Source organism: Moschus berezovskii, chromosome 5, assembly GCF_049115385.1.
Source record: "Moschus berezovskii isolate FMDL1 chromosome 5, NW_MosBer_1.0, whole genome shotgun sequence".
NCBI lineage: Eukaryota > Metazoa > Chordata > Mammalia > Artiodactyla > Moschidae > Moschus > Moschus berezovskii.
Window position 1 is genome coordinate 11,890,214 of NC_142464.1, and position 440,765 is coordinate 12,330,978.

At 40.4% G+C, this 440,765-nt stretch overlaps 3 protein-coding genes and 3 long non-coding RNA genes across 18 annotated transcripts; 3 read left to right on the forward strand and 3 right to left on the reverse strand.

The window, feature by feature from the left end:
• Window positions 1-135,564: 135,564 nt before the first annotated feature.
• LOC148777788 (uncharacterized) lies at window positions 135,565-158,022 on the reverse strand. Its single transcript, XR_016037394.1, has 3 exons — window positions 157,908-158,022; window positions 151,039-156,847; window positions 135,565-148,330 (listed from the first exon to the last, which is right to left on the reverse strand). It is a non-coding gene; the product is annotated as an uncharacterized LOC148777788 (long non-coding RNA).
• Window positions 158,023-190,995: 32,973 nt separating this feature from the next.
• Window positions 190,996-210,329, reverse strand: LOC148777789 (uncharacterized). Its single transcript, XR_016037395.1, has 2 exons — window positions 210,077-210,329; window positions 190,996-191,730 (listed from the first exon to the last, which is right to left on the reverse strand). It is a non-coding gene; the product is annotated as an uncharacterized LOC148777789 (long non-coding RNA).
• PDE5A (phosphodiesterase 5A) lies at window positions 210,329-364,408 on the forward strand. Of its 4 annotated transcripts, XM_088836147.1 has the most exons (22): window positions 210,329-210,991; window positions 236,095-236,683; window positions 251,677-251,766; window positions 279,030-279,101; window positions 280,765-280,854; window positions 283,727-283,864; window positions 285,985-286,052; window positions 293,767-293,875; window positions 294,913-295,000; window positions 306,152-306,327; window positions 309,445-309,504; window positions 325,395-325,541; window positions 330,598-330,723; window positions 332,449-332,543; window positions 340,348-340,435; window positions 344,010-344,110; window positions 345,801-345,878; window positions 349,663-349,866; window positions 350,375-350,438; window positions 356,300-356,374; window positions 358,106-358,189; window positions 360,196-361,815. In XM_088836147.1, the coding sequence occupies exons 1-22, from the start codon at window positions 210,870-210,872 to the stop codon at window positions 360,331-360,333; spliced, it is 2,802 nt and encodes a 933-aa protein (XP_088692273.1). In that variant the 5' UTR covers window positions 210,329-210,869; the 3' UTR covers window positions 360,334-361,815. The 4 variants fall into 4 exon arrangements, with proteins under 4 accessions (XP_088692273.1, XP_055290122.1, XP_055290124.1 ...); XM_055434147.2 differs by lacking the exon at window positions 349,663-349,866 and having other exon boundaries at window positions 360,196-364,408; XM_055434149.2 differs by lacking the exons at window positions 210,329-210,991; window positions 349,663-349,866 and adding an exon at window positions 211,401-211,539 and having other exon boundaries at window positions 360,196-364,408.
• On the reverse strand, window positions 325,537-434,155 carry LOC129561526 (uncharacterized). Of its 10 annotated transcripts, none has more exons than XR_016037398.1 (6): window positions 433,926-434,136; window positions 371,956-372,022; window positions 364,298-364,378; window positions 355,560-355,667; window positions 338,754-338,923; window positions 325,537-337,985 (listed from the first exon to the last, which is right to left on the reverse strand). It is a non-coding gene; the product is annotated as an uncharacterized LOC129561526 (long non-coding RNA). The 10 variants fall into 10 exon arrangements; XR_016037397.1 differs by lacking the exon at window positions 355,560-355,667 and having other exon boundaries at window positions 325,537-336,002; window positions 337,821-337,985; window positions 433,926-434,115; XR_016037396.1 differs by lacking the exon at window positions 355,560-355,667 and having other exon boundaries at window positions 433,926-434,122.
• On the forward strand, window positions 411,612-415,405 carry FABP2 (fatty acid binding protein 2). The gene is made up of 4 exons (XM_055434156.2): window positions 411,612-411,702; window positions 412,817-412,989; window positions 414,798-414,905; window positions 415,269-415,405. Exons 1-4 carry the CDS (start codon window positions 411,636-411,638, stop codon window positions 415,317-415,319), a joined length of 399 nt encoding a protein of 132 aa, XP_055290131.1. The 5' UTR covers window positions 411,612-411,635; the 3' UTR covers window positions 415,320-415,405.
• Window positions 434,156-434,174: 19 nt separating the features above from the next.
• On the forward strand, window positions 434,175-438,095 carry ARLN (allregulin). Its single transcript, XM_055434154.2, has 2 exons — window positions 434,175-434,462; window positions 437,864-438,095. Coding segments are annotated over exons 1-2 (207 nt in total). The 5' UTR covers window positions 434,175-434,256; the 3' UTR covers window positions 437,865-438,095.
• Window positions 438,096-440,765: the final 2,670 nt, after the last annotated feature.

The following is a 440,765-nucleotide window of genomic DNA, read 5'->3' on the forward strand; positions in this document are numbered from 1 at the left end:
ATTGTCACCCTGCTTATTTAACTTATATGCAGAGTACATCTGAGAAACACTGGGCTGGATGAAGCACAAGCTGGAATCCAGATCTCTGGGAGAAATATCAATAACCTCAGATATATAGATAACACCACCCTTATGGCAGAAAGTGAAGAAGAACTAAAAAGCCTATTGATGAAAGAGAAAGAGGAGAGTGAAAAAGTTGTCTTGAAGCTCAACATTCAGAAAACTAAGATCATGCATCTGGTCCCATCACTTCATGGCAAACAGATGGACAAACAGTGGAAACAGTGGCAGACTTTAATTTTGGGGGCTCCAAAATCACTGCAGATGGTGACTGCAGCCATGAAATTAAAAGACTCTTACTTCTTGGAAGGAAAGTTATGACCAACCTAGACAGCATATTAAAAAGCAGAGACATTACTTTGTCAACAAAGATCCGTCTAGTCAAGGCTATGGTTTTTCCAGTAGTCATGTATGGATGTGAGAGTTGGACTGTAAAGAAAGCTGAGAGCCAAAGAATTGACGCTTTTGAACGGTGGTGTTGGAGAAGACTCTTGAGAGTACCTTGGACTGCAAGGGGATCCAACCAGTCCATCCTCAAGGAAATCATTCCTGAATATTCATTGGAAGGACTGATGCTGAAACTCCAATACTTTGAACATCTGATGGGAAGAGCTGACAAGATGGGAAGAGCTGCAAGGGTAACCACTGCCCCTCTCCAAAACCTTGTCATTGCAACAACTGGACTTCAGTACAATAAAATGGAATTACAACTGAGAGAGTTGTAGGACACAGACTACATTTAAAAAGGAGTTCTTAGGGAATCCCGAAGAGAACTAGGTGGGGGGTGAGGGACACAGAAACTAGAGGAAACTGAAACCTCTGGCACTTAGAGGTACAGAAAACATTGAACAGAGTCAGCACCTAGCCAGACTAACATAAAATCTAACACTATATGCCTAATTACCCATTTAGATCCTAATACTTGATAGACCATATCCGGTTTTCAACAAAAAATTACGAGGAATGCTAAGGCAAGAGAAAACAGTCTGAAGAGATTCAGAAGGCATCAGAATAAGGATCAGCTATTTTGGAATTATTAGATGGGGGATTTAAAGTAACTATGATTAATATGCTAAGGGCTCTAAAAATGAAAGTAGACAACATGTAAGAATAGTTAATAAAATAAGAGTGATAAAACCTCTAAGAAAATGCTGGAAATCAAAAACATTATAAAAGAAATAGCTCAACATTCAAAAAACTAAGATCATGGCATCTGGTCCCATCACTTCATGGCAAATAGATGGGGACAAAATGGGAACAGTGACTGACCTCATTTTCTTAGACTCCAAAATCACTGCAGATGGTGACTGTAACCATGAAATTAAAAGACACTTGGTCCTTGAAAGAAAAGGTATGACAAACCCAGATAGCATATTAAAAAGCAGAGACATTACTTTGCTGACAAAGGTCCATATAGTCAAAGTTATGGTTTTTCCAGTAGTCATGTATGGATGTAAGAATTGGACAATAAAGAAGGCTGAGCACTGAAGAATTGATGCTTTTGAATTGTGGTGTTGGAGAAGACTCTTGAGAGTCCCTTGGACAAGGAGATCAAACCAGTCAATCTTAAAGGAAATCAACCCTGAATATTTATTGAAAGTACTCATGCTGAAGCTGCTGCTGCTGCTAAGTCGCATCAGTCGTGTCTGACACTGTGTGACCCCATAGACGGCGGCCCACATGCTGAAGCTAATGCGCCAATATTTTGGCCACCAAATATGAAGAGCCAACTCATTGGAAAAGACCCTGATGCTGGGCAAGATTGAAGGTAGGAGAAGAAGGGGACGACAGAGCATTAGATGGTTGGATGACATCACTGACTCTGAACAGGAGTTTAAGCAAACTCCACGGGATGGTGAAAGACACGGAAGCTTGGAGTGCTGCAGTCCGTGGGGTCCCAAAGAGTTGGATACAACTGAGAAACTGAAGAAGACAACAACAAAAGAATGTCTTAGCTCATTAGTAGACTTGTGGTAGAACCAATCACCTAAAAGACATGCTAACAGAAGCTTCCCAAGCAGAAATGCAAACATAAAAATGAATGGAAAAAGAAATAGAATAGTATATCCAGGAACTATGGGATAATTAACAAAAGATGTAAATTGTACGTGATACGAAGCCTAGAAAAAGAAATATTTGACGTAATAATGACTGAGAATGTTCCCAAACTAATGGCATACACTAAAGAACACACATATGAAGCTCAGAGAACACCAAGCAGAATAAATACTAAAAAAAGAAAAAAAAATCTCCCAGTCATAACATATTCATAGTATAGAAAGTCAAAGACAAAGAAACAAAGAAGAAATCTTGAAAGAAGCCAGAGAACAAATATATTTACCCTACAGAAGCCAAAGTACTCATTATTCTTATAAATTTCCTTTCTTTAATAAATTCTCCTGTAAATTTCTACATTTTGCTTATGTGGACTGGATGCTGCGAGGGAGGTCCACAGACTAGTGGAATATGCCATTATATCATGGTTTATTATCCTAATCTTTCTCAATATACTGAGAAATCATCAGGAAAATTCCTGTTGAAGGGTCACTGAACATATTTATAGTTATTAGGTAATATTTTTGTCTTATACTTGCTTTTACTCTCTGACATTTATCCCCATTTAGGCAACAGCTGGACTGTTCTATGTCTCCAAAAGAGGATAATGCAGAAGAATCTACAGGATTAAAAAAATGTCAATTTTTTGGCTTTTGATATTCAATGTAAAAAAACAAGTGTAAGCCAAAAATTTTATGAGAAGAAATGACCAGATAGAGCCATGCTGACAACCAAAGAAATAAAAAGAATGAAAAGGTAGGGACCAGTATAGAAAGATGACTGGGATCCAGATGAAATGCCCCCAGTCCCTTAACACTATTCAGCCTCCCAGAACTCAGGGATAAGCAGGACAATGGGCGCTCCATGAAGAAATTAAACTCAGGTACAAAAGTTAAAGTGAGATATTTTCACAACCAGAGGTTTTTATTTGAAATTTGGATTCAGTATGTATTACTTGATTGATACAAGAAAGGTCTGGAAGGACACACAAGAAACAGTCAACAGAGTTTATCTTAGGGAATTATAATAGGAAGTCAATAGGAGACATTAAGATCTTTTACTTTTCTCTTAGAAACTTTTATAATGTTCATATATTTTTTAATTTATTTATTCAATAGAGTTGCGTTACTTTTATGAAAATATAATTAACAATGAACAGAAAGAACAAAAAAGTACATGTGAAGAAAATTATTTAAGGCAAATTTTGCTTGGCTCTCTGAGAATGATGAAAAATAAATAAAATTAAAAGAAGATTTAGTAGGAAAAGAGAGCAGTGGAGAAGGCAAGAAAAAGATAAGGACCCACAGAGAGTCAGCAAAAGGGAAAGAGAAACATCAACTTCTTGTACAAATAATTCAAGGGCCAGGGCTTCAAAAATAAATATGTCTCTAGCCATCATACTACTAGAAACACATTGAAAAACCCTCCAAAAGGAAACAAACAGGCTAGCTAAGGAACTGCTAGCCAGTTATTCCTTATTGGCTAAGGAAAAACGACAAGTTGATATTTATACATGAGCTAAGAAGCCTTATAAAAGACTGTAGTCACCTCCTCCTGCAAATAAATGAATGTTCCTCAATTGGCAGAGAGATTAGGCTTAAATTTTTGCCTCTGGAGTAACGAATTAAAACTAAAGTATCAACTAAAAGGAAGCAGCTTTATATTCTCTAGACTTTCCTTAACATTAGATACATTAATTGGCTTCCCTAGTGGCTCAGATTGTGAAGAATCTGCCTGCAATGCAGGAGACAGGTTCAGTCCCTGGGTTGAGAAGATCCTCTGGAGGAGGAAATGGCAACCCACTCCAAGTATTCTTGCCTGGAGAATCCCATGGATAGAGGAACCTGGCAGGCTACAGTCCATGGGGTTGCAAAGAGTTGGACACACTTTCACACTTTCATCAATTAGCAGAAAGATTAGGCTAAATTTTTGCCTCTGGAGTAAAGAATTAAAATAAAGTATCAACTAAAAGGCAGCAGCTTTATATTCCCTAGAGTTTCCTTAACATTAGATACATTAATTAAAAAACAATCCTGAACATTCTGGGGAGTAAAGGGCCAGAAGAGTTCTGAACTGTTAATACTTCTGCTTTTTTTGGACTTGATAGCAAAAGTAGCAGCATGTATGCAGAAAGAAAACTGTTACAATCAATACCTTGCCTGAAAAGTGAAGGTGAGCCCAGCACAGAGGGGGAGCAGTCTTCCGTTGGCCAGGTAGAAAAGAACCAGCTGCTTTTATCAAGCGCTGTAACAAGCACAACTGTAACAAGCTTTGGGCAACCAGGGCAGCATGACTACAGGAATCTGGGAGAAAAGATTCTTCAGAGAGGGTGTTCAGTGGACAGAAGGGTAAAGGGAGATGAGAAACACTGACGATTAACCTGACCTGCTTTACAGCTTTGCCTCAGGCCAGACTCTCCACTTCATTTATGACTTCCTTTCTTTCCTCCCCTTATTATCACATCTGCTGCTACTGCTAAGTCACTTCAGTCGTGTCCGACTCTGTGTGACTCCATAGATGGAAGCCCACCAGGCTCCCCTGTCCCTGGGATTCTCCAGGCAAGAACACTGGAGTGGGTTGCCATTTCCTTCTCCAATGTGTGAAAGTGAAAAGTGAAAGTGAAGTCGCTCAGTCGTGTCCGACCCTTAGCGACCCCACGGACTGCAGCCCACCAGGCTCCTCCATCCATGGGGTTTTCCAGGCAAGAGTACTGGAGTGGCTTGCCATTTATGAGCCTTAATTTGGAATGTCAGTCCTAAATATTTATGTATTAGCATAGCTCCCACGCATTAGAGGTCTGATGGCTAAGCGGTGTTCAGAATAGCTTAGCATGATAATCAAATGTCAGCATTATTTTAGTATGGCAAAATAATAGTCCAAAAATAATCTATGTCCCAGTTACTTGTAAACAGTAAACACAAGAAAATGAGTACTTATAATTATCCTTAATTTAGGAAGGCATTCATAAATGACAGCTTGTTAGTTGCAGGTCAAAACTGAAATAGCACATACTACTTAAAAATCTGGAGGTCAGAAAATTAAATTGATGGAAAGGAGAGATAGACTCAATACAAGTTAAACTGGTAGTTGTTTCCTTATTAGGTGTTTGTAAGGAGCACTTCATAACTTATTAGCAAAGGTCTTTATTAAAACAAGAAAGGCTCTTCACACCTATTTATTGTGAAATAAACAGTAATTAAAAGACTTGAAGTGTTTCCCTCTCAGAGTCAGAGGCAGCATCAATGATTGCATAAGAATCATAAGACTAAGCAGTCATGGCTATTACTATATAGTTCTACACAATTTGTGCAACACATTCTCATATGTTAACTCGTATAATCCTCATAAGAAGTTTTCTGTCCTCACTCTCTTTCCTAAACACAATCTTCAAATATGAGGTGAAGAAACCAAGGTTTGTAAAAGTCAATATCTTAGCCAATGCCAACAGTGCCAAGGAGCTAAAACAGAGTTCAACACAGGTGTGACCTCAAAGCCATAAGCATTCACCTTTGAACACTGCCTCCGTCTTTAAAATACTGGTTCTGCCATTACAAGCTCTATGAAGTCAGACAAATTGATTGATTTCTCTGGACCTTGGTCTCTTTCTGTGTAAATTCCTTTACTGAATTACATGCATTCCAAGCCCTCTTTCTTATCTAACATTCATAATTCCTCTGTTAAAAGCATATCATAAAGCTAGAAGTAAAGTACGTGATGTACACTGGTAAGTTCTTTAAATAACGTGTTCCCCTTGGAAATGTAAATGCCACCTGAAGAACCAATATGTAATTTTATTAAACCAATACTTATCAAGAGCTGACTCTGTACCAGAAGACCAGAATGATGCCTGTGATTGACATGGAGGATGCAATGATAAAAATAAAATAATAATAATCTCTGTGCTCACATGTTCAGAGATAACTGGAGGAAATGTGCAAGAAACAACTGCAGCACCATATGTTAGGGCATGAAACTGGGCATGATAAAACAGGCATATAGTAGAGGCCAGAAAGTCAGGAAAAGCTCCAGCATGTTAAAATACAGCTTGAAGGATGAGAGATTATCTAGCAAATAAACAAGAAAAAGAAAGATGTTTTATGTAGACAGAGCTGCAGATAAACAAAGAGTAGTAAACTAATATCCTAAAAGCTAAATTGAACACTATAACTATTCAACTTCCAAAATGTATCCATAATTGCCTAAGCCACAGGGGCTGATGTAGAAGTCATCCTGAATATAAGTTTCTATTGTTGTGCAAAGCGATCTTCATAGCTATTAAGCAACATAATAAGGCAACTGTGTCTGATTCCAAAGCATGAAGCCTGTGTTCTTTACCTCTAACATTGCTACCTTCCTGTACATTTTTTTTTTCTTTGAAGGTCAGCTGAGCACAAATGACCCTGGTGCATAAACACATTTAAGGACACGGGGCAATCAAAGCAATATCGAGTAATTCAAGAGAAGGTATAAGAAGATACAAGTTCAGCTGAAGAACCAGATATGAACCTGCTCTAAATCCATTTGGAAAGGTCTCCTTGAATCTATACCCTAGCCATGTACCAAAGGCATCTCAAAGAACAAGACTTTCTGCAAAACTGTAGAGTGGAATTTTCTTCCCTCTGAGGTTTAAGAGAGCAAGTCATCAAGCCCACAAAACTGTAAGAGTACAATCAGATTAATTTTGTATAAGCAAGAGCATAATTTCACTTGTGGTTTGGCAGTAACTGGTAATTTATGGATTCATATGTTTTAACAATGTATTAACAGCCTATAATTTTTAAAGCAAAAAGGTTAAAAAGTTTGAGTTGTCACTGCTCATTTTTACATCTCAAGAAAGGAAGATTAATGATTCATACAACATTCACTCCTTAACTGCATGTCTGGCATACTGAAAGAAGGTAAATGCCTTCAGGTGTGTGGATACTATACTTAGCACGTGTCTCCCTGAACTTGACTGGCTTTGAAAAAGGTACAGATCTGAGTCACATTCTCAATGATAACAAAAAGAAAGAAATAATACTCCAGAGATTAAGGTCCCAAAAGAGAGGCCCCGGAATCACCTAGGAGCCCTCTTCCTCCAGGAGAAATCCTGAGTAGGAGACGGGCTACAGGAGGGACCCAGATCAGCTTCTCACGGCTTCACCTTCTCCTCCCACCAGGGCCAAAGCCAGTTTCTCTCACAGGATGCACAGATTCCCAAGCTTTCCCCTGGGAAACTGAGTGTGGTAACTAGAAACAGATAGTTGAAATAGAAAACACAAGAATTCCCACCATTAAAAACAGAAATCATAAATACTCACACATTTGCTTTTTTTTGAACATGTCACTAAAAATACCAAACACTTTATTTTTAACCAGGGATTGTATTCTATGTATGTATTATGCTTCTGAAAGTTTCTGCATCATTCAATGCAAGTTAGACATTTCTGGAAGCCCCAAAGTAACTAGTCAAGAATGTTTTCAAGATGTGAACTTAAGGTACAACTTAAAGTGATAGAATAAGGCCCCTGACACTTCAGTTATACCCACCTGTCACTTCTGCAGCTGCTGCAACTCCCAGTTCCACAGTAATCACATATGTATACAGTCCCCTTTCACTGGGCTTCCCAAACTTCTCCCCAAAATGTGTGTGGCTGACTTTTCCAAAATTTGAAGCTATAAAAGTGATTTATGTCAGAACAAGTGTGTTAAAACCAGGTATTAGACAACCGTGTTCTCTAAAGACTTTAGCAATCCTGCCACAAGAAACTATTTACACCTCCTTAACTTGTTAAGGAGAATCCCAGGGACGGGGGAGCCTGGTGGGCTTCCGTCTATGGGGTCACACAGAGTCGGACACGACTGAAGTGACTTAGCAGCAACTTGTTAAAGACTTTTAAGAGACCTGATTTGCACTATGTTGCATGACTCATTTCTCCAACTTCAGAATACTATTAACACATTATGCAAAGTATTTTATCCAGCAATTTGTTTCACTTCAATAGTGTAAACCATGCCCTGATGTTTCCACCCAAAGTGGACTACATAGCCATTTTTCTAGAGGAAAATTTTTCTTTCCTAAAGGAACTCTATGCTAGCTGTTTAAAAAAAAAGAAGCTGATTAAATAATTTTTCCCACTAAAATAACATAGTAATATTGCTAAATTTAATCAGTTTTGAGAAGTTATCACAACAACATTAATAAGGCAAATAAAGACCTAAGGCTCTTGTTAGTTCTAACCTAAAGGATGGACTGCAAGGAGATCCAACCAGTCCATCCTAAAGGAGATCAGTCCTGGGTGTTCATTGGAAGGACTGATGCTAAAGCTGAAACTCCAATACTTTGGCCACCTCATGCGACGAGTTGACTCAATGGAAAAGACTCTGATGCTGGGAGGGATCGGGGCAGGAGGAGAAGGGGACGACAGAGAATGAGATGGCTGGATGGCATCCCCGACTCGATGGACATGAGTTTGAGTGAACTCCGGGAGTTGGTGATGGACAGGGAGGCCTGGTGTGCTGTGATTCATGGGGTCACAAAGAGTCGGACACGACCAAGCGACTGAACTGAACTGAAGGGATGTTAGTTCTATAAAACCCTTACTTCTATCAAGTGCCTTCTCTTTTCAATATTCTATTGTGGAAAAACAGTGATGACAACACATGTAAACTCTGGAGGTTATAGCCCAAAATGGGTAACAGATCTTTTTTTTTTTAAGAACACATACAGGAAACTTGTGGTATGCCATATGAAGAAAATGACTGAGTGTGACAGGAAAGAGCAATTGTGGAGGGACTTCTCTGGTGGCCCAGTGCAGAGGCCCAGGGTCAATCCCTAGTCAGGAAACTGTAGTAGACTCCATATGCTGCAAGTAAGAGTTCACATGCCACAACTGAAAGATCCCGCACGTGACAGCAAAGATTAAGGATCCCGTGTGATGCAACTAATACCCGTGCAGCCAAATAAGCAAATATTTAAGGGAAAAAAAAAAAAAAAACAAAGAGCAGTTAGGGGGGCTTGCTTGGACAGAATGGTCAGGAAAACTGTCCCTATGGAAGTGACACGGGGACCAAGCCCTATAAGACGGTGGACCCCATCTGAAGACTCATTTGCTGAGTATCACTAGCAAGACAGGGCTCTGGAGAGGAAAAGGAGAAAAAGAAAGCAAGCCAGTTTGGCTGCCCACCAACACTCCTAGAAATAAATGCACGGAGCTTTTTCGTCCTCTGCATCCTCCCTTTACAACAATGAGCGATTGACCTTGGCCCAGAGAAAAGTGTAACAGACCACCTACAATCCTACAACTCTGCGGACCGCCCACTAAGGAATAATTCACTTTTTGCCTATTCTCTCTTAAGCAAGGGCTCCTTTTAAGTGTAAGTTTTAAATACTGCATGGTGGTGACACTGCAGAAAACATCCGCCAAGCCTTCAGGATACACTGGGGAACTGTAAACAATGGTCCATCTGCAACTCATTTGCCGCCCCTTCAAAGAGGAGACTAATGACAAACTGCTGACTGATGGCTAGTTTGTTGTTGTGCTTTGTTTTTAATTCTTGCTTATTGGTAACAGAGTAACCCAAAATGCTATACTTAGACAGGAGCCTGTGGCAGTTACTTGATAAAATATAGCAACTGACTTTGTGATAACAATCAAAATCACCATACAAAAGCCTTTAGAAAAACACATAGGGACATGATAGTTTCTGCAAGAAACATTTTTATTCATGAGTTGGTGCAGTTCTGAATTGGATTTAAAGGAGTTCAAAGCTACTTCCCTTTCTATTCTAACTGATGAGTGACTTCTATAATGAACATCACTGAGGCATCTGAACTCTGTAAGCAACCTCTCTTGCACCGAAAGTGAAGGTGCTAAGTAGCTTGTCGTGTCCGACTCTTTGCCACCTCATGGACTGTAGCCCACTTAGACTCCTCTGTCCATGGGATTCTCCAAGCAAGAATACAGGAGTGGGTTGCTATTTCTTGCGCCAGAGGATCTTCCCAACCCAGGGATCGAACCCGTGTCTCTTACGTCTCCTGCATTGGCAGGCGGGTTCTTTACCACTCACACCACCTGGAAGACCCCCAGGTGAAGATAGATATGGAACAATTCTCTTACAGGGCCAATTTAACTTATTGTTTGTTTCAATTAGAAACATTTGTCTCACCAAAATATCTTCATAAAAATGAGCAGGGGAAAGGAGATAAAACCATAATGACAATTACAAACTTGCAAATCTTGATGTCAGCACACCTAAAGAGAAGAGTCCATCAAGGCTAAGGAACTTTGGACTACAGGCCTGTTAAAAAAGTCATGGAACATAAGGGAGGAGCTCAAATGCACCGGAGAACTCAAGATCGGGAAATTGTTACTTATTCTAATGAAGCCCTCAACAACTCTCCTAAGTTGTATTTTTGAATATGAGGTGGTATGTATATATTACCTGAAAAGCAGGTCAAATTCCACGTTTTTCTCTACCTGTCCTTATCTGTAAAAAGGAAAAGTTGACATCTTTAAAAGTAGAGTCTGCCCTTAAGTGAGCATATCCACTCATAGATGAGATTCTTCCAGGTGTTATCTCCCAGACTGCTTGTGTGTCGTGTGTGCTAAGTAGCTTTAATCCTGTCTGACTTTTCGACCCTATGGACTGTAGGGTGCTAGGCTCCTCTGTCCACGGGATTCTCCAAGCAAGAATACTGGGGTAGGTTGCCATTTCCTTCTCCAGGGGATCTTCCTGACCCATGGATCGAATCTGTATTTCCGACGTCTCCTGCATTGGCAGGCGAGTTCTTTACCTCGAGCGCCACCTGGGCCCACCAGACTGCTTCTTGTTGTTATTACATATGTTTTGCTTGTTTGTTTTGGCCACATTGAGTAGCTTGTGGGATCTTAGTTCCCCAATCAGGCATCAAAACCAGGCCCTGAAAAGGGAACTCATAGGATCCTAAGCACTGGACAACAGGGAATTCCCAACTATTACAGTTTATAACAAATATATCAATATCTTGGCTTGAAAATGTTTTCACAGTGACCACCAATAAGAAACCCATGCCGTTACTCAAGTGGCAATTAAGTCTAGCCTATCAGTTCATACAAAACAGAGAGAATAAGGCTATTCAGACAGAAAGAAGGAGAGACCTAGGGATCCTGAGAGGAGCATCACTAAAATTCTTTGACTCTGGGAATGTGCACTCAAGCTTAGCAGGTCCTGGTGCAAGTGGGAAGCAGAGGACTGGCTAAGAGTATTACTCGCTCATAGGAGGAGGAGCCAAACATCAGCTGAGACCCTCTGTAGACTGGGCCCTCCAGAATCAGTGCAGAGTGAAGCAATGGTCAGCCCTTCCAGAAAACCACAACCCATGTTACAGAGCTCTTGTTGCATTTTGATAAAGCAGAGGTTATCCTTCAACCTTGGAGAGAGGAAGACCTAGTTTGGGTTGGAGTAGCAAGAGAGGGTCACCAACTAAGCCCTAGTAGGAGACACAACAGAGTTGGGAAATGCAACACTGAAGAGGATGAACTAATTCTAGCCTCAGCTCTACTGCTTCCTTGCTGTGTGACCTGCAGCAGCGTAACTCACCTCTCAGTCTGCATTCCCCTGTCTGCCAGTGGGGCCTGACAGTAATATCCACCCTGTGAATACTTTTTCTTTATAACTAAGAGTTAGTGTATGTAAAGTCATTCTTTTGAACACTTCCCTCCAAAAAATATTAGTCATTATTTCAGAGGTCTTTAGCATGTACCCAGCACACAGCTGAGCAGTTTACATGAGTGATTATCTCACTTAACCCTCGTACAAATTTTAGGGTGTATAGACATTTAGAAATCAAGAAACTGAGGCACAGAGAGGTAAGCTAATTTGCTTAAAGACACACAATCAGCCGTCAGTCTGATCGCTGCTCTTGTGTTCTTAATCACGATGATGCAGTGATACAGCTAATTCTCAGGGTTTCTCCTTAGCAGCATTTCCGTGGCCAAAGGCCTCACTGGTTTGCTTTTCTTCAGTAAAACAGTAAATTACACTGGCTACAAAAATAGTATTTTAAGATGATATTCAAAGCTGTTTTTCTTTCAATTGGGGAAAATAGCACATAAAATTTTTTCTGAAAAAATTCTTTATCCAAAAGATTAGGCACCTTTAACACATATTATTTTGCTATAACATCACAACAAATCTATAATGCAGGAGAGGAGACTAAGTCTTCAAGATTTTAACAGTAACACTAGTAACCATTTACTGTTACTCAAGCACTGTTTCAGGTATTTCAGGTTAAGCCTAATCCCCATGATAACATGAGGAAGTGTCACCCTCACTTTCAGAAATACAAAATATTATAACTTGTAAACAGCTCAAACCCTGAAGTGATGAAGCTGGGGTTCAAATTCAGGTCTTTCTCATCCTTCAAGCTGTACTTTTTCTGGTTCAACAAAAGCACTGTCATAAATAGATGCCTCCTTACTCTTTCCTAATTGTGCCTTCTCTCTCCCTAACTCTATCATGGCCCAAGCTCCAGTCATGCCTGACTGAAGCATTAAAAATGCCTCTGGATTTGCCTCCTTTAAATACACCCTCCACACTGCCACCAGAGTTACATAAGTGTCAATTTGACTATGACTGCATACTTCAAGTCTCTTCAAATACAGCAGCCTATGAAGCCCTCCAGAGCTAGCCCTGCTCAAGCTCCCAGAACCCTAACACCTCACGTTTCACTATTAATACAGGATAATATAGGGCTCCCCCCACTCACCCTGTTGTTCATTCATCACTACCTTTATGCTGTCTACGGCAGGAACCATCTTCTGACCAGTCATTACCTTCTCTCCACCCAAACCAGGCCACACATGTTCCTCCCTTAAGAAACATCCTAGACATCCCCTCCTTTAGAAATTGTGCCCACCCTTTATTCCTCAAGCTGAATAAGGAGAAATCTCTTTCAAACTCACAGTACCCTGTATATATTAATACTTCTCTCACATTATTTCAAAATATTCTATGTACATCTATATTTCTCTGGGACCATATTTCATTGAGCTTTGTTTCTCTGGTACTTGGTAATCGTAGGAATTCAGTAAAGAATTTGCTGAAATAAACTGAATCGACTTGCCCAAGTATAATATTTAAGAAAAAGAAGACACAGGACTTTAACTTGCTGTGTCCAGTACTCTGTTACATCCAAAAATAAATACATCTATGCAGTAAGGATTATACTACACAGTCTTTCTTGAAACAGAGATTACAATTATTGTCCTCTTGGCAGCAAATGACAAAGAAATATTTTTAGACAAATTGTAAACCTCTGGTATCAATATGTGGTAAATCCATGCTAACTTCTAGTGTTCAGTTCACCTCAGTTGCTCAGTCATGTCTGATTCTTTTCGACCCCTTGGACTGCAGCATGCCAGGCTTCCCTGTCCATCACCAACTCCTGGAGTTTGCTCAAACTCATCGAGTTGGTAATGCCATTTCTAGTGTGGCTCAGTGTATTTCTCAAATGTCTGTGATACAGCAGTAAAAGTCTGCATCTAAATGAAATATGTTCATACTAAAAATGACCTTTAGTAATTGCATAATTACTGTACTGCCTGGTACTATTTATAGACATCCAGTTATGAAATACAGATTCAGAAGCAAGGGAGGAAATAACAATCTTCCTTGGTATATTCTCAACAGAGACATAAAGACTTAAACAAAAACCCAAAACATTAAAGACCTTTCACATAACAACCAGTTAAGTATATCTTAAATGAATATTACCTTCTAACTTAGAATCAGGAAAATGAAGAATATTTTATCTCTACCTGTAAAGGGTAAACACATGTGAAATACTGGAAAAAATAACTTTAAGTCAACTCCTCCATTCTGATACTGGATGGATACTCCTTGCTGGATTTCAAATTAAAATACTTTCCCCGTTGGGTGAAATGCCTCTCTGTACTTCACTGGATTCTCTCCTTTCCCTAGCTCTTACATGTGAGTGTAACCTGAATAAAGAATGGGCAAAGGACTTGAACAACTTTCAAAACAAAACAGACAAATTATGGACAGATGTGTGAAAACATGCTCAACATCACTAATCATTAGGGAAACACAAACCAAAACCACAGTGAGTTACCACTTCATACCTGTTAGGATGACTATTATCAAAAATACAAAAAAATACCAAGTGCCAGACAGCATGTGGAAATATAGGCACCCTTGTACACTACTGGTGGAAATGTAAAATGGTACAGGCACTAGGTAAATTGGTATGAAAGTGAAAGTCACTCAGTCCTGTCTGACTCTTTGTGACCCCATGAACTATAGAGTCCATGAAATTCTCCGGGCCAGAATACTGGAGTGAGTGACCTTTCCCTTCTCCAGGGGATCTTCCCAGCAGGTGAAGATCTTCTCTAGGAGATTGAACCCAGATCTCCTGCATTTCAGGCAGATTCTTTACCAGATGAGCTATCAGGGAAGGTAAAATGGTATCAGTTCAGTTCAGTCACTCAGTCGTGTCCGACTCTGCGACCCCACGGACTACAGCATGCCAGAACTCCCTGTCCATCACCAACTCCCGGAGTTTACCCAAACTCATGTCCATCAAGTCAGTGATGCCATCCAGACATCTCATCCTCTGTTGTCCCCTTCTCTTCCTGCCCCAATCCCTCCTAGCATCAGGGTCTTTTCCAATGAGTCAACTCTTTGCATAAGGTGGCCAAAGTATTGGAGTTTCAGCTTTAGCATCAGTCCTTCCAATGAACACCCAGGACTGATCTCCTTTAGAATAGACTGGTTGGATCTCCTGGCAGTCCAAGGGACTCTCAAGAGTCTTCTCCAACCCACAGTTCAAAAGCAACAATTCTTCAGCGCTCAGCTTTCTTCACAGTCCAATTCTCATATCCATATATGACCACTGGAAAAAAAATGGTATAGAGGCTGCTAAAAAAATTAGAAATAGAACTACTGTACAATCCAGCAATCTCACTTCTAGGTATACACTCAAAAGAACTGAAATCAGGATCCTAAAGAGATACAGTCCCATGTTCTTGGTAGCATTATTCATAATGGCCAGGCTGTGGAAGTAACCTAAATATCTATGTGGGGGGGTGCATGTGCTCAGTTGCTTCATTCATGTCCGACTCTTTGCAACCTCATGGACTATAGCCTGTCAGGCTCCTCTGTCCATGGGATTCTCCAGGCAAGAATACCAGAGTGTGCTGCCGTGCTCTCCTCCGGAAGATCTTCCTGGCCCAGGGATCGAACTCGCATCATCTGCATTGCAGGTGGATTCCCTACTGCTGAGCCACAGGGAAAGCCCAATTTAAATGTCTATCAACAGATAAATGGATAAAGAAAAGTGGTATATATGTATGTACACATACAGTGAAATATTATTCATCCTTAAAAAAGGAAATTCTGCCATGTGCAACAACATGGATAAACCTGGAGAATATTATACTAATATTAGTTACATATTATTATTATATAAGCTAGACAAAGAAGGTTTCATTTACCAAAGAGATCTGAAATAATTAAAGTAGCTGAAGCAGAGAGTAGAATGGCAGCTGTTAGGGACTGGGAGGAGGCAGAAACGGAGTTTCTCAAGGGATATAAAGCTTCAGTTATGCTGTATGAGTAAGCTCTGGTATTGAAATAAGGTGAATGAGGAAATTTCATATTCTCTATAAAGTAAGATTTAGGCTCTTATGAAGTAGGAGTGTTTTCTGACAGATCAATTTTGAGGGAAAACTTCATGTGAAAATGAAGTATCAGAAAATGTATTGCTATAAGACCATTCACACTTAGGTACCTTGGAAAGTCTTCCCGGTAGATGACCACTACACCATGATATACTGTACTTCTAAACATTGGGAGGGAGGATAAAAGCTTATGAAAAATCTTGAGTTATTAGGTTACTGATTCACAAAAGCTCAAAACTACCTCAGTAAAAGGATAAAATCTGTTCTTATCTTCCTGATGAAAAATAATGTTCTAAACTAAAAGGGGGGGCATAACTGAATGTGGTAGGGGTTGTACACCTCTCTTACTATCTCTTTCTTTCCCCTGGGTAATAAGAACATGCATTAGAGAAAAACAAAGAAAGCTCATTTTTCTGCCCAACTGAAGTATTGAGCATTCAATGTAGTTATTGGTTTTTAAAATATAGATGGATTTTAACTTAGTTGCTTTTATTTCATTGTGGAAATGTTTAGTGTATAAGTTAGCATGTTTCAGAGGTTCCAAGTATAGCATCTTAGTGTTTGAAAGGTAGAGTCCACATTCAAAACTTCAAAATCCCAATTAAGATATATTGTACACCATTCAAAAACCTCTCAAATCCCTAACTAGGATACATTGCCAGCAGGTGGCAGAGAAATGCCTTCATTTCTTGAACCAAACTTACTGGAAAAATTAGTATTGCTATTTTTTATTTGCTTTTCTATTAAAATCTACACTCAATATTAAATAATGAAGACTAAGGTTAATCTGTTAGTTAATGGTTTTCAGCACTAGTTGACATAAATTGCTCTTCCTCTCTTTATCTGTTTGGCATTTGGGGGGTCCTCCAGATCCTGATTTTAGAGGCTTCATAAAGTCAGAACATTTTCTCAATATTGCTAAGACATTATTTGCTCTTTTCATTCTCAGTTTCTTTCAAGTGTACAGACAGTAGAGTTTTCCACAGGCTACACAACATGAGATAAGATCATCATTCTGATAGCTAAAGAAAGCTATTATTACTGTATGTTTGTATTTTAAGTTTACTCAGTTTTAATTTTTAATTTCCAATGTGGTAAATACTAATATTAGCTACATAAACAGAAGTTCTTTGGGATCCTCAACAATTTTTTAAGAGTCAAAAGGAGTCCTGATAATTTTAAAAAGTTGAGAAATTTACTACTCTAATTACTTAATTATAACAGCCTGAAAATAACAGTTACTAACCCCGGCGGCGCAAACACGACGCGAGACGCCGGCCCCGGCGGCGCGGACGCGACCCGAGAGACGCCGGCCCCGGCGGCGCGGACGCGACGCGAGAGACGCGACGCGAGAGACGCGACGCGAGAGACGCGACGCGAGAGACGCGACGCGAGAGACGCGACGCGAGAGACGCGACGCGAGAGACGCGACGCGAGAGACGCGACGCGAGAGACGCGACGCGAGAGACGCGACGCGAGAGACGCAATCAATATAAAAATTACCGAGTCTCCACTCTTTTTAGCTCTATGTGTTTACAATCAGCGTATATTTTATATTTACACATTTTGATTTGGCCCAGCCACACTTCAAGGGTTGAAAGGTGGCTGAAGTTAGTGGGGACCTCCCTGGTCAGCACTGGTGCAGGAGGGACCAGGTGGCCCACCCTTCACTTCAGATGTCATTAGGCTCCACACGGAGGCCTGCCGGAGCAGCAGGTGCATCCCCTTGCCAGACAAGGAGGGCAGCTGGGGCTGGATGCCAGACAAGACTGCAGAGCACCAGGCGAACAGGAAGCCAAGATGCCCGAGGCCTGGAGCAGGGTCACACAGGCTTCGGGGCGACAGAAGTCAGGGTTTCCACAACACAACCCCCCTCCCCTACACCGAAGCAGAAGCTGCCTGTCACATCAATTACATCCACTCATTCTGACATGCCTCTGAACACCTTCTAATCCCTGGCCCTCAGCTGGGCAGTGTGACACAGCCACCTCTCGTGGGGCTCCTACCTGGAGCAGGAACTTGCTAACACTGCCCTGGAAGCTCATTTACTCACCCAACTCACTTAAAAATTCCTGTGAGAGAAGAATCACCTTAGAGATGAGGTTAAATCAATTCCAAACAGCCACACATCAATGGGTGGGAAGGCAGCCTCCCCCCCAACTTCAACATTGCAGTCACACACCCCAGCTTCGAAGAGGTCCCAGAATCCCAGTCGCAAGGCATGGGGCCACTATTGCAGAAAGCATATGAAACAGGGGCCAGGAAAAGAGTGCCAGAGGCAACCCACCAGGCAACCCGGCGGCGCAGACGCGACGCGAGAGACGCTGGCCCTGGCGCAACGAACCACGCAAAGAGGCGTGGCCGAGAGGAGCTACCCCACACCTGAGGCCAGGGCCGGCAGCCGAGAGGAGCTACCCCACGTCCAAGGTAAGGTACAGCGGCTGCACTTTGCTGGAGCGGCTGTGAAGAGATTTTCCATGACCAAGGTAAGAGAAACCCAAATAAGAAGGTAGGTATTGCTAGGGGGCATCAGAGGGCAGACAAACTGAAATCATAATCACAGGAAACTAGCCGATCTGATCACATGGACCACAGCCGAATGTGGTCCACTGGAGAAGGGAATGGCAAACCACTTCAGTATACTTGCCTTGAGAACCCCATGAACAGTATCAAAGGGCAAAATGATAGGATACTGAATGAGGAATTCCCCAGGTCGGTAGGTGCCCAGTATGCTACTGGAGCTCAGTGGAGAAATAACTATAGAAGGAATGAAGGGATGGAGCAAAAGCAAAACCAATACCCAGTTGTGGATGTGACCAGTGATAGAAGCAAGGTCCGGTGCTGTAAAGAGCAATATTGCATACGAGTTGACTCACTGGAAAAGACTCTGATGCTGGGAAAGGTTGAGGGCGGGAGGAGAAGGGGACGACGGAGAATGAGATGGCTGGATGGCATCACCGACTCTGTGGACATGAGTTTGAGTGAACTCCGGGAGTTGGTGATGGACAGGGAGGCCTGGCGTGCTGTAATTCATGGGGTCGCGGAGAGTCGGACACAACTGAGTGACTGAACTGAACTGAACTGAATTACTTAATTAGCTCAACTTGAATGCTCATATATTTTCCTGTCTCATTTTTTTTAAAACATTTTTTATGTCTTTATTGAATTTGTTACAATATTGCTTCTGTTTTATGTTTTGGTTTTTTGGCTCTGAGACGTGGGATCTTAGCTTCCTAGCCAAGTACTGAATCCTCACTTCCTGCACTGAGAGACGGAGTCTTAACCACTGGACAGTCAGGAAGTCCCTTCCTATCTCTTCTGAGGACAAGAATCATGCTTATTTTTGGACCCCTGAAGAACTAGCATTAACCATGCATAATACATACTCAATAAAGGTATGCTAAAAAACAAAATATTAGTAACTAGGAGACATGATTAAAATGAAACAGGTATTAATGGAGGATACAGTTTCAAAGTTTATTTATTAAAATTAAATAATAAAACATTTAATTCAAATATAAATCTTCAGGTAAAATCTTACACCAAGTATCATTTGCTTCCTTTCTATTATTAGTAGAAACTGTATTAAAGAATATATGTCTTTGAGTCCAGGTTCGATGCATGATACAGGATGAAGATGAAGCCAAAACAAAGATTTTAAAAGACATCTTTCATATTTGTTAGAATTTCCTTTCCTATATGTAACCTGAAAATGTCACGTTTTGGTCCCACACTATCTCTAAGTTTCTTCCTAACATCCAGTTACAATAAAGTCCACTGATACCATATATTTTCTTCTTCAGATATCAGTTTCTCAGAAATTCTTATTCTAAAATGTTAGTCTGTCACTTTTTTGAAAGTAAAATACAACAGCACCTTCATATGGTGAATATGATCTTGAAAATTGCCCTGAAAATGTGTATCTTTGATACCAACTCATTTTTTTTAAGTTGGCACATTGCACCATGGAGCATCATATTCTGAACAGTCTTTCAATCTATAAAAGTTACAGATTTTTACACAAAAATTTTAAGTAAAATTATTACAATCACTAGTTCTAATGAAAATATATCAGCAACCATCAAAACCGAATAGGAAATCATGTTTAATTATTCATGGAAGACACAAGAAGTATTTAAAGTATGTGAAAGATATTCTTATAACAGCATCATGTGAAACTGGAAACTCATTGCTTAAAACAGTAATTATATGAGATATGAAGAATTTGCAGACTGAGAAGAGCCTTTTAAACACAGGCAAATACAACTTGCTTTGAGAAAAGTTAGCCAAAGAAGCAGCACAGTCTTACAGGAATGGACAGTCAAGCCCCTCCCAACTTTCAGGAGAGGACTGAGGGGAACACTTACCACTTCTGACAACTCTGGGTACAAAACTTGATCGAACTGGTTTTACTCGGTTTCTATATCTGAAACACTTAAAGGAGTTCTGCCTATCCTTTGTAAAACCCCAAGCTGAAACATCCATACTGACTGAATCCAAGCTACAGAATGATTATGAGAAGGCCAAAATCTTACAATGAATATTGTGTGTGTGCCTCTTACATTTTTCCCTGAATTCAAGCTAAGGAACAGGTTTCACATCTGATCTCAGGTAGGGGCTAACGAATTGTTTTAAAAATCAATTTTTATTTAACTGCCCAGGGATTTTACTGTAAACAACTTCCTCTGCATTATACACCATTTAAATCTAATAAAAGACTTCCTAGAATTGCTTTTTTTTTTTAACCAGGAGTTGAAATAAGAACCAAGAATTCTTAGGTTAAGGTTCACCATAAACAATTCTGTAACTTTTGAAGTTTGTTCTTAAGTTGTATAGAAGTTAAAGAGCTTCCCTCCTATCCTATCAGTTCAGTTCAGTTGCTCAGTCGTTTCCGACTCTTTGTGACTCCATGGACTTCAGCACACCAGGCCTCCCTGTCTATCGCCAACTCCCGGAGTTTACTCAAACTCATCTCCATTGAGTCAGTGATGCCATCTAATCATCTCATCCTCGGTCATCCCCTTTTCCTCCCACCTTCAATCTTTCCCACAATCAGGTTCTTTTCAAATGAGTCAGCTCTTTGCATCAGGTGGCCAAAGTATTGGAGTTTGAGCTTCAGCATCAGTCCTTCCAATGAATATTCAGGACTGATTTCCTAGGATGGACTGGTTGGATCTCCTTGCAGTCCAAGGGACTCTCAAGAGTCTTCTCCAACACCACAGTTCAAAAGCATCAATACTTTGGCGCTCAGCTTTCTTTATAGTCCCTCACATCCATACATGACTACTGGAAAAACCATAGTTTTGACTAGATGGATCTTTGTTGGCAAAGTAATGTCTCTGCTTTTTAGTATGCTGTCTAGGTTGGTCAGTGCCTAAGAGGTTAAAGCATCTGCCTGCAATGCGGGAGACCTGGGTTGGATCACTGGGTCCGGAAGATCCCCTGGAGAAAGATATGGCAACCCACTCCAGTATTCTTGCCTGGAGAATCCCATGGACAGAGGAGCCTGGTGGGCTACAGTCCACGGGGTCGCAAAGAATCAGACACAACTGAGCGACCTCACTTTCTAGGTTTGTCATAGCTTTTCTTCCAAGGAGCAAGCGTATTTTAATTTCATAGCTGCAGTCACCATCTGTACTGATTTTGGAGCCCCCCAAAATAAGGCCTGTCACAGTTTCCATTGTTTGCCCATCTATTTGCCATGAAGTGATGGGACCAGATGCCATGACCTCAGTTTTCTGAACGTTGAGTTTTAAACCAACTTTTTCACTCTCTTCTTTCACTTCCATCAAGAGGCTCTTCTTTGCTTTCTGCCATAAGGGTGGTGTCATTTGCTTATCTGAGGTTATTGGTATTTCTCCCAGCAATCTTGATTCCAGCTTGTGCTTCATCCAGTCCAGCATTTCTCATGATGTACTCTGTATATAAGTTAAATAAGCAGGGTGACAATATACAGCCTTGACATACTCCCTTCCTGATTTGGAACCAGTCCATTGTTCCATGTCCAATTCTAACTGTTGCTTCCTGACCTGCATAAAGATTTCTCAGGAGGCAGGTCAGGTGGTCTGGAATTCTCATCTCTTGAAGAATTTTCCAGAGTTTGTTGTGATCCACACAGTCAAAGGCTTTGGCATAGTCAATAAAGCATAAGTGGATGTTTTTCTGGAGCTCTCTTGCTTCATCAGTGATCCAAAGGATGTTGACAACTTGATCTCTGGTTCCCCTGCCTTTTCTAAATCCAGCTTGAACCTCCAGAAGTTCAGGGTTCACGTACTATTGAAGCCTAGCTTAGAGAATTTTGAGCATTCCTTTGTTAGCCTGTGAGATGAGTGCAATTGTGCAGTACTTTGAGCATTTTTGGCATTGCCCTTCTCTGGGACTGGAATGAAAACTGACCTTTTCCAGTCCCGTGGTCACTGCTGAGTTTCCCATATTTCCTGGCATATTGAGTGCAGCACTTTCACAGCATCATCTTTTAGGATCTGAAATAGATCAACTGGAATTCCATCACCTCCACTAGCCTTGTGTGTAGTGATGCTTTCTAAGGACCACTTGACTTCACATCCCAGGATGTCTGGCTCTAGGTGAGTGATCTCACCATCATGATTATCTTGGTCATGAAGATCTTTTTTGTACAGTTTTTCTGTGTATTCTTGCCACCTCTTCTTAATATCTTCTGCTTCTGTTAGGTCTATATCATTTCTGTCCTTTACCGTGCCCATCTTTGCATGATCTTCTTGAAGATATCTCTAGTCTTTCCCTTTCTATTGTTTTCCTCTACTTCTTTGTACTGATCACTGAGGAAGGCTTTCTTATCTCTCCTTGCTCTTCTTTGGAACTCTTCATTCAGATGGGTATATCTTTCCTTTTCTCTTTTGCCTTTTGCTTTTCTTCTTTTCACAATTATTTGTAAGGCATTCCTCAGACAACTCTTTTGCCTTTTTGCATTTCTTTTTCTTGGGGATGGTTTTGATCCCTGCCTCCTGTACAATGTCATGAACCTCTGTCCGTAGTTCTTCAGGCACTCTATCAGATCTAATCCCTTCAATCCATTTGTCACTTAAACTGTATAATCATAAGGGATTTGATCTAGGTCATACCTGAATGGTCCATTGGTTTTACCTACTTTCTTCAATTTAAGTCTGAATTTGGCAATAAGCAGTTCATGATCTGAGCCACAGTCAGGTCCTGGTCTTGTTTTTCCTGACTGTATAGAGCTTCTCCATCTTTGGCTGTAAAGAATATAATCAAACTGATTTCAGTGTTGACCATCTGGTGATGTCTACCTGTAGTCTTCTTTTATGTTGTTGGAAGATGGTGTTTGCTATGACTAGTGCGTTCTCTTGGCAAAACTCTATTAGCCTTTGCCCTGCTTCATTTCATGCTCCAAGGCTAAATTTGCCTGTTATTCAAGGTATTTCTTGACTTCCTACTTTTGCACTCTAGTCCCCTATAAAGAAAAGGACATCTTTTTTGGGTGTTAGTTCTAGAAGCTCTTGTAGGTCTTCATAGAACCATTCAACTTCAGCTTCTTCAGCATTACTGGTCGGGGCAGAGACTTGGATTACTGTGACGTTGAATGGTTTGCCTTGGAAATGAGCAGAGATCATTTTGTCATTTTTGAGATTGCATCCAAGTACTTCATTTTGGACTCTTTTGTTGACTATCATGGCTACTCCATTTCTTCTAAGGGATTCTTGCCCACAGTAGTTGATATAATGATCATCTGAGTTAAATTCACCCATTCCTGTCCATTTTAGTTCATTGATTCCTAAAATGTTGATGTTCACTCTTGCCATCTCCTGTTTGACCATTTCCAATTTGCCTTGATTCATGGACTTAACATTCCAGGTTCCTATGCAATACTGTTCTTTACAGCATCAAACTTTACTTCCATCACCAGTCACAGCTGGGTGGTGGTGTTGCTTTGGCTCCGTCTCTTCATTCTTTCTGGAGTTATTTCTCCGCTGATCCCACCCTATAATGTGTAGTAAATTCTTGTTGCCGCTGCTCACATTAAGAAAGGGTGCCTCTGTCTCTGTGGTACAAACTTGCAGTTCCTCTTTTTGTTCCACCTACAGGCGCTCTGTGAAGAAAGCTGATTACCGAAGAATCGATGCTTTTGAACTGTGGTGTTGGAGAAGACTCTTGAGAGTCCCTTATACTGCAAGGAGATCCAACCAGTCCATTCTAAAGGAGATCAATCCTGGATGTTCATTGGAGGGACTCATGCTAAAGCTGAAACTGCAATACTTTGGCCACCTCATGCGACGAGTTGACTCACTGGAAAAGACTCTGATGCTGGGAAAGGTTGGGGGTGGGAGGAGAAGGGGACGACGGAGAATGAGATGGCTGGATGGCATCACCGACTCTGAGGACATGAGTTTGAGTGTACTCCGGGAGTTGGTGATGGACAGGGAGGCCTGGCGTGCTGTAATTCATGGGGTCACGGAGAGTCGGACACAACTGAGCGACTGAACTGAACTGAACTGAACAGGCGCTCTGTGTTTCTCTACAAGGGCTCATGCAGTCTTTCTGCTTGTTTTTGGAAGCCACTCATCTTGTTACCTGCTCCTGTTCTGCATAATGAAGAAAGATTATGGAAACATATTTCTAGTGAGATTGTTTTCCTAAGTGTTTAGCATAAAACAATCTCACCAAACCTATATATAATAAATGATCATTCCATGATATTCTCTTATAAATTAAAAATCCCTTCTAACCACTGAAATTATTTTATGTTCATTGTAATGTGGACAATACTTAACCTTTTTTCATTCTGCCCCTTCACCTTCACAGTATGGAATTCGTGTACCCAAGATGCACTTTTTGTACATTTTTCTAACATACTCAGGCTTCCCAGGTAGAAGTGGTAAAGAATCCACCTGCCAATGCCAGAGATGCAAGAGACAAAGGGTTTGATCTCTGGGTCTGGAAGATTCCCTGGAGTAGGAAAAGGCAACTCACTCCAGTATTCTTGCTTGGAAAATTCCATGGACAGAGGACCCTGGAGGGCTACGGTCCATGGGGTCACAAACAGTAGGACATGTCTAAGCGACACAGCACAGAGCAGAGAGTTATAGGACAGATTAACTATCCAAATTAAAGGGATCAGAAGACACTCCACATGGATGAGACAACAAGCCTACATGAATTAGACTAGAAAGTCAATTAACTGACCTGTTAACTGACTTAGTACCGACGTTCTTTAAGGAGAAGAAAATAAACCATTCCATAAACCAAAACAATGTGTGAGTTCACTTAATACAAATGATGATGATAATCACAAGGAGGATGATGATCAGGATGGTTAACATAATTCATAATTTTTATCAAAGAGGTAAGGTACATTACCTACATCTAGAATTCTTTCTTCTCTTCATCTATTTCTAAGTTCATGAGTATGTCCACTCATTTGTTTAAAGATAAATAATACACCTACTACATGCAAAGTACTAATCTAGTTATTAAATAAAAAATAAAAATAAGTTATGTAAAATGATTTTTATAAAAGCACATTGACAGTGATGACATGTTATACAAATGCATGATGTTATTATTCCTATTACAAAGATGTACGTGCTTTAACATAATAAAATCTGGTCCTCTTCTGGAGCCTAGATAGGCTTAGTTGTATCCCAGGGAGATGTTGACCTGGAGTAAGGTTGCCAAAAGTGGGGCACTATCATGAGCGGGCTAAAGCTGAATAATATCAAGAGGAAGAAACCCAAATAGAGGCTAGAATGAAATCTATGACTCACGGGGACAGAAATACTCGATTATGGTCTAAAGAATAAGATCTAATTGAAAAGAGGCTAGAGTAATAGAAATAGGTTGGTACAGCATACTTCAGGTCTGGGATTGGATTTTTACCCTATTTACAACTTAGTAATTGTTGGGGAAGACTCTTGAGAGTCCCTTGGACTGCAAGGAGATCCAACCAGTCCATTCTAAAGGAGATCAATCCTGGGTATTCATTGGAAGGACTGATGCTAAAGCTGAAACTCCAATACTTTGGCCACCTCATGCGACTAGTTGACTCACTGGAAAAGACTCTGATGCTGGGAAAGGTTGGGGGCGGGAGGAGAAGGGGATGACAGAGAATGAGATGGCTGGATGGCATCACCGACTCTGTGGACGTGAGTTTGAGTGAACTCCGGGAGTTGGTGATGCAAAGGGAGGCCTGGCGTGCTGTGATTCATGGGGTCGTGGAGAGTCGGACATGACTGAGTGACTGAACTGAACTGAAGTTCACCTGAAAGGATTTCATAAATATTGACAGAGATACAGGATTTCTGAGTCAGGAATAAAAGACTTGACACACATAGCACAGGAAGCAACATGAGCATCCATTTGCCTTGGTTTGCCAGTCTCACTACAGCAATGTGAAGGAGAGCTCAGATGGATCCTTAAACATGCCACTGATCTTGGAGAAACCACCCTTTTACAGCAAGAGTTAAGGAATGCTATTCTTTGTTTCAGAGGAACATTACTTCATTCCTCAAGTTTATTCTGTGAAAATAAAACCCCAAGAAATACCCCAGGTAAAGAGTCCTCATGGCCTTGTATTTCTGATGTGTAGGAGCATGAGAAAGTCATGAAGTGTATCTTTCAACACATACTCCACATCAGACAAAAGTTCCAAATCTAAGACAGTACAAAGGATGCTGGCAACCTCCCTATTTCTAGCACTGACTACTGGATTTGCTGATGAATTAAATTAGTCATCTTTCAACCCAAGCTGTTCTTAAAATCAGAACATTTAAAAACTCCACATCACAGATATTCTACTTAAATTGTGGTCATGTGGCTTGCCATTTTTTTTTTAACTCTAATGTTTAAAGTTGGGACTCCTGGTTTAAACAACCCCTGTAGGATTAGATCATATGTCCTCATTTTCCCAATGATAAGAATCATGTACAGAAATGTACAAACTTTAGAATGCATTAGAATCACCTGGTGGGTTTCTCATTCAGTAGGTCTAGGTTAGGGCCTGAGAATTTGCAGTTTCAACATGTTCCCTGATGCTGCTGCTGCTCCTGGTCTTGAACTACCCTTTGAGAACCACTGATTCAGAGGGACACCTCTCAGGCTTGTATGAATACTTGGAAGTCTTACTAAATGAAAATTCTGATTTAATAAGCCTAGCATGGGTTCCCAAAGTCTGTATCCCCAACAAACCCTACGCTGCCAATACTGTTGGTACTTGGCCCATATTGAGTAGCAAGGATGTGGGCTTCCAGTTAAAAATATAAAAGATCCCATTCCAGACCACTGAGTCAGATTCTGCAAGGAGAGACCTGGGTTACATGACCAAATACCCCAGGAGATTCTTCTCAAGACAAGGAATCTTTGTAATCTTGAATTTGAATGTAAATAAAAATAATGTGATTGAATCTGAACTTTCCATTAATCTATATGCAGTTGTAGATACATTTTATTTTATAATTTATGTTCAACTAGCAGTAACCCATGCCGGTATTCTTGCCTGGAGAATCTTATGGGCAGGGGAGCCTGGCGGACTATAGTCCATGTGGTCTCAAAGAGTCAGACACAACTGAAGCAACTTAGCATGCACACAGAGCAGTAATTTTAAGTTCTAGCTGGAAGCTTGTGAAGGGCAGCAGAACATATGCCACTCCCAAAAGATGCCACTTTGGCATAGAATTATTTGAGCTAAAAGCAATAGAGAAAAAACAGATATAAGAAAAGTTCTCTGCCCCAACTCCCTTTGTCTAAAATCAGGATGTAAATTTTCTCTATTAGAAAGGAGAGCAATCAATCACTGGAGACAATTCTTGACCCTTTTCAGCCTAGAGATGGCACCAGAGGAACATGAGTAACAAACCTTGCTAAAACCAGCCTTAATCTACCATTAGCTCCCCCATATATTTCCCTTCCCACAATCAACTGCCCCAAGTTCAATGTCCTCTTCCTTTATCTTGCCACTTCTCTAAAAGTGTATCCTTCTTTTGTTAAAATGTTATTTCAGCCCAAGTTCTAACCATCTCTTTAAGTTGCTCATTGCTGGGTGTTCCCATGTCAGTAAAACCACAATGCACAGGCTAACGTGCCACAGTTAGCACAGTTTCAGAAACATGAGGCTCTATACTAGCAGACCAGAATAGCTTCCACACTGTCTCTCTCTAAAAAGTAATTTAACATCTGTGAACAAATGCTTAAACACACCGAGTTAGCAAGGATAAACACATTTATAAAACAAATACTCTTTTAATATAAATCAGAACTTCTAAATTATATGTTTAATTGATGTTTACATGTGCTTCTCAAAACACATGTCATTGAGTCCTAATATTTAGAAGAATACATGTTTAAAAGAAGGGGTGAAAAGGAGAAACAGGAAAACTGTCTATGTTTACTATTCTTAGGATATTTTTACCATGACTCCTAGTGTTCCCTTTTTAAATCTTTCTTTCACATACTTTGTTCACAACTGTCAGTGAGTAAAAAATATATATACATATTTTTTCAATCCTTTAAGAAGAAGCTGAAATAAGTTTAAAGTTCTTTGAAGTCAGTAGACAGGAATCAAATCATATGTCTAATTATCTCTGATGAACTTCAGTATTAAATATATATTAAGCATGCTTTACTCTCAAAAGGATTCATTTTTATGCTTAGCACCACAAATTTTTATTAAAGCAGATAGCAGAAGATTAGGTTCAGAATATGACTAAATAATGAAGCAGAGGTATTAACTGAAATGTGTACTTTGAAATCTATAATTTTATCAAATGGCTGACATACATAAGTGTGAAAGAAAAATTTTACATTTGCAGGATCTGGATGAGTAATAAATCCGGGATCCCTGGCCATCCAGTGGTTAAGATTTCACACTTTCAACTCAGGGCACATGGGTTTGATCCCTAGGCAGGGAAACTATCCTACCTGTCACATGGTGTTTCCAAATTAAAAGAAAAAAATTCTGATGAAGGGTCTCCACTGTTTGAGGTGTTAACAATCATTTTCTTCCTAGTTGTCATTAGTTCTCAGGTTCCTCTCTTTTTTCTGAGTATCTTTCTCTTACTTTCCAGCCTAGATCATCATTTCCACATAGAGACTAAACATATTTCCCCATCCTGGGCCTCTTTCTGGAGCTTCAGACTCACATTCTTAGCTGCTTATTAGCTATAATCCCTGAGCTCACCTATCTGAATCATAATTTCAACTCATCCTAAAGCGATTTAACAACTCTCCCTTAGAGGAGATCCTTCTCTAGTTTTCAGGTAATAGGAATTCTTTTTATTTTCCCCCTCATACCCTCAAGTTTTTAATAACTGAGTCATTTTCAGCTCTTCTTTCTACTCTACTCCTTAAATTCTGGCAGTCATCAAGTCATGTAGATTCTAACTCCAAAACATTCTTTGCATTCTCTCTCTTTGATCCTCACTTCCTCTGCGTTGTTTATACCTTTTTTGTTTTTAACTGGCGCTCTATAACAGGGGACGGAGAGGAAGAGCATCTTCTCCTGTCTACCCTGGCACTGCTGTCAGACCATTCCTTCTTACCCTCAGCTCTCAACTCACCTTCTGGCTCTAAAACATTCAGTGGCTCCATCAAATTAGCACTCTTACCCTGGTATTTAAGATCCCTCTAAATATACAGGCCCGACATATATTTCCAGTCTAATTTCCTACTACTTTCCTTCAACTTCTACATGTTCCAGTCAAACCTGGTGGCCTCTCCAAAGAAGACCTGTGCCTTCTTCCTTTAAAGGTTTTCTTTCCTTCCTGACACTTTCAGACAGAACAAAATAGGAGAAAGAACATCTGTGAGCTTTGGAGTCACTGCATTCAACTCTCTACTCATTAGTTGTGGAATTACAGAAAAATTATTTAATTTTTCAAATCCTCTGTTTGTAATCTGTAAAATGTGCATAATTCCTACTTCACAGCTACAGTTTGAGCTTTAAATGCCATAATTCAGCAAAGGAACTGGAACTCAGTACATATTACTGTCCCTACCACCTTTCTTCATGTAGACAAATCTCACACATAGGGTTCTCACTCAATTAAACTTGTTTTCATCTTCTAAACCTTCTATCTTTACTGTGCATTAAAATCACTTTCCAAACTACAAACAATCTTTGATGTCAATGATCTTGTTTTACTCATCTCAGGATCTCTGAGGCACCCCATATAGTGTCTTGAATCTAGCTCACTAAATATTTGTAAAATTGAATTGAATTGAGTATCTCTAATAGGTTCGTGACATTGTACAGGATACAGGGACCAAGACCATCCCCATGGAAAAGAAATGCAAAAAAGCAAAATGGCTGTCTGAGGAGGCCATACAAATAGCTGTGAAAAGAAGAGAGACGAAAAGCAAAGGAGAAAAGGAAAGATATAAGCATCTGAATGCAGAGTTTCAAAGAATAGCAAGGAGAGATAAGAAAGCCTTCCTCAGCGATCAATGCAAGGAAATAGAAGAAAACAACAGAATAGGAAAAACAAGAGATCTTTTCAAGAAAATTAAAGATATCAAGGGAACATTTCATGCAAAGATGGGCTCGATAAAGGACAGAAATGGTATGGACCTAACAGAAGCAGAAGATATTAAGAAGAGGTGGCAAGAATACACAAAACTGTACAAAAAAGATCTTCACAACCAAAATAATCACGATGGCGTGATCACTCACCTGGAACCAGACATCTTGGAATTTGAAGTCAAGTGGGCCTTAGAGAGCATCACTACGAACAAAGCTAGTGGAGGTGATGGAATTCCAACTGAGCTATTTCAAATCCTGAAAGATGATGCTCTGAAAGTGCTGCACTCAATATGCCAACCAATTTGGAACACTCAGCAGTGGACACGGGACTGGAAAAGGTCAGTCTTCATTCCAGTCCCAAAGAAGGGGAATGCCAAAGAATGCTCAAACTACCGCACAATTGCACTCATCTCACACGCTAGTAAAGTCATGCTCAAAATTCTCCAAGCCAGACTTCAGCAATATGTGAACCGTGAACTCCCAGATGTTAAGCAGGTTTTAGAAAAGGCAGAGGCACCAGAGATCAAATTGCCAACATCTACTGGATCATGGAGAAAGCAAGAGAGTTCCAGAAAAACATCTATTTCTGCTTCATTGACTATGCCAAAGCCTTTGACTGTGTGGATCACAATAGACTGTGGAACATTCTGAAAGAGATGGGAATACCAGACCACCTCACCTGCCTCTTGAGAAACCTGTATGCAGGTCAGGAAGCAACAGTTAGAACTGGTCATGGGACAACAGACTGGTTCCAAATAGGAAAAGGAGAACATCAAGGTTGTATATTGTCACCCTGCTTATTTAACTTATGTGCAGAGTACATCATGAGGAATGCTGGGCTGGAAGAAGCACAAGCTGGAATCAAGATTGCCGGGAAAAATATCAATAACCTCAGATATGCAGATGACACCACCCTTATGGCAGAGAGTGAAGAGGAACTAAAAAGCCTCTTGAGGAAAGTGAAAGAGGAGAGTGAAAAGGTTGGCTTGAAGCTCAACATTCAGAAAACGAAGATCATGGCATCTGGTCCCATCACTTCATGCGAAATAGATGGCGAAACAGTGGAAACAGTGTCAGACTTTATTTTTTGGGGCTCCAAAATCACTGCAGATGCTGATTGCAGCCATGAAATTAAAAGACGCTTACTCTTTGGAAGGAAAGTTATGACCAACCTAGATAGCATATTAAAAAGCAGAGACATTACTTTGCCAACCAAGCTCCGTCTAGTCAAGGCTATGGTTTTTCCCGTGGTCATGTATGGATGTGAGAGTTGGACTGTGAAGAAAGCTGATCGCCGAAGAATTGATGCTTTTGAACTGTGGTGTTGGAGAAGACCTTGAGAGTCTCCTGGACTGCAAGGAGATCCAACCAGTCCATTCCAGAGGAGATCAATCCTGGGTGTTCATTAGAAGGACTGATGCTAAAGCTGAAACTCCAATACTTTGGCCACCTCATGTGAAGAGTTGACTCACTGGAAAAGTGTCTGATGCTAGGAGGGATTGGGGGTGGGAGGAGACGGGGACGACAGAGAATGAGATGGCTGGATGGCATCACCAACTCGATGGACATGAGTTTGAGTGAACTCGAGGAGTTGGTGATGGACAGGGAGGCCTGGCGTGCTGTGATTCATGGGGTCGCAAAGAGTCGGATGCAACTGAGTGACTGAACTGAACTGAACTGAATAACAAGCAAGATGCAGGAAAGAAGTCCCTAACTGATCCTGAATCTATGGGGACAATCTACTAATCAGTCACATACAAGATGAGACCACAGAAGAGACCAAACATTCAACTACAGAGAACAAGACTGCCTGCCTTCTCGCAGAACTCAAGTTATGGGAGCAAGAAACTAAACCTCATAGTCATACCTCCAGAATGGTGCAGATGAGTAATTGTTATGTCCCCTAATTTGAAGGATCTGTTGCCATTAGAAGGAAGTAAAATCCAAGAATCAGAAACTGAGGGAGTTAATAGGAAAGACCAATAACAGTTGATTTCACCAGCTGATGCCAAAAGTGAACTGAGATACAAACATAGCAAACAAAATCAGCATTGACAGGACTGGATCCAGTTACCAGGTTAGACACTTCTTCAGGCTATTTGTTAGCATTCTTTAAAGTATCTCTCTTCATTTTTCTTATATTTTGCTTTTACTCCAGATTTCATGTGGATGAACATACTGCATGGTAGAAGACCATTTACTGTATTTGTTTTGGGCCCCAGATTCTTGTAAAGATGGCTTTTGTAAAGCCTTTTTTATCTCATCAGCTAGAACCTATTCATATACACTACACTCTTTCAGTTCAGTTCAGTTGTCCAGTCATGTCTGACTCTTTGCAACCCCATGAACCACAACATGCCTGGCCTCCCTGCCCATCACCAACTCTCAGAGTTCACCCAAACTCATGTCCATTGAGTCAGTGATGCCATCCAACCATCTCATCCTCTGTCGTCCCCTTCTCCTCCTGCCCTCAATCTTTCCCAGCATCAGGGTCTTTTCCAATGAGTCAGCTCTCCACATCAGGTGGCCAAAGTACTGGAGTTTCAGTTTCAACATCAGTCCTTCCACTGAACACCCAGGACTGATTTCCTTTAGGATTGACTGGTTGGATCTCCATGCAGTCCAAGGGACTCTCAAGAGTCTTCTCCAACACCACAGTTCAAAAGCATCAATTCTTTGGCACTCCGCTTTCTTTATAGTCCAATTCTCACATCCATACATGACCACTGGAAAAGCCATAGTCTTGACTAGACAGACCTTTGTTGGCAAAGTAACATGTCAGGTTTTTAATGTGCTGTCTATGTTGGTCATAACTTTCCTTCTAAGGAGTAAGCATCTTTTAATTTCATGGCTGCAGTCACCATCTGCAGTGATTTTGGAGCCCCCCAAAATAAAAGTCAGCCACTGTTTCCACTGTTTCCCCATCTATTTGCCATGAAGTGATGGGACCGAATGTCATGATCTTAGTTTTCTGAATGTTGAGCTTTGAGTGAGTGAGTGAGTGAAGTTGCTCAGTCGTGTCCGACTCTTTGTGACCCCGTGGACTGTAGCCCACCAGGCTCTTCTATCCACGGGATTCTCCAGGCAAGAATACTGGAGTGGGTTGCCATTTTAGATGCCTTTAAAAGTTTGCAAGTTCCCTCTTTCTCGGCATCAATTCAAAGGAAAATATTGTTACACATTTGCCTTTTGATGTAGAGATTACCCTGTTTTGATCTACATACTGATTGATGTTATTTCAAGCAGTTTCAACTGATAACTATCAGGATCAAAGCAACTAAGAGAAAAACAATAAGTGTATAGAAAACTTCTTAAAATTTCTTTTGTAATTATTTCACTTTGGGAACTAAGTATATGAAAGTATCAAGTGTGCTCATAAACCCATAAGAAAAAAAGTAACAACTCTGTGCTGAAGACAGCTGACCTGACTTCAAGAATGTCTTTCTTCCAATAGTTTTTAAACTTTGTTTCCCAGTTGAGCCACAGTATTAGAAACCTGAATAATGGGAAGAGTAAGTTTTGAGAGAAACGGAATTCCTTCTTTTAATGAAGCAGCCAGGGAGAAGAGAGACAAGCCAGGAGTAGCAGGACTTCAGTCTTGATTATGGAAGCAAAGAAGGAACCACGGATGCAGAATTGAGGTCAAAGCCCCAGCAGCATCCATCCTACCTACTCAAGAACACAGCAGACCTACCTTACACTTTCGGCTTTTGTTGCAACAGGGATCTTTGGCTAAGATGCAGCTATGAACACTAATACTGCATCTATCACCATTCCTACCTATTTCAGTAAATTAAGTTTAATTCATGAAAATACCCTCCCTATGACCAGGGGTGCAAAATTAGGAAAACTGGTTCTCTTTTATTTTTCCTTCTTTTCACTGCACCCAATAAATCAACTTTATTAAAGAAAAAAAAAAACTAATGGTAAGGATTCATTTAAATGAACTCATGAGGGAAAGAGTAGCATAAACTTCCTACTTTAATTGCTCTAGCATATTCAGTGGCCATCTTTAAAAGTCCTTCACAAAATGCATAAGTAAGTTAATCTTGACTACAGCATCATAAGTTTTAATGTTTATTCTAAACAGTTTTACTGAAAGCTATTTTAAATATTTCCAGGTGGTGCTAGTGGTAAAGAAACTGACTGCCAATGCAGGAGACAAAGCTCTGATCCCTAGGTCAGGAAGATCCTCTGAAGGAAGAAATGGCAACCAACTCCAGTATTCTTGCCTGGAGAATCCCATGGACAGAGGAGCCTGGTGGGCTACAGTCCACAGGGTCAAAAAGAATTGGACACAACTGAAGCAACTTAGCATGAAATATAAATTTAAAAAGTCATCTAGTTGGCAGTGTAAAGTATAAGTACTCCTGTGATATCAGGATTAAAAGTTACTACAGTGCCTAGGATTTACACATAATGTTGTGGATCCAGTACCTATAATTGAAAGAGTATTTAAATTCATATAAAAAGTGACAGGAAGTTTAGTAAAATATGTTGAATATTCAGTTTTCCCCAGATAAATGCTTCAAAACAGAATGAAAGATTTTTGACACCTAAAGGGAAAAGAAATTTCTATTGTAGCCACATAATAGATACTTCTGCTTTATAGATGCTTATCTTATTTTGTTGCGATGTGTTTAAAGTGCATTGTACTGTGAAATTATTATGGCTAAATGCTTTCTTTAAAAAAAAATCTCTCCTAAGGAGGACTAAGGAAAACTCCCAATAAGTGAAAAACTAAGAAGTTCAAACTAGCAGATATTGAGTAGCACCTGGTCTCAGGATCTGCCGTGCTCTCTGTTCAGCAAGTAAGTGACAATACTCGTTACCTGCCCATGCCTCCAGTGGTTCCCACGTAGCGTATGTAAAATTTCAAGTTCTACATATGACTTACCAAAAGTATACATATAATTATGTGGCACTAACCAACTGTGTAATAATAATAATAGTTATAATGCGAACATAAATACTATTGTTTTTCAAGCCTTATGGCCTAAGGGATTTTTCAAGTTCATATTCAATTTAACAGACACAACATTTTTAAAATAGGCTGATCACCAATATAATACTCAACAATGAAAAGTTAAAAGTTTTCCCTCTAAAATATGGAAAAATACTAAGATGCCCACTCTCACCACATCTCTTCAACACAGTATTGAAAGTCCTAGTCACAGCAACCAGACAAGAAGAAAATATAAAACATAACCAAATTGGAAGAGAAAGGTAAAATCACCACTCACTACATGCAGACGACATGATACTAACTATAGAAAACTCTAAGCATTCCACACAAAAACTTCTAGATCTAATAAATAAATTCAGCAAAGTGGCAGGATATAAGATTAACATTCAGAAATCAGTTGCATTCTATTACACTAACAATGAAATATTAGAAAGGGAATGTTAAAAAAACAAACTTAAAATTGCACAGACACACGTGCGCGCTCACGCGTGCATGCACACACACACACACACACACACACAATACCCTAGGAATAAACCTAACCAAGAAGGTGAAAGGCTTTTATGCTGAGAACTATAAAACATTAATAAAGAAAATAAAAAGATTTCAATAAGTGGAAAGAGATCTCATGCTCTTAATTGGAAGAATTAACATTGTCAAAATGGCAATACTACCCAAAGCAATTTACAGATTTAATCTGTAATTTAAACTGCGATCCCTATCAAATTACCCATGACATTTTTCACAAGCGAGAATAAATAATCAAAAAATTTATATGGAAACGTCAAAGACCAAATTTTGCTACAGCAACCCTAAGGAGAAAAAAGAGCAGAAGGCATACCTCTCACAGACTTCAGACAATACTACAAAACTACAATAATCAAAACAGAATGGTTCTGGTACAAAAACAGGCACACAGATCAATGAAACAGAATAGATATCCCAGAAATAAACCCACACACTTACAGTCAATTAATCTTCAAAAAGGAGACAAGAATATAAAATTAGAAAAAGATAGTCTCTTCAGTAAGTAGTGCAGGGAAATTGAACAGACACATGTAAATGAATGAATTTAGAACATGGTGTTCATTCACACCATGCACAAAAATAAATTCAAAATAAATTAAAGACTTTAACAATAAGACATGACACCATGAAACTTCTAGAAGAGAGCATAGGCAAAATATTCTGACATGAATTGTACTAATGTTTTCTTAGGTCAGTCTCCCAAGGCAAGAGAAATAATAAATAAATAAGCAAATGGGACCTAAACAAACTCGAGCTTCCCAGTTCACGGTAAAGAATGTGCCTGCCAATACAAGAGATACAAGAGATGCAGGAGATGTGAATTCGATACCTGGGTCAGGAAGGTCCCCTGAAGGAGGAAATGGCAACCCATTCCAGTATTCTTGTCTGGAGAAATCCCATGAACAGACGAGCCTGGCAGGCTACAATCCATGTGGTCGCAAAGAGCTGGACACAACTGAGCACAAAAACACAAACAAACTCACAAGCTTTTACACAGTAAAGGAACAATTCGGTCACTCAGTCATGTTCAGCTCCCTATGATCCCATGGACTGCAGCATGCCAGGCTTCCCTGTCCATCACCAACTCTCAGATCTTGCTAAAACTCATGTCCACCGAGGCGGTGATGCCTTCCAACCATCTCATCCTCTGTCGTCCCCTTTTCCTCCTGCCTTCAATCTTTCCCAGCATCAGGGTCTTTTCCATTGAGTCAGTTATTCACATCAGATGGCTAACGGATTGGAGTTTCAGCTTCAGCATCAGTCCTTCTAATGAATATTCAGGACTGATTTCCTTTAGGATTGTCAGGTTGGATCTCTTTGCAGTCCAAGGGACTCTCAAGAGTCTTCTCCAACACCACAGTTCAAAAGCATCAATACTTCAGCGCTCAGCTTTCTTTATAGTCCAACTCTCACATCCATACATGACCACTGGAAAAAGCACAGCCTTGATTAGATGGACTTTTGTTGGCAAAGTAGTGTCTCTGCTTTTTAATATGCTGTCTAGGTGTGCCATAGCTTTTTTTTCCCAAGGAAAAATAATTATAATTTCATGGCTGCAGTCACCATATGCAGTGATTTTGGAGCCCAAGAAAATAGTTTGTCACTGTTTCCACTGCTTCCCCATCTGTTAGCCATGAAGTGATGGGACCAGATGCCATGATCTTCGTTTTTTGAATGTTGAGTTTTAAGCCAACTTTTCCACTCTCCTCTTTTACTTTCATCAAGAGGCTCTTTAGTTCTTCACTTTCTGCCACACGGGCAGTGTCATCTGCATATCTGAGGTTACTGATATTTCTCCTGGCAATCTTTTTCCAGATTGTGCTTCATCCAGTACAACATTTAACATGATGTACTCTGCATATAAGTTAAATAAACAGGGTGAAAATATACAGCCTTGACATATTCCTTTCCCAATTTGGAACCAGTCCTTTGTTCCATGTCTGGTCCTTTTTTTTTTTTTTTTTATTGGAGGCTAATTATTTTACAATATTATATTGGTTGGTTTGCCATACATTGACATGAATCTGCCCTGGGTGTACATGAGTTCCCCTTCCTGAACCCCCCTCCCACCTCCCTCCTCCCCTTATCCTCCCTCTGGGTCATCCCCGCACACCAACCCTGAGCATCCTGTAGCATGCATCGACCCTGAACTGGCGATTCATTTCACATATGATAATATACATGTTTCAATGCCATTCTCCCAAATCATCCCACCCTCACCCTCTCCCACAGAGTCCCAAAGACTGTTCTATACATCTGTGTCTCTTTTGCTGTCTCAAATACAGGGTTATCATTTCCATCTTTCTAAATTCCATATATATACGAGTCAGACATGACTGAGTGACTTCACGTTCATTTTTCACTTTCACACATTAGAGAAGGAAATGGCAACCCACTCCAGTGTTCTTGCATGGAGAATCCCAGGGACAGGGGAGCCTGGTGGGCTGCCGTCTATGAGGTCGCACAGAGTCGGACACGACTGAAGTGACTTAGCAGCAGCAGCAGCAACAGCAGCATTAGTATACTGTATTGGTGTTTTTCTTTCTGGCTTACTTAACTCTGTATAATAGGCTCTAGTTTCATCCACCTCATTAGAACTGATTCAAATGCATTCTTTTTAATGGCTGAGTAATACTCCATTGTGTATATGTACCAAAGCTTTCTTATCCATTCGTCTGCAGATGGACATCTAGGTTGCTTCCATGTCCTCGCTATTATAAACAGTGCTGCGATGAACACTGGAGTACACGCACGTGTCTCTTTCAATTCCGGTTTCCTCGGTGTGTATGCCCAGGAGTGCGATTGCTGGATCATATGGCACTTCTATTTCCAGTTTTTTAAGGAATCTCCACACTGTTCTGCATAGTGGCTGTACTAGTTTGCATTCCCACCAACAGTGTAAGAGTGTTCCCTTCCCTCCACACCCTCTCCAGCATTTATTGCATGTAGACTTTTGGATTGCAGCCATTCTGACTGGTGTGAAATGGTATCTCATTGTGGTTTTGATTTGCATTTCTCTGATTATGAGGGATGTTGAGCATTTTTTTCATGTGTTTGTTAGCCATCTTTATGTCTTCTTTGGAGAAATGTCTGTTTAATTCTTTGGCCCATTTTTTGATTGGGTCGTTTATTTTTCTGGAAACGAGCTGAAGGAGCTGCTTGTATATTTTAGAGATTAATTCTTTGTCAGTTGTTTCATTTGCTATTATTTTCTCCCATTCTGAAGGCTGTCTTCACCTTGCTTATAGTTTCCTTTGCTGTGCAGAAGCTTTTAAATTTAATTAGGTCCCATTTGTTTATTTTTGCTTTTATTTCCAATATTCTGGGAGGTGGGTCATGGAGGATCCTGCTGTGATTTATGTCGGAGAGTGTTTTGCCTATGTTCTCCTCTAGGAGTTTTAGTTTCTGGTCTTACATTTAGATCTTTAATCCATTTCGAGTTTATTTTTGTGTATGGTGTTAGGAAGTGTTCTAGTTTCATTCTTTTACAAGTGGCTGACCAGTTTTCCCAGCACCACTTGTTAAAGAGATTGTCTTTTCTCCATTTTATATTTTTGCCTCCTTTGTCAAAGATAAGGTGTCCATAGGTGCGTGGATTTATCTCTGGGCTTGCTATTTTGTTCCACTGATCTAAATTTCTGTCTTTATGCCAGTACCATACTGTCTTGAAGACTGTGGCTTTGTAGTGGAGCCTGAAGTCCGGCAGGTTAATTCCCCCAGTTCCATTCTTCTTCCTCAAGATTGCTTTGGCTATTTGAGGTTTTTTGTATTTCCATACAAATTGTGAGATTATTTTTTCTAGCTCTTTGAAAAATACCATTGGTAGCTTGATGGGGATTGCATTGAATGTATAAATTACTTTGGGTAGTATATTCATTTTCATAATATTTATTCTTCCAATCCACGAACACGGTATATTTCTCCATCTATTAGTGTCCTCTTTGATTACTTTCACCAGTGTTTTATAGTTCTCTATGTACAGGTCTTTTGTTTCTTTAGGTATATATATATATTCCTAAGTATTTTATTCTTTTCATTGCAACAGTGAATAGAATAGTTTCCTTAATTTCTCTATTTTCTCATTGTTAGTGTACAGGAATGCAAGGGATTTCTGTGTGTTGATTTTATATCCTGCAACTTTACTGTATTCATTGATTAGCTCTAGTAGTTTTCTGGTAGAGTCTTTAGTGTTTTCTGTGTAGAGGATTGTGTCATCAGCAAAAAGTGAGAGTTTTACTTCTTCTTTTCCAATTTGTATTTCTTTTATGTCTTTTTCTGCTCTGATTGCTGTAGCCAAAACTTCCAGAACTATGTTGAATAGTAGTGGGGAGAGTGGGCACCCTTGTCTTGTTCCTGACTTTAGGGGAAATGCTTTCAGTTTTTCACCATTGAGGATAATGTTTGCTGTGGGTTTGTCATATATAGCTTTTATTATGTTGAGGTATGTTCCTTCTATTCCCACCTTCTGAAGGGTTTTGATCATAAATGGATGTTGAATTTTGTCGAAGGCTTTCTCTGCATTTATTGAGATAATCATATGATTTTTATTTTTCAGTTTGTTAATGTGGTGTATTACGTTGATTGATTTGCGGATATTGAAGAATCCTTGCATTCCTGGGATAAAACCCAATTGGTCATGATGTATGATCTTCTTAATGTGTTGTTGGACTGTGATTGCTAGAATTTTGTTAAGGATTTTTGCATCTATGTTCATCAGTGATATTGGCCCGTAGTTTTCTTTTTTTGTGGGGTCTTTACCAGGTTTTGGGATTAGGGTGATGGTGGCCTCACAGAATGAGTTTGGAAGTTTACCTTCCTCTGCAATTTTCTCGAAGAGTTTGAGTAGAATAGGTGTTAGCTCTTCTCCAAATTTTTGGTAGCATTCAGCTGTGAAGCCATCTGGACCTGGGCTTTTGTTTGGTGGAAGATTTTTGATTACCGCTTCTATTTCTGTGCTTGTGATGGGTCTGTTAAGACTTTCTATTTCTTCCTGGTTCAGTTTTGGAAAGTTGTACTTTTCTAAGAATTTATCCATTTCTTCCAAGTTGTCCATTTTATTGCCATATAATTGCTGATAGTATTCTCTAATAATCCTTTGTATTTCTGTGTTGTCGGTTGTGATCTCTCCATTTTCATTTCTAATTTTATGGGTTTGGTTCTTCTCCCTTTGTTTCTTGATGAGTCTGGCTAGTGGTTTTTCAATTTTATTTACCCTCTCAAAGAACCAGCTTTTGGCTTTGTTGATTTTTGCTATGGTCTCCTTTCTTTTTCATTTATTTCTGCCCTAATTTTTAAGATTTCTTTCCTTCTACTAACCCTGGGGTTCTTCATTTCTTCCTTTTCTATTTGCTTTAGGTGTAGAGTTAGGTTATTTAGTTGACTTTTTTCTTGTTTCTTGAGGTGTGCCTGTATTGCTATGAACCTTCCCCTTAGCACTGCTTTTACAGTGTCCCAGAGGTTTTAGGTTGTCGTGTTTTCATTTTCATTCATTTCTATGCATATTTTGATTTCTCTTTTGATTTCTTCTATGATTTGTTTGTTAATCAGCAGCGTGTTGTTCAGCCTCCATATGTTGGCATTTTTAATAGTTTTTCTCCCATAATTGAGATCTAATCTTCCTGCACTGTGGTCAGAAAAGATGCTTGGAATGATTTCAATTTTTTTGAATTTACCAAGGCTAGATTTATGGCTCAGGGTGTGATCTATCCTGGAAAAGGTTCTGTGTGCGCTTGAGAAAAAGGTGAAATTCATTACTTTGGGGTGAAATGTCCTATAGATATCTATTAGGTCTAACTGGTCTATTGTATCATTTAAAGTTTGTGTTTCATTGTTAATTTTCTGTTTAGTTGATCTATCCATAGGTCGAGTGGGGTAAAAAAATCTCCCACTACTATTGCATCGTTGTTAATTTCCCCTTTCATACTTGTTAGCAAATATCTTACATATTGCGGTGCTCCTATGTTGGGTGCATATATATTTATAATTGTTATATCTTCTTCTTGGATTTATACTTTGATCATTATGTAGTTTCCTTCTTTGTGTCTTTTCACAGCCTTTGTTTTAAAGTCTATTTCATCTGATATGACTATTGCTACTCCTGCTTTCTTTTGGTCTCTATTTGCGTGGAATATCTTTTTCCAGCCCTTCACTTTCAGTCTGTATGTGTCCCTCGTTTTGAGGTGGGTCTCTTGTAGACAACATATATGGGGGTCTTGTTTTTGTATCCATTCAGCCAGCTTTTGTCTTTTGGTTGGGGCATTCAACCCATTTACGTTTAAGGTAATTATTGATAAGTATGATCCCGTTGCCATTTTCTTTATTGCTTTGGGTTCGAGCTTATACACCCTTTCTGTGTTTCCTGTCTAGAGAAGATCCTTTAGCATTTGTTGAAGAGCTGGTTTGGTGATGCTGAATTCTCTCAGCTTTTGCTTGTCTGTAAAGCTTTTGATTTCTCCTGCATATTTGAATGAGATCCTTGCTGGGTACAGTAATCTGGGCTGTAGGTTATTTTCTTTCATCACTTTAAGTATGTCTTGCCATTCCCTCCTGGCCTGAAGAGTTTCTGTTGAAAGATCAGCTGTTATCCTTATGGGAATCCCCTTGTGTGTTATTTGCTGCTTTTCCCTTGCTGCTTTTAATATTTGTTCTTTGTTAATTTGATTTTATGTGTCTTGGAGTATTTCGCCTTGGGTTTATCCTGTTAGGGACTCTCTGGGTTTCTTGGACTTGGGTGATTATTTCTTTCCCCATTGTAGGAAAGTTTTCAACTATTATCTCCTCCAGTATTCTCTCATGGTCTTTCTTTTTGTCTTCTTCTTCTGGGACTCCTATGATTCGAATGTTGGGGCATTTAACATTGTCCCAGAGGTCTCTAATATTGTCCTCATTTCTTTTAATTCATTTTTCTTTTTTCCTGTTTCATTTATTTCTACAATTCTATCTTCCAGCTAGCTTATCCTGTCTTCTGCCTCCGTTATTCTACTGTTTGTTCCCTCCAGAGTGTTTCTGATCATTGCATTATTCATTGTATATTGACTCTTTTTTATTTCCTCTAAATCCTTATTAAACCTTTCTTGCATCTTCTCAATCCTTTTCTCCAGGTTATTTATCTGTAACTCCATTTTGCTTTCAAGATTTTGAATCATTTTCACCATCAAAATTCGAAATTCTTTATCAGGTAGATTCCCTATATCTCCCTCTTTTGTTTGTGTTGGTGGGCATTTATCTTGTTCCTTTACCTGCTGGGTATTTCTCTGCCTCTTCATCTTGCTTATATTGCTTTGCTTGGGGTGGCCTTTCCCTCTTCTGGCCGTTTGTGGAGTTCTCTTTATTATGTAGTTTCCTCACTGTGTGTGGGGTTGGACGGGTGACTTGTCAAGGTTCCCTGGTTATGGAAGCTTGTGTCGGTGTTCTGGTGGGTGGAGCTGCATTTGTTCTCTCTGGAATGCAATAAGTGTCCAGTAGTGAGTTATGAGATGTCAGAGGGTTTGGAGTGACTTTGGGCAGCCTGTATATTGAAACTCAGGGCTACTTTCCTGTGTTGCTGGAGAATTTGCGTGGTATGTCTTGCTCTGGAACTTGTTGTCCCTTGGGTGGTACTTGGTTTTAGTGTAGGTATGGAGGCGTTTGATGAGCTCCTATCGATTAATGTTCCCTGGAGTCAGGAGTTCTCTGGTGTTCTCAGGATTTGGGCTTAAGCCTCTTGCCTCTGGTTTTTGGTCTTATTCTTGGAGTAGCCTCTAGACTTCTCTGTCATTTCCAAGGTGGTTCCCTCTGTTTTAGCTTCTGTTTGCTGGTCTCTTCAGTGTCTAATTTCTGCCCTGACACTAGGGGGCGGTGGTGGACACTTTTTAAAGCTCAGTTGTTCAGTCCTGTTCTGGGAAGGGAGGAACGCTGCAGACAAATATCTCTGGCGTCTGTGGGGAGTGCTCGCAGTGTCTCGGTCACAATGGGTTTGTCCCCACTCACAGTGCATGTGCTGTCCCAGTCTACACTTCACAGACTCTAGGTTGCCCTGCTGGGAACTGTCCGAGGCCAGCGCTGGGTTGTATGCACTTCCCAGGTCTGAGCGGCTCAGGTTCATGTCCTTGGGTATTCCACAAAGGCGCAGGCTTGGCTGGGCCTGAGTTTTGTGCCTTCCCTGGTCCAAGCAGCTCAGGTGACCAGGTGTTTGGCGAGCGCAGTCGCTGCGACTTATCGCCTCCCCAGTCCCTGCCACTCGGTTTTCTGGGTATACAACCAGCACACCTTCTCAGGCAGATATCAACCAGCCCGAGCCCAAGAAGTCTTGATTAGCAACAAGCCTGCCTGCAGTTTGTATCAGATGCCTTTCTGGGTCTGTGGTTGCCCCTCCGGCTTGGCTGCCCTCCCTGTCTGTTTCAGTGGGGGATGAGCCGACTGCAGCCAGCTCGCTCTGCTCAGCCCTTTGTTCTATGAGTGGGGCTGGTGGAGTCTTAGGTTAGAGCTTTCTGCCTTTTCATGGGGAAGCTATCCCAGTCTGCTTTGCTATCCCCAGTTAGTTCTCTCAGATTGTTCTCACGGCATTCAAGCGCAGTCCTCTCTCTAAGCAGTTCAGCCAGCTCCTCCCTGCCCAGCCCCCGCTTGCTAATGGCGGATGCAGGTGTCTGCGCTGCTTCTCTGCTGGGAGTTACCGTTTGGCGGGTAATCAGTGGGTTTTAATTATTTCTTTTTCCTCCCGGTTATGTGGCCCTCTGAGGTTCCAAGGCTCGCCACAGATTCGCCAGTGAGAGTGTTTCCTGGTGTTTGGAAACTTCTCTTTTTAAAGCCTCCCTTCCCGGGATGGAGCTCTCTCCTTACTTCTTTTGTCTCTCTTTTTATCTTTTATGTTTTTTCCTACTTCCTTTTGAAGACAATGGGCTGCTTCTGGGTGCCTGATGTCCTCTGCCAGCATTCAGAAGTCGTTTTGTGGACTTTACTCCGTGTTCAAATGTTCTCTTGATGAATTTGTGGGGGAGAAAGTGTTCTCGCCGTCCTACTCCTCTGCCATCTTGTTCCCTCCCCCATGTCCGGTTCTAACTGTTGCTTCTTGATCCACAAACTGATTTCTCAGGAGGCAGGTCAGGTGGTCTGGTATTCCTATCTCTTTAAGAATTTTCCACAGTTTGTCATGATCCACACAATTAAAGGCTTTGGCGTAATCAATAAAGCAGAAGTAGATGTTTTTCTGGAACTCTCTTGCTTTTTCCATGATCCAGCAGATGTTGGCAATTTGTTCTCTGTTTCCTGTGCCTTTTCTAAATCCAACTTGAGCACCTGGAAGTTTTTCGTTCACATACTGTTAAAGCCTGGCTTGGAGAATTTTGAGTATTACTTTGCTAGTGTAAAGGAAACCATAAACAAAGTGAAAAGACAATCCACAGAATGGGAGAGAATATTTGCAAATGATGCAACAGACAAGGGCTTAACCTCCAAAATATAAAAGTAAGTCATACAAGTCAATAACAAAACAAATAAACCTATAGAAAAAGGGGCAGAAGACAGTAACAGACATTTCTTCAAAGAAGACACAGAGATGGCCAGTAGGCACATGAAAAGAGACTTAACATAACCAGTTATCAGGGACATGCAAATCAAAACTATAATAAGGTTTCACCTCACACCAGTCAGAATCTCTCTCTCTTTTAGTCACTAAGTCATGTCTGACTCTTGTGACCCCATGGACTGTAGCCGACCAGGCTCCCAGGCCCATGGGATTCTCCATGCAAGAATATTGGAGTGGATTGCCATTTCCTTCTCCAGGGGATCTTCCCAACCCAGGAACTGAACCTGGGTCTCCTGCATTGCAGGCAGATTCTTTACCAACAGAGAAGAATGGCTGTCATTAAAAAGTCTACAAATAACAATGTTGTAGAGAATGTGGAGAAAAAGGAATCCTCCTACACTGTTGGTGATAATATAAGTTGGTACAGCCACAGTGGAAAACAGTATGGTGGTTCCTCAGAAAACTCACCATTCAGAAAACTAAGATCATGGTATCCAATCCCATCACTTCATGGCAAACAGATGGGGGGAAAATGGAAACAATGGCAGATTTTATTTTCTTGGGCTCCAAAATCACTGTGGACAGTGACTGCAGCCACAAAATTAAAAGATGCTTGCTCCCTAAAAGGAAAGCTATGACAAACTTAGATAGTATATCCAAATGCAGAGATACCACTTTGCCAACAAAGGTCCAGGTAGTAAAAACTATGGTTTTTCCAGTAGTCCTGTACTGATGTGAGAATTGGACCATAAAGAAAGCTGAGCACCAAAGAATTTATACTCCAGTTGTGGTGCTGGAGAAGACTCTTGAGAGTCCCTTGGACTACAAGGAGATCAAACCAACCAATCCTAAAGGAAATCAACCCTGACTATTCATTGGAAAGACTGATGCTGAAGCTGAAGCTCCAATACTTGGGCCACATGATGCAAACAGCCAACTCATTGGAAAAGACCCTGATGTTGGGAAAGATTAAAGGCAAAAGGAGAAGAGGGCAGTAGAGGATGAGATGGTTGGATGGCACCACTGAATGGACATGAATTTGAGCAAACTCCAGGAGACACTGAAGGACAGGGAAGCCTGGCGTGCTGCAGTTCACGGGCTTGCAAAGAGTCAGAAATGACTTAGCAGCTGAGCAACAACAACAGAAAACTAAAAACAGAATCACCATATGAACCAGAAATCTTGTTCCTGGGAATATATCCAGACTAAATTATAATTCAAAAACATACATGCACCACTATGTCATAGCAGCACTGTTGACAATAGCCAGAATGTGGAAACAACCTAAATGTCCATTAACAGATGAATGGACAAAGAAGATGCGATATATATATACAACAGAATACTACTGAATAATAAAAAAAAGAAATAATGTCATTTTCAGCAAATGGATGCAACTACAGATTAGCATACTAAGTGAAGTAAATCAGAAAGACAAAAAGATTGTATGATATCACTTTTATGTGCAATCTAAAATATGGCACAAATGAACCTACCTACAAAACAGAAACAGTTCACAAACACAGAGAACACACTTGTCATTGCCAAAGGTGGGCAGGGTGGTGGCAAGCAAGACAGATGGATTGGGAGTTTGAGGCTGGTAAATCAAACTATTATATTTGGAATGGATAAACAACAAGATCCTAATGCATAGCACAGGGAACTATACTGAATATACTGTGGTAAGCCATAATGGAAAAGAATATTAAAAAAGAATTCATATATGTGTATAACTGAGTCACTTTGCTCTACAGCAGATGCTGGCACAATTACAACATTGTAAATCAACTATTCTTCAATTTTAAAGATTTCAAATAAAGTATAATGGGCTCATCAATAAAAGATTTTCAAGCAAAAGCATCTACTACATTAGGATGACATTATGTGGGATAAATGGAATAAAACTATAAGTTTTCAGAGAAAAGAATGTAAAAATTCTGACAGTTAAAGAAGAACTTGTCAAGTTTGAAGATAATTGCCGTACATCATTGTATTTCTTGAACCTAAAACAGTGTGTGTTTATTATTCAATGAACCAGAGATATCCTCTAAGCGTGAACTCTAAAAGAGAAATAAAATAGTGTAAGAAGCAGAACACAGTGAGAATTTAACTTTGAACCATAGAGAACTTTGGACCATAGAAAGATTGGAGAACTAGGTCTAAAATGAACTCAAGTCAAAATGAAGAATCTTAGAGATCAATCTCAAAAAATAGAACTATATCTGGCGTATGGCAAATCCTCATAAATATTCACCATCCTGATTTATTATTTTATCATATCATTATCAGTGGCCTCAGCCTACCTGGTTAGCACCTAAGCAGTCTCAGCAACTGAGGAGTTTCCAAAGGACATTTTCAGTCTTCAGTCTTTAAGTGGACGTCCTTGCACCGCTTGACTGCCCTTCTTCTTAACTCCCATGACACGCCTTCTTGACCCTCGTGACACTCACACCTGTTTCTATTTTGATAATTCTGGTCACTAGTAATCCCTATATAGCTATATTTTCTTTTCCATGAGCTAACTCCTGCCCTGTATGTCCATTCTCAGCTCACCACTCTTTGTTAGCCTCATAGTCTCTCTGGGTGATGGTTTCATCGGCCCCTCTGGATCGTTTCTCAGTCTGGTTACCCAACTTTAACTGTTCCTCGAATCTCTGAACCGTAAGTCCATTAGGAGCAGATCTGGATGCTCCTAGTGGGAAAAATGCATTCACCATTTTGTCCTCCCAAATTTGCTTACCTTTTCTTGGCTCCGTAAGCCGGTGGCACAGGCATTTCCCCCTTGACCAAAAGAAAAAGATCTAGCATACATCCATTGTTTTCCTTCTTCTTTCAGCACTATTTCCTCTTATCATTAAATCCTTCTATTACTTCTAGAAATCTGTTAATTCAGTCCCTTCCTCCTCCCTTGTTCCCTTGTCCCTTCCTCCTCCACTCTTGTTTAGGCTTCACAATCTCTCAACTGGACTATCATAATGACTCATTAATTGGTCTCCCCAACTGTAAACCTGTCCTCAAATCCACACGTCCTGACCATATCTGTCTGCTTTACATTTTATTCAGTGGCATCCTGTCCAGCATCTGATCAAATATAAGCCCTCTAACACCACATGTGAGGACTCCCATTTCCTCATCTCTGTCTCTTCCAAGGGCTCCCCTGGTGGCTCAGCTGGTAAAGAATCCAACTGCAATGTGGGAGACCCGGGTTCAGCTCTGGGTTGGGAAGATTATGTATAAGACTCTTCCTATCAGGCTCCAAAATGATGAAATTGCAAGCAATTTTTTTTTGCTTGATCCTTTGCCTGAAATATTTGGCTCACACTTCTTATCTTAGATAATTCATATTCATTTATTTCAAGAAGCCTTCCCTGACTTCATCAGTCTGAGGGCTAAGAGACTTGAAGTATAATTCTTAAATGTTGTTGTTGTTTAGTCACTAATTTGTGTCAAACTCTTTTGTGACCACATGGACTGTAGTCTGCCAGGCTCCTCTGTCCATGAGATTTCCCAGGCTAGAATACTGGAGTGGGTTGCCATTTCGTTCTCCAGGGGATCTTTCCCACTTAGAGATCGAATCTACCTCTCCTACCCTGGCAAGCCAATTTCTTACCATTGAGCCACCAGGGAAGCCCATACTTCTTACTTACCTGTACAATATCTGTATCTATATATCCACATCTTTAGGTCTTCCATTAGACTGTGGATTGCCAGTAGGACATGGATTTTGCCTTATAAAAAGAAAAACCTTGTCTGTTTATCCCCAGCATCTTACCATAGTGCTTCCACTATAGTCACAGCACGATGAATGCTGAACAAGACTAAAGTTTTGAGTAACAACACACAATTCAATGCTATACTTGGGTAAACAAACAAGATGAAATAGTTGCTTCCTAGTGGAACTTATTTGGTTGGTGCAAATGTAATTGCAAATTTGAACTGTGAATTTTAAATCATTATAACTAGGCTCAAACACATCTTTATTAATCACTATAGGAACCATTAAAATCAATATATTTTTGCCATCGAGAAATAAGTTTGTTTATTCCTGTAGTATAAAAATCAATGCTTTGGGATTCAATGAACTCTTGGAAAGCATGTTCTGTCTCCTGCTGCTTACGGAAGCATTTTCCCCGCAAAATTTGTTGAGATGCTTGAAGAAGTGGTTAGCCAGTTGGCAAGAGGTCAGATGACTATAGCAAATGAGGCAAAACTTCATAGCCCAATTCATTCGACTTTTGAAGCTTTGGTTGTACAACATGCATCCAAGCACTGTCTTTAAGAAGAATTTGGCCATTTCTATTAACCAACATCGGGCTTCCCAGGTGGCTCAGAGGTTAAAAGCATCTGCCTACAATGTGGGAGATCCGGTTTCGATCCCTGGGTCGGGAAGACCCCTGGAGAAGGAAACAGTAACCCACTCCGTATTCTTGCCTGGAGAATCCCATGGACGGAGAAGTCTGGTAGGCTACAGTCCACGGGGTCACAAAGAGTTAGACACGATTGAGCGACGGAACGGAACGGATTGACCAACATCAGCTGCAGGCACGGCAGTTTTTGGTGGATCTCATCAATTTTCTGAGTATACTTCTCAGATGTAATGGTTTTGCCTGGATTCAGAAAGATGTAGTGGATCAGAAGGGCAGCAGATCACCAAACAGTGACCATGATACTTTTTGGTCCAAGTTTGGCTTTGGGTAGTGCTTTGGAGCTTCTTCTTGGTCCAACCACTGGCTGGTCATCCCTGGTTGTCATAAAAAATCCACTTTTCATCACACATCACAATCCAACTGAGAAATGGTTCACTGTCATCACACAGAATAAAAGATGACAACACTTCAAAATGACAATTTTTTGACTTATAGTCAACTCATGAGGCCCCCACTTATTGAGTTTTTTCACCTTTCCCATTTGCTTCAAATGCAGAAGGATGGTAGAATTGTCAACACTGAGTTCTTTAACAACTTTTCATGTAGCTATAAAAGGATCAGCTTCAATGATCAACTGTCAACTTCCAATGGCCAACCACTATGCTCTTCATCTTCAAGGCTCTCCTCTCTTTTGCAAAACTTCTTGAACCATCACTGCACTGTATGCCTTAGCAGTTCCTGGGCCAAATGCATTGTTGATGTTGTGAGTTGTCACTGCTGCTTTACAACCCATTTTTAACTCGAATAAAAAATTTCTTGAATTTGCATTTTCTCTAACATAATTTCCTTAGTCTAAAATAAACAGTAAGTAATAAATCATTAGCAACAAAATATAAAGTGAGAAATGCACATTAAAATGATGTATAATGGGGGGTGGCCCTAAGATGGCGGAGGAATAGGATGGGGAGACCACTTCCTCCCCCACAAATTCATGGAAAGAATATTTGAACGCTGAGCAAACTCCACAAAACAACTTCTGAATGCGGGAAGAGGACATCCGTCCGTCCGTTCCGTCGCTCAGTCGTGTCCGACTCTTTGCGACCCCGTGGACTGTAGCCTACCAGGCTTCTCCGTCCATGGGATTCTCCAGGCAAGAATACTGGAGTGGGTTACCGTTTCCTTCTCCAGGGGATCTTCCCGACCCAGGGATCGAACCCGGGTCTCCCGCATTGGAGGCAGACACTTTAACCTCTGAGCCACCAGGGAAGCCCGGAATCAGGCACCCAGAAAAGCAGCCCATTGTCTTCAAAAGGAGGTAGGACAAAATATAAAATATAAAAAGAGAGACAAAAGAATTAGGGATGGAGATCCGTCTTGGGAAGGGAGTCTTAATAGAGGAGAAGTTTCCAAACACCAGGAAACCCTCTTACCAGCAGGTCTGGGGAAAGTTTTCGAATCTCGGAGGGCAACATAACCGGGAGGAAAAATAAATAAATAAAACCCACAGATTACCTGCCTAACGGCAACTCCCAGCACAGAAGTACCCCAGACATTCGCATCCACAACCAGAAAGCAATGACTGAACAGAGAGGAGCGGCAGCATTGCTCAGGGTTAGGACCGGGCCTGAATGCCCCAAGGACAATCCGAGGGAGCTAACATGAGATAGCAACCCAGACTGTGGGACAGCCAGAGAGAGAGAGGAAAAAAAAGAGAGAGGAGAGAGAACTATCCCATGAAAAGCTCTAACCAAAGAGATGGGAGTGAAAGAGGAGAATGAAAAGGTTGACTTGAAGCTCAACATTCAGAAAACAAAGCTCATGGCATCTGGTCCCACCACTTCATGGGAAATAGATGGGGAAACAGTGGAAACAGTGTCAGAATTTATTTTTGGGGCTCCAAAATCACTGCAGATGCTGATTGCAGCCATGAAATTAAAAGACATTTGCTGCTTGAAAGGAAAGTTATGACCAACCTAGATAGCATATTAAAAAGCAGAGACATTACATTCCCAAAAAAGGTCCGTCTAGTCAAGGCTATGGTTTATCCAGTGGTCATGTATGGATGTGAGAGTTGGACTGTGAAAAAGCTGATCACCGAAGAATTGATGGTTTTGAACTGTGGTGCTGGAGAAGACTCTTGAGAGTCCCTTGGACTGCAAGGAGATCCAACTAGTCCATTCTAAAGGAGATCAATTCTGGGTGTTCATTGGAAGGACTGATGCTAAAGCTGAAACTCCAATACTTTGGCCACCTCATGTGACGAGTTGACTCACTGGAAAAGACTCTGATGCTGGGAGGGGTTGGGGGCAGGAGGAGACGGGGACAACAGAGAATGAGACGGCTGGATGGCATCACCGACTCTGTGGACATGAGTTTGAGTGAACTCTGGGAGTTGGTGATGGACAGGGAGGCCTGGCATGCTGTGATTCATGGGGTCACAAAGAGTTGGACACGACTGAGTGACTGAACTGAACTGAAGAGATGGGAATACCAGACCACCTGACCTGTCTCTTGAGAAACCTGTATGCAGGTCAGGAAGCAACAGTTAGAACTGGACATGGAACAACAGACTGGTTCCAAATAGGAAAAGGAGTGCATCAAGGCTGTATATTGTCACCCTGCTTATTTAACTTATATGCAGAGTACATCATGAGGAACGCTGGGCTGGAAGAAGCACAAGCTGGAATCAAGATTGCTGGGAGAAATATCAATAACCTCAGATATGCTGATGACACCACCCTTATGGCAGAAAGTGAAGAGGAACTAAAAAACCTCTTGATGGAAGTGAAAGAAGAGAGTGAAAAGGTTGGCTTGAAGCTCAACATTCAGAAAACAAAGATCATGGCATCTGGTCCCATCACTTCATGGGAAATAGATGGGGAAACAGTGGAAACAGTGTCAGAATTTATTTTTTTGGGGTCCAAAATCACTGCGGATGCTGACTGCAGCCATGAAATTAAAAGACGCTTACTCCTTGGAAGGAAAGTCATGACCAACCTAGATACTATATTAAAAAGCAGAGACATTACTTTGCCAACCAAGGTCTGTCTAGTCAAGGCTATAGTTTATCCCTTGGTCATGTATGGATGTGAGAGTTGGACTGTGAAGAAAGCTGAGCACTGAAGAATTGATGCTTTTGAACTGCGGTGTTGGAGAAGACTCTTGAGAGTCCCTTGGTCTGCAAGGAGATCCAACCAGTCCATTCTAAAAGAGATCAATCCTGGGTGTTCATTGGTAGGACTGATGCTAAAGCTGAAACTCCAATATTTTGGCCATCTCATGCGACGAGTTGACTCACTGGAAAAGACTCTGATGCTGGGAGGGATTGGGGGCGGAAGGAGAAGGGGACGACCGAGAATGAGATGGCTGGATGGTATCACCGAATCTGTGGACATGAGTTTGAGTGAACTCTGGGAGTTGGTGATGGACAGGGAGGCCTGGCGTGCTGTGATTCATGGGGTCACAAAGAGTCGGACACGAGTGAGCGACTGGACTGAACTGAACTGAAGGCACTGCCAGCCCACTCACCGAACAATGGACTGAGTGAATACTAGAGGAGAGCTAGCCGGCTGCGGACCGGCCGATCCCCTACCAGAGACAGGGAGCAGGTGGGTGGAGCCCGCCACAGCTAGAAAGGGACAACCTCGGCCCCAGAGAGGGTATCCCCTACCAAACGTGAACAGGCTTCCAGTTTCTAACCAAAGACTCCCTGAGATTCTGGACGGTTGACATTTGCTGGGAGGGTTGCAGCCAGAGATGAGCCCTCCAGAAGAGACACATGGCACACCTGAGACGGGCGCACCCGGGAGCTGCTGGGACTGGGGAGGTGATAAGACACACTGCACCTGAGAAGAGTGTGCTCACCACACACCTTGTCGCCTGAGCTGCTTGGACAAGGAATGGCACAAATCGCAGGCCCAACCAAGTCTGCGCCTTTGAGTAGCACCTGAGAACCTGAACCTGAGCAGCTTAGACCTGGGAAGTACATACAGCTCAGGGCCAGCTCCCCACAGAGCAACCTGGAGCCTGAGCAGTTTAGACTGGGAAAGTACACACACCGTGAGCGCGGGCAAACCCAGTGTGGCCCAGACACTGCGAGCACTCCCCACACATGCCAGTGATATTTGTTTGCAGTGTTCCTCCTCCCCACAACAGGACTAAACAAGTGAGCCTAAACAAGAGACCACCTTCGCCCCCTTGTGTCAGGGCAGAAATTAGACACTGAAGACTCCTGCAAACAGAAGAACCCAAATAAACAGAGGGAACCTCGTTGGAAGTGACCAGTGCAACAGATTAAAATCCCTGTAGTTAACACCGACTACAATGGATGGGTCCTATAGATCTTGAGAAGTATAAGCTGGAACAAGGAACTCTCTGAAACTGAACTGACCCCACACTGCCCACACAGCTCCAGAGAAATTCCTAGGTATATTTTTACTGTTATCATTTAAAAAAAATTTTTTTTTCCTGTTTTAACTCCTCTCTTATTCCTTTAATTTTCATTTTTATAACCTTCCATTGCCTTGCAAAAAAAAAAAAAGACCCTATTTTTAAAGCAAACTTCATATATGTTTCTTATACTTTTTGTGATATTATTTTTTTTTAATATTGTATTTTTGAGTCTAACCTCTACTCTAGATTTTTAATCTCTGCCTTATAGTATTTGTTACCAATTTTGTACATTTAAGAATCCAATGTTCAGTACCCACTTTTACTTATGAGTGTGATTACTGGCTTGATTACTCTCTCCCCATTTTGACTCTCCATTTTCTCCCCCAGGTCACCTCTATCACCTCCCTCCACTTTCTCTTCTCAACCCAACTCTGTGAATCTCTGTGGCTGTGCTGGGCTGCGGAGAACACTTAGGGAATAGAGAACTGCCTAGATCTCTCTCTCTCCTTTTGATTCCCCCTTTCTCTTCCTGCTCACCTCCATTGCCTTCCTCTTCTCTGTGTAACTCCGTGAACATCTCTGAGGGATCCAGACTGTGGAGAGCACATGGGAAACTGATTGCTGGCTAGCTTGCTCTCTCCCCTTTTGACTCTCCCTCTTCTCCTCCTGGTCACCTCTATCTCCTTCCTCCCTTTTCTCTTCTCCATGTAACTCTGTGAACCTCTCCAGGTGTCACTCACTGTGGAGAATCTTTTCTCCATTAACCTAAAAGTTTTATTATCAGTGCTGTATGGATGGAGAACTCTAGAGGCTACTGTAAGAATAAGACTGAAAACCAGAGGCAGGAGGCTTAAGCCCAAAACCTGAGAACACCAAAGAACTCCTGACTCCAGGGAACATTAATTGATAAGAGATCAATGAAAGGCCTCCCTACCTACTCTGAAACCAAGCACCACCCAAGAACCAATAGTTCCAGAGCAAGACATACCACACAAATTCTCCACCAATGCAGGAACATAACCCTGAGCTTCAGTATACAGGCTGCCTAAAGTCACACCAAACCCACAGATATCTCAAAACTCACTAATGGACACTTCACTGCACTCCAGAGAGAAGAAATCCAGCTCCACCCACCAGAACACTGACACAAGCTTCCCTAACCAGGAAACCTTGACAAGCCACTCATACAACCCCACCCACAGGAGGGAACCTCCACAATAAAAAGGATCCACAAACTGCCAAAATACAGAAAGATCACCCAAAACACAGCAATCTGAACAAGATGAAAGGCAGAGAAATACTCATCAAATAAAGGAACATGATAAATGCCCACCAACCCAAACAAAAGAGGAGGATTTAGGGAGTCTACCTGAAAAAAAATTCAGAATAATGATAATAAAAATGATCCAAAATCCTGAAAAATAAATGGAGTTACAGATAAATAGCCTGGAGACAGGATTGAGAAGATGCAAGAAATGTTTAACAAGAACCTAGAAGAAATAAAAAAAGATTCAATTAATAATGAATAATGCAATAAAAGAGATCAAAAACACCCTGGAGGGAATCAACAGTAGAATAACAGAGGCAGAAGATAGGATAAGTGAGGTAGAAGATAGAATGGTAGAAATAAATGAAACAGAGACGAAAAAAGAAAAAAGAATTAAAAGAAATGAGGACAACCTCAGGGACCTCTGGGACAATGTGAAATGCCCAAACATTCGAACCATAGGAGTCCCAGAAGAAGAAGACAAAAAGAAAGGCCATGAAAAAATACACGAGGAGATAATAATTGAAAACTTCCCTAAAATGGGGAAGGAAATAATCACCCAAGTCCAAGAAACCCAGAGAGTCCCCAACAGGATAAACCCAAGGCAAAACACCCCAAGACATATATTAATCAAATTAACAAAGATCAAACACAAAGAGCAAATATTAAAAGCAGCAAGGGAAAAACGACAAATAACACACAAGGGGATTCCCATAAGGATAACAGCTGATCTTTCAATAGAAACTCTTCAGGCCAGGAGGGAATGGCATGACATACTTAAAGTGATGAAAGAGAAAATCCTACAACCCAAATTACTGTACCTGGCAAGGATCTCACTCAAATATGAAGAAGAATTCAAAAGCTTTACAGACAAGCAAAAGCTGAGAGAATTCAGGACCACCAAACCAGCTCTTCAACAAATGCTAAAGGATCTTCTCTAGACAGGAAACACAGGAAGGGTATATAAATTTGAACCCAAAACAACAAAATGAATGGCTATGGGATCATACTTATCAATAATTACCTTAAATGTAAATGGGTTGAATGCCCCAACCAAAAGACAAAGGCTGGCTGAATGGATACAAAAACAAGACCCCCATATATGTTGCCTACAAGAGACCCACCCCAAAACAAGGGACACATACAGACTGAAAGTGAAGGGCTGGAAAAAGATATGCCACGCAAATAGAGACCAAAAGAAAGCAGGAGTAGCAATACTCATATCAGATAAAATAGACTTTAAGACAAAGGCTGTGAAAAGAGACAAAGAAGGAAACTACATAATGATCAAAGGATCAATCCAAGTAGAAGATATAACATTTATAAATATATATGCACCCAACATAGGAGCACCACAATATGTCAGGCAAATGCTAACAAGTATGAAAGGGGAAATTAACAATAACACAATAATAGTGGGAGACTTTAATATCCCACTCACACCTATGGATAGATCAACTAAACAGAAAATTAACAAGGAAACAGAAACTTTTAATGACACAATGGACCAGCTAGACCTAACTGACATCTCTAGGACATTTCACCACAAAACAATGAATTTCACCTTTCTCTCAAGCACACACGGAACCTTCTCCAGGATAGATCACATCCTGGGCCATAAATCTAGTCTTGGTAAATTTTTTAAAAAAACGAAATCATTCCAAGCATCTTTTCTGATCACAATGCAATAAGATTAGATCTCAATTACAGGAGAAAAACTATTAAAAATGCCAACATATGGAGGCTGAATAACACACTGCTGAATAACCAACAAATCATAGAAGAAATCAAAAAACAAATCAAAATATGCATAGAAATGAATGAAAATGAAAACACAACAACCCAAAATCTGTGGGACACTGTAAAAGCAGTGCTAAGCAGAAGGTTCATAGCAATACGGCTTAACTCAAGAAAAAAGAAACAAGAAAAAAGCCAACTAAATAACCTAACTCTACACCTAAAGCAACTAGAAAAGGAAGAAATGAAGAACCCCAGGGTTAGTAGAAGGAAAGAAATTTTAAAAATTAGGGCAGAAATAAATGCAAAGGAAACAAAAGAGACCATAAAAAAATCAACAAATCTAAAATCTGGTTCTTCGAGATGATTAAAAAAAATTGACAAACCATTAGCCAGACTCATCAAGAAACAAAGGGACATGAATCAAATCAACAAAATTAGAAATGAAAATGTAGAAATCACAATAGACAACACAGAAATACAAAGGATCATAAGACTACTATCCGCAATGATATGCCAATAAAATGGACAACTTGGAAGAAATGGACAAATTCTTAGAATAGTACAACTTTCCAAAACTGAACCAGGAAGAAACAGAAGATCTTCACAGATCCATCACAAGCATGGAAATCAAAGCTGGAATCAGAAATCTTCCAGCAAACAAAAGCCCAGGTCCAGATTGCTTCACACCTGAATTCTATCAAAAATTTAGAGAAGACCTAACACCTATCCTACTCAAACTCTTCCAGAAAATCGCAGAGGAAGATAAACTTCCAAATTCATTCTATGAGGCTACCATCACCCTCATACCAAAACCAGACAAAGATACCACAAAAAAAGAAAACTACAGGCCAATATCACTGATGAACACAGATGAAAAATCCTTAACAAAATTCTGGCAAACAGAATCCAATAACATATTTAAAAGATCATACATCATGACCAAGTGGGCTTTATCCCAGGGATGCAAGGATTCTTCAATATCCCCAAATCAGTCAATGTAATACACCACATTAACAAACTGAAAAATAAAAACCATATGATTATCTCAGTAGATTCAGAAAAAGCCTTTGACAAAATTCAACATCCATTTATGATCAAAACCCTCCAGAAGGTGGGAATAGAAGGAACATACCTCAACATAATAAAAGCTATATATGACAAACCCACAGCAAACATTATCCTCAATGGTGAAAAATTGAAAGCATTTCCCCTAAAGTCAGGAACAAGACAAAGGTGCCCACTCTCACCACTACTATTCAACATAGTTTGGAAGTTTTGGCTACAGCAGTCAGAGCAGAAAAAGAAATAAAAGGAATCCAGATTGGAAAAGAAGAAGTAAAACTCTCACTGTTTACAGATGACATGATCTTCTACACAGAAAACACTAAAGACTACCAGAAAATTACCAGAGCTAATCAATTAATATAGTAAAGTTACAGGATATAAAATCAACACACAGAAATCCCTTGCATTCCTGTACACTAACAATGAGAAAACAGAAACAGAAATTAAGGAAACAATTCCATGCACCATTGCAACGAAAAGAATAAAATACTTAGGAATATATCTACCTAAAAAAACAAAAGACCTATATATAGAAAACTATAAAACTCTGAGGAAAGAAATCAAAGAGGATACAAATAGATGGAGAAATATACCATGTTCATGGATTGGAAGAATCAATATAGTGAAAATGAGTATACTATCCAAAGTAATCTATAGATTCAATGCAATCCCTATCAAGCTACAAACAGTATTTTTCACAGAACTAGAACAAATAATTTCACAATTTGTATGGAAATACAAAAACCTCAAATAGCGAAAGCAATCTTGAGAAAAAAAAATGGAACTGGAGGAATCAACGTGCCTGACTTCAGGCTCTACTACAAAGCTACAGTCATCAAGACAGTATGGTACTGGCACAAAAACAGAAATACAGATCAATGGAACAAAATAGAAAGCCCAGAGATAAATCCATGCACCTATGGACACCTTATCTTTGACAAAGGAGGCAAGAATATTCAATGGAGAAAAGACAATCTCTTTAACAAGTGGTGCTGGGAAAACTGGTCAGCCACTTGTAAAAGAATGCAACTAGAACACTTCCTAACACCATACACAAAAATAAACTCAAAATGGATTAAAGATCTAAATGTAAGACCAGAAACTATAAAACCCCTAGAGAACATAGGCAGAACACTCTCTAACATAAATCACAGCAGGATCCTCTATGACCCACCTCCAAGAGTAATGGAAATAAAAGCAAAAATAAACAAATGGGACCTAATTAAACTTAAAAGCTTCTGCACAGCAAAGGAAACTATAAGCAGGGTGAAAAGACAGCCTTCGGAATGGGAGAAAATAATAGCAAATGAAGCAACTGACAAAGGACTAATCTCAAAAATATACAAGCAGCTACTTCAGCTCAATTCCAGAAAAATAAACAACCCAATCAAAAAAATGGGCCAAAGAACTAAACAGACAGTTCTCCAAAGAAGACATACAGATGTCTAACAAACACATGAAAAGATGCTCAACATCACTCATTATCAGAGAAATGCAAATCAAAACCACAATGAGGTACCATCTCACGCTGGTCAGAATGGCTGCTATCCAAAAATATACAAGCAATAAATGCTGGAGAGGGTGTGGAGAAAAGGGAACCCTCTTACACTGTTGGTGGGAATGCAAACTAGTATAGCCACTATGGAGAACAGTGTGGAGATTCCTTAAAAAACTGGAAATAGAACTGCCATATGACCCAGTAATCCCACTGCTGGGCATACACACCGAGGAAACCAGAATTCAAAGAGACACATGTACCCTAATGTTCATTGCAGCACTGTTTATAATAGTCAGGACATGGAAGCAACCTAGATGTCCATCAGCAGACAACTGGATAAGAAAGTTGGGGTACATACACACAATGGAGTATTACTTAGCCATTAAAAAGAATACATTTGAATCAGTTCTAATGAGGTGGATGAAACTGGAGCCTATTATACAGAGTGAAGTAAGCCAGAAAGAAAAACACCAATACAGTATACTAACGCATATATATGGAATTTAGAAAGATGCAAATGATAACCCTGTATACAAGACAGCAAAAGAGACACAGATGTATAGAACAGTCTTTTGGTCTCTGTGGGAGAGGGTGAGGGTGGGATGATCTGAGAGAATAGTATTGAAACATGAATATTATCATATATGGTACAGATCACCAGTCCAGGTTCAATGCATGAGACAGGGTACTCAGGCTGGTGCACTGGGATGACCCAGAGGGATGGGATGAGGAGGGAGTTGTGATGGGGGTTCAGGATGGGGAACACATATGTGCCCATGGCTGATTCATGCCAATGTATAGCAAAACCACTACAATACTGTAAAGTAATTAGCCTCCAATTAAAATAAATAAATTTAAAAAATAAAAATAAAAAATAAAATTATGTATAACATAGCATAATACATTTCAGAATGTATTCCAATATAAAATGGAAAAGTTAAACAGTGAAAAATAAAATCTTTTAAATAAGGCTTTGCTAAGAACATAAAAGGAAAACATAAACACGAACATGTAAAGGCTTACAAAGAATCCTAAATTAATTCAAATCTAGTTATAAATTGTTCAGACATGTCAGTTCTCTCTATTCCAACATTATAAGGTTTCAATTCTAGTTTCAGGTTCCCTACACAGAAAACCTGAATTAAACAGAGGTTTAAAATATGCCATGCCCTCTCCCATCTTTACCCATGCTGCTCTAACTCACACTTTTATTCACCAGGCTAACGGTTGGGGGTGGGAGGAGAAGGGGACGACAGAGAATGAGATGGCTGGATGGCATCACCAACTCTGTGGACGTGAGTTTGAGTGAACTCCGGGAGTTGGTGATGGACAGGGAGGCCTGGCGTGCTGTGATTCATGGGGTCGCAGAGAGTCGGACACAACTGAGCGACTGAACTGAACTGAACTGAACCTATACATCTTCAGTCTAAGCTCATCTGTGAGTCTAAGGAGAGATACCACAACAGTAACATGGAAAAAGAATTTCTCAGAACAGCATGTACACTTTGATTCTATCTCAAGATATATTTATCTCTGTGTGCATTCAATCCAAACGTATAATTTCGTTACACAAGCATTCAAAAGGGTACATTATCTACCTCCAGGGAGTGGGATGGAAGCAGGACTGGTTCAGAGACTGCTATTTCATCTTCATGATACTTGGGAGGAGTTCAGATTTCACTTCTAGGAGGTCTGACTGGACCTGTCCAGACTGGGTTGTGGTACTCCTTTCTACCCACAGCATCCTGGACAAATTCTGAAGCACAGAAGCATCCCCATAAGTTCTTATAGTATGCTATTTGAGTATCTGTTCCACTATCTATAAGCTTCTTGAAAGCAAAACTTATTTCTGTACTCCCAAGTGAATATAGTTCCTGACATATAATAGAAATTAATCTTATATTCTAGAAATTCAACAAATTTCAATAAATATGAACAATTGAACTGAATTCTCCATGACTATGTGCTTTTTTCCAGGAACAGAAGTGGCAGTTTCATGAGAAAAAGTGCTCAATGCCTTGAAATTCAGTGTTTTTAGATACATTCCAAGATAAGAAAATTGTCTCTACTCAGTCAAATTTGTTAATAGCTTTCCAAAATTCAGGAGACTTGCTGTTAGATCCTTGTCAAAAATATACCAAACCCACTGAAAACAGGTAATCAGACAAATACTTGTACATGAATGCTCACAGCAGCACTATTCACAATAGCTAAAAGGTGGACACAACCCAAATGTGTATTTATGGATAAACAAATTGTAGTGTATTCATTCAGTGGAATATTATTCAGCCTTAAAAATGCATGAAGTATTGACACATGCTTCAACATACATGGACCTCATAAATATTATTCTAAGTGGAAGAAACCAGACACAGAATATCATATATTGTATGACTCCATTTAAATAAAATATGTAGGGACTTCCTTGGTGCTATAGTGGATTAGAGTTCACCTGCCAGTGGAAGGGACATGCATTTGATCCCTGGTCTGAGAAGATCTCACCTGCCACAGAGAAACTAAGCCTGCAGCTACTGAGCCTGCATGGCCTAGAGCCTGCACCCCACAACAGGAGAGGCCACCCCAGTGAGAAGCCTGTGCACCTCAATGAAGAGCAGCACCACTCCCCGCACCTAAAGAAAGCCTGCATGCAACAACAAAGACCCAGAGGAGCCATAAAAACAAATAAATAAAATTTAAATGGAATATCTAGAATAGATAAATACACAGAAACAGAAAGCAGATTGGCAGTCACAGAACATGGGGCAGGGTGGGGTAAATGCAGAGTATAAAGGGTTTTCTTTTGGCATGAAAAAACATTTTCAAACCAGACAGAAGTCACAGTTGCACAATACTGTGAATGTACTAAATGTCACATTTAAACAAGGTCAATTTTATGTTACATGAATTTCGCCTCACTTTCACCTCAATGAAAAACACATGCCAACTGTTTATCACTTAGAAGTAAGACAGAAGTAGTTATATAAGGGTTAATTTGATAAATCTTTCCCATCACAAACCAAATATTTAAAGGGAGGGAACTTAACATGTGCTATGTCTTATTTAGTAATAGAATAGCTATCTATTTCTTTTAAGTTTTAAAGGTTTGAGGGAGATGATTAAAAAAAAAAAAGAATTACTGGAAGAGAAGATCAAAAAGCAATTAAGGTTTTGTATCTCCCAACTGTAAAAACAGATTAGACAAATTTGCAAGGTTCATTTTTCTGCAGTTTTTGTTTTTAAAAGCTAAATTTAGCTGAGCTCTTTCTGCAAACAATCAGAATTAATTCTTTTGTCATTATTAAATAATCTACTTCTATATGTGCTATAAACTTGAAACTGTAAAAATAGATGACTCAAGAATATGAAACTTGAATTCCTTGAGAATGATGTAATCACATTTATTTGGATTCAGCTATTAATGTTATCCCATATGGCACTGCCTTTATTGTCATTTCCATGAGAAAATCAAAATGACTTTTCCATATGGAAAATGTTAAGGATTTTTAGCACAAAATAACACACATACTTTGTTATTAATACTAAATGGTATCTAATGACATGTACTGTTAAATGCAATTCCTTACATATTAAACTTATGGTGAAAACTACTTAGGCTTAATAAAGGGATGCACAGTGCACAGTAAAGTGGTATTAAAATGTGTGATATCATTTCTAGAAATACTGTTAATATTTCATGGCAAAGCACCAAACTTATGGTTTCAATTAAGACGAGCTCAACAAATACTGACCCTCTATTACATGGTGCCCCTTCATGGATCACAGCCTTGTCATGGTGAAGGGACTTGAGTAACTAATAAAGCTATGAGCCATATCATGCAGGGCCACCCAAGATGAAGAGGTCTTAGTGAAGAGTTCTGATAAAACATGGGCCAGTAGAGGACAAAACGGTAATCCATTTCAGTACTCTTGCCACAAGAACACCATGAACAGTATGAAAAGGCTTTGACACCAGTATGAGCAGTATGAAAAAGCTCTGACACCAGAGATAAGTCCCCCATATCAGAATGTGTCCAATAAGCTACTGAGGAAGAGCAGAGGGCAATTACTAATAGCTCCAGAAAGAATGAAATGGCTGGGCCAGAAGGGAAATGATGCTCCGTAACGGAAGTGTCTGGTGGTCAAAGTAAACTCTGATGCTGTAATAACAATATTGTATAGGAACCTGGAATGTAAGAGCCATGAATCAAGGTAAACTGGACATGGTCAAGCAGGTCAAGCAGGAGATGGCCAGAGTGAACACTGACATCTCAGGAATCAGTGAACTAAAATGGACAAATTTAATTCAGATCACCATTACATCTACTACTGTAGGCAAGAATCCCTTAAAAGAAATGGAGTAACCCTCACAGTCAGGACAAAGTGTCTGAAATGTAGTACTTGGTGCAGTCTCCAAAACTACAAAATGATCTTGGTTTGTTTCCAAGGCAAATCATTCAATATCACAGTAATCCAAGTCTATGCCTTAACCACTGATGCCGAAGATGTTGAAGTTGACCAGTTCTGTCAGACATGGCTGAGGGACTAACACACATGCATCACATGAAGACCTACAATACCTTCTGGAACTAACACCATAAAAAGATGTCATTTTCATCATAGGAGATTGGAAGGAAAAAGTAGGAAGTCGAAAGATATCTGGAATAACAGGCAAGTTTGGCCTTGGAGTACAAAATGAAGCACGGCAAAGACTAACAGAATTTTGTCAAGAGAACATCCTGGTCATAGCAAACATTTTCCCAATGACACAAGAGACAACTTTATATATGGAAATCACCAAACTGTCAATATTGAAATCAGACCAATTGTATTCTTTGCAGCTGAAGATGGAGAAACTCTATATAGTCAGCAAAGAAGCTGGAGCTGATTGTGGCTTAGATCATCAGCACCATATTGCAAAATTCAGGATAAATTGAAGGAAGTAGGGAAAACCATTAGGCCATTCACATATGACCTAAATCAAATTCTTTATGATTATACAGTGGAGGTGATGAATTAGATACGGTAGACAGAGTGCCTGAAGAACTGTGGGTGGAGTTTCAAACCATTGTACAGGCGGTGGTAACTAAAACCATCCCAAAGGAAAAGAAATGCAAAACGGCAAAGTGTTTGCCTGAGGAGGCTTTACAATCAGCTAGGAAAAGAAGAGAAGCTAAAGGCAAAAGAGAAAGGGAAAGATATACCCAACTGAATGTAGAAATCCAGAGAATAGCAAGGAGAAATAAGAAGGCCTTCTTAAATGAACAATGCAAAGAAACAGAGGGAAAAAATAGAACGGGAAAGACTAGAAATCTCTTCAAGAGAATTAGATATATCAAGGGAACATTTCATGCAAGGATGGGCATGATAAAAGAAATGGTAAGGACCTAACAAAAGCAGAAGAGATTAAGAAAAGGTCACAAGAATACACAGAAGAACTATACAAGAAAAGTCTTAACAACCAGATAGCAATGGTAGTGCAGCCACTCACTTAGAGCCAGACATCCTGGACTGTGAAGTCAAGCTGCTATGAACAAGCAAGTGAAGTGATGGATTTCCAATTGAGCTATTTCAAATCTAAAAGATGATGCTTTTAAAGTGCTGCACTCAGTATGTCAGCAAATTGGGAAAACTTAGCAGTGGCCACAGGACTCAAAAAGATCAGTTTTTATTCCAATCCAAAAGGAGGATAATCCTGGAGAATGTTCAAACTACTGGACAATTGTGCTCACTTCACATTCTAGTAAGGTTATGCTCAACATACTTCAAGCTAGGCTTCAGCAGTATGTGAACCTAGAACTCCAGATGTACAAGCTGGGTTTAGAAAAGGCAGGGAACCAGAGAACAAATGGCCAATATTCTTTGGATCATAGAGAAAATGAGAGAATTCCAGAAAAAAACATCTACTTCTGCTTCATGCTAAAGCCTTTGACTGTGCAGATCACAACAAACTGGAAAATTCTTAAAGAGATGGGAACACCAGACTATTTTACCTGTCTCCTGAGAAATGTGCATGCAGGTCAAGAAGCAACAGTTAGAACTGGACATGGAACAACAGACTGGCTCAAAACTGGGAAAGGAGTATAACAAAGCTCTACTGTCACCCTGCTTATTTAATTTCTATGCAGAGTACATCATGAGAAATGTCAGGCTAGATGAATCACAGGCTGGAATCAAGATTGCTGGGAGAAATAGCAACAACCTCAGATATGCACATGATACTGTTTTAATGGCAAAAAATGAAGAGGAACTAAAAAATCTCTTGATAAGCGTGAAAGAGAAGAGTGAAAAAGCTGGCTTAAAACTCAACATTCAAAAAACTAAGATTATGGCATCCAGTCCCATCACTTCATGGCAAATAGATGGTGGAAAAATGGAAATAGTAACAGATTTCATTTTCTTGGGCTCCAAAATCACTGCAGATGGTGACTGGAGCCATGAAATTTAAAGATACTTGCTCCTTGGAAGAAAAGCCATGACAAACCTAGACAGTGTATTAAAAAACAGAAGCATCACTTTGCCAACAAAGTCCGTATAGTTCAATCTATGGTTTTTCCAGTAGTCACATATGGATGTGAGAGCTGGACCATAAACAAGGCTGAGAACCAAAGAACTGATGCTTTCAAACTGCTGTGCTAGAGAAGACTATTAAGAGCCCCTTGGACAGCAAGGAAATCAAACCAGTCAATACTAAAGGAAATCAACCCTGAATATTCATTGGAAGGATTGATGCTGAAGCTGAAGCTCCAATACTTTGGCCACCTGATGCAAAGAACTGACTCATTGGAAGAGACCCTGATGCTGGGAAAGATTGAAGGTAAAAAGAGAAGGGGGTGGCAGAGGATGAGATGGTTAGATAGTATTACCTTCAGTGGACATGAATGTAAGCAAACTCCACAGGACAGAGAAGGACAGGGAAGTCTGGCATGCTGCACTCCATAGGATCACAAAGAGTTGGACACTACTGACCAAGTGAACAACAAATTATATAGTCAACACTGTAACAGGGGACAAAATGATAATAAAAACAGACTAACTTTAAGAAACTGACTATATTCTGAGTTCAGATTGAAATGTGGAAAAGTCACTCTGATAGCAATATGGAAAAACAACTGCAGGGGCAAGTCTGAAATCAGGAGGATCAAATAATAGCCTACTGTTATAGGTTGTTATTTGTCACAAATAACAACCTGCTGGAGATGACTAGAATTGAACTAACATAATACCACTGGAGACACACTAGAGTAGGCAGACTTGAGATACAATATGTGTGACCACTTAGGTACTGAAAGTGAGAGAACAGAGGAAGCACCAAACAATTTAGACAAAGTGTAGGTGACATTTCACTAGTGCAGACAGAGAAAAGAAAAGTGCAACAGTTTCAAGGTGGAAAAGGGAAGACACACTGCTCAGTTCTGGGTATGTTGACTGAAGGAGATTATTAGACCTCTGGCTGAAGATTCATGTTTAGAGTTACACACTTTTAAGTGATAATTGAATACAGAGATAGACAACATTATACAGGGAGAGACAACAATGAGAAGAGAACTAAAGAGTAAACCAAACTTAATCATACTTCAAGTAAGTGTGGCTAGAAAGAAAATGTCACAGAAATAGTAGGAAATCCAGAAGAGCATGATGTCTCAGGAGGATGACATCACCATCTCATGGGAAGAAACACTTTTAAAAAGGAAATAATCAACACTGTTAAATGTCAGAGGAAAACAGCGTAAAACAGAGACTGAAAAATGCTCATTGGACTTGACAATAATGAGGTGAAAAGTAATACAGTGGTATATTCAGCAGAATAAGGAAGTAGGAATTCAGATGGTAAATTAAGGGCAAAGAAACAAAGGTAGTTTCTTATCATCTCTCAGATCAAATTTTACTCTTTTATAAAGGTATTATTCCAGTAAGATGGTAAAGAACAGAATAAAAGAGGCACTAACCATGGAAAGAACAGTTTCAAAAAGTGTTTTAGGCTTCTTTCTAATGTGTTCAATGTCAGTTCAGGCCTTTTTTAAGAAAATAGAATCACTGGCAGGTTGACCTTTAAAATTCTCCTCCTAAGAGGACAATCGTTGCTGAAAATTTTGAAGTGTTTTGAAATAGAAACTTTGAAATTTTAGGAAATCCTTTGCAGCAGAGAAACAGGCATCTGTGAGCAAGGCACCCTAATAACTTCACTTATTGGAGTGTGCATACTAAGTCGCTTCAGTTGAGTCACATACTAGAATGAATAGCAAATGAATGCCTTCAGATGTGCTGCAAATCAAGAAGCTGTTGACACCATGGAGGTAATATGTGGTGGTTAAGAACAGCACTGAAATCCATCTGTCCAGGTTCAAGGCCTGGTTCCACTTTCTCTCTCTGGGACACTGTCCAAGTTAATTATGTTGTCTTCAGTCTCAGTTTTCTCACCTGTAAAATGGAGGTAATAATGTAATCTATATATTATAATTAAGTTCTGCAGAAGTAAATGATATAAAATTTCCCTGGCATTAAATGATAAGAATGATGATGTTGATCTGGTATGTTTTCCTAGATGGTTACAATGCTGATTATACATAGTTTGCTGAGAACCTGGATAAGACTGTGAAGGCAATGAGGGTTGATGAAAAAGAGAATAGGTACAAAGACTGTTTCAGGGTTATAAGATATTAGGATCTTAAGGAAGACACAGCAAAAGAGACAAAACTGGAAGTGTCACTGAAGTAGGAGGAAAACTTGGACAGTAGAGTCATGGACCCAAAGGGCAGAAAGTGTTTCAAGAGGGAGTGGATGATCAGTTGAGTCAAATGATACTAAGTCAAATAAATGAGAACAGAGAATTGATCACTGGATTTAGCAAAGTGGAAATCATTAGTGACCCTGACAGGAGAGTGTTGGTGGACCTTACCTCCCATGTTAACAAGTGCACGGCCTTGGTCACCTTATGTGCAAGCCACTGACTAGTACACATTTTCGCTTATTGTACAGTATGATTCAAATAGGGACAATGAACTGTGTCTGATGTTTGCTGGGGGGTTCTGGAAGAGACATTTATATGCTCTTCTCAGAGAGCTAATGAAAAGATGCATGTTCTGCCACTGGATGTTACCAAGAAAATGAGGATCACTGGGAATTGTTGGCAAGCATCTTACAATCTTGAGAAGAAACAGTTTCACCACAGAGGAATAGAAATTAGGTAGAAAACTAGTTCACTAATGACATAAGTGAATTACCAGTTATCTGAAGTTTGATATACCTCTACTTATCCTCCCCCCAAATCTGCTTGGTTCAGGATCATTATAATAGGAAATAAATTCCATGTTTTGTATGTCATGTTAGATTTTTCTGTTACTTGCAAAACAAATATTCCTAATAGTGCAACCTACCAAGGCTCAAATTACATGAGCTGAGTCAGGGGAAGGGCAGTAATTACTAGAAGAATTTTGGACTGTCAATAAAAATAACTCCCAGCACAATCTATGTATTAACCATGACCAAACCCTGCTCTTTTTCATTTCTGCTTACTTCTCCATTTTAAAGACACTCTAATGATTTATAAAATTAATTAAATGAGTTTTTAAAAACTAGAATTCTGTTTTGAGAAGATCTGGGAAAACTGTGATCAAATTGGAATCTCTTATTTTCTATTCACTCCTACTTTGAATCCATTTGCCTGTGTTAAGCCAAGCAGCAGCTGGTGATGGTGAGCCACTGAGTATAAGTAAGATACTGAGTTCTGAAAAGGTCTTGGCAGAGGAAATAACATGGGATCCTTTCTAACAGGGGGCAAGCATAAGCCTGAAAAGTAAATTCAGAGGCCTTCAAGATGAAGTTCACACTTGGTGAATACTGGGAACAGCTTCAGAGTTCTGTACATCCCATAGCATCTATGGCTGACCTAGTCTCTATGTTTCTCAGTCTGACTGATGCCCATGAAATCTAAGGAGTAGGTTAAAATTTCCCTGTATCTGAGGGTAGGAAAGAGTGAGCAGAAAGATTGTCTGTGTTGTCTAGATAGAGTCTGGCTATCTAGCTGCTGTACAATTCTCCAGTGGTTTAGACACAGGATACCTTGCTTATCTCTAATGAAACCATTGACACTCCAAGATCTGTACCCAGCTGCACACCAATAAAAATTAAAGCCTGTTACAACAACCTGAAAGAGAAATATCAAAGAATATGGATGCCCAGTGAGACAGAGCTGCTTGGGGGATTAGGACAAGCCAAGCAACAACAGAAATGGAAGAGCACCTTAGTATAGCACACAGACACAGTCTAAACATGCATTTAATCTAAACAGATACTGGCAGACTGTCCAGGAGTGAGCTTTAAAGTACTAAATAAGAATTCTTCAAATGAAAGTCTAATGAGTTTACAGGTGTTTAACTACCTCAGCAAAACCTGGAAACTACGGATGGTGGTAAGATGAGACTGGGATGAAAATACTGAGGAATAAAAACATTTTTGCCTGGAGAATCCCAGGGATGGGGGAGCCTGGTGGGCTTCCATCTATGGGGTCACACAGAGTCGGACACAACTGAAGTGACTTAGCAGCAGCAGCAGTGGGATGCTGCAGAGAAGATAAGCTACTGAAAGTATGCTAATAGGCATATCTTAGTGGAGTGAGCCAGATGATAATTAGGAGAAGTGGAATGTCTTGGTAGAAAAAGGCTGGCCTCTCCTTTCTCTGGTGGGTCAGATGGTAAAGAATCTGCCTGCAATGCAGGAGACCCGGGTTTAATCCCTGGGTTGGAAAGATTCCCTGGAGAAGGGAATGCCTACCCACTCCAGTGTTCTTGCCTGGAGAATCCCATGGACAGAGGAGACTGGCATGCAACAGTCCATGGGGTGGCAGAGTCAGACATGAAGAGAAACTAACACTTTCACACTCCTTTCACAATGTATACATATATTAAATAATTACACTGCACACTTTAAATACATTACAGCTTTATTGGTCAAATACACCTCAATGAAACTAACATGAGAGAGAGAGAGAGAGAAAGCAGAGAGGAAAGAGAGAGAAAGAAAAACAAGAGTCTAGTGAAGTATTTATTTCTTCATCCTGCTGTACCTTTTGGACTTTTATACTCTATGAGTCAATATAGTTCCTCTTGTGTTTAAGTGAAGGAAAAAAAACAACAACTAGGTATCTCATTTTTTAACAGTAGCAGACAAATATGTATCTGACTTTGAGCAGCAGAATAGGGGTGCTTAAAAGGGTGAAGAGGGATGGAATGAACAGTAACCTGAACAAACCAGGGAAACAAGAATAAACTGCAAATAATAATGTAAGAGGAAAAATTAATGATAAAAATAAAATGTATCAGATGATATGCTCAATATCAACAGACCATACACGTCCATTAAAAGATTTAGTCATATTAGATTAAAAAGAATAAAAAATAAGTGGAAATTATTTAGAATAATTATTTAAATAACATCTAAAATAAGGAAATGGGAAAGAAAGTATCAGATAAATGCAAGCAGAAAGAAAAAGAGATAGAAATATTAACATTCATACAGAACTTAAGGTACTGTCTTAAACTCAATAAGCAGGGGAAAACACTACACTAGATAAGAAGGGAAGTTATATCATAATAAAAGATACAGTGTGTGAAAAAAATGCACTTTATGAATGCATCAATCAAAACAGGTGCTAATTATATAAAGCAAAATCTGGCATGATGGAAGAAGAACTTGATTAAAAATACATTTATAGTGGAAAACTTAAATCTCTTTTCAAATCAGATAGGGACCCAATAGAAAAAAGAGAAATTGAAAAGTATAAGCAACAATGAAAATGTATAGCCTATATGCCTCAAGTGGAGAATTTAACATTCTCCTGCATTCAACCACAATATTATCTCACTTGTGGGAGAAATTAAGTGAGCATGTAAGAATGACCTGGTCCCTCTCTGGCAGTTAAGGCAAGAGGAAGGGCGGGGATAGAGAGAGAAAGAGATAGGAGAGGGAGGAGGAGGAGATCAAAGAGGAGGGAGGGAGGAAGGGAAAGAGAACGAAAGATAAGAAAGTGGAGAGCCACAGGAGATGGGAGCGAGGATCAGGGTGGATAAGAGGAAGAAAGACAGACATACACACACCATGAGTTAAAATTCTGTCCCTTTCTTCAACTTCTGTGTAAGGAATAGTATGGCACACTTGAATGAATGAACATCTTTTTAGAGTAGTGTTTTAGAAGGTAATGATATTTAGCACTGAGACAAATTTTTCTGCTTATTTATCTCATGTAAAGCAAAGAAAACATTGAAGTGAAATACACAATGATACTGTATTTAGATATTTTGATTCTGCACAGTCATTAAATTCTTTTCCTGGAAAAGCTATTATTAACAGTCCTAACTGTAGTTCTGCAAAACAAATCTCAATGGCTTGTCATGTTCAGAAGGGTGTTTTCCTGTAAGCTTCTGAAAGCCCTAATTAATAGAAAAGACTAGCCTCTAATTGCTTCTCCTACAGTGGCGCAGACGCGCGCAGACGCAAGAGATGCGGGCCCCTGCGGCGCAGACGCGAGAGACTCGGGCCCTGGCGCAACCGACCACGCAAAGAGGCACGGCAGTGAGGAGCTACCCCACGTCTGAGGCCAGGGCCGGCGGCCGAGAGGAGCTAACCCACGTCCAATAGGCGGTGGCTGCGAGGGCGCAGGAGAGCCAAGAGGAGCTCCAACACGTTCAAGGTCAGGAGGGGCGGCCTTGAGGAGATACCCCTCGTCCAAGGTAAGGTACAGCGGCTGCGCTTTCTTGGAGCAGCTGTGAAGAGATATGCCACGCCCAAGGTAAGAGAAACCCAAATAAGACGGTAGGTATTGCGAGAGGGCATCAGAGGGCAGACACACTGAAATCATAATCACAGGAAACTAGTCTATCTGATCACATGGACCACAGCCAAATGTGGTCCATTGGATTAGGGAATGACAAACCACTTCAGTATACTTGCCTTGAGAACCCCATGAACAGTATCAAAGGGCAAAATGATAGGATACTGAATGAGGAATTCCCCAGGTCGGTAGGTGCCCAGTATGCTACTGGAGCTCAGTGGAGAAATAACTCCAGAAAGAATGAAAGGATGGAGCAAAAGCAAAACCAATACCCAGTTGTGGATGTGACTGGTGATAGAAACAAGGTCCGGTGCTGTAAAGGGCAATATTGCATAGGAACCTGGAATGTTAGGTCCATGAATCAAGGCAAATTGGAAGTGGTCAAACAGGAGATGGCAAGAGTGAACATAGACATTCTAGGAATCAGTGAATTAAAATGGACTGGAATGGGTGAATTTAACTCAGATGACCATTATATCTACTATTGTGGGCAGGAATCCCTTAGAAAAATCGGAGTAGCCATCATGGTCAACAAAAGAGTCCGAAATGCAGTACTTGGATGCAATCTTAAAAACGACAGAATGATTTCTGTTCGTTTCCAAGGCAAACCATTCAATATTACAGTAATCCAGGCCTATGCCCCAATAAGTAACGCTGAAGAAGCCGAAGTTGAACGGTTCTATGAAGACCTACAAGACCTTTTAGAACTAACACCCAAAAAAAGATGTCCTTTTCATTATAGGGGACTGGAATGAAAAAGTAGGAAGTCAAGAAACACCTGGAGTAACAGGCAAATTGGGCCTTGGAGCACGGAAAGAAGCAGGGCAAAGGCTAACAGAGTTTTGCCAAGAAAACACACTGGTCATAGCAAACACCCTCTTCCAACAACACAAGAGAAGACTCTACACATGGACATCACCAGATGGTCAACACCGAAATCAGATAGATTATATTCTTTGCAGCCAAAGATGGAGAAGCTCTATACAGTTAGCAAAAACAAGACCAGGAGCTGACTGTGGCTCAGATCATGATCTCCTTATTGCCAAATTCAGACTTAAATTGAAGAAAGTAGGGAAAACCACTAGACCATTCAGATATGACCTAAATCTAATCCCTTATGATTATACAGTGGAAGTGAGAAATAGATTTAAGGGACTAGATCTGATAGATAGAGTGCCTGATGAACTCTGGACAGAGGTTCATGACATTTGACAGGAGACAGGGACCAAGACCATCCCCATGGAAAAGAAATGCAAAAAAGCAAAATGGCTGTCTGAGGAGGCCTTACAAATAGCTGTGAAAAGAAGAGAAGCGAAAAGCAAAGGAAAAAAGGAAAGATATAAGCATCTGAATGCAGAGTTCCAAAGAATAGCAAGGAGAGATAAGAAAGCCTTCCTCAGTGATCAATGCAAAGAGATAGAGGAAAACAACAGAATAGGAAAAACAAGAGATCTCTACAAGAAAATTAGAGATTCCAAGGGAACATTTCATGCAAAGATGGGCTCGATAAAGGACAGAAGTGGTATGGACCTAACAGAAGCAGAAGATATTAAGAAGAGGTGGCAAGAATACACAGAAGAACTGTACAAAAAAGATCTTCACGACCAAGATAGTCATGATAACGTGATCACTGATCTGGAGCCAGACATCTTGGAATGGGAAGTCAAGTGGGCCTTAGAAAGCATCCCTACGAACAAAGCTAGTGGAGGTGATGAATTCCAGTTGAGCTATTTCAAATCTTGAAAGATGATGCTCTGAAAGTGCTGCACTCAATATGCCAGCAAATTTGGAAAACTCAGCAGTGGCCACAGGACTGGAAGAGGTCAGTCTTCATTCCAATCGCAAAGAAAGGCAAGGCCAAAGAATGCTCAAACTACTGCACAGTTGCACTCATCTCACACGCTAGTAAAGTCATACTCAAAATTCTCCAAGCCAGGCTTCAGCAAAATGTGAACCATGAACTTCCAGATGTTCAAGCTGGTTTTAGAAAAGGCAGAGGCACCAGAGATCAAATTGCCAACCTCCGCTTGGTCATGGAGAAAGCAAGAGAGTTACAGAAAAACATCTATTTCTGCTTCATTGACTATGCCATAGCCTTTGACTGTGTGGATCACAATAAACTGTGGAACATTCTGAAAGAGATGGGAATACCAGACCACCTGACCTGCCTCTTGAGAAACCTGTATGCAGGTCAGGAAGCAACAGTTAGAACTGGACATGAAACAACAGACTGGTTCCAAATAGGAAAAGGAGGACGTCAAGGCTGTATATTGTCACCTTGCTTATTTAACTTACATGCAGAGTACATCATGAGGAACGCTGGGCTGGAAGAAGCACAAGCTGGAATCAAGATTGCTGGGAGAAATATCAATAACCTCAGACATGCAGATGACACTACCCTTATGGCAGAAAGTGAAGAGGAACTCAAAAGCCTCTTGATGAAAGTGAAAGAGGAGAGTGAAAAGGTTGGCTTGAAGCTCAACATTCAGAAAACAAAGATCATGGCATCTGGTCCCATTACTTCATGGGTAATAGATGGACAAACATTGGAAATAGTGTCAGACTTTATTTTTGGGGGCTCCAAAATCACTGCAGATGCTGATTGCAGCCATGAAATTAAAAGACGCTTACTCCTTGGAAGGAAAGTTATGACCAAACTTGATAGTATATTAAAAAGCAGAGACATTACTTTGCCAACCAAGGTCCGTCTAGTCAAGGCTGTGGTTTTTCCCGTGGTCATGTATGGATGTGAGATTTGGACTGTGAAGAAAGCTGATCGCCGAATAATTGCTGCTTTTGAACTGTTTTGCTGGAGAAGACTCTTGAGAGTCCCTTGGACTGCAAGGAGATCCAGCCAGTCCATTCTAAAGGAGATCAATCCTGGGTGTTCTTTCGAAGGACTGATGCTAAAGCTGAAACTGCAAACTTTGGCCACCTCATGCGAAGAGTTGACTCACTGGAAAAGACTCTGATGCTGGGAAAGGTTGGGGGCGGGAGGAGAAAGGGACGACAGAGAATGAGATGGCTGGATGGCATCACCGACTCTGTGGACATGAGTTTGAGTGAACTCCGGGAATTGGTGATGGACAGGGAGGCCTGGCGTTCTGTGATTCATGGGGTCGCAGAGAGTCGGACACTCCTGAGCAACTGAACTGAACTGAACTGATAAATGCTTAAAGTACAAAAGATGCTTGATGAAATCATATTAGCATGTGATCAGAATGAATCTTTTTTCCAGTCACAGAAATTTCATTTATACAACCACAAATCCTAAGACATTCAGTTCAGTTCAGTCACTCAGTCATGTCCAACTCTTTGTGACCCCATGAATCACAGCACGCCAGGCCTCCCTGTCCATCACCAACTCCCGGAGTTCACTCAAACTCATGTCCACAGAGTCGGTGATGCCATCCAGCCATCTCATTCTCTGTCGTCCCCTTCTCCTTCTGCCCCCAATCCCTCCCAGCATTAGAGTCTTTTCCAGTGAGTCAATTTGTCGCATGAGGTGGCCAAAGTATGGGAGTTTCAGCTTTAGCATAAGTCTCTCCAATGAACACCCAGGATTGATCTCCTTTAGAATGGACTTGTTGGATCTCCTTGCAGTCCAAGGGACTCTCAAGAGTCTTCTCCAGAACCACAGTTCAAAAGCATCAATTCTTTGGCGATCAGCTTTCTTCACAGTCCAACTCTCACATCCATACATGACCACAGGAAAAACCATAGCCTTGACTAGACGGACCTTTGTTGGCAAAGTAATGTCTCTGCTTTTTAATATGCTATCTAGGTTGGTCATAACTTTCCTTCCAAGGAGTAAGCGAGAGACATTAAAAGGCTAAAATATGGGGGGCAGTCCAAAGATGGCTGAGGAATAGGATGGGGAGACCATTTTCTCCCCCACAAATTCATCAAAAGAACATTTGAATGCTGAGTAAATTCCACAAAACAACTTCTGAATGCTGGCAGAGGACACCAGGCGCCCAGAAAAGCAGCCCATTGTCTACAAAAGGAGGCAGGAAAAAAAGAGAGACAAAAGAGGTAAGGATGGAGATCCATCCTGGGAAGGGAGGCTAAAAAAGAGAGGTTTCCAAACACCAGGGAACACTCTCACTGGCGAATTGGTGGTGAGCCTTGGAACGTCAGAGGGCAACATTACTGGGAGGAAAAATAAATAAATAAGTAAAACCCACAGACTATGTGCCCAATGGTAACTCCCAGCGGAGCAGCAGCACAGATGCCCACATCCCCCACTAACAAGCAGGGGCTGGGCAGGGAGGCGCCAGCTGCATTGCTTAGAGTAAGGACTGGGCCTGAATGCCCCATGGGCAATCTGAGGGAACTAACTTGAGATAGTAAAGCAAACTGTGGGATAGCTACCCCGAAAAAAGGCGAAAAGCCCTGACCTTGGACACCGCTGGACCCGCTCACAGAGCAGGGACTCAGCAGAGGTAGCTGGCTGCGGACAGCCCATCCCCTCCGGAGACAGGTACGGGAGGGCTGCCAGAGCCAGAAGGGGTCAACGGCGACCCCAAAGAGGCATCCGATACCAAACTGCAAGCAGGCTTCTTTGCAAACCAAGACTTCTTGGGATTCTGGGCGGTTGACTTCCACCTGAGAAGGTGCACCAGTTGTACACCCAAAAAACCGAGCGGCAGGGACCGGGGAGGCGTTAAGTCGCAGGGCGCCAAACACCTGAGCTGCACGGACCAGGGAAGGGCACAAAATGCAGACCCAACCAAATCTGCGCCCTTGTGGAGTACCTGAGTACCTGAACCTCAGCGGCTTTGACCTGGGAAGTGCATGAAACCCAGGGCCCAGCTCAGACAGTTTCCGGCAGAGCAACCTAGAGCCTGAGCAGTATAGACAGGGAAAGCACACACACGCTGAGTGGCGGCAAATCCAGTGTGGCTGATTCACTACAAGCACTCCCCACAGACGCCAATGATATTTGTCTGCAGCGTTCCTGCCTCCATACAGCACAACTGAACAAGTGAGCCTTAAAAAAGTGACCACCACCGCCCCCTTGTGTCAGGGCAGAAATTAGACACTGAAGAGACCTGCAAACAGAATAAGCTAAAACAGAGGGAAGCACCTTGGAAGTGATAGATGAAGAAGTCTTGAGGCTACTGCAAGAATAAGACTGAAAATCAGAGGCAGGAGGCTCAAGTCCAAATCCTGAGAACACCAGAGAACTCCTGACTCCAGGGAACATTAATCGATAGGAGCTCATCAAATGCTTCCATACCTACACTGAAACCAAGCACCACCCAAGGGCTAACAAGTTCCAGAGCAAGACATACCACACAAATTCTCCAGCAACACAGGAACATAACCCTGAGCTTCAATATACAGGCTGCCCCAAATCACTCAAAACCAACTGACATCTCAAAACTTATTACTGGACACTTCATTGCACTCCAGAGAGAAGAAATCCAGCTCCACCCACCAGAACACCAACATAAGCTTCCCTAATCAGGAAACCTTGACAAGCCACCGGTCAAACCCCACCCACAGTGAGGAAACTCCACAATAAAGGGAACTCCACAAATGCCAGAATACAGAAAGGCCACCCCAAACACAGCAATATAAGCAAGATGAAGAGGCAGAGAAATACCCAGCAGGAAAAGGAACACGATAAATGCTTACCAACCCAAACAAAAGAGGAAGATATAGGGAATGTAGCTGATAAAGAATTCTGAATAATGATAGTGAAAATGATCCCAAATCTTGAAAAAAAATGGAGTTACAGATTATCCTGGAGACAAGGATTGAGAAGATGCAAGAAAGGTTTAACAAGCACCTGAAGAAATAAAAAAGAGTCAATATATAATGAATAATGCAATAGATGAGATCAAAAACACTCTGGAGGGAACCAACAGTAGAATAATGCAGGCAGAAGATAGGATAAGTGAGGAAGAAGACAGAATGGTAGAAATAAATGAAAGCGAAGAAAAAAGAATTAAAAGAAATGAGGACAATCTCAGAGACCTCTGGGACAATGCTAAATGCCCAAACATTCGAATCATAGGAGTCTCAGAAGAAGAAGACAAAAAGAAAGACTATGAGAAAATACTTGAGGAGATAATAATTGACAACTTACCTAAAATGGGGAAGGAAATAATCACCCAAGTCCAAGTAACCCAGAGAGTCCCAAATAGGATAAACCCAAGGCAAAATACCCCAGGACACATATTAATCAAATTAACAAAGATCAAACACAAAGAACAAATGTTAAAAGCAGCAAGGGAAAAACAACAAATAACACACAAGGGGATTCCCAAAAGGAAAAAAGCTGATCTTTCAACAGAAACTCTTCAGGCCAGGAGGGAATGGCAGGACATACTTAAAGTGATGAAAGAAAATAACCTACAGCCCAGATTACTGTACCCAGAAAGGATCTCATTCAACTATGGAGGAGAAATCAAAAGCTTTACAGACAAGCAAAAGCTGAGAGAATTCAGCATCACCAAACCAGCTCTCCAACAAATGCTAAAAGAACTGCTCTAGATAGGAAACACAGAAAGGGTGTATAAACTCAAACCCAAAACAATTAAGTAAATGGCAACTGGATCATACTTATCAATAATTACCTTAAATGTAAATGGGCTGAATGCCCCAACCAAAAGACAAAGGCTGGCTAAATGGATGCAGAAACAAGACCCCTATATATGTTGTCTACAAGAGACCCACCTCGAAATAAGGGACACATACAGACTGAAAGTGAAGGGCTGGAAAAAGATATTCCACGCAAATAGAGACCAAAAGAAAGCAGGAGTAGCAATACTCATATCAGATAAAATAGACTTTAAAACAAAGGCTGTGAAAAGAGACAAAGAAGGAAACTACGTAATGATCAAAGGATCAATCCAAGAAGAAGATATAACAATTATAAATATATATGCACCCAACATAGGAGCACCGCAATATGTGACACAGTTGCTAACAAGTATGAAAGGGTAAATTAACAATAACACAATAATAGTGGGAGACTTTAATACCCCATTCACACTTATGAATAGATCAACAAAACGGAAAATTAACAAGGAAACACAACCGTTAAATGAAACAATAGACCAGTTAGACCTAATAGATATCTATAGGACATTTCACCCCAAAACAATGAATTTCACCTTTTTCTCAAGTGCACACGGAACATTCTCCAGGATAGATCACATCCTGGGCCATAAATCTAGCCTTGGTAAATTCAAAAAATTGAAATCATTCCAAGCATCTTTTCTGACCACGATGCAGTAAGATTAGATCTCAATGACAGGAGAAAAACTATTAAAAATGCCAACATATGGAGACTAAACAGCACGCTGCTGAATAATGAACAAATCATAGAAGAAATCAAAAGAGAAATCAAAATACCCATAGAAACAAATGAAAACGAAAACACAACACCCCAAAACCTCTGGGACACTGTAAAAGTAGTGCTAAGGGGAAGGTTCAAAGCAATACAGTTTACCTCAAGAAACAAGAAATAAGTCAAATAAATAAACTAACTCTACACCTAAAGCAAACAGAAAAGGAAGAAATGAAGAACCCCAGGGTTAGTAAAAGGAATGAAATCTTAAAAATTAGGGCAGAAATAAATGAAAAAGAAACAAAAGAGACCATAGCAAAAATCAACAAAGCCAAAAGCTGATTCGTTGAGAGGGTAAATAAAATTGACAAACCACTAGCCAGACTCATCAAGAAACAAAGGGAGAAAAACCAAATCAATAAAATTAGAAATGAAAATGGAGAGATCACAAAAGATAACATAGAAATACAAAGGATCATAAGAGACTACTATCAGGAATTATATGCCAATAAAACGGACAACTTGGAAGAAATGGACAAATTCTTAAAAAAATACAACTTTCCAAAACTGAACCAGGAAGAAACAGAAAATCTTAACAGACCCATCACAAGCACGGAACTAGAGGATGTATTCAGAAATCTTCCAGCAAACAAAAGCCCAGGTCCAGATGGCTTCACACCTGAATTCCACCAAAAATTAGGAAAAGACCTAACACCTATCCTACTCAAACTCTAGCAGAAAATTGCAGAGGAAGGGAAACTTAGAAACTCATTCTGTGAGGCTACCATCACCCTGATACCAAAATCTGGTAAAGATCCCACAAAAAAAGAAAACTACAGGCCAATATCACTGATGAACATAGATGCAAAAATCCTTAACAAAATTCTAGCAATCACAATCCAACAACACATTAAGAAGATCATACATCATGACCAAGTGGGCTTTATCCCAGGGATGCAAGGATTCTTCAATATCCCCAAATCAATCAATGTAAACACCACATTAACAAACTGAAAAATAAAAACCGTATGATTATTTCAATAGATGCAGAGAAAGCCTTCGACAAAATTCAACATCCATTTATGATTAAAACCCTCCAGAATGTGGGAATAGAAAGAACATACCTCAACAAAATAAAAGCTATATATGACAAACCCACAGCAAACATTATCCTCAATGGTGAAAAATTGAAAGCATTTCCCCTAAAGTCAGGAACAAGACAAGGGTGCCCACTCTCACCACTACTATTCAACATAGTTCTGGAAGTTTTGGCTACAGAAATCAGAGCAGAAAAAGACATAAAAGGAATCCAAATTGGAAAAGAAGACGTAAAACTCTCACTGTTCACTGATGACACAATCCTCTACACAGAAAACCCTAAAGACTCTACCAGAAAACTACTAGAGCTAATCAATGAATACAGTAAAGTTGCAGGATACAAAACCAACACACAGAAATCCCTTGCATTCCTATAGACTAACAATGAGAAAATAGAAAGAGAAATTAAGGAAACTATTCCGTTCACTGTTGCAACAAAAAGAATAAAATACTTAGGGATATATCTACCTAAAGAAAAAAAAAGACTTATATATAGAAAACTATAAAACATTGGTGAAAGAAATCAAAGAGGACACAAATAGATGGAGAAATATACCGTGTTCGTGGATTAGAAGAATCAATATTGTGAAAATGAGTATTCTACCCAAAGTAATTTATACATTCAATGCAATCGCTATCAAGCTACCAACGGTATTTTTCACAGAGATAGAACAAATAATCTCACAATTTGTATGGAAATACAAAAAAACCTCGAATAGCCCAAGCAATCTTGAGGAAGAAAAATGGAACTGGGGGAATCAACCTGCTGGACTTCAGGCTCTACTACAAAGCCACAGTCATCAAGACAGTATGGTACTGGCATAAAGACAAAAATATAGATCAATGGAACAAAATAGAAAGCCCAGAGATAAATCCATGCACCTATGGACACCTAATCTTTGACAAATGAGGCAAGAATATAAAATGGAGAAAAGACAGTCTCTTTAACAAGTGGTGCTTGGAAAACTGGTCAGCCACTTGTAAAAGAATGAAACTAGAACACTTCCTAACACCATACACAAAAATAAACTCAAAATGGATTAAAGATCTAAATGTAAGACCAGAAACTATAAAACTCCTAGAGGAGAACATAGGCAAAACACTCTCAGACATAAATCACAGGAGGATCCTCTAAGACCCACCTCCCAGAATATTGGAAATAAAAGCAAAAATAAACAAATGGGACCTAATTAAACTTAAAAGCTTCTGCACAGCAAAGGAAACTATAACCAAGGTGAAAAGACAGCCTTCAGAATGGGAGAAGTTAATAGCAAATGAATCAACTGACAAAGAATTAATCTCAAAAATATACAAGCAACTCCGACCAAATCAAAAAATGGGCCAAAGAACTAAACAGACATTTCTCCAGAGAAGACATACAGATGGCTAAGAAACACATGAAAAGATGCTCAACATCACTCATAATGAGAGAAATGCAAATCAAAACCACAATGAGGTACCATCTCATGTCAGTAGAATGACTGCTATCCAAAAGTCTACAAGCAATAAATGCTGGAGAAGGTGTACAGAAAAGGCAACCCTCTTACACTGCTGGTGGGAATGCAAACTAGTACAACTACTATGGAGAACAGTGTGGAGACTCCTTAAAAAACTGGACATAGAACTGCCATACGACCCAGCAATCCCACTTCTGGGCATACACACCGAGGAAACCAGAATTGAAAGAGACAGGTGTACCCCAATGTTTATCACAGCACTGTTTATAATAGCCAGGACACGGAAGCAACCTAGATGTCCATCTGCAGACAAATGGATAAGAAAGCTGTGGTACATATACACAATGGAGTATTACTCAGCCATTAAAAAGAATATATCTGAATCAGTTCTAATGAGGTGGATGAAACTGGAGCCTATTATACAGAGTGAAGTAAGTCAGAAAGAAAAACACCAATACAGTATACTAACGCATATATATGGAATTTAGAAAGATGGTAATGATAATCCTGTATGTGAGACAGCAAAAGAGACACAGATGAATAGAACAGTCTTTTGGTCTCTGTGGGAGACGGCGAGGGTGGGATGATTTGGGAGAATGGCATTGAAACATGTATATTATATGTGAAACGAATCGCCAGTCCAGGTCTGATGCATGATAAAGGATGCTCGGGGCTGGTGCACTGCGATGACCCAGAGGGATGGGATGGGGAGGGAGGTGGGGGGGGGTTCAGGATGGGGAACACATGTACACCCGGGGCAGATTCAAGTCAATGTATGGCAAAACCAATACAATATTGTAAAACAATTAGCCTCCAATTAAAATTTTTAAAAATTAAAATATTTTTAAAAACGTCAAAATATTTTACTGTATCTAAGAATATTATTAATGTATTCATCAGAGTACCTAAAGTCCTTTTTCTTTTCTCATTTAAAAGTAATTAGTTTTGAATATTACACTATTTAAATTTATTTTTATCCAATTTTTCAAAATTTTAATGTGAAATTTTTCAAATATTTGTAAGTTGAAAGAATCTTAGAGTGAAAATATATAAACTAACCAACTGGATTTTCCCATTAATATCTTACCATCTTGTTTTATTGCATAAAAAAGAAATTGCCAAGAAAAAGGCAAAATGGTTGTTTGAGGAGGCCTTACAAATTGCTGAGAAAGGAAGATAAGCAAAAGGCAAAGGAGAAAAAGAAAGATACACCCATCTGAACGCAGAGTTCCAAATAACAGCAAGGAGAGGTAAGAAAGCCTTCCTAAGTGAACAATGCAAGGAAATAGAGAAAAATGATACAACAGGAAAGAGTAGAGATCTCTTTGAGAAAATTAGAAACACCAAGAGAACATTTCATGCAAATATGGGCACAATAAAGGACAGAAATGGACCTAACAGAAGCAGAAAGTATTAAGAAGAGGTGGCAAAAATACACAGAAGAACCATACAAAAAGATCTTAATGATGCAGATAACCATGATGGTGTGACCATTTTCCTAGAGCCAGACACCTTAGAGTGTAAAGATGTCTGGGCTTTAGGAAGCATCACTATGAACAAAGCTAGTGGAGGTGATGGAATTCCAGCTGAGCTATTTAAAATCCTAAAAGACAATGCTGTGAAAGTACTGCACTCAGTACACCAGGAAATTTGGAAAACTCAGCAGTGGCCACAGGACTTTAAAAGATGTTTTCATTCCAATCCCAAAGAAGGGCAATGCCAAAGAATGTTCAAACTACCACACAAAAGCACATATCTCACATGCTAGCAAAATAATACTCAAAATTCTCCAGGCTAGGCTTCAACAGTACATGAAACGAGAACTTCCAGATGTTCAAGCTGGATTTAGAAAAGGCAGAGAAACCAGAGATCAAATTGCCCACATCCTTTGGATCATAGAAAAAGCAAGAGAGTTCCAGAAAAACATCTACTTCTGCTTCATTGACTACACTAAAGCCTCTGACTATGTGGATCATGACAAACTGTGGAAAATTCTTAGATGGGAATACCAGACCACCTGACCTGCCTCCTGAGAAATCTGTATGTAGGTTAAGAAGCAACAGCTGGAACCAGACATGGAACAACAGACTGGTTCAAACTGGGAAAGGAGTACGTCAAGGCTGTATACTGTTACCCTGCTTATTTAACTTCTGTGAAGAGTACTTCATGTGAAAAGCTGGGCTGGATGAAGCACAAACTGGAATCAAGATTGCCAGGAAAATATTAATAACCTCAGATATGCAGATGACACCATCTTTATGGCACAAAGTGAAGAGGAACTAAAGAGCCTCTTGATGAAAGTGAAAGAGGAGAGTGAAAAAGTTGGCTTAAAGCTCAACATTCAGAAAACTAAGATCATGGCATCTGGTCCCATCACTTCATGGCAAATAGATGGGGAAACACAACAGTGTCAGACTTTATTTTTGGGGGCTCCAAAATCACTGCGGATGCTGATTGCAGCCATGAAATTAAAAGACGCTTACTCCTTGGAAGGAAAGTTATGACCAACCTAGATAGCATATTAAAAAGCAGAGACATCACTTTGCCAACAAGGGTCCATCTAGTCAAGACTATGGTTTTTCCAGTGGTCATGTATGGATGTGAGAGTTGGACTGTGAAGAGAGTTGATCACTGAAGAATTAATGCCTTTGAACTGTGGTGTTGGAGAAGACTCTTGAGAGTCCCTTGGATTGCAAGGAGATCCAACCAGTCCATCCTAAAGGAGATCAGTCCTGAATATTCTTTGGAAGGACTGATGCTGAAGCTGAAACTCCAATACTTTGGTCACTTGATGCAAAGAGCCTACTCATTAGAAAAGACCCTGATGATGGGAAAGATTGAAGGCAGGAGGAGAAGGGGAAGACAAAGAACAAGACGGCATCACCGACTTAATGGACGTGAGTTTGAGCAAGCTCAGGGAGATGTTGAAGGATGGGGAAGTTTGGTGTGCTGCAGTTCATGGGGTCACAAAGAGTCAGACATGACTGAGAGACTGAGAAACAACAGCAGCAACCCACCTTTCTATTCAGCCATTAATCCATCTTGTTTTAATAAATAGAAACATCAGTACACTTTATCTAAGTTCTACAGCAAACATCAGTGATTTGTCTTCTGACGTGGACAAAACAAATTTATCTCCACTGCAATAAACAGTCAGATTCAGGGTGCATATATATGATGTGGGAGCTAGATTTCTAGATATACAACTTTCTGCCGATGTCTAGAAAATACAGGGTCAATTTGCTTGTTTAATTTGCAAACCTGTTGCTGAAACCTATTCCTGTTAATATTTTGCTGACTATCCTTCCCCAAATATCTGCATTCATTTATCCATTTACGTTCACTCAACAAATAATTTTTGAGTGGCTACTGTGTGCCACGTGACTCATAGTCTGTGTCCTCAAGGTGCTTTTATTCTAGTCACACGTCTGACAGTAATAGGTGCAATGAGGAAAAACAAAGAAGGGTCTTAATTTAGAGAGTGAAGATGCCGTACGTGGTGACATTTGAACAGAGGTGTGGAGCTGAGAGCAGGAAAATGGAGACAGCTGGTCAGAAGTGATGGCTGTGCTCTTAAAGCTGTGAGGTGAGACGGTGTCTGAGAAACAGTGAGGACAGGGGACCAACGCAGCTGGACTGTCCCGAGAGGAGGGGAGAGACGGGACCAGCGCAGCTGGACCGTCCCGAGGGGAGGGGAGAGACAGGGGACCAGCGCAGCTTGACCGTCCCGAGGGGAGGGGAGAGACATGGGACCAGCGCAGCTGGACCGTCCCGAGGGGAGGGGAGAGACAGGGGACCAGCGCAGCTGGACCGTCCCGAGGGGAGGGGAGAGACAGGGGACCAGCGCAGCTGGACCGTCCCGAGGGGAGGGGAGAGACAGAGGACCAGCACAGCTGGACTGTCCTGAGGGGAGGGAAGAGTAGTGCATCAGGAGGTTAGAGAAGCTACAGGGGCAAATTCTACTCTGACTGCGAAGGAAAGCCACAGGAGAGTACTGATCAGAGGAGGATCATGGTCTAATTTTTCAAAAACCCATTCCAGCTACTGCTTCAGAGAATGAACTGTGAGAAGGCAAGTGTGGTATATGGAAAACGGAAGGAAGATTGTATTTGGAATTGGTGAGATCTGATGGTGACTAGATCAGAGTGGATGCAGTGGAAATCGTATATACACATACAGGGATAGATATATGCTTCTATCACCTTACAGAAATGGGACCATATCTATGCTGTATATCTTGTCCAAACTTTTCTTATTTACTCCTTTTTATCTCCCCATTACCTGATCTCCAGCCCACACTCCTCTGCCCCTCCCTACCAATAGCTAACACAAGAAACCGGCCAGATACGCAACCTTTCAAATTAATCTCCATTTTCTAAATAATACAAAGAGGTCTTTTTTAAAAAAATAATACCTTTTTTACAAAAACTGAGTCATATTGTCTTACTTTGCTGTGTGAATTGCCAATGGTTTTGCTAACTTTTCTATCTGGTTGTTTTTCTTACTTTGAAGACCATTATAGGTATTGACTGTTTTGAATTATTTATCACAGACATTCTTTCATGGTTTAGCATATGTATTCTGACTTTATGATTTATGGTATTTTGTCATACTTTTAACAATATTTTGCATGATAAATTATGCCTGTTCATCTTGTAGTTTCTGGGTTTCCTTTCTTTAAATCATCTCACCTTGCTGCTGCTGCTAAGTCACTTCAGTCGTGTCCGACTCTGTGCGACCCCATAGACGGAAGCCCACCAGGCTTCCCCGTCCCTGGGATTCTCCAGGCAAGAACACTGGAGTGGGTTGCCATTTCCCTCTCCAATGTGTGAAAGTGAAAAGTGAAAGTGAAGTCGCTCAGTCGTGTCCGACTAGTAGCGACATATTCCAATTTTTCTGTTAAATTTAATTGTTTAGGCTGTTTAAAGTGTGAAATAAAAGTTTAATCAATATTTGATTCAATTCTTTATACAAACTCCATTTTAAGTACCAAAAATCGTGTTTTTCATTTGGTTTCAGTTGCTTTTTAATTAGTCTTACCACCCAGACTGCCATTACCAAAGGTCAGCAATTTTTATGCTGGAAAGTGTTGGTGTGATGGATCTCTATGTGTGACTCCTTTCCTCATCTTTTTGTCCCTATGCTAATTCTGAACTTGCTCGCCTTCAGATCCATTTCTTATCTGCAAACTAGGAGATTCAGGAGAAAGAGGGCTGAGGCCTGCCGCCTGCATTTCTCTGTTCCCTCATCAACTGCCTCCAGCTGGGTTCAATTAACCGGAGATACTAGATGAAATTAAAGAGTGGGAGGAAGGGAGAAGCCAGAGCATTCCTCCTCATTTTCTGAATCAGCCAGCATCTCTAGAGACAGCCAGCTCTCCTCCATGATCCCAGTTCTGTAGCCTTGGCCCCCAAACTCCTATATGACTCCCCTTCTCCTTTTGCACACCTCGAAGGTAGAAGCTTCCTGATGTTGTTGGTCTCTGGCTAGCCTTGCTGTCCCTTTTCGGCTTCTAAGTTTTCCATCATTTAAGTAAACCAGTTCTCTGCTTTAAATTCCGTTTTACTTGATTCAGTCTGATACATTTTCCAGTAATATTTAACCACGTGCCTTAATCAGAAGAAAAGCTCCAATTTTCTTTTAAGCAATAAATAACATGATGGCCTTCCACACTGTAGCACAATTACTGAGAATAGCTCATTCTCATCTATTCAACACCAAATGCAATATAACTGATCAAACACTGCTGAGTGTCACATCACCACCACCTCCAGAAATACAGGATCCAATTTTCCCATCACCACAGAAATGATACTATCTTCATTCATAGATTCTGCAGACTCTGGATTTAGTTCACAATTTCTCTGTTCTTCCTTGCCCTTCAATAGCATCTTTTCACTTATGATTCCACTAAATGTATAGATTATTAAAATCTTTTCCCTTTGAGACTTCATGCTCTCAACCATCTAAACTGATCTGCCAGATTTATTAAGTAACTGAGCAAGTATCTATTAAGAACCCAGTATTTGCCAAACAGTATACAAAGAAGAAGCTACAGGTTCACCATGATATAGTCTCTCTGAAATCTCAGTAAGCTGGTAATTATAATTCAGTGTGATAAAGAATGTTTTGGTAGGTAGAATTCTGAGATTCCCCAAGACCCGCCAGCTCAGGTTTGCATGCTTTGTACAGGCAAGACTGTTTATATGTATAGGCAAGATTTGTGAAAATGAGGGTGAAGTTCTTTCCTCGATTAGGTTACATTATATATGTAATTATACATTATATATCTCAAAGGCAATGGGTAGTCATTCCTGTGACTATGTGATTTACATAAGACTGAGTCTTAGAAGATGGAGAAGAGAGTATCCTGCTGGTCTTGAGAAAGCAAACTGACAAAGTTTAGAGAGTGCCATATGACAAGGACCTGCTCTGAGGTGGGCTCACTCAATAGCTATTAAGAAAACAAGATACTTCAGTCCTACAACTGCAAGGAAATAAATTCTGTCAACACCATAAGGGAGCTTGGAAGACTAACTTTCCCTAGATGAGGACATAGCCAGCCAACAGATTGATCTTGGCTTTAGATCCTGACCCACAGAAATTGTGAGAAAATAATCTGCTACATTTGTGGTAGGTAATTTGTTAAACAGCAATAGACAAAGAAAATAGATCTGACACAGCAGAGGATATTAGGGCACATAGGAAAAGACCTAACCCAGCCCATGGCCAGGGATGACTTTCTGAAGGAAGACCTAACGCTGAGACCTGAAGAGTCGGCAAGTGTTCGTCAAGCAAGGGGAGGGGAATGGGGAAAGGAAGGTAAGAGAGCTATTTCAGAGAATCCTGGAAGTGTGTGTATGCACGTGTATAAGAGAGAGAGAAACACAGACCATAAAATCGTTGTCTCTAGCAGTTTTTTAATAAACTTTAAACCATATACTTTAAAATTCTTCACCCTTCACTTCTATTCCATATGACCATTCTTATCACAATCTATACTTTAAACAACTTCCACCGTGTTTCTTACTTTGCAATTCCTATCCCTAAAATCTTACCTAATGTCCTAGGTGCAGTGAACAGCTTCTATGACTCACAATAGGTCTTCTCATCTGCTTCACATAACAACTGTTTCATCACCTCCAGGATGCCTTAATCTTAAAAGTACTTCATTTGAGTCTCTACCCAGAATCTCACACTTCACCACCAACAGTGCATTCATGTAACAAGTATGAGAACCACCATTCTTGGTTTCCTTGGCTTTTGGAGGGCTGGAACCATGTACAGTTTATGTTCTGTCTTGTTTGAGCTTCTTTTATTATATCATAAACACCTGCTAACTAGCTAATTTTTTTTTCTGGCAAGCAAGGCTTAATGACGTCTGAGCTATTCAAAGTAAAATAGAAAGAAACCTCTCTCATCCCTAGCACTGAGACCACCATTCAGGTCTTCTTCTCTCATGGGATATTGTGAGGTTTGGAGAAATGGATAAGTAGTCTTCAGGAGCTGCAGTATGTAGGCTCAGCAGTTGTGGCTTCCAGGCTCTAGAGTACAACAGGTGTTGGCACACAGGCTTAGATGCTCTGTGGCACGTGGGATCTTCCCAGATCAGGGACTGAACCCATTCTCTTTGGCAAGCAGATTCTTTACCACTGAGCCTCCAGGGAAGCCCTCGTTAAGCCTTTTGAATGTCCATTATATCCAGCATTGTGTAAAATACTTTATGTGGATTACTTCATCCTATGCTCACAGAAAACCAATAGACATATATAGTAATACACTCCCCATTATACAGACGGAAACTAAAATTTAGGGAGATTTTCTAACTAAAAGTTAGGAAATACCAGCCCCAGCATTGTGTGTCTAGAACCAGGCTCTCAAACACTATAGCATGGTATTACTTCAGGTCTCAACCTGGACATTACTCTACCAGGAAGCCCTCCCTGACCAAAAGTTCAGTTCAGATCAGTTCAGTTGCTCAGTTGTGTCTGACTCTCTGTGACCCCATGAATCACAGCACGCCAGGCCTCCCTGTGCATCACCAACTCCCGGAATTCACTCAAACTCGTCCAGAGAGTGGGTGATGCCATCCAGCCATCTCATTCTCTGTCGTCCCCTTCTCCTCCCGCCCCCAACCTTTCCCAGCATCAGACTCTTTTCCAGTGAGTCAACTCGTCGCATGAGGTGGCCAAAGTATTGCAGCTTCAGCATCAGTCCCTCCAATGAACATCCAGGATTGATCTCCTCTAGAATGGACTGGTTGGATCTCCTTGCAGTACAAGGGACTCTCAAGAGTCTTCTCCAACACCACAGTTCAAAACCATCAATTCTTCAGTGCTCAGCTTTCTTCACAGTCCAACTCTCACATCCATACATGACCATGGGAAAAACCATAGCCTTGACTAGGCGGACCTTGGTTGGCAAAGTAACGTCTTTGCTTTTTAATATACTATCTAGGTTGGCCATAACTTTCCTTCCAAGGAGTAAGCGTCTTTTAATTTCATGGCTGCAATCAGCATCTGCAGTGATTTTGGAGCCCAAAAAAATAAAGTCTGACACTGTCTCCACTGTTTTTCCATCTATTTCCCATGAAGTGATGGGACCAGATGCCATGATCTTAGTTTTCTGAATGTTGAGCTTCAAGCCAACGTTTTCACTCTCCTCTTTCACTTTCATCAAGAGGCTTTTGAGTTCCTCTTCACTTTCTGCCATAGGGTAGTGTCATCTGCATATCTGAGGTTATTGATATTTCTCCCAGCATCTTGATTCCAGCTTGTGCTTCTTCCAGCCCAGCGTTCCTCATGATGTACTCTGCATAGAAGTTAAATAAGCAAGGTGACAATATACAGCCTTGACATCCTCCTTTTCCTATTTGGAACCAGTCTGTTGTTCCATGTCCAGTTCTGACTGTTGCTTCCTGACCTGCACACAGGTTTCTCAAGAGGCAGGTCAGGTGGTCTGGTATTCCCATCTCTTTCAGAATGTTCCACAGTTTATTGTGATCCACACAGTCAAAGGCTTTGGCATAGTCAATGAAGCAGAAATAGATGTTTTTCTGGAACTCTCTTGCTTTCTCCATGATCCAGCGGATGTTGGCAATTTGATCTCTGGTGCCTCTGCCTTTTCTAAAACCTGCTTGAACATCTGGGAGTTCACGGTTCACATATTGCTGAAGCCTGGCTTGGAGAATTTTGAGCATGAATTTACTAGCGTGTGAGATGAGTGCAATTGTGCGGTAGTTGGAGCATTCTTTGGCATTGCCTTTCTTTGGGATTGGAATGAAGACTGACCTTTTCCAGTCCTGTGGCCACTGCTGAGTTTTCCAAATTTGCTGGCATATTGAGTGCAGCACTTTCACAGCATCATCTTTCAAGATTTGAAATAGTTCAACTGGAATTCCATTACCTCCACTAGCTTTGTTCGTGACCACAGATGCAGCCAAATAATGTTGGACCTGGGAAGCTATCTCCTCCTCAGGGTGTTTTGTTTGTTTGTTTGTTTTTTTAATGCTCAGGCACAGAGCTGAATGAACACTGCATGCATTTAATCACAGTTCTGCCATTTATCAACTTTGTAATCTTAATCCCTTGAGAAAAATATGATTACTATTATTCTGATCCCATGAAAGCTGAAGCAAGTACATATACTCAGCATAGTATGCTTCTGGAGACAAATGAATATGAAAACACAATGATCCAAAATCTACAGGATACAGCAAAAGCAGTTCAAAGAGGAAAGTTTATAGCAATACAAGTTTACCCTGAGAAACAAGAAAAATCTCACGTGAACAATCCACACTTACCCTGAAAGGAGTTAAAAAAAGAACCAACAAAATCCAAAGTTAGTAGAAAAAACAAAATCATAAAAATCACAGCAGAAATAAATGAAAGAGACTAATTATATATATATATATATATATATATATGATCAATGAAACCAAGAGCTGGAACTAGAAAAAGATAAAATTGCTAAACTTTTAGCCAGACTCATCAAGAAAAAAAAAAAAGAACAGGAGAGGGCCCAAATCAATAATGTCAGAAATGAAAAAGGAGAAGTACAATCAATACCATACAAATACAAAAGATCATAAGAGACTACTATACCAGTAAAATGGATAACCTAGAAGATGGACAAACTTCTAGAGATGTATAATCTCCAAAGATTGAGCCAGTGAAAAATAGAAAATAAGAACAGACCAGCTACCACAAATGAAATTAAACAATTTAAAAATTATATTCTTTGCAGCATAGAGAAGCTCTACAGCCAGCAAAAACAAGATCAGCAGCTGACTGTGGCTCAGGTCACGAGCTCCCATTGCAAAATTCAGGCTTAAACTGAAGAAAGGGAAAACCACTAGGCCATTCAGGTATAACCTAAGTCAAATCCTTTATGATGATACAGTGGACAAATTGATTCAAGTGACTAGATTTTGTAGACAGACAGGTATTGATTGACTGAAGAATTATGGACAGAGGTTCATTAACACTGTACACGAGGCGGTGACCAAAACCATTGCAAAGAAAAAGAAATGCGGGAAGCAAAGTGAATAATGAGAAAAGAAGAGACACAAAAGGCAAAGGAGAAAGGAAAACATATACCCAACTGAATGCAGAGTTTCAGAGAACAGCACGGAAATATAAGAAAGACTTGCTAAGTGAACAATGCAAAGAAACAGAGGAAAACAATAGAATGGAAAAGACTAGAAATCTCTTCAAGATAATTAGAGATATCAAGGGAACATTTCACAGAAGGATGGGCACAATAAAGGACAGAAATGGTAAGGACCTAATAGAAGCAGAAGAGATTAAGAAGAGGTGACAAGAATGCACAGAAGAACTGTACAAAAAAGATCCTAGTGACCCAAATAACCATGATCATGTGGTCACTCACCTAGAGCCAGACATATTGGACTGTGAAGTCGAGCAGGCCTTAAGAAGCACTACAACGAACAAAGCTAGTGGAGGTGATGGAATTCCAGCTGAGCTATTTTACATCCTAAAAGATGATGCTATTAAAGTGCTGCACTCGACATGCCAGTAAATTTGGAATACTCAGCAGCAGTCACAGGACTTGAAAAGATGAGTTTTTCATTCCAATCCCTAAGGCAGGCAGTGCCAAAGAATGTTCAGACTACCTCACAATTGCACTAATTTTACATGTCAGCAAGTTAATGCTCAAAATCCTTCAAGCTAGGCTTCAGCATTATGTGAACTGTGAACTTCCAGATGTACAAACTGGATTTAGAAAAGGCAGAAAAACCAGAGACCAAACTCCCAATGTTCACTGGATCATGGAAAAAGCAAGAGAATTCCAGAAAAACATTTACTTCTGCTTCACTGATTATGCTAAAGCCTTTGACTGTGTGGATCACAACAAACTGTGGAAAATTCTAAAAGCGATGGGAGTACCAGAACACCTGACCTATCTCCTGAGAAACCTGTATGCAGGTTATAAGTGGACACAGAACAGATTGGTTCAAAACTGGGAAAGGAGTATGACAAAGCTATATATTGTCACCCTGCTTGTTAACTTCTATGCAGAATACATCATGAGAAATGCTAGGCTGGATGAATCACAAGCTGGAATCAAGATTTCTGGGAGAATATCAACAACTTCAGATATGCAGATGATACCACTCTAATGGCAGAAAATGAAGACAAACTAAAGAGCCTCTTGATGAAAGTGAAAGAGAGTGAAAACCTGGCTTAAAGCTCAACATTCAGAAAACTAAGATCATGACATCCGGTCCCATCACTTTATGACAAATAGAAAGGGAAAAAGTGGAAACAGTGACAGATTTTATTTTCTTGGGCTCTAGATTCACTGCAAATGGTGACTGCAGCCATAAAATTAAAAGACTCCTGCTCCTTGGAAGAAAAGATATCACAAACCTCAACAGCATATTAAAAAGCAGAGACATCACTTTGCCAACAAGATCCATATAGTCAAGGCTATGGTTTTTCCACTAGTCATACAGATATTAGAGTTGGAACATAAAGGCTGAGCACTAAGGAACTGATGTTTTTGAACTGTGGTGCTGGAGAAGACTCCTGAGGGTCCCTGGGATAGCAAGGAAAGCAAACCAATCAATCGTAAAGGAAATCAACCCTGAATATTGTTGGAAGGACTGATGCTAAAGCTGAAGCTCCAATACTTTGGTCACATGATGGAAAGAGCCAACTGATTGGAAAAGACACTGAGTATAGGAGGAGAAGGGGCAACAGAGGATGAGCTGGCTCAATGGCACCACTGAATCAATGGACATGAATTTGAGCAAACTCCAGGAGATAGCAAGGACAGGAAAGCTTGACACACTGTACGCCATGGGGTCACAAAAAGTCATACACAACTTGGAGAGTGAACAAAAAAAAAAAATTTTAAAATTCCCAACAAACAAAAGTCCCACACTGAATGGCTTTATAGGTGAACTCTATCAAACCTTTAAAGAAGAGTTAACTCATCCTTATCAAATTGTTCCAAAAAACTGGAGAGAAAGGAATCCTTTTGAATTTATTCTGTGATGACAGCATCACTATGATATCAAAACTAAACAGATATAATAAAAAGAGAAAATTACAGGCCAATACAACTAAAGAACACAGATGCAAACATCCTCAACACAATCTTAGCAAACTGAAGCCAGCAATACATCAAAAGAATCATTTACCATGATCAACTGGGATTTAACCCAAGAATGAAAGGATTTTTCAATATCCACATATCAATCAATATGATACACCATATCAACAAATTGAAGAATAAAAACCATATGATCATCTCAATAGATACAGAAAAAAACTTTTGACAAAATTCAACATCCATTTATGATTAAAAAAAAAAAAGTCTCAGGAAAGTAGGCATAGAGTGAACACATCTCAACATAATAAAGACCAGTCAATACTTTGACCACCTCATGCGACGAGTTGACTCACTGGAAAAGACTCTGATGCTGGGAAAGGTTGGGGGCCAGAGGAGAAGGGGACGACAGAGGATGAGATGGCTGGATGGCATCACTGACTCTGTGGACATGAGTTTGAGTGAACTCCAGGAGTTGGTGATGGACAGGGAGGCCTGGCGTGCTGTGATTCATGGGGTCGCAAAGAGTCGGACAGGACTGAGCGACTGAACTGAACTGATGATAAGCCCACAACTAACATCATACCCAGTAGTGAAAAGCTGAAAGCGTTTCCTCTGAGATCAGGAACAAGACAAGGATCTCTGCTTTTATTCAACATAATTCTGGAAGTCCTAGCCATGACAATCAGACAAGAAAAAGAAATAAAAGGAATCCAAATTTGAAAGGAAGAAGCAAAATTGTCACAGTAGATAGCATGATACTATATACATAGAAAATCCTAAAGACATCTCCAGAAAATGCTAAAGCTCATCAATGAATTTGATAAAGTTGTGGAATAAAAAATTAATACACAGAAATATGTTGCATTTCAATATACTTATAACAAACAATCAGAAAGAGAAATTAAGGAAACAATCCCATTTATCATAGCATCAAAAAGAATAAAATAACTAGGCATAAAACTACATGAGGAGGTAAAAGACTCATACTCTGTAAACTATGATGCTCATGAAGGAAACTGAAGACAGCACAAACATACGGAAAGATATAGTGTGTTCATGGATTAGAAGAATTAATATTGCTAAAATGACCATATTACCCAAGGGAATCTACAGATTCAATGCAAAGCCTATCAAACTACCAAGGGTATTATTCACAGAAATAGAACAAATAATTTTAAAATGTATGGAAACACAAAAGACCCCAGATAGCCCAAACAACCTTGAGACAGAACAGAACTGTAGGAACCACACTCTCTGATTTCAGACTACACTACAAAGCTACAGTAAGCGAATGAGTATGGTACTGGCACAAACCAGACACATAAATCAATTGAGAGCCCAAAAAGAAACCTATGCACTTAAGGTCAATCAACTACAAAGAAGGTGAAAATATACAATGGAGTGAAGACAGTCTCTTCAATAAGTGGTGCTAAGAAAACTGGACAGCCCCATGTAAAAGAATGAAATTAGAAAATTCTCTAACACCATATACAAAAATAAGCTCAAAATGAATTAAAAACCTAAATGCAAGGCTGGAACTCCTAGAAGAAAACCTAGGCAGAACACTCTTTGACATAAATGGTAGCAATATTTTTTGGATCTTGTCTCCTAGTCACCTGATCATGTCTGACTCTTTTTGCAACTCCATGGACTATAAATCACCAGGCTCCTCTGTCCGTGTATTTCCCAGGCAAGAATACTGGAGTGTATGGCCATTTCCTTTCCAGGGGATCTTCCCGACTCAGGGATCAAACCTGAGTTTCCTGCATTGCAGGAAGAGTCTTTACCATCTGAGCCACCAGGAAAGCCCACAACAAAGGAAATAAAAGCAAAAACAAGCAAATAGGACCTAATTAAACTTGAAAGATTTTGCACAGCAAAGGGAAGACTGAAAAAATGAAAAGACAATCTACTGAATGGGAGAAAATATTTGCAAATGATATGATTGATAAGGGGTTAATATCCAAAATACATAAAGAGCTAATCCAGCTCAATATCAAAAAAATAATAATGACCATCCAACACAATTTAAATGGACAGAAGACCTGAATAGATATTTTTCCAAAGAAGACAGACAGCCAACAGGTACATGAAAATGTGTTCAACATTGTTAATCATCAGAGAATGCAAATTAAAGGTACAATCAGATATCACCTTACACATGCCAGAATGGCTATCACAATAATAATAATAACAACTGTTGGCAAGGACGTGGAGAAAAGGGAACCCTCATACACTATTGGTGGGAATGTAAATTGGTACAGCCACCATGGAAAACAGTATGGAGATTCACAAAAAAACTGAAAATAGAACTACCATATGACCCAGCACTTCCACTACTGCATATATATATATGAAAAAAACAAAAAACAATAATTCAAAAAGATACGTACACGCCCAAAGTTCAGAGTAGCACAATTTACAATAGCCAAGACATGGAAGCAACCTAAATCAATGGACAATGGATAGAGAAAGTATGGTATATATGTATGTGTGTGTATGTATATACATATGCACACATATATATACATATGCACTGTATTATTTATATGTGTGTGTGTGTGTGTGTGTGTATAATGGAATACTACTCAGTATAAAAAGGAATGAAATTTTGCCATTTGCAACAACATGGATGGATGTGGAGGGTATTACACTAAGTAAAATAAGACACAGAAAGGCAAATACAATATGATCTATTTTATATGTGGAATATAAAAACTAAAAGTAGAGAATATAATAGAAAACAAACAGACTCACAGATACAGAAAACAAACTAGAGGTTAGTAGTGGGGAGGGACAAGACAAGGGTAGAGGACTAAGAGGTGCGGACTATTATGTATGAGATAAAAAAGCTACAGGGATGTACGGTACAACACAGGGGATATTAACTATAAATGGAATATAGCCTTTAAAAATTGTGAATCACTTAAAAAATTGTTAACCACTGAAAGAGGAGAGTGAAAAGGTTGGCTTGAAGCTCAACATTCAGAAAACAAAGATCATGGCATCTGGTCCCATCACTTCATGGGAAATAGATGGAAAACCAGCGGAAACAGTATCCGACTTTATTTTTTGGGGCTCCAAAATCACTGCAGATGCTGATTGCAGCCATGAAATTAAAAGACGCTTACTCCTTGGAAGGAAAGTTATGACCAACCTTGATAGTATATTAAAAAGCAGAGACATTACTTTGCCAACAAAGGTCCGTCTAGTCAAGGCTGTGGTTTTTCCCGTGGTCATGTATGGATGTGAGAGTTGGACTGTGAAGAAAGCTGAGCACTGAAGAATTGATGGTTTTGAACTGTGGTGCTGGAGAAGACTCTTGAGAGTCCCTTGGACTGCAAGGAGATCCAACCAGTCCATTCTAAAGGAGATCAATCCTGGGTGTTCATTGGAAGGACTGATGCTGAAGCTGAAACTGCAATACTTTGGCCACCTCATGCGACGGGTTGACTCACTGGAAAAGCTCTGATGCTGGGAAAGGTTGGGGGCGGGAGGAGAAGGGGACGACCGAGAATGAGATGGCTGGATGGCATCACCGACTCTGTGGACATGAGTTTGAGTGAACTCTGGGAGTTGGTGATGGACAGTGAGGCCTGGCGTGCTGTGATTCATGGGGTTGCGGAAAGTCGGACACGACTGAGCGACTGAACTGAACTGATGTTGTATATCTGTAACTTGTACAATACTGTACATCAACTATACGTCAATGTAAAAAAAACAGAAAAAATATGATAACTTTTCTTCTAATCCTTAAGGGAATTGAAGAAGGCACATGCACTTAGGATAGTTCACTTCCTATAGTGAAAAAGCAAAATTCCTCTTAAGTCAAGCATTCCTTTCCAGGCATTAGGATGACAAAAGTCAGGTATATTGAATGTTGAAAAGTCCTTTGAGACATTACCTTAATTATACTTTTTAAGTTATTTCTAATAACCAGAGGGAGAAGGGACTATAAATGATATTTTGGTATCTGTGATCTTTAATGGTGAACTTTAAATAAACTGAAAAATTTCAGCTGCTTCCCAAATCCCCAATAACTTCAAATAAGGTAAAAAGTATGGTATTCAAGATAGAGGCTCAGAAATTATACTCCAGTAATAATAAAAAAGAAAACAGCAAAATTATTTTTAAAAAATAACATTGAGCATTAAACAAGAGAGTGAAAAAGAGGTTCAGAGCAGCTGTATACCCAAAACATCAGAGTGTGAGCAGTATGTTCAGGACAGGAGGTCAAACTGACTCACTCTTTTCAATGTAGCTAATGAAGGGCAAACCTCAAAGTGTTCAGAGTCCCAGAACTTTTCAGATAAACATTGGAAATAGTGAATATAATTCATTTCAGATAATGATTTACTGAAAAATACAGATGTAGAGAGAAAATTTCATCATTTTAATCTATTCTAAATATGGTCTCCCTGAAATAACAGCAGTCACAGTCTCAACTGTGAGCCAAGAGATGTGGGCTCCAATGCTGGCTCTGCCTTAACTAGCTGTGTGGCCTTGGCAAGTCCCTGTCTCACTGGGCTCAGCATCCTTATCTTTACAAATGAGAGGATGGGGAACTGGACTGGAGGACCCCACAAGTTTCTTCCGGCTTAAATAGCAAATGGAATAAATGAGGTGGTATCTTTTATTTATTTTTGGTATCTTTTATTTTTAAAGCAGACGATTACCTTTGAGAGCATACACTTTAAATAAAGCACTGGTTTAAAGCATTTTAGAAGGCATTTTGATAGCCACTGGTTGGAGGAAAAGACTGTAATTAACATCTGGAGTCAAGACAAAATTAAGTCACAAAGGAAGAGTATTTAAATATTTTCCTGAGCATAGAAATGAGACTTTCAGGATTATCATTTTTAAAATTATAACTATTTCAAAATATACATGATTAGTAACCCTGTTAAAAAAAATAAGCACAGCATAGTGTATATAAAATGTACTTCACAGAAATCAACTCAGAGATCTTGAAAACAAACTTATTGTTACTAAAGGGGAAACAAAATGGGAGGGATAAATTAGGAATTTGGGATTAATATACACACTACTATATATAAATATAATATCACTAATATACACTACTATATATAAAACAGATAACCAACAAGGACCTACTATATAGCACAGAGAACTCTACTCAATATTCTGTAATAACCTATATGAGCAAAGAGTCTGAAAAAGAATGTATGTATATGCATAACTGAACCACTTAGCTATATACCTGAAACTAGCACTACATTGTAAATCAACTAAATGCATTTTACATGTAAATCTCAATTATAGAAAACAAAGCCTTCTTATGAATTATTTTGAAGTGTTCACATTACATTTTAATTCTTAACAGCCAAAATTTCCAATGAATTTACATATATATATTTGTATAATGCAAATATATGTTAATTATTGCAAATAAGCTAAATGAATTTCTAAGCATTACACTATACATTTTTAAAACTAGTGAAAGTGAAAGTTGCTCAGTCGTGTCTGACTCTGACTCTTTGTCTGACCCCATGGACTATACAGCCAATGGATTCTCCAGGCTAGAATACTGGAGTGGGTTGCCTTTCCCTTCTCCAGGGGATCTTCCCAACCCAGGGATCAAACCTAGGTCTCCTGCTTTGCAGGCAGATTCTTTACCAGCTGAGCCACAAGGGAAGCACATATAATATAATTGTACGTCTATAATTCATCAGGACATTTCTACTTCAGAAAGCTTTGAATCCCAGAGAAACCCTTTATGTCTCAGTTTCACACATGAAGTGGGTATACAGAATACCATACTTCCCTAAATCTTTACAGAATAGTACATTCCACCAAAGGAGACTGGACGTAGGGATTGAAAGTGCTCGTCAATGGGGTCTGACAGCTAATGGAAAGTCATTTCAAAACTGATGGAGTGGCATTTCCCTTGGGAACCTGTGTGAATTTTACTGGCATGCTCCAAGATTTCTGACTCCTGGTTTATGAATCAAGTTTTTGTTATCTGTTCTTACATTGATACTGTTATTTGTCTTATTTTTGTTTCAGTTTTCCCTCTCCCAGGAACTCTTATGAGCAAATGTGATGATTTGTAGGCATATTTTGAAATTTCATCTTTCGTATCAGTATCAGAAAATTCAAACTATAACTGATTCAAATTATAACACGAATGCCCAATCTTATTCCTGTCCTGGTGAAATCCCAGGTGGCTCCGTGGTAAAGAATTCACCTGCCAGTGCAGGAGATACACATTCCACCCCTGGGTAGGGAAGATCCCCTGGAGCAGGAAATGGCAACCCATTCCAATATTCATGCCTAGGAAATCCACGGACAGAGGACTCTGGTGGGCTACAGTCTGTGGGGATGAAGAGTCAGAAACGACTGAACAACTAAGTACACATGCAATAAAATCAAACAGTTTAGAGATATCTCTCAAATCCATTATCTATTCTCTCTGCCTTCCTCAAGAGACATAAACTAAATTGCCAATCTCTCGCTGAGAGTCGGTAAACAAGGAACAGAATGAAGTTACACCAAAAAGTGAGAGGGGGAAAAAAATCAAAGAGAGATTCTATACACTAAGCACACATACCTACACTCATGGATGCTTATCTATGCTTTGACCACGTCACATTTAGAAACGGAGAAGGAAATGACAACCCACTCCAGTATTGTTGCCTGAAGAATCCGACAGAGGAGCCTGGCAGGCCATGGATCCATGGGGTCGCAGAGAGTCGGACATGACTGAAGTGATTGAGCATGCACATTTAGAAAGTATTAGAAATATTTATATATGTGACATCTGTGTTAAGCATAGGATTAGTGTGGATAATTCTAATTCTGCAGTTGCCATTAGTAAATGACAATCGTACATCTTCTAGGCAGCCTTAAAAAGAATGGTCTTGGTTTTCTCTGAATCGAAGGAGCTGCCGACATGGGTGATCTGCTACTTCGGAGATTTTTCACTCTTGGATCTTTAATGGTCATTTAATCAACCTTAAAGTACTTATTGAACTAGCTCTAACTAAACATTGTGATTTAAGTGCTGAAATTACAGAGATATTGCTCCAGGGAAATTGATGTTTTGCATGTTTCCAGGGCAACAGTTAGTCTCTCCCAGCAGTAAGTCTGTTAGAAAATAAGGGGATGGGAATATTCAAACCCTTCTAAATGAAAGGAAACACTATATTTGAAGGTTAAAGTCGATGGAGTGATGCAAACACACACTAATGATACAAAGCAGCATGATGTTTAAGCAATGACATAGTTACCCAGAAAAGCAGAAATCAAGAAAATTTCACTTGATTAAATAGTTTTTTGTTCGGGTAATTTCAGTTTGGCTTGGTTTTTTTATGTTACTTTCTGTGGTTTTTCAATACAGTTAAACTGCTGGTCTGCCTAGAGGTTTGGCTCCAGAAATCTGAAGTAACTGTGTAGCCCTTATAGCAGCAGAGATGAAAGTAGGTGCAGAACTGTAAAATAAGCGGATGCAGAGAACGAAGTCAACTGTTTGTTTTTCTTTTTTGTTTTTTAAGATCCTACTATTCTTAGAACTACCTTTCCCCTCTATTATTTAATATCCATTATTGATAAACCTGGGAAACAGATATTCCTCTTCTGTAACAGAATATTCTCAATTATAGTAATTTTTTCCTTTCAAAATGTGCAAAGGCTGGATCAGAGACTAATAAACTCTTTGAAACAAAAGTGCTCTTTTTGTACTTTTCCCTGTCATTCATGGTGAGCAGGGGGTTGGGAGTGGAACACAAGTAGTTTGGGTTTCAGATGCTTTACTGAGGGAGGAAGATTTTCCACCTTCAAGAATCCTGTTACATAATGCAGCTGTGGGCAAGAAGGATCAAACCTTTATCAATTGACATAATATTTCTCTAATTGATGTCTCTCAAGAATGAAGGAGAAATTCAAAAGGCTTTATAGAATAATGAGGGAAGCTACTAAAGGAAATCTGGGAACAAAATTAAAGGGGGACAAAATCATGTATGTAATCAATAACCTGCTAACCACCTGATTAGTAATCTCCCTAGATGAGTAGTTTGTTTGTTTACTATTTGTTTTGGTGGAGAGGGGTTAGACTGTGGAGAGGGTACAGTTCTAAGACCCTGACACTCTCAATTCAAGGAAAGAAGAGAAGTTTACTGAGCATTTAACACTTATCCTTATGTACACTAGTCCAGTGTATCAGCTCACCCCACCTTCTGTCCTTTTAAACAAGTTCATGTTGTACCATGATCTCTCCTCCAACCATCCACCAAGAAATATGTTTTGTTTTTCTTCTTTGCCTACCAAAGTAGCTATAGATTGAAAATTGCTTTATTTTGTTTAATAGAGTAATACGATAAACAGTTCCCTGAAGAATCAGAGTACTCTCAATATACATAGAAACAAAAATATAAGTGAATGGAAAATTCCCAACAGTGCATTGTATGACTGGCTGACCTCTGCAAAAATGTGTATTTGCTTGTTTTTCTTTTTAATAAATGAGTTATTTTAATACCTACTCACTAATGAGAGCTATCAATGTTTCCAACTGACAAACAGCCAATGTAGAAGGATTAAGAAAAACATGGATAATGATTTCCTTGTAGGTAAAAAGAAAAATTATCACTCATGCTGTGTTTAAAGGCAGTCTTTCTGCCAGTATTAAGTTTCTTGGAGAAGGAAGAGTTCCAGTGCTTTACAAAATAAAACTTAAAACATCAATGTGTTCAACTTGTTTTTCCTTTTGAAGACCTTCTAAAGAAAAGTGTCATTTTTCTAAGTTTTCTCTGATACATTATTTTTTTAGAACTACCTTTCCCTATTCTAGATTATCACCATTTTGCCTCTCCTGTGTCAGAGCAGACAAGAATAGATGAGAGAAGATTTAGCAAGTTAAAAATAATAAGAACTTTTTTTTTTAAAAAAAAAAAAGAAGACTCAGAAAGGTTTATTTGATTATGTATCCTTCTGTAAATCTATTTCTTGGCCATACCTTTTTTTAATACTCAAGGACCAAACATGCTGGCTCCTACTGTGACCCAGAGTTAGCTGGGTATGTCCTTGGACATAGACATAAAAACTCAGAATCTGGGTTTGCTCCTGGCATGTCACAGGCTTCGAGAAAACGTGGATTGTCAGGGACAGTTCAGGTGAGATGAGGAGCTACGTCTTCGGAGACTGAATAGTTAGTAAGAAGACATACCATCCATCCTAATGCCTTTAGATTCATATTTTAGTGTAAGAAACAGGTAACTGTCAAAGGGAAAAGATATGAACACTGGTTTCCAAACTTTCAGCCTCACAGCCTTGGTTTTCTAGCAGTTTCCATATGCTCAGACTAGAAATTGATCGAAGCAGCTTATTTCGACTTTCTTACTCACTGTTCATGTAAAATCAGTGAGCAAACACACATGGAAGGGGTAAGTATGAAAATACTGGCTGGGACTCGTACGTTTTCTTCTTATGATCCTAGCAACTGTTTTTAAACATCCTGAATTCATGCAACTGCTCAGGGGTTCACCTACATGTTGTGCCAGGGAAAAACAGGTATAGGAACTTCATGAAGTGGAACTGATAGAGGATTATCAAAAAATAAAGTGATGCAGTTGGGAAATAATAGATCCAGAGAGAGGGGTGTGTGTGTGTGTGTAGATAATTGGGCTCTGGCTCAGTTGCTTTGTGAGACGTGTGTGTATGTGTGTGCGTGCATGCGTGCGTGTATGTGTGTGTAGATAATTGGGCTCTGGCTCATTTGCTTTGTGAGACCCATCAGAGTGGAAGGTGATTTCTGACAGCATTACTGCAGCTGAGCTGTCATGGCAGCAGCCCTCCACCCCTGTGGCTGGGAATTCAGAAGCATCTGAGACAGCTCAGTCACTCAGATGGGTTTCCAGCGGAATCCGTGGCCAGATGGCTGGTGACCTTTTCCTCCTCCTCCTCCTCCTTGTCAACTGTGGATAAATTTCAGTTAATAAAGGTATTTCTGAAGATAGCCCCTTGCATCAGGAGACTGTTGGGCTGAATAAACATCCCAGAATTTTACTTCTCCAAATGAATGATCTTACATGGCCACATGCAGAATCAGTGCTTCTTCCTCTCAGTGTTTTTGGAGCATGTTTTGGAATTGGTTTAGCCCTGGTTTCAGAGCCTACAAAGTGGTTCTTTATGGCTTTTGGTTCAGTCATGCTCTTCTCAGGGAATAAAGATGGACAGCCCCAAAATGTCAGGAGGAAGCATTTCTTTCCACCCTTTCTTACTGCTCCACAGTCCCTGGTTAAGTAGGAGGCAAAATGAGCTCTTATTTGCCTAAGTACCTGCTGTGGTGAGTTTAAAATAAAAACAATCTTTTCTTCAAAGTCATACATTTGGCGTCTCTCCAAGGACGGAAGAAATCCTTTCTCAGCTCTGAGTTGGAAATTGATTCATAGCTCAGATCACGTTGATTAGTTGAAAATCTGATCTCAATTCTACCCAAATGCTTATAGTTCACCAAACATCTGAAAACAGTGTAGAGTGAAATGCTTCCTTGGATTTTCGTTTGGTTTCCAGTTCTGCCCTTGAAGCTCCAGTAGTGATGTGCTGGGAACTCCAACAGCCGCTGGGCCAGGGATGTGAGAACATCCTGTCCCCAAGGATGAACGCACCGGTGTAGGCACATGTGTACCACGTGGTTCCCTAGCCCCGCCCCCAGATGCTCACAGTCCCCTGGCCAGGTGTGGAAAGATGGCAGTGAACTCAGACTGGGACTTCAGTGCCTTTGAACACCTGCCATTCGGAGCAGTGGGGTAGAAGCAGTTGGGCATTCAGAAAAAATCAGAAGGTTTGGCTTGACTGATGTCAAGTTGACAATGCACTGACAATCTCGGTTTTGTCTTTCTTTTAAATGTTCCCACTCTCGCTGGCGGTGCTACAGAAACCCTTTCTGAAAGTCTCAGCCTGATCTCACTATCAGCCACTTAACCACGATATTAATTTTTTTTTTCAGTTGCTGAAGTTTTAAGATTTGGAATTACTCTGGGCTGGAAACTAGTTCTATAGTTCAACCACAACAGTCTGTTAATCAAACATTGCCCATCGTTCAGTAACTTGAGAGTTCTTTGGTGTTGAAAAGGTCCTCCTTTCTACCTACCCATACACTGGTAGAGAAAAAGAAATTAATCATACACCTTGTGGGTTTTTTTTTTTCTGTAGGAAATCAGGTCAGTGCTGGATTTCATAAAATTGTTTGCAAGAGGTTTGATGAGAATTTAATAAGCATATCTCACTTTTGATGGAATTGCCTGTGTCCGACACAGTTGCATTCTGGGTTTTTTTTGGCGGGGGGACGGCATGGGGTCTTCATTACTGTGTTGCACTGCACAGGCTTATCGCAGTGGCTTCTCTTGTTGTAGAGCATGGGCTCTAGGGTGTGCAGGCTCAGTAGTTGCCCTACAGCATGTGGGATCCCTAGTTCCTGGACCAGGGGTCAAACCCATGTCCCCTGCATTGGCAGGTAGATTCTTAACCTGGACCACCAGGGAAGTCCTGCGTTGTAAGTTTTGATTAGTGGCTTTGGTTAGAAATCTGGGCTCCCAGCAAGTTCCCAAGCTCAGAAAGATGCTTGTAGGATCAGAGCTGGCCTTGTGTGGACTTCTGGCTACAGTTTTTGAACAGTAGTAGCTTTATATGGGGCTTCCCTGGTGGCTCAGTGGTTAAAGAATCCACCTGCCAATGCAGGTTCGATCCCTGGGTTGGGAAGACCCTCTGGAGAAGGAAATGGCAATTCACTCCAGTATCTTCTTGCCTGGAGAATCCTATGGACAAAGGAGCCTGGCAGGCTACAGTCCGTGGGGTCACAAAGAGTCCGACACGACAAAGTAGCTGAACGACAACAAGGACCGTGTTAGAGAACGTTTATCATGAAGGTGCTCCTTATCAGGGGCCAACTGAAAAAAAAATCTCAGGAGGCAGTGAGTTTAGTCAACATACACCTTCAGAGTCTCAGACCTGAGCTGCCGAGAGGAATGAATAAAGTAAAGACACTTTTATTTACAACTTTCACTGGCAGATTAAACATTTAAATCTCTTTTCCTTAAATGACTAACACATCTAGGTAGGGTGAGATTACTCAGAGGTTATTTTTCCAAAAATTTCCCAAAATCTGGCACAGGATTGGCAATATCCCTATAATGTTCTTTTCATTTAAAGAGTGGTGTTGCAGGAGGAAAAAAATCATTTTAGTTACACATTGTAAAATGTCTAGCTGACAAAGAGCTTTCATAAGGGTATTTGTTTTGGTGAAGTATATTGGCATTGATGCACAGAGACTGATTCAAGAGAAAAGGATGCCAAAGAGGAAACAACAGAGAGACAGAAATTAAAAAGTAATAAAGAAGCAGCTTAGTGACTAGCAGGAAATTGCTTATCCATGGCCATTTATTGAAATTATACTTTCAACAACATGCGATAAGTAATACCAAAATCTTTGTATTTTAAAGGCACATTTAATATTTATTTCAGAGTCTTAAGGAACTCTTCACTAGAGTTAATATACTTTTTGGCATACTTGATATAAAAATCTACATACAGAAAATACAGTGCATGAACTGAAAATAATGCACAGCCCAAAAGCTGAGAATTATGTTTTATTCAGTGGAATTTCTAAACTTAAGCCCAGGGGTCAGCCTCTTATCTCTAAAGGACTGCTCTGAAGAGGTAAGGAGGGAGCCAGGATATATAGGAGTTTTTGCAACAAAAACTCAGAACATCAAAAGGTTGCTGTTAATTAAAGAAAACTAGACATCTCAAGTCAATGAATTTAGCACTTTCCTGTATATGGGAAGATGGAAGAGTCTGGGTTCACTGAAATCATCCTTTGATATGCACCTTCACTATCTGGGGCCAGTATCTGTTTTTGTTTTCCATTGTGAATCCCTTCAGTCAGGGCTGCGGCAGTGGTTGATGACCAGAGAGCCCCGACATCCTGTGTTTACTGACGTGGCAGGTGACATTCTCTGTGCACAAGTAAAACTATCCCATTCTTATCCCTATTATGTTTTCCCTTCCTCTACAAGTATTTGGAGGGTCATAAGGCAGAGTGTTTAAGATTCCACATTCGCACTTGGTAACTAGTTTGATATCCTCTTAAGCTCTGAGCCTTAGCCATTATACTAGAGCTGGCAATCCTGTCTTTACAAGCCAATTATTTAACTTTCAGGAGGTTTTAGAGCCGATCGAGGGCCCCTTGGTAGTTTTAAATTGTCCATGTGGGAGTATTTACACCATGTTAATTGTCAAATTCTATGAATCAGGACTCACCCCAGCACCCCCAAACCTAAGAGCTTGTTAATAAACATTTACCAGTACACCACTGGTCAGAGCTATTCTTTGACTCTTTCACAAAATACCAAAGGAAATAAAACCTTTATACAATTCAGCTTTGACCAAAAATCTCTAAAATATTTTATACTTTTTTAACCAATTGTTTTAGAATTTCAGGAATCAGTACTATTAAATTTAAAGAATATAGGCCAATCAAATCATAGTAGATTAGACTTACTATAAATAATTCTATTTACTTTAAAGCTTGTAGTAATGTCTTTCGAAGAATTACATACACTTTAGTCAGAAACTCCGAGTCTCCATGATCTCCAGTCCCCTCCTGCTGTCCCTCCCCTGTTTTGAGGATTTATTGATTTTGCAATTTGACTTCCTCAGAATACATTTATCTTATGAGTAACTTTGTATATAAAAAAAGAATAGTATTTACATTATTAGCCATTTGGCATGATTTTGTCGAAGACGACAGAAAAAGTCAGAAGACAATACAGCTGACCTTTGACCAACACTGGGTTTGGGCCTTCAAAACCCCTCCAACCCCTGAGCAGTCAAAAATTCATTTCTAACTTCTTCATTTATAAACAGCTGTGTCCACTACTTTTTATCATCAGCTGTCCATATCCATGGTTCCACATCCAGATTCAACCAACTGTGGATCTTATAGTATTGTAATACACATTCAGTGAAAAATAATCTTCATAAAAGCGAACTCTTGTAGTTCAGATCTGTGTGTTCAAAGGATAACTGTCATCAAATCAATAGAAATTAAGAGTAAATGTAAATGTAAAATGCCCTGAGAAGAAGAGGAGGAGACAGCTTCCCAGGGCCAATATTATTTGAAGGCAGCTATGGTCAGGAAGGACTTCCTGGATGGAGTAAAGACCAAACCGAGATCTGAAGAGACACCATAATATAATGATTGAGACATGAGCTCTTATAAATTCCTAATGGACAATAAAAAGATACTAAATATGTCTGCACATAAACTAAATTTTCATAGAAAAAACAAGGTTGGTTCATTTATTTTGGCTTTAGTGTCACAACTGAGGAAAGCACAATGCTGCTCAAGGCATCTTCTCTTCTTTTTCTGCTGAAAAATAGGCCCTCTGCACAATAAATACTCAGCAGCTTTGCGGCAGTGTTCAGCATAAACCAGATTATGAGAGTGTCTTATATGTATAAACAAGGACAGGGTTCATAGGGAGGTGAAAGAGTTTAAACTTTCCTTTTTTTCCTGGATTTGGCTCTTGCTCAGTATCCCTCAGGAAATGAGCTGTTAAGGGATGTGCTGCCACATCAAAATCCTGAAAGAAGATACCTTAAAACCACCAAAGTAAACCTTCCTCTGGATAATTTAGCAAACAGATTACAGTACATTTCATCACTGACCAACAGAGCAGAAATAGCTACTACAGCCAAAGGCTCATACCAGAAACGTTTCTGACCAGTCTTCTTGAGGTTTAGCTTCATGGTTCCATATTTAATCATTTCAGCACTTTGCTGGTTAAACAACTCTGATATGAAATGTGAATCCCAGAAATTGTTGTTTCATCCCAAACAGTTGGAAAATTGGTAATTCTCTTTTCCCCTACCAATTGTTACAGATGCAAAAAGATCATTCCAAATCCCCATTATTTATTCTGCTCAATGAATTGTCTTGTTCTGTGGTTTTCAGAAACTTTAACCAACTGTCCTAGTATCTTTTTGTCTCATTTTAGATAACTGCTTTAAACAAATGACCCAAGCTCAGAACTGAATTTATGGCAGCAGATTCAGACTCAAGCCCTGCAGAGCACTGGTATCTATGCTCCACATAACACATAAGAAATTTCCTAGGTCAAAGAAGGCAAGACTTCCAGATCACTGAACACTTACCTCTTCTCTGATTCACATAGCCATTATTTACAAATTTTCTTTAAATTAATTTCTTTTCAAATAAATTGAGGATCTTTGTGAAATCATAGATACTATAACACTACTGTTGCTGTTTAGTCGCTAAGTCATGTCCAATTCTTTGTGACCCCATGGACTGTGGCCTGCAAAACTCCTCTGTCCATGAGATTTTCCAGACAAGAATACTGGAGTGGCTTGTCATTTCCTACTCCAGGGGATTTTCTTGACTTAGGGATCGAACCGGCATCTCCTGCATTGGGAGGCAGATTCTTTAGCACTGAGCTACCTGGGAAGCCCCCATAACACTATTAATTTTCTTTAATTTTTAACAAATTAAATATTACTTCAATGACTTTAACTCTGAAAAGTTATAAATGGTAAATGACTTTTTCTTAGAGCATACAAGATACCAGAAATGTTACTGCTTTCTGTGCACCAGTGATGTTCATGAACTTGATCAATGTATAATCATTCAACAATCCATTGGGATAGAATATGAGCCAGTTGGTGTGAACCCAGCTGTGTCCACCACTTTTTAATCATCTGTGAGGGTCATGTGTCATGTACCATGGCTGGATTCTGAGTGAATGGCAGCTGACCAGAGGGGGACTGAAATGCAAATGTGTTCCCTGCACATATGCTCTTGATTCTAAATGATTTGAGGCTCTGTTTTATATCACTAAAACCCAACAGTGTCCAGGTATGAGGGGGTCGAGCCCAAACTGAAAGCAAATCAAGTGAATCTCTGAATGGGCCAAGCAGAATCAAACTTGTCTGTCACTTTCTCCAGGATCTGAGAGGTGATGGTCTCTGAAAGCTCTTTACCCTATATCTCCTCTCCCTTTAGTCCTGGGCTCTAGGTCCAGCTCCCTCATCTAGACCCATCTTTAAACTGCTAGGGATCTCTGGATAAGCAGCATATCCATGTGGACTACACATCTATATGATCATTCTCTGCATGATTAAACTCTTCACTATGTAAAAACCATCACAGGCCCCATTGAGCCATCTGATTCCAGGCTGGTCCCGTCAGATTCTAGGAACTTTGTTAAGCAAAGGAAGAAGCTCCTCCCAGCCGATCTTACCTTCTGATGCAGACATGTTAGTTCTAGAAACCCCCACAGACCTAAGTTACAGTAAGTCCATCAGAACATTATATGATGCAGAGCCTTTCTTCACATTAGCAGCCATAGCTTGGACACTGAGAATAAGGTCAGGGGTGTTTCCTCCTGTTGTATTATATATTTTAATAGTAATCAAAAAATCACAATATTAACATGGTTGCACTGCTTAGTTAAGTGAGTTTGCACCATCAGCATTTTGGATTACTATTTATCTTTAATATTTTTCTTTGGGAGTGCCTTTGCACTAAACAAAGAAGAATTCTTCCTGTTCTCCATCTCCCTGTCTTTTGGGATGATGTTATACCAAACACTAATTTATACAAAGAATGGTCTCTTGGAAGTGATGAAATACCAAAACATTAAACCCCTTAACTGCTGTTTGTTTCAAATTGTAACAACACTGAATTCTAATTTAGTCTCAACATTATAAATTAACATTCCAATAATTCTTTTTATCTAGCAATGATGCAAGATAACCAAGTTGAGATTCCATCACAAGAAGACATACACTTTCCACACTATGTATGTTTGGTTCTGCGTTCAGGCACCTGGGAGAATACTAGATTAATAATGCCTGTCATTTTCAGGTAACTTCAGTTTCCACTGTGTAATATAAAACCAATTCAAATAGGATTTTTAGCATTCTTTTCATTACTTATGAGACTTTCACTTAGTGAGACATAGTGTGTATATGAGTATGTCAGCTTATGTCTCAGTCAGTCAGTCAGTCAGTTCAGTCTCTCAGTCGTGTCCGACTCTCCGCGACCCCATGAATCACAGCACGCCAGGCCCCCCTGTCCATCACCAACTCCCGGAGTACACTCAAACTCATGTCCACAGAGTCGGTGATGCCATCCAGCCATCTCATTCTCCGTCGTCCCCTTCTCCTCCCGCCCCCAACCTTTCCCAGCATCAGAGTCTTTTCCAGTGAGTCAACTCGTCACATGAGGTGGTCCCCCAAATACATGATATTATACTTTCAAGTTAAGGACTAGAAGTGTTAGGAGAAGCACACTGATTGCTAACCCTTACCCTAACCCTATCCCTAACCCTAACCCTATCCCTAACCCACCCTGGCCAGGCACCATAGTAACCATTTGCATGAGTTGTTTACCCTAACCCTATCCCTAACCCTAACCCTATCCCTAACCCACCCTGGCCAGGCACCATAGTAACCATTTGCATGAGTTGTTTAATGACAGGAGGTCCTGGTAAGGAACACAGAACTAATAAGCCTCCACCAACCGGAAGAGTTAGGGAAAGATCAAAATGAGACACAACATGTCCAACCACCTCCCAGAATCCTTCTCTCTGGCATTCATCTTGGCTGAACAAGGCGTGAACCACCAGGAAGGAATCTTAAGTCAGAATGATTGGCTAAAGACAACCCGGAAACTAATCCCATCACCATAAGACTGCAGAGCTGTTCTCCTGGGTTCCCTTATCCTACTGCTCTCCACCCGGGTGCCCTTTCCCAATAAAATCTCTTGCTTTGTCAGCACATGTGTCTCCTCAGACAATTCATTTCCAAGTGATAGACAAGAGCCCGGTTTTGGGCCCTGGAAGGAATCCTCCTTCCTGCAACAAAGGTATAAAAAAAATTCACAAACATTGCTTATGTTTTCTTTTGTCTGACTGATGACAGTTGTATCACATCGCCCCAAGCAGTGCTAGGAGAAGGCTGCTAAGTACACACAGATTGGCCAAACATCACTAAAGAGAAGCAAGTCACAAGGTGTGGTTTGTGGTGGCACCAGACACCTGCATCAAGTAATTCCTCAAAATATAAGAAATTCACTTATGGGAAATGCAGCTTATTTTAACAATTTTTCCTGTGGTAAATTTCTTCTTCTGAAATGTCCAAAAATATCCTGCTGGATAGTCGTTATTGTTTGAGCAGCTTTAAAACTATTGTTAAGACACAGCAGATCCTTAAAAATAACAAGCTTTAGTAGAATAAACTGAGCTATCAAAGTGTGGCTATATCCAGAGTAACACTTGGGTGAATTCAACCCAAAGGAGTTGCAACTTAATAAAGATATATGAGATAGCATCAGGGCATTTTGGCAAAATATTTTGTCACTTTTACTTTTAAATATATTAACTCAGACTTTGGAATTTAAAAAAAATAACATCTTCTATAACTGTTTAAATAGCTTTAACATTAATAATTAATTACACAGCATTCAGACACACTAGACTCTTTCCAATGTTAGGGTTATGGGTTGAAATTGTTGCTTTAATCAGTTGAGTTGAAACATTTCTACTTCCAACACTAGAGTCAAAGCAGCAAGAAAGGCGATACAATAGAGCACCCTGATTTTAGCATTAACACGTGACTGGTCTTAACTGTCAAGTCTCTCCTGTCAGTTGTCACCTACTCTTACCCCTTTATCTCCATCTAGTTTTAGTCTTCATTATTTCTAACATGGCTGGCAACTGTGGCTTCCTCTCAAGCCTCTGGGCCTCCATTCTTCCTCTCCCCCAACCATCCACTACCCTTCAGGAATCTGGCCATTCATACCTTCCTTAAAGCTCTGGCAATTGTTCAACTGCCTATTATACTTAAAGTTCAAACTTTATTAAATAAACCAAATTTCTGTTAGGTAAATCATGTGATGAAACAATTTCTTCACAATTCATCTTTAACCTATTTCTTCAGCCTTACCTTTAACCATCACTTATGTACTCCTGAATACATTGAACTGTAATTTTTACCACAATGGCTAAAACAGATTGTGTGATTAGACTGTCCCAGTTCTAATCTCAGTAGATACCTTCTAGACATGTGAACTAAAATTAAGTGCTTAATTTCTCTCAGTTTTCCCATCCGCAAGGGACTGTTGTTAATATTCAATAACACAATTACTCAATAAAGAGTAGCTAGGACTAACCACAGCAAACAAACACTTTATTCACTCTTATTTCCATGCCTTTACCCAAAGCCATTTATTTGCCTGATGTGTCCCTCCCACCTGGCATCTTTTTGTCAATGAATTTCTATCTGTCCCTCAAAGCCTGTTTCAAATAGCAATTCTCTTTGAAAGCCTTCCTCTACCATTTCACTTAGAAAAAAGTAGTTGCTCCCACTGTGGTAATCTTACAGCATTTTGTGCATGCTGCACTATTAAAACATGCATCCTCCTAGATCGACATATACCTTATTCCCCACACTGTAAGATCTGCATGGGAAACAGCAATAATAACTTTGCATCTTTGTATTAATGGCTGAACTGTGTCCCCCACAAAAAGATATATTTAAGTCTTAATACCCAGTACCTCAAAAGATGGCTTTATTTGAAAATAGGGTTGTTGCAAATATAGTTAGTTAAGATGAAGTCATACTGAAGTATGACTAGCTCCAATCCAGTATGACTGGTGTTCTTAGAAGAAGGCAGCAATGTGAAGACAAAGAGACAGAGAAAATAACATGTGGGGACTTCTAGCACTGTGACTTACATTCTGCTCATAAAGTGATAATTATAATCATCAGGCAGCGATATAAAGTTTTTCAACAGATGATTCATAAAAATGACTCAATTATTCATCTTTACATGTTATCCATAATCTGAGGATATTGTGTCTGAGATTTCAGAACATGTTTTCTCAAAGCATTTTTTATTTACAGCACATTTGCTCTTGCTGCTAAGTCACTTCAGTCGTGTCCGACTCTGTGTGACCCCACAGACGGAAGCCCACCAGGCTCCCCCGTCCCTGGGATTCTCCAGGCAAGAACACTGGAGTGGGTTGCCATTTCCTTCTCCAATGTGTGAAAAGTGAAAGTGAAGTCGCTCAGTCAAGTCCGACCCTTAGCAACCCCATGGACTGCAGCCTACCAGGCTCCTCCATCCATGGGATTTTCTACGCAAGAGTACTGGAGTGGCTTGCCATTGCCTTCTCCGACATTTGCTCTTAGTGACCTATTAATATATATAGTGTTATGCTGATATGTGCCCTACACCAAGCCCATGCCACAACGAAAGATCACGCATGCCACAATAAAGACCCCGTGTGCTACAACTAAGCCAAATAAATAAACACATTTTTTTAAAGAAAAGAAAAAGAACACACCAAGTGAAGGTGAAAGCAGAGACTGGGGTGATGCATTGACAGCCAAAGAATGGCAAGGATTGCTGGCCTTCACCAGAAGCTAGGAAAGACAGGGAAGGATTCCTCCTAAGGGCCTTCAGACTTTGAGCCAACATTTTGATCTCAGATTTCTAGCCTCCAGAACCATGAGACAATAAATGTCTGTTGTTTTAAGTCACCCAGTTTGTGGTACTTTATTATGACAGGCCTAGGAAAGTAACACATATTCCCAGATTCAGGGAAGAAACTCCAAAATATTTGTGTTGGAGAAACAAATGGCTTTAAGAATTTCACTTAATCAGTTTGGACTTACATAGAAAAGTAAGGGTATGTAGATGGCTATATTAGATCATCAAAAGTTCTAGCTCTAAGAATCCATGATTCTGTGTGATTTCATAGTTTAGTGCCATATTTCCTTCCCTTCCCCATCTAAAACTTTAAGATGATAGATTCTTGGGATTTTGAAAACTTTGCTACATTCCACCTTGCCCTGTAACCTACATTAATTGCTCATAAAGTGAAAATAATTACTAATCATCATGGCAGTGATATAAAGTTTTTCAACAGATGATTCATAAAAATGACACAATTATTCATCTTTACATGTTATCTGTAATGTAAGAATATTGCGTCTAAGACTCCAGAAAAATTTCCTCAAAGCATTTTTAACTACATTTGCTCTCAGTGGTCTATTAATCTACTATAGTGTTATTCTGATATGTGCCTTATGCCTAAAATACTAATTTACACAGAAATAATGGTATTTAGTTCAGTTCAGTCCCTCAGTCATGTCCGAATCTTTGTGACCCCATGGACCGCAGCACGCCTGGATTCCCTGTCCATCTCCAACTCCCAGAGCTTGCTCAAACTCATGTCCACTGAGTCGGTAATGCCATCCAGCCATCTCATCCTCTGTTGTTACCTTTTCCTCCCGCCTTCAATCTTTCCCAGCATCAGTCTTTTCAAATGAGTATAATGTTATACAGACAGATAAAACTAATCTTAAATTCTAGACCAGAATCAAGGTCTACTTCTCTACTTTAGAAACTGTAGCTAAGAAAAAGGAAAAGTCTAGAGGAATTTGGAAAGTGAAATGTAATTTCAGTCACAGTCATTAAAAAGAACATTCACTGTATAACTGAAAATTCCAAAGTACACAAAACAGAAGGCTGTGCTATGTGGTGCCTAAAATAACACATTATTATAAAGTAAATCAATTTAATTTTTAGAGCATCAAAAGTCCAAGACTATGAAAGTGTGTCTTCTGAGATCTCTCTGAGCCTTAATTTCAAGAATGTACAGTGAAGGTGCTAAATCTGTCATAAAATAGAAAGCTCTACCCTCCCTGAGCCAAACATCCAGTTTTCTGACACCTACATTTACTGCTGACTCAAAAGAGATGTTTCATCTTTTATTATACAGGTCTGTGAGTACAAGATCCCCAAAGAAAGATGCCAGTATACTGACAGTCCTGTTTGCTGGCTTGCAGAACTTCTATGAGCATACATGTTCCATTCAGTAATCCAGTAATCCAACAGCCATGTAATAATCATGGATTATGTTTTATCCCAGGCCCACTATTAGTTTGCTGTGGCAGCTTTGAGCAAATTACTTTTTTTTCTGAAGCTCAGTTTCTTCATTTGTAAGCCAAAATAATGACAGTCTCTGCTTCCTAGGATTTGTTGTGAGGATTAAAATAAGAGAAAGTTCAGAGTGCTTAATATAGTGCTTGGCATATTATAATCACCCAATAAAAGTTAACTATTATCTTCATCAGCATTATTACTGGTGTGTGTAATGGAACTAGGAAGCAAGTTAAGGGTAGGACAATGCCTATTTCTTAATGGACACCTGATATTAACACTCTAGGCCAGTAATTGGCAAACTAAGCTTGTGGTCCAAGTACAATCCAAAGCTTGCTTTTGTAAATAATCATTTATTGGAACATAGTCACTCCTGTTCTTTTGCATGTAGTCTATGTGTACTTTCCCCTGAAGATTTAGTAGTTGTAAAAAACTAAAAAAAGGAAAGCCTTCAGATCCTGAAATAGTTATTATCTGGCCCTTTAAACAAATTTGCTGATTCTGCACCAGGTCCTTGTAACTTCTAGTATGGTTCTTGGCACATCAACATGTGGACACTCAGGATCCCCACACCTTGTGAATCAGAATCAGGACATTTACACAGGATCCCCAAGTGATTCAATGTACATTAAAGGCTGAGATGCACTGGTTAAGGCTAGGGATTGGCAAACTTTATAAAGAGACAAACAGTAAATATCTTAAGCCCTGAAGCCTTGCATCTGTGTTGCACCTGTTCAACTCTGGGAGAGCAGCCATAAACAACACGCGAACAAATGGACATGGTTCTATACCAATAAAATTATTTATGGAAACTGGAATTTTAATTTCATATAATTTTCTTATGTCACAAAATAACCTTGTAATTTTCCAAAATATTTAAAAATGTTAAAACCTCTTTTAGTTTATGGACCACACAAACAGGCAGCAGGCTGGATCTGGCCCACCGGCCATAGTCTGCAGGCTGAGCCAGTACTTAGCCAGTACTTAGCCAGTACTTAGCACCTCCCCTAATTCCCTCAAGATCCTAAATATAGCTATTTATATTTTCCAGCACATATGACTTCAGTGAAGTTACCTGTTATTTATGTAACTTATCCTAGAATACATTTCTCCTTCTCCCACATAATTTCTCACTTGTGATATAAAGTTGGTCAAATGATGTGATGGCGTACTACATCTTTTTTCATAAGCAGAATAGAATATAGCACAGAGAAGCTGAGCTAAGAAGAGATATATAGCCCTATCTATCTACCTGTCTATCAACAGATTTTATGTATGTGTGTGTACACATATACCCTCCTCTGAAGGAATGAGAAATTGATCACGATAAAGAACTCTTTGGCCCTAAATTTGAACCAACCATATCAAACATTTCTAATAATAAGTATGCAGTCTGGGTTCAAGACTCTTTATCTGATAGGCAAACCTGATGAAATATTGAGATTTTAAACAGATCAGTTTCATAAAAGAAGCTTAATTCATAGAAATCTTGAATTAATGTTTAAATTTTACTGAAGTTAAGTTCAATAGAAACCTGTCACTATTGATGCCTAGATAAGAGGACTTCGTTGAATTAATATAACATTAATAATTTAGGATCAGCAATTTAAGAAACATAGAAGGACTCAAAATTCATCAGGAGCACAATCTGCATTAACTATCTGAACAATCTTAGAGGGAATATTTATATCTAAAATTTTTAATCTGAATGAATTTGTCAGAGTATGTTCTGACTCCTGGTCTAGGCTACTGCCACATTTTTTAATAAAATATATACTTTATATATACTTTTATTTATGCCTTATTGACTCTCTTATCTTTCTCCCATCATTCAGTTTTCTCTCTCCTTTCTAGGATAATCTGTTTTCTGAGACAGGCCGAGATAAAGACCTTTCTACTTAATCTGACAAACCCTCTAACCGTAAATCACTCACTTATGAAGATTTCCTCCCAGTATATTCATTAGGAAGATTTCATCTACAAGAAACAGAAAATTCTGCCCTAAAACTAGCTAAGCCTTATGAAATTCTTTATTTTATATAAGATATTCTCACGTGAGGCAGCCTCAGGATTTCTTAATTCAATGCCTCAACAACATCATGAAGGACTAAGGATCTTTCTATCATTCCACAATGCATTCTTCAGGATATGGGCTTGTCCTTAGGCTAACTACCTTATATCATAATCAGACAAAAGAACATCTAGTGAAAATAATGCTTTTGTGTGTCTCTTTTTAATTGTGACAAAACTTTTCTCAAAGTTCCCCAGATTTCACTCCTTGCACTAACCAGAAATGCATCATACGTATTACTAAAATATGAACAGCCAAGAAGAATGAGATTATCATAGTCGGATTAGGAAAGCATATGACTGCATTAAAGAGGTAAAATTATATGAACAAAAATCCCTATTAGAGGGAAGGAGGAGGGGTGAAGGAGTTATCACTGAGTAATCAAACAATACTCAATATGACAACTGGAATTCTTATTTAGCAAACTGTCCCAAATAAAGGGTATGTTATTCATTAGTCAGAGTTAAACTGAAGGTAGCTAATTGTGTGTGTGCGCGTGAGCATTCTTAGTCATTTTCAACTCTTCCTGACCCCCTGGACTATAGCCTGCCAGGCTCCTCTGTCCATGGAATTCTCCAGGCAAGAATACTGAAGCGGGTTGCCATTTCCTTCTCCAGGGGGTCTTCCCGACCCAGGGATCGAACCCAGGTCTCCCGCATTGCAGGCAGACGCTTTAACCTCTGAGCCACCAGGGAAGCCAGCTAACTAATTTTCAAGAAATAGATACCATTGGGAGATTCTGACGGTGACTGTATAATCTGAATATTGGTCTAATATAGATCTGAAGCAGCCAAAATGTAATTACAGAACTAAAGGCACATACCACACTTCCCTGGACTTTCCCAGTGGCTCAGACGATAAAGAATCTGCCTGCAATGCAGGAGACCCAGGTTCAATCCCTGGGTGGGGTTCGATCCCTCGGTCAGGAAGATCCCCTGAAGAAGGGAATGGCAACCCAATCCAGTATGCTTGCTTGGAGAACCCCATGGACAGAAGACCCGGGGGGCTACAGTCCATGGGATAGCAAAGAGTCAGACACGACTGAACAACTCAGTTTCACTTTCTTTCACCACAATCTGAGAATAGATATAGAGCTAAGCAAAACTAACGCTAACATCTTTCCATAAACCAATATCCATCATGTGATTCGGGCAGTTGGCATTTGTAATCAGCAACCTGGCACCAGCCAACTTTCTCAACAATATCATCAATTCCAGTTAATACTGGAGACGGAAATGGCAATCCACTCCAGTATTTTTGCCTGGAGAATCCCAGGGACGGGGGAGCCTGGCGGGCTGCCGTCTATGGGGTCGCACAGAGTGGGACACAACTGAAGCGACTCAGCAGCAGCAACCAATTACTATAAATGCTAACCAATTAGAGTCCGCATTCTTTTTACAATCCCTTTTCATCCAGCTCAATCAAATGCTTGTCACTTTAATAGTAGTATCTTGGTTCCTGCATTCTCCTCATATTTTTATTGGCTTTTGATCATAACTTTACAGTGATTCCAATTTTCACTATTTGTACTCATGAAGCGCAACCAACATTTGCTTTTACAGGTGGGATATTAGGGAGTGGTAAGGACTGTGGAAAAAATCAAGAGCAGACGGTCTACTCATGGGATCAGCTGCTTCTCAGCTTGGCTGACTGAGCTGATGCTACTGGTTTTCAGGCTCAATATGGTGAGATTTTCCAGTTTTTCAAGAGAAATTAGGAATATAGATGCTTATATAGTAATCTCCCAATCTGAAGTGGCTGATGGGTGATAAGAGGACTGAATAAGAAGAGAATTTGGTGCATTCTCTTCCTTCTGTCTCTCACTGTCCATCCTTAGTGCCTACCTAGCAGCAGAAAGTACAGAAAGCTTGGAGAAGGCAGAGCACTGTTTCTGAGACCCAGCTGGTGATAGGGCGGCTTTGCAGACCATTACCATTTATTTTTCCCAAACAACATAAACCTATTCTAAATATATTCTAAAACTACTCTAAGTATTCCAAATATAACATAGAAAGCTCTCAAACAAATTTCCTTCTGTAATTTAAAAGTCTAAATCAGAAACTGACTGATATTTGTTAATACACATCAGGACCTGACATGTCTCAGAGACACTTATCTTACCTTCCTGTTATGTTGTGCTCTTTTTTCATAAGAATATAGTTTTATGTTGAGTAATTTAGGATGGGGGTGTCTCTTAGTGGGCTTAACAACAAGTGCTATTTAAGTATTTTGCTGCTAAAAATGTCACACTCTTTTTTTTCCCATGCATGTTTTGAAGACACATTTAAACACTCAATCTGTGAGAATGTGCTTACTTCCTCTGCAGAACATCGAAGAAAAAAGTTACTACTTGAACAGAAAGATTAAAGTATTTAAATGTGATCAGAGATCTAGAAATAAAATAATACACTCCATAAAAAAATTGTGAGAAATCACACCACAAGTATATTGTAAATGAACAACTCAGAAATGCAGTATAAGAGAATAGGAACATAAGAGATGCTACTAAAGTAAGCTTTAGAAAAAGCAAAACCATATAAATTCTATTGTTTTTTTACAAAGAATAAAGGAAAAATAAGATTAAAATGTTGATATTTAATTTTGCCATTCTTTGAATTTAAGGGTGAATTGTTTTGAGAATTTTATACAGCTTTGATAAATAATTATTTCCCTTTAAATTCAAAGTTTTTCCCTAATAGCTTTTTGGAGAACTGTCTGATCCTTGACTGTACACAGTCTTGGCTTATGAATAAGGCAAAAACAGTTTATGAGGGATAGAGTCTTTGATGTATAGACGTGTGTGTGTACATGCTTAAACTGTTTATAGTGGAAATGTAACCAGAATAAAGATAAAATTACAAATTGGATTCTTAAATGATGTAACCACTGTCTCAGAGTCTTGGGAAAACTGTTGTTCAGAGACTTCCAAGATTCCAAGAAATCAACAAGGAAGTCGAAGAAAAAATGTAGGAAAAATTTTTTTAAAAGTTCACTGTCCAAATGGGACCTACTTAAACTCAAAAGCTTTTGCACAGCAAAGGAAACAACAAACAAAAAGACAATCCTCAGATTGGGAGAAAATATTTGCAAATGATGTGACTGATAAGGGATTAATCTCCAAAATCTACAAACAGCCTATGACACTTAATAGTATCAAAACAAACAACCCACCCAAAGAATGGGCAGAAGACCTGAATAGACATTTCTCTAAAGAGGACATAGAGCTGGCCAATTGGCATATGAAAAGATGTTCAACATCGCTAGTTATTAGACAAATGCAAATCAAAACTACAATGAGATACCACCTCACACCAGTCAGAATGGCTATTATCAAAAAAAAAAAAAAATCCACAAACAACAAATGCTAGAGACAGTGTGGAGAGAAGGGAACCCTCCTGCACTGTTGGTGGCAATGTAAATTGGTACAACCACTATGGAGAACGGTATGGAAGCTCCTTAAAAAACTAAAAATAGAGCTACCATATGACCCTGCAATCCCACTTCTGGGCATATATCCAGAGAAAAATATGGCCCAAAAAGACAGATGCACCCCAATGTTCATTGCAGCACTGCTTACAATAGCCAAGACACGGAAACACGGTAAATGTCCATCAACAGAGGAATGGATAAGATGATGTGGTATATGTATACAATGGAATATTACTCAGCAATTAAAAAGAATGAAATAAGGCCAGTTGCAGCAATGTGGATGGACCTAGACAGTGTCATACTGAGTGAAGTAAGTCAGACAGAGAAGGAGATAAATATCATATGCTGCTGCTGCTGCTAAGTCACTTCAGTCGTGTCGGACTCTCTGCAACCCCACGGACTGCAGCCTACCAGGATCTTCAGTCCATGGGATTTCCCAGGCAAGAGTACTGGAGTGGGTTGCCAATGCCTTCTCCAAAATATCATATGACATCACTTATATGTGGAATCTAAAAAGAAATGATACAAAAGAATTTAAGTACAAAACAGAAAAAGACTTACAGACTTAAAAACAAACTCCTGATTGCCAAGGGGAAGGGATAATTAAGGACTTTGGGAAGGTCATGTACACACTGCCATATTTAAAATGGATAACCAACAAAAACCTATTGTATAGCACATGGAACTCTACTCAATATTATGTGCCAGTCTGGATGGGAGGGTGGTTTGGGGTAGAATGGATACATGTATATGTATGGCTGAGACCCTTCACTATTCACCAGACACTATCACAACACTGTTAATCAACTATCAGTTCAGTTCAGTTCAGTTCAGTCGCTCAGTTGTGTCCGACTCTCCGCGACCCCATGAATCACAGCACGCCAGGCCTCCCGTCCATCACCAACTCCCGGAGTTCATTCAAACTCATGTCCACAGAGTCGGTGATGCCATCCAGCCATCTCATTCTCGGTCGTCCCCTTCTCCTCCCGCCCCCAACCCTTCCCAGCATCAGAGTCTTTTCCAGTGAGTCAACTCGTCACATGAGGTGGCCAAAGTATTGCAGTTTCAAATACAAAATGTTTTGGTGTTAAATTTAAATAAATAAAGTGCTACGAGGGAAAAAAAAGTTTGCTGTCTAATCTAAGGTTATTTGAATGCTTCTATAGATGTTTATTTGAAGGGCTGACGCTGAGGCTCTGACACTTTTGTCCACCTGATGTAAGAGCCGAACCATTGGAAAAGACGCTGATGTTGGGAAAGACTGAGGTCAGGAGGAGAAGAGGATAATAGAGGATGAGCTTGTTGAATGGCATCACTGACTCAACATATATGAATTTGAGCAAACCCTGAGAGAAAGTGAAGGACAGGGAAGCCTGGCATGCTGCAGTCCATGGGGTCACAAAGAGTTGGACATGACTAAGTGACTGAACAACACCACCAATAGACGTTTATGAGATTTTATCACCTACTGTTAAGGTTCATAAAATACACCATTTATACACACAACAACCATATGAGTCAAACTCTCTAAACTTTCAAGTTACCATCTAGCTTAAATCCATCTCTTAAACTTGATTTAGTATGTTGCTCTAGATTCTTCCTGGACAGGACAGACTAGATATTTGGAAAGCAGCTGAAGACACAGACAAACTACTGACTTTCATTCTTTCTAAAGGGCATTTAACAACACTTTCTGTTTCAGACAGGTAAGATGTTGGTTTATGTGTATTTTCATTTATATAAAGTATTGAGATCTTGGAATCTGAAAGATCATTTTGGTCTTTCAAAAAATGAGGGGAAGCTGAAGAACAAGGCATTTTCCAAATGTGTGTACTAATCTGCTGTTTTTGCCACTCTGAGTTTTGGAATGGAAGTTATAATCCAAATTATTTTTATGATTCAAAATATCAACAAGCGACCAAAAAAAAAAAAATCCACAGTAGTAACAAGTACCTATATTGTGAAACACAAATCAACACATACTCTCTTGATTCAAGTGCATTTATGAAATTATTTCCATGCTATCAAGTTCTGGTACTGGTCCAAAGGATGGGGAAAAAAGAAAAACAAACCCATCAGCACAAAAACAGTATACCTAAACTTATTTGTTGATAAGATTTCTAAAAGTTCAGAATGGAAAGCATAACAGGAAATGATAGTTTGTTTATAAACAGTTTGATAATGGACTAAATGAGAATTAGTCCATAGAAGTCTTAATTTGATCATATTCATTGTTAAAACAGTCCCTTATCTTACCTAGCTTGGGCTTCCCCTGTGGCACAATGCTAAAGAACCCACCTACTAATGGAGAAGATGCAAGAGATCAGGGTTCAATCCCTGGGTGGGGAAGATCCCCTGAAGTAGGAAATGGCCACCTACTCCAGTATTCTTGCCTGGAAAATCCCATGGACAGAGGAGCTTGGCAGGCTATAGTCCATGGGTCGGAAAAAGTCGGACACGACTGAACGCGCGCACACACACGCACATCTTACCTAAAGCTTGTACTGGGCTGCGCTTTCTCACTCAGTTGTGTACCACTCTTTGCAACCCTATGGACCACAGTTTACCAGGCTCTTTTGTCCATGGGGTTCTCCAGGCAAGAATACTGGAGTGGGTTGCCTTGCCCTCCTCCAGGGAATCGTCCCAACACTAGGATCAAACCCAGGTCTCCCGCATTGCAGGTAGATTCTTTACAGATGGGCTACCAGGGAAGCCCACCTAAAGCTTACAATTGCTTATAAATTTCACTCTGCCTCAGTGACATTTCCCTATCTTTGTTCTCTATAACAACATGGTAAGTAAAAATGAGCTGAACCAGGACTGTAGACTCCTAAGGACTCATGGTTTTCTCATTTTCTTTGCCAGGCATGGCTTCTGCTCCTTCTGTGACCCTCCTAGTTGCTGAGGGGAAGTCTGTCCCTTTAACCACTCCCCATCCCCGCAACCAAGTCATCTTTCAAGTCCTGAAACTCCTGATTTTGACTTTATTCCTAATTATTTGTTCAGTTGCTCTTTATACACACACACATATACACACACACGCACATATATATATATACTTCTTATTTATTTACTTAACCTGACTGCGCCAAGTCTTAGGTATGTGGGATCTAGTTCCCTGTCCAGGAACGGAACCCTCACCCCCTGCACTGGGAGGGTGGAGTCCTGGCCACTGGACCACCAGAGAAGTCCCTCAGTTCTTTCCAAGCAACTCTAGGTTGTGGGAGTGGTGGTTGTTTTAAATATCCTGGTCTCTGTGGATTTTCTTGGTATTTCACTAGACGAATCTGAACTCCCCCACCCCGCGCATTCCCGCTGCATGAATGACTTGACTTTGACTGAAGGGAAAGTCCTGAAAAGGATCGAATTCCACTAGCGTGACGGAGCATGAGACAGCCTGAGAGCACCCGGTGCCTGTGACTGTATCGGAGGGCACCGACAGAGAGGACGACGCCGCAGAATGCACCGCTGTTTGCCAGAGTTGAACATGAATGGCCAACTGGTGTTCTGTCAGAAATTCAGCTTTCCCTTCTGTTCTCCTAAATATGTGATGGGTTTGTGAAGTAAACTTACTCCTTCCAAAAATGGATGCACTTTTTACCTCAATTCACTCCTAGAGCCTAACGTTTAAGTTTCTTGCCAAAAAACATATCCCCATCGTGGCACCCATATCCCTGGAACATTCCAGCACCAATTTTATTATAGCCCCCTCACTGTGTTGCTCCCACGACTCACCCGATACCCACCCCGTCGCCCACGCCCAGGCAGGCAGGGCTGGGACACCAGACCTACCTTGGCCACGGGATGCACCAGGCAGGTGAGGGTGGCAGGGTCCGTGGTTTCTGAGTGCACAGCAGTGGGTGGTGTTTGACAAGATCCACTCTCAGGTAAACGGCGTGAGGAGAACACACTAGAGGCTTGGGCAGGAGAGAGAAGGGCTCTAGAAGTAGACAGCGCCGGCTCTTTTCAGGCGGGCTCCATTTAGGTGGCCTCCTGCCCCCTAATATCTGATATTTGGAAAGAAAGGTGGCTTTCCTGTTGCGGAAACTGTGCTCCTCGTGAGGTACAGGTGGGCACCTACCTGTTCTCGGCGCACAGGGGGCACAGGAACTGCCCCTCCCGGAAAGCGGAGAGCCTCTCGCGCATGCGCAATCGGCTTCCCAGAACCGGCCTGCTCCAGTCTGATCCTGTCCAGGCTTGTTGGCCTAGAGCCTGGTCCAGCGCCGGTGAGCCTCACACGGGAGCTAGATCCAGCACCCGCCCCAAACTGCTGCCCGGACCCACAGGCCCCTTCCTGCCTTATCCAGGATCTAGAGAAACTGGAACTGGAATTAGCAGAGCAGCTAGGCGTGCTGTGGTTCATGGGGTCGCAAAGAGTCGGAAACGACTGAGCGACTGAACTGAACTGAACTGATATATATAATTTTGGATGTGTGCATGTGACGGCCACTGCCCTAAACATTGTTTTCCACTTCCAATGGGGCGCAGCAGAGGGGAGGGTTTTCTCTCAGTATCTGTGTGTCTCCCTCCCTGCCAAGCTTCTTCCGCGCATGTATCCCTCAGTCTTTGTATGTACAGTCCACCGAAGCATCTAGGAACGAAGACCCAGGAGAAATGAGAGTTTCTCCTTAGGATAACAGGAGGAAAAGGTGAGAAAACTTGGTAGCCCCCGACTTCGCATTCCCTTTAGGGGAACAGAGGGTAGGAAACAGTTTATGCTGTGGGGCCAGTGGGCTGAGGGAGAGAATTCAGGGCATGGTGATTTCAGCAGAGCTGGGCTTGCTGCTGAGGAGCAGAGGTGTAGGGAGGAGGCCGGGGCCACGAAGGAAACGCTTACTCTGCAGATCCAAGAAAGAAAATTATTTGGGGAACTGGAAAGAAAAGACCCTAGGACACTTTCCTCTTTTCCCAGGTCCTTAGGAGCATTTTGAGGCTTCCCTTGTAGCTCAGTTGGTAAAGAATCTGCCTACAATGCAGGAGACCCAGGTTCGATTCCTTGGTCAGGACAATCTTCTGGAGAAGGAAATGGCAACCCCCGGTATTCTTGCCTAGAGAATCCCATGAACAGAGGAGCCTGGCAGGCTACAGGCAGCATGGGGCAGCAGCAGCAACTACTTACATAGCATTTACAGCCCAATTGCATAGCATTTCATTGTATTCAGTTCAGTTCAGTTCAGTCGCTCAGTCCTGTCCGACTCTCTGCGACCCCATGAATCACAGCACGCCAGGCCTCCCTGTCCATCACCAACTCCCGGAGTTCACTCAAACTCATGTCCATCGAGTCGGTGATGCCATCCAGCCATCTCATTCTCTGTCGTCCCCTTCTCCTCCCACCCCCAATCCCTCCTAGCATCAGACTCTTTTCCAGGTATTATAATTAACCTAGAAATGATACCATGGTGATACCATGGGGTTGCAAGAGTCGGACACGACTTAGCAATTAAACCACCACCACCAATAGGATCATTTTAAAATTATCACAGTTTTCCTTCAAACTATATTCTACGAATTTAATATAATTTATGAACTTTAAGAATGTGTAATACTTCCATTTTTCTCTCTCATTTCTTGTGCCATATATTTCATGCAGTTTATTTCTACTTGTGTATTTTTTAAACTGCTACTTTGTATTACTAATTGTTTCTTCAGACACGATGGCTCCTATGCTAAGTGTTTAGTTAACTTTCTAAGAAACTGCTGAGCTATTATCCCAAATGAGTGTGACATTTTACATTCAGCAATATGTAAGGGTTCCAGTTTCTCTATATTCCTGCCAATGGTTGAAATTGTTAGCATTTTCAGTGGCTTATATTGGGTGTACAATGATATTTACTGGTAATTTTAATTTGCATTTTCCAAGTGATTGATGATGTTGGGTATTTTTTCTTGAGCTTATTAGCCGTAAGTGTCCAGATCTTTTTCCTTTGTCCGTTTCTTAGTTGGGATGATATTATTGCGTTATGAAAGTTCTTTATATAATGTGTATATATGTGTGTTTTACACCCTTTTTCAGATACGTTTTGCAGATATTTCCTCCCGTTTTGCAGCTTGCCTTTTCATTAATAGTGTCTTTTGACAAGTGAAAGTTTTGATTTTGATGAAATCTAATCAATCAAATTTTTCGTGTATGGCTTATGATTATGTCTTATTTAATAAATCTTTGCCAAATCCAAAGATTTTCTCCGGTTTTCCTCTAAAAGATTTATGGCCTTATTTCTTGTATTGACATATATTACTTATTTTGAATCATTTTTTAATGTATAACTTAATAAAAAGAGCTGAGATCCATTTTTTCCCATATGGATATCTAGTTATACTAGCAGTTTCCTGAAAAGACTATCCATTCCCCCTCTGATTTTTTGATACTTTTGTTGAAAATTGATTGATTATATGTGTTGATCTATTTCTGAATTATCATATCTTTTCCACTGATCCATATGTCTATTCTTTATCATTATTATAATGCTTTGAATACAACAGTTGTATAAACTTTGAAATCAGATTATATAAATCTTCCAATTTTGTTACCATCGTACCTAGATAACCACATGGAATTGGTTCCAGGACCGCTGCCCCTACAGATACCAAAATCCATATGTGTCCAAGGTGCTTATGTAAAATGGCATAATATTTGCATATAACCTTCACAATTCTCCCATATACTTTAAATCATTTCTAGGTTAATTATAATACCTAATACAATGAAATGCTATGTAATTGGGTTGTAAATGCCATGTAAGTAGTTGCTGCTGCTGCTGCTAAGTCGCTTCAGTCGTGTCCGACTCTGGTAGGCTCTGCAGTCCCTGGGATTTTCCAGGCAAAAACACTGGAGTGGGGTGCCATTGCCTTCTCCAAATAGTTGCAAGTGCATGTCAAATTCAAATTTTGCTTTTTTGGAGCTTTCTAGATTGGAGGGGCAGGGATATTTTTGATCCGTAATTGGTTAACTCTTATGGATGTGGGACCCATGGATCAGTTCAGTTCAGTTCAGTCGCTCAGTCGTGTCCAACTCTCCACGACCCCATGAATCACAGCACGCCAGGCCTCCCTGTCCATCACCAACTCCCGGAGTACACTCAAACTCATGTCCACAGAGTCGGTGATGCCATCCAGCCATCTCATTCTCTGTCGTCCCCTTCTCCTCCCGCCCCCAACCTTTCCCAGCATCAGAGTCTTTTCCAGTGAGTCAACTCGTCACATGAGGTGGCCAAAGTATTGCAGTTTCAGCTTTAGATACAGAGGGTCAGTTGTAGTTTAATAAATCATACGGAAATTATAGATCGTTTTTTAATTTCCCTAAAAATTATACAATAAGCATGTCTATTTCTGCTTGCACTCGTTTATGAAAGATATATTTACTGGATATAGAATATTAAGTTGACACTTTTTTCTGTCAGTGTTTTGGAGAGATAAGTCCGTTTTCTTTGGAATTGCATAATTTATGACAGGAAGTCTGCTGTTGTTTTTATCTTTGTTTTTCTGGATGCAGTGTGTCTTTTCTTTCCTGATGCTTTTTTAAGATTCCCTTATCAGTGGTTTAATTATAATGAAATGTGGAGAGATTTTATTTATGTTTATTTCACTTGGGCTTCATTTTGATTTTAGGTTCTGAGGGTTTATAGCTTTGTTTGAATCAAAATTAGAAAACTTTTGTCCATTATTTTTTCAAATATTTTTTCTCTTCCTTGCCTTCTTCTCTGGAAATACAATTGCAAATATTTCAAATCATTTTTTATTGTCTCACAGGTCACTGAGGACTCTTTTTCGTTTTTTTCCTCTGAGTTTCGTTTTGAATGCTTTCTGTCACTATGTATATGTATGTTGGATTTGTGCCTTTTAAAGTTCTTATCTATTACCTAATTGTACTGTCCTTTTCATTTTGGATATGTTTTATTGACTGACTTTTCTCCAAGTTATGGGTCACATTTTTCTGCTTCCTCAAATATGTGGTAATTTTGTTTAGATGCTGGACATCATGTGGGATTTTACGTTTCTGAGTGCTGTATTTTGTTGTCTTTTAAGGTGAATCTGTTTTACCTCCAGTGCTTATTTAGCCCCACTTTTAAGGTGAGGCTTTTCTGGAGTTTCTACTAAATGTACCATATATTCACTGAAGTCTCTTTACTTTGGGTTATGGGACCTTGAATAATTCTGACTTTTACAAACTCTATAAATTTTTGTAGTTTACAGCTCTGCAGTAATTGTTCTTTCTTCTGATATTGTTCATGCCTAATGATATATTTTCTGACAGTCAATCAAAGATTCAGTGGGACTCTGAAGGTATATGGAACACTTCTGCATAGCTCCTTCCTCATATGCAGTCTGTGCCACAAATTCTAGTTGCTTTGACTTCCCCAAGTGATAATTTGTCTCTTCAATTCATTGACATACCCAAGTTTTGTTTGTATCCCTCCCCTTCTTGTACTTCAGTGGAAATTACTTCCAGGAAGAAAACCCGGGAGAAGGTAAGGCTCACCTAACTCATTTGTTTATCTTTCATCTAGGATTACTGTTCTGTGTTGTCTACCATCAAGTATCTTAAAATAATTGTTTACTAAAATGTGTCCAGTTTTCTAATTGTTTTTGAATGGAAGGTAATTACATATCCTTAATATCTGTCATTCTAAAGGAGATCAATCCTGGGTGTTCATCGGAGGGACTGATGCTAAAGTTGAAACTGCAATACTTTGGCCACCTCATGCGACGAGTTGACTCACTGGAAAAGACTCTGATGCTGGGAAAGGTTGGGGGCGGGAGGAGAAGGGGACGACAGAGAATGAGATGGCTGGATGGCATCACCGACTCTGTGGACATGAGTTTGAGTGAACTCCGGGAGTTGGTGATGGACAGGGAGGCCTGGCGTGCTGTGATTCATGGGGTCTCAGAGAGTCGGACAGGACTGAGCGACTGAACTGAACTGAATATCTGTCATGGCCAAATTGTGCATTGGCAGGTAGATTCTTCACCACTGGTGCTGCCTGGGAAGCCCTCCAAATTCTGACATGACTTAGAATGGGGTTTGGTTTTAGAAAATTCTGAGATTTAATATCTTTGAAATAAAATTAAAACATATATTTGACTATAAAAAAAAGTAGACCTTTATTATTTAATCTCACACATCTCTTGGAGAAGGCAATGGCAACCCACTCCAGAACTCTTGCCTGGAAAATCCCATGGATGGAGGAGCCTGTTAGGCTGCAGTCCCTGGGGTTGCTAAGAGTTGGACACAACCGAAGCAACTTAGCAGCAGCAGCAGCACACATTTCTAGAGTTCAGTTTCTTCTACAAGCAGGAAAAGACAAAATATAATTGGACAAATAAATTAATTCAGCTTCTTTTGATTTTAAAATATTTTGGAGAAAAAAAATCAGTCCATTAAAGGTTAGTCACAACTGTTTCTCCCTTCTTAGAGAGACTTCTCTAAAACTTTCTTTACAGCTAGCTTGTGGGTCCAGGCCATTATGGTGATATAGGGAAAGATCTGATCCACATGCTGTTTCCTGCAGTTTTTCCTTTTCTTCCTCGTCACTGAATGAGGCTCATTCCAGTGCCTGCTGTTAAGTCTTTTTCCATGGTTTCATCTGCCATTGATGCCTCTGCATCTTATCATGTTCCCTTGTCCTGAGGTCCCGATAGTGATTCTTTTCTGTTTTACTGATTGTCTTAAATCTGTGCTATTTATGGGAGACTCAAAATAGCTCAGTTGGTAAAGAATCTGCCTGCAATGCAGGAGAACCTGGTTTGATTCCTGGGTTGGGAAGATCCCCTGAAGAAGAGAAAGGCTACCCACTCCAGTATTCTGGCCTGGAGAGTTCTATGGACTGTATAGTCCTTGGGGTCACAAAAGAGTCAGACACAACTGAGCGACTTTCACTCACAGAAGTGCCATTCTACAAAATGCAGAATTCTTTGAGGCAGCCTTCAAATATCGCCTCAGACATTGCTCTTCTTCCCAGAGACCACATAACACTAAGCAAGGCTGAATACAGGGATTGCTAAAGAGCTTACAGCACTTCATCTCCCCTCTCCCCAGGGCATTCGCACCCAAGTAGATGAGTATGTCACTCAGATCTATACTTGCCCACTTCTCTTTCTGTAGTTTTCAAATCCTTTCTTAGTTAAAAGGAACTTCCCATCCTGTTACAAGAGAACTTTTCTTTCAGTACAAGCCTTGTTCTCTTCATGCTGTGGCTTCTTACAGATACAATACTAGAAGAGTTAAGTGAACCAGGCCCAGACTTTTAATTGTAAAGAGAATCTTTGGGGATTTACAAAACAGTCTTGTTCTATAACAAAGCATGATTTCATGATTAAAGTCTTGCGATGGATTAAAAAATGTCAGCTCATAGACTCAAAGAGAAATAAAAGACCTCTTTGTCTGTACCTACTCTCTGAAGCAATAAATGCCATTGATTGAGCAGATAGGCAGCCATTAAACACCTCGGGACTAGGGAACAAAAAATAAGAACACTGATTTAATATTTGAAAGAAAATTATTATCCCTTTTACCTTCTTTATAGTAAATATTTGCATGAGGATTAACTTTCGTTATATCCTTCTCCTTCCTTCTAGCGTCCACATGTCCTAATTGTAATAATAGTAAGAGCTAATCTGTGTTGATCTCATGGAGTATATCAGACATTTCTCTTAAGTGTTTTAACCTAACTTACTCCCCATAACAATCATATGTGGTATATAATATCAGCGTCTCTCTTTTACAGAAAGGAAAGTTGAGGCACAGAACGGTTAAATAACTTGCCCAAGATCACATAAATACTTGATCTTTTTAATTAGATATAATTACTTTTAAGTTTAATATTTTATTTTAATTTAAAATTACCTTTAATTTTCAGAATTTTCATCTGTAGAATGAGGATAACAATTGTAATAATATAAATGAGGCAGTATGTGTAGCAATTAAGCAAAAACTTCTCAGATCCAGATTGCCTGTGTTCAAATTCTGTGTATCTAAGTTACTAGCTGGTACCCTTGAGTTCCTTTGACTTCTCTGTACTTTGTATAGTCACTTCAACTATAAAGCAGGAAGGATGCTAAATATATCTACCTCTGAAGATTATGATGAGGATAAATCATTAACATAAGTATAAACTAGGACCCAAACCTGGCAAATAGCATGTTCTCAATAAATGTTAGCTCTTTTCAAAAACTCCTTATCTGAAATTATGTAAGCTAGGCAAAATTTGAAATTTAGAGACATTTTTTAGACTGGCAAGGACATTACCCTAGTAGGGTATGAAACACCCCTTGACCAAACATTAAGACTTCTATAGCAAAATGTGCAAATATTTACTTTTAATGGGATAAGTAAAGACTAAAAATATACTCATGTCAGTTCAGGTCAGATTTTGCTGTCAATTATTTCAAAATTTTAGTTTTCAAAGATTTTCTTTTCTAGAACTTCAGATGAGATATTATGTACTGTATTATTTCATATTGTTGTAAGGATTAAATGAGGTGATCTATGTAAGCTAAGTTAAACACAGTGCCTGGCACATGGTAAGCTCTCTGTAAGTGTGCTTTTGTCATTATTATTGAAACTAACAGTATTACTATTCTAGTAAACCCACAATATATTTACATGTAGAGCAGCATCTTCATAGATCCTTTACAGTATTCTCCTAGAGAGTCCCACAGATAACTTCCTATGAAGTTCCTAGAATTCCTTTTTCTATCATATTTCATGCCTGGGCATGAAACTTATCTATCCCCTTTTCTCCTCCATCTTACCTGGTGAACAGCCCCTGTCTGATCCCCCAGTCTTATCACTGTCTTATCAGTCACAGTGAAGGAAAGAACACATCTTCCAAGGAAAAGGAAGAAAGAAAGAATAAAGTAATGCGTGTCATTTCCTGAATATTTGCTCTGGGATCAGTGCTAGGTACTTTATATAATTATTTTTTTTGTTGAAGTATAGTTTATTTACAAAGTTGTGTTAGTTTCAAGTACACAGAAAAGTGATTCAGTTTTATATATGTGTATATATATATACTCACACATATACATATTTCTTTGGAGAAATGTCTATGGGTCTTCTGCCCATTTTTTGATTGTTTTTTTTTTATCTTGAGCTGTATGAGCTGTTTGTATATTTTGGAGATTAATCTTTGTTGGTTGCATCATTTGCAAATATTTTCTCCCAGTTTGTAGGTTGTCTTTTCATTTTGTTTATGGTTCCCTTTGCTGTGCAAAAGCTTTCAAGTTTAATTGCATTCCATTTGTTTATTTTTGTTCTTATTTCCATTACTGTAGGAGATGGATCCAAAAAGATATTGCTACAGTTTATGTCAAAGAGTGTTCTGCCTGTGTTATCTTCTAGGAGTTTTATAATATCTGATTAGAATCCCAGGGACGGGGGAGCCTGGTGGGCTGCCATCTGTGGGGTTGCACAGAGTCGGATACGACTGAAGTGACTTAGCAGCAGCAGTATCTGATTTTACATGATTTTTAATCCATTTTGAGTTTATTTTTGTGTATGATATTAGAGAATGTTCTAATTTTATTCTTTTATATGCAACTGTCTTTGTAACCCAGCACCAATTATTGAAGAAACTTTCTCCATTGTATAATTCTTTCCTCCTTTGTCATAAGTTAACTGACCATAGGTGCATGGTATACAGTTATTTTATTTAATTCTCTCAAGTACTTTATGGAGTAGGTTTTGCCATTCCCTGCCTGAGAAATTGAGATGTAAAGAAGTTAAGTGATTGTCCAGTACTTCAGAAAGAAGTCCCTGAATTTTTTCATGTGCTTCTTCCTCCCCTCTTCTCCCGTGGGAAAGAATCATAGTTTATTCATGTTTTCTAAAGGATGCAAACTGTTTCAAAGATTAAGAGCCACTGAGATTATAGATGCTATTAAAATAATAGATATTATGGGTGGGATTACTGAGTGAGATCAGATTCCAGATTCAAGTGAGATATATTTACAAGTCCCCCTTCCAACTTAGGTAGTATAACATTGTTCACTCTGTAAGATGGGGATTAAAAGATATCCCCAATGACACACAAAAGACTGTAGCCTTCTCTTCTGAGCTCACCTTCAGCATTCACCCCCCAACTTCCATCTTGTTCACTCCCTAAATCGTTTTTGTGTACTCCCTCCAGTCTGTCACCCTCACTGGGTTAAAATCTCCTTTGAAAGCAAAAAAATGAAGCTGCTCAGTTGTGTCCCGACTCTGCAATCTTCGTCAATGGAAATTTTTAGGTAAGGCTACTGGAGTGGGTTGCCATTTCCTTCTCCAGGGGATCTCCCCGACCCAGGGATCGAACCCAGGTCTCCCACATTGCTGGCAGACACTTTACTGTCTGAGCCACCAGTGAAGTAAGGGCCATGTCTAATTCCTCTTTTCATCCATCCCCAAACTATGATATTTTACACATAGTGACTCCTTGATATGCTTTTGATGAAACAGAAACTAAACAATACCTTAAGGGAAATCTCAGAGTGGCATTTCAACCTCAATTGTGTCCTCATTTTGCACATACATCAGTCTCAAAATCAGCTACAGCTCTTACTTTCCTTTGAGTCCCCAGAAACAGAAGATTCTGAAGTTCTTGTCAAATAACAATTACAGAACATTTTAAATATCATGATAAGTACTTCTCCAGGCAAACACCTATTTAATTAGTCTCCAAAGTTGTAAAATATACTCTTCTTTTCCTCCACTTCCTGTGTGTGGGATTCAGATGTGTAGAAATAGACTGTGGATGGAATTCCTAAAAAGTAAGCCCAAATCAATTTAAGAATAAAAAGAAGAAATTCACAGATAATCCCTTTCATTTCTTTATTTTTCAGTATCAGTTCAGTTCAGTCGCTCAGTTGAGTCCGACTCTTTGCCACCCCATGAATCACAGCATGTCAGGCCTCCCTGTCCATCACCAACTCCCAGAGTTCACTCAAACTCATATCCATCGAGTCGGTGATGCCATCCAGCCATCTCATTCTCTGTCATCCCCGTCTCCTCCCACCCCCAATCCTTCCCAGCATCAGTCTTTTCCAGTGAGTCAACTCATCGCATGAGGTGGCCAAAGTATTGCAGTTTCAGCTTTAGCATCAGTCCTTCCAATGAACATCCAGGATTGATCTCCTTTAGAATGGACTGGTTGGATCTCCTTGCAGTCCAAGGGACTCTCAAAGAGTCTTCTCCAGCACCACAGTTCAAAAGCATCAATTCTTCGGCGATCAGCTTTCTTCACAGTCCAACTCTCACATCCATACATGACCACGGGAAAACCATAACCTTGACTAGACGGACCTTTGTTGGCAAAGTAATGGCTCTGCTTTTTAATATGCTATCTAGGTTGGTCATAACTTTCCTTCAAAGGAGTAAGCGTCTTTTAATTTAGCTTTCCTATAAACCACACCTATATGAAAATGATATAGCAAATGCTGCTTATGTGATATATGATGTCTACCAGTCATCCATGGAGCATATACTATATACACATTTAAGCTGAGTCCTTCTGTTCTCCAGAAAATCATCTTTGTCTCTTTTCCTTTAGTCAGGATTTTATTTGCACAGAAGTTTGGATCTTTATAGAATACTAGTAGTGTTCAGGGTAGTGAACACTGAAGTTTGTGTTTCCATACTCACTTACATCTCTGCTGGGATCAGCATGTTCACAGGAAGGGGAATTGAGGGGCAGCAGGAAGTGGAGGTGGGGAAGTTAGGAGACTTGTCTCAATTGTTTCTATCTAAATTACAAATCACAGATCAGTAAAAATAAGAACTTTTTCAAACTTATGTAAACCCGGGACAAATTCATATCAATGTATGGCAAAACCAACCAATATAATATTGTAAAATAATTTGCCTCCAATAAAAAATAAATTAATTACCTAAAAAAAAAAAAGATGATTTTCATGCATTAAGAGAATGGCAGTTGTTTAACTGGTAAACATACTAATAAATTTGTGGAAGTAACTGGGGTTGGGTTAGGGCACTAAAAGATGGTTCCACAAACCTCTTTTTAGCATAGCCACTATTCATATGCTACTTTATACATTAAACCCATGATCCCTTCACTGGAGAATGTAAATAAAATTTGAATTTTAAATTAATTAGCATTGAGAAATAGAAGACTTTTCTTCTTTCTTTTTTCTACTTTTTTCAATTACATATTCATTGACCTTGCTATATATTCTGGGTAATACGAAGATACCAGAGATTTCAGGGTAGAAAGTATATGCCTAGCCCTAACTTCAGGGCTTCCCAGGTGGCGCCCGTGGTAAAGAACCCACCTGCCAGGGCAGGAGACTTAATGAGATGTGGGTTTAATTCCTGGGTCAGGAAGATCCCCTGGAGAAGGGCGTGGCAACCCACTCCAGTATTTTTCCCTGGAGCATCCGTGGACAGAGGAGCCTGGAAGTCTATATAGTCCATGGACTCAAAAAAGTCGGACATGACTGAGTGACTAAGCATGCACACCCTACAGCAGGGTAGTGATGTCATTTTGTCAACAGCTGATTGGGTAAGTCTGCCTCAGGGCACTACATTCCCAAGACTGGAGACCCTCATTTTTCTTTCCCCCAGCACTCAATGCATTGTTTCTTTCTTTAGAAACTCAGATTTCTTTATCTGAGAAGTAATACAGAGTGTGCTGAATTATGGCTCTTTCAAACTGGAGTTTGGTCTATTTTTTCTTCTTTAATTCCTGGAGAATAATTGGGAAAAAAAATTGTTTAAGTCCTAATGTAATTCTGACCTCCATTTAATAGAATTTACATTTGGAATTTTTGCACTGAAAAAATTGTTATACAGTTATTTTAACTTTATTTCGAGAAGACTAGAACTCTGTTGGATTGAAAATTATGGGTAAAATTGGGGAATAAAGGATGTATTAATCAAGAATTAAATCCTTAACATAGTTTATTTTAGATACTATAGATTCTACAAGAGAAAAAAATCTCCTTCAGCTTATACAGAAATGAATGAAATCATGTATGGTGAGGGATCAATTCTGTGGCTCACAACTTTGGAGCCTGTGGAGCCAGAATGGAGAAATGAAATGAACGTGCTTTGATGTCTAAATTCCATTGATAATTTAAGCAAAAATAACAGTAGAGTGAGCTGTGGAAATAGCAGTAGAAGAGAGTGGATGTTTCAAGAAAAATATTCACACAATTGTTTAACATTGAACTGGTTAAACAAAATTGTGAACGATTTTCTTCTAAGGAAAAAAAAGGATGTTTACGTTCTTAATTTTTCTTTTATCTGAGTCCAACTATGGAGAATCTAAAGTAAGGCTGGGTGGGCCTCACAATAATTCTCCTTCAGAGAAGTCTTCAGTGAGAAATTAGAAAAACCAATACCAGGGAAAGGAAGCTGTTTTAGTGAGAATGTGGATAGCTGGGGAGAAGGGGAGAAAAGTATAAAACAATAAAGTCAAAAAGGGAAATCTCTCCAAAAAACTAAATTGTTTTTCTTTTGCTAGCTATTTGACTAGCATCAAATGACTCAACTCTAATAAATTTAAGGCAGTAGTTTTTAATCAGGCATAAGCATCAGAGTTACTCACAGAGCCGTTTCATAACACAGTTGTCACCCTAGACTTTCAAAACAGAAACCCTGCAAGTAGGACCTGGGCAGAGATCTTTTTTAAAAAGTCCCAAGTTACTCTGAGGGACACTTCAGCTTGGAAAATACTTTTCTCATGTAGTCCACGTTTCCCCCAGGCCTCACCGCCCTGTGCTTAGAAACAGCCACAGTAATAACTCTCATCACCCTCCGCATGTACTTGAGGGTTTCATCCACCCGTCTCCACAGTCCCCAAAGGCGTAGCACAAGAGAGCACTCCTCCGAGATTTTTCTGCCTGTCATCCCCTGCTTCAGTCCTGGCTAGGAGAGCCACTTGAGAGGGGTATTTAACACTGGCTCCCTATTTGCTGTGCTGATTCCTATTCTGGTACTCAAAAAGTAAAACCCCTTAATCCCAAACGGTTTTTGTTAGAACAAGGCTGTGTTATGCCTAGATGTGGTGAAAGGATGCTCCTTCACAGTGCAGAGACACTATCTCCTTAAAGACTGAGACCTAATCACAAAACCAGAGAACTCGTCCCCTCCCCTGAAAGCTCACCACTATATTAATAAAGAACTATTTACAGCAGTTTCTTTTACAACTAAATCATGTTCAGATATCAAGAAAACTTACACAGCATAGCAAGTGGCAAGAAAAACCCCACAGTTTGAAGAGACAGGACAAGTATCAAAACCAAATATGGCAGGGATATTGGAATTATCAGACCAGGAATGTAAAACACCGATGAGTAATGTGCTAAGGGCTGTAATGAATAAAGTAGACAGCGTGCAGGAACAGATGAGCAATCCTCAAAAAACAAAACCAAGAAAAGGAAGATTGAACAAAACAGAACAGAGTATCCAAGCACTTAGGACAACTACAAAAAGTGTAATGTATGCACAATGGGAAGGAGAGGAAAGAAAGGAAGACATATTTGGAATAATAATGACTAGACATTTCCCCAAGTTAATGTAATGTGCCAAGACAGATTTAGCAAGCTCAGAGAATAAACTGGATAAATACCAAAAACAAAAATGCTATACATTTGCAATTTATGAAAAACCATAGATGAAGAAAAAATCCTGAAAAAAACCAGGGGGAGCACCTTATTTATAGAGAAATAAAGATAAGAATCACAGCTGACTTCTTAGAACCCATGCAAAAAAGAGAATGGAGCAGAATATTTAGTGCTCAGAGAAAATGATGTTTTTCTCTGGGCTCCCTCCTGCTTCATCACCGTGGCCCCTAAGCCACATAGTAGGTGCCTCAGTGCCTGTGGGAACAGGTCCATCTTGAAGCCCATGTCTCCATCAGGGTTCCGACTAACTCTGTGCGACCCTTTAATAGAAGAAACCATCTTCTGTCCACTCACATCCCTCTCCATTTCTCTCTTCAGACACCCTCCTCTCTGAAGATACTTTCCTTCTATATAAACTGCTGCTGCTGCTGCTGCTGCTACTGCTAAGTCACTTCAGTCGTGTCCGACTCTGTGTGACCCCATAGACGGAAGCCCACCAGGCTCCCCCATCCCTGTTGCACCGAAAACAGCCTCTTTGAACTTTCAGCTGCAACTTTTCGTCAGACACATACCAAAATTCCAAATCCCAGGTTAGGTTGAGATGACATCCCTGTTATACCAGTAATTCTACAACAGTATCCTTTCTCTCAGGTTACCTAAAATCTAGCTAAGTCCAAGGGGATCACAAGGTATTAGATCATGTAAGTTGATAAATCTCTGCAGTTACCCAGAAAAATGCAGTTAACATCTGCATTTTAAACCCAAGGGCCAAGTGCCTTTGGGATTGACCTACGGATAAGTGGAGGGGAAAAGATTGAGAGGACATCGGGTAGAAAATGTATTCTCAGATCTCCAGTCTTAAAAACTGTTTGAAAAAGTTTTTTAAAAAGTAATACAAGTGACCTTATTTACAAAACAGAAGTAGACTCACAGACATAGGAAACAAACTTATGATTACCAAAAGGAAAAGCCAGGCATGGATGAATTAGGATTTGGGATAAACAGATACTACTATATATAAAAGAGATAAACAAACAAACGCCTACTGTATGGCTCAGGGAACTATAGTCAATATCTTGTAGTAACCTATAATGAAACAGAATCTAAAAAAAGTCTATATGTATCTATATATTTGAATCACTTTGCTGTATACCCAAAACACCGTAAATCAACCACAAAAAAACAGAACAAAAGGTTCCCTGAATCATGTCGTCAGTTCCTGATCTTCTGGCCTCCTGCATCCCTTCTCTGCTCCCTGCTTTACCTGCATTTCCCAAATCTTCTTGTCAGGGCCTTTCATCTTTCCTAGTGTCTCCACCATCCAGCCAGTTGCTCAAGCTGAAAACAAGGCACCAAATCTGGCTCTTCCTTCTCCTTTCTCTCAGCTCCCATGACAAATCTGTCATCAAGTTTCATTAGTTCTATACTCTGGATTTCTATTGATTCTGTTGTCTCTTTTTCTCCATCCCGCCATCTCTAATCCAAACTTGACTTCATGAGACTAATACAATAAACCCCAACTGATGTTCCTCAAGTTTACTTCTGCACCCTGAAATTTTTTCTGTGGTACAAGTGGAGTAATTTCTTTAAATGTCTGCTTCCCTCCCTATTAAAAATCTTAATATCTCCCTAAATCCTTTGAATGTCAGAGTCTTATATAAAGGATAATGATTTCTACCCTGATGATTATAATATGTTGAGACAATGTAAAGTATATGAACAGAGAACATGTATATAAAAAGCCTCATATGTTACTTGGCATGTGTCAGAGTTATTATTTTTGCTTTTTAATGTATTGAGGACTTTAGACTGAATGGAAAAACAAAAGTCAATTTTAGACCTAAATGTCTATGATTATATGTTACTAAAAGAAACTAGAATGTACCTAAATTTTAAATTTGATGGCATACTCTTGAGATTTTCTATTGGTAATAAAATACTGAACCTGATGGACACTGATATGACTCATACTAGGCCACGTCCAAGCTTATAAAAATCACTCTGTCTACAGATTACACTTCCCCAGCCCGAGCTCTGTCATCCTTTTCCTGCTGGGTCATAGGTTGCTGAAGGATTGCCTGGGCTAGGGAGTCAAAAGGAAAGAGTCAGAGCTTCAAATAAGTCAAGTTTTAAACCAAAATAAGAGATTTAATATAAGCACTACTCATCTTTGTCTCAAATGGGCAGGGGTTAGGTGGTACAAGTTTCCGAAAGTGAAAGTGAGGGGTCATATTTTTTAAGTTAATCCTGAAGAAAGGAGACAGGAACAATCAGAGAGGGACATAACAGATGGTCTTCTGAGAAAGATTATACTTTATAACTTAATTGAACTAAGTTGAATTTAACCCCTGCCCTAGCTCCCTGGTTGTCCTCCACAGGAATCCAGACACTGGAGAATGAGAAACTTGTAGTGTTTCCTCTTGTTCCTAGAACTATTTTATGTCTTCTGGACCTGTATGTATTAATATATGGTACCTGGTGATGGTTTGGCTTGTAAGTGTTGAGTAACTACTGGGCAAAGGAGATGGATAAAGAATACAGAATACAGAAGGAAAATGGTGTTTCATAGCACCTGAAGATTCAAAATGTATATATATATATATATACAGACATCTACACAGTGTCTTCTTCCAAATGCATATCTGGGTTCTACTCTTTCCCCGATTTTCTTTTACAGATTCTAAACTCCTGCTTCATCATCCCATTCTTCTAAAGGATCTCTTGGATCAATGACCCATCACATACTCAGTCATTCCTAGAATTTCCACAGATTTGGGAATCAGAGCATTTCCTTTTCAGTCTGTCATAGATACACATATCTCTCTCAGTGAATGAAGCATGAATTTATTTGCTTAAGATAAATAAATAAATGAATAACTGAAGTTTGAGAACTCCCCACAAAGTTGGTTCTTACAGCTTGAATCTCAGAGTCTTCATCTGTAAGTTGTGGGTAGAATGCCTACCTTGTTGGCTGTTACAAGAAACTGAGAGTTATAAATGAAAAACATTATACTCTGCTTGGCATAGAGTAGGCAGTTATCTTTTCCCTTAATAAACCTCCATGATATCCCAAATTTGGAAATTAAAGTTGCACACAAATCCCAAGAATTAACATCATAATAATTTTTCAAATAATTCATAGCTCATGGTCACAGCGTACATGTTTAAAAATGTCAAATAATTGATGACATCCATTAGACTTCCAAGTACATATTTGGCTTTCTATTATGAATTCCAATACTTGAAAACCTTGGGGGAAAGTCTTCTGTAATAGGGTATGTCAAATACAAGCTCTGTTTTTGCTTATTTATACTAAATAGCCTCTAACCTCCAGTCCACTATGCTGTACAAGATTTATTTACAAAGTCTTCAGCCAGGGCGAGAGTTCCATGAGTTCTGAGTATACATGAACTTCCCTCTAGCAAATTATTTTGGGTCATGCTTCTCTGATGTGACTTTGATTTCAATATGTTTCTTCGCTTATGTTTAAAAGCTACATAGTTATGAACAATTTTCTTCTAGTGAGAGCTATTTTTTCAAGAGTATACTATTTACAAAAAAAAAAATTTATTGAATACATTCCCACTTGGGTTATAAATTAAATTCTGTAGACAGTGACATCCTTACATCTTAAGCAAGACAGGAAGTTATATAATTTTCAAAATGTTTAGTAAATTCAGTTGACCCATATTTTGAAAAGCATACAAATTTCTCTCTGTGGAATAGTATGAATCTCACCCAAACTCACATTTACCTAAATTTTTAAAGTGTAGAAAAATTCAGATCCCTTTTGCTAATAAGTAAATTACATACTATTCTTCAAGATAATTGTCATATGACTGCTTTCAGTTCAGTTCAGTTCAATCGCTCAGTCGTGACCGACTCTTTGCGACCCCATGAATCACAGCATGCCAGGCCTCTTGTCCATCACCAGCTCCTGGAGTTCACTCAAACTCATGTCCATCGAGCTGGTGATGCCATCCAGCCATCTCATTCTCTGTCGTCCCCTTCTCCTCCCGCCCCCAATCCTTCCCAGCATCAGTTTTTTCCAGTGAGTCCACACTTCGCATGAGGTGGCCAAAGTATTGGAGTTTCAGCTTTAGCATCAGTCCTTCCAATGAACACCCAGGATTGATCTCCTTTAGAATGGACTGGTTGGATCTCCTTGCAGTCCAAGGGACTCTCAAGAGTCTTCTCCAGCACCATAGTTCAAAAGCATCAATTCTTCGGTGATCAGCTTTCTTCACAGTCCAACTCTCACATCCATACATGACCATGGGAAAAACCATAGCCTTGACTAGATGGACCTTTGTTGGCAAAGTAACGTCTCTGCTTTTTAATGTGCTATCTAGGTTGGTCATAACTTTCCTTCCAAGGAGTAAGTGTCTTTTAATATCATGGCTGCAATCAGCATCTGCAGTGATTTTGGAGCTCCAAAAAATAAAGTCTGACACTGTTTCCACTGTTTCCCCATCTATTTCCCATGAAGTGATGGGACCAGATGCCATGATCTTAGTTTTCTGAATGTTGAGCTTCAAGCCAACCTTTTCACTCTCCTCTTTCACTTTCATCAAGAGGCTTTTTAGTTCCTCTTCACTTTCTGCCATAAGGGTGGTGTCATCTGCATATCTGAGGTTATTGATATTTCTCCCAGCAATCTTGATTCCAGCTTGTGCTTCTTCTAGTCCAGCGTTCCTCATGATGTACTCTGCATATAAGTTAAATAAGGAGGGTGACAATATACAGCCTTGACGTACTCCTTTTCCTATTTGGAACCAGTCTGTTGTTCCATGTCCAGTTCTAACTGTTGCTTCCTGACCTGCATACAGGTTTTTCAAGAGGCAGGTCAGGTGGTCTGGGATTCCCATCTCCTTCAGAATTTTCCACAGTTTATTGTGATCCACAAAGTCAAAGGCTTTGGCATAGTCAGTGAAGCAGAAATAGATGTTTTTCTGTAACTCTCTTGCTTTCTCCATGATCCAGCGGATGTTGGCAATTTGATCTCTGGTGCCCCTGCCTTTTCTAAAACCTGCTTGAACATCTGGGAGTTGATGGTTCACATATTGCTGAAGCCTGGCTTGGAGAATTTTGAGCATGACTTTACTAGCGTGTGAGATGAGTGTAACTGTGCGGTAGTTTGAGCATTCTTTGGCATTGCCTTTCTTTGGGATTGGAATGAAGACACTGACCTTTTCCAGTCCTGTGGCCACTGCTGAGTTTTCCAAATTTGCTGGCATATTGAGTGCAGCACTTTCACAGCATCCTCTTTTAGGATTTGAAATAGCTCAACTGGAATTCCATCACCTCCACTAGCTTTGTTTGTAGTGATGCTTTCTAAGGCCCACTTGACTTCACATTCCAAGATGTCTGGCTCTAGGTCAATGATCACGCCATCATGATTATCTTGGTCATGAAGGTCTTTTTTGTACAGTTCTTCTGTGTATTCTTGACACCTGCTTTAGTTGATTGACCTTGTGTTCTCACCAAGACACAATATTATTTGAAAAGAAATTGTTTTTATATGAGGAATGGGGAAGGGAATTATGAAAATACAAAAATCCTTATCTACATCTTCAGTATTTAATCAGATTTTTTCAGCACACTAGCAAAACTGAAAAGCAAGGTAAGCATATTTGAAAGTGACATTCATTCTTATAACTCATTTTGATGCTATTCATTATAGAATACTTATAAAATTCTTTCCTAAATGATATATTCATAAATGAAACTTCATGCAATGAAAAAGTTCCTTATACAGAAATCTGACTCAATTAGATCTAGTGATAATCTGAGATATTGGCTTATCTGAGACTGTTAGGTGTGTATAATGATAATATGGGTTAGTTCCCTGGTGGCTCAGAAGCTAAAACATTTTGCCTGCAATGCGGGAGATCTGGGTTCGATTCTTGCGTCAGGGAAGATCCCCTGGAGAAGGAAATGGCAACCCACTCCAGTATTCTTCCCTGGACAATCCCATCGATGGAGGAGCCTGGTGGGCTACAGTCCATGGGGTCGCAAAGAGTCGGACACGACTGAGCGACTTCACTTTCACTTTCTTTCTTTCAATGATAATATAATCAGAAGCACCTATAGAACACTCTGAAGTGCTTTTGCATATATTGTCATTTATCATTTAATCACAAATAGTTACAGAGAAATTTGGTGGGGTTTGGTCAAAATGTAGAAAAAAAACTAAACCTAAACTTATATCTCAAACGTCTTTTATTGGTATTTTACTGATAAGGAAATAGAGCATTTAACCAGAAGAAATAAATACAGGCTTTGAACAAATAGTTCAGAAAAATGGTTTTTCATTTAAATATAAAAATGCATATACCATGACTGTCAATCCTATTAAATTTATGCTTTTGAATATATAACTATTAATACATTATAACTTAAATGGGTTCAATAAGGGTCCTGACAAGACATAGCAAAACTTAGGGACTAGAGCCTGACATGTTAAAGCTAGGTTAGGAATTTAACAAAGAAGGAGCCAAAATCCAGAAAAAAAATAGATGGTGCAAATAGTCATTGTTCTTAAGAATTACAAAGGTGTTATAGTTGGGGAAACCAAACATGTATAATAGAACCACAGTCTAGCTGGTAACTAGAGGCTGATCCAAGGGGGCAACAAACAGATCCAACTGGAATGGACAGGATCCAAAGTCCTGGGATTCTGGGTGTGGAGTTGGAGTGTGACCGTATGCCCGCATGGGTCAGCTGGTACTCAGGTACAGAGGGTGGCCTTTCTTAAAAGTGTGTGTGCTAGTCTTGTTAGTCTTACCTGTGTGGTTATGAAACAGTAGGAATAGTGATGCAGTTGCTGATTTCTTATTGATTTGGAATATTATTCAAACTGAATGTTCAGCAATCAATTTCTATAATTAACATTTGTAAGTAATTATAGAGATGAGAATGATTATTAAATATCTACGCAATTCCAAATAAGATTGCTTTTAGGTCATTTTGAAGAGGTTGAAGCTTAAATCCTTCATCCTGATCAATAAGAAAAGAAAAATATTTCATAAAAGCTTTCGGCCTAGCACTTTGACATGATAGACACCAAAAATTATTTGTTAATTGAGCATTTCTAATTTGTTTAAATTTGAGGTGAGTCCTTTAATATTAATAGTCTTATCCTAGCCCTTTTAGGAAGTAAAAACCAATACTGCAATTCAGTATGATATTTTGTCTGTTTTCCTTTTTACCTTTGTGATTATATAATTCCAGCAAAGCCATTTGCAGGATTCTGAAGTTTTATTTTAATTATATATATGGGGTCTTTTTTGACTGAAAATTGTACTTAATTGTCCCCCCTTTTGTTTTCGCAGAGAATGTTTCTGCCTAATGTTAGTTTTGATCTCTAATACAAACATTGTTCTGGAAAATGTTCTGAGATATTTTTGTGTCTCATGAGGTTAAGGGAAGGAAGTCTATTAGAGGATGCTGGTTAATGCAGGAAAAGTAAGACAGCAGCTCAAAGATAAGTTTCCAAAATGTATACCTCCACTGACTCAATGTGAATTTGATTCATAAAATCAAACTCTGAAACTGTTGGTAAGAAAAGAAACTAAAGAGCAGGCAAAGGAACAGAATTATGCCAAGGACTCAAGGGAAATTTCAGGAATAAAAAATAATATCTAGGAGCCTAAATAAAAGGTCAAAAGCTGTACTTTATTGCATTTTGTCATCAGTGTGTGCCTTGAATTAAATATTTGAAATAGCATTTTATTCAGAGACAAGAATATAAACTAAAAAGTGAAATTAAAATGTCTGCAACTAATACCAATGTAGAAAACTCATTTCTTCTCCTCTTCTCCTGATCCCTACTTTACAGTAGAAGGTTGATCTTCACTATTTATTGGTTCAAGGAGAGAAATCACATATCACCCCCAAAAGTTGACCTGACCAGGTCAGGGAACAGTTCTCCTGGGAATCATACATCATTTATAACTCTCTTGATAACGGCATCAGTGGTGTCTTGGTTTACTTCTTTCAGCTCCTGTTTTTCTATGCCCTTGAAACTAGTGCAAGCAGAGAGGGGCGTTTTTGTTGTGTTTTGTTTTTTTTTTTTCTCCCTAGTCCCAGTGTAGCCCTGGAATGGCTGCTATAGAAGAAAGAGATTGGGGGACACAGTGATGTTGATTCAGTTAAAGTCTGATAATCAAGGCTGGATTTATGAGAGGACTAGGGGAGATAGATTTCTCTTCTGTACCCAGAACAATATGTTTTTGCACTCTTAGATGCTGCATGGGAAATTTAATGGTAACTGTGTGTTTAGTGTTCTTGCCTGGAGAATCCCAGGGACGGGGGAGCCTGGTGGGCTGCCGTCTATGGGGTCACGCAGAGTTGGACACAACTGAAGTGACTTAGCAGCAGCAGCAGGTATTTTCCAGCATTCTGAGAGACCTTGCTGAAAAACACACACACTCAGAGGAGAGGCAAAAAGAACAAGTGAGCTGTAATAAAGCTTAGCTTAATCTTCAAACTAGAGAAATGGCATCATCGTCAGTTTAAAAAGAACTCTTCACAGTCACACTGCTAGAAACCTCACCCAGGCCAGAGGTCTTCATCATGGCAGCCTTGAAGATAACCAGGAAAAGTCCCTTAGAACTTTGGCTGCTAGTTCCGAGTGTCAGCAGTGACAGTGATGTTAATCAGTATTTATCTGTCCCGCTGTTTGCTTCACCTACACCTGCCACAGCGCCCACATACACACCCACATGTATTCATGAATAGGAACTATTTCTCTACAATCCTTGACACCCTCTGTATTGAGGTGAGTGGTCCCAAATTTGTCTTCCTTCTGCTCTTTCCTCAAAGCAGAATGTCAAGATAGGAGCATTTATACACAGAAACACATGGCAGTTTCCTAAATATTCATTTGGCTAACAGTCCAGCAAATTCCAGTACTCTGAGGATTAACTAGTCACTTTATTTCTTTTGGAGAGCTCTGCTATAACTGAAGCCCAACATTTTGTTTATCTTCCAGGGAACATGCTCAAATGCACTCATCATGACAAAGTACCTGCTGTGGAAATACTTTTTAAAATTGTGAGACATGAAGGCTTTTTTGGAGGAAGAAGGGTCATTATCTAATTTTCAAGATTTTTGATACCTTGTAAGAATCTTCAAGAGTTTGAACAATTTATTAATAGCTTTAGTGTTTCCAGCCAATCTTTAATGTATAAAGTTAAGCAGATCCATCTTTATTTTAAATAGATTATTTGAAGCCTATAAATACAAACAAGTTTCATTTAATTGTTTTGACCACCTCCTCCTGCAATAACACTTTCTGAAGCACTGCTGACAAACAGTAAAAAGAAAAATTTGCATTTCAGAGCCCTTTATTTCCCCAGTCATGCACTGGTGTGGATTCTAATGAATAATGCAAAAACTCAGTGGCAGGAAACCAAAAAGAGAATAAAGAAAAGCAAAGATGGAGATAACAAACTATGCCACAAACTATCCTATTAATCCTAGAATGACTGGGAATTGATTATTAGTGACCTCATTTTTTGCTTGTTTCGGCTCTTGACTAAAGAAGGCTGGTTTTGCAGAGCATCATAAAGCATGATGAACAGAGGCTTTCTCAAAGGCTCAAGTCCCTATTTTTTCACTAAATGGATGTTAACACTAGGACTGTACAAGTCATACATCATTAAGAAAAGAAATTAAGATTTTAGTGTCTTCTCTAAATATATTTTCATAAAAGTGAATTGGAAATACAGAACACAGGAACTTTATCACTTGTCTCAATAGCTAGATTTTTGGCATTTGTATTTAAACAACTCTAATATGATATAAGTGCTATATTCAAAATGTGTGCTATGGAAGACAATATATTACATCAATAACAATTAAGATATATATTGTTATCCTTTTTGACCCACATTTTATTCAGTTATCAGCGTTCAACAAATATTTGTTGAACACGTATGCCAAATGTTTCCAATTAACAATGCCAACTGTTATCTCCAATTCTCTTTTAAAACAAAGATTATTAAATGAATGGGGATTGATGGAGAGAGCTGATGATTTATTTGTCTTGGGAACATGAGAGGGAGAAAGAATTTAGAGACCTGGCTGGACCAGAGGTATGCTGGTAAATGTTTTAACAACTGGCTCTCCAGGGTTTAAAAAAAAAAGAGGACCCATTTGTTTGTTAATTAATGTGGTGGTAAATAACACCTGGCTTCCCAGTAGTAAAGAACTAGTAGTAAAGAACCTGCCTGACAGTGCAAGAGACGTAAGAGACATGGGTCTGATCCCTGGGTTGGGAAGATCCCCTGGAGAAGGGATCTCCTGGAGAAGGGAACCCACTCCAATATTCTTGCCTGGAGAATCCATGGACAGAGGAGCCTGGTGGGCTACAGTCCATGGGGTCACAAAGAGTCGGACATGACTGAAACAACTTAGCATGCACATAAAGAACACCATCATGTCTGATTTCAGTCTACCAACCTGACATGAGCTGACATGACCTGAATGTGGAGTTGGGAAGAGACAAACACAATCCATTTTCCTGATCTGTGATGAGCCCACCCTAGTACATCATTGTTAATACTCAACAATGACTTTCTGGGGTCACCCTGAGAGCCTATCTGTGACTACATAACAGGCAAAACTGGGAGGTTAAATAGCAGAGTGACTCATAAATCCCCATAGATATATTTATATATGCCTGCATTGTCTTTATTTCTCTTCTTTTAGAGCATCTAATCTCACATGCTGTCTTTCTTTAGCCCTCTGGTAAACTGAGCAACTGACCTCTGCTACCACAAAGAGAAAAACAGCATCTGCTATGGGAAGATGGCAGTAACTTTAAGCTCCTTTTGCAATATGTTTCACCATTTTGTCACACAATATTAAAAATATGTGTCCCTGAGGATGAGATTTAATAAAATCAGTAATGTTTCTGCTTCATCAAGGAAATTCTTAAATAAAACTTGCAGTTTCCAATGAGAATATGTTAAGATAAAGAATTTAGTGACTCTAAGTCTTAATTAGAGCTAAATTTCCAGAAGTTTACCCACTATTGCTTTTGTACCATCACTGCAAATATCAAGCCAATTTAAAGGGTCAATAACATCTTAGTTTTGTCATGAAAATAATTTTTACCTTGCAGGCCTCAAAAAAGCATCTCTGAGCCTCCTGGGGTTCCATGGACAACACTTTGAGAGCTACCACTCTAACCTTGAGTCACGAATGTCTCTTGGATTGGTTATCGCAGTAAGCTGCGCATGTCCATTCTGGCTACCTTGTAATCCATTCAGCAACAAACAGTCAAAGTGGACTTGTAATAAAGCAAGCCTAATCATGTCACTTCCTACTCAAAACCCTCTTATGACTTCCCGTTACTCTTAGAATTGAATGAAAACCCTCTTATGGCTGACAGAGCCCTCTGTTACTTTGTCCTTGCCTACCTCTGCAGCCTCCTCTCCCTCTGTCCTCCTCCTCAGTCTGTTTACAGAAGCTTCGCTAGCTTCTCTCTCTTCTTCAACCACAGTGGATTCATTCTTGCTGTCCGTCTTTGCACGTGCTCTTCTTTGTAAGGTTTTCTCCATATTCCATTGACTGATTAACTGGACTCATTTTGTAGCTGTCGACTTAAGTCTCACTCTAAGAGGATTTCCTTATCAGTCTCCTGTTATATTAGATCCCCTATCATGTAGTCTCACCTTCTTGTGATTATATAATTACTGTTGTACTTGTTTTTGAGATCTGCCTTCTCTGAGAGAACTGTTCTCATGGAAGAGACTATGTCTGTCATGATCTCCATAAAAGATTAAGGGCTTTGAATGGTGTCTGACTTGATTGAAGATTGTCACCTAGTATGAAAAAGAAGGAACTGGAAGATGATCTGCATGTTTAAGTGTCAGTCTGCACCTTTGACAGTGTATAACACTGATTCTTTGGACCTTAAATGAGGGAGCAACAACCTTGAGAAGACTTTTATTATTTTTAAAAAATGCTAACTGGAGGTGCAGAGAACATGTGCCCCATGCCCCCCAGGAATTAAATTGGAGCCAGACCAGCATGGTTGTATTCACAACTGAAACTCCACTAGTGAATATTTTGTTATAGGGATAATTTTGTCATACCTAAATTTCTCATTTTTTAAAGATCTTTCCAAGGAGACTTCTAATTTCTTCATTCAAAGAGACTTCAAACAACCTATAGACATGTTCCAGCAAAGATCTGAACTCTGGCAATAAGCATAGTTCAAATGTGGACTTCTGCTACACACTACCCAGTCATTTTATTATCTCATCCATTCCTCCATTTTAGTAAAGATATTGAAATATGCACTAGCTCTGAATCAAGTGTATAACTTACTGACTTTCTGGAAAAATTATCATCCTCCCAAGCTCAACACCACAGTACCACTAGAAAATATTAAATATCTCCTTCTATTAAAGAAAATATGTATCAGAAATTAACTCCAGGAGGCTCAAAATTCTTCTTTGAGGTATGCTCAGTGTGGCTTCACATGTCTTATGCCAGGTGTATGACCAGCAAGTGACTGTAAACAGCAGCCTAAGAAGGTAAAGTAAAAGTTATAATTTTTAATTATTTTTTTCTTGGTTCAAAATAAACCACCAAAATAAGACTTGCTAAAATACTCTTGCATATATTCTCCATTAATTATACTCAAAATGAAATTGATGCACATTGCACAATGCAATATATGGACAATTCATATTGTCAGAATTGCTTGGTGGTGAAAAGTGAAAGTTTGGTTAAATGGCTAAATATTTTATTTAAAATATCTCAACTACATTTAGAAGCATGTGAGACATTGTTTCCTTTTTCTATTTCCTGCAGTATTCCTCCCAAAGCTAGAGTTTGTTTTAAAAAGATAAAGATTAAACATTGCAGTGAGTTATGTCCCCACTCATGTGCAAACACCTTTTTCTTTTTGCTTGTCTTTGTGAATATTTAAAATCTAATATTTATCACATTTTGTTTGAAAAAGAGACAGGTTAAAATGCAGCTTGAAAAAGAAAAGATGGTAACCGTTAAGAGATCTAATTACAATGAACCTACCATAACTAGGTCAGCGAGAGGTTAGGAATGAATTTGTTTGTAATGGAAATAGGAACTTTTCTGGAACATTTAAATAGCTGGTATTGTGTCATTGCCTTGGATGTAATTAGTCATTTTGTTAGACTCAGTTTGAGAAAGGAATCCTAGGTTGAACAGTTCAAAGTACAAGGGTAGTACCTAGAGAAGAGCTGGTAGTTGTACTGGGAAACCTAGACATTGAGAGACCCTCAAAGGCTGATTGCTGAAAGGAAGAAAGCAGCAGGAATCCCCATCCTCTTAAGTGTGGAAGCATCAAGGGAAAATTCATCCTCTGCAGCAGTTGGATGACATTGCTACTAAATGGTTTGGAGTTTGCCTATGTCCTTTCATATTTGTTGTTTCTAATGCCTTTTTCTGTTTGTATTATTTGATTTTAGGTTGTTCACCCAACTGACAGGTCACATAATACTCCAGAGTTCTGTTGTATCTCCTTCAAGGACATTTTTGCTCACAAAAGCTGTAAGGCTACATAACTGTGGTGTATTATATACAAATTTCTTGATCTCAGAAAAGCTGATGGCAGAATTTATATGTTATACTGCTTCTTGCCTTTAATTTCTTTCTTGCTTCCGTTAGGTATACTTTTCCCATGATTAGTGCCTTCTCCAGAGCTAGAGCAAGAGGAAGGCAAGACTTCAGGTTCATGCCAGTTATTAGATGAACACTGAGAAGATAAGAGTTGCACATGACTTAGCAACTGAACAAAAACACAATAATTGACTTAGATTATACATTCTTTCTCTAGAATAGCAATGTCTGGTAGAACCTTCTGTGATGATGGAAATGTCTGTACTGTTGGATGCAGTTACCACTGGTGCAACTAATTTTTTAATTTAATTATTTTAAATTTAAATAGCCACATGTAGCGGACAGCACAGCTCTCAAATATGCCTTTCTAGTTATCGTGCTTAGCTATACAGTATAATTTTGTTAATTCCAAAATTACCAATTTAGGCACCATGATTTTTTTACTTGAATTGAACTAACCTATCACTGACTTTATGAGCTATAAAGAAAATGGCTGATAATCAGATTAACAATGTAAAAAATATTATAGATCAAAAGTTTCACTTTTATAGGGACATAATAAATTAATATAGATAATAAATTTGTTAGATGATGAATCACTTTTATTATTCATTGATGTGAAGCAGGTCAAAATGGACTTTCACTTGGAAACACTCTTGTGATGGTTAATTTTATGTGTCAACTTGACTGGGCTGAGGGAATGCCAGGCAAAATTTATTGGTGGTGTGTCTGTGTGGGTATTTCCAGAAGAGGTTACCATTTGAATTAGTAGACTAAGAAGAGATCCACCCTCACCAATTCAGGTGGGAATCTTCCAATCAGTTGAGGGCCAGATTGGAACAAAAAGCTAAAGGTAAGGCATTTCTTTCTCTTCTGGAGCTGGGACATCCATTTCTCCTACCCTTGGAGATCAGAGCTCCTGGTTCTTGGACCTTATGACTCTAGGACTTAACACCATCAACTCCCCTGGTTCTCAGACCTTTGGGCTCAAACAATTATACAACCAGCTTTCCTGTCTCTCCATAACTGCATGAACTGATTCCTACAATAAATCTCTTATATGTCTGTATGTATTCTGTTGGTCTTGTTTTTCTGGAGAACTCAGAATTGTTAGTTATTCCTTTAATTCTTTAATTGTTAGTTATTCCTTTATTTGAACTGTATACCAGACACTGGACTAGTGCTGGAGATTTTTTAAATGATTTGCCTTCAAGAAGCTTTCTGTCCTAGAAATTAAATATGTATCTTTGACATTAAGTTTACTATTACTATAAATATTAATATATTTACCACTTTGAAGATATTTAAGAACATTAAATCACCCAAGGCCCTCCAAAAAAGTTCATTTTTTAAAGATGTATTTTTAAAATGTATTTTTATCTAATGTAGTTCATATGTTTCACATAAATAATTCTAAGCTTTCCCCAGATTAGGACAAGGTAGTGGTTTTTATATTTTATTTAATTGTATTTACACTGATTATTATTCATATGAGTCATGGTTTCTTTAGTATAATGTATTAGCATATAGTATAGTTTATGTGTGTGTATTATATATATATATCTCAATATTTAAGGTTTTGGCTATATTTTTAGGTAATAATAAATTGAAAACTTTTATAATATTTAAACCATGACTTAGTTTTATATATAGTATATAGCATTAATGTATTAGTGTAAGTACTACATTTCTCATAATAAGTATTATAAGTTTAGCTATACTTATATAACCATAAGAATAACCATAAGTATATTATATTAATATAAAAATAAGTACTCATAATTTCTTCTTTTAATTTCTTGCATTATTATTTAACACCTAATATGTGCTATCATTAGTAAAAATGGTGAATCAGTTTGCACTTAATTAAAGGGGCTTAATATGTTAGCTTTTCCAGGAATATTGAGTATGGGTTATGGAGCCAGACTGCCAAATTGTTCAGTTCCTTGCTCTCTCAACATACTAAATATAACCTTGAACAAGTCATTAAATTTATCTGTGCTTCAACTTCCTCACTGGAAAAGTAGAAAATAATATCTGCCTCTTCGTAGTCATTGTGCAAATTACCTTAAAAGAGTCATTTAAAAAAAAGTGCTTTACATAATCCCTGACACATGATAGTGTTCAATAAAACTTTATTTTTATTATAAATTTTTTTCTTACTACTACTACTATTCGGAATATTGCAGGGCATAGAGACTCTGTATCATATACTTAAAGGAGATATTTGAGGAAGGGGAGCCTGCTGCTGCTCATATATTATCATAGTATACAAGGTACTAAGCCAGAGTTTAAATACTGGAAGATTTTTACCCTTGGTATCTAAATTTGTAGACAAAAATCTTCAAGTATTTTTATTTCCTTATAGAATGTTAATTTACTTATATTTTTCCTCTCAGTCCAAGGTTAGAAAGTCCACACCATTTTGTAACTTTATACTTTACTTTAAAGAATATATATTTAACATGGACTCATTGCAGAAGATGTCCCCTATGTTGGAAACAACTTTATTTTTCTCTGAAGGACATGTGTATATGAAATTTGAAAATATAGGCTTTACACTGTATGCCTCTAGAGACAAGGAATGGATATATTAAAAATGGAAAAAAATCTTATAAGGAAACTTTTAAAAATATATACTGCACTAGTAAGGATATAATATTTGAGAAAGGCTATGATTCAAAGCATGATCCGAAATTTTCAAATAGAGCATTGAATTAGATCTCTAAATCCCACCATGCACTCAGTGAACAGATTTCGCTAGAAGTGCAAATCAAATTGGGAAAACCGAACATCTCAGTAATGCTGCTAGTTTCTCACGCCTCAAAGGTTTACATCTTGGAATTCTTGCCTAAGTCAGTAGTATAGTATATGAATGTTCCATGAGTTTAATTTAAGCCCTGCATTTAAAGGTATGTAATTGTAATTCCACTCCTCAACTATAAACTTATAGGAGATTTGAAGGAAATAACTGGTTACAAACGGGAGAGTTAAATAGGAAAATGTGGGCAGTAACTGTGTTTTGAACCCCTATTTCTCTCTTAGGATTAGATTTGAGGCCATTAGCTGCTATAACAAATAAACACACAAATGTGTAATAGCTCAACTACAGTAAACATTTATTTCCCACTCAAGTTCAAAAATGGAAGGTCTTCTTAGTTCATGGATGGTCTGAGCAGAATTCAGAGACCCAGGCTTCTCCAGTTTAGGATCTGTTATTTTCAGCATGTTGTTTCCAGTATGGCAGACTAGACCTCAGCCAATCAAAAGGGAAAGGAATAAATATCAAGTGGAATGGTTTCCTAGGCAAGACCTGGAAATAGAACAGGTCACTTATAGTCATATACTACTGGCTGGAACTCAGTTACATGGCCACATCTCGCTTCAAAGGAAGCGGAAACAGAGTCCAAGGTGTGCCCAGGATGACAGGCCACAGCCACACTCCTCTGCAAAGACTGATCTCTGAGGACTGTAGTTTCCTCTCCCCAGTCTCTAGTGCCCTCCCAGCTGCCTCCATCACCTCTTCAACTGCTGGAAGAAAGCAGTCTATTTAATTTGCAGTTATGTGTCAGCCCTGGATGTGAATTTTAAAAGCAAAAGACTGAAGAATGATTACTCATTCCATAAGAAGACAAATAGAAAATTTTGTTGTTTTCTTGGTTGTTATTTTGTGGGTTGGATTGGTTGGTTGGTTGGTAAAACAGGTTCAAAAAATACTTTGAGCAAGGTCCTTAATCCACACAAAAAATGGCAAGTTCTAAAAACCAGTCAGATTTTTGGAAAATGGGAGGGAAAGTACAAATTAAAGAATAGTTAGTATAAATAGCATCTGTTTAATTCTGGCTTTTTCTTAATGTCTTTAGCTATCCACAATGTAAAGTTTTGGCAGATTGGTGTCTGTACTGGTATTAAGTAAAAGATGTATCTCATCAAGTCAGCAACAGAGACCATGTGTTAATTCCTATACTTAGTTTGCATTTTAAAAATAGAAATCGTAAGTACAACGTGTTCCAAAACTGAAATCCTGACTCTTTCAGAAACTTGCTCCACCCACATACCGTCCCTTCTCTGTTGATGCAACTCTATCCTAAGAGTTGCACAAGACCAAAATTTAAAGTCATTTTTAACATCTTTCTCTCATACCTCTTATCCAAACTTTTCTTTTCTCTTATCCAAGAAATCCTGTTTACTCAATATTCAAAACAGCCAGAATATGAACACTTCTCCTCATCTTCACTTATGGATTGAATCCCCATCCTCTTTCATCTTGATTACTAAAATAGACTCTTAACTAATTTCAGTGCTTTTATTTTTGCCTACCCACCCCCACCTATACCTCCATACCATACTATACACACACAGAGACTACTCACAACCCATGGGGTGGGGAAGAAGCAAAAGTTGAAACAGTGAAATCCGTCCAGGATCTGCCACAGTAGTCCAGGTAAGAGGCAGTGAACGTTACTACCGCTTTCTCCATCAATCCACTTCAGCCATAATGACCTCATTGCTATTTTTGAACAAGCTATTCTCTCAGGTTTCTCTCTAATGTCACTTCTCAACAAGGCCTTTCCTGAGTGTCCTATAAATATTTTGATGTGTTGCCTATCCTCCTACCCAGAATTTTCAAAGCCTCTTGAAATGAGTTTTTACTTTCTCTTTTCTTAATTGAGGTGTAATTGACATATGAAATTATATTAGTTTCAGGTACACAACATAGTGATTTGTTATTTGTATATACTGCAAAATGATCACTGTAAGAAGTCTAGTTAACATCCATTACTACACATAGCTACCAAAAAATGTTTTTCTTGTGATGAGTACTTTTAAGATCTACTGTCATAGCAACTGTAGAATATGCAATGCATGATTTTTTATTATAGTCACCATGCTGTACATTACATCCATGTGATTTATTTGTAACTGAAAATCTGTACTTGTGCGTTTTGACCCCTTTACACATTTTACCCACCTCTGGTAAACACAAATCTGTTCTCTGGATCTATGAACTTATTTTCTTTTTAAACAAAAAAGAAATCACATAGTATTTCTTACCATATGGTATTTTACCATATGGTAAAATCATATGGTATTCCTCTTTCTCTGTTAGATTTATTTCACTTAGCGTAATGCCCTCAAGGTCCATCCATGTAGTGGCAGTGGCAAATGGAAAGATTTCATTTTTTATGACTAAATAATATTTCATTGTATTTATTTGTAATGCCATATTTTCTTTATTCATTTATCTGTCAGTTAGTGTTAAGTTGTTTCCATGACTTGGCTATTTTAGATAATGCTGCAATGAGCATGAGGGTGCATGTATTTTTTTTGAATTAGTGGTTTTTTGTTTTTTCTTTAGTCATATGGACTTCTGTTTTTAAGATTGGAAGGCCTACCCCCCCCCCATACTGTTTTGCATAGTGGCTGCACTAACTTACATCCCTACCAGTAGAATAAGGGTTCCTTTTTCTCTGCATCCTCACCAGCACGTGCTATTTCCACGTCTGGTGGTTTCTTCAAAAGTGTTTACCTTTGACATAGACATCTTTGTCACAAGCATTCTTGCCCCATAACTACTTAGCCACAAGACTGCTGCTGCTGCTGCTGCTAAGTCACTTCAGTCGTGTCCGACTCTGTGTGACCCCATAGACGGAAGCCCACCAGGCTCCCCCGTCCCTGGGATTCTCCAGGCAAGAACACTGGAGTGGGTTGCCATTTCCTTCTCCAATGCATGAAGTTTTGCCATAAAAAAAGTAACAGAAAATAAAAGGACATTAAAAAGAATGTAAACAGGAAACATCAGAAAGGAATAGACTGTATTGCAAAATACGAAATATTTGAATGCTTTTAAAATATGTTTAGACTCATGGTGATACTTCTCAAAAAATTTATTTCTTGGCTTGTACCAAAACACTTGTCTTCCAGGTCTTTTTTTCGTGTATTTTATGTCTTTTTTTTTTTTTTTTTTGGCTTGTTGATCCTTCTCTTTGTTCAGAATCATACTTTTTCTTTTTTCACTAAAATTTCTTTCTTCATTTAGATAGGCTTTCCAAATACTAGGATGCCTATTTATAACTGAGCTTTGTATTGTGTTGTGAAAACCTTCCACACTATTGGTTTTTCTTGGAATATTATTGTCACATGTCCATTGAGAGGCATTCCAAAGTTCTGTAGGAAATGTGTATTTGGCCTCTTTCTCCTCCAATGTATTGTATTGCAAAAACAAAAACAACTTTTGGTGCAAAGTCATCATCATCTATCATGGTTTTTGTACATCAAACCAAACTGTCAACCATTTATTTTATTTTTACAGAAAAATTCCCATATGGCCAATTAGTTTTGCTGCAAAAATGTAGCAAAATGCTTGTGGCAAAGATGCTTAGGGCAAAAGTACCTAGAAATGTTATTTCTTAACTTTTTAAATAATAGCCGTTCTAATAGGTATATGGTGATATCTCATTATGGTTTTGGTTTGCATTTCCCTGATGATTGGTGGTACAGGATACCTTTTCATGTACTGATTGGGCATCTGTATGTCTTAATGGGAAAATGTCTATTCAGATGCTCCCTCCATGTTAAATCAGACTGTCTTTTTAGTTATTGAGTTATGTATTTTTTATATTAACCGCTTATCAGATGTATGATTTGCAGATATTTTCTGTCATTCAGTAGGTGCCTTTTCATTTTGTTCATGGTTTCCTTTCCTGTGCAAAAGCCTTTTAGTTTAATGTAGTCCCTTTTGATTATTTGCTTTGGTTGTCTTTGCTTTTGGTGTCTAATCCAAGAAATTATTTTCAAGCCTGGTGTCAAGGAGCTTACCTGATTTTTCTTTTTTATGTAATATATAGTACTCTAACGTTTTATAATTTGCATCATTTTTTATATTTATTATTTGCCTTTCTTCTAGAATGTATACTCCACAAAGCAGAGATTTCTTTTCTCTTTTTCTCATTTCTGCCTTTCCAGTGCCTAGCAGAATACCTGGCACATAATAAACACTCTATGAATATGAATCCCTCCCTCTTAGAGACTTGCAAATTCAATTAGTACATTATATTCTCTGAGATAGTCTTCTAGAAAGATAACTATTTAACTGTAACCCAGCATTTCTCACATTTACTTAATGCAACTCCTTTTTCATGGAGCAACTGTTAGCATACAGTGGAATTATCCTTCTGAAACTTATAATGGAGAAATATTGCTCTAGGTCAATGGTTTAAAAATAAAAATATACAAATGGGATTTAACCCAGAACTACAACGTGGTCCCAACATATGAAAATCAATGGGTCTCCTGCAGTGCAAGCAGATACAGTACCATCTGAGCCACCAGGGAAGCCCAATCATAATAGTACAATACATTAGCTAAATAAAAGATAAAAGTGACATGATCCTCACAATAGAGTCACAGTCAGCATTTGAGAAAATCCAAAATTCTTTTATGATAAAAACACTCAACAAATAAGGAATAGAAGTAAAAACTATCAGCCTGAAATATAAGACACTAAAATTTAAGATCAAAATTAACATTAGAGTAACCAGGAGACTTTCATCTCAGATTCTAACTTTGTTTGCCAGCTTATCATTTTCAGTGAGATTAAGATGTGTTAACTGTATGGGGGAGGGAATATAACATATACACTAATACACACAAATTCTACTGAGATGTCCTGGGAGGCACTATAACTTTTAAGACCCCTGAAAAGTTTTACCTTCGAAATAGATTCACCAAACCAAACAATCATGAGTTTAACGTTGTCAGTGACTAATGTGTAACATCTCCAACCTTCCTCTGCTGATTCAGAGAATGAAATGTTGCCACAATCGAGCCTGACAGTAAATGTTGAAGCACTAAGTGGCTTTCTAACAAATTTAGACTTGACAGTTATTTTGTCTTTCTCTTGTCTTAGTCGATTAGTCCACAAGAACACAGCACATTTTCTGGCTGCTGAGGGAAATACATGCTAAGCTATCTGCCTGCAGGCAGTTTTCCAGGATGGGTGCCCTCCAGATTGGGTTGTAGGGTGTACTTGTGACAGCCATTTGACAACACAGGGGAAGGATGTCCAGAGGAGATTGTGGGTGACTGCTAAGCCAAACTTCTCAACTTCTCATTAGTCTCCTTTTATAGAGTTAAGAGCTAACCACAAGCAGTTGCATGCTTTGATAAAAGTGGATTGTAGAAATGGAAATAAATGCCATATCTGGCATGCATTTTAGGCTCAGTTCTTTGAATAGTTGAATGTAAACCATTGTCTTTTATGGGGTAATCATCTAGCAGGTATTTTAAAAGCTTTATGTTTTATCTAATATTGTTATATAAATTAAGCCATTTTCAGTTCACTTCAGTTGCTCAGCCATGTCCCACTCTTTGCAACCCCACGGACTGCTGCACACCAGGCTTTCCTGTTCATCACCAACTCCTAGAGCTTGCTCAAGCTCATATCCATCGAGTCAGGGATGCCATCCAACCATCTCATCCTCTATTGTCCCTTTCTCCTCCCACCTTCAATCTTTCCCGGCATCAGGGTCTTTTACAGTGAGTCAGTTCTTCGCATTAGGTGGCCAAAGTATTGGAGCTTCAGCTTCAGCATCAGTCCTTCCAATGAATATTCAGGATTGATTTCCAGTCAATAATCAGGATTGACTGGTTTGATCTCCTTGCAGTCCAAGGAGCTCTCAAGAGTCTTCTCCAACTCCACAGTTCAAAAGCATCAATTCTTCGGTACTCAGCCTTCTTTATGGTCCAACTCTCTCATCCATACATAACTACTGGAAAAACCATAGCTTTAACTTGATGGACTAAAATGACTTTGACTAAAATGACTTGGAATAAGCCATTTTGGGGTAAAACAAATCATATCTGAATATCAGTATTTAAGTGTTTCTAACATAAAATCATCTGGAATAATTTGCCTCATTCTTATAGCCTAAATTTTCCTGCTTATGAACATAGCAATAGTGAAAGTCATCTTTCTATTTCTTGTGTTACCAGGAAAGCTATTTATTGTACAGATAGTGTAAAATAACCCCCTGAATTTAGCCTGGAATGAATGATATGAGTCTGAACTAAAAGAATATAGGACCCTTTAGGGTGCCTTCTTGGGATCCAAATTTAAAAGGCTAATTTGTAGAAATATCAATAAACTCAGATATGCAGATGACACCACCCTTATGGAAGAAAGTGAAGAGGAACTAAAAAGCCTCTTGATGAAAGTGAAAGAGGAGAGTGAAAAAGTTGGCTTAAAGCTCAACATTCAGAAAACTAAGATCATGGCATCTGGTCCCATCATTCATGGGAAATAGATGGAGAAACAGTGGAAACAGTGTCAGACTTTATTTTGGGGGGCTCCAAAATCACTGCAGATGCTGATTGCAACCATGAAATTAAAAGACGCTTACTCCTTGGAAGGAAAGTTATGACCAACCTAGATAGTATATTAAAAAGCAGAGACATTACTTTGCCAACCAAGGTCCGTCTAGTCAAGGCTATGGTTTTTCCCGTGGTCATGTATGGATGTGAGAGTTGGACTGTGAAGAAAGCTGATCGCCGAAGAATTGATGCTTTTGAACTGTGGTGTTGGAGAAGACTCTTGAGAGTCCCTTGGACTGCAAGGAGATCCAACCAGTCCATCCTAAAAGAGATCAGTCCTGGGTGTTCATTGGAAGGACTGATGCTAAAGCAGAAACTCCAATACTTTGGCCACCTCATGCGACGAGTTGACTCACTGGAAAAGACTCTGATGCTGGGAGGGATTGGGGGCAGGAGGAAAAGGGGACAATGGAGAATGAGATGGCTGGATGGCATCACCGACTCGATGGACATGAGTTTGAGTGAACTCCAGGAGTTGGTGATGGACAGGGAGGCCTGGCGTGCTGTGATTCATGGGGTCACGAAGAGTCGGACACGACTGAGCGACTGAACTGAACTGAACTGAACCCCTGTTTATCTTTTGCTTTGATTTTATTACTTAGTTCTTTAGCTTGTTATGTTCTTTTTTATTATTTTTTATTTTTTTCTTCTTTTTTTTTTTAATTGGAAGCTAATTATTTTACAATATTATATTGGTTGGTTTTGCCATACATTGACATGAATCCGCCCCGGGAGCTTGTTATGTTATATATGTATTTTGTAAGAGCCTGGACAAATCCTTTTAGAATAAAGTGAGGGTATAAATAATAAAATTTTAATTAAATAGTATAATCATTTTGGAGAAGGAAATGGCAACCCACTCCAGTGTTCTTGCCTTGAGAATCCCAGGGATGGGGGAGCCTGGTGGGCTGCCATCTATGGGGTCGCACAGAGTCGGACACAACTGAAGTGACTTAGCAGCAGCAGCAGCAGCATAAACATTTAGTTGGACTTTCTTGAACACATGCTGGGTGATTATGGGGATGATGAAACAGTAGAAAATCTTAGTGTTTTATTTAGGAACACCAGATCGCTAACCACTTAAAAAGCATAAACCATGTACACATAAATAAGGCTATCCTTAACATTTGGGAGAAATTTTAAAATGAAAAAATAAACTGGAAGTGAGAGTTAAATATTTATTAATATACTTTTATACTACTTATTATATGCCAGACACTATTCTGGTTGTTTTATATGTATGATGTATGTTCTACTATTACCATCCACATTTTGCAAATGAGGAAACTGAGGATCAGAATGGCTAAGTACTTTGCTTAATGTCATACTGGTTAAAAGTGGTCAGCAGATTTGAAACAAGACAGTCTGACTATGGGGTCTATTACACCATTAGGCAGTGTTACTCTTCAGATGGCACAGGCAGTTGTATAAATAGCTCTGTGATTCTGAATCCTGAAGGCTCAGTAGCATCCTCCTGGGAAGGGGTGAGGGAAATTAAAACACATTCTGATATCTGGGCCCCACTTGGAAATCATCACATATATTTTCTAAAATCCCTACAGGGATTAATAAACAAAAGGACAACATTCTGTTCTTGTACCCTATGTTAAGAACTGCTGAAATAGATGAACCACCAATTTCAGTTCCTAAACTAAAGAGCAGCAAGGGCTTTGAAGGGATAGTCTTATGCTCTGAGCAGTCTTTTCAAAATCTTTGGAATGGGGGAATGATTAAAATGAGTGCAGTGTTATAGTGATAAAACACTTATGAGAATAATTATGACCCAGTGAAACCAACCCATGTACGTACAGGTTCCAAGCTGTCTCTGTCAACAAAAGACATCACAGTTGCAGGAGTAGGGTATTACAATCTGTAGTCAAGAGAACAGAGAAACTTAAGTCCAGTGAAGGAGAGCAGACCAAACAATATCTCTTTCACAGCATGTGTAGGTTACACTTTCCATTAATAGAAATGGAAAGAAGTACCATTGTAAGGTAGCCACTCACCAAGCTAAAAATACAGCTGCATAATCCATTTTTACTATTTACATGAGAAAAATATATATCCTTTTAAATCTATGTTTTATGGTCAAAAATTGTGAAATATCTTTAATTTGCGATGGAAGATTACAGAGATGGAAGCTTGGTTTATTGAGTTCATTTATTCTCTATTTAAAAGCAAGACTTTATTTGGAGGAAAGAGAGAAAGAGTCAAGTGAGAAACAGGTGAAGTGAAAGAACCTAAGTGTTACTAAGTCATAAAACTAACGTGTATTTCCCTTGAGAGTTGTTGGTTCCTCATGGAGACGGGATGCAGTGCCTTTTAATGTCAACCCTCCCAACTCTTCCAATTATTTTAGTTCCTGGAGTTTTCCAGATGCACAGAGGATTTAACAAATTACAAAGACTACACGTATGAATTATTCACTGAGCTTTTTTGTTCATAGCCACACTGTTAAATGCGATTGTGTTGGGTGCCAAATTCCTGAAAAACAAACAAACAATGTTTTAAATGCTTCAAATCCTTTTGCGACATGATAGGAGTATAAAGAAGTAAATTAATATCATGTGTCTGCAAAGGCTGCCCATGTCTATTGGTACACTAACACCAAACCGATTTGTTAATGAGGTGACTTAATAAGATGATAGTTACAGTTTCCTACTTATATTTTACTGTGAGGTTCTCAACTTGAGGGAATAAACTTCTACCTATACCCAGAAACTCAGTCTTTCACCTAATTTTATCTTGACTTCCATGTGGTAAATAGTGCTTAGCCTTTATGTGGCTTTTCTTTCTTTCTTTCTTTCTCTTCAGGCTTTACAGTTTTATGGAGCAGTTTTACAATTTGGAACTATAAAGGATCTCCTAGAGGATTTGCAAGCCTAACTCCATACCAGTTTGAATAAGCACAGGGACAGCATTTCATGTAATCCTCCAAGGACTTCTCTTTGCAAGGTATTACATTAAATTGTTTGATGCTAGGGGGAATATCTACAACACAATAAGAAAAGTGATAGCCAAAATAATAATAATCATAATAATAATCTGTCGTTAATGATCATGTGGGCATGTTCTAGCTTGTCATTTTCCCTGACGTAAGTAGTTTGAAGAAGCGAGCTAAACAAATTAATACACTTAAGTAAAATTACAGAGCAAGTAGCATTTCAGATAAATATTTTCTGACATGGTAAAAATATCTGTTGCTCTACAAACACTCTCTAGCCAGGGAACATTATCTGAGGAGGCCAACCCCACCTGCCAAAGGGCTCCTAGAGGTCCATTTGGAGTCAAAGTTACAAAACATTGCCATTTCAACTTGTCTCAGCTGCATTTTCTATTTAAGCGTTGCGGAGAGTCAGACACGACTGAGCGACTGAACTGAACTGAACTGAACCATTAATATGCTGACTTGTTCCCAACATTTGTGGCTACTTTCTGCCACTTGGATCTCAGAGAAAGGAGTGGGTGATTCATTGGATCCTAACATTTTTTTTTTTTTGACTCCTAACTTTAAATGGCCACCTTAGGCAAGTTGCTTCACCTTCCTATAATTTTTAAGAATAAAATAAGAATGCTCAACACTAAGGTCCCCTCCAGGCATTTCAGCTTTACTAGGTAACACATTTTTTTAAAGCCAGCTGTAGCTGATTATCATTACAAATATATATAGTCTGATTTGCGTGGATGTGGGAGTAAAGGGAACCCTTGTGTGCTATTGGTAAGATTGTAAATTGGTGCAGCGACTATAGAAAATAATATGGAATACCCTGAAAAAAGTCAAAATAGAATTACCATGTGATCAATTCCACTTCTGGGAATATATTAAAAAAATAAAAACACTGACTCAAAATGAAATCTGCACCCCCCCCCACCATGTTCATAGCACGATTATTTACAATAGCTAAGACATGGAAACATTCTCAGTGTCCATTGTTGGATGAGTGGGTAAAAATGTGGTGTATATATGCAATGGAATATTATTCAGCCATAAAAAGAACAAGAAAACCCTACTGTTTTGTGACACCTTGGATAGATCTTGAAGGCATTTTGCTAAGTGAAGTAAGTCAGATATAGAAAGACAAATTCTGTATGATCTCACTTATAATCTTAGAAACACCAACCAAACAAAAACCCAAACTCATAGAAAAGAGATCAGACCTGTGGTTACCAGAGAGGGTGAGGGAGCGGGAATGGGAGGAGGATGGTCAAAGGTTACAACCCTCCAGTTGTAAGATAAATAATTACTGGGGCTGTAATGTATAACATGATGACCATGGCTAACACTGAAGAATGATACGTGGGCATATTGCATTATTGTACTTTTCTTCATTGCACTTCAGAGATGTTAGATTTTTCACAGCTGAAGGCTTGTGGCAACCCTGAGTTGTCAGAGGATGGTTAGCATTTTTTAGTAATAAAAATTTTTAACTTAAGGTGTTTACAATTTTTTAGACATGAATGCTATTGCACACTTAATAGACTGCAGTATGGTGTAAATATGTTTTTATAAGCACTGGGAAGCCAAAAAAATCATGTGACTCACCTTATTTAGCTTTATTGTGGTGGTCTGGAACCAAACCTGCAGTATCTCCAAGTTATGCCAATATAGGAAAGTTATTATGAGAATAAATCCTGAGAGTTTTCACATGACAGGGAGGAATTTTTCCTTTTTCTTTCTTTTCTTGTTTTATCTATGTAAGAAGATAGATGTTAGCTGAACCGATTTCACAATGAATGTAAATCAAGCCATGACTTAAACTTATGAAGTGATGCATGTCAGTTTTCTCTCAATAAAACTGGGGCTGGGGACAGAAGTAACCAAATGTGCATTTCTCTAAAAACACTACACTTATGTTCAGGTCTACAGATTTGTGAGGCTTTGAAGTAAGAATTAAGAATACAAAGTAAATTCTCATCTACACTATTTCTCTCTATTCCTTTAAGATAGTGGATCAAATATTAAAATATCTTCTTTCCCATTAAAGGAATTTTACAGTTATTATTATTTTCTTATCCCATTTTGGGTACAGATTGCATCTGGAAAATTCGAAAGGCTAAAAAAAATGTATGTATGAAATGATATATGGATCCAACATGCATTCATGAAATAAATATTCCAGGACTTATCATCTCCAAAGACAAATTGCTATGAATCAAAAACTCAAATATGATTGCAAACTACATTGCCTTCTATTACAGCAACATAGTTTTGCCTAAAAAGGAAAAGAATAGAAAAGAGAAGAATTTCATTCTCTGAACACCTAGATGTACTAAATATCATGTTAGAGACATTTATATGTCTGTATAATTGAAACTCCTGTGACTGTTTTGTGAGGTAGTTATTTTTATCCTCATTTTTATAGAGAAGTCATTTGAAGTTAAGAGAGATTGAACACATGCTCAGCAACACACTGTTAGATCTACAGTTTGAATCCCTATCTGATGACTCGAGAACCCATGTCTTTTCCAAATTATTCTTACCATGTGCTGGCATGAGCTATGCTGGGTGGTGGCAGTGGAAAGTGTGCAAAGCTATGATGACACGGTGGTTTTTCACTTTTGACAGAATTAATTCCATTTATACTCCCAGCATCTATGCTTTTTTTTTTCTTCATAGAGCATCTATTCAGTAATAAGCCTCACATCCTCAGGAAGCAATCGTCCTGTCATTCTTAGAAGACTGTTATGTCCTTAAATGTTAGATGGAATGAGGTCAGACATCAGGCCCATGGTGACTGGTCTTTGTTTAATGTTTGGTAATGCATTTGTCCTAAGGTCAAATGAGATTATTACCAGAACTCTACTGAAACATAAAAGGCAAATGGAAAAGAGACAAAAAAACAGGATTGGTTTCAGATCTCAAAAGAAAACCACAAAATGGATTTGATGTTGAAAAGCAAAACCTGGGGACAAAAAGCAGTAATAGAAATATATTTTACAAATGGCATAAAAATTTGCTTGAAAGACAGATTTCAGATTTGCACGGCAAAGGAATAAAATGAAGAAAATGCTTAATTCTTTGCTGTAGAGTGAAAAAAAAAACTAGTAACAGATGACCTTAAAAATAGAAACTAAATAATTTTACTCCTTCATATGTTTTATTTTAAATAGCATACATATAGGAAAGTATATGCATTTGCCTACATATACACAAGTATACATCTCAGTGAATTTTCATAAAAAGAACACATCTTGGTAATCACCACCTGGATCAAGAAATAGTACATTTCCAGGATTCTGGAAGTCCTCCTCGAGCCCCTGCCAGGTGCCTCCAATGCAAAAGTACCTCTCCTGTCTTCTGACACTATAGATCAGTTTTGCCTGTTTTTGACCTTCATATAGACAGAATCATACAATGTGTATTTGATTTCTTTTGTTGAACTCTTAGATTTTACCCTTCTTGTTGCATGTAGCAGTTCATGTTCATTGCTATCTAGCATGTCATTAAATGTCATTATTTGTCCATTCTGTGTTTATAGATATTTGAATTGTTCCCAGTTGTGGCTATTATGAATGCTTTAGCGTATGCACATTCATGTACCTGACTTTTGTAATTCACATACCTGTTGCATACGTACCTACAAGTGGAACTGCTGAGTCATTGGCTGTGCATTTGTTCATTTTAATGTTCATCATGAAAAGATCTTCTGAAGTTGCTGTATCAGTTTACACTCCTACTAATGTGCAGGAGTTCTAGTTGCTCTAAACCATTGATTGAGATTGGTATTGTCAATCTTAATTTTAGACATTCTGGAACGTGTAGGGTGATATCTTAGTGTGCTTTTAATTTGCATTTCCCTTTTGACAAATGAGGTTGAGAACATTTTCATATGTTACTGGCAATTTGGCTATGCTTTTTTGTCAAGTGTCCATCCATGTAAGTCTTTTAATATTTTTTCTATCTTTTTTCTTACTGATCTGTTGGATTGTGGAGGGGGGGTTCTCTTTTGGTTTGTGTATTACAAATATCCTCTGCTTTGTGGCTTGCTTTTTTTAATACTCCATTTTATCAACAGAAGTTTTAATATAGTGCTACAGTCCATGGGGTTGCAAAGAGTCGGACACGACTGGGTGACTGAAGTGAATTGATACATCAATATTTTCCTTTTTGATTAGTGTTTTTTATATTCTGCTTAAGAAATCTTTTCCCATTCCAAGTTTATGAAGTTATCCGCCTGGGTTATCTCTATAAACTTCATTGTTTTACCTTTCACATTTAAATCCCAGCATCACGTTGAATTGATTTCTGTGTGTGGTAGGAGTTTCCTTTCTGAAAAAAATACCTGTTTTAGTCAGTCATCCAGGACAAGAGATAGAACAGCAGGAAATCACAGTAAAATGAGAAAAAGTATCTAATTGCAAAACAGTCTTAAAATATTGTGTACCTTTGGATTGCTTGTGCTTGAAGATGGGATACTTATTTATATTTTGGTAGCTATTACTATAGAGTCAGCAGCTTTGTCCTGAAAGGATAAGAAAGAGAAATGAAGTAACTTTTTTGGACACTAAAAAATACAAAACCCTGGTTATTTATGGTAATGAGAGGGTAGGCAATCCCTTATTCAGAGTGAGTTCGGGAGCTGTAAGCAAGAGTTTTACAGTCAAAAAGAACTGGGTTTATAGTTCAGCCTTGCCACTTACCAGCTGTTTCTGCCGCAGTTACCTAATTCAGCATGTGTGCTCTTCTGCACAGTCATAGCCCATCTTCCTGGTTAAAAGGAGGGGCAGTTAAATACTGTATGTGCCTTATTGTGTCTCCAGCACTTACCACAGCATATGTCACACAGTAGGAGATTTCCCATCTGCTTACACGGTCACTCTCACTTATCTACATTCTAATTACAATAGATATAAGGGTTTCCTTGAGGGTTAAAAGGTAAGAAGTCATGAAGTAACTTGGAAAACATGAGAGCTATGTGCTGATACTCAAGAACCAAGTTGATTCTTAATAAAAGGAATATTATTATTTTCCTTTTATTATAATAAAAGGAATGTTATTATTTTGAAATATCATTGAAAGACCAGAAATAGAGTAACTAGCATGCCTTTGCAAACCCAAGTAGTGCTAGAAAGACCAATTTAATTTCCTTTCCTTTTATATAGCAATGTTTTAAAGGAAAAACTCTTTACTCTTCAGTAAGGGTTTTTCATTTCATCCTATCCAACATTCCTGGGAATATACTAAATTCTTGCCCTTGTAAGTGTGGGCCTTGGCCCTAGATCAGCAGCATAAATATCATCTGGGAGCTTGCTAGAAATGCAGACTATCTTTCAGACCTACAGAGTCAGAACCTGCATTTTAGTAAAATCTCCAGGGGATTTTAAGCACTTTAATTTTGAGATGCACTGACCAATCAGTAGATTAAAGTATCTACTGATCTGATAACCCACACTTAAAAATAAATAAATAAAAAGCTAGGAGTGGAATCAAGGATAGAAAGGATAAAGAACTGAAGAAATGGCAGTCATCCTATACAAGGTCAATTTATTTGTTAGCAAGGCCATTTTGACTGCAAGTCCCAGGAACTGGGCACTGAATGTTCTCAACCAGGACTCTTTATCTTTCCATTTATCATCATTTTTTGGCTCTTTTCTCCAGTCTCAAAAAAAAATCGTAATGATTGGATCTTACTTTTGCTTTCTATCTTAGCTTAAAGAGGATTTCAACAAACTGAATACAAATAAAATGAAGGAAAGGAAGGAGGCAAAGTCTCTAAAGAGATTGGAGCCCTGGTCTTTCATATTGATTCTGCCAGAAACTATTCTCCTTTTCAGTCTCTGACTTAGAGTCCTAAACTCCTTGTCTATACTTTCTGTGTTTTCCCTTTGAAGAGGAAAAACATCATGAATGTATTGGGCTACAGAATTCATAATAAGTATTTTTTGTCAGTTGGTTTGAAGAAGTAAACTCTGGTGGATTGAATAAATTAAATAAGAGGCCCAGCTCACTGTAGTGGTCTATGAACAAAAAAGTCTGTGAACTGCTACGTGGTTAAATCCATTCTGTTAATGGGTACCCCAAAGACTAACTGTTTGTGGTTAACTATCTTTGTTAAAGACTGGTGGGGGAATAATGATAATAATAACAATCACTAATATGTATGGTTTGATTGATCTGTGTCGGCTGTTTAAGTATTATGGATATAATCCCATGTTTAGTTTTCTCAATAATATGGAAGAGTTAGGGAGATTTTTTTTAAGTACTCATTTACTGAGCCCAAGTAGGTAAGAGGAAAGTAAAAAGTCACAATAACAAAAAATATTCACAAATAAGATGGCCACTTAGGATGAATTCCCACTCAAACAAGCATCACTTCTATTTAATGCCAGTATCCTAGTACAGAAGCCAAAGTTTTTGTCTCTTGTTGTCTTGTTAATTGTATCAAACATCCAGCACCACGGTGAAAGCCACCAGCAGACATGTGTCCTTGGGCTGGGGACTACAGAGAGACAGTCAGGACATTCTGTTCAGCTCGCTCTCTCTCTGTCCTGCCTGCTACAGTCCAGCTGCTGCATCTCCTCTGAGCCGCTGAAGCTCTCTTTCTGTCCCAGCTGATCTCACTGCTGATGAAGCGCCCCCTACCCAGGACAAGGGAACCTTTTCTCTTTCACAGCTCTTTCCCAGGGGTGCAGGTCCCATCCTAACAACAAAGTGTAATTGTGGATTTTGGAAAAGGTGAAGTTGATTAAAAATATGTTTTTCTTTCATCCTACCTGGTTACATGGTGATCTTTCTTGCATTTTTGCCAGCATTCTGCGTGTATTCTATGAGAATTGTACACATGTACATGTATTTTTGATGTATTTGTAGAAGGAAGTAAGCTCCATGTGCTTCCATTCCGCCGTCTTGATCCAGCTCTTATCCATTTTGTGTATAGGAGAACCGAGGCTTTACCTGGCTCTGTAAACTAAGATCACAGCTGGGCATCCATGCTGTAAGATCCAATCTTAGTCCAGCAGAGTATTGCCACTAAAGTTTGGATTCTAAGGACAAGAATTTGACCAATGAAGCCAACAAAATGAGAGAAAGGAACTTTAAATCCCTGACCTCGAAAGTTGTTGAAAGTTACTGCATGTGTACCTGCCTGCTACATCACTTCAGTCATGTCCAACTCTTTGAGACCCTATGGACCATAACCTGCCACACTCCTCTGTCCATGGGATTCTCCAGGCAAGAATACTGGAATGGGTTGCCATGCTCTTCTCCAAGGAATCTTCCTGACCCAGGGATCAAACCCACGTCTCCTACATTGCAGACGGATTCTTTACCCACTGAGCCACCTGGGAAGCCTGTGAAAATTATTACTTGATGATAAAGGACATAGAATAGTACCTAGGAAGGTCACTGAATTTATTATTTGGAGGTCAAGATGCATCTGCTTCCTTAGAGAAACTGAATGCAACTTGTAGTGAAGGAAATTTTTTCTAGAAATATGGTATTTGTTCGAGTGTTTAGTTCAAAACAAATTTGAAGGATTAGAGAAGATCTATAGCCATAAAAACATGTAATGCAAGCCCAGTGCTACATTCTGTTCAAGTTTATGGGCAGTGAATATGTGACTGATTGCACATCCAGTTGGAAGCAAATGATCCAGTACCTAAGGGAACTCTGGATGCAACCTCTCATTTACAGACACACTTGAAGTTCCCAGACTATGCAGGTATATGTGCTAATTACAGCAGTGACAAATCCCTCATGATGTAAACTGCATGATAACTGGGATGTCCACTGGGCAGCACATCTTTTAATTCCAGTTGCTAAAATGATAACCATGTCTATTCTTCCTTTTCATATATTTGAGGAAAATTAATCTGCCTCGAATTTTTAGTTAGGAAGGCATGATAAGCAGAGGTGGCAAGAATACACAGAAGAACTGTACAAAAAAGATCTTCATGACCAGATAATGACAATGGTGTGATCACTCACCTAGAGCTAGACACCCTGGAATGAGAAGTCAAGTGGGCCTTACGAACAAAGCTAGTGGAGGTGATGGGATTCCAGTTGAGCTATTTCAAATCCTGAAAGATGATGCTGTGAAAACGCTGCACCCAATATGCCAGCAAATTTGGAAAACTCAGCAGTGGCCACGGGACTGGAAAAGGTCAGTTTTCATTCCAATCCCAAAGAAAGGCAATGCCAAAGAATGCTCAAACTACCGTACAGTTGCACTCATCTCACACACTAGTAAAGTAATGCTCAAAATTCTCCAAGCCAGTCTTCAGCAATACGTGAACCATGAACTTCCAAATGTTCAAGCTGGTTTTAGAAGAGGCAGAGGCACCAGAGATCAAATTGCCAACATCCACTGGATCATCGAAAAAGCAAGAGAGTTCCAGAAAAACATCTATTTCTGCATTATTGACTATGCCAAAGCCTTTGAATGTGTGGATCACAATAAACTGGAAAATTCTGAAAGAGATGGGAATCCCAGACCACCTGACCTGCCTCTTGAGAAACCTGTATGCAGGTCAGGAAGCAACAGTTACAACTGGACATGGAACAACAGACTGGTTCCAAATAGGAAAACGAGTATTTCAAGGCTGTATATTGTCACCTTGCTTATTTAACTTATATGCAGAGTACATCATGAGAAATGCTGGGCTGGAGGAAGCAAAAGCTGCAATCAAGATTGCCGGGAGAAATATCAATAACCTCAGATATGCAGATGACACCACCCTTATGGCAGAAAGTGAAGAGGAAGTTAAAAGCCTCTTGATGAAAGTGAAAGAGGAGAGTGGAAAAAGTTGGCTTGAAGTTCAACATTCAGAAAACTAAGATCATGGCATCTGGTCCCATCACTTCATGGGAAATAGATGGAGAAAGAGTGTCAGACTTTATTTGGGGGGACTCCAAAATCACTGCAGATGGTGATTGCAACCATGAAATTAAAAGATGCTTACTCCTTGGAAGGAAAGTTATAACCAACCTAGATAGCATATTAAAAAGCAGAGACATTACTTTGCCAACAAAGGTCCATCTAGTCAAGGCTATGGTTTTTCCAGTGGTCATGTATGGATGTGACAGTTGGAGTGTGAAGAAAGCTGAGCGCCGAAGAATTGATGCTTTTGAACTGTGCTGTTGGAGAAGACTCTTGAGAGTCCCTTGAACTGCAAGAAGATCCAACCAGTCTATTCTAAAGGAGATCAGACCTGGGTGTTCATTGGAAGGACTGATGCTAAAGATGAAACTCCAATACTTTGGCCACCTCATGCGAAGAGTTGACTCACTGGAAAAGACTGATGCTGGGAGGGATTGGGGGTGGGAGGAGAAGGGGATGATAGAAGATGAGATGGCTGGATGGCATCACCGACTCGATGCATATGAGTTTTGGTGAACTCTGGGAGTTGGTGATAGACAGGGAGGCCTGGCGTGCTGCGAATCATGGGGTCACAAAGAGTTGGGCACGACTGAGTGACTGAACTGAAGCATGATATCCTTGGGGGAGGAGGGATAGTGAACAATTCTTTATGGCTCATTAGCAGATCTCCCAGTGGCTCAAATTAAGTATAATTTTGTTATAGATGTAAACAATAAAAGCAAGAAAATTTACTGGTGAGAAATATATATTTGAATTGGGGAAGTTGGATGCTTGCCAATATCGATCCTAACTGGAGAATCAACTAAGAATTTTAACCCTCTTAGGAAAAGTCAGGGTAACAAAGAAATTTCAAGATACACAATGAAGTGTTTTATAATCAGATTGCCTTAGTGGATAAAAATGAGGCCTGATCATCCATCACAGATGAAACATATTCAAGCTAATGTAACTCCCATGTGTTTAGCATGTTTTATGAATTATTCTTCTACACACATAATTTGCTTTACTTTTTTAAAAAACTCACTGTATATTAAGAGATTGAGACATGAATGCTTATTACTTGAGACTTCTAGGACAAAATAAAATAATTGTGTATAATTGGTAAGATGAATAATATGGTGATTAATGTTTAGTTGTGCACATTTGCACAAATGAAGTGACACCAAGCTGAATGTTCCAATATAGACTCATGTGAAGGTTAAGTTTTAATATTTAAGCTAGGGAGGTTTAATATTCAACCTTTATGTCTAAGGTAAGGTTGTATGGAATGGGTAGATTAGGCTCTATACAACTATATAAGTGTGTGATGGCTTGGAGGAAAAGTCAGAGAGGTCTTAGAGGATATAAAATGTTCTAATACTAATAGTAATGAAAATCATAGGCCCAACACTGTGGATCCAGGGTGAACAAACTGTGAATGAATGAATGAAGTATTTAGTCAATGACTTAGCTAAAGGCCTACAAACAAAACTGAGAAATGCTTAAAGTTTAGAAATATAAGATCACTGGATGAATATTTATATAAGCATGGGAAAAACAGAGCAATGACCCCAGCAGAATATATTTGGACATGTCAGCAAAAGTCTCTCAATAGCCCTAACACTGAAGAAAATGGCCTGTAGCATTTGGCCCTAACTTATCAGCTTGGCAAGTCCATCTGGGCAAATCATTGTCACCATTTTTTGTGTAAAGCAAAATAATCCTCTCCTCTACTGGAGACTAGAGGCCTGGTCACAATCACAGTCACCTCATTTGAAAGATTCAGCCAAGGGAATGTGTGTGTAAAGGTACAAACAGCCACTATAACAAATGTCACTTTACCCTACCACATGTTCAAATAAATCATCCGATTTCTAAACCCCACTATCTATATTGAATACCATATTAGGCAACAGAAAGGAATTTATAGTATGTTTATGAAAGTTTTCAAATAATACTAAGACAGGTGAGCTAATGACAGACAAAATCGAGGTAAGAGCTAGTAACCAGAAAAGACTGGTTAAGAACGAATGAACTAAATGCAGGCCATTTTCTGCAGTGTTAGGACTTTCAAGAGACTTTTGCCAACATCTCCAAATAAAAAGAAAACAAATCTAGAGTCATAAAGGACAACAGATTAAACCTGTTGTCTCAATCCTTAGCCTTACATTGTCATATGATGCTTACAGATATAGGATAAATAGGAAGATGGGAGCTAGAAAGTATTTTTTCCCTCAAAAATAATATGTAAATCTTAATTAAGAACTTTGTATTTGGGGACCATACATTGCCCCTAAAAGTGGGAAAGAGAGGATAGTCTTGGAAGAATCTTAGGAATAATAATTTAAAATATGCTAAGTCCTATGAAACATTAAAGACGTTTAGATAAGAAAAAGAATATCTGTCTTCTGAGTGTCTTACATTTATTTCAGAGTAGTATAAAACAAAATATTTTTATACTGATTTTAGATAGAATGGAACTCTTTATAACCCTTTTACAGGAGGATGATATCAAACCCTTATAACTACAATGAGCTACTGGTTCATACCCACTAAGAAGGTTGTAATTAAAAAAATATGGACAATAACAAATATTAATGAGGATGTAGGGGATTGGAACCCTCATATATAGATCATGGGAATGTAAATTGTATAGTCACTTTGGAAAACAATTTGTCAGTTCCTTAAAAAGTTAAATGGGGACTTCCCTGGTGGTCCAATGGCTAAGACTCTGCGCTCCCAATGCAGGGGGTCTGGGTTCAATCCTCGGTCAGGGAACTAGATCCCACATGTTACAACTAAGAGTTTATATGCCACAACTAAGACCTGGTACAGCCAAATAAATATTAAAAAAAAAATTAAACAGAGCTATCATGTGTGTATGTGTTCAGTCGCTCAGTCATGTCCTGCTCTTTGCAACCCCATGGACTGTAGCCTGTCAGACTTCTTTGTCCATGGAATTTCCCAGGCAAGAATACTGAAGTGGGTTGCCATTTCGTTCTCCAGGGGATCTTGCCAACCCAGGGATTGAACCCACATCTCCAACACCTTGTGCATTGGCAGGCAGGTTCTCTAACTCTGAGCCACCTGGGAAGCCTAGAGTTATCATGTGACCCAACAATTCCATTCCTTACAGATACCTAAGAGAATTGAAAACATATGTCCACAGAGAAACTTGTATATTAATATTCACAGAAGCATTCCCAATAGTCAAAAGCAGAAAAATCCAAATGTCAGTTGATTGAAAAAGGGGCTAACAAAATTTGGTATATCCAAACAGTGGAATGTTATTAACTCATAAAAGGGAATGGTGCATGCTATGACCTGGATGAACCTTGAAAACATGCTAAGTTAAAGAAGTCAGACATAAAAGACCACATATTGTATAATTCCACTTATATTAAGTGGTCAAAACAGAGAAATGTATGGAGGTGGAAAATAGATTAGTTGATCTAGAGAGGGGATGGGGTTCGAGAGTGACAGGGAATAGGGTCAGAGTTTCTTTTGGGGAAAATGAAAATGTTCCAGGATTAGAAATATTTTTGAATCATATAGTGGTGATGGCTGTACAACTTGGTGAATATAGTCAAAGCCACTAAATCCTATACTTAAAAGGGTAAGTTTTAGGATAGGTGAATTATATTTCAATTTAAAGAACCATCAGTTCAGTGCAGTTCAGTCGCTCAGTCATGTCCAACTCTTTGCGACCCCATGAATCACAGCACGTCAGGCCTCCCTGTCCATCACCAACTCCCGGAGTTCACTCAAACTCATGTCCACAGAGTCGGTGATGCCATCCAGCCATCTCATTCTCTGTCGTCCCCTTCTCCTCCCGCCCCCAATCCTTCCCAGCATCAGAGTCTTTTCCAGTGAGTCAACTCGTCGCATGAGGTGGCCAAAGTATTGCAGTTTCAGCTTTAGCATCAGTCCTTCCAGTGAACACCCAGGATTGATCTCCTTTAGAATGGACTGGTTGGATCTCCTTGCAGTCCAAGGGACTCTCAAGAGTCTTTTCCAGCACCACAGTTCAAAAGCATCAATTCTTTGGCCGTCAGCTTTCTTCACAGTCCAACTCTCACATCCATACATGACCACGGGAAAAACCATAGCCTTGACGGACCTTTGTTGGCAAAGTAATGTCTCTGCTTTTTAATATACTATCAAGGTTGGTCATAACTTTCCTTCCAAGGAGTAAGCGTCTTTTAATTTCATGGATGCAATCAGCATCTGCAGTGATTTTGGAGCCCCCAAAAATAAAGTCTGACACTGTTTCCACTGTTTTTCCATCTATTTCCCATGAATGATGGGACCAGATGCCATGATCTTTGTTTTCTGAATATTGAGCTTCAAGCCAACCTTTTCACTCTCCTCTTTCACTTTCATCAAGAGGCTTTTGAGTTCCTCTTCACTTTCTGCCATAAGGGTAGTGTCATCTGCATATCTGAGGTTATTGATATTTCTCCAAGCAATCTTGATTCCAGCTTGTGCTTCTTCCAGCCCAGCATTCCTCATGATGTACTCTGCGTATAAGTTAAATAAGCAAGGTGACAATATACAGCCTTGACACACTCCTTTTCCTATTTGGAACCAGTCTGTTGTTCCATGTCCAGTTCTGACTGTTGCTTCCTGACCTGAATACAGGTTTCTCAAGAGGCAGGTCAGGTGGTCTGGTATTCCCATCTCTTTCAGAATTTTCCACAGTTTATTGTGATCCACACAGTCAAAGGCTTTCGCATAATCAATGAAGCAGAAATAGATATTTTTCTGGAACTCTCTTGCTTTCTCCATGATCCAGCGGATGTTGGCAATTTGATCTCTGGTGCCTCTGCCTTTTCTAAAACCTGCTTGAACATCTGGGAGTTCACATATTGCTGAAGCCTGGCTTGGAGAATTTTGAGCATGACTTTACTAGCTTGTGAGATGAGTGCAATTGTGTGGTAGTTTGAGCATTCTTTGGCATTCCCTTTCTTTGGGATTGGAATGAAGACTGACCTTTTCCAGTCCTGTGGCCACTGCTGAGTTTTCCAAATTTGCTGGCATATTGAGTGCAGCACTTTCACAGCATCATCTTTCAAGATTTGAAATAGCTCAACTGGAATCCCATCACCTCCACTAGTTTTGTTCGTAGTGATGCTTTCTAAGGCCCACTTGACTTCATATTCCAAGATGTCTGGCTCTAGGTCAATGATCACATTATCGTGACTATCCTGGTCATGAAGATCTTTTTTGTACAGTTCTTCTGTGTATTCTTGCCTCCTCTTCTTAATATCTTCTGCTTCTGTTAGGTCCATACCATTTCTGTCCTTTATCGAGCCCATCTTTGCATGAAATGTTCCCTTGGAATCTCTAATTTTCTTGAAGAGATCTCTTGTTTTTCCTATTCTGTTGTTTTCCTCTATCTCTTTGCATTGATCACTGAGGAAGGCTTTCTTATCTCTCCTTGCTATTCTTTGGAACTCTGCATTCAGATGCTTATATCTTCCTTTTCTCCTTTGCTTTTCGCTTCTCTTCTTTTCACAGCTATTTGTAAGGCCTCCTCAGACAGCCATTTTGCTTTTTTGCATTTCTTTTCCATGGGGATGGTCTTGGTCCCTGTCTCCTGTACAATGTCACGAACCTCCGTCCAGAGTTCGTCAGGCACTCTATCTATCAGATCTAGTCCCTTGAATCTATTTCTCACTTCCACTGTATAATCATAAGGGATTTGATTTAGGTCATATCACTACATGAAATACATGGGAGGAAAAATGAGGGATCTATACAAGGTAATATAACACAGAAGAGAGAAGGTCTATCTCTGGGTGGCATCAGTGCTTAAGGAGCTTCAAAATTAGTATAAATTGATCTGAGTCTTGATGCAAGAGTGCATCTTCCCCAGACACACAGGGTGTGGAAACACATGCAGATACAAACTTCATGAGTCTGTGAGTCATTCTGTTGGGCTAGAACTTACAGAGATTTTGCAGAAGAGCTGATGAGGCTCAAAACATTTTGTTTTTATGAGGAATGAAGCTATGAGCTCTGTTCCATAGGAGATGGAGAGCCATGAAAGATGATACTCAAGGAAGTGAATTATTCGTATTTCTTTTTAAGCAGATCATGCTGGCAGCAATGAGAGGACTGAAGGCTACATGACTAGAGCCTGAGAGATTCTTAGCAAGTAAATGATTAAAGCAAGCAAAAGATGAAGCACTATTAGCAGGAATAGGGATAAGGTGACCAGGTACAGAGAGACTTAGAAAGGCACTGTGAGCTGAGAGAAGAGGGTGGCTGGAGAATGACTCATCTTTGACTCAGGCAGAAAGACATTTCCTTGTGTTGTTTACATTTAAATTGTAATGTTTAATTTGAAGTGTTTGTTCCAGGATTAGAAATCTAGTTAGTAGAATTTTGAGTTTTCAGACAGGAGGAGAATATATGGGCTGGAGATATTTATTTGAGGGGTCATTAGAACTTTCCTGAACTAATGGGAATGGATAAGATTGAGCAAGAAGAACTGATCTAAAAAGAAAAGAGGGCAAAGGCCAGAAGCCATTTGAAGCCTAGATTATGGATAAGACAGCATGGAGCCTGGCACATACTGCTTAATAAGTATTTGTCAAATGACTGGACAAGTGAACATCGTATTTGCTCCAAGGATAGCAGGTAGAATGAGGGGTTGAATATGGACTCAAGAAAGAAGGATGCCACAGCATCTTCTTTCCTAACTGTTAATAAATCACAATGAGACATGAAAATCGGTCCTCCAGATTGGCTGAGCATATAATTTTGGAAATTTCAAGTGCAGAGATGAGAGTGCAAACGAAATGAGTATGAATAGAAAAGAGGGCTGAAGACAGTTCTAATCTGGCAAAGGAGGCAGATCCAGCAACCAAGTGAGACAGGCAGCCAGTGAGATGGGGGTAAAGGGAGATGAGAGTGGTTTCCTGGAAACAAAGTGAAGAAAATGGAGAAGGGGTAGTCACTGCTCCAGATGCTGCTGAAAAGTTAGACGAGGACAGAGGATTTTATATTGGATATGGCAAGGTGGCTCAAACAGTAAAGAATCTGCTCACCATGTGGGAGACCCAGGTTCGATCCCTGGGTCAGGAAGTTCCCCTGGTGAAGGGAATGCAACCCACTCCAGTATTCTTGCCTGGAGAATCCCATGGACAGAAGAGCCTGGCGGACTACAGTCCATGGGGTCGCGAAGAGTTGGACTCGACTGACACTTTCACTTTTCATGGCAAGGTAGAGATCATTAGTGACCTTAACAAATGCTCTTACATGAAGCTGAAATAGGAAAAAATCTGACCGTAGTGGGTTCAAGAGTGCTGTGGAAGAGTCAAACGTGTGGGTTCAAGTAAAAGATTCAGGCAGAGAATAGGAAGTGAAGAAAATAGAAACAGGTTTGGAGTTCTAGCATAAAACGGAGTAGAGAAATGGGCAGAGCCAGCAGGGGATGAGAACTTAGAGAGGGGTTCTTTTTAATGAGATGAGAGATGTTCCGCACACTTTTAGTTGATGGGAGTAATTTAGTGCAGAAAGAAAGGATGGTGCAGAAGATGGAAGAGATCAGTCCAGCCTCAGAGAAGTTAAGGAGGAAGAGGACCCGGTACACAGGTTGGGGGAACATGGGGCAGGTAGGAGCCAAGCTACTGCGTGAAAAGCAGAGGATGCGGGTTCAGATGTAAGAAACTCGATATACTTGGTATAATTTAATTTTGCAGATAAGAAAGAAATAGTAGTACATAACTTCCCAAGAACCAGGAAGCCGAGATAGTTAATTAAATTTCTGTCTAAAAATTATGACATGTTAAATGTTAGCCTCAATGGGACATAGTGTATTACTTAAAAATAATACTATTATGTTTGTAAAGTAATTTGTTTCTTAGTAAGTGTAAGAATAGAGTGGTATAAAAGAGTTTGACTATAGAAGGTAACTGATTTTTACATATCAAATAATATAACAGCAATTATATTAGAATCCATGTAAAGGAAATTTTAACACAACTGGAAGATTTCTAGGGTCACTTAACTAGCCTGACATTAAACAGGAAGCCCTTGATAGCAATATTTCCTTTAGGAATATATATCCAAATCAAACTCAGGGGGGTACATTTCTTTGAAAAATAAACAGAAAATAAATGCCCTGATAGCTGTTTTCTCAGTAATAGTGTGTCTTCACAAAACATTTTTAAATAATTAGAATTTATTACTGTATTTTCACAAAACACTTATAAATAATTATAATTTATTTTACATAGGAGGCGTTCGAAAAGTCCTTTGTTAATGAATACACATACGAATAAAATTTGAAGAAACATTGAGGAGCTTTCTAGATCCTATGAATTATTAGTCATGGGATTATTATTAGTAATAGAATTATTAGTCAAATTATTCTTCAAAACATGAGATAACTTCCCTTATAAAACATTGTCTATTTGGGTCCTAAAGAAAAAAAAAAAACTATTATAAGCTGTTTAAAGTCAATTAGCTTTTGTAGGACAGATAATATAAGGGATCAAATTATCTGAATAGAGTCATATTTTTACTAGTGAAGAAAGGTTTGAGCATGCTACTCATATTTTCACTAACTTGTTTTGCAACTGGAGTTTCTTTATAGTTAGTGACTAGCTTTTTGTTTTTGTTTTTCTTTGTAAATAAAGCAGCTAGAATACTTCTGCACCTTATCAGGTGATAATATGACTTAACCTGGATTTTTATGTCCAACAGAGAAAATAAATTTTTAAATATAACATTTGACATATGGTTATATTCAATAAGTATTTGTTAATTTGGTTTAAAGATTGTATTTAAAGTAATAAATGATTAAACTGTGGAAAATTCTGAAAGAGATGGGAATACAGACCACCTGACTTGCCTCTTGAGAAACCTATATACCAGTCAGGAAGCAACAGTTAGAACTGGACATGGAACAACAGACTGGTTCCAAATAGGAAAAGGAGTACATCAAGGCTGTATATTGTCACCCTGCTTATTTAACTTATATGCAGAGTACATCATGAGGAAGGCTGGGCTGGAGGAAGCAGAAGCTGTAAACAAGATTGCCGGGAGAAATATCAATCACCTCAGATATGTAGATGACACCACCCTTATGGAAGAAAGTGAAGAGGAACTAAAAAGCCTCTTGAGGAAAGTGAAAGAGGAGAGTGAAAAGGTTGGCTTGAAGCTCAACATTCAGAAAACTAAGATCATGACATCTGGTCCCATCACTTCATGGGAAATAGATGAAGAAACAGTGGAAACAGTGTCAGACTTTATTTTGGGGGGCTCTAAAATCACTGCAGATGCTGATTGCATCCATGAAATTAAAAGACGCTTACTCCTTGGAAGGAAAGTTATGACCAACCTAGACAGCATATTAAAAAGCAGAGACATTACTTTGCCAACCAAGGTCCGTCTAGTCAAGACTGTGGTTTTTCCCGTGGTCATGTATGGATATGAGAGTTGGACTGTGAAGAAAGCTGATCACCAAAGAATTGATGCTTTTGAACTGTGGTGTTGGAGAAGACTCTTGAGAGTCCCTTGGACTGCAAGGAGATCCAACCAGTCCATCCTAAAGGCGATGAGTCCTGGGTGTTCATTGGAAGGACTGATGCTAAAGCAGAAACTCCAATACTTTGGCCACCTCATGGGAGGAGTGGACTCACTGGAAAAGACTCTGATGCTGGCAGAGATTGGGGGCAGGAGGAGAGGGGGACTACAGAGAATGAGATGGCTGGATGGCATCACCAACTTGATGGACATGAGTTTGAGTGAACTCCGGGAGTTGGTGATGGACGGGAGGCCTGGCGTGCTGTGATTTATGGGGTCGCAAAGAGTCGGGCACGACTGAGGGACTGAACTGAACTGAATAAATGATTACAATAGTTAACCATCAGTCCAAGAAAAGGTTGGAAAATAGTTACTATAAGGTCAATGGGGGACAATACTGTGATTATATATGAACAAGTTCTGATGAACAGAACAGATATCTGCTACTTAATTTTAAAAAACAGAATGATTACTTTTCGCAAAATACCTAAATACAAAGTAAATTTAAAATATATTCTAAGATTCCAAAGGTCAGTTCTGTAGCTTACATAAAACTGGATCATTTTTACACATTAAACCAAATAAATGTACCATAAATGCTAGTTGGGAAGAAAAGCAAGCAGATTTAATAATCTTTTTTTACATGAAAAGTAAATGCTTTTTTAAAAAAAAGTTAATAATTTGATTATAGGCCATAAATAATCACTTAACACAAAAAAATCATTTAAATTTTAAAAGTAATTTTGGATCCTATTTTATACTTGAGAGCATATTTATTCAAGTGATGAGCATAGTTTTAAATTTGAGTGTAAGTGAACTGATATTTCAAAAGTACAAATTAGGCTTCTCTGCTAGACTGTTAAACAAAATGGACACATATTTTAGCTTAATTGCTTGAGATAGTCTCACTTTGAAATCCCATTTGATAGTGATCATTTCAATTCAGAATGCTTGCTAAAAATTATATTGTATATATCGCTGTCATCTACTCAAGGGTCAAACGTTCTTTGACCATTACATTAAGGTACCATTAAAACTTTAGACAAATTTTAATGCCTCTGCTTCTGGCAATTCTCTCTAACTGTGCTGAGAAAGTAATTTATGACTTTTTAAAAATTTGTTGGATTTTAAACACTAAAACTTTAAGACATTGTAATATATCATGTGGTGTTGAAAATATGTGAAGGTTCTACTGCAATTCATACACAAATTATATACCCATCTTCACTCTTCACTTTCCTTTGCCAGGTAAATTATTACTTGGGCTTCTTGCTATCACAGGAAACTTGTAATTTCACAGAACATACAATGTACAATGTTAGGGAACTGAAGCTTGATAACTTCAGATGAATGGGTATTCTTGAATTGGCAAGTTTTCAACAAATGTATTCTTTAAGAGGTGCTTATTTGGCTTGACAGGCCACTAAGTATAGACTTCTGGGTTTACATGCGTCTTACCATTTTGATACCATGAGCAAGGACTATTTTTTACTTGTTTTATTGACTCAACACCAGAATAAAATGTTAATAGTGCAGAGATATAGATACTTTCAGCAGCAAATGACAGAAAACCCATCTCAAACTAGCTTAAAACTCAACCTGGCTTGATTTGCTAGAAGGATGGGAAGCGTTAGAGGTGGGAATCATGTGACCTGCCGGAGCTCTTTTTCCTACTCTAAATAGAAGTTTCATTTTCAGGATAATGTCTAGAGAGAGGGTTACTCTAGGAATCTCTCTCATTGTGATGGTAAGTCTTTCTCAGAGGCCCTTTTTCAGTTAGCTGGGTCACATGTCATCTCTAGCTCCCATCACTTGGTCTAGAGGTGTGGTTAGCTTTCGGTGCACTAGACCCACCCGCCAGAGCAACCTGCAGTGATGAGGTCAAGTTCTGCTGAGACCTACGAGAGGTATGAGGAAGACAAGATAACTTGAATAAAGTCTAGAAATTGTTGGAAGGAAGGGAGAAACCAATGCTTGTACGCAGCAGAAATGTCTGTTTCAAATGGTGATTGTTGATCATATATAAAATACAGCCCTCCAAAAATCAAAAGCAAGCAAAAACTTTGAGGGAGCAGTTACTCTTCTATATATACAGAATTGTTATTCTGTAGCTTCATAATCTTTCAGTCAGGAGATTTTTGCAGTCCTGTCTTTCAGTTTCATGGTGTGCTTTCAACATTTTTTCAAAAAGGATTTATATACCAACTTGGTCATTTTGTGGCAGCTGTTTTTTAAACTGGGCTTCCCAGGTGGCTCAGTGGTAAAGAATAAGGCTGTAAATTTGGAATGGTATCAAACATTTTATTTGCCTTCTGTATTTGTTACTGTGCATTTCAGATTATGTTTTTTTCTAACTTTTTATTCAACCAAACTTTAACGAGCACTATCCTTACCTGGGCTTCCCCAGTGGCACAGTAAGGAACCCACCTGCAAGTCTGGAGCCGCAGGAAACATGGGTTTGATCCCTGGGTCAGGAGGATCCCCTGGAGGAAGGCATGGCAACCACTCCAGTATTCTTGCCTGGAGAATCCCATGGACAGAGGAGCCTGGTGGGCTACAGTCATGGGGTCAGAAAGAGTTGGACATGACTTAAGTGACTTAGCACAGAGGCACTCATCCTTAATCAAGGTACTTTTTACACATCTTTCATACATTACTGACATATATATAGTTCAGGGATTTGGTGATGAGAGAGTTTAAGGAGGATATGCTGGAGTATTTGATAATAGGGTTTGTTTGGAGTGAGGGATTTATTAGAACAAAATAGGACCTATGCAAACTCTCATTACATCTTACAATTATGTTAAATCTTGGCTGTGTTCCTAGATTAGCTGCATTCAAGCATCCTACCAATACTCTTGCTTCACTTGCCACTTGATTTAAATGTGACCGTAATTGATGCTTATAAACCAATAATATGGCTAGAGACCCGTCTCTTATAACCAGCTAGGAAAAAATCCTGAGCCTTATCTCTTCATCTATAAAAATAGAAAATCTGTCTCTCTGAAGGAGGGAAGATTTAAATGAGATGAACTATATAAGATCATGAAACAATGCCTGACATAAAATAGGCCCAGGAGTCTCAGTGCAGGAGACACAGGTTCTATCCCTGTGTTGGGAAGATTCCCTGGAGTAGGAAATGGCAACCCAATCCAGTATTCTTGCCTGGAAAATTCCATGGACAGAGGAGCATGATGGGCTACAGTCCATGGGGTCGCAAAGAGTCGGACACGACTGAGCAATTGAGCATGCATGCACACAGGCCATAAAGGTTAAGCAACTTCTAGAAAACGCCCATTGACGGAGTCTCCTAATTAAAGAAGTTAACCATCAAAGGAATTGAAACATATAAGTACAAATCCTTTCATTTTATAGTATTATAAGATTATTTGTTTGTTTTAGTGAAGAGCAAAGAATAAAGAATATAATAATTGGTATAGTTTAGTTTCTTCACCCCCAACCCTCCCCTCCCTACCCCACCATCAATTTACCAAGAACCTTCAGGGACCAGACAGTTCCAGTCTGGTGCATCCTTGCCAACAATGGAGTAGAGATTGGAGCCATGTGGACATAAGCCAAGGAATGCTAGCAGCTTCTAAAAGTTGGAAGAGGCCAGAAATGGATTCTCTTCCAAAATGAACCAATCCTGCAGACACATGAGTTTTAGTCCCACTGATTTTAGCCCTGTGAGACTTAATTCAGCCCTCTGACTTCCAGAAGTATAAAAGAATAGATTTGTGTTAAGCCACTAACTTTGTGATAGTTTGTCACCACAACCATAGGAAACTAATAAAAGTGATTTTCCTAGTTACATGAATATAGTGAGGGGGCACCTATGAGGATAGATTCCTTTTGACACTCACTCCTTACTATTAGTGCTTAAAAACCCATACGAGAAATTTGTATGAAGAACCTGGGAGCCTCAGAGAGATTGGGACCAAGACAGAAATCTGGAGTTAGAGTGACCTGTCAGGATAGACGAGGGTGGTTCTGACCAAGACATGGTAACAGAGAAGAGCAATGACTCATCCCTGAACAACCAAAAAGGAAAAAAAATGTTTCATGCAGTGCAATTAGAATACCCATTCTGTTTAACAACCCTAACTCCGACAAGTGAGAAGCAACATATTTAGTCATTTGGTATGAGCAGTTAATCTATTAGCAACTTTATGGGAAAATACACAGAATATTCCACTCAGTTCAGTCGCTGAGTCATGTCTGACTCTTTGCGACCCCATGAATCACAGCATGCCAGACCTCCCTGTCTATCACCAACTCCTGGAGTTCTCTCAAACTCATGTCCATCAAGTCGGTGATGTCATCCAGCCATCTCATTCTCTATCATCCCCTTCTCCTCCTACCCCTAATCTCTCCCAGCATCAGAGTCTTCTCCAGTGAGTCAACTCTTCGCATGAGGTGGCCAAAGTATTGGAGTTTCTGCTTTAGCATCTGTCCTTCCAATGAACACACAGGACTGATCTCCTTTAGAATGGACTGGTTGGATCTCCTTGCAGTCCAAGGGACTCTCAAGAGTCTTCTCCAACACCACAGTTCAAAACCATCAATTCTTCAGCGATCAGCTTTCTTCACAGTCCAACTCTCACATCCATACATGACCACTGGAAAAACCATACCCTTGACTAGACGGACCTTTGTTGGAAAAGTAATGTGTCTGCTTTTTAATGTGCTATCTAGATTGGTCATAACTTTCCTTCCAAGGAGTAAGCATCTTTTAATTTCATGGCTGCAATCAGCATCTGCAGTGATTTTCAGTTCAGTTCAGTTCAGTCGCTCAGTCGTGTCTGAGTCTCTGCGACCCCATGAATCACAGCACGCCAGGACTCCCTGTCCATCACCAACTCCCGGAGTTCACTCAAACTCATGTCCACAGAGTCGGTGATGCCATCCAGCCATCTCATTCTTGGTCGTCCCCTTCTCCTCCCCGCCCCCAATCCTTCCCAGCATCAGAGTCTTTTCCAGTGAGTCAACTCGTCACATGAGGTGGCCAAAGTATTGCAGTTTCAGCTTTAGCATCAGTCCTTCCAATGAACACCCAGGATTGATCTCCTTTAGAATGGACTGGTTGGATCTCCTTGCAGTTCAAGGGACTCTCAAGAGTCTTCTCCAACACCACAGTTCAAAAGCATCAATTCTTCGGCGATCAGCTTTCTTCACAGTCCAACTCTCACATCCATACATGATTTTGGAGCCCCCCCAAAAAAGTCTGACACTGTTTCCACTGTTTCTCCATCTATTTCCCATGAAGTGATGGGACCAGATGCCATGATCTTAGTTTTCTGAATGTTGAGCTTCAAGCCAACTTTTCCACTCTCCTCTTTCACTTTCATCAAGAGGCTTCTTAGTTCCTCTTCACTTTCTGCCATAAGGGTGGTGTCATCTGCATATCTGAGGTTACTGATATTTCTCCCAGCAATCTTGATTCTAGCTTGTTTACCTATAAAAATAGTAATGTCATATAATGTACAACATAAAGTCTGAAAATGGTTGCATTTCAACCCTCAGCCACACTCATCTAGAACTCTGCATGGGACACATGATAATTCTCCAAAATACCCTTCTTGCCTTACACCATCCCAGCCTGACCCTCAGTAAGATTTTGGTGTGTTGGCTATCTTCTCTTTGCTTGTCCAGACCCATCCTCCACCATTCTCACCAACACCCTGCTCTGTAGTCCTGGGAGGCTCACCCACGTGGACTGCTCTGGCCACTTGGCTTCAGGTGGGTTAGAAAAGCAGAAGATCAGAGGGCATGGGACAATGAGATGAGAGTGTGTATTCACCCTCCTCCTCCTCCACTGGGTCATCTTTGGCTATCTGCATCTCTCCCTCAATGCTACCAACTTTTGTCAGACACCCTGTACAAACAGCTCCCTTGATTTCTGGTAACTTCTCCCTTTGCTTCAGTAAAGGAAAAGGTAATGGCTCTCTACTGTTACCAGTTTGGAAGTTCTGTATAATCCTTATTTTTGTTTTCTTTAAACACTCCCACACTTTTAAAAATAATCCTGACAAGACCTCACAGCATAACACAGTGGTAAAGAGTGCATACCCTCTAGCTAAACTGTGTGGCTTCAGGCACTAGCTCTGCCACTTACTGTGAGCCCTTTGCCCATTAGTATAATCTCTGCATGCCCCAGTGTCTTCATCTGTAAAATGGCGATAATAGCAGCACACGGCGGATAGGGTTATTAGAAGGATTGAGTGAATTATTATTTGTATATTATTCCAGAGTGCCTGGAATATAGAAAGTGACATAAAACTGTTAAATAAAATAACACAGTGCCAGAAAATGACCAGTTTCCACAGAAAGCAAAAGAATGAGTAAGACTCAATGAATCCAGAAAACCTTAAGGATAGTCTTAAACACCTAGTCTCTTCTAAAAAAAAAAAATCTGTTTATAGCCTTTAATGTTCTAAGATGTTCATTTAAAAAAATCTCTGTATTAAAAAAAAGAATTCTAAAATATTTCATTAAGGGTAACATGCTAATTACCTGATATAAGTATGTACATGTGCTGTTTTGCTAATTTGTGGCTTTCTAAAGCATAATTTTGAACCTCCTTACATAGACTGTAGCTTTCTCCTCTTCTCTTTAATAAATCTTGAGAAATGTATATATATCAAGTCTGGTTTATAAGCCAAGATCTTGACAAGAAACAGATAACACTCTCAAACTAGGTGATTCAGGAGAATTTAGTTAAGGGACTTTATTTTGAAAGGTGGACAAGGTTTTTAAAAGTCAATAACAAAAGATAGTACAGTGCGTGACGGTGGGGAGTCATTCCCTAGCGCAGGCTATAAAGCGAGAGTGGTTCTATGGAGAGGCTGTCTTAAAGAGTCTTTGGCAGAGGGACTGAGTCTACCAGGGCTCACCCAGCTAGGAGGTTACCAGGTGTTTGGTTGTTTATTGTTGTGGAACGGTAATCACATACTGTGCTCACAGTTTTGTGGGTCACTAGTTCTGGCAGGGCACAGCAGGGATGGATTATTCTTGCTTCACAAAATCCTGGAGCCTCGGCTGCGGTGGTTGGAGCAGCTGGAGATGTCTGAGCCAGCACAACAGGGGTCATATATATCTGGGGCCTCAGTAAGGCTGTTGGCTGGCTCCTTTGCTTCTTCTTCACAAGATATCTTCTGGGACTGCAGTGTCCTCCAAGACGTCGTCTTCACTCACATATCTGCCTCAGAGGGCTGGAACGGCTAGGGGGTGGCCAGCATCACTCTCTCCATGCTCTCTCCCTATGGATCCTTCCAGCAGGGAAGTCTCAGGGTAGTTGACCTCTCACTTACCAGACAGCTCAGAACTCCAAGAGTGAGTGATCCAAGAGACTGAAGCAGTGGGTCTGTAAGTCTGCTTGTGATGATCTAGTCTCAGAAGCCTCAAAATGTCACTTCTACTGCATCCAGTTGTTCAAGCAAGTTACTTAGGCCAGTCCTGATTACCGGGGAGATAGCAATTAGACTTCACCCTTCAACGGCAAAAAGAAAAAACAAAATTGACATCATGTTTCGTTTACCATATCAGGTTATTAAAGATTCTGAGCTCATTTTCCTCCTGGCCTGACATCCCTTGCTGATACTCCCTATTAACCAAGACAACCAATAGCCAGAGGGTAAAGGAACTTGTTCTTTTTAATCCTACTAAAATTTAATAAAATGAGAAAATTTACAAATTTATATTATTATACTTTTTAATCACACATTATATATTATATTGGTTAATATGTTTTTATATTCATATTTTAAAATTGAACAATAGGTGATTTACAATGTATTCGTTTCAGGTATACAATAAAAGTGATTCAGATCATATATATACATATATATATTCTTTTTCAGATTATTTTCCCTTATAGGTTATTACAAAATATTGAATATAGTTCCCTGTGCCATACACTAGGACCTTTTTGGTTATTTATTTTATATATAGTAGTGTGTCTGTACTGGTCCCAAACTCCTAATTTGTCTCTCCCTCCCCATTTCCCCTTTGGAAACTATGAGTTTGTTTTCTATGTCTGTCAGTCTCTCTTTTGTAAATAAGTTCATTTGTATCATTTTTTTAGACTACAGATATATATGACATCATATGATATTTGTCTTTCTCTGTCTGACTAACTTCACTTAGTATGACAACCTCTAGGTCCATCCATGTTGCTGCCAATTTCATTCTTTTTATGACTGAGTAGTATTCCACTGCATAAATATACCACATCTTCTTTATCCATTCATCTGTCAGTGGATATTTGGGTTGCTCCCATGTCTTGGCTATTGTAAGGAGTGCTGCAGTGAACATTGGAGTGTATGCATCTTTTTGAATTATAGTTTTCTCTGGATTTATGTCCAGGAGTGGAACTGCAGGATCATATGGTAACTTTAGTTTTTTCAGGAAACTCCATACTGTCCTGCATAGTGGCTGCACATTCCTACCAACAGGGTAGGAGGGTTCCTTTTCCTCCACACTCTATCCAGTATTTATTATTTGCAGACTTTTTGATGATGGTCATTCTGACCAGTGTGAGGTAATATACCTCATTTTAGTTCTGATTTGCATTTCTCTAACAATTAGCAATGTTGAGCATATTTTCATGTGCCTGTTGCCCATCTGTATGTCTTATTTGGAGAAATGTCTATATAGATCTTTTGCCCAGTTTTTTTTTTTTATTGGGTTGTTTGTTTTTTTTTATATTGAGCCATTTATATATGTTTGATATTAATCCTTTATTGATTATATTGTTTGCAACTATTTTCTCCCATTCTTTAGGTTATCTTTTCATTTTGTTCATGGTATTGTTTACTGTGCAAAAGCTTTTAAGTTAAATTAGGTCCCATTTGTTTATTTTTGTTTTTATTTCCATTCCTCTAGCAGATGGTTCCAAAAAGATATTGCTGAAATTTATGTCAGTGTACTGCCTGAGTTTTCCGGAGTTTTATGGTATCCGGTCTTATATTTAGGTCTTTGATCCACTTTGAATTTAACCTTATACATGGTGTTAGAATGTTCTGATTTCGTTCTTTGACATGTAGCTGTCCAGTTTTCCCAGAATCACTTATTGAAGAGCTGTCTTTTCTCCACTGTATATTCTTGCCTCCAAAGGAACTTATTATACAGTCCATATAAGCCAGCCCTCTGGGGAACAGAAGAGCCAGAGGAACAAACAGAAGATACCCAGTGACTCTCCTCATCTTCAAATGTTTGTTTTAGGACTTTCAAGCACTGTGCCATGGTTATACAGGAGAATATAGGAATGACCGAGAAGAGGGAACCAGATAAGCCCTTCATTACCTACATTTGTATTTCCTGTTGTTGCACCTTTCATTCTTCATCTGTGTTCATATGGAACAGTGTTCTTTGGTTTGGGCTAGAATTTCATTACCTACACATCCTCAATTTCTGGTAGTCTATTTTCCACCTACAGGAAAAAATAGACTTACTTCCAATTAGAATCCCACCATTGGAATATCTTTACAAATTATCCTTACACAGGGCCACTAGCAACACGTCAGTCTGTTGTGCTTGCATATTGAAACTTGGGATACAGTGCACTTGTACCCCCAAGAGTCTAGCAACGTCAGATACCATGTCCTCTTCCACCATGAAGTTCTATTTTAAAAAAATGATGGAGGATGGGGAATAGTAGAGTATCAGGTGAAGGCCCTGGAAATCATACTCTACATCCTTTTATTTTGGTTTATCTTCAGAATCAAATAGTTAATACCTTTTTCAGCAAAGGCTAGTAAAGTAGCATTTTCCTTCTATACCTTCCAGAATTTTTTGCTGTCCAGTAATTTTAAAACATCTTGCAGTTTCATTTTAAACTTTTTCTTCACAGTTTTCCATACTCTCCAAATCAGAGTCTTTTTTCTCTAGAATTATCCACATAATTATAGTGACAGGTGATATAAGTCACATTCATATCTTGACAGGATGTCTGACCTTTCTTGTCCTGGGATTAGGTGATTCTGAAGAATGGGTGGTAGGGATATTCTTATAAGTCATTCCTACATCAGGGCAGCTAGCAAAACCTCAGCAATAAAAATAAATGACAGAAAAAGAAAAACAAACATAATATCCATTATATTTAGATTCTAAAAAGATGGTACAGAAGAACTTATTTGCGAAACAGAAGTAGAGACACAGATGTAGAGAACAATGTATGGACACCAGGGTTGGGAGGCCAGAGGGTGGGATGAACTGGGGTCGCCATATACACACTGCTATGTATAAAACAGATAAATAATGAATGAGGACCTACTGTGTAGCACAGGGAACTCTACTCAGTACTCTGTGGTGACCTAGATGGGAAGGAAATCCAAAAAAGAGGGGATATATGTATACGGATGGCTGACTCACTTTGCTGTACAGCAGAAACTAACAATATTGTAAAGCAGCTATTTGTTGTTGTTGTTCAGTTGCTCAGTCATGTCCGACTCCTTGTGACCCTGTCATGGGCTGTAGCATGCCAGGCTTCCCGGTCCTTCACATTTCACAGAGTTTGCTCAACTGTCAGTTCAGTTCAGTTGCTCAGTCGTGTCTGACTCTCCGTGACCCCATGAACCACAGCATGCCAGGCCTCCCTGTCCATCACCAACTCCCAGAGTTCACTCAAACTCATGTCCATCGGGTCGGTGATGCCATCCAGCCATCTCACTCTCTGTTGTCCCCTTCTCCTCCTGCCCCCAATCATTCCCAGTATCAGAGTCTTTTCCAGTGAGTCAACTCGTCGCATGAGGTGGCCAAAGTATTGGAGTTTCAGCTTTAGCATCAGTCCTTCCAATGAACACCCAGGACTGGTCTCCTTTAGAATGGACTGGTTGGATCTCCTTGCAGTCCAAGGGACTCTCAAGAGTCTTCTCCAACACCACAGTTCAAAAGCATCAATTCATCGGCAATCAGCTTTCTTCACAGTCCAACTCTCACATCCATACATGACCATGGGAAAAACCATAGCCTTGACTAAACGGACCTTTGTTGGCAAAGTAATGTCTCTGCTTTTTAATATGCTGTCTAGGTTGGTCATAACTTTCCTTCCAAGGAGTAAGTGTCTTTTAATTTCATGGATGCAATCAGCATCTGCAGTGATTTTGGAGCCCCCCAAAAATAAAGTCTGACACTGTTTCCACTATTTCTTCATCTATTTCCCATGAAGTGATGGGACCAGATGCCATGATCTTAGTTTTCTGAATGTTGAGCTTCAGGCCAACTTTTTCACTCTCCTCTTTCACTTTCATTAAGAGGCTTTTTAGTTCCTCTTCACTCTTTTCCATAAGGGTGGTATCATCTGCATATCTGAGGTTATTGATATTTCTCCTGACAATCTTGATTCCAGCTTGTGTACTCCAATACAAATTAATTTTTTAAAAAATGAACTGACTTTGAACCACATAAAGATATCCCCCCTAAACCAAACTAAGTGTATTCCTAACTCAACTTCCTCTTAGCTGAATCCCCAAAATCCCTTCAGTCACTCCAGTGATATTACTGAAGAGTCTGAGGAGGAAATGTTGGGTGGAAAGAGTCATTGGCTCAATGTCAGCAGTTAAGTAGTTGCGACAATGTGACCACATTGCTAGGGACTCACTCAGACTGAGAAGGTGTCCAGTAAGCGAATGGTGCGGTATGCATCTGTGACTTTGAAGTGAGGCCATGTCTGCCCTTTCGGCAGGTAAACTTGCCTTAGGAGGAGCCCAGTGCTCCTCTCTGCCTCTGTGCCCAGATCAGCGTCATCCTCACTCAGCTTGCCACGGCCTCTACCAGCCCCGCCGCCCCCAGCCGCCTCCCATTGCTACATCTCGGCTGATTAAGGTAAATATTTTAGTTCATCTCTTCCAGAAGTTCCAAGTTCCTTATGCAAATTAATCCAACTCTATCTTTCTTTGCTCAAAGGGTCCCGGGCTCCCGCTTCAGGGGAAACCTTCCTATACCACTTGTACATAACTAAAGGCAATACTTCATGCAATTTTTAGCAGATCTGATTCAAAGAAACTGTCTGCCCTCTTTCTCACAGGTTGGAAGTGCTCACTTAATTTTTAATTTTCCCCCTCAAAGGATACCTACAGGTACTGTCTGTCTCAAGGGGCACCCTGTTACTTTTTATCGGCAACTACCAAAAAAAAAAAAATACATAAACCTATATCTGTCAACCACCTACTATATAGCATTTTAGGTTATGATGTGGAACATACACAGTTTACTGTTCTCAAGGATCTTATAATCTAGTGTTCAATACTTAAATATGCGCCAGATAGTATTGTGGGACCTGGGGACCCAATGGTGAATGAAGCAAACTCAACCTTATGGTGCTTACAGACATCAGGAATAAAAAATACAAATAGTAAATATAGAATCTAATGTCCAGAGTAGACAAACGCCTTAAGAAAATCACAGCTCTGTTTGGCAACTCTGAGTGTGTGTCTCAGTTGCTTACTCAGAAGACCATTCTGAGATGATCCTTTAAGATGATCCTTAAAGATCCACATTAAGTAAGAGGTTGAGGTAGATTCAATGCAACTATTTGGATTTTTCCAAGGCAGAGAGGGCAGGTGTGAGAGCCAAAATCTGACAGTTTTTTAAAAATCTTAATAGCAATAAAAGTTGTTAATGAGTCACAAGAACAGTAAATAAGACATCAGAAACATTATTCATTCATTCAATAAATGATTACTGATCCCTATTATGTTCCCTGGAGGAGGAAGTGGCAACCCACTCCAGTATTCTTCCAGGAAAATCCCATGGACAGAGGAACCTGGCTACAGTTCATGGGGTCGCAAAGAGTCAGACACAACTGAGCAACTGAGCACATTATGTTCCTAGGGATACAAATATGAACACAAGGTCCTGGAGGGTGTAACTAAGACTGGTATGAATAAGACACAGTACTTGTAAATAAATTTCAAATAAATCAGTTCAGTTCAGTTCAGTTCAGTCGCTCAGTCGTGTCCGACTCTCCGCGAACCCATGAATCACAGCACGCCAGGCCTCCCTGTCCATCACCAACTCCCGGAGTACACTCAAACTCATGTCCACAGAGTTGGTGATGCCATCCAGCCATCTCATTCTCCGTCGTCCCCTTCTCCTCCCGCCCCCAACCTTTCCCAGCATCAGAGTCTTTTCCAGTGAGTCAACTCGTCGCATGAGGTGGCCAAAGTATTGCAGTTTCAGCTTTAGCATCAGTCCCTCCAATGAACATCCAGGATTGATCTCCTTTAGAATGGACTGGTTGGATCTCCTTGCAGTATAAGGGACTCTCAAGAGTCTTCTCCAACACCACAGTTCAAAAGCATCGATTCTTCGGCGATCAGCTTTCTTCACAGTCCAACTCTCACATCCATACATGACCACGGGAAAAACCATAGCCTTGACTAGACGGACCTTGGTTGGCAAAGTAATGTCTCTGCTTTTTAATATACTATCAAGGTTGGTCATAACTTTCCTTCCAAGGAGCAAGCGTCTTTTAATTTCATGGCTGCAATCAGCATCTGCAGTGATTTTGGAGCCCAAAAAAATAGAGGGTAACAATACAGTGCAATGACTGAGCAGGTGTTACGAGATTACTTCAGAGGTATACATAAATAAGCCTTGTGTAGGAAATGGACCCCTTAGAGGGTCTGAGAGTGTTCAGCTTCCTGGAGCACTTAATGTCTAAAATAGATCCAGAGGAAATAGTAGGAATTAGCCAGAAGCGAAAGAGAACAAATTTCAGCCTCATGCAAAATCCTGGGAACGTGAGAATATGCTACATTTAAAGAAATGTGGCACTGAGTTTCTGTAGTAAACCAACTTCAGATCACAAGTAGCTTTCTATGTCCTACTGAGAAGATTGTCCTCTACCAGAGGATAATGGGGAGACATTAAAATGTTTTAAGAGGGAAGTGACTCCATCAGGCTAACATTTTGGAGAGATCACTCTGCCTGCAGCATGGAGAAGGCATGGCTTCAAAGATTGAAGATAGGAAGTGGGTTGGAGAAAAAGATTTAAGAGTCATGATGAAAGATCAGTCTTGAGGACTCCATGACTGGTTGGAAAAAGAGAAAATTACAAAATGAATTATTTACACAAAAGAGGTGACTTCAGAGAATGGATTTGGAGTCAGTTTTGAATGATGTGCTGGATCTGAATCGATGGATTGAGACTTTAATAGAAAGGAGAGGTCTAGAAATCCCTTCGTGGAGTTATTCTTCAGGTGAGAACTGTTTAACTGTGTGCTGGGCACTCTGACTACTATGGTATATTTATTATATCACTTAATAGAATAAGTCTGTGTGAACCATTGTTACTCTTGTTACAAATAAAGAAACTGAGGTGTTGGGCAGTCACATAGCTGACAAACAGGATAATACAAACTTCTAATCTAGACTATAAAAATCAGTCTCATAACCTTGTAACCATTTTACCAAAAAAACCCTCAAAAAACACTCTTATTTCCCACCAGAGGATAGGTGAAGCAACTTTGGGCTCTTTAAAACAAACAAACAAAAAATCACTCAGCATGAAATCTAGAAACCAAAATATTGTCACTACTGAAGAGATGCAAAAAGTCAAATGCAGACTCTGAAAGCAATTTAAAGAGGAATTTCCCAACATGTTTCGAGCAATGGCAACACAGTTTATAAAAACATAAGGCTTTCCAAGGTAACTATCACAAAGAGAAAATAACTTACATTGATCAGTTCTAGAGTTTTAAGACATTATAGAAGTGTTTTTCAAGTTCTCAGACTAGTATTGCACAATATTTCCAATATATGCACCACCTCAGTGATTTCACTGACAGAGAAGAATGAAAACAAATGAACTGAAGGAATCAGGCAGGGCCTGTTCCATGGTGCAGTTCCTTCTTTCAACTGATTTATTGATTGCTCTTCTTGGAAGTGCTATTATTTAAAGACAGTGTTTTACGTAAGCATAGCTGGAAATTTTATCCTGGACCATCCAGATTAGAATGTTGCACATTACCTACTTTCAATATATCCTTCATCTCCCTATAAGAAGTGACTGGAAAAATTGAGTCACTGTGAAAAGAATGAACTTCTGGCTTCATCTCCATACAGCCTTTGTTTATTTCAAACATGTATTGTTTTCAAGGCATGTAGCAAAGTTGAATGAAGAATTTTGCATAAGTATCCCTAATACTTAGGGTCTTTTTTGAGTTTTAGTTGATTTTATTCAATTATAAAATGTTGATTTTTGTTTTCAAAGAGTTGAGTCAAAAAAGTTATCCAAAAGCTACTCCTAAAAGATGAAAATTATCTCTGGTCATGAGGTTCTTTTTTTTCCTGTGGCCTTATAATTAAATCACACTTTCCTTACATATTTGGAAAGAGGCAGGCTTCATAATGATGTCTATGCAGTCATTTGAGCTATTTTAAATGAGATTGAGAGCATCACCTAAAAAAAATTTAGTCTGTAACTTACAAAGGAAAGACAAATGATTCTCTAGGCTGGAATCAAGATCAACAAAACTATCTCTCTTGATTTACATTTAAACATACACATTTTTGTTCCTTTAACCTTTAAAGAGTCTAGTTTTAAATGACCTACTTTTAAACTGGTTTTTGGTTAAGTGTGTCACACCCAGATGCAGTTGACTTTTAAAAGTGTTTCACTCCTTGCTATTTCTTTCTAAACTAATTATTTTATTTTTAGCCATTCTGACTAGCACAAGATAGTTTCTCTAGAGAATGAAATCTTTTCTTTAATAGGAAAGTGGATGAAAAGAGCATAGGTTTGTTCTGGATATAGGTGTTTTAGGTTATTTCATGTTTCTGTGAATGGTGCATATTATACTGATCAATTAAAACAACATCATTCTTCTGTTTAATATCTTCTCCAGATGCAGGTGAAAGGGCAGTTGAGAAACCTCAGGAGTTCCTGAGGTTGATCTGCCCTGAGACAGGACTTCAAAGCATTACCAACAGATGGTTGTCCACCTCATTTGTAAAAGTTGCTAGGGGGAAATTCCACAGTTGTTTTTCATCCTGAATCCATCTGTGCTGCATCCCTGTGTCAGGAACGTGTGTCTAGTATCTGTCCAAAATCTCTCCTGTTTGAATGTAAGTCCATTTCCTCTCCTTGTGACCTTCCTTGATGTGAAGAACAGCTGCTCGCCATCCACTGTGTAATGTCTCTTCACATGGATCAGCCTTTATGTATCAAATAGAATTCTTGGCTGCTTCAAGAGACTTGGGTAGAAAACCCTGTGTTTGATTTGGAGGGAAAATGCCGTGTACTGATTGAAATCATTGCACCGCACCATAACACAGTCTTATTAGTCATAGGTTGACTCTGTCTTTGAAATGGATAATTATGGCTTGATTTAAATTTATGCAGTTAAAATATTAAGCTGATCCCTACCATGTGACACCTTGAAATATGTACCACAACACTCTGTGGAAAACTGCTAGATCACATGAGCCTAGTGCTGCTAAAAATAAAGGATGATTTTGTGAAGCGTGATAAGACTTCCACAGACCACTAAAAGAAATAAACCTTCCCCAAAGATCAGTTGCTGACATATTTACATATATCCAATAAGCAAAAGTACTGCCACAGGCATTATCAATGTTGAGTGAAAATTTAAAGCTATTTAAAATTCTAAAAGATGATGCTGTTAAAGTGCTGCATTCAATATCTTAACAAATTTGGAAGACTCAGCAGTGGCCACAGGACTGGAAAAAATCAGTTTTCATTCCATTCTCAATGGAATGCCTTTCCATTCCAAAAGAAGGACAATGCCAAAGAATGTTCAAACTACCATATAATTACACTCATCTCACATGCTAGCAAGCTTATACTCAAAATCCTTCAAGCTAGGCTTCAGCAGTACATGAATCAAGAACCTCAAGATGTCCAAGCTGGATTTAGAAAAGGCTGAGGAACCAGAGATAAAATTGTCAACATTCATTGGATAATGGAGAAAGCAAGGGAATTCCAGGAAAACATCTACTTCTGCTTCATTGATCTAGCCTTTGACTATGTGGATCACAGAAAATTGTGGAAAATTCCTAAAGAGATGGGAATACCAGACCACCTTACCTGCCTCCTGAGAAACTTGTATGCAGGTCAAGAAGCAACAGTTGGAACCAGACATGGACTGGTTCAAAATTAGGAAAAGAGTATGACAAGACAAATTTGGCCTTGGAACACGGAATGAAGCAGGGCAAAGGCTAATAGAGTTTTGTCAAGAGAATGCACTGGTCATAGCAAACACCCTCTTCCAACAACACAAGAGAAGACTCTACACATGGACATCACCAGATGGTCAACACCGAAATCAGATTGATTATATTCTTTGCAACCAAAGATGGAGAAGCTGTATACAGTTAGTGAAAACAAGACCAGGAGCTGACTGTGGCTCAGATCATGAACTCCTTATTGCGAAGTTCAGACTTAAATTGAAGAAAGTAGGGAAAACCACTAGACCATTCAGATATGACCTCAATCAAATCCCTTATGATTATGCAGTGGAAGTGAGAAATAGATTTAAGGGACTAGATCTGATTGATAGAGTGCCTGATGAACTCTGGACGGAGGTTCGTGACATTGTACAGGAGACAGGGGCCAAGACCATCCCCATGGAAAAGAAATGCAAAAGAGCGAAATGGCTGTCTGAGGAGGCCTTACAAATAGCTGTAAAAAGAAGAGAGGCGAAAAGCAAAGGAGAAAAGGAAAGATATAAGCATCTGAATGCAGAGTTCCAAAGAATAGCAAGGAGAGATAAGAAAGCCTTCCTTAGTGATCAATGCAAAGAAATAGAGGAAAACAACAGAATAGGAAAAACAAGAGACCTCTTCAAGAAAATTAGAGATTCCAAGGGAACTTTTCATGCAAAGATGGGCTCGATAAAGGACAGAAATGGTATGGACCTAACAGAAGCAGAAGATATTAAGAAGAGGTGGCAGGAATACACAGAAGAACTGTACAAAAAAGATCTTCACGACCAAGATAGTCACGATAATGTGATCACTGACCTAGAGCCAGACATCTTGGAATGTGAAGTCAAGTGGGCCTTGGAAAGCATCACTAGGAACAAAGCTAGTGGAGGTGATGGAATTCCAGTTGAGCTATTTCAAGTCTTGAAAGATGATGCTGTGAAAGTGCTGCACTCAATATGCCAGCAGATTTGGAAAACTCAGCAGTGGCCACAGGACTGGAAGAGGTCAGTCTTCATTCCAATCCCAAAGAAAGGGAATGCCAAAGAATGCTCAAACTACCGCACAATTGCACTCATCTCACACGCTAGTAAAGTCATGCTCAAAATTCTCCAAGCCAGGCTTCAGCAGTATGTAAACCGTGAACTCCCAGATGTTCAAGCAGGTTTTAGAAAAGGTAGAGGCACCAGAGATCAAATTGCCAACATCCGCTGGATCATGGAGAAAGCAAGAGAGTTCCAGAAAAACATCTATTTCTGCTTCATTGACTATGCCAAAGCCTTTGACTGTGTGGATCACAATAAACTGTGGAACATTCTGAAAGAGATGGGAATCCCAGACCACCTGACCTGCCTCTTGAGAAACCTGTATGCAGGTCAGGAAGCAACAGTTAGAACCAGTCATGGAACAACAGACTGGTTCCAAATAGGAAAAGGTGTACGTCAAGGTTGTATATTGTCACCTTGCTTATTTAACTTATATGCAGAGTACATCATGAGGAACGCTGGGCTGGAAGAAGCACAAGCTGGAATCAAGATTGCTGGGAGAAATATCAATAACCTCAGATATGCAGATGACACTACCCTTATGGCAGAAAGTGAAGAGGAACTCAAAAGCCTCTTGGTGAAAGTGAAAGAGGAGAGTGAAAAGGTTGGCTTGAAGCTCAACATTCAGAAAACAAAGATCATGGCATCTGGTCCCATCACTTCATGGGAAATAGATGGAAAAACAGTGGAAACAGTGTCAGACTTTGTTTTTTTGGGCTCCAAAATCACTGCAGATGCTGATTGCAGCCATGAAATTAAAAGACGCTTGCTCCTTGGAAGGAAAGTTATGACCAACCTTGATAGTATATTAAAAAGCAGAGACATTACTTTGCCGACCAAGGTCCGTCTAGTCAAGGCAATGGTTTTTCCTGTGGTCATGTATGGATGTGAGAGTTGGACTGTGAAGAAAGCTGATCGCCGAAGAATCGATGCTTTTGAACTGTGGTGTTGGAGAAGACTCTTGAGAGTCCCTTATACTGCAAGGAGATCCAACCAGTCCATTCTAAAGGAGATCAATCCTGGATGTTCATTGGAGGGACTGATGCTAAAGCTGAAACTCCAATACTTTGGCCACCTCATGAGACGAGTTGACTCACTGGAAAAGACTCTGATGCTGGGAAAGGTTGGGGGCGGGAGGAGAAGGGGACGACGGAGAATGAGATGGCTGGATGGCATCACCGATTCTGTGGACATGAGTTTGAGTGAACTCCGGGAGTTGGTGATGGACAGGGAGGCCTGGCGTGCTGTGATTCATGGGGTCGCGGAGAGTCGGACACGACTGAGCGACTGAACTGAACTGAACTGAACTGATGACAAGACTGTATATCGTCATACAACTGCCAGGTTTGATGAATCACAAGCTGGAATCAAGATTGCCAGGAGAAGTATCAACAACCTCAGATATGCAGATGATACCACCCTTATGGCAGAAAGTGAAGAGGAACTAAAGAGCCTCTTGACCATGGTGAAAGAGGAGAGTGAAAAAGCTGCTGTAAAACTCAACATTCAAAAAACTAAGACCATGGCATCCAGTTCCATCACTTCATAAAAGGGTGAAAAGTGGAAGCAATGACATTTTATTTTCTTGGGCTCCAAAATCAATGTGGATAGTGACTACAGCCATGAAATTAAAAGACACTTGCTCCTTGGAAGGAAAGCTATGACAAACCTAGACAACATTTTACAAAGTAGAGACATCACTTTGCTGACAAAGGTCCATATAGTCAAAACTGGTTTTTCCAGTAGTCATGCACAGATGTGAGAGTTGGACCATAAAGAAGGCTGAGTACCAAAGAATTGATGCTTTTGAATTGTGGTGCTGGAGAAGACTCTTGAGAGTCCTATGGACTGCAAGGAAATCAAACCAATCAAACCAAGGAAATCAATCCTAAAGGAAATCAGTCCTGAATCTTCAATGGAAGGACTGATGCTAAAGCTGAAGCTGCAATACTTTGGCAACCTGATGCAAAAAACTGACTCCTTGGAAAAGACCCTGATGCTGGGAGAGACTGGAGGCAAAAGGAGAAGGGGGCAGCAGAGGATGAAATGATTAGATAGCATCACTGACTCAATGGACAGGAATTTGAGCAAAGTCTGGGAGAGAGTGGAGGACAGAGGAGCCTGGTGTGCTGCAGTCCAGTCACAAAGACTTAACGACTGAACAAAAACAACTGCAAAATACTCTTTAAAAAAGCCCACATTTCTTTTTAAATTGGCCCAACAAATAGCTACTGAACACATGTTATGTCCCAATCACTGTACCTTATTCTACGATATTATTCTAGGTGGATTCTTGGGGTAGCCTCCATGATCCCTTCGTCCTACTATTTACACCCTGGTATGATCAAGGGCAAAACCTTGACTTGTTTCTTTCTACTAAAAAAAAGTGTACAACCTAAAAGTCGAGAATTATATTTTATTCATTGGCCTTACTAAGGACTGCAGCCTAGGATGAAAAGTGAAAGTGTTAGTCACCCAGATGTCTCCAACTCTTTGTGATCCCATGGACTATAGTCCACCAGGCTCCTCTGTTCATGGAATTCTCCAGGCAAGAATGCTGGAGTGGGTTGTCATTCCCTTCTCCAGGGGATCTTCCTGACCCAAGGATCAAACCTGTCTCCTGCATTGCAGGCAGATTCTTTACCATCAGAGCCACTACAGAATCCCATAGCCTAGGATACATCCTCTCAAATAGTTCTAAGGGACTATTCCAAGGAGATAAGGGAGGAGCCAGGACATGAAAGAGGTTTTGCTGAAAAACAAAACAAAAACCATGTTATCAGACATCAAAATATTACAGCTAATCACACACACACACACACACACACACAGAGCCATCTGAAATGAATGATTTTAGTGCTTTTCTGTGTATAGGAAGATGCTAGAGTCTGGGGTCATAGAAACTGGTCCTTTTGGATATGCATCTTAACTATCTAGAGCTAGTATCCTGTGTTTCTCCGTTCTATATTCCCCTCTGGGCACATGGTTGGGACAGCTGCAGTGGCTGAAGGCTTGATGGCAGGCAACTTTCACTGTTTACTGAAATGGCAGACAATGTGTTTTTTTTTTGCCCACACTTCCAACAAACAATATGGCAAAGGTATGCATGTGATGATGTGTCTGTGACAGTTTTGATGACATTATTAAAAAGGTGTACTGCCCTTCTTGCTGGAGGCTGTCTCCCTCACTGGTTCTGAGGAAACAACTGGCCACGCTGGGAAGCTCCACGTGGCAAGGCACTGAGAGTGGCTTTGCAAACCAGAGAGGGGCCTCCAGCCAGTGCCAGCAAGAGGAAGAATTTCTCAGTTCTGCAATCACAAGAAGGTTAATTCTGCCAACAGTCTGAGTAATCTTAGAAGAGGATTCTTTTCCAGTTGAGCCTCAGATGAGATTGGAGCTCTGGCCAGCACCTTGATTGCCTTGTGAGATACTCCTGAGCAGAGTGCCCAGCTCAACTAACCTAGACTTCTAATTCACAGAAACAGAGATAATGAATGTGTGTTCTTTTTAAGCCACTAATATTGTGGTAATATTGCAATTGTTCCATAGCAATGAATAACTAATAAACAGCTCCTCAGTCTTTACCTTTCTTGACCTTGAAATCTTTGAAGCATGCAGGCCAGTTATTTTGCAGAATGTCCCTCAATCTAGGTGTATTTGTATGGAAATCAGTCAATCTCATCCTCATGATTAGATTCACAATTTTGACAGTAATGACATAAATGTAACGTTATATCTTTCTCAGTATGTTCTACTAAAATGTGTATACTGTTGGTTTGTCCCAATATAAGTGATACTGAATCACTTGGTTAGAGTCTCTTTGTTGTAAGGATACTATTTGCCCATGGTAACTAACAAGAAACCTGCCAGGTGATACTTTAAGCTATGTAAATATCCCACCCATCATCACACCCTCATCAGTTAATTCTCATGACCATTAGTGATTTTTCTGGGCTTCCCTAGTGGCTCAGACAGTAAAAGAATCCGTCTGCTATACAGAAAACCCAGGTTCAACCCCTAGGTCAAGAAGATCCCCTGGAGAAGGGAATGGCTACCCACTCCAGTATTCTTGCCTGGAGAATTCCATGGACAGAGGAGCCTGGTGGGCTACAGTCCATGGGGTTGCAAAGAGTCGGAGATGACTGAGTGACTAACAACTTCTTTTCAGTGATTTTGTAATTACATGATTCCTTTTATATTCATTTCATTGACATTCTACTGTAAGGAACATTCCTTTCTCTTCTGTTTATTTGCTTATCTGGTTATTTATTTATATCAGTATGGAATCACAGTTTCTTAGTCAATGGTTTAAAATTTGTTACTATCAATATATGTCAATATATATCAATATGTATTTTTGTATTCTAATTGTTTCAGATTTGTATTATACTTTGGAAGTCCTCTGTTCTGATATGCTGGCATTATTTTTAAGTCTTTCTTCAGTTCAGTCAGTCAGTTGTGTCTGACTCTTTGAGACCCCATGAATCACAGCACGCCAGGCCTCCCTGTCTTTCTTATATTCTGTCAAAACAAGATTTTCCAGGTATATTTTGCACTTTCCCTGTCACAGACCTGGAATCTTCTACAGGGACTCTTGGTTTCTTTTAAAGTGAAGAAAGATATTTTTAAACCAAAATCTGGGACTAAGTGTACTCTGCCACATGAGTATCATTGCTTCTAGTGTTTCTCAGTGACAGTGGGATATATATTGAAATAAGTTTAACAAAATACATGTAAGACATGTACACTAAAAACTTCAAGACACTGCTAGGAGAAATTTTAAAAGATTGAAGTAAATGGATAAATACATACATTAATAGATGTAAGACTCAGTGTTATTAAGATGTTGATTATGAAGATGTCTACTGCTTAGCATCTCATAAGGGTGTAATCAGTTTATTGGCTGGAATTGTGGTTGTGGTCTCATTTGACTGGGGAAATATCTGCTTTTGAGCTCACTTTAATTCTTAGTCTTGCAGTTATAATACCAAAGAATTAATTTTCTTGATGGCTGGAGCTCCTTGTAGGCTATCAGCTGGAGGCTGCCCACAGCTCCTAAAAGCTGCTTGCATTTCCTTGTCATGTGGGATTTCCCCACATCATGCACACACACACACACACACACACACATTTAATTTTTAACCTCCAATTCCATTTCAACATCACAATGTACCTTCTAGGCTTCCCCATCAACAATGAGGGACCTAGATCGTATTATATGTGCTAATATATTTACTCAATTTTCTCAAGCTTAAAATATATAGGTTTGCTGTAAGAAAAAAGAAGATACTATGTAGTATTTGAAAAAAAAAAGGCAGGAAAGATGTCATGACTTTTATAATCTGTGTTCTCTTTTGGAAAAGGAATTTGATCATCCATGGTTTTATCTGTTTTTTCTAGTTGTATGAACAAAACCTTTAGCAACAGAAATGAGTAAAAGTCATACAAAACCTTGTAAGCCATGTTAGAGACTTCGGGTTTTTTCCTAGTACAATGAGAATATAACAGGTTAGAGGGCTTTCTGTTAAGTCATTGCATGTTTTTTTGTTTTAAGTAGCATTTACATCATTTTCCAAGTTATTTCCTGGTAATATTTATTATTTTCTCATTCTTCAACTTATTCTAAAACAAGATTTGATTTTTTTTTTTAGGATCTTATTCTTTTATTACCTTTTTTTTTTTTAGAATTTAAATTATTATTTTTTATTTTACAATATTATATTGGTTGGTTTTGCCATACATTGACATGAATTCGCCCCAGGTGTACATGAGTTCCCCCTCCTGAAAGCAATCCATACCAATAAGTTAGAAAGAATGTATGTTTAAAAAAATGGAGGAAATTGGGATAAAGAATAAAAGGAGCCGGAGAACAAGATGCCAGGGTGAGGCCAGTTCAAAATACTCTTAAGTACTTTAAAGTTACAAGAGGTACTGTTCTGTCTGAGTTTTCTAGAGACTAGAATAGTTTGAAATGCCTCATCCCATCCCCTATGTTACTCACTCAGGTAACAGCCTTCATAGTAACCCCTACCCAACATCTATACCGCACAGAATTGAGACTCACTGATGGGAGAGTCCAGGGATTGTTTTTCTTGCACAATTTTTTTAGATGCCTTCCTGGTTTCTGATCATTTAACCCTTTCAAGTTGGGAGAGAAAAATGGACATTTGGATAATGCCTGTTTATTTAACCATGGTAGCCAACCAAAGCAAGCATTTTAAGCCAAAAATTCACTACATCCTTAGTTGGAAGTAGAATTTTAAATGCATGACCTTCCACAGAGAAAAACTGAGCACTGAGGAGACGGTGTTTAGTTCATGAGCACTATAATCACTATCATAGTAAGAAATTAGAAGATAATTCTCATTTTAAAATCTGATATAAGTTATCATGTATTATTTCATACTCCTTTGCTTGCTTTTTACTGGTTTGTGGCTACTTGCATACAACAGTGAAGTTTCAAAGAAACTGACATTACAAAAGGACAATTATTTAATGAAGGAAGTATAAACCATTGCACTGGGGGACTGGAAGGCGTTTCTTAAAGTTCTCATATTATCTGTTTAATTATGTGTTTCTATGTAATGAGTAATGTCTTACATTCTTGCCAAGAATATTTTGAAAGGACTTTGTTAAAAGTGTGTCATCTAAATCACTTTTGTTTTATCATTGCTAATGGTGTCGTTCACACGTTGTGAAACACACAGCTCCAGTTTAATTCTGCCAAAAAAATTAGGTCATTGCAAAATACCATATTAAAACTGCAGGGAGATGGGGATGAGAATAAAGCAAGGGAAGACTCCCAATTCTTTTTTGTGAAGCTTGACAGAAGTGAAGTAAAAGTCGCTCAGTCATGTCTGACTCTTTGCAGCCCCGTAGACTATACAGAGAAGTCAATGGCACCCCACTCCAGTGCTCTTGCCTGGAATCCCATGGACAGAGAAGCCTGGTAGGCTTCAGTCCATGGGGTCGAGAAGCGTCGGACACGACTGAGCGACTTCACTTTCACTTTTCACTTGGATGCATTGGAGAAGGGAGAGGCTACCCACTCCAGTGTTCTTGTCCTGGAGAATCCCAGGGATGGCAGAGCCTGGTGGACTGCCGTCTATGGGGTCGCACAGAGTTGGACACAACTGAAGCGACTTAGCAGCAGCAGACTATACAGTCCAGGGAATTCTCTAGGCCAGAATACTGGAGTGGGTAGCCTCTCCCTTCTCCAGGGGATCGTCCCAACCCAGGGATCGAACCCAGGTCTCCCGCAGTTACAGGCAAGTTTCTTTACCAGCTGAGCCAGAAGGGAAGCCCTATCAAAGCATGATAAAGATAGGACAAAACAGGGTAGGAATGCTGAGCCCTTTTAAACGGATACATTTTTTGTGGTATGTGTATTTTAACTCCAGTTCAGTATAAATTACGAATTAAAAACTGTGCTAACTGGCTTCTCTGCACGGTACGTGGGGACTGCCCGTATGATCAGGGTAACCTACTTGTATGGAGATTTGTGATTTCATACACAAACCATAGTGATTATTGTATCTCAATTTACCTTTATCTTTTTCCAGTTAGGAAAGAGGGCTTAATGCAAATTAAGCCTTTCTTGTAAGGGAGTTAATTTATACTTACTATGGTTATTATTATTAACGTTAATCACAGGAATGGCTGTTAGACGTTGCCCACCAGGACTGTCAAATCTATTTTGGTGACTCACGTCCCAGATCTCGTCACCCCAGACGTGGTCCTTGGCTGGGGCGCCCTGAGCCGTTGCGCCGTCAGGGCTTCGTGGGAGGTGGGTCCCAGCTCCTCCCAGACCCACGCGCTGATCTGGCGGAAAGCGAGGCAGGACAGTCATTGTTCTCCCAGGCCCGGGGAAAAGAGTGCGGGCTACCAGCACCCCTCATTTTCGGGCGAAAATTCCCCCAGCTAGCGCTCTCTGGGTACGGGCTGGGTCTCCACAGCGTGACCCTCCCTTGCCTGGAGTGGGACGCTCGGCGAGCACATCCACAGTCACCTCCGCGCGCTCCTCCGGAGCCGGCTTGGCACGCAGCGCACCCCAGCGGCCGCCTGGCTCCTTTCTAGTCCTGGCCACTAGGCTTCCGGAGAGCTCGCCGGTCGCCGCCCCGGCCGCCTCGGAATCTGGAGACCAGAGAGACTTCCAAAGCCAGTCTCAGCCAGACCCCGGGGGAGGCGCGGGGCTGCGGCACCCCCCGCCCGCCGCACCTGGAAGCCGTGAGGACCGGGAGAGGCGGGGCGCGGCAGGAGGCTGGCCCGGCCACTGAGCAGCTCCGCCGAAAGCCGGCCCGACCGCAGCAGGGCGAGGGGGGAGGGTCTCGAGGCGAGTTCTGCTCCTCCGAGGGAGGGACCCCAGCTGGAGAGGAAAACCAGCACCAGCTGACCGCAGAGACGCGCCGCGCTGATCATGGAGAGGGCCGGCCCCGGCTCCGCGCGGCCGCTACAGCAGTGGGACCAGGACTCGGTCGAAGCGTGGCTGGACGATCACTGGGACTTTACCTTCTCTTACTTTGTTAGGAAAGGCACCAGGTAAGAAGAGGAGCCACGGAAGACCCGGCCGGGGCACGGAGCGTGACCCGGGGTTTCTCTCTCCCCTATTGAATTTTCCCCTTCCTTAAGCATTAAACAGTCTCCACTCTCAGGCCCTTTGCTTTTGAAGTAGGGCCATGATCTTACGGTGTAGAGACCTCGACTTTTAAGGCGAGAACAGTCGAAAAACCCAAGCGTCGGATCCGATCCAACTTGCTCACAAAAGTTCAAATACAAAAATGTATGTGCCGAACCCCCCCTCCACACGCCGGCAGCCCTGGTATTCCCTGGGAGCAAGATTATTTCCATATATTTGCGCTCACGGGCCTTTCTCTAGCCTCCTGGTTCCCCTAAATCTCCTTAGCGAAACCAAAACAGTGTTTGACCCCCTTCCCTGCAGCTCCGGAAGCACCATTTCCAACGCGGTCCCCGTGGCTCCGCTCCTCCCCCGTCCCCCTTTGCCCCGGCCCTGGCGGGGCGGGGAAGCCGGGGTAGGGGCGAGACCGAGAAGCAGCCCAAAGGCAGCACCATGCCGGAACCTTCCCAGAGTGAGTGCTGTCGTCTGTTGCCCCTCTTCCAGTCCCCTGGTTGTCCCGCGCTCTTCCTTTCCTTCGCGTTTGCGCGCAAGGCGGCGGCGTGGAAGGCGCTCCGCGGAGGGGCTGGCGGCGCGCACACAAAGGACGGCGGAGAGCTGACCCCGGGGGGTGGCAGGTCCCGCGCGGCCCGAGGCGACCCCGGAGGCCAGTCTTCCTGGTCCAGAGCCAAGCGCCGTGGCCGCTGCTGCGGAGGGCGGGGAGGAGGCAGCCTGTGCTTGGGGAGGAGGCTCCGCAGCGGACAGTCGAGGCGCGCGTGGGAAGCGCCCGCGGGAGAGTTGGAGCGGCATCGAGGCTGAAGCCGCGGGGCTAGGAGGGTGGAACGAAGAGTGGGACGCGGGCGTGTGCCCGGGAGCCGGAGAGTTGATGCGAAGCCGCAGCGAGGGCGAGGCTGCCGCGCGCGGACGCGGGCTGACTCCCAGGCGCACTCCTTCGGAGAAGGGGCCCGGAGCTCGCCGTCGCCGGCTCGGGGCAGCGGCCTTCGGGCAGCCGCCGCTGGCCGCCTCGGCCGGGAGGGAGGCGCGCGCGGGGCGGTGATGGTGGAGCAGCCGGCCGGGGCTGGCCGCCGCGCTCCCAGCCGCCGGCGCGCGGCCGCGGTCCGGCCTGGCGCTCCCCGCCAGGGGGCGGCGCGGCGCGGGGCGAGCGGGCGGCGGGCGGCGGCGCGACGGCGGGGACAGTAGCAAGCCGGCCTCGAGCGACCCGCCTCACCTGGGCGCGCCGTCGCCCCCGACGCCTCCTGCAGTCCAGGGTCCGCCGAGGCCGCCGGCTGTGCACCTCCAACTTCCCACGTTTGCTATGTTGCCTTTTGGAGACAAAACAAGGTACTTCCTTCAGCACTGCCCCCGTCTTTCCCGCTTTTCCCGGGGGGCGCGGTGGGGCCGGGGCTGTGCTGGGTGGTGGCACCCGGGTCACGCTGGCTGGGAGTTGCTTTATTGAAAATGCGTTCTTTGACGTTTTTGTCTTCCTTTACATTCCTGCAGATGTAATATTTTTGAAATCTTAGATGAGTCTTTTTAAACTCCCGTTTCTCCCAACGAACGTTCAGGGTTGCTATCGGTTTGATGACTTCGGGGGTTTGGGGACAAACCTTATCTCTTCTGTTTAATTACTCCGCCTTCCTTTTAAAATCCCCTTCTCCGCTGCTTTCGTCTTCTATCACAATACTTAATCTGGAGTGAGCAGAGGATAAACCCTGAATGAAAGTGGCTTCTTTCCGAAGGGCACTTTTCTGCGCGTTTGGGGTGAGCACTAACACCGTCTAGGCCTGGAACTACCCTTGCTGGAGGCCAGCAGTTTCTAGAGGCCGCCTCCTCCGAGGCCGTCTGTCCCCGGATTCCTTTCACCGTGTGCACACTTCCACCCTTAATGAATTGCAGCGCATAAGAGACCGGGCAGGAGGACTGGGCTGATCTTTTAAGTGTGTAGGGGGATGTTCTTTAGAGATGTTCCTTAGGCATATTATTAAGAAAGAACGAAATTATTTATTTAAAACTCAGCGTTAATATCCTTTTTCTTTGTTTTCTCTCCTCTCCCTTTAAAGACACAAACTTGGGGGTGTTTGGCGGTAGCTTTTAACTCATACATAAGAACACTTTGAGAATCTGCCAAAACTTGAAGACTAATATTTTTTCCTAATAAATGAATTAAGTAACATTTCTTTTCACATTTTTTTCCTCCGAAGTAACATAGGGTTAAAATATCAATTCTCAAAATTACACTACTTAGTGTAAAATTTAGATAATCTGAGACCGTTAAAGACTTTTTCTTTGGTTGGAGTTTTTATATTACAGTTGATGTTGAGAGTAGGCTGAACACTTTCTGTGATGTGTGTGTGTGTGTGTATATAATCTTGAGAGAAGAGTTTATGTTGAGTATAAGGTGGAAAACGAAAGTGAAGATATTCAAGAATAGTGCAGGTCCTCAGTTTTAGGAATTATAAAATGCTGAAAGTTGTCAGTGTGAAAAATGTCTTGTGTGTAGCCATAATTTTTTCTAGAAACAGTATTCCAGTTTGGGCTTATATTTGATAGCATTAACTGGAGACTTAAAATTTTGAGAGGCTGGACATAAAAATGCCAGCCTGCTAAACACCATGTGATTCACGTGGTTGTGGTAAAATCTTATTGCGGACACTAACTTTTCAGCTAAGTTGTGTGTGTGTGTGTGTGTGTGTTTAACAAGAAGCTCGTGTAACTTTGCTCCCCCCATTTTTTGAATTTTGTATGTATAAAATGAATACTGTTGTCATTCAGGAAACTTGTGAAGTAGAATAGTTCTGTAGGGGCAGTTTGCATGTTTCTTTATTTAAAATAAATTTGGATTTACTTAGATTGGCCATCTGTATCTGTAGACAGGCTTATTGGTAGACTATTTCCTCCTTATTTGATTTAATTGTTTGACATTTATGTATACTGAATGGTCTGCACCCAATAGTAGTCATTGAATAGAAGGAAGGTTCTGGCACTCCTAAACTCTCATTTAAACACCTGTGAATTTTGATTGACGTGGAAAGCAATTATTGCTGCTATACTACATTGTTTTCTATCATTATCTTTCAATACAGAGCTAAACACCTCCTTCAAAGCCAGAGCCTGCAACACACAAATAAATGGTTTTTAGCAATCAAAACCTGTTTAAGTGAGTTTGAGAGTATCAGTTGAACAATTATAATCTATTGGCATAAAAATTAGTTTGCAACTAGCAACTAAAACCTGTGGAAAACTACCACCCTTGCTGTTGTAGAAAACTTTGCAGTCCTACAGGTTTGAGATACCGTGTTCATTAAGGGCTTAAATGCTCCTGCCTTTGCAGATGAAGCCTTTCTGGTGCTAATGCCACTTTAACAGCTGTTATTCTTGACAGCATATTAGAATAATTTACCTTTCAATAGTTACTTAACAGCTCTGTGATTGTGGGCAGTGTTTTAATGTCATTTAGTATTGAGGAGGTAATATGATTGACTTTTTATTACTTTCTTTTTTACTAGACAAAAGCTTGAGAATATTTGGCATATACTGGAAATAGGAGATATTAAGTGGGGGCAACTTTTTATGACTTCTTGGATCAAAGTCCAGAAACAGAAGTTTGACACACCCATACAGTTTTCTATGATAGACTTTTTATTTAACACTGCAAAGCTGTGGTGAATTAGTTGGTGTTACGGGTTCGCTGTTTAGGATTCTTTGTTTGCTTGTTTTTAATTTTTTTTCCATCTCTTGAAGCTGTAATTATTATTTGCAAAATATTTTTCTTAAAGTCATATGATAGGTGTAAAATAAATATTGCTATTCACTCTTTAAAATGAATATTTCTATATAATATAGGAATATAACCTTTTCACAGTTTTCAGACGAACATTTTGTTAAACATATTTTGTTAAGTAGTCATTAAGGTTGAAGACAATAAAATCCTGTGGGTATTGACTTAGTTGGGCTTTAATATTATTTCTAATATTTTTACTATGGTAATTCTGGTGTGATAATGTTCTTTTATCCTTGTATTGCTTATAACCAGGGTCCTTATAGCTAGCTCTAAGGCACTTGTTAGTGCCCTAAAAGTTCTCATGTGGATTGAATTTGGATGTGATTGAATCTGGAATAATCCGCAGGAGCCCCTGAAATGATGCTTCTCATCACTCTTCTGTCACTAATGTTCTCAAGGTTTTCAATTTAGTTCCATTTTTAAAGCTCCCAATACAAGATCATGATTCCTAAAACTGTGGTAGAACCAATGCAGTGGCAGTCATAAATATCTCAAAATATATGTATTTGTTTAATAGTAATATACTACTTAGTCTTGTAATACATTTCATTAACTTTTTTTTCGATTTGTGATCTAAATATCTATAGAAATTGCTAATATTTTCGTGAAGTCATCTTCAGTCCCTAAAGATAAGCAACTTTTAGCATTTTGATTATGTCTTGCAACAGAATTTCCTATTTAGATAGTTCCACCTGAAGAAATGACTTGAGTCTTGTCTCTGATATCATTTCTTTTAAAATATTTGAAGGTGTTTTCAAGTTGTATGGGTAGAGTTTGTACCTTCACCCTTACCTGATTACAGAGAGTATGTCTTACCAAGATGCTTCGCTTCCTCTAGATTTGAAGACATGATTTAACTTAAAACCGCTTGAACTTCATAGTATATTTTAATAATGGTTGGGAGAAAGTTCTTTCATACTTAAAAAAGCTGGGGGAAAAAAACTGTTTGGTGTTTATTAGTTTGTCCCCCAAATATTTTTCAAACTAACAATTTGTTAACCTGCTGGAGGGATTGGGGGCGGGAGGAGAAGGGGACGACAGAGAATGAGATGGCTGGATGGCATCAGTGACTCGATGGACATGAGTTTGAGTGAACTCTGGGAGTTGGTGATGGACAGGGAGGCCTGGCGTGCAGCGATTCATGGGGTCGCAGAGAGTCAGACGCGACTGAACTGACTGGCTGACTGAACTGTTGTACTGAGTTGTTTTCTTTCTTTGTTTTCAGGGCTAAGTGTAGGATAAAAGCTCTTCTTAGGATAAAAGCCTTTGGTAAGGACGGCAGAATAATTAAATAAATCACTGAGTTGATTGATAGTGAAGGGTTGAAAAATGACAGAATTTTGAATGCAGAGTAGCTGTGCAGGACTTCCTAGGAGATTAGTTTAGCTGGACAGATACAGATTTAGTTGACCAATTGATGTGTGGCTGATTGATGTGGCCTTGGAAATATCTGATAAATCAGGTTCAGTTAAAAAAAAAATTACCTGTGAATTACAACCTAAGAATAAAAACTGAAGAAACTTTTCCATATGAGTCATTCACTTGATACTTAGCTCTGTAATCTTACTTACTGACTTGGTATTCTCATTTTATTTTGAATCTTTTTTTTTTTTCATGGTGTGAGTGCTTTATTCATTTTCTCTAACTGGTAGGAATTTATGTATATTGCCAACTAAATATCAGGCAGGTGAAGCAAACTGAGTGTTAAGTTTATAAGAATCATTCTGATAAATATTCTTAAAAGCTTCAAAAAGCCTTTTATTGAGTAGGACAGAAAGTTCCTTTATTTTTTTCCGGAAGATGTTATGGAAAAAAACAATCTTTTCCAACTCAATATATATGGATGTGTGTATGCGTATAAATATATATGCCTCGTTTATAGTTTGTAGTGAACTTGCTTTTTAAAGTCTTAGGTGCCATTGTTAGCTTCTGTGTTCTTTGAAACCTTTTCCTTGATTCTGAAACATAAAATAAGATTAACTTTTTCAGATTGTCTTTTCTGAATAATTTTATTACATCTAAAACTTGAGAGAGAAAAGTCTCCTATCTGATATAATATCGCTGGTAATAATCATGAAAAAAGTAACCACTTCTACTTTCTGTTGAATAAGCATGTTGAGGTTATAAGAACAGATCCTGATTTTATTTTTTTTTAAGCTGGTGAAATATTTAAAACACACACAGGATCTTTGAACTTTATAGAGCTGGAGATCATGTAATCCAGTGTTTCTCAAATTTAAATAACCTTCCCCTGTTAAAGAAAGACATTCTTATTGACATCCAGTACTTTAGTTAAAAAACTTTCGGTCACAAATGACAGAAATTCATGTTGAACTCGTACAAAATTGACATTCCTCGGGATTGGTTTGGATGTGAAATTCAGTGTGATGACATAGTCTTGTCAGTATTCTTTTTTTTTTTGGCCTGTATATATATCTAATCAATCTGTCTTTCCCCCTTTCTTCCCTCTATCCATCTCACCATCCATTCATCCCACCATCCATTCATGCCACCATCCATCCTTTTGATGCTGTGCTATATTGGTTTTATTCTCCAGCAGGCTTTCTTCATGTGCTGGACCATTTTTCTTGGCAAGTTTACGTGGGTCTTAAACTTTTGATGTTTGAGAAATACCTTCTTATCCATGTCAGTCCTCTCAGAATTATTTTGGCCTTACTTGCATAATTTGCTTGCTCTGGACCAACCTTTATTTCTGGAAGAGTAGGTTTGTCTCCTTACTTCGTTGGGTCTGGTAATCCATAGTGTGATGTGTCAGTGGGGGAGGAAAAGTTCCCAAACGAAAGTGATGTAAGTGCACCCAGAAGTTCCAGCTATCTGCTGTACCTAATATCGACTTTCTCTTATTTTAATGTTAGTTAAATGTGGAATTCTTAAGAGTAGGTATAATTTAATCATAGTTATAGCATTTGTGCAACTGCAATACCAAAATAAATGTATAAGTTAATTATGAATAAAATGATAAAACTCTAGCCAAATGCAAATTGACAACACTTATTAAATCATCCTTGCGGAGTGAATGTGGCCCTAATTGCAATACGATGCTGGGGTCTGGTGAGGTCATCTTGCCTTTGCTACAGTTGCATTGTGATGATTCATTTTTCCCACTGGTTCTCTCTCAACAGTCATGAAACTTTTAGTCCTATAGCACAGTACACCAGCTTTTGGTTTTACTTGACTTGAAAGCATATTTGCATATTAAATCTACCTCTTTTATTTTCTCATTATCCCAGAACCACTGGGCTGCAGTGTGACTGTAAACATGAATATAAACTTGACTCCTAAAACTGCAGGATAGTAGTTGGTTGGTTATAAGGTAGTCATCCCAGTAATTTAAAGTATACGTCTTTGTCTTTCTTTATTGTTGTTATTGTCATTAGTGTGAAAACACAGAATTGAAGCATTTCCATAGAAAAACTGTGTGTGTGCATGTTAGTCGCTCAGTTGTGTCTAGCTCTGTGTGACCCCTTGGACTGTAGCCCACCAGGCTTCTCTGTCCATGGGATTCTCCAGACAAGAATACTGGAGTAGATTGCCATGCCCTCCTCCTGGGGATCTTCCCAACACAGGGAATGAACACAGGTCTCCTGCATTGCAAGCTGGTTCTTTACCATCTGAGCCTACTGCTGCTGCTGCTGCTAAGTCACTTCAGTCGTGTCCGACTCTGTGTGACCCCATAGACGGAAGCCCACCAGGCTCTGCCGTCCCTGGGATTCTCCAGGCAAGAACACTGGAGTGGGTTGCCATTTCCTTCTCCAATGTGTGAAAGTGAAAAGTGAAAGTGAAGTCGCTCAGTCTTGTCTGACTCGTAGCGACCCCATGGACTGCAGCCTACCAGGCTCCTTCGTCCATGGGATTTTCTAGGCAAGAGTACTGGAGTGGCTTGCCATTGCCTTCTCCGTCTGAGCCTACTACAGATCTTCAAAACATACTTGCTTCAGACTCTGAGGGCTTCTCATACCTCAGATTGAGACATGCCAATCTAATCTTTTCTCCATGTCTAAGCTGCAAAATAAATTAACTTACATATTTACAGCATAGATTTTGGTTATTAGATTTTCTTTTAAATGTAAATAGATACTTCTTTAAGGAACATTTTTCATACATGTGATTATGAATGCATGGAAAATTGCAAAACATGTCTCTTCCAGCTCTTGGTCAAATTTGAGTGTAAAACCATATGAAGTGGTTATGCATTTTATTTATATTTGGTCCCAGTAAGCTTCTCAGATGTTTTCATAGCTGGAGAAGACTCGGGAACGTTAAATAACATTAGGCAGAATTTGTTTCTAATCCATGCCAGAAGCAAGGGAATTACTCACTGTAACATCAGAGTAGAGGTTATTGGACTAATCACTTGGAGGTGTCTCAGATCTCCCCTGTTTCATTTAATACCCTTTCATTTAAAAGTATGGTAATCTTTTATTCTTATTAACCTTTGCTTTTTTTCTTCTTTTTCAATTGAAGCATAGTTGATTTACAATATTGTATGAGTTTCAGGTTTACAGAAAAGTTATTCAGTTATATATGTATCAGCTTTGTATATATGTATAGTATGTATATTTTATATATATGTTCTTTTTTCAGATTCTTTTCCATTACAATAAACCATTACTTTTTAAAGGGGATGCTGTTTGGCCTTTGGTAGTGATACATTTTGTTGTGAGAAGCTGCTCAGCATATTGCAGGATGTTTAACATCCCTGGGCCTCAGACACTAAATGTCAGGAACACCCTGATTGTTTTGACACACATTTCCAAATGCCCCCCAAAGTCTGGCACCAGTACTTGGTGGAACCACTGTTCCGAGCCCTTTAAAATTTATTTCAGTTTACGATGGTTAAAGGCCCCAGGTAGGACAGATATAAGCTTCAACTCCCAAACTACATCTCTCTTAAGAGTATGATCTTTAGGTACTTTATTTGCTTTCTCTGTAAAATGTTAATAATAGCATTACTTCTAGTGTTCTTAAGAAATTTAAAGGAAATAATGCAGATTTTAAATCTTTTTTTAGAGTGATTTTCAATAGGTTACAATTTATTTTATGTTGGGAATCATCAGTGGTTTAATTATAAATGCAAGTTTGGGGAGTCATCCCCCTATTCTGATATGTGGAAATTAGAACAACAGAATAGGGATTTAATAGACTTTGTGTCCTCATTTTTAAAGTGAACTTTTATTAATGGTTTGAACAGAACCTTCTGAAGACTGTAAGGTACTGGAAAGGGAATTGGAATGGGAGTTCAGACCTCCCATCTGTGTCCCCGACTTGGTAACTGGCCCAGGTTAAAAACCTTGGCTTTATGTGAGATGGGAGGGATGAGAAATCAAGGCAGAGAGATTTATAAATGAGTTTAAAATTCTCTTTCATCTCTAAGCATTCTTGATTCTCACCAGAAGAGCAGAGTGTCAACTTCTCAGTTTTGAATAGTTTCCTTCTTTAAGTATTTTCCAAATAAGAGTGGTGGATCTAGGTCAAAGTGTCCAAACATGGCAACTAAAACTGTAAAATTAGGATCCAGGAGCAGGAGAAATATCTATTATATTTTATGTGAGTTTTTCCTACAGATGATTTTAGCCCATTTCCATATGTTATCAACCATTCTCTTACAGGAAATTAGTACACTCTTTTTGATTCTAGTATTAATTAGTTAATTCAAATGAAGTGCTTTTTCCAAAAAAGCACTGGAAAGAAAGAGAAAGCGGTGATGTTTTAATAGTGGCCTTAAAAACGTGTTCATGCATTGTGTTTTATGGATCATTCAGGGCCTGCAGCTTTTTGTTCTGTTTTATTTGAGGTGCCCTGCAAATCTCCCCAAATGTTATACCACACAAGGGTAACATCCGTGAGGCTTTAAGTATCAACCTACTTACAGAATTCCCCCAAGTAAGCCCCCTTGGGTAGGAACTAAAACAGACCGACTTTAATCCCTAAATCTCCTGCAGCAAATGTTAAAGCATTGTTTTTATCAAGTATTGAAACCATTCCCCAGCTTAAAATTATGGTTTTTATGAAATATTGTTATGGTTTTTATCATAGGCAGTTGTATATTTTATCACAATTGTTAAACAGTTTTATTATATCTTTGGTATTTAGAAACCACATCATCCTCCAAATTCTATAACTTATTTTTAGCGACTAAATTCTGAGTAGTAATAGAAAAACAAGTTATGCAACTAAATGATCAGCTCTTATTCTTTATGTATTATTTAGAAAATTATGTCATACGTAAGTAGTTATTGGTCTAGGGAGTCCATGTTTTTTCAATTCTAATTTGAGAAACTACAGACACTAAAACACCTTTTTTTGTTTTGCACAAGTGGTTTTGTAGAGAAATTAGTGCTTTTAAACTAGGAGCTTGGAAAACAAATGGCTAACATCTAGTTATTCTGTAGAAAACCATGAATAAATTCTTTTTATTTTTACAAAAAATTTAATTGCCTTTGAAAATACACTCCAGTTAATGTTTGATTAACTTAAAAACAGTAACTGTAATATATTAAACCCTTAGTACCAGACTCTATGCGATCACTTTATAGGTGTCATTTTTCTTAATTTTCTTAAGATGCCTATGAGGGTTAATACCCTTATCTCCATTTTATAGACAGCATAAATAATGCACCTGAGGTCTTATCTTAGAAGCAACTCGGGTTGAAGCCTAAGTCTGTCCCACCTGGGGTTCTTCATTCTCCACTGAAGTTCAGTGTCAGTATTAAGCAAAGGAAAGACTCAGAGATTTAATGTCATGAGAAATTTAACTCAGGAAGAGGCTGAGTTTCCTCCTGGTGCCTCTTAATGTGCAAGCCCTTCACTCAATGAGCTGCCTAGAGACTTTGCCCAAGTGGGCTTTGTTTCCATGTATGATTTTAGAGCATAAAAAGTGGGAACTCTCTAGTGATATCTTAAAATGGAATGGCTGAAAATGTAGGTACTAGACTGTTAATTATATCCTTAGTATTAGACTACGGATACCCTAAGTGCAGTGTATTTTCAAAGAATTTTTATCCTCTGGTACATTATTTTAGGCAAGAGTACAAAACACTTAAGCTAGTTGCTCTACAAGTAGGTTTCATCTAATTATATTTTTAGCTCATGAGAATTATTATATTTACATTAGAATTTTATACTGCTTTGTAAATTGTTTCCTTTTCTTGATGCCAAGAAATTTTCTTTGAAACCTAGACAAGGTATTTTAATTATTTTTCCCTTTCAAAGCATCTGGAATACTGAATATGTATTTTAAGGTATTCCTGTCTTTTTAAGATTCGTTTTGTAACCTGAGTGAGCAGTTCAACTTTGGTAGAAAGTGAAGTTATTATTGGATGGAGCTACTTTGTGTGTGTGTATCCCTTTTGCTAATCATATTTGAAATGCTATGTGAGAGCTTGTATTCACTCTGCAGTGTTTTGCATATCCTGTTTAATACTTCTCGATTATAGACATTTGGGAAAAACTGATCTAATTAGATTAGTGGAAAATTATATTAGTTATAATATAAATTATAAACTGTAGTTTTCCTTTCTATGATCGGTAGTGATATTGAGTGAAAATGAGAAATTGCCAAAGGGGAAAGTTTTCATCCTTCTCAGAGTGTGTGCCATCGTGTAGTGACTTTCCATTTTTTTAAGTGAATGTGCCTGTGTTCTCGGTTGCTCAGTTGGGTCTGACTCTCTGCGACCCTGTGGACTGCAGCCCACCAGAATCCTCTGTCCATGGGATTTCCTAGGCAAAAATACTGAAGTGGGTTGCCATTTCCTCCTCCAGGATTTTTAGTGAATATTACTAATCAATTTATAGAATTTTTGCAAAGTATGAGATAAAGTATAGGTGATATACAAAAATTAAAGCTATTTAAATATCCATTAAAAAAGATATTATTAGGTTGCTACCATTAAATTTAATCATTAGCTTGACTCTTATTTTAAGAATAATATATTTTTCATCTTCTTTAAAAATATGAACACATGGGATGTGTAGTATGAAATAGCACTTTATTTCTGCCATGTGTGTAATTTTGATGAGATAAACTCTTTATTACAATGATTAAAAGAAGAAAGAGACAATTCACCTAAACTTTCTGCCCCACAGATATCCTTCTGTTTTTTTTTTTTAAATCATTCACAAGTGGATGTATTCATTCCATTCCTTTGTATATTATTAAAGACCCCAAACGTCTGGCATTGAAAATGCCAGTACTCAGCCTTTACCTGCAGCAGCTGCTGGAACCTGGTTGCCTGGCCTTTTGAGTGCATAAACTCAGTTTTGTAGAGCGCTCCACCCACCCTGACACATTGTCTTGAAGGATGCAGTGCTGTTAACACTCTGAGGAAGCCTCGTGAAGTTAAAATATGCTAAAGATTATTCTTCCTGACACTGATTTTTATATTACATCATCATTGCATGGGCAAGACTCTAGAGCTGCTAGAGTCTTCAGTAAAGTAGGATATTAAGGAAGTAAACTTCTGGTTGGATTCATTGTTTTAAAAGATTTGAGATTTAAAATCCAAGTCACATTTATGATAACTCATAGCAAGTTTTTATCAGCTTCCAATTGGTTTCATTTCCTGCCATCTAATTAATATCAATTGGGGGGGTTCTTTACTTGCTCTTTTGAGGTTCCTTACTTCTTTACTTGCTCTTTACCTGCCTTGTGGGAAAGATGTTTGCAGAATCTGTGCAAACTTGTGTTACAAACTTGAAATCACAAATGGTATTCACATTTATGTTACCTGAGAGAAATAACTCCCAGCATTGATTTTGGTACCCTCCAGGGTTTCTGCATCTCACTTCCCAAGTGGTGCTAGTGGTAAAGAACCTGCCTGCCAGTGCAGGAGACAGGTTCGATCCCTGGGTCAGGAAGATCCGCTGGAGAAGGAAATGGTAACCCGCTCTGGTATTCTTGCCTGGAGAATTCCATGGATAGAGGAGCCTGGCAGGCTACAGTCCATGGGGTCAACAAGAGTGGGACACGACTAAAGCAAGTTAGCTCGGACGCAGGATTTTTCCAGTTATTGTAAGACATATTGTAAACGTTTAAGAACAAAACTGAACTGTTTACCCATTTTAAAAGAGCCATATAATTCATTTATGAGGTAAGAAATTTTTTGTGTAATAAAATATGGAAGGAAATAACTAACTAGAGGATAATAAAACAGATTTCGGTGAGGAGAGAAGGAATGTTTTGGATGAGATGTTAAACATCAGGATCTTGTCATTGATTATAAATTCTTGGCATTAACTTTTATTGCATTTCCTTTGGCTGTGGCTTTATTTCTAGCATCCAGGGCCTGTTGTCTTTCATTAACGGCCTTGTAAAAGTTAAATCAACTCAAAGATTTCAAGATGGTTGCTCTGTTTTTGTTTGCAGAGCAGTTAACAAAGACTTGCTTATACATGAAAGTAGGGTTTCTAAGGTATTAGAACCTCCAGCAGAGGATAAAATACCTTTGTGGAATTTGCATCCATTTCGTTCTTTTTGCTCAGACAGCTAGGATGTAATTTATGTAGAGTTGTGATGTAACTCATCTTTTTAGGGGGAAGCTTAGTGGGAAATCAGATTGATTATATTCTTTGCAGCCAAAGATGGAGAAGCTCTATACAGTTAGCAAAAACAAGACCAGGAGCTGACTGTGGCTCAGATCATGAACTCCTTATTGCCAAATTCAGACTTAAATTGAAGAAAGTAGAGAAAACCACTAGACCATTCAGATAAGACCTAAATCAAATCCCTTATGATTATACAGTGGAAGTGAGAAATAGATTTAAGGGACTAGATCTGATAGAGTGCCTGATGAACTCTGGACAGAGGTTCGTGACATTGTACAGGAGACAGGGACCAAGACCATCCCCATGGAAAAGAAATGCAAAAAAGCGAAATGGCTGTCTGAGGAGGCCTTACAAATAGCTGTGAAAAGAAGAGAAGCGAAAAGCAAAGGAGAAAAGCAAAGATATAAGCATTTTAATGCAGAGTTCCAAAGAATAGCAAGGAGAGATAAGAAAGCCTTCCTCAGCAATCACTGCAAAGAAATAGAGGAAAACAAGAGAATAGGAAAAACAAGAGATCTCTTCAAGAAAATTAGAGTTTCCAAGGGAACATTTCATGTAAAGATGGGCTCGATAAAGGACAGAAATGTTATGGACCTAACAGAAGCAGAAGATATTAAGCAGAGGTGGCAAGAATACACAGAAGAACTGTACAAAAAAAGATCTTCACAACCAAGATAATCACGATGGTGTGATTACTGACCTAGAGCCAGACATCTTGGAATGTGAAGTCAAGTGGGCCTTAGAAAGCATCACTACGAACAAAGCTAGTGGAGGTGATGGAATTCCAGTTGAGCTATTTCAAATCCTGAAAGATGCTGCTGTGAAAGTGATGCACTCAATATGCCAGCAAATTTGGAAAACTCAGCAGTGGCCACAGGACTGGAAAAGGTCAGTCTTCATTCTAATCCCAAAGAAAGTCAATGCGAACGAATGCTCAAACTACCGCACATTTGCACTCATCTCACACGCTAGTAAAGTCATGCTCAAAATTCTCCAAGCCAGGCTTCAGCAATATGTGAACCATCAACTCCCAGATGTTTAAGCAGGTTTTAGAAAAGGCAGAGGCACCAGAGATCAAATTCCCAACATCCACTGGATCACGGAGAAAGCGAGAGAGTTCCAGAAAAACATCTATTTCTGCTTCATTGACTATGCTATAGCCTTTGACTGTGTGGATCACAATAAACTGTGGAAAATTCTGAAGGAGATGGGAATCCCAGACCACCTGACCTGCCTCTTGAGAAACCTGTATGCAGGTCAGGAAGCAACAGTTAGAACTGGACATGGAACAACAGACTGGTTCCAAATAGAAAAAGGAGTATGTCAAGGTTATATATTGTCACCCTGCTTATTTAACTTATATGCAGAGTACATCATGAGGAAGGCTGGGCTGGAAGAAGCACAAGCTAGAATCAAGATTGCTGGGAGAAATATCAATAACCTCAGATATGCAGATGACACCACCCTTATGGCAGAAAGTGAAGAGGAACTCAAAAGCCTCTTGATGAAATTGAAAGAGGAGAGTGAAAAAGTTGGCTTGAAGCTTAACATTCAGAAAACAAAGATCATGGCATCTGGTCCCATCACTTCATGGGAAATAGATGGAGAAACAGTGGAAACAGTGTCAGACTTTATTTTTTTGGGCTCCAAAATCACTGTGGATGCTGATTGCAGCCATGAAATTAAAAGACGCTTACTCCTTGGAAGGAAAGTTATGACCAACCTAGATAGTATATTAAAAAGCATAGATATTACTTTGCCAACGAAGGTCCGTCTAGTCAAGGCTATGGTTTATCCAGTGGTCATGTATGGATATGAGAGTTTGACTGTGAAGAAGGCTGATCACCGAAGAACTGATGCTTTTGAACTGTGGTGTTGGAGAAGACTCTTGAGAGTCCCTTGGACTGCAAGGAGATCCAACCAGTCCATTCTAAAGGAGATCAACCCTGGGTATTCATTGGAAGGACTGATGCTAAAGCTGAAACTCCAATACTTTGGCCACCTCATGCGACGAGTTGACTCACTGGAAAAGACTGGGAGGGATTAGGGGCGGGAGGAGACGGGGACGACAGAGAATGAGATGGCTGGATGGCATCACCGACTCTGTGGACTTGAGTTTGAGTGAATTCCGGGAGTTGGTGATGGACAGGGAGGCCTGGAGTGCTGTGATTCATGGGGTCGCGGAGAGTCGGACACGACTGAGCGACTGAACTGAACTGAACTAGTGGGATTCTATAATAAATAACAATCTGTAGTATCTTCTTTGGACAAGGACCTAGATGCTCAGGGTATCTGTGGTCAGGCTGTTTCCAAATCATATTCAGACCCACTCAGCTTGTGGGCCTTTGCCACCAGGAACATGACCTTTCTACCGCCTTACTTTCTCCGAGTCTCTTGGCTGAACGTCATGAGGAAGTAAATACTCATTACCCCTTACGCCAGCCCTTCAGCTCCATTGGAAAGGGTCTAGGAGATAGCAGCATGTTAAGTTTGTGGAATAGGTTCTGAAACACTTCCATATGCATTTTCTAATTTGACTCGGACAGCAGTCCCGTGAGATGAGTGAAAGAATGAGAAAGAGAAGAAGCTGAGGGGCAAAAGGAGATGATGAGAGTTGACTGACCTAATAATCATCACCTATTGGTCTGCTGATCGTATAAGCACTCATGGACATCTTCCTGACCCGTTCAGAGAGCTGCCCATTTTTACAGTGAAGATCTTGTACTCAGGAGAAAATGAACTCCAGAGAAATAGTGATTGTTCAGTAGAATTATCTCCTGATGGCCAGTTTAGTATTCTTGACTTAATACTCAACGGAAGATAGTCACCGCCTTGCACTTCAGGAAGAAGTTAGAACAGGCAGTATATCCCCTACTGGATACAGGATGAAATTGAAACTCAAAAGAAGAAAATTGTTTGCTATTGGTTACAAATCCCATTGGTAACAAATGCTAAAGTATAGATTGGAATTTGGGCTTTATGACTAAAAACATGGCCTCTCGGTGCTTCCCAAGAATTTTTAGCAATGTATCAGCCTCCCTTATATAGTAGATTGCAGTTTGTTTTTTCTCTACTAAATATATGGTATGATTTGGACAGTAAAATGAAAAGGCTTGATGTAAGGAAGAATTTTCTGCCACAAATTATTAATCTAAGAGCTTTCAAAAGTTCAGGTACCATAATACACAGGATCCTTTGTGCTCTTTCAATGATACAGTTAGTTATTTGATGACACAGAGCTCATTGATGTGCTACACAGAACCTACCTTTTCTTTGATGTCTATCTGCCAACAATTTCAGTTGGGAAAAACAGAATATCAAATGACTAGTATGGTCATTTGAAATAAATTCAGTATAATTTGAATTTTAGATACTGTTTATATTAAAACTGTATTCATTGTTTATCTGGAACTCAGTTTTAACTAGTATCCAGTATTTTTATTTGCTAAGTCTAGCAAAATCACAGTGGATAGTGACTGCAGCCATGAAATTAAAAGACCCTTGCTCCTTTGAACCTAGATGGCATATTAAAAAGCAGAGACAAAGGTCCATATAGTCAAAGCTATGGTTTTTCCAGTAGGCATGCATGGATGTGAGATTTGGACCATAAAGAAGGTTAGTTCAGTTCAGTTCAGTCACTCAGTCGTGTCCAACTCTTTGCAACCCCGTGAATCACAGCACGCCAGGCCTCCCTGTCCATCACCAACTCCTGGAGTTCACTCAAACTCATGTCCATTGAGTCGGTGATGCCATCCAGCCATCTCATTCTCTGTCCTCCCCTTCTCCTCCTGCCCCCAGCCCCTCCCAGCATCAGAGTCTTTTCCAGTGAGTCAGTTCGTCGCATGAGGTGGCCAAAGTATTGGAGTTTCAGCTTTACCATCAGTCCTTCCAATGAACACCCAGGATTGATCTCCTTTAGAATGAACTGGTTGGATCTAAGCACTAAATAATTGATGCTTTTGAACTGTGGTGCTGGAAAAGACTCTTTAGAGTCTCCTGGACTGCAGGAAGATCAAACTAATTAACTGTTATGAAATCAACCCTGAATATTCATTGGAAGGGATGCTGCTAAAGTTGAAGCTCCAGTACCTTGGCCACCTGATGCGAAGAGCTGACTCATTGAAAAAGTCCCTGATGCTGGGAAAGATTTAAGGCAAAGGGAGAAGGGGGCAGCAGAGGCTGAGATGGTTAGATGGCATCACCTACTCAGTGGATGTGAATGTGAGCAAACTCAGGGCTAGTGGAGGACAGAGGAGCCTGGTGTGCTGTGGTGCACGGGGTCTCAAAGAGTCAGTCATGATCTTAGTGACTGAACAACAACAGCAATGCAACCCTAAGAATTACTGTTATCTTGAACACATTTATTATGCATTCTTTTCAGTGAATCATTTTAGGTTTATAAACCCTGGCCTGTTTTGAGAGAAACAGGCATGGGATTCAGTCAGATTTTTTTAAGGACACTATCCTTCAGAGTTTTTGTTCTGAGTCCCTTGACACAGTGTTTTTACGTCAGTGGTTTAGTGTGCCATCCTTTTGTGGTCTGGATGGAAAGAATTACGTTAGAGGATGTGCTGTTACAAGCGAGTGTGTTCTTTCTATACTGTATATGTTTAAATTTGATTTTTTTACTCCTTCTACTGCATCTGGATGTTGTGAAGTGTCTTCTTCATGACAAACATTGATGTTCTGGAAACTTTTATATTCTTATAGGTTATAAGACTTCGAATAGGAAACCTAGATTTGATTCCTAGTTCTGCTACCGGATAGCAGAGTGTGTTTGGTTCAGCCGTTTAATTTAGCTTCTTAATTTAGAAAGTAGGATTGTTAATACCTGCCTCACCAGGTTTAAATAGAATGGTGCTTTTTTCTTCCAGCATCTCTGATAGACATATTTTTCAAAATCTCATCGACTCAAGGAAGAGAAAGAAGGGAAAGTAGAGCTCCTGTCTCAGGCCATAGAAGTGATTTGCCCCAGTCAGAGCTATCAGTCAGGTTTCTTAAATCCCATATGGTATACTTACCCTCATATTTGACATGTTCATCTTTCCATCTTTATTCATTTATATGCAAAACCCACTTCAGTACTCTTGCCTGAAAAATCCCATGGACAGAAGAGCCTGGCAGGCTATAGTTCATGGGGTCTCAAAGAGTCAGGGATGACTTTAGCAACTAAACAATGACATATAACTTCGTATGACAGCAAAATTCAGTATGTGTATAAAGCAACTTCTGGGTACATTATAGGTCTCAGCTTGGGGAGGAGAGGTCTGGGCCTGCTCACTCCTGTATCCCTGGTGGCAGTGCAGTGCCTGACGTGCACAAGGAACTTCATGAGAATAATACAGTCTAGAGCAAAGGACACTTAAAGTGAATCCAGTTAAAATGAAAAAGTATCAGTGAAAACGTTTTGATTGGAACTTTACTTTGAAAAATGGAACCACAGGTTATGAAAGTAAATTTATTTGAGATCTAGTAAAATTTAAATTATAATGGAAACTCCAAGCTAATTTGTAAAATAGTTTCTGGCAAATAACTTTACTTGTTTGACATTTGCAACAAAATCATAGAGTTTTTTTTTTCCCAAATACAGTTTTTTAAAATTAACATTTAAAGATCTTCGGTTTTTCCAGCAGCATTTCTTAATCTAGAATGCACTTATTTGAACAGAATTCTCTTTTCAGGTATTTGTTATGTTAATGATCCTTGTTGATTTTGTTAGCTGGTTTTTAATTGGGCTTAACCTTTAATTTTCAGTGGCTTTATGTAATATTAGAATAGTCTCCAACATCACTTTGTTCTACTTCTAGAAATTCTATATCTTATGTAAGTTTACATTTCAGTCTGCAAGTGATTTGTATTTGCAGAGCTTAAAGAACAGATGATCAGTACTAGTCTTAGGAAAGAAGGCTCACTTCACATAGCCACATAGGTCATGCACTGCAAAACGTCAAGGGATGTCTGAAAGGAGAGAAGTGTAAGAGATGATTTAATATTATTTATGGCTGGTTTATAAGTAATTGTTTTCATGTTATGATAACTTATGTTTTCCTCCACAGGCATATATATCTACAGGGACTCAGATAATCAATAATGTGGTCTCGAGAAAACCTTTCCCCATATGACTGGTGGTTAATAAAAATTGTTGATTGAATGACTGAATATACCAGATCTACTTTTCCTGCGTCATTTAATACTGAGTTCATTTCTCCAAGAAAGTATCTAGAAATACAACACCTGTGGGACAAATTAAACATAATAATGCAAAATATCTAACAAAGAATGTGGGGGCACTGGCTGTTTAAGATGTATAACAGGCCCTATGGGATAAATGAGGGTAAAGTAGCCACGGTCAGTTATGAGGCTTACATCCAAGGGGTGGTGACCATTAATAGCTAAAACATAATGTTGATTTTCTAAGCATTCAAATTTTCAAAAGACTGTTGTCCTTTTTAATGTAGTTAGTTTAGGAGGCTTCATTTATTTATTCACTTCACTCAGATATTTATCAGGGACATAGTATTAATATGTGACAGACATTTTCTAAGTACAGGCATGCAGTTGTTAACAAGACAGATGAGTATGAAATTTACATCTCCTTGGAGGAAACAGACAGTAAACCAACAGGTTAATAAACAAGAAAAATAGATGATAGTAAGAATTCATTACCACTGTAATGGCAGAAAGTGAAGAGGAACTAAAGAGCCTCTTGATGAGGGTGAAGGAGGAGAGTGAAAGAGCCGGCTTAAGACTAAATATTAAAAACAAAAAAAAACCAAAAAGCTAAGATCATGGCACCTGGCCCCATTCAGTTCAGTTCAGTTCAGTCGCTCAGTCTTGTCCGACTCTCCGCGACCCCATGAATCACAGCACGCCAGGCCTCCCTGTCCATCACCAATTCCCGGACTTCACTCAAACTCATGTCCACAGAGTCGGTGATGCCATCCAGCCATCTCATTCTCCGTCGTCCCCGTCTCCTCCCGCCCCCAACCTTTCCCAGCATCAGAGTCTTTTCCAGTGAGTCAACTCGTCGCATGAGGTGGCCAAAGTATTGCAGTTTCAGCTTTAGCATCAGTCTGCATGGCAAATAGTAAGGGGAAAGGTGGAAGTAGTGACAGATGCCTCTTCTTGGGCTCCAAAATCACTGCAGACCGTGACTGCAGCCATGAAATCAGAAGACGATGGCTTCTTGGCAGGAAAGCTGTGAGAAACCTAGACAGTGTGTTGAAAAGCAGAGACATTACTCTGCCAACAAAGGTCCGTATAGTCAAGGCTGTGGTCTTCCCCATTGGTCATGTACAGCTGTGAGAGCTGGACTGTAAAAAAGGCAGAATGCCAAAGAATTGATGCCTTCCAACTGTGATGCTGGAGAAGACTCCTGAAAGTCCCTTGGACTGCAAGATCAAACCAGTCAGCCTTAAGGGAGATCAACCTTGAATATTTGTTGGAAGGACTGATGCTGAGGCTGCAGGTCCCAATATTTTGGTTACCTGATGCGAACAGACGACTCATTGGAAAAGTTCCTGATGCTGGGGAAAGATCGATGGCAGAAGGAGACAAGAGCATCAGAGGATGAGGTGGCTGGATGGCATCACAGATGCAATGGACATGAACTTGGACAAGCTCTGGGAGGTGGTGGGGGACAGGAAGGCCTGGAATGCTGAGGTCCATGGGGTCACAAAGAGTTGAACACAACGGTGGGACTGAAGAGCAACAACAAGATCATGTCGGGGGGGAACATAATGTGTTGGGGCCCCTTGAGAGGTGGAGTGAGCAGGGAAGACCTGTCTGTGTGGGTGAGGAGGGAGCTGTGACCTGCCAGATGCAGGTGAGGAGAGCATTCCGGCCTGGGGGCAGTCAAAGTGTGATGTGCTTGGGGAGCATCAGGGAGGCCTGTGTGGACAGGAGGGACTGTGGTCGGGGATTGGAAGAGTTTGGGTTTTAGTCTCAATTCAGTGAGAAGCCCAGTGAGATGGTTAGAATGTTAAGGCTTGCTTTTTCAAAGATTGCTCTAGCTGCCATGGGGAGAATGGGTTGAAGGAGGCTAGTATGATTTCAGAAAGTCCAGTTAAGGGGCTGTGGCCATAGTCCAAGATGAGAGATGATGCAGCTTGAACCAGGGAAGTAGTACAGGAGATAGAAATCAGCAGATGGGAATATAGGGTTTTGGAAGTCAACTGGACAGGACTTGGTTGCTAGATTGGATGTGAGAGTTGAAGGAAACAAATTCAGAGTAATTCCTCGACGTGCAGTTGTGTAACTGGGGATGGTGCTATTTATTGATACGAAGAAAATGGACAGGGAGTGAGATTGGAGCACGATGAAGGGTGGGGCGTTAGGAATTGTGATTTCACCACTTCAAGATGTTGTCAAGTAAGTGGTTTGATGAAAATGTTGATCACCGTTTTTCAGTGAGAAGATAAGAAATAAGTTGAGGCTGTGTTTCAGGTTTGTAGCTGACAGTTAAAATACCTGTTTTTATGTTGATCTGAGAAGTTTTTAAGTTACATGTACATATTTTAATCACATAAACTAGATTAACTTAAACATACTGCTGTGTTCCTGTTTCATGTTTCACAAAGCATTTTATTCAGATGCTTCCTGTACATTTCTCACATGCGTATCTGACATCAGTGTCTTTGGCACAATCTTTCTTTGTGATTTTGGAGGTTACATAGACGTTTCCCAAAGTGTGTCCCCCTCATTTCTGTAGAAGTTTTTGAGATACACTGTTACCAGAGTATATTCTTATCACTAGAAATTTTGTCCCAAGCCTCAGCATGCATTTATATAATATTAGGCAATTACATTAAAAAAAAATTCTGTTCTGTAGGTGTATACTGGAGTAATATAGTAAGCACTTTTTAAAGAGAGCTTTAAAATGTATCTAACACTTGGAATTATGAGATAATCCTGGTAATATGTATGTTATATTTTTGTTTACCCATTTCATTCTCGATTGGTGGCAATTCTGGATAATATATATTTACCAAACAATAGATTTGTTCAAAATAAAACAATTCAGGGAACATACTATAAGTGAAAGACTTAGTGGAGACCCAAAAAATGATTAACTCTTCTCTCCTTCTTCTGGATCTTCTTTGCGCACTTGTTAGATTGTGGTGATTATTCATATCAGTACCTTGTAATATCTGCCTGGTGTTCCATTTGGGCTTCCCACTTGGCACCAGTGGTAAAGAACCTGCCTGCCAGTGCAGGAGACGTAGGAGATGTGGGTTTGATCCCTGGGTTGGGAAGATCCCTTGGTGGAGGGTGTGACAGCCCATTCCGGTATTCTTGCCTGGGGAATCCCAAGGACAGAGAAGACTGATGGGCTACAGTCCATAGGGTTGCAAAGAGCCAGACATGAAGCATGTTAGCACAGGCACAGTGTTCCATTTATAAATGTGCCATGATGTATTTTGCCAGACTTCTATTTCTTGTATCCCGTTTCGTTCCGTTCCGTCGCTCAGTCGTGTCCGACTCTTTGCGACCCCGTGGACTGTAGCCTACCAGGCTTCTCCGTCCATGGGATTCTCCAGGCAAGAATTTCTTGTATTAGTTTGCTCTTATCTTTGCTATAACAAACAAACAATAAATACACTGATACTTCTTTTGCCGTGTGTGTAAAATCTTTGGAACAAGGATAAATGCATTTTAAAACTTGTTAGATACTGCCTGCTTGCCCTCTGAAAAGGTGTTATCAGTTTCTGCTGCAGCCTGAAGGATTGGAGAGTGTTTGTATCCTGGCTCTTTCATGAAAATAACCAGTAAACCATTGCCACGTGGAGATTGCATTGCTCTTATAGGCCAGTTCTTTTAAATATCCTCCATGCTAGAAAGTTATTGTCTTTTGAAAATTTTTGAGTTTGGGGAAAAATCAGGTCTGCATACGATATGTATTAAGTTAGCCGTTACTCTAGGTTTTTTGTGGTTTTATTTGCTTATTTTGAGAGCAAGGCTCAGTGAAAACCAAGATCTAGCTTTTAGATAAAACTAATATTCTTATATGACTTTGAATTTTTTTAGAAGTTAGTTTCAAAAGTTCCCAGAATGTTTAAAGTAATGGAGCATCAATTGGCATCAGATTACAGCTTCCCAAGAGAATTTATTTGAACTGAACAACAATATTTTGGATGGGTATGATCTGGTATATTTGGTTTAAAAAAAAAAAATACTATGAAGCCTTTAGCTCGGATAGGTTTCTTCATGGAGTGGCACATGAACAACATAAATAATTTAAATTTTCTTGGATTAAATTTTTTATACTAGTTATTGCCTATTTTTTGTTTTCCTCCTTTATACAAGGAGTAAATAGAAGATTATTCTAGATTATTGGACATGCATTATTAGGATGTTATTAATGGAAGTCTACAATCTTTCTTCTACATACTAGATTAAATTTTTCTGTTTTCTATTTCTCTTCCTAAATCTAATCTATATATAGTGGTATAGATTTAAAAACTGTCTAAAATTAAGCATGTTACCTAGCCAAATTCAGATAATTTTTTTTTAAAAATTTAAAATATTTATCTTCAGAATAAGTGGTGTGTTTTAAATAGCAAATTTCCATGCCTGTGTTTTCCTAAGACTGTTGTCAAATTTATTGGCTTTTACTTTAATTCAAACTGATTTTGAAAGGAACCAACTTGACACTTAATGCATTATAAATAAGATATCTGAAAATATATGTGTATAGGAGTCAATCTTTTATTAAAATGTTCACTGAAACAATTGTCCTCTACAGTTTTTCTAAATAAACTGTCTTAAATAGACCGTCATGTTTTCATTTTCTGTGACAAATGGTTACTGCATCAGTTAACCATGAGAGGATTTTAGAAGTTTTCAAGGGTAGCAGTATTTAAGGAGGGAGCTTCCCAGGTGGCACAGTGGTAAAGAACCTGCCTGCCAATGCAGGAGACAAAAGAGATGTGGGTTCTATCCCTGGCTTGGCAAGATCCTCTGGAGTAGAAAATGGCAACCCACTTCAGCGTTCTTGCCTGAAAAAGTGCATGGACAGAGGAGCCTGGCAGGCTACAGTCCGTGGGCTAGCAAAGAGTCAGCCGTGACCGAGTATGCGTGCCACGCACACTCACACACACACACACACACTCACACTCTCACACTCTCTCTCTCTCTCACTGTTTTGAGGTATAGTTGCTTTCTGGCCTTATGTTAATTTCTGCTCCATGATAAAGAGAATCAGCTATGTGTGTGCACATATCCCCTCTCTCCTGGACCCACTCCCTCATCCCCACCCCCGCCCCGCATCTAGGTCGCCGCGGAGCGCTGAGCGGAACTCCCTGCGCTGTACAGTAAGTTCCCACCACCTGTCTGTTCTCCACACGGCCGTGCACACGCCTCAGTCCCAGTCTCCCAGTTCACCCCCTGCACGTCCACCCGTCCACTTTCTGCATCTGCATCTCTGTTCCTGCCCTGCAGATGGGTTCATCAGTACCGTTTTTCTAGATTCCATACGTATGTCTTAATATAGGACATCTGTTTGTCTCTTTCTGACTGACTTCATTATGGATGACAGACAATAAGTCCATCCACGTCTCTGCAAGTGACCTGTATCAGTCCTTTTTTATGGTTGAGTAGTAGTCCATTGTATATATGCACCACATCTTATTTATCCACTCCCCTCTTCCTCAAATATTTAATGTGTCTACATGTTCTTTTCTGCAGAGAAATGGTCAATGCATGGTTTGCTGAGAGAGTTCACACCATCCCTGTGTGCAAGGAAGGAATCAAGGGCCACACAGAATCCTGCTCTTGCCCCTTGCAGCCAAGTCCCCGTGCAGAGAGCAGTGTCCCTGGAACACCAACCAGGAAGATCTCTGCCTCCGAATTCGATCGGCCACTTAGACCCATCGTTATCAAGGATTCTGAGGGAACTGTGAGCTTCCTCTCTGACTCAGACAAGAAGGAACAGATGCCTCTAACCTCCCCACGGTTTGATAATGACGAAGGGGACCAGTGCTCGAGACTCCTGGAATTAGTGAAAGACATTTCTAGTCACTTGGATGTCACAGCCTTATGTCACAAAATTTTCTTGCATATCCACGGACTCATCTCCGCCGACCGTTACTCCCTATTCCTCGTCTGTGAGGACAGCTCCAACGACAAGTTTCTTATCAGCCGCCTCTTTGATGTTGCAGAAGGTTCAACACTGGAAGAAGCGTCAAATAACTGCATCCGCTTAGAGTGGAACAAAGGCATCGTGGGACACGTGGCCGCTCTTGGCGAGCCCTTGAACATCAAAGACGCCTATGAGGTAAATAAACTCTTGGGAACAGAGGTAGGGTGGGGCGTGGAGTATGGATGGGGCATGGGCAACTACTGTGGCTTGTAGGGATATTTGAAACTGAGATTTCATCATTTACAAACTGATTTAAAGTGGGAGTGCATGGTTAAGAACCTCCCCGTCTTTTGAAAGTCAGTCTCTTCACTGCTGGCTGAGTCCAACACAGAGGCCTTAGAGAAATCTTGTCTTGTTATTCTTCTTAATGATAATTTGACAAAGCTCATCTCACAGTTGTGTTCTTTCATCGTTTTTTCTTGATCACTATACACATCCACGTTATCGCCACATGAACGTCCAAGGACTTTACTGAGATCCAAAATAATAGGTCCAAAAACTGTCTGAAAACCAAACCAATAGTCTTTTTAAATTCATTCATTCACTTAATCATACTCATTCATTTGACATCTCATTGATTCCAGAGTCTGATTATCTTTCTTTCCACTCTTCCAGTTGTTTTATTAAACAAATACATTTATGTGTATCTTCAAAAGACAGAAATTTTTGCTCTACAGTATTTTGATGGAAGGATTTGATATTTCTTCCATTTTTGTTTCAGTCGTGAACAAGTCTTTATTATAGACTTAAAGATTACAATGTATGTTTCTTCAGACTTCCTATTGAAAATGATTCTTTTATTAATAGAGTTAGAGATTTTAAAGCATCTTAATTGTATGGCAGTATGTTTATGAATCATGTTCTAGCACCTTGATAGAACAATTGTTCTTGCTGCTTATCATGTGGTACACTGTGTAGGTTCCCTAGTAACACAAAGAAGTTGAGGCTGCTCTGTGCAGTTTGAGGGGTCATAGATGTTTTGTTCAGTCCTGTACTCCTGGTGCCTAGTACAGTGCCTGGCACAGAGATAAGTCCTAATAAGTATTGATTAAGAGAAGATTGTGGTAGAGGAGATAAATGAGTAGAGTAGAAAGCAGGTCATACTAGAGCCAGGAAAAATGTGTTAGGTTCAGGGAAGTAGAAGGTCCCATGTAACTGGGGAGATGGAGAGAGGTTTCTCTGAGGAACGACTGACACAGACCCTGGAGGGTGGGTAGGATTTGAGTAGACTGAGTTGTGTGCATGGTGAGAGCCAGATGTAAAGGGAAGTTTGAAGAAGAGACGGGAAGTTGGACCATGTGGTGCTTGTGTGGATATATGTGGGGCCTAGTGTGGATTTTGAGGAGCCCCTGGAGATCACTGAGGTCTTGAATGCCCAGCTGAAGAGCATGTATTTGGTTCAGAGCCATGAGGAATAATTGAAGATGGTTTGAAAGGAGGACTGGTGTGACTCAGACTGTGCTTAGAAGGATGAATATTATGGTGGTCATAAAGTGAGTTAGGTGGAAAAATACTGGAAACTGGTAGGAGAGGCGATTTTAATAGGCTGAGGAAGTAAGGACCTAAACCAGGGCACTGGCCTTCAAGATCAAAAGGAGGAAATGGATTGCAGAAGCAGTTGAATCTGCCAGCCTTGGAAGCTAGTAGGAGATGGAAGTGAGAAGAGAAGTTGGAGATGCCTCAGGTTTTGAAGTTGGGTCAGTAAATAGTGGTGACTGGTGAGGAATTCTGAGGGTAGGGGTCTGGGGAGATATGTGATAGTTCACGTACGTTAAATCCTGAGATAGCTTTCGGAATCCACTCTATACCAGCAGTGTTTTCAATTTTGGTTCTTCACGGAGCCATCTCCATGACCTCTTTGAGTTCTGTAAATAACGTCACACCGTGGCAGACTCCAAGAGGGGTATTAAGGGCACAGCTGAAGGATGGCTGCCAAATTTGCTGAATCCCCTTCCCATCATAGGTGGCAGTTTTAGAGTAGGACCATAAATATGCTAAAAGCCATATATATGCTAAACCATAAATATGCTAAAACCATAGTTTTGCTGAGAAAGCCTTCATTTGTCTGCATTGTCCTAAACTTCACCAGCACTGAGGATTTCTTCACTTTTATAGATTTTATTTAATTTCTTTACCATCTTTAGACTTTTTGGGTTACCCAAAAAGTTTGTTTGAGTTTTTCATAAGATGTTACAAAGAGTCTGAAAGAACTTTTTGGCCAACCCAATAACATGGTGTAATTTTTGTTTTGCAGTGAGCAGTGATTTAATTCTTGTCTAAAATAGGCCCAGGGCCCTTGATTTGCAGTGCCCCCAGGGTGAAGCCCCTTAGCCTGGTGGATTTCTCATGTTGCTACTCCACCCTTGACAGCCTCGATCTGCGTTTATAGTGGCCCTGCAGAAGTTCTTCCTGGCACAGAATTTCATGAGAAGTTGTGGGATTGATTGTGATGTAATTTATGTTGGTATTAACAGTGAAAATCAGTTGACTAGTGGATAATTCATTACTTGGTTTTCCTGGTGGCTCAGTGGCAAAGAACCTGCCTACCAATGCAGGAGACACGGGTTCAATCCCTGGGTCAGGAAGATCCCTGAGAAGGGAATGCCAACCCACTGCAGTATTTATTCTTGCCTGGGAGATTCCATGGACAGAGGAGCCGGATGGGCTAGTCCATAGGGTTGCAAAGCGTTGGCACAACTGAGCAACTGAGCACACACACGGTTCATTACTCAGCCCACTCATAATTCGGAGAAGGCAATGGCAAGCCACTCCAGTACTCTTGCCTGGAAAATCCCATGGATGGAGGATCCTGGTAGGCTGCAGTCCATGGGGTCGCTAAGGGTTGGACATGACTGAGCGACTTCACTTTCACTTTTCACTTTCACACATTGGAGAAGGAAATGGCAACCCACTCCAGTGTTCTTGCCTGGAATAATTAGTAGTAGTCAGAATACTGTCTCATAGCCTTCTGTGGAAATGGTCAAAATGTGAAGGCGTGTTCTGTGTTTTCTTGGTCCTACACATTCCTTAGATACGTAATCTGTAAAAATGACACAGTATAGCAGTATTTCTTCAGCTTACATGACCACAGAATACTTAGAAGTTGTAGCGCAGCAGTGGAAAACCAAGCAGTGGCCATGAGATAAAGTAGTGTTCAGATTGAAGCTAAGAATAAGTCTCTTAGATAAATTAATATTAAGAAATGGTCAACATTTGATTCCCATTTTAAAACTTTGTAACAGAATGGTATACATTTGGGAATTCAACTGTTTTATTACTGATAAAATAATACATTCACATATTTAAAACATGGCATGATCCACAGCTTAGACCAGTGAGTTTCAGTTATACCACAAATGTCGGTGATGTTCAGCACATCATCTCCCCCTCTATCATTCATGCAACTTTCTTGAATGTGGCACAGCATTTATTAATAATAAGGTATTGACATAATAATCAGAACAACTTATATAAATGTGCTGGAATTTTCCTAATACTTGAAGACTAGACATCATCCAGTATTTAGATCAGATTGTGTATCACTCAGTGTTCTTCAGAGAAACAGAACCAGTAGGATATATAGAGATAAATAAGAAGTGATTTATTGTAGGAATAAGCTCACTTGGGTATGGAGGCTTAGAAGTTCCACAGTCTACCTTCCCTCTGCAAGCTGGAGAAACAGGATTGGTGTAGTTGATGGTATAACTCATAGTCTGCAGGCCTAAGAATCAGGGGGACCAGTGGTGTAACTCTGGTCTGTGTTTGAATCAAAAGCTTTAGAACCAGGAGCTCTGGTGGACTGCAAGAGGGCAAGAGAATATGGATATCTTAGTTCAGAGTGAATTCGTCCTTCTTTCCTCTGCCTACTCAAGGGATCGGATGATGCCCACTGGCATTGATAAAGATCTTCTTCACTCATTCTACTGATTCAGATGTTCATTCCTCTGGAGACATCCTCACAGACACAACTAGAAATAATGTGTTATCAGCCGTTTGCGCATCCCTTAGCCGTCAAGTTGACACATAAAATTAACTATCACAGATTGCCTTGAAGCCCTGGTTCTATGTCTGGTGGAAGCCTTACACCTCCCAAGATTTCCTATGTCAAAGGATTTATATTGTCTAAATAACCCTCTATTTCCTAAGTCAACAGGAATGCAAAACTTGGACCCATCTCTTGCTTCCATGGGGCAGCCTCTCCATGGACACCAGGATTTTTAGGGAGAGAAATTGGAGGGTTCTTAGGGAAGGATCACATCGCCACTCGTGTGGTCTCTACCCTCTAGCTGCAGCTCTTCCCATCCCAACCTCATTCCCCCCTTTTCAGTCCTCCTTCAGATAAATACGTCTTTACCATCTCTCATCCTGCAGGTCTCAAGCGCTGCTCAAGTGAATTTCTGATGAATAAAATTATTTCCAAAATGAATTTCAGAAGAAAGAAATAACAAAAGTTACTGTTCTAATTTTAATAAAGTAACAATTTTGATACATTTGTCATGTTATAATTGTGTCCTAGGGAACAGAGTTTGGGAACTGCTGAATCTTTGTTAAATGCGCTAATAATCTTTAGATATTCCACTTTGTGGAAGACGACCAGCATATAATTTGGCAAATCTAGTTGGTTATTTCCTTTTTTGTTTTCTGTTATTTTTATCTTTATATGATTTCAAGCTTATAGAAAAGTTGCAAGACCAGTATCAGAAGCTTGGGTATACCCTCTACCCAGATTCTCTAATTGTTTATATTTTGCCCCATTTGCTTTATTATTTTCTTTTTCTGTGTGTAATGCATGTAAGTAATGCATGCATATTATTTTTTTCTGAGCCATTTGGAGACATTTTTACTATATGTATTTTCTGTTAAGAACAGACACTGTACTTGATCTTAGCTAAAAGGCTGAGAAGCCATATTTTCTAACAAGAATATTGTCTTACACAGTTGTCATACTTTTATCAAAATCTGGAAGTTTTTTGATACAAAACTCTTAGCTAACATTCCACAGACAAATTTGGTCAGTTGCCCCATGAATGTCCTTTGCAGTGATTTTTCCCCCTCTGATCAAGGCTCTAACTCAGGGTTACATATTGCACGTATTTGTCCTATCTTGTTAGTTTCCATTAAATCTGGAGTAGTTTCTCAGTGCTTCTCTATCTTTCTTGACGTGTATTTTGGAAGGAGACAGGCCAGTTATCTTGTAGAATGTTTTTCTTGAATAGATTCAAGTTAGGCGCTTTTGGCAGGAATACTACAAATGTTCTTTGAACCTCGTTTGGCTTTACAGACGACGATCAGTTCTTCACCTCTGCACCAGCTGGGGTGTCCTACAGTCCAACTCAGTCCTGACACTAGTTGCCTGGAGTGAGTACAGACCCGTGGGTTAGGGACGCTGTCGTTCAGTGTTGTCCCCACTTAAGATGCCAGCCATAAGAAGGACTCCCAGGCTAGCCACACTTGTTTCAGGCTGACTGCAAATGCAGGGGTTCCCCACTCGGGTTTAATGATTTGCTGGAATGACTCAGAACTCAGGAAAGTGCCATACTTAAGATTACAGCTGTATGTTTATAAAGAATAACATTCAGAAATAGAAGAGATACATAAGGCCAGGTGTGAGAGGCGGGGGACACAAAACTTCCTTGTCTGCCCTCTATGGCAACACCATCCCTGCACATAGATCACCTTGACCCAAAAGTTCCCTCAATCTGATTTTTTTTTCAGTATGTAGGGATGGTTGATTAAATCATTGACCATTGGTGATTGGACTCAATCTCCAGGCCCCTCTTCCTTATCCAGTGGCAGGGCTGAACGTTCTGACCCTCTAATCACTCAGCTGGTTTTCCTGGCGGCCAGCCCCTGTCCTGAAGCTATTTGAGGCCTTCTCCCCCATGAGACTTTGCATTAGCGTGAGCTCAGATATGCTTGGCAGGGGCTTGTTACGAATATAAAAGGACTATCAGTCAGGTAATTCCAAGGGTTTGAAGAGATCTAATGCCAGACCAAACATGTTTCTTAATTACACCACAGACCTTCTTAGCATATGTTACCAGGTAGCACACGATGTGACTTTCCCACACTTTTGATGATGTTAAACTTGGTAAGTGGGTTAACGTGGTGTCCACTAAGTGTCTCACTGTAAAGCTACAATTTTCCCATTGCAACTAATAAATGTCTTAAGGAAAGTTATTTTGATATTGTGTAAATACTCTTTTCCTTGTCAGTGCACTTACCACTTTGGGCATTACTGATTTTCCAACTTTACATCAGTAATACCATCTATATGTATTAGTTAACATTCTAATGTAAAGAAGAGCTTTGTCTTCTTTATTCATTCATTATTTCTATCATTATGGACGCATGGATTTTTATTTTTTTTTTAATGAGTTATGCTGTGTAACTATCTTATTCATATTCTCAGATTATATCCAATTTATTGGCTCCTATGTCCTTTTGGCTTATTCTGTCAAATCCTAAAAGATGATGCTATGACAGTGCTACACTCAATATGCCAGCAAATTTGGAAAACTCAGCAGTGGCCACAGGACTGGAAAAGGTCAGTTTTCATTCCAATCCCAGAGAAAGGCAATGCCAAAGAATGTTCAAACTACTGCACAATTGTATTCATCTCTTACACACTAGCAAAGTAATGCTCAAAATTCCCCAAGCCAGGCTTCAACAATAACATGAATCATAAACTTCCAGATGTTCAAGCTGGATTTAGAAAAAGCAGAGGAACCAGAGATCAAATTGCCAACATCTGTTGGATCATCAAAAAATATCCAAAAAAACATCTACTTCTGCTTTATTGACTACACCAAAGCCTTTGACCATGTGGATCACAACAAACTGTGGAAGATTCTTAAGGAGATGGGAATACCAGACCACCTGACCTGCCTTCTGAGAAATCTGTATGCTGGTCAAGAAGCAACAGTTAGAACCAGACATGGAACAGCAGACTGATTCCAAATTGGGAAAGGAGTACATCAAGGCTGTATATTGTCACCCTGCTTATTTAACTTATATGCAGAGTACATCATGAGAAACTCCAGGTTGGATGATGCACAGGCTGAAATCAAGATTGCCAGGAGAAATATCAACAACTTCAGGTATTCAGATGACATCACACTCATGGCAGAAAACAAAGAAGAACTAAAGAGCCTCTTGATGGAAGTGAAAGAGGAGAGTGAAAAAGTTGACTTAAAACTCAACATTCAGAAAACTAAGATCATGGCATCTGGTCCCATCACTTCATGGCAAATAGATGGGGAAACAATGGCAACAGTGACAAACTTTATTTTTTGGGGCTCCAAAATCGCTGCCGATGGTGACTGCAGCCATGAAATTAAAAGACTCTTGCTTCTTGGAAGAAAAGCTGTGACCAACCTAGACAGCACATTTAAAAGCAGAGACATTACCTTGCCGATAAAGGTCCATCTAGTCAAAGCTATGGTTTTTCCAGTAGTCACATATGGATGTGAGAGTTGGACTATAAGGAAAACTGAGTGCCGAAGAATTGATGCTTTTGAACTGTGGCATGGAGAAGACTCTTGAGAGTCCCTTGGACTGCAAGAAGATCCAACCAGTCCATCCTAAAGGAAATCAGTCCTGAATATTCATTGGAAGGACTGATGCTGAAGCTTAAGCTCCAATACTTTGGCCGCCTGATGTGAAGAACTGACTCATTTGAAAAGACCCTGATGCTGGGAAAGATTGAAGGCAGGAGAAGGGGACGGCAGAGAAATGAGATGGTTGGATGGCATCACCAACTCAATGGACATGCCTTTGAGCAAGCTCTGGGAGTTGGTGATGGAGGCCTGGCGTGCTGCAGTCCATGGGGTCACAAAGAGTCGGACACAACTGAGTGACTGAACCAATGTCTTTTTGATATGTTCCCACATCACTCTTGGCATTTTCTTGCTTTCTGGGGGAGCTGAAAGTTTTAACTACTTAGTAGGTTATTCTAGACTTATCTTACACTTTCCTTGCCGTAGACCTAGGGACCCTGGTTCCTCTCAGTGAAAGGGATGGTATTTTAAAACCAAGATCTAGGCACTAGGCATGCACATTGCTACCAGTTTTTCAGCAGATAGAGCTAGAAAAAAAATACACAGACTAACATACACTAATATTTTATTTATTCCTATAGCTAGCTACCCACTATATTATAAACAAAAAATTCTTACCTCTAATTTCAGTCTAACACCTCAAGGTACATTTTGTTTTCTTCCTCCAAAAATGAAGAACCAGGCTTCCTTATTCTTCTTTTTTTAATTGAAGTATAGTTGATTTACAGCAGCGTGTTCAGATGTATATCACAGTGGTAAAGTTATGTGTGTGTGTGTGTATATATATGTACACATACATATATTTCATACTTTTTTCCTTTTAGGTTATTATAAAATATTGAATATAGTTCCCCAGCTTTACAGTAGGCCCTTATTGGTTATCTTTTTTATATATAGTTTGTTAATCCCAAACTCCTAGTTTATGGCCCCACGTTTTCCCCTTTGAGAACCATAAGTTTGTTCTCTATGTGTATAGATCTATTTCTGGTTTGTAAATAAGTTAATTTGTGTCTTTTTGGGTTTTTTTAAGCTTCCATACATAAGCAGTATCATAATTACCTTTCTCTGTCTGGATTACGTCATTTAGTGTGATAATCTTAGATCCATCCATGTTGTGCAAATGACATTATTTCATTATTTTTCATGACTGAGTAATATTCCATTCTACAACAAAAGAGGCAAGAATACACTGGACAAAAGACAGTCTCTTCAATAAGTGGTGCTGGGAAAACTAGACAGCTACACTTGAAAGAATGAAATTAGAACGTGCTACACCACCATACACAAAAATAAACTCAAAATGGATTAAAGACCTAAATGTAAGACCTGTTACCATAGAACTCCTAGAGAGAAATGTCAGCAGGACACTCGTGAACATAAATCACAGCAGTATCTTTTTGGGTCTATTTCCTTATTGTTTATATATTTGTGCATGTGCTCAGGCCAAGTTCCAAGCTCTTTATTCCTTTCTGTAGAATCTGTTTCTTCAGGCTGGAGAACTTTCATTAGTTATTTCTATAGTATTGGTCTGATGGTGACAAATTCTCTGATTTTGTTTACCTAAACATGCCTTCATTTTGCCTATAATCTTGAAATAAATCTTTACTGCAAAGATACTTCTCAGTTAACAGTAGTTTTCTTTCAATATTTAAAATGTTTTCCCACTTTTTTCTGGTTTTCACTTTTCTTATGAGAAGTCCACCAGCCTTCATTTCTTACATGTGTCATGTTACGTATAATTTTCACACTATGTGTATATGTTTAAGGTTTTCACTGACTTTAGGAAATTTTTGGTCATGTGTTTAAATATTTTTTTTCAGCCCCATTTTCTTCTCTTTGGACTCCAGTTGTATATATGTTAGACCATTTGATGTTGTCCCAGAGCACACTGAGGCTTGTTAACTTTCTGTGGTTTTTGTTTTTCCTCTCAGTCTTTTTGATTAGGTGCTTTGTCAGTCTACCTTCAGGTCACTGACTCATCCAGTCTGCTGTTAATCAGTGAACTCTTCATTTCAGACTTTGTACTTCTCAGTTCTAGAATTGCCATTTCGTTTTTTAAAAATACTTTTTTTCTTTCTTTGCAGATTCCCATCTGTTCATTATTACCATATTTTTTAAGTTTTTAATACATTTATAATAGCTTCTTTGAAGTCCTTGTTGTTAATTCCAATATCTGAATCATCCTGGCGTCATTTTTTATTGACTGTTCTTTTTCTTCACTAGGGGTTGTAGTTTCCTATTTCTTCATTTGTTGTGATTATGTTTATTGTAGGCTGGACATTGTGTCTGTTTGTTGAAAGTCATTTGGATTACATCATCTTCTTTTAAAACACGGCTGACCTTTATTGCAGGCAGTGAAGTTACTGGAAGGTACCTCTGATGGGTGGGACCCCAGTGTCTTCAAATATTTTTATAATTGTTAGCACCATTCCACTTTCAGCTTTCAACAGGTAACTTTTGCTTGTTCTCTTAAGAGTCTTGCCAAATACGTGTTCAACCTGGCCCGCCACTGTTCGGCCACTCCTGCTTTATACTCTGCCCCACCCACAACACGGCCTGTCCCATCAGGTACTCTGCCTCGCACACCCCAGCACTTGTGTTATTGTTGTCGTGCAGTCCCTAAGTCTGTACAGCTCTTTGTGACCACATGAGCTGCAGCACACCAGAGTCCCCTGTCCTGCACTGCATCTTGGAATCTGCTCAAATTCAGTCCATTGAGTCCGATGCTGTCTAGCCATCTCATCCTCTGCTGCCCCCTTCTCCTCCAGCCCTCAACCTTTCCCAGTGTCAGGGTCTTTTCCAATGAGGGACTTTGCATCAGGTGGCCAGACTATTGGAGCATCAGCTTCAGCATTCATCCTTCTAGTGAATATTCAGGATTGATTTCCTTCAGGACTGACTGGTTTGATCTCCTTGCTGTTCAAGGGATTCTCAAGAGTCTTCTCCAGCACCACAGTAATAAAGCATCAATTCTTCAGTGCTCAGTCTTATTTCTGGTCCAACTCTCACAGCTGTACATGACTACTGGAAAAACCATAGCTTTGACTAGACAGAAATTTGTCAGCAAAGTGATGTCTCTGTTTTTTAATACACTGTCTACGTTTGTCATAGCTTTCCTTGCAAGAGCAAGCGTCTTAATTTCATGGCTGCAATTACTGTCCACAGTGATTTTGGAGCCCAAGAAAATAAAATCTGTCACTTCTTCTTCTTTTTCCCCTTCTATTTGCCGTGAAGTGGTGGGATTGGATGCCATGATCTTAGTTTTTTGAATGTTGAGTTTCAAGCCAGCTTTTTCACTTTCCTCTCTCAGCCTCATTGAGAGGCTCTTTAGTTCCTCTTCACTTTCTGCCATTAGAGTGTTATCATCTGCATTTCTGAGGTTGTTGATATTTTTCCCAGCAATCTTGAGTCCAGCATATGATTGAAAAATCCAACCCAGCATTTTGCATTATGTACTCTGCATTTCAGTTCAATTCAGTCGCTCAGTCGTGTCTGACTCTTTGCGACCCCATGGACCACAGCACGTCAGGCCTCCCTCTCCATCACCGACTCCCAGAGTTTACCCAAACTCATGTCCACTGAGTCGGTGATGCCATCCAACCATCTCATCCTCTGTCATCCCCTTCTCCTCCTGCCCTCAGCCTTTCCCAGCATCAGGGTCTTTTCAAATGAGTCAGCTCTTTGCATCAGGTGGCCAAAGGATTGGAGTTTCAGCTTCAACATCAGTCCTTCCAATGTTCACTCAGGACTGATCTCCTTTAGGATGGACTGGTTGGATCTCCTTAAGTTCAATAAAACTTAGCAATTTTTATTAAACTGTTACAATTTAATATAAGGGTGACAATATACAGCCTTGTCGCACTTCTTTCCCGGTTTTGAACCAATGATTTATTCCATGTCTGGTTCTAACTGTTGTTTCTTAACCTGCATACAGGTTTCTCAGGAGACAGGTAAGGTGGTCTGGTATTCCCATCTCTTTAAGAATCTTCCAGTTTGTTGTAATCCACACAGTCAAAGGCTTGAACATAGTCAAAGAATCATAGTCAAACCAATGTGTTGTTTTTTTTTCTGGAATTCCCTTCCTTTCTCTGTGATCAAAGAAATATTGTCAATTTGATCTGTGGTTATTTGACTTTTCTAAATCCAGCTTGTACATTTCTAAGTAGTTTTTGGTTCATGTACTGCTGAAACCTAGCTTGAAGGATTTTGAGCATAACCCTGATAGCATGTGAAATGAGCACAACTGTACAGTAGTTTAAACGTTGAGAGCTGGACTGTAAAGAAAGCTGAGCACCAAAGAACTGATGCTTTTGAACTGTGGTGCTGGAGAAGACTCTTGAGAGTCCCCTGGACAGCAGGGGGATCAAACCAGTCATTCCTAAAGGAAATCAACCCGTAATATTCTTTGGAAGGACTGATGTTGAAGCTGAAGCTGCAATACTTTGGCCACCTGATGTGAAGAAGTGAGTCCTTAGAAAAGACCCTGATGCTGGGAAAGATTGAGGGCAGGAGGAGAAGGGGACGACAGAGGATGAGATAGTTGTATGGCGTCACTGACTCAATGGACATGAATTTGAGTAAACTCTGGGAGTGAGTGATGGACAGGGAGGCCTGGCGTGCGGCGGTCCATGGGGTCACAAGAGTCAGATAGGACTGAGCGACCTAACTGACCTTGAAAATTCTTTAGCATTGCCCTTCTTTGGGATGGAATGAAAACACATTTTCTAGTCCTGTGGCCACTGCTGAGTTTTCTAAATTTGCTGACATGAGTGTGGCACTTTAACAGCATCACCTTTCAGGATTTGAAACCACTCAGATGGAATTCCTTCACCTCTACTAGCTTTGTCCATAGTGATGCTTCCTAAGTCCCTGACTTTGCAGTCCAGGATGTCTGGCTCTAGGTGAGCGATCACACCATCATGGTTATCTGGGTCATAAAGATCTTTTTTGTACAGTTCTTCTGTGTATTCTTGCCACCTCTTAATCTCGCAGCTTCTGTCAGGTCCACACCGTGTCTGTCCCTTGTTGAGTCCATCCTTGCATGAAATGTTCTCTTGATATATCCAATTGTTTTGAAGAGCTCTGTAGTCTTTCCCATTCTGTTGTTTTCTGCTATTTCTTTGCATTGTTCGGTTAAGAAGGCCTTCCTGTCTCTCCTTGCTGCTCTCTGGAACTCTGCTTTCAGTTGGGTGTATCTTTCCCTTTCTCCTTTGCCCTTCACATCTCTCCTTTCATCAGCTATTTGTAAAGCACTTTAGAAGCCCTGAATTCAGTTCCATTTGGAACTGTGGTTCCATTGGGGACCACCTGCCTTCTCTCTGTTGGGACAAGGTGCTGGCTGGAGGAGCGAGATTGCTGCAGTGCCATGTGCGTTCTCCTCTGCACGGCGTGTGGTTTAGTTGTCTCAGTTATTTGATCTGGTCAGATACTTTCCAGAGGGAGGACAAGCCTGGTACTAGTTGTTTTTTATAGGAGATGGATATTTCAGCTTTGTGGGCTTTTTTCACTGTCATGCTCTCAGAAACAGTGAAAGAAATGATAATAGTAATAGCAGTGCTCCATTTTTCTTTCAGTGGTGCCTGGACCTGGAAGCATTAGAAGTTCTCCGTGTTTATGGCCCTTGCACTGGGTGCGTTGTGAAAGGAAAATTCTTTGAGATGCCAAAATTCTCTTAAAGTGATTTTGAGGCAGACATTATTCCTACTTCTTTCACTGAAGAGTGAAATCCACTATTTTAATATAATTGCTATTTATTTTAAACTTCCAGTATACACAAAATCTGTGCAAGTCCTATACATATCAGACTCTTGCTTTGATTAGATAGTTGGGTTTAATCCTCTTCTTTATAAATTGGTCTTGTAATTCAGATATTCATTAACAAAATAATTGCTGAAGATGCATTTCCATTCATATTTTGATTATTAGCTTATGGAATAATTCCCTATATAAATTCATAATGTTTAACTTCTTTTAATTCATCCATATCAGTAGCCTGTCTGCTTTCTTTAGATACCTTGCAATACAGCATGTTATTTAAAACTGTTTTTTGGAAACATTCAGGCAAGATTTTCTCTGTCTTTTCAATACAACTTTGAACATGTTTGCAGAAAAATTGAAATGCAGTAGTGTTCATTATAATATAAAATATTTATGTTGATTCACCACCATTTTGTAACTTTTCTTTTGAAAGTTTGTCTTTAAGGCCAAGTTTGGCCCTCTAAATGGGAAAATTGGCCTCATTTCTGACCCTAGTTTGATGGAATTTAGTGTAATCATTTACTTCATTCACAGCTTTCACTTTGCATGACGTTAGACTAATTAAAAAAAAAAATAGAAATGACCTTCAAAGATGAGGATTTTTCCAGTGTGACTACTCCATATTTTCCAAAGGGAATTCCAAAAGCAGAGTTTTTACAATAATGCTATTATTAGGTTGAGTATGTAAGTTCCCAAGGCTGTTGCTTTGAAGGGAACAATATTCATTCAGATATTTATATTCTGGTATGTTTGCTTCCACTCTAATTGTATCTCATATACTAGTATCTATCCCTTTCCTTGAGTTTTTCCTCCTACCTCTACAAGATTTGTTTTAAGCTACAGTAAGCTAAAAATGATCACATTGGAAACTGTGGTATCAGTTGTTAATGAATTGATTCATTTATTTAACAAATGTTTTTGAGTTCCTGAGTTGATGTTGAAAATAGAGCAATGAACCAATAAAAGCCCCTTATGGAGTTTACAGCCTACCTTTAATCTTCTTAATCTGTTTAATGGAAAATAGCCTGCATCTTTTTTTTTTTCTTTAACCCACATTTTGGACTTTTACACATTTCTAAAGCCCTTTGTGATTATTGGACGTGCAAGGATGTACTTTGTGAAAGGGGAAAGAGATTCAGAAGATTAAGGAGTTGTTTATTGTTTGATGAAGGCCATGCACTTTTATTAAATAGAAAAGATTTTAATTCTTACGAACATTTGAGATAGAAATACAGAATACTGAGGTAATAGACAATCGTTTGTTGCTGCTGTTGTCTTATGTTCAGCCTTGTCCTGCTCTTTGTGGCCCAGTGTGCGATAGCCTATCATGCTCCTCTGTTCACAGAACAAGGTCAGTCGTCACAAGGGAAGTAACATCAGTATTGGAAAGGTCATTTTGAAGGTGGTGGGTTTTATAGGAAAAAATTTCAGACCAGAGATGCTTTTCTTTTTCAGAAGGATCAGTGAGAGGGGAATAGGCAAATTTTATTACAGAAGAGGAGAGTTGTCACTTTTTCTGGAGTTTAAGTGAGACTATCTAAATTGGTTACTTGTTTGAATTTTCTTTATTTCTTAACATTTGTTTGCATCTGTATTTATTCATGAACACTAGTTTCTTTAAAAAACTTTAAATTTATCTTTGTCAAAGATTATATGTACTTATATGATTTGATACCTTTTACAATGATAAAATTAACATTCAGAGCAACAAGGTAAGTCAAAGGTTAGATTTCTCTAATCCTATAAATCAGAAAAATCACATCAATCATTGAACAAGTCAGTCACTAAATTGAATTTCGTCTTCCTTACTAGGATCCTCGATTCAATGCAGAAGTTGACCAAATTACAGGCTACAAGACACAAAGTATTCTTTGTATGCCAATTAAGAATCATAGAGAAGAGGTAAGCCAATTTTCCATTTTATAAAAGGTCATTTGGAAACATTTTTCTTTTTGAAATTTTTTTTTACTTTTCATATTTCTGAAATAATGCTGTAGTGCAGTTAACTGGAAAGTGCTTAAATGTTCTGCTTGATGTTTTTTATTTAGATTTCAGTAATAGAATTGTATCCTGATTATTTACTTTGACCTAGAAATACATTTTAGACTTATAATTTTTTTTTTAACCTCTGTTTCCTGAAGACCTTACTCTATCCTAAGATACATAATTGTGGTTGTGATTATAATCAATTTATTTCATATTATAGTTTGAACACTTGAATAATGCTTATTTCATAAATGGTTATCCAATCTCAGTGGTCATCAACTGATTTTATTTTTTATTCAAAGTGAGGTTTTGAAAAAAATGGAAATTGTAGCTAACTCCAAGCAAAATTTATTGTGAAATTATAACAAGCAAATGAAAATAGCTTGGTTTATATTTTACCTAATTAGAAGGTTTGGATTCTGTAAACACTGAAGTCTCTCTTCATTTTATATTTATTTGAAAAAAAAAGTTAATAAATGATCATTTAAACTGAATGCTTCACTTGAGTGTTCTCAGCCCTGTATGCACATTACAAACAACTGTGGAACTTCTAAAAAGTTACAAATTAAATCAGAATCGCTAAGGGCAGGGTGTAGATACTGATATATTTTTAAAGCTCCTCAAATAATTCTAAAGTGTAGCTAGGATTGAAAATCATCTAAGTGAAAACAGATAGATTGAAAGAGCTCCTATTTGTGGTTCTTAACCTTGGTTGCAAGTAGAATCACCTGTGGAGCATTTAGAAATTCTAAAACCACAGTTGTTGTTGTTCAGTCACTAAGTCCTGTCGGACTCCTGCAACCCCATGGACTACAGCCCGCCAGGCTCCTTTGTCCGCAGATTTTCCAGGCAAGAATACTGGAGTGGGTCCTTCCTGACCCAAGGGTGGAACCTGCATCTCCTCTGCTGCATTGGCAGGTGGGTTCTTTACCACTGAGCCACCTGGGAAGCCCATCCAGTCTTTTACCAAGTTCCATAGATTCTTTTTCTATTAGTGTTCCCCATTTCTGTTTCTCTCTTTTGATTTCATTCCTGCTACCTGTACTGTACCATGATTCAGATCTTGAAGTAATGCCTGAACTTTTAAAATATTCTCCTAAGGAGTTTCTGTACTTTAAGTCAGCTTCCCTTTGATCCCCGCTGCTGCTAAGTCGCTTCAGTCGTGTCCGACTCTGTGCGATCCCATAGACGGCAGCCGACCAGGCTCCGCCATCCCTGGGATTCTCCAGGCAAGAACACTGGAGTGGGTTGCCATTTCCTTCTCCAATGTGTGAAAGTGAAGTCGCTCAGTCATGTCCAACTAGTAGCGACCCCATGGACTGCAGCCCACCAGGCTCCTCTGATCCCTGCTACATAAGCTAAAACACAACCTTCTAAATCTGTGCTTCCGAAACAGGAGTGTGCACATGGAGTCTTACAATGCAGATCTGAGTTCAGTACTCTGGGTGAGCCCTGAGAGTCTGTCCTACAAGCACTGAGTTGATGCTGGTGCACCTGGCAGTCCCAGCTTGATGAACAGGTTTCCAAGTCAGTAACTTCTCAGTCTTCCAAATACATTCTCAGTGCCTTAGAGTTGCTACATGGTTTCTTAAGAATGTAGTTACAGCCATGATTACTTAAAAATACCTGCAGCTAAAACATATATATGAGATTAAATAATTAATTAACTAATTAATTGTGAATGAATAAATGAAATTGAAAAGACTATGCATGGACCAATGGTGTTCTTTAATTGGACTGCCAGATAAAGGAAATACAAACCTTATCTTACGCGATATTGGGGGACATAGTTATACTAAAAAACTATTTGTTATTTATCTCAAATAAAATTTGACTGGACATCCTATGTTTTATCTGGCTGCCTGAGTTATAAACCAAGGATGTAATTTTGTGCACTTAAGAAGGTGATGTTCAGCTTTTGTTTATAAGTATGTTTAAAACCGTGGCCTGAGAAACAACTTTGTACTGGTCAAGAGACTTAGCCCAAGTCATGCTCTGGTTAAACATCTCTTTCTAAGTTGCATGAACACTGAGGATTGAGGGAATCCTTGGGAACTATGCAACTAAATCATCAGGGTGAAGAGACTGCCTTTCTGCAAGAGAGCATCCTCTGGGTACACATGTTTTTGTCTTTGTAACTGCCAGTGAGGAAAGTGAAAGTGAAGTCTCTTAGTCGAGTCCGACTCTTTGTGACCTCATAGACTGTAACCTACCAGGCTTCTCCGTCCCTGGGATTTTCCAGGCAAGAGTACTGGAGTGGGGTGCTTAAACTAAAACAACAGTAACAAAAACCCCTGCTGTACTGAGGTACAAGTTAGGTAATCAGATTCATTCATTTTAAGTTTATAGTTTGATGAGTTTTTAAGAGATAGATGTACAGTCCTGTAACTACCACTGTCATCAAGTACATTTGGTACTTGCCTGGTGGTCCAGTGGCTAAGACTGCGCTCCCAGTGCAGGGCGCTAGGATTCGATCCTTGGTCAGGGAACGCGATCCCACATGCTACAGCTAAAGATCCCAGTGCAGCCAACTAAATAACAGCAATAATGCAATTTTTAAAAGATGCAAAGCATTTCTGTCCCCTCAGATATTTCCCTGCACCCCCTGTTGTTGACCTTCTCCTCCCTCAACCCCCAGCTGCCGACAGTCCCTGACCGGTTTTCTGTCACTGGTATCTTGCCTTTTCTAGAATGCCGTATACATCATGTAAGTGGAGTCACACGGTATGTAGTCTTGTGTGTCTGCCTTCCTTCACTTAGTGTCATGCTTGTGGTTCGTCCATGTCCTTGCGTGTGTAAGTAGTGTGCTCCTTTTGTATTGCTGGGTGGTTACTCCATGGTGTGGGTGTGCCACAATTTGATTATGTATTCATCTGTTGATAGACTTTTGAGCTGCTTCCAGTTTTTGTCTGTTAGGAGAAGACAGACTGTTAATGTTTGCATACTGGTCTTTTTGTGGACATATTTTCACTTCTCTTGGGTAAATATATACGAGGGATATTTCCAGGTTGTGTGTTGGGTGTTTGTTGAATTATATAAGAAATTTCCAAAGTCCTTTCCAAAGTGACTGTGCCATGTGCTTTTTAACCACTAATGTGTACGAGAGTTCTAGTTGCTTCACATCGTAGGCAACACATGTTGGTGTCAATTTTTAAAAGTTTTAGCGCTTAAATTTGGTTACGTGAATAAATAACCTCGCTCACGGTCACGGGCCGTCTGCTTGCTTACAGACTGAGTAAAGTGGGTTCAGATTGTGACTCTCCAGAGCTCCCCCTAAGATTTCTGCTGCGCTGTTCAGCATTGCCTGCCTCCAGGCCCCTTCTTCCTCCCCTGCTGTCTCTGTTTTACCCTGCGATGATCTGACGAGAAGACTGAGCTCTTCACTGGTTTTCACAAAAGCTTATTCACACAGGACATTTCGTGAGATAAAAAATTTTCAGTGACTTCACTGGCGTCTGAGTAACTTTACTGATGGGAAGGTTTCCAAACACAGCTTTTTAAGCATCTTGCTGACCCTCCCCGTTCTTTGTCCTCTCCTCCCACGCTCACACTGCTGGGTTTGAAATTATTTCCTGTGAGAATTGTTTCTTCAGAAAAAAGGAATGAAGAGAAGCAGTCAGAAAAACAGTCATACTCTCAGCTTGGTTGTGGTATAAAAAGTCATTTAGCTGACCAAGAACCGCTGAGAAGATGAGCTGTATGAATTCCAAAATTATCTTTAGATTTATAGCTACATAAACAGACTGGGGGCAATGTTTGCTGTTGTGTACATACAATAGAAAAGTGCTTTTTCTCCCACGAACCTTTTTAAATCACAATGGGAGAGTCCCAGTAGGGCTTTGGGGAGTAGTTGTTAGGCTTGCTCTGAGCTTGAATCCCATCTTCAGCAGTTACTTGATGAGAAACCAGGATGGAATTGGTTAATCCCGTGGATCTTCAGTTTCCTCATCTGCTAAATGAGGGTTGTAAAAGGACCTACTTACCCCACAGGGTTGTTGTAAAGATTAAATGTGTTTGTTCATGCAAAGGGCTTGACATAGTTCCTGGCACATGGGAAGTGATCAATAAATGTCAACTGTCATTTGTTTAAAGGAGACATGAACTTTCATGAGAAAAAAAGGATGAAGAAGTCATCAGTCACGTGATAACCAGCCAGCTCGGATCAAATGATTGCCAGCACAGTCCCTGACTGGTCTGTTACCCTCTAACAAATGTTAAGCTTCAAAGAAAGATGCTTTTCATTGTTTTTGCTCATAAATGAGGCAAAGTAAATTTGGTTGCTTCCTTTGTGTTAGTGCAGTTGTATCGAGTAAGCAGACACTGACTGCAACTAATTACCAAGGAACCGAAGATGAAATGTGATTACTGATTGTTTATTAGATGCCTTGGACTTTTTAGTGACCCCAGTTTCTTAAGGTACCAGCTCTGGAGAGCTGATTGAAAGGAGCAATTGAATACTGAATACTAGAGTCTGAACTACAACATAGTCTAGAATATTCAGGAAGATTTTTAAGATTCAGTAAAATATCACTTCATCTGCCTCTCTTCTTGTGAAATCTTGCAACTAATTAAACATTTTCAGGACTTTTCATTAGTGTTACAATTGTAAGTGTAATAATGCAATGCCTTTTTGGAAGTCAGGATCATCAGTTCAGTTCAGTTCAGTTCAGTCGCTCAGTCGTGTCCGACTCTCCGCGACCCCATGAATCACAGCACGCCAGGCCTCCCTGTCCATCACCAACTCCCGGAGTCAGGATCATAGATATTCCTAAAACTTCTGTGACAGATTTTTTTTTTAAGTCATAAAGGATAAATGTCTGCAACCTTCCCTTCTCTGTATACCCCCTTCTAAGACAGTGGGGTTAATGGGCAAAGGGTGGTGGTGGTAGGGAGCGGACTGGAAACGCTAGAAGAAGCTAAAATAATTTATTTGGGAAAGGTCACAGAACTATTGGCTAGAGAAAATGTATGAAGACAAAAAGTAAAGGGGTCAAGGGAGAGAAAAGAGCCAGTCTAGGCTGTATAATAAAATTGTTTTTAGGAACAACCTGGGTAGGACTTGGGAAATAACTCCTTATCCTGTGGAAACTGTTCGGAGGACTTGACACATGCTAATCCGTTTAAATCTTTGTCACAACCAGAGGAGGTGGTCATTATTTTATTCCCACTTACAGAAGATGAAACTGAGATACGGGACATTTAGGGAACTTGGCCAAAATCACATAACTATAAACTGGCGAATCTGAAATTGAAACCTAGGCAAGAGGGTTTTTTAAAATTCCACTGTGGACGATGACTGCACTCTCTTTCTTCCGCCTCATTGTTTTCTTGAGCTGCTGCAGCAAATGTTTAGATTACTTTTGATTTGGGGTGGGAAGTTCCCAGATGTGATATGTGACCACGTAGAAGCAGGGCTTGAAGGTGGAGACAAGGAGAACTGGCTCTATTCTGGTAGCTCTTCAAAGTTGTGTTGAAACCATTCTGCCGACAGACTTTTTTTAAATTGGAAAAAAAGAAGAAAGGGAGCAGGTGGGGGTGGGGAAGAAGAAGGGTGAGAGTCTGTCCTTTATAATGTATTAGGAGTAATACATCCAGTAAACACGGAGAAATGTTTTCCCGAGATATGAGTTGCAGGAGCATGGTTCACGTGAATCTGGGCAAGCGTGCTTTGTGACATGCACAGGAAGCTTCATGAAAACATTTGCAGCAAGTGTGTGAATTTTTAGAGCTGCTGTTAAATTTCTTTTAGGCTTAACACTGGATTTTTCAGACCTGGGCACTTGAATCCATTCTTCAATTTTTGACACATGCATTAGTTATTACTATAACTAGATGGTTCTTTTATGTTTAGTAAAGAAACGTAGGGAAACTCAGGAGGAGGAAATGGCAACCCACTCCAGTATTCTTGCCTGGTGAGTCCTGTGGACAGGGGAGCCTGGTGGGCTGCCGTCTATGGGGTCGCACAGAATCAGGCACGACCGAAGCGACTTAGCAGCAGCAGAAGGGAAACTCAGCTCTTTCAGTGTAGCTCAGCTGATCTGTTCCTGAAATACTAGCCTATCTTGAAGTATTGCTTGTTATGGCATGTGGAGATGAGTGCTTTGTTTTATAATGGCTGCATCAGTGAGGTAGAAGCCAGGACATTGTGAAATAATGCAAGTTCTAGAAAACATTCATATTGATCTGAGGTGGAGATTATATCCAATAATGTCAGGTTAGGCTGACACCTGTTTTCTCTTGGTTGAATGTTGACTCCAGTTATTAAGTAGAAATCTAATTTGGAATCAAAGCATTTATTCTCCTCTGTTTTTATCATCTTGAGTTTATCTTATCATACTTGATGACATAATTCTTCAGTGCAAATGTAACAGCCATAATAAAATATTTATGATAAGGTTTTTTTTTTGCAGTGTGATAAAGGAGCATTTTCAGCTAGCTATCTGTTCATATCTTCTTTTAAAAGAAACCTGAAAAACTTCAAAACATATCAGCTAATTTTATGAGATATTTATGATACAAATATTTTGATGAGTCAGATTTGTTGCATGCCGAAAATCACAAGGTAAAGCATTAATGGAATCAAATGTGTAAATCTAAGTGCCATATACAAAAGTAAATGTTTTCCAAAACTTAGGCTACATGACTTTATCTGCTCATTTAAAAATTTTCCCAGTTCAGTTCAGTCGCTCAGTCGTGTCCGACTCTTTGCGACCCCATAAACTGCAGCACACCAGGCCTCCCTGTCCATCACCAACTCCCAGAGTTTACTCAAACTCATGTCCGTTGAGTCGGTGATGCCATCTAACCATCTCATCTTCTGTCGTCCCCTTATCCTCCCGCCTTCAATCTTTCCCAGCATCAGGGTCTTTTCAAATGAGTCAGCTCTTTGCATCAGGTGGCCAAAGGATTGGAGTGTCAGCTTCAGCATCAGTCCTTCCAATGAATATTCAGGACTGATTTCCTTTAGGATGGACTGGTTGGATCTCCTTGCAGTCCAAGGGACTCTCAAGAGTCCTCTCCAACACCATAGTTCAAAAACATCAATTCTTCGGCACTCAGCTTTCTTTATAGTCCAGCTCTCACATCCATACTTGACTACTGGAAAAACCATAGCCTTGACTAGATGGACCTTTGTTGGGAAAGTAATGTCTCTGCTTTTTAATATTCTGTCTAGGTTGGTCATAGCTTTCCTTCCAAGAAGTAATCGTCTTTTAATTTCATGGCTGCAGTCACCATCTGCAGTGATTTTGGAGCCCAAAAAATAAAGTTTGCCACTGTTTCCCCATCTGTTTGCCATGAAGTGATGGGGCCAGTCATCCCCTCCTAAATTATTTTATCTTAAAAGTAATTGTTGAATCATTGTAATATGTAAAGCACTGGTCTAGGCAGTGATTTTTTTTTTTTTTTTAATGAAGCAAGGAAGATACTGAAAAAAATTTTTTTTTCAGTTTCATTAAGAAGATTTTGTATCAAAAATTAAATATCAATACAAGGTAACAGGACAAATGTTAATAAATAAGTTCGGTATTCAGTACATAAGTTGAAAGTGTGGATTTTGAGAGCTGGAGAAATCACAGAGGAAGGATGAAAGCTGTGGTTTCATACAGCAGATTCCTGCTGTGTTTATCCCACAGCCCTGAGAGAGGAAGCGGGGAGATGGTGGAGGCAGGCTCAATACTGGCCTGTGACATCCTGCTTGCAGTTTTCTTAAACTGGACATGTCAGCTTGGAAAAATAAATGTTAGAGCTTTATACATAATCCTACAATTCCAAACCAGCCTAGATGAAAACGTAGCTACACGAATAAGGAGAGTTTAATTGTAGATGGGCAGGGGGTCTAGATCTATTTTAGTCCTAAAGAATTGGCAGGTTTATATATATTTTTTTAATTTATAAAATGTCCATTGCATTTATTCCCCTGTGATATTTGCTCATAGCTTTGTTTTAGAAACAAAACAAAAATACTCTGAAAAGTTTCCGATGGTTCCAGACTTGATATCTTGATGGTGATGGTCTTTTCCTTTTTCCACATTGCCCGTTAAATAATAAACAAGTGTATTTTACAAAGAAGATGGTAACCATTTTCCTTAGGAAAAAACATTTTTTAAGAGTATCAGAGGAACAATACAGTACTAATAGATTAGATCCCTGAGGCCACACTGCTGATCCAGGAGAAGAGTGAATAAATCCTTGAGACTGAATATTACATTAATGGTAGGCTATATTTACCCAAATTTTATTGTGGATGCTCAGAAAATTTGGTTCAGAGCAAATGCTGTGTTTTATTCAATATGAGGTTTATCTTCATTGTACTTTTAGAATAATCATTCTCGCACTTCATTTTAAGTTTGATAGAGCATTTATAAGTTTATTCTTGAGATGTTTTATATAGATCCTGAAGTATGATTAGTAGAGGTCTGGAACCAGTTGCAGATATGTGTAATTTCTTTGTGTAGCATCTAACCCAGAGCCACATAATTAGACCTTGGGATGGATTTTTATTATTAAATAATTTTCATGCATTCTTAATTTTTATGCATTCTTAAAGAGTTAAGATAGTTATCAGTGACAGAGCTGCTATCAGTAGATAAATATATGAACATCTGTATCCATCATCGCCTCTGGAGAAGGCAATGACAACCCACTCCAGTATTCTTGCCTGGAGAATCCCATGGACAGAGGAGCCTGGTAGGCTACAGTCATGGGGTCTCAAAAGAGTCAGACATGACTGAGCAACACTTTAACCAAGAAGGAAAATAGCAAGTGCATATTCAGTGCTGAGCAACTGTGCTCCTTGTGGGAAGACAAAAAAATGAGACACAAGCCCAGCATCTGAGGTGCCTTCTATATCATGAAGCAATATGTCCAGTTTAAGGTAATATCTAAAGTGACATGTGAAAGGGGAAGAAAGTCCTACAGATGGGATTTGATCCCGCCCTCCCCCTACCTTCTTCTCTTCTTCATTTAGATATTGACTGATAATCATTTTTGGGGAAAACGTCTTGATGCCTGCCTTCAGATACATTTTTGGTGTAACTCGTAGGAGTTCTGTTTTGTATTAATGGATCTTGATAAAAGCTCCAGTTGTTTCAGTACCAGGAATCTTACCTGTATTATTTCATCTAATGTTCTCAGTGGCCTTAGGGGATGGGAATTGTTTCCCCTTTTTTTTATGAATGAGGACACTAAGGCCCAGAGAACTTAAGTGACTTGGTTATGAGTGTCAAACCCACACCGTCTGACCCCAGAGTCCTTGAACTTCTGAAAGCCCACTGAAACCAAAGGATGGGGCACATTCAGTAGGGTTCTGAATGGTGTACAAGGATGCAGAACTGGCTTAACATCCTCAAGACATAATCAAAACAAGACCATTCTTTACACCTTTGAAGCAGCTTTTACAGGTTACCTCCATACAAACTTAAATCAGGGAGACTGCTATCTTCTTCCCTGGTAGCTCAGACAGTAAAGAATCCACCTGTAATGTGGGAGACCTGGGTTCAATCCCTGGGTTGGGAAGATCCCCTGGAAGAGGGCATGGCAACCCGCTCCAGTATTCTTGCTTGGAGAATCCCCATGAACAGAGGAACCTCCATGGTGGGCTACAGTTCATGGGGTCACAAAGGGTCAAACACGACTGAGTGACTAAGCATACAAGCATACATCCCTCTAAAAGCTAAGATTATATAGGTAAAATGCTTTATAAACTATGTATTTTATATTCCTTCTTATTAAATCCACATCTAAAAGTTCCTACTTATTTCTCTTCTACCATAGAGTGGAAATTAATATTCTATGAAGACAAATTAAAGTGTAAGAGATGATACTTAAATTTTTTTGAATTATAATCAACTTTGTGGGTTTTTTTTTTTTGGTATCTCTTGGTGAAGTAAAGTGAAAATGATCTGGATTTAGAATTCCAGATCCATTTGATTATTACTAATTAGTTGGTGATCATGAGAAATGCTGGGCTGGAAGAAGCACAAGCTAAAATCAAGATTGCCTGGAGAAATATCAATAACCTCAGATATGCAGATGACACCACCCTTATGGCAGAAAGTGAAGAGGAACTAAAAAGCCTCTTGATGAAAGTGAAAGAGGAGAGTGAAAAAGTTGGCTTAAAGCTCAACATTCAGAAAACTAAGATCATGGCATCTGGTCCCATCACCTCATGGGAAATAGATGGGGAAACAGTGGAAACAGTGTCAGACTTTATTTTTTTGGGCTCCAAAATCACTGCAGATGGTGATTGCAGCCATGAAATTAAAAGACACTTACTCCTTGGAAGGAAAGTTATGACCAACCTAGATAGCATATTAAAAAGCAGAGACATTACTTTACCAACAAAGGTCCATCTAGTCAAGGCTATGGTTTTTCCAGTGGTCATGTATGGATGTGAGAGTTGGACTGTGAAGAAAACTGATCGCCGAAGAATTGATGCTTTTGAACTGTGGTGTTGGAGAAGACTCTTGAGAGTCCCTTGGACTGCAAGGAAATCCAACCAGTCCATTCTAAAGGAGATCAATCCTGGGTGTTCATTGGAAGGACTGATGCTAAAGTTGAAACTCCAATACTTTGGCCACCTCATGCAACGAGTTGACTCACTGGAAAAGACTCTGATGCTGGGAGGGATTGGGGGCAGGAGGAGAAGGGGACGACAGAGAATGAGATGACTGGATGGCATCACTGACTCGATGGACATGAGTTTGAGTGAACTCCGGGATTTGGTGATGGACAGGGAGGCCTGGCGTGCTGTGATTCATGGGGTCGCAAAGAGTCGGACACAACTGAGCGACTGCACTGAACTGAACATGAGAGTGATATTAATGATCTCTTGCTTAGTAACAAATCACTCTTAGCTTAGTGATTTTGAACAGCAGCCTTTATTATCTCAGTTTCTGTGGTTCAGGAATGCCAGAGCAGCCTAGTGAGTTGGGTGGCTGTGGCCCCGGTTCCCTGCCTGTGTCTGCACTCAGGATGCTGCAGGGACACCTGCCTCGTGCTTGAGCATGCACTTCCCAGAGGGCTCAGTTGCCCTGGCAGGAGACCTTTCCATAAGTCACGCCATGTCCTTAGCACGTGGCAGAGAGCAAGCAAGGAGGAATCAGCAGTGCCTTGGATGATCAAGTCCCCAGAGTTGCTCACTTTGCCTCATAGTAATTATTCATTAGGAGCCAGGCATCAGGGACTTCCCTGGGGGTCCAGGGGCTAAGGCTCCACACCCCCAGTGCAGAAGGTCTGGGTTCGATCCTTGGTCAAGGAACTAGATCCCACATGCCGCAACTAGGAGTTTGCCTGCTGCCACTAGAGCTCACCTGTTCAGCAGCTAAGACCTGAGATAGCCAAATAAATAAATATAAAAAAAGAAAAGTAAAGAAGCCAGGCATCAAATTCAGACTCAGGAGGAGGGCAGTGAGGCTCCATCTCTTGAAGAGAGGAATGTCAAAGGGCGGGTGGACATACCATGAAACCACCAAATGTACCAAGTGTATTTTGAGGCTTTAGTATCTTTCCTTAAAACTGGCCAGATGATAAAGGGGGAACTCCACTTGTTAATTAAAATAGTGTCTTAGGGACTTCCCTGGTAGTCCAGCAGTTAAGAATCCACCTTGGAATGCAGGGGACGCAGGTTCAATCCCTGGGCAGGGAACAAGATCCCACCTGCTGTGGAGCAGCTCAGACCGTGCCCCACAGCCGTGCCCCACAGCCAGAGCGTCCTTGTGCCACAACAGAAGTTCTCACCTGACACAACTAAGCCCCGATTCAGCAAATAAGTAAGTAAAAATACTTTGAAAAATAAAATATCTTAAAACAACAAGGACCTACTGTGTAGCACAGGAAACTATTCAGTATCTTCTAATAATCCGTAATGGAAAAGAATCTGAAAAAGAATATATTTGTGTATAAGTAAATCAGTTTGCCCTACTCCTGAAACATAAGTCACCTATACTTCAGTAAAAAAAAAAAAATCTTAAAAATTATTGTTTTTCAGCCTTTCATGTACTAAAAAATAATATCGACCTGAGGCAACACAGAAAAGAGTGTTTAAAATGTGGCAAGTTGGTATGTATGCTCTTGCAGACTGGCTTGAGGCAAAGAGAAAGTAGAATCAGAAGAGGAAGCGTGCATGCACGCTAAGTCTCTTCAGTCGTGTCCGACTCTTTGCAACCCCATGGGCCATGGCGGGCCAGGCCGTTCTGTACATGGAATTCTCCAGGGGAGAGTACTGGAGTGGGTTGCAGTTCCCATCTCCATAGAAGAGGAAGACTGAGGAGACCATAGGAAGATGCCTGCTGTTTGAGCTATGGCAAATGATTGAGGTATTAAAAGTCTTAAAGCATTATGTCACAAATGCGAGTCTTCGTGAGATCACTGTTTGTGTGTAGCTTAAGTACTTGGCTTCCTAATACCCACTGGTGTCTCTTTATTATCTGTTATTTCTCTACACCGTATTTTCTGCCTCCCTCGTGGATCAAGATTGGAAGCAATGTGTCCAGTACTTCAGCACAGTGTTTGCTTGAGTATAAACTGGAGATGAGGCCATACAGGCAGGCCGAGGCAAGGTCACAGAGTCCTCAAATTGCTGTGCAAACGAGGTGCTGGGCTTTATTTTATTTTTTAAGCCAGGAAACATTTGCTATCATTTAAAGATCTGTGTGGCCACAGTATTAAGTATGAACCGTTTCCTTTGTTTATACTCTAATCCAGAGTCACATAATTTGACACTTGATAGATTTTTATTTCCATATTTGTTCATACTCAGAGAAGGTTCTGTCTGGAAGCAGGGCAGTTGGTAAGGAGGAATTTACATAATCCAGATGAGGAGTGGGCTTGTTACATCTCTGTTTGTGGGGGTGAGGGATTGATTTGATGGAGGGCTGAGTGGAAGGAAGAATGTAGAATCCTTTCTAGGTTTTTTAGGTAGATGTAATGAGGGACGATTGTGATATTTCCTAAAATAGAACATGCAAAAGAGAGAAATGGTTTGTGGGGATGGAAACAGTTGGCTCTTTGGGGGGCAGTGGGTGGATATACTGTTTTTCTATCTGTTACTTTCTCCTCTCTCCTCAGATCTCAGTGCTGTGTCCCCGTCCCCGCTTTGAGCTGGTGGTCTTGCTTACTATTTCAGTGAAAAGCAGAGCAATTAGAGGAGTCCTTCAACAGAGCTCTTCCCCATCTCTTTCCCCCACTCCTGAATCTGACTTTATACCCTCTAGATTCCTTTCTCCCCTCTCCCTTTTTTTTTTTCTTTCTTTTTTAAGTAAAAAAATTGTTCAGAGTTTTGAGGGGTTTTGCTATTTTTTTTTTTTAATTAAAAAATTTTTTGGCCAAGTAGCATGTGGGATTGTAGTTCCTCAACCAGGGGCAGAACCCTACCCCCTTGCATTGGTAGCTCAGAGTCCAACCACTGGACCATCAGGGAACTCCCCTCTGATTCCCCTTTGACTTTAACTGTTTGCGAAATAGTAAAGGTCAGCCTGGCACTTGCGCTCTTTCATCCATCTCATCTTCTCAGAGACAGCCCAGCAGCTCCTCCCGCTGTATCCAGAATCACTGAAATTTGCCTCCTCCACCAAATTGGTTTGTCAGCATCAGTTTAGTTCAGTTGTTCAGTCATGTCTGACTCTGTGACCCCATGGACCGCAGCACGCCAGGCTTCCCTGTCTATCACCAAATCCTGGAGCTTACTCAGACTCATGTCCATTTAGTTGGTGATGCCATCCAACCATCGCATCCTCTGTCATCCCCTTCTCTCCCGCCTTCAGTTTTTCCCAGCATCAGGGTCTTTCCCAATGAGTCTGTTCTTTGTATCAGGTAGCCAAAGTATTGGAGCTTCAGCATCAGTGCTTCCAATGAATATTCCGGACTGATTTCAAGATGAACTGGTTGGAACTACTTGTAGTTCAAGGGACTCTCAAGAGTCTTCTCCAACGCCACAGTTCAAAAGCATCAATTCTTCAGCACTCAGCTTTCTTTATAGTCCAACTCTCACATCCATACGTGACTACTGGGAAAACCATAGCTTTGACTAAACGGACCTTTGTTGGTAAAGTAATGTCTCTGCTTTTTAATATGTTGTGCAAGTTGGTCATAACTTTTCTTCCAAGGACCAAGTGTCTTATAATTTCATGGCTGCAGTCACCATCTACAGTGATTTTGAAGCCCCCCAAAATAAAGTCTGTCACTGTTTCCATTGTTTTCCCATCTGTTTGCCATGAAGTGGTAGGACCAGATGCCATGATCTTAGTTTTCTGAATGTTGAGTTTTAAGCCAACTTTTTCACTCTCCTCTTTCACTTTCATCAAGAGGCTCTTTAGTTCTTCGCTTTCTGCCATAAGAGTGATGTCATCTGCACATGTGAGGTTATTGATATTTCTCCTGACAATCATGATTCCAGCTTGTGCTTCATCCAGTCAAGCATTTCTCATGATGTATTCTGCATATGTTAGATAAGCAGCATGACAATATACAGCCTTGACGTTCTCCTTTCCATACAAACATACTATTATTTCTCCCATCTTAAAAACAAAAGCAAATGCTCATTGGACTGCACATCTCCTTGCAGAGACCACCATTTCCCTAATGACCACAAGAGCTGAACTCCTTGAAAGAGTTGTCCCTGTTTGCTATTTCCATTTCTCTCACTGTCTGGAGCATAATCCACCCCAGCCTTCAGCCTCACCACTCTATGGAAATCACTCTTTGCAGGGTTGCAAGACATCCATGGAGTAAGAGCTAGTGATGAGAACTTGCAGTTCTCGCCTTACCCTGTAACATGTCTAAAACATCACCCCTGATCTTCCTTCCCTCTCAACCTGCTCTGTACTCAACCCCATCACAGTTAACTTGTCTATATTCCCAGCCATTCAAGCTAAATTCCTTATAGGTTAAAATCAGGTGAAATTCATCACCCCTCCCCCCAGGATATATCCAGCTCATCAGGAAAACTCTAGGTGCTCCCTTCAATCAGTGCTCTCCACCTGCACTTCTGCCTCACTGGAGCATCGGCATGGACCTCCTGAATTATTATAGCAGCCTTTCCCACCCCAACTAATGTCCCTACTTCAAGCCTTGGACTTCCTGCAGTCTAGTCTCAAAATGCATTTTATAAAACTTGTTAGAGCTCTTCTCTCCCCTGCTTTAAACCTTGCAGTGGATTTCCCCTTCACTCTCTAAGAAAGGTCCCGCATGATCCGGCCCCCGAAGCCCCTCTGATCTCACCTGCTATCTCTCCCTGCCAGTCCTCTCTAGCACAGCTGTTTTCTCAACAAATCAGGTAAGCTCCAGCGCAAGGCCCTCTGCACTTGCTGTATCCTTGTCTGAAGTCCCTTCACCTGTTTCTCCACGTGGCTCACTGTCTCATCTCCATCAGACTTTTTTGGTTTGTTTTAAAATATTCATTTATTTATTTTTGCCCTATCGGGCCTTAGTTGCATCAGGTGGGATCTTCTGTTGGGTCACGCAGGCTCAGTAGTGGCAGCACATAGGCCTGGTTGCCCCATGGCACATAGGATCTTAGTTCCCCAATCTGAATCGAACCCACACTCCCTGCATTGGGATTCAACCACTGGAGCACCACAGAAGTCCTTCCTCCAGGATTTTACTCAGGTGACGTCTCAGTATGAAGTTCTTCAGCCGTCTGTATTGACTGCTGCTGCGGTGTGCTCTGCTCAGCCTTGTCAGACTCTTTGCCACCCCATGGACTGTAGCCCGTCAGGCTCCTCTGTCCATGGGATTTCCTAGGCAAGAATACTGGAGTGACTTGCTGTGTCCTTCTGCAGGGGATTTCCCCAATGCAGGGATCGAACCAGCGTCTCCTGCATTGACAGGCAGATTCTTTACCTACTGAGCTGCCTGGAAAGCCCCTCTTTATTGACAATCAACCGTTATTTCCATCCATGCTAGTCACCATTAGACATTCTGTGTATCAACTTACTGGTTTCTTTCTGTTTCCCCTCCCTAGACTGTAGACTCCATGAGAGCAAGGTGAGACAAGAATGCTTACCGAGATGAGAGGGTGACATTTAAACTGCACGCCTGGTATGCAGTAACCTAGTTTACCTGAAATCTACTTAAAAAAAATGTATCTTTGCCATTTTAGAGCGTGGAAACTAAAACAGACAAATAAAAGGGGCCTCAAGTAGAAATTTAATCAAGGCTATGATCCAACCAGTCCATTCTAAAGGAGATCAATCCTGGGTGTTCATTGGAAGGACTGATGCTAAAGCTGAAACTCCAATACTTTAGCCACCTCATGCGACGAGTTGACTCACTGGAAAAGATTCTGATGCTGGGAAGAATTGGGGGTGGGAGGAGAAGGGGACGACCGAGAATGAGATGGCTGGATGGCATCATCGACTCAATGGACATGAGTTTGCGTGAACTCCGGGAGTTGGTGATGGACAGGGAGGCCTGGCGTGCTGTGATTCATGGGGTCGCGGAGAGTCGGACACGACTGAGCGACTGAACTGAACTGAATGTGGTTAATAGCAGTAGTACTTGGACCTTCCTGCCAGCCTTCAGAGATCAGAAATAACTGTTTTGTGTTGACATCGTCATCCCCATCTCAGGTGAATTAAGGACGGGGTCAAGTTAAGGAAGTGTCCCAGTGTCTCATATCTGTGAAGAGGGAGGGCTGGAGTTCAGACCCAGGCCATCTTATTCTCAGGCCGCATTCTTCTCACCATGAGAGCGTTGCCTTCTTCATCTTTATCCGTGATTGTACCGGAAAAGCTTCCAGCCAACTCTTGTACTATTTTAGTTTTGGAAAATGCAAAACTATAGACCAGAATAATAGAATGGTGAAATCCAGAGTTGCCAACAGTGATTCCCAGTTAATTACCGGGTGTATTATGTTCTCAGCTGTGTGGAGGAGGGCATGCCTCTGTGCCGGCAACACCTACTGCGCCGAGTTCTGCTGGCGAGACTGGTGTCTGTCTGCATCTGAGCTTTGCTGTATGGTTATCTTTTAAGGCTCATCTTCCATCTTGGAGGAAAAAACACTTAGAGATGAAGTACTATAAATCATATTCTCTATATGAAGGATTTGTTAAATGTAAAAAAAAATTATAAACATACACAGATTTTCCCCCTGGATCTCTTCAGTTAAATGTTGTGAGTATCTAGTTTCTGTGATGTGAATATCCAACTGGCTGTGATGCAGTTCAGTCGGCTAGTAGAGACAAGAACACTGATCTAAACACTTAGTTCAGCTCCCATTAAGAAGGTGTTCTGTCAAGCCTGTGAAACCAGCTTTAATTTGTAAATGAGGTTCAGCCTGTTCAGTGTCCTGATGCATGAACCTCGCTTTTTGCTGCTTTTGCTATATTACTTCTCTTCTGTGGTTATTGGGTACACATTATGGGCACACCCCTTTACCCTGTATATCAGAGAGCTAGAACAGCATCCAGCCGGGCTGTAGAGCAGGGACCTGTTATAAGTGTAGGCAGTGCCGGAACACACTCCATCCTGGTTTGATGGAGTCCAAACCCAGCAACACTGTCCGGGTGAAGCCAGTGCTTTTGCCAGCCAGCACCTGGCAGAATACCCGACCTCTCCCTGAAAATAAATCTTACTTGTTCAATAGATCCCAGGCTCTGAAGCCATTTTCGGCAATGACATGTGTAAAGGTGGGCATAGACAGTGATAGGATTATTCTGATACAAAGTGCAAGTGCAATTTGTACAATATATATTGAGTACACAAATTTTTTATTGTTATTTTGGACTTGTTCCCAGTTAGCCAAGTGAGATAGAGTTCAAAGGAGAGAGTTACAACTGTAGTAAAAACAACTCAGCCTTGCGGGCCAGCTTAAGGTCAGTGATTGCTGAAGAACCTCTCTACCCGCCTCTGTGCTTCAGGTGACTCGTCTGTGAAGCTTCAATAGGAGGTGCAAATAGTGGGAGGTTTGACGGGGGTCGTAGTGAGACAGGGAGTGTGACAGTGCCCACTGCAGAGCTTGTCCCCTAACGGAGGGTCAGACAGTGTCCGCGTCCTCCTTGTGGAGTGATGCAAGGGCAGACAAATGGAGGAATGGAAAGTTAAATAAAAACGGTAAGGGCTGAGCGATCCCGGTCATGGGAGGACAGCAGGCTCTTTCCTGCTATGCAACCTTTGTGTCTCTGCAGTTTGTGAAGGGCAGAGGAGGAGACAGTTCGCTCACAGCGGCTGTGTGCTGCTTTGTCTGAGACCTGAATCTCTGTATCCCTGGGGTAGAGAGGTCTAATAAGAAGGCGGCAGGTCCCTGTGGTTCTAGGTTTCAGACCTTCACCTCATCACTTAAAAACTAGTGTAGCAGAGTTTGGCTTTGGGCAGGGAAGAGGATTTTTTAAATTTTTTTTTGGTGCAAAGGAATAAGAATAAAATACTTGGATCAAGAATTATGCCCAGCATCCCTTTGTTTGGAAGGAATCCAATCTCAGGTTGGCACCACTCCCACTGGATGTTCCCAGGGCGGGACAGCTACTGACCCCCAGAGGTGAATTTGTTCCGGCGCCATCTGGGACCCTCTGCTCTGCTGACAGCACAGAGCACACGGTCAGGACCTCAGCGTGTCCCTCTGTGACCAGGGCAGCTGGGAGCTCAGCACGTGGACCGCTACCTTACAACATCATCAGCAATCACCAGCTTACTTTTAAATACTTTTTGAAACCAAGGTAAAGTTTATATACAGTGAAATATGTAGGCCTTTGTGTATTATACAGTTTGATGAGGTTTGACAAATGTTTATACATCTGTGTAAGTAACACCCCAATCAAGAATCACCCTTGTCAATGCCCAAGAGCTATGGACTACCCAGTTCTGGGTATCACCATAGGCTTATTTTGCTTTTTCTCGAATAATCTGCTTATTTTTGAAATTGCCTTATTATCTAGTTCCCCCTGAAACATAGGACTTTTATGTTATGTAAGTAGTTCTTGGCAATAAAAACGTGTCACAAGATTTATAATCGGGAGTCTAAGAAAACAGAACAGCCACTTTGGATTTGACTTTATCTCGTTTTAAAGCTGTTTTATTCCCTTTGATGAAAGCATGCATTAACAAGATAAGCATGTGTGGAGGGGTCTGAAAACAGTCCTGGATGCACTGGAAAACTGGTGGTCTTCATGATCCCTCGTTTAAATCCTAGTCCTCGGGAACCTGTATTTTACATTAGCTCTGGTTTCACTGTCCCCTGCAGGGGAGCAGTGGAAAGATCATAGACTTACGGGTTATACCTGGAGAAGCATTGGGGTCTCCACATTCTTGCACTACCTGGTTAACTTTTCTGAATATCAGCTGCGCTTGTGATGAAATAGGAGTGATCATATCGACCCAGAAGTGTTGTGACAAAGATTAGAAGGATTAACAGAGAAAGTACCTGTTACATGGCAGGCCCTTCCTTCTCCTTTTTTTAAATGGCAAACTTTTTGGTATTATAAGTTTCTTTTTTTTTTTTGACCAGAAATGGGTTTATTAACTATATTAGAGCCACTGGCCATTGATAATGTGTTTCTGATGCCAGTTATCTTCAGGGCACTGCTGTTTATATCTTGCAACTTCCTTAAAGTTTCGCTTCACCCTGACTGCCTCTTCTTGACCACCCAGGCTGCAAGAGTAAAAGCATCCACTCCTGTAATCTTTCTTGTCTTGTCTCCCAACCCAGGAAGATCCATAAACATACTCTTGAAAGAAATAGGTGTAGCAAGACTTGTGCATAACAGTTGGATAAAATGGATCACAACCACGTAAAGTCAGTCTTACCAACCATTTAAAGAAATAAGAAACTTTGACTCTCAAAAAACCAGACAATTCAAAACAACAATGAGAAGGTCAAAATTGGCAAAGATACACATTGGGAACACAGAAAAAGAAAACTAACGTAGCCAATAATAATTAAAGTGTTCATTCTCTGTAGTGATCAGGGAAATACAAATTAAAGCAATAATGAGATACATTTTTACCAACAGATTGACAAAGATTAAAAAGCCTAAGCATGCTAGGTTAGGATGTGAGGTTAACAGAACTTTTCTGAACTGGTGATAAAGGTAAAAATTCTATAATCCTTTGAAGATTTCATCAAAGAAACTCTCACGTGTGTGTGCATACTGTGTCACTCAGTCGTGTCTGACTCTCTGCGACCCAATGGACTGTAGCCCGTCAGGCTCCTCTGTCCATAGGATTCTCCAGGTGAGAATACTAGAGTGGGTTGCCATGCCCTCCTCCAGGGGATCTTCCCAACCCAGGGATCAAACCCATGTCTCTTGTGTCTCCTGCATTGGTGGGTGGGTTCTTTACCACTAGCACCACCTGGAAGCCCCAAAGCTCTCACAATATGTGTACAAAGAGTTCTGTACAGATATGTTCATTGTGGATTGTTTATAATAGCAAAAAACTGCAAATACCCTAGACATTTGGCATGAAATACAATGAGACTGGAAAGAGAAAAGTCCAATTTGATGTTTTCATAATTTAATTTAAAAAGAGGAAACATTACCAGATATTAACATTGAGTAGTTCTACATCAACGGAGAAGGCAATGGGAAGCCACTCCAGTACTCTTGCCTAGAAAATCCCATGGACGGAGGAGCCTGGTAGGCTGCAGTCCGTGGGGTCGCTAAGGGTCGGACACGACTGAGCGACTTCACTTTCACTTTTCACTTTCACACATTGGAGAAGGAAATGGCAACCCACTCCAGTGTTCTTGCCTGGAGAATCCCAGGGACGGGGGAGCCTGGTGGGCTTCCATCTATGGGGTCACACAGAGTCGGACACGACTGAAGTGACAGCAGCAGGAGCAGTTCTACATCAATGGCTATCAAAGTGTATTTTGTCCCTAGACCAGCAGCATTTGGCATCACCTGAGAACTTTTAGTAAACTTTTAGTAAAACAGATTCTCGGGCACCAACCCAGATCTCTGATGCCGACACTCTGGGGGTGGGACCCACCAAGCAGTGTTTTAACAAGCCCCACTTTCCTACTGTTTTAGATGACAAGGGGTGTATGTTTACTGTCTCATTCTCTGTGATTTTCTATATTTTTAAAATTAAAACAACCTCAGACTTTTCTTTCAGACTTTCCCAAAGTCCTTTTAGGCTGTAAGTTTCAACTCCGTAGCTGAAGACTTATTAAGTGTGTATATTTCTTACTGCCACATAAGTTTCATGTATGAGGACAGAACTCTTAATATCAAGTGAAGAAGAGAGGAAAAATGGTCAAATATTATTAACTATTATTCAGATGTGAATTGTCCAGTAAGCGCATGTGTGCTAACTCACTTCAGTCGTGTCCGACTCTTTGCGACCTTATGGACTGTAGCCTACCAGGTTTCTGTGTCCTTGAGATTCTCCAGGCACAAACACTGGAGTGGGTTGCCATGCCCTTCTCCATGTCTTCCCAACCCAGGGATCGAACCCTTGTCTCCTGTACTGGGAGGCAGGTTCTTTACCAGTAACACCAAAACTGCAGTAAGTACATCACTCTAAGAAACTTTGATTTCTCTGACCCTTCTTCCCTTATCATCAACAGCAATCATCTATGAAGCATTGAGAACAATGCCAAGTGTTGATGCTTCTTTAGGCATAAGATATAAACCATGTCCTTAGGAAACAATTGTGTTGCAAATTTAGGATGTAAGTAGAAGGAAGGAGGTTAAAAATGAGAATACCTCATCACTAGATTCAGTTCAGTTCAGTTCAGTCGCTCAGTCGTGTCCGACTCTCCGTGACCCCATGAATCACAGCACGCCAGGCCTCCCTGTCCGTCACCAACTCCCGGAGTACACTCAAACTCATGTCCACAGAGTCGGTGATATGGCACGCTTAAACTGCCACACAGAATTTCAAAGGACTTTGAAGGCAAGCTTTTTGGAGACAGCCTCAGTTGAGAAAGTGGAAGAAAATTTTTCAAGGGATGATGTGCGCCAAGGTCATTGTGGCATGCTGTGTCAAAGACCCTTGTAAGTGATTTTAGTTTATGTGGAGTGTATGGAATCAGAATCTTCCATTTTTTTTGTCCTATAGATGGATGGATGGAACCATTAAAAGCTTTGAGTAGTGAGATAATTTTTGTGTGCAAAATAGTGTTCCAAGAAGAACACTATAAATTTGGCGTAAGTGTCAAAGGTGGACTGAAGGCAAGAAGACGACAGCAGTGAGATGTCAGGGCTTTCAAAGAAAGTGAGGATTTAAATAGTGAAGCATGAGGTACGATGTGGGGTGAGGACGAGCGCACGGGAACAGGAGCATGTGAGAGTGATGCTAATGGCATGTTTTAGTTTCTTATTGCTGCCATGAAAAAACTACTGGAATTTCATGTCTTAAAACAACACAAATGTATTGTCTTAGAGTTTTGAAGGTCAGAGTCTGAAATAGTTATCAGCAGGCTGGCACAAAGTGTCAGCAGGTCTGTGTTTCTCTGCGGAGACTCTTGAGAAGAAATCTATCCTCTTACCTTTTCTGCTTCAGTGGGCTGCCCGCATCACTTGGCTGGTGGCCCCTTCCTCATCTTCAGAACCTGCATCTTAAAATCTCAAACTCTGACTTGCTTGCCTCAAGCTTTCTGTCATAAGGATTCTTGTGATTACATTGTATGTGCTTAGTTGCTCAGTCGTGTCTGACTCTTTGTGACCCCATGGACTATAGCCCACCAGGCTCCTCTGTCCATGGGATTTCTCAGGCAGAAATGCTGGAGTGGGTTGCCGTTTCCTTCTCCAGGGCATTTTCCGAACCCAGCGATGGAACCTGGGTCTCATGCATTGGCAGGTGGTTTGTTTGCCACTGAGCTATCAGGGAAGCCCTCTGATTACATTAGGATCACCCAGATTACTCAGGATAGTCTCCAGATATATACCTTAGTCACACCTGCCAAACCCCTTTTGTCATTTGAGGTCACACAGTCGTAGGTTCCAGGGAGTAGGATGGGACATCCTTGCAGGTCTTTATCTTGCCTACCACTTGGAACATGGCCATCATTCGCTGGTTGCCTAGGATTTGGAAGAGAGGTGAAAAAGCCTGGAGTGGTCAGGTCAACCTGTCAGTTTCATTTTGTCTGTATATGAGGTGTGGGCAAGGGCACGGGAGTAGGATTCCCTTCCAAGTGTAACAGCCTGACTGGAACGTCAGGTCCATGAAGACCAGATCTGTATCTGTCTTGTTCACTGCTGTGCCCTCTTCATTGTCTAAACCAGTGACGGGGACGTTCACGGGTGCTTGTTAATTATCTGTTGAATGAGATGTTTGTTGCTGAATGGATGACTGAGTTGGGAAAGCTTGAGGAAGAGCACTGGGGAGAACTCTCCACTGTCTCCTGTCTGCACTAAGTTCTTGTTTTCTTGGTGAAGTTAGGTTTTCAGCTCAGGTGTAGACGGTCTGGAATTGCATCATAATGATAGAGACATTCTGCTGGTGGGAGAGAGAGAGACAGCTAAGATTGTAGAGCCTTTTCCTTCTTTCTCTGGCTTTTAGCCTCCATGCCAGGCACCCCTGGAACGAGGAACAGGGAGAAGCGTAGAAAGTGATGTATGGCCTCAGTGAAGGTCGGGGCAGCTGCTGATGGAGGAGGAAGTTGTTCGCTATGGTGATGATCACTTGTCCCTGCAGCGACCAGCTGTCACATTCCTCGTTGCTCACCCAGCCAGAGTCAAGTCTTGCCCTTTGCATTCCTAAAAGAACACTTGACCCTGTGAGGACATGATATGCATTTATGCTGTGAAAAATGCCAGTGAAATAGAAAACCAAGAAGCTTCTTGATGCTTTAAAAAATAGCATGAAGCATTGGTGTTTGAGGGCCCTGCAGGTAGCCAGCGGGTAAGCAGAAGCGATTGGGCTTCTAATACGGAATCTAACATGTTTAGGGGCTTCGCCTCTCAGGTATGAGGTCTGACAAATACTTTGTATAAAAAGCTGTCCCTGTAAACTAACATTAAAAACCTTGTCTTGAAGAAAATTAACTAATTTGTTGAAAGGAGCAATAGATGGTAGAAAAAGGAAAGACTTTTTACTAACACAAGGAGGACATGGGGTACATGCTCTCCTGGGCTCTTTGAAATTTGGAGAATCAGAGTCTTCTGATCTTTTACTGTCTTATGTGACCTTGGACAAACACTGTACCTTTTCTCAGATTTTTATCTGTTGTCTTTATCAGTGCTGTTTTAAAAATGTCCTCCATCTAGGTATTGAGGCACATGTGCATATTATGTTTTCCTGGTCTAACAGTCTCTTGAAAGAATGTGCCTGTTTTTTTGAAAGAACATATTAATTATATTTAATTTATCATCCCTTAAATTAACCTCTCTATCTAAATCTATAAAATTATTGGAGAAATAATTGGTTACCACAAAGGATGGAAAATTCATCATTGGAAGTCCTTATTCCATAAAATTGCTTAATGATTAGTATCTTGTTGTAATGCTAAGGAAACAAAATTAAATATAGGAAAGAGCTGGTATTCATGGTGTACATGGTAGGTTTTAAAGCCTGTGAGCAAGATTTCTGATCAGTTTGCCAGACAGAACAAATGCAGAACACCACCCCACCCCATCCCTATTCTGCAAACAAGTGGAGAATAAAATTTCACCAAAAGCGATTTTTAAAATGACAGATGATCTCAAGAAAGGGAAAACCCAGGTATCAGAAAGAAGGAGGGGAACTCAGGGTAAGCAATGTGAGTGACCAAAGTCCAGATGGAGTATAGAGGCGTGAGACAACAGCCAGGGTTGGGAGGGGATGAGTCCCCTCTGCAGGCACGGTGTGGGGAGGGAAGGGACTAAACCCCAGGGGAAGCTGAGTCCTGTGAAGGTTCCATCCATGGAACCAGGCCACGAGAGCCCCACTTGTAGCCAGAAGCAGTAGCAGGGAAACTTGCCTCTGCCTGCAGTTGCACGAGAAAGGAGAGACGCCAGTGGCTGCTGAGAGCCAAGCTTGTGCTCCGCAGGGTATAGAGTTCAAATTCACACCCTGAGTGCAGTGCCAGGTAAGGAGCAAGTTGTGTGCCCGACACTTCATTCTTCAGGGGACGTGGGGATGAACTTAGCACTCAAAAGTATGTTCAAAAAGATGAAGGACAACTGGCACTAGTATTTAAAGGAAAAAGGAGGAGGAGGAGATACAGGCAGGTTTGAAAAAAAAAAAAAGAATCAAATAGAAATTCTCAGCAGGGAAGATAGTTATTGAACTACGTGAACACTGTTGTGTTGGTTGAAAATTGTCTTGCTTATTAGTACAATGTCTCATTAGTGCATGGTTCCAGATACAAATAGCACATTGATACATACTTTTTTTTTTTACTGTATAATTATCTGAGGAGGTTTGCATAACAGTCTCTTTATCTGTTTTAATCTCATTTTCTTTAAAATGGAGATTTAAATCTTTTATCAAATGATTTATTAAAGAGAAAAACTCAAATGTCATCATTTGTGAGAAGCTTTCTCTTTTATGCATATCTGGTCACCCCCCCTGTGCTCTTAGCAATCTGTGGTTATAAAAGTAATCCTATCATTCTTTGTGCTGTTAGGTGTATGTTTATATATCACCCATTCTTGAGCTCTTTCAGGTAGCCTTTCTTCCAGTTTTTATCACTCCTTGGTACACAGTAGGCCCCACAATATTGCTGAGTAAAAGAATGAAGACTTAAAGTCATCCAGTTTTACTGGCAGCACTATGTATTAGACCCCAGACCTTCAAGAGGCTCCCATCAGTTGTATTTAAGTGAATGTGTCTGGCTGCAATCCTGATGTTCTGACCTTAGACAAAAGCTTTTATAAGCATTTAGTCATTGAGATTGGAGCCTTGAGAAATCTGTTAGCCAGGAACTAATGAGTGTAAAATAGGTACAGGATAATTGGATGATTCTGTTTTCTAAAAGTCAACATCCTTGTACGCTGTCATGGGGTGGGGAAGAAATGTGTTGAGAAGAGCAGAAAACCGCATCAGACAAAAATGTGTTTCCCCTTCCTTGCTCTACTGTGTTAGAGAGGAATTTTGTTTCCATTTCTTAAAGCTGAGGGACTAGGATGAGCCAAGAAAAAATGATGAACTGTCCACACAAAACTAAGGACTTTATTCCTCAAATATAATCATTTAGAGGATAATAGCTTTTTCCACTAATTAAATTGCAGAGGGAAGGAAAGAGTGGGATTTTTAGTAATAAAGAGGAAGCAAAAGTAAGTTGAAGGTCTTTATAAAACTGAGGTAATAATGGAAACTAAGTTGGAACTAAATGGGTAAGTAAAATATACTTTAAGCAGAAAGATGAGAAGGTTCTTAGGAGTCTTGGTAAGTGTTTTGTGGAAATGTAAGCCACATTTCCAGAGTTTAGCTCAGTCTTCTTAAGAAGTAGTTTATCTTTCAAACACCTTCTGATTTCTTGTTTGATTTTTCCATAAAACTTCTTTCCCCCCAAATAAGTCTGTTGATGGTAAGATAATTTTCAAGGCCAGAAATTTCCAAAGAAGTTAGACAATATTCCTACATTAGGAATTATTTTTACCCTAATTGGTTCTACAGTATTTTAAATTCTGTGACTGGGCCGTTGGTCCTGTTTCATTTGCATTAAAATAACATTTGAAAGAAAGTGAAAGTGAAAGTGAAGTCGCTCAGTCGTGTCCGACTCTTTGCGACCCCGTGGACTGTAGCCTACCAGGCTTCTCCGTCCATGGGATTCTCCAGGCAAGAATAGTGGAGTGGGTTACCATTTCCTTCTCCAGGGGATCTTCCCAACCCAGGAATCGAACCCGGGTCTACCGCATTGGAGGCAGACACTTTAACCTCTGAGCCACCAGGGAAGCATTTAGCCCATTTGAAATATTATAGTTAAAACCAATATAAAATGTTCATTTTGTCATATATTTTATTGAAATGTAATATAAATTGTGTTTATTTTTTATTAAAAAGCCATGAAAAATATTCACAATAAAAGTGATTGCCAATAAATTTCTTTCACAGAGCAGCATGAAATTCCAAAATAAAATATTGTTTGGGACTCAAGAAATAGAACTCTTATGAGGAAAAAAAAAAGTTACAAAATGCTAGGGAACTAGTTTAAATGCTGAGGGATTTGTTTTAACTTTGCAGCTATTTGTTTTAATTTTGTAGCTTATTGTTATTTTAAAGCACATGTAGAAATTCTTCTGTAAACAGGCTTTGGTGAATTTATACCAATAATTTCTGTCAACGAAATTATCAATGTTCTCTTCTTATACCAGGTTGTTGGTGTAGCCCAGGCCATCAACAAGAAATCAGGAAATGGTGGGACATTCACTGAAAAAGATGAAAAGGTACCAAAACTTGTGCCTGGTATGATCTCAATTTAGGAAGATGCTTTCTCTTTAGAGTGTATAGACCTTTGGAATTAGCGATTGTCAAAACTGTTGATCACCAGAGCAGTATGGTTTGAAAGGATCTGAAATGTTCAGAGGGGTCCCTTTCCTCTGGCTAAATCAGTACTGACCTGTGGACCTCAGTCAACAGAACCCCCGCCCCCAGCCTGACCCCTGCCTCGCCACGCCCCCAAGCCTGCCTCACCACGCCCCCAAGCCTGCCTCGCCACGCCCCCAAGCCGGCCTCAGGGCTGTGTGCATGCTGGGGCTATCCAGAGTGACGTGATATTTTAACTCTCCCATTTACTTTTCATTACTGCTGTAAAGAAATTTAACATTAAGTTAAAAAAAAAGAACCTAGAGCACTGCTCCAAGTTCAGCAGTCCAGGTCCGCTAAAAATTGGAATTGCCTCCTAGTGAAGCAAATTTCGGAATATTTATAAGCTTTGCACGCAGACGATGAGGCGCCAAGGTGTGAATTCAGGCTGGATGATGTGAATTTAGCTTCAGAAAGAGTGGCAGTCAGCATTATTTTATTACCTTTCTCGTCCAACTCTGAAGGGATAGTTTCCTTGCACCACATTGACCTGTTTTCCGTTTAAGGACGGAAGCCCTTAAACCTGTTTATAGCTTCATTCTGCTAGCAGGTTTTATTATTTCTCTTCCTGGATATGTAATTATATGTATATCATGGAGCCCACTGAATTCTTCCTCTTTAAGCCCATTGCTATTTCTGTCCCTCCACTGAAAATTAGTAGAAACTTTTGGAAGATATTCCAGTAAGAGTTATTTTTGTCTCCTGCTGTAGGCTGTATGTTGGTCCCCATGTCTTAATTGCTTCAGAACGTAGCAAGTACCTTTTTAAATGTGTAGGAGTCATCTAGTATCCTATTCTGTTAATGACATCTGAGAATATTTGGTGGGAAAGATGGTCCTAGATTAGCTGTTTATTCCATTATTTGTCTGTAATCCATTCAGGTAAACCCCGCTTGAAAGATTGTCATTCTTAGTCTGTATCATCTCTTGGCAGAATAAACTCAAGATTGTGAATAAAATATGCCACTTCTTTTAATCAATAATTAGTATAACTGTGAACACATCACCTTGGTATAGTATTGTGAGGGTGATAGGCTGTATTTACAGAATATATTTAATATTTGCAATTTAGTATGGAACTGCTGTTGCCAGTATTCTCCTAACAAGTATGTGAGCTTTCAGTTTGCCCCAGTAATAAGGTACGGACTATTTTTATAGTCTTAGCTTAAATCCAAGTCTTAATATCGTTTAGAGACTATACCAACTTTTGCATAAAGTGAATTTCAATGTCAAATCATGTAAAAAGATCTGTGTCTCCTCTCTCCTTGCTTATTTTGTAACTGTTTTATGATGTTAGGCAACTTTACTAACACTTATCATCTACTGACTGTATCACTTAGCTAACAGTTGCTCTGCATCAGTTTCTGATTTTATGCAGAATAAACATCTACTGTGTTTATTTGATGCTGTTGGTTTTTTAATATTTATTTGAACTATAAATATTTTTGGATGCTGTTCGTGTTTCCAGCAATATAATGAGACAGGTTTATTGACAGTTCTTACTTGACTGTTGTCTGTTTTCTAGGACTTTGCTGCTTACTTGGCATTTTGTGGAATTGTTCTTCATAATGCTCAACTCTATGAGACTTCACTGCTGGAGAACAGGAGAAATCAGGCAAGTCTGATTATAAAGAGAGAGTACAGAAATTCTTTTTAAGAAAATGGTTAAATTTTTATATATATCATACACATTCAGTTTCTAAATATTTTAACTGTTTCTACTGTTCCTTCTAATAGATATTTTTTCCAGAAACATATCCTTCTAATAGATATGTTTCTGTGAGCTATTGCTTTAGCACTGTTAACAGACAAAGATTTACTTTTAACTTTACACCACCCTTTGTCATCATGGTGCCAGTATTATGATGTCACTGTTTTAAGTTATTGAATGAATTGCACTTGTAATATTAAGGATTTAGTTCTTATTTTATCACTTAGAGATGTCATCTCTTGATTCCCTGCTTTATAAGATAAGGATCCTAACATCCCTCATCTCTCCTTCCCAATTACTACTCCTTACCTCTGCTTTTCCTATCTGGACTTTTTCTTTTATGCTGCCCACACTGATAACATGTACACAGATGGCCTTCAATTTACACGGGTTGTTTAGACTTATGTTTTCAACTTTGTGATGGTGCAAAAGCTATTCACATTCAGTGGAAACCGTACTTCACGTTTTGAATATTGCTCTTTTTCCTGGGATAGTGACACATACGACACTGGGCAGCGGCAGTAGCCAAAGCTCCTCGCAACCATGCCATCATGAGGGTAAACAACTTAAAACCATTCTGTTTCCCACACAGCCATTCCAGTTTTCACTTTTAGTACAGTATTCAGTAAATTCATTAGATATTCAATACTTTATTATAAAATAGGCTTTGTGTTAGATGATTATGCTCAGCTGTGGATGAATATAAGTGTTCTGAGCATGTTTAAGGTAGGCTGGGCTAAGTTGTGATGTTCAGGTGGTTGGGTATATTAAACAGATTTTTGACTTGCAGTATTTTTAACTTACAATGGATTTATCAAGATGTGACTCCATCGTAAATTGAGGATGATCTTTTTTGTTCTACAACCATGATTAATTTTTCTAAAGCTTTGTCTGGATTAATTCCAAAGTTGCAATTTAAAATAAAGTATTTATAAGTACTGTGATATAAATATTGCTCACATTACCTTTGTTATATAATTTAGTTTTTCTTGTGGATTCTGAAATTTATTCCTTTTTCCTTGAACTGTCTGCACTAGTGTAGCCTCATGTTGGAGAAGGAAATGGCAACCCACTCCAGTGTTCTTGCCTGGAGAACCCCAGGGAAGGGGGAGCCTGGTGGGCTTCCGTCTGTGGGGTCACACAGAGTCGGACACGACTGAAGTGACTTAGCAGCAGCAGCAGCAGCCTCATGTTATTGCCCTCCCCCAACAAACTCTCCATTATTTAGGCATTCTCTGGAGTTCTTCTTTTTCATGGAGAATCTCCAGATTGAGATTTTCTTTCTCCTTTCAAGCAAACCATTTCTCCTCATGCCTGCTGTGCAGGGTTCATGGTAGAACTTTCCCTCACTGCTTTCTTAGGAAGACTCCATTAGTTATCCACTGGATCCCAGAACTCCTTTTCTTAGCTTACTCCCTTGTTCTGTTGGAACACATTCTCAATTAACTACTTGCAACAGGTATTGTGATGTGAGCGCCTTACATGTATAAAAATATTTATTATACCAACCTGCCAATTTGGCTGGGTATAAAGTTCTGCATTGAAAAATGTTTCTTAGAATTTAAAGGTAATGCTTTGTCTTCTGCCAGCATTGATATTGTTCTGATTCCTGGAACTCTTTTTTTTATCTATAAGCTTTTGGGATTATTTCTTTGTCATTGCTCTTGTAACTGAATTTCACAATATTATTCTTGTTTTCATTCATCATGCTTGTACCTGGTCATTCCTTTCACTCTGGAGATGTAAGCCCTTAGGTTTTATTTCTTTTTCATTATTTCTTTGATAATTTATCCCCCCCACCCTTTAATTTCTCTTTTTAGAACTTGTGTTAACAAGACAGTGGATTTTCCATGACTTTCAACTGCAGCATCTTTCTAACATCTCCCTGCTCCAGTCTCACCACTCATTAATCCAGTCCTCATTTTATGAAAATGAGGTGATCTTGTCCCTTCTCTACTGCAATCCATCACAGTCCAAACTGCTTCAAAGACAGAGATTTTGGGATTCTTTCTCTGTTTACCTCTGCAATATCATCTGGTTAGTTTTCCCCTTTACACTCTCTATTCTTAAAAAATTGGATCAAAACATACAATATGCCACTTTCTCTCAATGCAGTTCTTTTTGACTGTGATATTTTCCTTCCTAACTTCAATAACTATTCTAACTTCAGTCATTATTCCTAACTGAATAATTCCTGTTCATCTTTCAGGCCTCACCTGGCATAGTATTGCTCCCAGTAAATCTTAAATAATAACCCTTTCTCTGCCCTCCATGCACAGATTCTCCTGTGAGACTAGATGAAATTCTGTAGAGTTAAAGGAAAGCGAAATTATCAGGAAAAACATGAAAGGAACTCTGAAAATTTTGTTTATTTAGGAAAATATTTATTCTTTGAAAATGTTGGCAATGTTGGTAAATGTTGATCTCAGAAGTTTGGATCAACAAAAACAATAGTGTGTTTTATGTGTCAGACACTGTTCAATGTTAATTTATTTAATCTTCACAACAGCCCCATAATTTTGGTACTATTATTTTCATTTTCAAGAAACTAGATCACAAAGCCCGCAGGAGGAGAAACCAGAATTAAAAACTCTTGGCTCTGACTTCAGAGTCTGATCGTAACCACTGTACTAATTGTACTAACAATCAGTAGAGAAGTTTTCTTTTTAAACTTGTTTGTAATTTGTTAGATTATATATAAACCACTTAGAACCCATATAAGTCATTGCATGGCTTTAATAATTACTAAATCAGAGCTCTTAATTTTTTTTTCTAGGTGCTGCTTGACCTTGCTAGCTTAATTTTTGAAGAACAACAATCATTAGAAGTAATTCTAAAGAAAATAGCTGCCACTATTATCTCTTTCATGCAGGTGCAGAAATGCACCATTTTCATAGTGGATGAAGATTGCTCCGTGAGTACAGAGTATGACTTTTTTATTTTCAGAAAGACGGAAGCTTACAGTCCTTAAAGCACTGCTTTTAAACTCATGTTGGCCTCAGAACTCTCTCTCAAGTCCCGCTGAACATGGCTATTTATGTAAAGCTGGTTAAAGAATGAGTTGTTTGGTTGGAAAGGGGTGGAGGTGAGGTTGGAGGATGCCCCGTGCGCCCTCACCTTGACCCTCTGCTGAGTGGTTACCATGGGAATGTCAGTGCGCCGCTTTGATCAGTGGCTGCACTACCTTGATGGAGAAATGCACTGTCATTACAGTGTGCAGACCTTTTTTGCCCAGGAATAGTGGTGCCCTCTTGCTGTGAGCAGGTAGACCTGTTCTGCCTGTTTATTCTGAAGGGAATGGGTATAAAATTTTTTTACCTGAGGTTGTGTGGAAATCATAAGGCACGCCCTAGTGGAGGCAGTGCTGTTAAAGGTACCTATTAGTCCCAAATTCTTCACCCACCAGGGAAAGTTGCTTAATTATTCTAAGCGGTAAATTTCAAGCCATCGATTTGCATGTAAAGAAGTAAGATCTGTATGGAAAGATGAAGTGTTCTCGTAGAGCGCTGGTTACTTACAGGCCAGCTGAGTTTGCTGTTAGCATCAGCACCTTTAGCCTAAGGCCGTTTTCTTTTACGCAATTTCTTTCCTTCTTAACTGATGAATCACTGCTTTTGGTATATTTCTTTTGATGTAGTTGTTTGTTTTCTTTTTGCTTTAGACCCTGAGAACATGCTCTTCATTGGTGGGTTAGGAAAGAAAACAGGGATTCTTACTTGCATAAAGTCAATTACAATCTGTATAGGATATTTGAATTGATTTTGGCAGGGGAGAGAAATGGACTACAGTCCATAGGATTGCAAAGAGTCAGACATGACTGAGGTGACTTAGCATACATGCATGGGGGGAGAAAAATAAAAGATTTTTAATACTTATATTTTAAATTTTTAATTATTTTATTAGATAGGAAGATAGGACTGTGTGCTATAGTGTTATTTGAATCATTGTGTTTGGGTGTATATAACTGTCATTAATAGGAAATCAAGTGAGAATTCACTGTGCTGTAAGATAATCAGTATTCTCATGGAAATTATATAAACTATTTTCACTCCATTATAAACTCCTTAATATAGAGATGATTACAGGACCGCAGCTATCCTTCAAAGTTCAGGTCTGAGTTTAATGCAGTGTGTCAGTTCACCGTTTTGGCTCTGTGACTGCTCTTTGTCATTTAATTTTTGAAAGTTATATACAAGGGCACTCCTTTTTTAGACCACTTAAATATCACTTTAATTAACATTCAGCTTATCCTTCTACCAGTTAACAGCTATCATAGCAGCAACTGACTGGTATCAGAGTTGCTTTAAAGTATAGCTCAGCAGTATGCCCATTAATCTGTTTTGCTCACTTTTTAAAGACTTAATTTGTTGGGGGTAGCAATTAAGTGACTTGACGTTCATTTATACTGTAATTATTTTTTGATAAAAAGCATTTCAATACATGAGCAAAAATCCAAATGTGAACAAGAAAAAAATGTACTCATTTCTTCTGTTCCCACATTAAACTGATATCATTGTTTTGTTTCCTTCCAGTTTTTTTATTCAGTTATAGTATGGGTGCAAATATATATGCTGCATTTCAATTTAACTTCAAAAGTACATCTCTTTGTTGCTAAAATCTTCATAATTTAATAATCTCATAAAATAGTATTGAATTGTGTCTTTTTTAAAAAATAAAGACCCAAGAATAGCAGTGAATGTATGTATAAAAGCTAAAACTTGAGGATTTTGAATAAATATAGAGAAAATTTGAAGCTAACATGTTCCTTAACAACTGGTAGAAAAGCAAAAACAAATAGTACTCAAATAAGTACTTTCGTAGGTCCGTATCAGAAACAATAGGAGTATGGTTCTTAGTAACAGGGAGTAGGTTTGAGAGTGTCATGAAGTGAGTACTTGGGTCACTCTTATCTGAGAAAGTGAAAAGATACAAGAAGTGGTGTCTCAGTTCCACAGACTTGTATGTCTGTGCCTAGATAGTTTTCATTGTATTCTCAAACTGATTTCTCAGTATGTGTTGTTGCTCTGTTTCCAGGATTCTTTTTCTAGTGTGTTTCACATGGAGTGTGAGGAATTAGAAAAATCATCAGATACTTTAACACGGTAAGGACTTACAGTCTGTCGTTTTCACATGTACATAATACTGATTACATGCTATTTCACGACCTGTTTAAGACACAGAAGCTGCAGTTGCTTTTTTCCTCCTACAAGTAACTTCATTTGTGAAAATACTTTACTATTTGATGTTGTAGTTCCAGGTTTTTTCCACTGCAGTTGACCTGTTGGAGAATTCCTTCACAGAGTGAATGGTGTCACAATTAGTATAGGCCTGGGTACAGTGTTTTCTGTGAGCTGATTCATTCAAGACCCACAGACATATATTTCAGATATATTTTTTCTTTGTACTTTGGACCCGTGGTGAAAATTTGATAGGCTTCTGAGTCTGTTCTGATTCGGAAACAGCCCTGGGATTTAACTGACCCCAGAAGGGTGCCTACAGTCTCCATCACACCAATACACGTACACATGGCGAGAATCAGAAATCTATTGTAGTTCATTTCTTTTTCATGTTCTTTGTAATTTTAAAATTTGTGTTCATTTTTTGTTAGTTGGTACACAGAAACAATAGAAAGTCAAGGTTATGTGTATCAAGGTTCTAGACATTACTGGCCCAATTTTATACGTGCTTTCTGAAGAACTTTAAAAAGGATTTAGAGTAAACTAACAAATGTTCTTTCTCATATTTTTGTACCCTTAGCAAAATACTGGTGGTGTTTGCTTAAGCAATCGCATAATCCAAGGAATATAAGTCTGCCAGGGTCAAGCGTCAGGAATTCTTAGGCATAATGCCATTTTATTGTATTTTTCATTATTTATTTCTTTCAGTTATTTCACTCCCTAAAATAATTCATGTCAATTTATACTACCCCTTATTAGTGATATTATAATTAAAAGCCACTTATGATCCGGAGAAGGCAATGGCACCCCACTCCAGTACTCTTGCCTGGAAAACCCCATGGACGGAGGAGCCTGGTAGGCTGCAGTCCATGGGGTCACTAAGAGTCGGACATGACTGAGCGACTTCACTTTCACTTTTCATTTGGATGCATTGGAGAAGGGAGAGGCTACCCACTCCATTGTTCTTGCCTGGAGAATCCCAGGGATGGGGGAGCCTGCTGGGCTGCCATCTATGGGGTCACACAGAGTCGGACACGACTGAAGCGACTTAGCAGCAGCAGCAGCATGATCATGGAAATAGAACATTATTTAACTTTACTATTGACATTAAAGTCCCAGAGTTTTTGCTCTACAGTTGACCTATCAGAAAATTATTTCATGCTGGTGAATGATGTCACAGTAATATCCTCTGGAACCAAGTCCCTTGGCGGTAGTTCTTTAAAAACAACCTCTGTGCAAATCTATGGAACATTCTGTAAGATAACTGGCCTAGTCTCTTCAAAAAGTCAACAGTCATTGGATAAAATGGAGGGAAGGGCTGTCCTTGGTCCATAACAGCCAAATGCAGTACATAAACCTTGATTAGATCCTAGTTAAAAACAAATAGCTATCAAAGACATTTGTGAGGATAATTGAAAATCTGAATATGGACTGGATACTGTTATTGGTGTGGAATTATTGTTACCTTTTCTTTGGCATTACTAAGTGGTTAGTAGAAGAATGTTCTTATTTTTAGTAGATTCGTGCTGGTTTATGTAAGGATGAAGTGTTAGGATGTATGCACCTTAGTTTAAAATAGTTCAGATGGGCCAGCTGGGGAGGGAGTAGGGTGTAGTGGGGTAGGTGGGTTATAAATTAGGAGGTTGGGACTAAGCTTATATATGCTACTGAATATAAAACAGATAATCAACAAGGACCTCCTGTATAACATGGGGAACTATACTCAATATTTTGTAATAACCTATCAGGGAAAAGAATCTGAAAAAGGGAAAAGGTTCAGTTATGTGTGTGTATACATAACATACATGTGTTATACACACATATATACATATATAACATATATACATATATGTATATTGTGTTGTACACCAGAAGCTAACATGACATAATAAATCAACTGTACTTCAATTAAAAAAAAAAACTTCCTTCAAAAAAGATATTTTCAACAAAAACTAAAATATGGTTCAACCAAAAATAAATAAAACAGTAAATATATCTAAATTTAGTATAAAAATTTGTAAATTTGCACATATGTAGATATAGCAAATGTGGTAATATATTAACAATTGTTGAATCTAAGAGTAGGATATTTACTTTGCTTTCAGCTTTCCTATGTATTTCAAAAGTTCACCATAAAAAATTGGAAGAAAATGTTTGTAATAAAAAGCTGGAAATAAAATGAAAATCATCTTTGTAGATCATATAAAGCCAAACTGTCTGAGCTTGCAGCTTCAAGAACAAAATGCTTGAGTGTGCAACCTGGTTTTGTCCCAACCCTCCTCGTTAGGACTGACCCCATGGATCAGTGCGGGGTCTGCAGAAATTGTCTTCTGCCCTGTATACCCTTTCCTTTCTTCTCTTCCCTTTCATGACATTTCCTGTCCTTTTCTGTGTTCCCCATCAGGATGGAGAAACTGTTGACTCTAGTGGTTTAAAGCGGTTACTTTGTTAAGTGATTGTATTTAAATCAAAACATTATTTTAACAATATGATACAATGAAAGACCTTTTCTTCTATTAGAAGTATTTCAGGAAGCCCCAAAGGAGCAGATGTAACTTGGGGACAGATAGGGAATGTGTTTGACTCGCGGGGTACACCTGACCTAGGCCGTGACTGCTGACTTGGGTGTGGAATGGGTAGTCAGGGTACATAAACCATGGAATCTCTACCCCAGAGATGTTTCTGCTACCCTTGAATTTTTGTTTCATAAAATTATGTCAGAGTAGCTGACCTTTATTTCCCTTCTGACATTGTTGGTCATGAACTGAACTTGATTTCCCATCTCCACATCTGTTCTTTCCTAAGCTTCCGTGTGTGTGTTTTCTGGCATGTTTAACGTTGCTCTAGTGACTTGGTGTAACAGTGACCTCTACTGGTGAAAATGCATTAAAAAAACTAAAATCTTACTATATATTTGATTTGTGCTACTGTATACTTGATTTGTTTCTAATGAATATCACATTCCCTCTCTGAAAAAGAAAATATAACATATCTTTCCACTTTTAAAAATTATTCCAGGACAGTCTTAGTGTAAAGATTTTTTTATAAAGGATAAATGTCAGTATGGTTACCTTAAAAGAGACTAATTTACATGGACCATTTTAACTGATTCATTAACCGAGTTTACAGTAAAGAAAATTATCCTACACCAGTGCCTTACATTAGCTAATAGTTAGCTCTTAATCTAATGATACAGTACAAGACCTCATAGTGATGTATGTTTTTATTTTAATAAAAATTAGATATCAGGCTTCATTTTGTGAAAACTAAAATGGTTTTTAGTAACTTTAGCTTTGTAAAAGGACTAGCTGATACTGACCCTTGGCCAGCAGATTCTTTATTACATTTCCGAAATTTCTTATTGATAGAATTTAGACCTTTCCAGTTTTCATTATTAAACACTTTGTCAGTGCAAACCTCTTTCATGAGATGAGATGCTTGGCAGTTTGGTGATGTTAGCGGTAAGCAAATCATTCTTTTTAGGCAACTGTGTGTCAGTGGAAAAGCGTGGCTCACTTAGTTCTCCTTTAACCAACCATCTAACTTCTAAAAGATAAAATAATTGATTGAAGACAGTTTTGAAATGTTAAGTATAAAAATAAAGAATAGTGAACATTATACATAATTATTAGAATTGTATTATCAATGGGATAAAACACAGTAAGCTCTTGGGGTTTGTAGAATTTGAGAAGTGAAGGTCATTTGCAGATGGTGGGAGGTTTCAGAGTTTCCGGTGCTTCAATTCAGAGAGCCATCTAATTAGAAGGAAAAGTGAATGTGATGTTATAATATTTCTGTAAGCTCGTAATTTTAAGAAATAGATGTTTTAGTGCTATAATTCCATTTTAGTTAACTTCATGTTAATTTTGTGCTGTGCTTAGTCTAAACTCAGCTGTGTCCGACTCTTTACAACCTTATGGACTGTAGCCCGCCAGGCTCCTCTATCCATGGGATTCTCCTGGCAAGAATATTGGAATGGGTTGCCATGCCCTCCTCCAGGTGATCTTCCTGATCCAGGGATCAAACCCAGGTCTCGCGCATTGCAGGTGGATTCTTTACTGTCTGAGCCACCAGGGGAGCCCCATGTTAATTTTAAATGCATATTTTATCACATAATGACAAATACATGGAGTTAATCCTTTAAGCTCATGTTCTTGGACTATATATACTACTTGTTAATTATAGGTATATTGGGAAACATAGTTAATGCAGGAACACCTACTGTTTTTTAAATAGTAAAAAGATTTGTACTCCTTTAAAAAATGGTAGACACAGAGTATGAGAGTGTAGACTCTGAAATCGGACTGCTTAATTATTTGGGTTCATCTGGCTCCCTCTGTTGAGATAACGATAATAACAACAGTCATATGTCACCATCATCATCATCATTGTTAAAGACATTTGGACAAAGGTATCCTTTCCAGTGTACTCTTTTCTCTTTGTAGATACTTTTTCATTTTTCTTATCTTTACTATAGCTTCTTTTATTTTCCCGAGACTTCCATTTTCCATGAAATATTTATTGTTTTAAAATAGTTTTGTTAACCAAAATCCTGCACTTATCTCATAACCTTTTCTTGGGATTCTCCCCAGGCAATTATGTACGAAGTATTAGGAAGCCAGGAGTATCCTAGGCCTAATGTGTCTAACATTTTTCATGACTTCCCAGATTATCAGTCTAGGATCAGAAATGTTCAGTCTGAAGTTCATCTGTTCCCCTGTTACCATGGTCATTTCCCTTTCATTCTTTTTCCGTTGTATATAGTACTGGACATATGGTCATTACCTGACTTGGCCAATTACACTTAACCTAAAGTGTACATCAAAGAACTGAAAGTTACTCAGTCGTGTCTGACTCGTTGCAACCCCATGGACTATAGAGTCCATGGAATTCTCCAGGCTAGAATACTGGAGTGGGTAGCCCAGACAATATTCCCAACCCAGGGATCGAACCCAGGTCTCAATCTGGGTTCTCGAACCCAGGAGAAGAGAATGGCTACCCATTCCAGTATTCTGGCCACATCAGAGAAAGGAAAGACGAAAATATCTTGGCCAGGAATGAGGCCACAGCTTGAGGAGTCTTTGTGGGATCACTAGTGATCAAGAACACCATTTGAGACCACTGTCCTAGAAGCAATTTGCGCAAGCTGAGCGAGAAGGATGGAAGATAGGAAAAGATTGGAAACTTGAGGACAGTTTTCCTGAGACACCACTGTATTTTGAAATGTTTCCCTCTATTCAGTTCAGGCAGTTCAGTCGCTCAGTTGTGTCCAACCCTTTGTGACCCCATGGACTGCAGCACACCAGGCTTCCCTGTCCTTCACCAACTCCCGAAGCCTGCTCAAGTTTATGTCAATCGAGTTGGTGACACCATCAAACCATTTCATTCTCTGTCATCCCCTTCTCCTCCTGCCTTCAATTTTTCCCAACATCAAATGAGTCTTTTCAAATGAGTCAGTTCTTTGCATCAGGTGGCCAAAGTATTGGAGTTTCAACTTCATCGTCAATCCTTCCAGTGAATATTCAGGACTGATTTCCTTTAGGATGGACTGGTGGGATCTCCTTGCAGTCCAAGGGACTCTTAAGAGTCTTCTCCAACACCACAGTTCAAAAGCATCAATTCTTCGGCACTCAGCTTTCTTTATAGTCCAACTCTCACATCCATACATGACCACTGGAAAAACCATAGCTTTGACCAGACAGACCTTTGTTGGCAAAGTAACGTCTCTGCTTTTTAATATGCTGTCTAGTTTGTCATAGCTTTTCTTCCAAGGAGCAAGCATCTTTTAATTTCATGGTTGCAATCACCACCTGCAGTAATTTTGGAGCCCAAGAAAATAAAGTCAGTCACTGTTTCCCCATCTATTTGCCATGACGTGATGGGACTGGATGCCATGATCTTAGTTTTCTGAATGTTGAGCTTTAAGACAACTTTTTCACTCTCCTCTTTCACTTTCATCAACAGGCTCTTTAGTTCTTCTTCACTTTCTGCCATAAGGGTGGTGTCATCTGCGTGTCTGAGGTTATTGATATTTTTCCTGGCAATCTTGATTCCAGCTTGTGCTTCATCCAGCCCAGCGTTTCTCATGATGTACTCTGCATATAAGTTAAATAAGCATGTGACAATAAGCAGCCTTGACGTACTCCTTTCCCTATTTGGAACCAGTCTGCTGTTTCATATCCAGTTCTAACTGTTGCTTCTTGACCTGCATACAGATTTCTCAGGAGGCAGATCAGGTGGTCTGGTATTCCCATCTCTTTTCCACAGTTTGTTGTGATCTACAAAAGTCAAAGGCTTTGGCATAGTCAATAAAGCAGAAGTAGATGTTTCTCTGGAACTGTCTTGCTTTTTCAATGATCCAGCAGATGTTGACAATTTATCTCTGGTTCCTCTGCCTTTCTAAATCCAGCTTGAACATCTGAAAGTTCATGGTTCACATACTATTGAAGCCTGGCTTTGATAATTTTGAGCATTCCTTTGCTAGCATTTGAGATGAGTACAATTGTGTGGTAGTTTGAACATTCTTTGGTATTGCCTTTCTTTAGGATTGGAATGAAAGCTGACCTTTTCCAGTCCTGTGGCTGCTGCCGATTTTTTCAAACTTGCTGGTATATTGAGTGCAGCACTTTAACAGTGTCATCTTTTAGGATTTGAAATGGCTCAACTGAAATTCCATCACCTCCACTAGCTTTGTTTGTAGTGATGCTTCCTAAGGCCCACTTGACTTTACATTCCAGGATGTCTGGCTCTAGGCTCTAGATAACCATCATGACCCATTATCTGGGTCATTAAGATATTTTTTGTATAGTTCTTCCCACTATTAGGCTTTCCTATTTCTTCAGTTAGTGATCTTACAGTTACTGTAGGCACATCCTTTCAGAAATTTATGGAATAAATTTCCATAACCTGACCATCTTTGTCAAGTTTATTCCCATCATCAGGGAGTGTAGGAAGTTTCCTAATGAAAAGACATATTCTGGTCTGTTTTTCCAACTCTGGCACTGGCATTATACTTATGAACCCTCTGACATCAGGTTAACCTTTTATGTTCTACCTGTTAAGCAAGAAACTGGAAAAAGAGCTGGGAAAATATTATAAGTTCAAAAGCATTGTTTTTAATTCAAATACATATCTTAAAGCACCTCAAAGCAGAAAAATGAAGAGAGAAAAACTTAATAAAATTCTAGACCTGCGTGATTTTTATCTTGGTCTAAAATGTGTAAAAGATTATTCTATTGGTATTAGTAGACAAATAAGGAAATAAAAACAGACACTCGACTTTCGTCATTCTATAATCTGATGAGAAAATAAGACATAGAGGAAAATTCATATGGATTTCACATTAAATGGCACAAAAATCAACATAACCATTAACAGTGGAAATAAGATTACTTAATGACATTTAAAGTTTGTTTTCAACAGCTGAAAAATTGTGAGCCTTTGTTTTTCCAAAAAATTTCAATTATAGTAACTACTAAAGTTGTGCATCATCAAATATGTTTAAAGCTTCATTTTCTAATTAAGGTGTACACTTTGCTCCATAATTTAAGCCTGATATGTTTCTCTTATAACCCTCTATGTGACTGTTTTGCCTGTTTTTTCACTGCATGGAAAGAACTCACCTCTGTTCTTCCCACAGGGAACGTGATGCAAACAGAATCAACTACATGTATGCTCAGTATGTCAAAAATACTATGGAACCACTTAATATCCCAGACGTCAGTAAGGACAAAAGATTTCCCTGGACAGTAAGTAACCTGGTTTTAGACTTGGAGCTTGACGGCTGTTTTCCTATCAGACCTGCTCTGTACTAGTTACTCTTAACTGAAGGGCTGGCTCCAGAATTGGCTCTTTGGAAGTGATCTGTGCTTGCCCTGATCTGAGGAAGGGAAATAAAACAGCTCAGAACATCTGTTCAGAGGTGGTCAGCTATAGTTACGTATTTTGCTCTGTACTTTTGTCAGTTTTTAAAAAATGTATTAATGAAATATCATTAACTTTGAGGTAGTTTCACTATTACCTACTTAATATCAATTGACACTCTTTAGGTAGTATTGCTAGAGTTCCTGAGTTTGTCTTCAAAAGTTAAGTTCCATATGGCTTGTCTGTAACTGGTCATCTACCACAGTGAACAGCTCGTGAAAAAAAAAATGAGTATTTGTTTTTCTTGAGAGCAAACCTACAAGGGTCAGTTTCTCAGCCATTGAAAACTTTAGATTCTAGGGTTTTCTCTCATTTGACTTAAGAAAAGCATTGCAGTTGGAGGCAGCTGCTTTGACTTTGTTATTTTCATATCTAGGAGACCTTTTTAGTACTGTAGCAATACAGGCAATAGAAACAGTGGTAAAGCTGAAGAAAGAGACATTTGTGACATGCAGAATCCTTGGTGGCGTAAAGATTCTGATTTCTACCCTTCTTATTAAGTTACTTGAGACATCTGCTACACAGGGATAGCAGGAACTCGTAAATATTTTGCTTAGTACTACTGTAAGCTGCTTAAGAAACTTTAAAATGGAAAATAAAAGAAATATAGGTAAATAAAATGGAAAATAAGAAAAAATTAAACATAGGATATTTATTATTTTTAGTAAAGACTGATTGTTTTATGTTGCATTTACATGAACTTCATTATAATTTGTGCATTTTTTACACTCTGATGTTATCTCCAGCTAATAAAAGATAAGCATATTAATAACTTTATATGTCCAGTATAGTTTGTAGCATCTAATGGGCAGACAATCTGTTCATAGTATTCAGTTGTTTTGCTTTTCGTTTCTTTGTTTAGAATGAAAACATGGGGAATGTAAACCAGCAGTGCATTAGAAGTTTGCTTTGTACACCTATAAAAAATGGAAAGAAGAACAAAGTGATAGGTAAAGCCTTTTCATTGACCTCCACTCTGCACTTATTAAAGAAAAACATATTCCCAGAAACTTCTTTCCAGTGTAAATTTAAAGACTAAAATATGGGAAAAAAGATGAAAACTGGAATGATAAAAGAATTTTGAAATAATTTTTCATTGATAAATGTTAACAAACATTTGTTAAATATCTTATTAAATATGATATACTTTTGTAATTATAATCCTGTTTGAACAGAGGTTTTGTTTAAAAATGACATGTTGAAAGTTAGTAGACTGAGAGATATCAAATTGATAATGTATATTGTTTTAGAGCCTCACATCTTAGTTTATGATTTTTCTTTTTTTGAATATGTGGTTTAGATTATAGATTGTATTCATTGAACACTCCATGTTTTTGGCACCTGGGATAAATCAGTGAATAAGTCAAAATCCCTGCCTCAGGGAGTTTACATTCTTATATAAAGTTTAGTAAAACATGTCTACTGCAGGAATGGTGGAAGAAGGCATTCTCAGAAAAATGAGATGATGTTTCCCGTTACTGACATATTTGTTTCTTGGCACTGCAGGTTATATTGAGAGTAGAAAAGAAAATTTATATGCCAATTTTGGCTTCCTTGGTGGTTCAGATGGTAAAGAATCCACCTGCAATGCAGGAGACCCAGGTTCAATCCTTGGGTCGAGAAGATCCCCTGGAGAAGGGAATGACAACCCACTCCAGTATTCTTGCCTGGAGAATTCCATGGACAGAGGAGCCTGGCGGGCTCCAGTCCATAGGGTTACAAAGAATCGGACACAACTGAGTGACTAACACATACATGATTGACACTGTGAAAATAGCCTGAACTCTTAAATATTCCCCCTAGAAGTTGAAATAAAGGTTTAAACTTTTAGTAAAAACCCTAATGGTGCAAGACTTAGCTGTATAAATTTACCTTAAAAAATCTGATTAGTTTCCAGGTTGAAAATCAGTTTCCAGGAAAAAAATTTCTGGTTAGTTACAAGATTTGACTGTAACTTTATTAAAGAAGAGTGTCAGTCAGAAAGGTGGGGGAGGGAGGTATTGTTTATGAAAGTGGGGAGGGGAGGCCAACACTAAAATTGCCTCTCCAGTTCTGTCCAGTTGTCGGGAACCTTGGCCCCTGTCGTGGAGATGGGTGTGGCAGGCCGTGCCGGTGTACAGGCTCTTGACCGCTCGGCGAGAGCAGCACTGGGGCCGTGCGTGCGGCAGGCGGTCCTTGTACTCCCAGTGATCCAGCTCTCCTCCTGGTGTGCGTCCTCGCTTTGAGACACCGACTTTAAACAGCCCACCAATCTGACTCCCCTTGCTCTGACTGTTTACGTTCCAAGATGCGTTAACTCGTGAAGAGAACGCCTTCTTCCTAGCCTCATGAATGTGTGGCTCGCTTTGCCAGTTGTTCCTTACCGTAGATCAGGCACCTGGACTTGAGGTCATGGTCCGAGTTACAGGTGCAGTAGTCCCATTCCTGAGGCAGATCCATTTCTTGTTGATATCCATTTCTTGAGACTATTCTGGTTTTATACGTCAGTCTATGAGCTGAGGTACTGTTCTGCACCCCAGAGAGCAGGAGGTGTCCTCGGTGTGGTAATCTGATTTCTGAGCCTCCGGGGCTGGGCTCACTGGTGAATTGCCTCATCAGCCTCTTGGAAGACAGCCTCGCGACTCCCTGAAGGCTGTTCATCACTTGCACACCTCTCAGTTCTCAGAGAAAAAAGGAGAAGCTAGTGAACTCATCTATTAGCTCTTTTCAAGGGTATCACTGATCAGATCCCTAACAGAGACCAAAGAAAACTGACAGAGGTGCCCTACGATATGACACTCACTAAATGTTTAGATTGTAGAGGTTTATATCCTAGGGAGTTAGGTGCAAACTACATTGCAGATGTTATGCTTTTTGATAGACGTGTAGAGCTTACACAAAACTGCCTTTGACTTTGAAAATGTGAAATGAATTCCAGAAGTGATGCATCATTTATTAATACTAATATGTTTTGGTGAGAAGGAGGGCAGAGTGACAGCTGGCCACATTAAGTCATGTCTTCACTTTTTCTCAGCAGCATCACTTTGGAATAATTGGGAATAGGGAGTGGCTGGAGGAAGTTGTAATCAGGCTTTTTCATCCCTTTGCTGCCGCTGCTGCTGCTTCTGCTAAGTCGCTTCAGTCGTGTCTGACTCTGTGCGACCCCATAGACGGCAGCCGACCAGGCTCCACTGTCCCTGGGATTCTCCAGGCAAGAACACTGGAGTGGGTTGCCATTTCCTTCTCCAGTGTGTGAAAGTGAAAAGTGAAAGTGAAGTCGCTCAGTCGTGTCCGACTAGTAGCGACCCCATGGACTGCAGCCCACCAGGCTCCTCTGTCCATGCGATTTTCTAGGCAAGAGTACTGGAGTGGCTTGCCATTGCCTTCTCCTTTTCATCACTTTACACAAGTGATAAATAAGAGTCATTTGGGGAAGCACAGAGATCCCTGGATGGGAATAGGACTCAGGATATCCACGTGGTTCCACTCTCCGCTTAACCTTTTAAACAGTTACGGGCACCTTACACAACTAAGTCACACCTTTCAGATCCCTTCAGAATCCACATTCTATGGTCCTGTCACTGTTTCAGACAAGTGAACAAGAAATGAACAGTACCAGCTAAAATAATCAGATTTCTGTTTCATATATTTTGTGTCACTCTTATTTGATAACAAGAGTCAAAAGTAAACAAATGTTGTTTGGGGAAAGGAAAACTTTTCTACCAATTAAAAGAAAGAAAAATGCCCTAGTGAGATTTCTGGTGGGGGTCCAAGGTAATTCCAATAGGGAAAATTTTCAGTGTTCCCCACTGTTCTGTAAGTGTGACAAAACAGAGAATTTGAATTCTCAAGTGATCTTTATACTCACAGATTAGCATGGAACATAGCATGGTTGTAATAATTTTTCTTATATGTCACAGACCAGATTTTGCTATTATGTAATTTTAATACAGAATCCCCACAGAGTTACATGCGGAAAGACGGGACAGGCCCATATGTTTTTTGTAATCTTTCTTTCCTTCGTTTTTTTCCATTGCTGACAATTAGATGAAATTGTAGACATTAGCCCAGTGCAGGGCCTGTTGTATCATTAAATGTATTCTCTGAGGTATTTTTTTGTAGCAAATGTTTTCTCAGTGGTCTGGCTGATAGAGAATGTTTCCACCACTTTGTTTCCACCACTATTAAGAAGCTCCTTTCCTCATGAAGCATTCATTTATTTTAAGCAATTATTTCCCCTATTTATTAGATTAAGTTTGTCTTTTTCTTGTATTTACTAGAAATACTTATGCCTATTTTCCATGTCAGTTTCAGGACATGTTTTGAAGAAATCAGTTCCATTCCCATCCAAAAAGAAAAGTTGTTGAGAACATTTCCACTTTAGATAACTTACATTTATATCTTTTTTTTAGTGAAAAAGTAATACAAATCATAGTGTTACATCACATGTTACTTGACACAGTGAAGTATGAGAGAGAAGTAGGTATTTCTTACTGAATGTATTTTCTAAACTCATACTGTCTAATTCTTTGCTCATCTATGTGTGGCAATGTGATTCCAAGACATAAGTAAATGCTGTAAAATTATGTAAGTTTAAATTTGACTTCTACTTAATTTTATTTTTCATAATAAATTATATCATTTGGCAATCTATTCAGTTGTTTGTAAAAATATTTGCTAGGATTTTCCTAATGCAAACATAATTACATTGTATACCTATGTAATTATGTATATTACCTATATTGCTTAAGGTATCTAGTTTTTCCCAGTTAGAGAATTGTAAATTGTGTTTAATGATAAGAAGCACCAGTAAATAAGACTGTAGAGACAGTAATAATTGGAAGAAAATGAGAAGAAAAAAAAAACCTAGGGTATAATATCTTTAAGTTATAAAAGTGAAAATCTACGGAATGAAAATAAACATAAGGATTATAGTTTCAAGAATTGACTGAAGAAATAGAAAAATAAGAGAAACTTCCTAGTAGCCCTGGAACACAGAGCTTACCTTTATTGGACCACCAACATTGAGGAATTTCTAGAAGATATTAATATGAAGTGTATACTGTTTGTAAGAACATGCTATACACAAAATGGGCAAAATTTGAGTAGAGATAACAATATTAGTATCAGAGAGGGTAGATTTTAAGATAAAAGAGCATAATGTACAGAATCACTTTGCACTGAATAAGTTAAATTCACAGAGGGAAGTGTAATTTTCATAAATGCCTCTAATAAGGTAAATAACATCATTGACATATAAAAGTCAAAGCTATTAAAAATACAAAGAGAAGTTGACAAAATGGTAGTCATAGTGAGTCTTTAATACCTATTTCATAAAATGCTAAATAGGAAAAAAGGAAATGTTAGAATTGATTAATATAAAAAATGAAATAATTGGCATACATTTACTTTTATATGTCGTAATTAAAAAACACAAATTCCTTTCAAATATCCACCAAAAATGTACAAATACACACATACAACATAAACTTCGTCATTTCTGGAAAGTGGAATTGAAAACCATTGTCATGGATCACAGTGCATTAAAACTAGAAATGCCCAGAGGGAGGATAAAGGGAGGAGGGAAGTGGGAGGGAGGTTCAGGAGGGGGAACTCATGTACACCCGGGGCGGATTCATGTCAATGTACGGCAAAACCAACCAATATAATATTGTAAAATAATTAGCCTCTAATTTAAAAAATTAAAAAATTAAAAATTAAAAAAAAAAACTAGAAATGCATAATGAAAGGATAAATTAGAAGGCAAAAGCTCACTTAGAAACTGAAAACATTCTCCCAAATGTCAAAGAAGAAATCAAAAGTCAAAATGAAAGTATAGCATTTCAGAAAATTAGTGGTCACCTCAATTTAATATAAAAATGCAAGGTATAAGGTCAAAACTGTACTCTGAGGAGATGTAGAGCTTTAAATATTTTGCTATTTTAATCAGGAAATAATAAACTAAAGAGCTGCTTGATAAAACTGAAAGAGATGGCCTAAAGGTCAACATTCAGAAAACAAAGATCATGGCATCTCGTCTCATCACTTCATGGGAAATAGATGGGGAAACAGTGGAAACAGTGTCAGACTTTATTTTGGGGGGCTCCAAAATCACTGCAGATGGTGACTGCAATCATGAAATTAAAAGACGCTTACTCCTTGGAAGGAAAGTTATGACCAACCTAGATAGCATATTAAAAAGCAGAGACATTACTTTGCCACAAAGGTCCGTCTAGTCAAGGCTATGGTTTTTCCCGTGGTCATGTATGGATGTGAGAGTTGGACTGTGAAGAAAGCTGATCGCCAAAGAATTGATGCTTTTGAACTGTGGTGTTGGAGAAGACTCTTGAGAGTCCCTTGGACTGCAAGGAGATCCAACCAGTCCATCCTAAAGGAAATCAGTCCTGAATATTCACTGGAAGGACTGATATTGAAGCTGAAACTCCAATACTTTGGCCACCTGATGTGAAGAGCTGACTCATTTGAAAAGACCCTGATGCTGGGAAAGATTGAAGGTGGGAGGAGAAGGGGATGACAGAGGATGAGATGGTTGGATGGCATCACCGACTCCGTAGACATGAGTTTGAGTAAACTCTGGAGTTGGTGATGGCGGGGAGCCCTGCCGTGCTGCAGTCCATGGGGTCGCAAAGAGTCGGACACAACTGAGCAACTGAACTGAATCAGGAAATAAAGAAACGATTTCAACTAAGTGTTCGTCTCACTCCCCACACTGCCCCCCAAATAGATAAATGAATAGGAAGAAAGAAAGCAGAGGAAAGAAATTGAAAAGAGAAGTTTATGAGATGAAAAGGGATAGTGAAATGAGATGATGGGCAAACACGAAGCAAACATCCAACACAGATAAAGAGGGAAATAAGAGAAACACAAACAGGAATGAGAAAGGAAATGTAATTATAGATGCAGAAGAAATATTAAAAGATGTTATATGATACACTGTACCAAAAAAGGGGTATGTTTTGATGAAACAAATTCTATAAAACCTGGTAATAACCAATACTAAGGAGAGTTTACAACTTCTCATGGAAGTAGTTGAAAAAGTTATATTTTTTAAGTCATTAAAAAAGAAAAGAACACTATTACCCAAAGTAAATTTTTACCAAAGCAACCAGAGGACAGGAAAGGATGGAAAAAGGTGAGGTGTGGAAGAGGAAATAGCAAAATAACTCACAGCATGATACGGTTGTTAATTGGAAAACCCCAAGAGAATCAGCTGGAAGTAGCTATCTAAAACGAGAGTTGCAAAAGTGCCTGGCTTTCAAACTGTTAAGGAAAATAACTTTCTTACATGGCAAGACAAATTTGTTGGAAAATAATAATGGAAAAAAATCCCATTTACAGCAGTAACAAGGAATAAACTTTTGTCAGAAATAGGAATATCTATGTGAGGAAAACTATAAAACTGTACTAGATACTTTGAAAATTTTTAGTACATGAACTGACAAAACATTTCCTGATGATAATTTTTTTTAAGATGTTAAGTTTTTTGCAGATTAGGTTTTATTTCAATTTTAATACATGTCCTGATAAGGTTGTTTCTCAAAGGGAAGGGAGTTCTTAAAAAATATATAAAAAATTCATCTGGAGGATAACATATAAAAAGAATTATTTAGAAAATTCTTCTGGAAGGATAGTATAAAATAATCAGAGTAGATGGATAGAGAATTGCCTTATCAGAAATTAATGCTGTATAAGTAACATAATTAAAAGTATTAAATGTGTGCTCGAAAAGATGGCAAGATTGATGGAACACAATAGAAAGTCTAAATGCAGACCCAAGTCTGATATAATTTGTGTTGGTATATATTTATGTTTCTAAGATATCGTTGGTTGAAAGACACCATTTTATGTACCTCAAAGAAAGAAAAACATGATTTCAGTTACACCATTACAAGCAATTGATGAGAATGCAAACTGATTTCATAAAATTTAAATGTGAAAAAAGCACATTGTTGAACTAATACAAATTTATTATTTGAGGTGACAATTTAAATTATTAAAGGATGAATAAGTTTCATAAGAATCCAGCAGCAATTTAGTGGGGGTGTTTGGGTTAAGTAGAATTAGAAGATTGAATATGATAGAATGAATCTGTAACAGTGCTAGAGGAAAATATTGGTTTATATGTAGTCTTAAAACAGGAAGCTTCTTTTAAAAGAAAGACACTATAGTTGAAAACTTAAAAGATGACTTACTTGAGAAATTAAATCTTTTCTGCAGTGAAAAACTTCCTAAATTAAGATAATTGGCAAATAATAAGTAAAAAAAATGTTTTTGCAAGGTTGGTCATGAGGGTAAAAAAGGGCATGTCTTGTGCGTATGTGTGTTAGTCACTCAGTCGTGCCTGACTCTGTGTGACCCCATGGACTGTAACCAGCCAGGCTCCTCTGTCCATGGGATTCTCCAGGCAAGAATATTGGAGTGGGTAACCATTCCCTTCTCCAAGGGATTTTCCTGACCAAGGATCCAACGCAGGTCTCCCGCATTGCAGGCCAGTTCTTTCCTGTTTGAGCCCTGAGTATTAACAGTTTTGGCATCTCGCCGTGTTGTGTGGGAAAGAAGGCATGGGACCACAAGCAGAATGTAAGAGCTGACGCCCTGCTCTGCCACAAAGCCAGAAGGAAAACTGTGGTTGGTACGAACATCTGACCCCTGGAATTACAGAAAAGGAAACCTCAGGGTGTGATTTTAGAAACTACCTAGTTCCCTTCAGCATAATTTCCAGAGGCCTTCAGTGCCAACTAGCTCTCAGAGCTGCTGTTGTGAGCATGTGAAATAATGTCTGTACAAGTACTTTGTGAACTAACAATATTACGTAACACTGATGTTTTATTATCTAACTCTGCTACTTCTTGGTTTTCACCTAATATGTTTTTGAATATTTTATTTTATGGTTATACAGAGTGATTGATTTTGGCTGAGTGATTTTGTTTTATTTTTGGTTCTGCAGTAACTACTTTGTTTTTATATATAAGTGCTTCTGATTTTATATCACTTGCTAGTAGATATGGCATTTCAAATGACCAGTTTTAAATTTCATTACTATACTCTTCATCCACTCTTCCACATCTTTAAGAAATACATTGTGCAAACTATCTGTAAATGGGTCCAAGCTTTACATTTTCTCAAAGAACCCTGTTATAAACCCTTTTCTAGGTATTTCTGTTTAATGGAGTTAAACTTTATGAAGGGTGTAAAGAGATCAATGAGATTATCATGAATGCTCTATAAATGTGACTGCTTTCAAAGAAGAATCAAAGTATATCCCTAAAGGGACCACTTGTCCTCTCCCCTTTTCTTATCCTGAGCGTTACTCTGTGTCTGCCTGTCTGTCGAGGCATGACACAGACACATGCTCAGTGTTCTGCCCTGAGCTGTGGTCGGTACAGCCAACTCTTGCTGTTTGTATGCTGAATATGCCTTTGTAGTACCTTTCAATTCCTGAGGTATTAATTAATACCACTTACTGTGCTTCCTCGGTGGCTCAACAGTAAAGAATCTGCCTGCAATGCAGGAGCCACAGGAGAAGACATGGGTTCGATCCCTGGGTCTGGAAGATCCCTTGGAGTAGGACATGGCAACCTACTCAGTATTCTTGCTGGGAGAATCCCATGAACAGAGGAGCCTGGCAAGCCAGATTGAGCCTTGCGATCCAAGGGGTTGCAAAGAGTCGGACATGACTGAGTGGCTAAACAACAGTGTGTTCATTCAAGGACTTGACTGAGGCTTATGATTTGAACCGTTTTCCAGGAAAGAGTTCCGTACCTCGGTCCCAAGCCTTGCAGACTGCCCGATGACCACATCTCAGCTTCTCCGGCTTGTCTTTCCTTTTCTATATGTGTGGTCAATCTTATGAAGTGACAAAAAGAAAAATCCTGTTTATGAAAAGTGGCCATCAAGCAGGAGAAAACTTAGTAAAAATTGAAAAGCAGTTACATTGTGATATGAAGATAAGGAATGCATGACTCTCAAGAACATGTGATGTGGGAGATAGCCAGATGCCTACATAAACAGTTCCATTTTTATAAGTTGGGGATTCACAAAGGTTGGAGGACATAACCCTTGTGTTTGCACTGTACGTGGTATGTGGTCTTTTAAAATGATGAATGCTGATTGCCATTTACTCATGGTTTTTACTTGCAGTGTCCAAATTTTAAATTTTTATTGATAATGGAATAAACGTTAGAGAAGTAACCTCTGCAGTGATAGATAAGGATGGCTTTACTGTCTAAAATAGAAAAACTCACAAACAAAGAGCAAAAGGAGGATACAGATAATTTGTAGTGTTAAAAATAAAGTGCACACCAGTGGTGATAAAGGGACTACATGTGCAACCATGCATCATTTCAGACTCTCTGGAATCCTTTTGTGCTCCAGGAAAAATAGGTGATAGTAAAACACAGTCTTCATGGGAAAGTAATTGGGTCAGAACTGCAGTCTTGCATCCTTTCGTTAACTCGGTTAACATTTTTTGAGTCCTGCTGTGTGCCAGGCCTGGCTAGCTGAGGAAGTGGAACTGAAAAATAAAATCTCTTAAGCCCAAGATATGTACAGTCTAGAAAGAGAGACAGAAATAAAAGTCCCCATGATCCTCCAGGTGATAAAGTTAAGGAGCTAGGACAGGTGTCTGCCTCCCCTGGGGAAGTGGGAGGCCTCCGGGAGCTCCCTGTGAAGGGCATGTAGGGATCTTCTGCTGCTGCTGCTGCTGAGTCGCTTCAGTCGTGTCCGACTCTGTGCGACCCCACAGACGGCAGCCACCAGGCTCCGCCGTCCCTGGGATTCTCCAGGCAAGAACACTGGAGTGGGGTGCCATTTCCTGCTCCAATGCATGAAAGCGAAAAGTGAGTCACTCAGTTGTATCCGACTCTTAGCGACCCCATGGACTGCAGCCTACCTGGCTCCTCCATCCATGGGATTTTCCAGGCAAGAGTACTGGAGTGGGGTGCCATTGCCTTCTCCGAGGGATCTCCTGGGTAACAGGAAAGAGACTGGGACCAGTGGAAGACTATAGGCAAAGGTGTGGGTGAGCAAGAGGCAGTCAGGAAACTGCTAACAGTCATCAGACAGGGCTGAAAGGCACAGGGCAGCTGTATGGTAATAATCTGGTCTTTGGGGCTAGGCTGAGCTGGGCTTTCGATTTTAAATGTGAGCACCCTGGAGCACATGACTTAACTTTCCTGAGACTCAGTGTCTTCATCTGTAAAGTGGATGTGAGCACACCTTTCTCATAGTGTAAATCATGCAGACCAGAGTCCACGTGTGTCCTGAAGCACTGAGCACCACACCTACTCCGCAGTGGGCATGCGATGGACGTCTGTGTTACGTATGTAGAGACAGAAGAGTCAGGATGTTAGAAACACCGCTCCCCAGAGGTACAAGGTCATCAGACTCCTCGCAGAGACCCCTTAGAACTGGAGCCCCATAGAACAACGAATTCAACTAAGATTTGACATAGTCTTCCATTTATGTATACTGTGTGTTTGACTTTCTAAGAAAGGCCAGGACTTGGGAGGTTAGGTTATGATTTTCTTCAAAGATTAATTCTGCTCTTAGTCTAAGTAAATAGTCATTTCTACGTGCATTTATTTGCAATATCAAAAATGATTGGAAATATTCTCCTGGATGCAGAGGTACATATTTGAAATTTGAGACTGTAAACTGTTTCCTACATTCTATTTTGTGGATAATTGTGTTTTTTAACTTCTGATTTCTCAGTAAGGAAAGGCAGCCTGGGTGACCCAAAATTCTGATGTGCATCAAAATTGTTCTCTTGGCAAGAGTACAAAAATCCAATTAGTCTCCAAAGGACAAATTGTCTTTGGGGATTCAACTGATATAAAATTCGTGACAGAATCTGGACGAAAATAGTACTCTGGGATTTCTTTGAACATAGACAACATACATTTAGGACTGTGTGAAATGAGTTTGCATGTAAATTAACTCAGTTCATTGTTCTAGCTTGTATTTGTGAGGATCCATTTACGTATTTGGAGATGGCAAGCATTCCTAAGAGAAAAGCCCTAGACCTTTGGGGGCTGTGTTAAAGTCGGTGCATGTTGTGATTATGAATAGTAACATGTGTTCAATTTCTTGGATTATTATAGGGGTTTGCCAACTTGTTAATAAGATGGAGGAAACCACTGGCAAAGTTAAGCCTTTCAACCGGAACGATGAACAGTTTCTGGAAGCTTTCGTCATCTTTTGTGGCTTGGGGATCCAGAACACACAGATGTACGAAGCAGTGGAGAGAGCCATGGCCAAGCAGATGGTCACGTTAGAGGTGGGCTCCCCCGCAGGACGCCTCGGTCTCCCTGAGCGCACGCTCGGCTGACACCCCCATGAGGCAGTGCTCGGTGTCTGTCCCCTCACTGTGACCGGACGAGAGCCATGTGCTTCCTCTCTCCTCACTTAAACAGCTGAGGAAACTGAGACCCGGGATACTTTAGAAACTTGTCGAAGGTCATACGACCATATCAAAGCTCATGCCCTGAGTCCCTTCCGTCCTCCGCTTTCTTGGCCAAAAGCGGTCCTTGGACCTTAGTGACGAGCCTCTCACGCTGATGATGGTCCCCCGCACCCTGTCCTTTCTCCATTGCCTGAGCCTCCCCGTCTCTCCTCATGAGCAGCTGTATTCACACATCAAAAAATCAAAACCAGATATCCCAAGCACTCAGAATCAGAAATGAGGAAAAGGAAGACTCTTCCAAATTACAGATTTGTGGATCTTGAGAAAATTCTGATTCAGTAAGCCCTGGGTGGAGACTGGGAATCTGTGTTACTACCAGCTCCCCCCCACCCCCAAGGTGATTCTGAGTGTGAACTACTGGCCTGGGGGCTGGCCTCAAACAAGACTCCCTCCCAGGCAGGATGAGCCTACCCACGCATCTGGCGCATGGGCCAGCCATCTCCAGATGTGTCTCACTGACTGCCTGAAAACACTCACTTTGTGTAAGATGGAAGTTTCTTACATCGTAGAGCAGTCTAGGGAATTAGACTTCAGAAAGGGCATTCCTTAGTCATTCATACACTGGTGTGAAATATATATTTATATATTTGCCTACTCTTAGACAGTAGAGATCAGTAGGAATCAATGTTTGAGTTACGGATTGTAACTTTTCCTCCAGCCCCTAATAAATAAGAGCTAGAAAGATGTGTAAGTCAAGATTTACCAGTAACCAAGATGGTATACTTTCTAATGTGAATATAAAACTCTAAATAGTTTTAGTAAAGTACTATATAAGAGACTTTGGATTAGAAATCAGTAGAAATCTGTTTCAAATGCACACACACACAAGTATACATATATTTTAAATTAAATGTATGCATACATATACATATATGTACATGGTTGTGCACGTGTATATACAATTTTTAATACAATTTTTTACTGTTTCCATGACTGTACTGAAGAATTGACTCTAAACCAGCTATCAATTAGAAATTAATCTCTTTTTGAACATACTTCCTATTTGGAAAATTTCAAACATAACGCTGAAGTAGAGAGGATAGCTAAGGAGTGCCCATGTCTTCATTAGCTATCTTCAATAATTATTGACCTGTGGCTACTATCATTCCATGCATACTCTTGCCCACTTCTCTGCACTCTTCTTCCTTATTAATCCATTGATTATTTTGAGACAAATCTCAGATATAATTTTGTTCAAAATTTCTGAATATTTTCCTCATTGAGATTTGTTTCTATTTTTACACTATAGCTTTATTTCAGTTAAAAATGAGTACTTCTACTTTCACTTAGTATATCCATTTTCCAATTTCAATTCATTACAGGAAATCATATCTATGATCACAGAGTTGACCTTGAAAAAATTTTCTCCCAAGGCATTGGATAAAACCTAGGGACATAAATCCCTTATGTTTTCTTATGACAGGGAATTATTTTCACCTAGAAGACATCATTATAATGACAGTAAAACAACAGTAAATAGCTAACCTTTATCAAATGCTTACTCTGTGTTCTCACATGTATTAACAGAAGTTAATCCTTACAACCCTATGAGTATGTGCTATTTTTATCTTCAGTGTGTGGCAAAATTAATTTTTTAAACTTAGCATGTCATGTTATTCCTTTATTCCTTTATCCATGTTGCATTGCATTGATTTATATTAGACTAGTTCAGGGTCACCGTCTTAGCCTTTCTCAACAAACCACCTCCCTGGTGTCAACAGCAGGTTAGCTGTGACCTGTCAATTTCACGGCAGCAGGAAACGGCAGCTCTGTGGTTCCTTAGGTTTCCTAGTGATTAATGGTTCAAACAGTAAGACAAGTCATGTGTATTACCATATTGTAATATTCTGAATCACAATATATAGACACATTTACCATTTGGCTTTAGATTTTTAATTGCTTACAATTTTAAGAACTAGTTCAAGGAAAACTGGTTTGGGCCACTGAATTACTTGACTCACCATTTAAAGTCTGAAAATGAGGTACCTTTTTATCACTGACCCTAAAACTTTAAGAGATTTTTGTAAATCTGTGTTAACTCTGTCAAAAATGAACTTTTAAAAATATTTATTATGACAATTTAACATATAATCACTACCCTGGTTTAGAAGAACATCTAAAATATTATCCCATCATTTGGAAGTTATCGGTTTTGAAAATAGGAATTAATGATTCACATGTTAAGTTATAGGAAGATAGTCTTACTATCTTCTTGTAACTCCACTAGGATGGTGAAAAGTGTACGAGATTAGGAGATGAAAGCTGGGTCCCAGGCCCTCTTCTCACTGGGTGTGAGCTCAAAGCCAAGTGGTGAGAATCCCTGAGCCCGGGTGTCCTCTGCTGTTAATAGATGGATTTATAGGCCACTTCTGCTCTTCTCAGTTCTTGAATCCTGTGAGTGGAAAAGTATCCTTGAATCTGTGTGGCATTTATCTCTCTGCTATGCAGTTTTTCCTTATGAATTCTACAGTGGTTACAGGCCTCATCCAAGAGCCACTTCCAGATTGCTTTTTTCCTAAATATCAACATTAAAATGTCAGCTTATGCAGAAGTCTTTTATCTTGACTCAGTACACCAGTAAAATAACTAAAGTCAGTATTTTTGTTTAAGAAAAGCAACACAGAATTTTCTGCCAAGTTTGAGCTAATAGTGTGACTTATAAATAATGTGTTTGTTGTATCAGCATTGTCAGAGGAAAAGTGACAGTTTTCTTTGAACACAGGGAGTACAACTTTCTGTTTCCATAAGAAGCATTTGAATAAAAGTCTGAGATTTTCTCTCTGTTGAAAAAAGCAGCAAAGAAGATGCGATGTTCTGGGGAGTCTGGATACCTCTGCAGGAAGGCTTAGGAGAAGCCCAGGCTTGAAGTTGCGGTCTGTGTTGGGTGTTCTCTCTTGTATAACATGCATTCCTTCTGTTCTCGCCCCGCAGGTTCTGTCTTACCATGCTTCAGCTGCAGAGGAAGAAACCAGGGAGCTCCAATCCTTAGCGGTAATCCTCCTCCTCCTCCTTTGTAGAAATGACTAACCAGAGGCACCTAATTAAGACGCAGATGTGCTTCTCTCAGGGCAGCTGCTGCTGCCAGTAGTGGTCCCCTAGACCTTTAATTAAATGTGGTAAATATTTATATGGATATTTATAAAAAAGATCTAATCAAACCTATTTTCTTGTAAGGCTAGAAATTCACTGATAACACAGAGCAAATGATAACATTGTATTGATTTTGTAATACATGAAATGATTCTGATATTTTCCCAATAATTGTTATAATCTTTACATCTTTCTTAAGCCAAAATTAAATTTAGGTTTTGGTTCCTGGGGAAGTGTGGACAGGGGATTGCAAGGTGGTTGTGTGGTTCGAGTACTAACAACAAAGATTTTATAGCTTGTTACTGATAAGGTACTCTGCATTATTAGAAATGGAGAATGGTTTTAATTTCAAACCATATGACTTGCAGAATGTTATTTGAAATTGGGTTCAAATAAGGTCAATTCCTGAATTCTCACAAGTTCTTATTTAGGATGCTAGGAGAGAAAAGCACATTGATGTGTCAGAGGAATGTCTGAGTTTGGGGATGGATTGAGATTGCGGTGGTTGAGGTTAATGGACATTCGACACTGACCCCCAAGACTGGCGTTCTGCGTTCACGTCCATGTGAGACAACGTAAAGAGTCTGAGACGTCGTGGGAGCGCGGGACCAGTGAGAGGGTCGCGGAGGCCACTGAGGTTCTTCTCTTTGTCATCATCTCTGTGGCTTGCAAATTGTCGCGCTCCGTGCCCTTAGATAACGTTTTGTCATGTAAACTGCACAAGCCGTGCTACGGACGCCACACTGAAGCCCACGGACTAGCTCAGGGTCGCACCCGCAGGAAGTGAAGAGTCAGCATAGACAGTCGCGCCGTCTGTCTCCAGAGCGCTGCACGTTAGCGCCGTCCTGTCTGTGATGCTTTAGGGAGGGAGGAGGTTAAAGATGATTCAGACATTCTGGCCCTGGCAGTTCAAAGAATGATCATCCCCTTCATTAACCAAAGTGGAAATATTAAAGAAGGAAGAGAGAGAGGTGATGCAGAACACGGTGTTTGAGATGCGGGTGGAACAACCAGATGGACATCTTGCACCCTGGGAAGGGCAGGGAACTAGAGGCGGCAATTTGGAGGTTAAACGATAGGGCTTGGGGGTGGAGTCCCATGATAGTGAAATAATACGAATGGAGCAAGTGCGGGGGAATGCGGAAAGGCGTGCAAGGCTGAGGGCAGGACTGTTGCAGGGATACGTTTAGATGGAAGCCGTAGGAAAAGAAACCAGCTAAGGCAGAGACATAGTAGTTAGACAGGGAGGCAGACTTTGGCTAGGGCGGGCAAGCAGAACAGCTTTTATCAGGAAGGAGATCCCATCAGTTGTTGCGGGAAGCTTGAGAAATAGGACTGAGAAAAGGCTGCTGGATTCAGTGATTAGGTAATGGTTGAGAAGGCAGCTTCAGGAGTGAAAATGCAAAAAGTCGGACTAGATGGTGAGAAAGTGGAGGAAATGAGTAGTAGTTTAAAAAGTATGTTTTGTATGAAAAAATGAAATAGCTAAGAAGGGTGTTGGCTGCATCACGTGAAGTTTTTTATTGCTTTGTTTTGTGCTTCTGAGCAGTTTGCTCACAAGCAGGAGAGGCAACATATTCGTGGACGAAGGGACAAGGTCCAAGGTGAGCGTGAGCCTAAGAATGTAGGATGGTGACATAGATCTGGACCTGGAAGTGGTCTAAGCATTACAGAGACATTTCTTTGGCCAAGACCAGAGAAAAGGGGTGATAATTATAGCTACACTTACTCTGTTAGTCACTCAGTCCTGTCTGACTCTTTGTTACCCCATGGGCTATAGCCCACCAGGCTCCTCTGTCCATGGAATTCTCCAGGCAAGGACACTGGAGTGGGTTACCACTCTCTTCTCCAGGGAATCTTCCTAACCCAGGGATCAAACCTGGGTCTCCTGCCTTGCAGGAAGATTCTTTACCATCTGAGCCACCGGGAAGCCCTACACTTAACTGAGCACTTACCATAAACCTGGTGTGTTTGAAGTTCTTTGTGTATGTTAAGTGTATTAAGTCCACAGCTACCCTGTAAGGTCAGTATTAGCATTTTGAAAATGGAATCTGAGGTTGAGTTTAGATTGCCCTATTCAAGATCTCCCAGGTTGTGAGTAGGACCAGGACAGACAGCCCAGACCCAAAGCACACACATCATTGCACAGCCCTGGAGAGAACGAGCTAGGAAAGGAAGGAGGGTCCAGACCATAGATTCTTGATTAAATCACTGAGTATGAAGCTGAGTCATCTGCCAACAACAGTCGAAGGAGCTCGAGATGATTTCATCTGAAAGGTTAAGCTTTTCTGGGCGTTAGCCTCATTCGAATTGGCTATATTTCTTTTGTTCATGATGATGTTTGAAGGGATGAGCTGTTTTTCAATTATTTACAAAGGTTTAAAAGTTTAAAATATCTCTCACATCAGGCTTAATTGCCCATTTGTCTAATCCTCCTAGAGTGCTAGAGTTTTACACTAACTGCATACTGTGAGTGGGAAATGATCACATGGAGAGAAACATTTTGAAGTGCTTGCGAGCTCTGTGGGATTTATATTACTGCAAAACGAGGCTAGGTTGCACTCTTCATGTGTTGTTTTAGATAAAAACTAGCAAAGATAATGCTTAAAAAATTCATTAGGATATTGAATTTTGCTTTTTACTCTGAAAATAGCATAGTCTTTCAGAAAATCCTGAAAATTATTTTCTCAATCATGTTTATAATTTTAGCAAGAGGAAAACACTTTGGAAAAACTGAGCATTGCTGTATTGCAGTATTGTTCAAAACCATCTGTTGTTCCATTTGGAAAAGAGATTTCTGGCAGCTGCATTGAGAAATTTAGGATAACATAGGATAACGTAGGTCAGATAATTCATTTAAATTGGTTGAAATTCAGAAAATGATTTCAACTGTTTTCTATCAACCTAATAAAAATTCCTATGCAGCCCCAACTACACAGGTGCCTGCATCATCCAGCAATTACCAGAATTACTATCTTAGTCACATGTCTGATGGTTCATCTCAATTTAAAACCTAAAATAATTGAAAAGCTGTCAAAGGCTTAATTTTTATTTTTAGCAATGCGTTCTTGAAATACTGTGCTTAAGTACACTAAATACTTCTGTGTTCAGAAAAGTTTTAGTTATAGCAGAAAGTATTACAAAGTTGATAGGAAATTCAGAATCCCTTTTTTCACCTTGCTTTACTTGACATTTCTGTCCCAATTTTAATCTTATTTTTTGTTGGCTTAAAATTGGGTGTAGCAGAAATAGGCCTTAAACAAGCATTTTGTCATATGCCTTTTAATGATCTTTCATCACAAGTTTTGAGATAAAAATAAAAGGACTCCAACTGACCTGGCTATGATCATTAGAAAGTCATAGTTAAGATATCAGAATGAAATAGTGTTTGTTACAAGTAACTGAATGTCTGACTGATCGGGTGCCTTTTCTGCCCTCTCTTGCTAGAATCACAGTAAGTAAATATCTATTAGAGCTTAGTTGTTTAGATGAGCTTCCCAGTTTTGTCATGGAGTTGGCGCTGATTCAGTTCCAGTCCCTATAGCTTATTCTGTTTTATAGCAATTTCTTTAATTGTAGATATTGTGTCTAAAAGCAAACAGACCCTGTTGTGATCCTGTATCAAAATAGGGAGAGAGGAAGAAACTACCCACTCAGGCAGGATTTCCTAGGACAGAATTTATACCTCATCCTGACCTTACCCTTTCAGTAACTTCACACGAACCCTCTTGATCAAGCATGTCTGTGAATGCTGCCTGTAACAGCTGCTGCTGCTGCTAAGTCACTTCAGTCGTGTCCGACTCTGTGTGACCCCATAGACAGCAGCCCATCAGGCTCCCCCGTCCCTGGGATTCTCCAGGCAAGAACACTGGAGTGGGTTGCCATTTCCTTCTCCAATGTGTGAAAGTAAAAAGGGAAAGTGAAGTCGCTCAGTCATGTCTGACTCGTAGCGACCGCATGGACTGCAGCCTACCAGGCTCCTCCGTCCATGGGATTTTCTAGGCAGGAGTACTGGAGTGGCTTGCCATTACCTTCTCCGGCCTGTAACAGCAGTGAAGGGCAAAACCAGATGCCTGATTGAAATCTCTTAATGCCGAAGGCAGTGTTAGAGCACAGAGCCAGTTCCTTATGTCAAGATGCTCATCTCATTCCTTCTTTGGGAGAAATCTCTGTGGATAATCAAATTTTACAGATGGAAAATTCTGAGCAGATAATAATGAAGAAGAGTTGACCCCATGAGCTTGATGACCAGGGTCACTGATCCGTAGTGTAGTAACAAGGCATCCAGTAGGGCAGCTACTTCCTCACAAAGCGCTGGAGGTCTTGTTGAACAGTGTGGGTCCTTTCACTTCCTCTCCACGGTCAGCTGATGCGTTCATTTTTATAGATGTCTATAACATGAATTGGGTTGTATGTCTTCCACATTGCCAGATTTAATAGCTTCTGTATGATTCTTCCTACTTTCTTTTGATAAGTGGATTAATTCCAGTGGCAGTCTTAGCTCCAAAGTATGGTGGCACTGTTCTTGAACTTCTTATGTACTAACTGGATGTTAGCCACATCTGTGTATTAGTCCCAATTGTAGTCATACGTTTTCTCTGAAGTTTTACTTATAAGCAGGTATGGACTTTATTGGAATCTTGACACTGTCCTGTGCCTTCTTTACATGGTTTTGGAAAACTTTACGCTAATTTTTCAGGTTTTTTTACAGTCTGTGCCTCTTCCGTATTGTGATTTAAAGGAGTCCGTTTATACAATGTTAAAAGGAAGGGGAAATCGTAAAGTCCATTGATACAATTATTGAAGAAACACACTAATCTGGGCCTGCCGTGCCGCACCCCCTTCTGCATTCTCTTCAAGATTTGGCTCCACGTGCCAAGTTGGAATATTCACCTCTTTTTGTATTGGTAATGTTTCTTTCTCATTTGTATTTGAATCTTCTTAGGAAAGGTTCAGTCTACAGCCTTATACACTAATTGTGCGGGGCTTTTTCTTTAAGAACACATTTCCTGTGCACATTAAACATGAGGAAGACATGAAACGTCTGCAGGGTGTAATGTGATGGCTACAGTGTGGCTTTGTCCAGAGACCCGGACCCAAACTGCTGTGTACAGAAGAATGCCCCAAGGGGTGAGCAGTGACTGGAGACTGGTGAGGAGAACTTCAGATACCCAACGGGGCATCTCTCCTGTGGCCACCAACAAGCATGTCCAATGTCTTAATTTTATTCCCGTAAATAACTTCCTTAAATAATGTATCGTTGAGGAAAGTCTCTTTTCCCCTTTACATTTATGTTGAATAAACATCGAGGAGGAATGTAACAAAATGCCTTCATAAAACACTGAAGCTCACAGGAAAAATTTGACATTTTACGGAAGACCCAAGTTCAGTATCCGCCCTCCTTTTCAGAGTTATTATGATAAATAACTTTCTGAATAAGGAGCCTGTTCTTAATAGTTGGCTATTAGGAGTTGTTTCTCTGATTTTTGTTTTACCTCCTGACATTTGATACATCAGACCTGAGGCAGGCTGAACGCCTCTGATACAGTGTGACCTTTTTGTTTGAAGATCATACAGTTGAGCACATTGTGTAGCCACATGTCTGTATTTCCTTCTGAGGTTACCAGAGACTTTGCCACAGGCTAAATATAAACCTTTTTTCATGAGCATCCACCAAAAATATGAAACTCAGTAATTTTTAAATGACCCTTATATTTATCTTACCCAAGTGTATTCTTATTTTCCATGAGCATGTGCTTTATGGACTTCAAAGAGACTATGCATTTTTAAAATGTATTCTTTCCTATAAAGTTTTTTTTCCATGGTTGTGTAAAAGGGACTCCAGGGTGTCCCCTTCTGTTGTGTAAATAGTTATTTCATAATAAGCAGTAGTTGAATAAGAGAAGGGCCGTCGTGTGTCTTAAGTAAGGTACTGATAAAGCTCAGGAATGACTGTCCTTGACTTTATAAAGATAGGTGACTTTATTAATCAGGGTTCTCCAGAGAAACAGAACCAGTAGGAGATTTTGTATATACATGAGAGAGATTCTTAGGAATTGACTCATGTGATTACGGGAGTGGAGAAGTCTGCTGTCTGCAAGCCTGAGACCCAGGAAGCCCATGGTGTTGTCTGGTGGGTTTACAGGGCCCGAGAACAGGGCAGGCTGATGGCTGAAATCCCGGTCCAAGAGCCGGAGAAGGTATGGGATGTCCCCACTCCAGCAGGGTGGGAGGCAGCAAAAAGGGGCGAATTCCTCCTTTTCCCACCTTAGGCTCTGTGTAGACCCTCCGTGGCCTGGGTGTACCCACCCACCCTGGAGAGCACAGTCTGCCCTGCTGAGTCCACTGATTCAAATGCTTGTCTCCTCCAAGAACACCATCACAGACACACCCAGAAGGGTTTAATTTGGGCACCCTGTGGCCAGTCAGAATTAACTGTTCGAAATAACTTTAAAACAGTAAATGTGTACCTAAGTTCTCCATCACTGTGTTGTTAGCAATCACTCATGCAAACTATCAGCATACTTGTGTTGTCGTTACTTAAAAATCTGTGTATTTCAATTATTTATGTGTCTGTCTTCTCCATCAGACTGTTAGTCCTTGAGTCCTATTTTAATAATAATAATAATAGAAATAGTTACTGTTTAGTGATTGCTTAACAGGAACCTGGTTTACATGCTTTGTTGAAGGACTGATTCTGGAAAATTCAGACTTTTAGAAAGTCTGTAATCTAGGATGAAATAACGTAGTTCATAATCCGTCAAAGCATTCAACAAGATACTTTCTTTTCCTTAAAATGATTATGAAGCTGGAAATAATTTAATAGTTGAATAAAACCATCTGCTAACTGGTCACAGAGCTGGTCGTGTTGCGGGGTGCTGAGACACATTTTCAATGCCAGCTTTCGGTTTCGTGAATATAGCAGGATGGTTACGAACGTGAGTCTGGAGAGAGATGTCTGGGTTCAGGTTCCACCTCTGTGATGCCAGGCGAGTCTGTGCCTCTGTCTCTTTGTGCCTCCGTTTCTTCCTCTGTAAAAAGAGGAGAGTAAAGGGACTTCCTTCAGAGAGTTGCAGTGCCCAGAGTTCCTGGCACATAGGCCCCCCCACATGCACATTATGTACCAGTTACTGTTAGTAGTGGTGATACTGGGAGGAAAATCGGTTCTAATACAGGAGAAGCAACATTGAGGCCTTCATCTTCTGTCATGTTCCCAGTCTTTTTGCTGAAGCTGTTCTAATTATGCACACCCAGGGAAGTTGTTGGAGGATGGCGGGAACTAAAAGTGCCCGCTGAACTGAGGAGGTATCTTTAAGTGAGGCAGGCAGCTCCATATAAGCAATGGATCATTTCATTGTAAGGTAACTTACGGGGTGGGATCAGATGAGCAACAGTTTGGAAGCATCCAGTGCTGCACTGCACACCACCGGGGCCCATTGAGACAGTTTTATAGCTTCCCTGGGGTGTGGGGGAGGTGCTTGGAAGCAGGAAGTGCATTCCTAAGTCAAGATTTATGCATGGGTAACTAGTCTTACAGGTACTGGGAATGTGTTAGGGAATGTGTTCACCATTGTTTGGAGCTAGCAGGGCAGAGGGGTCACCTGGACCTGAATCATATCTATTAACTACAAAGTCCTTGATGACAGAAAAATTATTTACTACATAGTACAGTCCTGGGGAGGGTCAGTGGAAGGTCACCATGGGCCCACGATGGTGTCAGTTGCGCTAACAGGTATATAAAAAGACACTCATTTTCTAATTAGCCAAAGAACAACAGCAGGTAGGTGGGAAACACTGGAAGAAAAAAGCACCGTATGTTCTAAGATAAATGTAAACCTTTTGTTTATGAATTATGTATAACCAATTCTCTACTTGAGGGAAGTCATCTTGAGTTGACCATTTTAAGTCACTTCCTACGAGAGCTGCTAAAAGACAGAAAACTTTTGGTAATTGTTTTCCCATCCTGAGTTTCCAGCATTCTTGCAAGTGAGTGAATCAAACTTTATTGCCACTTACACTGAGTTTTTAAAATTATAATGTGAAGTATTCATTGTGCAAATGAAAGAAGGAAGTCAGCTATAAATAAAAATTTTCAAAAGTAAATAAAGTGAATATTGAACTATAAGAGAAGGCACAGTCTACAGTTTATCTGTTGTGTCTGACATAGTATGGTTCATTACTAATTTTAATGTTTGTATTATAGCTCTTTACCAAATTAAGTTATTGTTAAATATTATTATATATTATTAAATATTGTGTTAAAATATTATTAAATATTATGTTTAAATATTATTAGGGCTTCCCTGGTGGCTCAGACGATAAAACATTTGCTTGTAATAAGGGAGATACAAGTTCGATCCCTGGGTCGGGAAGATCCCCTGGAGAAGGCAGTGGTAACCCACTCCAGTACTCTTGCCTGGAAAATCCCATGGACGGAGGAGGCTGGTAGGCTGCAGTCTGTGGGGTTGCAAAGAGTCAGTCACGACTGAGCGACTGCACTGCACTTAAATATTATTAAATATTGATGAATTGATTAGGTGCTTGATCACAAATTTTTTATTTATACATTCATATTTATCTCCTGTTTTATGTGAGTATTATGTTAGGTGTTCCAGATATAACAATGAATAATCAATCTCTTGCCCTCTTGGGATTTAAAGAATAGTGAGGGACTAAATGTATAACATAATTTTCTAATACTGTGTGATTACAATCAGGAGGACAGGTGCTGTGGCTCTAAGACACAGGCAAGTGAAACTGCACTGTGGAGACGCACTCCAGCATGGACGGCTCGGCACGTGCAGTTGCCCACTCCTTCTCAGCGCCTCAGTTCCACTCCTGGGGCCTCAGCCGCTCACCAGTGCTCTAATGGTCATCTGTGCGGTGTGGCGAGTCTGATTTCATCCTAGACCGTCATTCAGCAACCTGCAGGATAAGGCTGAGTGTGGGTTTCGGCTGCATTAGTGCTTCGACAGATAGACTGTTTTAGGAAGGCCATAAAAACTTTTACTTTTCTGATCGTGACTTGGCCGCACAATGTATAGCCCAGAGCTTCTCCTCCCCTTCTTTAATGCTTCCACAGCAGCTGGCAGCAGCCTTCCACCCCCGTATGATACGGCAGCCATCACGGGTCCTCAAGCAGGATTTCCTTCTTTATAACTGCACGTGATGGCCTCAGTGACTATTACATGCTCTTGATTATTAATAACCACTCGCTAATGTAGCAGTTCTCACAGCTCTGCACTCACCAGAATCATCGGGAAGTTTCATTATAATTCAGATGGCTGAGCTCCACTCCCAGGGTTTCTGATTGAGTAGTTCTGTGTGGTTAGTGGCTGTTCAGTCACTAAGTTGGGTCTGACTCTTTGCGACCCCGTGGACTGTAGCCTGCCAGGCTTCCCTGTCCTTCACTGTCTGTGTTGTGTGTTACAATCCAGGAATTTGCATTTTCAGCAAGTTCTCAGAGGCCACTGCAGAAGCTGGAACCAAACTTTGAGTGGCGCTGCTCTAACGGAAACTTGAGTCTCTTCTGCCTTCAAGTCCAAGAGAGCTCTCTGACCCAAAGGCCTCACCCTGAGAACCTGTTGCCCACCAACACCTTGCCCAAAGAGCACCATGAAGACTCAGTTGCAGATAACAGAAGCTCCTTTCACTGTTTAAAGCAGAAAATAATTAAGTGCTTTTGCATAATTGGAGCAGGTGGCTGGATCACCTCAGGAATTAGTCCTACAACAGAACTGTAGTTTGGCTCAGTGTGGGAACTCCCGTGGAAGCTAGAATCAGAAACCCATTACAGCACTTCCTTCCAGAGTAAGCCAGGGCAGCAGAGTTTGGGAGTCAGAAAGCATCTGCTGGAACTGCAGCCTCCACAGCTGCTGACACCCTCTGGAACCACATTTCAGGAACATGGGTTCCTCATGTGTTAGTTTGAAATCCAGGTCTCCCTCAAGTACACCTTATGGGAGAAACCAAATTCCATCTGGAACCCTAGATGAGAGGGAGTCCAAGAAATAAATTTTTGAGCTTTCTTGACTCTTAAGGAAAACGAAGGCTTGCTAAGGAAAACGAAGGCTTGCTCGGAAAAGGTGGATGCAGATATTGTGTTAATGGCGCCTTGCTGCAGGGTCTACCACAGAATGTTTCTTGGGTGCAGCTGAGACATACAAAAACGGGAAAGAACTAGCTATGCGATGACGTGAGGGCTGTATTCCAGGTGGAGGAGGAGAAACAAGGAGACCCAGAAGTGAGTGAGTATTAATTAACGTTGAAAACAAATGGCCATGATACAGACACCTCCCTACCCTACATTAAAAAAAAAAAAAAGATGGCAATTTCTGAAAACTCGATTTTTCATTTAGGGTGTTGCTGCAGGAAGTATAGAGGCCGCCGTGTAACCAGTCTCACCCTCCTCTGCTCTCATGGTGGAGGCTAGGATCCTGTATTCAAGCCTTCTTAGAGGAGGAATCGGAGAAGGCAATGGCAGGCCACTCCAGTACTCTTGCCTAGAAAATCCCATGGATGGAGGAGCCTGGTGGGCTGCAGTCCGTGGGGTCGCTAAGGGTCAGACACGACTGAGCGACTTGACTTTCACTTTTCACTTTCACACATTGGAGAAGAAAATGGCAACCCACTCCAGTGTTCTTGCCTGGAGAATCCCAGGGATGGGGGAGCCTGGTGGGCTTCCGTCTATGGGGTCGCAGAGTCGGACACGACTGAAGTGACTTAGCAGCAGCAGCAGAGGAGGAATGTCTCTTCTCTCCTGTAAGGAATCAAGCATAAAAAGCATAGTGTAACCCTAACAGCTAAGGTGCACCATCAATCTAAATGGTTAGAGAACTGGAGACAGAGCCTGGATCTATACAGGAATGTCACTGGCAAGATTTAGATGCCACTCACAGGGTGGCCTTGGGTTCCAAAGTGAAAAGGCAGTAAGAAATCCTAGTTGTATGGTCGCAGAGATAAATTAAACCTTAGCAATGGTCTGATCCAACCCGCTCATTTTACAGGTTGAGAAAATAGGCAAAGGTTGAATGTCTTATTCAAGGTGACAGAGTCAGTGGGACATCGGGACCAGAGCCCCTAACAGCAGAGATTGCTCACCATGTGCTTCGCCTTGCTTTTAGACTTCTCTTTTTATGATCATTACGAGTTCAGTCACTCAGTTGTGTCTGACTCTTTGCAACCCCATGGACTGCAGCACGCCAGGCCTCCCGTCCATCACCAACTCCCGGAGTTTACCGAAACTCGTCTCCATTGAGTCGGTAATGCCATCCAGCCATCTCATCCTCTGTCGTCCCCTTCTCCTCTCGCCTTCAATCTTTCCCAGCATCAGGGTCTTTTCAAACGAGTCAGCTCTTCGCATCAATATGCCAAAATGCAAATGTGGTGGCTGATCTGGGATGTTGCTGGAACTGTTACGTAGTTCCTTATCAGTCGGATGGTATTCACAACAGCTGTTTGTTTTCTTCGGTATCTGTTTTACTTTCGGCTGTGTGGGGTCTTAGTCGTGGCGTGTGAGCCTTTTGTGTCCAGGCTCCCTAGTTGTGATGCACAGGCTTCAGTTGCATGTGAGAGCTTAGTCTCCTGAACAGGGATCGCACCTGAGTTCCTTGCACAGGAAGGCAGAGTTTTAGGCACTGGACCACCAGGGAAGTCCCACTAAATAAGGTGTGTTTGTCTATGACTGAGCTGGGCCTTCACCGCCGCGCGCTGGCTCTCTCCATTGCAGTGCACGGCACTACTCCCTGCAGCGGTGCTCTCCCAGCGGAGCGCTGGCCTGGGCGTGCAGGGCTCGGTGGCTGGCGCACAGGCTAAGCTGCCCGCGGCATGTGGAGTCCTCTCGGATCAGGACCAAACCTGTGTCTTCTGCACTGGCAGACAATTCCTCACCGCTGGACCGCCAGCGCCACCCAGAACAACTGGTTCTGAGTAAAGGCCACTGAGCAATGTGTCCTATTTCACCCTTAGTGAACTTCACTTCCAGAGCTGTTCGTCTTCGTTTTTAATTTTTGCAAGAATGGGAAAAAGGGATCAAGGCCTTAGAAAAAGGAGGTATAATAAAAAAGGGACTTAAATGAATTTCCTCTAAAGAGTCATACGAGGAATAGTTTCTTTATTAATAGATGATTACTAGTTTCTTTATTAGTTTGAGTGGCAGATGTAATTAAAGGACTCAGAAGAAAAGTGACATTATATTAGCAAACTGTTTGCCAGGTTAAATATTTAATCCAAGGAGCTTTGTATATATTTTTTTACATTCAGTATTTGGTTAATTTGACACGGATTAGAACGCCCAACTTTTGAAAGGCTTAAGTCTATTCAAATTAAGCAGGCAAATATCTAATTGTTTTTCCCTAAGAATTCACAAGCATTGTGCTCTCAGGTGGGAGACTAAGCAGTGTGGAATAGTGTTGTTCTTATTCAGGCACTCAGTCTTGTCCTGCTGCTGCTGCTAAGTCACTTCAGTCGTGTCTGACTCTGTGCGACCCCATAGATGGCAGCCCACTAGGCTCACCCATCCCTGGGATTCTCCAGGCAAGAACACTGGAGTGGGTTGCCATTTCCTTCTCCAATGTGTGAAAGTGAAAAGTGAAGTCACTCAGTCGTGCCTGACTCTTAGTGACCCCATGGACTGCAGCCTACCAGGCTCCTCCATCCATGGGATTTTCTAGGCAAGAGTACTGGAGTGGCTTGCCATTGCCTTCTCCGCAGTCTTGTCCTACTCTTTCGCAATCTCATGGACTGTAGCCCACCAGGCTCCTCTTGTCCGTGGGATTTTCCAGACAAGCATACTTGAGTGGGTTGCCATTTCCTTCTCCAGGGGACTTTCCCAATCCAGGGATCAAACCCGTGTCTCCTGCACTGCAGGCAGATTCTTTATCACTGAGTTACCAGGACAGACCTTTGAACAGTGTTAGGTGGTATCATAGTTCCACAAGTTTTGAACTGGGTTATTCAGTCATACTGCATACATATATTTATAGCACTGTATTGCTTTACAGAGTCTATAAAATGTTATTTCTGTTAAGTATTCAATATCATAAGTTATATTACCCAAAAAAAATTTCACTGCAAATTCTGACAAATCAAACGATCCCTGAAAGGAAGAAACTATGAAAACCCAGAATTGTATATACATAACCTCTCCCAGGTTTCCCTGGTGGCTCACAGGTTAAAGCATCTGCCTGCAATGCAGGAGACCTGGGTTCGATCCCTGAGTCAGGAAGATGCCCTGGAGAAGGAAATGGCAACCCACTCCAGTATTCTTGCCTGGAGAATCCCATGGATGGAGGAGCCTGGTGGGCTACAGTCCACGGGGTCGCAAAGAGTCAGACACAACTGAGCGACTTCACTTCATTTCACTTCAACCTCTCCCAGACACACCACATCTTTCCCCCTGCTTATTAGTAAGATGTAGAAATTTGATTTTATAAATGATAAGTTAGAATGACTGACAGTATGTTTTATTTCAAATCACCTGTATCCCAAGCCCTTTCAGGGCAAACAAAGTTGAATTCTCTTGTGATGGTCAGAGAAGCAGTTTATGAGAGCTTTAATGATGTATGACTTTCTCATGACTAATTAGCAGTCAATCCCAAGAATCTGGAACCTCTGTACTGACCACAAGGGTCTGAAGGAAAATGTCTGCACATCCTCCTTAGATCAGCTCAAAAGGTTGAGTCATGGTGTGACGAGGCTGATCAAGCAGAAGAGAGTCTTTTCTCTTGGAAGAGAGTGCTCAGGAGTTAGAGTGTGTTGTGGAGCAAGGCACCAGGCATGTTGGCTGTCTGCACCCCATGTTGTTTAGAATATCCTTTGTGGAAGGAGAGAAAGACAACTTCCTGCTCTAAGAATAATGACGCCCTAAGGAATGAACATCTGTTCTCTTGTGCAGTGTTTAAGAGAAGCAGCTGTTATCTGCTTTGAGTTTAAGAGGCAGCTTTGCTCCCACCTCCACACTTCCGAGCTCCACTCCAGTGCCTGCTCGGTCCCTGATGCTGGAGGCCGCTGTAAACAACACAGCCATCCACCCAAACTTTTCAGCCCCGCTCCCTTCCCCTCCTTCAGCCCATGCCTTAACCCGTGGAGCCGACTGGACGGAAGGCATATTTTCTCATGAAATTTGGGCTCAGGGAGAGAGACTTAGTTTGGAGTATGAAGAGGGTGACATTCTTTTAAAGCTGAAACACGTCTGGTATGCGTAAGTAAAAGGTGCCAATCAAGATGCACAGAGAATATGCAGCTTGGTAGGGGAAAGCTCTAGGTTGCTCCATAAGGTTTTATAATTCTGTGTTTGACCTTTTCACTTCACAGAAAGATGGAGTGAGAGCAAAGAAGTGATATGGCAGATACTCAGAGGAAACTCCAGGGGTTTAGAGAAAATCAAGGGAAAAACATTAGAAGGAGCCTGGTTGAGATTTGTGTATTTTCTTCCCTCTGCCCCACACCAAGTTAAAGCCTCTTTTTATCAGATGAATTTCAGCCAGATGTGGCTAAGGCCACTAAAGTGCTAGCAGGGTAAATAGTCAAGAGGGTTAAGGAGTGAGGTTCTTAGAAGTTTTCATGCTGGTGGGGGCCTGGCAGAGAATCTCAGACTGAAACCTGCTCATTCTGAGGGGGCCGGGGGTGTGGGGTGGGGGTTTGGGGGAGGAGAGCTGGCTGTGGCTGGTCGCTTCATGGGAATTGAAGCTCAATGTGGCCTGATTTTTCAGGAAAGACCAGAAATACTGCTTTATTGTTAAAATCTCCAAATTTTTAAATAGTGTAACAAATAAAGGTGATTTTTAAAAATATTCAGTGCCAAACAAAACAGATTAGAATGAATGCATCTGCTAGTTTTCCAACTCAAAATTAATGGACTTCACCTTTCTAGGCAGATTTGGGACTTTATAACTTGTAACTCAAATTAAGTGAAGCGAATGAGATCCCCCCCCCATTCTTTTAGTAAGTATTCATATTAGCAAGTATCAGAACTATATCCGTGAGTAGACACAGTGGATACAAAGGTGTGTGAGATTCAGCCCCACCTGTCGGTCCAGTGTGGTTAGGAGCGGGTAAACAGGAAAGCGCACTGCCGCGAATCTTGTGTGATTAACAGGGGTTCCCACAGTGGGCCTGGCTCTGAAGGGCATTTATTAATAACTCTAATTTGGATGGGAACTGCATCTTAAAGAAGTCCTTTAGTTAAAGAAAGGAGGAAAAGCAGGAAGTAAAAGGAATATTGATCTTTTAAAAACAGCAAGGTGTATTTGAAGAAATTGCAAGCGTTTACTACCATTCAGTTCAGTTCAGTCACTCAGTCGTGTCCGACTCATTAGATGATTAAAAATCAAACCAAGGATGGAGCTGGAGTATCCATTTCATAAGGTTGTCTTGAGAATTAAACATACAATGCTTAGAACATTATCTTAACCTGCTCACTACTTATTCTCAGTCCATAGTACTGGGATGGGTCCAGAATAACTACTCAGTAAATATCTGTTGAGTCAATTGACACTGAGGAAATATAAAGCGTTTGGATCACTGGGCTCCTTAGACCTGCCTAGTGTTCCAGGTACAGTTACCCTCTCTCCACCTGGCCTTACTTTGAAACATATCACTTACCCACAAGGGGCTCAGTTTAAAAAAAAAAAGGAATAACTTATATAGTAAAATATTTCTAGTGTATGACATTAAAAAGAAAACATTAAGTCCAGCGTGCCATTTCTGAAAGCAAAGCAAGGAAACTCAGTGCATTTGCGCTGCTCTGATTAACAGCTTCACTTCATTCTCTTCCTCTCCCTTTACCCAAGGCTGCTGTGGTACCATCTGCCCAGACCCTTAAAATCACTGACTTCAGCTTCAGCGACTTTGAGCTGTCTGACCTGGAAACGGCACTGTGCACAATCCGGATGTTCACTGACCTCAACCTTGTGCAGAACTTCCAAATGAAACATGAGGTAGGAACGCAGTGATGTGCTCTGGAAAGTGTGTGTGTGTGTAAGACAGTTTCGGATGCTAGTATGGAATGAAGTTTCAGTATGAAATGAAGATGAAGGAAGTATGAATGAAGATTCATATACTGTCACCTAACACAGACCCAGAATGTTTGAAGAGAAATTATCAGCCGCTGAGAAGATATGTACTGGGTTCCCACACGTATCAAGCAGCAGGTTGCAGAACAGGGCGGGGTGTTCCCGACAGAGAGAGCAAGGTGACGGGCGGGGTGGGGCGTGGAGCGCTGGTTGGGGTGACAGTGGCAGGAGAGCAGCTGGAGACGATGGTGAGAAGCAGGCCGCGTGGGTCCTCATACACTGTTTAGAGGAATTTGGATTTCATCCTGAAAAAATGGTGAGTCACTGAGGAATCTTAAGCAGGGAAGTAACATGATCTGGTTGCAGAAGTTATGATAACACAGTAGAAAGAAGGACCCAAACAGTGAACGCCTTTGGAAATGAGGGAGCAGAGGGGCTGATGTGAAGCCAAGCTCTTGGTTCAGACAGGGCCACGCATATGGAGTGAAGGTGAAGACTGACGTTAACCCCAGCCGGTCACCTTACTTGTCTCTCAGAGATAGGGACTGAGATCAGTCCCTTCTCATACCAGTTGGGGAGATGTCAGGGAATTCTAGTTTGTTTCATGATGCCTGTGTTACTGCATCAAAGAATAAGGGAGAATAGAAAGACCTGTATGAGAAAGAAATTTAGTAATTTGCCTTTAAAGCTGTCTTTTTTTTTTCCAGTCAGTTGAATGTCTAGTCTCCTCGTATGGATTTCCTATATGGATATGTAATTACCTTGAAGGCCTCCACTATCCAGTGTTCCATTAATTCATAAAATGAAAATTTATTAACAATACACCATGTACCCAGCACTGTGCTAGGGACTCACTTTAGTGATGAGTTGTCTCTGATCTCAGAGCCTAACTGAGGTCTGAGAACTGAGCTCTAGTATAGTTAAGGTTAATACAGTAATATTTCTGGTATTACTGGGGGCCCAAATCTGGTTCTTCCTTCAATTTAACCAAACTTTATATTATTCTTGGGTGAAAATAGAATCTGTAGACTCTAGTAATACTTCACTCCTATTAGAGTGTGTTGATTAAGGGATATCATATCATTTAATTATTTCAAGAAGTTCTCAAGAAAGGTCCTTTGGTTATTATTGTTCCTGCGTTACAAATGAAGAAACTGACATAGCATGAAAGTGAAGTCGCTCAGTCGTGTCCCGACTCTTTGCGACCCCATGGACTGTACAGTCTCCCAGGCTCCTCCGTCCATGGAATTTTCCACGCAAGAGTATTGGAGTCGGTTGCCATTTCCTTCTCCAAGAGATCTTCCCGACTCAGGGATTGAACCTGGGTCTCCCGCCTTGCAGGCAGACAGACTTTTTACCATCTGAGCCACCAGGGGAGCTCCAGACATAGCGTGATGGAGTAGAAAGTTCTTGGATTTGAGTCATAGCTCTACTGGTGATTAGCTCTCATTTCTTTGGGCAGTTAATTGCTCACATTCTCAAGTTTTGTAATCTGTTAATTGGGAATGATGGTATGACTTTCCCTGTGGGGGTCTTGTGAGAATGATACATTCATCTGTGTGATTGTCTATTTGTGTGTGTGTGTGTGCACTTGTATATTTTGCTTAATACAAAAGTATTAAGTAGAAAGTTAATCCCTTCTTAAAACCAGATTTGACCATGGCTATATTACCCCATACGGCTCATATATTAAAGCCTTTATTAATGGAATGAAGATCTCATTTAGAGCCAGAAGATCTAAATGTGAGTCTCAGTTCTGCTGCTTGCTAGTTATAGGACTTACATAAATCTAGATAGCAACTCAGGTCCCTTTCCATTCCTGAGATCTCCCATACTTTGCACTGATAATGGCCCTGTTGAAAGGGCCTGGCCAGAACAGGAATATGATCCTTGTACCTATTTATGAAATTATTACATAAATTGATTTATTTCTTAAAAACATAAGCTCAAAACAACAAAATTCTGTAAAGCAAGTATCCTTAAAAGTAAATTTTAAAAAATAAGCTTTAAGATAGCATTTGAGCGATGGATAAGAAGATAGTCCTTTGAATTTCTCTCACAGTCTTTTATTTTTACCTTTCGCTGAATGTTTGTCCATTAGGCAGGTATTTCTCCTCGGTGTCTCGTTCATCTCCTCTGCTTTTCCATTTGAGTAACTACTGTTCTGACTCTGGCCAGTGTGAGCCTGAATGTCGCTATTACTCTGGTTGGCCATCCTGCCTTGGTGACTCATCTGTTTTATTTTAGATATTATTATCACTATACATTTCAGATATAATTTTAGGATGATAATTAAAACGTTGCCGCTAGAAAAGATGTTAGCATCATAAAGTGCCCTGACAAAGAATCCTTCCTGCTGAAAGCTATGGCAAATCTTGTCCCTGTTGGCTTCCAGACCTTTGCTCTCCTGTAACTCTCATGGATCTCTGAAACGGATTCTTTTACTTCACTCTACCAATCTGCGTGTGCTGTGCCTGTTTTCCTTTACCTTCTGTCTTTGACAAGTCATTCCTCCCATGAATGGACAGGATTGTCCACTTCCAAGTCCACTCCACTTTGTACCACAGCACACGCTTTCCTTGAAGCATGACGCAAAAGTCTCTATTCCTGGGAAAACTCTAGGACTGACTTCATGCCACTTGGAATCCTGTTGACAGTTTATAAATTTGTGTTCTCATTTTTATGTGAATTTATTTCCTTTATATGTGTGCTTTTGTTAGTTTTGCTACTGACTGAAACTCTTGAAGGCAGGAGCTGAGCTGTGTTTTCTTTCTTTGCTTCCTCGCACAGAATCTTAAGAACGTTGCTCAGGACTTCGGAAGCTTTTGTAATTGTTGGAGACTGATTCCCTGAACTGAGCGTTCTCCCTAGGGTCTTCCAAACTGCTCACAGCTGTTCAGGAGTCCCGTACGAAAGGCCGTATTACAAGTTTGAACATTCCAGGCATAGCCACCAAGCATTTAACAGATGTGACCATAATTTTCCTAAATGCTGTTAAGAACATTCCGATAACAGAATACAAAACTGTACTTGAATCTAGTTACTAATTAGATACAATGGGGTAGTCATTGGGTTACTCAGTTCAATAGGCCCATCTCAGCAGAAGCAGAATCAGGAGTTCCCTGGTGGTCCCATGGTTAGGTCCACTTAGGATGACCTGGTTCAATCCCTGATCAGGAAACTTAAGATCTCACAAGCTGCGCAGCATGGCCCCCCAAAAGAAGAAGAGAGTAGTCCATTAGGAATTAGGTTTCATAATTATTTTGTCCATTATTTCCCATTATATGCTATACATGCCTATTTAATTATGTCTACAGATTTTATGGTTAGTAGAGAGATATGCCCATAGGTTAAATATCTGGGCTTTCCTGCTTATTTTCCTTGATTCTGTAATTAATCACCAGTAATTTTCTACAACAGGAGTTCCCAGGTGGCTCAGTGGTAAAGAATCTGCCTGCAATTCAGGAGACATGCGTTCAGTCCCTGGGTCGTGAAGATCCCCTGGAGAAGGAAATAGCAACCCATTCATTCCAGTATTCCTGCCTGGGAAATGCTATGGACAGAGGAGCTTAGAGGACTACAGTCCAGGGGGGTCTCAAAAGAATCAGACACAACTTAGCAAGTAGACAATTTTCTACAAGACTTCACTGTATACTTTCCAAACATATCAAAAGGAAGTTAATAGTTCTTACTTAAAATTCTCCGAATAAGATGAATCTGTTACCTTCAGGGTCAACTTTATTCAGAAATGGTCATGCCGTAGTGTATTTAGGTCAGCACATGTCAATCTTAGCCTTTGAAAATCCTCTGGGAAATATGGTTATTCAGGGGTGGGTAAAAGAGCTTGGGGACATTTGGGTTCCTTTTATCAGAATTCTCTGTGAACTGCGTCACAGAACAGGAAGAAAGAGACCTGAGAAGAAAAGGGAGGATATGAAAGCATTGATTTTTCTGCCAAATCCTCTATAAGCAATTTTGTACCAACAAAGAAGAAACCTTGTTTTTTGGCCTACTTTTGCAGCCAATCAAACTGTGTTGAATATTATTAAAACAGGATTCTTTTCCCTGGCACTTTTTCCATTCCCCAGAGCAATGGCTTTTGTGTATGAAATATCCCCATAAATATACATAGGGAGAAGCACATATTTATTTTTAGAGATTCCCCCAAAGCATAGTAAATCATTCAGAATTGAAGAGAGGCAGACCCTGATGCTAACACAAACACAAAATTATCATGCTTAGGACCCATGAATCCCCTGGGGATTTTGTTAACCCCACCACTTAGGAGTTGAATTAAATAAACCTAGCTTGTGAGGTTTTCTGAACAGTCTGTCCCTTTTTTCTCCATCTTTTAAAATATATAGATTGAACACACACACATACACACACACACCAGGGCTTTAGGTTATTTTTTTTTTACTTACTTCTTGGTAACCAAGCAGTAACTCTGCCTGAATATTTAGAGTCGTTTAAAAGAGACAGAGACTGCGACTTGGAGTCTGAGTCTGTCCTTGGATGTGTGCTGTGTGCCCTGCCCCTAGTCTGTCCCCAGGAGCCTCACGAGTACCTCTGCAGACGCACAGAATGAGAGCTGGAGAAGTGGAGAGCAACCGTTTGCACGGCTCCCTGAGCGTGAATTCACGCACCTGTGACTGCTGGACTGTCCTAATTGATTACACGTGGACATAGTGTCTTTAAAAAAGCGAGTCTGTGCCTGCCTTTCTTAGCGCTGCCGTGCCTTTTACATCCTCTTTGCTTGGCACCGTGGCTTGCATGGTGGACTCTGGAGTCAAACTGTCAAGGTCTGAATGTTGGTCCCATCCTTTACACGCACCGTGACCGTGGGCACACTTCCGCTCTGAATCTCAGTCTCGTCCCTCGGAGTCCTGGGGTCGGATGTAAATGCTTTGTACAGTACATGGAGTCAGTGTAGGATAAGCGTTAGTGGTTATTTTGACTGCTTACACCTTGTTTCCTAAAGGTCCTTTGCAGGTGGATTCTAAGTGTGAAGAAGAACTATCGGAAGAACGTCGCCTATCATAATTGGAGACATGCCTTTAATACCGCTCAGTGCATGTTTGCTGCACTAAAAGCAGGCAAAATTCAGGTACTTCCCAGAATCGTTTATGTATTTAAGACATTTTGTTGCTTTACAGCATATTCTCCCAGTTTCTTTAATGTGCACAGTGATGATTGAGCATGCTACTTATCGCCAGGTAGCAGTAAACTGTGTTGTGTGCGCTTGTGCTCAGTCATGTCTGACTTTTGCAACCCCATGTGACTGTGACCCACCAGGCTCCTCTGTTCGTGGGATTTTCCCGGGAATACCGGAGTGGGTCGCCATTCCCTTCTCCAGGGCATCTTTCCAACCCAGGGAGTGAACCCTTGTCTCCTGCATCTCTTAATTCAAGAAGACTAATATGGCGAAATAATTTCTAATTTTCTTTCATATATAATATACATTGCATGTTTAAAAAATTTTTTTAAATAGCTTCATGTTAAACTCACTAATCTTTGGCCAAATAAATACCTCCTTCAGAAGAAACTCTACGGTAGAAGAAAAAGTATCCAGTTTCTCACAGTCACATTTAAACTGCTCCATAGTAGAACTTCTCAAAAATCACTCAGGTCCTGACCTTGGCTCCATAGATGGGCCCAGGGTTCTCTATCACATTTTTCTGGAGCACTAATTTTATAAGTATCATTTCGTGGAAAAGGTTTTGGTTTCATACACATGACCAGAGACTTTTACAAGGAAGATCAGTAAGGAAAACATTCAAGTAATTCATTCCTTTCCAGGTCAGATTTTTCATATCTTTGGCCTTAGATTCTAAATTCACTGGGAATTGACTAGTTATTCTAGGTAAGTGATTTCAGGCATCCATCATATGACTTTTTAATTCAGAGCTTCCATGCTCTTTTTTATTTAACAAACTCTAAAAATGCTATCCTCTGTCTCGACTTTCATTGAGTGCACGTTTTAACTGGCTAGAGTAAAAAAAAAAAAGTGATTGTTGTCTTAAAAAGCCATATCAAATACCATGATTGTATTTTCCTACTCTAACAAACATTTATAAGAAATAAGGTGAATTTATTCTGGGGTTTGAGACAGTCATGAGGACTGTGTCACTGAAGCCTATCCCTGCTTTGTGTGAATAATAATACAATGGTGATTTTTGTATATGTTGTAGACATTACCATGTAGAATGTTAAGAGGTCCAACAGAACAGAGCCGATAATAATTTCACCTATGTTTTCTCACTAATGAAGGAGAGTAGTTGAGTAGATAATACAGATGGCAAGTATTAAAAATAACCTATATTTGGCTTTGGAATATATTGTGCAACTTCTAAAAGCCAAATTTTCATTCCTCATCTTTTTTTCCTATTGTTGGCTAGTAATCACGTCTGTGCTCCTAATGAGAGAGTGAAGTATATAGCAACTGGCAGAGAGAAAAGGCCACAGAATCTAGAGGGAACTGCAGAAAGTTCCCTGCAAAAATTCAGAGAGAAGATGTTGTTGGAAGTTTGGATTATTCCACATGTATGTAGATAACTAAGAATTAAAAACACTGACTACACATGGACATATTGTTGATTATGTGAGGCATCTTAATTTTTTCTGTTGATAATAACAATCCCATTCTGAAGGCAAAATATGACTGATTCAGTCCCTGCAGGAAAGGATTCTAGCGTGAGTCCTCTGTGACTAGAAAGAAGCACATATGTAAAGTGCTGAGGACAGAACCACGCGATGGGTGAAAAGCGGTAGCATGCCACGCTTTACCAAACGGCTCTTTCTCTCTCTCCCCCAACGGCCTTTGGTCGTGTAGAACAGGCTGACGGACCTGGAGATACTTGCACTGCTGATTGCCGCCTTAAGCCATGACCTGGATCACCGCGGTGTCAATAACTCATACATACAGCGGTAAGACATTTGCCCCAGTGGCAGAAGAGGGTGTTTCTTTTAAATTGTAGGGCTGTCTTGTTAAAAGGAGAAGCCACAGCAAATTTTAATGATATGAAATTTCAGTTGGTCAGGGTCCCATAACATACTCTGGTTTTATTTAAGGGAAATGGAAAAAATAATGCAAGTCCAACATTACATCAGGAACATCTCTGGACTGAAGTTTGAAAAGTATTTACGTTGAGAATCTTATTTCATTGGATAATTACCAGGAGTTTTGCTTTAGTTTATGAACACCAGGCTTAAGAGCTTCATTGGAAAACTATTAAGACTAGTACAGAAAAGGTAGAATTTCACCCTGGAATAAAAGATAGTACTTTCAGTGCTTAGCTCGATCCTAAGTATTAGTAAGTGCCGTCCATAAAGAGGCTTTCGGTCTTAGTGAAGGCAGTAGACCACAGTACTGGCAGATTTGGGCTCTGAGGTCAGACCTGGATTCGAGTCCTCCTCCTCGCCACAGAGTCCCTGTGTGATCATGAGCAGGGGTGCGCACCTCTGTGAAATCAAGACAATAGCATTCCTACTCCTAGGGTGGACATAAGTTTTTTAAGACATAATGCACATCACTACCAGGTAGAATGCCTGGTACATCTTTAACTGTTAAAATGAATCTTAGCTTCAGGTGCTAGTGATAGTCCTGTCATCATCAGAAGCCTGCTTTGGGACTGATTTTGAGAGTATAATATACTAATTCTGCAAACAAGTTTTTCAGGCTCCCTTGTGGACCATGCTTACATAGCATTTGCAATGGCAAATGTGATACTAAAGGTGATCATCAGATTTATGACATCATAAATGCTATCATGACATTTTTATTTTCTTGGAGCAAATTAGTTGAAAGCATACATTTCTTGGCGAAATTTCTTATTATTGAACATTTTTTAAAGTATGCAAGTGATTCAGCTAATGCATATATCTCGCTAGGAAATTCCAGATACCTGATATCTTGAGAGAACTTCAGAAAGCTCTCTAATCACATCCCCTTTATCTAAATACAGTAAGTGGAAAACTTGATGTAAAAAGAATTGACCACTGATGGGAAAAGATAGCAAGCTCTGGCCTGTCGGAGGCTGTCTCCTCTCTAAAATCTAATGCTCTGGAGAACCGACTGCGTGATGTGCCCTTTGCCCTCAGCGCTCTGTGTGACTGGTCCTGAGCCTCACATCAGCGCGGGAGCAGTTATGAGAGGGAGCAGTGATGCGAAGAGACGTGTGGCAGAGAGTCGAGAGCAGGCTGCGGGTCAGGCAGCGGGGCGGCCTTCTCCCTCAGCCCTGAGCATCGTGTCATTAGGATATGGACTGTTAGTGTATGCATGGCCATACTGCCCTGCTTCAGAGTGCAAAAAAGTGCTCAGCTATTTTTTCCCTTTGTTTAGTTAAAAATAATCACCCAGAAAAAACATCTGGAGAAACGTCATCTTCTCTTCAAAATAAAAAAAAAAGTCCTGGGAAAAAGACTGCAGGATCTTACTTCCACATATACCGCAAAGTAGACTTGCACCAAGTAATAACAACTTTTAAAAATAAATTAAAGGAGTTTCAGAGATACTTATTTTTTCCTACATCCCTGTGGTTTGAGTAGAGGAAGCCAAGAATGTCCCAGGGATGTTTCTCTTTTTCTTCTTGGTGATAAACAAGTGGTATCTCAAGGAGGATTTTCTTAACCAGGGGCCTACTGGGAGACTAAGAGCATCAGAAACATTTCCATATAAAGAACTGACTTCTAGAAAGGTGTACTGTATCCAGACCTTTATCAAATAAAAGGCGGCACAGAAATATAAGTCAGTGCATCAAAAAGAGAAAAAGCCCTTATGAAGTAGCAAAGTCAGAAACAGAACTACTGTCATTTGTTCTTCTTGAAGATCTCATCAGAAAATCTGAAGTAGGAGATCCCTTGTTTAGGAACTGTTTTGCTTCTTGATCGGATTCTCTGGTTCCTTCCTGGCTCAGGAAGACTGCCTTTATGAGGAGCGCTATGAGTACGCCAGTGAAATACCTGGGGGGAGAGTTCACTGCCTGTGCCTTCCTCCCCCACATGGCTGGATGATGGGAAGAGTGGTTTCAGATAGACACTGGATTAGTCTTTTCAAAACAGACAGTCACAGGAACAAGTGGCTGAAGAACAGACGCCTGCTTATGTAGAGGGATTTTCCCCCATTAGGCCTGTAGTCCATATAGGAGGACTGTGGTAGATACATTTACTTGGTTAGATTCAGGGTTTGTGTTTTATAAACATAAATATAGTGAAATTATCCTACATTTTCGGCAGATGGATAATGTGCAGTTACTGGGGCCTGTACTCTGTTCTCCAGGAATTTTTATTGTCTCCTCAAACAGTGGTGATTAATGTCAAAGTATCTGGTAAGTCCTGTGTTCTTTAGTAACATGGGCTGGAAGTGTTGAATAGAGAAGGAGATGGGCCATGATCAGCGTAGCCCATCTTCACTGTTAATAGAAGAAGTCAGAGTCAAACTGGATCTTTGAAGTGAGTAGGATCTGGAAAGGAGAGAACATGAAGATATTCCAGAAATACCATGAAATGGGCATTTTCATTGGAACAGCAGTGATGGCTAGCCTGACTAGTCAGAATGAAAAGTAAGAGGATGAACAAGCAGCAGTTAGAAGACCCTTTCGAAGAAGGGCTAGAAAACCAGGCTGTGCATTTTATTTGGTGTAGTGACCACTGAGTGGTTAATGGTGTTGCTTAAGAAGAAAAGATCTGAAAGTATGGCACAAGGTAAACAGGTAATAATTAGAACCACAGAGTTCAGCCAGAAAGCTGTTAGGGGAAGCCAGGTGTATATGAACATCACATGCTAGCTCGAGGAAGGAAGAAAACTGTTTAAATCTAATATTGAACAGTTAGTTACACGCAGGAAGGAAGGGGGAAATCATAACGCTGGATCCAAGAAATGAGCAATGGTGGTGCCAATGAGGACAGTGAGAGCTGGGAGGTGAGTGCATGCGGCATCCCCGGGGGAGCGCCGAGGGCAGAGGAGCCCAACGAGGCGGAGGAAAGCACAGGACGGTGGTTAGAAGAGGCAGCATGACCAGGTGAGGGTTTTCCCGAGATGAGAGAGTCAGCCAAACCACAATGGAAGAATTTCCTGGTAACCACAGTCCGATCACGTGTGTGTGAGTGTCCTGGAAGAAGTCGCCCTGCACCGTGGTCCCCGCTGCTCTGTAATGGGAGCAACAGTGAGCTGGGTCATGAATGGGCCAGTGGTCAGAGCGTCAGCAGGATCTCAGAGACTTCAGAGAGCAGCAGCGACAGCCCAGGAACCACAGTCCGTGAAGTTCAAACTGAGTAGAGTGTCCTTGAGCCAGGAATGAGGTCATCCTTGGTAACGCTGGAGAGCCTGAGACACTGGAGGTCTGGATATGAAGAATGTGCAAGTTCAGTTGGTCTTGATGTCAGTCGCTAATAATAATAGTAATAACAATAATAGAAGTTAACCCTCAACATAGTCGTAGCTTTGAGCCTTGTGGCATTTGGAACTTTTTCTAGCACTTTATATACGTGAATTCAGTTAGTCCTTAGACTGGCCTGAGTGCACATTCAAATCCTGACTCCTCTCACTGTGTGTCTTTGAGCCAAGTCATTTAAAATTCCTGTGTCTCCTTCTCTGTATAGCAGAATAATGACAGAATAATACCTGTCTCACAGGGTTTCCTACAAGTATTAAGAAGTGTAAACAGATGCAGAGTGCTTGGACCAGTACCTGGCACAGATTATCCACTCAGCAAGTTTTAGCTATTTTCACAGGGGTATACTATTAATGAGAGACAAGAGCTCAAGATCTTGCTCTGTCCCAGAGAGGGACAGGAACTAGCAGAGGGACTGCCTGGTAGCAGCTTGATGCTGTGGAACAAAGGGAATGTCTCCTGTTGTGAAAAAAAGACAATCGGCAGAGTCAAGGAGGTCAAAGAACTGGAGTCATAGGGTTAAATGATTCATCAGCTTGATTATCTGTGACCACAAAGAAAGGAACATAAAATAAACCCTGACTGACGGGTGATCAGGATGATTTGGAGAGAAATTGTGAAGTTGAGAAGTAAATGGGTTGGCATGGGTTACAAAGAGTATCTAAGAGATTTGAGCCCAGAGCACTATATATGGATGAGAAGCCAGATTAAAGGATGGCTGTTAGAGCCAGTGAAAAGGAATACTGTGCTGGGATGGCTGTGTTTTCTCCCAGCACTTTCATTTTCTCCTGATTTCTAAGGCACTGGTCTGATTTCCACACCAGTGTCCTTACGCCGCTCAGAGGTGGAGCAGCAACTGAAGGACAGGAGGAGAGGCAGGGAGGGTGTGCTCACCCACGACTGCTCACTAACAGCGGTGGGGGAACAGTCCTGCAGCAAGAGTGGTTTAAAGTGTTCTTGTGACATGGCCTCGAAGAAGGAGGCGACGTAGCCTCGTGTTTCAAAGACTGAGAAATTGACAGGACAGGGGATACACTGGTCTCCATGAATATCTTTGTAAAGACAGAATCTGGGGCATTTGTCACCGTCATTGATTCATAAATCCACAGGTTTAGAACATAAGTAACGGTAAACCATGTGAGTAAACATGTAAAAATGTAAGGAAATTTGCATTTGTTTATCTCACAAGCCAAGAATCTTCTCTAACGTGAAACAGTCCTTTCTGCATGGTGTAAAAACGCAATATGCATTCTAACTTTTAAACGTGTTTCCACTGTACCTGCCTCATTGTGTTTCTAGTCTGGCTGCTAGGTCGGTGAGTAGACGCTGTGTGTGCAGAGTGCTGTGGGTCGCGAGCCAGAGTCACACGGTGAAGAGGATGTGTGTGAACCCCAGCTCTGCCATTTGTGTTGACCTTGAACAAGTTAGATGACCTCTCTGAACTCTAGGTTGTCTAAAAAAACAAATGCTAAAATGCTGTAGTGATGTCTCAGGCTGGGTCACCCTGGAGCAGAGCCTGGGACAGAAGCCGGCGTGCATACAGCTTAGGGGTGCATGTGACCCCTCGGGGCAGAAATGCAGGCCTGAGGGTGGGAAACGGAGACGAGGGGAGGCCAGGAGGAGGACGAGGGGGCCCGATGTCCGTCCACACGGGCACCCGGTGCTCAGTCCTGCCGGGAGCTTGTGAGCGGTCTCAGGACAGGAGACGCAGCGCTGTCTGCAAACGGTCAGAGACGAACGGGGAGGAGGCGGCTCTCCACCCGTGCCGTATCCCGCGGGTCACAGCTGACCTCCACACGCCTTTCCTCCTCACCTCCCGGCGGAGCGGCCTGAGTGCAGTGTTCTGTGGGCAGAGATGAGCTGTTCCCGCCGGCGGGGCTCCTCACGCACTGTGTCACAGCAGGCCTGACGCTGGACGCTCCCACAGCGGCTGCAGTTCAGGTGGGACTGAGGAGCTGATGTGCCGAGCTAAAGCGTCCTATACGAGAGCATCATCAAAACTAAATCAGCTACTTAGCACAGGGCTGGACATGTTATAGTAGAGAGTACTTGCTGTCATTAGGGAAAAGGAATACAGTCCAACAGGTAACAGACTATTATAAACAACCAGCAGAGTAAAACAGATGCTGACACTGGATGTGCTTAGGTTTCTCATATAAATGAAAATAACAGGTACTCCAGACGCTCTTCCTTTCCTAGGTGAAGGGAATGAGGAAGGCTGCAGTTTTACTGAAGTGTAAACACGAGTGACTCTAGTGGGTCTGGTCCGAGTGAAGGGAAAACACTGTCGCCACAGCAGAGGCCGTAGACTCCAGGCAGGATGTTAATGCAGGGCCCTCTGTGAGCCCAGGCCATCTCCCTGGAGACCTCATCTGCTCGCACAGCTCAGGTTTCCAAGCATGCCGATGTGACCCAAGTCCCTCTCCAGTCCAGACCTGAGTCCAGACATTTATACCCACGTGGTTGGACTACAGCTGCCAAAATCAACACATCGAGCACTCATCCAGGCAGCTTCCCTTCTTCACCCCCATCGCCTTCTCCCGGTTTCCCTGGGTCAATAAGTGACAGCACAGAAACGGCCTCTCTGCTTCCCCCTTCATCTCTCTCATCACCACTAGTTCCCAACACCAGGACTCACTGCCAGCTCCTGACTCATCTTCTCCCTAAACAACTCTATTTGGGATTCTACCCAGCCCAGCAGAATCCCAAACTCTACCAGATCCCCTCTAACCCAGGCTGCTCTTACCTGGCTACTAGAGCAGTTCCCCAGTCGGCTCCTAACTAAATCCCAGCAGTCTCCACGCATCTCCAGAATGGTTCCAGCGGGCTTTTCTTACAGATCTGCTTGTTTTCGTTCATCCCATGGTCTTCCCATTGTCCAGTGATCAGCACAGGGTCTGACCCGTGGTAAACTTACTAGATATGAAAGGAGCAAAGAAGACAAGGCAGGAGTTACTTTGGGAGCAAGGTTACAAGGTCGACGAGACATGGCAGCTCGGGAGGCAGCAGCGCTGGCGGTGGTATGAGGAGGAGATGAAGTTGCCCATTCTCTTGCCTTTATTTCCATTTTACTGGTTTTGTTCTCCCTTAAGCTGCTGTCCCTCTTAGCTCGTTTTCTCCTGCGTCACCTTTCTTCAGTCTTGGGTAGCATCTCTATCTTCAAGAAATGAAATGCAAAGTAAAATAATGATTCATATAGTGGCATAAAGGAATGAACAATCAGTTGTATTATCTGAGACTTCTATGAGGCTTTACAATTCATAAGCCCCTGTCCTCTAAATTTAAGAAACAGACTTCCAGGAACCATAAGTTGTGCTGTTGTTTTGAAAGAACAAATAGTGGAAATGGTGCTTTACGTTCCCACGTGAAGGGTCATGAGAAATAGGAGACGGAGGACTCTGCCTATGATGCTTCAGAACTTGACTTGTGACTGTTACACGTAACGCACTGACTGCAATACCCCTTCTCACCCCCTTACTAACATGGGCTTCCCAGGTGGCGCTGGCGGTAAAGAACCCGCCTGCCAATGCAGGAGGTGTAGGACATGTGGGTTTGATCCCTGGGTCGGGAAGATCCTGAAGATTCCTTCGGGAAGGAAAGGAAATGGCAAACCACTCCGGTATCCTTGCCTGGAGAATCCCACGGACAGAGGACCCTGGCGGGCTGTAGTCCATGGGGTCACAAAGAGTTGCACAGGACTGAGTGACAGCACGCACACACCGCTTTACTTGGCCGAATGGTCTCTACCGCTCTCCCCAAGCTCGGCACCGAGTCCTGCAGTGCAGCAAGCCGCAGCCACAGGGGCTTTTCTGACTTAGCTGTCTCCTCGCTCCCTCCAGCGGGGCAGACGTGCACCCACTGTCCCCTCTCCCTCGCTTCTCACCGCTCACAGCTCTCACAGGCACAGAGACGCTGGCCTTCAGCCTTATTTCAGAACAAAGACTTACATGGAATTTATTTCAGGTTTTAAAGTAACTGCACTTTTGAAATTGTGAAGTATTGTTGGTACAGCTGTTTCAGAGGTTTTTTTCATGTGTAGAGAGAGTATTCCTTTGTTCTTATTCCTTCTACTATTATTATTTTAATATTAAAACCAATGAAATTGTTCGTACTTTGAATGGGGAGTGGTTACATTGATATTTGAAAACAATTTGACTCTTGACATGTATTTCCCAGAGATGACCTCACTCTTTCCAGCAGGAGAGAAAATTGTTGGATTAATTTTTATGAAGTAGCCTCTTTTTCAGTTAACCAATAACAAGAAGAAATTGATAACTGATATGTTGGGGAAACTGGTCGTATTTTAAACTTTTTTTTCTGTTTCTTCAACTATGTTTCAGAAGTGAACACCCACTTGCTCAGCTCTACTGCCATTCAATCATGGAGCATCATCATTTTGATCAGTGCCTGATGATCCTTAATAGTCCAGTAAGTACCTAATTTATGGTTGTGGACTTTCAAAAGAGAGTTTATAAATTCAGTTTTATTTTTAAGTTTTGGATTTATTCCCAGCATCATAAATTCTTGAGCACGCTTTATTCCTTTTTGGGTAAGAAAGGCAAAGCCAAAACATTTGAGATCTTCACAGCCTTACTTCTCTAGAAACCAAAACTGTCTTAATGTTGCCTGATAAGGGAAAACTGGTTACTTACCTTAGTTTGGTTATTCCAAATTAGAAACAAACAAAACTGGTATGTCATGCTTCTCTGTTAGTTCTGTTTTTGTCAGTGATGTGGTTTATACTGCTCTCAAATGTCTTTAGCGGGCAATACCTTCTCCTCTTTTTATTGAAACTTCTGACCACTAATAAACATTTCTGTTAAGGAATAAAGTTATTCAACACTGGCTAAATGAATATCAATGTAAGAAAGCATGTGATTTGCTGTGCCAGTCATATTTATGTTAAGGAAAATATTAAAATGATATACACCAAAATATTCACAATGGCTGTCTCTGTCTACTTAAATTATTAGCTGTTTTATTTTCTTATTCAGATTTGTTCATTATTCGCATTATCCACTGTATGCACATATTACCTTTATAATAAGAAAAAAATGAAAGTTGTAGATTCTTATGTTGAAAAAACACAATGTGTGGTATATAATTTTAAAGCAATTTTATCTCCATCTCTTTACATTTGCCCACTGGGTTTGTTCTTCCCTGAGCCCTAGAAAACTTAAGAGGCTTATGACTTTTGTGGTGACTCTTTTTAAGGAAGAGCTTTCTAGTTACTGCTTTATATCACAAAATACAGCGTATATATGGCTTTCAGGTTAGAAACCAGAATGTTCAGTCCTGTGTAGTACAGGTTCTGGACTTGCTTTAAAGCTTCAGGTCTTCTTCTCCTGCCCTGGCTGGCCTCTGTTGTCCCTCCCTATGCTTCTTTTGACGCCTTCCTCACCCCCAAGTCCCCACGTCCTGGAGAACAGGAAGGAAGAGGGCCCAGGACACTCAGCAGGCTGCTGCTGTCATGCCTGTGCCCTCTCTGTGCCTCGTAGGTGTCGAAAACAGGTTCTTCTCTCATGAGTAAGTCTGTGATCGTGGCCATGCGCCCTAATTGTGGGCTTCTCCACTGCCGTCCCATGAATACGCGTAGCCACCTCTCCCCAGTGCATCGCCTTGACTTCCTCCTCAGCTCCTGAACTCTGAGCAGTGACTTCCATCTCCTTTCCGCTGAGGTTCCTTGGCCCTCCTTGTGGTCCTCTTGAAAAGGACAGGACTTACAGGGACCTAATGCCTCCAGAACTCAGAAGAGGCAGGCCATCCTGAAGGGAAGCAACCTCTCCTTCCTCAATCAGAGGGTCTGGCCAGCCTGGGTCTTGCCTTTTCAATTTCCAGACGGGAATCAGACACACGTGCACTCTAGTCCCAACCCACCCACCCAACTCCAGGAGACACACAGTGACCGCAGGCTGCTCTCTCTTACTTGAGGGAAGAGGAACGCAGTCCTACCTCTCAGTGTGGGTGAAGGGCTGACTTATGTGGCCAGTTCTGGCAGCTCCTTGTAAATTCTGCACATGCTCTAGCACAGACTGTCTGCTACAGATGTGACTTTTAACAAGAATTAGAGAGTGACTGGGAGGTAGGGGCATGATGTTGGTAAAATGTACAAATTGTACTGTTCCGTGCACAAGTTCTCTTGGGTTAGGTGTCAGAATTATGGGAGCTGAATTTCAGCCTTCAGCAAGAAAGGAAGAAATGCTCTGCCTGGCTCCTGCCCGGCAGCCCTTTCCGTTGTTACAGGAGGACTGGAAGTGGGCACCTGCCCCAGGAGGCACGCCCTCACCCTGGGCAGCGCTGGGCCGCGGGAGGGGGCTGCTCGTCCCCAGCGCCCCCGTGCTGCCGCTCCACCACCCCTGCGGTCCGGCTCTGTCTGCACTGCCCCGGCCTCCAGAAACCAGCGTTTGCATTCTGTCCTCAGAGGCGGCTGCCAAGCTGGTGAGCCTGGCCTGTCCTCGCTACCTTCAGATGTCCTGATGCTTGGTTTGTTTTGTGCTCTGGTTTAAAAGTTGCATAGGCTTTGAGTGGCCTCCCCCGGTACTGTTTTTCCCATACACCGTGTTATTTTTAGTGTGTGGTTTTCTTGAACTGAGACTTGTCAGGAATGTCTGTGTTGAATTATAGCAGAAACATCTGTACCTTCACTGGAATTTGCTGTCTCTGCCCTTCAGCTCAAACTTCATTTTTAATATCCTATTTAGTTTTGAAGAAAATGTGCTTAACCTTTTTCTTAAAGCATGTTGTACAGTATTCCTATCACACTGCTCTGTTATCAGATGACATAATTTACTATGTAATATAACAAAAAAGGGATCTTGCTGTATATATGGCTGGCCTCATATTATAAGACCCATCTCTACATTCTGTCTTTGTAGGCACCAATACATAAGAATTTATAGCTTTTGCTCATGGAAGGGAAAATTAAAATATAATACCAAAAGACATTTCTACTTTTTCATTTAACATAGTCTTATCTTAAATAAAAGTATCAGAAGCTATCTTCTGAAAGTACTATTTTGTCCAGAATCTAAAGTGATCTAATACTTAAAAATAGTAGTTCTTATATAATCATAGATTATTAATTAGACGTATATCACAGTTTTGGCATCTAGTTATCCTCTAACCAATGTCTGACCTCAGCTCAGCAGTTTTCTCTCTTCAGAGCAAATCCTTTGCCTCCACACCCTATTTCTAAGCTTCTGGGTTTTTTTCCCTCAGCGCTAAGGTTTAGGAAGCATATCTGACTCAATTTACAGATGTTAGTATAGTCTGAGTACTCAAAGTGTGTTTTACTTAGTTCAAGATCAGTGAGTCCCTATGCTTTAAATTACAGGCAAGAAATTTTAAAAATGATTATGTAGCAAAAACTTAAGATAATTTGCACATGGATTAGCCATGTTTGAGATTATCCTTATAGATGTTTCAGACCCTTCCTTTCTTGAGGAAGCACACATCGCTCATGCCTGCTACCCATCTGTACCGCACATGTTCCCAAGAAGAAACACTGTGCTCAGTAAGAAGTTAAAAATATACAAATCTGCACCAGACATGTTATTGGATTTGTTACAGAAGCCAGAGAAATGATTTTTAAAATAAATCATTTACAGTTTTATCCCTCTGTTCTTCACATCTATTAATATAGATTTTGATTTTTCAAAGTTTTACTTGCTGTCAGATTTAGCAGTTAACTTGCCCAAAGGAAAAAGGTATATAGTCATTAACTTTTGGACCTGGACTAAAGCCAAGAAATACAAGAGTTGGAGAAACATGCTTACTTTGGTTAATGAACCATCATGAAGCTGTTTTTTCCTCAAATGACAAGGTGGTGGGGTGGATGCATGAAGGGGAAACATTACTTCATGGTATTGACTTATGTAAGTAGGTGTCCTCTGTCTTCCTGAGTTCAGAATGTGTGTAAGAGATGTGACTGTATTTTCAGATTTTCTTCTTAGCAGCAGCGTCTCCAAGTGGAGGGCTTATGATGGTTTTCTTTTTCATAAAGGGCAATCAGATTCTCAGTGGCCTCTCCATTGAAGAATATAAGACCACGCTGAAGATAATCAAGCAAGCTATTTTAGCTACAGACCTAGCACTGTACATAAAGTAAGTTTTAACAAATATCTTGATAAGTAGATTTTGAATGTGTTTGACAGTTTCCAACTTTAAAAAGCCCCATTGGGATATTTTTAGATTATAAGAACCAATGTCCTGGCAAAGGTGTTTATCAAAGTATGGAGCAGTTTGTTAAACAAGGAAGCCAGAAAAGTCTACTTAATGCTAGAAATGACAGAATACAGAATTATTTCTGATGTTTGTCTTTGAAGCTCTGCACAAAGCAGATAACCATCTCAAGGTCATTCTAAGCTTAGCTGGCCAATCTAAAGAATATAATAATGCCCTCTATAAAGGGCACCTGCCTTTCCTTCTGTCCCTCACTCCCCCAACTTCTGACCATTTCACAGTCCCTTAAACTATTATCCAAGCCCATGTGGGCAGGAAAAGGAGCTGAGTGCCAAACAAGTAAATCTTGTTTCTTTTTATTGGATTTTGGCAGAAGAAGAGTATTAATGTAGAACCTTATAATTAATGAAGTTAACGACTTAAGAATTAAAGTATGCATTAGAGTGTATCGGTGATGTAAGTGTGTGTTTGCATAGCTAAACTTACTTTCTAAAAGAAAGGAACGATGTTGCTGGGTTTGGGCAGCCATTTGTTTCCCACACAGAGGCTGAGCTCTCTGCCGCATGTGTGGGGGTGAAGGCAGAGGGGCAGTCATGCTCATGGGATTTCCTGGGAGCAAGGGCCTCTCCCCAGCTGTACACAGATGCACACTGTGGTTTTAGCTACTCTTGAGAAGTAAAAACAAACAGAACAGACACACAAAACCACATACCAGATAGCCACTGCTGTACATCTAAAAGTACCTTACGTCTAAAAGAGTCTGTTTCCTTGGACTTTGGAGCACTTTACAGTTAATTAGGGTAAAGAAATATATTGTAAATTTCGGCTCAAAATGACTTCAGGATAAAGACTGTCAAGTTACCAATAATTTGAAAAGTACCTGAAACCACGAAGACTCCCTGACCTTTCCAAGTCACACAGGGCTCCCCCTGGATCCTTCTGAAACCTCTCTTCATCTTGGCACTCAGTCAGACAGGCAGCTTTGTTATGCGAGTTTCTCCTATGACTAGTTTAAATGAAATGTTATGAAAAGAACTCATGTCTCGCAATTTTCCAAGATGCTTATCAATGTTGAGCACATGGAGGTCTTCACTGTACAATGAACAAGTGTCAGTTTATACTGGGTCTTTCTTTGCTTCAGAAGAACTTCACAGCTTTATACTGACATATATTTTGGTATGGAGTAAAAAATTATGTGAATGAGACATATGAAATTAAATTGAAAACACAGAGATCTTGCACCATATGCAAAACTTCTTAAATCATTCTCAGCATCAGATTTTTAACTCACATTGTTTCATTTTCTTAAATCATATTCAGGAATTGAAATTTCCATTACTTGTGACCTTAAGTTAAAAGTGAGTTAACATTTAATATTTCAACCAAAGAATATGGTAGAAGAGAGAAAAGTATTCAAGAATTTTATGATTCTTATATTGGATTATATATGCTGATATATAAGAATATATGTAACAATATAAGATTCTTATATGAGAAAAACCATTAGAGATTTTTTTTCCCTGAAATTTTACTTGATGAGCCTTTGTTGACCAAAAGGACAAGAGCTTAGGGGACTCATCATAACTACCAAATATTTTTCTTTATTTTAAAGGAGACGAGGAGAATTTTTTGAACTTATAAGAAAAAATCAATTCAATTTGGAAGATCCTCATCAAAAGGAGTTGTTTTTGTAAGTAGGATGACTATCCTTAAAGCTGGTTTTGCTATCCACTTAATTTTATTACAATTATTTGTTACAATGTGATGATCTTAGAGGATGTCAGAATTCTTACAGATGTTATATATACAAAGCGCTAAATATGACTATGTACTTGAAAATAAATGCATTTGCAAATTCAAAAGAATAAATTATGCTTTTTGTCCTAGAAGGAACTTTAAATGTGGGAGAGTGACATACAAGGCTGTAGGGTCCCCTTGTTCACACTCACAGTTCTTTTGACTGGAAGACCTGAAAATAGCATCCTGAACACTGTTGGAGCAAAATATGACTGTGAAGTGTTTACTTCTCTTACGTGATGGCAGAGCAGCAGTCAGACCTTTAGTTCAGTTGGCTGCTCAGTCGTGTCCGACTCTTTGTGACACCATGGAATGCACGCCAGACTTCCCTGTCCATCACCAACTCCTAGAGCTTGCTCAAACTCACGTCCTTCGGGTCAGTGATGCCACCCAACCATCTCATGCTCTGTCAGCCCCTCCTCCTGCCTTCAATCCTTCCCAGCATCAGGGTCTTTTCCAGTGAGTCAGTTGTTCACATCAGGTGGCCTTCCAATGAACACCCAGGACTGATCTCCTTTAGGATGGACTGGCAGGATCTCCTTGCAGTCCAAGGGACTCTCAAGAGTCTTCTCCAACACCACAGTTCAAAAGCATCAATTCTTCTGCGCTCAGCTTTCTTTATAGTCCAACTCGCACATCCATACATGACCACGGGAAAAAAAACATAGCTTTGACTAAATGGACTTTTGTCAGCAAAGTAATATCTCTGCTTTTTAATGTGCTGTCTAGGTTGGTCATAGCTTTTCTTCCAAGGAGCAAACATCTTTTAATTTCATGGCTGCAGTCACCATCTGCAGTGATTTTAGAGCCCAGGAAAATAAAGTCTTTCACTGTTTCCATTGTTTTCCCTTCTATTTGCCATGAAGTGACAGGACTGGATGCCTAGATCTTCATTTTTTGAATGTTGAGTTTTAAGCCAGCTTTTTCACCCTCCTCTTTCACTTTCATCAAGAGACTCTTTAGTTCCTCTTCACTTTCTGCCATAAGGGTGGTGTCATCTATATACCTGAGGTTATTGATATTTCTCCAGGCAATCTTGATTCCAGCTTGTGCTTCATCCAGCCCAGTGTTTCTCATGATGTACTCTGCATATAAGTTAAATAAGTAGGGTTACAATATACAGCCTTGACGTACTCCCTTCCAAATTTGGAACCAGTCTGTTGTTCCATGTCCCTTTTTAACTGTTGCTTCTGGACCTGCATTCAGGTTTCTCAGGAGGCAGGTAGGTGGTCTGGAAATTGCCATCTCTTGAAGAATTTTCCACAGTTTGTTGTGATCCACACAGTCAAAGGCCTTAGCAGAATGCCTTAGTAGTCAATGAAGCAGAAGTAGTTGTTTCTCTGGAATTCTCTTCCTTTTTCTATGATCCAACAGATGTTGGCAGTTTGATCTCTGGTTCCTCTGCCTTTTCTAAATCCACCTTGAACATCTGGACGTCCTCAGTTCACATACTGTTGGAGCTTGACTTGGAGAATTTTGAGCATTACTTTGCTAGCGTGTGAAGTGAAGTGAAAGTCACTCAGTCGTGTCCGACTCTTTGCGACCCCATGGACTATACGGTCCATGGAATTCTCCAGGCCAGAATACTGGAGTGGGTAGCCTTTCCCTTCTCCAGGGGATCTTCCCAACCCAGGGATTGAACCCAGGTCTCCCACATTGCAGGCAGCTTCTTTACCAGCGGAGCCACAAGGGAAGCCCTGCTAGCGTGTGAGATGAGTGCAATTGTGTGGTAGTTTGAACATTCTTTCGCATTGTCTTTCTTTGGGATTGGAATGAAAACTGATCTTTTCCAGCCCTGTGGCCACTACTGAGTTTTCCAAATTTGTTGGCATATTGAGTGCAGTACATTCACAGCATCATCATTTGGGATTTGAAATAGCTCAACTGGAATTCTATCACCTCCACTAGCTTTGTTCGTAGTGATGCTTCCTAAGGTCCACCTGACTTTACACTCCAGGATGTCTGTCTCCAGGTGAATGATCACACTGTTGTGGTTATCTGGGTCATTAAGATCCTTTTTGTATAGTTCTTCTGTGTATTCTTGCCACCTCTTGTTAATTATCTTCTGCTTCTGTTAAGTCCATACCATTTCTGTCCTTTACTGAGCCCATCTTTGCATGAAATGTTCCCTTGATAGCTCTAATTTTCTTAAAGAGATCTCTAGTCTTTCCCATTCTGTTGTTTTCCTCTATTTCTTTGCACTTATCTCTGAGGAAGGCTTTCTTATTTCTCCTTGCTATTCTTTGGAACTCTGCACTCAGATGGATTTATCTTTCCTTTTCTCCTTTTCCTTTCTCTTCTTCTCTCAGCTATTTGTAAGGCCTCCTCAGACAACCATTTTGCCTTTTGCATTTCTTTTTCTTGGGGATGATCTTGATCACTGCCTCCTGTATAATGTTACAAACTTCTGTCCGTAGTTCTTCAGGCAGTCTATCAGATCTAATCCCTTGAATCTATTTGTTACCTCTGCTATATAATGAATGGTGAGGGATTTGATTTAGGTCATATGTGAATGGTCTAATGGTTTTCCCTACTTTCTTCAATTTAAATCTGAATTTTGCAATAAGGAGTTCATGACCTGAGCCACAGTCAGCTCCTGGTCTTGTTTTTGCTGACTGTATAGAGCTTCTTCATCTTGGGCTGAAAAGAATATAATCATCTGATTTCATTATTGACCATCTGGTGATGTCCATGTGTAGAGTCGTCTCGTGTTGCTGGAAGAGAGTGTTTGCTATGACCAATTGGTTCTCTTGGGAAAACTCTGTTAGCCTTTGCCCTGCTTCATTTTGTACTCTAATGCCAAACTTGCCTGTTACTCCAGATATCCCCTGACTTCCTACTTTTACATTCCACTCCCCTATGATGAAAAGGTCATCTTTTTTGGTATTAGTTGTAGAGTCAGAGCTTCAGGGTCTGTTTTTCCTCACCTGTTTTCCCTGTCCCTCCCTCCCATCCTTTGCTATTACTATCACTGACAAGTTCTTGTCTTATCCATGACAAGAACTAGACCAATAAAAAAGAACTAAGTGTGACTAATAAAGACAGAAGTAGTAATAAGACTGAGGACAGGGCTCTATTTCAATTGTATAACTAACATCTCTTTAGATAGATAGGTATCACTTCACATGCAAACAAATATACAGATGTCCAGCTGTCTGTTCATACAAATGTCACGCTTCATGTAAAAGCCTCAGCATGTTTTTATAGCAGTGCCTTAGAAAAGTATACACACACTACTGCAATCTGTGACCAGTTTTCCCCAATAACAAAAATGGAATCCAACCTCAATGCCAAGTCTGTGCCACCGTTTTCACTGCTGTACTCTCCTAACTTCTGACCTCTTGCAGAGAAGCACTCAGTACACCTAGCTCTCACTGTCCAGATTGTACTTAAGCTTATCCAGACCATGCACGGTCTTCTTTAGGGGAGACAATTTGCATTGGCAAGCCTTATTGAAATCCTTCATGATTAAACATTTCTCTGGTGTACTCATTACCTGCAATAAGAGTTGGTATAAGAGAGTCTGAGGCCAAAAACCGCTTTCTTTGTGGCCTAATATGGTTAGGGAAGATGTACTTTTATTTAGATTGTCCCTAGAGGTACAAGTGACGCAGTCCTTTACCTTGAGTGTTTCTATATATGACAGTGATGACCTTTGTGCCTATGTCTTCAATCAGATTGAAAGAATTAGATGGCAGGCATTTAGACCTGACATGGAAAATCACTACACCAAAGAGAAACCATTTTCATACAGTAGTTACAGTACCGAGTCCTAGAGCACCCTGTCACAGACTCCAGAGTCCAACGTGGTTTCCAACCTCTCCAACAAGAGGAGGAGTGAAGAGCTCCCTACCCTTCCATTTCCCGCTTCTCTCCAGCAGGCACTGCTCAACCATTTAAAGGCTTTTCACGTGGGAGCCACGATGTGTGCTCAGTGAATTAGGATGACCCAGCACAGCTCCTGCTGTCACAGGGCGCTTATCGATAGGATAGCTGATGATGATTCACAGTTAATTATTAGTAATCAATGTGTTTTCACCGTACTGTCACTGAGAATGGAAGGCCAAAGTAAAAAAATAATAATAGCAGGTAAGAGGTAAGTTTTTGCTCAGAGGTTAGTAATTTCTCTCCTTCTGCTAACCTGGAGATACAACAAGGCAGTCTGAGGGCAAATTCCAGTAGTTCACTGGGTAACCAAAACAACTGACACTGTAATACCACTGCATCAGCTCTGCTTCTGTATAAATTCTATTTCTGTTTCTTTAGTCTCTGTAAACCATCTCTGTAGTTTATGGTGTTTTAATTTAACTTTTTATCAGTAACTAACTATTTACTAGGGTTTATAGTCACATAAAGGTAAACAGTATTGGACCTCTTTTTCCTTAATAGAGCGATGCTGATGACAGCTTGTGATCTTTCTGCAATTACAAAACCCTGGCCTATTCAACAACGGGTATGTTGTTTAGTGATGAAAAAGTAGTAATTAAAAAGTCAAAGTATGTGATGATTTGAGAGAATAGCATTGAAACACGTCTATTATCATATATGAAACAGATCACCAGTCCAGGTTCAATGCATAAGACAGGGTGCTCGGGGCTGATGCACTGGGATGACCCAGAGGGATGGGATGGGGAGGGGGTTCAGGATGGGGAACACATGTACACCTGTGGCTAATTCATGTCAACGTATGGCAAAACCACTACAATATTGAAAAGTAATTAGCCTCCAATTAAAATAAATAAATAATTTTTTTAAAGTCAAAGTATGAAAAACCTTTACTCTTAAATGTAGCTTATAAAGTATCTGGGAAACATTTTATCTAAACTTTAAGTAGTATTAAAAGCAGATAATTGGACATAAATACTTTTTTAGAACACTTGTTATGACTTAATAATATTTGTAAGATCTATTAAGAGAGAGAGCATCTATAGTAACACAGCAAAAACCTAGCTGTTGATAAAGTTTAATTCCAGTACTGTTTCTAGCTCAGTGTTTTTTTTTAAGCACATCCCTTTAATAGTCTTAATAATTAGAAGACAAATTCCGTTTTCTTATAGTTAGCCTATTAAGCTGTACTTCAACTCTAAGTAGCCATTAACAAGTAGAACTTAAACATTTCTGGTGCTCATAAATATAGGACATGTTAATATAAGATATGCAGAAGGTACTGATTAGAGCCTGGGGTCAGGTGGCTAGAAATATATTGTCTCTCTAAATAAGTCAGTGCCGTAACATTGTGCTGAGGCATAAAGGCCCTAGGCTAAATATAAGGGGGGTGTGAGGGGTGGGTTTACATGCAGTGATGTGTATATTGTGTTTGTTTTCTGAGACTGCATTTTCAATCCTAAATGTACTACCTGAGATTACTGACAGTTGCTGTTGGTCACGACTATGGGATACATAGTCATGGAGCCCAGGAATGAATGACAGGCTCATCTCATGAACCACGTGTTGACAAAACAATATCAGGAATGCACTCTCCAGGTGCCAAAGCTGACATGACATAAGCATGCAAGAAATGTCTCTACAGACCTTCCTGCTCCATAATAAATAACACTACATGCCCATTTCAAAACAGGAAAGAGAATGAAAGAGGAAAGAATTTCTTTTCTTTCTCTTTCTTTTGAATCAAACTCTGAAGACATACAGCAGTGAAGCTGGGGTCCAGATAAAAAGCTGCACTATAAAGCCTCTATAATTAAAACAGTTTGGAATTGGTATCAGACCCATGGAACACAATAGAACACTGAGAATTGCACAGAACATTTACATAATTAAGATAGCATTTCAAATAACTGGGGGAAAGACAGACGTAAAATAATGTTAGGATGGTTTTCCCATCTTCCATAGCCAGATGGCAAAAGATGAAACTGGATCTATTCTGCATACTTAAATGCCAAATGGGGCATAGAGCTCAGTGTACAGAATTAAACCATACAAGTACTAAGTAAAAACATTTGTGGATTCTTTTATAACTGAGGAGTGAGAAAACTTTCCTAATTACGGCTCCACATGCAGAAACAATAAAGACTGTCAAATTTGATTACATGAAAATAAAAAATTAAGAAAACTTTTTTGCATGACAAAGACACAATAAGCAAAAAAACAGACAATGCTGCTGCTGCTGCTGCTAAGTTGCTTCAGTCGTGTCCAACTCTGTGCGACCCCATAGATGGCAGCCCACCAGGCTCCCCCGTCCCTGGGATTCGCCAGGCAAGAACACTGGAGTGGGTTGCCATTTCCTTCTCCAATGCATGAAAGGGAAAAGTGAAAATGAAGTCGCTCAGTCGTGTCCGACTCTTCGCGACCTAATGGACTGCAGCCTACCAGGCTCCTCCATCCATGGGATTTTCCAGGCAAGAGTACTGGAGTCGGGTGCCATTGCCTTTTCTGAACAGTGAGGAACAGGTAAAAATATTTGCAACTTTTATCTGATAGTTAATATCCATATAATATCAAAGAACTTCTTAAACATAAAGAAAACAGCTAACAATCCTACTGTAAAATGGGCCAAGATTTGAACAAAAAGTTGACAGAGAAAGAAATGTTAATGTCTCTTAGTCATCTGAAAAGGTCTTAGTCAATCACAGGGAAAGATGCAAATTAAGACTGTACTGACACAAAAGGACTTGTACAGAATCTCATAACAGCATTATTCCTAACAGTCAGAAACTAGAAACCATCCAAATGTCCCTAACAGAAGAGCGGATAAATGTATTACAGCACGCTGCCTCACACAGTGCCGCTCCGCTCAACAGCAGAAAGAAGCTGACGCTGATACAGGCAACGGCATGGACAAGTCTCACCAACAGTATATACTGAGTGAAAGAAGCCGGACATAAAAGAACACATGCTGTGATGTCATTTATGTCACATTCTAGGAAAGGCAAAACTAATCAATGGTGAAGGAAATGAGGATAGTGGCTGAGTGGGGTGGAAGCAAAGCAGGTTCGGTGACTCACAGAGAAGGGCCTGAGGGCAACGTCTGGGTGATATAAACACTGTTTCTTGGTTCAGTTCAGTTCAGTTCAGTCTCTCAGTCGTGTCCGACTCTTTGTGACCCCATGAATCACAGCACACCAGGCCTCCCTGTCCATCACCAACTCCCGGAGTTCACTCAAACTCACGTTTCTTGGTTAGGGTATGTGTTAACCTAGTCACATGCATTTGTGACTATAGACCCGTGATCTACGCAATTCATTGAAAAAAAAATACAGTAAGACACCATCTCTAAACTGTCTGATTGGCAAACATTTAAAGCTTTAACAGCATACTCTGTTGGGGAAGCTGTGGGAAAACAAGAAACGCAAAATATTGTAACTGTTTGGAAGTATATGATTACACATACTCATTTACTATTACTTCTAGGAACCTTATCTCAAAGATATACTGGCAAGAATATAAAAATACATTTACATAGGCTATTCATTTTAGTGCTGTCGGTAATAGCAAAGACAAGAAATAGCCCAAGTGTTCATTAATATGGTACTAAGTAAACTGTTCAGTTCAGTCACTCAGTCATGACCGACTCTTTGCAACCCCATGAGTCACAGCACGCCAGGCCTCCCTGTCCATCACCAACTCCCAGAGTTCACTCAAACTCATGTCCATCAAATCGGTGATCCCATCCAGCCATCTCATTCTCTGTCATCCCCATCTCCTCCCGCCCCCAATCCTTCCCAGCATCAGAGTCTTTTCCAGTGAGTCAACTCGTCACATGAGGTGGCCAAAGTACTGGAGTTTCAGCTTTAGCATCAGTTCTTCCAATGAATATTCAGGACTGATCTCCTTTAGGATGGACTGGTTGGATCTCCTTGCAGTCCAAGGGACTCTCAAGAGTCTTCTCCAACACCACAGTTCAAAAGCATCAATTCTTTGGCGATCAGCTTTCTTCACAGTCCAACTCTCACATCCAGACATGACCACTGGAAAAACCATAGCCTTGACTAGACGGACCTTGGTTGGCAAAGTAATGTCTCTGCTTTTTAATATGCTATCTAGGTTGGTCATAACTTTCCTTCCAAGGAGTAAGCGTCTTTTAATTTCATGGCTGCAATACTGTAGTATTTCTTTATATGATGAAGTCTCTGCAACAGTAAAAAGAAAGGAGCACTTTCTATATACTATGGGGTGATTACAAAGATATAAGTAAGAAAGAAAAAGCAAGGAAGAGAAAATGGGTATGGTGTGCTACTATTTATCTGAGAAGGTGATGGAATATGAATGTATGTACTTATATTTGCATATACTTTTAAAAATCAGGATTAACTGTAAAAAAGTTAATGATTTCCCACAGGGGAAGGAGGGAATAAGATTGAGGGAACAGAGATATAAAGTAGAGTTGCTTGCATGTACTTGTTTTGTAGATTTAATTTAGGAACCATGTAAATTGTGTTTAAAAGTTGAACTTTAAAAAAATCACGTAACCTGGGAAGCAAAATGAAACAATGTGATTTTGGTTGCAAAACCACACTGAGGGGGACAGTTTTATTCCGAGAGATTTAAAACCGTTGCTTGACCATGTCACTCCAGTGGGATGCACACTAAGAACAACAACAAAAACCACTGAACCTGTTTCTCAGTAATCATAGTGGGGTGATTGTGTGTATATATTCAGTCACCATCGTTATGATGTGGGGTGAAAGCAAATGAGAAAGTATATCGATGTTGCTGAGAGGTGGGATTTCCAGTGTGAGTAGAAAGATAGAGATCCAACCAAGATGGAGGTTTTGCAGAAATCCTGTAATCCTGATTTGAATAGACATTGTGTAAGCTACATTCATTAAAAGGGCCTAAAAATAACGATCACCCTGGTAGAAATGAACGAGCCTAGTACCTTGATTGCAACCCACTCCAGTACTCTTGCCTGGAGAATCCCATGGATGGAGGAGCCTGGTAGGCTGCAGTCCGTGGGGTCGCTACGAGTCAGACCCGACTGAGCAAGTTCACTTTCACTTTTCCCTTTCATGCATTGGAGAAGGAAATGGCAACCTACTCCAGTGTTCTTGCCTGGAGAATCCCAGGGACGGCAGAGCCTGGTGGGCTGCCGTCTATGGGGTCGCACAGAGTCGGACACGACAGATGTGACTTAGCAGCAGCAGTGCCCTGACTGAAGTTTCTAAATACCTCAGTTTAAAAGAATGAGGACTCCATGAAGAAATGGCTGATTGCCCATTCCAAAACAGGAAACATATAAGATTAGCTAAGAACATCCTGTTATAGCAGAAAGCAGGAACTATCAAAAACTGACAAAGCCGTGTCCGAAGAGCAAAGAAGTCAACTCAGTTGGCCAAAATGTAACAATGTGGGCATCAGTAAGGACTGAAATACATTAAATATGTTTAAATCCAAAGTTCAAAATAATAATAAAAATAATAAAACCTTCCTTAGTCATGTTTGTTAGGTGCTTGAGAACTGAGTTATTATTTTTTTCTAATGGTAAGTATAATAGAGAAAATCAAATTATTTCTCCTTTATTTATATAAATTATACTTCAGGGTAACTAAAAATTGATGTGGGGGACTTATTCTTTTTCAGCTATAAAAAAAAAAGGAATGATTGCTTTGTATATTACCTTTTGGCAGCCTCTAAATTAATGGATCCAGGCAAAGCTCATGAAGGACTGTTAATATCACAAAGAGAGGCGACCAGGCATTCCATTGTCAGAAGTACATGGCACAGCCTGAGCAACAGAAAACAAACAAACAAAAAAAAAAAAAAAACAAGCAAAAAAAAAACCAAACTCTAATCAAATGTCTAGATCTCATTACCGGTGTATGGAAATACAGGGAACAGAAAAACATTAAATTTCATTATGGAAACACAATCAGCAAAATCCAGGCAACAGGAAACTATAGGATAAACAACCCAGTTTATTCAACAACAGTCAAAATTATAAGGACATTTTTTTCAGAGAGAGAAGAGCAGGAATTGGTAGACTGAAAGAAACCTAAGAGGCATGTCAATCAGTCTCAGTGTAAGGACCTACCTGATACTGTGTTTCCCGCAGCGCCTGGTATAACTGGTGCTAACCATCTCACTGATTATGCATACAGATGGGCCCACAGTAGGTTCATCCCACTACTGCTGAAGTTAAAATAACATGTTGCTCTTTTCTCTGAATTATAGATTACAGACTCTAGCCTTTGTGATTAGGTACACATTAAAATAAATATTTACTGTTACTGCTTTATTCTAATTTTACTGGTGTGGTTAAAAGCCACAGATTTGATGGGTTTTATTATCTTCATTTAAAGTCTGTTTTATTGAGTGATATGCCTTTAATTACCCATATTAGTCTGTTATTGATTTCAGATAGCAGAACTTGTTGCCACTGAATTTTTTGACCAAGGAGACAGGGAGAGAAAAGAACTCAACATAGAGCCCACTGTAAGTATGAGACCTTGTTGGTAGGAATTATTCATATACTTGTTTTTGTCGTAGATTCCTTTTTGTGCTCCTGTGAGATTTTAGGAAGACAACTTCTCATCTTTTTATAAAGTCCTTTTTCTTACCTGAAGAATTAAACATGTTCTTTACAGAAAACATGCAAATAACGGAGGACAGAAAAGACTCTGAGTTATCAAATCATACCTACTTTTTGTAATTTTTTCCATTTATATATCATAAGCCACTTTTCATTCTAACAGATGCTCAGTCCTACATACCATTTATAATGGTTACATGAAATAGTGCAGGCATGCTCAGGCATGTCCAACTCCTTGTGACCCCATGGATTGTAGACTTCCAGGCTCACCTGTCCATGGAATTAGTCCAGCAAGAATACTGGAGTGGGTTGCCATTTCCTCCTCCAGGGGATCTTCCTGACCCAGGGATCAAACTCACGTCTCCTGGGTCTCCTGCATTGGCAGGAGGATTCTTTACCACTGAGAAGAAGTGGTAAGCCCCACATGAAACAGATGCAACTATTATTTACTGTTTGGTATAATGTTTGTAGAGTTTACTATTACAAACAGCACTTTGATAAACATCTGTTGTTGTTAAATGTTTGTATACTGCATTTTTTGCTCAGGGTAGGTAGAGAATCTCTAATACAAGAAGATTCTTCTCAACCAATGAAGTTTTTCCTGAAATGGATGAGTTTTTCCTGGAAACGGTGCATAGAGTCATTCTTTTACTCAAATGAGTATTTATTGAGCCCACGTTAAATGGGCCATGGTTACACGATGCCGCTCCTCTGCGTACCACTGCCTCTGCTTTACTCCTTAGCCTCATCTGGGCACACCCTACCTCATTAGTCTGTCTCCTAAACATAGTAGACAGGGGTTCCCTGGTCGCTCAGTGGTAAAGAATTCGCCTGCAGTGCAGGAGACATGGGTTTGATCCCTGTGTCAAGATCCGCTGGAAAAGGATATGAGAAGCTGCTCCACTATTCTTGCTTGGAGAGCCCCATGGACAGAGGAGCGTCGTGGGCATATAGTCCATGGGGTCACAAAGAGTCAGACATGACTGAGTGACTAAACACACACACACACAGAGTAATAGGCTTGTTAGAAGCTCGGAATCCTCTCAGAAAATGGTGGGTTGTAGAGTGATGGTCACACCTAACGGAGAATCTGCTTCATTATAAACAAGCACTGAGACAGACTCTTTGCTCCCCTCAGAAGTGCTGTCTTTGTCTTATGCCGTCATGAGCTCCTCTGAGAATAAGCAACAGTGATATCTGCATACTTTTCACACAGCTCTCTGTGTGAACTGAACTGTAATCGACTGTGGCCTCAGTGGCGTCTTTCACAAAGCTGAGAGTGTTTGATTCCACATCAGTAGCCAGTTAGAAAGCATGTCTGTTCTCCAGATACATGTCAGCAGTGGACTCTGGGTCAGTGCCTAACTCTAGGTCACCAGCTGATCTGAGGTCAGTGATCAGTTCTGGGGGTCACACAGGGACAGTCACAGCCCCAGTGAACTAGAGAGAGAGAGGACCAGGGCCTTCTTGAGCATGGTTTGGTGCAGGGGGGTAGGAGCCTCCAGAAGGTGAAGAGGCAGGTAGGCAGGTATCTCTGACCTTCCTCAGCTAACCCTGGGATTCATCGTTTCAGAGCCAACTTGTTTTGCATTAAGTAAATGCAGATCTGTGTATGTGTGTTTCTGTGTTTTCAGGATCTAATGAACCGGGAGAAAAAAAACAAAATCCCAAGTATGCAAGTTGGATTCATAGATGCCATCTGCTTGCAACTGTATGAGGTATTTACTATGAAAACTACTAGACTTTTGACAGTGTTACGAAGGAAATTGAAGCAACGAACATCAGGCACATATTTTTCCCTTCTTAATCAAGAAACTAGAAGTAAAATAATCAGGACATTTCTTTTACTAAAGAACATGCTGTTTGTACTGAACAAGAAACATTTTATATTTAGTATTTCTCAAAAATGTTAACTCATTGATGTATAACTACCTAGTGCATGCCTACTGCGTGCTAGGCTCCAGCAAATTCATGTAGCGAATGCTGAGAAAAAGTATGTGCCAGCGCTGCACTCAAAGGATGTATATTCTGCATACTCTATGTTAGCATATTCTTTTTAAGTCTTAATTTTGGCCTAAATAAGGAAAAACAGTTATCTAACTTCTTCTCATAGTGTGACTTTACTACTGTTGAGAAAATTTTTATGAGGATTACAAGAAGGCAGCGAGGAAAATATTGCAGGTTCCCATTTTCATATACTTGTTAGTTTGGGTTCTTAAAATTATTCTCCCTAACATATCCAACTGACTAGTTTAGATGTTATGCCTCAAATACAGAAAGTAGATGCTGTCCTCGTCTTTATACTTTTAATTAGGAAACTGTCTTAAGTATTTGGGGAAAAAAACACTTATCATAGGAATCATAGACTGCCAAGACCAGAAGAAAGGCTAGAAATTTTTTAATCCAGATGTTTCACAGATTCAGTCATTGAATCTGTAAAAAGTCCATCTTCCAGGGAGATGGAATGCTTGTCCCAACTAGGTAGGTAGTGGGAGAACTGTGTTTAGAGTTCAGTTCTCAGCCTGGGCCCAGGGTTCTAGCCATCAGATGAATTGAAGAAGCTGATGAGGAAAAAAAAGAGGAGGGAGAGACAGGAGAGAGAGCAAAAGAAAACAGGACGAAAGAACACGTCTGACGCCCCGGCACCATCTTCTGCCCTCCCTTCTTGGCAAGCTGGCTGTTTACTGCTGTGCAAAAGTCTTCCCAGCAGCGTCTCCAGCACCTCCAAATAGTCATCTTTTCTGAAACAAATGCCTTCCTTATGGGCTGGATTAAGAGTTCCTCAGCTGCAGATACTAATGTCTCTCTTCATTTTTTTTCTTGTGCCCATAAATATAGTCAAATCACCCATTATAAATTTCATCCTTCTACATTTCCTATTCATTTTATTTTAATCTACATTTAAATTCTATGTGATATAGACAGGCATTTTTACTATTATTACAGAAGTAATAGGTTCTTATAGAAAAATCAATAATAGAGAAGCGAAAAGATAAAATCACTTATAATTCTACTACTCTGTGATAACCAGTTTTATTTTAGTGCATATGCTTTATGACATTTTCATATATTTTTCATTTAACAAAAATTGCTCTTTGTAATCCATAATAGAATGTACATCTTTCTGTTTCAAATGTGTTGTCTATGACAGTTTTAATGACTGCAGAAGAGTAACACAATATTTCTAACCCTGCTGTTGGATATTTAAGTCAATGTTTGTCTCTGACACAGAAATCTACAGTGAACATTCTTGTAAGCTAAATATTTATGGAACTATAGTTGGTAAATAATAATGCCATATACAGTTTAATCTTTGTTATAATCTTGGATAAAAATCTAAAGTATATTGGATAAAATTATTTTATAGAAAATCACAAAAACTAAGCATCTCTCCATGAAGTCAACACTTAAGGAGAACCATCTGTACTACATAAACGCAAATGGATTATTTCTCTACAGAGTCAATTCCACACAGATCTGTCTCCACTGCTTAATACTATCACGTTGAAATATGTGCATTGCTCTTTGTCTCAGCATGTGTTGCCCGTCTGTATAGCTTAGGAGGAGTCATTCATAAATGATCTGTGATCACAGCTCTGTGAGAACCCCAGCAGTGGGTCTGCTTGTGAAGTGAGTGTGTGATGTGACCCTCTGGGACAAGTCTGGGGAGACGGCTTATTTCCCGGTCGCCATCTAGTCGCCGGCTTTCTTTCTCTTTCTTTAGGCCTTGACCCATGTGTCGGAGGCCTGTTTCCCTTTGCTGGACGGCTGCAGAAAGAACAGGCAGAAATGGCAGGCTCTTGCAGAGCAGCAGGAGAAGACACTGATCAATGGTGAAAGCAGCCAGGCCAAGCGGAGCTGAGAGGCCCGTTCACGCGGGGCTGAAGTTGATACGGTGTCCTCTGCAGCATGCCTAGTTTTGCTGTATACTGTACAGGTTTGGTGTATACTTTGCCACTGCTGTATTTTTATTTTTGCACAACTTTTGACAGCGTAGCATGAAATGTTTTTAGAGGACTATTGCATATTTTCTGTATATTTGTTTTATGCCACTGAACTGAGATTATCAATGACACCCACTCTTAGCACATGGATAAGAGCACTGTTTGTAATATTTTGTGTACTGCGAGGTACAAGTTGCATTCTTGCACGGAGGCTAGTTTTGGGTTCCCCACCCCCCTGGGGATTTTAAATAATTGGTTTTGTGTTTTCTGAATTATCAATCTTTCAAGAATGTTTGGAATCTTTTCTTTCTTAAAAATAGTCTAGGAGCAAACTGAATATATTCTGTGACATTTAAAACCTTTATAGAATAGAAAAAAATGTTGGCTTTTAAAGCTTGTTGGATTTTAAAAGGAATGGGCTATATTTTTCAACCCTGTATTACCTGAACTAAAGAAAGTTAAAACTCCAAACAAATGGAAAGTACTATAAGGCAGTATTGTAAAGAAAAGGCATTACTTGATTAATTTGGCTTTTTTGTTGTTAGAGAACAGTCAAGAGAGAGATTTCTTATTTTAGTGCAATACATCTACCCAAAGGCTACCCATAAATGCTCACTTCGACCTAACAGACCTGGTAGAGAGCAGGAGGAGCCTGGGAAGAAGACCCAGCCCCTGACTCTCGAGGGATGAGCCTGCTGCAGAAATGGAGCGGCCAGGACAGCCGACAGGGAAGAGAACGCTCCACCGGAGGACACCCTGACAGTCAGGGGGTCACACACTGTGCTTCCTGTTCGTTTACCTCACGAGTCATCCTTGTAAGTCAACACTTTAAAACGCAACAAGCAGGAGAGAGAAATTGATGATGGACACACAGGCCTGAAGTGAGCTGTGACCACTCAGGTTAAGAGGGCATGTGCCCTAAACTGGCCCCTGAGCTCGTACTTGGTGGGATTTACTTGTCATAACTTTTAGTACATTTAGAAAATGCTAATGTTTTATTAGAACTCGAGCTCATTTAACTGTATTCCCACTGTGCATATGTGCCCCTAAAGACACTTGTATTCCATATAAGAGAAGATAATGAACCGAGAACCTGGTTCGAAAAAAGAAAATCTGCTCTAAACGTGCGGTAATGTTTGGACTCGGGGAAGAATAGGAAGACAGGCATTTCATCTGTTCACACCCTTCCACGTCCCTGGAAAACGCTTCTGAGTTTCTATCACTGGTTTGGGTAGAAAAGCTCTTGGGGATATGATAATGCATCATTCTAGAAGAATTTTCACTAAAACATATTTTCCATTTATATACATTTTTCCCCTAAACATCCTAAAATTCAACATATAAGTTTTTAAAATTCTAAGTGTGTATATGTATCTTGACATAAAGTAATTTTATTCTTACTCTTCAGTTAAAAAAAAACAAATTGTATTGCCATCATTTTGTAGTGGTAAGGGAGGGTCCAGAAGGTTATCCATTGTTTCATGCTGTGTGTCTTATTGTTGTAACTCATGTAGCTGTAGCGTGTTACTCTGCTTTTATTTTGAGTCACACACACGAGATCTGAGAGCTTGCCTCTTGATGGCACTGGTGTGTAACTTACAGAGACTGTCACTCACATAACACATCTTCACACCAGGATATGCCTATGCATGCATACACAATTCCTTAGTACAGAAAAATCGTGTGAAGAATAGCAGTCTTTTCAGTAACCTCTCTTTTTACCATATGCATTGTGATTTAGCAGTTATGCTAACAGCAGTTTGTTCAAGGCCTCTCATGTATGTCATTAAGATTCTTACATACATAGTAGACTATAGACAATTTGTATATATGTCATTTTAACAAGTAAGATGATATATTTAGAAATTCTTGGTTTACTTTTAGATAATGGCTTATTTTACCTTACTAGTTTAGAAACTGAAGGAAGTTGGGCAATGCCATGCCTATTTTATCTTTGGGTATTTTAGTTCATACAGAAGAAGAGTGCTTCTTGAAACCTGGTTAGTTGCTTCAAATAATTTTTAACTTTTAGCAAAATCATTCCATACATGGATTAATACCTGGTACATGGGCACAAATTTTGTTCTTATGTGAATATTTCCTTTCCAGTATCTTCTCAAGTTGGGGGAAAAAAATACATACATATATATATATTCTCTCACCCTACCCTATATTTATATTACCTGTAACTAGCAAGAAATTGTTCTAGACTAGTTTGCTGTTGTTATAGCTGAGTAACATGATACCATTTCATTTCAATTTTCAGCCCCAGAAGTCCCCACTACTTTGCTAAGTTGTGAATGATGTCTGTAAGATTGCCTGCCTGGCCTTATACTTTCACAGGAGTGGCCTTTGCCGGTCACTTACCCTGTGTGAACTCGAGTTTAAGTGTCTTAACTGCTGTGAGCGTGAACAGGTTGTGCCGTTGAAGGAGTTGTGTTTGGGCTAAGCCTTCCCTGCAAGGAGAATGTTACAGAGGACAGCTCCTGTGTCAGACCTGGTGGGCCCTGGAGACCACTGTCAGAGATGAGATAGCGGGCCCCAAAGCAAGGTGTCTGATCCCATATGTTATTTCCTATGTTGAGTTTCCAAGACAGCACATTTCTTTGGCTGCTAGTGCAGATTGTTAGTTGTGTGAGATTTAGAGCTATCGCAGCACCTCACCTCAAGGTACAAAGGCCAGTGAGCTCCTTACTACAATGGCAGTCTCCTCCCACGGGAGTGTTGGAGATGAGAAAGCCTATGACAGCGTGCTGGGAACAATGGGTTGTGGGAGGAAACGGGTCACAGACACATTCTCACCTGGCTGTGAAGTGCCTTTATTTTCAGCATAGAGCACAAATGTCAGACCGACTCCAATCTGATGTTCTGTTTCCCTGTGTTTTCCACCAGACTGTACTCCTAAAACTTTGCAGGCCATCAGAAGAAATGCTGTTTTGTTTTACCAGCTTGATTTAAGATGGGATTGGGGAGAAGAGTATAGTTGCTGTCTTCTCCTAGGGATAATTATAGTTAAAACAAGGTAGTGTAACGTAGTATCAGCATCTGACATGCCTCAATCAACCTTTCACTGAGTTCCTGCCACACGTCAGTTACTGCACTCCACTGTGGAGACCAAGCAGTTTCCTCACGGAGTCTGTAAGTCTCTGCAGGGAGTGCTGGATAAGAGACTTACCAGCTTCTGATTTCGCCGATTTAATGTGAAAATATAGGGTACAGTTATCACTTTCACTTATAACATATGTATTATACAGTTTTTCAAGGACCTCCTTTACCTGGAACTTATTAAGAATCTGTCAGTGAACATCCTGTCTTCCTATAAGTATGCATCACTTAGCCTGTTGATAGCTTAAAGAACACCTTATGTAAGTATGGAGTCATATATTCCACTATATAGATTATTTTTCCATATGCTAGCCAGGTAGAGATTACTCAAGAGTTCTCTCAGACTGTTAAACTGAACACGGTTTTGGACCCCTTCTGCTCCACCGGAGGGAGCGAGGAAGAAAGTATTAAAGCTCACTTTTCCCTTCCCATATGCTTCTCAAAAGCCTATGTAAACATGTCTTAATGAATGTTGTTGAAAGCCAGTGTAAATAGTTAAAAACATAAATTTCTAATACAGTTTAAGGGAAGAAAAAGCTTATGAATCATCACTAGCCACTTAATATCTATTTCTTATACCTTTTCAATACATTTGAACAAATATATAGTTTCTAGCACTATTTTTGTACTAGGATAAAGAGTTATTACTATGTATATTATGTTTAGCATTTAAGTCATTTTAAATAATTGTGAATGTTGGTTTCTTGTCTTTCCTCTCCCCCACCATGAAAACCATTTCATATGACTGTGACAAAATCACTTTAAAGGAACACTTACCCACCTACGATGCCGATGATCAGGGTGGTTTTTCCATCGTGCAGACTCATCACTTGTCAGCTGTTTCCTCATTGTGCCATGCTGTGTAAAAATAAAAAGAAGAATTAACAAGTATGAGTACTGTGTGATTCTTACAGGACTTTGAATTTTAGGTGAGGAGAATGGGCCCAAGAGTTTGAGTGACTTTACTCCAGCTAACCTGTGGTCCTATTAGCTGGGCGGGGGGAAGTGATTTAATAAACTTTGTTCAGCCTAGACACCTGAGTAAAATAATCTTTTTGTTAATATCCTTTGCTACCAGGTGGAGGGCAACATTTTCCATACACCTCAGCAAGTCTCTGACAACAGAGAGAGTAACTGTTGGCATCCTCAGGTTGCATGAGGAGCTAAGGCTTAGGAATTAAAGACTTGCCAAATGGCATGAGTTGGATGTGAGCCCAGATCTATTTTGAAAGAAGGTATTTATTCCACTTAGTTCTCTTCTTGAATTTTAATTGTGAAAGGTCCCAAATCCACTTAGTGGATCAAATGGGTTATCTAGAAGCATGAGGTACAAGATTTCCTGCAGATGTGGTTTTATTTGGGACTTCAGAGTTGATATTCCTTTGGTTCATCTGGTAATAGCTAATGCTGTGCCATCACAGAGTCCCAGGCACCACTGTGCTTCAGTGCTGCTAGTCTGGAGGTGTGGAGGCATAATTAAAGGCAGGACTTCTGATTCATTACTCAGTTTTGCCACTGGACAAGCCCTCTCATGTTGAGCACAGAGTATCTAGTCTATGCCTAATTCACAAAGCTAAAGACAAAAATAAAAGGAAAGCTCATGTAAAACAGTATTTTAGATCTTCTAACCGCTAGATAGCACCATAATTTCAGTTGTATTTAAAGAAGTAATCTTAACTGGGTACAATGAATAAACTGCTTTTAAAAATATTTTTACCAGCTAAAGAAAAACAGGGCTTCCCTCATAGCTCAGTTGGTGAAGAATCCGCCTGCAATGCCATGGACCCCGGTTTGATTCCTGGGTTAGGAAGACCCGCTGAAGGGATTGGCTACCCACTCCAGTATTCTTGGACTTCCCTGTGGTTCAGCTGGTAAAGAATCCACCTGCAATGTGGGAGACCTTGATTCAATCCCTGGGTTGGGAAGATCCCCTGGAGAAGGAAAAGGCTACCCATTCCAGTATTCTGGCCTGGAGAATTCCATGCACTGCACATGGGGTCATGAAGAGTTAGACACGATTGGGGAGACTTTCAAAGAAAAACAAATGGAAAAAAATCAATAGAGAATTAAGATTTCCTTACTTACTTCTGTCCAGTGATCATTTGATTAAGATTTTCCACAAACAATAATTGATCTGAAGTCTCTAAGTGATACTCATTAGTCTATCCACAGAGACATCATCCCTTCTTGTATAAAATCCACATTTTTGCTATCAGATGTGCTGCCTTCTCAGCAAACAGGGATATAGTTGATATATATACTTGATACATGCAAATATCAGTGTGTAATTTTCTGCTTTTAAGGCATATAAAAAATTAACAGAAACACCTTGAATTTGCAGAGAATATTCTCTGATTTTAAGCTACATTCAGCCTTGGCAGGAGAGAAACTGTGTTTCTAAACCCATTTTTTTAAAAAATAAAAATCCACAAGAATTATGAATGGAATCAAAATAATAATTACTTGAATCAAAAGAAATCTAAAAGGCATGCCTGTCTCCTTTTTAAGTGGATGTATGAGCAGGCATGTGTGTGTGTAAATATTCAGGAACTAAGTTGACTCTTTCAGTCATCTAACAGCAATCCCAATGATATGTTTTAGGTTTCATCTTTCTATCTGAATTTAAGGTACAAGAGAGCACATGGCTAAGGGTGGGAAGTGGAAGGAAGGAACTATCACATGAACTAAACATGATCTACCACAGCAGCTCTTGATGTTAATATCCCTATATTAAATACTTTCAGAGCCACATTCCACTTCCTATCACTGTTTCCCTTAGCCAACAGGAGTGTTTCCCAGGCTTTATAGAACATCAGTCCAGCACACTGCTGTAAGCCACGAGCTTCCCCCTTCACTAACCAGCTCTCTGAAAGGTAGGGATTCTCCGATCATGCTGATATGCCTTGACCAGGGAGGAAAAGGCATGAAGTGTGCTCAACCTCGGCTACAGCTGCTCTCTTTCCAGAAAAGCTAATGGAAGTATCTACTAAGGTGCTCTACCAAGTCCATCAGAGTAAGTAACGTACTTCTTGGGGGCGTGTGTGAAGGCAGGGCTGTGTCCCATCACTATCTCCTCTCTTTCTGCTCTGGCTCCATCCGTAAGGCCTTCAAACATACTTGATGCCCAGCCCTAAAGAACAGCTCCCGGGGTCACACAGCCCTCCCGCCAACATCGCTTGCTTTCTGTTTTTGTTAGCACTCTGAAGGTACCCAACAGTGAAAGAACACACTTTCACCCAATTCCCTCTGACATAAAACTGGATCTTATAAAGAAGGGATAAGGTGATTCTAGTGAAGGGCAACAGAAAGGGCAACAGCATTTTTAGAAATTCTCAGACAAGAGCTAAGTTTTAAGATGGAAAAACAAACTGAATAAAACGATTTCGGGAAAGAATATTTGTTTTCTATTATGAACAAGAAGTCACCAGGCTTTCATTAATAAACTGATAACCATTGGGTGGCCTTACTCTCATTGGGAGTTTCACCATTTTGCTAGGAGCCAAGGGAAATTCATAAAAGGCTAGCTAGAGGTCAATGATCTCGTGGAGAAGATAAAATTTACATTTAAAGATAACAATACCCAACAAAAGTCAACAGAAGATGCTGATTCATTTCTAAATACTTGATTCTCTCCTAAGTATCTCCTAAGTATCAGGCTCAGGTAAAATAATACACACTGTCTCACAAAGCGTCTAGTCCAGCAGAAGCTACTGCTGCTGCTACTGCTGCTAAGTCGCTTCAGTCGTGTCTGACTCTGTGCGACCCCATAGACGGCAGCCCACCAGGCTCCCCCGTCACTGGGATTCTCCAGGCAAGAACACTGGAGTAGGTTGCCATTTCCTTCTCCAATGCATGAAAGTGAAAAGTGAAAGTAAAGACACTCAGTCGTGTCCGACTCTTAGTGACCCCATGGACTGCAGCCCACCAGGCTTGCTCCATCCATGGGATTTTCCAGGCAAGAGTACTGGAGTGGCTTTCCATTGCCTTCTCCGAGCAGAAGCTATACAGGAGGGCAAAGAGTCACGTCTCTGAATCAAGTGTGGGAGTGGAGGACTCACAGACGGCTTCCTGAAGTGCGTGACAACCGGCTTAGCTAAGAGCAAAGGAGGAAGGGCATTCCAGGCTGAAGGAGCTTCGTGTGAAGACCGAGAAGCAGCAACGCGAGAGCCCGAAAGGCATCCCACAATCCACTTAATGTTTATAAAATTTATACTTTTAAATGGTGAGGGTTACAAACATGTTTATAAAGTATAAATATTGTGAATACTTCCAAATGTATAAAATAAAGCAAATATCCTTTATTTTTAAATTGAATTATAGCTGATTTGGGGCTTCCCTGGCGGCTCAGACGGTAAAGAATCTGCCTGCAATGCGGGAGATCCAGGTTTGATCCCTGGGTGGGGAAGATCCCCTGGAGAAGGGAATGGCAACCCACTCCAGTATTCTTGCCTGGAGAATCTCATGGACAGAGGAGCCTGGTGGGCTACAGTCTATGGGGTCGCAAAGAGTCAGACACGACTGGGCGACTAACGTACACACATAGCTGATTTACAATATTATGTCAGTTTCAGGTATGCAATATGATGATTCAATATTTTTATAGATTATATATTCCAGGAAAATGTTCTTTAAATGTATATCTGAGTTTTTAAGAAAATATAAGAGAAATCTCTAGAGGCCAAAGTAAGGCTAATTCAAACTCCAGTGTAAGCATGTGAGCTGGCATTAGGTCAGGCCCAGGCATACCTGCAGATGTGTGTCATGAAGGGGTTTTAAATCAGACCTGGAAACGTGGTCTTGAGAGTCAGGGAAGCACCTGGGAAACAGCCCTCCAGGAAAGACTGAACACTCTGAAGAGCTGTGCTCTCAACACGTAGAAAGTGGGGGAAATTCACTCAGACACAGGACAACTAAAGGAAGACTGCCTGTCTTCATCTGCACTCTGGTTAAATAATAACAACATAGAGACGATCTTCACGTTAACCCAGATTTGGTGTTTGAAGCTGATGCAGGACTATCCAAGTTAAACAGCAAACAAGAAGTCTCAGGCAGGTAATATCCATGAACAACTGTTGAAAGTAAAGGCAAAATGTCTTTGGAAGAACACATCCTCAAACAGGCCCATGAAATTTCCACACAATTTATACCACCAAAGACAAACTCATAATTGCAATATACACGAGCAAACAGTAATTCACAGTGTACAAAGTCAGAAGCCATAAGACTGTAGGATCAGATCCCCAAGAAATTCAGGCAACAGAACCCCTAGACAGAGGCTGCAGGGAGGCATCACTGGCTCCTCGCTCTTGTGCTTCCAAATGCAGGAACACCCCTCAAGTGACACCCGTGGCCTCCTGTTCCAGCCTTCACCCAAACAAGCGGTTCCTGAACTTGAACACTACCACTATGGACTGATTTTTACATGGTAATAAATTAGGTAAATATCTCTTCTCAATTTTCTAAATCTCTCAATTTTCATTGAAAAAAAAATCTGTTAGCTTCCTATTGCTTGTGCAGCAAATTACCACAGATGGACTGACAACACAAATTTATTATCTTACTGTTTGGGTGATGAAAAGTCTAAAATGTAGCAAGGCTACATTCCATCCAGAGGCCACTTCCTTGCCTTTCTGAGCTCTCAGAGGCTGCCTGCACCGATGAGTTCATGGCCTCTTTCTCCGACTTCAGAGCCAACAGCATAACACTGCGAAGTCCACCCTCAGTCACACACCACACACTCCCCCTACCCAACCCTGCTCCGTCCTCACGGTTTCTTCTCTAACACTCCTGTCACCCTCTTAAGGATCCGTACGATCACACGTGGCCCATCCAAATAATCCAGGGTGAACTTCCCATTTCAGATGCTTAACAACCACCTCTGCAAAGCTTCTTCAGCCACATGAAGGGACATGTTCACAGATTCCAGGGGTTAGGATGTGGACATCTTTGGGGGCCATTATTCATCTAACACAGCCACTTTCACATGGGGTCTTGAATACATTTTTGGTGTGCTCTTTTAATAAGACTTTTTTAGAAAAGCTTTGGGTTGGAAAAGGATTGGCCAACAAAGTGGTAGAGTGGAGTAGAAAGACCCTGAGGTCACCCACCTATCACGAGCACACCAAAATCACAGCTAAAGAGCTATCATCTATCTAAAGACCACTCCTACCAGAAGAGCTCCTCTACAACTTAAGACATAAAGAAGGAACCACAGCAAGATGGGTAGGAGAAGTGGACTCACAATATATGACCAAGTCCCATATCCCCATGTGGACAACCCACAAACAAGAATAAATATAGGGCTGTCCCAGAGGAGTGCGTTCTTAGCCCCACTGTGGGTTCACCAACCCTAGGATCCTGCCCTGGAAAGATGAGATTCTAGAGAATTTGGCATTGAAGGCCAGTGGGACTTAATTTCAAGAGCCCCACAGGACGGGGGTTGGTGGGGGCAGGAGAAATAGAGACATCATTCTTACAGGGTGCACATAAAATTTTATACCAGGACCCAAGATAAAAGCAGGAATTTAATGGGATCTGGGGCTAGACCTCCCTGCTCGTCTTGTCAAGTCTCTGGACAGGCAGGGGTAGCTGCAGCTCACCATGGAGACATAGACCCTGGCAGAAGCCATAGCGGGGAGGTTCCCTCTGTCACACGGACATGCCTACTGGTGGCCACCATGTGGGGACCCTCCCTCTAGCTCATCAGTGCCCAGACCCGGCCTCATCCCATAGCCCTTAGGCACCAGCACTTTGGTGCCTCAGGTCAACCAACCAAACAGGGTGGAGGCACAGACCCACCCACCAAGCAAACAGGTTTCCTAAAGACTTCCTGAGACCACAGCCATCTCTTGACACTCCCCTGGACATGGCCTTGTCCCCCAGAAGCTGCTGCCAAGACCCAGCTCCACCCACCAGTGGGCAAGCCAAATCCTGCCTTCCAGAAGCCTATATTGGCCTCTAGACCAGCCTCAAACATCAGTGGGCAGATACCAGACTCAAGAAAACCACGCTCACACAGCCCACCCACAACAGGCCAGAGGCTTCCTGGGCCAGCAGGCCAGCCCCAGCTTCTCCACAGCCTCATATCCAGCTGTGTCAGGAGGCAGTCCCCCATGCACCACCGGTGAGCTGACGCCTGCCCTGGGGCCCCTGGGCCCAGCAGCCCAGACTGCAGAACCCAGTGCCATCAGCAATGTGGCACCAACCCTGGAGTACTCTGGGCCCAGATCCTGCTACTAGCAAGCCACCACTAGCCCTAGGGCCTCCTAGGGTTCTGCATCCTGCAGCCTTGAGACCAGGTCACACTAACCAACAGTCAGGAGAAACCACACTAGGCAGGGCCTGACAACCAACCAGGCTAGGGGCCTGAGAAACCTACAGTACCACCCACGAAGTCAGCCCCATCACAGCAGGACTCACAGCTCTTTTACAGAGAACCCCTAGGGCGCACAGCTTGGGTGATGAGGGGAGTGTGCTGTGGCGAGGCACAGGTATCTACAGAAGGACACTTCTCCAAGGTCAGTAGACATAGCTAACCTACCACGTGCGTAAAAATACAAACAGCACTTCGAAAAAATGAGGCAGAAGGGGACCATGTTCCAGATGAACTAACAAGGATAAAACCCCAGAAGAACTAAGTGAAGTCCAGATAGACAGTCTACCCAAGAAAGAGTTTAGGTGTAAAGGTAATCAAAGAACTCAGGAGAAGGATGGAGGCAGAGCAAGAAGTTGTAAGTTTTTAACAGAGCTAAAGAATATAAAGAACACCCAAACGGAGGTGAAGAATACAATAACAGAAATGAAAACTACACGAGAAGGAATCAGTGAAGAAAGTCTATATATATATAGACTACTAGAGACGACTATCTTCAGTGTTATTTTAGACTCCTTTTGGTGTGTATATATGTGTGTGTGTGTATATAAATGTTTACTTTGTGTTTACCAGGAAGTTTTTGTATATATACAGACTACTATACAAAAGCTGCTATACAAAAGCTTCATGGCAAACACATATCAAACATCTATAATATATATATACACACGAAAAGAAGAAGGAATCCAAAATAACAAATGATACTCATCAAATCACGAGAGGGAATAAAAAGGGAAAAAAACACCTACAAAAACAACTCTAAAACAATGAACAAAATGGCAATAATAACATACATATTGATAATCACTTTTAATGTAAATGAAGCAAATGTTCCAACTAAAAGCCACAGGCTGTCTAAACAGACACAAAAACAAGACCCATATTCATGTTGCCTACAAAAGACTCTCTTCAGATCTAGAGATATACAGACTGAAAGTGAGGGAACAGAAAAAGGTATTACATGCAAATAGAAACCAACTGAAAACCAGAGTAGCAATACTTCTACAAAACAAAATATACTTCAAAATAAAGACTGTTACAGGATAACAAAGAAGCACTCTACCTGATGATCAAGGAATCAGTCCAAGAAGATACAATTGTAAATTCATGTGCAGTCAAGAAAGGAGCACCTAAATAAATAAAGAAAATATTAATGGACATAAAGGAGAAATTGACAGTAACACAATAATAGAAAGTGAAAGTGGAGTTGCTCAGTCGTGTCCGACTCTTTGTGACCCCATGGACTGCAGCCCCCGAGACTCCTCTGTCCGTGGGATTTTCCAGGCAAGAACACTGAAGTGTGCTGCCATTTCCTTCTCCAGGAGATCTTCCCGACCCAGGGACTGAACCCAGGTCTCCCGCATTGTAGGCAGACGCTTTATTGTCTGAGCCACCAGGAAAGTCCTATGTATATGTGTGTGTGCTTTGCCAGAAAAAGCATACCCTTTAACTTGGTAATTCTGGTAATGTTTCCAAAGAATATATATATATAGATAAATAGATAACTCAGACATAAAAGTATGACCTTTTACCACGTGCAATAACATGGATGAACCTGGAGGCTGTCATGCTTAGTGAAATAGGTCTGGTAGAGAAAGACAGATAGTGAATGCTATCACTTACATGTGGAATCTAAGAAAATACAATAGTAGGACAGTAATACTCCATTTATATCAATGGACAGATCATCCAGACAGGAAACCAATATGGAAACACAGATCCTAAAGCACACATTATGAACTTAAAAGACACCCAATGAACTTCACTGATTTATAGAGAGCATTCCACCTGAAAGCACCTGAATATATACTCTTCAAGTGCACATGGAAATTCCCCAGGACAGATCACAAGCTGGGCTATAAAACAAGCCTCAGTAAAACCGAGGAAAACTGAAATCATATCAAGCATTTTTTTTTTGTCTGTTCACAACACTATGAGACTAGAAATCAACTACAAGTTAAAAAAAAAAAAAACACACATAGCGGCTAAGCAAACAATGGATCACTGAAGAAAGCAAAAAGGAAATTAAAAAATACCTACAGACAACTGAAAATGAAAACTCAACAACCCAAAACCTGTGGATGCAGCAAAAGCAGTTCTAAGAGGGAAGTTTATAGCGATAAACACTTACATCAGGAAACACAAAAAATATCAAATGAACAACGTAAAATAGAGGAAAATGGTAGAAGAAGAGAAATCATAAAGATCAAAAGAGAAATAAGTGGACCAAAGACTAAAGAAAAAACAACAGAAAAGATGACTGACACCAAATCCTGGTTCTTTAAAAAGACATTAAAAAAAGAAAATGGCTCCTCAAGAGAAAAAGAGAGAGGGCCCAGGTCAATAAAATCAGAAAGGAAAAAGGAGAAGTTAAACTGACACCACGAAAATACAAAGGATCCCAAGGTATATGAACAAGTATACGCCAATAAAATTGACAACCTAGAAAAAAGGGACTATTCTTTTCTGAAAAAAAACAATTCTTAGGTACAATCTCCTAAGACTGAACCAGGAAGAAAAAAAATATGAAGATACCAATTCAGTTCAGTACAATCACTCAGTCGTGTCCAACTCTGTGACCCCATGGACTGCAGCATGCCAGGCCTCCCTGAGAGACCAATTATCCATAATGAAATTGAATCTGTAATTTAGAAACTCTCCACAAACAAAAATCCAGGACTAGATGTCTTCACAGGCGAATTCCACTGAACACTTAGAGAAGAGTTAACCCCTACAAGGGATTAACATATACACCCTAATGTATTTAAAACAGGTAACCAACAAAGATCTGCTGTATAGCACAGGGAACTATACTCAACACTTTGTAATAACCTATAAGAGAAAAGAATCTGAAATAAACAGATGTATGTATGTGTAGAACTGAATCACTCTGCTGTACACCTGAAATTTAAATAACATTATAAATCAATTATATTCCAATTTTTAAAAGTTGGGGGGAAAAAACCAAAACACCCAAAATGGTTCTGGCACAGAAAAGACACATAGATCAATGGAACAGAAGAGAGAGCCCAGAAATAAACCCACTCACCTACAGCCAATTAATCTACAACAAAGGAGGCAGGCACATACAGTGGAGGAAAGACTGTCTCTTCAGTAAGTGGTGCCGGGTACACTAGACAGCGACACATAGAAAAATGAAGTCAGAACATCCTCCAATACCATATACAAGAACAAACTCAAAATGAATTAAAGAACTAAATGTACGACTGCATGCTATAAAACTACTAGAGGAAAACATAAGCAGAATATTCTTTGACATAAATTGCAGCAATAATTTTTTCAGATCTATCTCCCAGAGTGAAGGAAATCAAAGCAAAAATGAATAAATAGGACTTAATTAAACTTAAAAGCTTTGGCGCAACAAAGGAAAGCACTGAGAAAATGAAAAGACAACCTACTGAATGGGAAAAAGCATTTGCAAATGGTATGATCAATAAGGGATCAGCTAAAGCTGAAGCTGCAATACTTTGGCCACCTCATGGGACGAGTTGACTCACTGGAAAAGACTCTGATGCTGGGAAAGGTTGGGGGCGGGAGGAGAAGGGGACGACAGAGAATGAGATGGCTGGATGGCATCACCGACTCTGTGGACATGAGTTTGAGTGAACTCCAGGAGTTGGTGATGGACAGGGAGGCCTGGCGTGCTGTGATTCATGGGGTTGCGGAGAGTCGGACACGACTGAGCGACTGAACTGAACTGAACTGATGCAACATATATAAACAGCTCATACAATGCAACATTTAAAAAAAGGCAAACAATGCAATTAAAAATGGGCAGAAGACCTAAACAGACATTTTCTGAAAGAGGAAATGCAGATGGTCAAAAAGCACATGAAAAGATGCTCAGCGTCACTAACCATGAGGGAAATGGCTAATTCAAGCCCACAGTGAGATATCACTCCACACCTGTCAGAATGGCTAACTTCAGAAAGAACAGCAAGAACACGCTGGCAAGGACATGGAGAAGAGAGAAGCCCTGTGACTGCTGGGGAGACTGTCACTCGGCACAATCAGTGTGGAAAATCGGATGGAGGGTTCTCAAAAAGCTAGAAATAGAACCACCGTGTGACCCAGCAACTCCACTCCTGGGTATTTATCCAGAATAATCATCAGTTCAGTTCAGTTCAGTTCAGTCGCTCAGTCGTGTCCGACTCTCCGCGACCCCATGAATCACAGCACGCCAGGCCTCCCTATCCATCACCAACTCCCGGAGTATCATAATAATAGTTAAAAAGATACACACACTGCAATAGTAGCATTCATCGTTCACAGTAGCATTATTCATAATTACCAAGGCATGAGGCAACCTAAGTGTCCATAAACATCAATTGATAAAGGTGGTGCATATATTATATATTTTATACACACACACCCACACACACATAGATAGATACAATGGAATATGCGGCCCTGGTGGTTCAGTTGGTAAAGAAACTGCCTGCCAATATAGGAGACCCAAGAGATATGGGTTCAATCCCAGGATCAGGAAGATCCCCTGAAGAAGGAAATGGCAACCCACTCCAGTATTCTTGCCTGGAAAATTCCATGGACAGAGAAACCTGGCAGGCTATAGACCATGGAGCTTTGTCTATGACAAAGAGCTGGACACAACTGAGCGTGTGTCCACTGGAATATTACTCAGCTTTGTCTATGACAAAGAGCTGGACACAACTGAGTGTGTGCACGCACGTGCGCGCACACACACACATACACTGGAATATTACTCAGCTTTGTCTATGACAAAGAGCTGGACACAACTGAGCGTGTGCACACACACACACACACACACACACACACACACACACACACACACACTGGAATATTACTCAGCTATAAAAAAAGAATGAAATTTTGCCGCAACATGGATGGACTTAAAGGGCATTATGCTAAGTAAAATAAGTCAGACAGAAAAAGACATACTATATGCTATCACTTTTCTGTAGAATCTAAAACATAGAACAAACTAGTGAATTTACCAAAAAAGACACCAACAGATAAAAAGAAGAAACCAGCAGTTACGGGCAGGAAGGGGGAGAGAGGCAGCCTAGGGGGTGGAGTGCGAGGTACAGACTGCGAGGTATAAAAGAAGCCACAAGAACTAAATCCCAGACTGGACGCTACAGAGCTGGCGGAGGAAAACACCAGCAGACACTGTGCGACAGAGACGCAGTGATGATTTTTGTGCAACACGGGGGATGTAGTATTTTATAATAACTACAAATGGAACACAATCTTTGGAAACTGCGAATCACCTATACATACATCTATATTACACATCTGTAATTTACATAATATTGTACAGCAACTATATGTCAACGAGGAACGCTGGGCTGGAAGAAGCACAAGTTGGAATCAAGATTGCCAGGAGAAATATCAATAACCTCAGATATGCAGATGACACCACCCTTATGGCAGAAAGTGAAGAGGAACTAAAAAGCCTCTTGATGAAAATGAAAGAAGAGAGTGAAAAGGTTGGCTTGAAGCTCAACATTCAGAAAACAAAGATCATGGCATCTGGTCCCATCACTTCATGGGAAATAGATGGGGAAACAGTGGAAACAGTGTCAGACTTTATTTTTTTGGGCTCCAAAATCACTGCAGATGCTAACTGCAGCCAGGAAATTAAAAGACACTTACTCCTTAGAAGGAAAGTTATGACCAACCTAGATAGCATATTAAAAAGCAGAGACATTACTTTGCCAACAAAGGTCCGTCTAGTCAAGGCTATGGCTTTTTCCGTGGTCATGTATGGATGTCAGAGTTGGACTGTGAAGAAAGCTGATCGTGGAAGCATTTATGCTTTTGAATTGTGGTGCTGGAGAAGACTCTTGAGAGTCCCTTGGACTGCAAGGAGATCCAATCAGTCCATTCTAAAGGAGATCAATCCTGGGTGTTCATTGGAAGGACTGATGCTGAAGCTGAAACTCCAACACTTTGGCCACCTCATGCGACGAGTTAACTCACTGGAAAAGAGTCTAATGCTGGGAGGGATTGGGGGCAGGAGGAGAAGGGAACAACAGAGGATGAGATGGCTGGATGGCATCACTGACTCGATGGACATGAGCTTGAGTGGACTCTGGGAGTTGGTGATGGACAGGGAGGCCTGGCATGCTGTGATTCATGGGGTCGCAAACAGTCGGACACGACTGAGCGACTGAACTGAACAGAACTGATATGTCAACAAAACACACACACACAAAGGAAACAAGAGTTTTGGGCTCATGGCAAAACTGAAAACAAAGTACAGAGTCCCCAGATACCCCATACCTCCACAGGCATAGTCCCCCACTATCTGCGTTCCTCAGTGATATATTTTTTTACAGTCGATGAATCAACCCTGACACATCATTGCCACCTAAAGTCCAAAGTTTGCATTAGGATTCACTCTTAAAAGTCAGAGTGTTAGTCGCTCAGTCGTGTCTGACTCTTTGTGACCCCGTGGATTATAGCCTTTCAGGCTCCTCTGTCCATGGGATTTTCCAAGCAAGAATACTGGAGTGGGATGCCATTCCCTTCTCCAGAGGATCTTCCTGACCCAGGGGTTGAACCTGGGTCTCCTGCATTGCAGGCAGATTTTTACTATCTGAGTCACCAGGAAAGCCCCAGGGTTCACTCTTGGTGTGGTACGTTCTATGGGTTTGGACAAATGTGTAATACCAGGCATCTATAATTACAGTATCAAACAGTAATTTCATCGCCCTGAAAATCCTCTTTTACCTTGTCATCACCCCCAACACCTGACAGTCACTTTTTTTTTCCAATTGACAAACTATTCTTTTAGAGCATTTGAGGTTCACAGCAAAATTGACAGGGAAGAATGGGGACTTCACACACACTCCCTGCTTGCATCACTGTAATACCATGCATATCCCACTGCCCTAAACACCCGTGTGCTCCACCCCTTCATTCCGCTCCACTCCCTCCGGTCTCCAGAGTTTTGCCTTTTCCAGAATGCCACATCGTTGGAACCATACATTATGTAGCCTTTTCTACCTGGCTTCTTCCACTTAGTAACATGCATCCAAGCTTTTTCTATGTCTCTTCTTAACTTCCTAGCCCATTTATTTTTAGCTCTAAATAACATTCCACGGTATGAGTGTACCACATTTTTTATTTAAACTGTGCATATAGACAGGGGCCTCACAAACCCAGGGGGCTGCCCCGCCCTGAGGCCTCCGAAGCATTTTAACTAGGTGAGGGATTTATATGATAAAGTAGATTTTATGAAGTTTCTGAAAAATGTGTTAAGTCCCCCGTACAGAAAGTACAATAAATAGTAGATTAGTAAACTTCTATTATTGATACTTTCATTAGGATGATGATAACCCTGAAAGACTTCTATCCCAGATGTTAAAAGATCTTATTCTTAAGATAAAAGTTGACTATACATCTAGGGGACTTCCCTAGTGATCCAGTGGTTAAGAACCCGACTCCTGATGCAGGGGACACACGTTCGTTCGATCCCTGATCAAGGAAGACTTCACATGCTACAGGACAACTAAGCCCATGCATCACAACTACTGAGCCCGAGCTCTGGAGCCAGCGCTCTGCAACAAGAGAAGCCGGACAAGGAGCCCGTGTCCCGCAGAGAGAAAGCCTAGGCAAAACACATCCATGAAGACCCAGCACAGCACAAACAAACCAATTAAATTAAAGAAGAATGCAAGCACACCTAGGGCGGAAGAAACAGACTGTTCTGCCAAACTCCAAGCTCTTTCACACGCACGACCTCAGCTCATCTTTAGATCAGTTCTGAGATGCAGGTATTGTTTCCAATCCTAATTTTCAGAAGAGGAAACTGAGTTTCTGAGACTCAGTTGTTTCAACTCTTACAACTCGCAAAGTTGCCATCTGAATCTATATCAAATCTGGCACAATTTGCATTACAAAATAATCCCACTCTCCAAGGTTGGGCAGGCTCCAGATGGGCAGGCTGTTATATAAATCAGTAATCTGCAAAGTGTGCTCCTGGGTCAGCAGACCAGCGCCACCTGTTCAAACTGCAAATTCTTGAGCCCAGTGCCTGATGTTCTAAGGGTCAGGCTGAGCAGTCTGAGTTTTCATGAGCCTTCCATTTTATTCTGATGAAGTCTGAGAACCACCAATCTAAGACACTGCTCTTTTCTTCTGCCAACAATCCCAAGATTAAAGAGAAATAAAATACTTCCACACAAAATCACCTAAGCAATGATTAAAGTTACATTTTCATTCAGTAGAAATTTGAAACAGCAAACTCACTGAAAACTCTTTTTGCCCTCTAATTATGTGGATCTTTCATCTGAACAAAAGCACAACACATTCCATCTATGTAGGGAAGAGAGGTCAAAACACTGACAGTTTGGATTGAGTTTCAGCAGGGCAGAAGTAGGATGGTCATGATGGTCTCCAGAATTTCCTCTCCTCCTGATGATCTACAATTGCTTAAATAGGACTTTGAAAGATTAGCTCCATTATCAGCCCTCCACCTCCTCCCCATGGATCATCTCCTTGGAGAACACTTGACTGCAAAAGGTCAGGATGATGAGATTAAGTCCTCTCACAATTGGAACAAAGGAAAATTGGATGTGGCTGAGAGGGGAAAAGAGAGGGCTGACATTTCATATGGCACAGATACGGCTTCCTGGTAATTCTCCACACTGTTTCTAGATCTGGGAAAAGAGGGCAAAGGTGCTCTTCCTGATTCATCATCTACATATGTCCTGATGGCTTGGATCAACATCCAGGAGTAATTTGGAAGGGCAAAGTTTCCTTCAGCTGCCGCCCCAGAGGTCTGACAATCACTTTGCATTCTCAGAACCAAGGATCAGTCCAGCTTTGGAAAAGGCCCCGGCAGAAGACTCAGGCAAAAAGTATCCCTGAGCATGCAGTCTGTTCCATGTCCATCAGAGAGAAAGCATTTCAAAGGAGATTCAGAAGAGGAGGTGAAGCTAGTGGTGCTTTCATCCAAAGCCAAAATCCAGGAGATGGCTGGTCCCCCACTCAGCCTTAGGCCTCTCCTGCTGCACTAGTTTGGAGCCTCTTAAAAACCCAGGGCAAACTCCAGATGAAGATGGGGTGGTCCCAGCTCCACAGGGATACAGGGCTCTACCCTGGCAAGGCTCAAGGCCCTCGGGACCACCCTGTTGCACCGAGTGAGTGAACTATCTTCTGGCCAGAGCCCTGCCCCTTAGAAGAGCTGTGAAGCCTGTGTCCTGGGCACAAGTGGCAGGGAATTTCACACCAAGGAGGCCTTTTCTATAGAAAAGAGCTGCTGCTGCTGCTAAGTCACTTCAGTCGTGTCCGACTCTGTGTGACCCCATAGACGGCAGCCCATCAGGCTCCCCATCCCTGGGATTCTCCAGGCAAGAACACTGGAGTGGGTTGCCATTTCCTTCTCCAATGTGTGAAAGTGAAAAGGGAAAGTCAAGTCGTTCAGTCATGTCTGACTCGTAGCGACCCCATGGACTGCAGCCTACCAGGCTCCTCCATCCATGGGATTTTCTAGACAAGAGCTACCAGAGGACAATTCTCGGAGTCACAGAAAGGTCTTCTAGCAGAGTGGAGGGAAGGAGGTGAATGTTTATTGAGCAGAAACTATGTGGCAGGCCCTTTCCATATATTAACTCATTTTATCCTTACAACCATCTCATTAAGTAGATATCTGTGTCCCCAGTTTTCAGACATGAAAACAAGGCAGAGAAGGGTTACCTACTCAAAGTCACATACCTTGTAAGTGGCACAGCTAGAAAATGAACTCAGGTCTGACTTCAAAGTCCCTGCTGTGCTGTCACAGAAGGGACCCCACTGGCTAATCTCCAGTATCTGAGAGGCCACTTTCGGCCTTTCTGCATGAGCTGTGGTCCACAGATCAATGGCAATTGCAGCGTACATCTCACTGGTGCCATCATTTTTGGCCTGCAAACATGCATCCTACTCTGTACAGAGAGGAGAGTCATGAGATTCTACAATCGCAGAAGTGGCTAGAGATCAAAAGCAGCTGAGCTGGGAGTTTTTCTCATGGATGATCGCAGTGTAGGCTGTCTATCCTTCTTTCTCCATTCAAACCTCTTTCCTCCTTCCTCCATATTACCTACCTGCATGTGTACTCAGTCATGTCCTACTCTGCGACCCCATGGATTGTAGCCCGCCAGGCTCCCCTGTTCGTGGCATTTTCCAGGCAAGAATACTGGAGTGGGTTGCCATTTCCTCCTCCAGGGGATTTTCTCAACCTGGAACCTGTGTCTCCTGCACTGGCAGGCAGATTCTTTACCACTGCACAACCTGGGAAGCTGTACACCCCAGTTAAACAGAAATCCATGATAATTTTTTTGTTTTAATCTCTTATGTGAGGGGGGAAATAAAAGGCCAAGGTGAATGAGCTTTTGCTTGCAAAGGTAACCAAAGGGCATTTGCTGAAATCTGCTTATTTCAGCATGATCCTTTAAGTGTTCTCTTACCTGCCCTGAACAAGCCTGATATACAACAGAGTCATAATCATCAGTGATATTTAAGCCAGTTAATCATTCATTTGTGATCTGTGATTACCTAAATCGTAAGAACCATTTTCTGTGAAGTTTATTTTCCCATTTTCACGCTGGCCAAATTAATTTCTTGTAAAAACAGACTTCTTTCCTGGGGTATATTGGGGATTTATTTAACTATTACAGAATAGTGAAGTATTAACTAATCCTCTAATATTTCATATTAGAAATTCTGTTTCCCAAGAGACCAACAGACAAGGTAAGAAGTTACCATCCTGCAGAAGTAACCGACCCAGAGTATCAGAAGGAAGGCTTGCTCTTACACAAAAGGAGGAGGAAGGAATATGTTTGGTACCCAGATGACCCACTGGAAAACTGTTTAGTATTTCTCTGCCAAATTTTAAAAGAAAACAGATAAGGGCAGCAGCCACAACAAGAGAAGGGCATAACGGCCAGGATCCCAAGGCTCCTATGAACAGCCCCAAGAACAAGGCAAATCGAGAATGGGTAATGGGAGAGAGAGCTTAGAAGCACCAGCTGTGACCCCAAGGACAGCTGCCACCATAGGGCTAGTCACTCCACTTTTTCCTTAGAAAAACAGACCAGTCACAATACTGGAGAAGTCATTCCCACATGGAGTAACTTGAACCTACTAAGCAAGTTGATCCAAGCAACGCAAGAGCTAAATGTCAGTGAATACTGTGGTGTCCTGACAAGATCCATCTCCCATCAAGCTACCATGACCCCAACCCTACCCACACACAGAACCACAGCACAGAAGCACTTGTCTTCAGGCTGTAAGGATCGTCCGGTGCCAACAGCGTCAGGGCACGGCTAGGTCTTCCCTGAAGCTGGCCTGGGCCTGAGGTTGCACCCTCTCTCCAGGGGCAGGCTGTGCCGTGGTATTATTGGTCAACCAGGGGAACAAAGACCCAACCCCTCCGTCTAGCTGAGGAACAACCCCGAAGGGCTACTCCACTTCCGGACCGTCTCAGAGCACCAGCTGAAGACTGCACGCCCCACGCAGCAGACAGCCCCACCCCAGCAGGTCCTGCAGCCTCCGTCACACTAAGGTCTCTTCCGCGAGCACTCCCACAGAACCTCCAGGCGCTTCACTCTGTCTTGAGAGCTGGTTTGCAGGGTACCAACCTGAAATAGTTGGTGATAATCCCTAAATGGGGGGATTATCGAAGGTTATTGTGTCCTTTTAATCTGTATTTGTGATTTTCAACAGTAAGTATGTATCACTTCTGTAGTAAGAGCTTCATACAAATATCTACATATGTGTATAAAGTTTCTTAAAATCACTGATTTTCAGGGAGAAAAGTTCCTGGTGGCCTTGATACCCGGGCACTTGCAGCATACCCCGCCTGCAGGGACTAAGCATGATTCTTTTAGCTAGAAGGGCTAAAATGGAATTTGTTTGGTTATGCTTTGTGCTGTATGTGTGAAATGTATTCTTTCGTATCAATGCTAACATTAATAAAAATATTCAGTAAATGTGTACGTGTTTCTTGAATTTCCATTTTATTCTCTGTAAAATGTATTGTTGGAAATGTGGACTTTGTACTGGGCGCTCAAGTTCACAGACCGTCTGCTCACTTGCAGCAACAGGGCTACAGGCTCCCTGGTGTCACTGAGCCCTGAACCAGTTTCTGAACAAGTAAGCCTTTCACTGCAGGAGGGTTATTGTGATTAGATTTGAATACGGTCATTTCTATATCAGCAGGAACTTGTGTGCAAGAACTCTTTTGACAGTGTATTTTAAGAACACATCATGGCATGAAATTCAATTCAACTTATGTGTTTGCTCTGTTATTATATGGATCATTTTTACATAGTTAAGATTCTGGCATTTGGGGTCTCAGAGGTCACATGCCTTGGGCTAAGACAACGTTCTGGATTATAATTAATTCAAATCCCAATTACGCTCTCCCAAGCAGGAATGGTTCTATAAAATCCTCCTTACTGCGACCAGCACGTTCCAGTTAAGTTGATTTAGTTTATTAAGCCAAATGCACTACAGGTTGTACTTATGGAGCTGGGTCATTCAACCAGAGCTGACAACCCAATACTTCACAGAACAATACACTGCAGCTGGACTTAAGAAAGAAACTCACTAATTTGTACCTGGTTACACAAACAGGCAGAAGGTGCCTGAATTGATTTCAGAGAATTATCTTTGACCACTCAAAATCACTGGTGCCAACTGCTCTGGAGGAAGTTAGCTTTACATTACAAATGTTTATGGATTAAATTACCCCTTTAATACATCAGCTTGAAAACAAACTTAAACTCAATGCTTGTACTGATATACATTATCTGCGCTCCTTGATACAAAGTTTGATTTCATCCTTAGCTAACAGCTACCTCTAAGGCAGCTGAAGGGTAATAAAAACACTCTTTACAAAAAAACTGACAATCAGATAACTTGAGGGCCCCTAATTTTTCTCTGACAAAGAGATATACCAGACCACCTTCTCTGCCTCCTGAGAAATCTGTATGCAGGTAAAGAAGCAACAGTTAGAACCAGACATGGAACAATGGACTGGTTCCATATTGGGAAAGGAGTACATCAAGGCTGTATACTGTCACCCTGTTTATTTAACTTATATGCAGAGTACATGATGTGAAATGCCAGGCGGGTTGAAACACAAGGTGGAATCAAGATTGCTGGGAGAAATATCAATAACCTCAGATATGCAGATGACAACCACCCTCATGGCAGAAAGCGAAGAGGAACTAAAGAGCCTCTTGATGAAAGTGAAAGAGGAGAGTGAAAAAGTTGGTTTAAAACTCAACATTCAAAAAACTAAGATCATGGCATCCGATCCTATCACTTCATGGCAAACAGATGGGGAAACAATAGAAACTTATTCTCCTGGGCTCCAAAATCACTGCAGATGGTGGCTGAAGCCATGAAATTAAAGGATACTTGCTCCTTGGAAGAAAAGTTATGACCAACCTACACAGCATATTAAAAAGCAGAGACATTACTTTGCCAACAAAGGTCCATCTAGTCAAAGTTGTGGTTTTTCCAGTAGTCGTGTATGGATGTTAGAGTTAGACTATAAAGAAAGCTTAGTGCCAAAGAACTGATGCTTTTGAACTGTGCCGTTGGAGAAGACTCGAGAGTCCCGTGGATTGCAAGGAGATCCAACCAGTCCTTCCTAAAGGAAATCAGTCCTGAATATTCATTGTAAAGACTGATGTTGAAGATGAAACTCCAATACTTTGGCCACCTGATGCGAAGAACTGACTCACTGGAAAAGACCGTGATGTTGGGAAAGATTGAAGGCAGGAAGAGAAGGGGACAATAGAGAATGTAATGGTTGGATGACATCATCAGCTCGATGGACAGGAGTTTGAGCAAGCTCCGGGAGCTGGTGATGGACAGGGAAGCCTGGTGTGCTGCAGTCCATGGGGTCCCAAAGAGTTGGACATAACTGAGAGACTGAATTTTACTCTGAACAGGATCAGATTCATCATTCCACTTCTGAAGATCTCTTTTTACACTGACTAACTGATCAGACACTGCGGAATGAGCTGTTTCAGAACAGCTTAGTGGGCTGACTACAAAGGTGAGCAGAATAGAGGAGCTGGTAACATGACAGTGTTTCAAGGGACAGAAAAGTGGAATGCATTGTGGCTCCTTTTAATTTTACATAATCTCAAGGCCTACTTGTGAGGCAGACCAATTAGTATACCCTTTGTAACTATAAACATTTCCATCTAACAGTCATTAGTTTGGGAAGTGAAAGTGAAATCGCTACTGGAGTGGGTTGACATTTCCTTCTCCTAAGGATCTTCCTGACCCAGGGATTGAACCCGGGTCTCCCAAATTGGAGGCAGATGCTTTACCATCTGAGCCACCAGGGAAGCCCTTTAATCATCTCTTAAAATGAATTAAGCATTAGCATTTGAAGAGTGTCTTTATCCTCTTTCATATACAACCCCATTAAATGAATAGCTCAGTTCAGTTCAGTCGCTCAGTCGTGTCCGACTCTCCGCGACCCCATGAATCACAGCACACCAGGCCTCCCTGTCCATCACCAACTCCCAGAGCTCACTCAAACTCATGTCCACAGAGTCGATGATGCCATCCAGCCATCTCATTCTCTGCCGTCCCCTTCTCCTCCCGCCCCTAACCTTTCCCAGCATCAGAGTCTTTTCCAGTGAGTCAACTCGTCACATGAGGTGGCCAAAGTATTGGAGTTTCAGCTTTAGTATCAGTCCTTCCAATGAACACCCAGGACTGATCGCCTTTAGAATGGACTAGTTGGATCTCCTTGCAGTCCAAGGGACTCTCAAGAGTCTTCTCCAACACCACAGTTCAAAAGCATCAATTCTTCGGCAATCAGCTTTCTTCACAGTCCAACTCTCACATCCATACATGACCACGGGAAAAACCATAGCCTTGACTAGACAGACATTTGTTGGCAAAGTAATATCTCTGCTTTTTAATATGCTATGTAGGTTGGTCATAACTTTCCTTCTAAGGAGTAAGCGTCTTTTAATTTCATGGCTGCAATCAGCATCTGTAGTGATTTTGGATCCCCAAAAAATAAAGTCTGACACTGTCTCCACTGTTTTTCCATCTATTTCCCATGAAGTGATGGGACCAGATGCCATGATCTTTGTTTTCTGAATGTTGAGCTTCAAGCCAACCTTTTCACTCTCCTCTTTCACTTTCATCAAGAGGCTTCTCAGTTCCTCTTCACTTTCTGCCATAAGGGTGGTGTCATCTGCATATCTAAGGTTATTGATATTTCTCCCAGCAATCTTGATTCCAGCTTGTGCTTCTTCCAGCCCAGCGTTCCTCACGATGTATTCTGCATATAAGTTAAATAAGCAAGGTGGCAATATACAACCTTGACATCCTCCTTTTCCTATTTGGAACCAGTCTGTTGTTCCATGTCCAGTTCTAACTGTTGCTTCCTGACCTGCATACAGGTTTCTCAAAAAATGAATAGCTAGATGGATATAATTTAAACTGGAAATTTTGACTTATGAAACAATACAAAAAAACAAACATTTCAAAATGAGCTTTAGAACACAGAGCCTAAATTTCAACATAGATATAATAGAGAGTGCCAATTGAGAGAATTTTTTGAGGATTACTTCACTGGAAAGCAGATGCATTTTGGGAGAACAATGATGAGGGCTGTTTGCGCTGCACCGCCAACAGTCACAGCACTCAGAGAGCATCTTGTGCTCCAACGCTCTGTATTCATAGCTTTGATACCTTGCTCATCATGTTGTTTTGCATTAATATTTTAAAAAAACATTTCATTAAAATATTGTTTATCGTAATTGCTGAGTTTTATGGCACTCGCTCTAATCTTGCACTCAAGGTGACTGCCTCGGCAGCTTCCCGACTGACGAGCACAAGGTAATAACGTCTGAGCCTCACCTGCGCCTGCTGAAGCAAGCTAGGAGGGCAGACACACGGGTGACTCAGAAGGTCCTGCTCTCTCCTCTAGCAGTGGGTCAGAAGTATGGGAATTCTAGGGACTAGATGAAAACCAGTGGTACAAATATCCTCCTGGGTCATTTAAAAAGGTATCCTCTCCAGCAGGAGAGTCTGAGAGGGTGGACGCCAACCTAGGAGTAAGGGGTTTTGTGATAACTGCCACAAGGCAGAAGCCTGGAGATGAGGCACTGCTGCGAGTGGAGAGTTAGGCTGAGGGCCAGGTCAGTCAGAGGGCTGCCTCCAGCCTTCTTCCCAACCGTACAGCCCGAAGGGCTGGGCAGTAAGGTTTGCAGTATACTCTTTCCTAAGACTGCTAGTGTCTCCTGCCAGGCCCTGGGATGAAGGCAGGGTGGGGAGGAAAAGTCCTAACTGAATGAAGAGTAACGTATTCTTCAACATATAAGATGAAACATATCTAAATACTAAAGTAAAACTATGATTTTGATATTAAAGTGACCTTAGGACTCAAGGCCATGTTGCAAAACTCCAATGGCACCATCCCCATTATTATCTATCCGAGTTGGGGAGACACATTTACAAAGATTACAATGCAAATGGTGTACCCTACAGTTGGGCAACTTGGAGGCCCTGACAGAACATTTTATTACTTGAATGGTCAGAAAAATTATGAGACTGCCTAGATTTTTATGCAGGCACAGGAAAATAAAAAACTGCCAGTGAAAGATCAGGACAAAAAGGAATTCACATTTTAGTTAAACTTCATAAATTGACTTATACAACTTATGGTTATAGAAGGATGAATGGTGGGAAGAATAAATGAATTCAAAAAAAGAAAATAAAAAGCAACTTAAGTTATTAAAGAGAGTGATTCTATTTTAGTTAACCTGTTTTCTTAACAGGGAGATGATTCAAGAAGAAAATTCCCATTGAAAAGGGTAGAAACATTCATTGGGGGCAAATTTCAATGTCTCATTGACTGATACTGTTTAGGGACTTCATCTGTATTTCAAAGGTTGGTCTTCCATACAGATGAGCTAACTGAAAAGAGAATACTGTGCCCTGATGCCCTTGGGAGACACATACCCACCTGGTACAGCTGTTACCTACTGTCCTGTTTGCTCTTCTACTCTCTGACACCACCAGGGCATTCCCACATATCTGCGGTTATCTTTTCTCCAACCTCATTTTCATCACCTTACTTTCAGTCCTCATTTCTCACCAAGATCACAATAATATTTAATTAGCCTTCTCTTTCAGATGTGTCCCTCAAATCTTTCCTATATTTGGCACCAAATGAAACTTTCTAAAATATAAATATGATCAGATGAAGATATGCATGTGGGTATCTACAGTACACACAAACCTATATGAATATACACACTTACGTATTTGTATACACACATAAATATACATAGGAATATATGAAAATATATACATACACATACATTTAAACTGGAAGAACCACATGTAAACATCACAGCAATTATGTTCAGTTGGTGGGATTATGAGTCTTTAATTAAATTTTTCTTCATGCTTTTTTATATTTTCTAAGTTATCTGTAATGACTGCTCAATATAATTTTGTAAAATTTCTTAATGATATAGAATATCTCATGAAATGAGAAAACTTTAAATAGTTGTCAATTTTTGAAGTACTTACAAAATAGTATATATAGTATGATCTCATCTCTCTGCATAAAATGTACACTTTATATAAATGAATGGTGTGTGTGCATTTATATTTATATAGAAACACACACAGAGAAATGCTAGCACTGATTACCTTGGGAGAGGATCCTTTGAGCAATTTTTACTTTTCTTTTTGCTTAGCTACATATTCAAAACTATCCACAATGAGTACACAGTCATGGTAGTGTTCATGTGTGATTCTCCGTGGCAAGGAGGTAAAGCTATACATAAAGGATATAGCAAAGCTAACTGATGTTTTCCCTAAAACTGGGAAGATGTCCTTTATTTCTGCAATATTACTTCTGCCAAGCCCCAAAAGTAGTTCTTTGACAACATTATTCTTTCCTTCTGAGATGAAAATTTGCTTCATTTCATCAAGGAGTCAAAGTTCCTTGCAGCATTTTACCAACTAGATAGCTTTGGAGCCAATTATTTGCAACTATCTTTCTTTTGGAAATTTGCAAATGGGCACTCCACTCAGACTGCAAATCAGGCAGAAGTCAAAATACTACACAGGGTAAGCCCATGACCTTATAGTATCAGAACAGAAAGGAGTGGGGTATGGGGGAAATCAAGATGGCAGAGTAGGAGGACGTGGAGCTCACCTCCCCCAACAAAAACATCACTTCTACATGGGAAAAAATATTCATGGAAAACTAACTGGAAGCTGACAGAGGTACTCTTGTACCACCAGAGTTTCAATAAAGATCACATAATCAGGTAGGACAGGGGATCAACGGCATTGGGTTGAGACCTGTGTCTCTTGCGGAGATCTGTAAGGTAGAGAAGGTCCACATGGGTGGACCCCCCCCTACTGGGGAGAGAGCAGGTGGAGCCGCAATCTGGGCATCCCAGTCCCAAGATCCTGCACAGAGGAGACAAGTTCCCTCGCCTGCTAAGAAATGCCCCAAGACAGACAGGGCTAGAGAAGCCTGGATTCTTCTTATAAGAGGTGCTCATGTGCTGGTGTGCTAACAATCGGGGCAGAGAGAGCCTTGCTCTGGCAGCTGCCACCCTGATACACTTCCCAATCCAAAGGGGAAAACATCCTAGCCCTGCTCCCTCCACACTATAGCCTGGCATGAGATCCCGTGAGATCTCGGCAAAGACTTGGTCTAGCCACGCAGAGACAGACGGGGGCGCCTGGGAAATGATCCAGGTGGAGCCAAGGAAGCCACTGTCAGTGCACACACCTGGCAGCAGGTGGGGCCTCAGTGGTCACCGTCAGTATACACAGGAACACCGCCACAAAAGCACTTGGCAGCTAAGTGCTGAATCTCAGGCAGAGCGCCCCGGAAGAACACATCGAGCTGCAGAGAGGCAGCTGGAGGGCCTGAGGTACTGTCTGAATGCAGTGATGATGGTCCCTGTGAGCATGCTCAGAAGAAGGCAGCAGTTCCGCTCTCAAGGGGCGCTCCCTGGCTCCGCCACTCCACACCACAGTAGCACTAGAACTGGGGCAGAGGTCCTGAGAGAAAACTGCCACAGCAGCAGCCCAGATCTTAGAGCAGCCACAGTAGTTCCTGCAGCTACGAACAACCCCAGCCCCAGCCCTACCCTACTCAATACCACGCTCTAACTAGGTCTGGGACAAACACAGAGACAGAGGTGTGGCTTGGGCCACTTCTGAGCAGAACTGCACGCACCTACAGAGGTGGTGCACAGGTCCGCTGTGATTGCACAGGCCTCACTGCTTCAGCAACCACCGCCTCTGAGGCAGGACACCAAGGCTGATCACTCGAGGGCAACAGCACTGATCAGTCCCAAACTTCGCCGCTTTTACTCCAACACCTGGGGAGCAGACCCTGGCCCTGACAGGGCAGAGAGGAAGCCTCGCTTCACATCTAACACAGGCTCTAGACACTACAACAATATCCACACTCCCGATCAAGAGGTTCAGTTCAGTTCAGTTCAGTCACTCAGTCGTGTCCGACTCTCCGCGACCCCATGAATCACAGCACGCCAGGCCTCCCTGTCCATCACCAACTCCCAGAGTTCACTCAAACTCATGTCCACAGAGTCGGTGATGCCATCCAGCCATCTCATTCTCGGTCGTCCCCTTCTCCTCCTGCCCCTAACCTTTCCCAGCATCAGAGTCTTTTCCAGTGAGTCAACTAGTCGCATGAGGTGGCCAAAGTATTGCAGTTTCAGCTTTAGCATCAGTCCTTCCAATGAACACCCAGGATTGATCTCCCTTAGAATGGACTGGTTGGATCTCCTTGCAGACCAAGGGACTCTCAAGAGTCTTTTCCAACACCACAGTTCAAAAGCATCAATTCTTCGGCAATCAGCTTTCTTCACAGTCCAACTCTCACATCCATACATGACCACAGGAAAAACCATCGTCGTGACTAGACAGACCTTTGTTGGCAAAGTAATGTCTCTGCTTTTTAATATATTATCGAAGTTGGTTATAACTTTCCTTCCAAGCAGTAAGCATTTTTTAATTTCATGGCTGCAATCAGCATCTGCAGTGATTTTGGAGCCCAAAAAAATAAATTCTGACACTGTCTCCACTGTTTTTCCATCTATTTCCCATGAAGTGATGGGACCAGATGCCATGATCTTTGTTTTCTGAATGTTGAGCTTCAAGCCAACCTTTTCACTCTCCTCTTTCACTTTCATCAAGAGGCTTTTGAGTTCCTCTTCACTTTCTGCCATAAGGGTAGTATAAAAAATCTGCATATCTGAGGTTATTGATATTTCTCCCAGCAATCTTGATTCCAGCTTGTGCTTCTTCCAGCCCAGCGTTCCTCATGATGTACTCTGCATATAAGTTAAATAAGCAGGGTGACAATATACAGCCTTGACGCACTCCTTTTCCTATTTGGAACCAGTCTGTTGTTCCATGTACAGTTCTGACTGTTAACAGCCAGCATATTCTGAGGAAAGGCGTGGCTGGCATACATACCAAAACCAGCCCTCATACCAAAAACATTAGACATCTACACAGAGACTCCCACAAAAAAAACAATGTTTCAAAACCACAGTAGATAACTGTTTTTCCTAAGTTCATAGAGACAGAGAAACTCAAGTAAAATGAAAACACAGAGGAACTACTACAACTGAAAAACCCAGAGAAATCCCTGAGAGAACAAATGGAAGAGTTTATCAGTGTACTAGACAGCAAGATAAAGAAGCAGGTAATAAAAGCGCTCACTGATCTTAAAAAGATTGTTGACAGGAACTAAAAACCATAAAAATGAACCAATCAAACCTGACAGTTTAATTGCTAAGATAAAAACCAATCCAGAGACGGTGAACATCAGACTAAATGTAACACAAAAGAATGAATAAGTAATCTGGAAGGCAAAATAATGGAAATCACTCAGTCAGAACATCAGACAGGAAGACAAATGAATTGAAAGCAACACATCAGATCTACAGAATAATATAAACTGTGTCAATCTACACATAAAGATGTTACAGAAGAAGAGAGAAGAGGATCGAAAATATATTTAAAGAAATTAAGAAATTCCAAAACCTAAAGAAGGAAACAGATATCCAGGTACAGGAAGCAGAGGGTCCCAAAAGAGATGAATCCAAACAGACTCAGTCCAAGATATATCATAATTAAAATGCTAATGGCAGCAAGAGCCAAACAAAGAGTCAGTTACAAGGGAATCTCCATAAAGCTATCAGCTGATTTATCTGCGGAAACTGTGCAGACATAAAGGAGTGGCAAGATAAACAAAGTCCTGAAAGGGCAAAATCTGCAATCGAGAACATTCTACTGGGCAAGATTATCATTTAGAATAGAAGGAGAGATTAAGAATTTCTCAGACAAGCAAAAACTGAAAAGAATTCACCAATACTAAACCTATCTTAGAAGCTTAAGCTGGAATCAAGATTGCTGGGTGAAATATCAATAAACTCAGATATGCAGATGACACCACCCTTATGGCAGAAAGTGAAGAGGAACTAAAAAGCCTCTTGATGAAAGTGAAAGAGGAGAGTGAAAAAGCTGGCTTAAAGCTCAACATTTAGAAAACCAAGGTCATGGAATCTGGCCCCATCACTTCATGGCAAATAGATGGGGAAACAGTGGAAACAGTGTCAGACTTTATTTCTTAGGGCTGCAAAATCACTTGCAGCCATGAAATTAAAAGATGTTTACTCCTTGGAAGGAAAGTTATAACCAACCTAGATAGCATAGACATTCAGTTCAGTTCAGTTCAGTCGCTCAGTCGTGTCTGACTCTCCGCGACCCCATGAATCACAGCACGCCAGGCCTCCCTGTCCATCACCAACTCCCGGAGTACACTCAAACTCATGTCCACAGAGTCGGTGATGCCATCCAGCCATCTCATTCTCCGTCGTCCCCTTCTCCTCCCGCCCCCAACCTTTCCCAGCATCAGAGTCTTTTCCAGTGAGTCAACTCATCTCATGAGGTGGCCAAAGTATTGGAGTTTCAGCTTTAGCATCAGTCCCTCCAATGAACATCCAGGATTGATCTCCTTTAGAATGGACTGGTTGGATCTCCTTGCAGTATAAGGGACTCTCAAGAGTCTTCTCCAACACCACAGTTCAAAAGCATCGATTCTTCGGCGATCAGCTTTCTTCACAGTCCAACTCTCACATCCATACATGACCACGGGAAAAACCATTGCCTTGACTAGACGGACCTTGGTCGGCAAAGTAATGTCTCTGCTTTTTAATATACTATCAAGGTTGGTCATAACTTTCCTTCCAAGGAGCATAGACATTACTTTCCCAACAAAGTAATAGTCTAGTCAAGGCTATGGTTTTTCCAGTGGTCATGTATGGATGGGAGAGTTGGACTGTGAAGAAAGCTGATTGCCAAAGAATTGATGCTTTTGAACTGTGGTGCTGGAAAAGACTCTCGAGAGTCCCTTGCACTTCAAGGAGATCCAGCCAGTCCATTCAAAGGAGATCAGTCCTGGGTGTTCATTGGAAGGACTGATGCTAAAGCTGAAACTCCAATACTTTGGCCACCTCATGCGACGAGCTTACTTATTTGAAAAAACCCTGATGCTGGGAGGGATTGGGGATGGGAGGAGAAGGGGACGATAGAGGATGAGATGGTTGGATGGCATCACCGACTTGATGGACATGGGTTTGGGTGGACTCCGGGAGTTGGTGATGGACAGGGAGACCTGGCGTGCTGCGGTTCATGGGGTCACAAAGAGTCAGACACAACTGAGTGACTGAACTGAACTGAACTGAAACCTATCTTAAAAGAAACATTGAAGGGTTTTCTCTAAATATAAGAAAAGCAAGACTCTATAGGAGAGGGAAAATCACAATGTTAAAGACAAATGCATAAAAGAAATGAAGATCACTGAAACAAGCCAGGATATAGAAAAAAATAAAAAATATAAAAACGATGATAACTGCAATTAATGGTAACAGGATAAGCGTGAAGATGTGAACCAGGACTTTAAAGTCACAACGTGGTGGAGTGAGTATAAAAGTGTTGATCTTTTAGAACATATTTAAACTTACATGTCTTAAAGAAAGGAGATATAATTACAGGTCAACATACTGGAACTGCATGGTAACCACAAATCAAAAACATACAACAGATTCACAAAAAACAAACAGAAAGAAATTTAAGCATTTTACCAAAGAAAATCATCAAAGCACAGAAGGAAAAATAAAAAGGAGAAAGAAGAACTATGATTAAAATGGCAATAAGTACATACCTGTCAATAATCACTTGAACGATCAATGAACAAAATGCTCTGATCAAAAGAAACAGAGAGGCTGACTGGATTAAAAAAACAAGAGAAAGATGATTATATGGTATCAGGTACAGGTGGAATGTAAAAACAATACAAGTGAGTCTATATACAAAACAGAAACAGACTCAGAGACAGAACACAAATGCATGGTCGCCAAAGGGGAGAGAGGAGAGTGTGAGGGACAAATCAGGAAGATGGAATTAATGAACTACTGAACGTAAAGTATACATGTATAGTGTATATATAGCTTCCGTGCTGGCTCAGACGGTAGAGTCTGCCTGAAATGCAGGAGACCTGGGTTCCACCCCTGGGTCAAGAAGATCCTCTGGAGAACGGAACGGATATCCACTCCAATATTCTTCCCTGGAGAATTCCATGAACAGAAGAGTCTGGCGTGTGTGCTACAGTCCACTGGGTCACAAAGAGTTAAACACAACTGAGCAATTAACACTATACATAAATAAAAAACAAGGATTTACTGTCTGTCATAGGGAATTTTACTCAAAACCTCATAAAAACCTATAATGACTATAACAGAAAAAAACCCGACGTCACTGTGCTGTACACCTAAAAACCTGAAGCTAACACTGTACTGTATGTAAATCAACGACACATCAACAAAAGGTCTAAGAAAAAAGGAATGGCATACTGCTCATGACCAAACAACCTACTCAGTGCAGTTCAGCTCAGTTTAGTCGCTCGGTCGTGTCCGACACTGCAATCCCATGGACCGCAGCACACCAGGCCTCCCTGTCCATCACCAACTCCCGGAGTCCACCAAACCCATGTGCATCGAGTCGGTGATGCCATCCAATCATCTCATCCTCTGTCGTCCCCGTCTCCTCCTGCCCTCAATCCCTCCCAGTATCAGGGTCTTTTCAAATATGTCAGCTCTTTGCATCAGGTGGCCAAAGTATTGGAGTTTCAGCTTCAAGTCAGTCCTTCCAATGAACACCCAGGACTGATTTCCTTTAGGATGGACTGGTTGGATCTCCTTGCAGTACAAGGGACTCTCAAGAGTCTTCTCCAACACCGCAGTTCAAAAGCATCAATTCTCCAGCACTCAGCTTTCTTCACAGTCCAACTCTCACATCCATACATGACCATGGGAAAAACCATAGCCTTGACTAGACAGGCCTTTGTTGCCAAAGTAATGTCTCTGCTTTTTAATATGGTGTCTAGGTTGGACATAACTTTCCTTCCAAGGAGTAAGTGTCTTTTAACTTCATGGCTGCAATCACCATCTGCAGTGATTGCAGCCCAGAAAAATAAAGTCAGCCACTATTTCCACTGTTTCCCCATCTATTTGTCATGAAGTGATAGGACTGGATGCCATGCTCTTAGTTTTCTGAATGTTGAGCTTTAAGCCAAATTTTTACTCTCCTCTTTCCCTTTCATCAAGAGACTCTTTAGTTCCTCTTCACTTTCTGCCACAAGGGTGGTGTCATCTGCATATCTGAGGGTACTGATATTTCACCTGGCAATCTTGATTCCAGTTGGTGCTTCCTCCAGCCCAGCATTACTCATGATACACTCTGCATTTAACTTCCCCAGGTGAGTAGGTTCCCAATATGCTACTGGAGATCAGTGGAGAAATAAATCCAGAAAGAATGAAGGGATGGAGCCAAAGCAAAGACAACACCCAGTTGTGGATGGGACTGGTGACAGAAGCAAGGTCCCATGCTGTAAAGAGTAATGTTGCATAGGAACCTGGAATGTTAGGTCCATGAATCAAGGCAAATTGGAAGTGGTCAAACGGCAGATGACAAGAGTGAATATCGATATTCTAGGAACCAGCGAACTAAGACGGACTGGAATGAGTGAATTTAATTGAGATGACCTTTATATCTACTACTATGGGCAGGAATCCCTTAGAAGAAATGGAGTAGCCATCATAGTCAACAAAAGAGTCTGAAATGCAGTACTTCAATGCAATCTCAAAAACGACAGAATGATCTCTGCTCATTTCCAAGTCAAACCATTCAATACTATGGTAATTCGAGTCTATGCCCCGACCAGTAACGCTGAAGAAGCTGAATGGTTCTATGAAGACCTACAAGATCTTCTAGAACTAACACCCAAAAAAACATGTCCTTTTCATTATAGGGGACTGGAATGCAAAACTAAGAAGTCAAGAAACACCGGGAGTAACAGGTAAATTTGACCTTGGAGCACGGAATGAAACAGGCAAAGGCTAACAGAGTTTTGCCAAGAGAACGCACTGGCCGAAGCAAACACCCTCTTCCAACAACACAAGACTCTACACATGGACATCGCCGATGGTCCACACCGAAATCAGACTGATGATATTCTTTGCAGCCAAAGATGGAGAAGTTCTATACGTACAGCAAAAATAAGACGGGGAGCTGATTGTGGCTCAGATCATGAAATCCTTAATGCCAAATTCCGACTGAAATTGAAGAAAGTAGAGAAAACCACTAGACCATTTAGGTATGACCAATCAAATCCCTTATGACTGTAAAGCGGAAGTGAGAAACAGATTTAAGGGACTAGATCTGATAGACAGAATGTCTGATGAAACATGGACGGAGGTTCGTGACATTGTACAGGAGACAGGAATCAAGAACATCCCCAAGAAAAAGAAATGCAAAAAAGCAAAATGGCTGTCTGAGGAGGCCTTACAAATAGCTGTGAAAAGAAGAGAAGCAAAAAGCAAAGGAGAAAAGGAAAGATATTACCATTTGAATGCAGAGTTCCAAAGAATAGCAAGGAGAGATAAGAAAGCCTTCCTCAGTGATCAATGCAAAGAAATAGAGGAAAACAATAGAATGGGAAAGACTAGAGATCTCTCAAAGAAAATAAGAGATACCAAGGGAACATTTCATGCACAGATAGCTCAATAAAGGACAGAAATGGTATGGACCTAACAGAAGCAGAAGGTATTAAGAAGAGGTGGCAAGAATACACAGAAGAACTGTACAAAAAAGATCTTCATGACCCAAACAATCACGATGGTGTGATCACTCACCTAGAGCCAGACATCCTAGAATGTGAAGTCAAGTGGGCCTTAGAAAGCATCACTACGAACAAAGCTAGTGGAGGTGATGGAATTCCAGTTGAGCTATTTCAAGTCTTGAAAGATGATGCTGTGAAAGTGCTGCACTCAATATGCCAGCAAAGTTGGAACACTCAGCAGTGGCCACAGGACTGGAAAAGGTCAGTCTTCATTCCAATCCCAAAGAAAGGCAATGCCAAAGAATGCTCAAACTACCACACAGCTGCACTCATCTCACATGCTAGTAAAGTCATGCTCAAAATTCTCCAAGCCAGGCTTCAGCAGTACATGAACCGTGAACTTCCAGATGTTCAAGCTGGTTTTAGAAAAGGCAGAGGAACCAGAGATCAAATTGCCAACATCCGCTGGATCATCAAAAGAGCAAGAGAGTTCCAGAAAAACATCTATTTCTGCTTCATTGACTATGCCAAAGCCTTTGTGTGGATCACAATAAACTGAAAATTCTGAAAGAGATGGGAATACCAGACCACCTGACCTGCCTCTTGAGAAACCTGTATGCAGTTCAGGAAGCAATAGTTAAAAGTGGACATGGAATAACAGACTGGTTCCAAATAGGAAAAAGAGTACATCAAGGCCGTATATTGTCACCCTGCTTATTTGACATATACGCAGATTACATCACGAGAAACAACCTGTTAGCTAGTCAATATTCACATCCCGTACCCAGAGTAGGAAAAAGTGATAATTCTAAAGGGGCAACAAAGGCTTTAACTAGAATATATGAACTTATTTCCTGCATTCTATGTATACAGTTTATGTTATCTTTACCCTTCAAATCGAAAAGTTCAGTTCAGTCACTCATTTGAGTCTGACTCTTTGTGACTCCATGGACTCCAGCACTCCAGGCCTCCCTGTCCATCACCAACTCCTGGAGTTCACTCAAACTCCTGTCCATTGAGTTGGTGATGCCATCCAACCATCTCATCTTCTGTCATCCCCTTTTTCTCCTGCCTTCAATCTTTCCCAGCATCAGGGTCTTTTCAAATGAGTCAATTCTTTGCATCAGGTGGGCCAGACAATTGGAGCTTCAGCTTCAGCATCAGTCCTTTCAAAGAATAGTCAGGTGTGATTTCCTTGATGATGGACTGGTTGGCTCTCCTTGCAGTCCAAGGGACTCTCAAGAGTCTTCTCCAACACCACAGTTCAAAAGCATCAATTCTTCTGCGCTGAGCTTTTTTTATAGGCCAATGCTCACATCCATATTGACTACTGGAAAAACCATAGCCTAGACTAGACAGAACTTGGTCAGCAAAGTAATATCTCTGCTTTTTAATATATTGTGTAGGTTTGTCATAACTTTTCTTCAAAGGAGCAACCGTCTTTTAATTTCATGGCGGCAGTCACCATCTGCAGTGATTCTGGAGCCCCCCAAAATAAAGTCTGCCACTCTTTCTACTATTTCCCGTCATTTGCCATGAAGTGACAGGACAAGATGCCATGATCTTAGTTTTCAGAATGTTGAGTTTTAAGTCAGCTTTTTCACTCCTGTCTTACATTTTCATCAAGAATTGATATTTCTCCCAGTAATGTGATTCCAGCTTGTACTTCATCCAGTCCAGCGTTTTTCATGATGTACTATGCATATAAGTTAAAGCACGGTGACAATATACTGCCTTGATGTGCTCCTTTCCCTATTTGGAACCAGTCTATTGTTTCATGTCCACTTCTAACTGTTGCTTCCTGACCTGCATACAGGTTTCTCAAGAGGCAGGTCAGGTGGTCTGGTATTCCCATCTTTTTCAGAATTTTCCAGTTTATTGTGATCCACACAGTCAAAGGCTTTGGTACAGTCAATAAAGTAGAAATAGATGTTTTTCTGAAACCAACTTGCTTTTTTGATGATCCAACAGATGTTGGCAATTTGATCTCTGGTTTCTCTGCCTTTTCTAAATACAGCTTGAACATGTGGAAGTTCACAGTTCACATACTGCTGAAGCCTGGCTTGGAGAATTTTGAGCATTACTTTGCTAGTGTGTGAGATGAATGCAATTGTGCAATAGTTTGAGCATTCTCTGGCATTGCCTTTCTGTGATCACTGCTGAGTTTTCCAAATTTGCTGGCATATTGAGTGCAGCACTTTCACAGCATCATCTTTTAAGATTTGAAATAGTTCAACTGGAAATCCATCACCTCCACTACTTTGTATGTCGTGATCCTTCCTAAGGCCCACCTGACTTCACATTCCAGCATGTCTGGCTCTAGGTGAGTGATCACACCATCATGATTATCTGGGTCATGAAGATCTTTTCTGTACAGTTCTTCTGTGTATTCTTGCCACCTATTCTTAATGGCTTCTGCTTCTGTTAAGTCCATACCATTTCTGTCCTTTATTGAGCCCATCTTTGCATGAAATATTCCCTTGGTATCTCTAATTTTCTGAAGAGATCTCCAGTCTTTCCCATTCTGTTGCTTTCCTCTATGTCTTTGCACTGATCACTGAGGAAGGCTTTCTTATCTCTCTTTGCTATTCTTTGGAACCGTGCACACAAATGAGTACATCTTTCTTTTTCTCCCTTGCCTTTCCCTTCTCTTCTTTTCACAGATACCTGTAAGGGCTACTCAGGCAAACTTTTCTGCCTTTTTGCTTTCTTTCTCTTGGGGATGGCCTTGATTCCTGCCTTCCGTTCAATGTCACGAACCTCCATCCATAGTTCTTCAGGCACTCTATCATGTATATTCCCTTGAATCTATTTCTTACTTCCACTTTCACTTATGATTATTCATAAGGAATTTGACTTAGGTCATACCTTAATGGTATAGTGGTTTTTGCTACTTTCTTCAATTTAAGTCTGAATTTGGCAATAAGTAGTTCATGATCTGAGCCACGATTATACAGTGGAAGTGAGAAATAGATTTAAAGGACTAGATCTGATACACAGAGTGCCTGATGAACTATGGACAGAGGTTTGTGACATTGTACAGGAGATAGGGAGCAAGACAAGCCCCAAGAAAAAGAAATGCAAATAAGCAAAATGGCTGTCTGAGGAGGCCTTCCAAATAGCTGTGAAAAGAGAAAACAAAAGCAAAGGAGAAAAGGAAAGATATACCCATTTAAATGCAGAGTTCCAAAGAATTGCAAGGAGAGATAAAGCCTTCCTCAGTGATCAGTGCAAATAGAGGAAAACAACAGAATGGGAAAGACTAGAGATCTCTTCAAGAAAATCAGAGATGCCAAGAGAACATTTCATGTGAAGATGGCCTCAATAAAGGACAGAAATGGTATGGACTTAACAGAAGCAGAAGATATTAAGAGGAGGTGGCAAGAATACAAAGAAAACTGTACAGAAAAGATCTTCATGACCAAGATAATCACAATGGTGTGATCACTCACCTAGAGCCAGACATCCTGGAATGTGAAGTCAGGTGGGCCTTAGGAAGGATCACTACAAACAAAGCTAGTGGAGGTAACGGAATTCCAGTTGAGATATTTCAAATCCTAAAAGATGATGCTGTGAAACTGCTGCACCCAATATGCCAGCAAAGTTGGAAAACTCAGCAGTGGCCACAGGATCATTCCAATCCCAAAGAAAGGCAATGCCAAAAAATGCTCAAACTACAACACAATTGCACTCATCTCACATACTAATAAAGTATGCTAAAAATTCTCCAAGCCAGGCTTCAGCAGTATGTGAACCGTAAACTTCCAGATGTTCAAGCTAGCTTTAGAAAAGGCAGAGTAACCAGAGACAAATTGCCAATATCCACTGGATCATCAAAAAAGCAACAGAGTTCCAGAAAAACATCTACTTCTGCTTTAGTGACTATGCCAAAGCCCTGTGGATCACCACAGCCTGTGGAAAATTCTGAAAGAGATGGTTTCTCTTGAGAAACCTGTATGCAGGTCAGGAAGCAACAGTTAGAACTGGACATGGAACAGACTGGTTCCAAATAGGAAAAGGAGTACGTCAAGGCTGTACTCGTCACCCTGCTTATTTAACTTATATGCACAGTACATCATGAGAAATGCTGGGCTGGAGGAAGCACAAGCTGGAATCAAGATTGCTGGGAGAAATATCAACAACCTCAGATATACAGATGACACCACCCTTATGGCAGAAAGTGAAGAGGAACTAAAAAGCCTCTTGATGAAAGTGAAAGAGAAGAGTGAAAAGGTTGGCTTCAAGCTCAACATTCAGAAAACTGAAATCATGGCATCTGGTCCCATCACTTCATGGCAAATAGATGGGGAAACAGTGGAAACATTGGCTGATTTTATTTTTGGGGGTTCCAAAATCAATGCAGATGGTGACTGCAGCCTTGAAATTAAAAGGAAAGTGACCAACCCAGACAGCATATTAAAAAGCCGACATTACTTTTCCAGCAAGCAAAGGTCTGTCTAGTCAAGGCTATGGTTTTCCAGCAGTCATGTATGGATGTGAGAGTTGCCCTATAAAGAAAGCTGAGAGCCGAAAAATTGATGCTTTTGAACTGTGCTGTTGGAGACTTTTGAGAGTCTCGTGGACTGCAAGGAGATCCAACCAGTCCATTCTAAAGGAGATCAGTCCCAGGTGTTCACTGAAAGGACTGATGTTGAAGCTGAAACTCCAATACTTCGGCCACCTGATGCGAAGAGCTGACATATTTGAAAAGACCCTGATGCTTGGAAAGATTGAAGGCAGGAGAAAAAGGGGACGACAGAAGATGAGATGGCTGGATGGCATCACTGACTCAATGGACACGAGTTTGGGTGAACTCTGGGAGTTGGTGATGGACAGGGAGGCCTGGCGTGCTGCAGTCCATGGCATCACAGAGTCGGAAACAACTGAGCAACTGAACTAACTGATCTGATCTGAGCCCCAGTCAGCTCCTGGTGTTGTTTTTGCTGACTGGATAGAGCTTCTCCATCTTTGGCTGCAAAATATGTAATCAGTCTGATTTCGGTATTGACTGTCTGGTGATGTCCATGTGTAGCGTCTTCTCTTGTGTTGTTGAAAGAGGGTGTTTGCTGTGACCATGCTTTCCCTTGGCAGAACTCTATTAGTCTTTGCCCTGCTCCATTCTCTACTCTAAGGTCAAATGTGCCTGCTACTCCAGGTATTTCTTGACTTCCTACTTTTGCATTCCAGACCCCTATAATGAAAAGGACATCTTTTTTGGGTATTAGTTCTAGAAGTTCGGGTAGGTCTTCAAAGAACCGTTCAACTTAAGCTTTTCAGCATCACTGGTTGGGGCACGGACTTGGATTACTGTGATATTGAATGGTTTGCCTTGAAAACGGACAGAGATCATTCTGTCATTCCTGAGACTGCATCCAAGTACAGCTTTTCGGACTCTTTTGTTGACTATGATGGCTACTTCATTTCTTCTAAATGATTCTTGCCCACAGTAGTAGATATAATGGTTATCTGAGTTAAATTCACCCGTTCCAGTCCATTTTAGTTCACTAATTCCTAAAATGTCAATGTTCACTCTTGCCATCTCCTGTTTGAGCACTTCCAATTTGCCTTGATTCATGGACCTAACATTCCAGGTTCCTATGCAATACTGCTCTTTACAGCATTGGACTTTACTTCCATCACCAGTCACATAAACAACTGTGTGTTGTTATTGCTTTGGCTCCATCTCTTCATTCTTTCTGGAGTTATTTCTCCACTGATTTCCAGTAGCATATTGGGCACCTACTGACCTGGGGATTTCATCTTTCAGTGTCCTATCTTTTTGCCTTTTATACTGTTCATGGGGTTCTCAAGGCAAGAGTACTGAAGTGGTTTGCCATTCCCTTCTCCAGTGGACCATGTTTTGTCAGAACTCTCCACCATGACCTGTCCATCTTGGGTGGCCCTACAGGGCACGGCTGCTAGTTTCATTGAGTTACACAAGGCTGTGGTCCATGTGATCAGATTGGTTAGTTTTCTGTGATTGTGGTTTTCAGTCTGTCTGCCCTCTGATGGAAAAAGATAAGAGGCTTCTGGAAGGTTCCTGGTGGGAGAGACTGACTGAGGGGGAAACTAGGTCTTGTTCTGATGGGCGGGGCCATACTTAGTAAATCTTCAATTCAATTTTCTGTTGATGGTTGGGGCTGTGTTCCCTCCCATCATTTACCTGGGGCCAGACTATGGTGGAGGTAATGAAGATAATGGTGATGTGTAATGGGAAAGCAGAAGAGTAGAAGAAACAAACAGGTTAACAGCCTATTACAATCAGTACAATAAATGTAAAGTAAAAGAGTTATGATGATACTGATAAGAAGGAAACTTAGCCCAGGCAAAGAGGAAGGATGTAGGCAAGCCAGGCCTGTTGAGAGGTGACACCACTGAGCCAGTTCCCAAAGGCTGAGTGGATGTTAGGCAGGAAAAGCATGGTGTGAGAGGTGGGACTTCCCAGCAGAGGAAGGAAGATATGCAAAGAGAGATGCCATGGCTGACAGCACCTTGTGAAGGAAGAGTAAAAGGGGGTGCGGGAGAGGTAAGGAATTTGGAACTTTACGCTGACAGCAATAGGGTATCACTGAATGTTAACAGAGAAGGACAAGATGCAGTCACATTTGCATTTTATAAAGATGTTCTCTGCACAAACTAGATTCTGAAAGACCAGAGAGGGGAAAATCATTTAGGAGAGTATTGCAGTTATCTAGAAGAACTGTACAAAAAAGATCTTCATGACCAAGATAGTCACGGTAACGTGATCACTGACCTAGAGCCAGACATCTTGGAATGTGAAGTCAAGTGGGCCTTAGAGAGCATCACTACGAACAAAGCTAGTGGAGGTGATGGAATTCCAGTGGAGCTATTTCAAATCTTGAAAGGTGATGCTGTGAAAGTGCTGCACTCAATATGCCAGCAAAGTTGGAACACTCAGCAGTGGCCACAGGACTGGAAAAGGTCAGTCTTCATTCCAATCCCAAAGAAAGGCAATGCCAAAGAATGCTCAAGCTACCACACAATTGCACTCATCTCACACACTAGTCAAGTCATGCTCAGAATTCTCCAAGCCAGGCTTCAGCAATATGTGAACCGTGAACTTCCAGATGTTCAAGCTGGTTTTAGAAAAGGCAGAGGCACCAGAGATCAAATTGCCAACATCCGCTGGATCATCAAAAGAGCAAGAGAGTTCCAGAAAAACATCTATTTCTGCTTTATTGACTATGCCAAAGCCTTTGTGTGGATCACAATAAACTGAAAATTCTGAAAGAGATGGGAATACCAGACCACCTGACCTGCCTCTTGAGAAACCTGTATGCAGGTCAGGAAGCAATAGTTAAAAGTGGACATGGAACAACAGACTGGTTCCAAATAGGAAAAGGAGTCCGTCAAGGCTGTATATTGTCACCTTGTTTATTTAACTTATATGCAGAGTACATCATGAGGAACGCTGGGCTGGAAGAAGCACAAGCTGGAATCAAGATTGCTGGGAGAAATATCAATAACCTCAGATATGCAGATGACACTACCATTATGGCAGAAAGTGAAGAGGAACTCAAAAGCCTCTTGATGAAAGTGAAAGAGGAGAGTGAAAAGGTTGGCTTGAAGCTCAACATTCAGAAAACAAAGATCATGGCATCTGGTCCCATCACTTCATGGGAAATAGATGGAAAAACAGTGGAGACAGTGTCAGACTTTATTTTTGGGGGCTCCAAAATCACTGCAGATGCTGATTGCAGCCATGAAATTAAAAGACGCTTACTCCTTGGCAAGAAAGTTATGACCAACCTTGATAGTATATTAAAAAGCAGAGACATAACTTTGCCAACAAAGGTCCGTCTAGTCAAGGCGATGGTTTTTCCCATGGTCATGTATGGATGTGAGAGTTGGACTGTGAAGAAAGCTGATCGCCAAAGAATTGATGCTTTTGAACTGTGGTGTTGGAGAAGACTCTTGAGAGTCCCGTGGACTGCAAGGAGATCCAACCAGTCCATTCTAAAGGAGATCAATCCTGGGTGTTCACTGGAAGGACTGATGCTAAAGCTGAAACTGCAATACTTTGGCCACCTCATGCGACAAGTTGACTCACTGGAAAAGACTCTGATGCTGGGAAAGGTTAGGGGTGGGAGGAGGAGGGGAAGACAGAGAATGAGATGGCTGGATGGCATCATCGACTCTGTGGACATGAGTTTGAGTGAACTCCGGGAGTTGGTGATGGACAGGGAGGCCTGGCATGCTGTGATTCATGGGGTTGCGGAGAGTCAGACACGACTGAGCGACTGAACTGAACTGAACTGAGGTGGAAAATGGTAATTATCTTGGAATAAAAAGGAAGGGAAAACCTATTTAAGTGATGTTAAGGAGTTAAAGAAGGCAATGGCAACCCACTCCAGTACTCTTGCCTGGAGAATCCCATGGGCGGAAGAGCCTGGTGGGCTGCAGTCCATGGGGTCGCACAGAGTCAGACACGACTGAAGCGACTTTGCATGCATGCAAGGAGTTAAAACTGTATTTTTTTGTTAATAAAATGGAAAGCCAAGGATAACTGAGAGGAAAGGCTTTAGAATGATTCTAAGGATGATGGCATCATTCACTGATACAGGACCTGCAAGAGAGAATAAGGCTGAGTGGAATGTTAAGGTCCGTAGCAGCTTGTGGGGTCTGAGGCACCATATGAACTTGCAAATAGAGTAACTTGGTAAGGAATAGGTTCCTGGTAGGCGAGAGATCTGGGCTGTATCTTAAAATTTTAGTCCCACAGATGGAAACTGAAGACATGTGAATGGAAAAACAAAGAGATCGTAAGATGCAACTTCAAAATATAAGATGCTGGTTGAGGAAGAGGTGCTCATGAAAGAGCCTGAAAAGGACATTTAGAGAAGAGCAATATGAAAGAAAAATAAAGTCATGAGAAGAAAAGGAGAAATTTGAAAAAGGGAGGAGTCCATGGTCTAGAATGCTGTAATGACAGAAAATAAGGGCCAAGGCAAGCATATTGGATTTGGCAGCAAAATAAGTAGTTTCAGTGGAGGGGTGGATATGAAAGCTCCACTGCAGTAGCCTGAGGTTCTAATCGAAGGTAAGAATATGGAGACAGTACAGATCACTTCTCCAAGAAGACTGGCTATGAGGGGGAAGGAAAAAGAATGAGCAAGTTGCAGAAATGCCAACAGAATCCAGGAGAGTTCTTTTCATTTCTTAAGATGAGAGAAACTGGATTATCATAATGTGAAGGAGAAAAGATACCACCTCAGCCAAATACATATAAAACGAAGACATACAGATAGGAAAAAAAATCTCTGCAGGTACCAAATTATTCTAATTTCAAGCCATGCTTTCTCCTGACTGAAACTGCATGTGTTCATCATTCTATCTCTGTAATTTAGCCCAGTGCCTAGGTCATAATGAGAATTCCAATATATGTTGAATGAATAGGTGGGTGAAGAATTTATAGAAGTAAATAAAGTAGTAACAGGTAATACTGAAAATGAGAACACATAAATTGAGAGAATGATTGCTTGCCATTTTATTTTTTATTTTGGGGGGATACAAAAGTCTTGCCAGGCAGGGTATGATTCCACCGAAACTAGAGACCATGCAGGTGTAATAGCACTTGGGACAGCAAAGGAAGTATTTTATTGGCAACATGTATAGCTTGGAGAGAGAATGTAAACAAACCAGGAGGGGGGCTCCAAACTTTGGGGAAAATAGAGGAAATAACTGACTGAAGTTCTCCTCAAGCTAAGAACTGATGGTATGAGGAAAATGAAGGCGCTGAGCAGATGAAGATCTGTGAACACAGAGCGGCATATTAAATTTCACAGGAGGAAAATCTCTAGTAGTGACAAATCACAGGTTGTAGCCCTGTAGGATAAAGTGTAGTAAAGCTAAAGGTTATTAGAGATTAAGAGATTAAGGCACCGTGAGGCCACAGTGACAAGTATCTTATCCACATGGACTTTGAGCTCACCTAGGATGATGGCAAGACACGGCGGGATGATGAGATGATGGTGAGCCCGGTGCCATGATTCTCCATGATAGATGGTAGATAACAATGATAAATGCGGACAGATGGGAGACAATGATAGATGGGTCAGATGGTAGATAATGACGATGAAGTAGGCTAGAAGCTGACAGCCAAATGGAAACGGTCTCAAAGGAAAAGATTTCCTTAAAGGAGAAGGAAATGGCAAGCCACTCCAGCATTCTTGCCTGGAAAAGTCATGGACAGGGGAGCCTGACAAGCTGCAGTCCATGGGGTCACACGACTGAGCACACATGCATGAGGGTGGAGGGAGATGGGTTAGGAGCAATAAACTGGTAGAAATAAAAAAGAAAAAAAAAGTCAGAAACATAAAGGATGTGGGAATGGGGAGCGGAGATAATGCAAACCATCTTCCTCTGACTGTGGTATGAGGGGCATAGGAAACGGGCAACCTCTCACTCAGACTGCTGGAGAGATTAAAAAAGATAAGGCAGGGGTTAAGACTTCGTGCTCCCAGTGCAGGGGGCCCAGCTTTGATCCCTGGTCAGGGAACTAGACCCCACGCGCCACAAGTGAAGACCCCGAGTGACACAACCGATGATCCCGCATGCCACAACTAAGACCCGGCACAACCAAATACATAAATATTCAAAAAACAATAATAAGTCAGAAGATACAGCCACAAACCCTTCACGCAACACCATTCAACCAACACATGTGGGTCCTATAAAACTGCTGCCGTGCTAACAAACACATGAAAAGATGCTCAACATCACTCATTATCAGAGAAATACAAATCAAAACCACAATGAGGTACCATCTCACGCTGGTCAGAATGGCTACTTTCAAAAAGTCTACAAAGAATAAATGCTGGAGAGGGTGCGGAGAAAAGGGAACCCTCTTACACTGTTGGTGGGAATGCAAACTAGGACAGCCACTATGGAGAACAGTGTGGAGAGTCCTTAAAAAAATGGAAACAGAACTGCCATATGACCCAGCAATCCCACTTCTGGGCATACACACCAAGGAAACCAGAAATGAAAGAGACACGTGTACCCCAGTGTCCATCGCAGCACTGTTTATAATAGCCAGGACATGGAAGCAACCTAGATGTCCATTGACAGATGAATGGATAAGAAAGTTGGGGTACATATACACAATGGAATATTACTCAGCTGTTAGAAAGAATGCATTTGAATCAGTTCTAATGAGGTGGATGAAAGAAAGTGAAAGTGAAGTCGCTCAGATGTGTCCAACTCTTTGCGACCCCGTAGACTGTAGCCTACCAGGCTTCTCCATCCATGGGATTCTCCAGGCAAGAATACTGGAGTGGGTTACCATTTCCTTCTCCAGGGGATCTTCCCGACCCAGGGATCGAACCTGGGTCTCCCGCATTGGAGGCAGATGCTTTAACCTCTGAGCCACCATGGAAGCCCGAGGTGGATGAAACTGGAGCCTATTATACAGAGTGAAGAAAGAAAGAAAAACACCAATACAGTATATTAATGAATATATATGGAATTTAGAAAGATAGTAATGATGACCCTATATGCGAGACAGCAAAAGAGACACAGATGTAAAGAACCAACTGTTGGACTGTGGGAGAAGGCGAGGGTGGGATGATTTGAGAGCATGGCATTGAAACATGTATATTACCATATGTGAAATAGATCGCCAGCCCAGGTTCGATGCATGAGACAGGGTGCTCAGGGCTGGTGCACTGGGATGACCCTGAGGGATGGGATGGGGAGGGAGGTGGGAAGGGGGTTCAGGATGAGGAACACATGTACACCCGGGGCAGATTCATGTCAGTGTATGGCAAAAAACACTATAATATTGTAAAGTAATTAGCCTCCAATTTAAATCTTTTAAAAATGACTGCCTTGTTGTTAATGACAATTAGCAGGTTGTACTCCCATTATTTGGTAGATACCTCCCTGTACACTGCTGTAACTCTATAGCCTTTTTCAGAAGAAAATCAGCCAGCAATCTCATGCACAAAATCCTGAAACATAATTTAAAAGGTCTTAGTATTTCTAAATTTAGAGGTTTATGTTTAAACAGAATGAAGTAAACTCTGTAGGCAAACTGCAGAATGCTCCCTCACTCCCCACTCACTGCTAGGAACTGGACGGTAGCCTTAGGACTTTTCTGCTGCTGCTTACATCTGTCCCTCCAATCCTTCTCTTACAGGGCTCTCAGAGAGACCACTACTTTTCTCTGATATGTAAAAGTTAAATAACTTGGCACTGAAAAGCAGGGTTCAGAAATTCTGAAAATGCTATTTCCCATAAGTGATACATATTTTAAAAAAGAGAAACACTTTCGCTTCGGCTTTACGACAGGGTAGAAGGGTTTCTGTGAGCTCTAGAAAGCCATTCCTTAGGAAGGAGCCTGAAGCATCACATTGTCCCTCATCACGACACCGCTCTGTGCACTTCATGATGACACAAACGACGGTCAGGCCTCGTCTCCTTTCGCCTCTCATGAGCTATGCTGAGGCTCTCAGAAGGTCACCGCCCTTGGAAGACGTGGACTCACCTGACCCACTCTCTGTGGTTCAGGACGTTTCCTGGAGCGCTCAGTGAGCAAGCTGTGACCTGGAGCAACAGAAAGCAGGCACATTCACAAGACTGAGGGCTGCAGGAAGCTCAATGTATTAACTCTCAGAGTGCACAGTAAGGAATGACAGGAGACCGAAGATGTAAGAAGGGGCGTCAGAAACCACCCTAAGGAATGCGGTTTGTACTTTCTCTTGGAGGAATGGGACAGGGATGAACAGGAGCTCCTGCTGATTTCCACTACTTCCATACAACTCAGTGCTGATGTGGACTGCGGGGTCCACAGAGTACAACTCTACCTCTACGGCATCAGTACCACCCGCCCCCGCCCCCACCAAGCACATCCAACCCACCCACTCTCCCAAGCTGCAGGAGCAGGACCCTAAATCTAGTATTATCGAAGAAGAAAATAAAGGACTGAGTCGGCCCTCAGCTGACTGGCCCAACTGTATCATCAGTATAAGAGGTCTGTAAGGGAAACTGGTCCTTGGTTCTGTACCTTTTCTAGATGGGGTCCGGGTAAGTGGTAAGAAATGGGAGATACAGAGTTTGGAAGCTGCAGAGGAACGTGTAATGTTAAAAATTCAATCTAATCATTTTTTAAAATGCCAATGACTTCAGGCTACAGAGATAACAGGGATTCCTAACTGATCTTAAACTAGGTTACTGCTACTGATAAACGGAAGATGAAAGGTTAGCACGGCCATTTGTTAGCAGGTCTGCTGAGTCCAAGCTACTCACCCTCATCTAATCTTATGCTGCTCTTCCTGGGAAGCTCAAGGCAGCCATGACATAAAGGGCAGTGTTAGGTGAACAATGGTAAGAAGCCATTCTAGTTTCTTCCTCCCCACCTTCCGGAGTCAGGCACTTTTATTTCAGTCGCTGTGAGATCACAGAGAGGCAAGTTGTATTTCCAAAGGGAGCTAAAGCATTATGCTGATCTTAACAGGCAAATCCAAGTCCTATCTGGTCCCAAGTTAATCACTGCTGCTGCTGCTAAGTCACAGCAGTTGTGTCCGACTCTGTGCGACCCCACAGAGGGCAGCCCACCAGGCTCCTCTGTCCCTGGGATTCTCCAGGCAAGAATACTGGAGTGGGCTGCCATTTCCTTCACGTGTCAAAAACTACCTAAATAAACACATTTCAGGTGACTTTCTAATAGACAGCAGAAAAGCAAGGATTTTCTTAACCAAATATCAAAGTGGTTTGAGTACTGGGAAAGTAAATACAGGAACAGGTTTACTTAATGGCATAGCTGACATCCGGCGTTTGTTTTCCTGCAGGTGGCAGATGTCTGCAGATTCTTTCACTTACGGGCGTTTTCATGACATCCATCCATGTTTCCACCTCTTGAAATTTTTCTCAGTGGCCTACCAGCATTTAAGACCAAAACAAAAATATAATGGGTCCCTACTGTGTGCCATGCACAGGTGCCAGGATACTTACCCAAAGTCCTGGAAACCCAAAAACACAATGAAAAAGGACATATTAGAAAAATAAATAAAATTCCAGCCTCGATATCCTATTAACATCAAGTTTTCAGCTGTATTTAGTCATGGAGTCTTACATTACTTACAAGGTAATTGCTATTATAAAAAAGGGATAGGTCATTAATAGTGTCATTTTCCAGAACCTATTTGATATATGCTCTAAATTATGCTACATCCAACAAAGTGTGCACTTTGAACTTGCAAGCAGAAAAACTATCTTCATACAGTATGCATTCTAACTCTTGAAATAATTGTACCCGTAAGTCATAGTTTAAGATAGAATACGTATGCTTATCATGTTTATTGCGGTTGAATTTCAGAAGGGAAGCTAAGAAATTCATAGAAACTAGAAGGTTTGGCATTAATGAAGTCAGGTGGCCTCTTGAACTTTAAACTTCCACATCACAATATGAAGCTGGTTCTAAGATAAGAAATAGAATAAATTCTCTCCTAAGGACAGACCTGAATCTGATTGCTCAGAGGCTGAATTAACTGGAGACCATGGTGTTTGATGGTACTTGGAAGGTAGACCGAAATGAAAACTATGAAAAGTTCATGGAAAAAATGGGTAAGTGCTTAATACTTTAACGGCTTGTTCTTTTGTTTTTCACAGACATCTTTAACTCCTCTAAACCTCAAGGCTTAGGCAGTGGCACCTGTTGTGCTGGTTCAGAGTAGGGAAAACCACATTCTCACTTCTTACATTAGAAAGAATATACTCTCACCAGTAGAAGAAAAGATTCTTGGGCACTATTCTCTAAAACACAAAGAATATCCAGCTATGTTTCATTTATGTTAACCAGTGATTGAAAATTGATAGTTTTTTGTTTGTTTAGAAAGTAAAATATGGCAGAGCATAATGATAACTTTAATACTTTAAAATATTAAATTCTAGGGGGTGGAAAAGCAAAGGCCATATAATAGAGCTTAATTCTCTTCCTCTGACTTGCAGAACTTTTGGAATGATCTCATGACAGCATGTAGTTTCTACAGAAGTTTTAATTTAACAGATTTTAATATCTACACCAATACTCTGGCAGCCCATACACTGAACACTATGGGCAAAAAGATTTGTCATTCCCTAAAAATAAAAATCTGCATCAATTATATCCTGTAGTTTAGGGATTCCAAGTTCACATTTATGGAATTTGTAGATTCTTATAATAATGAATTTGACTGTAATATTTGCTAATTTTCTCATTTCTAGGATAGAAATACCACAAAAAGCAAAGAGAATTATGAAATTCAGAATTATAAAGCCATGGAAAGCAAAGGGACATTAAAAAAGAAAGTATACCATACATGTGGAATTAAAGTAGTATATCCTTATAAATATATAAATGTACTTTCTTAATCCTTCATTTGATATCCCTGGAATTTGACTTACTTAACACTGAAACAAAAATATTTATAACTTTTTTTTAATTACTCAGTTCTAAGATTCTACAATTTTATGCTTCATTTAATTTTTTTCAGTTTTAGAAAAAAGTTTGATATGATTGAGCTTGAACTTTTTCTACAGAAGCAATTTGAATGCTCTGGTGCAAAGGCAATATGATCAGGTATTCCTCTTCGCCCACAAAATATTAACTGGTTAATTAACTAGTTAAAATGGAACTTGGAAAAGTAGCACTTTCCATGGCATTTTGACTTTATTTCCTCCAATCTCTTTCCCTTTGCAGGTGTTAATGTGGTGAAAAGGAAGCTTGCAGTTCATGATAATTTGAAACTGATAATTACACAAGAAGGAAATAAATTCACAGTCAAAGAATCAAGCACTTTTCGAAGCATCGAAATTATTTTTGAGCTTGGTGTCACTTTTAATTACAGCCTCGCAGACGGAACTGAACTCAGTGTAAGAAATGTTTTATAAGCAAAGCATTCCTGATTTTTCTACATACTGCAAAAATGATCTGTTTTCTTCCACGGGATGGCTTCATGAGTGTAGGTCTCCTTCATTTACTGAAGCAGTCAACGGAGTTCATCCATATTAAACATCATACAAGCTAGCAAAGTATTTAAAAATGTCTTGATTTTCATAGTATCTATAAAGAACCTGGATAAACAACAATTAGAAAAATACCCTTTGAATGACTGAGTATATACCTATTTATAAAGAAAATTTCAGTGTTCTCAACATATCTGACAGCAATAAAAGCTTCTAGAGTTATCTAACTTAAATATAATAGACATGTAATTGAAATGATAAAATAAATGAATAAATTAGTGAATGAATGTGTGACCAAATAGAAAGGTCCAATGTTACAATGTAGGTCACTGGGAATTCACTTTTTACTATTTAAGATATAAAATGGGGTCACATTTTTTAACTGATTTTTTAAAAAACTTGCTTCCACTTAGAACTTTTCTGGTTAAATTAAACATGTCTGCAATGATAATTAAGCTGTCAAATATTTTATCAATTATGGTTGTGTTTTAACTGTTACCACCAGTGGTCATGTATGGATGTGAGAGTTGGACTGTGAAGAAAGCTGATCGCCAAAGAATTGATGCTTTTGAACTGTGGTATTGGAGAAGACTCTTGAGAGTCCCTTGGACTGCAAGGAGATCCAACCAGTCCATTCTAAAGGAGATCAATCCTGGGTGTTCATTGGAAGGACTGATGCTAAAGCTGAAACTGCAATACTTTGGCCACCTCATGGCGACGAGTTGACTCACTGGAAAAGACTCTGATGCTAGGAAAGGTTAGGGGCGGGAGGAGAAGGGGACAACAGAGAATGAGATGGCTGGATGGCATCACCAACTCTAAGGACATGAGTTTGAGTGAACTCCGGGAGTTGGTGATGGACAGGGAGGCCTGGCATGTTGTGATTCATGGGGTAGCAGAGAGTCGGACACAACTGAGAGACTGAACTGAACTGAACTGAAAACAAGCACAAGCCTGTTAACTTCTCTGTGAAACTAATATGGACCATGACTAAACTTAGAACACTCTTTTTAACGTGAAAGACTTAGTAAAGTGAAGTCCGATTATCTGCCTTCAGTTCAGTTCAGTCGCTCAGTCGTGTCCGACTCTCTGCGACCCCATGAATCACAACATGCCAGGCCTCCCTGTCCATCACCAACTCCCGGAGTTCACTCAAACTCATGTCCATCGAGTCGGTGATGCCATCCAGCCATCTCATTCTCTGTCATCCCCTTCTTCTCCCGCCCCCAACCTTTCCCAGCATCAGAATCTTTTCCAGTGAGTCAACTCTTCACATGAGGTGGCCAAAGTATTGGAGCATCAACCTTAGCATCAGTTCTTCCAATGAACACCCAGGATTGATCTCCTTTAGAATGGACTGGTTGGATCTCCTTGCAGTCCAAGGGACTCTCAAGAGTCTTCTCCAGCACCACAGTTCAAAAGCATCGATTCTTCGGCGATCAGCCTTACAATTCAGCATTTGGAAACTAGAGCGAGATGGTTACCAGCATGTACTCTAGGTTGCACCCTGGTAACCTAGGTGCAAGCTTGGCTTTGGGACTTTAATTACTGTATTTCAGTTTTGTCATCTGTGCAACAGAGATAAACATATTTACTTCAAAGGGTTACAGTGAAGTTTGATGAAGTAGATCTGGAGGCCTCAGAACAGTGCCTGACACATTTAAGACCCTTAAAAATTTTTTTTTTTATTATTATCATTTTGAAATCTTACACAGGGGGCATGGACCCTGGAGGGAGATAAACTTGTCGGGAAATTTAAACGGTTGGACAATGGAAATGAACTAAATACTGTCCGAGAAATTATAGGTGGCGAAATGGTCCAGGTGAGTTATTTTCCAAAGACAAAAATAATTATATAGCAATGATTTTTATCTGGGGAGTTGCTGAGTTAAATCATCAATAAACAGACTATTTTCTCATAAATCTTACTGAGTTTTAAAATATAGGTATTTTCTGATGCCTATTTGAAGAGAACTTACATACGTCAACACATTGAGCCTATTTTAACTGAAAATGTGACTACAAACCAAAACATATTTTTAAATGAATGTCTCCTCTATCTGTATAAAATGTGGCTATCAAGTACAAGAAAAAAAATACATTTTGAAGCTAAACATTACTAATATTTTTCTTAATTGAGCCTCTAATCTTAATGTCAAATTCTTCTGTTTGTGAACACCTTTCAGACTTACACATATGAAGGTGTGGAAGCCAAGAGGATTTTCAAAAAGGAATGAGCACTGTTCCTGGAGCACTGCCCAGAACACAGATCGGATGGAAAACCTATATTGAACCAGAAATGCTTTCCTCTCCTCATCCAGTATAAAGTTGCTGATTGATTAGATCTTTTATAAGCATTGGTCAATGGCTTATATTTCCAGTCTCGCCAAAGAAAAGCAAGTAAAAGCTAATTAGGCTTTAACTTGTCTTACATTTTCTGAGATGTACATTTACCGGTGTTCTAAAAGAATGTGACATTTTTAAAAACATATGAATAAATATTATTCCCACATTGCTTTAAAAGTAGTCTCTCTTAAAAAAAAAGACATATGCATTAATAGACTGTTTTGGGTTTTCCCCCACATTTGGTAAATTAAAGACATATATTGCATGGGGGTCTTTATAATCTTGTACTGGCTGTAAATATTTCCCTTAGCAACATTTATTATAAAAATAATACATATTTAATCAGAAAGTTTAGAACTAAGAAAAGCAAATGCAAAATAAATATTTCCATAAACCCATGAGCCAGAGACAGTCACTATTCTGATTTTAATAGAGATCCTCCATCTTCTTCTCTGGCTGTGGATTTGTGTATTTCTCCATACACACACCACTCTGAGTAAAACGACAGGAAACAAATGATGTGCTAAGGTGAAGAAGCACATTTTCTTTTTCCACATTGCCAGTGATTCCCAGACCTGGGTAAGCAGCAGGATCATCTGAGAAACTTAAGAACTGTTTGCATGTGTAATCTCTACCATTATCCTATTAGATCAGAATCTCTGAAAACAGAACCAGGATTTTAGAGAACTCCCAAGTGATTCTGATGCAGCAGGTACACTAACCAGTCTCTGAGAACAAGTCGGCCATCAGGGACCAAAAGTGCCATGTTCAAGTGTCATCCCTCCCCTTTTATTCATAAACACATCCACTGACAGTTCTTCAGGGCCCTCAAAGCTTTCTTTCACTCATACACTCACATAATATACTACTTTATATATTTCAACCAACTGCATTTTAGGTCGGTGTGTATACAGGGCACAGAGGTGGTAAATTTTTTAAGCACTTGGCTCTATGGACTTTTGTTTTGACTATTTTTCACATTGATGAAGGTAATAGCTAACATTTATATAGTTCTTACCAAGTTCCAGGTACTGTTCTAAGTTGTATATAAACATGGCAGATACATTACAATGTAGAAAGAAAAATATCTGCGTACATGTTGAAGATGAACAGATTAAAGAATAGAATCTTTTACAAAAACAAGAACTTAAATCCACTGTTCATTTTATAACTTTATTAAAATCTTCACATTGAAAACAGTAATTACTTAGATTTTTCACACACTTTCTAGAAATAAAGGTTCAAAGTGTTTCTAACTCTCAGATCTTGTCTACATTGTGAAGTAGGAAAAGGGCAGGTATTAATCTCATCTGACAGTGGAAAATCCATGGTATGGAGAAGTTTATTCACTTGTCTAATGTTGCAGAGAGTCCATAAGGAACACAGGAATTAAACATAGGTCTTGACTCTTAGTACATTATCATCTATGCTATTACTCAGCCTATTACAAAGAAATATATCTTAAAAAAAAAACCTTAATTCCTTTGTGGCACCCAAGAATAGCACTCCAAAGGAGTCAGGTCAGACTGTAAAATACTGGCAATTAAGTGGTTAGGCACCTATCTATTTCTAGCTTTATTGCAGGCTCATTTTTTTTTTTTTTAAATAATTTATATCCTTTCTTAGCACTAAATCTCCACTATTTATTAGTACTGGAGAGCAGCGTATCGTTTGCTAAGTGACTGCCATTCTTATAACCTCTCCCTGGGAAACTGACCTTGATATCATGCCAACTGAAAGGACCAAAAAAGAGCGTGTCTGACCCAACAGCAGCCTCTCTAACACAGTCTCCAGTTTATGAACTCTGTGCAGAACGAACAACAACAAACTGGACCTAGAATGAATTTCAGAAATACACAATAATTGGTAGAAGGAAAAAGGTTTTAAGAGGACAAAGAGGGCACGAGAAGCTATGAGCAAGCAAGAGCCGCAGGGTAAACTGCAGAATACCCGGAGCAGTTATTAAAGGAGCAGCCGGGTGGTAAAAGCTGATAACTTACACATGCAGTATGGCATTTGGGGGGGGTCCCTTCAAACTGCTTCCTCCCCAGTCTAGGACTGGGGAGGCAATGGAGAGTAGTATAGAAGAAAGGAGGTTGGTCACAAGTTGACCACTGTTGCAGCTGTTTAAAACAATCCCCTTATTGCCTACCTATCTGACATGCTGACACCTGACAGGTCCACTGGGTGCCTAGTAGGAACACGGCAAGTCATTAAACCTATCTCCCTACTTCTGTGTGTATTTGACATTTTCCATAACAAAACATTAAAAACTTTAACACATACATATATAAATCCAGAAGCCGACCACTTCCCACACTTCCCCTGCTATCATCTTGGTCACCACTAATCTTTCCCCTGATTACTATAATAATCCCTAAAAAGCCTTTTTCAACACAGCAGCCAGAATGGTCCTTTAAAAATCAAAATCAGACGAGGTCACTCCTCTGCACAAAATACTGCAATTTCTCCCATTTCTTTTAAGAAAAAGCCAATGTCCTAAAATGGCCTATTAAGACCCTAGCTGATCAGATCCCCTTATTACCTATCTGACATGTATTCCTTTTCATGGACTATCTGGGGGAAGAATGTTTCAAGTGGAGGAAATACCCTAGAACAAAGGCCTTAAGGCAGGAGCAGGCCTGTAAATTTGAAGAACACAGATTACCTTGTAAGAGTCTCCAAGGTCATCTAGAGACTATAAAAAATGTGACCAATGTTCAGGAAATAGAGGCTGATTCAGCCTTTCTAGAAATCAGGAATGATGTGGCAAAAAGGGAATGGGTTTTAGAATCACACAGACTTACCCAAACTCTTATCTTTCCCACTACTGCCTAAAATTCAAGTTCTGAGCCTTAATTTTTCTCACTTGAAAAACAGGGAAAAGTAGCAATGATTTTCCGATGTGGTATCAACTGAGGTATTACATACAAAACATCCAGCAGAGTGCTCAGCACATAGCTGGTACACAATAAATGTTACCAAGTTATACGCCCCGGTGCCCTTCTCTTGTAGAGAAAACACAGCAAAGTCTGGCTGGAGGAGACAAGGGAATTCTTCTCTTAACATAGCCACCACGAGGCCTGTGTGGTAGATGGCCCCTGGCTGGTAGATAAGAACTCTTTGTTTTGGTTCAAGCTGTAACAATTAGATGAGGACTTGGGGCCAGTCATTTCATCTCTTCAGAATTTAGTTCAATCAGCTTCAGAATGAGCTAACGAGACCTCTAGTGCTAAGATACAGTCCTGAGATCCTAGTTCCGAAAAACAGTCAGGGACTCTACCCTAAACAGCCCCCTGGTATGCAGCACAGGGACTTCTTGCAAGGACAGAGGGTGGGGTGGTGAGAGGAAGACATCTTTCAAATTCTTAAGCCTGGCTGGCTTCACGGCTGTGTGACCTGTGCAGGCCCAGGAAGGCTGGGTGCTTCACTGAATGCTCTGCTGCGAGAGTCTCAAAATTCTCAATAAAGTTTGAACAACGAGATCTGCATTTTCATTTTATGGTGAGACCTGCAAATTATGTGGTCAGTCCTGTTCCTAGGAGATGAGTATGAATAAGTAAGATATTTTTCTATCATTAATTAGAGACTGGCAGCAAGACACCCCTGGTGGGTGAGATAGCTGTCTGGGGCAGAACAGAAGCGGGAGGGGGTTTTGATGGGATCAAGAGGGAAGGGTGATGACGGATGAACTTTCCCAAGAACAGCTGACCCATGAACAGCAGGGGTCAGAGGTGCCACCCACCGCTTGGGTGAAGATCCAATTATTACTTTACAGTCGGCCCTGCATGCGTACTGTTCCACGAACTCAACCAACCGATCATATATAGTATATATTTATAGAAAAAAATGCCATGTATAAGTAAATCCAGGCAGTTCAAACCTGTGCTGTTCAAGGCTAAACTGTACTCTGAAATGGTTCTTTACCTTCTGCTCCTTGCTTCCTTTAAACTACAGCACAAGACTTCCATCTAGTGGCCAATGACATGAATTCTTTCAAAGATTTCCAATGTGAGGTCTTTGCATTTCAGCATCTACAGGGTGTTCCAGAAAAATCTGACATACTATACTGTGTAGTTTGTAATAATTATTAAATGCTTTCCTCAGTTTCAACTTCCAAAATAATCAGAAGTAATATGAAGACCCTATTTTCTGTTTTCCTGAACAATTTCCTACGGCTGCTTTCATCTGTTCAACAAGAAATGATTTTTTAAAATTTTAAAAAGTACTAGTAGCAAGTATTCAATGATGAACACCACTAGTCATTAACAACATCATCAAACTGATTCAAATGCTCAGGTTAATCCTGGGTCTGAATCAGAATACCCAAAATATCATCATCTTCAAAACTGGATGGTCATTTAGGGGTAGGGTTACGCTTTCATTCAGTCCGTGCTAATATGCAGGGTGATATTCAGGCCCAATGACTCACGTTCACGCTACTGGCTGGAACAGGCATAACTGAACAATTAATTGGAAAAAAAGAGCAAGCAACACAGCGATAGAAGATGAAGAAAGTGAGGAGCCTGGAGCAAATCAGTAGTCACAGTGTTCCAGGGGGCGTCTCTCATCCTTAAGCATCCCCACTGAGAACTCCACCAGATGAAAGGGTTACCGAAGTCCTCCCTGCTAGATTACCAGGAAGAAAAGAGGGAGCTCAAATACTCGTCCAGTGATTAGTGCTTAGGACCCCTGTGCAGGGAAAGGAGTGGCAGACATCTAAAGAAGGGTGAGGAAGTTCTCCCAGGATCTCCACCCAGAGTTAAGACCACATCCCTCAGATTACAGGTGGTGGAATCGGTTCTTCTCAAACAATTCAGATATACTCACTGCACTGACTGGAGAAAACATCTGAGCTCCAAACAATACTCTCTCCACTCAACAACAAGAGAGTCCTTTAGGGAGAGGAGTCTTTACTTAATGCCATTTCTTGTTTTGTTTTGGATGATTTTTTTAAACAAGACCTCAAGATAACAAGGATATCAAAGGATATAAATGTGACATTGCACTTCTCTTTAACATATCCTTAGGGCAGAAAAACCTGAGTGAGGATGGGGTTTTATTTCACACTTTTTCCAGTCACCACTAAGTATTCATCCTGTGTTCCCACAGCATGACATGCTCGCTAATATCACACCATTTTTCTGCATTCAGTTTGTCTGTCTCCTCTAGCCTGTGAGCTCCATTAGGGTGAAGATAAAGTCTTATATTTACATCCCTACCCCCACTATATCCCTTTAACACACAGTAAACATTAATAACTGCAAAGGAGTGAATAAATGGAACATGCTGAACAGTCTCAGCCTTAGCAAGCCGGCCTTTCCCACCCAGGATTCGAGTCCCTACACACAGAATCTCTACTGAAGCGAACAGCCTTAGCTGTTCCTGTACACAGAGAAACTTATTCTGAACTAGAGCAACCCTACCTAGGGCATAACAGGTTAGGCCACTTGCTCCAAGAGCAGTCAATCAATATACTTGAGAACAGTCCATGAGAACTTTGTCTAAGACCAGTAATTCTTGACTAGTTAAACCAGTTAGGGTCTCATTCTTGGGAATCTGACTTAAATATACAAGAAAGTCACTAGCTCGGAACAATGGATGGCGGGGAAGAACAAAGTTTCCCACCCCCAAAATGTATCTCTTTGGCATAATGATAAATTTAGGTTGATAATTTCTAAGAAACAGCAGACTTAGAAAGTCTTTCTTTCTACTTTCCTCTTGGCTGCCTAAAATATTTAAATACAGGGTTTATTCCCAAAATAGAGGTATCACCAAGAATATCTGCAAAGAATATGGGCTAGATATGATGGAGGAAACTCCGTGGGGCATAGAGATCAGAGGCCACTCAATGCCTCGTTCTCTCTGCATGGCCAGCAAGCATTTGTTTATCAAACATCTGCTTTTTCATCTTCATGAGAACTGCCTCACTTCCCTTTTAAGTTCGAACATCCTCTTTCATCTCTCGCTGAAGGTGGTATTTAAGGTGAAGGTTTTGGCCATTTTGGCAAGTTACCCCACTTTCCTAGGTATGAAAAAGTGAAAGTGTCAGTCACTCAGTCGTGTCTGACTCTTTGTGACCCCGTGGACTGTAGCCCACTAAGCTCGTCACTCCACGGGACTCCAGGCAAGAATACTGGAGTGGGTAGCCATTCCCTTCTTCAGGGGATGTTTCTGACCCAGGGATCGAACCTGGGCCTCCTGCATCGCAAGTGGATTCTTTACCATCTGAGCCACCAGGGAAGCCCTCTTCTATGTGTGCAAGTTATTTAATTTGTTTGACTTTCTCTTACTAACCTATCCCATGTCAATTTAGTTCTTAGTCCAGCCAGAACCAAAATGGGTAGAGGAAAATTTCCTCCTCCCAGACAATGGGCCAAAGTAGAAAGGCATAGAGGAAAGACAGAAACCAGAGGACAGGAGGTGAAAGGAATCATAGTGAGTTCCAGTAAACAGAACCTAGACAGAAGAAAAGAAGGTGAAGTAATAGGTTCTCAGAGATGGAAATAATGAATTCTTGCTTACGGTGAATAAAACTACAACTTGTTTACTATAGCCTCCTCGGATCGTGGTTGGCCATATTTATTTCTTAAATATGAATTAAGCACCTACCATGTCACATATATGAGTTTTAGATATAAACAAGACAGATCTATTTGGTTCCCAAGGAGCTGTGAATCCAGCTCAGAAATGTACCATCTACAGGTTGAAGACTGACATTAAACACGTAAAAACAACAGTGATAAGCATTACAAAGAAGTAGTGGAGGCTCTCACAGAAACATATGATACCTTGAATTATATTTTCCATTGGTCTATTTTTGCTAAGTTCTCTGATTATACGCCCTTTCCTGCACTCTAAAAAGGCCTGATTTACATTTGACACTTTTCATCCTTATTTTCACCTGTAACTGTACATGTAAAGGCTACTTCCCCAAGGTCTACAAAATTTTCAAAATACAAATTGGCTCTAAAGTCAAACAGAAAATTGTAAATTTAAGTAAGCGAATGTTTTATCAACAAAACAGCACTCATTTAAATGTACTTCAATGCAACTCTTACTACCACTATAAGATAGCAGTGTTTACAACGTGCCAGACATTGTTCAAAATGGTTCACAAAAATCAACTCATACTGTGTCATACTGAGTAAAGTCAAACAGAGAAGGAGAAATATCCTACGACATCATTTATATGTGGAATCCAAAGAGAAATGATACAAATGAACTTACAAAAGAGAAAGAGACTCACAGACTTAGAGAATGAACTCATGGCTGCTGGGGGACAGGGAGGGGGGAAGGATGGAGGGAAGGGATAGTTAGGGGGTTTGGCTGGGACTGACATGTCCACACGGCTATAATTAAAATGGATAACCAACAAGGTCCTACTGTACAGCACAGGGAACTCTGCTCAGTGTTATGCGGCAGCCTGGACAGGAGAGGAGTTTGGGGGAGAATGGACACGTGTTATGTATGGCTGAGTCCCTTCACGGCTCACCTGAAACAATCACAGTGTTGTTTGTTAATTGGCTGTATACCCCAATACAAAATAGAAAGTCTTTTTAAAAAATCGACTCATATTAATCCTCACAACAACTCCTCTATACTATAAGAACTAGTAAAACTATTTTCATTTTACACATTAGGTAGATGAGGCAAAGAAAAGTTATAAAAGTTAGCCAAAGGTCAACTAGTAAGTGGCTGAACCAGAATTCGAACGCAAGCACTCTGGTTCGAGAGTCAATAAGTTCTAGAGTCTAGAGTCAATTTTATTTAATATGGTTTTATCGGTAAATTCTCTTTCAAAATAGTTCAACAAATATTTATTGAATGCTTATTAGATGCAGGTGTTGATCTAGGTGTTAGAACAGTGAACAAAACAGACAAAAAAAATCCCTGTTCCCATGGAGGAGGATACAGATAACATAGAAGAAAAAAAGGTGAAATATAAAGTACATTAGACGGTGTAAATGCTAAGGAGGAAACAAGGCCAGAAAGAGGGATGGGAGTAAGTATGATTTTAAAAAGGTGTGGGGATATGAGTACAGTTTTAAACAGGCTGACCAGGAAAGGAACCTGAGTAGGTGACGTTTGAACAATGGCCCAAATGAAGTGAGGACAGGAGTTGTTTCAGTTAAGCTTTGCAAGATAACAGGCAAAAAGCGAGCCCTGGGTTTGGACCCTTGGACCCTTTAGACTCATCACAGTCTCAAATGGCCCTGGAGTTGCGTTTAGAGAGTTTCTGGGGTGTGCACAGAACCAGCACATTCGATGAGGGCTTGATGCTGCCGGCTCAGGAAATGCAGAGCAATGCAACTGAAAGAGCGCTCACTCTGAGCAAGAAAGCGTGGAGGATTATCTTATGAGGTAGCAACGCTAAACAGTTTACGACCTTCCTTCTTCCCAGTTTCTAAAGTCAATACTCTTTATTTTGGTCTGCCTGGGTTCACAACTGATGCAGTACACTCTGCAGTTTTTGTGTGGAGTCCTGTATACATCTCTGTTACGTCTCATCGGTTTACAGGGTCCTTCAAGTCCTCTATTTTCTTTTTTCTTCAGTTGAGGCATGGGTGATGTACTATATAAGCTCCGGATGTACAACACAGTGACTCACACTTTTTAGAGGTTATACTCCATTTATAAAATACTGCCTATATTCCCTGTGTTGTGCAACGTGCCCCTGTAGCTCGTTATTCTGTGCATAGCAGTTTGTGCCTCGTGCTCTCCAGCCCCTAACTGCCCCTCCCCACTCTCCTCTCCCTGCTGGTAAGCACCGGTCTGTTCTCTGTGTCTGAGTCTGTTTCTCTGCTATACTCACCAGTAAGCTTCTGTTGTGCAGCAGCAAGTCCTGTTTTCTTATTGATCGTCTGTCTAGATCAGATTTTTTGCTCATTACTGAAAGAAGAGTACTGAAATTTTCAACAGTTATGTTAGATCTATTTCTTCAATTATGTTGAATGAAGTCTTCTCACACATTTTGACTCAATTTGCTTAGTTTCTGGAAATCTTTATTTCTCAGAGTTCTGACAAACTTGCTTCAACTAGTTTCTGCTTATTTTTCATTGCTTCTGTGAAGGGACAGGGGCATGGACCTGCCTACTCCACCATTTTGAATATGGCTCTCCCAAGGTGATTTTTTGACAGACCTCTCACCAGACAGGTAAAAAATAAATCTGTTTTCTAACAGAACATGTTTATAGATATGAACATAAAAGACGAGTTTCCCTAGTAGAGGCCCGAAGCCTCATTCCTTACATCTATCTCCTCCATTTTATGTTGGTTCCTCCGTCTTCCCTGAGTAAACATGGAGCGCCACGAAACACAGTTTGCAAAACAGTTATAAATCATTAAAACCTTCTGACACTTACGTGCTAAGCGCTTGTCATCAGATGTTAGAAACAGTTAAGTAATCATTCAGACCTAGATGATTTCTTGTTTGTTTCCTAACTTATTTCAAAATGTGTTCTTCCCAACTTCCCAACTTTGTGGAAAAGCCACAATGAATGAAATGACCTGTCATTCCATCTCCCAGAGTTAACTGCTGTTAACATGTTGACATTTCTCACACTTGAAAAGTAAGCGTCATCCAGGTTAATATTTTACCTCTAGCAGTTATCTTCTTGACCTCTATGTGCTCAATACTGTTACTCTAGTTCACACCTGTGTCAATACTGTCACATCTACTCTTGGAAGCTTATTATATAACTTTTACGAGAGAAGACACGTCATGTATTGACTAACCTTTCCATCTGCACCTTCATAACCATCTCTTCAGTATCTTCCAATAAAACAAAAACAGGTTGATTGCTCTATAAGTTAGCATAATGAGACTTCAAGTCTGGGTTTCGACATCTTTGTCATCTATGCCTACCAACGAAGCTTGGTCATACTGAAGTTGCTTTTAAACTTCAAAATGCGGAAAATGGCATCTTTATTTTGAAATCAAAACTTTTATGAAATCCCAAAATATAAACTAAACACAAAAGCTAAAATACAACCGAGTGCTGAAGGTTGAAGTCTGTGTGTGCAAGAAGACTGGGGAGAGAGGGCCAGCAGTGTATTCACAGTCTGTCCTGCTTAGCCCTCCTGACACAGCATGGTGCAGAACCCCGAGACTCTGGGGCAAGAATGTCTGAAGATCCCACATCTGAGAGATGTCCCCAGTCAGGACTGTTAATGAACTGGATGGCTACTGCATCTGCATCTCCTCTGGCTGCTCAGACAGCACCTGACACAAAGCAGGCATTTATGAAGTATTCATCGACACGAATACTATTCATCGACGTGAATAAAAGACATGAAATTCAAACTGAGGCAATGGGTTAGTGCATATCCATCACTGGTACTTGAGAAAAGCCGAAGAAAGTGCCCCCACTGAGAGCAGTAAACCAGTAGTGGTAGATCTCAGTAGATCATTACACTACTGTCTTACAAAAGAGAGAATTCAATTATATTTTTTGACCAAGATTCTATCAGTGGCTGCAGAAGACAAAATATAACTGAATAAGCATTTAATTTCTTCCACATTCAAGGAACTGTCCAAAGGACTATCGAGGTGGCAAAGATGGTAAGTACAATCTCCCTCCTAAAGAATACTTAATACTCTGATAGGGGAGATAATTCACATAAAGTTGTGCTACAAAGCTAGCCAATGCACCAAATATGTAAAGAAAATTTCCATGTTTTTTGAGCTGAGGTAGACAAATTTTGAAAAATGATCAACAGACAGCCTCATCAACAGGTGGCTGTTACAGAATGTAGAGGGTGACTGAGGCAGAAGAAAGTCAAAATACCACGGGACAAACACTTCACTGGAAAGCGTGGCATGTAAAGCAGCTGGAGATGACTTAAATGATAACTTCCTGTCACTGGTGTGTTAAAAATACTGAGAATGGAGAGATGACACGAACTGTAGTGAGAAAAGCTTTTTAAAGTTGACATTTGAACTGAAAAAGGAGGGGGAGGATTAGGATAGGGGGGAAACATTTCCGTTTAATGAAAGCAACATGCAGCAAAGCCCAAAGGCCAAGAGGAAAAAGGTCTCCATGAGGAATATGATGAAGGCAATCAGGCTGAAGCAAAGAGTGTTTGCTGGGTACCAGGCTTGCTGAGTGGGATGGAGCCAGATTAATAATGGGAGCAGCCCATTATTAAAGGCCAAGATGAAGCTGCAACAAATAGCAATTAGTTTTGATGACTGTACAACTCTCAAAGAAAACTATGATAGGTATGTAAAGTAGTAATGATGGAAAAGAAATAAAAGAAATGCAAGTCCTAAGGATACAGACGGAGAAGGCAATGGCAAGCCACTCCAGTACTCTTGCCTAGAAAATCCCATGGATGGAGGAGCCTGCTAGGCTGCAGTCCGTGGGGTCGCTAAGGGTCGGACACGACTGAGCGACTTCACTTTCACTTTTCACTTTCACACATTGGAGAAGGAAATGGCAACCCACTCCAGTGTTCTTGCCTGGAGAATCCCAGGGAAGGGGGAGCCTGGTGGGCTTCCGTCTATGGGGTCACACAGAGTCGGTCACAACTGAAGTGACTTAGCAGCAGCAGCAGCAGCAAGGATACAGAAGGCTTTCTTATCTCTCCTTGCTATTCTTTGGAACTCTGCATTCAGATGCTTATATCTTTCCTTTTCTCCTTTGCTTTCCGCTTCTCTTCTTTTCACAGCTATTTGTAAGGCCTCCTCAGACAGCCATTTTGCTTTTCTGCATTTCTTTTCCATGGGGATGGTCTTGGTCCCTGTCTCCTGTACAATGTCACGAACCTCCGTCCAGAGTTCATCAGGCACTCTATCTATCAGATCTAGTCCCTTAAATCTATTTCTCACTTCCACTGTATAATCATAAGGGATTTGATTTAGGTCATACCTGAATTGTCTAGTGTTTTTCCCTACTTTCTTCAATTTAAGTCTGAATTTTGCAATAAGGAGTTCCTGATCTGAGCCACAGTCAGCTCCTGGTCTTGTTTTTGCTAACTGTATAGAGCTTCTCCATCTTTGGCTGCAAAGAATATAATCAATCTGATTTCAGTGTTGACCATCTGGTGATGTCCACGTGTAGAGTCTTCTCTTGTGTTGTTAAAAGAGGGTGTTTGCTATGACCAGTGCGTTCTCTTGGAAGAACTCTATTAGCCTTTGCCCTGCTTCATTCCATGCTCCAAAGCCAAATTTGCCTGTTACTCCAGGTGTTTCTTGACTTCCTACTTTCGCATTCCAGTCCCCTATAATGAAAAGGACATCGTTTTTGGGTGTTAGTTCTAAAAGGTCTAGTAGGTCTTCATAGAACCATTCAACTTTGGCTTCTTCAGAGTTACTGGTTGGGGAGTAGGCTTGGATTACTGTAATATTGAATGGTTTGCCTAGGAAACGAACAGAGATCATTCTGTCATTTTTGAGATTGCATCCAAGTACTGCATTTTGGACTCTTTTGTTGACCATGATGGCTACTCCATTTCTGCTGGATCATGGGAAAAGCAAGAGAGTTCCAGAAAAACATCTATTTCTGCTTCATTGACTATGCCAAAACCTTTGACTATGTGGATCACAAAAAACTGTGGAAAATTCTGAAAGAGATGGGAATACCAGACCACCTGACCTGCCTCTTGAGAAACCTGTATGCAGGTCAGGAAGCAACAGTTAGAACTGGACATGGAACAACGAATTGGTTCCAAATAGGAAAAGGAGTACTTCAAGGTTGTATATTGTCACCCTGCTTATTTAACTTATATGCAGAGTACATCAAGAGGAACGCTGGGCTGGAAGAAGCACAGGCTGGAATTAAGATTGCCGGGAGAAATAGCAATAACTTCAGATATGCATATGATACCACCCTTATGGCAGAAAGTGAAGAGGAACTAAAAAGTCTTTTGATGAAAGTGAAAGAGGAGAGTGAAAAGGTTGGCTTGAAGCTCAACATTTAGAAAACAAAGATCATGGCATCTGGTCCCATCACTTCATGGGAAATAGATGGGGAAACAGTGGAAACAGTGTCAGACTTTATTTTTTTGGGCTCCAAAATCACTGCAGATGCTGAATGCAGCCAGGAAATTAAAAGACGTTTACACCTGGGAAGGAAAGTTATGACCAACCTAGATAGCATATTAAAAAGCAGAGACATTACTTTGCCAGCAAAGGTCCATCTAGTCAAGGCTATGGTTTTTCCAGTGGTCACATATGGATGTGAGAGTTGGACTGTGAAGAAAGCTGATCGCTGAAGAATTGATGTTTTTGAACTGTGGTGTTCGAGAAGACTCTTGAGAGTCCCTTGTACTGCAAGGAGGTCCAACCAGTCCACTCTAAAGGAGATCAGTCCTGGGTGTTCATTGGAAGGACTGATGTTAAAGCTGAAACTCCAATACTTTGGCCACCTCATGCGACGAGTTGACTCACTGGAAAAGACTCTGATGCTGGGAGGGATTAGGGGCAGGAGGAGAAGGGGACGACAGAGAATGAGATGGCTGGATGGCATTACCGACTCGATGGAGGTGAGTTTGAGTAAACTCTGGGAGTTGGTGATGGACAGGGAGGCCTGGCGTGCTGTAATTCATGGGGTCACAAAGAGTCGGACATGACTGAGCGACTGAACTCAACTGAACTGAAGGATACAGAGGTGGGCATGAAATCATCTCATTACCTGAGATGTGGGCAATGAAACAGATTACCCAGAGAATTCGACAGCTTGGATAGAATCAGGGGTAACAGGCAGAAATAAACACTCTGAATGGATAGTAAAGTTGCATCAGTGTCAATTAAGAAATCCAGTGTCTGATTCTCTACTGTAAGTTTAATTGTTAGATCTGGGGTCCCACTGAAAATCAGTTGATCCTGTCATTAGATGGTATACTGTCCCTCAGAAAGGGAAACACGTACCCTCTGAGGGTGCTGGGGTGTAGAGAGATTGATTTTAAGCCTTTCTTTTTCTACAGATGTTAGAAATAGAAAAAAAGAGTACTCTTAATAGAAGACTCCAGAGTCACTATAATCCCTAAAACGGTTCACAGAAATGTCTTCTCTTGCTAATCGAAATTCAGAAAGGGTAGACAAAGGGAAAACAACGTGACTCTAAAAAGTGAAGGAAAAGTATTGTTGAGATCAAAAAAGTAAAGCTTAATAAGCAGACCTCTCTAAGGATATTTTTCATAACTTGATATCCTCCCACACCCTGAAAATATTATTGTATCAAGAATGTAGAACTGCTTTCACAATATTGTAAAGTAATTTAAAAAAAAAAGAAATTCAGAAAGGGAAAAGACAAGGAGATACTCTTACCATTCTCATTTGACTGGATACTACAGGCAGAAACCTGGGAGCCTGGCAGAATTCTTACCTTCTGCTGGCTTATGTTAGAAGTCCCAGGACTTCTCAGCAATAGCAGCAGACCTGGAGTGAGCAGTGTCCAGTCAGTGACGTGCAACCTTGATACCAAACTGCAGGTAAAGAAATACTCTCCTGTACCACACTGCCCCGTGCAGGACACCAAACAGATGCCACAGTTTTTCTTCCAGCTTTAGGCTATTCCCAGTGGTTTAGCATGTACATAGTAACAGATGAACTAAATGCTACCCAACTGGACATGGCCATCACCGACACAGTGGTAAAGAAATTAGTACCTAGATTACTTCTTGTTTTGGCATGCCTTTATAGACCGAATCAGACTAAGAACTCACTTTACAGTAAAAACACATCACTAACAAATTACAAATCAAAGCTTGTAAAAACTCTTGGGTACTCATTAAAATTCTAAGCCCTGCACCATCCCCAATTCTCGGGGCAAACAGAACACAAAAATGTAGACATCAGAAGGATTTTAGGAAAAGTTTATCAGGAAACTGGATTTAATGGCCAGAGGCACTATCTCTGGCCCTTATAAAAATCCAGCATACTCCAAATAGAGGTTGTGAATTAACCCTTTTGAAACAGCATTTGGTTGCCATCTGCCTAATGGCATCTCTAAATCTTCCATTTCTGATTGAGTGAACACTCTGGGAACTTAGGTAAGAAATTTGATACCATGAGTTGCTCTACAGGAACTAACCAGCATACTTGGAGATTATCAACAGGTAAAAAAGAGTGTGGCATCCACTGACTGGCAAGCCTTGCTATCCCCTTTGACCAGAAGACTGGATGTACATTAAGCTTTTCAGAAGAAAGTATGCATTGTTATCGTGCTGGGTCAGTCCTTACAAACTGCTAACCATTTGCACTGCCATCCTCCTGGATTCACAGGAGCCCCGCCGGCTCTGACCCACATTGGCAGCACTCCCAGGACAACTGGAAAACCATCCCTAAGCTGACCTTAAACTAAGCATTTTCAGGGCCAATTCCCAGGTCCCAGAAGCAGACAGTTTTTCTCAAGATCACAGATGAAGAAACTTCCTTCTACCTACTTTCTCCCCCTATTGGGTCTCCCTACTCCCGGCGTGTGGGGTGGGGAAATCGTCCTTTTAACGAAGACTTCCCTTTCTTCAGCCATTGATTATAAAAGATGACTGGAGAGCGCTGATCTCAATCTATTTTTCCCCTTCCACTATGGGCTCTCCTTCGAACTTTGTCTTCACTCTCAATAAGCCCGGCTTTCTCAATAGGTCAAGCACAAACCAGGTAACTCTTTATATCACTTTTCCAAAGCCTGGGGACATTAAATCATCAATCTGTTTGCTGGTTATGTCTCCATCTAGATTATACAAAAGAACTTGAACTAATTTTTGTTCTTGCTAATCCAAGCCGCTGGGAACAACTCAGGAAAATGGATGCATAACAGGTAAGCATCCATGACCAAGAAAACAATGTCACTCCGTTCCTTTCAGTGAGATAACTGGACACAGAAAAACCTCTACAGAAGATCAAGGATTCTCCTTTGCTTGAAACAGGCATAGAGTTTCACCTTCCCAGGTCTAAGGCAATACTGCAACCAAACCTTGTGGTTTGATTCCAAGATGCATCCTCCAGCCTCTCGTGAAGGTCATAAATGGCCTCAGCAATGACTCATGCAGGGGTACTGGCCAGATAACCAGATGTTACGGCTAACTCCTAAGCCACCCTATGTAACCCAGGGTAGCTCAGTTGCTTACATCATTAGCCATCAAAGATTACAAACAGGCAGACCAAAAATCCAGACTAAGTTAGCCAAGTAACAAAACCAAGCCTTACAGCTACTATGGCCTAACTGTAGGCCTCCTATATAACATATTTCAAAACCTGTCCTATTCCTACAGACTGACAGGGATATACAAGATAGAGATGTACAGACGTTAACATGACAGGTGGCAAGACACACTAAACCCCAACTAATATGTCACAAGTTCCATTTTGACCTTATCCAGGAACAATGCTGGTCTTTTGAGATAAGGTGTATAAACAGTTCCTATCTGGATGGGCAGAACAATGTGGACTTGAATTCCTGATACCCTCTGTCACCTTAAAATTCCAGCCCAATTATAAACTCTGGTTTCTTTGTTCATGAAAGTTGCTTAGTCGTGTCCCACTCTTTGCGACTCCATGGACTATACAGTTCACAGATTCTCTAGGCTAGAATACAGGAGTGGGTAGCCTTTCCCTTTTCCAGGGGATCTGCCCAACCCAGGGATTGAACCCAGGTCTCCCACTTTGCAGGCAGATTCTTTACCAGCTGAGCCACAAGGGAAGCCCTACTTTCATAAAAGCACTACTACTTTTTCTGAAAATACTACCTTCATAAAAAGTAGTGTCACATAAACACATCAGGCCAGATCTCACAGAAAACTGGCTTATCACAATTCTAAGTTCTTTTCAGTACTAAGATCCCTTTTCCTAGACTTGGGAACTTATGTGTCAGAAAAGGCAGTTCTCAATCTTTCCATAGTAACAGAAATTCAATATTACTAAGCAAATGTTGGAAGCCTTTCAGTCAAAAGTTAATAGCCTCTGTTGGACTGGAAAATTGCCTTGCCCTGGACATACTGACAGCCCAAGGAGGAGGAGCTTGTGCCATCATTGGTGAAGAATGCTGCTTCTGTGTAAACCACTTGGGGCAAATAGTGTCTAATCTATACCTTTTGCCCGTGGAGAAGGGAATGGCAACTCAATCCAGTACTCTTGCCTAGAGAATCCCTACGGACAGAGGAGCCTGGCAAGTCTAGAGAATCCCTACGGACAGAGGAGCCTGGCAGGGAACCTCAAAGAGTCAAGACACGAGTGAGCAACTAACACTTCCTACACTTTTTAAAGACAAGATAAACACGCTCCATCAGATAAAAATGAGGTTCAGCCATTCTATAGGACTGAACTACTCTTAGGGAAGGGAGACTGATTTCATGGAATATGGGGAAATGGGCTTAGATTCGTTCTTTTCTGTTTATTCATTCTCATTCTGTGTTCTTCTCACCCTTTCCAGATCTCTTGCCACTCAGTTGCTAACCCAATTCTTCTCTCCACAGTTACCAACTCAGATTTTACTTCTAGGGACACTGCAGACAGGGGAATGAAGGAGTTCAGAGTATGTCAGCCCAAAATATGTCACTCTGGCATACTGAAAATTTTGAGTTAAAGGCAACAGAGAAAAAGCTGACGCAAGAAGGACACTCTGACCTTCCTTTTTCTTCCAGAAAGAGATAAAATTCCCATGTAAAAGATGCCCTCCCTATACTAGGAGGAAGAACATTTTTTTTATCCCCAGAGATGGAAAATTGGACCAAGAAATCCCCATACAAAGAAACCTTGTTAAACTAACCCTTATCTTCCTAGTCATCAGAAATCTCGTTGTCTTTTTCTTTTATAAGCTTTCTGCCTTGGCCACTTCCTCAGGTTGTCATTCTCCTCTGAGAGTTTCCATGTTCGCGTTAAAAAAAAGAAAGAAAAAACAAAAACTTCTATGCTTTTCTCTTGTTAACCTGTCTTATGTCAGTTTAATTCTTAAGTCCAGCTGGAGACCCAAAGAGCGTAGAAGAGAATTTTTTTCTTGTCTACAATGCTAAACCGTTTTCTTTCTGGTAACACTCTAATCTCATGGCGGAATTACATTCCCAACCCTTGGATTATTTTTAAATTCACTCCTTTGAGACACATATAAAATTCTCAGGTTTTGCTCACTGGCCCCCTTAGAAACTCACGCTCATACTTATGATTCATGTCAATCTCATTATGGCTGTTTCAAGAATTAAATTAGTGTAACATGCTAGGAAGTGAAGTGAAGTCGGTCAGTCGTGTCCGACTCTCTGCGACCCCGTGGACTGTGGCCTATCGGGCTCCTCCGTCCATGGGATTTTCCAGGCAAGAATACTGGAGTGGGGTGCCACTGCCTTCTCCAGGGGATCTTCCCGACCCAGGGATCGAACCCGCGTCTCCCGCAGCGCAGGCAGACGCTTTACCGTCTGACCACCAGGGAAGCCCTGCAGCACGCGCGGAACAGCACAAACCCCATTAGAGGAGGCCCTTTTAAAACCGTGGCATAGGACGCAAAAGCAATACAGGGATAAGGAGCGGTGACCACGGGCTGTTCCAAGGTGGACTCCATCACCTGTCGGGAGCGGGACGCGAGTAACTTCTAGTCCAGCCACCGAGTTATCGCTCCTAGCGAAGCCTGAATCACCGGCTTCCGTCCCGGCCGCCGCAGGGCGGATGGCCTCCTCTGCGTCCGCTTCCGCACGGACGCTGCGCCCCTGCCCGCAGTCACGCGCGCAGCGGGCGGCGCCTGCGCACTGGGAGGGCGCGCCGCGGGCCCTGTCCCGGCAGGGGAAGTGCGCATGTGCGTGGGGTGGGGCCCCGTCCGCCTATTCGCGAGCCGAACGCGGAAGTGCGGGGCTGAGGCGCTGCAGGGGCTCGGGTTCCGGCGCGGCTGCTCGTGCGAAATGGAGGTGGACGCGGCCCCAGAAGGCGGTCGGGCCGGTCTCCGGGAGCGGCGGGGCTTCGGTGAAGCCGAGAGGCCGCAGCAAAACCACGAAGTGCGCTCCCAGTCCGGGGCCGCCCTGTCTCCCAAACACTCCTACTGGTTGGATCTCTGGCTCTTCGTCCTCTTCGACGTGATTCTGTTTTTCTTCGTGTACTTCTTGCCATGGTGAGTACTCTGAATGTAACACTGGAGGGGTGAGGGCCTTAGGAACCTTCTCCCCAGTTTGGGAAGGTGGGTGGGAAGAGGAAATTGTGTTCCGAAGAATGTGGTCTGTCCGCGGTCTGCTTAGTGGCAGGATCCGGTAAAAGGGGGAGTTGGAATGAAGACGAGTGAAAGTGACTTCCTTGGCACCTCAGTTGAGGGTGTTCAGAGGTGTGCAGGCAACTTGGCTTCCTAATTTTCTCATGTTTTGAAATTAAACCGGCTGGGTTTGAGTTCCTACACTACCATGAAGAAACTGGATAAGTCATTTGACTTTTTGGAGCTTTGTAGCTAGTTTCATTTATAGGGACCAATAGTAACCTGGTCATAGGGGTTTGGTGTTTTAGATTAATCGCTAACTTATCTCAAAGCGATATATTCGCATATTGCTTTGCAGCAGTAAGCACTCAGCTAAAAGCTTATTGTTGTTAGTCGTTAACTCGTGTCCGACTCTTCTGCAACCCCGTCAGGCTCCCCTGTCAATGGGATTCTCCAGACAAGAATACTGGAGTGGGTTGCCAATTCCTTCTCCAGAGGATCTTCCCCACCTAGGGATGGAACCCGCATCTCCTGCTTGGCAGGTGAATTCTTTACCCTGAGCCAACTGGGAAGCCCCTACTATACAACAATTTGACCATGAGCACGGTATCTAAAATAGGTCCAAAACTTAGTTCCTAACTTCTTATCCATTAAGCGTTCCCATTTCAAAAAATGTTAGCTTTATCCAATCCTCCTCCAGAGGCTTGGGACTGTTTTTGACTTATTGCTTTTTTTTTTTTTTTTAATACACATCCACACACTCCAGAACAATTATTGGTAAGTCACAAAATTCCTTAGATACCTCTTGGAAAACCCATGCTCTCTATTTTCATTGCCACTCACTCTGAAAGGACAGTTTTGGCAGAGGGTAAAGGAAGGGAACTTAGCAGAACAAGAGGGACACAGGACTGAGATGATAAGGGACAAATTCAGAAGAGAAGCCCTGGGCTGAAGGAGGAAAGTAGTGCAGCTCATTTAGTTATTAAACAGCTCTCTTGGACTTTGGCGCTAATTGTTGACTCACGCTAAGTTATTCTTCTCAATCTTGTTATTGAATTTGCATTCCCTGAAAGGTAATTGTCTTTTCTTATCACCCCTAGTCCCCAGTGTTGGCCAAGATCTGGGCATAAACTCACTGTACCTGCAGCCCCATTGTCAGTGATTCTTGTATTTCTTGAATGGTGTGGCAGAGGGTTCAGTGGGACAAATAGGAGATGAATATTTCTAAAAATCCTCCATTGAATCACTTGTAAAGGAAAATCTTTCCTCCTGATTTTTGGTGTTACTTCAAATGTAGTGATTTTTTTTTTTAATCTAAATTTTCAGCTCTGGGTAGAAAATGGAATACTTAACAAGGAATCAGTTCAGTTCAGTCGCTCAGTCGTGTCCAGCTCTTTGCGACCCCATGGACTGCAGCATGCCAGGCCTCCCTGTCCATCACCAACTACCGGAGTTCACTCAAACTCATGTCCGTTGAGTTGGTGATGCCATCCAACCATCTCATCCTCTGTCGTCCCCTCTCCTCCCGCCCTCAATCTTTCCCAGCATCAGGGTCTCTTCCAGTGAATCAGTTCTTTGCACCAGGTGGCCAAAGTATTGGAGTTTCAGCTTCAGCATCAGTCCTTCCAATGAATATTCAGGACTGATTTCCTTTAGGATAGACTGGTTGGATCTCCTTGCAGTCCAAGGGACTCTCAAGAGTCTTCTCCAACACCACAGTTCAAAAGGATCAATTCTTCAGTGCTCAGCTTTCTTTATAGTCCAACTTTCACATCCATACATGACTACTGGAAAAACCATAGCTTTGACTAGATGGACCTTTGTTGACAAAGTAATGTCTCTCCTTTTTAATATGCTGTCTAGGTTATTCATAGCTTTTCTTCCAAGGAGCAAGCATCTTTTAATTTCATGGCTGCAGTCACCATCTGCATTGATTTTGAAGCCCCAAAAAATAAAGTCTGTCACTATTTCCATTGTTTTCCCATCTGTTTGCCATGAAGTGATGGGACCGGATGCCATGATCTTAGTTTTCTGAATGTTGAGCTTTAAGCCAACTTTTTCACACTCCTGTTTCACTTTCATCAAGAGATTCTTTAGTTCTTCTTCACTTTCTGCCATAAGGGTGGTGTCATCTGCATATCTGAGCTTACTGATATTTCTCCCGGCAATCTTGATTCCAGCTTCTGCTTCCTCCAGGCCAGCGTTTCTCATGATGTACTGTGTGTATAAGTTAAACAAGCAGGGTGACGATATACAGCCTTGACGTACTCCTTTTCCTATTTGGAACCAGTATGTTGTTCCATGTCCAGTTCTAACTGTTGCTGCCTGACCTGCATACAGATTTCTCAGGAGACATGTCAGGTGGTCTGGTATTCTCGTCTCCTTAAGGATTTTCCACAGTTTTTTGTGATTCACACAGTCAAACAAAGGCTTTGGCATAGTCAATAAAGCAGAAATAGGTGTGTTTCTGGAACTCTCTTGCTTTTTCGATGATGCAGCGGATGTTGGCAGTTTGACCTCTGGTTCCTCTCTCTGCCTTTTCTGAAACCAGCTTGAACATCTGGAAGTTCACGGTTCACATACTGTTGAAGCCTGACTTGGAGAATTTTGAGCATTACTTTGCTAGTGTGTGAGAAGAGTGCAGTTGTGTGGTAGTTTGAGGGTATTTTTTGCTCTTATCAATATGTAAATCATTTAGGAATAAGCAAATGACTAAGATGATCAAGATTTTCAGAAGTTCCCTGGAGAAGGAAATTGCAACCCACTTCAGTATTCTTGCCTGGGAAATCCCATGGACAGAGGAGCCTGGCAGGCTACATAGTCCGTGGAGTCACAGAAGGGTGGGACACAAATTAGCGACTAAAAAACAACAACAGCACTTATATGTGACATCTTAAAAAACAAAACAAATGAACAAATTGAATAGGAACAGAGAACAAACTGGTGGTGGCCACAAGAGACAGCGGTGATCATTGTGTGACAGGGTTCAGGGAAAAAGACAAAGACAGAAAAATTCAGGTACAAAATTCCAGTTTAAAATAAACAAGTCATAGGTTATAATGTACAATATTAGGAATACTGTCAATAATATTTCAGATACTTTGTCTGATGACAGATGGTAGCTAGACTTATTGTGGTGATGAATTTGCAGTGTTTATTACTGTGAAATTACTATGTTGTAACATGGAACTAATATAACCTATGTTAACTATACTCCAATAAAAATAAAGCATTATTTTTATGCAAAAAAAAGATTTTCAGAAGTTTACGTAATGTATTTAAAGGGGGAATATAAAGGAAACGTTGACATATATTTGTTTTTCCAGAATGGTTTGCCTGATATCTAAAGAATTCTGGCTACTAGAGTGGATTCCTGAAGATGACTACAGACTTCTTCAACAAAGAAGACGGTGCTGTGCACCAGAAGGATTTCAAACTCAAGGGACCCTCCTTTCACTTTACACATTCTATTGTTATTTGTGGGGGCAGGGGGGCGGGAGAAACTGTATTAAACTGGTAATGATCTCACCCATTCATAGCTAAGTTCGTAAAACTTGACTTTGATTCATGTTTTACAGTTTTTTTTTTCAAATTGTCCGATGGCTTTACAGGGGCTGAATATAAAAAGTATTTTATATGGGATTTATTACACTCATTAATAAATACATTAATGTTTTTCTCTCCCACCCAAGTACTAACCAGGCCCAACCCTGCTTAGCTTCCGAGATCGGGCGCGTTCAGGGTGGTATGGCCATAGACTAATGTTTTTCTCGCTAACATTTTAAGAGTTGGCCAGAGTTTACTATGATGCACATAATACAGTAAAATAATGTGAAATATTTAAAAACAAATTATTCAAAAGCAAGGGAAGAACTTGGAAAAAAAAAGGAGTAAAAGCTATACGAGAAAGTCCAGGTCCACAATGTATTTGCTGCAAATGCCAGTTTAATTTTTAAGTGGCCCCCTGTTGTGGTTGCTAGGTTGGTACAATTTTAGAGAAAGTTTATAGCATCCAGTGCTGGAAGGCTAGAGGGCATGTCATCTTTACCTGATGCTTCCCCTCACTTTTAAGCCCTTGAACTCAGTGAAACACAACTATGTGTTTCAAACCTAATTTTTATTACGTCTGTATTAAGAATGCTTGTGGCCAAAACATATTTATTATAATGTCTGTAACTTTTAATACTTCAGCAGAGTCACCATATTTACTCATTGAGCAAATATTTGAGCAGTTCCTGTGGGCCAGGTACAGCACTGAACAAAACAAAAATCCTTACCTTCATGGAGCTACATTCTTTATCTAAATATGTTGATAATTTTATTTCTAAGCGTGATCAGCTAGCATTTAATCCAAAAGGTCACATTCCCAAAGCAGCTACTATAAGCCCTATTGTATGTATAACAGATATTAGAAATGGGCTCTTGCCCTTGAAATTGGTGATATTTTATATATTGGAATTGCCTAAATATTTTTCAGTTCCCGTAGAAACAGGGTGGAGGTCTGGTAAACTCTCCATCCTCTACTTTTTAGAATGGTGTTTAGGTTAGTGTGAAATCTGGGATTGATTTTGGAGGACTCTAGCCTAATGCTGACTGTGAGGTTAACAGTTACGCCTTCAGAGAACCTAAGAAATCTGCCTGAAGAGAGCATTTTAGGCTTGAAGCATCTAGACAAACACATAACTGGGATTTCATTGAGGTTACCAAACAGACTATGAATAGTTTCTGTGCTGCTTGCTAATAATTTTGTCCAGGAAATGGTTATTACACAGACAAATTAGTTGTGATTTGCTTTCATTTTAACTAATTACTTGTGTGTTAGGTCACACACAAAGATTTATAATCCATACCACCTTTCTGAGCCTAAAATCAACCTCCTACCACAACTCTTGAATATTTCAATGTCCTGCAGATGAAATCATGCCTACCACTGTGCCATCTCAGATAATACAGTGTACTTGTAGGCTTTTAAACTAGATAAATGGGACACCGGGAACAATTTGGCAAACTTGCTAGAATAAAAATAAAGACATCAAAAGAATAACATCCAAGTGATTTTAGTCTGATCAATTCCTTTGTAAATTTCACAGTTTCACTAAGTGAAATGATTGTATTAACCATTTGAAATCAATTGGCTAATGAGCAACTGTGGTGAAGTCTTTAGAAGTCTATTAACCTGAAATTTTTAGGATGTAAAGTGCTCCATATACCTAGTCCCTAAATGGCATGGGAATACACTCAGAGGCTACAAAATTATTTAGTGAGGACATTTAATGTAGGCGTTACGCTCTAGGGAAAGGGTCACCAACTACCCAAATCTGGCCCATTTGCCTCCTCCTGTGAGCTAAGAATGATTTTTACATCTTAAAATGTTTGAGAAAAAAGCAAAAAGAGTATTTCATGAAGTGGAAATGATGTGAAATCCATGTTTCAATGCTGCTAAAGTTTTACTGGAGCAGAGACAAGCCTATTCATTAGCATGTTATGTAAATATTACGTTCTGGCTGTTTTCTCACCACCCTGGCAGAATTGCGTGGCTATTACAGAGATCTTAAGGTACACCAGGCCTCGGTGATTATATTTACTCTCTAACTCTTTAAAGAAAGTTTATCAGCTCCTATGGGAGCTCTCCTTTAGACCTTGCTGGAGCTGAACTCTTAAGAGTCTCCTGTGATAAATTTTTTTGATCAGTGATATTCCAAGTTCACCCCTGAACTTTAAATTGACCTACGTTTCCCATAAAATACATAATTCACAGGGATGAGAGAGGAATCAACAGTTCATGAATGCAAAGAAAAGTCCAACCATATTAAAAATCAGTTTACCCCCCGCCAAAATTTTGAACCAGAAGCAACTGACTTCACATGAAAATACTCTGAAGTATTTTGAACATTACAGCTGTTGGTTGTGTTATTTTGAAAGTTATCATAATCTTATAACCAGAAGAAAACATGTATAAAAATAAATAGTCACCCTAGAAATTAAAACTTCACATATGAATGATTATTAGTAAATACATATTCTGTCTATATTTGGAGTGTTGTGTCAACAAAAACAAATGGTCGGTTTCTAGTTTGTTAGTACTACAACGTAATTTGGGAGGTTTTAACTGGACAGCAGTACTTTAAAGAGCCCCCAAATCAGACATTTCTGTGTGATGTCTACAACTCGATTGTGAGTGAAACTTCATACAAACCTATGAGATTGTTAAGTATCAGAAATCAGTTT

Bases quoted from the DNA above. Each gene is read 5' to 3' on its own strand.
- ARLN (XM_055434154.2), top strand. From the start codon at position 434,257: ATGGAGGTGGACGCGGCCCCAGAAGGCGGTCGGGCCGGTCTCCGGGAG.
- PDE5A (XM_088836147.1), top strand. From the start codon at position 210,870: ATGGAGAGGGCCGGCCCCGGCTCCGCGCGGCCGCTACAGCAGTGGGAC. The intron at 210,992-236,094 runs GTAAGAAGAGGA...TCTTTTCTGCAG, and splicing joins TTTGTTAGGAAAGGCACCAG to AGAAATGGTCAATGCATGGT. The intron at 286,053-293,766 runs GTAAGGACTTAC...TTCTTCCCACAG, and splicing joins TCATCAGATACTTTAACACG to GGAACGTGATGCAAACAGAA.
- FABP2 (XM_055434156.2), top strand. From the start codon at position 411,636: ATGGTGTTTGATGGTACTTGGAAGGTAGACCGAAATGAAAACTATGAA. The intron at 411,703-412,816 runs GTAAGTGCTTAA...TTCCCTTTGCAG, and splicing joins AAAGTTCATGGAAAAAATGG to GTGTTAATGTGGTGAAAAGG. The intron at 412,990-414,797 runs GTAAGAAATGTT...AATCTTACACAG, and splicing joins CAGACGGAACTGAACTCAGT to GGGGCATGGACCCTGGAGGG.